Genomic DNA, 427,106 nt, shown 5'->3' with positions numbered 1-427,106 from the left:
GTCCTAAACACAGCAGGAGTAGGTACTGCAGTTAGGGGCCATCGTTTAATTCACATTCATTGTTTGTTGGATGCTGATGAGGTTAAAAAAAATGCTTTCAGTTGATGTTGAGATTTGAAAACAGACTGGAGCAGTGTCAAGCTACACGTGTGCCTTGAGTCATCCAGTCAAGTCAGTCAATCAAGTCACACGGCAGGGTCAAACATCAATAAATCATTCGAAAAGCCAATGAAACTTGATGCCGCACTGTGAAATATTTCATATTTGATGTGCAAGGTGTTTGTTCAAGTCCAATCTAAGGGTTCTCGTGTTTGTTGGTTGTTTTTTTTTTTTGTTGGGTTTCTTTTAGAGTTTTATTATTTTGGCTTTGAACGTTCAGAAAAGTTTCTTCCATTAGGCAGGACTCTCCTTACTCCAGTCATTCCATAAGCTTCGTTTACTTTGTGTCTGTTGGTGTCTCCCAACTCCTGCTAGTAACTCACTTTCGTCTTAGTCAAAGATGTGAATCAATTATCTTGACAATTTCTCAGCATCCTGTCCAGAGGAAGTTCACTTCTGCTCCGTGAGAAAACATTTTAGGCTATTAACATTTCAAACAAATCCCTTGAGAAATTGTTAATTAAAATGTTCTATTAACCGTTATCACCCAATGTTTCATCTCATTGACTTAGTGGAAGTAACAATCATTCTTTACGTTTTATATTACTAAGAAACAGTAACTACAGTTCATCTATCTTGGTTTGATGATGACCACTTTTGTCATCCTGGGGGCTGAGGGCTTTGCACTGGGGTTTTGTGCCTCTTCATGTGGCTCGTGAGACCTATGTGAGCCTGGAATGTTCGTCTGCACACTGGGCAGGTTATTCCAGCTGTAGCTAATGACATTAGACTTGTTGTCTTTTCTCTGACGCTTTTCTTCTGCCAGCGCTGTTCTCTTGTCCTCGGCAATGTTTGTTATTACTCAGAATTAGAGCCCCCCCCCTCCCAATCGGCATAATGTCACCCCATTCAAGAGAGTGGGTGAGACAATATTTCTTTGATGTATTTCAAGTATGTATTTGACGAATATATTTATAGGCTTTGATATGAATTTGCTTCTAATTAGTATTTGTACTCATTAGTCCTTTCCACGTGGCCACGTGACACCCTGGCTAACCTTGGGCCAAAGAAACAGATGACCTTTACATCATCTGCCCCCATAGAAGGGGTACTTTACTTTTTTAAAATCTAAAACTCCACCTTTGGGATTGAAGATGAGCACAATATTTTTGTATTCTACCAATTACTTAAAAGCTTATTTCATTTTTTTGGACCTTATCATTATCAGGTTGGTTTATGTTTGAGGTGTTGTTTTGCTGTCGGTTTGCTTCATAGCCAGGCCCTCACAGCTTCATGCCAAAAAAATGCATTTAATTTAGGTCATTGGTAAATATGCATCAGGCGTAGGACGTAATCATCTTCTTTTTTGAAGTAACGTCTGTATCATAGAAGATAAGAAGAAGATAGACCCTTTCTAGAGCACATTTTTTTCTAGTTAGATGTGTTGATGTCACATTTTTGGAGGGGAATCTTCAATCTTTCTTGCCGACTGTGAACTTCTTCTGTTGCATGACTCCACATAGATCAAGCTATCTTGAATTTTATTGCAGGTGAGCGGTAAAGCTCTTGGCTTCCAAACCGATGGGTCCCGGGTTCGAATCTTGAGATTTTTAATTTCTAGATTATTTTTTAAGGCGCCCTACTTTAATGAGTACCTGCCGTTAGTTGGGGAAAGTAAAGCAGTTGGTCGTTGTGCTAGCCATATGACATCCTTGTTAACCGTCGGACATAGATGCAGATGACCTGTACACCATCTACCCTATAGATCGCAAGGTCTGAAATGGAAACTTTTGTTTTATTTTTACCAGTGGGGCACAAGCCCCCACCATCACACAAAAAAAAAATTAAAAAATCTTTCGCGACCCCAAATTTATGTATGTTTCGTTTATTATAGCTAGTCCTTTTAGTCTTTTGTTTTATCGTAAGAAAAGTGTTTCGAAGATAAGGTTTATAAGTTTTGAATAAGAGTAAAACTTAAATATTTCTGAAGATAGTATTGAAAGGCATCAGTTTCCCCCATCAATGGGGTATGTTCGAGCCACGAGCTATGCTTTTTCCTGAGTTAGAACTTCAGAAATTCATCCTCCTGGAGTCTACAAAGCACTTTTTTTCTCAAAGTAAGAAGAGTTCCTGTCACAAAATGTATATAAAACAAGTGTAAGACGGGCTGCATGGTCAGTTAAGTTTAATCAAGCAGGAGGTAGCACTGGCGAGGGACAATCTACATATAGGGCTCGAACATTGGTGATGTAAGATGTAAGATCATCCTTTTGTAAAGACGTCTTGTCACTGATCATCCTTGTGTGAAGACGTCTTGTCACTGATAATCTGTGTGTGAAGACGTCTTGTCGCTGATTATGTCATGTGATGACGTCTTGTCACTGATTATGTCGTGTGAAGACGTTTTGTCGCTAATTATGTCGTGTGGTGACGTCTTTCTAATTTTGAAGATGAAACAACGTCTCTACTTTAAATAGATTTGATCTGAGAAACATTGCCATTTCACTTGGCTAATTATTTAAAACTGGATTAACAACTACAATGAAAATCTTTTTTTTTCTTGGCCCTTGGAAAGTAAATTCTGCCCGACACTTCTTTATTTTTGTTCTCAGCTAGCTCTCCCCTCCCACTCCCCCCCCCACCCCAATTTGAGAATCGTTGGTTTAAATAATATTAATTTGTTCAGTTATACGTTCCCTGTCTATGGTCTGAACTTTTCTTAAAATGTTCGGAATGTTTGGAATGTGATCTGAATTTCTTATTCGAAAATGTTAAGAATTCGATATGAACTTCTCTAATTTCAAAATGTTTGAAATGTGACCTAACGTTATATGCTAATATTTGGAGTGTGATCTGAACTTCTCTTAAAATGTTTGGAATGTGATATAAAACCTGTCTTAAGATGTTTGGAATGTGATCTGAACTAATCTTAAAATGTTTGGAATGTCATTTAAACTACTTGCCAGGCTTTGGTCATAAAGAGAATGTGAGAGCTTGGAGGCTGTGAGGTTATCGGTGAAAATCAATAAGAATTGACTTGAGACGTGATTGATTCACTGGACCAGCCACCTGCCCAGCTATTTGGTGTCTCTTTGATTGTCGCCCGTGGATGAGGTGGTGGACCACCAGACAACTAGCAGTCAAACAGAGTCATACATGTGACAGAGTCACACTGACAAACACAGCGTTTTTATTCTATTGGTATTTGTATTTTTTTTTTTCTGGCCGTGGAAAGTTTTTGGATTGAATTTTTTTGTCTGAATGTCAAACTTTAAGTTGTACACATTTGAGGTAAGTTTTGATTAGTTGGTTTTTTTTTTATAAATTCAAGACTTACTTCATAGATATATATCAATAAATAACTAATAATAAATAATCCAATACATTAAAACAAATTTTTAAAAAATAAATTTAAAATATTTTTTTTTAAAAAACAATAATAGATATAATAAATAAATAAATATGCATAAATATTTTTTTTTATTTTTGCAAGACTGTACAAATTAGAATAAAAAATAAAAAAAAGAAAAAAAAATTATAACGGTAACTAAGACATAAAAAAGAATCGAGTCAAATAATTTAATAAAAAAAAAACTAATTTTAAAAAAGTAAAGCGTAAATACAATAGTTTACACAACAAATAACATGCTGGAAATGCAATTTGAAAACAAAACTAAAACGGAAGATGATTTTCCCTCCATTGATTATTTCTCCGAGTCTCAAACGATGAACGAGCTCATTTCTCTTATCTTATCTTATAAGCCTAACCCTAATAAAGACGTTACTTAAAAAAAAAAGATTATTACGTCCTACGCGTCATGCATTTAATCATGCATGTTAACCAATGACATAAATTCTGCCGAGTCACTTGTTTCCTGGCTGGCTCAGGCAACCCATTCCATGCTCTGATAGCACTAGGGAAAAAGGAGCATTTGTACAAATTTGTCCTAGCATATGGAACAATATTGCTAACAACTATTAGACCTAAGTCTTGTCCATCAAAAAGTAGCGAAGACTATTTTTTAAATTCTTGTTCTTATCGTTTACTCTGTACTTTGTTAGAAGCTAGAGAGTTGTGTACAACAAGACATCCATCTTGTTTGCTTTTGTAGTTGGAAACAATGTTTCCTAGAATGAAAGAGAATGAAACATAAACAAGGATCAGTATTTGTTCACTTCTGTCCTAATGATTCCATTTCACTGGAAACGAAATGTCCACAAAACGTAACATTAAGTTTTTCTACATCAATTTTTTTTTTCCTTTTTTATTCTTTATTTATGTTAATTATTATTCTATGCTTCCTACAACCAATTGTTTTTAGTTCCGTTAGGCTCATAAGTGTTTCCGTAAACACCAGCGGGGATCTACAATAAGAGATGAACACAGTGGAACACATATACACACACTCACACACACTGTCACACATACCCAGACACATTGTCACACATCAAAGTATTTCACGTGTTTAATTAATTTTTTTTTACTAAAGTATTTGCGCGTACTTCGTAACAAATGGATGTGAACAAATGGATGTGAACAAATGGATGTGAACAAATGGATGTGTACAAATGGATGTGAACAAACGGATGTGAACAAATGGATGTGAACAAATGGATGTGAACAAACGGATGTGAACAAATGGATGTGAACAAATGAATGTGAACAAATGAATGTAAACAAATGGATGTGAACAAATGAATGTGAACCAATGGATGTGAACAAATGAATGTGAACAAATGGATGTGAACAAATGAATGTGAACAAACGGATGTGAACAAATGGATGTGAACAAATGGATGTGAACAAATGGATGTGAACAAACGGATGTAAACAAATAAATGTGAACAAATGGATGTGAACAAATGAATGTGAACAAATGAATGTAAACAAATGGATATGAACAAATGAATGTGAACCAATGGATGTGAACAAATGAATGTGAACAAATGGATGTGAACAAATGAATGTGAACAAATGGATGTGAACAAATGAATGTGAACAAGTGGATGTGAACAAATGAATGTGAACAAACGGATGTAAACAAATAAATGTGAACAAATGGATGTGAACAAATGAATGTGAACAAATGAATGTGAACAAATGGATGTGAACAAATGAATGTGAACAAATGGATGTGAACAAATGGATGTGAACAAATGGATGTGAACAAACGGATGTGAACAAATGAATGTGAACAAATGGATGTAAACAAATGGATGTGAACAAATGGATGTGAACAAATGAATGTGAACAAATAGATGTGAACAAATGAATGTGAACAAATGGATGTGAACAAATAGATGTGAACTAATGGATGTGAATAAATAGATGTGAACAAATAGATGTGAACAAATGGATGTGAACAAATGAATGTGAACAATTGAATGTGAACAAATGAATGTGAACAAATGGATGTGAACAAATGAATGTGAACAAATGGATGTGTACAAATGGATGTGAACAAACGGATGTGAACAAATGGATGTGAACAAATGGATGTGAACAAATGGATGTGAACAAATGAATGTGAACAAATGGATGTGAACAAATTGATGTGAACCAATGGATGTGAACAAATGAATGTGAACAAATGGATGTGAACAAATGAATGTGAACAAATGGATGTGAACAAATGAGTGTGAACAAATAGATGTGAACAAATGAATGTGAACAAATGGATGTGAACAAATGAATGTGAACAAATAGATGTGAACAAATGAATGTGAACAAATGGATGTGAACAAATGGATGTGAACAAATGGATGTGAACAAATGAATGTGAACAATTGAATGTGAACAAATGAATGTGAACAAATGGATGTGAACAAATGAATGTGAACAAATGGATGTGTACAAATGGATGTGAACAAACGGATGTGAACAAATGGATGTGAACAAATGGATGTGAACAAATGGATGTGAACAAATGAATGTGAACAAATGGATGTGAACAAATGGATGTGAACAAATGGATGTGAACAAACGGATGTGAACAAATGAATGTGAACAAACGGATGTAAACAAATGGATGTGAACAAATGGATGTGAACAAATGAATGTGAACAAATAGATGTGAACAAATGAATGTGAACAAATGGATGTGAACAAATAGATGTGAACTAATGGATGTGAATAAATAGATGTGAACAAATAGATGTGAACAAATGGATGTGAACAAATGAATGTGAACAATTGAATGTGAACAAATGAATGTGAACAAATGGATGTGAACAAATGGATGTGTACAAATGGATGTGAACAAACGGATGTGATCAAATGGATGTGAACAAATGGATGTGAACAAATGGATGTGAACAAATGAATGTGAACAAATGGATGTGAACAAATGGATGTGAACAAATGGATGTGAACAAACGGATGTGAACAAATGAATGTGAACAAATGGATGTAAACAAATGGATGTGAACAAATGGATGTGAACAAATGAATGTGAACAAATAGATGTGAACAAATGAATGTGAACAAATGGATGTGAACAAATGGATGTGAACAAATGGATGTGAACAAATGAATGTGAACAATTGAATGTGAACAAATGAATGTGAACAAATGGATGTGAACAAATGAATGTGAACAAATGGATGTGTACAAATGGATGTGAACAAACGGATGTGAACAAATGGATGTGAACAAATGGATGTGAACAAATGGATGTGAACAAATGAATGTGAACAAATGGATGTGAACAAATGGATGTGAACAAATCGATGTGAACAAACGGATGTGAACAAATGAATGTGAACAAATGGATGTAAACAAATGGATGTGAACAAATGGATGTGAACAAATGAATGTGAACAAAGAGATGTGAACAAATGAATGTGAACAAATGGATGTGAACAAATAGATGTGAACTAATGGATGTGAATAAATAGATGTGAACAAATAGATGTGAACAAATGGATGTGAACAAATGAATGTGAACAATTGAATGTGAACAAATGAATGTGAACAAATGGATGTGAACAAATGAATGTGAACAAATGGATGTGTACAAATGGATGTGAACAAACGGATGTGAACAAATGGATGTGAACAAATGGATGTGAACAAATGGATGTGAACAAATGAATGTGAACAAATGGATGTGAACAAATGGATGTGAACAAATGGATGTGAACAAACGGATGTGAACAAATGAATGTGAACAAATAGATGTGAACAAATGAATGTGAACAAATGGATGTGAACAAATAGATGTGAACTAATGGATGTGAATAAATAGATGTGAACAAATAGATGTGAACAAATGGATGTGAACAAATGAATGTGAACAAATGGATGTGAACAAATGAATGTGAACAAACGGATGTGTACAAATGGATGTGAACAAATGAATGTGAACAAATAGATGTGAACAAATGGATGTGAACAAAAGAATGTTAACAAATGAATGTGAACAAATGAATGTGAACAAATAGATGTGAACAAATGAATGTGAACAAATGGATGTGAACTAATGGATGTGAACAAATGAATGTGAACAAATGGATGTGAACAAATGGATGTGAACAAATGAATGTGAACAAATAGATGTGAACAAATGAATGTGAACAAATGAATGTTAAGGTTCCTCCATGAAGTTGTTAAGTGAATAAAGGAATTGTAACTAAAGATGTAAACTTCAACTAAAATTGTAAATTATATAATATTTACATCAAAATATTTGAAGGCATAGTTTAAATAGATAAATAAACATGTTTGTAACAATGTTTGTTTGTAAAATGTTTGCATGTTTCGGATGTCCCCGCAGATTTGAAGATAAGCTACATCCTAATCCAGACCTTCCGCAGGACGACGGGGGATGGCAGCGGGCAGGGTATGGGGATGATTTTAAAATCAAAACCCCTTGCTTGCAATGGTCAAGTGATGGCGTAACATTAAAATCTCAATTGCAATAAACAAAATTAAAGCAAAAAAAAAAACATTCACAAAATTCCACTCCACCCCCGGGTAGAAAATCTCGTGAAGACTATATCTTGATCTACTCTTCGCAAAGATAGTTTTATACTATTACAATGAAAATACACACAAAAAAAAAAGACCATTCAATTCATTATTTAATTTTTAAAAAACTAACCTTTAAATTTGTGTTTCATAAGCATTTTGACACGAATACGTTCCTTATAGCTGCGAAGTTAGACGTCGAGACGTACATTTCAATGGCCCACATTCGTGTTATCGCGCGCTTCTTTCATTAGACATGCACGCATGCGTAGAAGAGAAGATCTCTTGAAGCCTAAATCTAGATCTAATTCAAAGATGATAGATCTACTCTTCGCAAAGATACATACAAAATATTGTCTATTATTTCATATTTTAATCGAATGAACCCTCAAATTTGTTGAGTTTCAATAATATTTTTACATAAATTCGTTGGCTACAGCTGCGACTTTAACCGTCTTGGCATACATTTTGATAGCTCCATTTATGACATAAAGCGCTTCTTACACCGGACACCACCGAAAGGTCACGCATGCGCAGAACAGCTCCATTTATAATATTTTGTCATTCACGTATTTGCATTACTTATTACAGTATTATTTTGTTTAAGTCTTTCTAGTATACTATATCACTGACTATATCTGTGATACGCAAGTTAAGACCCACGGGTTAAGACCCACGGGCCGAGGGTAATATCTGGCTAGCAATAAATAAATGTGACAAAACCTTAAAGTGACAATTACCTTATCAGAAAATTAGTCAATAATGGTAATAACTTCATGTGGTTTTTACATCAATGTAACGTTATGTGGTAAAAGAAATTGTGGCAATAGCAGTTAATGTGGTAAAAAATTGTGGCAATAGCAGTTAATGTAGTAAAAAATGTGGCAATAGCAGTTAATGTGGTTAAAAAATTTTGACTATAGCAGTTAATGTGTTTAAAAATTGTGGCAGTAGCAGTTAATGTGGTAAAACAATTGTGGCAATAGCAGTTAATGTGGTAAAAAAATTGTAGCAATAGCAGTTAATGTGGTAAAAAATGTGGTAATAGTGAATGTGAAAATAAATGTGGTAATGCATGTATCTTAAATGTAACCTCTGAACTCTATATACGTATAGAAACCTAAGACCAACTCGGGGAAGGCATCAAACCTACGTCTCAATGTCCATATCTTTCCAAATGTTCTGTGACTCTGACACACACACACACACACACACACACACCTGGTCATACATGCACCAAGTTCAAGCCAGTTTCATGTGTCAATAACTGCCAATGCCAAGATTCATACGTAAGTGAGTGGGCCAATCAAATTAGCATAAAACTTTATTCCTCATTTATTCTTTTGGTCACGTGTCTTTGTCTGTTATGAATCAGTCAGCCTACTTCTTCGTAAATTTTTTGTTTCAGTAGACTAATTATAATGCGTATAAGTTCATACGAATGTAGCTGGGTAAGTCATGTGAAGTTTTTAGATTTCAGTTTAGTTAGAATTTTTTGTTTAATTAGATATATTCTGAATATATACTCTGAATGAACACCAAGAGCTATGTCGTAACAGTTGAGACTTGTTTTCTTGAAATTCTAAGCCAATGTTCTATTCTGAAATAAAAAAAAATTTCTGCCTGAAAGGGTTCCAAGCACGCCAATTCGTTACACCTGCTGTTGTTGTTTTTCCGGGGGCGCATATACTAAGACACTCAAGCTAGAGGCGATGCCGAAGATCGAGCTCTCTGTGGAGACCCACTTCCTTCTCTATACAACGTCAGCCTTCCGGTTGTCAGCCATAAGGTGGCCTCTTGAGGAACGGTAAGTGGATTATGACAAGGCTGTTGGGGCTTTATCTGTGCCAGCGCCAAGAACTCGATGTGGCGTCCCAAACCCAGACCAGTCGTAATCGAATGCCTGAACACTGAACTGCAATGTCAAACTCAAACCTATGGGCAATTCAGACTAAACACGTTGACACTCTAATATGTGGACAAGGGAGATGTTTAGATCTTGACTTCTCTAATATGTTGACAATGGAAATGCTTAGATCTTGACTTCTCTAATATGTTGACAAGGGAGATACTTAGATCTTGACTTCTCTAATATGTTGACATTGGAAATGCTTAGATCTTGACTTCTCTAATATGTTGACAATGGAAATGCTTAGATCTTGACTTCTCTGATATGTTGACAATGGAAATGCTTAGATCTTGACTTCTCTGATATGTTGACAATGGAAATGCTTAGATCTTGACTTCTCTGATATGTTGACAATGGAAATGCTTAGATCTTGACTTCTCTGATATGTTGACAATGGAGATACTTAGATCTTGACTTCTCTAATATGTTGACAATGGAAATGCTTAGATCTTGACTTCTCTAATATGTTGACAATGGAAATGCTTAGATCTTGACTTCTCTGATATGTTGACAATGGAAATGCTTAGATCTTGACTTCTCTAATATGTTGGCAATGAAAATGCTTAGATCTTGACTTCTCTAATATGTTGACTTCTTTTATGTGTTGATCTGAACCCATACTCGTTATTAATGTGTTCAATATTTACTAGACCTTCTATAAAATAACTCTCGACGTTTGACTGTAGTCTACTTTAATGATCTTGCACACATTTCAGTTTCTGTTTCTCAGAGAAAGACTAATCATTCCATGGCCTAATGTTCTTCGTTCTTCCTTGTTAGAAACGAATATTTTCTTTTACTTTTCCCTTTGTAATCTCTGATACATCTGGTGTTTACAATGCAACAACACAGCAAGACATCGTAGCCCCCCCCCCCCCCCCCGCCTACATGACCTAGTCGCTACTGATAATCGAAATCATCGAGTCTTTGATCGATTTTGAAAGAATCTTTGTGGTATTAACATGAGAGTATCCATTCCATTAACGTTGTAAATAGGCCGCACGACGAGTCATTGAAAACTTGGATCGTTAGCTCTTCCAAGACGTACTTTAGAGCTGCTTAGTTCTAGTTGCTTTATACATAGTAACATTATTTACAAGAGTTTCAACCATATTTAAAACATTAAATTAATATTTAATTAAATATTGCTCCCCTTCGTTGCATAGAGCAGTAGGTAGACACCCCATGCACACACCCATTTTAAAAGCACTGCCCGTGTAGTTGATGCTGAACTGATTGTCAGTTTGCCCAGTCAGAAGGAAGCTTCAATTTGTGTTCCCCATGTTGCTGTACGACTAACAGCAGCAACAATCCGAGGGCGGTCACGTGCAGGTCTCATCTGCTCGTGTCTCCGAGTGTCTAGAAGCTTGAAGGTAACCAGATATTTAGGGAGCAAAAGCTCATACTGATTATGGGGCGTAAAAAGAACAGGCTTAGATTTTTTTAAATCTTTCTACAACTTAGACTTAATAACAATACATCATAATTCAGAATGAACACACACAGTTATTTAAATAATTACAAGCTCTTTAAAACGTTTTTCAAGATAGATCATCTTTCTGTGCTTTCAATCTGAAAGCGTTAATTTCGCATGCGTACATCTTCTGGGAGGACACCTTTCATGCTTCTCTTCTCGCATTTCTGAATCAACTCGTCAATGGCAGAAGATACTTCAAGAGCACTGACATTCTGTGCCACGATAAACAGAACCTTCTGGTGTGTAAAATTTGCCACAATTCAGCACACGGGTTTTCAAAGAAACTTTTGATTATGGTGGAACTCTTCTCATATGAAAAGAAATATGAAAAGAAAAGAAATATAATTTCAAAGCAGGATATAATTTAACTAGTCTCTCTACCAAAGATTTCAGAGCTATCCACCTGGTTTTACCATAGCCCGAAATTCTACTATATTCTAAATCGACGAATTTTCTTTTTTTAAAAAAAAAAAAGGTTTCCTGCGAGGGGTGGACAAAGAATTGTATCATCAGGGGACAAAATTTCACTATAAAAAAAACTGGGCTAACCTGCTTGTCTACCTTGTTCGTTATTGTTACGTCTTCATATTGGATGAGACTCTTTAGACATGAAAACGACAAATCACAGTTTATAAATACTTTAATCTTTATTAATACTGAAAACACTTTCTTGTTCATATTCCTCCATTTTGATTCTTCCTTCCTTTTAACACGCAATCGCACCATTTCACATTCACACTAAGATGCGCACGTAACACCCCCCCTGTTTAACAAGTTCGATGCACATCGAACGTCCAAAATACAAATCACTGAATATATTATCAGACTATTCCAAGTTAAAAAAATATAAAACCATAATATAATAACTAAACAAAATCAAACACAATGTCATGTTAATACCAATACAATCCCAACATGAAATAACAATTATATTCATCACAATAATAACTGTTATTATGAGCAATTGAAACCACTTCTGTTAACATTTATCTATAAGTAATCATATTTCTATCAATACAACTCCCCACTCATAATTTATACCTGTACAAAACACCATCATTCCAGTCGTAATCAAATAGTTAACAAACAAAGTCTATCTTGCTCCATGCATATTGTAACAACAATATTCAATTCATTACACATATATTTATTCATTGTAGAATAGAACAATAAATAATGTCCATCATTCCTACCTTTTCTAATCATATCTATATAATTCTAACATTATTGACATGCCATCCTTTCCGCTTCCCTCCTTTGCAATGATGTCCCATTGTGATTCTACTACCTAATGATCTAGCTGTACTGTTTTCTAGGCTGCTAATATCCCTCTCTTTTCTCGTATACGCCTCTTCACTATTGTACCTTGAATCCTTAATTCTAATTAACTGTTGACACTGTCTTCTAATATGCCCCCTTCTCCCACAATTAAAGCATTAAGATGTATGGATTTGTACGTCTGTATGTGGGCTTATATCGCTTTCCCTGTACCACTGATTACCTTACTTTACTTTGATTTGGACCCATTCCTATTGCATTGCTTTCTACCTTATCTGTTAATTCTTTCTTCTCGTGCTCTCTGCTACCCATGTCATCTGATGTATGAGATCTTATGTCTTCTTCCACATCCCCATTTCTACCTCGCGTAGACTTTATCCCATAATATTTCTTCCAATTCTCAATCTCCCTTACTGAACATATTCTCACCCCATGGATATTCCCAATAATTAAATCTATCTCACCCTGATCTACAACACAAGCTTCCACTGTCCCCTTAACATACGGTGTGTCTATACTAACTTTAGCAATCGGTAATTGTACAATATTCCCATTAAACATAACACACTTCCTAGATTCACTCCAATAATAGTGCTCCCAGTATCCCTGATGGTCTTGGCTGCCTTGTTCCCTACGAATGTCTGAAAAATCTCCAATGTTCCAGTATCAGATGACAATGATAAGCCTTGCTCTATTCTACCTTTCTCCCAGTCCTTTCTTTCTTGTCTGTTTCCTTGGTATCTTCCGTTGCGGCTATCATTTTGTCTTTCATATGTACCACTTCTATACTGTCTATCCTGTGTCTCCCTTGTTCTGTGAGAGTTATTCTGTGTCTCACATGTTCTGTTAAAGGCAACTATTTCTTCTATATCACTGCCTCTAGATAATTTCTTCTCGGGATGTGCCACTTTATAAGCCCTTATCAGTCTTACTATGTCTTCTATGGATTTCGGTTTCCTCTCCAACAGAAATATTTTTAATTCCTCCTGACACTCGTACATCACTTTGTCCAGCATGAGAAATGTCTTAAGACTGTCAAAGGTTTTTTCTACCTCAGCGGTTTCTATCCAGTTATCGAAATGGCTGCTCATTTTGTCCAAGAAGGTCTGCGGGTCATCCTCTGGTTCTATCTCACAATTAACAAACTGTTGGCGATAGAAAGCTTCTGTTTTCCCGAAAGTTCTAAGTAGTTGTTCTTTCACAATGCTGTAGTTACCCTGGTTCATACATATTTTTGAAGGCACCTCCGCTGTAAATGATCTCGACAATAAGAATGTCCATTTGTCTTCAGGGTACTCCAGTTCTCTCATTTCTATCTCGAACTTCTTCAAAAAAATGTCTATGTCCATTTTGTCTTCGTTGAATATCAAACCTTTATATTTTGCCAGTTTATTCCCTGTAGAGTCACTCTTTCTTTTATCATTCTCTTTTCCTTGGTCTCTTTTCATCGTTAATCTCTCCTTTTCTTTGTCTCTTTCCATCGCTAATCTCTCCCTCTCCATTAACCTTTCTTGTACGTATTTTCTTAGTTCTGCCCCTTCAAGCTCCAACAACCTTCCCTCTTCCTTCAACGCTGCTACCTCAGCCTTGTCCGCCATAGTTGATTACTAATAATATCGAATCGAATGTTCTCCTGTCTCTAGATCTAGACTATACTATCTCTACTGTCTGCTGACAGGAGATCCCCTGTGAATAGAGGGATACGTGGGTTACCTTTGCGTTGGGCGCCACTTGTTACGTCTTCATATTGGATGAGACTCTTTAGACATGAAAACGACAAATCACAGTTTATAAATACTTTAATCTTTATTAATACTGAAAACACTTTCTTGTTCATATTCCTCCATTTTGATTCTTCCTTCCTTTTAACACGCAATCGCACCATTTCACATTCACACTAAGATGCGCACGTAACAGTTATATAGGGGCCAAAACTTAAGTAACGATTCATTAACATGTTGTTCTTGCACATGTGTGTTTTAGGTCATACGGTTTCTAATTAATTTCAAAGTGTAGTCCATTGATTGAAAACTGTTCTTATGGAAAATTGTATGATAGGTAAAAATATCTTGGGCGGCTACGAATTGAACCACATTATAAATATTGAACATGCTGGAGAAATACCTTAATGGAGGCTTACTTGGGGGTTTCCATTGAAAATTACGATCTGGATTCAGATGTTTGGTTGTATTAACATGTACTACAGTAAACTGTGATCGATATTTCTAGCATCGAATTCCGCTGTGAATGTTGATTTTCTATGCCATCATTATAACCGGGAACTTTGTCTGTAGTTCCCTATGAACTTTGATGTTCCTTTTGTCTCCGACATTTCTAACCCTGTCATCAAAAGCCAAGCGAAAGAGTCCTGTATGCTGGAATGAATGTCACAGGGCCAGAAATTTGTGAAAGGACAAAAAGTCGAAAGAAATCGTGATGACGTCAGTTTCTGAGGGGAAGACAGGATGCTACAAAGTAAAAGAACTACCCATGCCTCCGACACAGGAAGACAGGATGCTACAAAGTAAAAGAACTACCCATGCCTCCGACACAGGAAGACAGGATGCTACAAAGTAAAGAACTACCCATGCCTCCGACACAGGAAGACAGGATGCTACAAAGTAAAGAACTACCCATGCCTCCGACACTGGAAGACAGGATGCTGCAAAGTAAAAGAACTACCCATGCCTCCGACACAGGAAGACAGGATGCTACAAAGTAAAAGAACTACCCATGCCTCCGACACTGGAAGACAGGATGCTGCAAAGTAAAAGAACTACCCATGCCTCCGACACAGGAAGACAGGATGCTACAAAGTAAAAGAACTACCCATGCCTCCGACACAGGAAGACAGGATGCTACAAAGTAAAAGAACTACCCATGCCTCCGACACAGGAAGACAGGATGCTACAAAGTAAAAGAACTACCCATGCCTCCGACACAGGAAGACAGGATGCTACAAAGTAAAAGAACTACCCATGCCTCCGACACTGGAAGACAGGATGCTACAAAGTAAAAGAACTACCCATGCCTCCGACACAGGAAGACAGGATGCTACAAAGTAAAGAACTACCCATGCCTCCGACACAGGAAGACAGGATGCTACAAAGTAAAGAACTACCCATGCCTCCGACACTGGAAGACAGGATGCTGCAAAGTAAAAGAACTACCCATGCCTCCGACACAGGAAGACAGGATGCTACAAAGTAAAAGAACTACCCATGCCTCCGACACAGGAAGACAGGATGCTACAAAGTAAAAGAACTACCCATGCCTCCGACACAGGAAGACAGGATGCTACAAAGTAAAAGAACTACCCATGCCTCCGACACTGGAAGACAGGATGCTACAAAGTAAAAGAACTACCCATGCCTCTGACACTGGAAGACAGGATGCTATAAAGTAAAAGAACAACCCATGCCTCAGACACTGAAGTCTGCTCAAAAACCAAAATGAAAAAAAAAGTATCAAGATGAAAACGCCGCAAGTCGGTACTTTTCAGTTATTAGTCAAAAGATTTTAAAAGACTTAAAATAAAACTTTTTTTATGAAAGCAGGACATTGGCCGTCCCGCACGAACATTTTCTGGAAAGCGTGTCAGATGATCCAAAGTGGGACTGGCAGGCCTAAGTCAGGACGTCTGGTCACCTTAAGTTAAGCTAATCCAACAAATGATAGGACTAAATGCATGACGCGTAGGACGTAATCATCTTCTTTTTTGAAGTAACGTCTGTATTATATAAGAAATGATATCCAAGAAGTTATGCCGGAAGTTAGCATGAGTTATCCCAGAAATAAGCAACAGTTTTGTCAGAATTTAGAAAATTATTAATAAGAATTATTTCAAATATTAGCAACTAGTTATACAGAAGTTTGCAAGAGTTGTCCAAAACGTTTCGCAAGAGTTATCCATGAGTTGTTGCCGCTTGTTGACCAAACTGCTGGTAGACAACTAGGCCGCTGTAGGCGTATTGGATTTTAACTGATGAAAGTTAAAATAACTTGAATATTTCTTTGTAAAATATAACATTTGCTTTATAGACAAATTGAGCTTGAGATAAAATGAAATAAACTTACATTTCACAAATCTAACAGTAAAAACTTTATGGAGTTCTCTGGCGTACCCAAGACAGCTGACGCCAGTGCCGCTTAGCTTGCATCCTTCACTCTGCATAGCCAACAACCAATCGCTAGCTTTTTCTCACCGTCACCATAGAAACACACACACATACTCCATAGCAAAAGTTAGCAAAAGTTATCCAAGACTTAAGCAAGAGTTATGCCCAATGTTAGCCAGAGTTATCCAAAAAGTTAGCAAGAGTTATCCCAGATGTTAGAAATAGCTATGCCTAATGTTAACATGAGGTATCCCAAAGTTTAGCCAGAGTTGTCCCAAAAGTTGGCAAGAGTTATGACAGAAGCTCACAAAAGTGATATTAAAAGTCAACAGGAATTATTTTTCAATGCATGCAGACGAGACTTCCTTTTGCGTGGCTGAGTGTTTGTATCTACATGCGGTGGTGTTTGTATTTCTCACAGTTAGCAAGTAAGTGGAAACACAAACAGATATGAACAATTCAATAACTTTTTTTTTTTAAATTGAAAAGAAAATAATTTAAAACATGCAAGGCAATGAGCCATAAAACCAACACACACACACGCAAAACAAGGGACAAAACCACACTGGTGTTAAAAAGCTTTCCGTTGTGGGTCTAGATGGTGAAGTGTGATCAATCTCCAGCTCTGTAACTTCAATCTATTGTTCAAAATCTATCGTCAATAGATGGCATTTAGGGATAACATTTTAAACAACTGGCCCAAACAAAAGGGAAAAAAAAAATTCTTAGAGCCTTTGTAGGTTTGTGTGTTGGATCAGGTAAAGACCAAATCAGATCAATAACATTCATAATAAATAATCTCATTAGGACCTGGAATGCTGTGAGTGAGGAAAAAAATTAAAGAGGAGAGAGAGGGAGAGGTGGGGGGGGGGAGTGGTAGTATACACGTGGGGAGGGGACGGCAATGCTAACAGAGGGGGGGACGCTGAGGACACGCTGACTTCGAGGTTGTCCCGACCGAGGGCTGGTATCCAGGCGTGACATCAAAGAGGAGAGAACTTTGAACAGGCGCATTTGGTATTAATTATAGTGTTAGAGCTTGATTGAAAGGCGATGATTGGCGGCTTTCAATCACGTGACAGAATCAATCTACATCCATTGATGTCCATCGAACAACAGCGGAAGACTAGGACAATGTGCGTTGTTATTTGCATAAGTTCAGTGATACTCACGGCTTTTGGACAACACTCACCCCCCTAGTTGTCGCTCTTTGTTCTATAACGTTGGAGACAGTTGTCAAGTGGTCACAGCACTAGGCGTTCACTTAGAACGTCCGGGATAAACCCTTTCAGATAGCGAGATTTTTTACCCTTTCGATGAAAACATCTTATAATATGGGCTGTAATATCTGTCATGTGTGAGGATTGACTTAAAATTTGAGGTAGAATGTCTATTATTTTTTTACGCAGATCTTAAAACATGGGCTGGAATGTCTGTCGTGTTTGAAGTTTTTTTTCCCATATTTAATATTCAATAACCTTTATCTGAATACATGGTCTGGAATATCTGTCGTGTTTGAAGTTTTTTTTCCCATGTTTAATATTCAATAACCTTTATCTGAATACATGGTCTGGAATATCTGTCGTGTTTGAGCTTTGTCTGTAAATATCTAATGAAAAGTATGTCGTTTTCTTTTTATTAGTAAATATTAAACATGAACTGGAATGTGTTATAATTTTGAAATGTGTCGTTTTGAAAAATATTTTTATTTACAAAACTTGTATTAACTAACTCTGTCTTTCTATCCGTCTGGCATGATTCTTTTAGATGTTTTTTTTCACCATCCATTCTTGAATCAAGTTGAAACTTTCCACAATCACTTACTGTTGTTGACAACACACGAATCAATACAAACTGAACCAATTCGTTAATTAATTTGTGGTCATTCATTATTTTGTTTTATATAGAAAAAGAAAAAGAAATCTTGCAGTATTTTGAGAAATGACAGTAACTAAATGTTTTTTCCCTTTTATAAGCTTTGCTTGTCATGGGGTTTTTTTTTGTTTTTTTTTTTTATGCATGTTTCATTTCATTTATATCTTTTGTGAAACATAAGCATGCTTTTGTTCATGAAATTGTTCAACTATCATTGTACCCTGAGATAAGTTGACTAGACTTGGTATCAAAGTTGTACTTCTTATCGACCTGGTTTATGTCTAGGTACATAATCAATCAATGGATACAAAGAAACTGTTGATAAATTGTGCCAGAAGACACCACGGAGAATTCTGAAGACCACGTTTTGTTATTGACATCGCATGCCTTCAAGAGTTCTGGTGTGTTGTTTCATCTCTTGTTATTCATCCTCTTAGGGGTTGCTACAACAAAACTTTTTTATTTACTGTAAACCTTATTATTTCCTTGGGGTGAAATAAGACATTTAAATAGCTTCCGGGAGCTATGAAGACGTCTCTCACGCCGATTTGATCAGACGTTGGGGATAAGGACGTGTTGAAACTAATTAATTGACTTAGTATGAATTGGTTAACAGGTGAAACGTATCTTTTTATCTTGTACAGACGTTACTTAAAAAAATGTAGATGATTACGTCATACTCTAAGAACGAGTTCCACATATGATTGTCTTTATTGAACAGGGTAAACTTCACTCTAGCAACGAGTTCCACATATGATTGTCTTTATTGAACAGGTTAAACTTCACTCTAACCACGAGTTCCACATATGATTGTCTTTATTGAACATGGTAAACTTCACTCTAGCAACGAGTTCAACATACGATTGTCTTTATTGAACAGGTTAAACTTCACTCTAGCAACGAGTTCAAAATATGATTGTCTTTATTGAACAGGATAAACTTCACTCTAACCACGAGTTCCACATATGATTGTCTTTGTTCCACTGCTGCCCACCACAATGACTCCAAGCCCAAGCCTCGTGTCTTCCATTGGTCTGTTACTTAACATCCTACTGCTAGCTGTCATCGGTAAGTCAACCTCTTATCTAGGTCATTGATAGTGCGTCATCGTTGTCTCAGCTACTGTCATTTGGATAAATCTTGCTGGAGGGGGGGGGGCACATTGTGGGAGGAATTAGGAAATGCCAGGTGGGCCCCCAACGAACCTTCGGAGCAGCTGCCTAAAGAATACAAAGACTTGCAGCCATTCATTTTATTGCACTGTACAAGATTGTATAATATTTTATAATAGAATTCGTCAGCGCCGTAAATTCATTCAATCACAAACTTCTTCATTGTATTTGTCCTGAGAGTGGAGTCGAAGACTCTTGAAACACTAGGCAGTGGAAGCTCACCTGTAAGAACCACTGTTATATCTGTTACATCCCTATTACTGATTGCCAGTATCCCTGCACGCTCGTGTCAGAGACGAGGCTGAAGGCCAAGCACAACGGGGTCGGGGTAGCTCCCCCATATTCCTTTACTGTACCACATCAGCCATGAGGGTTTCGGCCATAAAATGGCCTTTAAGGAATGATGTGCAGATATGGTTGTTAGATCTCTCCTCCATCCTCGTCAGTGCAATGGACTCGGTCCTTAGGCATCCCATGGGGCCTATGTTTGGCTTCCCTATTTTGGCCTAAATCGTCTCTTCTAACGACCGTTTCCACCTGGAGGCCAGGGGCGGACTGGCTATATAGGCAAACGGGCAAATGCCCGGTGGGCCATTACCAAATGGGCCGGTCTTGTCGCGACCAAAGAAAAAAAATTTTAATGCAGACAACTTAAAAAAAAAAGTGACAGCTGCAAGACACAAAGGCCCGAACAAGTTTTCTTGTTTGTTTTTTTAAATTATTATTACAATCAATTTTGTTTGAAATTCAACAAGAAAATCAAGAAAAATACACTATACACTGTACGCATTATCATTTGCAAAACGTTAGACCGTACTTTCTGCTATGCACGAGCATAGACTGCTTTGATGTCTTCGAGGTTGTGTTTGGCCTAATCATTTTGCTGGTCGGCATGGTCCTTTGATGGCGCTCCCATTTTTTTTTTGCTCCTTCCATCCTCCCCAGTTAACCAAAAAGAGGGATGAGAGAGGTTAAGTTAAAACATTGATTTAACGCAGCCAAAAAGAAAAGGCGCTACAATTAGCTCTTTAACAATACTTAATAGAAATTAACTTGAACACATACACACAGCCGCGAAATTGCAAACCGCCCAACTTATTCACAGCTCAATATGGGTATAAAGTTCTACTTTCTGTGATTTGAAAAGAAATAGTAAGTTTCTTTTTGTTTATTTTTTAAAACATAGATCTAAAAATACTACACTTAAGGCTTACAAAAAAAATACTATTTAATTAAAAAATAAATCTAGATCTAAAAAAAATTTTATACTATTATAATTAATGGCAAACTTATGCTTTGTATGATGTCATTAATGGTGAAAATTATTACAATAATTTAAATAGCGCTGTCACATCCGATATTTAATGAAAAGAGATTTATATTTTAAATAATGGATAAAAGTATATTCATATAAAAATCGCGTTTTTTGAGAATGTACTAAGACGAAGCAAGAGCTTTTCACATTAAGTAAGTGCCTCTCTAACCATTCTGCTTTCTCTTATCTTGTAATGGAATGGGTTGCCTGAGTCAGCCAGGAAAACCAATGATTTAGCATATTTTAAGTCACAGATAAACATGCATGACTAGATTGACACATGAAATGCGTAGGACGTAACTATCTTATTTTTTGAAGAAACGTCTGTAATCTATAAGTAATACCAAAAAGCTTCAAACTCATTAAGGCTGCTATTGTATTGTTTATAGTTTTCAGACTACATACATGTATAAATAGAATACATTATGTAATCCTACGAATGCATACATCCAGTTTTCGATGCGTTATCAAACTTTATATATTTTGTAGAGAATTAGGCTTACACCTATAATATAACACATGGGCGTAGCCGGGAGGGGAGGGTCTTCAAACCATCATTGCCTCAGACCTCATTGTCTGAAAGGGAAACTTTACTTACTGCCCCAGTGCAGCCAACTTAAGCAAACTACAGTCACCAAATTTCATGAGAGCAGCCGAAAGGGGTTTTGTGGTTACTCTCCCCCCTCCAATACAAAAACTAAAGCATTTTACCATTTTCTACCTGTCGCTGAACTCCAGTGAATAGCATATTTAGTTTTTGAAATTTTTTTTTAGCGGAAGAGTAGCAGGCTAATTGCACTGTATATACCTCAGAATGTGCATTTTTTAAAGCTTAAAATAACAGAAATGATGCTTGGTTTCGGGGCCACTGGGCGAGCTCACAGCGCTCCCCCGGACTCCCTACATGTCCCATGGCGCTGTGTACTGTCTTTCCACTAATTATAGGTAGTGAGTATTCTAGGGTAGAAAAAAATGTTTGAAAGAATGAAAGATCAGAATGTAATGAAGATTAATTACATATACACACAAATATATATATATATATATATATATATATATATATAAATCCCCCCCACACCAAAATTATATGATATGCCATTTGTGGGCCGGTTTATATGGTAATGCCCGGCTTGATTTTAATACCCAGTCCGCCCCTGCTGTAGGCCTACGTTGAAGTAGAGAAGCCTTACCCTCCTACATCACACACAAACTTGATTAAAACCTTAAAATCCTCTTTTTGTGTTGAAATGTACACAAAATACTCAGTAAATCACAATGTATGAAAGGAAATGTCAACTGGTTGAAATCTTCTGCTCTAGAGATTTACTATTCCCCAATTCGTAATCTCTAAGTTCATTAGTCGTTCTCCACTCTTTAGTGCCCGGTATTAGCAAGACAATCTTAGTCAAGTACGAGTACTACATCAGTACATGCGCACTCACACACACACACACACACACACACACCAGTTGATCAGCCATTTCAATTCATAGAACTATTAGACTCAAGCGTATTGGCATGTATTTTACTTGGTCGACGCCATTTTGTTTTTCATTTATTGTCCAATTTTAAGCATTTATTTTTTTATTTATTTTCGATTGAGTGATTGAAGGATTAATGTAGTCATTAAGTATTTGATTGACTTAGTGATTGATTTTATTATTGACTCGGTAGTGAATACAATAAGTGATAAGATTCCTTTGATTTCAGATGTTGTCTGTGGTACAACCACCACCACCACCACCACCTCCAAGCCCGCTGCTGCTGCTACTAATGTAGGTTCTGTTCACATTTGTCATAGATACTTGATTACCATGTGTTTACCTTGTGCTTACCTTGAGTTTACCGTCTGTTTACCATCAGTTACTTTGTGTTTATCATATGTTTAGCATGTGTTTAACATCTGTTGCATTGTGTTTAACATCTGTTACCTTGAGTTTACCATGTCTTTACCATCTGTTACCTTGAGTTTACCATGTGTTTACCATCTGTTACCAAGTGTTAGCATGTGATTAGTATGTGTGTTTGGGGAGCAGGATAGGCGGGGCTACACAAAAATTCGCCCCCCCCCAAACCGAAATTTTGTTTCGCAGTTTTTACCAACAACATTTTGTTTCGCAGTTTTTTACCAACAACATTTTGTTTCACAGTTTTTTTACCAACAACATTTTGTTTTGAAGTTTTTACCAACAACATTTTGTTTCGCAGTTTTTACAAACAACATTTTGTTTTGAAGTTTTTACCAACAACATTTTGTTTCGCAGTTTTTTACCAACAACATTTTGTTTCACAGTTTTTTTACCAACAACATTTTGTTTTGAAGTTTTTACCAACAACATTTTGTTTTGAAGTTTTTACCAACAACATTTTGTTTTGAAGTTTTTAACAACAACATTTTGTTTCACAGTTTTTTACCAACAACATTTTGTTTCGCAGTTTTTTACCAACAACATTTTGTTTCACAGTTTTTTACCAACAACATTTTGTTTTGAAGTTTTTACCAACAACATTTTGTTTCGAAGTTTTTACCAACAACATTTTTTTCGCAGTTTTTACCAACAATATTTTGTTTCGAGGTTTTTACCAACAACATTTTGTTTCGAAGTTTTTACCAACATTTTGATTCGCAGTTTTTTACCAACAACATTTTGATTCGCAGTTTATTACCAAAAACATTTTGTTTCGCAGTTTTTACCAACAATATTTTGTTTTGAAGTTTTTACCAACAACATTTTGTTTTGAAGTTTTTACCAACAACATTTTGTTTCACAGTTTTTTACCAACAACATTTTGTTTCGCAGTTTTTTACCAACAACATTTTGTTTCGCAGTTTTTACCAACAACATTTTGTTTTGCAGTTTTTACCAACAACATTTTGTTTCGCAGTTTTTACCAACAACATTTTGTTTTGAAGTTTTTACCAACAACATTTTGTTTTGAAGTTTTTACCAACAACATTTGTTTTGAAATTTTACCAACAACATTTTGTTTCGCAGTTTTTTACCAACAACATTTTGTTTCACAGTTTTTTACCAACAACATTTTGTTTTGCAGTTTTTACCAACTACATTTTGTTTCGCAGTTTTTTACCAACAACATTTTGTTTCGCAGTTTTTACCAACAACATTTTGTTTTGCAGTTTTTACCAACAACATTTTGTTTCGCAGTTTTTACCAACAACATTTTGTTTTGAAGTTTTTACCAACAACATTTTGTTTTGAAGTTTTTACCAACAACATTTTGTTTCGCAGTTTTTACCAACATTTTGATTCGCAGTTTTTTACCAACAACATTTTTTTTTCGCAGTTTTTACCAACAATATTTTGTTTCACAGTTTTTACCAACAATATTTTGTTGTGAAGTTTTTACCAACAACATTTTGTTTCGCAGTTTTTACCAACAACATTTTATTTTGAAGTTTTTACTAACAACATTTTGTTTTGAAGTTTTTACCAACAACATTTTGTTTCGCAGTTTTTACCAACAACATTTTGTTTCGCAGTTTTTTACCAACAACATTTTGTTTCGCAGTTTTTACCAATAACATTCTTTTTTTGCAGTTTTTTACCAACAACATTTTGTTTTGCAGTTTTTACCAAACAACATATTAAAATCTTAAATTCCAATTTTCTCATTTTTTGTTTTAGTTACCGCAATGTCTTAATTATAGGTTGCTGGCAATAGTTGATTTCCGGTAGGTAAACTCCTATACCGCCGTCAAGGTATGATTTCCAATATATACCACGTTTACTTCTGTGACTTCTTGTGTCAGAATATTAGTCTTGGTAAGGCGTATTTTAAGAATGAACTCCTGAAATGCAGCTTCTAAAGCATATATCTGCCTTTGTAATCTTTTTAGCGAATGGGAGGACATAGCCGCTCCATCGGCAAACAACAGTTTCCTAATCTAGATACGCCGTCTTTTCGGTTGAAGCCGCTGAAGTTCTGCTCATGCATAGGTCTTAACAACAATTCTTAGCAGTGAGATGACCTCTGTCATTGGTCGCACTTGTTTTTCTTTGAACTCCTTGGGGATAAGTTCTAGTTCTAGGCTTACCAGTTCATGAAGTGGCTTCTGTAAAGCATGCTGTCCAGCCTGATTGGCTTCTACTTCGAGTGTTTGCCAACGTGCCAAGCATGTCAATGGCTTCCCTTGGTTACATTACAGACACAGGGTGTTTCATCTATTTCACTCAAAACTGAAAGTGTTGGGAAGTTAGACAAAGCGGTTAGCGATAGAACATTTTCAATCTGGTAGAGCTCTACATAATGCATCACTCCATTTGCAGTGCACGATTACTAATGATCATGCCATCTTTTGACTTGAGATGGGCACACGCTTTTTTTCATACCTTTATATCCTAGAATGTTGCTACAGTCAAGACAATATTGGCTTAACATTCTAAGTATTTCAGGGAATATATTAAATGGACCATTGCAAAAAAAAAAAACGCTTATCTACAATGCCTATACCGTGAGCACTCTTCTTTAGGGGAGGGAGAGTTTTCAGCATTCATGCAGCAAGAGCATACATTAAACAGTCTTCATTTGCGCTGCATGTGGCGCATAAAGGGCATCTCCTGGAGGGATCGGGTTTTCACTCAGGCAGTTTTGAAACTGCAAAATACACAAAGTATCTATGCTCTTTTGGTTCAGAAGACTCCGTTGGTTAGTAAACATTACCTGCTTGCTATATGGAAAAAATTCTAAAGACGTTTTCTATGCTGAGCTTGCGTTTGGGAGTCTGGCTCAAGAAACGTGAGAACTACAGGCATCAATGCAAGTTTGTGCTGGTACGAATCTCGCCTTGTAAAAGGAAGGAAGCGTCCATAGGCAAGAGAATGAGAAAGAAAGCTGCCCTATCAGATAAAAATGTGCATTCCATGTCACATCACATTCTGCCTGGACTCGGGACGGAACCAAAACTAGTGATTCATCTGGGCACACGATATGCATCCATGTCACATGACATTCTGCCTGGACTCGAGACGGAACCAAAACTAGTGATTCATCTGGACACACGATATGCATCCATGTCACATCACATTCTGCCTGGACTCGGGACGGAACCAAAACTAGTGATTCATCTGGGCACACGATATGCATCCATGTCACATGACATTCTGCCTGGACTAGAGACGGAACCAAAACTAGTGATTCATCTGGACACACGATATGCATCCATGTCACATCACATTCTGCCTGGACTCGGGACGGAACCAAAACTAGTGATTCATCTGGGCACACGGTATGCATCCATGTTACATCACATTCTGCCTGGACTCGAGACGGAACCAAAACTAGTGATTCATCTGGGCACACGGTATGCATCCATGTCGAGACAGAAGGACACTTATTATAGTTACCAACTTTGTCGCACTTTAGAGGTGTACGCTTGTAGTGGGTTCGTAATATAGAAATGCAGTTCCGGATCAAAGGCAGTGGGTCTACTCGGGTCTACTCGGGGGCCTGACATACTTCAATCCGGCCCTGTGTTTATAATAAGACACAGAAATGAGATTACACAATTTAATTCGTGACTCCTGAGGTATAGTCTATGTGACATCCTCCAGGCGCGAGGTGACTATGTACCATCCCACAGAAATGAGATGAAAGCATGGGCATTAGATATGGTCAGAAACATGTCCATTATTTATCAAATCTAACATTCATTTATTATTAAGAGCAAACGTATCGTTCTCTAAGCTGTATAAAGAAGGAATTGTCTGTTTTTTGTTAAAGAATTTGTATGTTTTTTTTTTTTTTTCCTGTTTTAGACCTAAGGAGAAATATGGCTGAAAGTTGTTCGAAAACAATCTCGAGGTTGATTTTGTTTGTCTCTGGAAAACAAATATAGATTTACCTTTTTTTAATTATTTTTTTTTTTTACTAACCTCTGTTTTAAAGTGCTGAATATTTTCTAGAACTACGATCAGGCTTGACAATTGTTTGTCTGGCTAACAAGATTTTATAAAATAAAGAAATAGGCTGCAGGGCTGATAATTCTTTTTGGAGATCTTGGGGATTGGTTTGTTTTCATTCGTCATTCTTGTTCTGCTTAGAAGTGAACTATCGGGATATGGTGCTTAGGATAGAGGTGAAGTAGGCCGGACTTGCCTCGCGGGCTGTAGTTTGCTCATCACTATCTATTTAATTCCAGAACCACTATTTTAATAATTAGCTTCTAAACTATTTTCTGTATATCAACACTGACTTGTTTAATAATTAGCTTCTAAACTATTTTCTGTATATCAACACTGACTTGTTTAATCATTAGCTTAAAGACTATTTTCTGTATATCAACACTGACTTGTTTAATAATTAGCTTCTAAACTATTTTCTGTATATCAACACTGACTTGTTTAATCATTAGCTTCTAGACTATTTTCTGTATATCAACACTGACTTGTTTAATAATTAGCTTCTAGACTATTTTCTGTATATCAACACTGACTTGTTTAATCATTAGCTTCTAGACTATTTTCTGTATATCAACACTGACTTGTTTAATCATTAGCTTCTAAACTATTTTCTGTATATCAACACTGACTTGTTTAATCATTAGCTTCTAAACTATTTTCTGTATATCAACACTGACTTGTTTAATAATTAGCTTCTAGACTATTTTCTGTATATCAACACTGACTTGTTTAATAATTAGCTTCTAGACTATTTTCTGTATATCAACACTGACTTGTTTAATAATTAGCTTCTAAACTATTTTCTGTATATCAACACTGACTTGTTTAATAATTAGCTTCTAAACTATTTTCTGTATATCAACACTGACTTGTTTAATAATTAGCTTCTAGACTAAATACTGTACATCGACAGTGACTTGTATAATATATGGTTCTTGTATGTCTCGGAATGCAATGGATGCTCCCAGATGAGTCACTGGTTTTGGTTTCGTCTTGAGACGGGGTAGAGTCTGGTGTGGCTAATCAAGCCACTTCTAGAGCGGCAGACTTTGCCACAATTCATACAAGCGTATGCATCTGTTTCAGGGCTAGCTGACAGGGCAGCTCACTTTTTATTTCTCTTGATTTAGGCGCTTGGCAGCTTTTAAACTATCTACTGCACATAAACTTGTTTAATAATATGCTTGTAGCAGTAGACTACGTAATCTACTGCATATTTTCAATTTATATGCCTACCAATTATCTTGTAAACTATCTATTGTATATTAACACAGACTTGTTTAATAATTAGCTTGTAAACTATCTGAATATTTTCAAATTGTCTGCATAAAAAGAACGCAAACGATGCAAATTAATTTATCATTTTTATGAAGATCGTTGACAATTAGGTTCAATTTTATTTTTCAAGTTTTGTTTGAAATCTATAATTCATCAAAATGTAGATTACAATCGATGTTTGTTCTCAAGAGCCACTAGACTTCACAGTAACATGCATTATCTATGTGAACAAAAATTGTGTAGTGTAGAAAATTTCTATTTATAATTCTATCTATTCCTACAATTAATTTGCACTCTATTCATGGGTTCCGAACGACTTCCCTAGAATTTTCAGTTTCGGTATAGCTTTGGGTGAAAGTCACTATCAAATTATCTTATCTTATATAATACAGACGTTACTTCAAAAAAGAAGATGATTACGTCCTACGCGCCATGCATTTAGTCATGCATATTAACCAATGACTTAAATTCTGCCAAGTCACTGGTTTTCCTGGCTAGCTCAGGCAACCCATTCCATGCTCTAATAGCACTAGGGAAGAAGGAGTATTTGTACAAATTTGTCCTAGCATATGGGACGAGGAATGTGCCTTTATCTTTGTGTCTTTCAGAGTATTTTATTAAATTTTGTTTTTGTATTTGAAGATTATGGTTCAGTGTTTTATGTATGATTGCTACTTTACTTTTGAGCCTTCTGTCCTGAAGGCTTTCTAAATTTAGTGATTTTACTAAAGGTGTTACTCTAGTCAAATGTGAATATTCGTTTGTTATGAATCTCACTGCTCTATTTTGTGTCTGTTCCAGTTTCTTAATGTTTTCTTGAGTTGAGGGGTCCCAAACGGAGGATGCATATTCTATTATTGGCCTAACCAAGGTTAAGTAACATTTTAGTTTTATGTTCTTATTTGATTTATAGAAATTTCTTTTAATAAATCCTAATGCTTTGTTTGATTTTTTTGTAGTTTCATCAATATGTGGATTCCATGATAGTTTTTCATTTATTATAACACCTAGGTATTTTGCGTTTTTAGTCTGTGATACTGGTTTGCCATGAATAAGATAAGTGGAATTAATTTGTTTTAGTTTTTTTGTTACTCTTAACAACTGACATTTTTCTGGGTGGAAAGACATTCTCCAATTTGATTCCCATTTCTGTAATTCATCTAATTCTCTTTGTAAAATATCTGTGTCTTGTGTTGTTTTTATTGTTCTATATATTATGCAATCGTCTGCAAATAATCTGACTTTTGTTCCTGAACTAATGCAATTTGGTAAATCATTTATGTAAATTAAAAATAGTAGTGGACCCAAGACTGTACCTTGAGGTACACCTGAGTTTACTGTTATCGGTGTTGATTTAGAGCCATTTATTATTACAGTTTGTTCTCTCCCTATCAGAAAGTCTTTAATCCACTGATGCAGTGGACCATTAACCCATTAACCGCCAAAACTTTATTACTACATTAAATATAAATTTTCTATTAAATATCAATTTCTATTGGTCAAACTAAGACACAGCAAAAAGAATTTTTGAAAAATTCAATGTAGTAACGATTCTGTGAGATGTACACTGGCAGTGTACATAGCAGGAAGTGGCCCCGTAAGGAACATTATATAAAAAAAATTAATATTTTTTTCTTACAATCTTTAAATGAAAACAGATTAGTTTTAACATTGAAAAACACACAAATTAAGCATTTTAATGCAAAAAAAGTTTATTTTAATGCTTTTTTTACTAAAAAATTATAACAATATAGTAAAAAAAATAGGCATCAAATGTACAACATTATCTCGTACTAATGAGTACTATCCAGATATATTTTTTACAACAACAAATAATAAAGCAATAGTGTGATATTCAAAGATCATGTCCATAAGCCAAGATTTTAATATTTGAAGTGCGGTTGAACCAAACATACTTTATATGCTAGTATATTCGTATATTCATATGCTTATCAGTTATGTAATAATCATAAATTCCATTTTTTTCTAATTCTTTTCATTGGGTCGCAGTCATAATTTTGGCATTTTCAAGTTTGTTAGATTTGATAAAGTCTATAGACTCAATTCCCTTGTGATATTAACTCTGCTAATTAGCTATACTAAATTGTGACTAAATTGTAAAAATAAGTATACATAATAAATAACGGTGTCTTAGAGGTAAACATATTATGTTATCATATAACACAAGGACCTAATAACAAATTATAAGATTCTAATGTCATTGAAACTCAATCATGCTTTTGTCTAATTCATTTATTTAGTATTAGATACCAGGTTCTCATCTTGATTCTTAATGATGACATTGTGAACTGTTAATATTTACTTGAGACCCTAAAAAATATTATAAATATCTAAAATTATTATTATATTTTTTTTCACATAACCATACATCAATAGGATTATAATTTGCTAATGGGACAAATATTTTTCTAAGTAGTCAGTTAAAATACTATAGCCTAGGAAAACTGCATGAAGTAAAATAAAACAAAACAAAACAAAATTTATAAAATGAATTATTATATTATTGTTTATAATTTTTTCAAATAATAACCTTATAATCATCATAATTAGTTCTATAACTTGCAATTATAAGGGTACGTATGTTGTATAGCAATAATATATTATAATATTGGTTGAAACAAGCAAATCTATGTTCTAAATGAAGTCTTGATCTATTCTGATTCATATATCAGTAATTGATTCCTACAGTGGCATATCCTGCCATGTACACTGGGAGTGTACGTTACAAAAAATTAAAATTTGAAAAGACCATGCTATAAATGTTAAATCTATTAATTAATTATAATACTAGAATACTTTATGCTTTTAAATCAATTAGTTTAATTTGAAAATTTTTATATAAATGTGTTATTACTTACATTTTCCAAATTGGTTTCATTTTTTTCAATTTTTGACAATGTTGTCACTTTCAAGCGCAATAAAATAATAAAACGCAATTGTAAAAGTCAAACAGCACGTGGCAAAACGTAGACAAACATGTTCTTAAACGATAACAAAAGAAAAAATAGAAAAAACATTAATAGTTTTTTTTATATAAGCTTTTGAAAAACGTACACTGCCAGTGTACAAAGTAGAATATGGGTATATTTAATGCCGAAATATTTTAATTTTTAAGCAAACTATGGTGGTGAACTTTGTCAAAAGCCTTAGAAAAATCTAGTAAGATAGCATCTATTTGTTCACTATTATCTAAACCTTTTGAAAAATCATCAATTAGTCCTATTAGTTGTGTTGCACATGATCTATATTTTCTAAAGCCATGTTGGTATGGTGTGAGGACATTATGTTTGTCTAAGTGGTTTATGATGTTGCTACATATTATGTGTTCTAGGATTTTACATGTGATGCTGGTAAGTGATACTGGTCTGTAGTTCCCTGGGTCAGATTTTTCTCCTTTTTTAAATAGGGGGGTGACATTAGCTTCTTTCCAGTCCTTTGGTACTCTGCCCTGGTTAAGTGAAGCCTGAAAGAGTATTTTGAACACTGGGGCTAGCTCATTACTTAGTTCTTTGAGTAATCTAGATGGAATACCATCAGGTCCAGAAGCTTTATTTGGTTTGGTGTTGGCTAATAGTTTTTGAATTCCATTTTCTTGTACTACTATATCTTCTATGTTGTCTACTTGGTTCAAATTCAGTAATATGTCTTTGTCTCCTGGGGCTGAGAATGCTGATGCAAAGTATTTGTTTAGAATGTTTGCTTTAGTTTCATTATCATTATGTATTATGTTATGTTCATCTTTTAATGGCGCTACGCCTGTTGTTTCCATTTTCTTAGACTTAATGTATGACCATAGGTTTTTGTTGCTATCTTTAGATATTACATTGTTTATGTATTCACTCTGCAGCTGTCTGCTTACTTTTTGGGTTAAGTGTTTAATTTTTATATACTTTTTGTAAACTCTTTCTGCATTAGTTTCTTTAAATTTTCTATAGAGGTTTTCCTTCTGTTTACAAAGCTTCTTTAGTCTATTATTAAACCAGCATTTATTTATTTTGTTTGATGTGTATTTAGTTGGTATATGATTTTCTATTATGCTTTTAAGATGGTTTTTAATGAAATTCCAGAGGTCATCGACTGGTTGGTTAATGTCTTTTTCTAATAAGAATGTTTTTTGAAAGTTTAGTGCAGCTTGGTGTAGTTGTGTTAGGTTACATTTATTCCAGAGTAAGATTTTTCTTTTGGGTTTTGTATTGGCTACTGCTTTTATCTGACTGTGTATTTTTATGATCTCATGGTCTGATAGACCAGGGATAATTTCATAATCAACTACTAATCCAGGTCTGTTGGTTAAGAAGAGATCTAATGTGTTGTTTAATCTAGTTGGCTTTTTAATGATTTGATCTAAACTTAGGTTGTGTAAAGTTTCTATGAAAAGCTCATTTATGTCCTTAAGGTTTTGGTGTTTATCTATGGTTAGTGTTTTCCAATTTAAATCAGGTAGGTTGAAATCACCCATAATCCAAAAAACTGCATTTTTATTTGTCTCTTTAAGTGTAGTAATCTGATTACATAGTTCCTGCATGTATTCTAAACTAGAATTTGGTGGTCTGTAAATGCTGCCTATTATTAGGGATGTTGAGGTGGTATTAATTTTACAAAATGTTGATTCTACATTTTTTGAGTTAGGTAAGGTAATTTCTTCTGCTATAAGAGTGTTTTTTATTGCTAAAAGAACTCCTCCATGATTATCAGCCCTATCTTTTCTAAAAATTTCATAATTACTATTGAAAATTTCTGCATTATAAATTTCAGGATGCAGCCAAGTTTCTGTTCCTGCAATTATGTCTGGTTTCTCACATTCTAATAAAATTTCTAAGTCTGCTGTTTTGTTCCTAATGCTTTGAAAATTTATAACTAAGGTTTTAAGGTATTTTGGTATTACTTCTTTAGTAGGTTTGTTTAGTGAGGCTGTTGTATTAATTTTAGTAGATTTAGGTTTAACAGGAGTGGATCTGGCTAGTGGTTGGTGAGTTTGGTTCGGGATGGTGTTTAGGATGTTGTATGGGTTAGAAGTGTCCGCATCAAAGGAATCAAACAGTCCTGATGTAAACTGAGGTAACCCACACGGTACACAGTGCCATGATGCGTCTTTGTTGCCTAAGGCATAATACACAGGTGTATTCATATGGAGACATGATGCATGGTACCATTCATCACAGGTGTCACATTGAATGGCTTTCTGTTTCAGGGTGCATATTTTTTTGCAGATGTTGCATCTATCTTTTTGGCCATACGGTGACAACTTTGGTCTGACCTTTATAGTTTTTCAGAATTATTTCATCATCTTAAAATGCAATTATGACTTTGTCTGCGTTCAATTAATTCCACTAACGTCAACCATGTTTCTTTTGTTCAATAAAGAGTCGAATAATTAAATGCACAGGAGCAGTTTGCGCATCGTCTTATGTAAGTGCAAGCTCAAAGATGGTTTTAAATGAAACAAATGTAAATACTAGAATAACCATACTATTAAGTCTTGTCTTCGAGTCCGAATGAGAAGTGCAGTATTTCCCGTGGATACGCAGCCCCAGCTGTGACCTACATATTTGCCCCATCCAGGGCAAGCATAACCATTGTCTGCCGGTGGTCGATTAAGATTTTCTTTTCGCCGTCTGCGTCTGTCTTCGGTAGCGGATTTTCTTTTGGTCTCAAATGTGTATCCCCCGCGGCCTTTGTGAGTGACCTCCAGCTGTCTCGTTCTGAAGCAGCATGCATCTAGGTGCTCCCTTCTATGTCAGCTAAGGCAAGGAGGCGCCAAAGCTGGTATTTGAAGCCCGGAGGAATTCCAGCTACCCGTCGCCTCAGCGTGGCCCTCCGGTGGAAACGCCTAGTGGGTGGAGACTAGATAGGCTAAGTATGAGTAGCGAACTAGGCCCGGCCGGGCTTCCCTGGGTGAGCTTTTGTTTTTTTTCTCTCACTCGGGGTTGGGATGGAAAGAACGCCCGGAACCCAGTCCAAAAACTCCGCCACCCCGTTCCACATGGGGGCCATCATCAGTGTCCCGTTAGCTGGAGTGGAGGTCCCTGCACGGAATAGTGGCGGTTACAGTATAGGAATTTGAGACAAGCTCCCGCAGTCAGCACTGTACTCGACCACTTATAGCGAGTGGTGTCCAGGAACGAGGACGGTGCGCTGTGTACACGCACGGCCCGGTTTTGCCCAGTCAACCAATATGGCCGCCTACCGTTGGGTGCCCTCAGACAGGACAGGGGGTGAAGAGCCCCACGTCCAGGCCTGGTGGTTGGATAAAAGCCTTTCTAACCGTCAACGCCCTACTGGACTTCATTGAAGGTATTTGAAGCGTTTCCGTGGGGCGCCTCTGTTACGTCGACCACCTCTTAGCTCACTAAAAAGGTCTGCTTTTGGCATGCGTTCGTCCCCCATACGGAATACGTGCACTGGAAAGACTCCTAGCAATCATGAAGCATTACCAGAAATGAATAAAATGAGAAATCATGGAACACCATCTTTTTTAATGAATCCCCTACTTTATACAACTTATAGAGTGATTCCTTTTCTTTCGATAACTAACGGGATGTTAGATTTTAAATATGTCAATAATTTTTTTAAATGCTTTGAAACATTATAGTGGTCAAACTAGAGTTTTCCCACCAGTGTGGCCAATGAGCTATTAATCCTTTTCCCTACGATATACATCAACTGTAAAATAAAATTTCATGAAAAATAGATCCGTGCTCATGTTCCACACTTTTCCCAGAAGGTTCCATGAAGGTACGAGTGCACTAGAGGTATTGTAAAAGTCGTTGTTTTTATATTTGCTTGTTTATTTGTACTAACACTTCTTAGATGTTTGCCCTCTTTCAGAATGACGACAATTCCGGAATGTTGAAAGGGATGGCCGCTGGATTCGGAGGATTTTTCGGCCTCATCTTCCTGATTTGTGTATTGTGGTGCTGCTGCTGTAACCAGGACGAGGCCAGCAGCCGATGGTGCTGTAAGCAGAAAGACAAGAAGCCTGGCCAGCCTGCTGGACCGCATCGCCCAGGAGACCGCGCCAGAGTAGCACCTTCCCCGCCTAACTCCGCCAGCACGTGGTCAAGGTCACGATAAACTTCAAATCGAGGCTACAAGGGGGTGTGTCCACAGAGAGCTTTCAATAATTCTTATTCGCGACAATCTGCTGATGACTATCTTTTGCTGTGGGTTATATTATTATATGACATGACATTTAAGTTGTTTAGTTGTTTTGATGTTAGCCAAATGTCACATGATGACATGACATTGGCTTCTTTAAGTTATTAAGTGTTGTATTTATTTATATTGTAAAGTATCATAATTGTTATATACTGATTATTATTAGAAAACATTCAGTATGACATTTGGTGTACATATTGAAGAAAAGTGTCATTTATGGATGATCTATGTCATTTGATGTTCAGCTATTATGTTATGTATGGATACCACTTCGTGAGGCCTGGATATTATATAATAGCGTGTTCTGTTATGCTGTGACTGTGGGATGTGTGGCTAAATGCAGAAACCGCTTAGCTAAACGAGTAGGCTCCAGTTTGAACTCCAGTTTTCTAGTTTGAATAGAGATAGATTGTGTATGCTAAGTGGGGGCGCATGATTTCTCAAATACGCCCTCAAATCTTTGTACACAAAAAAAAAAAGTATAGACCAGAGAAGAATGAAGAAATACGGGAACATACATAACTAGCTATTTTTTTTTACCCAGCTTTGCTCGGGGTTTTTTTTTTGTGTTCTGTTTTGATTTTGTTATATAATATAATATATATGGTATTTTAATAGTTAAAATCTCTGTCAAGAAGTCTCATCGACCTAGATCTAGTAAACTGGCTTGTTGTAGGGCAACTTTACATCTCCTAAGATCACCGCTGTTCTCTAAGAAACGTTCATGCCAAACTTCATTAAGATTGGTCAAACGGTTTTGATTTCCATGAAAGACATAGATACATATGATACATACATACAAGACATACATACAAGACATACTCCTTACACTCTACTTTATATATTAGATAATGTTGGGACCCAGGCTACTATTTAGTTTATTGTGTAGTAACGACATTGGTTATCGTGCATCTTTTTGATGGGAAAAGAACTTAGATCTGTCTAACATTTGTTGATACGGCTTATCATCTGCCAATTTTACAGTAGTGGCACATGTGCAGAGATGGCACTGGGCAAGTGTCATATGCGGGCCTAAACCCAACTTCTACTCAAACTATCATGCTAAGAACTTCCATGATCATTAGTTTATACGCCAGAAAGGCTTCGACAGTACTGATTAAGAAGGAAACATATTTTAGAATAAATTTACTTCACTGTATTACACTCTATATCGTATGGGTACGTTACATCAGATAGGGTTACATCAGATAGCGTTACATCAGATAGGATTACATCAGATAGCGTTACATCAGATAGGATTACATCAAATAGCGTTACATCAGATAGGGTTACATCAGATAGCGTTACATCAGATAGGATTACATCAAATAGCGTCACATCAGATAGGGTTACATCAGATAGCGTTACATCAGATAGGATTACATCAGATAGGGTTACATCAGATAGGATTACATCAAATAGCGTTACATCAGATAGGATTACATCAAATAGCGTTACATCAGATAGGGTTATATCAGATAGCGTTACATCAGATTGCGTTACATCAGATTGCGTTACATCAGATAGCGTTACATCAGATAGGGTTACATCAGATAGCGTTACATCAGATTGCGTTACATCAGATAGGGCTACATCAGATAGCGTTACATCAGATAGGATTACATCAGATAGGGTTACATCAGATAGGATTACATCAAATAGCGTTACATCAGATAGGATTACATCAAATAGCGTTACATCAGATAGGGTTATATCAGATAGCGTTACATCAGATTGCATTACATCAGATTGCGTTACATCAGATAGCGTTACATCAGATAGGGTTACATCAGATAGCGTTACATCAGATTGCGTTACATCAGATTGCGTTACATCAGATAGGGTTATATCAGATAGCGTTACATCAGATTGCGTTACATCAGATAGCGTTACATCAGATAGGGTTACATCAGATAGCATGTCAGCTACCCCGCATATTTGTTCGGTGGGCTTATGATGCCATACGCATGATGATGCATGTCGTTGAGCTCCTCCAGGTGCGACGTCTTTTAGCCACACCAAAGTCCGCCTTTGTGTCTAGAGATCACAATTGGACATTATCATTGAAAAAAAAATTTTCATTGTGGTAGTTAGAAATTGTTCAGACTCTACCTTTGATCCAGCGGCGTAGCTAGGGTTGGGGGAATGAGGGGAGATTTTCAAAATCCCCCACTTGAGGTGGGGCCCCAAATGAGTGTTCGATTTTTATTTTTATTTTTGCATTAAATATTAAATAATACGCCATTATCTCGTGTAATGATGACGAATGTCAAAATCAAGGGGCCCCTAAAAAGGTCGATCGCCCGGACCCCCAAATGATGGCAAATCCCAAGCTAGCCACTGCTTTGATCTTAACTTATCTTTTAAAAAAAATTCTTTTGTTGTTATTTTTTTTACTTTTTCCTAACCAACTATTGGCTAGACTGTAGCTACTGAGTTGCTCTAATAGTCCACCTAAACCAGGAAGAACTCTGTCGTTCAATTATTCAGTTCTTTGAGCACATTGGTCACACCTGAATGTGCACAACAGAAAACTTGACACTACGAAGTAAACATATTTTTATTTAGGTCAACCGGCAACAATTTTTTATAGCTCAAACTTGAGATTTCAAATCAATAAAAAAAAATACTTTTTTTAAAGTTCGTAATTGATATTTTCACATGTTAATTGTGTATTAATTGGGCTATGCAGACAGGAGTTATAAAGACAGAAACTAAGATAACAGGGGCTATGAAGACAGGAGTTATAAAGACAGAAGCTAAGATAACAGGGGCTATGCAGACAGGAGTTATAAAGACAGAAGCTAAGATAACAAGGGCTATGCAGACAGGAGCTATAAAGACAGAAACTAAGATAACAGGGGCTATGCAGACAGGAGTTATAAAGACAGAAGCTAAGATAACAGGGGCTATGCAGACAGGAGTTATAAAGACAGAAGCTAAGATAACAAGGGCTATGCAGACAGGAGCTATAAAGACAGAAGCTAAGATAACAGGTGCTATGCAAACAGGAGCTATAAAGACAGAAGCTAAGATAACAGGGGCTATGCAGACAGGAGTTATAAAGACAGAAGCTAAGATAACAAGGGTTATGAAGACAGGAGCTATAAAGACAGAAGCTAAGATTATAGGGGCTATGAAGACAGGAGTTATAAAGACAGAAGCTAAGATAACAGGGGCTATGAAGACAGGAGCTATAAAGATAGAAGCTAAGATGACAGGGGCTATGCAGACAGGAGCTATAAAGATAGAAGCTAAGATAACAAGGGCTATGCAGACAGGAGTTATAAAGACAGAAGCTAAGATAACAAGGGCTATGAAGACAGGAGCTATAAAGATAGAAGCTAAGATAACAGGGGCTTTGAAGACAGGAGCTATAAAGACAGAAGCTAAGAAAATAAGGACTTTCAAGTTGATACAATTAAGATGTTCCTGTGATAAATGTGGATAATCAAGAGAAAAGCTATGGCAACACGAAGTTGTCAGCTCTAAATTTTATAAAGTTTCAATAAACGTCACGTGTCTGGAACCCGTGCATAGAATTTTTCATTCGTCTTATTAAAATCTGAATGTGTGTGTGTATGTATATGAGTGATACAGAGAGAATCCACGAACTCAGTGCATGCATCACAAGATGGCATTTAAAATAATATTCAAGGTATAAGTACATTGTCTAGATTCATACTAAATAGATTTGTTTTTCATTGAATGATAATGTATTATGCTTTAAATTAACAAAAAAAAAGTTAATTTTGTTTTATAATTATTGTATTTTTAAAAAAGTGGCAGAGCACTCATGCCATGAAACTCGCTAAACTTCTTATTGTATTCTCTCTTAGATATGCTCTTGACACATTGTCAGCTAAATACAATTCTTACTCTCGTCACGTGATTGCGCAGACGTCACATTTCGTCAACACTGTTACGTCATTTTAACAATGGTAAAGATAAACCATGTACATTGAACGGTCACTGACTATATATCCTTAGACTTGCTATCTTATAGCATTGATAAGAATATAATACATCTTTAAAAATAGACTTATGTAGATTAAGTGCTTCCGGTAAAAGCTGTGAGGATTTTATTGTCGAATCATTAAATAATTCATTCGAAGAATTCAAAAAACTATGCTTAGTTCAATCATAGCGATCTAACTTATTGCCAACCTTAGCTCCGCCCCTGGTTAATGCTAAGACTTAGGTCAATATTTAGACTAAATACAAAACTCTTGTCATTTGAATGTTGCTCTAAGTGTCAGGTGTCTGTAGGTACTGCACAATGGCAATCTACTCTCATCATTACTAATAAAACACAATATTCAATGCAAATAAAACACATGTGTTTGAACTTCTTTGAGTGAGTGGTTTCTTCATTATCCGGTGTGGAATGGAGAGGATGCAACTGGTCAGTGGCGTAGCAATGTACCCGTGGACCCGGGTGCAAGAATATGTTGGTGGGCCCCCTTCCCAATAAGATGAATGTAAAGTGAGACAGAACAATTGAGTCATTGGAATGTATTGGTACATTTACCAAAAGACATTTCAATGCAAGGAGAGTAGCCTTTTTTTATTAGTAATAATATCTTTACGTTTGATTCAGTTACGACTCAGACAAGTCATAGTGTCTTAAAAGTCAATGTTTCTACAATTTCTTAACAGAATTAAACGACTTAAAGATGTTTCAACTGAATAAGGAAGTGTTTTATGTGTTCTACATTCTACACATTTACATTCCTAAAGCACTTCTAGGTGTAAAACTTTTAAATATTGATACAAACTATAATCTAATTCTACTTCCATCATTTAACAGTAACTAGATCGAACATTTTTCTGGCCTACTAAGTAGCAAAGTCAGTTACCAGTGCATCTGTTTCTAAACTTTTAGCTATTTCTCGCTCAATAGAAGGAACACAAAGTGAAGCCAACCTGCTCTGTGTCATAGAAATTCTTAAAATATTTTTTCCTGTCAGATTTCAATATTCATAGCAATTTAAAATAAAGCCTAATTAGAGATTTCTGTATAAATTTAATGGTAATAACATTCTTTAAGAACTATGTACCAAATAAATACTAAACATTTGTGGTCATTTTGCACTTTCTCATGATCAATTTGGACATCTATCTATCTTCTAGATCTCTGTTATAAAACAGCTCTCCAATTCGGTTTCGCCATTCATTGTTATAGCACAATCACGATACCTATGATGTTTCTTTTGCTTGCTTAATATGTAATGATACTTTTATTCTGTTGTAAACATTTATAACATAATACAGAAGACACCAAAATGATATGATGAAGACTTGCACTACTAGGCCTTTAAGGTATAAGCTTTGTCGGATCGGATAAAATTTTTATAGCATTTCTTAAGTCTGTTAAGATCTCAGACTTAGTACAATTGTGCACATTTTAACTTTAATAAAGAGAATAATATTTAAGTATTTGAAATACATAAAATTAAAAGAAACAGATTAAGCTTTTAAAAAAATTGAATAATTAGTACATGTGTCGAAATATTAATTCTTGACCATCAGGACTATCTCACTAGATTCGCCCCTTTCCTTATTTTTCTGTACAACACATTCATAGTTTCTACATCAAACTCTCTCTTCCTCACACTCCATTCATTCTAACACCAGCCTAGTACTAGCAATGGTTTATGAGCATACATTGGAAACAAGGGGACGATCTGGAAACACTTGTGTCCCCTCAAACGTACACTTAAGACTGAACACAATTACATTAGACCTGATGGAGGACAGTTTCCTTACACTTAAATACTACAAGCTACTAGTATATTAACTCTAGCTTCAGACACATGGTTCATGTTTTAAAACTAATATACTGATATGGTGGCATGAGTTGAATTAGCCCCCTTTATACTATGTAGGTTGCCGCTTTAAAGTTCAAAGCTAACAGCTATTTTCATAAGCGATTCGCTGGCACAGTGGTTAGTGTATTGACACATTTGAGACCACAAGAAAATCCGATGCCGAGGACAGACGGAGAAAGAAAATATAAATCGACCACCGACGTGGATGTGACAAAATATGTAGGTCGCAGCTGGAGCTGCGTAACCACGGGAAATACTGCATTCCTCATTACTCTTTGGACTCAAGAACAAGCCTTACTATGCACTTCTGAAGAGTGACCAAAAAAAGCAAAAAGATTTATTAATTTCGGAAATAAAATTGATTAACATCATAAGGGTCACGATTTCTTCGCATCAAATACATACTTAGACATAACACACAGACAGACACACAGACAGACGTAATCCCTCACGCCTTGCTCTTTATTTAAGAAGTACTGCTGTACAAACAAAATGTATAGTCCATTGAAAGGATCTAACACCAAAAACTTTTTCTTCCACAAGCATTCAAACAAAGTTAACAAAATAACAACAAAATAACAACAGGACCAATTGAAATCAATATTCGCGATACGTTCATTGATTTCAATTCAGCAATAAGGCGCCAATCTTAAAATCACGTGACTTCCTTTATTCTTTTTTCTTTGGAAATGTCGTCTGCCTTGCGTGCACGAGACAATATGCGTGAAGTAATCATGTATTGATTGATATGAGTATCACGTGATCCTGGTTGGAAATTTTGTTTTCGTGAATGTTGTTTAACTATAAAACAGATGCATTCAAATTCTACACATTTTGTTTTTAAAAAGTTGCTGGGGAAAAGAAAATGTTGCAAACAGTTGGCTTCCTGACACAACAGCAGACTGTTGACTTCCTGACACAACAGCAAACTGTTGACTTCCTGACACAACAGCAAACTGTTGACTTCCTGACACAACAGCAAACTGTTGACTTCTTGACACAACAGCAAACTGTTGACTTCCTGACACAACAGCAAACTGTTGACTTCTTGACACAACAGCAAACTGTTGACTTCCTGACACAACAGCAAACTGTTGACTTCCTGACACAACAGCAAACTGTTGACTTCCTGACACAACAGCAAACTGTTGAAGATACACTTGAAAACTGTTGACCTCATGATAAACATAAAAACTGTTGACCTCATGACAAACATAAAAACTATTGACTTCAGGACACACATGAAAACTGTTGACCTCGTGAAAAAATTGCAAACTGTTGACTGACACACTTACAAACTTTAAGTCGCAACCTAAAACTCTCATGACACACTTTAAAAAGTTGCATGTATTGTTATTTTATAACTTGTCAAATTTCCAAGCCTAAAGTCTATTTTTATTGTTCTACTTGCAACCCAAACATTTTTTTAGCAATAGGTAAATGTCCTGGAGTTTTTCTTAATAAAAAAAATGTAAACATTAGAGCAATTTAAAATCTAAGTTTAAGTTGAATAACTCAAGTGAACTGGAAACGACCAATGTAAGATTCTAAGGGTATAACTTTATGGCGAGAATGTCTAACATTGTTATGTAACTGGGCAGAATGATATTGTAACAAAACACATTTTTTATTTTACAATTTCAATGTTGACATTAGTAATACACCAGGAACCCAATATGTGTTCTCAAGTGTCAGGTGTATGGCCTGTGACTTGAATACCTGCAAGAAGAACGGGTAACATAAATCCCTGGGTGTAGAACAAAAAACAAACAAAAAAGATTTTAAATGAAGCCACGTGGGCAACTATTGATCAGGGGCGGTGTTATTAATTGACGAGCCGCCCCGTCTCACCCCTCACCTCATCAGATTTCGCGTGCTTCAGGTCTGTTAGGTCTGGTGCGTGGAGACCCGTCAACTTCCTTAACTTGGGGACAGCTCCAGGGATTTCTAAGGGAATACATTCTGTGTGAGTGTATGTGTGTGTGTGTGAGTGATTGTGGGGACAGCTCCAGGGATTTCTAAAGAAATACATTCTCTGTGAGTGTGTGTGGGGGGGGACAGCTGCAGGGATTTCTAAGGGTATACATTCTGTGTGAGTGTGTGTGTGTGAGTGAGTGTGGGGACAGCTCCATGGATTTCTAAGGGAATACATTCTGTGTGAGTGTGTGTGTGAGTGAGTGTGGGGACAGCTCCAGGGATTTCTAACGGAATACATTGTCTGTGAGTGTGTGTGTGTGAGTGAGTGTGGGGACAGCTCCAGGGATTTCTAAGGGAATACATTGTCTGTGAGTGTGTGTGTGTGAGTGTGGGGACAGCTCCAGGGATTTCTAAGGGAATACATTCTGTGTGTGTGTGTGTGTGTGTGAGTGAGTGTGGGGACAGCTGCAGGGATTTCTAAGGGAATACATTCTGTGTGTGTGGGGGGGGGGTGTGAGTGAGTGTGGGACAGCTCCAGGGATTTCTAAGGGAATACATTCTCTGTGTGTGTGTGTGTGAGTGTGGGGAAGCTGAGATAGGGTTAAGCCACACTCACTTTCAATACTAATCAATGCAAGCAGTACACTTTTGTTGTTCTCTATCAAATGCCGTGGTAACCAATGTTGAACTTAGGAGACTTTCCTATCAAACAGAGTCCATAAGAAGTTCCTATCAAACAGAGTCCATAAGAAGTTCCTATCAAACAGAGTCCATAAGAAGTTCCTATCAAACAGAGTCCATAAGAAGTTCCTATCAAACAGAGTCCATAAGAAGGAAACCTTTTTATTTGGTGTCTCCTGTGTACAGAATGCGGAAGTAGTGATCAACTTATTCATGTTTAAAACCATATAATAACTGTGTGCACTTTTAGTTGAGCACTATGGTAAGATCTAATTAAAATCAAAGGGAAGATAACAAGAAAAACATCCAAGAAAATAGTTTTTAAACCGACGAGACCTCCATTAGTAAACTTCAAATATAATCAAATATTTTTTTTAATGTTTTGTTCGATTCGGGTATCGAACCCGTAACGCCGTCAGCTGCAAAAGAAAATATGCATTTTCTGATTCGGAAAGCGAGGCAGGTATATAGAGGCGATTCTTTTCTTGTATGTTCATTATATGGACATCTAGATCTAACACTAGAACTTGAGTTCTGATTGAACTTTTAAGATTAAATCTACTTCTAGATCTAGAATCTAGATCCATTAGATTTACGTAAAAAATATAAGAAACGTTTATAAAGGTCAATAAACTTCAAGCAACTTAAGGTGATACGAATGACTTCGCGATAGTGACTCTAGACCTAGATATAGTCTCCAGCCAAATTCACATTTATTTATTTTTTACTTTGAAAAATTATAACGGTCAAACTTGAGTTTTCCCCCGTGTGATCAACAAGTTAGTCATTCCTTTCTCACTGATATACTGTATACATCAACTGTTACATTTCTAGAACAATCGTCAGAGCCATTTTTGAGATCACCTGTCTAGGTTCAAGGATCCAGGTTTCTGTAGATTCCATGAAGATCTGACTTGAATAGAGGTATTGTAAAAAGCAGATTACTGTGATTAACTTTGAGTATGAAAATCTCCTACTTACCAAATGTATCAACATAATACATATACACTTGATGGTTTCTATTGCAAAGGGGGGATATAAAGAATATTAAGAAGTAGTATCAAATGTTTGTTGGCAGGTGGGGCGACAGCCCAAGGGACTCCACAAGAGGAGACTCCATGAAAGAGAAAAGATCGACGGGTCAGAAACTTTACGTTTTATTTTTTTTATAATTTTTTTTTCGCATTTTTACCAACAAAACTTTCAATCTTACAGTTGGCAGCGGTTCTCGTAATATATACTTCGGATAAACCAAATGCATTGCTTTAAACCGTACACATTTGTCACTTTGACATTTTTAAAACTTAAATAATATTAAATAATTATATTTTTTAAAAAGAAGGAAAATTAAATTAAATTTACAAGAACCCTCTTTTTTTTTTTTAATATGTCATGCTTTTAGATATTAATATTTTAAAATTAATAAGCGGATTCGAAAAAGTGAAGGGGTCTCCACAAAAATTCTGCCCCGGGCCTCCACTTACCTTAATCTGGCCCTGGGTAGACCAAACAATGAAATCTAATCCCATATCATCTAATATAGCACTCCCAGTTGCCTGATTGTTATGGGGTGTGTGTGTGTGTGTTTCCTGGTTATATGGAAATGGACTATGTACTGTTAGCTGTAAAAAGAGAGCATTTATTTAGTGTCAGGCTTTTAGAATGATGCAAGATATGCGGCTCTGTCGTAAGCTGTGTAAAGTACGCCAGACGACTCCAGGAAGCCAGAGTGTTAGGACGTGTTTTGTTAGTGAGTTAGATTTAGTTTAAAATACCATTTTATGTTATGACTGAAGTCTGCAATACTTATTTCATCACAAGCTGAATTTGTTTCTATTGTAATACAACTTCTTTTTAGTTCTGTTCATTAAAGAAGTTGTATTTTAGTTATTTCAAGTTCTATCTATCTACAGCGATTTAGTTGTCTACCAGCATATGGGTGCTATAGTTCAACGACCGTCACCAACATTGATATTTATTTTTGAGTTCTGTAGACTCATGCGTCACAATGTCTGCATATAGACAAGCTCACATTTTCTTGATATATCAGAATTTTTTTTTAACCCTACCTTAATGTTACTGTTGTACTGAGCCTTACCTTTTAATGCTGTGGTCGGGAACCCTACCTTTATGATACTGGTGTATTGAGCCCTACCTTTATGATACTGGTGTATTGAACCCTACCTTTATGATACTGGTGTATTGAACCCTACCTTTATGATACTGGTGTATTGAACCCTACCTTTATGATACTGGTGTATTGAACCCTACCTTTATGATACTGGTGTATTGAACCCTACCTTTATGATACTGGTGTATTGAACCCTACCTTTATGATACTGGTGTATTGAACCCTACCTTTATGATACTGGTGTATTGAACCCTACCTTTATGATACTGGTGTATTGAACCCTACCTTTATGATACTGGTGTATTGAACCCTACCTTTATGATACTGGTGTATTGAACCCTACCTTTATGATACTGGTGTATTGAACCCTACCTTTATGATACTGGTGTATTGAACCCTACCTTTATGATACTGGTGTATTGAACCCTACCTTTATGTTACTGGTGTATTGAACCCTGCCTTTTAATACTGTGGACTTGAACCCTGCCTTTTAATACTGTGGACTTGAACCCTAAATTCATTGAACTTTGTTCCCTAACTTGAACTCTCTTGAAAGTTTTTTATAATCACTTATCACTATGACATCCAATGACAGGATAAAATATAAATCTAAAGATAGTATCACATTCGTAGAATCGAAACACATCATCCAAGCTGCCACTAGCTGCATTGGTGACCATCAGAAGGCACAGGCTATGGACAAAGAACTAGCCCTTCACCTCGCGGGTATCAGGAGTCTGTCATGCAAAGTTCTTCTAGAAAAATTTTGATTTACCCACACCCACTCCAACCCCAAAAATATTTGTTAGTCTTAATAAGTCTTGCATGTTTCAGATCCTCAAAGAGGGGTTGATAGACCCTGATTTTGTAGGCAGGAGGAGCGATTTATTTCGCCACACTCTTGCTTGGAGGCGTCCAAAAGCACGACTATCCCTGATCACATTTCAATTTCCCTCTAAACTACTCTAAAGCCATGCGTCATTTGATACTGTGCTTACCACGTTAAGGGATGTCTATGCGCGGTGATCTTTGGTGCTGAGTAGATTTTATTGGGTGACTTCTGGAACATGACTTCAGCTTCACCAAGGTCTATAGTTATACCAAAAGAGGCGGCAGCGTAATGAAAATTCGTCCTTAAAATAGACAAAATTGTCATTTTGGGGTGTCAATCAATAAGGTAAACGCCAATCCTACGCGTGATAAAAAAAAACGGCATCGTCAGTTTTCATTTAATAAAAATCTAATGCAAATACGAATTTATTTTCTAATACAAAATTATTAATTTTCCCTTATTATCCTTATCCCAACCCTGATTGGGCCGCGCGCAATCCATTTGACATAGGGCCTCTCAAATGTTAGGGCCAGCCCTGGTTATCATGTTCAGTGTGTGCAAGTAAGGCATAGATAAGCTGTGTTATGACCATTTCCAATGTTTTGGTATGGGACAGTAGACTTCGAAGCTTAAACACATTGCAATAATTCACCAGCAAAATAATCACAAAGTAAAAGCTACCTACTGGTGTACGCAATTAAAGTGTAAACAATTTATAAAGCCTTTAAAACACAATAACTAATCATACATGAAGATATTTAATTTCATTATTTTTCTTCCATAGTTTCATAATGGATCAATCTACAATAAGATGGTTCGCAAATGTTTAATTAGGCCAATTGAATCATTAAAACTTTTTCTTGTTTGCGAAGAAATGTCTTAGTGTACTGATGTGAGCCTAGTGACGTAATGGTGTCAAGTTTTTTCCCTTTGACGTCATGGAAAACACTTTATTCATAAAACATTCTAACCAAAATTAATTTTTCGATAGTGAGACATTTTCAAACCGTTATAACAGTCGACCTCGAGTTTTTCCGATGTGGCCAATGAGCTGAGAATTTTTTACTCATTAATATTCACATACCTTGAAATTTTAAAGAAAATCGTTAGAGCCGTTTTCGAAATAAAATTTAAATATACATACAAGAAGAATTGCTCACTTAAGAGTATAGGATCCAAGATCTTCTTCACTTGACTTTCTGTTTTATGTAGGTCTGGAGTCTCACTTTCCAACAATTCTGACACAATGTTGATTGCGCTTACAATTTAGTACTGGACAATATGCTTATGAATGTTACCGAATGTTTCTGTAAGTGCTGCAGCTGGTTCTTTAGTGACCACAACTTATATAAATCCTTTTAAATATTTAAATCGCTGATGGTGCTCCACATGTAACAAGAAAAGCTCATATTTTATTTTATCTTCAATAGAGAAAAAAAGAAACAAATTGAGCTTTGAGAAAATTGAATAATGAGCAACTGTGTCGAAATTTTTATTTGTGCCATCAGGACTATCTCTATAGACCTAATTGTTATCGTCGCCCCCTTCCACTTTCTTTTTTCTTTCTGTACCACACATACCTACATAGTTTCATAACCAAACTCTCTCTCTCTAGCACCCCGAGTCCTGTAATACTATTCAAGGTTTTATGAATAGACAAAGAAAATAAAAAAAGAATGTACCAATCCGGAAACACTTGTCACCTCAAAAGCACGATCAGGGCTAGACACCTGAGATGAACTCCAATTGGTGACAAGGCAGGGAGACCTAGGACTCCCGTAGTGCCCTGGTAAGGAACTCTGCTGTTTGGCGTAGTGCCTCATAGCTTCCATACAAACATAGTGAACCACTAGATACGTCTTCCAGCAGCTCGTGGAGCTGCGGACACTCTTGCAAGACGTGAGCCACCGTCTCTTCTGATTCCCCACAGTATCGGCAACGGGCATCAAAATTTGGCCGGAACCGGGCGAAGTACGCACCTATGGGGCAGTGTCCCGTACGCCACTGCGCTATTGTTGTTTGTTCCGACCTTTTTAGCCTCCACCACGGGTCCTCTCGATTTGGGCGGCGCATGTGCTGCCAGACTCCTCTGGCAGTGTTGGAGTCATCCCAGGATTTCAACCACTTTTCATGTACCCACTCTCGTATAACTGTCGTAGCCTGTTGAAACGTACTTGGCGATTCGAAAGCGGGCACGGCCAGCGCTCCTTCTCGTGCTAGAGCATCAGCCACGGCATTGCCCCTCACGCCGCAGTGCGAGGGCATCCACTGCATAACGATGACAGCTCCAATAAGCAGGCGGATGTTATTTGCGCGCCTAATGCCTCTTCCACCAATTTGGACTTTCCCCCTAAGCCAGCCATGGCTTGGAGGCAGGACTGAGAATCGGTAACCATTACAACGGTAGTCGCAATGGTTATCTTTTCGAGCAGTTTTTGGAGCACGTGATTGAGGGTATTGGTTATCGCCGTTAATTCAGCATCAAAGCTACATGCGGCGAGGCCGCATGCGGCTGACAGCTTTTCTGGGTCGAGGTCTGGGTAACAGATATAGGCCCCATACCAAGCTCTTACGGGGTCCTTCATGACCGACCCGTCTGTGTAACAGTATATGGCATCGGCCGGGTAGGTCTTTAGTGTGTCCAATGCCATTTTCCTTAGTAAGTCCGGGTGTGTGTGTCTTTTTGTGGCCCCCTCCAACCCATGTAAAGTAAAATTTATAGGAGGGATGGGCTGTCTCCTCCAGGGCGGGCACGTGCTTATTCGTCTAATTGGGACCCGGTCAGTGAAGAGGCCAGCTTGTGCACTCAAATTTGTAGCGCAGTGCATAAGGGCTAGACACCATTACAATAAACCTGACGGAAAGCAGTTTCTCATGTTTCAGTAATCCAGCCGCTGGTATACTGACTCTAGCTTACCTCACAGATTAATGTTTTAAAACAAATTTAAAGTTTTGGTACAGAGCTTGAGACACTTTGAGGGGAACGTTTTAGATTCTAGTTTTTAAATCGGTTCCTAGAAAAATGTTAGTATTTTGTTCACTTTGGTGTCTTCCCTAAGTTTTTAAGTGGGCCCCAACTGGTCATGAGTCATGGGCCTAGTCGCAATGAATCCCGTTGTGCTACGCTACGCCCGGGTTCATTGAACGCCAGTGGTCAATGTTAAGATTCCCCTCCTCAGACTTTTAAAGGATAAAAGCAATCTTTCTGTCTAAACTAGTTTCAAGAAAATGTATATTTGTCAGACCTGTTTTTTTCTCGAGACCTCTGATCCATTGCAGCAGTCAATGACTATATCTGCGACTATGTGTTTATAATTGATTAACTCCAGTGAACAGTGTATTTGATCATGAACTATATACAACTTCTCAATAACCTTGACTGCTCAACAGTATTATATGGTCTGGACGTGGATGTGTTAACCTGTTTGTCTTGTGTGTTAGTGGAAATGAAAGTATAATCTGAATAAACCACATGAGAAAAAACAACAACTGATGAGATAGATCTACTTCTAGTTCCATTAATGGCATGATTCATAAACTAGTGTTAGTTTGTGCTGGCGTGGTGTGTGCAGGGAGCCTTGACATCGGACTGTTATGTTACTGTATAATTTGTTCTTAAGAACCACCGCCTCAACCACCTCGATCCGACCTTGACTATTGTAGACGGAAGTGGAATAGGAAGCTCATTACTTTAGTCCAATTCACATACATCCGAATATAAGTTGTTGTTTTTTTTTACGAATCTCATATCAACTCACTCTCTCTCTCTGTCTATATCTTCATTTTAAAGTAACGTCTGTATCATATGAAATAAAAAGATGTCTGTCTTGTCTGTCTGTCTGTCTAGTAATATTGCACAATTATTTTCTTTGTTTTTCTTGTTTGTTTTTTTTTAACATTCCTCTACACTTGAAAATGTATTTGTTTGCTAAATACATATTTGCTATAGATCTATATTGTACTGTAGTTCTTGCTGATTCTAATAACAATTTCTGTTCGTACGATTATACAAATTTATCACAATAAAATAAAATTTAAATTTTGAAAAAAAAAATACGGAGCCCCTAAACCGAAAATAAATTTTTCAACTCAGAGCGGGCGAAATGTTTCGTATATCTTTTCTTCTATTTTGTACATAAAAGGTCCACATTAAAGGTCCACATAAAAGGTACACATTAAAGGTACACATAAAAGGTATACATAAAAGGTACACATAAAAGGTATACATAAAAGGTACACATAAAAGGTATACATAAAAGGTACACATTAAAGGTACACATAAAAGGTATACATAAAAGGTACACATAAAAGGTATACATAAAAGGTACACATTTAAGGTATACATAAAAGGTACACATAAAAGGTACACATTAAAGGTACACATAAAAGGTATACATAAAAGGTACACATAAAAGGTATACATAAAAGGTACACATAAAAGGTATACATAAAAGGTACACATTAAAGGTACACATAAAAGGTATACATAAAAGGTACACATAAAAGGTATACATAAAAGGTACACATTTAAGGTATACATAAAAGGTACACATAAAAGGTACATATAAAAGGTATGCATAAAAGGTACACATAAAAGGTATACATAAAAGGTACACATAAAAGGTATACATAAAAGGTACACATTAAAGGTACATATAAAAGGTATACATAAAAGGTACACATAAAAGGTATACATAAAAGGTACACATAAAAGGTATACATAAAAGGTACACATTTAAGGTATACATAAAAGGTATACATAAAAGGTACATATAAAAGGTATACATAAAAGGTACACATAAAAGGTATACATAAAAGGTATACATAAAAGGTATACATAAAAGGTACACATTTAAGGTATACATAAAACATATAAAAGGTATGGAATTATTCTAAAAAATAGAGTATGATACAAATGTTATACCTTGGATACTCTGGAACCCAACCCTTACGTTATAATTGAACCCAATGACGGCAGCCTTAGGGATGAGAAAAGTTTGCTTATCAAAAGACAACACAATTTACCTGTACAGATTAGTCGATGTATTTTTTTTTACCAAGTAGCCTAATTCAAAGGTTATTTGTACAAACAATTGCGCCATTATCAAGCTGCTCACCTTTTGTACAAGCGATTCGATTTCTCTTAATAACTTATGAATGAAAGATTTTAAAAAAAAAATGAAACATTTTTTATCTTGCACCAATCCCCCCCCCCCTCCCACCACCGAAACAAATTCTGGTTAAGTGTATGAATCTACTCAGAGTTTCGTGATACAGATGATGACAACATTAAAAGACTATAGTCTAGAGTAGAATACTGGATTTAGATATATGGTATAGAAGATTATAGTTAGGTGATAGACCTATAGATCGATGTTCTTTACATACTATTTATTTATTTAACTCTTTGTTGAATGCAATGCCGGAATACCCGCTGACGCATGTTTAAGATATAGATTAAGACCAGATATAATTTTAACTCTTTTTCTCCGTAATTTTTTACAACATTCTGGTGGAATCACCGTTGGTATCGTCTGTTAGGAGAGAAAGAGTTAAGAAGTTTGTATTTTGAACAATTATAACGGTCAAACCAGAGTTTCCCCTGTGTGGCCAATTAGCTAGTTTATTTTTTCTCAAAGATATACATAGACAATAAAATGTCAAAGAAAATCGTTAGAGCCGTTTTCAAGAGCCGTGTCCACCTATATATTTTTTTTTTTTTTTTTTTTTTTGCTTTTGTTTTTTGACCCCCATACAGAGTTTGCAAGCTGAAAGCAGGAGTTGTAAAAAGAAAAGTGACATTTTAAAGAATGATGAAAGATTATACATCAGGCAGATGTTGAGACTATTATTTATTGATTGTATTATAACATTGGTATGTTCGGTCTAAGAAATACTAGACTAGACCTTATATTAATAATCCTTGAATAGGGAAGTAACTAGGAACAGGTTAAAGCCTTAAAAGCATTACAATCAGTTACCTCCCTTATTTCAACTTCCAGAGATAAATAAAGTAAGCCTACCAATTATAACGCAAACTGAAAGTAATTTTCTGTCACGAAGAATGTAATATATACAAATATCAGCTGTAGTTTCCAATGGTTACAGCTGATACAAAACTCAAACATTTCGTCCTTTTGTTGAGACTCAGACTTTGGTCACTAACCTACATATACGACAGCTTAATGAAATGTAATGAGAAATAAAGATTAGTCATGATTTTAAACGGATATTGTGAACTCAAATGAGCCTTAAATGAGGTCGACATGGATCTAGACTACACGTCATCTGTGCTGACTATTCATGATGAGCTAATTCAACTATTGTTATCATATGAGATTCACATGGCTATTTTCATTTATTTTTTTGTCTCACATGATGATTGACTATTTTTTTTACTCTGAACCATAACACAAACTAATACAATACTTAAAAATACGCTAAAATATATCGCAAATTGAAAATCACAAAGTATAATGCAAATTCGTACAAGTAGTCCATTAGCGTTATAATAAATGAAAAACTGTCATGGAATCCACATATTGATGAAACTATCAAAAAAATTAAAAACAAAGCATTGGGGTTTATTAAAAGAAATTTCTATAAATCAAATAAGAACATAAAACTAAAATATTATTTAACCTTGGTTAGGCCAATAATAGAATATGCAACCTCTGTTTGGAACCCCTCAACTCAAGAAAACATTTTAAGAAACTGGAACAGACACAAAATAGAGCAGTGAGATTCATAACAAACGAATATTCACATTTGACTAGAGTAACACCTTTAGTAAAATCACTAAATTTAGAAAGCCTTCAGGATAGAAGGCTCAAAAATAAAGTAGCAATCATACATAACACTGAACCACAATCTTCAAATACAAAAACAAAATTTAATAAAGTACTCAGAAAGACACAAAGATAAAGGCACATTCCTCGTCCCATATGCTAGGACAAATTTGTACAAATACTCCTTCTTCCCTAGTGCTATTAGAGCATGGAATGGGTTGCCTGAGCTAGCCAGGAAAACCAGTGACTTGACAGAATTTAAGTCATTGGTTAATATGCATGATTAAATGCATGACGAGTAGGACGTAATCATCTTCTTTTTTGAAGTAACGTCTGTATTCTATAAGATAAGAACGGGTTTGCCTGAATCAGCTAAGCAGAGTCTAAGGCCCCACTATAAACATACAGGACTAGATAAACACAAGGATTATAGTTTCTGAAGAAAAAGTCTTATGATTTATAATAGAAGATGTCACATAGGAGTTCTGTAGAACTATGAGTCACTCTGTATTAGCTGAGTGGTCCTTGAAGTGTAGAACTATGAGTAACTGTGTATTAGCTAAGTGGTCCTTGAAGTGTTGAACTATGAGTCACTATGTATTAGCTGAGTGGTCCTTGAAGTGTAGAACTATGAGTCACTCTGTATTAGCTAAGTGGTCCTTGAAGTGTAGAACTATGAGTCACTATGTATTAGCTGAGTGGTCCTTGAAGTGTAGAACTATGAGTCACTGTGTATTAGCTAAGTGGTCCTTGAAGTGTAGAGCTATGAGTCACTATGTATTAGCTAAGTGGTCCTTGAAGTGTAGAACTATGAGTCACTATGTATTAGCTGATTGGTCCTTGAAGTGTAGAACTATGAGTCACTATGTATTAGCTAAGTGGTCCTTGAAATGTAGAACTATGAGTCACTATGTATTAGCTAAGTGGTCCTTGAAGGTTCAATACCTTACATTGTCAGGTCGCCGTTTGCCTGGTCGATAAACAAACAACAAAAAAAAAAACACCGACAATTATCAAGGATAAGAAATGTATTATTATTATTCGCATTTGTAATCCAACTGATTACGTCATATCCGTTATGCCACTGATGAGGCAGAGAGTAAGAAACATAGGGGGGGGGGGGATCCTCTCCAAGTCCCAAGGGGAGAGAAGTCGTACGTCGCTTGCTGATTAATTCCCCTAAATCCAACGATTCTGTGTCTTGAGTGATTCTGGAATCCAAGCAACGCGCGCACACACACACACATACACAAACTGGATATGTGCGTGCTTGTTGGGGGAGGGGAGGGCGGATTGGGAATCTAAAAAGGATGAACTATAAGAGGGGGGGGGGGGCAACTCGCTCAGAGAAACAAGTTATCGACTGGCACCAGGCAGTGTCGAGGTCAGCTAGCGAAGGAGAGAGATGGGGCAGAAGGGGGGAGGGCGACAACACACTTATGTCTCGTGTCTTCCTTTGAGACCTGTGTCTTAAGACGTTCTGTAATTGTATCTCTTTAACCCGGACACATTCGTAGTGATACACATACGCACACAAAAAAAATAAATTATTATACGGTGATCAGATTAGTGAAGGGGAAAAAATGGCGCCCCAAACCTGGAGTATGAATGGAGCACATGAAAGGCAGGCAGGCTGAGGGCGCCTTGTGACTCGTGGCGCTGATCCCATTGTGTTAGCGGTAAGTTTTCAATTATATTGCTCTTGGCTTATCGTAGATGTGATGGTAGATGTGATGGTAGATGTGATGGTTCCTTCTGATCAGCGGGAGAGGGGAGAGTTGGTAGAGTGCTACAGATTGGCATGTTACAGACATCCATATCACCCTCCAGGGGAGTGGGGGGGATCTAGTTTTTATGTGCATGTAATTAATATCATCACACACACACACACACACCGATTATTTCTTCTCCATTTCGTACGCATACTTTTTGGGTTTGTTTTTTTTTTGGTGGGGGGAGGTATTTTCAGAAACATGAGTGTTAATGTCCATTCTAATTTTAATGTCAATTATATTGTTTATGTCAGTTGGAATGACAATGTCAGTTACAATGTTCGTGTCTATTATATTTTAATGTACTATTTATCATAGTAGTGTTGACTCTCCTCTAATGTCAGTTATAAAAATAAATGTCAATAATTAATGTCACATTATTATAGTAATGCCAATTATCATGTTAATATCACTTCTGATGTTTATGTTTAACTGTTATGTTGGCTTGGTGTTTCTTGTGTTCACCCACAACTCGTTACACAGAAACTCAAAGCTGAATCTCTAACTTGTTGTTAAGCAAGTTACAGCAACTAACTTTAAGTAATTAACTTCAAGCCTTTATATCAGCGGTTCTCAACCTTTTCAGGTCCGCGACCCCATAATACATTTTTCCGCGACCTCCAGCCATATTTTGTTTTCAAGTATAGGGCTAGCTAAATGGGATTTTACTATGTTATAAAATCGTTATCAAAATGTATATATCTGACATCCATGATGTATTTTTATTGTTAGAAACTGAACATTGCGAAAACTTAATTGAGTGTAAAATGTGTCAACTGAAAGTTTAAAAGTAGGCATAATCATGGAAAACGTGGATCCATTGATACAGTAAACTACATGGAAACAAAAATATTGTTGCGACAGTCTTTGCAAACACACCAACGTTAGTGCGAAGGTGTGTGCTTGTTTTTGTTTCACCAGATCAGGAGCTCTCAGGGCAGTCTTTGTAAGATCATGAAGAACGTGATCTCCTGCCTCAATCCTACTTCTGTACTTAGACTTGATCACTAAGAGCCTGGACAACCTACTTCTGTACTTAGACTGATAACTAAGAGCCTGGACAACCCACTTCTGTACTTAGACTTGATCACTAAGAGCCTGGACAACCTACTTCTGTACTTAGACTTGATAACTAAGAGCCTGGACAACCTACTTCTGTACTTAGACTTGATAACTAAGAGCCTGGACAACCTACTTCTGTACTTAGACTTGATAACTAAGAGCCTGGACAACCCACTTCTGTACTTAGACTTGATAACTAAGAGCCTGGACAACCTACTTCTGTACTTAGACTTGATAACTAACAGCCTGGACAACCCACTTCTCTACTTAGACTTGATAACTAAGAGCCTGGACAACCTACTTCTGTACTTAGACTTGATAACTAACAGCCTGGACAACCTACTTCTGTACTTAGACTTGATAACTAAGAGCCTGGACAACCTACTTCTGTACTTAGACTTGATAACTAACAGCCTGGACAACCCACTTCTCTACTTAGACTTGATAACTAAGAGCCTGGACAACCTACTTCTGTACTTAGACTTGATAACTAACAGCCTGGACAACCCACGTCTGTACTTAGACTTGATAACTAACAGCCTGGACAACCCACTTCTGTACTTAGACTTGATAACTAACAGCCTGGACAACCCACTTCTGTACTTAGACTTGATAACTAACAGCCTGGACAACCCACTTTCGCAAAGATATGTTGTTGGAACTGGAAGAAGAAGACGCATAAAAAATTTTCAGATAGAACCCGATAAGACTACAAGCAATGGAACCAGAATTGTGTAACTGACATTGGAGAGAAATCATTATTAGCTGCATCTCTATCGATGTAGTTCTTGTGGCAGTGTCTTCGCTGCTAATGTTATGTCCATAAATCAAACAGTGAGTTCCGAGGACTTTTAGTAACTCACTTTGTACCAAACATTAAAATCCAGACCGACATCCAAGCATACTTGGAGCACCACCTGTGCAGACACCACAAATATTGTTGCAAGAGATCGAAAGCTTTTCCACTAATTAACAAGCTTTGTCAATGACATCACGTGCTGTAGAGGTCGTTTCGGGAGGGTTGCAAAAACGAAACTTGTTTTTAAAATCACTTTTATGTATATATCTCTCATAAACCAGCAATTGTGAACATTTTGCAACGCCTGTGGACTGATCAAGCTGGATGCCTAATTTTGGAAATGGAGCGGACATAATTTCCAGATCGATAATATCAACAAACATATCAACTATTCTTCTTTGAACACTGTCATTAGATGAAAGAATTGTACTAAATTTATTTACGGATTCGGCTCTAAACATAACTATAGTAATGTCTTTGACTGCTGACTCCTTAGTAGTGTTTGTTTGTTTGTAAAATGTTTTACATATTTCGGATGTTCCTTCAGAGTTGAAGATAGTTTACTTCCTAGTCCAAACCTCCCGCAGGACGACTGGAGATGGGAGCGGGCAGGGTTTGAACCCTGACCATCGATAAATCAAAACGACAATCCAGCGCGCAAACCGCACGACCAGGCAGCCAGGTTCCATAGCTCTACCGATTCTGAGAGCAACCCAACAAGAAGTTTAAAAATTAGATCTAGATCTAGATCCTTTCGATCTAAACATGGCAAACATGGCCTTGATTCATCAAATACTAATACTCTCATAGAGTTGGGCAACTTTTTAAAAAATGTTGTTTAGTTTTTTTTAGGGCTACTATACATACATCACGCTCGGTCACGGTTCCAGTTAGCACCCAAGGAACATTTGTGCAAAGTTTCATCAAGATTGGTCAAACGATTTTAATTTCTATTCGGAACATACATACTTCTTACATACTACTTTATAGTATAGATTAGGTCTACATGTTCCTAGAATATTTTTCAATGAAATATCAATAACCCTTAATTATCCAACCAGTCAGTAGGTCATCAATTGTCCTCTATACCGGTCACTAAGCCTAAAGTCAGACAATATAAACACATCTGTATGCATGTTCAACAACAATACTGTTACACATGTCAATTACAGAATTACACATAACCAATTTTACTGTTAATGTAATTTATAATAATAAATGTCAGTTATAATTTCAATGGTAATAATTTGCAGATCTAGTCGTGTTAATTGAATGTTGACTGGATGTTGACTGGATGTTGCCTAAATGTTGACTTATGTTGACTAAATGTTGACTGGATGTTGACTGGATGTTGACTGACTGACACGGCTGACTGGTAGAGTCTTGTGTGGTGGAGGGTGAGGAATACACTCACTAAGAACACAGCTGTGTTTAAATCCTATAAAGGACTCCCCCTAATGACTGTGTCTGTATGTTCGCTACCACTAATGATAATCTTGACAACACTTTATGGTGTCAACTACTGATGTCTTATGATAATCTTGACAACACTTTATGGTGTCAACTACTGATGTCTTATGATAATCTTGACAACACTTTATGGTGTCAACTACTGATGTCTTATGATAATCTTGATAACACTTTATGGTGTCAACTACTGATGTCTTATGATAATCTTGACAACACTTTATGGTGTCAGCTACTGATGTTTTATGATAATCTTGACAACACTTTATGGTGTCAACTACTGATGTCTTATGATAATCTTGACAACACTTTATGGTGTCAACTACTGATGTCTTATGATAATCTTGACAACACTTTATGGTGTCAACTACTGATGTCTTATGATAATCTTGACAACACTTTATGGTGTCAACTACTGATGTCTTATGATAATCTTGACAACACTTTATGGTGTCAACTACTGATGTCTTATGATAATCTTGACAACACTTTATCGTGTCAACTACTGATGTCTTATGATAATCTTGACAACACTTTATGGTGTCATCTACTGATGTCTTATGATAATCTTGACAACACTTTATGGTGTCAACTACTGATGTCTTATGATAATCTTGACAACACTTTATGGTGTCAACTACTGATGTCTTATGATAATCTTGACAACACTTTATCGTGTCAACTACTGATGTCTTATGATAATCTTGACAACACTTTATGGTGTCATCTACTGATGTCTTATGATAATCTTGACAACACTTTATCGTGTCAACTACTGATGTCTTATGATAATCTTGACAACACTTTATGGTGTCAACTACTGATGTCTTATGATAATCTTGACAACATTTTATCGTGTCAACTACTGATGTCTTATGATAATCTTGACAACACTTTATGGTGTCATCTACTGATGTTTTATGATAATCTTGACAACACTTTATGGTGTCAACTACTGATGTTTTATGATAATCTTGACAACACTTTATGGTGTCAACTACTGATGTCTTATGATAATCTTGACAACACTTTATGGTGTCAACTACTGATGTCTTATGATAATCTTGACAACACTTTATGGTGTCAACTACTGATGTCTTATGATAATCTTGACAACACTTTATCGTGTCAACTACTGATGTCTTATGATAATCTTGACAACACTTTATGGTGTCATCTACTGATGTCTTATGATAATCTTGACAACACTTTATCGTGTCAACTACTGATGTCTTATGATAATCTTGACAACACTTTATGGTGTCAACTACTGATGTCTTATGATAATCTTGACAACATTTTATCGTGTCAACTACTGATGTCTTATGATAATCTTGACAACACTTTATGGTGTCATCTACTGATGTTTTATGATAATCTTGACAACACTTTATGGTGTCAACTACTGATGTCTTATGATAATCTTGACAACACTTTATCGTGTCATCTACTGATGTTTTATGATAATCTTGACAACACTTTATGGTGTCATCTACTGATGTTTTATGATAATCTTGACAACACTTTATGGTGTCAGCTACTGATGTCTTATGATAATCTTGGCAACACTTTATCGTGTCATCTACTGATGTCTTATGATTACCTACGTTCTGGTCCCCCCCCCCCATTATCTCTTGATAATTTAATTTTATCAGAACGAGTACACAGTTTGTAGGTTCAAAAGAATTCCTGTATTTCTTTTCTAGATTCTCTCGCTCTCTCTCTCTCTCTATATATATATATATATATATATATATATATATATATATACATTACTATTCCCATAGATCGCGGAACACACATTTTAGACAGTACGGATAGGGGCTCTGTCTGTCTCAGATCTAGCAAAATATGTTGGCCGCAACTGGGTCTCCGTAAAATACTGCACTCATTCTTAAACTCCGGACTCGAAGACTATGCCTCACATATACATCTGGTTAATGGGACCAATCTATTGTACAGTCAAACCCGGTTATTCGGACCAGGCGGTTATTGAGACCCAAAACGATGACGTATTGGTGTCATCCAATTAACTGCGTTGAGCTGTATTTTCAATGTATAAATTTTACATTTCACTATTTCAAAGGTTGCGGACAACAGACGTCAAATGGAAGTAGAGCTAATTCTACAGTTGCTGACTGTATCAGTAATATGCCAGTTTGGGAACTACTGACTAAACTCATTGACTGTATCAGTAATATGCCAGTTTGGGAACTACTGACTAAACTCATTGACTGTATCAGTAATATGCCAGTTTGGGAACTACTGACTAAACTCATTGACTGTATCAGTAATATGCCAGTTTGGGAACTACTGACTAAACTCATTGACTGTATCAGTAATATGCCAGTTTGGGAACTACTGACTAAACTCATTGACTGTATCAGTAATATGCCAGTTTGGGAACTACTGACTAAACTCATTGACTGTATCAGTAATATGCCAGTTTGGGAACTACTGACTAAACTCATTGACTGTATCAGTAATATGCCAGTTTGGGAACTACTGACTAAACTCATTGACTGTATCAGTAATATGCCAGTTTGGGAACTACTGACTAAACTCATTGACTGTATCAGTAATATGCCAGTTTGGGAACTACTGACTAAACTCATTGACTGTATCAGTAATATGCCAGTTTGGGAACTACTGACTAAACTCATTGACTGTATCAGTAATATGTCAGCTTGGAAACTACTGACTAAACTCATTGACTGTATCAGTAATATGCCAGTTTGGGAACTACTGACTAAACTCATTGACTGTATCAGTAATATGCCAGTTTGGGAACTACTGACTAAACTCATTGACTGTATCAGTAATATGTCAGCTTGGAAACTACTGACTAAACTCATTGACTGTATCAGTAATATGCCAGTTTGGGAACTACTGACTAAACTCATTGACTGTATCAGTAATATGCCAGTTTGGGAACTACTGACTAAACTCATTGACTGTATCAGTAATATGTCAGCTTGGAAACTACTGACTAAACTCATTGACTGTATCAGTAATATGCCAGTTTGGGAACTACTGACTAAACTCATTGACTGTATCAGTAATATGCCAGTTTGGGAACTACTGACTAAACTCATTGACTGTATCAGTAATATGCCAGTTTGGGAACTACTGACTAAACTCATTGACTGTATCAGTAATATGCCAGTTTGGGAACTACTGACTAAACTCATTGACTGTATCAGTAATATGCCAGTTTGGGAACTACTGACTAAACTCATTGACTGTATCAGTAATATGCCAGTTTGGGAACTACTGACTAAACTCATTGACTGTATCAGTAATATGCCAGTTTGGGAACTACTGACTAAACTCATTGACTGTATCAGTAATATGCCAGTTTGGGAACTACTGACTAAACTCATTGACTGTATCAGTAATATGTCAGCTTGGAAACTACTGACTAAACTCATTGACTGTATCAGTAATATGCCAGTTTGGGAACTACTGACTAAACTCATTGACTGTATCAGTAATATGCCAGTTTGGGAACTACTGACTAAACTCATTGACTGTATCAGTAATATGTCAGCTTGGAAACTACTGACTAAACTCATTGACTGTATCAGTAATATGCCAGTTTGGGAACTACTGACTAAACTCATTGACTGTATCAGTAATATGCCAGTTTGGGAACTACTGACTAAACTCATTGACTGTATCAGTAATATGTCAGCTTGGAAACTACTGACTAAACTCATTGACTGTATCAGTAATATGCCAGTTTGGGAACTACTGACTAAACTCATTGACTGTATCAGTAATATGCCAGTTTGGAAACTACTGACTAAACTCATTGACTGTATCAGTAATATGCCAGTTTGGAAACTACTGACTAAACTCATTGACTGTATCAGTAATATGTCAGCTTGGAAACTACTGACTAAACTCATTGACTGTATCAGTAATATGCCAGTTTGGGAACTACTGACTAAACTCATTGACTGTATCAGTAATATGTCAGTTTGGAAACTACTGACTAAACTCATTGACTGTATCAGTAATATGTCAGTTTGGAAACTACTGACTAAACTCATTGACTGTATCAGTAATATGTCAGCTTGGAAACTACTGACTAAACTCATTGACTGTATCAGTAATATGCCAGTTTGGGAACTACTGACTAAACTCATTGACTGTATCAGTAATATGTCAGTTTGGAAACTACTGACTAAACTCATTGACTGTATCAGTAATATGTCAGTTTGGAAACTACTGACTAAACTCATTGACTGTATCAGTAATATGTCAGTTTGGGAACTACTGACTAAACTCATTGACTATTAAAACCAAAAAAAAAAAAAATGCAGGAAATGCAGCGGAGTTTTGCTGCCAACTTCAAAACAATCTGATCTTGCAAATCTTTCGTTTTCCCCAAACTTGTTTGTCTTCCCTTGCCATTGTTTACCTCACGCTATAAATAGACACAAGTACAAAGATAGATGGGCATATTAGTGAAATACAAACGAAACTGATCTTGTTGAATGCCAAAGGTGTAGAACAGCGAACGATGAGAATGGAGATGTGGGTAATAAACAGAAACATTCCCCCCGCAGCCACCACGCTTGGTATGTTAATCCCGAAAAGCTAAAATCATTTTTTTAAATCTGCAATATTTGTTGAAAATATTGAAGTATATAATACTGGAAATGTAACGACTGTATAATGATTATATATGGGGCCTAAAAACAGAGAGAGAATATATAGAGGAAGAGAAAATGTTTTATATAGATTAGTCTTTTAGTCGAATATAGATTAGTCTTTTAGTCTCATATAGATTAGTCTTTTAGTCGAATATAGATTTAGTCTTTTAGTCTCATATAGATTAGTCTTTTAGTCGAATATAGATTTAGTCTTTTAGTCGCATATAGATCAGTCTTTTAGTCTCATATAGATTAGTCTTTTAGTCGAATATAGATTTAGTCTTTTAGTCGCATATAGATCAATCTTTTATTCTCATTAGTCTTTTAGTCGAATATAGATCAGTCTTTTAGTCTCATATAGATTAGTCTTTTAGTCGAATATAGATTTAGTCTTTTAGTCGCATATAGATTAGTCTTTTAGTCGAATATAGATTTAATCTATTAGTCGCATATAGATCAGTCTTTTAGTCTCATATAGATTAGTCTTTTAGTCGAATATAGATTTAGTCTTTTAGTCGCATATAGATCAGTCTTTTAGTCTCATATAGATTAGTCTTTTAGTCGAATATAGATTTAGTCTTTTAGTCGCATATAGATCAGTCTTTTAGTCTCATATAGATTAGTCTTTTAGTCGAATATAGATTTAGTCTTTTAGTCGCATATAGATCAGTCTTTTATTCTCATATAGATTAGTCTTTTAGTCGAATATAGATTTAGTCTTTTAGTCGCATATAGATCAGTCTTTTAGTCGCATATAGATTTAGTCTTTTAGTCGCATATAGATCAGTCTTTTAGTCTTATATAGATTAGTCTTTTAGTCTCATATAGATTAGTCTTTTAGTCGAATATAGATTTAGTCTTTTAGTCTCATATAGATTAGTCTTTTAGTCGAATATAGATTTAGTCTTTTAGTCGCATATAGATCAGTCTTTTAGTCTCATATAGATTAGTCTTTTAGTCGAATATAGATTTAGTCTTTTAGTCGCATATAGATCAGTCTTTTATTCTCATATAGATAAGACTTTTAGTCGAATATAGATTTAGTCTTTTAGTCGCATATAGATCAGTCTTTTAGTCGAATATAGATTTAGTCTTTTAGTCTCATATAGATCAGTCTTTTAGTCGCATATAGATTTAGTCTTTTAGTCGCATATAGATCAGTCTTTTATTCTCATATAGATAAGACTTTTAGTCGAATATAGATTTAGTCTTTTAGTCGCATATAGATCAGTCTTTTAGTCGAATATAGATTTAGTCTTTTAGTCTCATATAGATCAGTCTTTTAGTCGAATATAGATTTAGTCTTTTAGTCGCATATAGATCAGTGTTTTAGTCTTATATAGATTAGTCTTTTAGTCGAATATAGATTTAGTCTTTTAGTCGCATATAGATTTAGTCTTTTAGTCGCATATAGATCAGTCTTTTAGTCTTATATAGATTAGTCTTTTAGTCGAATATAGATTTAGTCTTTTAGTCGCATATAGATTAGTCTTTTAGTCGTACATAGATCAGTCTTTTGGTCGCATATAGATTTAGTCTTTTAGTCATACATAGATTAGTCTTTCAGTCATACATAGATTAGTCTTTTAGTCGTTTATAGATTAGTCTTTTAGTCGCATATAGGTTTAGTTTTTTAGTCGCATATAGATTAGTCTTTTAGTCGTACATAGATCAGTCTTTTGGTCGCATATAGATTTAGTTTTTTTAGTCATACATAGATTAGTCTTTTAGTCGTTTATAGATTAGTCTTTTAGTCGCATATAGATTTAGTCTTTTAGTCAAACATAGATTAGTCCTTTTTTTTAGCTTGCAAGCTCTTCAAGGGGTGGGTTGGAGGGGGTGGACACGGATTTCAATAACGGCTCTAACGATTTTCCAAGAAATGTAACAATTTATGAATACTTTTGGGAATAAACACAATTATTAATTCAAAACTCTTGTTTTGCCGTTATATTTTTAAAATATAATCATAGTAAAATTAAATTTGGCTATTTTGAATACTCGGAGTGCAAGACTCCAACTCGGGACCATCGAGAAAACTGTCACAAAAAGTTTTGTTTTTTTTTAGGTATAGATATCATCATCCTATCATCATCCTTCCTTTGCGTTCCTCTTGGAACATAACCTAAGAACAGGCCACTCTCCACGGTCTCTTTTTTAATGGCTCTTTCCTGCTCTTTCGGCTTCAACTAAGTCTCCACTATGTTTAGTGTTTGTGTGTTTGCTACACAACAGTATTTTTTTCCTTGGACAGATTGTTAGCCTATCACACAACCCCTATGTCCCAGGGAGGGGGATGCACCTTTTGTCTGGTCCTCTTTCCGAAAAGACTTGTCCGGCTTGGTAGTACCTGCTAGGAGTGATAGCTCCCGCCGGAAGGCTCTAAAGGTCATTGAGGTGCGGAAGCTGTCACAACTCGGCAAGCTATGTGCATCAGGTGACAGAGATATACATATATCATATAGGGCCTAGATTAGGTTTAAAAAAATAAAATAACAAATGCTTAAATGAACATTAATATATGTATATTATGTAATATAAAATTAATATTAATAATATAATATTAATATAATAGTATATAATATTAAAATACTCAGAGCGAGCCCTGCAAAATGAATATTTCCTAACATCAGCTTCTCTTAAGGCCTAAATATGTACCTTGTAGGACTTAATAGTTATTTAAGAAAACTAGGAATAAATGAGGTCTTATAAGAATTTTGATTATAAGATTTTGATTTATGTGAAACTATCAGATAATCTTGTAATTAAAACCAGCGATATTAATTGAGAAATTAGGGAAACATAAAGTACATTAGGCCTACAACGACTAAAAAAAAACAAGCATTAGCTACCTTTTTAGTTTTGTGTTTTGTTTTGTCTCTCCGTCCGTCCGTCCGTCCGTCCCGTTTAGATCTCGTAAACGGTTCCACGACAATTCGTTCACTGACATTTCGTTCACCGACAAAACGTTCACGACTTTTCGTTCACGCGACTATTCGTTCACCAGACATTTCGTTCACCCGACAATTTTTTCACGCGACTATTCGCTCACGGACTATTCGCTCACGGACAACTTGTTCACCGACAACTTGTTCACCGACAGTTGGTTCACGACAAATCGTTCACGCGACAAATCGTTCACGCGACTATTCGTTCACGGCACGGACAAATTGTTCACAGACAAATCGTTCACTGGATAGTAACATATTGTTAATATTATATATTCTCGTCGCGTGTTTAATTTATTTACATTAAAACTTTTGTAGCTATTATTTCCAAGTGCAAAAAAATTCTAGAGATCAGGTCAAATCTGAGTTTATTTAATTTCGTTGTTGTTGTTGATGATATTTTGTTAATGAGGCAGTATGTGATAAAAATTATACTTAAAATAAAAAAAAAAAAAAAAAAAGAGATCTTACAAGCTAGCTGAAAAATGTAAACGGGCCCTCACTTTAATATAAGTAACATTTTTACTTTCACCTTTAATATAGCCTACCTTTACACCCCCCTCTTTTTTTTTCATCTACCGGGAATCTACCCATTCATCTGGCTACTCTAGTTAACACCTAGTGGAGGGCTAGACAGACTGGCTCCTCTGGAAGTAATAAAACTTTATTGGACATTGCCTATACACTTGTTCAATCTGTCTACATTGAAAATATCTACTAGGCACTAGTATAGTACTTTCCATCAAGTTTAAAAGAAGTTTTATTTATTTTTATTTTAGTTAACTTGTTTCTATATGTGACCACCCATTGGTAGACTAATTTGATTGCTTGGACCTCAATAACAAATTTATTGAAACAATTTTATTTTGTTGTATTGCGATAAATTATATTTTTTTGATAGGGAACCAAAATATTTCCTAGTGTTGTATATGTAATTAGTTTTCTTTTTTCTTAGATGTCTTAATTGATAAGTATTAACCTTAGATCTGTATCTAGTATGCGACGTTCAGAGTTGAACAGTGAAACCATATATTGTACCAAATCTAGTACCATTGTTAAAAATCTAAATTATCTCTCGTAAAAACACTAAAAGGATTGTGGAAAAAATACTAGTGTGTCTGAGCTAGCCAGGAAAACAAGTGACTTGGCAGAATGCATGACGTGTAGGACGTAATCATCTTCTTTTTTAAAGAAACGTCTGTATTATATAAGATAAGATTTGTTTTTCTTAACGAGATATCAATAAAATGTGTATGTTAATTAAACATCTGGACCGCTATTAAGAAGATAAGCAAATATGGGTCGGTCGAACAAGACTACATGATGGACATGAGTGTAAAAGAAGGCCTACATGTTGAAAGTAAAAATGTTACCTATAGTAAAGTGAGGGCCCTTTTAAATGTTTCAGCTTGCTTGTAAGATCTCTTTTTTCTTTTCAGTATAATTTTTTATCACATACTGTCCTCGTTAACAAAATATTAACAACAAACAAACAAAAATTTACAAAGAATTTCGGATCAGGCCCGATCTCTAGCAATTTTTTGTTTTTGGAAATATCCAGTGAAAGATTTGTCTGTGAACAATTTGTCTGTGAACGAATTGTTAGTGAACGATTTGTCGCGTGAACGATTTGTCGTGAACCAACTGTTGGTGAACAAGTTGTCGGTGAACAAGTTGTCCGTGAGCGAATAGTCCGTGAGCGAATAGTCGCGTGAACGACTTGTCGGGTGAACGAAATGTCTGGTGAACGAATAGTCGCGTGAACGAAAAGTCGTGAACGATTTGTCGGTGAACGAAATGTCAGTGAACGAATTGTCGTGTCCCCCTCGTAAACTAGAAAAGATAGTGAAAATCCGACATCACAATATTTTAGACCATTCAAAGTTCTGATGCAACGGCTACTATTTTCTTTTCTGAAAGCGAAAAATCTAATTTTCAAATCACTTATGCAAGCATTTATTTTATTCATAAAAATACACCACTTTTACAACTATTCACTATTAATATATGTCAATTTTTTTTTTTATTTATTTGTAGTAACTAATTACGGAAGTTCAGTTATACTAAGTACTATATTTACAAATAAAAAAATGTTTACTATTTTTTTAAAGAGAAAAAATCTATTTAGTATGCATATAAGTCAGACATAATTTAAAACAACAATTAATAAGTACTTTTTTTATATTATTGCGTGAACTGCAGTCTCACACAATAGTCATATACCATATTACCAAAGAATTAATATTTTTTTTACGGAAATGTTATATTCTTGAGGACCAAGAGATTGGTCCTTTACAGAACAATTAGATCAATTAGATATTCATTGTAAAACATCAGTTCGGCCAGATTCACATCTAACTTCACATTCACTTTCACCTATCCTTTGGTCTGCTGGACCGCTGGGGCACCACAAAAGATCAGTTAACCTTTTTTCTCCTTTATTTTCTGTCATTCATCTTTGATAGAATTTCATTCTGCCTTTTTACCTGGGTGGACCACTTCTGGGGCCGATTTTGTAACCTTGATTTATTTTAGATCTGTTATGCAGCGGTTCTCTATCTGCACGCCCTATGACAACATCGTGACGTATTCTTTCATTGTGCATCTTTTGGATGTTTTAAGTGTTCTCACAGTGTTAGAAAACACGTAGATCTAGTCTTGGGCCTACTTTGTGATTTTTAACGGCGCTGATCTAGATTTAGTTTGTAATCTAGATTAGATCTCAACTTTATACAATAATTCTAATTATTTGTATGGCTGTCCGGCATTAGATCTAACAAAGAATCTCAACAGATCTAAGAAATTATAAGAATAAGACAAAACTGCTTTATTGGAAATTTGTTGAGATTACAAAGACTCTTTTTTTTAAACAACATTCCACAAAATAAAACAGACATACATATCTAGTTATGATCGCGTCAGATTAGTTCCGGATTGTCGTCTAGGTGTTCCGGGTTCGAACCCTGCCCGCCACTAACCTTCAAGGTTTTGTTTGGGCTAAGATGTGAACGTCTTACATCTTCTATTCCGAAGTAACATTCGCGGGGCTACATAAAAGGTACTACATTTATTTAAGCAACAGTCTATACTTCTACCATAGATATAGATGTGTAACATTTAGATAACTCTAGATCAGTGATTCCCAAAGTGGTCTAAATGGACCCCCAAGGGGTCTACGAAGACTTCCAAGGGGCCTACAAAAGTGAAAAAAAGAATTGGGGTGTATGGCATGTAAATGGGGGTTCACGAGAGTGGATCTCATTTGAGAAGGTCGTGATTTTAATTTCGATTTCACATAAACATTAAGTATCTATAACGTATTATGGGTAATCTTTGACAGTTTAAATTCTATTATTTCAGTTAAACCATATTGTAAATTTTAATACATCATTCAAATAGCTTATTTTAGTATACAGGGAACTACTATTTAGCATGGCCGAATCTAAATACGACATGAAATGTAGACAGTAGTGTTTATTTTTAATTTGGCTTTTTCCTTGCCAAATGTGCCTTTTATGTAACAAAGTTTATGCAGTGACACTATGAAACCAAATAAGCTGGAGAGTCATTTGAGACGATGCCATCCTGATACATTGTATTAAGATTTGAAATACTTTTAAACAGTCAATGATAAAGTTGAGAAAAGACTAACACTGGACAAAATCTTAGCTATGACATCAAAAAGAGAAGAGAATGGTTTGCAAGTGTCTTAAAATATCTTCTACTTATAACGAAATTTGGAAAACATCACACAATAAGTGAAAAAAAAAATTTGGCAGCCGCTGAAGAAGTTTCAAAAACTATTTTGTACACAAAACTTCATCTGATATTATTAAATAATTCGTCTAAGCAACAGAACAATTCAAGGGCCTATTGATGAAATGAGATGTGTAGACATTGAAAGTTTCTTATGTAATTATTTGCAAACGACTTATTTCATTATGAAAGTGAACGAATCAATCGTAATGAGGCATTTTTATTGGCACATTCTCAAGAAATCCAAGAAAAACTTCTTTTTGTGAAAACTGATAATGAACAATAAAGGCGTATCAATATTTAATATTTGAGGGACCTCTTTAAGGAGAAGGCAATCCAGTATAATATCAACAGCAACGAATGGAGCACTTGTCTTGGTTGAGTTCTACTATGGATAGTGTATCTAGAGCAGTGATGCCCAACCTAATTCGACCCGCGGGCCGTTTTAATTTCCGACACTCGTCTAGCGGGCCACATGACCGAAAAGTAACAAAAACGAAATGGAATTGTTCTGAAACTATTTTGGTAGAAACTTGTGGATTTAATACTTGGCTAATAGGTTATTGGACAATTATCTTTGTTACGTGTCAGGCTATAGCTTCATTTCTCGACTTAAAATGTGAGTACCAGTGTAGGTAGCTTTACCACCGGCTCATTTTATGGTCTCTTTTTCTCATGGATCCTCCAATCTCTAGGCGTAGTTTAACACTCTTTTAGTTGCGACTCAAACCAAGAATGCCGCCATATTTATTTAATAATGCCGATTTTATGTTGTTGTTTTATTAAACAGCCAGACACTTTCTTTATACAATAAATATGTTGCCTTATTAACATGTTCAACAAAAAAAAAGTAAAGATAGGTTCACTTTTCCTGGTAGATTCTACATTCAGAGTTCCAAATTCATAAATACACAAATGTTTAAGATCATAAGATCATAATACCAATCCATCGGAGAAAAAAATGAGGGCCCAAACGTAAATAAAGATACATTTTTTCAACCTTTTTTTTTTTGGAAGGGAGATTTCTACACTTTGTGCCGACGATTCGGTGGGCCGGATGGAACAACGTCGCGGGTCGGATGTGGCCCGCGGGCAGTATTTTGGGCATCACTGATCTAGAGTGTTAGTAATACCGTGAGTATTCCATCGACAGCTAATGATCAGAGTTGGTGGATTGCATGAAGGTGTTCGGAAGATGTCGATAATTCTCATCGTTTGCTCCATAATTTAATGGTGCTCAAAAAACTTTTGTTTGACAAGAATTTTCTTTTCGACATTTTCAAATATTCCGACCCCTGTAGACCTCATTAGAAACCAAGATTTAATCGAGTGGAAATCAGATATTTTACAGGTTTCATACATTGAACAATAGTAACAGATAACTCCCTTGATGTGGTATATATGACATTTTTCAGTCTTCACATGACTAAGCTAAAAATTAGTACAAAAAATACATTTGAAGTTCATGAATCAGCGATTGCAATATTAGCTAAGCAAGGGGTATACCAAGTATCAGAAAGCATTATGAAAAAAAAGGTTTGGGAACCACTGTTCTAGATCTATCTACCTAATTTTCAGTTCAAGAAAGAAGTGTACAATAAATGCTGTAAATAAGTCAGACATTATTTAAAAAACAAAGTCATGCCATTTTAAAGCTGAGAGTGTTCTTAGCTAATGCTTAATTATAATTAATTTTTAAATTAGAAAGTAGTTATTTTTAATTGTAAACTGATCCGTCAATCCGTTTCTAAGACAGCTTTATATCAAGATTGATTGATGAATTTAAAAATGCCACATACTGTCCTATAGTAAAATATGGTTTCAACAAGCCCTTGTTGAAGTTCGTAACATTTAGAAATTATTTGTGGACTTCATGAAATCCTGACACATTAGCAAACAGAAATTGTTGTTTGAAACATTGAAGGTGGCCCCAGATAGCGTCAACAACAAATTGATTTTTTTGTGTCCTGTATCTGAACATTTAATTTGTTCATGTCACATGAAAGATGAACATGTATTTAAAAAAAAACACATTTCCATGTTAAGAAGAATTATTATTTGTAATTCCAGGGATTAGTGTTTGAAAATGTCTCAAGAACCGGATTGATTTTTTTACCGAGCTGGAGTCGCTATGTGGCGGACTTTGCAATATGCTATCTATCTATCTATCTATCTATCTATCTATCTATCTATCTATCTATCTATCTATCTATCTATCTATCTTTTTATCGATATATATTTTCTCTCCTTTTTTTTTTGTATCCCTTCATATCTTGTTTTTCCTCTTGTTCTCACTCTTTCTCCCCTCTCTCTCCAACTATCTCACTCTCTCTCTACCTATCTCTCTACCTTTCGCTCCCTCTTTCTCTCTACCTCTCTCTATCTCTGCCTCTCTCTCTAAATATACATATCTTCCTCTTTCTCGATCTAGCTCTCTTTCGCTCTCGCTGTCTACTTCGCTCTACCTCTCTCTATCTCTCTAGCTCTCTCTCGCTGTCTACCTCTCTCTACCTCTCTTTCTCCCTCCAGCTATTGTATCTCTTTTCGATACTTTTGTTTACGATTACAATTTCTGACTTTCTGGGAAGATGGAGCGGGGGATAAGAGTGTACGGCTTTCAGACTTCATCCTAAAACTTTTGTCTACAGAATCAAACTTGATGGCACTGGCGGATCCAGGGGGGGGGGCGGTAGGGGCGATCGCCCCCCCCCACTCGGCCGACCCCCCCCATTCGGGGGGGGGGGGGGGGGCGGACGAACTTTAGTATAAAATTCACACGATTTGTATACGAATTTATTAATTATGTTAAAAATATATATTAATTATTTATATTTCAACCTATTTTAAAATTATTTGGCCCCCCTCTAGTATGTTGGCTGATTTGGTGGGGTCGGGAGGGGCGATGGTATCAATCCCCCCCCCCTTACACTTTCGAGTGGGGGGGGGCGGTCAAATTTATTTGTAGAAATCACAGCTTGCTAACAAAATCAATTAAATATCTATATCATTAAAACTTGTTATTGATATTTTAACCGATCTTTTTATTATGTCGTTCCCTGTTTGCCGATTTGGGGGAGGGGGGGGGAGGGGGACGAATACCTCTACTGCCCTTCCCACCTAAACCCTTTGAGTGGGGGGGGGCGGTCCGTTTTTATGGAGAAATCATAGTTTGTGAACAAAATTAGTTGAACTTTAATTAATATATAAATTTTATATTATGTCGCTCCCTTTCTGGTATTTTGGCCGATTCGGTGGGTTGAGAGGGGGGGGGCGATTGCATGTACTGCCCTCCCCACTCTAGCCCTTTGAGTGCTGGGGGGGGCGGTCCTATTTTTGTGCAGAATCAAAGTTTGAGAATAAAATTAGTTGAATATCTATATAATATAAACTACGTATTGATATGTGACCCATTGTATATTATGTGTACCACACTCGAATCTCAAATTGTATCATTAGTAAATTTAAATGAAAAAGGGTTGTACCAGGTGGGAGGGGCGATACATGCAATCGTATTTCCCTCATTGAACAAATCAATACTTTTTCTTTTTGTATTATAGTTAAGAAATTACAAATTTAACAAAAATCTGTCATTAATATAATTTATATATACTATAAATTAAATTCTTATATCGAGTCGCCCCACCCCTATTCTTTAATGCCAAATGCAATCTTTAGCAGAAATTATTAAAGGAGCGAGGATTAATCGTTTTCACTCTACCGCCATTCCCATTTCCAGACAGAGTTTTTTGTAATTTCACATGAATTTATCATAATTATTTTTAAGAAAGAATTTGCATTGGAAAAGTTAGAATTCAAATGAAATTTTTCAGTATAAGAGTCATGATTGATATGAGTTCTAAACTCAAATAATGTTTGTATAGTCGAATTTTCCCAACCTTTACTCAATCTGATATTTTTCTAGCTAAAAATTTTGGAACTATAACTCACAATTCATACTACAGTTTTCTTGAATACTATTTATCAAATAAGTTTTTTTTTCGGCGGCGATCCTCAAAGCAAAAATCTAAATACGTGGGGTATCCTATCTTTTCAAGCAACAAATCGGTTTTATTTGCAATGTATTATGGGCCTATAAATTCATATTAGAATATTTTTCAAGTACAACATTATTCGAAAGGTCCTTTTTTAATAGTATGAATAATGAGCTTTAGGTCAGGAGAATGCTTTTCTGCAGTGAAGAATGCAAGAAAACGCTTTTAGCGTTGGGGCTTCGCCCCGAACTCCATTTATGAATAATGAGTTGTAGATGTCAGGAGAATGCGTTTCTGCAATGAAGAATGCAAGAAAACGCTTATGGCGTCGGGGCTTCGCCCCGAACTCCATTGATGAATAATGAGCTGTAGTTGTCAGGAGAATACGTTTCTGCAGTGAAGAATGCAAAAAAACGCTTTTGGCGTCGGGGCTTCGCCCCGAACTCCATGGATGAATAATGAGCTGTACTTGTCAGGAGAATGCGTTTCTGCAATGAAGAATGCAAGAAAACGCTTATGGCGTCGGGGCTTCGCCCCGAACTCCATTGACGAATAATGAGCTGTAGATGTCAGGAGAATACGTTTTTGTAGTGAAAAAAGCAAGAAAACGCCCCGAACTCCACAAGAGAACCTTAAAGCGCTGCCCCAGTTGTTTTTTTTTTCGCCGAAGGTTGAGAAATGCTGCTTTTTTTATTCTCAAATATATATATATATATATATATATATGTATATATATATATATATATATATATATATATATATATATATATATATATATATATATATATATATATATATATGTGTGTGTGTGTGTGTGTGTGTGTGTGTGTGTGTGTGTGTGTGTGTGTGTGTGTGTGTGTGTGTGTGTGTGTGTGTGTGTGTGTGTGTGTGTGTGTGTGTGCTGTACGCACGTTTATGCGTAGGGTTAGGGTTTACTGTGCGTTAGGGTTAGGGTTTGGAAAAAAATCGCCCCCCCCAGTCCAAAGTTCTGGATCCGCTAGTGCTTGATGGTCATACACCATCCACCTGAACTTAGCAGACGTTGCTCAGACCTACAGACAAACAACCTTTCCCTCCCCTCAGGTACTTTTACCTACGTCTAACATCACAGTGTCATCCCCCACCTCACCCTCCCAAAAGACTTTTTTTTTCCTGCATTTACTCCGCGAAGCTCGATGGTCTCTTCCCCCTCCCTCCCACGCCCGTCCATTGTTTAGTTTGCTCATTGTTGTTAGTTTCCAGACTTGATCGATTGATTTCTCCTGCTGTCTCCAAGTGACTGGCTCCGTTGATTGTTTCTGTAAGATGACTTACACGTGACTATCTAGTAAATACAGCATAGATATAGGTAAGTGATTTCACGTCTGCTTGAGGATTTATCGACACTTTTGGCTTTTCTTTCAATTTGGATCATTACAATCTGTTGTTATAAGTTATTAGTCATGTCATGGATTAATTGTATTTTTTTTTTACGAACTATTTGTCCTAGATATGTGTTGTTAGCTATTTCTATTTAGTTTTAAATCTTCATGATAAGTTTTTTTTTTTTGTTTTTTTTTTTAGCTATTTAATATTAGTTATTTCATATTTTAGAAACTTGTTTGAAATTGTTTGTTTTATGAATTGTGATTATGATTTTGTAAATTGTTTAATCTGTTGTGTGTTTCTATTTTACTTGAATGTAAACATTATTACCATCCCAATGGCTTCTGTTCTTGGTAACGGTACTTGGACATGAATAGGTCAAATAGAAAACGTCAAATCTTATTTTCGACAATGTATTTATTGAGAGAGACATACAGACAAGCAGATTGACTGACTGGCAGACTGACTGACTGGCAGATTGACTGACTGGCAGATTGACTGACTGGCAGATTGGCTGACTGGCAGATTGACTGACTGGCAGATTGACTGACTGGCAGAAAGAGAAAAGAGAGACAGACACATAGACAGACAGACAGAAAAAAAGGGTCATAATTCATGTATGATATTTAGTTTCTATACATTTAATGAGTTCCTTTCTCTTTCACTGTAATTTTAACGTATATTATTTCTTATCCATTCCTATACACATATATTCTTAGCAAGTATGTCTTTGTCATCAATTAGCATGAGTAGTTCAGTGCTGGGTCTTTATCATCCATTAACATGTGTAGGTCAGTGCTGGGTCTTTATCATCCATTAACATGTGTAGGTCAGTGCTGGGTCTTTATCATCCATTAACATGTGTAGGTCAGTGCTGGGTCTTTGTCATCAAGTAACATGTGTAGGTCAGTGCTGGGTCTTTGTTATCAATTGAAATGTGTAAGTCAGTGCTGGGTCTTTGTCATCAAGTAACATGTGTAGGTCAGTGCTGGGTCTTTATCATCCATTAACATGTGTAGGTCAGTGCTGGATATTTATCATCCATTAACATGTGTAGGTCAGTGGTTATCTGTTTATATATTGGTTATCAGTGTATATGTTAGTTATCTGTTTATATGTTAGCTCTGTAATAATTCAAATTCTTTAAAGAACATGCTGATATACACACATAAACACACATTTAACCTCCTCACAGACGAACATTAGTAATGACTTATTCACACACAGGACTTAAAAAAAAACTACATCCACCTCTCGATTGATTTTATCGATTAGAAATTATTTTAAAAATAGTTCGTTAACTTTTGTTATTGTTGACTTGTTAGGTGTTTTGTTTTGTTTTGTTTTGTTTTTAATCGTCTCCTCACTTTGTTTTTGCGTGTGTGTATGTGTATGTGTGTTTGTGTGTTAAATCGTCAATACTTAAGAGACTAATGATATAATGTTAAAACAAGTTTTATTTCATCTTTTCTCGAGTGACTTCTGGTTTGTCTGCTGTTTTACAGTCTGTCTGTCGTTTTAGTTTGTCTGATGTGTTTACATTTGTGTACTAAATGTATACTTTGCCCAAACTCCTCCTGCGCCGTGAGGCGAATAGGGCGCCTTTTGTCTCCATTGAGCTCGGTCCTGGAGATGTTTACAGCCTCTTCCCAACTTGAGACCACAGCTTTGAAGTCTTCCGTGAAGGCATGAGGGCCATGTTATACGAGGACTGCCCTGTTTATAACACTTCGAATGTTAATACTGCATTCAGTGGTCGAGTGTTCTCTGTTAGTCTTTCTCTGTGACTTAATATCCGTCTTAGAGTCATTGCTGAGCAGACACACTTTTGTTGTTCTTTTATCAATTTATTTCTCTTGCTATTTCTCTTCATTAAACTTATCTAAACAAAGAGAGAGAGAGAGTGAGAGAGAACGTGAGAGACAGTGAGAGCGAGCGAGAGAGAGAACGAGAGAGAGAGTGAACGAGAGCAGAGAGAGAGAACGAGAGAGAGAGAGAGAGAACGAGAGAGAGAGAGAACGAGAGCGAGAGAGAGAGAGAACGAGAGAGAGAGTGAACGAGAGCCAGAGAGAGAGAACGAGAGAGAGAACGAGAGAGAGAGAGAACGAGAGAGAGAGAGAGAGAGAACGAGAGAGAGAGAGAACGAGAGCGAGAGAGAGAGTGAACGAGAGAGAGAGAGAACGAGAGAGAGAGAGAGAGAACGAGAGCGAGAGAGAACGAGAGAGAGAGAGAGAACGAGAAAGAGAGCGTGAGAGAGAGAGTGAGAGAGAGAGTACGAGAGAGAGAGAGAGAATGAGAGAGAGAGAACGAGAAAGAGAGAGAGAGAGAACGAGAGAGAGAGAGAGAGAACGAGAGCGAGAGAGAACGAGAGAGAAAGACAGAGTGAGAGTGAGAGAGATAGAGAACGAGAAAGAGAGACTGAGAGTAAGAGAGAGAGAGTGAGAGTGAGAGAGAGAACGAGAGAGAGAGAGCGAGAGAGAGAACGAGGGAGAGAATGAGAGAGAGAACGAGAGAGAGCGAGCGAGAGAGAGAGAAAGAAAGTGAGAGAGAGTGAGAGAGAGAGAACGAGAGAGAGAGAGAGATTCAGAGTAAAACAAAAGGGGGAATTATTGATCAAATCTGCAACATTAAATAAATACACACAAAATAAAGATCACTATCTATCTATCTATCTATCTATCTATCTATCTATCTATCTATCTATCTATCTATCTATCTATCTATCTATCTATCTATCTATCTATCTATCTATCTAGCTATCACACAATTTTGCTCAAGTGTATTTACTGACCTACATGAGAGCCTGCAACTAACTTTACATTTTGCTTATTGGTCAAGTGTTTCCATTTCTTTCAAGGACATTGTTTTACAAAACTCTTTAAAATTGTCTAACCTTGACGTCATTTGAACTTCTCTTTAGGTCAGAGAGAATGCAGGTCGTCTATAGCGGAGGGACAACACCCAACCCTTCCCCTGGACGGAGCAGAAAATCTGGGGGCTACGGCCGCCCAGTTCTCCCAGGCTACATGACTCACGTGCACCCTCAGGTGACAGTCCAAAGGTCTCGGGAAGACCGCCCCGCGGAGCAGGACCAGTCTCTGAGAGACTACATCCCAGCCATGAGCACGGGGCTGGCTGCACTTTGCCTTGTGCTCAACCTGGTCTTACCTGGGACAGGTAGGAGTAGATATCTAAGTCTCACCTTTAGTCTTAAGAGCTCAAAGTGTGGGAGTGATCGAAATCTGTGTGGGTGTGTGTAGTGCTGGTGTGTGTAGTGCTGGTGTGTGTGTGTGTGGTTCTCTGCAGTGTTGGTATAAGTGTGTGAGAGAGCAGTAAGAGGGAGGAATTGCAGTGTTAAACTGATGAATAGAGGTTTGTTTATTTCTTCGGTAAACTCCGAGGTCAGAGAAACAAAGAGACACGAGAATGGAGATGTTGTCTGTTGTAGTTACAGATCCATTAGCTCTATTAGTTTGCGTTTGAGTTGTTATTTTGTTGTTAGGTAATAGAGATATTGGCTTTGTGGACCAATATGTGGCTACTTGGGATTTGTAGAGTTGTTATTTTGTTGTCGGGTGATAGAGATGTTGTCTGTTGAAGTGACAGATCCATTAACTCTATTGTGTGGCTCTTTTGTTGTCAGGTAATAGAGACGTTGTCTGTCGAAGTGACAGATCCATTAGCTCTAGTGGTTTGCCAATGTGTTGTTATATATCAGTGTTTCCCATAGTGGGGTACGCGTACCCCCAGGGGTACGCTAAGACTTTGTAGGGGGTACGCGTTGCACCTCATTAATTATGCTGATTTAAAAAAAAATACCCATTTATTATGTTCAATCTTCTCATAGACGCAAGGCGAGGGGTACTCAGCGTTACGAAAATTATAAAAGGGTACACTTTAGTCAACAGTTTGGGAAACACTGTTCTATGTTGAAAGAGATGCTGTGGGCCATTAGATCTGGTCCTATGTTTTTATGTTGTTTTTATGTTTCTTCAACTTCTTTTCATCCATCCCCTTCACCTTAGTCTGTTTAGTCTGTTGAGCCGTTGGGGCACCAAACAAGATCTTTCAACCGACTTTTTCCATTCTTGTCTTTTGCTTTGGAAAGAATTTCATTTTATGACAGGTCTGTCCATTCTTTTATGTCTTCCCATCGCTTTCTCTGTCTGCTTCTTCTTTTTCCTGGTACTGTTACCTGAAGGAAGGTCTTTGCGAGCCAGGAGTAACTTAAGATGTGGCCATAGAGTTTTACGTTTTTTTGACAGTGGTCAGCAGGTCATCGTGGTATTAATCCTGTCTCTAATCTCTTCATTTGTATTGCGATCTTTGTAAGTGGATACCTAGGAACTTTCTGAAGCATCTTAATTTCATTGCTAGGATCCGTTCTCAAGATTTGTGTCAGCTTATAGGAATGTGGCCGTGACCAGGGAGCGCCTCATTTTGACTTTAGTGTCTTGCCAGATTGTTTTGAGTTTTGCAAGTCCGATGTGGACTGTGCCATTCTGGCCAGTAGTTCAGGTTTGGTTCCCTCACCTGAGACAATATGTCCAAAGTATTTTCTTGCATATAAAAACAGCATTTAGATCTATATGTCTTTGTTTTAAGAGATAGATTTAGTCAACAGTTAGGATTATATGTCTCTTGGTTCTTTTGTTTAAAAAGGTAAATGTGAGTACTTCCTGGCGTAGGTTTAGTGTTGATGAAGATATTATATGATGGGATTGTATAGTCAATATAGCCAAGCAAAATAAGTAAAAAAAAACAAAAACTAATCAATTCCTAAGAGTTTTCCTAACGATGAACTGAAGGCATTGAATTGTAAGATCCATAGCAATAATGTAGGTCCTTGAAGTCAATGTGACGATAACACTGCTCAAAACTAAGGCAGTTCTAGTGAGCTGAGGAAGCAGAAAGTCTGTTATCAAACTGTCCAACAAAATGTGTTCATGCGTACTTATCACATACACTTTAAGAACCACTCAGGCCTTTATGCCTACTATGTGACATGGAGAATGGCCTATCGCCAGTACACATATTAGGATGGTAGCTAGAATGCTGGAGTCGAATGGGGAAAGACACAGTGTATATAGGTCAGAGCAAAGTAAACAGTCTTCTCCCCTTTGTATCGATGCTTACAATGAATTTGTACTTTCTATCTGAGGCAGGTACCATGGCCGCTGGAGTGTCCCTCATGTGTTGTTCTAGGGCACGTCCAGCCGGAAGTTCCAGGAGCCACTGCATGTGGGTGAACATTGGCGTGGGCGCCGTCCAGCTCTTCCTGACCTTCATCTTCCTGATGGGCTGGATCTGGAGCATCATGTGGGGCGTGGCCTTCATATCTATAGCCAGTAAGTCTATTATGAAACTTAAGTCCAGCCCTTACTATTGATGTATACTCCCCGAGGTGGACATCGTGTAATTGAGGACGTTTGTGTAAAAATAGATTTTTAAAAAGTCAGAAACAAGACGTCATAAAACACGACAACGATCTGACAACCATCATGCCCATTACAAATCTTTACCTCGCCAACTGGCTGTATTAACTGACATAGAACAAAGCAACTGGTTACAAGCGGCTTCAGAACGAGACAGCTGGAGGCACTGGCGGATCCAGGAGGGGGGGGGGGGCGGTAGGGGCGATCGCCCCCCCTCCACTCTGCCGACCCCACCCCCTTCGGGGGGGGGGGGGCGGACGAACTTTAGTATAGGATTCAAACAATTTGTATACAAATTTATTACTTATGTTAAAAATATATACTAATTATCTATATTTCAAACTATTTTTAGATTACTTCGCCACTCCCTCTAATATGTTGGCTGAATCGGTGGGGTCGGGAGGGGACGATGGTATCAATCCCGCCCCCCCACACACACACTTTCGAGTGGGGGGGGTGGTCAAATTTTATTGTAGAAATCACAACTTGCTAAAAAAATCAATTAAATATCTATATCATTAAAACTTGTTATTGATATTTTAACCGATCTTTTTATTATGTCGTTCCCTGTTTGCCGATTTGGGGGGGGGACGAATACCTCTACTGCCCTTCCTACCTAAACCCTTTGAGTGGGGGGGGCGGTCCGTTTTTCATGGAGAAATCATAGTTTGTGAACAAAATTAGTTGAATTAATATATAAATTTTGTATTATGTCGCTCCCTTTCTGGTATTTTGGCCGATTCGGTGGGGTGAGGGGGTGGGGGCGATTGTATGTACTGCCCTCCCCACTCTAGCCTTCTGAGTGCTGGGGGGGGGCGGTCCTATTTTTGTGGAGAATCATAGTTTGTGAATAAAATTAGTTGAATATCTATATAATATAAACTACGTATTGATATGTGACCCATTGTATATTATGTCGTACCACACTCTAATCTCAAATTGTATCATTAGTAAATTTAATTTTTTTGTATTATATTACAAAATTTGAAAAATCTGTCATTAATATAATTTATATATACTATAAATTAAATTCTTATATCGTGTCGCCCCACCCCTATTCTTTAATGCCAAATGCAATCTTTAGCAGAAATTATTAAAGGAGCGAGGATTAATCGTTTTCACTCTACCGCCATTCCCATTTCCAGACAGAGTTTTTGTAATTTCACATGAATTTATCATAATTATTTTAAGAAAGACTTTGCATTGGAAAAGTTAGAATTCAAACGAAATTTTTCAGTATAAGAGTCATGATTGAGATGAGTTCTAAACTCAAATAACATTTTTATAGTCGCCTTTTCCAAGCCTTTACTCAATCTGATATTTTTCTAGCTAAAAATTTTGGAACTATAACTCACAATTTATACTACAGTTTTCTTGAATACTATTTATCGAATAAGTTTTTTTTTTGGCGGCGATCCTCAAAGCAAAAATCTAAATACGTGGGGTATCCTATCTTTTCAAGGAACAAATCGGTTTTATTTGCAATGTATTATGGGCCTATAAAGTCATATTAGAATATTTTTCAAGTACAACATTATTCGAAAGGTCGTTTTTTAATAGTTTGAATAATGAGCTTTAGGTCAGGAGAATGCGTTTCTGCAGTGAAGAATGCAAGAAAACGCTTTTAGCGTCACGGCGTCGCCCAGATCTCCATTTATGAATAATGAGTTGTAGATGTCAGGAGAATGCGTTTCTGCAATGAAGAATGCAAGAAAACGCTTTTGGCGTCGGGGCTTCGCCCCGAACTCCATTGATGAATAATGAGCTGTACTTGTCAGGAGAATGCGTTTCTGAAATGAAGAATGCAAGAAAACGCTTTTGGCGTTCGCCCCGAACTCCACAAGACCCTTATAGCGCTGCCCCAGTTGTTTTGTTTTTCGCCGAAGGTTGAGAAATGCTGCTTTTTTATTCTCATATATATATCGAATAAGTTTTTTTTTTGGCGGGTGTGTGTGTGTGTGTGTGTGTGTGTGTGTGTGTGTGTGTGTGTGTGTGTGTGTGTGTGTGTGTGTGTGTGTTGTACGCACGTTTATTCGTAGGGTTAGGGTTTCCTGGGCGTTAGGGTTAGGGTTTGGAAAAAAATCGCCCCCCCCCCAGTCCAAAGTTCTGGATCCGCTAGTGGCTGGAGGTCACTTACAAAGGCCGTGGGATACACATCTGAGACCAAAAGAAAATCCGTTGCCGAGGACAGACGTAGACGGCGAAAAGAAAATCTAAATTGACCGCCTGCTGTAGATGTGGCAAAATATGTAGGTCACAGCTACGACTGCGTAGCCACGGGAAATAAGGCATTCCTCATTAATCTTCGGACTTGAAGACACGCCGTTTTAATATTCAGACTTTATTTGACCTTTGTATTTGTGTGTATACTAGAATGAATCATGCCTAGAAACGCCAGAAAATGATTGTCCGAAACTCAGAAAGCCTGAAGACGTTAGACGCCAGGGGAGACACTGCTGGGAAAGCTTTCAATGCTCCACCGACCCCCTAGCAGACTGGAGTGAGGAAACCTGCTGTCATTCCATTACTAACTCCAAAAACAATTTCTTGTGTACAAAAGACTTTAGAATAAATACATGAAACTTTGGATCTGAATTTGATTAAAAGAGAAAATAAGAGAAAAAATATTTATTTAAAAAAAGACAATAACCCCTGTATACCAGTTTTAGAGCGATTTGTTTGCTCTTAATAACTAATGAATGTTAGATTTGTTCCCAGCGCGGACAACGAGCTAGTAATCATTTTCCCAACGAGCATTCAACTGTGTCCAATTTCTAGTCAAATCGTTAGAGTCGTTTTCCAGATCCAGGTTTTTGAGCCCACCCACCAAGAAGTTTCCACGAAGGTGCGAGTTGGATAGAGGTATTGTAGAAAGACAAAAGGACTAGCACTAATGATAATTTATTATGTAGATTTGGATTCCAGCTCTACTGTCATTGTATTTTGTAAAGAGAAACAGGAATATTGGGTAATGATTAGACGTTCGTTTCCTTTGCACTCACCTCTTACAGACCTCCCAAACCCAACAATTGACAAGAATTCCATTGCTGTTTTTTTTTTTCAAAAATATTAACAAGTTATTTGATTGGTTCATATTTTAAAGCACATTTATATTAAAGCTTGAAGAGGGCAGGGCCTCCACCTTTCTAAATCCTAAACTACACTATGTGATTCATTAATGGAAGCGCAGTGCTTCCCAAACTGTGTTCCGCGGAACCCTTGTGTTCTGTGAGGCCGGAATAAGTGTTCCACTAACTACTGGAATAATTAACTATTAGGCCACCACTAGTGAATAAAGCTAAGTGTTCCGCTGAATATTCAAAATGTAGTAAGTGTTCAGGTGTCCAAACAATGGTAACGATTGCGCATCCCGTACTTGTGGTGTTATACAGAATAAATATGGTTGTAGTTATATGTAAGGTGAAACCTTCAATAATCCTTTAAAACAAAAGAAATTATATAATGATACTCGTATTTAGTATTTAATTTTTTAAAAATCCGATAAATACTTGTGTTCATTTATTTATTTTAATTTTATTTCATTTTCGATACTTTTTTTGTGCCTAATGTTTGCACTGTCTTCTCTTACACAGGGGAATATAATCTAATGGACAGAGAGAACACTAAAACACAGCTTAACATGATTAACTCCCCTAGTGTTAGATTAACGAGTCATACAAAAGAGACGTCTTCTTCAAGCAATCATAGGGCGCACCACAGAAAGCTCCTGGCCGATGCGCTCCCAGAGCACTCGGCGCCTCTTACTGTCACTTCAAATGACACGCCCGCCTCGGCCCACAGAACTCCCCATCACCCTGACCACGACGCCGGCAGCTCGGCCAACGGCGACCTGTGTCCGGAGGTCACGGAGCTACATGTGACTAACATCGCCCAATCGGTGCGCCAGCCGATCATTGCCCTCCAGCAGATTCCCGGGGGTCACCTAGCGCAGCCCGAGCCCGCGGCGCCTAACGAGGCCCTTATGAAGGCCGGCACGCGGAAGATGAAAATTCTGAAGCGGAAGCTGAGCGATAACGATTTGTCTCCCTTCGTGTTGACCCACCAGCAGCTGGAAGCCATTGTCATCCACGACTTACCGGTCATCGCGTCCTCTGGCGAGACAGAGGAAGAGGGGAGTGTACTGCCCAAGACATTATAACGGTTACTTCCCTTTCAATGTGGTAAGGACTACACACAGCACTTACTAAGGAAAGAGAAGCGGGAACAAGACTGCCTCAAATAATTACATCTAGATCTAGACTGTAGAAAGGTATACATCTAGAATCTAGATCTACTTCCCTACAAATGCAATTCTACTCAGCGTAATTTAACAAGAAAAAGGGGACATAACTAAATACATCTAAAATTACTTCCCTTAGAATGTGATTTTCACCGTGCCTAATAAAGTATTATATGAATTATTTTTTTTTTATCTTTGTTAATCTAATGGGCCCGGCCGCGATATTATGCTTTCACATCACGAGGTCCAATTAGTTTTCTGTCAACAACAACAAACAAAAAAGTGTTCCAATATTCATAGTTTTTGTTGTTGTTTTTTTTATGTTTTTTTTTACTTTGTTTTGTAAATACATATTTTTGTTCTAATTAGTTTGAAGTATAGTTTATGTAGCTACTTGATCACTTGTGTTTTGGTCTTCATTGGAATATGCTGTAATATTAAAGTTTTAAAAAAATATTTTTACATTTTGTTCATTAAAAAGTTGGCATATGATTCCGTCTTGCTAAAAGTAGTTGCAAATTTAGTGTTGCCAAGTTAGTTGATTTTTTAACAACTCTTTGTATCTTATCTTCTTATCTTATACGATACAGACTTTACTTCAAAAAGATGATTACGTCCTATGCGTCATGCATTTAGTCATGCATATTAACCAATGACCTAAACTCCGCCAAGTCACTGGTTTTCCTGGCTAGCTGAGGCTACCCATTCCATGCTCTAATAGCACTAGGGAAGAAGGAGCTTTTGTACAAATTTGTCCTGGCATATGGGACGTATCTACTTTCTATCACTACTCACGGCCGGCCTTAGATAATTGGAGGCCCTTGACAAAGTGAATTTGGTGGCCCCCAAATGAAAAAGAACAATAAGCAAATAAACAGCGAAAAACAAAATACGCCTTTGATTTCAAACCTTTGGTACTCCAGCAATAGCCCAACATTAGCATTAGGGACAAGTATTTCCTTTCTAAAACATTGTTGTGAGTCTTGTTTGAGGCTCTCACCAATAGGAGGCCCTAGGCGGCTGCCCTGTTTGCCTATGCCTAAGGCATTTAAATTTCACTTATTATCCGCTTCCCTACCCAAACTTGGCCCCGCGAAATCCGTTTAGCATAGGGCTCTACAATGGTTAAGTCCGGTTCTGCTATTTAGTGACCGGACTTATACTACTTCCCTCCCGCCCTTCTTTTTTTTTTTCGCCTCTTAAATTACCAATGATAACTCCCTCCGTCCGACTTGCAAAAATAAAAGAGTGATCTTTCCATGGTGTCCAAACTCTTGAGCGTGTTCTGTGTCGCCTCGAAAGTTACTACAGAGTAGATTACCCCCCTCCCCTTTTTTTTAACGTGAGGTAGAAATAAAAAAAAAAAAAGAGTGATATTTCTTGGTTACAATGGTCCTGCCCTGCTATATTGTGACTACGTGTTCTCTCCCCCCCCCCCACCTCTTGTTTTCTCGTGGACTATCCGCAGATATAAGAGAGTGATCTTTCCTTTACTTCTTCTTCTCGTTTAAACTGATGAGGGAAGAAGAGAATTATATATATAGATGTGTCCATTACATTTGTTCACAAGTTATTGTCCCCATTAAAGAGTACCACCTACTGTAGGTGAGCTCCTAGAGTAATCCCAACTTCAATACTGACTCTCAGATTGATACTTAATCTAAATCAGTCTTACAGTTCACTCCTCACAACTAATCATTACTCTAATAAGACCCTAAAATACAATTTAAAAAAAAACAACAAGAAATTATAACAAGTGAATTGAAAGGACACGCGTTAATTATTTGTTCTTGCTCCTCTTAGGTAATTTTAAATAGGTTATTTCGGTGACCTTAACAAGGTCAGGTCATTATGGCATTCTTGGTGATGTCAATAGGTTAGTCTTGATAGGGTCATAGTCGCAGCCTTAGGACGATTATCGTATTCCTCTGAGCCCGACAGTAAGTGAGTTCTTGTGAGAGATTCACTTTTTGATGTCACCAGGTTAAATACTATCTAAACCCGTTCTTAAAATACTTCACAGTCATATTAACAATCATATCTTTGAGTCGACTTTCTAAAGTCATATCTTTGCAGTCATATCTTTAGAGTCATATCTTTAAAGATACATTTCTAGTCACATCTTTACAGTCATATATTTACAATCATATCTTTACAGTCATATCTTCACAGTTATATCTTTACAATCATATCTTTACAATCATATCTTTACAGTCACATCTTTACAGTCATCTTTACATTTATATATTTACAGTCATATCTTTACAATATTATCTTTACAGTCATAACTTTACCGTCACATCTTTACAGTCATATCTTTACAGTCACATATTTAGTCATATTTTTACAGTCATATATTTACAGTCATATCTTTACAGTCATATCTCTACAATCATCTCTTTGTGGCACGCACCAGACAACAAGAAGCAAGTATTGATTCTTCCAGCTTCGACGTCTTATCATACATTACACACACACACACAAGCAAACACACACACAAAACACACACAATGATTCCAATTATTTCAGACGGAATATCGCCTTAATGTTTTTTTATGAAGTATTTGAAACACTACACACACACACATTTGTGTTCTGTTTCCAGATAGTTTAGTTTCTTTGTTTCTCGAGAGGCTGGCGATAGACTTAGAAATAGAATCATGTGTATATATATATATATATATATATATATATATATATATATATATATATATATATATATATATATATATATATATATATATATATGCGCCCAGCATTCCCATTTTTTTTCATGTGGCCTTTGATAGAAAAAGGTTCACCACCCTTTCAATACACAAACCCGAACTCTAATACCAAATCCCTCGAAAATAAAATGGATGCTGGCCACATAAAACCCTCCTGGCATTGGACCGCAGCAGCGGATGGAATGTCCCCCTACTCTAGGAAATGTAAAATCTTAAAAGAAAAATAATACTAATGATAAATCAGTAGCTTGAAATAAAAAGCAACTCACAAAAACACAAATGTTTTCTTATTTGTTTTTGTCAAATATTTGTATTAATTTGTATTACAGTTTGTTTGTTTTTTCAATTTTGTTTGTAGACAAAAAATCAAGGAATTAATCTTTGTATCTTTTTTTTTTCTTTTTCGGGTGGGCCGAGGAGGATTTCCTCCATCAGTCTACAGTGTATCCGGAAGTATTGATTAGCTTTGGATGTTAAAGTGTTCAATATTATCTGGGCACTTTTTTGTAGCCTGCAGAATCACATTGCAAAGCAAGCTTAAAGCACAAAGTAATTGATATTATTTTGTTAGCAACATTGATCTCTTAATCTAGCGTCCTTGACATTGTTTTGTTTATTTATCTCGAAATTTCTCTAATACATTTTTTGTTTATATTTTAATTACGTTTTCCTTTTGTTCCCATTACATCGCCTCCAAACTTCTCCATATTGCTTTTATTTTCTCTTCCTGAATTGAAAAAGAAAGTAAAACATATCTTGAAAATCCAAATGTTAACAATGACAATCAGTTAATTGTGTTCAGTTTAAGGAAGATTATCTCATATTTTATGTAGCCCTTTGTTATATATATATATCTATATATATATATATACAGGGTGCGTCAAAAAAATGTATACACGCTTTGAACTGTCATAGACAATTTATTTCCCGTTCTACAATGCTAAATTTCAGCACATGGAAAGCTTAATGTCAAATTGGAAAAATAAATGTGATTAATGTGAGTAATGTTCAAACTGGTGGCCCTCAGCATCAATACATTGCTGAGTAGGAGGCAACATTGCTTCCGTACATCGTACCAAAGTGTCCACTGAGATTTAGCTGTTGCACCAGCCTTGGAATGTACACACGAAACTTGCCTTGCCTCAGAATGCGTAGCACACTACTAGCACTAACATCACTCTCACGTGCCGCTTGCCTTGACGATTTTTGAGGTGAACGCTGAAACAGTTCTAAGACAGCAGTTGTGGACTCACCACTTGTAGCTGTACGAGGTCGCCCTGATCGACCTTTATGCACATCACACACCGTTCCATGAATTTCCAATTTGTCTCGTAGACGTGTAATTGTGAACCTTGAAGGTAGTTCTGTACCAGACTCACGTCTCCACTGTCTTCGAACCGCAGCTACATTCCAGTACCACTTAATTATCTGCTTCCGCTCTTCAAAACTCAAACGCACGTCCGCCATGTTGCAGTTACTTCCTTGCCACTCCGGTACTGTGTGTGGTCCAGAACCATCTTGACATTTAATTTTCCAATTAGACATTAAGCTTTCCATGTCCAGAAATTTAGCATTATAGAACGGGAAATAAATTGTCTATGACAGTTCAAAGTGTGTATACATTTTTTGACGCACCTGTATATGCTGTGGTTTTGACCTGAAGAATGTGTTGGTAATGCAGAGCTTATGGTATGCGCAGAATTCAAGAAGTCTTTGTCCGTTCTCATTCATCCTTCCAAAAAGCCCCAAGGCAGTCTGGCCACTTGGCCAGGTAGTGTGGTATGCTCCTACTCTTGCATTGAAGTCGCCTAGAATGACCATGTGCTTTTTTGAGGAATAATCTCAATGGTTTCCTTTAGGTCTTCGTAAAACTTGTCTTTGTCCCTCTGAAGTGAACATAGTGTAGGGGCATAGGCACTAATTAGAGTGACTTTTCCAGATGTAGTCATCATACTAATGCTTAGTAGCCGCTCCGAGCCACCAACTGGAGGGACTATCATGGGAAGAAGACTGTTCTTGACAGCTAAGCCCACACCATGTATTCGAGTCTCATCCTGTGCTTTCCCTTTCCAAAAGAAAGTGTAATCAGCCTCGCGGAGCATGCCGTCTTCGGCCAGTCGGGTTTCTTGGAGAGCTGCAATGTCAATATATAGCCTTTTTAGCTCGTTGTTTATGGCTGCCATCTTTCTTGCATTGTCAACCTGCCGTAGGTCATCTGTGAGACCAGGATACATTGTCCTGACGTTCCATGTGGCCAGTCGCATGATAGGAATTTTCTTTTTCATTTTTCTTCTTTTGTTGCTTGGTGCAAGTTTCCAGCCTACTTGTCGTTTTAAACTAAGCTCTAAGCACCCATTAGAGCAGGCAGGCTGTGGCGGATCAGCACCTAACTGTCTGGGGACTGCTCAGGTTGAGGTGGGCGGTAGCTGATCAGTGAGGCGCGAAGACCTCTCCCACTGTCAGAGACAACCCGTGGCGTCCATACATTACGCCAATCAAGTTGGAGTTATAACCTGTAATTGTTGTCTCCCGTGTTGTTTTAACCGCTTTGCAGCAGCACCAGAGTTTTCTATCCGGGGCGCATTCCTGGGCCTTAGATAAAGAGGTCATGGGTGGCCCATGTGTCATGATCCCTTTAGGAGTATTTTATAGACAATAGAAGCTTATCCCCATTGACACCCCCTGGCCATGACAACCTTTGAAACCATAGAAGACTACGCTGGATTGGTCATGTCACTCGCATGACAGATGGTAAAAGGAGGTTAAAGAAGGCGCGATCGAGAACCTTCTGTTGTGTGGAGATTTTCATAGAGATAAGACGTATTTTAGTTTTGAGTTAGAACTTGTAGTGACAAGTTTTGTATTTTATTAGATCTAGTATTAATTCCAATATATTTTATTACTAAGCTTTGAAAGAAAATATTTATTTTGATACAGTTTACTACTGTAATTACTGTATATACAGTGATTCTTAGTTGATGAATTAAAGTTCTGTATTTGAATTAAAAGGATCTTCGTTTATTTAATCTCTAAGACAGCATTTATATCTAGAGATATACATCTACAGAATCCTCGGCATCACAGGTACTCTGACTTCAAACCCCCGCTGCCTTGCGGTACTAAGGCTTCAGGAGACAACCTAGAGGAGAAATCAGGAATGAAGCCCCTTAGGCGTTGGTAGTATCAACTATGAAATTCCCTCCGGCAGCTTCTGCGACTGAGTTGGTGCCAAATGTAACGCGATGCGTTCCTTTGGATCACATCAGCAAGGTCGGGAGAGGGATCACAGTTACAAGATATTAGCACCCCTGACGAATTTCGGCAAAGATCAACTAGGAATTCCACTAACAAGAGAGAAACTCACAAACTGTGACATCTTGCTCTTTAACTGTGACACCTGGTAATGTGCTCATTTACGGCTTACGTACTGTTAAAGTTGAGATTAGTGTGAGTTTATAGAGTTTAGTGTAAGGCAGTGAGGCATGAAATACGGCCTGTTTTTTTTTAGGCGAATCAACAATTATTATTTATTTTCTGCAATTCCTCTGTTTTGATCTAGCCGTATTTTTGTTTACCTCTGAGCACAGGGCATCGCTGCTGCATCATTTTATATCGTCTTTTGATATCAACGCAGGTACCATACTATTTAATTTGTGTGTGTGTTAATTAAATAGGAGATCTAAAGAAACCAAATAGTAGACTCTGAATGTAAGACTTCCATGAAAAGTTTGGACTAATCTAGACCTTAGCTCACATACAACTAGCAGGAAATGAGAAGGCTGACACACTCGCCAAGAGTGGGAGAACAAACTCACAAGTAAACTCTGCACTCTATCCAGAAGAAATGAAGAAATTAATTGTAGATAAAATAAATGAGAAATGGACGAGCTCTCAATCCAACTCACAAGAAAGATGACGCTTACTATAAGCTATCCCGACAAGACCAACGTCTAATCTTTCGACTCAGGACCGGACACAACAGAATGCGACAACACATGTTCCGGAAGCTCAAAATTGGAACCAGTGAAATCTGCCCATGTGGAGTATCACCAGAAAATGCCGACCACGTCCTCCAAAACTGCTCTCTCTACCAAGAGGCCCGTATAAGACATTGGCCCCAAATCACCCCAATAGAAAGAAAACTATATGGAGAGCTCCCTGATTTGGAAACTACTGCGCAGTTCATCTCATGTATTGGTCTAGTCATCTGAACACTCCAACATAACAATGAGAACGATGAAGAAGAAGAAATCTAGACCTTTTTTTGGTGGAACTTGTTTGATTTTCACGCTGTTTGCGGCTGCTTTTAAAAGGACATAACGTCAAACGGTATTATGAAATGAAACACATAAACAAAAATACGGTAGGATTAAAAGTTTCAGCTGCGAAGAAAAGATTGCTAAGAAAATATTTAGGCCTACTAAGAAGAAACAAGAAAATGAGTCAACGTTCACTGCACGCTGCAGAGCTGCTCACTTTTAATGATGTGCAATGAAGCCATTTTTCGACGGCGAATGCGTAACAAGTGTTTGCTTTTAATACTGAAAGAAATATGTAGAATGCAGTTGAAGCCGTTCAACTTTCTCGCATTACATGTAGTAGAAAGCTAGTGGTGAAAATCCGCATGAAAACTAAAAGATAGAGCAGCTGAGTAGGAAATACGTTTCTTTGGTCTCACAGTCATTATCTTCCCCTGTGGGTTCCAGTTCAGAGCCAATAGTTTCTCTTACTTTCGTTTTGTTTGGGCAATACATTGGCGTCTTTTTATTTCTTGCTCTCTTCGTGCTGCCATGTTTCCAGCAGACTTTAGCTGAGATTATGTTTGGCTATTTAGCACTCTCTAATTTCGTAAAACATTTGTTGGTAAGTGCCTGGAGCTTGTCTGGATTGCTATTTGGAACTCTCTATGTCTGCGCGAGACCCATCGGATCGTCTGCCAGTAGGTGATTGCCCACGTCACCTTCGCCTTGCGCCGCCACTGCGCTAGCGAAATATTTTTACAAGTTACAGATTTCTAAAACTTGGTTCAAAATGAACACGTGTTATATGCTGACAGAAGATCAAGATTGGCGCTTCTACTGTTCAGTAGTTCGAGGTTAACTTTTAAGATCTCCAACTGTCTCGATAGGAAGTCCACAAATGGACAGACCAGTACGATTTCTTGATGTTAACTTATCGTCAACCCAGGACTGAGGCCAAACAGCATTACAGTGAGATCGTAAGGAGTTTTGAGGACTATATATAATCTAAGATTATTCTTTACAAATTGTCTGGTTTTGCGATAAAGCTTAATGACAAAACGACTGTGTGTAATTTAATAAATATGATTTGTTTTATATTTGTATTATTGCATCACATTAGATTAGAAATTGGGTGAAGTTTACTGTGCATAAAAATTGTTAAAAACATGTGTCAAGAAACCAAACAAAAAGGTTTGATAAAAAAAAAAAAAACAAGATGACTCTGTCCAGTGGATACAGAAACATTTAATGGATGACCAAATGTAAGAGTACATACGAACCAATACAAAACTTTATTACATTCAGTGAACAGCACAAAAAAAAAACAACAAAATCCTATATCACAAAAATCCACAGAAATACCCAAAAGTAGTCCATGTGTCTCTTGTAATTAATAAATAATACAAAATGTCAAACAAGCGGCTAGGTTTAAATGATGAAACATTTTCCAACCAACAAAATATCGTCTTAATACTGATGATGTCATAACAACACTAGAAAATGGGAGAGAGTTGAAAATACTGAGACAAATGTGTTAACAAAAATAGTAATCTGTAAGAAATGAAATCTAAACTCATCTAAAGATAATACTCTAGCTACAACACATTGTCTAAGTCAAACACACGTCTATTCAACATTATGTGAGTCTACGCTCTGGATGGCGCTCGGACTGGAAAGAACCTGATAGCAAAGAAAGAAAAAGCGGGAGAGGGTGGGGGGGGGGGGTTCAAATTTTGGTCTGTAACTTCCTGTTCTTCCAACACACCCTAGTGACATTGTACATACACACCCTAGTGACACTGTCTGTAGGGGGGAAAGTAAAATGGTCTGGGTGAGGAAGTGTTTTATTGTTTAGCTCAAGTTTTTAGAGTTTAAGTTTGTTACAAAAACGTGAATGTGTGAGCCTGTGTATAAAATAAACTGAATAGTTCTGATATATATGCTACTGCCTTTTTCATGACTCATCTCAATGTAAACAACTTTAACTAAGCATACAACTCAATCAGAAAATTAAATAAATGAATTTGTGTTTGTCTTGTTTGAAGTTTAACTCGATAGAACTCGTTTTTTGTCATTCAATATTCCTTCCAAAAGTAAGACCTATGTCTTACCAAACACAAAGTGTTGATTTGTAAATAGACTTGCACAATGGATTGAAAACTCTTATGCGGGATCAAGTTTTATAATGGAGGTGCAACATGGATCGATTCCAGAATCGGAATCGCCTCCATAACCACTCTAAATACGGAGAAGAAGAAACAGGAATCTCAAACCTGAATCTTTGTCTTGGATATACATTGAACACACAATTTAGAGAGGAAACCAAATCATATGTATGACAATATCTCAGACTTAGTACTGGAAGCCTTGGAAGCCTACATGCCAGACTTATTACTGGAAGCCTACATACCAGATTTATTACTGGAAGCCTACGTCTCAGACTTAATATTGGCACTGATTTTAAATGTAAAAAACAATTGTCATTATAACAAAAAAATACAACAACAAAAAAATTCGAAGATGGGATACAAGGAACAATAAAAAGATCTTTTTTAAAGATCAGGTCTATTTAAACACATACTCTCCACCAAGGGCATAGACTTCACAGGAAGCCAGAAAGCAACATAGACCTAGATCTAGTTTGTAAGGAAGCCACTAACATTGAGAGATTCATAGGAAGACACAGATGACCACTAAGTCTATGAGTACTTTTTAAAAAGGCCACAAAGTATTATAGACTTATCATCTAGGCATCAAGACGGACTGAAAGACCATATCGATAAACTAAAGAAGCCATGGAGAAACAAGACACAAGTTCTTCAATGAGATAGACAACAACGAAAAAAAGATGGCTGTCTTAAGGTACACATACACGAGAGGAGCATGGGATTGGGGGAGAACAACAACAAAAAAAAGGTGAATGTCCTTTGGAGGGAAGCTCAGTGGATTGTGTTCGTAGCCTGTAGTGCTAATACGTTTTGCTAGCCTGTATTGCTAAAGCCTGTATTGCTAATACGTTTTGCTAGCCTGTATTGCTAAAGCCTGTATTGCTAATACGTTTTGCTAGCCTGTATTGCTAATACGTTTTGCTAGCCTGTATTGCTAATACGTTTTGCTAGCCTGTATTGCTAAAGCCTGTATTGCTAATCCGTTATGCTAGCCTGTATTGCTAGCCTGTATTGCTAATACGTTATGCTAGCCTGTATTGCTAATACGTTTTGCTAGCCTGTATTGCTAATACGTTATGCTAGCCTGTATTGCTAATCCGTTATGCTAGCCTGTATTGCTAATACGTTATGCTAGCCAGTATTATTAATCTATATTGCTGCTCGGCATTGCTAATCTGCATTGATGGTCTCTGTCTCTGGTTTGTATTGCTACATTGCTAGCCTATTCCAGAATGTAGCGTTACGTTGCTAGCCTATGCCAGAATGTATTGCTACGTTGCTAGACTATGCAAAAATGTATTGCTACGTTGACACTCTTCCATAATGACACATTCGTTAAAAAATATACATAGGGGTACACATAAGGCATGAAGACAGATTTATTTCCCTTTTCAAAGTCTGATGCTGTCACCAAAATAACAGTTTTCCCTGTTGCTGGGGTTATAGCGTATTGCTTAGCCTTAGGCTACTTCAACTTACAAAGAAGGCAATATTTAATCTAACAGTGCAGAAGATCTCGTCTAGTACTACACAAAACATAGACATTGAAATGTATAGGCTGGTGAATGGTCATCGCGACTATTTTTATTCACTCATTTCTATGCTGCCTTTTTCAATAAGTGATCTTCTTTAGCGATCTTAAAGGAGGAACAGATGTGCTCCTCGTAATTGTTATGAAGATCATCTCAGGCACCATTTTACCCGCACTGGCATAGAGAAGAGAAGCTGGCAGCAGGTGACCTCTGAAAGCTGGAGAGCGGCACACACATCAAGGGTGACCCAGCAACTCATTGAAGAACTACAGGGCAGAACTCTTGTCCTCAAGCTAGTCGAGAATCAAGCGACACAACAGAAACTGAACAGGACACAGCGCTATGACCCGACAGCCACAGGATGATTCGTCATTAATGCCACACAATAAGTCTACACGCTGCTGAACCATTATACTAGCTCCAATGGTAAGCGTGTCTTGTTTGTTGATATAACTGTCATGTTTGGGACCAAGTATGAAGAAGAACAAACATTTATTACAAAAACTTATCAGCCGTTCGTGACTGTCGTTACATTAAGTTGACCCTAGATACAGTAGAATAACTAGATATACTAGAGATAGAAGATAAAGCTGAACAAATAGTTCATCTTGTGGCCTACAGAGAATGAACACAGAACAAACATAACGGAGATGGAAATGATTCAAACTTTGAAAGTCCTTTTCATTTTATTTTCAAGAGTAGGTTTAAATGTTGGCGTCTATTCAAGTCTATTGGATTGCTCGTGATGGCTTTGTTAGAGAGCTAGCAATGACCCGGAAGTCAAAATGTAATCTACAACAACTTTATTGTTGACTTACGAGGCGCCCTAATGACCCGGATGTCTAGAAATCTTCAAAGGTGAAACGTCTGAAGGGAGTTAAACTGCACTGACACACATATATAGCAAATAAATGACCTAAATACAGAATCATTAACATAGAGAGAAATGTTTAGGGCTGAATATAACAAACATACACGTTACATTAAAACATTTAATAATAATAATAATAATAATAGCAATAATAATAATAATAATAATAATAATAATAGAATGTACAATTATTAACTAATCACAGTTCACCTTCACCAAACAAATAAATGTCTGCAACTTTAAGACAGAAACAAAATTGATAGTTCAGGGTTCATAATCATAATAGGAAACAAAAACAGAAAGAGAATTAATATACAAGAATTGTCAAGAGTGTATTCTTACAGCCAATACCATAATTTATTTTCTAGAGTCTCTGGTTTGCAATGGTTAAATATTTTTTAAAATCAAAATGAATAGTTACAAAAAAACAAAAAAGAGTAGATATACTGGCTGAGTACTTTAGAAAATATAGAAATCATTGACAACAATGTAGAAACAGTTTGAACTTTCACTATTGCTTGTAGGCCTACTGCTAATACTTCGCTAAAAGTATGCTATTGTATTTGTATTACATTAATTTAGGATCAAGTTTTAAACCAAATAAATAAATACTCATTGTGTCATAAAGAAAGTTCTGATGATTTGTTTCGGAATCTCCGTGAATTCTTAGTTTTTATTTGTGATCTTCAGATCTAGTTGGAAGCCTCCTTGTTTTTAAATTTCCCATTTGACAAGGGAAGACAAGCAGGTGTTGAATTCGACACATAAAATCTCCACTTTCTTTCCCATGTTATTCACACTCCATCTCATTCTGTTCTTCCTTTTCATTGATTTGTAGTTCTTTTATACATCTCTCTCGCTCTCTCTCTCTCTCACACATTTTCAACTCATTAAATACAAATTTGTATCAAGCCCAAAAGTTGATGCCAACTCTTGATTCCATTAAAAATAAGAGGTTTTAAAAAAAATGGCGAAGTCCATCCCATTCCAACGTAAGGAAAAGCTCTCACTCGACCACACTGCTCTGTCTTCTGACATAATAAGGTTTCACAGGCTCGTGGTCCGACTGATCTGTTGACACACACACAGAGAAAGAACATTACATTGAAAATAGGAATCATTATCAAAGAGTCAAGAAAAAAGGGTTAGCTTTTCAATTAAACACGTTCGCTTATTGACTTTTTTTTTTTGGAACCGTAGGAAGCAAGGGAAAAATACGGAGCTCGGTTTGTGTCATTTATTTTTTTTTTTAACATAAAGCATTTCCAGGTCAACACTTTATAACACAACTTTCGATGACTTTAAACGTCATCACGGACACCCATACTTCTATATAGTCATTAATTCATTTTAAAATATTCTTTTGTACATTATCAGCGCAGGGGGAATAAATCTGATCAGGTCAATAAGTGCTGACAAAGAGTACATCGGTACAGTGGCATGTTGATAATGAGAGGTTACTAAAGAGCAAAGTTGATTGTTATGGAGTGTGTGTTTTTATGGTGACGGTGAAAGAGGCTAGCGTTTGGTTGTGAATGATGCAACATAGGTGGCATCATGGGCGTAGCCAGGATTTTTTTTCGGGGGGGAGGGGTTTAAGGGGGATTTGTATGTATAGTATGTATGTGTGTGTTTACATGATCTTTATTACATTCAGACCCTTCATTCGTTCGGAAGAAGTTTATTAGGCCCTAGAATGTTTCTTCCTGGAGTTAGTGGAAAAATTGTAGATTCCCGCCATTGCCAGCAATGAGGTCTGGCGGAGCGCTTGGAGCTGCCAATCACTATTTCTGGTATTGAAAGTCAACAAAATGAATATTCTGAGGTATCTACAGTAAATTTTCATGCTATTAAAAGTTTTATTTCAAAAACCTAAAATGCTATTCTCACTGCCTTACTGGCGCCAAATTGTACTAAGATGTCATCGCAACTCTTTGCGTAATTCATTTTGTCGGAGAAAATGTCCCGCAAACCTCATGCGACGCTCTGTCACAACCTTACTAAGGGTTCGACTCCCAGTTCGGCATAGGATTTCCTTGACTTAGACCCGATCTCTATAACTGACTCCTAAAATCTGTCGTAGCCATCTTTGTTGAGCCACATTTAGTGTTTTTCAATTTCGGCAGATGACTATTCAATGCACTTTATTTATGCACTGGTAGAAATGTATAACCTCTCTTGAATACGCTCTTGGATTTAGGTGACTGTAGTTTGCTTTAGATTTTATATCGAAAAGGGAAGTTTTGTCGTCAAAATCACCTGTTGTGGATTTTAAACTAAAAAATCTCTGGAGTTGTTTTTTTCTTAATTCAAAACCCCATTTAGCTACGGTCTTAGAATTTGGTAACTGTAGTTTGCCTTATAATAATATTGAAGATAGAGGTTTTCCACCTCAAAACTCTCTGTAGTTGGATTTTAAACTCAAAAACCATCTGAAGGGGTTTTAAACTTTTAAGAAAAGCCATCTGTAGTAGAGGGGTTTAAACTCAAAACCCCCAATTGGCTTGGCTACGCTCAAATAATTTTAATGTGTAATTTGCTTTTTTATATTAAAGAGGTATTTTTTTAGCATCAAATCCCGCTGAAAGGGGGTTTAAACTCAAAACCCCTTTTAGCAACTCTCGTAGCATTTTGAGTGCGTAATTTGCATTTTTTATATTAAAGAGGTATTTTTTAGCTTCAAACCCTACTGAAGAGATGGGTTTAAACTCAAAACCCTCATAGAATTTTGAGTGTGTAATTTGCTTTTTTTATATTGAATAGGGGGTTATAAAATCAAAATCTTCTAACTGCAAAAAACCCTGGTAGGGGGGTTTAAACTCAAAACCCGCTGGTAGGTGTTTTAAACTCAAAACCCCCTGATAGGGGTTTTGAACTTAAACCCCCCTGGTAGGGGGTTTTAAACTCAAACACCCCATGTAGGGGTTTTAAACTCAAAACCCCCTGATAGGGGTTTTAAACTCACCCCCCCCTGGTAGGGGGTTTTAAATTATAAACCCCCTGGTCTGGGGTTTTAAACTCAAAACCCCTTAGCTGCGCTGGCGTAAGTGATGGTATAGTATTAAAATATCACCCAAAATAAACAAAATCAAAGCAAAAAATCAATTACTGAATTCCGATCCCGCAGGGGGGTTCATTTCGGGGGGGGGTGAACCCCAACCCCCCCCCCCCCCCGGCTACGCCCATGGACCGTGGCATTATCGTCATTTTGGTCTTAGTTAGGGGTGATGGCTCCTGAACGTAAGACTGAAAGGTTGTGTTATTGTAGTGAGTTAGATTTCGTTAAAGAATATAAGTCTAATACATTTATTTCATTTCACACTAAATTGTTTGTGTTTACATTATAAATCAAGTTCTATTTAGTTTGTTCCCAAAAGGAAGTTACTTCAAGTGATTTCAAGTTGTATTAGTTTAGATGGGTTACGTTCTGACAACGTTTTAGTTGTCTACCAGCAGTTTGGTGCTACAGGTCAATGACCGGTAACAACATTGATACAGTGGCAAGTTAATACAGCAATGGATTGATTAATAATGATAGTGTGATGATAGTGTGATGATAGAGTGATGATAGTGTGATGATAGATTTAAATGATATTTCAAAGACTACGTCTGTGTCTTAGCGCCTTAAGAAGACGAAACAAAGTTTTGGAGCTGACCTACATATAGAGCTAGCTATGAATGACGTGTTAAAAATGTCCGTGTCCAGATACTTACTTGATATCTGTAAGAAGTTCATGCCCCAGATAATGGACCAGACCCAGCCGACAATCAGGACGAAGGAAAGCATCTGTAAGATGGCTGACAATAAATTAAGTCCGAACGCCTTGGCTGGGCTCCCCAATTTCGTCTTGCATCCACACAGACACGCCCATGACGTGAAGAATGTGCCTTTCAAAAAACAAAAAAAAAAGGAAGTGATAAAATGGCAGAGTTTGGGTTTAGCAGTAATCAGTAACTAACTTTTTAAAATCTTTTTGTTTTTGATGTTTTATATAATGTCAGAATGATCTGAAGGGAACAAAAAGAATTTAAAGGGTTAACTAACACCAGGGCAGGTCTTAAGTCACTGCAACCTATGCGACCGCAGTGGGCCCGCTCTTTTTTAGGCCCTGCGCTAATTCTAGGTGTAAATTATTAAATTAAACCAATATAATTTGTTATTAAAGGGTTACAGCGGCCTCCTGATTTTCCAGAAGCTCCTGGAAATCTCCTGAAATTGCAAAATATACGAAAAAGTCATGGAAATCTTCTGAAATTATTAAAATCTTTTGAAAACTCATTCAAATCTCCATAAAAAATAACAAAATTTTCATTTTGGGGTGTAATTCAATATAGAAAACCTCAATCGTACTCGCGATTAACAAAAAAAAAAAACAAAGCAGGTTTTGTCAGCTTTCATTTAATACAAATGTAATAAGAAGGTGAATTTCAACCAAAACAAGAAGTTCCAATACTTAATTTACTTTTATAGTCACTGGCATATAAATCTAGATCTAAATCTATCTCAACCTCTTAAAAAAAACAATCGCAAGCGATATTTTGCTAGTCGATAATAAATCTGAAAGGCAGATCTGAATGTTTATCGGCTTTTTGTTGGAAAACTATCATCTACTATAGATGGTGCTAAAGTCAATTGAAACATGTATTTATACTTAGTAAAGAACGAATAAAATGCAAAGACGAATTTATTTTCTGATGCAAAATCTAAATTTTCACTAATTATCCTTATCCCTACCCAGACTGGGCCCCGCGCAATCCGTTTCGGATAGGGCCCCGCAATCTGTAGGACCGGCCCTGAATAACACATACACACACATGTTGTTGTGCGGGAGAGAAGTACTCATACATAACAATGCTTGGTCGCGTGAATTGCACTTCGAATGGACGTCAAGAGGGTCTCGAGTTCGAACCTCTACACAGAAACCCAAAGCCGTCCTGCAGGAGATTTGGACGTCAAGATCTGAAGGAACGTCCGAAACTTATTTTAAACTAAGCACAATGACGTAATGATGTATTTAGGATATGATGAGGACTCACACGAATTGAATTTAAATCTTGTTTTAAAAATAGTTTATATTCATGGCATACCACTAACCCCAAACTAAAACCGAAAAGTTAAAAAAAATCAAAGTAAGGTTGCCCTTTCAGACCTTGAGATTTATAGGACAGATGCTGGAAAGGTAATCTGTTTCTGTTGCCCACGGTTAACGAGGGTGCCATGTGGCCAGAACAATGACCGACCACTTTTACCTTTCCCCAACTAATGTTAGGTACCCAGTACAGTTAGCTGGACTTCGAGGCGTCCTAAAAATCCCGAAATTCAAAATCCCAGTCGAACCCGAAAACCCCGGAAGCCAAGCGTTTTACTACTTACCCACGAAGCTACGAAATAAGTAGCTAAAATCAACTAAAACCAAGATAAAACCAAGTTAAATCCAAGCTAAAACCAAGTTAAATCCAAGCTAAAATCAAGCTAAAACCAACTAAAAAGCAAGCTAAAACCAAGTTAAATCCAAGCTAAAACAAACTAAAACCAAGCTAAAACCAAGTTAAATCCAAGCTAAAACCAAGTTAAATCCAAGCTAAAACCAAGTTAAAACCAAGCTAAAACCAAGTTAAAACCAAGCTAAAAACAAGCTAAAACCAAGTTAAAACCAAGCTAAACTAAAACCAAGTTAAAACCAAGCTAAAACCAAGTTAAAACCAAGCTAAAAACAAGCTAAAACCAAGCTAAAAACAAGCTAAAACCAAGTTAAAACCAAGCTAAAAACAAGCCAAAACCAAGTTAAAATCAAGTTAAAAACAAGCTAAAACCAAGTTAAAATCAAGTTAAAAACAAGTTAAAACGAAGTTAAAATCAAGCTACAACTAAACTAACTTCAAGCTCAATAAAAAGGAAGCTACAAGCAAACTATGGTCAAACTAAAACCAAGGTAAGATCAAGTTACTACTTAATAAGTAGAAGTCTGGAAAACCCCGTTTCGCAAAGATATGATGTTAGAAATGGAAGAAGGTGCAATACAGTCTCAGACAGAACCAGATATCAATGCAAACACTTGTTATGCCACATCATTTGATAGACAGTAACAATAAGTAACAAAGGTATAGTGTGAAGTTATGTCTGACTCAGTTGCTTGCAATATTTATCCTCGAGAGACTATTGATGTAAAATAAAATATTTCTGATGGTTTTAGACGACCCCTGGCAAATCGTCATGCGGCCCCCAAAGGCACCGCGACGCACAGCTTGAGAACCATTGTTTTGAGCCATTGAGTGAAAGACTTCTTCTATATTGAAACTATTTTGGGCTACACATGGAAGAGTCTAGAAAATCTGATTCTGTAGAGAGCTAAAGAATACACAAAATGTATTCTATGCCTTTTTAAAGGCAGAGCTTATCAATACTTTCCATAAGTAGTATACTGAATACAACCGAATCTAGCTGTTCATAGCTGTTCATAGCTTCTCCACCATATATGAACATTTCTAATTGTTTCATAAAATTACACGGAGATGACTTCAACTCCATCCAACACACACACAATTTTCCAAGCACGCTTCGTTAGGAAGCAGCATTACACAAAAAAATAGGTCAACAGGTGTGTAAAGTGTGTCATAGAAAGCACACAAGATAACAAAGTAAGTATACTATCTTTATCTTTTCCTTATTATAAGCATCTCGGAGCCACCTCCCATCTCTTTGAGGTTTGACGCTGTTCGCCAATTGTCAGAATTTTGTGCTTCGTCCCACCATTGCTATCCGGTTCAGGATTTACGTTGGTAAAAAAAAGCTTTTAGTAACTCACTAAGTTTGTCTGTCTGGCAAAAGGTTTGTACACATTATTTCTCCCAAACCCAATCTCGGATCAAGCTGAGATTTCGCACATTTCTTTTGTCTGACAACACAAGAATCATAAAAAATTAAATAAACCAATTAGTTAATTAACTATTTGTAATTAATTATTATGTTTGGTATCAAATGAAGGAAAGAAAAAGTACTGATGTGGTGGCATAAGTTGAATTAGTCCCCTTTAAACTATTAAAAAAAGAAACCATTACAAGATATCCTTTCTCCCCAACCCCTAACCCAACTGGTCCAGACAAGTGAGGGAAGCAGTGCCTAGTGAGAAAGCTAAAAGCATGATATTGCGCTAAACAAAAAAAAATTTGGTACAAATATTTCTAATCGCACAGATTCCTTCTTGTTAGTCTAGATCTATTTTACATTGAAACACAAGCCTGAACTAATTGGATACAATTACAATAAATATAAACTTTTGTTTGTAATTTTTTAAAAAGTATTTTTATGTTATTCTTGTTTTTAAAGTATTTATCATTTCTTTAGCCTCAAAAGGGGAAATTGTGAGTTATGTCACTTGTGATTGTTGATGTCAACTAAATCTAAATGGGAGGTAGGCTAGGTTATACATACGTCCTTAACAAATTACGACAGACGTAAGCGTATAAATCTAACTGTACGTAGATCAGTACTAATGACCCGATGATGTAAAGGCCATCTGTTTCTGTGGCCCACGGTTAACGAGGGTTTCATGTGGCCAGCACAAAGACTAGCCACCTTTACTTTTCCCCAACTATTGACAAGTACTCATTACAGCTGGCTGGACTCAGAGGTTCTCTAAGGATCCCGAAATTAAAAAGCCCAGTCTTCACCAGGATTCGAACCTGGTAACCATCAGTTCGGAAGTCAAGTCTTTACCATTCAGCCACCGCGTCTCCATATTAATACATGTAAATGAAAATTTAGACAACAAAATATTTTTTTATAAGCGATTTGTCCATGCCATTGTGCATCGCTCTAAGTATTGGATGTCTGGGTTTTTCTTGTTGTTATGCACTGAAAAAACCTCCGTAGCGATAACATAAAAATCTTGAAAGAGCTCCGACACGATAACGGAACAAATATTATTCAGCACACATTTTGTTCCCTTTAAGTAACGTCTAGCCAGTCAACATTAGTTATTCCACGCGCGTGCTGACATTCTGCCTTCACGCGCAGAACTGGCAGGGAGTCGTCCATTTATGACGTCCACTCTTATGTGGACGCTGGTAAGGGAGGTTGAGAAAGGGTAAAGCCCAACGTCTAAAAAAAAATAAAAAGAATGTATCAGTAGATGTAAATTCAAGAATAGTTTTGTTAACACATTATCGAAACAAATCACAATAAAATGACTGAGAGATCCACTACCATAGCCATGCATTCAACTGAATGTCTAGAGATGGCATGACGCATTAAGGCATTTTTTTTAATTTTTCTAACGAAGAATATTAATATATATAATTGGAAAATATGTAGTTCTAAGTCCATCGACCTTTTTTTAAAGTTCGCCGCACCTGTGATCACCAATTTTTACCATCCACTCTATCTAACCAATCTTTGTTTGCAAGCACCATCCACTCTATCTAACCAATCTTTGTTTGCAAGCACCATCCACTCTATCCAACCAATCTTTGTTTGCAAGCACCATCCACTCTATCCAACCAATCTTTGTTTTCAAGCACCATCCACTCTATCCAACCAATCTTTGTTTGCAAGCACTATCCACTCTATCCAACCAATCTTTGTTTGCAAGCACCATCCTCTCTATCTAACCAATCTTTGTTTGCAAGCACCATCCACTCTATCCAACCAATCTTTGTTTGCAAGCACCATCCACTCTATCCAACCAAACTTTGTTTGCAAGCACCATCCTCTCTATCTAACCAATCTTTGTTTGCAAGCACCATCCATTCTATCCAACCAATCTTTGTTTGCAAGCACCATCCATTCTATCCAACCAATCTTTGTTTGCAAGCACCATCCACTCTATCCAACCAATCTTTGTTTGCCAACATCATCCACTCTATCCAACCAATCTTTGTTTGCCACCTTCATCCACTCTATCCAACCAATCTTTGTTTGCCAACATCATCCACTCTATCCAACCAATCTTTGTTTGCCACCTTCATCCACTCTATCCAACCAATCTTTGTTTGCCACCTTCATCCACTCTATCCAACCAATCTTTGTTTGCAAGCACCATCCTCTCTATCTAACTAATCTTTGTTTGCAAGCACCATCCTCTCTATCTAACCAATCTTTGTTTGCAAGCACCATCCACTCTATCTAACCAATCTTTGTTTGCAACCACCATCCTCTCTATCTAACCAATCTTTGTTTGCAAGCACCATCCACTCTATCCAACCAATCTTTGTTTGCCACCTTCATCCACTCTATCTAACTAATCTTTGTTTGCAAACACCATCCATTCTATCCAACCAATCTTTGTTTGCAAGCACCATCCTATCTATCTAACCAATCTTTGTTAGCAAGCACCATCCATTCTATCTAACCAATCTTTGTTTGCAAGCACCATCCACTCTATCCAACCAATCTTTGTTTGCAAGCACCATCCTCTCTATCTAACCAATCTATGTTTGCAAGCACCATCCACTCTATCCAACCAATCTTTGTTTGCCACCTTCATCCACTCTATCTAACTAATCTTTGTTTGCAAGCACCATCCATTCTATCCAACCAATCTTTGTTTGCCACCATCATAAACTCTATCCAACCAATCTTTGTTTGCCACCATCATAAACTCTATCCAACCAATCTTTGTTTGCCACCTTCATCCACTCTATCTAACTAATCTTTGTTTGCAAGCACCATCCACTCTATCCAACCAATCTTTGTTTGCAAGCACCATCCTCTCTATCTAACCAATCTTTGTTTGCAAGCACCATCCACTCTATCCAACCAATCTTTGTTTGCAAGCACCATCCTCTCTATCTAACCAATCTATGTTTGCAAGCACCATCCACTCTATCCAACCAATCTTTGTTTGCCACCTTCATCCACTCTATCTAACTAATCTTTGTTTGCAAGCACCATCCATTCTATCCAACCAATCTTCGTTTGCAAGCACCATCCTCTCTATCTAACTAATCTTTGTTAGCAAGCACCATCCATTCTATCTAACCAATCTTTGTTTGCAAGCACCATCCACTCTATCCAACCAATCTTTGTTTGCAAGCACCATCCTCTCTATCTAACCAATCTATGTTTGCAAGCACCATCCACTCTATCCAACCAATCTTTGTTTGCCACCTTCATCCACTCTATCTAACTAATCTTTGTTTGCAAGCACCATCCATTCTATCCAACCAATCTTTGTTTGCCACCTTCATCCATTCTATCCAACCAATCTTTGTTTGCCACCATCATAAACTCTATCCAACCAATCTTTGTTTGCCAACATCCTCCACTCTATCCAACCAATCTTTGTTTGCCACCATCATAAACTCTATCCAACCAATCTTTGTTTGCAAGCACCATCCACTCTATCCAACCAATCTTTGTTTGCCACCATCATAAACTCTATCCAACCAATCTTTGTTTGCCACCATCATAAACTCTATCCAACCAATCTTTGTTTGCCACCATCATAAACTCTATCCAACCAATCTTTATTTGCCACCTTCATCCACTCTATCCAACCAATCTTTGTTTGCCACCATCATAAACTATATCCAACCAATCTTTGTTTGCCAACATCATCCACTCTATCCAACCAATCTTTGTTTGCCACCATCATAAACTCTATCCAACCAATCTTTGTTTGCCACCATCATAAACTCTATCCAACCAATCTTTGTTTGCCACCATCATAAACTCTATCCAACCAATCTTTGTTTGCCACCATCATAAACTCTATCCAACCAATCTTTGTTTGCCACCATCATAAACTCTATCCAACCAATCTTTGTTTGCCACCATCATAAACTCTATCCAACCAATCTTTGTTTGCCACCATCATAAACTCTATCCAACCAATCTTTGTTTGCCACCATCATAAACTCTATCCAACCAATCTTTGTTTGCCACCATCATAAACTCTATCCAACCAATCTTTGTTTGCAAGCACCATCCACTCTATCCAACCAATCTTTGTTTGCAAGCACCATCCACTCTATCCAACCAATCATTTATGTTAGCCGTCATGTTTTTCGTTTTATTATTTGCAGATGTCTGATCCTAGAGCACGACACATGAGTTGTGTTCTTCCATTAGGGTCTGATTTATATGACCTTGACATAGCCTTCCTGTACATAAGGACATGCTGACATCTGTTGAGCAGTAAAGTCATGTTGTCATTAAACCAGATAATGTCCGATTAGTCTTGGACAATATTGAATTCGATGTCCCCCTGTTTTAGACATGTTTCACCTGGTGGGCTGTCATAAATAGTCTGCAAGACTGAGTAGTGGTCCCACTAACGGAATATGAAGACGAGGGATTCTCACTTCGTTTAGGATGTGACCCAACCCAATAACGGACACATACACTGTGGAACTTTCAGACATGACTAGGGGTGAAGAACTTCCGGTCCACGACAGACTGCTGAGAGAGACCCTGTGGCCAAAGGGCTAACGGGAATGTAAAAAGTTTCCTTTATTGCCTTGTTGGAAAGTCTACACGGTCAATGTGTAACAATGTCACATATAGTAACATTGATTTTAAACTTATTTCACTATTTTATTTCTTACATCAGTAGAAAATAAAAGACACAAATAAATAATAAATATATTCAAATACAATCATCACTTTAAATTAGGATTCCAATTTCAGATCTTACGATCAGTTGTTACAACGCGCATTTACACATACCTACACACACACACAATTCATAAATACAGACACCCATACACTCACTAACTAAACCTACTACACTAATCTTTTACAACGTAGACACATTTTGTTTATGTCCAGAAGAGAGAGAGAGGGGGGAGGGGGCGGTCAGGTTTACGTGCACACATGTGGACAGAAGAAAGGGTCGGGTTAAAAGAGATAGACGTCATAAATGGATAAGCTCCTGCGTCATTTCAAATATAATCTATTACTCGGGAACACTCCACAGAAGTACAGTCCCCTGACGACCGTCCGCAAAGTCAAACCCAAGCATCAGGCCTTGCTAAAAAAAACCAGACCCCCACCAGCCTCCTTCCCCCGGGTTGTTGGGACACCACACAAGTAATGGAGGCAGTGACAAATGGCGACTGTTGTGGGCTGTGACCAGATGTTCTGGACAAAAATATTTTTTTTCTTCCTAACACCCGTCCACCCCTCCACTTACACCCCTAGCTCACTGGACTGGCTAATAGTCCAGCGAACCAAAGCGAAGTATTTCTGTTGCACTCTTGGGTCTAACAAGTCTCTTAACTTGTGATGACCTATTTATTTATAGCTACTACTTTAAACAAAAACAATACTTCTAATGGAATTTTTTTTTACAATACCTCTATTCAAGTCACACTTTCGGGTAGGCGATATCTGTGTGGGTGGACGCGATTCTCGAAAACAGCTCTATTTTCTTAGAAATTTGAAAGTTAGTGTATATCTTTGGGAAAAGAATTACTAGTTTGTTGGCCGCACTAGGAAAACTTCTAGCTTGACCCGTATAAATTGAAAAGTATAGAAATAAATTATTTGGTTAGAGGGGGGGGGGGGGAATGGGGCCGGGTTAAACATGTTCCTTTTTTTTAGAGTAACATTCATTAGTTATTAGGAGCAAAATAAGCGCTCTATAAGTTTTAGAAAGCAGGTATTGTCTTTTTTTTTTATATACTTTTATATGCAAGAAAACAACTATTAGTATATTAGGACTATAATTATATACTTTTATCTGGTCTGAAGCTAGTCGATCAATTTTTGTGAACGGATACATGTGAGAGGAATCACGTGAGAGGAGCCATGTGAAAGGAGCCATGTGAGAGGAGTCACGTGAGAGGAGCCATGTGAGAGGAGCCACGTGAGAGGAGCCATGTGAGAGGAGTCACGTGGGAGGAGCCATGTAAGAGGAGCCATGTGAGAGGAGTTATGTGAGAGGAGCCATGGCTCTGGTATCACGCATGAAGCTCCACGAAACTTAGTAGTACAAAAGTTCTTTAAAAACAATAACCAACTACGCGAAATAATATTACTGATTAAAGCAACACAACTTCAACACCCCCCCCCTCATTAAAAAAATACTAAAATATGGGGCAGGTGGCGGAGTTGGGCGGAGCTTGGCTCGAGAGATTGATGGTCTGTTCTCAACAGTTGGGTAATTATTTCTTGACTCATAGAAGCAGAAACTGTACTAGTGTACTAGTATCATGAGACTGAATTCTAGCTGTTAGATCTAAGCGAATCAAATTTGTATCATTTCATAAGATCAAGAAAAAGAAAAATGAACATTTGTACTGAGTATCTAATACATACAAACAAACAAACAAACAAACAAACAAACAAAACGTATTCTGTATTATAGGTCAGTGTTTTCACTCCATATTGAGAATTTGTTTTTTAAAATCTGAAAATAATAATATAAAACAAGGTTACAAAGACAGTTTGTGTGAACACACAAACTTAATTCGGCCCCCGAAGTGTTCCATCTAGAGACAGACAGACAGATCTAGACATTGGTAGAGGATAGAACATAGATCTATTAGTCTGTAAAAAAAAATACTTAAAAAAATAATCAAAAAATGCATATCTATTTTTACAGGATGTGACTCACAAAACAAATGTAGAAATATTTATTAATTTAAAAAAAAATTCATCTGGGTTTCGAACCCAGAACCTGCTGCGTGTAGGGCAGATTTTATAACCACTACCCTACAGAAAAACATATTGAAATGTACAAAAGAACTTGGTTTTAAATGATGCCGTCAGCTATGTTCAAGACATTGCAGATTTCTTTGACTTGTTTTTTTTTTTGGTTTAGTTCTTGAGAGATGGGCAGGTCTTGACTCCAAAACATGAGAGCACAGTTTCTAGGATACACAAACAATTTTACTCTACACGATTGCGAAAAGTTAAATGGCACTTTGATGAGCCTGTCACTAATTACAGTGAAAAGTCAAGATTCAAGAGAAGACTTCCAAATAATCAACGTATTTTACCGAGCTATTGATGTCATTGTTTCTTAATTACTTGATCAAGTTTATGGGCATAAAATATTGGCAACATGTTTGAGTCGTTAATGCAAAGTTTCATTTCAAGTGCAAACGACATTTATACGATGTCACCATTCTTTTAATCTCATCTAACCAAGATGATACTGTTAGCGAATAGTGTTCTGAGATGCAGTCCTTCAAAGAAGCCTTCCCTAAAGACGTATCAAGTCTGTGTTCAATACAAGACATGGGCGTAGCCAGGATTTTTTTCGGGAGGGGGGGTTTGGGGGGTGGATTCCCCCCCCCCGACCCCACCCCCCCGCGAAAATTTTTTTAATATGTATTTATGTGTGTGTGTGTACATAATCTTTATTGCATTCTGACCCTTCATTCTTTCGGTAGACGTTTATTGTGCCCTAGAATATGTTCTTCCATGAGTTAGTGGAAAAATTGTAGATTCCTTGCCATTATTAGCAAAGGGGTCTGGGGGAGCGCTAGGAGCTCCCCCAGCGCGGGGCGAAGCCCCGCCGCCAAGCACTATTTCTGATATTGAAAACCAACAAAATGCATATTCTGAGGTATCTACAGTGCATTTTCCTGCTATTAAAAGCCCCGCCGCCAAGCACTATTTCTGATATTGAAAACCAACAAAATGCATATTCTGAGGTATCTACAGTGCATTTTCCTGCTATTAAAAAGTTTTATTTCAAATACCTAATGTACTATTATTACTGACTTAGACCCTCCAGCGACGTTTGGCGCATTTGCCGTCAAGCTGTTTCCATAAAATTGTAGATTCCCAGCCATTACTAGCAGTGTGGTCTGGGGGAGCGCTAGGAGCTCCCTTAGCGCGGGGCGAAGCCCCGCCGCCAAGCACTATTTCTGGTCTTGAAAGCCATCAAAATGCATGTTCTGAGGTATCTACAGTGCATTTTCCTGCTATTAAAAAGTTTTATTTCAAAAACCTAATGTGCTATTCTTACTGACTTAGACCCTACCGCGCCGTTCGGAGCATTTGACGTCAAGCTGTTTCCATAAAAATCTGTCACTGGTAATGTCTGAAGCCTCTTCCCACCTGCCATGAGGACCTCAATGAATAAGTGGCATCAAGTTGTACTAGGATATCATTGCAACTCTTCTTATGCGTAATTCATTTTGTCGGAGAAGATGTCCCGCAAACCTCATGCGTCGCTCTCTCACAATCTTACTAAAGGGTCGACTCCCAGTTCGGCATAGGATTTCCTTGATTTAAACCCGATCTCTATAACTGACTCCTAAAATCTGTCTTAGCCATCTTTGTTGAGCCACATTTAGTGTTTTTCAATTTCGGCAGATGACTATTCACTGCAGTTTATTAAGGGAGCCCTGCCACTGGTAAAAATGTGTAACCTCTCTTGAATACGCTCTTGGAATTAAGTGACTGTAGTTTGCTTTAGATTTTATATCGAAAAGAGAAGTTTTATCGTCAAAATTATCTGTTGGGGGTTTCCAACTCAAAATGCTCTGTAGGGGGATCTTAAACTCAAAACCATCTGAAGGGGTTTTAAACTTTAAACAAACGCCATCTGTAGAAGAGGGGTTTAAACTCAAAACCCCCGATTGGATTGGCTACGCTCAAATAATTTTAGTGTGTAATTTGCTTTTTTTTTCTAATGAAGAGGTATTTTTTAGCATTAAACCAATCTGAATGGGGGTTTAAACTCAAATTCTTTTGGCAACGCTCATAGCATTTTGAGTTCGTAATTTGCTTTTTTCTTACACTGAAGATGTATTTTTTAGCCTCAAACCCCTCTGGCGGAGGGGTTAAACTCAAAACTCCTTTGGCTGCGCTCATAGATTTTAGAGTGAGTAATTTGTTTTAATTTATATTGAAAAGGTACTTTTTAGCTTCAAACTCCACTGGAGGGGAGTTTAAACTCAAAACCCCTTTGACTACACTCATAACATTTTGAGTGTATAATTTGCTTTGTTTATTTATTGAAGAGGTATTTTTCACCTTCAAACCCCATTTAGCTACGCTCATAACATTTTGAGTGCGTAATTAGCTTTTTTTTATATTGAAGAGGGGGTTTATCGTAAATTTTGGAGGGGGGTTTAAAATCAAAATCTCCCTTAACTGCGCTCTTGGAATTAGAGGATTTTCGTTTGCATTTTTTTGTGTTTTGTTTTATACAAGAGGGGGAGTTAACTGCAAAAACCCCAAGTAGGGAGTTTAAAACTCAAAACCCCTAGTAGGGGGTTTTAAACTCAAAACCCCATTGGTTGTGCTGGGGCAAGTGATGGTTTAGTATTAAAATCTCACCTAAAATAAACAAAATCAAAGCAAAAAATCATTCACTAAATTCCGATCCCCCCCCAAGGGGGGGGGATTTCATTTCGGGGGGGGGGGGGGGGGTTGAACCCCAAACCCCTCCCCCCTGGCTACGCCCATGATACAAGATATGGCTGTTTTTTTTTATATAGACAACTAAATGTTATCATAAAGTTTTCCAAAAACATTGTAACACCATGCATGCTCTCACTTTGCCTGGGTCAGCGTGTTCAGCAGAGCGGTCATTCTCCAAGTTTCGATGGTTAAAAAAAATATTTAACAATTTCTATGACACAGAGCAGGTTGGCTTCACTTGATGTTTGTTTTTCTTCAATTGGGCTAGAAACAGCCAAACGTTAAGAATTAGATGCCATTGTTTCATCCTTCTTGCTCTGTAGAAAGCCAGAAATTATTTTTTAAATTAATGTTAGCTCGTTTTACTGTTAAATAATGGCCATAGAACTAGATAATAATTTGTATCATAGTCTCTAATAGTTTTAAAAGTAGAATGGGGGAAAAAATTCATGAAAAGTGTCTTAGTTCATTTGAAACACCTTTGAATCGTTTCATTCAGAAGTTATACAAACACTGACACGATCCCTTGTACAGAGTCCCTAGGTAAAAAAAAAGCTCCTCTACGTGCATTGGAATGTCTTTAGATCAATGTACCGATACATTCAGATGACTCAATAATTTTGTCATACACTGAATTCGTCTTATTGGGGGAGAGGGGCCCGCCAAGAAGCTCTTGAACCAGAGCCCACGGGTACCTTGCTACGCCACTGATATATATATATATATATATTGGTGGAAATGTGTGTGATAAAGAACTCTTCTGATTGGCGGAAATGTGTGTGATAAAGAACTCTTCTGATTGGCGGAAATGTGTGTGATAAAGAACTCTTCTGATTGGCGGAAATGTGTGTGATAAAGAACTCTTCTGATTGGCGGAAATGTGTGTGATAAAGAACTCTTCTGATTGGCGGAAATGTGTGTGATAAAGAACTCTTCTGATTGGCGGAAATGTGTGTGATAAAGAACTCTTCTGATTGGCGGAAATGTGTGTGATAAAGAACTCTTCTGATTGGCGGAAATGTGTGTGATAAAGAACTCTTCTGATTGGTGGACATGTGTGTGATAGAGTTTCTGGTAAGATAAAACTAGCGAGGTGAAGAAACTCAGAACTAATTCAAAACTAGCGAGGTGAAGAAACTCAGAACTAATTCAAAACTAGCGAGGTGAAGAAACTCGGAACTAATTCAAAACTAGCGAGGTGAAGAAACTCGGAACTAATTCAAAACTAGCGAGGTGAAGAAACTCGGAACTAATTCAAAACTAGCGAGGTGAAGAAACTCGGAACTAATTCAAAACTAGCGAGGTGAAGAAACTCAGAACTAATTTAAAACTAGCGAGGTGAAGAAACTCAGAACTAATTCAAAACTAGCGAGGTGAAGAAACTCGGAACTAATTTAAAACTAGCGAGGTGAAGAAACTCGGAACTAATTCAAAACTAGCGAGGTGAAGAAACTCGGAACTAATTCAAAACTAGCGAGGTGAAGAAACTCAGAACTAATTCAAAACTAGCGAGGTGAAGAAACTCAGAACTAATTCAAAACTAGCGAGGTGAAGAAACTCAGAACTAATTCAAAACTAGCGAGGTGAAGAAACTCAGAACTAATTCAAAACTAGCGAGGTGAAGAAACTCGGAACTAATTCAAAACTAGCGAGGTGAAGAAACTCGGAACTAATTCAAAACTAGCGAGGTGAAGAAACTCGGAACTAATTCAAAACTAGTGAGGTGAAGAAACTCGGAACTAATTCAAAACTAGCAAGGTGAAGAAACTCGGAACTAATTCAAAACTAGCGAGGTGAAGAAACTCGGAACTAATTCAAAACTAGTGAGGTGAAGAAACTCGGAACTAATTCAAAACTAGCGAGGTGAAGAAACTCGGAACTAATTCAAAACTAGCGAGGTGAAGAAACTCGGAACTAATTCAAAACTAGCGAGGTGAAGAAACTCGGAACTAATTCAAAACTAGTGAGGTGAAGAAACTCGGAACTAATTCAAAACTAGCAAGGTGAAGAAACTCGGAACTAATTCAAAACTAGCGAGGTGAAGAAACTCGGAACTAATTCAAAACTAGTGAGGTGAAGAAACTCGGAACTAATTCAAAACTAGCGAGGTGAAGAAACTCGGAACTAATTCAAAACTAGATTTTTGTTTTTAGTTCGAACCTTTCAATGCAATCGGTTTTTCAAAATGAAGATTGGACCCCACGCCGTGCACAGAACCTGAGAGTGTGTGCACGACAAATGAAGTTGAAATCATCGGAAAAAATATTCAAAAGAAAATGTCAGGGTGTAAACAAGTTAATTGTTTGTATCTTATACATTACAGACATTCCTTACAGACAGAAACGTTTAGTACGCCCTGCGAGTAGTAATGTGTAGCTAGTACATAATACTTTGAAACTAAGTCGTGGGTTTTCCTGGCTGATTCAGGCAACTTTTTTATGCTCTCATCATCTTTAATGGAAACTTGGACATAAAGACTACTTATACGATTTTGTCCTAGCATATGGAAAAAGACATTTTCTGACTAAAAAATATGTTTAGTTTGTATTCGTTTTAAGATAATTGTGTCACTAAGCCTCAAACCCAGTTTGTAGGAGGCAAAGCAATCAAAACAATAGCCAGTTTGTAGGAGGCAAAGCAATCAAAACAATAGCCAGTTTGTAGGAGGCAAAGCAATCAAAACAATAGCCAGTTTGTAGGTGGCAAAGCAATCAAAACAATAGCCAGTTTGTAGGTGGCAAAGCAATCAAAACAATAGCCAGTTTGTAGGAGGCAAAGCAATCAAAACAATAGCCAGTTTGTAGGAGGCAAAGCAATCAAAACAATAGCCAGTATGCAGAAGACAACTATTTTGACAAGATACGCGTGAAACCAGACCGAGAGCTCAAAGTAAAATAGTTTCGTATGTTTCATATAGGCCGCACGAACGCTATAGTCCTTTCAAAACCAATATTGAATCCAGATCTAGAACTAGTTATCTAGCCAAATTTAAATTTCTTTCTTTTTTTTTTTTTTTTTTTACTTTGAAAAATTATAACGGTCAAATAGAGTTTCCCCTGTGTGACCAACGAGCTAGTAATTCTTTTCTCAGCAATATACATTTATTGTTTGTTTATAGTTTCCAGGTTCCACGAATGTTTGACTCGAACAGATGTATTGTAAAAAAAAAATGTTAATTTAAATGTGCATAAAATATGCAGACTTCGTTTTTAAAAACAAATTGCTCGCTTTCTCGAGACATCTCCATGTTAATTTTATAAATATCAAATAAATATTTATATATTTGGTGAGCAGGTGAGCATCAGGTGACATTTTTTTTAAAGCATTTAGTTTTAGAAGTCAAAACCTGAAAGAAAGACCGGCAAGCAGTACGAACCCAGTAGCGGCTCTCCCAATGGCAACCGCTTTAAAAAAAAATAAAAGATTACAAAAAGAGTTTGTGACGGAGGGACGAGCAGATAACACAAAACAACTACTAGGTTTTACCGCGAAACAAACAAGCGAATTAAAAAAAAAAACTTAATTAAAAGTACAAAGGTTATATTAAGAGTATCAATTAGTTTGGATCAGTCATGTAGTTACATTTGTAATAGATCTAGACCAACAACAATAAATCTGTACGACTAGAGATATTTTTACCAATTGTTTTTGTTTAGAGCAATTTCAAGCTTTGACCTTTCACAATACGCTATGATCCTATCACTTGTCTGGACCCGTTGGAAAGGGGAGAAAGAACGGGGTATTCTGAGTGATCGCTTTATAAATGTATTTTTTGTTTAGGGGGAACGACCTGAATTCGATCTTGTGGGCTAAAGCCTTTTCAGACTTCTCAAGCCAAAGTAGTAACCACTCTGCTAGCGAAGAATCTATGAACATGGAAAATTGTAGAGTTATCTACCGTTTCTATTTCATGCTTGTGTTCACTAAGACAGCCGACAATTTATAAAAGGGATTACTCCAGCTCATACCACCCCTTCAGTCAAGTACAATTTCTTTCCCTTGGTCGAGATTCCAAACAAAATAATTTATTGCAAATAGTTAATTAACTAATTGTTTTTTTAATTGATTATTGTTTTGTTAAGTAAAAGAAATAATTGTACAAATTTTCAGTTTGATCCAAGATTGGGTGTCAGAGAAAAAACGTGCACAAACTGTTGACCAGACAGACAGACAGACAGATATGTGCTTAGTAAAAGGAATGCATGTATTTTGTACAAAAATAACCCTCGTCCTTGTGACAAGTCAAAAACTCGCTGTCAGAGTCACTCAAATTTATCACAGCATTAATTATTATTATTCATTATTTATTTATTTTATTTTAATTATTTCCCCATCCTACCACCAATTCCTTCACCCGCACCACCTTTTCCTCTCCAGGCTAGACTTAGTTGACCACATTTGAGATAGCTAGGCCGCGTCTTTCGACTTATCTTCCCTTGACCGGGGCAACGATAGACACATTCTCTTTGATCGTACGGGCGGATGTCTGACGGGCGCAGTTGACACCACCTTAGGTGGAACGCAACCAATCCCCCCCCCTTTCTCCCACGTCTCTCTTTGATCTAGGAGATCACGCGGACCAACACGCCCATTGACAATCCCAATGTGCGACTCCCGTCTCGTCTACTTCACCCACGTGTAAGATAATTCTTAGCCTAGGACATTTCCTGTTTCCGCCCACATTTTCCAGGCCTGTATATAAGGTAAATGAAATCAAGTCAGACTCTCTCTTTCTCATTCGAGCTGAGCTATCGAGTCTGGACTATATCATTTATTCTCACTCCTAGAGGAATACCTGGTGGTAAGCCGAACTTAATCACGAGTTCCATCTTAATTACTTTTGTGCTATTTCCATTGGATATTATCATGTGTATTTTATTATTTCACTTATATTTAATTAGTGCATTGTGTATTTCTCACTGGCGTAAGTAGAGAACATAGACATGTCCTATGTATGTATTTATGAATCGCATTAATCTATTAATGCTACGTTGCTCAATTGATCGTTGATGCAACCATGTATATATTTGTACATCTTATTTTATTTTCTTTATCTCGGCTGACAATCGTGATAATTTTACTAGCGCACTAATACTGCGTCTAGAAAAGATATATGAGTTATCTCCCCTGTATTGAATTATCTCCCCTGTAGTAATTTCACTCTTAACGAGAGTTGCGCCGCTTGAACGGACACCCTCTCCATTCAAGCGCGCTCCATTGTTCTCGACCCACGGTCATATGTAAACAAACCGTCTTGGTCGCTGACCCCCGCCCAATTCACCCCCCCCCCCTTTTCTTTCTCTATCCACCTGTGTTATTTATTTGAGATTATTATTTTCCCTTCTATGTACATTTTTATATTATTACTTTCCCTTTTAAGTACCTTTTTATATTGCTACTATCCATCTATTTTCCAAATCCCATCATCTCCCCGTTTGTGCTTTAAAGCAATTTTACCAATCTGACGAATGCACCTCAGTCGAGGGCATCGATAAGATGCATGAGAGACATGTCCTAACTTGTCTTTATTTATCCGCAGCCTCCCTCAGGTGTCTGCCTATTTATCGGATTATTTACCTGCCTATTTACCTATTTACGTGCTTAGTGCTATTCAGCACTGCACTTGCCTACTGAGATCTACTCAACTCTACCACTTGGCGCTATCGGCATTGCCCGCCTATTCGACAGCCCACCTGTCAAGCTATTAGGTGCGACGTCCCTATAGATTCAGATCTGTGTGAGACGTCATAGCTACGCCAACCCTCTGCAACTCACTGGACATATCCTGTCAACTACGCTGCCCACGGCAGATCAGCTTTGCCCGCAGTACACTTGTGCCCACGGTAGCCGCCACCCGCCCTACTGTGCCCACTACAGATACTAGAACTTGGGATTGAGACTCCACAAGAACTATATCTCCGGCGTCCCTCTATCCGCTAGAGCGTCACCTCCAGCTGCAGAACCTCAAGCCAGGACACAGCTAGCTGCGACATCAACAGGAAAACAAGCTAAGTCAGAGGACAAAGTGACATACTCTCTTATTAGGTGCAAGAGTGATGATTAAGTCTAGTATTATTTAGAGATAGATGCAAACCCTCCCCCTTTTCATTCTTATATGTATATTTATGTAAATAAATATTCTTTATTTTTAACTTTTGTATCTATCTTTCATTGCTTGTCTCGTTGCGTGCCTGCTCCCGATTCATATGCTGATAGGTTGGGGTGTGATAGCTTTAAAAATATTCATCCCCTAGACATTTAACGCGCCAAACACACGTCACATTTCCCCACCTGTCACAGCCCTATGATAATAACGTGAAAAGTCAGAAGAGGCAATAATTTGTATCATTCAAGGCTTGACTAGGATCTTATTCAACGGTGCTGTACCTACGTCTATTTTGAAAAAAAGTAAACAATTTATTTTTAATGCTAATACTAAATTTTAATAGGATCATGTATATGATTTATTTTTAAAAGATAAGTTTGGAAGTTTCGGATAGAAATAGAATAGTTAACCATTCTAATGCTTGTAAACCCTTTTTAAACAAAACAAATCAAATAATACCTAACAACCTTAATTTCAAGTGTATATGGAACTGTAGGAAGAGAAATCTAAAATACATCCTCCGTTTGGGACCCACTTAAGAAAACATTAAGAAACTGGAACAGACACAAAATAGAATATTCACCTTGGATTAGAGTAACACCTTTAGTAAAATCACCAAATTGAGAAAGCCCTCAGGAGAGAAGACTCAAAAGTAAAGTAGCAATAATACATAAAACACTGAACCATAATATTCAAATACAAAAACAAAACCTAATAAAATACTCTGAAAGACACAAAGATAAAGGCACATTCCTCGTCCCATATGCTAGGACAAATTTGTACAAATACTCCTTCCTCACTGGTGCTATTAGAACATGGATTTGGTTGCCTGAATCAGCCAGGAAAACCAATGAGTTGGCAGAATTTGAGTCATCGGCTAACATGTATGACTACATTACAGTAAGTACTCACTTGGAACATTTCTCGCCTAATACAAAAACGATCAACAATCTAACATCTAGGAGGTGCGGTGGCTGAGTGGCAAGGCGTTTGGCTTCCGAACCGGGGGTCCCGGTTTCGAATCCTGGTAAAGACTGGGATTTTTAATTTCGGAATCCTTTGGCGCCTCTGAGTCCACCCAGCTTTAATTGGTACCTGACATTAGCTGGGAAAAGGTGAAGGCGGTTGGTCGTTCTGCTGACCACATGACACCCTCGTTAAGCGTGAGCCACAGAAACAGATGACCTTTACATCAACTGCCCTATATATCGCATGATGGGAGAAAAAAATAAGATTTTTCTTAAAAGATAAATTGTTTCTACGTCAAGAGCTATGTATCATCGCTACATGACTACACCGAGTTGACATGTATAATGATATCAAAGACACCGAAATCGGATTAAGGTTTTTTTTTACTACGTCATAGGGTAGAGTTCATAGGCTAAAGGTCTCTATTGCTTTGTATATTCTACCCCCCCCCCACGTCATCTTAGGTTAACATTACATTTTAGATAAATAGAAACTGTAAGTATATTATTTTTCATTGTCTTTACATGAGTATGTGATTAGTACTATTTAAACACACAAATTGCCTTGCATAATAGGTCTACAACAGGGGTTCTCAACATGTGGGTCGCGACCCACTTGGGGGTCGATTGACGATTTGCCAGGGGTCGCCAAAGACCATCGAAAAAATGGATTGTTTTGTCTATTCTTCTATTGCTGTGTGTGTGAGCGGGGGGGGGGGGGTGGTCGCGGCAGAGTGGGGTATTGTAAAAAGGGGTCGCCGAGCTTTAAAGGTTGAGAACCGCTGGTCTACAACCTCCTCCGCTTCCCTCCCTTCCCAACCACTATTCCAGGGAATGGGGAATGTATTATGCAATACTCTCTCTTTTCACTAGGACTACAACAAACAGCGTTGCACCATGCTTATATATATAGAGATGTGGGAATAACTGGCACTGAAGAACTCACAGGAAATAAAAGAATGGCCTGGGAGATTTTAAGACGTTAGATAGGCTAAGTTTTATAGTGGAATCATGGACACAAAACGTGCTGGGTTTAATAAGGTTTTTTCGGAGAATGCTAAGCTGGGTTTATAAAAACAAAAACCTATATATTTTGTTGTGGAATAACCTTTTACTTCGTCATTTCTTTGGAAATAATAAATTCCCCTGCATTCATTGAAATTTAGTTTCGTATTCAAAGATCTTCTCAGTTTGTTTTTAATAGCAAAGACAAATAGTCTGATTCAATGACAACTAGTCTGATTCAATGACAAATAGTCTGATTCAATGATGAATAGTCTGATTCAATGATGAATAGTCTGATTCAATGATGAATAGTCTGATTCAATGACAAATAGTCTGATTCAATGACAAATAGTCTGATTCAAGGACAAATAGTCTGATTCAATGATGAAAAGTCTGATTCAATGACAAATAGTCTGATTCAATGATGAATAGTCTGATTCAATGATGAATAGTCTGATTCAATGATGAATAGTCTGATTCAATGATGAATAGTCTGATTCAATGACAAATAGTCTGATTCAATGACGAAAAGTCTGATTCAATGATGAATAGTCTGATTCAATGGCGAATAGTCTGATTCAATGATGAATAGTCTGATTCAATGATGAATAGTCTGATTCAATGAAGAATAGTCTGATTCAATGACAAATAGTCTGATTCAATGATGAATAGTCTGATTCAATGACAAATAGTCTGATTCAATGACGAATAGTCTGATTCTATGACAAATAGTCTGATTCAATGACGAAAAGTCTGATTCAAGGACAAATAGTCTGATTCAATGACAACTAGTCTGATTCAATGACAAAAAGTCTGATTCAATGACAAATAGTCTGATTCAAGGACAAATAGTCTGATTCAATGACGAAAAGTCTGATTCAACGACAAATAGTCTGATTCAATGACAAATAGTCTGATTCAAGGACAAATAGTCTGATTCAATGACAACTAGTCTGATTCAATGACAAAAAAACTGATTCAATGACAAATAGTCTGATTCAATGACAAATAGTCTGATTCAATGACAACTAGTCTGATTCAAAGACAAATAGTCTGATTCAATGATGAATAGTCTGATTCAATGACAAATAGTCTGATTCAATGACAAATAGTCTGATTCAATGATGAATAGTCTGATTCAATGATGAATAGTCTGATTCAATGACAAATAGTCTGATTCAATGATGAATAGTCTGATTCAATGAAGAATAGTCTGATTCAATGATGAATAGTCTGATTCAATGATGAATAGTCTGATTCAATGACAACTAGTCTGATTCAATGACAAAAAGTCTGATTCAATGACAAATAGTCTGATTCAAGGACAAATAGTCTGATTCAATGACGAAAAGTCTGATTCAACGACAAATAGTCTGATTCAATGACAAATAGTCTGATTCAAGGACAAATAGTCTGATTCAATGACAACTAGTCTGATTCAATGACAAAGAAACTGATTCAATGACAAATAGTCTGATTCAATGACAAATAGTCTGATTCAATGACAACTAGTCTGATTCAAAGACAAATAGTCTGATTCAATGATGAATAGTCTGATTCAATGATGAATAGTCTGATTCAATGACAAATAGTCTGATTCAATGATGAATAGTCTGATTCAATGACAAATAGTCTGATTCAATGATGAATAGTCTGATTCAATGATGAATAGTCTGATTCAATGACAAATAGTCTGATTCAATGATGAATAGTCTGATTCAATGAAGAATAGTCTGATTCAATGATGAATAGTCTGATTCAATGATGAATAGTCTGATTCAATGACAAATAGTCTGATTCAATGACGAAAAGTCTGATTCAATGATGAATAGTCTGATTCAATGACGAATAGTCTGATTCAATGATGAATAGTCTGATTCAATGATGAATAGTCTGATTCAATGATGAATAGTCTGATTCAATGACAAATAGTCTGATTCAATGATGAATAGTCTGATTCAATGACAAATAGTCTGATTCAATGACAAATAGTCTGATTCAATGATGAATAGTCTGATTCAATGACGAATAGTCTGATTCAATGACAAATAGTCTGATTCAATGATGAATAGTCTGATTCAATGACAAATAGTCTGATTCAATGACTAATAGTCTGATTCAATGATGAATAGTCTGATTCAATGATGAATAGTCTGATTCAATGACAAATAGTCTGATTCAATGACAAATAGTCTGATTCAATGATGAATAGTCTGATTCAATGATGAATAGTCTGATCCAATGACAAATAGTCTTATTCAATGATGAATAGTCTGATTCAATGACGAATAGTCTGATTCAATGACAAATAGTCTGATTCAATGATGAATAGTCTGATTCAATGATGAATAGTCTGATTCAATGATGAATAGTCTGATTCAATGACAAATAGTCTGATTCAATGACAAATAGTCTGATTCAATGATGAATAGTCTGATTCAATGATGAATAGTCTGATTCAATGACAAATAGTCTGATTCAATGATAAATAGTCTGATTCAATGACGAATAGTCTGATTCAATGATGAATAGTCTGATTCAATGACAAATAGTCTGTTTCAATGACGAAAAGTCTGATTCAATGATGAATAGTCTGATTCAATGACAAATAGTCTGATTCAATGATGAATAGTCTGATTCAATGACGAATAGTCTGATTCAATGATGAATAGTCTGATTCAATGATGAATAGTCTGATTCAATGATGAATAGTCTGATTCAATGACAAATAGTCTGATTCAATGACAAATAGTCTGATTCAATGATGAATAGTCTGATTCAATGATGAATAGTCTGATTCAATGACAAATAGTCTGATTCAATGATGAATAGTCTGATTCAATGACGAATAGTCTGATTCAATGATGAATAGTCTGATTCAATGACAAATAGTCTGTTTCAATGACGAAAAGTCTGATTCAATGATGAATAGTCTGATTCAATGACGAATAGTCTGATTCAATGATGAATAGTCTGATTCAATGATGAATAGTCTGATTCAATGACGAATAGTCTGATTCAATGACAAATAGTCTGATTCAATGACAAATAGTCTGATTCAATGACAAATAGTCTGATTCAATGATGAATAGTCTGATTCAATGACAAATAGTCTGATTCAATGATGAATAGTCTGATTCAATGACAAATAGTCTGATTCAATGATGAATAGTCTGATTCAATGATGAATAGTCTGATTCAATGATGAATAGTCTGATTCAATGACGAATAGTCTGATTCAATGACGAATAGTCTGATTCAATGACGAATAGTCTGATTCAATGACGAAAAGTCTGATTCAATGACGAAAAGTCTGATTCAATGACGAAAAGTCTGATTCAATGACGAAAAGTCTGATTCAATGACGAAAAGTCTGATTCAATGACGAAAAGTCTGATTCAATGACGAAAAGTCTGATTCAATGACGAAAAGTCTGATTCAATGACGAAAAGTCTGATTCAATGACGAAAAGTCTGATTCAATGACGAAGAGTCTGATTCAATGACGAATAGTCTGATTCAATGACGAATAGTCTGATTCAATGACGAAAAGTCTGATTCAATGACGAAAAGTCTGATTAAATGACGAAAAGTCTGATTCAATGACGAAAAGTCTGATTCAATGACGAAAAGTCTGATTCAATGACGAAAAGTCTGATTCAATGATACTGTTTTGTTCTGCTCTACGAATGTTTACATACTGAAGCAAAGTAGTTTGTAAAGTAATGTCTTTAAGTAACGTCTTTCATTGTCTCAAGTCTTAAGAGACGTAACACCAGAGACACATCTAGGGTAAGACAGAGGTAGAGAGATTGAGAAGAGACACATCTAGGGTAAGACAGAGGCAGAGAGATTGAGAAGAGACAGATCTAGGGTAAGACAGAGACAGACAGACTGAGAAGAGATAGATCTAGGGTGAGACAGAGGCAGACAGATTGAGAAGAGACAGATCTAGGGTAAGACAGAGACAGACAGACTGAGAAGAGACAGATCTAGGGTAAGACAGAGACAGACAGACTGAGAAGAGACAGATCTAGGGTAAAACAGAGAGAGAGATTGAGAAGAGACAGATCTAGGGTAAGACAGAGGCAGAGAAATTGAGAAGAGATAGATCTAGGGTGAGACAGAGGCAGACAGATCTAGGGTAAGACAGAGACAGACAGACTGAGAAGAGACAGATCTAGGGTAAGACAGAGACAGACAGACTGAGAAGAGACAGATCTAGGGTAAAACAGAGAGAGATTGAGAAGAGACAGTTCTAGGGTAAAACAGAGACAGACAGACTGAGAAGAGACATAGCTAGGGTAAAACAGAGATAGAAAGAGATTGAGAAGAGACAGTTCTAGTGTAAAACAGAGAGAGAGAGATTGAGAAGAGACAGATCTAGGGTAAAACAGAGACAGAGAGATTGAGAAGAATCACATTTAGGGTAAAACAGAGAGAGATTGAGAAGAGACAGTTCTAGGGTAAAACAGAGACAGAGAGATTGAGAAGAGACAGATCTAGGGTAAAACAGAGACAGACAGACTGAGAAGAGACAGATCTAGGGTAAAACAGAGACAGAGAGACTGAGAAGAGACAGATCTAGGATAAAACAGAGACAGACAGACTGAGAAGAGACAGATCTAGGGTAAAACAGAGACAGAGAGATTGAGAAGAGACAGATCTAGGGTAAAACAGAGACAGAGAGATTGAGAAGAGACAGATCTAGGGTAAAACAGAGAGAGAGAGAGAGAGAGAGAGATTGAGAAGAGTGAAAGATAGAGACAAAAGACTTAAAGACACAGTGTCTAACAACAGTTTAACCTCCTCTGATAAACTCTAAACTTTTAACAAAATGCTAAACCTTTTTGTGCAAGATCACTTGACTATATATATGAATATATTAAATATCTATACTACCCATAATGGTAACTGATAATAATAGAATGCAGAGTGGTTAAAGGTTTACAGATAGTCGAAAAGCAGATATTTAAGCGTGGAAATAGATTAAATAAACTATTTTAAAAAAAAATAGAAAGGGCCAATGGGCATAAACAGTTAACTAATCTGGTAGACGACAAAGGGGGATAATCGAATAGAAGATTAGTAGAAAAAAACTGTGTAGAAATGGCAGTGGTCAATCAGGTAGGTGATAACTAATAAACAGTGAGAATAGATGATATGCATGTGACAAGATAGGTGATAATGAGGTAGAAGTAGAAGATAGGTAGAAGTAGACGCACTAGCGGATCCAGAACTTTGGAGTGGGGGGGGGGCGATTTTTTTCCAAACCCTAACCCTAACGCCCAGTAAACCCTAACCCTACGCATAAACGTGCACACACACACACACACACACGCACACACACACACATATATATATATGTATATATATATATATATATAAATATGAGAATAAAAAAAGCAGCATTTCTCAACCTTCGGCGAAAAACAAAACAACTGGGGCAGCGCTATAAGGTTCTCTGGTGAAGTTCGGGGCGAAGCCCCGACGCCATAAGCGTTTTCTTGCATTCTTCACTGCAGAAACGCATTCTCCTGACCTGAAGCTCATTATTCATACTATTAAAAAACGACCTTTCGAATAATGTTGTACTTGAAAAATATTCTAATTTGAATTTATAGGCCCATAATACATTGCAAATAAAACCGATTTGTTCCTTGAAAAGATAGGATACCCCACGTATTTAGATTTATGCTTTGAGGATCGCCGCCGAAAAAAAACGTATTCGATAAATAGTATTCAAGAAAACTCTAGTATAAATTGTGAGTTATAGTCCCAAATTTATTTAGCTAGAAAAATATCAGATTGAGTAAAGGTTGCGAAAAGGCGACTATGAAAATGTTATTTGAGTTTAGAACTCATCTCAATCATGACTCTTATACTGAAAAATTTCGTTTGAATTCTAACTTTTCCAATGCAAAGTCTTTCTTAAAATACTTATGATAACTTCATGTGAAATTACAAAAACTCTGTCTGGAAATGGGAATGGCGGTAGAGTGAAAACGATTAATCCTCGCTCCTTTACTAATTTCTGCTAAAGATTGCATTTGGCATTAAAGAATAGGTATTTATAATGAGGTAGAAGTAGTTGATATAAATTATATTAGTGACAGATTTTTTTTTATTTTGTAATTTCTTAACTATAATACAAAAATAAAAAGTATTGATTTGTCCGATGGGAAATGCGATTGCATGTATCGCCCCGCCCACCTGGTACAACCCTTTTTCATTTAAATTTACTAATGATACAATTTGAGATTAGAGTGTGGTACGACATATTTACAATGCGTCACATATCAATACGTAGTTTATATTATATAGATATTCAACTAATTGTATTCACAAAACATGATTCTCCACAAAATAGGACCGCCCCCCAGCACTCAGAGGACTAGAGTGGGGAGGGCAGTACATGCAATCGCCCCCCCCCCTCACCCCACCGAATCGGCCAAAATACCAGAAAGGGAGCGACATAATATAAAATTTATATATTAATTCAACTAATTTTGTTCAAAAACTATGATTTCTTCATAAAAACGGACCGCCCCCCCCCCTCACTCAAAGGGTTTAGGTGGGAAGGGCAGAAGAAGTATTCGTCCCCCCCCCCACCAATCGGCAAACAGGGAACAACATAATATAAAGATCGGTTAAAAATATATATATAACAAGTTACAAGGATATAGATATTTAATTGATTTGTTAGCAGGCTGTGATTTCTACCAATAAATTGGACCGCCCCTCCCCACTCGAAAGTGTAGGGGGGGCGGGATTGATACCATCGCCCCCTCCCGACCCCACCAAATCGGCCAACATACTAGAGGGGGGGGCGAAATAATCTAAAAATAGGTTGAAATATAAATAATTAGTATATATTTTTAACATGAGTAATAAATTCGTATACAAATTGTGTGAATCCTATACTAAAGTTCGTCCGACCCCCCCCCCGGGGGGGGGGTCGGCCGAGTTGGGGGGCGATCGCCCCTACCGCCCCCCCCCCCCTGGATCCGCCAGTGAGTAGACGATACTCAGGTGATAATGAGGTAGAAGTAGAAGATAGGTGATAATGAGGTAGAAGTATATGATAGGTGATAATGAGGTAAAAGTAGACGATAGGTGATAATGAGGTAGAAGTAGACGATACTGAGGTGATAATGAGGTAGAAGTAGACGATACTGAGGTGATAATGAGGTAGAAGTAGACGATACTCAGGAGATAATGAGGTAGAAGTAGACGATAGTCAGGTGATAATGAGGTAGAAGTAGACGATACTCAGTTGATAATGAGGTAGAAGTAGAAGATATGCAGGTGATAATGAGGTAGAAGTAGACGATACTCAGGTGATAATGAGGTAGAAGTAGACGATACTCAGGTGATAATGAGGTAGAAGTAGACGATACTCAGGTGATAATGAGGTAGAAGTAGAAGATACTCAGGTGATAATGAGGTAGAAGTAGAAGATATTAAGTTGATAATAAGGTAGCAGTAGAAGATATGCAGGTTTAAATGAGGTAGAAGTAGAAGATACTCAGGTGATAATGAGGTAGAAGTAGAAGATACTAAGGTGATAATGAGGTAGCAGTAGAAGATACTCAGGTGATAATGATATAGCAGTAGAAGATACTCAGGTGATAATGAGATAGCAGTAGAAGATAATCAGGTGATAATGAGGTAAGGTAGAAGATACTCGGGTGATAATGAGGTAAAGGTAGAAGATACTCAGGTGATAATTAGGTGAAGGTAGAAGATACTCAGGTGATAATGAGGTAGAAGTAGAAGATACTAAGGTGATAATGAGGTAGCAGTAGAAGATACTCAGGTGATAATGAGATAGCAGTAGAAGATACTCAGGTGATAATGAGATAGCAGTAGAAGATAATCAGGTGATAATGAGGTAAGGTAGAAGATACTCGGGTGATAATGAGGTAAAGGTAGAAGATACTCAGGTGATAATTAGGTGAAGGTAGAAGATACTCAGGTGATAATGATAATTCGTGCCTCTACTCACCAAGACCTGGTATCACTATGTTGAAGATGCACAACACCACAGCCAAGGGGAGGGGCATGCGGGGGATGGCATTATAAAGCGGCCCGTGCTTCTCCGATACCTCAATAATCTCCACATCCTCGTCTGGCACCGAACCCCTGCCATGCCCCGAGCTGCCTAGCCTCTCTGAACGCCCCACCATTGTCTTGGCTTCCAGGCACAGCCACCACTCAGCAGAAGCCGGTTATCTTGCCCGGGCTGTTTAAACAAGCAAGGAAATAAAAGAAAGAAAACTGCAGTTCTCTTGTCTGTATCGCAGTTGGCAGATCACTATCACCTTCAACGGCAGAGCCGCTCGATTTTCTTAGTAAATAAAGTCCAACTTAATTCCAACATCTCGTGCAGATCAATAACGTGTTGAAAAGTTTAAACGAAAGTTGTACGTTGAATCCATAAAACACACGAATGAAATTATGGCGCGGCTAGTAAGAGCTTTCGTTGAATCCAATCAAGAACACAGACACACAAAAACCTAGCTACTCCTAATGTTCGATTAAAACCTAACGGACAGGTTGTGCAGCGGCTTGTGTAGAGTGTAGATTGTTCTGTCAACAGCCCGTAACTAACAGGAATTAATGCGCCGAATGATGTCCAGACAATGTACTCCCAAGCTGCAGGATGATTGCCCGATAGCACTAATCGCCACCTAGACACAGAAAAAGAGAAAAAAAGAAACCCATTTTTTACTAGATAAATATAACATTAAAAAAAACGGAAAATTTTTCCCACCACAAATATGCACATAACTAATTAAGCCTACTTGGTATATTTGGTTTCTTCAGGGGCCCGGTATCAGTGTCGAAGGATGATGTTAACACAATCTTATCACCCACTTAGGGTCGCGTGGACGTCTGGGTTTTTAACTCGGTGGGTCTATTGACATTACGTGTTGACATCACAACGTAGACGCACTGATTCGTGACATATTAACGCGCCATTTGTTTATCTCTGGGGAGGGGAGGTGGCAGCATGAACGCAGAATGCCCCCCCCCCCTCATTATCCACCTCTACCCAGCTTCCTGACGGCCGACTGCGTAAATAGTCATTTCATAGCGCGCGCGCGTGTGTGTGTGTTTGATGATATTCATCACGTGTACGCAGTTACTTTAAAGCGCGCGCGTTACTGGAGAGTGTGACATACTAACTGTAAGATTGCTGCGCATTAATTGTATCACACACTAGCGCGCGCGTTACTGGAGAGTGTGACATACTAACTGTAAGATTGCTGCGCATTAACTGTATCACACACAAGCAAGCGCACACACCAACGCGGAACGTTTTTCCTGAAAATAACAACAATTCAACAATCTATTAGGAATAATGTCTCACTGGACACGCAATGAATTCATACTTCCACTTCCAACATTAAAAGAGATTATCGCAACAATTTTCACCTCATTGCTATACCGTCTTGACAACCACTGGCTGACTGGGTATCGATATCGACCCAGGCATTACCCCCACACGACCTATACTTTTTAATGCTAAAGTATGTTCACACTGCCGCGAATTCTCTAGGAACTAACGCAGTTTTCCACAAACTTTTTCCCTACCAGAACACTTCGCACATTCTGAGTATTAGCATAAAACTGTGTTTATTGTTTAGAGACATTCATTCACGTGGTGGCTTACTAGTTAATGGACCTCATTCATCAATCGTAAACAAATAACATTTGGCCACGTGGTTCTCTATATTTTCTTTACAAATTACGCAATCCATAAAGGCTGTCACGTGATACATAATTTTCATTGTTTTATCACTATTATCACGTGGCTAAATGTTGTTTGTTTACGATTAGTGAATGAGGTCCATTATTTCAGTAGTTTATGGAACACCTATTCAGACCTCGAGGAGCACTAGGGTTCCGCGGAACACAGTTTGGGAAACACTGACTTCACGGAATATAGACCACAAGTTGTCTCTTCATCGCTTATGTGTAGAGAGAGGATTGAGACTGACCAGTTATAAGGATTTAGAATTGTTAAAGTCATGTCTTTAAGCGACATCTTTCATGGTTTCATTTCATTGTCTCAAGTTTTAGGCTATTACATAATAACGGAAAATCTGTTTGACTAGTATTAAATTGTAAATTAAATTCATCTGTTAAAGATCTCTTCCAACATGTAACGAGATGGCCAATCGCAACATTCTATGGGGCTCTTTAGAGGCAAAATAACAAGCAAAATATTTTTAAAATTTTAAACTCTAAGGGGCAGAACTCCGCAGTTTCAACCATGTCACTCAAGAATGTAGAAGCTATTTCCTTTTTTCGATGTCAAACAAAATAATTAATTTCCAATAATTATGTGACTAATTAATGAATTTGTTTAATTGATTAATGTTTTGTAAGGCACAATGAATTATTATTTAAAGTTTCAACTTGATTCGAGAAACGTGTACAATTATTTAATGGGGCAAAACCCGACTTATTAAACTATATCTCTGAAAACTGAACGATAAATTGACTTTATTGGTCTCAAACGAAATAATTAATAACGAGTTATTGATTGACTAATTTGTTAATTTTTATTTTGATAATTCATTTTAGTACTATTGTTAACACCAATGAATAATTGTGCAAAGTTTCAATTTGATCCGAGAATGGGTGTGGCAGAAAGAAATTGTTTCAACCTTTTTACCAGACAGAGTTGATATAAGCTTTGTAAAAAATAGTGTATAAAGGATTTTACAGCAATTGCAAGCGGTCCATTCGACGTTGGGCCACCGATGCATTTAGAATTATATACCTGTCCAACGGGCATTTACCCATATACCCATGTGGACTGTCTGCCCATTTGGCACAGTCTGCCCATGTGGACAGTCCGCCCTTGTTGACAATTGCTAATCTGCTATCGATTTCCCACTGGTTTAAAACTCAGCAGCAATGGCCAGGATGCCATACTCTTGGTGCTTGAAAGACTTTACCAATACGTGGATGCCCAACATTCAGAACCGGATAGTGTGCCAGTGGAGGCCCATACACTTTGTTTCGAAAGCTTCAATCAAAATTCACTCATTAACAATAATACGTACATCTACAAGCAAGCAATATTTTAGAAGAAATTGTGTACTTGTAAGTATAACCACATTCTCCTTCTTTTAACAAAAATGTAAATGCATATTTTAGAAGAAAATAAATTGGGTACTTGTAAAAAAAATCTCATTCTCCTTCTTTAAAAAAAAATAATTATATAATAAGGATATTTTAGAAAGAAAAAAAAAGACAATTTTTGAGTTTGTGGAGGATAAGGCGCTGGATTGACGAAAATGTCGTAAATCCGGAGCTTCATTTGTTTATTACGAGGATGAAACTGACGGACACGAGAGTATTGCCAATCATAAATAAAAAGAATTGTGGGTAATAAAAAAAAACAGAAGTTTCTGACTCGTCAAAATTCGGATATTTTGTTGTATCTCTATTGTAAGGGTCCATCTCTTGTGGAGTCCCCCAGTCAGTAGCCCAGCCAGCACTCCCTTAAATCCGGCCCTGACTACATTTTATGTATTTGTGTCTGCATTCAATAAATTCAACTTCGTCGTAATCAACAAATTCTTTGCCCTTGAAGTCATATTTAAGTTTGACATTTGACCCCTAGGTCTAGTAGAGTCGGGAAACAAGTAAAATATAAAAATACTTATTTTAAAAAAGGCTTATCCAAGGAGAAGAACTCCACAATTACAGCTACTTCTCTCAATAATGTAGAATTTATTTCCCTTTTTCGATATCAAACAAAATACCTAATTGCCAGTAATTAATTGCATATTTGTTTAATTTATTTTAATTTTTTTTTTCATTTTTTTTTAGGTTCAATAAATAATACTATCAAGTTTCAACTTGATCCGACAATGCCTTTGGGAAAAGTAACGTGTACAATTATCAAAAGAGACAAACCCCCACATATTTAGCCATTTTTAATATCAAAGATAATAATTAATTGCCAGTTATAAATTGACTAATTGGTTAGTTTTATTTTTGTGTTGATTCATGTTTTATTAGGTAAACTAAATAATGGTACTAAGGTTCATATTGATCCGTGAATGGATGTAGGAAGAATGACGTGCTCAAACTTTGTACCAGACAGACAGAATTGATATAAGCTTTGTACAAAATCAAATCAACTAAGAGAAACAGGAGCAAGGATGTGTTTTGTTTATTCTCTCCCTGATCTGGAAACAATTCACACCTAGGAGAAAAAGCATTCTCAGACTAAAACATTGGCGCTGGTCACTGTCTGATACTCTTAGGCAACTGAATGAATTTCAAATGCGCTTTAAAAAAAAAGGGGGGGGGCTAAATACAATTGTCAAGAAAGCCAGTGGGATAACTGTGTATCATTTACAAGCTATGAAAGAACATTGGGACATCGTGCACACTTACTACGGAACCACTACACACTTACTACAGAACCACTACACATTTACTACAGAACCACTACCCACTTACTACAGAACCACTACACACTTACTATGGAACCACTACCCACTTACTACAGAACCACTACACACTTACTATGGAACCACTACACACTTACTACAGAACCACTACACTTACTACAGAACCACTACATACTTACTACAGAACCACTACACACTTACTACAGAACCACTACACACTTACTACAGAATCACTACACACTTACTACAGAACCACTACACACTTACTACAGAACCACTACACACTTACTACAGAACCACTACACTTACTACAGAACCACTACACACTTACTACAGAACCACTACACTTACTACAGAACCACTACATACTTACTACAGAACCACTACACACTTACTACAGAACCACTACACACTTACTACAGAACCACTACACACTTACTACAGAACCACTACACACTTACTACAGAACCACTACACACTTACTACAGAACCACTACACACTTACTACAGAACCACTACACACTTACTACAGAATCACTACACACTTACTACAGAACCACTACATACTTACTACAGAACCACTACACACTTACTAAAATCCTAAATGCTGTTGGTAAGGTCAACAAACTTAGACACATAGTCCAGAACAAAACAAAATATTGTTAAGAAATCTATAAAAAAAAAATTAAGAATAAAAAACTTCCAGGTCAATGTGTTAATATTTGACCATCAGAGTGAAGATATAAGACATCAATCACAAAACAGATACATGCATTGTGACAGTACATATATAACTATCCGAAACTATCCGAAACTAGTCATGGCAGAGCATCCCTAGAGAATGCTGATCATGTCCTTCAAAGCTGCACACTTTATCAAGAGGCCCCAACAAGACTCTGGACCTAAAACCCTCCCATAGAATAAAAACTATATGGAGAACTTCTTGATCTGTAAACCTCTGCGCGATTCATCTCAGATATAGGATTACTGATCTGAACTCTTTTATCATAAAAAAAATGGAAAGGAAGAAGGAGACAAGTTCTACTTTCTGTTGTTCACTTCTAAAGGAATGTTTCAGAGAAACTGGGATTTGAACATATATTTTGTGTGCTATGGTTCGCTCCTATAATGCATTGTTATGTGTAATGCACAATTGTAAGATAAATTTCCTCACAGAAAACAAAGATTACCATCAATAATATTATTTTAGAACCACTACACACCCTCTACAGAGCACTACATATCCCCAACAAAACCGCTACACATCCATTAAAGATTTTCTTTCAAGACCTTATTGGCAAGCTAAAAGAGTTTTTCATTTGTTCGATCCAAATATCTAGATCTAGTTACCGGCCAACTTCAATATTGTGGCTGCTGCGTCGGCTAGATGGGTATGTGGGAAAATATCATTCAGTTATTAATTTTTTTTTTACATTGCCGTGTTATAAATTAAAAGACAAAGTAAAGTTCCCCTTTCAGACTTTGTGGTCTATAGGGCAGATGATGTAAAGGTCATATGTGTCTGTGGCCTACAGTTGACGAGGTTGTCATGTGGCCAGCACAACGACCAACCGCCTTTTACTTTCTCCCCAACTAATGTAAGGAAGCCATTAGAGCTGCGTTTACTCAGAGACACCCAAAGACGCCGAAATTAAAAAGCCCAGGATTCGAACCCAGGACCCCCAGGTTCGGAAGCCAAGCGCTTAACCACTCAACCACCTCGGCCCCATTGGCGTGTTTTTTTTTTATGCCCAGTTTTTTTTTATCACATTCTCGTGCGCCTGATCAATGAATTCTCTGATTCTAAACTAAATGAACCAGAGCAGACCTGAACACGTGATGCAGACCATGAAGCGACTCATCGCGTAAGAGATAAATGGGACACCCACCAGCCATCAGCACCATGTTGCCGTGATGTTTAATCAGGAACACTCTCTGATCAATGAGTTTGACGTCACAAGATTAATCATTGTTTTTCATAAAATTACAAGTACGAAGGTTAAGTTGCAAGCAATTAAACAGTTTTATTTGTTTTACAACAAAGCACAAGTGCCACAAAGGCAATCATAATTATAAATAACTAATCGACCGGCGGCGTAACATACGCCGCTATTTTGCAGGGCCGTCCTTAGGCCACTGCAACCTATGCGACCGCAGTGGGCCCGCACTTTCATAGGACCCGCGCTTAATCTAGGTGTATAAATTATTAAATTAAACCATGTTATAACTTATAACATATTTCCCGCGAAATCCTGTAGATTTACCAAGAGCTTCTGGAAATCTCTGATATTGCAAAATATACGAAAAAGTCCTGGAAATATCCGGAAATTATTAAAATCTTTAGAAACGTCATACAAATCTCCTCAAATCTCCTGTAATATATAGACGAAAATTGTCATTTTGGGGTGTCATTCAATATGGAAAACGACAATCCTATGTGCGATAAAAAAACGACATTTTGAATCTGGTGAAAGAAGCTTCTCGCGCCGCATTTGGTAATTCTTGCTATTGAGCGTTACATGTGTAGGAAATAGAATTTTTATGATATACTGTATGACATCGCTACAAGCAAGGCTCGTAAGGTAGTTCTGTACGTAGCAAAGAATGAATAAAATGCAAAAACGAATGCATTTTCTAATATAAACTCTTATTTTTCACTTATAATCCGTATCCCTACCCAAACTGGGCCCCCGCGAATTCCGTTTCGCATACGGCTCCACAATGGTTAAGTCCGGCCCTGCTATTTAATGACGGGTGAATACAGAGTAGAATACTTGTTCTCCTCCCCCCCCCCCCCCAGTTTTTTTTTCACCGCTTAAACTACGTGGGGTAGAAATAAAAAAGATTGATCTTTCCATGACTTCCTGTTCACAACGGTTAAGTCCGGCCCTGCTATTTTGTGACGGGTTAATACTACTTGTTCTTCCCCCCCCCCTCCTCTTTTTTTTTCGTAGGGTAACTCTAGTCCGACTTTTAGAAATAAAAGAGAGATCTTTCCTTTACGTCTTGTCCAAACTGTTGAGCCATGAAGAGAACTATATAGATAGGTGGATAACAATCTACACATAATCAAGATGAAAATAAATTAAAAGTAATAACAATGAAATTTGTAATATAAATTATATCATAACAATAATAATGAACAACAATACCGCAACTTTCAGATCACGCGATTCACAAACAGAGAAATGATTCTCTATTCTCTAATTACAATCCAAGCCATCGACAGGGCAACACGGCGACATGAGAAGAATGCCGATAATTCCATACGGTTATATATTAGAATAGATATTAGAATAACAATATACAAATGTTCACTACTCAGTTCTAACGTGCAAAGCAACCGACTAAATAGGACCCACTCTCGTTCCCTAAGGGATCAAAACAGCTGAGGATCAGAGGGTCTCGCAAAATGTCCAAAATTTACGTTCGACTTCCATATATCTTATAATAAGTAATGTATATTATAAACAGTAGATCATTTTAATTTATAAATGTATATCTGTGTATAAGGGACAGCCTCTAAGACATAAGACCAACATAAAAATACTAGTTTTAACAGAGACTTATTATAATATATTGCATGAGGTATTTTCATACATGGAAGCCAACGAATTCAAAGCAACATTGTTGGTGTATCCGGTGTATACAAAAGTATTGTTAAGAAATGTCTTGTTGGAAAGCATTGTATAATGTGTGCGTATTTTAAACACTGCAGATTCTAATGTCTAACTTTGTAGTGGACCACGTGATCTTTTGTTGTAGTGTCTTGGTCGTTGTGTATGTGGTCTTGGTCGTTGTGTATGTGGTCTTGGTCGTTGTGTATGTGGTCTGTGCCGTTGTGTATGTGGTCTGTGCCGTTGTGTATGTGGTCTTGGTAGTTGTGTATGTGGTCTTGGTCGTTGTGTATGTGGTCTGTGCCGTTGTGTATGTGGTCTGTGCCGTTGTGTATGTAGTCTGTGCCGTTGTGTATGTGGTCTTGGTCGTTGTGTATGTGGTCTTGGTCGTTGTGTATGTGGTCTTGGCCGTTGTGTATGTGGTCTTGGTAGTTGTGTATGTGGTCTTGGTAGTTGTGTATGTGGTCTTGGTCGTTGTGTATGTGGTCTTGGTCGTTGTGTATGTGGTCTTCGTCGTTGTGTATGTGGTCTTGGTAGTTGTGTATGTGGTCTTGGTCGTTGTGTAAGTGGTCTTGGACGTTGTGTATGTGGTCTTGGTCGTTGTGTATGTGGTCTTGGTCGTTGTGTATGTGGTCTTGGTAGTTGTGTATGTGGTCTTGGTCGTTGTGTATGTGGTCTGTGCCGTTGTGTATGTGGTCTGTGCCGTTGTGTATGTAGTCTGTGCCGTTGTGTATGTGGTCTTGGTCGTTGTGTATGTGGTCTTGGTCGTTGTGTATGTGGTCTTGGCCGTTGTGTATGTGGTCTTGGTAGTTGTGTATGTGGTCTTGGTAGTTGTGTATGTGGTCTTGGTCGTTGTGTATGTGGTCTTGGTCGTTGTGTATGTGGTCTTCGTCGTTGTGTATGTGGTCTTGGTAGTTGTGTATGTGGTCTTGGTCGTTGTGTAAGTGGTCTTGGACGTTGTGTATGTGGTCTTGGTCGTTGTGTATGTGGTCTTGGTCGTTGTGTATGTGGTCTTGGTAGTTGTGTATGTGGTCTTGGTCGTTGTGTATGTGGTCTTGGTCGTTGTGTATGTGGTCTTGGTCGTTGTGTATGTGGTCTTGGTAGTTGTGTATGTGGTCTTGGTCGTTGTGTAAGTGGTCTTGGACGTTGTGTATGTGGTCTTGGTCGTTGTGTATGTGGTCTTGGTCGTTGTGTATGTGGTCTTGGTCGTTCTTGGTCGTTGTGTATGTGGTCTTGGTCGTTGTGTATGTGGTCTTGGTAGTTGTGTATGTGGTCTTGGTCGTTGTGTATGTGGTCTTGGTCGCTGTGTTTGTGGTCTTGGTCGTTGTGTATGTGGTCTTGGTCGTTGTGTATGTGGTCTGTGTCGTTGTGTATGTGGTCTTGGTCGATGTGTATGTGGTCTGTGCCGTTGTGTATGTGGTCTTGGTCGTTGTGTATGTGGTCTTGGTCGTTGTGTATGTGGTCTGTGTCGTTGTGTATGTGGTCTTGGTCGTTGTGTATGTGGTCTTGGTCGTTGTGTATGTGGCCTTGGTCGTTGTGTATGTGGTCTTGGTCGTTGTGTATGTGGTCTGTGTCGTTGTGTATGTGGTCTTGGTCGTTGTGTATGTGGTCTTGGTCGTTGTGTATGTGGTCTTGGTCGTTGTGTATGTGGTCTTGGTCGTTGTGTATGTGGCCTTGGTCGTTGTGTATGTGGTCTGTGCCGTTGTGTATGTGGCCTTGGTCGTTGTGTATGTGGCCTTGGTCGTTGTGTATGTGGTCTGTGTCGTTGTGTATGTGGTCTTGGTCGTTGTGTATGTGGTCTTGGTCGATGTGTATGTGGTCTTGGTCGTTGTGTATGTGGTCTTGGTCGTTGTGTATGTGGTCTTGGTCGTTGTGTATGTGGTCTGTGCCGTTGTGTATGTGGTCTGTGCCGTTGTGTATGTGGTCTTGGTCGTTGTGTATGTGGTCTTGGTCGTTGTGTATGTGGTCTTGGTCGTTGTGTATGTGGTCTTGGTCGTTGTGTATGTGGTCTTGGTCGTTGTGTATGTGGTCTGTGTCGTTGTGTATGTGGTCTTGGTCGTTGTGTATGTGGTCTTGGTCGTTGTGTATGTGGTCTTGGTAGTTGTGTATGTGGTCTTGGTCGTTGTGTAAGTGGTCTTGGACGTTGTGTATGTGGTCTTGGTCGTTGTGTATGTGGTCTTGGTCGTTGTGTATGTGGTCTTGGTCGTTCTTGGTCGTTGTGTATGTGGTCTTGGTCGTTGTGTTTGTGGTCTTGGTCGTTGTGTATGTGGTCTTGGTCGTTGTGTATGTGGTCTTGGTCGTTGTGTATGTGGTCTTGGTCGTTGTGTATGTGGTCGAGTTCGTTCTAAACCTCTTCACATTTTCATTTTCTTACTTTTTTTTTAGGCTCCATTATATCTTCCTCACATTTCTCCAGATCGCTTGCTTTACTTTTTCTCTTACTTTTTTTTCCCAAGATTATAATTAATTAATCTTATATTGTTGGTATCTTTGCCCCCCCCCCATTTTTTTTTCTTAAATAGGAAAATGGAGAGGGGCGATCTTTTCTTCTTCTTCTTCTTCGTTCTCATTGTTATGTTTGAGTGTTCAGATGACTAGACCAATACATGAGATGAACTGTTGGAGTGTTCAAATGACTAGACCAATACATGAGATGAACTGTTGGAGTGTTCAGATGACTAGACCAATACATGAGATGAACTGTTGGAGTGTTCAAATGACTAGACCAATACATGAGATGAACTGTTGGAGTGTTCAAATGACTAGACCAATACATGAGATGAACTGTTGGAGCGTTCAGAAGACTAGACCAATACATGAGATGAACTGTTGGAGTGTTCAGATGACTAGACCAATACATGAGATGAACTGTTGGAGCGTTCAGAAGACTAGACCAATACATGAGATGAACTGTTGGAGCGTTCAGAAGACTAGACCAATACATGAGATGAACTGTTGGAGTGTTCAGATGACTAGACCAATACATGAGATGAACTGTTGGAGCGTTCAGAAGACTAGACCAATACATGAGATGAACTGCGCAGTGGTTTCCAAATCAGAGAGCTCTCCATATAGTTTTCTTTCTATTGGGGGTGTTTTGGGGCCAGTGTCTTATACGGGCCTCTTGGTAAAGAGAGCAGTTTTGGAGGACGTGGTCGGCATTCTCTGGTGATACTCCACATGAGTAGATTTCACTGGTTCCAATTTTGAGCTTCCGGTACATGTGTTGTCGCATTCCGTTGTGTCCGGTCCTGAGTCGAAAGATTAGACGTTGGTCTTGTCGAGATAGCTTATAATAGGCATCATCTTTCTTGTGATTTGGATGAGAGCTTGATCATTTCTCATTTATTTTATTTACTTTTAATACAAAATAATAACATAATTCATTTTATGTTGAATGACATATATATATATATGCTAAGGTAAAAAGGGATTAGGGTAAGGGTTAGGTGGTGGGGTGGGGGGACATAGGTGTTGGTAGAAGAAAAAAAAGATTGCGAAGTATAATAATTGTAGACCTAGGCTCTATGTACACGTGTAGATACAATGTGTTAACAGTTCGCTAGGCTTAGATGAACTAATTAGCCATGTAAGTATTTATATAATATGTAAGTATTTAATGCAAATTGCTGGAATGTATCTAAATAACTAAAGTATGAGTATGTAGTAATAGCAATATAAATAAATAAATACTACAGGTACAGAAGTTGTCAAATGTTTGTTTGGACTAGACAAATTAGTTTTCATAACTTTACAGAGAGCAAAACAAAACAAAAAAAAAACAAACAAGTTGACAGTACCAGTTTAAAGATCGTGTTTTGCTCTGGTTTTTTGTTTGTTTATTTGTTTGTTTTTTAACTCAGCGCGTGAGGTAATTGAAGAGATAATTAAACCAGAGGCTGTTACTATCAATGCGATGCGTGAATCATCTCCCTTAGCAGGTACCACCCTGACCTACTCACAACACACACACACACACACACTCACAACACTAAACACCCCCCCCCCACACACACACACACTCACAACACTAAACACCCACACAAACACACGTACAGAAAACTACATTGTACTCGGAAATTGACTTCAAGAGTTTAATTCAAAGCTTAAAGTCAGTTCAAGGTGGCTGGGTAGTTGCGTGCCTGTGTGTGTAAGGTGAGTCTACCTGATACACACTTCTTTTATTTCCTGAAGTTGTAGGTAATAGTCGGCTATAACCTATCTGTCAACAAGCAACAAGTGAAGGTGTTCGCAAAACATTACAACACAACTTTATGACAAAACTCAAGGTTCGAACATACAATGTCTACATGTGGTATCAAGAGTTGTCTATACAATGTCTACTTGTGGTTTAAAGATTTGTCTATATAATGTCTACATGTGGTATCAAGAGTTGTCTATACAATGTCTACATGTGGTTTAAAGATTTGTCTATACAATGTCTACATGTGGTTTAAAGATTTGTCTATATAATGTCTACATGTGGTATCAAGAGTTGTCTATACAATGTCTACATGTGGTATCAAGAGTTGTCTATATAATGTCTACATGTGGTATCAAGAGTTGTCTATACAGTGTCTACATGTGGTTTAAAGATTTGTCTATACAATGTCTACATATGGTTTAAAGATTTGTCTATACAATGTCTACATGTGGTATCAAGAGTTGTCTATATAATGTCTACATGTGGTATCAAGAGTTGTCTATACAATGTCTACATGTGGTATCAAGAGTTGTCTATATAATGTCTACATGTGGTATCAAGAGTTGTCTATATAATGTCTACATGTGGTATCAAGAGTTGTCTATACAGTGTCTACATGTGGTTTAAAGATTTGTCTATACAATGTCTACATGTGGTATCAAGAGTTGTCTATATAATGTCTACATGTGGTATCAAGAGTTGTCTATACAGTGTCTAAATGTGGTTTAAAGATTTGTCTATACAATGTCTACATGTGGTTTAAAGATTTGTCTCTACAATGTCTACATGTGGTTTAAAGATTTGTCTATACAATGTCTACATGTGGTTTAAAGATTTGTCTATATAATGTCTACATGTGGTATCAAGAGTTGTTTATACAATGTCTACATATGGTTTAAAGATTTGTCTATACAATGTCTACATGTGGTATCAAGAGTTGTCTATATAATGTCTACATGTGGTATCAAGAGTTGTCTATACAGTGTCTACATGTGGTATCAAGAGTTGTCTATATAATGTCTACATGTGGTATCAAGTGTTGTCTATACAGTGTCTACATGTGGTATCAAGAGTTGTCTATATAATGTCTACATGTGGTATCAAGAGTTGTCTATACAATGTCTACATGTGGTATCAAGATTTGTCTATATAATGTCTACATGTGGTATCAAGAGTTGTCTATACAATGTCTACATGTGGTATCAAGAGTTGTCTATATAATGTCTACATGTGGTATCAAGAGTTGTCTATACAATGTCTACATGTGGTATCAAGAGTTGTCTATATAATGTCTACATGTGGTATCAAGATTTGTCTATACAATGTCTACATGTGCTATTAAGATTTGTCTATACAATGTCTACATGTGGTATCAAGAGTTGTCTATACAATGTTTACATGTGGTATCAAGATTTGTCTATACAATGTCTACATGTGGTATCAAGGTTTGACTATAAAATGTCTACTTCTGGTATAAAGGTCTATCTATACAATATCTACATGTGGTATAACGTTTTAACTATGTCATGTCAACATGTGGTTTAAAGGTTTGGCTATACAATGTCTACATGTGGTTTTAAGGTTTACCTACGCCATGTCCACATGTAGTATCAAGGTTCACCTATGTCATGTCTACATATGGTTTAAAGGTTAGCCTATGTCATGTCTACATATGGTTTAAAGGTTAGCCTATGTCATGTCTACATATGGTTTGAAGGTTAGCCTATGTCATGTCTACATATGGTTTAAAGGTTTGCCTATGTCATGTCTACATATGGTTTAAAGGTTTGCCTATGTCATGTCTACATATGGTTTAAAGGTTTGCCTATGTCATGTCTACATATGGTTTAAAGGTTTGCCTATGTCATGTCTACATGTGGTATCAAGAGTTGTCTATACAATGTCTACATGCGACCCCCTGCCTTAGATCAAATGTAACAAAAGCCTCATCAAGTCATCCTGTTTGTATCTGTATGTACCAGTACATGTAGTTACCGAAAAGGACATTCCACATTTCATAGCATATACACTGTACAGGAACTTAAAATCTAAGTCATTAGACTCAGAAACCACCATACAGTTACAGATATTTCAATGATTATCGTGAACATTTATCCGATATTTTAAATTTCAAAGGAGAAGTTAGATTCATGATGCCCCACGGAGTCCCTAAAAAGATGGCAGCGCAAAGATTCCAATCAAGCCATGCCTGCTTCGACTGCCCTTCGCGTACCCAGGTCATAATTGTCAAGTCACGATCTCACCACACAGAAAGACTATCTTAAAATACTTTTTAAAGATACCATAATCAAATTTTATAACATTGTTTCCATTAAGACTTAAAGGGCAATCACCCATCTACATTCTTTGTTGATTTATTATTCTTAGCCCTTTCTCCACCCCACCCCTTAGCCACGTTGTGAAGAATAAATATTTGTACAAAGCTTAATATCAATTCCCTCTGTCTGTCTGGTAAATAGTTTAAACACGTTACTTCTCCCATTCCCATTCTGGAAAAAAAAAAGTTGAAACTTTGCACAATTATTCATTGGCATAGACAATACATGAATAAATTTTAAACAAGATTTCAAAGAGAGTACACAAACTCAGAGGCGGCCCCCATCGAATTCACCATTGGACCAGGAATATCCAAGCCATAGTCTTGTTTTGATCGTGGAAAGTAATAACATTTAAAAATCATTGGGCACTAAAATAGTAATAATAAAATAAAATTAATTTTCTCTTTTAAATTTTCAATCTTTTAAAATAAATTTTTATCGTACAAAAGTGCTTTTTAAACTACAATCTAGAACTAGATCTAGATATAGAATCTTAATATAGAATCTAGATCTAGACTAGAATTGGTATGACTTTACACGTTTAATCTTAAAATTACTAGACCTAGGCCAATGTTATGATCAGGAATAGTGGTAGGCCCTACCGGGTAATGGTTAAATGGTGTATGCTACTAGATCTATACTGTTCGCATCCGATTCACTTCTTGATCATACCTAATGTGATACTACTGTTTACATAATAAATAAATCTGCGCCCCTAAGCTGTCAGAAGATAAGCTATTGCTTTAATAATGAAAATTGTGTACAAATTAAAATTTAAATTATTAATACATTTATAATATATCTAGATCTGGGCTCTATTTAGTTTTATTTAGACTGTCAAGTGTATAATGAGTGCTATAAAAGTAGTTCGTTTTTTTTTTAAACTTACAACTACAGCGAAGTTAAAAACAACATTTCAATTAGTATTTCATTCCATGAGTTAGTTAATAAATGAAAAATATATTTTATAACAATACATTGATACTTTTGCCTTAGTGACTTTAGATGCAATTTTTGTACCAATGCGCGAGCGAGTCTGTGAATGAAGCCTGTGACTTTTAAAAAAAACTTACCTCCACTGAAGTTTTTCATATAGAAGTGGTGTATTTTTGGAAAAATCTGCTTGCATCATAGATGATTTTTTTTTTTAATTAAATGGTTCACTTTCGGAAAAGAAAAAAGTAGCCGTTGCATCAGAGCTTTGAATGATGTAAAATATCATGTCCGATTTTCATTTTCTCTTCTAGTTTATGTTATCTAAACTGGACGAACGGACGGATGGACATACAGACCACACAAACTAATAAAGTCTTTTCCCCTTTCGGGGGCAGCTAAAAATTTTTAAAAAATTAGTCAATTAATTACTTGTTATTAATTATTTTGTTTGATACTAACAATGGAAATCATTCCTTCAGTAGTCACAGATATAGTTAAATATGTCAGGTTTTGTCCCCTTCAGTTATAGTACAATTTATTTCTATGATTCTCAGATGAGGTTGAAACTTTAAACCATTATTGATTGTTCCAAACAAAACATGAATCAATTAGAGAATCAACCAATTAGTCAATTAATAAATTGGTAACTAATTATTTTGTTTGATATCGAAACAGGTAAATAACTTCTACATTACTGAAAGACATAGTTTTATATGTGGAGTTTTTCCCATTAGATAAACTTATATTTTTTTAAGTACTATTTATATGTTGCTTGTATAATGACGTTTATTTCCTTGGTTACGCGACTGATTATGACGTAGAGTCCATAGAGCCTGCTCTAGACATCGGGAAATCCCAAAATGCTTGAGAAAAGATTCTACAATAACAAAGATTTATCTCATGACAACTTAGACTTCTGTAAGATCCAATCATTTAATTATAGTCCCCTGCAGTGATTCTCATACTGTTAACTCACCCACCCCCCTAGTCTGACGTAAGATAGAATATACATGTTTGAATCAGGTCAAGCCAAAGAATAGAGTTCTTAAAAAAATGCTCAATGCATTATCGACCTTATAGAGCCCTAGTTCAAACTAGAAAAATAAATAAGATTAACTGTAATGGGTGCTATTTATCCAAAGAACATCCGCACTTCAAACATTTAGAACTTTTAAAAAGACTTTTAAAAAAAAAACAAAGCTTAAATTAAGCGTACATGTATCAATTAGTTTGGATCAGTCATGTAATTAAATTTGAAATAATATTTATACAAATAAATTTTTTAAAAAGGGAACGACATGAATTCGAACTTGTGAGCTAAAGCTTTCTTAGCCTTCTCAAGCCAACATGGTAACCACTCTACTGGCGAAGAGTCTATGAACGTGGTAGATTGTATAGGTATCCATTGTTTCTAGTTCATGTTTGTGTTCACTAAGCCTGAGACGGCAGCCTAATATAAAGGGGACTAATTCAGCTTATACTACAGCTTCAGTCAAGTACTATTTCTTTCCTTTGTTTGCTTCGGTCAAGTACTTTTCTTTCCCTTGTTTGAGATACCAAACATTGTAATTTATTACCAATAGTTAATTAACTAATTAGTTAATTATGTTTTTATTGATTCTTGTGATCCGAGATTGGGTGTCGGAGAAATAACGTGTACAAACTTTCAGCCAGACAGACAGAGTGAGTTGATTTAAGCTTTGTAAAAAACTTGTGCACATGTATACGGAGTGCCCATTTAAAACAAGGGCCCATTGAAAACCTTATTGGCACATATCAGTGTAGGACTGTGTAGGCTCTGTAGGGTCCGTTACGTAGAAGCACTATGGAATTCCCTGTGAACACAGCTCTTGTAACGCGTGAACAGCATCAGAGCGACTACCCAGAGAACTGTCTCCTGTACTGGCTGCGAAATTGGCCCCATTTAATGCCAAGAGAAATATACTCTAGCTTGACTGTAGCTTCAATTAGGCCAATACAGAGCACTGCTGGGTGTTTTACATCTCTCACTCGCTATGACATCTACCTAGGACTGTGTGTGTGTGTCTGTGGGGGTATGTGCGCGCGTGCATGCGCAGTAAATGGATCGGTGGAATCGAAAACGTTGGGGGAAAAAAAAGGAACTTAGAGTAAAAATATAAGAAAAGCTTGGAATCAACCTGTCTCCAAGTATTCCATTTAGGTCTCTACTCTATTGTAAATTATTAACTTGGTTCTCATTACTAATGGGGGGCTGAGTGCTGGCCAGTGATATGCCGGAAATGAAATAACAAATGTGTTTCTTTTGAAGGAACTCCATGAAAAGTGTCCCAAAAAGTCTTTCATGACTTGAAGAGGATTCTGGGAAAAGAGGAAGTGGAGTCGGCTCTATTATTAGTGTCATTGAGTCCTTGACCTCTTCACGGTGTTAATTTGGTTTGGTTACCTTATACATACTGATGATCACGTCCTGGTTTAACATTGTAAAGATAGGCAGGCTCTTAACATATGCGCCGCCTCTCACCACTGGAAGAGATATATGGGGGGGGGGGCCAGTGAGCGGCCGCCTAGGAAACTAGATGGGGCCCAGCGTTTAAGGCCCGAGGTCGTCCTCATGTGTTTGCTTAAATAATATATTCTATGTTAAATGCCGAATTTTGTAGGTCTCGTTTCTAGATGCCAACAGTATTGGATGCTTTAAGTGTCGGCATGCGTCCTCTAGATATGTCAGTGTCGTCTCCTAGGGGTCAGGATTGCTCCTGGCGGCTCAAATGGTCACTCCAAGGACCGGCGAATTCTAAAAGACGCCTCGGGGATTGTACCTAATGCTGGTACAAACGTGGACTGAGAAGCAGGCCCGGGTCAGGGACAGAGAACATGTCACCAAACAAAAACTAAGTCTCAGACAGGTCATAAAGTCAACATCCCGTCAACCTTTCATACCCAACATTTATTTTGAACTGAGGGTTTGATCGTTTTCCTTCCCGATTGCCAAGAGCGTATCGCCGCTAATGAAAAATCGTCGTGGCAATGTGACCGAACCTATGAGGCTTCATTGGTCACAGAAGGCAAAAGTTTGAATGGGCTGGATAGCACCGGGTCGTAGTTGGGCATCTCTGCCTTAAAGTACTCCAAGTCAAAGTACTCCAAGTCAAAGTACTCCAAGTCAAAGTACCCCAAGTCAAAGTACTCCTAGTACCAATACGTAACTTTTCCTCTTTACTTTTCTTGTACAGATAAAAAACATTCCGAACTATCACTGCCGCACGCCCCTTTATCTCTCCTAACCAACGGCCTGACTCGAGCTAAGGGCAGACGACTCCCTCTTCAAGACACAGCAGACGATGGCATTTGAACAAGAAAAGCTCAGCTCGGAAACCTGTTAGATAAGGGAGAGGTCAGGCTTAATTGTCATGGAGGAATGTTACGTTATGTTGCGAGGAAACGGCTAAGCTGTTACTATAGCAACACAGATCACAACATTTTGTTAGTAAACACCCAGACGTAAAATAGTAAACATCCACTGATCCAGATATATCATTGTAAAACATGCACCTATCCAGGCTTATCATAGTAGGCCTAATCATCCACATCCACTTATCCAGACCTCTCATCATAAGTATCCACTTATCCTGAATTATCATTAGGGCTCTGAACATCCACATATCCACACTCATCATATTAAACATACTCTTATCTATTTAAGACCTATCTTTATAAGCTTCCGCTTAGCAAAACTTCACATCCATATATCCACACGTTAACATCCATGTATCCACACGTAAACATCCTCTTATTCAGACGTGTAACTATCCTTGTGTCCAGACTTATAGTAGCCTGTGTCTATTGTGAGGACCAAACTCTAAATGCTAAAAATATATAGGCCAATATTTTTTTCTTCCTCTATATTAAATTTCTTCTTACAAAGTCCAAAGCCCAGGTACACAGACTAACTAAAATAAAAACAAAATGGCTTAGTTAGATCAGCAAGTTAAGAATTTCAAAGTAATTACGTCGAGGAATGCCTTCTTTGTTGTTCGCCCACCCCCCTTTTTTTTTTCAAAATGTTTAGCTAGCTGTTTATCTACAGTCCACCATGCGACCCTAGCCCCTCCCTTCCATCATTTCGATATCGATTTCAAACGATTCCTATCATCTGTGCAGCGAGAGGGGGGAAAAAGGAAAAAAACAAAACTTACCGACAACATTGAGTTCCTACACAGGGGATGTAAACAAGAGCGAGGTCATTGGAATGCGCCAAGGGAGTTCGTAGAATACCGAGAGAAAAAACAGAACACAGAATCCTTGCTCCGACAGACCGACACCTTCTTTGACGTACGAACTGAATGAAATTCCAACACAAATGAAAAACACGTTTGAAACAAATGTGCTTTACTCAATCAGTCTCGCTCTGTCTCTCTCCCTCTCTCTCTCCTCTCTTATCATTTCTGGTTTAGAGGATATGCGAGAGCCGAATGAGCACAATGAAGCTGGGTCTGAGAGTTCTACTCTAAATTCTTTGCTCAGCCTTAGAAAGAGGGGCGGGGGGGGGGGCAGGCAGGTAATTACGGTAGCCCGCAGGCTTCAAAGTTGTCAAAGAACGACGAAAAAAAAGTTGTTTTTTTTTTGCTATAGATGTAGATCTAGCTAGTCTCTATTATTTTTTATTTCTAAAATTCTGAGGTTAAAAATACATTATTTTATGCATCCCCCACCCCACCAGAAAAAAAACAACGTAAAATTCTCCTGGTAAATAGACTTAAATTAATTACATTCTCGAATAGATGAAGCAACAATTTTTTATGAAATTCAATTTCAAAATTTAGGCTGATGAATATTTTCTCGAGACTCGGATAAGTAAACATTTGTTTGAAACGGTAAATAAATTTGTTTGATACCGTAAATAATTTAATTGAAACGGCATTGTTGTGATGTTTCACGTCTGCAACTGCATATTTGTGACAAAATTCTCACTCTATTTTGGCTAATTGATGCAGAGACCTATATTTAGAATACAATGCTTTCACCTTCACTTTCACTATTTCCTTAATCTGTTGAACCGTTGGAGCAGCACACATGATTTGTCGACCGTCTTTCTCCATTCGTCTCTGCCTTTAGCCTTAGTTAGAACCTCATTCAATGTTGTCTTCCAATAGTTTTCTGTCTGCCTCTTCTTCTTTTACCTGGTACTGTTCTCTAAGAGAAAGTCTTTGCGAGTCCTGAGCATACAAGAATGTGGCTATCGTCGGCATGACGCGTTATCATCTTTTTTTTAAGTAACGTCTGCATTATATAAGATAAGTTATGACCAAGGAGCTCATAGACCTGATTTAATTGAGGAGGGTTATGACTTTGTCTTCCCAGATTGTTTTGAGTTTTGCAAGAGCTGCTCTGGACTGTGGCCAGTAGTTCAGGTTTGGTTCCTTCATCTCAAACGATAGCTCCGAGTAGCCACGAAGGTATTTAATACTATTGACACTTGCCAGCTCTTCGTCTCCGAATGCTGATGGACATGTTTATAGCCCTGTTGGCTATTGGTCATATTGTGTTGGGGTTTGTTGTTTTTTCGAAGGCGAAAAGTAATTTTTAACAAATGGAAGGAAAAGTTAGATGAACAGCGTGTCAGAGTTGTAAACTCATTAAAAATAAAGCTTATGCTGTGGTTTGAAACTGTCGCACGACGAAATGGTTTTTAAAAAAAAGTTTATTCTTTGATTCGTACTTTGGGAAAAAAAATTCACAGATCTTTATAGAAATGTTCTTTCAAATATCAAATGTTAATATCAAATATTCGTTTTGAATCACGTGTTAAATTGATATAGAATGTTTGACTAGTATCGGATATGGAATAATAAACAGTCACTTACTATCGGATGTTATATTAATATGAAATGTTCTATTATTTATGGAATTATTCTAAACCGAACAAACTACCCAATTATTGACAAGTTATTCCAAAGTTGTCTACTTTCTATACAGCCATACCTGTTGCCAAAAGTGAGCAAATAAGTTCATTAGTTGGCAATGTAGTTAATGAGGACAAAAGAACCCAATGTGGGCAAACTCAGACAAAGTAACCCACTGAGGGCAAAGTAAGCCAAAGTGGACAAAGTAAGTCAATGTTGGCAAAGTAACCCAATAGGGCAATGTAACTCAATGTGGGCAATGTAACCCAATGTTGGCAAAGTAACCCAATGAGGGAAAAAAACAATGAGGGCAAAGTAACCCAATGATGGCAAAGTAACCCAGAGTGGGCAAAATAACCCAATGTGAGTAATGTAACCTAATTAGGCAAAGTAACCCAATGAGGGCAAAGTAAATCAGTGTGGGCAAAATAACCCAATGTGAGTAATGTAACCTAATTAGGCAAAGTAACCCAATGAGGGCAAAGTAAATCAGTGTGGGCAAAATAACCCAATGTGAGTAATGTAACCTAATGAGGACAAAGTTACACAATGAGGGCAAAGTAACCCAGTGTGGGCAAAATAACCCAATGTGAGTAATGTAACCTAATTAGGGCAAAGTAAACCAATGAGGGCAAATAACCCAACGTTGGCAAAGTAACCCAATATGGGCAAAGTAACCCAATGACGGTCTTAAGGAGTAAAAAGTACAAAATGTTAATATATCTTGCTGACCATGGAACAGATTCAGATCAATTGAAAAGCATTTTTACAAAGCTTAAATCAACTCACTCTGTCTGTCTAGTACGAAGTGTGTGCATGTTATTGCTCCCACACCCAAACTCGGATCAAGTTGAAATTTTGAACAATTATTTTTTATAGCTGATAAAACAAAACAATCAAATTAAAAAAAAACAAATTTGTTAATTAACTTTTGGTTAATTATTATTATTCTCAAGTTATATCAATGAAATGCAGTCATAAAATCACCAGTCCACGCAAAAACTACTAAACAGACCTAGGTACTACACTAGTTGAAGTAGGCCTACTCTTAGGAAATGTATTCATCCTGACTGTTTGCCATTTCTATAAGGTAGACAGAAAATTACTGTAATCAAATTACAACCATGTCCGTAGTCCATACCAACACAGCGTTATGAAATGTGGGTCATGTCAAACTCAACTAATAGGGACTATTCCCTAAGAACACCGAGGGGGTTGCCTGAATCAGAAAGGAAAACCAATGACTAAGCAAAGTCTCTACAAATAACATGCAAGACTAGAGGGTCCAATTAATACGAGCAGGTTGTACGATCATTGTTTTCTCTCTTTTGAAGGAATGGGTGTAATTTCTAACTTAAGATAGACCTACAAATATCTAGTTAAAGTCTAGATCTAAATAACTAGATTTGAATCTACATTTTACTTAGCATTTTTTTCATTTTATTCAGAGATTTTTTATGGGTTGTGACTAATATTCTTTTTATTTATTTGCATCAGGGGCGGACTGGCTATATGGGCATTCGGGCAAATGCCCGGTGGGCCGGTACCCAAATGGGCCGGTAGGGTCACCTAAAGGGTCTCATGAATGCCACTTTGTCACGTATTGAATTGTTAAAGGTTTTATAATGTTCTCTTAACAAAGTGGCCCTCTGAGCGTCGTGTTTTTTTTAAACATCGTTTACAGACTCAACATTGTAAGTCCTAATGCTAATTTAATTTAACACATTTTTCGAAATAATGTAATAGTCTACATCCGTAGAGAGTGCTACTGTAGGCTTCATTCTTTAAGGGTCTACACAGTTAGCGATGAAAAAGCAACATAAGGCCTATATTTCATAGAAAGATATAGAGCATGCTTACAGTTATTGATACATTATTAAACTTAACATAATTATTTTCAGGACAGGTAGGCCTATAATTGGAGGCCCATCATATGATATACAATTTATGGGCCAGACTTGAATAGAAATGCCTGGGCCGATTTTGACACCCAGTCCGCCCCTGAATGAAAGCTGATAATGCCTTTTTATATCGCGTGTAGAATTGGCGTTTTCTGTATTGAATGACACTCCACAACGACAATGCGGTCTATTTTTCTGGAGATTTTTTAGAGTTTTCAATAGATTTCTTGGAACACGGAAAATCAGGAAGCTGTAGTATCCGTGTTATAAGTTATAATGGTTAATTTAATAATTTACACCTAGAGTTAGCGCGGGGCCTATGAAAGTGCGGGGCCCACTGCAGCCGCATAAGTTGCAGTGGTCTAAGGCCGGCCCTGTGCAACATCACTATATATCTTGTGCAAAAAAAGGAAATAATCAATTTTAAAAGAAGGAAAAAAACTTCTTTAAAAAACAAAGCTTATCTAAGGCACTTACAACTTACAATTACATATCTCAATAACGTAGAAGCTATCTTCCTTATTCGATATCAAACAAAATAACTAATAACCAATTATGAATTGACTGGGAGAAATAACTTGTTCAATCGTATATGGGGACGAAACCATACATATTTAGCCGTAACTGTGAAGTCTTTAAGATTAATTTCCCTTGTTGGTATTCAACTAAAAAATTAAAAACCAGTAATTAATCGACTAGTTGGTTAATTTTAGTTATTGATTCACGTTTCGTCTATGCCAATGAATAATTGTGCAAATGTTCAACATGATCCGAGATTGGGTGTGGGAGAAATAATGTGTACAAACTTTGTCCAGACAGAGTGAGTTGATATAAGCTTCGTAAAACGACACTTTTTAAGAACTGATAGTGATTGCTACAGTGATAGAATGATAGAGATTATGATAACAACAAAGAAAATCGCGATGATATGTTAAGTGTATGTAGAACTAACTGGAGATTGGATTTTGAAAGTACCATAAAAAAAGTTGTTTTAAAAAGACAGTTCCTTCTTTATGCAACTGAAGTCTCTTTGTAAGAGGACGACTCCTTCGCTCGTAATAACTGAGGTATCAAATCTGTATCAAATCTGTATGATTAAGGAAAAAAAAAGACCCCCCCCCCCCACCTTTTTTTTTCCGCCTGGTAACGCAGTTATCGATATGGTATAGCATATTCTAGTTTGGTGATAACAATCAGGCTTAAAAACTTCCTTAGAACATAAGACGGTGCACTAAAATGGCTACATCATTCTGAACGTCTATTTCACAGACCTATATATGTTAGACCTAGACTGGACGCGCCCATATCTTAACACTACACAAAAATGTCGCGAAAAACTGTTGTTTTGTAAAGTAGTTATGAGAAGTAAGAAATTGTTGTTTTTTTTCAAACCTAACCTACGTAACATACAATACTAATAATCATTATAATGTTTAGTCCGAGTAATTAAACATCGTTACATCGTCTCAAAATTATTTTTGCTATTTTTATTTAAATTTTAATGTACAATCTAAATCTCAATGGAAACTAAAAGAAAGTGGATTCATACATATGCGTGAATATATAGTTCTGTGATTAATAGCCCATTCTATTTAAAATCCGCAAAATGGTATTGCATTATTTCTAAACTTTGAAAACTAAAGATCATTACTTTTCTAAGACAGAAAATAACGATTTTCAAAGATTCAGGGCACAAACCTAGATATATAGGTGTTCATTGCACGCAGGCGGCCGAATGTCGGGGGCCGTCGAATCATTATTCGAGGGTTACCTTTCTAACACTTTTAGTTTTTTTATTTTAAAAAATACTAATATATTTTATTAATATTTTATATAAATTCTAATTATTCCATTATTATATGAAAACTATTTTTGAAAAAAAAGATATTCGTATTTAAGAAGCTATTTAGGAAAATTTTAATAAGTAAAAAATGAAGCGGCGCGAGAGGGATTCCCACGGGTTTTTCCATAGGCGTCTATTCATTTCTGACCTTGAATTTTCGCGGGTTGTCTGTAATATTTGTTTCGAGTGACGCGTACAGAAGCAGATCAATCAAAACATTATTTTTTCTTCTTAGTATCTACTTACTACATATTAATATTGTTTAGTAAGTAGATCTAGTAATCAAAACTCAATATTAATTTTTTTAAAATTATTTTTATGTTAAACGGCTGTTAGTTAAGCGTAGAATATTTTTGGGTCATCATCAATGTAGATCTACATTAAGATGTAGGCTACTAGCTGTTTGGAGCAACAAGCCAACGACCGACCTACAACAGGATGGGGGGAAAATGTTTTAGTTTCATTGTAGTTATTAATTCGTGTCGGAATATTACCAATGTTTACAAATTAAAACATCTTAAGTAAGAGACGTCGTTTCGTCTTCTAATAAGACCTTGTCAAATGTAAACCATTTTCGTGAGTGACGTAATCAACAATATGGGTTAAAACTTGTTTAGGTGTAGATCTACAGTTCAAAACGTCTCCGCTAGTGTGATTCTTCTGGATTTGTTTTTAAATCTGAGATTGGTCGAATTTCTTCCGACTATAGCACTTCATTATAGTGACGATGTTTGTTTACGTAACACGAAGATCACGCCCATTACAGATGTCCTTGTACTATAGTTACCTAGAATATCCCTCGAATAATATTATTGGCCAGGGCTGCCTCTTTATTATTCGACTTTTTTTTTCTAATATTTGCCTTTTTAAAATTCTTTCTTCTTATTACGAGACGTTGAAGACGCTAGGAGAAGGAATTTCTGAAGACGAAAACGCCAGAATACGCTGAGCGCCGGGACCGGTGCCTAAATCAGACCCTTTGCTAACTTGAGCGGAAACCCGCCGAATGTTCAATTCTGTCTCTAGAAAGAACTTTTTACAACGTTTAAAAATTTAGTAGGCAACACTAGTTCCCAAAAATACTCTTTTAGTGAAATTCTATTAAATAACTAAATTCAATGAAACGTTCAATTACTGTAAATGAAAAATAAAACTTAAATATTGTGTTATAATTAGGACTAAGTTACTTTTCTTTTTCATTACATTCTTAGGAAGACTAACGGACCTCACAGTGGGAGCCTACATCGCTCCTCTGGGCCCCAGCTTCTAAAAAAAAAAGGGGAGGGGCTGGAACGAAAATTGTATGTAGGGGATCGCCACCCGGAAATGTTTGAGAAACACTGCCTTAACGTGTTTATTTCAACTCGTTGTTAAAGTCACTTGTACTTCGGACTTTATTTTACATCAATTCAAGACAAATATTCAGCGCTGAGTTGCTTCTCTTGTGGGATAAATGTGTAGACATGTCCGAATCCGCGTATGTCTGATGATTGTGGACTCTCCAAAATACAATCGTGATAATCATTATCAAAGTTTACTGAACGTTAACAAATGTTCACCAGATGGAAAGAAAACGAAAAAAAAAAAAAAAAAATTATATATATATAAAAAAAAAAAAGAAAAAAAAATTTAAAAACATGAAAAGATAAAAAAAAATTAAAACAAAAAAATAAATAAAGCATTTATAAAAATGGGGAACAACCTGAATTTAAACTCATGGCCCAAGCCTTAAAAGGCTTCTCTAAAGCCAACACGGTAACCACTCTGCAAGCGTAGAGCCTATGCCGGTTCAGTTATCTAATGTTTCTATGGTAGTTTTAATTTTCATGTTGTGTTCAGTAAGATGATGACCTATAAAGGGGACTAATTCAGCTTATACCACCACTTCAGTCAAGTACTAATTCTTTCTCTTGTTTGAGATACCAAACAAAATAATTAATTACCAATAGTTAATTAGCTAATGGTTGTTTTATTTGATTCTTGTGTTGTTTTAATAATTTGTGCGAAAGTTCCTCTTGATCCTAGATTGGGTGTGGGAGAAACACCGTGTACGGAATATTTACCAGACAAGAGCTGAGACAAGCTTTGTAAAAAAAACAAACGCTCCTCTCCATGGTTTCATTTCTTTTGGCTATCTCAGTACTGGTTAGTGTGAAACCAAGCAAGATGTTTCGTGTCCCCCCCCCCTCCCCACTTTGACTTTGTACTTGGACGTTGAGTCTTACTTTCTAGGTTAGGGGTGGGCAAATTACGGCCTGCGGGCCACATGCGACCAATGGAGAGTTTCATGCGTCCCGTCGACACCTACAAATATTAGGTTTGCCCACAGATTATATCAATAAAAAAATGCAAATTTATTAAACTTTTATTATTTCTATATAAATTATTGAAACTTCTGATTCTTATGATGAAGAGGCTAAACAAATAATCTCTAGACATGTCATTCTAAAAAGTTGAAAGGAAACGAAAATTATACCGGTATTAATTGGCAATATTTAGTTAAAGATGCAAACTCTGGCCAGTTTATTCAATGCTATGAAAAAATGTGTTGAAAGTGTGGAGTTAGCATGGTACAAGATGGAGCCCGTGCTTTGACTCAGAAAAACATTGGCTTGTTAAATTACAGAACAATGATCCATTCCCAACCATCTACGCTTGCGGAGATAGTTTGTGCCAAGCTGCATTGAATAGCAAACATATTATTGACCCAATTATCTTAAGTTATCCAACTTATCTGAGCTAGGGGTCTTAACCACAAGCAGTTCCAAGAAGTAGCCTGCTTGAAGATTTGGAAACAAAACATTAGGTATCACAGATGTATCCACTGTCTTAACATGGGCAAAGTATTGAGAAGAATATGGGATCTCATAGAAGAAATTGTTATCGTCTTTAAATGATATGGACTGTCACTTTGTTGCTAATGTTTCTAATATGGAGACATGTTTGCCATCAACACATAATTGCAATGGGTTGTTTCCAAATGAAGTGAAAAATAAATCTTTAATGAATCACTTCAGCACATCATAGTAAAAAAACAAACAAACATGACTAAACACTTAAATAAAACTCATGAACTCATACATAGATGTGAAATAATTTATTGTATCAATAGAAATATAAGTCGAACGGTTCTGGGGTGGTTTATATTTAACAAAGAAAATGAATTCATGACACTTGCCTACAATTGCACAGACATTGACATCTGCAGCAACTTTTAAAAAGAAGACCTCAGTGACATGTACATCAATCCTGCATCTTGCACTATAAGTATCTGGGTGAATACATTTATGAACAGTTTCATCTGTTGCCACTATTGCCAAAAAGAAACTATACTAGGAGGCTTAATTAAAACTGATTAGGATAAGCCCAATTAAAAAAAGACACAAAATAGGCTTAGCCTCAATATGTCAGTCACAGAACAAGCCTCTTTTCAGAAAATACTCTTCTAGATGAGTAGATGTGACAGAAGGGTGTCCAACCAGTGGCTATTTATTTCACCACAAAAATGACAGCATACTCGCTCAAAAAAAAAAAAAAAAACTGATGGAAAAAAAAAGCAACCTAAAGTACAAAGACAATATTAAATCAGTTTTTCTTTTTGTGCTTCAAGGTATAAGGCTTCCAACATGTGGCACAGTCAACACAACATAATTCTAGTTTCCTTTCAAATCACAAACACACATCATAAGAAATGGATGCTGAAGTAACACACCAAGTATTGATAGTTTCCAGACAATGTGAACACATGAGACTCTGGGACTGATCATGAAGAAGGAAGGAACTTGCCTCCCTATCAACCATGCTAGCAATGGAATGCATATAAACCAAACATTTAGAAACTAGTTAGGTTAGAACATACTTGGCTTCTGACTACCAGATAAATTCAATGATTTGACTATTGAGTGTATACACTAGTCTTTAGTATACACCAATGCATGTATTAAAATGATTTTTAATGGTTCCAAAGGACTGGACATCTCTTAACTGGCTCTACTAGATCTAAGTGGCTTAATCAAAGTAATGGCTCAAGCAAACAAGAAGCCAACTATGAAGTCAAAAACTGATTCAATACTGAATATATGCTGGTCAATATAAAACAATTTACATAAACACACTGAACAAAATCCACTTTCTCTGACCCACATAAAAAAAGAGATTTTGACATTAATAAGGTCCTGGCACTCTCCCTTGCATTTGGGGCCTAACCATTGGTTTGATATCATCACCAGCAACACCCACATTTCTGAAAGGAAATAAACATAGATGAGTTATAGTTGACATTTCCATATGACAACAGCAGTGACTATGTCAATTAGAGTACTCAACTAATTAAACATTTTCTGATCATACACACGTACAATGGTAGAAAAAAAAAATATTTGAAGGTCAGGTATACTTGGTTGTCAATTGAGTCATAAGTCCTTATGGAAGCTTCTAGACTTGATCAGTGGATCAGATATGATTATATAATCTAATGCTATTTTTAGGCCCACTTGATTAAATTTAAGCCAAAATCATATTATTACATAAGAATAAAGTTGGATAATTTGTAAATAAATATTTTGTAAACACATTTTTAGACTTTTTAGAGAAACTCTATAGGCTTACAATTTAATACAAATGAAAATAGTGATACCAAGAAGAAATCTTGCAATGATCATGACTAATTTGAAACAATAACTTTGTTGAACAAGTAACTACTGATTAAAGAAAAATAAATCTACTACCACTTTAGTAAAGTACATGATAGAAATAATAATAAGATGACTGTTAACCTTTCATAATATAAACATACAAGAACAGCACATTCACTGCACATTGAAGAAACTAAGGAAAAAGAAAAAAAATTACCTCATCTTATCACCATAAGGATCCATATTTGTTAATCTGAAAAAACAAAAAAATACAATAATAAGATGTAAAACAAACTTAGCTGGTGCTGTAATATTCCATTGACAGCCATTAAACTTAACACCAAAAGATATAAGGTACATATGCAGGTCAATAAAAAGCAGGAGATAATAAGGTACATTTGCAGCATGATATTAGGTTAATAATAATAATAATAATAATAATAATAATAATCTTTATTGTCCGTATGGAAATTCGTCTTACGATTTGTGCATTACACCATACAAAAAACATTATAACTATAAGAAACCAAAGTGTACATTCACACCAGACGCACTCATAATTTACATGTGACAAAATTTATATCAGATTGTTCTTATTTAATGATTTGATTGCCAGGGGAACAAAAGAGTGTTTGTGTCTGTTTGTCTTTGCCATCGGTGTCTTATATCTCTTTTGTGATGGTAAAATCACAAAATCCTGACACAAAGGGTGATTCTTTATTTCGAGGATCTTGTTAGCTTTTTATAGATGTTTGTCTCAAACAACTGCCCAAATGGGGTTTGTTTTTTGCCAATGATTCTACCAGCAGCATTTAGGATTCTTTCTATAAAGTTTATTTTTATTTTTAATGAAAGGAATTTTATGTTATTGCAAATGAAAAACACTTTGGTCAAAACATTGGGTCTCATTCACAAACATACAAAAACATACAAACAAGTGCCCATTTTTAAACGCAAACTGTGTTTTATAATCTAATGCTAACCCATTCAAGTCTAAACTGTAACTGCCTGCCACATCACAGACATTGCCCCCCATCAAATGTATCCAATGAAGCAAAAGGTAAATTGAACTAGCTTTGCTTTTATTTTATTGTTGTTTAATTTGGATTTGTGTGTTTAGAATTTGAAACACTTTGTTTTATCTTAACTTTCTTTTGTATCAAGGCTAGAAGAATGGTGTAACAGTTAGTACTGGTGAAAACATAGTCAATTAAACTTATTTTGTAAGCTAATTTTGGAGACAGAAGTATGCATGCCCACGCGAGAAAAAAGAAAAAAAAAAGAAACATTCAACTAATGTTTCCTACTTTTCCTTTCATAAAATGAAAAACAAAAGGCAATTATTATTGTTTTGTTGTATTGCAGAATAAACTAACACCATAGTGAACCAACAAAAAGATGTTTGGTGACTTTGGTTGGCAGGATGCATACACGCCTGTCCTTCATTAAAGATTTAAAACAGTGGATACCTGAAGAATTTTTACATCTTTTATATATTAATTTTAGCTAGATTTATTACCAGTATATAGAAAGGCAACAACGCAAAGAATGATTACTACCCCTTTGAAAATGTTAGCTTTGGGTATGTGATCATGCTAAGATCAATTTAATAATGATAAAGTTAGGTCGAGCTACTATATATTTTTTTTAAATGACTACTTCCTTTAAGAGCCAACTAGCCATAAAACCTAAAAAGTTTGACCACTAGTAAGCATAAGATGATGACCTAAAATACATAATACATTACTTTACCCTCTTCTCTCATAGTAGTCATAGTAAGGATCTCTTGGGGGCGAGGATCTTCTGTAATAGTCCGGAGAATGTCTACCAAAGTCACGATATAATGGCTCACGTCCCATAGGAGGTGGTGGCAGCCTGCGTTCATAAGGATCATATCTGTATCTTTCGTAAGGATGAGGAGGCATCATGCGGGCTCTGGCAGCATAATATTCATATGGGTCAGGGTAATAAGGCTCTCTGTCATATGGGCTGAATCTGTCTCTGTCATTGCGACCTCTGCCACGAGATCTGAAACAAAAGATGTATACAATCAACTCCTTCACAAGCCTTGGAAAAACAGTGAATTGATTTAAATATATCTAAAGCAACCAGTTCATGATATTCATAGCTACATAAGAACTAAGCTTAAAACAAAAGGGATAGTAAAAAGCATTCATAAAAAAAAATTGCTTGTTAAATACACAACAAAAGAAATTATAAAAGCAAAAAGGTTTTAATAAAAATAGAAGAGATCAAAGCAGAAAGTTTATAAAAGTTGCAAAAGATAAAATGACTGAACAAAAAAAACAACACACCAGTAAGTATGCACACAATTTAGGCATAAAGAACAACCATCTGCAGCTCTACTTAAAAGATCAACAAGACTGATCCCAATACTCACAGTTACAAGACTGATCACAATACTCACAGTTAAAACAAGACTGATCATAATACTTTCAATTACAATAAGTACATTTTGTTTTTAATTTAGCTTCTGTATGCTCATTGGGATGAATAACATGAATATGCATAGGACATAATTTCTTCCTCAGTCATTTTAAAAAGTACAATGTTACTTACGGTCCTCTTGGGCATTCCTTTGACCAATGTCCTTCACCTCCACATCGATAGCATTCACCTTTTGCACCCATACCAGCTTTTTGTCGAACTTTGCTTCTGGATAGCTATAATTTTTTAAAATAATTTTATAATAAAAGAATTAACTTAAGTTGCAATTGTGTTTGCTGAGCACCTAAGGACAAATATGGATATCCTCTTTCAAAAACAGATTCACAAAAGATAATATTGCACTAAGCTGGCTATAACATACAACTGCAATTTTATGATGCAGATCTAGCCAATAGCAGTCAAAAGTGGACAAAGTTGCATAAGAAACAAATGACATCAGTAGGCTGGTTGGGGACATACCAATACAGAAATTTTTATGGCACAATAAAGAATAAAAAGCTTGGTCCCTAGCTCTAACCCCCCTAGGAAAACAGCCACACTGTATTAGAATAAGAAGATCTCAAGCTTCAAATTTCCTCATACCTAGCTCGAGATTCTCCACAGATAACCCCAAGACACCATGATGGCAAAAGTTAAAGAATATAGTTAACAGAAAATGACAATGATAAAATAAGCTTTTTTTTTTTTGCTTACTTTGAGATCACATATGTCTCACCAGCCACATGAGGAAGCATAAAACCCTCATCCTCCTGGATGATAAAAAGGGGTCATCATCGAACCATGATGGACGTGCATGTTAACATTTGTTTTAGTAAAAAGGTAAATTTATAAAGATGGACAGGTCTGGATATATCAACCAAGTTTCTTTGTTACATAGCACATACCCCTTTCAACTACATGTCCACAAAAGATATTGGACCCACTGAACATGCTTTTGGAGTATAACAATAAAGTACTATACAAAAAGAGTTTTAACACTTGCCCTAAGACTTATGATGATCAGTAAAACATGGCAACTAAATAATGAATGAACTCACTTCTACTTTGATGTTGCTGCCACGATGTAATTGACCATCCAATGATTCTACAGCTGCTTTGGCTTCTGATTCTTTCTCAAAATGCTACAAACAAAACCAAAATATCAGGTTACATGTTTATATGAAGAGTAGTCACACAGAGGAAATTATTTTTTTCTTACTAGAATAAATCTTTAACTTGAATGTTCTTTCTGAGAATACCAAATTCACTTACTACAAAACCATATCCTTTAAGAATATCAAACTCCAGAACATTGCCAAACTTTCTGAATTGTTCTTCCAGTTCCTCTTTGTCTGCATCCTCTGGCAAATTGCCTATGTACAGTTTGGTGGCCACCATGTTGACCAACTATAGAGCTATAAATAATAGTAGTGAAACATTTATATATGAACAATAGTATGTAGCTTCCTACAATGCTAAAAGTTGTGTGTAGAAAAGGTAACAATAGATGTCATGTCTTCAACATAAGGGTGTGTTTAAATGTCTATTTATATTCTAACTTTTTAGGAGATGCTATTTGTCTTATTAAAATTGTACTGCTTTTGATAGTAAAACAACATAATTTTCTTAAGTTCACAACACAATATTAGATCAAAGAAATTCATCATGTAATATTAAACAGCAAAGTTCATATTAAAATCATAAGAATATTTCTAAAAATGCTTTGAATCATCAGATACTATGACAATACAAACATATAAAATGTGATATTATATTATTTTTTCTATACTGAATACTTCCATAAAAAAAGTGGGTATCCAACAGTGATGGGAACTGACTTTGCAAAAATTTTAGGAAATTTTATACACCAGCGTTTGTCTACTCGCGGCATACCGCAGCTGCTTCAAAAAAAGAAGCTGATGAATATTTTTTAAAAACTAAACAGTACATTTATAATGAGACTTTAAATAATGTTAATAATTACACTATGCATGATATAAAATAAGATTATTTATTCCACAAATAAAGACATATACTTTAATTGTATCCACAATGATATAAAAAAATATAACAGAGTCTGAGTCATCATTTGGTTCTTATCTTTTTTGAAGTTGTTGGAGTTGAATTATGAGGTTTCCTTTTTTTAGGCAAAGCTCTGGCTTTCAACTTTGATTTGATGTTTTCAACCAATGCATGTACATTTGTTTTACTATGAACAATCTTTTGTACATTAAGATGGGAGAACTTAGATTTTTTCTCTTCTTGCTGAGCCTGGAGTCTTGTTTTAATATCTTCTCCATGCAGTCTGTACATGAAAAATTAATGCCTTATCAACAGGTGTTGTGGCAACATCTTCTCTGTGGAACAACTTGAGAGAAGTTGTGTGTTTTGATTGTAAAAAATATCTGACTTTTTGAAATGCTTCATAAGTTTGACACACCATTCTGTTTGTTTTTTTAGTAATCAAACTGTTCATAAATGAGAAGGAGCTCTCTACTCTGGGCCCACTAAAAATACTTAAGCAGCCACTAATCATTTTAAAAAAAAGAGGATATTGGTCTGGGTGGCTTTTAAAATAAATAGCCCACCAGTGATCAATTCTGTCCTTAGCAAAGTCTTTTGACTGGAGACTGCTGTCTATTTGGATCTGTCTTATCTCCTCTTGAACAGCAGCAACTTCTTCACAGTTAAAAAATGGCATTTTCTCTGCTAGTTGGCACAACATCTTCATATTTTGGGAGTGTCCAACTGTACCAGGGTTTATTGCCCTGAGTAATCTAAGAGTTTTATTTTTTAAAGCAAACTTTTGCAACATATATTTGGCACAGTCTTTGTATGCCACTAAAAGCTGATTGAGAAACATTTCTGAAACATTTACTTTAGATTGTCCAGTATACAGTAATGAATAGTTTAAAAAAACATCTTTGTCTAAATCAAAATCTGCTACTTTGGAAAAATCAAAATCTCTAACTGTCTCAGGTTTTACAAAACAAATTAAAAAATTTTTGATAAGTTGAATTTGCTCATCAAAAAGCAGATGAATTCTTGGTTCTTTTGATTCAAATAACAATATAAAAGATTTAAACAATGGCAAGACTCCCAAATACAAATTTAAAAGCTGGTCCAGTTTAGGTCTAGAGAAAAACAATTTTTCATAAATTCTAACTTTTCTTGCTTTTCCTGCAGGTGTTAATGTTTTACATCTCAAAGAAGACAAAATTGAATAAATATTTTTTCTACTGTCTTTAGAAATATTCTTAAGAATATTAATAATTACACTATTGTAAGCCATTTTATCTTCAGCTTTTAGCCAGGCATAGTAAAAAACTGTTAGAGGTTCTAGGTTATCAACAAGATCTACTGAACAATCCAATACAGATAGCCACCTATGTGGAACTCTTTCCTTTGGTCTGTAATACTTTTTACCTAATGATAATGATATGTCTTCTAAGAAAGAATTGAGGTCACTACCAAAATTGAAATCAGTGTGAAGATCATCAAGTAGATTTTCTACAAATTTATCAAAATGTTGACAAAACAATTTCACAATATTATGGACATGATGACAAACATCATTATCAATATCTAAAAGTTTTGGAGCAATGGTCTTTAGCTTAGTTAAAAAACCTTGTTTACATCCAGTCATGTAGCTAGCTGAGTCAGTAAGACATGAAACTAAATTACTAACTGGAATGTCATCTTTAGTGAACTGCTGCATAACAGCATTGTAAACAGTGGTTGCATTTACTGTAGTTAAATGAATTGAGGCATAGAGGTGTACTACACTTTCTTCCTTATTGAAAAATGATACCAAAATGTTGAGAATCCGTTGTTTACTTCCTTGACTGGTTGCTTCATCCAGATTGAGTGAAAATGGATATCTGTTTAGAAAGAAAAGATGTGATCTTAGTTGCATTGAAAATTTTACAATAATTAGATCTAGAATAGTTCTAAATTAAATATAAAAGTTACGTTCTTGAAAGAAATAAAATTAACTTACCTTTTCATATCAGCAACTAATCTTTTGTGAAACACAGAAGAAAGTCCATCTCGAAGTTTGTAAGATGTAGATTTTCTATCCATAGACAATTGTGACAGAGCTTTAGAATCTCTGCTGAGTTCTTGAGCTAGAGCAACCAAGTGAGGAGCAATGCTAAGTGGCAGAGAATGCTCAGCAATAAAACTACATAGTAAGGCTTCCTGGTGTGACACCCTATCTTTCATGCTTACATATACAGCTGTTGCAGGCTCATTACACAATGTAGAACACTGGGCTTGTAAAACATTAGGTGCTAAACCATAGATAGTTTGTATTGGCTCAGTCACTGCCTGTTCAAGATTTTTTCTGTTTTGAAACAATGCTGGGAGGCTACTTGAAGATTTAAGAGTTGACCTTGTACTTTGATGCTTTTTAGAAGTTGCGTGAATTTTAATAACTTTTTTCCCAGCAGAACCATACTTTATTTTTTCTTTACAAATGATGCACCAGGCGACCCCAGGATCTTCTAATTTCCTAATATAGCTGGAAAGAAAGTCGCCCATACAATCTTTCTCCTCCATCCATACCCATTTAAATTTATTCTTGACATTTTTGTCAATTTGTTTTATACAAGCGCTTTCTCTGTTTACTATTTTAATTTTAACACTACCGTCACTGCCTGACATTTTAAAAACAACTTTGAACAAGATCTCACAATGTCAGCATAAGAAAACGAAACTAAACTAGATCTAGTAGATCTAATCTAGAAAAGATTTAATGCGCGAACTGCACGCAAAGAAATAATCCATGAAAAAAATAAAAGAACAAAAATAGATCTAGATCTAAATCTAGATCTTCAAAACCAAATTGATGCGCAATCATTCACTATAGATCTAGAAACCCGACTAGTTCTCTCTAGTGAAAACAAGATCGAGATTTTAAAAGTTTTGCGTGGGATTTTTTCTACCTTGTAGATTTAAATAGACTAATATCGGATGTGCGCGTGTGCAAAAGATATTACAGTATTTCATTTCGCATTCTTCATTAATGGGAATATAACAAAATCGATTTTTTTGTTTTAAAAAGAAAATCGGATTTTTTAAAAATAAAATATTGGGGAAAAAATCGGATTTATTGTCGGACATAATGGATCGGACGATATTACAGTCTTATTTCGCATTTTTTCATTAAAGGGAATATAATAAAATCGCAAAAAAAAAAAAAAAAAAAAAAAAAAAAAAAAAATCGGATTTTTTTTTTTTCAGAAATGTCGGCGGGAAAAATTCGTCGGATCTTTTTTCGGACAAACGGGATCGGACGAAATTATCGGAATTCCGACAATTGTCGGAAAATTCCCATCACTGATCCAAGAATTCAATCATCTGATAAGGACCAATAGAGTTTAAAAAAGATTGATACAATTAATATTGAAAGCATAAGTTATGTTATGTTAGACATAATTTGTATATTTTCCTTATAATTGTTAGACATAATTTGTATTTTTTCCCTTATAATTGTTTGACTAATTTGCTTATTTTTCTAAAAGAAGACATTTGTCAACAAACTAGCTTTATTCTTTTTAATTTTGGGATCTTTGGGGGCCTCTGATTCCACCCAGCTCTAAAGGTTACCTGACATTTAGTTGGGGAAAAGTAAAGGTGGTTGGTCATTGTGTTGGCCGCATGACACCCTCATTAATGTTGGTCACAGAAACAGATGATCTTTACATCATTTGCCCTATAGGTCACAAGGTCTGAAAGGGGAACTATACTCTTAGATTTTAAAAAATTATTAAATTGTTATAAATTTTAATTAACATAACATAACATATAATTACTTAAAGATGTTACTATAGGATATTTATAACCGATGGTAGATGATCAGTCTAAAAAATTGTCAAGCATCACATTTAGCAAGGTCAAAATGGTGATGATGACTATCTACCCTAAAGATGCATGATTGCAGCCCTACACGTTGACAAAATATTACTACATTGTACATACAAGAGTACTTCAGACAATTTTTATTTATTCTTAATGAACATTTTTTTCCCAACCATCTCTAATTAAAAAAGCTTTGAATTGAAGAATAACTACATGCTGAATTTGTAGTAGTATTGATATGTTTGTACAATTAATTAGAAACTATTTTGATGACCACTAATCTCAATTTATAATAGCATGCTAAATGTACACATAAAAAGTCCAAAGATTCACTCAAATCTATATTTTGCTTACTTTTAAGTATAAGCTAGTATAGTATTTACATAGAATATGTACATAATTTAGCCTTCAGGTGTAATGTGTGGACACCTGCAAAGATGAATTTGAAGGGAGAGGAGGGGGCAGATAAAAGTTGTTTTTTTTTCAGGGGAAGGAGGGGTGGGGAACATATAGAGGAAAGGAAAAATGGTACAAAGTCAATTTTGTGCTAATGCCAAATAGTTCTTCCCTACTTGAGACTTTCATCTGAGCTTATTTCATCTTCAGCTCTTCAAAATCAGGAAAATATTGCTTTGTAATTAGTGGTTGACATAACAGATTATCTCTCAGTTTAAAGTTGAAGAAAATTACTGACATTCTACACCTAAAGAATAGAGTTACCAGATGTCTGCGCACTCGTAAAAGGCCTTATAAAGGCAAACAAAATAGAAAAGTAAACTAGAAAACTATGCCAACAAATTATTTAGAAACAAAGGCTCTAAAAATACTATAACAAGCATTATATTTTTCAGCTTCTATGACCACCACTTCTTCAGTAGTTTATAATTTTGTGTAAAAAAAAAATATTTCCTTAGAAGTCTTTCTTCTCTTCATAGAAAGAGAGTCTATCCCTTCTATTTTGTACCGCACCCCTAGTGATAAGCTAAAAGTCTCTTTGTTAGTATTATGCACAGGAAATCATTTATAAACACAAATCTTGAGGAACTCTTTAAACGGACCTGATCATACAATAACTTGTTAGGGAAAGTATTTCTGGTATATCTATACGCATATATCTGGTATTTATGAGTGAATTTGTGTGTTTAAAACAAAAGATTTCATTCAATTGCAGTTAACAACTGAGTGAGAGTTGAATATTTTTAGCCCAAACCTGCTAGACAGAGGAAACAATGTCAATAAAGAAATACATGTCCTCTGTTTTCTGGACGTCTGGTAACCCTAGTAAAGAATACCTTAGCAGAATGAAATACTTTACACCACTGTATTTTCAGTTTAGTGATAGTGGTCTAATGTGGCTTAGTCAAGAAGCCTACTGACAACAGGTAAAGTGACTGAAGATGAAGTGAAAGGAAATTAATTATGCTAACAAGAACTGGGCAAACTACTCTAACTAGTTGTTTTCAACACCATTTTATTATACCTTGTAAGCATGACAAAGAAAAGCCATTTCATTTCCTAAAGGCCCAGAAGCTGTATGAAGAATATCAGTTTTCTTGTTCCAATGTTACCAATAGAATGATGTTAAGACACATTAAATCAAGTCACGAAAAAAAAATGAAGCCTGTAATTATACCGCCTTTAAACTTTGTAACAAACAGCAATACTGAACTAACAAAATTCTAATACATTTTAAAAGGCCTAAAAAAATCAATGGACCTTCACTTTCAGAATATCATGTCAAAAAATATAAACATTTTGTCTGAGACTGAAAAAAAAATATCTTGTAACACACCTATTGAATGTTAAGGCCATAACGTGTACATTTAATAAAATTTAATTTGTGTGTTATAATACCCGAAATATATTATAAATATGATAAAATAACAGGTTGTGATAACTAGAACTAGTTTCAACTAGATACCTTCTAATTAAAATTTTACTTTAAAAAAATTCTTTTCAATTTCAATAACCAAAGCCAAATATAAAAGATTTTTAAGTAAACAAGAATAATGGGCAACACCAAAACCATGTGAAGCTACTACCCTGGAGACTCCACAAAAAAAAGATTTTTAAAAATATGAGAACTTTGACAGGTCAGGAACTTTTTTTCTTTTAATTTTACCAAAATACTTAGATCTAAATAGTACAGTTTGCAACACTATCATGGTCTTAAGAAGTGTCCACTTGCTGTGTGCAGTGTGCTCATAATGTATAAATGCAGCTCTATTTGTGGTAGTTTGTTAACCCAGGGCCTTACCATTATTAATTTTTTTGACTAAAAAAAATGCATTAATTTAGATAGAATTAGTCTTAGTTAGAATTATTTAATTAAAAAGTGGTGACTCTATCTCTCTAGATCTAATCTATAATAAACTCTTTGACTATTACTAATCTAGATTGTCTGTAAATAAATAGAGATATTAAATGGACTGCTAAGGCTTTCTTGACGAGATCTAGCCTTAGACAAGACTGGTGACTCTAAAATAAAATCTGTGGATCTAGACTCTACATCTAGACTAGACTTGGGGGACAACCTAACTCTAGAGTTCTAGACTAAGTCTAACCTGAATTTGATCTAAAATCTATCTAATAGATCAGTATTTCAGTAACTTGAGTGAGAGAGAATCTCATTACTCATTGAGTAAATGACTAAAATCAAATGCCCATCCCCGCCATGATAAGGGATCCCAACCAAAGCCAAAGGCAGAAAATTCATAAACTTGAAACTGAAAGTGAGAAAGTGGAAATCTGGAATTGGAAAGGTGTCACTCAGATTTTTTGTAACAGAATCAGACAAAATGTATTGGGAATAGATCAAAACTGTAGATTAGTAAGATAAGACAACTCTAGACCTCTGTATATATATATATGTAGATCTAGAAGATCGCCGTCGACGACAGCATCGCGTCTGAAGTTTTGACCTCGTATACTCGACGCTTCAGCTGGGCGCGGTTGCCATCTTTCTTTCAGACCGCCATGTTTTTCCTTCCCGACAGGTGACCATCCGACTTTGGCTAGTCGACATTGCTCTAGCTCTATTAAGTGACATTTTGCCGCCGCCTCACGATATTCCTGAAATTTAATTATTAACCGTAAATTCTTACCACGTAACCACGAAAGCTCGGGAACTCTACAGATTAGATTTAATTTCAAAAAGTTGCTGTCGCCGATGCCGTTCACGTCTACGCGTTCAGTTCAGCCGTTCAGCGTTGATGAAATAATAATCGAGCCTTGATCCTGTAGAGTAAGTTGCCAACTCTAAATTCTTGCAAGTTTTCCACCAGTCCCGACCAATGGCTGAAAATGGAGAGCTTATAGTGTGTATGGTATACTAATATAACAATGACTTACTGAGTTTGAGTACCATTGTCCTAAATCGGCCAGGAAAAGCAATAGCTTCGTATAAGTTTCAAATTCATTGGTCTAGCTAGGATTTTTTTCGTGGGGAGGGGTAATTTTTCAATATATATTTAAATGTACGTAATGAATGTTAATTATAGATAGTTGTTCAGTTTGTTTGTTTGTGTGTGTTTTTTTCTGCAGTAAATCTTGTGTACCCAGGAATCAAGAATGTTAAATTTTTTCTAGAGTTCATGGAATAACAGTACATACCTGTTACATGCACACCGTAATGTGAATATTGAAGGGTGCAAATGCATGTTGAAAGAGGAAGCCAAAAAAAAAATGAAGGAATATAAACAAACAGTGTTTAGTTATTAAATTAAGATTACGTTATTTATAAAACTACGATTTTAACGTTTGGTGTTAAGGTATTTATGAAGGTATTTATGAAAGAGTCTCATCTCCTCGTAAAAATACCCACCCTAGCCAAGGGTATGGGTAGGAAGATATCGAAATTGGACATCTGAGGCAGAAGAGAAATATATTTTTAAATTTGCTTAATGATATTCATGTTTGTGGTAGACCTGTTTTGTTTACCACAATCGCGTCATCAAAATGATACGTTACGCAATAGAAATAGACAATGTAATATAGGCTTAACTATAGAAAGGTTTAATTAGATTAATATTAATATATGGATTTATAACTACAATGCAAATAGAACTGATTTTTCGACCCTTAAAAAACACATTGCGCCCCCTTTTCACCACATCGCGTCGTACAGTTAAAAACATTGACATATACTTCAATATAAATCAATGTTGTGCATGAAGAATTGTAGGAATTACTAGCTTGGCAGCCTTATTTGCAGTTGTACTTAGGTTGCCATAACTACTAGATGTAGATTTAGAGTAAAAGTGTTATTGTTGTAAAAACACAATCCAGATAGATTATAGAATCTAGATCTATTCTATATATCTAGATACGTGTTTCCCAAACTTTTTTAGCGGAATACTTTGCTTACAATTAATTATTCCAGTTGATCTAATTTGTGGAACACAAAATAAAACATATTCAGGCCTCGCACAAGTGACAATAACAATTAGATCTAGATATCTACTACTACTAGAGTGTAACTAGAGGTTTAGCCTAGTTTTAATTAAGTTTAGGTTCGGCGGAACGCATTTCATGAAAGATTGACAGATCTAGTCTAGATCTATATTCTAGATGTATATCTAGCTAGAATCTAGATCAGTAGATTTTAAATAAACTAGCATTACACACCGGCTACAGCCGTTTATTTGTTCCCAGCCACAATATTGTTAATTATTTCTAAAGTCTTTTAGGCCGGAACATCTCTTTTTTTATTTTTCAATTTCCAATAAACGAGCCCCGTTTTAACGACCTCCACAACTTAAAACTTAAGTTGTACTTTTTATTAGCTCGTGATATCTAGATCTCGAATCTTTTACACTGAATCGAAAGTAAAAAAAAAAATGTTACATTTTTAAAATCTAACATTCATTAGTTATTAAGAGCAGGGACGGATTTAAGGGAGGGCAGGTTTGGCTACAGCCCAGGGCGGGCCAGGGGAATGCACAAAAAAAGAAAAAAATATCTCGGAATTTCGACGGTCAGATACTTTAAAGTTTGTTTTTTTTAACGCTAACAATTTAAATCTTACATTAGGTGGCAACAATGTCGTGATTAAGAATTTTCCTCTTGTAGTTGTAGCACAAGAAAGTGAGATTAAATATATACAAGTACTCCTAAAATATGGTATGCTTTTAGGTATTTTTTTCATAAGTGGATCCTTGTTAAAGCTTTAGAAAGAGTGTAGGGGCCTCCATAAAAATTCTTGTTCCACATACTAAAATGCGGCCCTGATTAAGACCAAAACAATCGCTCTATGAACTGTTGCCCTATAAAGGAGAAATTGTCTTTTTTTTTTTAAGTGTTGTTTTTTTTTTTTTTTAAATATATTTTACTTTTTTTTTTCATCAGCACATCGTTGTTCTCTGACATAGACTTAAAGCTTGAATTGAAACAACCCATCCTATAATGCCCCCCCCTCGACACACACACACTTAGCTTATCTCTCTCTCTCTCTCTCTTTCCCTTTCTATCCTTTTCTCTGAAAAAAGAAAGCAAAACAAGATTACAAAAAGAATTTGTGTTTTCACACAAAATCAGAGGCGGCCCCCGTCAGACCTGCCCATTTATAAAATATATTCAATAAGACACGTTCTTTTCCTTGAAAAAAAGTAATAGCCCAATAAAATGACATCATACATAATTCTAGATCTTTAATAATGTGAACCACAATTAGATTTTTAAAAAATGCATGTGACACATTTTGCATTCCTCATTTAACTTTTCTTAAATAAAATCAAATACCGGTATGGAACTTCTGAACTGTTCTCAAATGTAAAATAATTCAGAAGAACAATTTCAAACAATTGTTTGGTGTTAATTTGTTATTCCCTAAAATAGAAACAGAACAACTTCCTTTATATCATCCATCGTAGTTCTCAAACAAATCATTTTTTTTAAAACTGAGCGAGGAATTGAGGTACTTTTAATAATGTCATCACTCAGAATGATGTCAGGGAAAAAAGTCTTTCATTTTTGGTCACAAGGCTTAGACTAAAAAAATGTCTTTGTAAACACCAGCGAATCACAAAGGCTAATTAATATTTGCGCACAAGTTCTTATAGCATTTGCACCAACTTTTCCAATAGTACTTTGTGAAAATACAACTAGCATAGTTCTCATACAAACCACCAGGAGAGGACTCGAGGTATTATAAATAAAAAAATTCCAAATGACTTCAAAGAGAAAAAAAAATTCATTTTACATCACAAGGCTAAGTTAGACTTTGTAAATATGAGAGATTTTAAAGAAATGAGTAGCGCTAATAAATATTTGCTTATAGCATGTACACCATTGTTTCCAACTAAGCAACTAGTGAAAATCATCTAGCATGATTCTCAACAAATTATTTAATATAAAGACTAATGGAGTCACTTATTGATAATTAGACTTCTATAATTTCTAACGAGAAAAACAATTGTTAGATAATTCAGAAGATAGACCTTAATGAAGCATTTGGTGTTAATTTATTTTTAACTTGAAAAAAAATATTTATATAAAAAACTGAAATAATGTATAACAAGATTTTTGCAACATTTTTTAATGAAAATTAAATGCAGAAAATTGAGTTCATACAATACTTTGGTGCTAATTTTTAAAAAATTTGGAACAACCAATTATCGATAAAGAGCTTTGTTTATGATTTATAAAGAAAATTTTATGTAATACAAGTAGAAGCTTAGAGCAATTTGAAATAATCATTTTGCGTTTCTTTGGTTTTCATAGAAAATCCGGAACAACCTTTAATAGATTATTAGATTTTTGCGATGTTTAGGCAAGAAAATAAAATGTAATACAAGTTAGAAAACTGAATTCTAATATTGAAATTTTTTGGAGTCTTTGCAAGAAAATTAAATGCTATACAAGTAAGAAGAGTGATTTTAAACAATAATTTAGCATTAGGGATTCATAAAAAATCTGGGACAACCTGTTATCAACAATAAGATTTATCTACATTTTGGTAAGAAAATTTAATACAAGTCAGGAGAGTGATTTCATGCAATTTGGCTTTAATGTGTTTTTTACTTTAAAAATCTTAACAGCTTATAATCGATATTGAGATTTTAAAAATTCTATTACATCTAATTTTTTTTGCAAAAAAGTGAAATTAGAATTTTTTTTTGAGTGTGTGTGTGTGTTTTGAACATGTCAGGGGAACAGACAGACTACCAAAATACAACAAAGTTATAACAGCTTTTACACTTACAGGGCTGCTTAAGACTTTTTGGGGATTATAGATATTTTGATCATGGAGGGTATGCTAATGGACAAAACTTACTGCATAAAAAGTAAATTTTAAAGAATGTGCACTCTTACAAACAAAAATGTTTTCTGTTCCCTTTTTTTAGCTTTTATATCAGAAAATACACAATTAAGTTAATATTCTTTTTTATGTTTAACATTTTTTTTTCACATTTTACAAATAAATGTTACTAAAAAGACACAAACAATTATCTCTTTTTGTTAACATAATCTCCCTTAGATTTATGTACTGTTTTAGAAGTGGTGTATTTTTATGAAAAAATGACTTGCAGATGATATAGACCACATTGGCCTAGATGCAGTCCAGGTACAATATTTTACTTCAAAACTGGATGCTGAAGATAGAGCATTTGGCATGGAAATCAGTGCAGAAAAAAAGGAAAATACTAGTTGTAGTGGAGATGGTACAAGATGTTGCATATGTTTCAATGGCCAAACATTAGAAGAGGTTGGTTCATTTTATTACCTAGGGTCAAACATAACAAGAGATGGACAAAAAAAAAGGTTAAAGTTTGGCATCCACTGTAATGAGCAAACTGGAAAATCTGGAAGCATAATATCAGCTTCCAAGTAAAATTAATACAGAGTGTATTCTTCGCTATCAGTCTCTGTACTCCCATATAGTTGTGAAAGTTGGACACTGAATGCTGAAAGAAGAATCCAAGCCTTTGACAGTAAATGCTAAAGAAAAATGTTGGGTATCAGGTACCTAAAGAAAAAGACAATGTTGTAAGATATGAGTGACTCACTATCTAAAGTCATCCTTCAAGGTACAGTAAAGCAACAAGAAAGGGTTGTCCAAAGAAAAGCTGACTGGATAATGTAAAAGAATGGACTGGCCTCTCTCGATATTCTGCTGAGATTTAATAAAACCAAACTTAGGTCTAAATACTTATTAGGATCTAGATTTCACAAGAGTTTAGATAAGCCTCAGGAAATAATCTAGAGTTCTAGATCCAGTGCCATCAGAGCATTTGTTGAAATCAGATGTTTAAATCTTTATTTAATAAGCACGACTAAGTGTGGAAAGTAATTTTTCAAAGAACATCTGTAATTTATAAATACTCAGGAGCATTTATAATTCTTAGAAGCACCAATGCAAATGGAATAAGACAACCTAAAAAAAAGAAGAAAAAAGATTATTTTAATAAGGCTATACACATTTTATTTCAAATATGTGCACTTTTCTACATTGAGACTATATATACCAGCATTTTAAGTAAGATTATCCATACACTTGTATAGAAATGTAGACATTATGGTATATAATGTTATGGTATGATTAGGAATTCGATGCAAAAAGTTATTTGTTTCATAGAAAGGGAAAGTTTTGCTTAGAGACTGTGACTATTAAAAACAAGACTAGGATTAAGAAGTGTAGCCAAAAGTAATTAGAAGACTCTTGGCAGCTTTAGAGTAAGGTCGGCTTTAGTTTTTGAAGTAGATATTTAGATTTAAAAAAAAGACGTTCATTAAGTATTAAACTTCTTGTTAGACATTGTTTATCAGTGTCGAATACCTTTTATATTGTGTGTCTATCGACAGTGTTATTTTGTTATTTGAGTATTATCTCCATTTAGACTTATCTGCACAAGACACAGTGCGGAGGTGCCTAACAATAAATAATATCTAACAACTAAACATGAGATTGTTTATTGTGAACTTTGAATTTCTGGGGAAGTCACAATTTTAAAATAGAATCTTAAGATTACTAAACTGCTATTGCTTTAAATTTCAGATTAATAGTTTTATGTGATTAATTTAATTAATATTTATTACTAAAAAAAAAACAAAATAAAAAAGAAATTACAGCAAAAATTGAATTACTTTTAATTGCCACATTTGCTCAACAATCAAAGAATACTCAAATTAATATGGAGTTGTTTTAGATTACAACATTTACAGATAATTAAAAAAAACAAAAAACATATCCAATCCTAACTTTTCAGACAAATTGTTTACAAACAATATTTCTATTCTTTCTTCTCAAAAAACTGGAGGGAAACAAAAACAAACTGTGGCCTACAGATCAGTATGGTCTTTAAGTTTTGTTTGCCTAGGGCTACTATCTAGTCTGCTAATATCAAGTACAATGTTGAACAACATGAGCCTGCATTTTCTGGAGCCAGGTCAGAAGGAATGACTCACCCCACCCTCCCTATTTATGATTGGTTTCGTTAAAGTGATTGTGCAAGTAGGGAAAGGGAGACAGGTATACATATTTGTAATATTCTACAAGTATAAACCCAGCAACAAGGTCATGTAAATTAATCAACCTTTAAACAGACCAGAAAATCATTTGCAATTATATTTGTTGGCATTATATATAATCACACAAGAAAATATAATGTTATACAAACACAATAATAATGTTCTATTATTAATTATATCATTTAGTGCTTTGTTGTTTGCTGTGAACTTTGAATCTGATTGGCTGCGTCTGCTGGAGGCTTAATGTGACTGGGAAGCTGTTCAATCTGAATCTAGAATTTAAAAAAATGCAGTGATAGATTTGAAAAAAAAAAAAGTAGGTTGTAATGTAAACTAAGTTGCCAAACTAATAACATTGATAATGTTACTGATTTTATTGATCTGATACTCTTTCAATGAAAATGCATAAGTTAATAAGAAAAATATTACAAAGAGGCTGGCCAAAAAAACAAATGTATAGAAGAAACAGTAATTATTAGTATCATTACCAGAGTTAATGTTGACATTGTAATAATTAAGTGAAATGTTGGGTTAACTTATTGGTGCTTTAAAGGCTTTAACAAGTAAAAACAAAATTATCTATCAGAAATTAAGATTAAGTTTTTATAGTTTAAGTTAGGCAAAGTCACAGCCAGTGTAAGGTATACTAGACATTTGCCTACAGTCAAAAGCCTGGAGTGTGTGTATCTGGGAAAGTAATCCTATGGAAGCATTTTTAGTTCAAAATGACAAAATGATGAAACTATAAAAGATATCTTGAAGAAGTTCAGTATAAATGTGAAACATCATCAGGTTAACATTGAGCAATGAAAATAAACTCAGTAAAATCCTAAATGCTGCAAGTTAGATCATTGAGAACTAACTAATAACAAATATATAATTTTCTTTGTGGCCCAACCATGCGGGACACCATGAAAAAGTCATGGAAAGATCACTCTTTTATTTGGCAACTCGGACTAGAGTTACCCCATTTAACTTTTGTGGCGACAGAGAGCACAGATCAGAAAAAAAGAGGGGAGGGGAGAACAAGTAATCTTTCTCTTTTTACATTCTTTATTTGACTACATTAATGTTTGTATTTTTTACACACGTCAATATCTGACGTGAACTGCAAATAAACACTACATCTATAGAACAAGTAAAGGCATATAAATATCTAGGCGTTATCATCAACAACAAGCTTTCATGGGAAGACCACCTTGGAACTCTGACAAAGAAAACAGCCCAGCGACTCTTTTTTCTATACAAACTCAATAGCTTTAAACTAAACAAGAAGATCCTTGAGACTTTTTACGGCGCGACTATACAAAATCTGCTAACATACGGAATAACTTGTTGGCAAGGCAATGCCTCATCTAAACTGTTGCGACGTCTAGAAAACATCATTAAAAAAGCATAAAAAATTACACTCACAACATTACCACATTTAAAGGAACTTTTTGAACAAAAGTGCCTAAGAAAAATCGAAAAAATCTTGGAAGACAACGGCCACCTGCTCCATCAGAACTACGTCAGGTCGTCTCGAAGTGGGCCACTGCTGTCAATCAAAACAAGAACGGAGCGGTACAAAAACTCGTTCGTACCTCACTCGGTCAGACTCTATCACCGCCACTCATTGATCAGGGAACATGAAATGCACCAAGATACCTGTGTGTAGTCGCTGAATGAACTCTTTATGTTGTCTGTTGTATTTATGTGTATTTTTCTGTTGTGTTGTCTTTATATGAGAAAAGAGTCCTTGTAATCACAACAAATTTCCGTAAGGCTCAATAAAGCAGTCTTAGTCTTATCTGGTGTCATTAAAATAGTTGCATGTTTTTTTCTGTAGCTTTGTTTTGATTTTGCCCCTTGTATTGCCCTTCGTTTCCATGGCCATTGCTTCACATATATTTCGTGGAGTCAACAGGTCTTTCCATGTAGTCGAAATTCCTGCATCAGGTAACTGTTTATTTCTATCAGTCGCATATTTCTAGAAAAATGTCATCGAGGAGATTGTTGCTCTAAAACTTCGCAACATGGCTGTAAGCTTAGTTTGCGAACATTGGGATAACTATGGCGACCCCCTGTCTGTTGTTCTTACAGATACACAGTCATACACTCTGCTCGATAATACACTTCTACATGAATACTTCCAGCAAATAGCAGTGTATGCGGGTCGACTAGTAACATGTATTCAAGAAAAACATGATAAAGGTCTTAAACATTAGAAATATTCTTTGACCCTTGGGTCACATTTGAAACATTTTTTCATCACAGACAAGATACAAGAACTCTTGTTCCCTTAGCAATTAAACTGTTAAGTAAAATCCAACTTTCTAATATAAACTTCACATGTAATGTTTAAATGTCAGAGGCTATTTGAGACGCTTGCCATTGGAAGCATTTTATAGGTTATGGTGAGCTTAGAACCATTACCACTTCTGGCGTTGACAACTTTGACAACTAGAACATCTATTTGGTTTTTTGCTCTTAGAATGTATAATGCTCTTTAGAATGTATATTTGTATTTTATGTTTAATACTCAATCCTAAGACAAAAGTCTTCAACGATGTATTGGATTGTGTAGCTGAGTGACATCAACTGCTTGGCAACCTAGCAAGGTTCTAGTTTGAAAATCATTGCTGAGTTGCCTACATGCATCATGGAATCCTTCTCCTAGATACCCACTCCTCCCTTAAGTGGACTGAGCATGCTAAAAGTTTGAATCCATTTATGACTAGATGAACCCATGGTCATGTGTAGGTGATACAAATCAGTAAAACATAAGTATTTTTTTATTTGTAGTTAACTCAAATGTGTTCATTATTTATCAGTATTAAGGTTTATAATTTGTTTAGTATTTCAAATACTAATGTCATAAAAAAAATATTTACCTTTGTAACCTTCATAGCCATTCCTTCCGGTAAATTTCTTTGAATATATTCAAGGAAGGTACTGGCAGTGGACCCTGTTATATGCTTTATCTGTTCAATGTAGAGTAGATTTAAGCTTATTGATAAAATGAGATACAAATTAAAAAATGGTGCATTTTTGGATTGTTGAAAAATATACAATATTGCCAAGCTTTTTTTTTTTAGAAATAGATGACCTTTACATCATCTGTCCTATAGATTGCAAGGTCTGAAAGGGGAAATTTTACTTTTTTTTTGTACTCTAGTGGTAAAAAAATTTCTAGTAATCTTTAGGACATTCTTGTCAAATCATCCATTTCTTTTTTTTTCTTAGTAATTGCTTTCTAATTCTTTCTAATGCTCAAGTCTTCAGTGCGAATGTTCCTCCAGATGAAAGCAAACTAGCACCGCAACAACATTAACTAGTTTTAAAATAGTGTTCAGGTTGGGGTATGGTGCTGGTCATTGACCTAGATTTGTGGTTAAGATTCGGGTGTTGTATTGTAAGATTTATTTGTCTTGGGTGGGTATTAGGTTTAAATTTGGTGATTGTTATATTTGTTTCCTATTTATTGTATGATTTAATGGCATTTGTATTTGTCTATCAACAGATTACCCTATATTATGTGTGATTCACTTTTAACACTGTCAAATGGCATTACTCCTCAGTATACAGAGAGTAAAAGTATTGTGTAGCATTTACAGGGTTCATTGTTACTTCCCTTCTGGTCAACAATAATAAAACAAAGATCAAGGTTATTTTGTAGGTAGCCAAAATAATAACTTAATCTGATAATAGCAGAGATGCCAAGAACCCAAAAGGGAAATATGTATTCCAAGAGCTAGAAATGTGTATTTTGAGGGGCAAATGTGTATTTAGCTAAATATAAAGAAATATACTCATGAACGAGTGAAATCCATAAATCAGATGGTTTGCTTGCCTTTTGAATCAGTGACCTCCAGGTTTATCAAAGTAGTTTTGTAAAATACAATAACAATACTAGACACCTTTATCTAGTTAGAGGATCTAGATTATATAAAACTACAATTAAACAATCATTCCTGAACAGTTTAAAATCACAAGAATTGAAGCAAACTTAACAACAAACTTTACCTGAAAAACTTTATACATAGTCCTCATTTCATATTGGTGGAAATGTTTTTTGTGGACAAATACTGATTTCATCAAACTCATTCTTGTGAAGATGCGAGGTGGATCATACCTGTCAGGAAAAAAAATATTTTGAATCTTATAATACTTTAACAATAAAGCAAGTTGAAATCAGTTAATGTTGTAAACAATTTCCCCTTGACATGCCAGAAAACATCCCACCATAATTAATGCCCAATAAAAAAAATGCACAACTATAAAAAACAACAACTAATTTTCAACAGTAAAACAGTTTTTATAATGAGTTAAAAGTGTATAGATCTATCTTCTATTCTTACATGCTCACAATGTTAACACCAAGCTCTTTAGCAGCCATCGCTGTGAACTTCTGGTAACTGTTGAGAATGGCACTGTCATGACCTTTGATCTCAAGAGTTAACTGTCTGTAAAGCTCATCCTAAAAAAGCCAACACCCAAACTCTTAATTTCATTACTGCATACAAAACGAATACATGAATACAAACATGAATTTAAAACCCTTCATCAAAATGTGATTGATTCAATAATAATAATGATGACTGGTATGGTTGAACAGATTAAATGGGTTTCAGTGTAGTCTTTTAAGATCATCTAGTAATTTAACACTATATTTTGCACTTAACAAGTGTATGTAGAAACCAGTGTACACAAAATGAAAAAGAAATTCTAATTGTAAGTGCTAGTACCAGAATGCTTGTAGAACCCTGGGGGGGAAAAGAAAATATTGACTTTTATCTTGTTCTATAGCTGTCCAGCTATTATATCAAAAAGTAATTAAGATTCTAAAAAATGTGGCCCCTAATTCAATGGAGGTCACACTTTTGGCCATACTCTCAGATTTTGCTATACATGAACACCAACATTATTGAATCCACAGATAATTCTGTAAACAATTTGACTTTCAAATTTTCTTTCTAAAATGTTTATTTACTTATAATAGGCCTACTTATATATATATATATATATAATACTAATAACATGCATACTAAGTTTTTGAAAACAAAAGTGTATGAATTAAAGATTATGTTAAACCAATAACACATAACTGACATTTAATAATTTTTTAAAATTAACATTGATTTGACACACAAATACCATTAAATTATGTATGCGTTATGAAAGATATAACAGTATCTTTACCCATTAATTGTATTTATCAATACTTTATAAAGAGAGACTTTTTAATATTTAATATGGTGAAGGGTATTAGCATAGTTAATTTAGAAATCAAAGGGTGTTCACTTTCATAACATTTAAAGTTGCCATTGCACCAGTTGTGTGTATGATACAGGCGATGATGAAATCAATTTTTAAAAACTCTTTTGATTTTTGAGAAAACTAAATCTTAAAGACAAAAAGCACAAAATCAATAGCAGCTAAAAAAAGACAAATTTGAAATACAAAGTGATCAGAACCTAGTAACATCTACTGTTTTGCAGAGTCCCTGTATAGGCTTACCTTTTTTCCCGTGGATGTCACAAGTGACTCGCTAGTTGAATATTGAGAAACCTGGTTGGTTGTCTGGCACTAGAGAAAAAAAAAACATTTCAAAAGAAGGTTGCCTACTGATTATTTTAAACAAAACTCAAAAAACTTTCAAGGCAGAAAATAAATTAAATTGCAAACAGTTTAATAAAGCTTTAAAACTGATATTACAAGATAATGGTACATAATGTTCATGTAGTTAAATCTTTATTTGGTCCGATTGTTATTTATATTATTTAGAGGCCTTCCAAGTTATTTACCTAGCAGAGTCTAGCACTCAAAATCATAATAAGAATGTAAATACTAAGAAAAAAAAAGCAAATTATTTGACTTTTTGATATGAGAACATGAACTAATAAAATTTTCAATTGCTATTTTCAGAATAAATTACTTTTTTTTGCTTTTTCGTCTAGTTATAAGACCTATCTTTAAGCTGTTATCCACCTTTCTCCTCTCCCCCCTCCCTCCAGACATGGTGTCCAACAATTTTTTTACTGTAGCACCTGAAACACCCATGGGCGTAGCCGGGGGGGGGGGTGTTTTGGGGTTCAACCCCCCCCCCCCCGAAATGAAATTCTCCCCTTGGAGGGGGGGGGGGGGTCGGAATTTAGTGAATGATTTTTTGCTTTGATTTTGTTTATTTTAGGTGAGATTTTAATACTAAACCATCACTTGCCCCAGCACAACCAATGGGGTTTTGAGTTTAAAACCCCCTACCAGGGGGGTTTGAGTTTAAAACCAACTACCAGGGAGGTTCGAGTTTAAAACCCCCTACCAGGGGGGTTCAAGTTTAAAAACCCCTACCAGGGGTTTTGAGTTTAAAACCCCCTACCATGGATTTTGAGTTTAAACCCCCTACCAGGGGTTTTGAGTTTTAAACCCCCTACCAGGGGTTTTGAGTTTTAAACCCCCTACTTGGGTTTTTTTGCAGTTAACTTCCCATCTTCTATAAAACGAAACAAAAAAAAAAATGCAAACGAAAATCCCCTAATTCCAAGAGCACAGTTAAGGGAGATTTTGATTTTAAAACCCCCTCCAAAATTTACGATAAACCCCTCTTCAAATTAAAAAAAAGCTAATTACTCACTCAAAAAAGTTATAGAAATGGGTTTTGACTTAGTTTTGAGTTTGAACCCCACTTCAGCGGTGTTCGAAGGTAAAAAATACCTCTTTAATAATAAAAACAAAGCAAATTATACACTCAAAATGTTACGAGTGTAGTCAAAGGGGTTTTGAGTTTAAACTCCCCTCCAGTGGAGTTTGAAGCTAAAAAGTACCTCTTCAATATACATAAAAGCAAATTACGCACTCAAAATGCTATGAGCGTTGCCAAAAGGGGTTTTGAGTTTAAACCCCATTTAGAGGGGTTTGATGCTAAAAAAGACCTCTTCAATATATAAAAAAAAAGCAAATTACACACTAAAATTATTTGAGCGTAGCCAATCCAATCGGGGGTTTTGAGTTTAAAACCCCTCTTCTACAGATGGCGTTTTTTTTAAAGTTTAGAACCCCTTTAGATGATTTTGACGATAAAACTTCTCTTTTCGATATAAAATCTAAAGCAAACTACAGTCACTTAATTCCAAGAGCGTATTCAAGAGAGGTTACACATTTTTACCAGTGGCAGGGCTCCCTTAATAAACTGCAGTGAATAGTCATCTGCCGAAATTGAAAAACACTAAATGTGGCTCAACAAAGATGGCTAAGACAGATTTTAGGAGTCAGTTATAGAGATCGGGTTTAAATCAAGGAAATCCTATGCCGAACTGGTATTCGCCAAACGGCGCGGGAGGGTCTAAGTCAGTAAGAATAGCACATTAGGTTTTAGAAATAAAACTTTTTAATAGCAGGAAAATGCAGTGTAGATACCTCAGAATATGCATTTTGTTGGCTTTCAATACCAGAAATAGTGCTTGGCGGCGGGGCTTTGCCCCGCGCTGGGGGAGCTCCTAGCGCTCCCCCAGACCCCCTTGCTAGTAACGGCGGGGAATCTACAATTTTCCCACTAATTGATGGAAGAACCTATTCTATGGCACATTCTTCTGAAAGAATGAAGGGTCAAACTGCAATAAAGAATATGTACACACACACACACATAAATACATATAAAAAAAAATTTCCCCCCATTTGAGGCGCTGAAAAGAGAGGAAGAAAAAAGAAAGGAAGATGAAGAGGAAGAAAGGAGATTGGCAAGGGAGCATGAGTTGGCATTGAATGCGATTAGACAGGAAACACTAGAAATCAGACAGCGCTATAGACCGCAGAGTTTCGAGCTGAACATCACACCGGCAAGACAAGACCAGGAAGCAGAGGAGAGTAAAACCACGGCTCACATCCAAAGCGGGTACACTACCCAAACGGACACAGAAGTTGCTGCCAAGGATGAAGCTTTCATACCTGATATCCCTCCTCTCGATGATTCCACATTGTCTACCCAGCCCAACCCTCCTGCTCAGTCTAATAGTCCTGCAAACTGCGACGCCCCAATTCAGCCCATGTCCCCAAGCCAACCCCAACCTAAAAAGGCACCAATCCAACAACCAGCCTTGCACAAAAACTGCAACTACCCAGCACGTAAGCCTCGTCATAACCAGAACGACCAAGCCCACCGTGACTGCAATAACAGCACGCGTGGCAACAAAACTAACCGTGCCTACCGTGACTGCAACGACAGCATGGGTAGCCACAAACCCAACCGCCAAAAGCAGCAGGCCTCACAGCGCATTTCAGTCATGACCGCGGTCCCCAAACCCTCTGAGTCTAATCAGCAAACACGGACTGATAGAACAGCGCGAAACCCATACGTCATATCAACACTGATTGTGGCCCCTGAACACACTCCCTTGGCCCTACGAAAACGGAAGTCCTACCGATACTTCCTCACCCTGTCTCATCTTCCCCCGGGATAGAGACCATTCTGGTTAACGGGCGGTACGTCCGGTCCCTATTTGACACAGGCTGTGCTGTAAGTTCAGTTATCTGCAGAGCACTGGTTGATCCGGCTGATCTCACAGATAGAACTGTGACGATTCAGTCCATTGATCGTGAGATTCCTCCAAAGGTTCTTCCTATTGCTAGGGTCCACGTAGAGTGCAGGTACGTACATGGCACCATTGACGCAGCCGTCATGGACACGCCAACGTACGACTTCATTCTAGGCTCCAAATATGTCCCTCTTGGAGAAGGCAACAAGCCATACTTTTCTCTGCCCGTCGGTAGATCGACGAAGCAGAAACATGGCAGCAACCAGCCGGTTGGAAGCCCTGGTCGCCACACTAATACGCCTAGTCCCGACTCATCAGCGAAGCTCAAACCACTTTGCCCTGGCATTGACACTGCTAGGAAGTCACGAGTTAAAGTGTGCCCGCGCACTCGTGAGGGTCTACTTGACCCAGGCTACTCAGCCAAAATTAAGCAACATTCCTCTGACATTGACAGTGTCAGAATGCCCCGAGGTAAGATGAACCCTTGCTCTCGCGGACTCACTCCTCTTCATGGCTCCTCAGCCACCATTCCGAATCAACCTCCCCCTGGCATTGATAGTGTCAGGAAGTCACGAGGTAAGCCGAACCCTCGCGCTCGTGAAAACTCTTCTCAACATGGCTCCTCAGCCACCATTCATCATCAACCATGCCCTGGCATTGACCGTGTCAGGAAGCCACGACGTAAGCCAAATTATAGCACTCGTGGGGACGTTCTCCGGCAGAACTCCACATTCTTTATCAGGCCACTCTTCCCTGACATTGATCGTGTCAGACGATACCGAGGTAAGCTGACTACTTACTCTCGTGAAGAAGCGCCTCACAGCGGCTTCGGAGGTAAGCCCCAACGTGCACACGTGCCTTGGGCACCCCGCCTAAGCCCTAATCACGCTCCCCAATCCGCCCCAGGAAGGAATTATTACTCACCCAGTCGCCCAATCTACTCTCCCAAGCAACCCCAAATGTTTCACCCAGGTGACTACATACTCAGGGACGGAAAGTAGACCACGGACAGACTTGGACAGATTCTCCTCCTGGCATGGATACCCCTTTATTTTTCCCAGATTTTTTTTTCTAATGCTGTGATAACAACTGATCTTTAAGTTAGAGTGACATCAGTCTGCTCGCACTTTATGGATCTTCTGCGATAGATCCATCTTGGCGGCGGCGTATGTGACAAGTCAAAAACTCGCTGTCAGAGTCACTCAAAATTATCACAGCATTAATTATTATTTTTCATTATTTATTTATTTTATTTTTAATTATTTCCCCATCCTACCCCTAAACTCTTCACCCGCCCCACCTTTTTCCCTCCAGGCTAGACTTAGTTGACCACATTGGAGATAGCTAGGCCACGTCTTTCGACTTATCTTACCTTGACCGGGGCAAAGATACCCACATTCTCTTTGATCGTACCGGCCGGATGTCTGACGGGCGCAGTGGACACCACCTTGTGTGGAATGCAAGTCACCCCCCCCTTTTCTCCCACGTCTCTCTTTGATCTAGGAGACCACGAGGACAAACACGCCCATTGACATTCCCAATGTGCAACTCCCATCTCAAGTCTGCCTCACCCACGTGTAAGATAATTCTAAGCCTAGGACATTTCCTGTTTCCGCTCGCATTTTCCAGGTGTATATAAGGTAAATTAAATCAAGTCAGACTCTCTCTTTCTCATTCGAGCTGAGCTATCGAGTCTGGACTATATCATTTATTCTTACTCCTAGAGGAATACCTGGTGGTAAGCCAAACTTAATCACAAGTTCCATCTTAATTACTTTTGTGCTATTTCCATTGGATATTATCATGTGTATTTTATTATTTCACTTATATTTAATTAGTGCATTGTGTATTTCTCACTGGCGTAAGTAGAGAACATAAACATGTCCTATGTATTTGTTTTGTATTGCATTAATCTATTAATGCTACGTTGCTCAATTGATCGTTGATGCAACCATGTATATATTTGTACATCTTATTTTATTTCCTTTATCTCGGTTGGTCGCCTTGATAATTTTACTAGCACACTGATACTGCGTCTAGAAAAGAGATATGAATTATCTCCCCTGTAATGAATTTTCTCCCCTGTATTCATCCTACTCTGACTAGAGTTGCGCCGCTTGAACGGACACCCTCTCCATTCAAGCGCACTCCATTGTTCTCGATCGACGGTCATATGTAAACATACCGTCAGGGTCGCTGACCACCGCCCAATTCAACCCCCCCCCCTTTTCTTTCTCTATCCACCTGTGTTGTTTATTTGAGATTATTATTTCCCCTTCTATGTACATTTTATATTATTACTTTCCCTTTTATGTACATTTTTATATTGCTACTATCAGCCATCTATTATTCCAAATCCCATTTGTCATCATCTCCCCTTTTGTGCTCAAAAGCAATTTTACCAATCTGACGAATGCACCTCAGTCGAGGGCATCGATAAGATGCATGAGAGACATGTCCTAACTTGTCTTTATTTATCCGCAGCCTCCCTCAGGTGTCTGCCTATTTAGGTGCCTATTTATCTACTGGATTAATCACCTATTTGTTTGATATCAAGAATCACCTACTATCTTTGTGCTTAGTGCTATTCAGCACTGCCATTGCCTACTGAGATCCACTCAACTCTATTACTTGGCGCTATCGGCATTGCCTGCCTATTCGACAGCCCACCTGCCGAGCTATTAGGTGCGACGTCCCTATAGATTCAGATCTGTGCGAGACGTCATAGCTACGCCAACCCTCTGCAACTCACTGGACATATCCTGTTCACTACGCTGCCCAGGCAGATCCGCTCTGCCCGCAGTACATTTGTGCCCACGGTAGCCGGCCACCCGCCCTACTGTGCCCACTACAGATATTAGATTTTGGGATTGAAACTCCACAAGAACTATATCACCGGCAACCCTCTATCCGCTAGAGCGCCACCTCCAGCTGCAGAACCTCAAGCCAGGACGCAGCCAGCTGCGACATCAACAGGAAAAACCAGCTAAGTCAGAGGACAAAGTGACATACTCTCTTATTAGGTGCAAGAGTGATGATCAAAGCTAGTATTATTTAGAGATAGAAGCAAACCGTCCCCCTTTTTATTCTTATATGTATATTTATGTAAATAAATATTCTTTTATTTTAACTTTTGTATCTATCTTTCATTGCTTGTCTCGTTGCGTGTCTGCTCCCGATACATATGCTGATAGGTTGGAGTGTGATAGCTTTAAAAATAATCATCCCCTAGACATTAAAACGCGCCAAACACACATCACATTTCCTCCCCCCCCCCGAAAAAAAATCCTGGCTACGCCCATGGAAACACCACAGTAAAAAAATTCCAGTTATACTAGTTATATAGTAGATTCTTATAAAAGGCACAGCGCATCACATTCTCCTTCAAAAAATGTGTCGTTTTTGTTGTTTATAATTCATTTGTTTTTATATTTGGACTGCGCATGTCCAATTTTAGATAAGCTTTACATACATGGTTACAGAAAATCTAAAAAACTGCCATCTGCTTTGGAAAAACGGAACTTATCTAAAATTGGACATGCCCAGTCCCGAATCAATCATACTTTTGCTCCAAACATAAAAACAAATTAATTACAAACAAAAAAAGTGACGCGTTCAAGGACGGAGAATGTGATGGAGTGTCCAAAATATAAGAACCTCCTCTAGTAGTCTAGAGTCTATAACTTATAACTAATATAAGAATCTACAATAGTCTATAATAGATCTAAGTAGGGTATTAGTTTACGTGACTATATATATCGTATATAGTTTATTTATTTAAATACCTATATAATCTATGTGTAGAAACAGACAGAAATAAATTTATATAGATTATAGAGCTATAAATTAATTATTTTAATTTAATAAACATGATATTTTCTACTAGGCTACTTGTATTTTCTCTCTGTCTTTCTTTTAACTCCCATCCAAGGATCCCCTCTTCTTGTTTTCATAATTTGGATGTTCGTTTTGTGAAACCTTAACATCCCCTCCCTCCCATAGATGCTTATAATTCTTTTCATGACTCTCTACCCCTTCCCTCCAATGCCTGTTGGATAGTTTACACTAACCGTGTAGTGTTACAACCTATCATACAGGCAGTGGAGGGAAGGGGGAGAGAGTCATGAAAAGAATTATAAGCATCTATGGGAGGGAGGGAGGGGATGTTAAGGTGTAACAAAATGAACATCCAAATTATGAAAAGAAGAGGGTCCTTGGATGGGAATTAAAAGAAAGAGACAGAGAATACATGTAGCCTAGTTGAAAATATCATGTTTATTAAATTATAATAATTAATTTATACATCTATAATTATATAGATTTATTTCTGTCTGTTTCTACACATAGATTATATAGGTAGGCATATATGATATATATATATGTCGTGCGCATCTGGTAGGGTATTTTCGTTTGAGCACCATAAGGTCTTATTAGTTCTGTTTCTAAGGATGCGCTATATTGGTGTCATTGTTCTCTTGTTGTGTCTTGAGATGAGTCTCTTTGTGTTCTCTTGGTGTGCCTTGAGATTGAGTTATCTGTGTGGTGTTATTCCCCAGTATTGGGAACGCAGGCTTGGGACTCTGCTGGAGTCAAGTCTGAGTTGTAGGTTTTGTAGTTGACTATTGCCCGTTGGCGTGGGTTGGCGTTGTGAGGCCTAATTGTCTATGGCACTGAGATTAAGGTGTGCTATAGCCCTTTGAATGTAATCTGTAATTGCCATTGATATTTATTCACAATGTATGCCTCATAATATCATATATATCATTAACTCATTAAACCTTTGTTGTTATATGCAATATTGTTATTCACTAGTATACGTTAATAGTTGGTTTATTCGTTCCTAGATAGTTATTGCATAAATTGATTACTAGACTGTTAGGGGTGCCCAGGCAAACGAGCCAAGGCTAAATTATAACCCCGGCATAAAGTTAATAAACCCTGCTCAGGTGGGGAGCCCGGCGGAGTACATCATACCCTAGATGAGCGCGAGGACAAAACCCACCTGACAGAAATGGGGGCTCTGGGAAACAATATGTAAATGTCAACGTTGTGACCTCTGTGTCCTTGATTTGACCGCTAGGGCCAGTATAAAATGCAGATACATAATGGATATGTTTTGTATATTTTAAAGTGATCAGTAAATACAGTTATGATGTTAAAGCGGTCTGCTTTTGTGCAGCACTAAATAGATTAGAAGAGCATTCGTTGTATTTTGCGTAATGGGATTGGTTCACAATATGTATCGAGAAACTTAGAGTGTGTAGTTACTCTTTGAAATTATTGTAACCTGTTCTTTTATTTATTGTCACCAACGCCTGAATCCTCTGACTCTGAGCGGCAACGTGTGAGTGGATCGAGTGCCTGTCGAAGGGATCGACCTGAAACTGTGTGTCTTGCTGGCTGGTGTACCGGAACCGTCCTGAAGTTAGAACCGTTGGTCTGCTCCAGTGGCTTTGGTTGTCTGTGGCTTTTCTCTTCTGCGGAGCCTGGAGTGAGGCGATTTTCTTCCGACGCGGGATACTGAGCAGATAAGTCCTTGGCCCTGTTTTTGTCGATGCGCCCGTGATTTCAGTTAGCCCGTTGTAATTAAGAAATAATATATATTTTTTTTCCCTTTTATCTCTATGATCTAACTTTGGTTTTTGTTAGCGATAGTTAGACTGTAAGTATTATTTAATAGTCTGTGTGATGGAGACAAGGTTGACTCTAACCGCCCAGTTCATCAGTGACGGCCGTGCTCTCGGGTATGATGGTGAGAGGTTGGAGAGGTATGTGACAGAGCAGAAGGCTGACTATGAGAGAGCTAAGAAGGAGGAGTTTGAACGTAAGAAGGAGGAGTTTGATAGAGAGACGGCTAGGCTTGAGCGAGAGGAGAGATTGAAGAAAGAGGCGAAGGCGGAGGAAGAGAGGTTGAGAAAAGAGGCGAAGGCAGAGGAAGAGAGGTTGAGAAGAGAGGCGAAGGCAGATGAAGTCGCTAGACATGAACGGGAGGAGAAGGCCAGGCGTGAGGAACATGAGAGGTGGAAGGAGAGAGATGCTAGAGAAGAGCTCAAGAGAAAAGATGAACTGGAGTTGGCAAGGCTTAAAGAGAAGTCGGCGCCAGAGGCAGGTGCAGTGGTAGGTCAGGCAGTTGAGGTGCGACAAAAGAGTGTCTTGGACAGGCTAGACAAGAACTTCCAAGGCATGAAGGAAGAGGACGATCTTCTGGCGTACCTGACGCACTTCGAGGCCGTGGCAGCAAGGTGTAAGATTGAGAGTAAAGAGTGGGCCCTACTGTTATCCTACAAACTGACGACACCTCTCAAAAACTTTATGTTGAGGGACAGTCTGTTCCTCAGCGACAAGTATGAGGATGTCAAAACGGCACTTCTCCGCCACGCAGACATCAATGCGGAGACATGCCGCAAAAGGTTCCACCGGGTCAAACCACGGCAGAATGACTTCCGTGGGTATGTGACTGAGCGGAGGACCGCGCTGGACAACTGGTGTAAAATGGCCGAGGTAGGAAAGACAGTAGATGAGATCAAAGATCTCTTGATTAAAGACGGGATACTTGAAAATGTTTCAGGGGAGGTCTATCGACAACTTGTTCTAAACAAGCAAAACACTGTGGAGAACATGTTAGACATTATAGAGGGGTTTAAAGTCGCGAATTCGGGGGCGTCGCTTGCTAAAGAAGAAAGTGTTTATGTGGCGGCGGCGTGTGGCGAAGCAGTGAATCGTGGCCCGGCCGTTGAAAGAAAAGTGATTGTTTGCTTCGGGTGTGGCATGAAAGGCCACAAGTCAGTTGAATGCCCTCAACGTTCGCCAGTAGCGAACTCCATCCCTGTTGCGGATGGAAGGTCTAAGAAAGCACCCGCAACCCCTGCAAACTCCCACCCAAATAGAAATGTTTCATTAGGGCGTTATCGGAGGCAATTTGATGGTAGTGGGCGCAGAATCCGCGGCACGAGCACGAGACGGCAAAGTTATGACGTTGAGGGGCGTCCGCCTGATAACGGATACGGAAGGTCAGGTGGTACAGGGGCGTACGCACCGAGACCCAACTATAACAACAGAACCTTTGGCCCACCGATTAGATACAGGTGACTGAGTGGTCCACATGATGTGCAAAATTGTTGCAATTGTTCCCTAGGAAAGGGTCTTGATATTTTTTCCCCTTGTAAAAAAGAAACATTATCTTATGTGGATAAATCGTTGCGTGACAGATCGGTAGGCAAGTTGAAGTTTGAAAGTGGTAGAGTAAATGGTAAAGTTGTGTCTGTGCTGAAAGATTCTGGTTCAAGCGTGATAGGTATTAGGAGGTCGTTAGTTGGAAAGAATGATATGATTCCTGGAAGTTATAGGTTGAAACTTGTTGATGGGACAGTGAGAGATTACCCCTTGGCGTGCGTTTACATTGAGACTGAATATATTGTTGGTAAGTTTGTGGTAGCATGTTTTAGGGATCCAGTGGCAGACCTAATTATTGGGAATATAGAATTGAACGGTGGCAGTCAGCTTGGTTGTGCTGCTGTAACTAGGGCGATGAAAAAGAGAGAAACTGATGACAGTGTTATGAATGACAGTGGAGTGCTGGAAGATTGTCGTGATGTTCTAGGTACGAGTGATGACTTTTTACGTGAGCAATTGAGTGATCCGTCGTTGAAAGATCTCTGGGAGCGGCAGGTAGATAACTGTGTGGATAATAAGAAGAATGGATGTGTAGAATTTAAAGTATTTGATAGATTGTTGTATAGAGTATTTAAGGGAGAATGTGGTGAGGAAGAGAGACAGTTAGTTGTACCGTCGTCTAAGAGGGAGCTTGTGTTAAGAACGGCGCATGAGAGTATGCTAGCGGGTCACTTTTCAATAAGGAAAACGAAAGGCAAAATTTATAAATATTTTTTTTTGGCAAGGTTTAGACAGGGATGTGAAAGAGTTTGTGAAATCGTGTGATGTGTGTCAGAAAGCTAGAACACCACGTCGTTGTGACAGAGTGGAACTGGGTCGTATGAATGTGATTTCCACCCCATTTTTTAAGGTGGCCATTGACATTGTTGGCCCATTGGAGCTATCAGAAAATAAAAACAGGTTTATTTTAACCTTGGTGGATATTGCTACAAGATGGCCGGAGGCTATTCCACTAAGTAATATAAATACAGAGACGGTAATCGAGGCACTAACCACCATATTCAGCCTTGTGAAATATTGTCGGATCAGGGGGGTCAGTTTACCTCCGAACTGTATAACCAGGTGTGTGAGTTCTTCTCAATTAAACCGGTGCACTCTACTGTGTTTCACCCTTCCTCGAATGGTCAAATTGAGAGGCTAAATGGGACTTTGAAGTCGTTCCTTAGGAAGGTCACCCAACATAGCCCACGGGACTGGGATAGAAAGATAACTACTGCCTTGTTTGCATTTAGGGAAGTTCCTAATGAGACAACTGGTGTGTTTCCGTTTCAACTTGTCTATGGTAGACCAATAAGGGGTCCGTTGTCTATGGTAGACCAATGAGGGGTCCATTGTTTATGGTAGACCAATGAGGGGTCCATTGTCTATGGTAGACAAATGAGGGGTCCGTTGTCTATGGTAGACCAATGAGGGGTCCGTTGTCTATGGTAGACCAATGAGGGGTCCATTGTCTATGGTAGACCAATGAGGGGTCCGTTGTCTCTGGTAGACCAATGAGGGGTCCGTTGTCTATGGTAGACCAATGAGGGGTCCGTTGTCTATGGTAGACCAATGAGGGGTCCATTGTCTATGGTAGACCAATGAGGGATCCGTTGTCTATGGTAGACCAATGAGGGGTCCGTTGTCTATGGTAGACCAATGAGGGGTCCGTTGTCTATGGTAGACCAATGAGGGGTCCGTTGTCTATGGTAGACCAATGAGGGGTCCGTTGTCTATGGTAGACCAATGAGGGGTCCGTTGTCTATGGTAGACCAATGAGGGGTCCGTTGTCTATGGTAGACCAATGAGGGGTCCGTTGTCTATGGTAGACCAATGAGGGGTCCGTTGTCTATGGTAGACCAATGAGGGGTCCATTGTCTATTTTAAAACGAGTTTTTACAAATAGGGAAGAAGAAACGGAGTGTACAAATGTATTTAGCTACCTATTGGACTTGAAAGAAAGGTTGTCTGTCGTTACCGCTATTGCTAGTGAAAATGACCAAGTAAATAAAAGAAAATATAAAGTCCAGTACGACAAGTATTCATCCAATCGGGACATAGAAGCGGGAGATTGTGTGTTGGTTTTAAAACCACAAAGAGAAAATAAGTTGTCTGTATTTTGGCAGGGCCCGTATAAGGTTGTCAGAAAAATGTCAAAGTTTAACTTTATTGTACAGAAGGACGAGAAGCTGAAAATGTACCATATTAATAGGCTTATGAAGTATCATTGTCGGGTAGGGAAAGTAGATGATGTAGTTAGTATTAATACTATTGGTGATGAAAATAAGTTTCTATCAGCCAATATGGTGTCTATCGTGAGCGACGAAGACGCAGATACTGAAGGGTTGTCTAAGGAAGATGCGCTGCCTAACATTCCAACGTTGGAAGTTAGCCAGAAGTCAGACGGGAATATCTTGGCGCAGGTCAAAATAAACCCCGATCTTAGTTCTGTGCAGAGAAATCAGGTTGATGATGTTCTAAATGAGTTTAGGGATATCATTTCAGATTCGCCTGGTAGAGCAAAGGTAGAGAAATTTTCTATTACGTTAACAGATACAAAGCCCATTGCACTAAAGCCATACGCGGTTCCCATACATATGAGGGATAAAGTTAAGCAAGAAGTTGACAGTATGCTTGAGTTGGGAATAATTGGTCCCACGAACTCGCCATATGCAGCCCCGGTAGTCATTATTAAAAAGAAAGATGGGTCGTTAAGACCATGTATAGATTTTAGAAAACTTAATAATGTAACTCAGATCCCGGCTGAAGTGATACCTGAGCAGGAGGAGTTGTTCAACAAATTATATAAGGCCAAATATTTTACTTTAGTTGATCTTACTAAAGGTTACTGGCAGATTCCCATTAGTGAGGAAAGTAAACCATACACAGCTTTTCGTGTATTGGGGGAACATTATATGTTTCACTATTTACCTTTTGGGTTAAGTGGGGCCCCAAATCATTTTAATAGGGTCGTTAAACGTATGCTGCAAGGTTTGCAAAACGTTTTATTTTACTTCGATGATATATGTATCTTCAGTGAAGATTGGGATACACATTTGAAAAGTGTCCGTAATGTTTTCGGCGCTCTTAGGGAAAATGGTTTTACGTTAAAGCCAGCCAAATTAGAAGTGGGGTTTACTAATGTTAAGTTTCTTGGACATAATGTAGGGCAGGGGGTTGTTAAGCCTGATCCTAGTAATGTTAAGAAAATTCTAGAGTTTAAAACGCCCACAACAAAAAAGGAGATTCGTAGCCTCATTGGGTTGGTGAATTATTACGGCAGGTTCATACCGAGATTCTCTGATCTAGTGTACCCTTTTACTGATCTATTGTGTCGGGGTCGGTCTGTTAAGGGGCACTGGAATCATGAGTGCGCGGAGGCTTTGAGCAGGGTGCAGGCGTATCTGTGTAGGTACCCCATTCTTCGTTTGCCTGATCCTTCATTGCCATTTTTTCTTCAGACCGATGCTTCGGACAAAGGAATCTCCAGTATATTGAGTCAGTGCGTGAAAGGTGTTCTGCATCCCGTCAAGTATGTGAGTCGCAAGTTGTTGCCTCGGGAGCAGAGGTATTCCATCATCGAGAGAGAAGGCTTGGCTATTGTATTTGCCATTAGAAAACTGGACAGATACCTTAGGGGAACGACGTTTCACCTTCAGACAGACCACAAGGCCTTGGCTTACCTCCGGAGCACGAACTTTACGAACCACCGTGTTACGAGGTGGGCGCTGATGCTCCAGGACTACAATTTCGACGTGTGTCACATAAAAGGAGAGGACAATATACTTGCAGACTTGTGCTCAAGACTGGTGTGATTCGCACAAAATGACTATTTTATTATAGCTATTGCTTGATAAGTATGAATATGTATGTAATATGTACTGCTTATTTTTATTATGCATTGTAATGTTATAATAGTTTTATGATGGATGTTGTTCTTTGCGACATCATCTATGTGAATAATTATGTAATTTTGACTTTATGAAGGTTGTATTCTTCGGCTTCAATGTTGGCAATGTTTCCTAATTCCTTTTGCTGTCTATATACTTCAGTTTTCAATTTTTTTTTTTTGAAGACTGGACTTGTTTTCGCAAGATCCAGTTAAGGGGAGAGGGGGGATGTCGTGCGCATCTGGTAGGGTATTTTCGTTTGAGCACCATAAGGTCTTGTTAGTTCTGTTTCTAAGGATGCGCTATATTGGTGTCATTGTTCTCTTGTTGTGCCTTGAGATGAGTCTCTTTGTGTTCTCTTGGTGTGCCTTGAGATTGAGTTATCTGTGTGGTGTTATTCCCCAGTATTGGGAACGCAGGCTTGGGACTCTGCTGGAGTCAAGTCTGAGTTGTAGGCTTTGTAGTTGACTATTGCCCGTTGGCGTTGTGAGGCCTGATTGTCTATGGCACTGAGATTAAGGTGTGCTATAGCCCTTTGAATGTAATCTGTAATTGCCATTGATATTTATTCACAATGTATGCCTCATAATATCATATATATCATTAACTCATTAAACCTTTGTTGTTATATGCAATATTGTTATTCACTAGTATACGTTAATAGTTGGTTTATTCGTTCCTAGATAGTTATTGCATAAATTGATTACTAGACTGTTAGGGGTGCCCAGGCAAACGAGCCAAGGCTAAATTATAACCCCGGCATAAAGTTAATAAACCCTGCTCAGGTGGGGAGCCCGGCGGAGTACATCATACCCTAGATGAGCGCGAGGACAAAACCCACCTGACAATATATATATATATATATATATATATATATATATATATAGAGAGAGAGAGAGAGAGAGAGAGAGAGAGAGAGAGAGAGGCAATATACTATAAATACATATTGCAGAAGTGAATCTACTTCTTTTAATACAATCTAAATAATTTTTAATTAACACAGATATAATTTATTAGCAATAATATATTGGTGTTTCTTAACGGTGCTCGATGTGCGCTAAAGGAGAAAGCACAAAAACTGCGTTTATTATAGGAGCATGAAGTGACCTGATTTATTTTAAAATAAAATCTTGACTATGAGTGGTAATTCAAAGAAACACAGCTATTTTTATAGTCCTTTAGTTGCAGAATAAGAATCTGCTTTCAGTTTTTTTGTAAGTTAAACCGTCACCAAATAAAAAAATAAAATAAAAATTTGACCTAGATCTAGACATAGTTCCCGAATACGGTGTGCCTAATATAAGAATCTACTAGTTACTAGAGTCTATATAACTATTATTTATTTACTACCCTCAACAAATTTTGAAACACAATATGAATTAAGCTTATTATTCTATACGCTAGAATGGTCCTAGATCTAGTTATTTCAAGTTTTGCAATAGCATTCTTAATTCTAAAAATGTCAAACCTTTGCGGTAAATAAGCTTGCTCCTAACCTACATGACCTCAATAAGGGCGCAGCCATTTTTGTTTGTATTATACGGCTGCCTTCCAGCTTTTTATATTTACATTTGTTTTTTTTTTTAAATTTGTTTAAACTTAATGACACAAATAATTAATATACAGTCAAAGTAGTCTAGTTACTTTAGTATATTGTGACTTTATTGTCATACTCGTAGATCTCAGACAGCATCTACTGATCTAGTCTAGATTCTAGATATTATGTCTATTTATATAGATCTAGAATAATCTAGATTAGCTAGATTATGTCATGTCATGTCTAGATCTAATACTATACTATAGTCTTCTAGAATAGATCTATATTTAAATTTAATATATCAGTTTCTGAGTATCGAGTATCATGACATTGACATCATCATTCATATTCATAGACATAGAACCTAGATCTAGATTCTATATAATAAATAATATATTATAGTCTAGATGATTGTCACATGATTGTGATAGATATCATTATAATTAGACTTAGAATTAGAATAGTCTGAATAGATCAAAACATTAATCAGACACATTAGACTTAGACTAGTGATTAGTCTTGATAAGAATGAACGGATGGCTTTGCCTTTGGACTACTGTGGAGTCGAGTCGAGTGGTTTGCACTCTTGACTGCTGTCTTGATGGTTGATCTACCAGGATCGGTCACCTTGCCTGCAGTCATCACCTACGCCTACGCCCTAGGGGAGGGTTGGCTAGTTTGTAATCAACTTCAACTCTGAAAGAACATGACTAGATTATTGACTAATTCTATAATAGATCTTTATAGAATCTAGTGAGTTCTAGATCTTGATCTAATTCTAATCTATATCAAAGTCCCCGGCCCCAGATGGTACACCTGTGACTTAGCGACATATCATTGAGCGTCCTACAGGTGTGCCTTTGTTGTCTTTTGCTGTGCATGTTAGTGTCATTAGTTCCATACATATCTAAGTTCTAACACAAACGTAAGTTATTGAAAGTCAGATGAAGCCTTCAGAGAAGCGTTTCTGACATAGTTTTAGAACTAGGTTCTTATTTATTTGTATTCACCAGGTATTTAAAATTATTGATTATAATATTATATTATAATTACTTTTTATCTTTTAAAATAATAAATGTAGGCCTACACCAAATACAACATTTTGATAATGGAAACATGGAATTTAAAATGAAGTAGTAGTCAGTGTAATTATATCACATGGAAGGCAGTGTTTCTAAAAACAAGTGTATGTAGAAACCAGTGTCTGTGAAATAAAAAAAAACATTTTTTTGTTACTTTGTACATTCTACGAGTGTCTCAGAAAACAAATTCAAGTGTTTGAAGCAACCAGTGTATTTGTAATCAATAAAGTTTTTTGGCAGGATGGCTGCCTGATCACGTGGATTGAGGTATGCACTCTGGACTGCAAACCCTGCTGGACTAGGATGAAATACTCTTCATTTAAATGCTACTGAAGGAACAAATGAAACTGCATTAAAAAAAATAATAATAGGTTAATTATATTTCAAACAAAGATTAGGTTACCATTAAAATATAATATGCACTTAAATAATAGATTTTAATGATTATATTCATTATCTCTCTAGATATATATAATATATTGATATACATATATCTATATAGGTCACATTAAATCTTCCTTAGTAATATTTAACCAGCTGCCTCTGCATTTGTTTGTTGTTTTTTACTTTTAATCTGCTAGATCTATAATAAGTACTGGTAAACTTTTAAAAGCTATTAAATCCACTCATATGATTTGAAACCTCTTTTCAATCCTGAACCTGAGCAACTTTTAAACTAATTTCACCTTAAAATTAACAAATTTAGCATGCCATTATTAGATTTTGTATCAATAATAAAGTAATGTTATCAAATCAAAGATTTTTTAAATTTCCTGTTCATGTTCCTTTGCAGTATCACAAGCACATTGTGAGGACCAAAAATGTATCTTGATGTTTTGCCTAAATGGGAGAGAATTACTTACTGGATTATCTCTATTACATCAATAGCTTATGGATTGTATAGACTTCATGTTGAAGGCGACAGTAAGAATTGAATTTCTCTATAGATTACAAAGAACATCTTTCTACAAGTCTAGCCATAATAAGCAAATTAAAATGATCTCAGATTGAATTTCAGTTACTTGTGAGGAGTTGTTAGGCAGGCAGGATTTAGTCACCAAGATCAAAACTAAAATATCTCCTGATATTATAATTTGGTATTTGATATAGACATATATTATATTCCATGTTTAGAATACATGCAGGAACTATGTAATCAGTTTACTACACTTAAAGAGACAAATAAAAATGCAGTTTTTTGGATTATGGGTGATTTCAACCTACCTGATATAAATTGGAAAACACTAACCATAGATAAACACCAAAACCTTAAGGACATAAATGAGCTTTTCATTGAAACTTTACACAACCTAAGTTTAGATCAAATCATTAAAAAGCCAACTAGATTAAACAACACATTAGATCTCTTCTTAACCAATAGACCTGGATTAGTAGTTGATTATGATATTATCCCTGGTCTATCAGACCATGAGATCATAAAAATACACAAGTCAGATAAAAGCAGTAGCCAATACAAAACCCAAAAGAAAAATCTTACTCTGGAATAAATGTAACCTAACATAACTACACCAAGCTGCATTAAACTTTCAACAAACATTCTTATTAGAAAAAGATATTAACCAACCAGTCGATGACCTCTGGAATTTCATTAAAAACCATCTTAAAAGCATTATAGAAAATCATATACTAACTAAATACACATCAAACAAAATAAATAAATGCTGGTTTAATAATAGACTAAAGAAGCTTTGTAAACAGAAAGAAAACCTATATAGAAAATTTAAAGAAACTAAGGCAGAAAGAGTTTACAAAAAGTATATAAAAATTAAACACCTAACCCAAAAAGTAAGCAGACAGCTGCAGAGTGAATACATACACAAGGTAATATCTAAAGATAACAACAAAAACCTATGGTCATACATTAAGTCTAAGAAAATGGAAACAACAGGCATAGCGCCATTAAAAGATGAACATAACATAATACATAATGATAATGAAACTAAAGCAAACATCCTAAACAAATACTTTGCATCAACATTCTCAGCCCCAGGAGACAAAGACATATTACTGAATTTGAACCAAGTAGACAACATAGAAGATATAGTAGTACAAGAAAATGGAATTCAAAAACTATTAGCCAACACCAAACCAAATAAAGCTTCTGGACCTGATGGCATTCCAGCTTGATTACTCAAAGAACTAAGCAATGAGCTAGCCCCAGTGTTCAAAATACTCTTTCAGGCTTCACTTAACTAGGGCAGAGTACCAAAGGACTGGAAAGAAGCTAATGTCACCCCCCTATTTAAAAAGGAGAAAAATCTGACCCAGGAAACTACAGACCAGTATCACTTACCAGCATCACATGTAAAATCCTAGAACACATAATATGTAGCAACATCATAAACCACTTAGACAAACATAATGTCCTCACACCATACCAACATGGCTTTAGGAAATATAGATCATGTGAAACACAACTAATAGGACTAATTGATGATTTTTCAAAAGGTTTAGATGATAGTGAACAAATAGATGCTATCTTACTAGATTTTTCTAAGGCTTTTGACAAAGTTCACCACCATAGTTTGCTTAAAAAATTAAAATATTTCGGAATTAATGGTCCATTGCATCAGTGGATTAAAGACTTTCTGATAGGGAGAGAACAAACTGTAATAATAAATGGCTCTAAATCAACACCAATAACAGTAAACTCAGGTGTATCTCAAGGAATAGTCTTAGGTAAACTACTATTTTTAATTTACATAATGATTTACCAAATTGCATTACTTCAGGAACAAAAGTCAGATTATTTGCAGACGATTGCATAATATATAGAACAATAAAAACAACACAAGACACAGATATTTTACAAAGAGAATTAGATGAATTACAGAAATGGGAATCAAATAGGAGCATGTCTTTCCACCCAGAAAAATGTCAGTTGTTAAGAGCAACAAAAAAACTAAAACAAATTAATTCCACTTATCTTATTCATGGCAACCAGTAACACAAGACTAAAAACGCAAAATACCTAGGTGTTATAATAAATGAAAAACTGTCATGGAATCCACATATTGATGAAACTATAAAAAAATCAAACAAAGCATTAGGGTTTATTAAAAGAAATTTCTATAAATCAAATAAGAACATAAAACTAAAATGTTATTTAACCTTGGTTAGGCCAATAATAGAATATGCATCCTCCGTTTGGGACCCCTCAACTCAAGAAAACATTAAGAAACTGGAACAGACACAAAATAGAGCAGTGAGATTCATAACAAACGAATATTCACATTTGACTAGAGTAACACCTTTGGTAAAATCGCTTAATTTAGAAAGCCTTCAGGACAGAAGACTCAAAAGTAAAGTAGCAATTATACATAAAGCACTGAACCATAATCTTCAAATACAAAAACAAAATTTAATAAAATACTCTGAAAGACACAAAGATAAAGGCACATTCCTCGTCCCATATACTAGGACAAATTTGTACAAATACTTCTTCCCTAGTGCTATTAGCGCATGGAATGGGTTGCCTGAGCTAGCCAGGAAAACGAGTGACTTGGCAGAATTTAAGTCATTGGTTAATATGCATGACTAAATGCATGACGCATAGGACGTAATCATCTTCTTTTTTGAAGTAACGTCTATATTATATAAGATAAGAAGAAGAAGATAAGATATTTTAGAGACTAATAAAAAATTCTAAGTATAGTGGTAATATTTTACTTAAAAGACCTTAAGATCGAAATGTGGTTGAAAAGAGTTTTGTTTGTGTGTGAGGCCAATTAATCAAGATATAATTTTACCAGAAATATAAGTGTCATTAATTACCACAAACTTTTGATTAATTGAGCTTGAAGAGATGTTTTGAATAAGGCTATAAAAACTTATGTTACCTTAGATATAGATGATATAGGCTACCTATGGAGCCTAGATTTTTAGTTGACAACCAATCATACTGACTCACAACCACCATTTTCTGATGTAATAATCTAAAATTCTATGTTGAAGTAAAGTTCCCCTTTCAGACCTTGCAATCTATAAGGCAGATATAAAGATCATCTGTTTCTATGGCTGACAGTTAACGAGGATGTTGTGTGGCCAGTACAATGACCAACCATCGTTACTTTCCCCAGCTATTGTCATTTACCCATTAGAGTTTGGGTGACTTTGAGGGGGGGGGTGTCATAAAAATCCCTCAATTCAAAATCCTCAGTCTACACAAATTTGAACCCAAGACCCCTTGGTTTGGAAGCCAAGCACTTTACTGATACTGGTCTAAGTGAAATTCATTAGTTATTCTATTTGCACAGTTCTGTTAATATGGATGTCATGAAGCCTTTACTTTTCCCAGCAAACAGTTCTTACCCTTTAGAGCTGGTTTGACTCAGGGAAGCACAATATAAAAAATTCTAACCTAAAAAAAAAATTTGGAAGATGAGGCACCAATATCCTGTGCCAATGTCACTTTTTGTCTTTTTGTTACTTTCTATTTTCATGTTCAAAGAGTTCTCAAACAAACACATACACCAATGCCTGTTTGCTTTTGTCTATTTTCAGAGTATAAAGAAAGTTTCTATTATTTGGTGCCTGGATGGCCTTGGTTAAATAGAGAGCAGGTACATTTTGATACATTTACTCAGTGGCGTAGCTACCAATGTGCGGGTGGTGCGGGCCGCACAGGGCACCAAGTGGAGAGGGGCACCAAAATTCCCCCAGCGTGTATTAATTTCCTATTTCCCTGAGCTTTTCAGTAAAAACGACTAATTGTATGGACACGAACAAACATAAACTACTGTATTTTAAACATGATCTAACGATTTATAAACTAGTCATGTCGCTTTTTTGTTTCATCTCCTTGACTATTTCTTCCATACAATGTAAGCTATAGAACAGTTTGAATCTAATTTACTAGATTTATTTCGGAAACACGGTACATGTTGTTACTACACTGATCAATGCTCTGTAATATAAAGAAGAACATAGGCCAACCTTTTTTTTTTTACTTCACTGTTTAGTCCATTGGTTAAATCTAGATATTGAGTTTACAAAAATATTTCTAAACCCTAGCTCTAAAGAATTGTCTTAGTTTATTCATTTCTTTATGATTCTTTATAGTTTAATTTTGGAAATAATTCTATTGTAATGTCAATATTTTTAAATAAGCTAACCTTTGTTTTCTATGAGTTTTTTTTAACTAACTAGTTAATTTTAATACTGCAACGTAAAGAAAATGATGAACAGTGCTCAAGACTGACTAGTCTGGCTGGCGCCTCAAAACCCTTTTAAGCTCAGACGGAGAAATCGGCATCTCTGGTTCTGTCCGGTCTGGGTAGACTATAAGGGCCCAATACCCAGATCTATCGGGGGTCCCTCATTACCGACCCATCGGTATAACAGAAAATGGCATCTGATGGGTAGGATTTTAGTGTAGCTGATGCCAAGTTTTGGAGTATGGCAGGTGTTAATCGCCTCTTGGTGGCTCCCTCTTGCCCTATAAGTGACATGCTTATTTGTGGCATCTGATGGGTAGGACTTTAGTGTAGCTGATGCCAAGTTTTGGAGTATGGCAGGTGTTAATCGCCTCTTGGTGGCTCCCTCTTGCCCTATAAGGGACATGCTTATTTTGTGGCATCTGATGGGTAGGACTTTAGTGTAGCTGATGCCAAGTTTTGGAGTATGGCAGGTGTTAATCGCCTCTTGGTGGCTCCCTCTTGCCCTATAAGTGACATGCTTATTTGTGGGGCCGGCATTCTCCTCCACGGAGGGCAAGTACTAATTCTTCTAATTGGGATTCTGTCAGTGGAGAGTCAGGCTGATTTTGACAAATTGGCCGCAATGTGGATGAACGATCGCATTTTTATGCGGTTCCTCTCTCTCCACTGTCGCACTAATATTGAGGTGGGTAGCCTAGAGTCGCCCCTTTTATAGCGCTCATAGGCTGTAAGTACCGCCCTCTCCCTCCTTAAATGTAAAGGGGCCACGTTTGTTAAGATTTCAGCAGCGTTTGTTGGGCTTGTCCGAAAGGTGCCACAAATGAACCTTAGTGCCTGTGATTGTACTCGGTCGAGTGATTCGAGGGCAGTTTTACTAGCATATACTTGAACTGTATAGCTGTACTCAATTTGTGATCTGACTGCCCCTAGTACAATGTGCGTAGCATGTAAGCTTTGGCATCCCACTTTGTGCTGGCCAGCTCTCTGAGTAGCGCTAACTTCTCTGAGGCTTTTCGTTCAACGTCCTGGACGTGCTGGAGCATTGACAGTATTCTACCCAGTGTCACCCCTAGATATTTTGGCGTGTTTTCACGTTGGAGTCGCAGCCCACCGAGTTGAAGCTCGAATAGAGCCTTAAGAATGTCGATCCCTAGGCTGAACAGGGACCGGGTCGTTTTGGCAACGTTTATCTGAATCTGTCATTTGTCGCGATACGAGGAGATAGTTTGGAGGTTTGCTTGTAATGCCGCCTGTATTTGGTCGACTTTCTTGCCGGTTGACCAGAGGACAATGTCATCCGCATAAAGCAGTTTCTTTGACCGCAGTGAGGTGCGTTTCTTAAATTTCTTAAGTCTAAAGAAGCATCGAGACAATTTCAAGTCACATCATTGCCAGAGTCCACCGACTATAGGCGAGCTGTTATTGGGTATGAATTAACTGAACAATTAAAAGCAACAAAGCAAGATGAGACGGTTATCATTGAATCCAGAAAAAAATGATGAGGCGACATCCTGAAAAGAAGAAAATACTTCAGTACCGCAGGTTCTAGAGACTAAAGGACAGCACACAAGCATGTCTTAAGTACACTCCTCAAAAATTCATACTGAAGAAGCTGAACCATCAGACAGTGTAAACAATACAGAAAGCAGGATAATAAACTCTAGACTGAACGACATTGGAGATGTCACAGATAATATTCGCATACACCTTGTCACTCAAGGATATGAAACAGTCCAGCGTATGGACAGTCAATTCAGAGAGGCGTATAGACATCAAGAATCAGCAAAAGGAAAGGCTAGAAAGCTTTCAAAGGCTTGGTTTTTCCAGCAAATGTCAAACGGCGAGAAAGTTCTTAGAAAGTAGATGTGTTATGGGCCAAAAAAAAAAAAGAATCCTTATTTTGCTTCCCCTGCATACTCTTCTCAACAAGATCAAGTACCAAATCTTCATTTAAATCCAAAGATGGATTCAATGAGTGGTGGAGGTTAACCCCGAAAATAGAAAAACATGAGACCAGCAGAGCTCACATTCAGTCATCGCTTGCTTGGAGGGAACTTGAAGTTTGCCTGAGAGCAGGGAACAATATTGACAACAAGGCCCAAGATTTGATTATACAAGAGACGAAAACCTGGAGAGTTAGTAAAATTACTATCAAAGTACGATCCACTCTTGAGGGAGCATGTGCTTCGCACTAAGCTTTGTTCCGAATATATACATGTCTCCACAAATACAAAATGAATTTATTACAATATTGGGGGATCACGCTAAAAAACAAATCATACAGCAAGTAAAACAAGCCAAATATTTCTCAGTAATTTTTGACAGTACACCTGACATCTCAAAGCTGGATAAAATTTCCTAAATTTTACGGTATGTTGTCATGGATAATGACGGGCTGCAGGTTCGTGAGTCTTTTGTTGACTTCATCGACACAAAGGACAAGCAGGCTGCTGGAATTACTGAGATGATTCTAGAGAAATTGCGTTCGGATGGCTTAGACATAATGGACTGCAGGGGTCAAGGCTATGATAATGCTGCGGTCATGAAAGGTCATTAAGGTCATGAAAGAATTAACAATATTTGATTAATGAATACATATTATTTTGAACAAAAAAGTAAGGTTTTGCAACGTTATTAATTAGTTGTTTTTTTTTTTTTTTTTTTTTTTTTTTTGGGGGGGGGGGGGGGCATCAAGATGAGGTACCGCACCAGGCATCATATACTCTAGCTACGCCACTGCATTTACTTTACTCAATAGTCTTTGCAATCATGTAGCTACTTTTTTTTTGTACAAAACTTATATCACTCACTCTGTCTGTCTGGTAAAAAGTTTGTATACGTTATTTCTCCAACACCCAATCTTGAATCAAGCTGAACATTTTGCACAATTATTTCTTTTACCTCACAACACAAAAATTAATTGAAAAAAATAACCAAATAGTTAATTAATTATTGGTAATCAATTGTTTTGTTTGGTATCTCAAACAAGGGAAAGAAATTGTACTTGAGAGATAAGCTGAATTAGCCCCCTTTATAGGTCCCACCCCCCACCCCACCCCACACACTAAATTGAAACAAACAATATATAACTATAAAATCTTCTCTAGTCATAAGTTTCTCACTATCAGAGTGGTTAGCATGTCGGCCTAAGGAGGCGTGAGCCATGAGTTTGAATGCAGGTCGTTCCACCACCCCTACCCCTTTTTTTAAAGGCTTTTAAAAACCAATTATGTTAAAATCCATCCAGATATCAATTTCTCCCCTCCCCCTCCTTTTCCCAACTTGTCCAGATTTAAGTGATAGGATCATAGATAAAAGCATGAAATCACGCTAAACAAAAACCTTTGGTAAATATATTATTAATCGCACAGATTTATTGTTGTTGGACTAGATCTAATACTAATTTAATTAAAATAGACTTAGAGCCTCTAGCACTGTTCGGTGCATTGAGCAGCATGCTGTTTCCACAAAGATCTGTCATCACTGGCAATGTCTGAAGCCTCTTCTTTAATTACATGACTGATTCAAATTAATTGATACCATTACACTTTGTATAAGCTTTTTTGTTTATTAAATTTTTAAAAATGTTTTTCTTGCTCTTATATTCTTCTTGTTTCATTCCCATGATGCAAAGTTTGAATCGTCTTCACTGATGCCCCCTTACAGGAGATTTTATTATTAATGTTCATTAACAAATAGTTGTATATCTTGAGTCATCAGCTAGTAGCTCTACTAGTATATCTTGAGTCATCAGCTAGTAGCTCTACTAGTTGTATATCTTGAGTCATCGGCTAGTAGCTCTACTAGTTGTATATCTTGAGTCATCAGCTAGTAGCTCTACTAGTTGTATATCTTCATTATCAGCTAGTCCTAGTAGCTCTACTGGTTGTATATCTTGAGTCTTATCAATCTGCTGCAATTTTTAAATTAAAAATAAAACTGTTAGAAATTACTTTAAAATGTTTGTGATAATAAAATATTAGGGTTGTTTTGAACCTTATGAAATTATTATTTTCGACATCACCATTTATGTCATTAATTGCTGGACATGACACAAATAACTATTTACCTAGTTACCCATCCTAATTTTTTTTCACAGTTTTATAGATTTTTGTAACAGTTCCAGATTTCTATAGATGAGCCATTATCACAAAAATATAATAAATAATTTAAATATTTATTAACTTTATTTTTTTGTGTAGGATATTTCAGACTCAGAATTTAGTTTGTTTCGAGATGAAATCCAACTGTTGATACTTGTCAATACGATTCACATCATTCTGTCTCAGATGTGCTATTTTCTATCTGTTCAAGTGAAGGTTAGAATTTTTTTTTCACAATGCTGGATATTTATTTTGTATTATATAAGTATTTCTGTCACCTGATGCACATCCCTTGCCACAGTGTGACAGCTTGTGTGCCTCAATGACCCTCAGAGCTATACCGGTGGGAGCTCATCGCGCCTGGCAGGTACTACCAAGTCAGACAGGTCTGTTAGGAAAGAGGCCAGACAAAAGGTGCATCAAAATAGGCTATCAACCTGTCCATGGAAAAAAAATACTGTTACAGAAACCATAGCAAAAACACAAACACTAATCATAGAGGGTAGAGTAGAGCTCCACAAAGGAGACTTATGAAGCTGTGCAGTGAAAGTTGAACGAATCCTGTAAGGCCGACCACTCTACTTAAAATAATGAAAAAGAAACACTTTCTTAAACTAGAGGAAGAGAGGACAGGAAAGAAGCCATTAAAAAACTAGCTAGAGACCATGGCATGTTTTTACTGAGGCCCTATGTTCCATGAGGAACGTAAAGGAAAGATGATGATGATATAAGTATTTATTCAGCAGATGAATACACTCTGAAAACCCTTTCAGTTCATTTGTTCTTGTTAGATTGTACACTATATTTCATTGGCCAACTCTGATCTGCATCCAGGATTTACATTGGCATGATCATTGTTGCCTTAGTGTGCATTCTTTCATTGTGCACATCAATCTATGGGAAGAGTTTAAAACCAGCATGTCAAGGTGGCTAGCTGAGAACATCTTGGATCACATTTCTGTTGTATCGGGGCTGCAAACTAATAAACAAAATTTTCAAACAGAAGGGTGTAGAGGTGTGAATACATTTTTTGGCAGAATTAAAAAAAAAAACATCTGGAGGATATTGAAAATTTCTAGCCCAATAATCATTAAAATGGTTTAGTCACCAAATAGCAATTTCAAAGAATCAATCAATCATAAAAGCAAACACTTTCAGATGCCCTGGATAAAGTCTTGTATCACTGCTGTATTAAGTTGCATTTGTACTCTGTAAGAACAGGTCATTTTTTTATCCACTTTGGCAGGTAAAAAAATGTATTTTATATTTCAAAAAATATGATAACTCTTTTGTATTGATATTTATGAATAATTTAAAGGCTTAACTAGTTATCAAAGAATTATTGCTGTCCTTTAGTCAGTAAATTTTTTTTTAATGACTTACAACTACAAGACACGAAAGTTAAGTCACACTGACATAACATACAAAATTATGATCATATGTAATTGATACTTGATGTTGATCAGTTAAAATATGCACTGATCTTTACATAAGCAGTGTTTTATAAATTGCTACCTTTTTCTTCCAGGTTCGAATTTGCATCCTAAGTGTTTATGATATTCTAGTTATCAATTATTTTTTTGGTGTGAGACCATTTCTTTTATTATTGGCCAAATGCATCATCATGTACAGTATATCAAGATTGGGTCGCATCAGATTAGTTTGGCTGGCATTTCTCGCTTTTATGCTCAGTGATATCAGCTCCTTAACTTCCTATTATAAGGTTTGAATTGATGTCTTACTCTTTTCATACTTACCATGAAACTATTAGAAGTTAATTTTGTAGATATAAGGCAGATTAAGCAGTGTGGATAGTTTGTGTGCTCTGTTGTTAGTCGTATTGAGTTTATTTCTAACACAATAACCAACCACCTCCTATTTACCCAACAGATGTTAGATATTTGAAAAGAAGTATTAAATGGGATGTATAGAGTCTTTGTTTGGCTTGATCAATACTTAAGCCTGAGGCACTGAACATAACCAACAAGTCAGTCTTTTGTCCCCATAATGTTTTAAGTTTAGGGAAGAAGGTTGGTAACATTTGGCTGCTAATGCAAAGGTCTCAATTTGGAATGGATGTTCATGATAAGACCAATCTGTAATGATTTTTTTTTACTCAGGAATTGAAGGTATTCATGAGAAGACTAAACACTATTGGTTATAATACAAATTTAGTGAAATGTAATTTCAGAAGAATGTTGCCCTTGCTTTATAATTTACTTTTAATCCATGAGCCACAGAGAACTACTGGGTTAGCTCTATACTTAAATTCCCTAATTCAGAAGCATTGTTCATTCCAAATGTTGTAACATCTTTAGTTCAAGCTTTCTTTATTCTCCCACTAAGGCAAGTGCCTATATGTTAGACTCAGTCATGAAATGGTCAACCAACAGAACATGTTTCTATCATATATTAGCTCTCTTAACTCTTTCAACAATGCCTTAAACATGAATGCAAGATAGAATGTTTAGTTTAGACAGACAAAATCAAATGTAACCCATTAGAATACATTCACTTTTGATGTCATCAGAATACATGAAGTTGTTGTCACTTTTACTCTTTTATTATAAAGTTTTTTTACTTGCATTAATTAAGTTAAAAATGTATTGAAATATGTTTATTTAAGTGGCAGCTGAACTCAGTGTCTTTTGTTTACATTTTTGGAACGCTGGGATTTTCTTATTAGGATTAATGAGACATCCTTGAATGAATGTTGTGAAGAATGGATGTGGTTGTTTGTTTTGCTTACCACATACCTTTGTTCATAGGTACTATCGTTGGTCTCTTAGTTCTAATTTAATTGAGAAAACTCTAGAATGTCTTGATTCATTTTTTTTTAATTCTAATTTTTACTTTTAATTACAGTGGAAGTATCTCAACATAAGTTCCATATATCGTTACACAATAGCCAATGGATTCTTTGAACTTAGTCTGCTCAGCTTTGCTTTGGACAAAATACATTGGAGAACTACTCATCACCCGAGAAACAATGTCACTTCAGACAATTTACAAACTCAGGAGTTGTCATCAGGAGTTGGTACTGATGAAGAAAGAGAACCAAATTTTTTGGACCTTGTATTCTATGTGTTTCATTTGCCCAAGTTTAACCATGGGCCATTTTACCCATTTAAGAAGTTTCATTTTGAAGTCATGTCTTGTTTCAAGGCAGCAACATATACTGTGAATATTTGGGACATAGTCAAGAAGCTGCTTAGATTCATGTTGTGGGCTCTATTTCTAGAGTTTCAGTTGCACTACTTTTACTACAGTCAACTGGGATTTTCAGAAGATATTCTGGAACAAATGTCCTTGCCAGCTGTCATGGCAGCAGGATACTGGCAAGGCCAAATGTTTATGGTAAAATATGTATGCTTCTATGGTATCAGTGGCCAACTTCTAAGATTTGATGGGGTTATTCCTTTTTCCAACCCTAGGTGCATTAGTTGGGTTTATTCATACACTGATATGTGGAGATATTTTGATGTTGGACTGTATGAGTTTGTAAAAATGTACATATACATACCAATAGGAGGGTCCAAGTGTGGCTACATTGGACAATTAGTTTCTTCGGCTATATCCTTTTTCTTTATATTCATGTGGCATGGATTCTACTTAAACCTGTTTTACTGGTGTCTTGGAAACTTTATAACTGTCTCACTGGAAAGACTTGGACAGGAATTCATGAAACATTCTGCATTAGGCATTCAATTAGTAAGTGTTTTGGTTACATCTAAATAAATATTGAAATGTTTTACTGGGAATAGCTCATCTTGTCAAATAGCATTTCATTTTTTTTTTTTTAATTGAATAGGTTTCATATTGTTTCAGTTTACAGTCCATTTAAAATAATATGTGTTATAGTATTCATCACAAAAAATACAGAAGGCTGAAGTCACTTAAAAAATTTGAGCAGATATAAAACATAAATTAAACATAGTGAATAGTGTTCTATGATCTAATGAAAAATGTTAAATTTGTCTAGATTATGGCACTAAATCATATATATATATTAATGAGGGTGTCATTAATGCCAGCACTACAACCAAAGGCTTTACTTTCCCCAACTAATGTCAGGTACCCATTAGAGTTGGGTGGGCTCTGTGTATAATTGATTTATTTTTTATTTTTTTAATATAGATTTTTTATTTCCTTTTTTTTCTATTTAGTAATTCTGTATTGAGAATTAACATTGTCAGATGTTCATTTTTTTATTTATAATTTTTATTTTTTATTTTTACTTCAACATTTTATGAACTGATAACTTGTCTTCCCTGAAAATGTCTCAACTTTATGTGCTTGAGAAATACAATGGGTGCCATGAAAGTTGGGCACTGTCCACTAAACAATTTGACTATTGTCAATAATAAAATAAGTAGCCCTTTCAGACGCAATCTATAGAGCAGATGATGTAAAGGTCAACTCTTTCTATGACCGATGGTTAACAAGGGTGTCAACCAATGTCAGGTACCCAATATATTTGTGTGAACTCACAGGCATCCTAAAATCCAGAAATTTAAAATTTCTGCCTTCAAACCTGAGACCTCCCTGTTCAGAAGTCAAACGCTTTACCACTCAGCCACCTCCCCCATGGTCTAAACATTATAGTGTTACCCAAACTTCTAGAGTGCTTGTGATTTTTATTTATATAAACTATCCATCTACATTATTTAACTTATAAAACAAAATTTATTTTTTTCACAAAGCTTATACCTACTCACCCCAACTGTCTGTCTGGTACAAACCTTGTATACATTTTTTCTCTTATTCCCTTTCTCAGATCAAGTTAAAAATGTGCACAATTATTCATAATCCATGAGATACATTAGTCAATTAAAAAAAAAATCAATTAGTGGTAATTAATTCATGTAGTTTTATAGAGAAAAGGGAGCTAAACCCTGCATTATTGAGAGATATGACAAGTTTTATTTTTTTATTTTGCTTAGAAAAAGTCTTATTGTATGTCTTTTCTATTTCAAAGCAAAGCAAGCTTAGTCCAGCCTGGCAACTTAGGCTTCTTGTGATTGTATTGGCTCCAGTGTATGTTGTGTCCTGTTGGGGAATTTTCTTCTTCTTTTTTGATATTGATGTGACTTTGGTGATTATCAAGAAAATGACAGGTATTTAGTAAACAATCAACAGCTAACTAATATCAGTTGTTGGCAAAATATACTTTCCCTCTTTCTTTTTTGATACTTTGTAAATTTCTCTGTAGGTAAAGGAATATGATGGACAAAAAAAAAAAAGGCAAATTAGAAATTATAATACTCTAGACCAGTGTTTCCCAAACTGTGTTCCGTGGGGCCTTAGTGTTCCACGAATATATTAATTAGGCCACAACATAAATTGATCTTTTTAAAACAAAAATCAAAATTATTCCCTTAAATACACAGAATGTGTGAAGTGTTCTGTTGAGGAAAAAGTTTTGGAAATACTGCTCTAGACTAGACTATAAGTAAAGATATCTCTTTCAGCTCTTGTGCTCTATAAGGGCTGGTGATGTTAATCTCACTTGTTTCTATGCCCAACTGTTAACTAGGGTGTCATGTGACCAGCACAATAACCAACTACCTTCCCCAATGTATGTCAGATACCCATTAAAGTTGGGCCGACAAAGGGATGCCCTTAAAAATCCTGAAGTTATAATTCCAGTCTTCAGGAGGATTTGAATTCAAGACTCTTCCATTTGGAAGATTAACACTTTACCACTCTGCCACCATGGCTGATACAATATGGAAAACTCTTACAGTACTCTATTATATTATATCATTTCCACTTACCTATACATTATCTGCACATTCTAAGTCGTCAATTATTACTTTGTATAAATATTTTAAAGTATGTTTTTTTTTACTTCTCTATCAAATTTTCCTTCCTCTGGTTTTTGTTTAGAAGTTTTCAAGTCTATGGAATATTATTTAGAAATATTCTTTAGAACACAATGTTTTTTGGAGTTTTAAAAAACTTCTTTCACTTTTAGCCTCATGGCTGAGCATGTTTTTAGAAATGGTAGTGATAACGTCAGCAATGCATAATGCTCTTGACATCAGCATGAGAAAGCAAGCAGAGAAAGAAATACAGAGGTATGTTGCTATTTCTTTCTTTCATTTGAATAACTAGATACTGACAATTTATTATCAATAGTCTGAATTAGGTACAATTTGGACCAAAAAAAAATTCAATTTGACCTTCTATTCACAATCCTAATTCATATCCTTATTGAAAAAATAAAAGAAATGTAGATAAGTCCACATAGAACTCTATGGGCTAATGAATTCTTGACACTGAGACCTCAGAGAGTAAGGATGAACAGCACAGTATCTAACGCATGTATGGTTTATACAGGAGCACCCTAAGGGGCCTTGACATGGTAAAACACTGACTGCTTACAGTAAAGGGAGACATTTTTCTTAGTACCCTTAATCTTTGTTGTCCTTATCTTTTGTGATGTTATCTTTGGCTTCAGTTGTAATTTACTGCAGTAGTGAAAGCTGAAATCATCTGTGGTTGTATTATTTAGATCAATACATTTTTCTTTTGCATTTATTGTGTATTTTATACCCTTGAAAGTCTATGAGTATATTTTACTACATCATAAATAAATCTTGAATTTTCATGACATCTACATTTAAATCTTTGAAGTAAATGTAACCGTTGGTAGACACCCAAAACCATTGTTACTTCTTGTATAGTTTTAACAACTATTCTTTTTCAGAGTTGATTGAAAGTTGTGACACTAAGCACTCAACATATACAATTCAATTACCTTACATCCACAAATAGGACGTCACTGCATCTCTCTAATGGTGGATTGTTTTCATTTCTTGTTGAAAAAAAAGTCTACTACTACACACCCAAAGGTCAAAGCAGAAAATGCTAACACATAGAATTTCTTTTTTCAACTGTAGTTAGTGTATTTTCAAAGAATCCTGGAACTAAAACAGTAAGAAAATACTTTTTGATACCCTTGTCCTTCTTTCAAATCAATCTTTAAAACTATTGGAATGTAGAGCATCTTTAAAACTTTTGAAATGTAGGACATTATTTAGTCTGTTTTATGGATAAAATGATGGACTCTTGTGAATTTATGTTTATTTTATTGTTTGAAACCTGAATCAAATGGAATATGGATATGCTTTTTTTTTTCATGTGCATTTGTTAACTGTTTCCTATTTATATTTTGTTGATGTATTTAACTCAAACAAACTTCAAGATTTTGCATCATCAATTAGTTATAGAGACTTTTTAAAAATGTATTGTATGAAACTTGTTCTTTGAGAAAAAAAAAATCATATTTTGTACAGATTTTGTTGAATGCTATTTGTAGACAAAATAATTCTGATCTGAGGGCAACTTGGACATTTGTTTCTTGTATGCTAGTGTTTAGAGAACTTCTTACTAGCAGCTTGTTTATTTGGCAGTTTGAAGTCAGGAAGATAGGACAGGAATTACAAGAGCTCTAGTATCTAGTAAGTTTTCTATTCTTTTATGCCTTGTGGGGAAACAAATTTTATCTGGCTTTCAAGTAAACAGTTATTCATTTTGTATTTGATTTGTAGAAAATTTGCTAAATACCTGGGAAAGGAAAATTCTTAGAAAAATGGTTGCAGCTACTGAGTATGCAAGATGAAAATGGATGGAGTAGATTGCCTTTAAAAGTGTCAAAAAATAGAGTGCTTGATACCTCACTCGGTCAGACTCTATCACTGCCACTCATTGATCAGGGAACATTCGAAATGCACCAAGATACCTGTGTAGTCGCTGAATGAACTCTTTATGTTGTCTGTTGTATTTATGTGTATTTTTCTGTTGTGTTGTCTTTGTATGAGAAAAGAGTCCTTGTAACCACAACAAATTTCCGTAAGGATCAATAAAGCAGTCTTAGTCTTAGATGACCTAATGTCAGACCAGTAGAAAGATGACTTGATGCTGTAAAGGCAGATTTACAATGTTCCAACATGGATATGAAAAGCTCAGGAAAGATCTGAATGTGAAGTTGTCTTAAAGGGACATTCATGAAATGTAGTACATTGAACTGACTTAGAGATATTTGACATTGAACTGACATAAAGCTATTTGACATTGAACTGACATAAAGATTTGACTATGAACTGACATAGAGATATTTAACATTGAACTGACATAAAGCTATTTGACTTTGAACTGACATAAAGATTAGACTTTGAACTGACATAGAGATATTTGACATTGAATCCATCCATCCAGTGGCACTTCACCCCTGACTTGTATCTCTATATTCTGAGCATTAAGTCTCTATATTTGTCATCTACCTTTGGAGTTTTCTGCTGCACTACTTTTCCCTATTTCCTTTCAAGATGACCTGCCCATCATAAGCTGCTCTTTTTATGTCTCTGACTAGAGATGGATAGTAATAAAATGATTTAGTCTACTGGTTTGTGGGTATCCATCATCCAGTGTCATAAGTAGCATATCCATGGGGTGCAAAAGTAGGTATTCAGTGATTTAAAAAAATGGAATACTTATTTACTGGTATTCCATTAGTTCCATTTCACAAAGTATTTTTCTTCCATAGCATTTCTGTTTTTCCCCTTTTTTTTTTAATGGGTCTCAGTTCTCATCAGATGACTACAAATCTTACCATAGTTTTGTAGTCAATGTTAATTTCCATGAGATATGCTTTGCTTTCAATAATGTGTTGAGCTGCTATTCTTGCCTTTACTTCTGTCACTGAGTCTTTTTTTTATATTTAAAATTTAAATTTTCTACTTTTTCTCTAACAATTGGTTATTAATTTTGGATTTGTTTTAATCCCCTGCATTCTAACATATCATCTTCGACTATCTTGCATCTAGTTATCAAGAAGTTTTCTCATTTTTTTAAAGTTGTTAATTAATGTCCAGCAACAGGGTCTGTAACTCTGAAAGTCCTATTCCACATCTGACACTATCTGGACTAAAAATCAGTTTTGTGGATTTCATTCAAAACTATTGTGCTGCTCATCACATTGGAATTTTAGGGGAGGTACACTTTTTTTTTCTAACAATTTTTGTTATTTCATCTAGCGTTTATCTAAATACCAGAGGATCTATTGCATCCTGTTGGCTTTTCAAACTTTAATTAATAATATACTCATAACTATGCAATTATAAGATGCATATTACCCAATGTTGTTGTCAACCTTCTGCTTTTATAACAACTGTGGCTCTTCTTCTGGATTAAAGGTCTAAGCTTCCACTAAGATACCTGGACATTAGTTATGACCAAAATCTTGTACATACAGCAGTTCCCTCTTCATCATAGAGCTGTAAGAACTAAAGAAACTGTAAAGACATACGGTTCAAAGTCAGAAGCATTGAATCTCTGCTAGAATGTAGCTCTGTATTCTACAAGCTGTCACTAGCTCTTGGTTCAAAGTCAGAAGCATTGAATCTCTGCTAGAATGTAGCTCTGTATTCTACAAGCTGTCACTAGCTCTTGGTTCAAAGTCAGAAGCATTGAATCTCTGCTAGAATGTAGCTCTGTATTCTACAAGCTGTCACTAGCTCTTGGTTCAAAGTCAGAAGCATTGAATCTCTGCTAGAATGTAGCTCTGTATTCTACAAGCTGTCACTAGCTCTTGGTTCAAAGTCAGAAGCATTGAATCTCTGCTAGAATGTAGCTCTGTATTCTACAAGCTGTCACTAGCTCTTGGTTCAAAGTCAGAAGCATTGAATCTCTGCTAGAATGTAGCTCTGTATTCTACAAGCTGTCACTAGCTCTTGGTTCAAAGTCAGAAGCATTGAATCTCTGCTAGAATGTAGCTCTGTATTCTACAAGCTGTCACTAGCTCTTGGTTCAAAGTCAGAAGCATTGAATCTCTGCTAGAATGTAGCTCTGTATTCTACAAGCTGTCACTAGCTCTTGGTTTTTCCTCAGGGTTTACTCCCAAAGTTTTTCTCATGTTGGAGTTTATTAAGTTTAGTGTCTGAATCAAATTGTTTTAATATTTATTATATTTTTATACACATATATGTATATAAATGCATTATCTTCTATATAGTGGGGGTGAATTTAACAATCGTATTTAACATGGCTTACTTTATTATTTGCATTTAAACTTGTATGGCCAATGCAGTTTGATATATATACTTTTAGAATGTGTTTATCATCAATGATCTGGTATATTTTTATTTGTTGATAATTTTTACTAACAACTTCCTGGTCTAACATTAAAATTTTACTTTTTCATTTTGTTTCTTGACTTTTTTTATTGTCTTCAAATTTGACACTAAGATTTCTTCAAGTTCTAGAGAGATAACTATTACATCCTCTGGCTCAAATGAAGTGGATAGAAAACAATGCTAATTAGATGAACCAAAATAGATCCTAATAAGATATTTGCTAATAACCAGCAGGGTTTGATATTAATGACTCAAACTCTATACAAATCCTGAAAATGTGGACTCTATTATACATTAGCCATCTGATCTGAAAATAGATTTGTTTTCATCATTTTACATAGTGCTAAAATCAGAGAGAATCACTTTTCCACATATTATGGAAAATGGTGAGATAAATCTGCTTGGCATTCTGAAGGGAAGGAGAAAGGGGTACCTACAGAGCACTAACTTGCTAGTAAGTTCATACCCAGCCCAATGTATTCTATGTATAAATATAGATTTAATCGCTGTAACAATGATCTACTATACATTATTATTTTAAAATGTGTCTCAAACATAAAACTGATACACTTCAGTTACTGAAAGAAAAAGGATACAAACAACTAAATCAACAAATATATACAACACATTTAATTTAAACATTTTATCATAAAACATCCATAGCATCAATGTTAGCATCTGCTGCTAAGTTTTGCAAATCTTTTTTACTTGTTTTGTTTTCCAATAATTTCCTGACTGCTTCATAATTTCTTTTTGACTGAAACAGAAATGTTTATAAGATAAGATACCAATTCAGTCTATAGAGAATTAAGAAATGAAACACAAAATTGTCAAATTTCAAAGAACAGCTTAGAGAAATCTAAACTTTAAAGAACTACACACATTTATACAATCAACTCCCTATGTTCATTTCAAACAAGATACCCTTTGAAAAAACTGATCTAAGGTTGGACTATAAGAGTTTATAGCGAAAGGAATATTTCAATTGCTTAAATTTTAAAAGCAAAACTAGATGCCTTGTAAGTTATTAAATAAGGTCTCTGAACGCCTTGTAAGTTATTAAATAAGGTATCTGAACGCCTTGTAAGTTATTAAATAAGGTCTCTGAACTATCTTGCCTTGTAAGTTATTAAATAAGGTCTCTGAACGCCTTGTAAGTTATTAAATAAGGTCTCTGAACTATCTTGCCTTGTAAGTTATTAAATAAGGTCTCTGAACTATCTTGCCTTGTAAGTTATTAAATAAGGTCTCTGAATGCCTTGTAAGTTATTAAATAAGGTCTCTGAACTATCTTGCCTTGTAAGTTATTAAATAAGGTCTCTGAACTATCTTGCCTTGTAAGTTATTCAATAAGGTCTCTGAACTATCTTGCCTTGTAAGTTATTCAATAAGGTCTCTGAACTAGAGGTAAAACTTAGCTTGTCATGTGATCTCTTCTAATTGAAACTTGTTTACTCCTTGAATATTTGCAGGCACTTAGTAAAATAATGCTGCCTGCTCATAACATGAATAATTGTTTAATCAATCAGACCAATTACAAACACTAACCTCTGCATCAACTGATGGTCTAACACTCTGGAAGGCAACTTCAAAATGAGAGTTATTGACCACTGGCTGGACCAGGTCACTACTGGCTTCTGTTGATTCAATAATCTCTTCCAGGCAAGCCTCCCTGGCAACTTGTACAAGGTTACCAAGGTCAGCACCACTGAAATTCACAGAATTGAGTAATACATACACACCATAAAGTACTAACAGTATATATACACACCATAAAGGACGAAGCCTATTAAAATTGCTTTTTTAATATTTACTTGTGTTCTTTACTTACGAGAATCCTTCACATCTTTTATCTCTTCCAATTCTGTCTAAACTAACATCACTTGCTAAATTTGGTCTTGTACCATTCTGAAATAAAACCATTGAAAATGTTAGTTATCTAAACTGTACACATTAGACTTTCTTTCTAAACTGTACACATTAGACTTTCTTTCTAAACTGTACACATTAGACTTTATTTAAATACTAGAACATTAAAAAGAAATTTTCTAATATTTTTTACAATTTTAAAAACAAAATATTTTTGTTTCAGTTCTAAGTTCTTTAACCAATCCATTAATTTACCTTTGTAAGTGCTGTCAAGATCTCCACTCTACCTTCAGCAGTAGGGAGACCTACATAGATTATTTTGTCCATACGTCCAGGTCTGAGGAAGGCTTTGTCTAGTCGATCTGAGAAAGACACACAATCCAAATACTAGTGAATCAACAGTAGATGTTTATATGTACAACCAATGTACAAACTTTCTTTAGAATAAATGCAATCCAACAAGCACCATTTTTTAATGAACTAAAATCAAGCTGAAAACATAAGAAATAAAGGTAGAAGAAAAGTCAATTGATAAACTATGAAGTAACTTAAAAGTAAATAAAGCATCGTGTCAGGATGGCATCTTGAATGCAGAGCAGCTGTGAGAACTCGCACATTCTTCATTGGAGCACAAAATTATATGTTGAGTCAATTTGATGCAACAAGAGCTCACCTAGTCTGTTGGTGGCAGCAATGACATACACTTCTGTCCTTTGCTCTAGGCCAGACATTTCCAGGAGAAGTTGATTGGTCACACGACTAGTTGAATTCTCCTGTCAACACACATGAAAATTGTAGAAAATAAAAAACTAAGAGAAAAAAATCAAATTATTGTGGCCATGTCTCCAAACCATTAGGTATCCACAATCATGAAGCCTTTTATCCTTTGAAAAACTCCCTCTGTTAATGGAATTAGTGACCATGAAAAATCAAAGCAGTAAAGTTTACTGTTCATAAATTCATATCACATAGTTATCTAGTTTGTGAATGAAAGGGAAAGCAGTGACTACATTTAGTCCAGGGAACAAGACTATAACATTATCATTCATTATTATGGTAACAGTATAAGAATAACAATAAATGTCTTGAATTTAAACTAAAGAAATGAGATGTACATTTAAAAGTTAAAGCTTTATGTTTCCCATTGTAACTTTAAAGTGCTAACTGACCTCTGATCCAGAAGATCTTCGAGGGCAAATGGAATCAATTTCATCAAAAAAAATCACACAAGGGGCCAGGCTGCTTGCTTTTTTAAATAAATCTCGAACATTTTTTTCACTTTCACCAACATACTGAAAAAAATAGAGACTCATTAGTTTTTTGAAAAACAATAAGATATGGTTAATATACATCTATGAATAGATTAAATGCATGAGATACTGTATTATTTATATAAATTGAAGAATAGATTTAAGTGTAGCATTTAAGTTAAGGTGCAACAGAGCAGCATTAGAAGCTATTGAGAGATACAGAAGGTTGGAGGACGACCATTAAATAAACTACTAACACAGAGAAATTAGAAAAACAAGCAAAAAAAAACTCTGATCCAACTTACTGACGAACTAGCCCTAAAACACAATCTACCCAATAACTGAGAAAAAATTACCAGATTCTCAAACAAACTCTGGGCTTAACTACTAACAACCAACCATTAAAATACATTTGATAAATAACACTAACAAAAGAATCAAATCCACTGGAGCTCAAAGTAGGCATGCTCGAAACAATTGAAAGCTATCCAAAAACAGCCATCCATATATACACCGACGGATCAGCCTTCAAAGCCACCATCAATGCTGGTCTTGGTGCCTTCATGTCTTCCCCAAAAATAAACACTTTGAAATAAGTACACCCTGTGGTGACTACTGCTCAAATTTCCAAGCTGAAATTGAGGCAATTACCATAGCTTTGCAGACAGTCGAAAACAATTATATGAAGGATACAATCACCATCAGATATTGTTGTCTTTACAGACACTCTTCAAGCACTTAACAGCAGCACCTCAAAAAGCCCAAGAGAGTTGACAACAATAATAGTGTTAATACACCAGATGATGACAATGGAACATCAACATCACATTACAGTGGATCCCTGGACACATTGGTGTCATGGGAAATGAAAGGGCAGATAAGCTTTCAAAGGCAGGATCATCTTCGGAACAACCAGATAGACCTGTTAACTACCTCACCCTAAGAGGAGTGGATCAACCAATGGGTAACAGGAAACACAGGCAGAGCCATGTACAAAGAAATGAATATGCCTAACAAACTGAACAGTATTAACGTCCTCCCCCCCAAAGAGCAATCTACAATCTTCCAACTAAGGACAGGACACACACCTCTGTTAAATTACCATCCCAATAAAATAAATCCCACACAACTCCTCCTTTGTAGACACTGCGCACACCCAAATGAAACCGTAAACCATATCCTTTTTGAATGCCTCTTCCTAATCCACCTTAGGCAGACCCTACTATCACTCCAGCCCAACATAACCAACACCCTGTACGGCAGGGCTGAACAACTGAAGAAAACAGCACACTTTTTTCCTTGGCACAGTCTGCAAAAGAGCTGACAGCTCAGCAGCAAAAAGCTGGCTAGAAGAAGAAGAAGCATACTGATCTAGATGAAACTACTACTGAAGTGACATTCTTATTTAACACAACAATGATGCATGCAAAAGGTTAACATTTCAAATATAACTAAAGTAAATCTTTATTCCACCAATAAGCTCCAGGGTTCTTTTAAGCTAATCTTTGCACTGAGCCAAGTAAGTTGGAATCCTTATATCAGGTGCTTAACATTTTAAATCTGAACATTCATCTAAAATATGAAACGTGATTGAACATATTATTTCACACAATAATTGAAGACTTTTAAAAATATTTAATTAAAAAAACGAAATTCAATGTTTAAACAAAAATAATCATGGGCTGAACATACAAACATTATAATACTGTTAATTCTATTATTTCGTTAACGTTCTATTACTTACTTTGTTTAACAATTCAGCACCTTTGATGTAAAGGAAGTTGATGCCTGCCTCATTAGCAACAGCCTGCAGAGCACAAAATTCAATTATAAACTCTGACTTGTAACATTTATTCAGTGACAGTACAAACACAATAGTAACTGTATCACATTGACACTATACAAACAATTTGAGGAGATTACCCTCGCCACAGATGTTTTCCCACAGCCAGGTGGTCCAACCAATAAAACTCCTGCTGCTGAGGTCATGCCAATAGCCTGATACAAGGCTGGTCGCTTGGTTCTTTCCTAATGGAGAAACAAAAAGCTTTAAATAGCCAAACTTTCAAAGACACTCAATAAGAGAATAAAGAATTAATAACAATTAAATCATTTCAATACTAAGTCATATAACTTTTTAACTTGTGTAACCAAGTGATGCAGTCAGATCAATGGAAAGCCAAGCTAAGTTTTTAAGTCCAGATAAAAGCCAACTGACCATAATACACAGGTTCAGTTTTTTTCTAATGCTGTCTAGACCACCAATGTCATCCCATGTAGTGTTAGGTACTAAGATCACATCTTCCTGCTTGGCGGTAGGTTTCACTTCTGTCATAGCTTTCTGTTCAAAACAAAGACATTTTTTTAACAAAATAATTTCATGATTTGTTTGCCATTATGACTTGAAAGTTAACCTTAAAGGGAAAATCTTTCCTATTTAAATACAAATATTAGGGTATTGGGAGAGAAAAATTATTTCTGATCTGGTGGATATAAGTCACAATAGTGTTTATGGTCTAACAGATTGAAAATGTTCTACCTGAAAGTCAGACTTGAGAAGTTTCACTTGAAATTGATCAATTTCTTCTGGTGTGAACACAACTTTGAGTCTTGGAGAATCTGAAAATATTCAACTGGATGTTTAGAGGACCACAATAGATGACCACAATAGATGACCACAATAGATGACTGGTACACAGTTTATCATCAGAGTAATAGGGTTAGATTTCCACTTTCTAAATGTTTTTTTTTTTTTTTGGTTACAACATAAACCTAGGTTTATATAATTCTCTTGATTTGATTTGATTTTTGGATTTGAGGCACATCGGCACAATTTAGGCCATGTCGTGCCTGCAGTCCCTTAAGGACTACTCTCTCTCTAAACAACAAGGGCCAGATTCTATACAGTCATATAATTAAAATCAAGGTCTATTCACAGTTAAAATAGTAAAGGTAGTAAAAATTTAAATATTTGGTAAAAATCTAATGTAAATAGTGCATGTTCACAAATTCAGAAATCAGATCTTCGTAGATAGCCCCACTTCCCGAATAAAGCCCAGTACCTTCCCAGGGTCGACATTATTAAATAGTGTTTTTAGATTAGTGGCTCTAAAATATTTCGCCCTGACATCCTGGTATCTGGGGCAATCAACGAGGATATGTTCCACAGTGAGGCGAGAGTCACAGTACTCGCAAAGTGGGGGCTCCTCTCTCTTCAGTACAAAAGAGTGCGTGATGTAGGTGTGGCCAATCCTAAGTCTGGACATGGTTGTGCTACCACGCCTTGTCAGACCCTTAGATGTGGGCCGCCACCTGACATCCGCCACAATCTGCCTGAGTTTACTGTGAGTCTCAGCCTCCCATCAGTTCTGCCACTCTCGATAGGTGGCAGAGGCAATACTTTGTCTCAGGTCCGAGTAGGGAATTTGGGTTCCTGACACCGCATGATTTAGGGCTCTCTTTGCTTCTCTGTCTGCGGCTTCGTTTCCCTCAATGCCAACATGGGAGGGGACCCAGATGAAGGTGACATCCCTACGGTCGGCTGTTATTAGGTCCAACAGCTTCAGGCTCTTATGTACCAATGGGATGTCAGTCTTCATCCGCCCCAAAACTTGCAATGCAGATTTGGAGTCGGAGCAGATTATAAATTTACTCCTTTCTGATGCTTTTACGGCCATAAGTGCAAGCAATATTGCGTGCAATTCGGCCGTAAAGATGGAGCAGCCATCGGGGAGTCTACGGGAGATTGTTTTGTTCCGAAAGGAGCAGGCACACGCGACCTTTCCCTCCATTTTGGATCCGTCTGTGTAGATGGTGCCACAATCTCCGTAGCTCTCCTGCAGTTCCCTTAAGTGGACTTGTAGTATGCTTGGGTCTGTATTTTCTTTTTTGAAATTAAGGAGGGATAAATTTAATTTGGGTTTATTCATTAGCCAAGGAGGATTCTGAAGGGTTTCTATTTTAGAGATTTGGTCAATGGGTGGGGTTAAATTTTGGATGGGTTCTCTCATTCGAAGGCCCAACGGCTGTATGACGTTAGGCCTTCGATTGTATAATTCTACCTCTGTGGAGTTAAATATGGAGTCAAAAGCAGGGTTCGTGGGGTTGGATTTTAGCTTGACTATATACTGCATTGCAAGCTTTTTCATTCTTATATCCATGGGGAGTTCTCCAGCCTCCACATGGAGACTTGGGACAGGTGATGTACGAAACGCGCCGAGACAGAGACGCAGGGCAGCATTTTGTATTGGTTCCAGTATTTTTAGGTACGACTTCCTTGCTGCTCCATATATTATGGATCCGTAGTCTAGCTTGGATCGAATTAGACTCCGGTAGAGCAGCAGCAAGGTATCACTGTCAGCTCCCCAGTCCGTATGGCTGAGTACTCTTAGTATGTTTAATGACTTTTGGCATTTCTTCTTAAGTTCCTTAATGTGGGGGAGAAAATTAAATTTGGAATCTAAGGTGAGGCCTAAAAATTGTGTAGTTTTCACGACAGGGATCTTCTTTTTGTGTATAAATAGTTCAGGGTCTGGGTGGAGTCCCCTTAGATTACAAAAATGCATACTAACTGTTTTGGAGTCTGAGAATTTGAAACCATTATAGTTTGCCCAACCCTGAATTTTGTTTAAACATAACTGTAATTTCCTTTCTAAGGTGTTCATGTTTTTCCCATAAGTAAGAATGACAAAGTCATCAACATACAAAGTGCACTCTATGCCAGGGGACAGCGCATTTATGATGCTATTTATTTTAATGTTGAACAGGGTGACTGACAGAATGCTGCCCTGGGGTACACCCATTTCCTGGTCATGAGTGTCAGAAGCGGAGTTGCCCACTCGAACCTGAAATTTTCGATCTTTCAGGAATTCCTCCACAAAACGGGGGAGGTGTCCCTTAAGCCCCATAAGCGCCAGGTCACGTAGAATGCCATGTTTCCAGGTTGTGTCATAGGCCTTTTCTATATCGAAGAATACAGCTACTAGATGTTCTCTTCTGAGTAATGCATTTCTAATATAAGCTTCCAGCCTTACCAGGTGGTCAGTTGTTGTCCGCCCCTGCCGGAATCCGCACTGGTAGTTTGAGATGGTTTTGCAGATGCAGCTTGTTAGTGCTATTGGTCGATAGTTAGCTGGGTCAGAGCCGTCTCTTCCCGGTTTAGGTATCGGTATAACTGTGGCTTTCCTCCAGCTGTTTGGGAAAGCGCCTGTTTGCCACACAGTTATAGACCCCTAGCAGGACTGCCAATGAGGGTTCGGGAAGGTGCTTGAGGAACTGGTAATGGATTTCATCTTCTTATAATTCTCTTCATGGCTCAAGAGTTTGGACAAGAAGTAAAGGAAAGATCACTCTTTTATTTCTGCAAGTCTGACTAGAGTTACCCCACATAACTCTAGCAGTGAAAAAAAAAAAAGGGGGGGGGAGAACAAGTAATCTACTCTGTTGTTGTTGTTGGCCTCCTTCAGTCGTAGAACGACTATGGTTCATCTCACACACTTCCTCCTCTGGCTCTGGAGCCCTATTTTGGAGAGACACTCCCATCCACAAATATCGCAGGTGGCTTTTGCTTCGGTGGTAGAAGAGCTAGCCATTTTTCGTATTGTACATTTTTCTTCCTGAGCTGAGACCCATGTTCTTTCACTGTCCATAGCTTTCTTGGTCACTGTCTCTCTCCATATGTCATTTTGGGTGTCATTTCAATATGGAAAACGCCAATCCTACACGCGATAAAATAAAAAAAAAATGGCATTATTCATTAGCCGTTATTGTGGATTGGCGTTTCCAATTTTCGTCTATATATTTAAGGAGATTTGTATGAGTTTTAAAAAGATTTTTAATACTTTCCGGAGATTACCATGACTTTTTCTTTAGTATATTTTGCAATTTCAGGAGATTTCCAGAAGCTCCTGGTAAATCAGGGGGCCGCAAGAAATCTGTTATCTATATATATAATTCTCTTCAACCAAATTTCAAAAGTAATGTTCTCAACTTTTTTCATTTTCAACCAGTTACTCTGATGACCTTACAACCCTATGAATCAAATATTATTCAGGTATTACAGACAAGAAAAAAAATTCAATCTGTTTGCATATCTTAATAAAAACAACAGTAACAAACCACCAACCTTCATGGACTGCCTTCAAATTCTTGTTATTTCTCTTGCACTCACAGATGATTCTGTGTAGGGCGCAAGCATTGGTAATTGAGATTAGAGTCTTCAGATCAGAGCCCACATATCCAGGCGTTAGGTCAGCTATTTCTGACAGGGAAACATTAGGCCCTAGCTGGACATCTTTACACAAGGCTTCCAGGATGCTTGGAAAAAAAAAAAATAACATAATTTATAAAGTCAATTGCATGTACTATTACTGTTCAAATGTTTTCAATCAATTGAGTATGTAGGCAGGAAGCTTTTTTTCAGGTCTAGGGCTCTACAGACACAAGAACAAGTGTTGGATAAGAAAGAGCTTAGCCATTCTACAATACAGAAAAGTATTAAAAGGTAGAATTTCTCGGTGACCAGTCACTTCATCCCAAATTAAATCTTTGTTCTTATTCATTGTTTAATTGTGCTATTAAGGCTTTGATTTTAAGCCCTCATTTTATCTAATATATGAATATGATTGGGAGGCGCTGTGGCTGAGCGGTAAAGATCTTGGCTTACGAACCGAGGTCCTGGGTTCGAATCCTGGTGAAGACTGGGATTTTTAACTTTGGAATATTTGGTCGCCTCCCAGCTCTAATGGGTACCAGACATTAGTTAGCGAAAAGTAAAGGAATTTTGTCATTTTGCTGGCCGGATGACACTCTTGTTAACCATGGACCACAGAAACAAATGATCTTTACATTATCTGCCCCCATAGATCGCAAGATCTGAAAGGGGAACTTTACTTATAAATATGATTATGTAGAATGCAATGCTTTTTGATATTTTTTGACATATTATTAATGTGTTTATAGTGTTTCCCCTTCCACATTAAATTCTTGATGAGAAATCTTATAATATATTGCAAATCTATTGGATGTGGGGGATGTATTATTATAATATCCTGCGCATGACATAATGATCAAAAGGCAAGGCGTGGTGGAAGTAGTGGAAATCTTTTGAGAGATGAGAACGATTAGAATAATTTTGATTTTATTTCTTTTAAACATTACAGTTGTAAATTGTGTTATAGGCAAAGAGAACTACAAACATTATTCAGCAATATGAATCAATGGATCTTCCGTCTTCTGTACTTACAATCAATAGCCTGTCTTTTTTTACATGACCTCTATACTTATACATGTTAAATGTTTTAGTTTTTAATAGCATTTAATTTTATTCTTAACTAATGTGTCACATGTTTTGTCAAGTCAATAAAAAAGAATATATTAAATAGTGCTTATTTCATGATTTGTACAATGACTATTTGTTAGATCAAATGACCAGATGGTGAAAAGAACAGAGGATGAGATGACCAGGAACCAAATTTCTCAACCATAAGACAATTGTAGATCATTTGTACACTAAGTGACCAAATGAACCAAAATAAACAATTTTTCATATAACAAACTAATTGAACTTTATGACCCAAAATATATAGATTTTGTCAACCTAAAACTGTCCACTTACCTTTTTCTTGCATCTCTGTTGGGGAATCTCATCACATACTCTATATCAAATCTCCCAGTTCTTCTGAAAGCTTCATCCAAATTATTGGGTCTGTTGGTAGCACATATTAACAACACTGGTAAATTTTTGGACCGAAGTTCTAAAACATGAAAAAAAAAAAAAAAAAAAAAATATATATATTTATGACGTAGACCAAAAACAGTACATAGCTCTATACTAGAAAGTCAGATGATATAAAAGAAATAGAGCCTACATAATTTTTCATCGAAATTTATTAAAATTAGATAAAGATTAAAAAAAAAAAGCATGCTTTTAACATACAGTGTAAAACACAGTCATAACACTATAGGATTTTGTTAGTCTAGGAATTCACTCAATATAATTTTTTCCATACGAAATGAAACGTAAAAGACTTTTTGAAAGTGCACTGCACAATTATGTTTTAATATTTTAATCTTTTTTATTGTTGACAAATTATCCTGCCATTCATCATCATCACATTTATTAAATTATTAAATATTTTCCTTTTTACACTTTAAATTGTGGTGGGGGGAAATGTATTTACATTTATCCTTGATCAGAACCAGTCAATGTATTACATACAACTAATAACATAACAGGCAAAATAATCCAATGCTACAGAACAGTTACCATCCATGCTGTTAGACAGCTGTGTCACCAGTCTACTTTCCATTCCTTTTGTTGCATTTTCTCTTTTGCTAGCTATTGCATCAACATCATCAATTAACAAAATACAAGGTGCAGATTCCTGCAGTTGATCACACAAATGAAGTTCATTTATTTAAGTAAATAAAAAAAAAGCAATGTACAAATAAATGTTTAGTCTACTTTTTACAAGATGAATTGGCACGTCTTTTTATTCAAGGCCTTAAATATTTATAGCGAATGTAGTGCATTTTATCACAAAACAAAAATCCCTAATTTAAAAAGAAAACGTTGCTTTTTAACTAGTGAAGTTGATTCAACCAGTGAATTTGTCTCAATATTTAATTTTGTTCACTAAATAAACAAGTTTCTTACCGCAGCTTGTTCAAATAAATCTCTGATATTAGCTTCTGAGTCTCCAGAGATACCAGCCACTAACTCTGTTGCTGTCATAGAGATCAATGGAACTTTATATTCCTTTAGGGAGAAAGTAAACAAATGAAACCAATGTTGACAAGGTAAAAGGAAAGATAATACAAGCACTAAACAAAACTTCAACTATAATGAAAGGAATCATGTATTTAAATATTAATTCCGTAACTATATTAAGAAACAGGTCAATATATATATACATTTAAATAACTAAAATCATTTTTACTCTAAAAACTGCTCAGTAAATCCTATTTGCAGTTCTCAAGAGAATGAAACAAAAAACCAAACTTCCTAGTGCCTACTTACTCCTGCAATAGCATTAGCAAGAAGAGTTTTCCCACAGCCAGTTGGCCCATGGATCAGGAAACACTTGGGCAGGTCTCCTTTAATTTTGGGTAAGAGCTCGGGATATTCCAGAAACTGGCAGTGTTCTTCTAAATGCTGAATACAAACAGACAAAAGAAGAGGTGTTATATAAAGACATTAATTAGTTGTTTTCAGTATTTAGGGTAAAGTAAACAAATATATTAAAAAGAAATATAACAAAAGATAATGCATAATAGCAGGCTTCAAATGTTCCTTCATAAATGATTATTACATCCACCCCAAACCTCCTGCTGGAGGATAGGGTTTGAACTCTGGACAATCTCTTTGATGGTCCATGCACATATACACAATCAAACCCATCCTAATTTAAGTTCCTCCAGATTACTAGTTTTTACATAGTATCTAAAATCTAAAATCCTTCTAAAAATTAAAGAATATTATCAGTATATTGTATGTGTGCTTAGTATATGACATATTTATCCATGATAAAAATTGGACCAGCGGATGTTAAACTGTTTATTGATTGAAAAGTCAACCTGGAAACAAAGTAAATTTATACCTGTAAAATGCTGCTGTTTCCTCCAACATGAGCAAAAGTGACTGCAGGATACACTAGAGCTTCTGTACATATAAACAAATCAACTAATTAACCTGAGGTTTATTTGAACATATAAACAAATCAAATAATTATCCTGGAGTTTATTTGTACCTATAAACAAATCAAATAATTAACCTAAAGTATTTTTTCAAAAATGGTCATCAAGTGAATCGTTGTCTTTACTTAGATAAGAGAAATACTAAATCTTAAAAACAAAAAGGACTATTGATCACTTTAAGTAACCAAGTTTTTCACTAAACAATAAAACATTAGCCACATGACTCCCTCATTAAGATAAAGACAACTAGCTACTCACTTCTTTTGCTTTTCTTTTTGTGAAGATCATTGGCAAGTTTTGGTTTCTTTACTGGTCTCTCTGTTGTACTTGTCTCTGTAAGGGACTGCTAAGACAACAAAAACATGTATGAATTTAATACAAACAAATGTATTGAAACAATTTTCAGTATTCTAATTTGATGACATTATCAATGCTGCACTACATGTCAATGTAGTTAAGATTTATGTATAAACTAAACTATTTGAATTTATGTATAAACTAAACTATTTAAATTTACAGATAAATTGACTATGTAACTTCACACATAAACTAAACACTTTGAATTTACAAATAAACTGAACTATTTAAATTTTTATATAAATTTAGTTTACTATTTAACTTAACAGATAATTTTACTTTCAATTTACAGAAAAAAATAAACCTTTCTAATTTACAGATAAACCCAACTTTTAAATGTGCAGATAAACTAAACTATTTTATTGATTTGATGAATAAAAAAAATTCACATCCAATATTTGCTTGATTATGCACAATTCTGAAACATTCAAACTGAAGTAGTTAAACAGAAAGCTATAAATATTAGCATAAACTTTTTGTTTTGACTTGCTATCTAGGTAGACATACTGATGCACAGGTAGGTGTACACAAATTAGTAAACATTCAAGTATATCTTTCAGACCTAGCAACCCATAGGGCATAGGATTTAAAAATCATGTTTCTATGGCCAATTGTTAACAAGAGTGTCATGTGGCCAGCACAATGACCTAGCGCTTTTACTTTCCCCAACTTATGTCACATTCCAATTGGAGAGACTAATATACATATAGCTATACATATTTGTGTTACATATAGGTCATCTGTAGATTTGGAGAGTAATATTACCCTTGATATCTAAGCTATTGATATTGTTTCAATTTATAACTTAATTAAAAAGAATTTCACCTGGATATTTCTTTTCTCTGAGCTCGGAACAGGAGTTTGGGAATCACTGCTTCCTTTATGCCTGTCAATAAACCACCCTTGACCTTTGCCTGTGTCAACCTGAGCAGATGTGGGCGGCGTAGAGTTTAACAAATTGTTTTGTGAATCTGGTAGTTTCTTTTGTTTGTACATGTTACTTATCATATGATTCATGATATTTTTGTCCTGAAATTTTAAAGAAAAACAAAGTTTATATTAAATGTAATTGTTTCAATAAGTTTGGATCAGTCATCTAATTATATGCATGACTGACCTAGACATAATAAATCTGTGCGATTAGAAATATTTTTACCAATTGTTTTTATTTAGCTTTTAGCTTTCTCAATGCCCTGTGATCCTATCCCTTGTCTGGACCAGTTGTGAAGGGGGAGGGAAGAAGGGGGTATCTTGGTGAATGTTTACATGATCCTTTTTTAAATGCATGAAACAAAAATGTTCACTCAGGGCTCAAGAGTCCTCAAGGAAACTAATTCAACTTATACCACCACGTCTGTCAAGAACAATTGTTTCCCTTGTTCAAGATACCAAAGAAAATATTTAATTACTAATAGTTAATTAACTAATTGGTTAATTTTTTATTTTTTTTTTGTATTCTTGTGCTATCAGGTAAAAGAAAAAATTGTGCAAAATTTCAACTTTATGCAAGATTTGGTGAGGGAGAAATAGCGTGTAAAAATTTTTACCAGACAGACTGACAGAGTGAATTGATATAAACTTTGTAAAAAAAAAAAAGGGTTAGACATGGTGTAATGATAGTAGGCAGAGAATTCATATTTTGTTCATTACATTCAAAATTTTTTATCTAGAGAAAAACTTGCATGAGACATGGATCAAGAAAAAGTAGGTAAATTGATTTACACATCATATTGTAAATATTCTACATTAATTGAAAATAAATTCAATATTTATGGTCAGCTCCTAATATGGGACAGCACAATGGGAGGGTTACCTGCTTTTTTTTAAACTTCTGTATTAGAAGGAGAAAAATCTAACCTTTTTTTTATAGTGAAAATCAGATAATAAATCAAATAATTCAAACAAAAAGTATTGACACCACAGTGTATTATGGCCACCCAAAGAAATTTTTTTTAACCTGACCTATTGTTCTACTTTTTATATAGTTTTAATGAGTTAAAAAAATGTAAGATTTTTCATGAAAACCAGAAATAGAAACTATTGGGTTAAAATATCACGGCTGATCATATGCTTCTATTTTGCCATTAAATTCTACTTAAGTTACGAAACAGCTTACCTCATAATTCACAAGTTCAGAGTCTGTCTCACTTTCACTAAAAGTTGAAAGGAAAAAAAAAAAAAGAGAAACAAAATATCAGACAACAATAAAACACACATTTGAGAACATTTGAGCACACAATTCAACAAAGTTATTGAAAGTTTTGAAAAGCAATGTTCAATTTTCTCTTTAAGAAAGAACAAAAAACTTTTATGTGAGGTTTGGGACTGCATCTAAAGGCATTTATTTGCAACAAACATTAGGGATTCTTGTATCTTTATATTTTTTTTTAGTTCCAACTATTACCTCACACTTTCTTCATGGATGGAAGGTTGAATGTGTAAGTTGGAACAACTACTTTATTTCAAGCTTAAATTCTGCTAGTAATACTATGGGTACGACGGGTAAGCTTAGGTGTTAAGAGCATGAAGCTAATAATGTGAATGTCATAAGTTCGTTCCCTATAAAAAAAGTAAAGTTCCACTTTCAGACCTTGTGGTCTATAGGGCAGATGATGTAATGGTCATCTGATTCTGTGGCCTACGGTTAACGAGGGTGTCATGCGGCCAGCACAACAACAATTAACCACCTTTACTTTTCCCCAACTAATGTCAGTACCCATTAGAGCCGGGTGGACTCAGAGGCGCCCGAAGATCCCGAAATTAAAAATACCACTACACCAGGATTCGAACTCCGGACTCCGGTTCGGAAGTCAAGCACTTTACCGCTCAGCCACCACACCTCCTCGTACCCCATACTAGCAAATTTTATTTTTCAATGACATAAGATATGTAGGCTGAATTTATTATATTATTTGAACAAAAATAATGGAATTGGTTTTAAAAAAAAAGTATTAAATTACTTGTTTTTACTATTACCTGCTTGCATCGAGTGAAGAAAGATTAACGCCTTCATTTATTAATTCTTTACTGGCTAATTCAAAACCTGTAAAGAAATGATATCATTTTACAAAAGTGGGAAAATCATGCATATAATGACAATAAATTCAAGGTTTTAAAAAATGAGTGAAATATTATTCACAGTTTCATTAGCACATTTTTCTTGACAAAATCACTTTTTTTTTTCAAATTATTTATTAAACAAAAACAAAAGATAAAAAAAATATATGAAAAAGTTTTCTTTTGTAGAAAAAAAAACCTTCACCTTTTTCTACAGACTTGAAAAACGCACTTTTCTTTTTTCTTGCATATTCACTATAAAGGAGAAAACGCAACAAGAAATGAAGACATTAATATGTATTATTTGAAGATGTCATCATCATTTTGTTTCAGTTCTAAAATTTCACTAGGATTTGTCCAATACCTGTGTTGTTGTTGTAATTGTTCTGTTAAATCAGAAATTGAAAGTTTTCCAGCTTTATTTTTGAGAATCTAGAAGATACATTTAAAAAAAGGATTTTAAACTTGGGAAAAACTGCATATATGTCTGAAATGACAATCTACGTAATTATTCACATAACATACAGTTACAACATGGAAAAACAGTTTATATAAATTGAAGGATGTCTCTGTATACAAAACTCCTGTGAGTTATTGTCAAGAAATTTCGTATCTGTTGAAGATAACTTGTTTATAAAAGGCAGAAAACAAGTTGAATTTTCAACTATCTACTTTTTCTAAGCATTTTATTTGTACAAATTCAAAGTAACAATTATTGACAGATTATAAATCAATTTTATTGTCCAAAGATTAAGGAATTATTTTACAAAATTAGCACTACATATTACAAAGCATTTAAAAAAATGGTTAAACAGACTAACCCCTAAAATGAAAAATCCAGAGTTTTTTTTTTTCTATATCTAATAATCCAAGATTTTCACTATAATCACATTTCATATCACAGGTTTCAAAATATATACTTATCAATGAAAACAATAAAGAAAAGTAAATTTTTTAATGGCCAAGTTATTACTAAAATCATACCCCTATGACCACCACTCCTTTTCTAAACACAAATGTGAAACTAACATTTTAATTTTATTAAACCAGCATAAAATGTATATGTGAAATACAAAAATGTGTAGCTTAATTAATAACTATTTTGCTCCGTAATTATTTACAATGTTCCCACTGAATTATTCATTTTCCACATTTGTATTTCACTACCATATTATGATTGAACTTCAAAAACTTTTTTGTCTGCTATCTGAAAATTGTGTATTTGGTATAGAATCGAAGGGGAAAGCATGTTCTTTTTATAGAACACAAATAATGTTTATAAAACCAAAAATTAATTTAATTGTGGATTATGAAATTTAAAAATTTAAACTTACAGACTTTGGACAACTCTAATTGGATCTAGATTAGATTTATGTAATATTTTATGATTCAAATTCAAAGAAAAAAAAAGGATTACTTAAATGTTATTTATCCATATTTTCACAAAACATTTTATATCTATATATTTTATATCTATATTTAACATATTTAAAACATAGAATGTAAAATAAAAGCTAATTATGCATGTAATTACCATTTGAAAAATGAAAACTAACCAACTGTGGATAAGTCAGTGAGCTCTAGTTCTAGACTGATCTAGGAAATGTTTTATAATCTAAATTAATATTTTTTAAAAAATAATCATTTATCTATTTCTACAAAACTTTATATACATAACTTTTAAAAACAAATAAAAAAATTGTCTTGAGCTCATTATCCCATGTCACTACTATCTGGAACATGAATACAGAAAATACAGACTTTTAAAGCCCTCCTTCTTTAAAAACACCATTTTTGGTAAAAACACCTTGAAAAGGGAAAAAAAATCCATATGTTTTAAAAAGGGTAAATTTCAAACAATTAAAATCATTCTGGAAAAAAAAAAAAGAACTTTAAAGTATTCATGCTAATAGTGTCTATTTGACTGAAGTGATTAAGTCAAATCAAAGTTAGGATGTGTAGACTTTTAATACTTCATTGCTTGCTAAAAAAAAAACTTTTTTTCACACCCACCAAATACTGAGAAAAACTTAGTTAATGCCATGATGAATGAATTTGATAAGGATCACAACAATATCAATGAATATATAACACAAGATTAAACTCATTTTTTTACTATAATAGTCATGGGCACACACACACACACACCCTAAGCCAATTTTGTTCCGTACATTATTCTTATAATCATGCTTTGATCAAAATGAGATGAATTAAAAAATTAAATATAGGAAATTATGGCTTGGAGTTCAAAAGAACCAAAAAAAAAATAATTACTTGAAAAAAAAAAACAAAAAAACAATTCCTTTAACACTCATAGAAAGGTTTACTTATTCAAAGTATAAATTGACCAGTGAACTTTACAAAGATATAATCAAATAATGATAAAAAAAAAATGATAGCTACCTCTCTCAACAAAAAAAAACAACAACAAAACTAGATCTCAAAACATATTTTATTTTCCTTTTATTTTCAATTCTAATATTTTCTTGGGATATAAACTCCCTAAAAAAAAAAGAAAAAAGTCAACAGGACAAGGAGCTGTTAGTCCAACATCAAAAAGGTTTTCTTGGTTTCTGCTTTGAAATGAAGCCAAAGAAATCAAAAACATTTGAATTATTGAGATTATGAACTAAATATACAGTGAAAAAAAATTACTTGTTGATCCAAATTGTGAGCTGACTGTTGAAGAGGTTCAACTCTCTCTGTTGGTCTAACCTTGGTTCTATTCATTCTAGCCAGCTTAGCTGCTTCACGTACTTTTCTCATCCTTTCTCTGTTTTTACGCCTACACACACATACAAAAAAATAATTTAATACATCTTTAAAGAATAAAATAGATCACTTGGATTTTAAAATAAACAACTAAAAGATCCATCACTTACTTTAAAGCTGTTTTTTTCTGATGACTCAGAGCTTGTAGCTGGGCTTTTTTCTGGTTATTTCGATATTTCCTATACTCACTTGGCGACATATCCTTAGGCCTCTTTTTTTCCTGTTCAGAGTTTGGAGTGTTTGCAATGACAGCACTGTTCCATGTTTGACGAGACCTTTGAGACTTTGATTTTAAGTAATAGTCTCTTTTATGCTGTCTATAAATACAAAAGAAAAGTAGAAAATGAGTATTATAATATTTAACAAAAATAAGTTTAGATCTAGGATTAACCATCCTAAGTTTACAATCATAAAAAATTTAAAAAAGCAATCTTATGCCTGTGGGTCGTGACCCCTTTGGGGAATCGATTTGCCAGGGGTTGCCTAAGACCATCGAAAAAAAAGGGGGGGGGGGGCAGAGTGGGGGATCGTAAAAAGGGGCGCCAAGAATAAAAGGTTGAGAACCGCTGTTTTAGACTGTACCTTCTCTTCATATTCTGAGCGTTATATTCATCTATTTCAGCCTGGGTATGGCTACCTTCTTCCCAATGTTTCTTTTTTTCTTGTCTGTACCTCTTGGCTGCCTCTCTCTCTTTTACCAACAATTCGGCATACTTTTCAGGATTTTCAACCTTTAACTTGCGACGACGAATTGAAGCAGCTGATGACATCTTGTGGTGTGTTTTGAGTCAAGATCAAGAGCTGATGAAAATAAAGAGGATTTAATGAGTAATAAAATTCAATAATAAGAGAATAGATGTCTAGAATCTAGATCTCAATAAACTCTAGCTCTGGATCTAGATCTAAATATACCCCAGCACTAGCTAGATCTAGTACACTTCATCTCTAGCTCTGAACCTAGATTTTAGTATAGTTCTAACACTCCCCCCCCCCCAACTGTTCTGGCTATGATTATGATCTAGCCTTAATTATCTACATTAAATTATAATAAATGAAATTGAGACCAAATGCTCAAATTAAAGTGTCAACAAATAAACTTGTATCTTAAATCTAGAATTATATCTATATTTTCAAATTTAAAAAAAAAAGCTTATATTAAGTGTAATTGTATCCATTAGTTTGGATCAGTCATGTAATTAAACTTGTAGTATATCTAGACCGTGAGATCTGAAATATTTGTACCAAATATTTTTGTTTAGCGCAATTTCATGCTATTATTGTTAGCTTCAAACTTTAAAGTGGCAACCTACAAAGTATAAAGGAGGCTAATTCAACATCTGTCAAGTACAATTTCTTTCCCTTGTTCGAGATTCGAACAAAATAATAAATTACCAATAGTTAATTAACTAATTGTTATTTTTTCCTTCTGATCCTTGTGTTGGCATGTAAAAGAAATAATTGTGCAAAATGTTTGCTTGATACGAGATTGGGTGTGGGAGAAATAACGTGTACAAAATTTTTACCAGACAGACAGAGTGACTTGATATAAGCTTTGTAATAACAAAATGAACAAGTTTACTATTGTGGACACACAAAAGTTAACTAATAAAACAAAATTGACACTTTAATTTTTGTTCTCTACAACACAGCATAGTGTATCTATATTCTTCGGTGAGAAAGAGAGAGAGACAGAGAAGGAGAGAGAGAAGAACGGAGAAGGATATAAAGCGACTAGAACTCATGTACCAAAAAAAACAATATTATAAAATGTGCCATTCCGATTCAAGTCAAAAGAGGAGAGTTTTATGATGCGCAGGAAGATAAAAGAAATATTTTAGTTTAGATCTAGAATTCTTATACCACTTTTAGAGCATGAAATGTGTTGCTTGGATCAACCTGGAAAACCAACAACTTGGCAGAATATAAGTCATTGACTAACATGCAAGACTAGATTGACCTTGGGACACGCCTAGCATGTAATCATCTTTTTTTGAAGTAACATCTGTATTTTATAAGATAAGAAGATAAAATAAGAGATGTCAAGATCTAAGTACTAAATATAAGTACTAACATTACCCAGCGACTAACATGGTGATTTGTCACTTTGGTCGGAACCCCCCCCCCTCCCCCTTTTTTTTTTTGCACTTCAGGTTGAAAGAGTTGCATTTAAACACTCCCCAAACATTCTTTGGCTATTGAAGGTGAATGATAAGTACGTTGAATTAGACCAGACCAGCTTTAAACCCCCCACTATTTTACAAATACTTTTGGCCAATGAGTTCCAGAATCATTTCCACAACCCCCACCAAAAAAAAAAAAATCCAAGATACAATCTCTATCTTTTGGCCTTTCAGTTACTAAAAAAAAAAATTGATATGCTTTATGTTGCTTTTTGTGCTTCCTAACCCTCCCGCACTCATTGACTTTTGACCAGTGAATTCTATTATCATTTATCTCAAGTTATAGCCCCTGGAAAAAAATATCCAGTAATAATAAAATAGTGCTTCAAATGCTAAAAACTTTATACAGTTAGTTATTCCATGTTCTCAAAAAAAGAAAAAAAAAACAACAAACAATTAATTTGGTTTTATTAATTGTTATTGTTTATTTTGAATGTGTCTACTGGGTGAAGTTTCACATTGTTTGATAGAAATAAAATACAATAAAACAGGCCTTCATAATCACCATGAGAATTTGTTGGATATTTAGTTTTAAATCTAGAATACATGTCGATCTAGATCTAGTTGTAATAAATGTATAAAACTTTATACAGATATTATGCATTCTTTTTATAAATCAATTTGGTTTTAATATTAATTGCTGTTGTTAATTTCAACTGTGCCTGCATGGCATTAAAAAAAAAATGGGAGAAACTTTGTAGAAGTTGGGGTGAAAGAAAATTATACACCAATGCCAATGTTTAAAAAAGGAAGCACAATTTGTGGTATGACATAATAGTAAAATGTTTTACATGTTTCAGATGTTCCTTCAGAGTTTAAGATAAATTATTTCCTTCAGAGTTTAAGATAATTATTTCTTTCCGATTTTAAGATACATTATTTCCTTCAGAGTTTAAGATAAATTATTTCTAAGTCCAAACGTTCCAAGGGACTAACAAGATGACTGAACGATAGTCCAGCACAACCAGACAGACATTTTTATGTCAGCTACTGGGACAAAACTGCAAATAAAAAATCATTTAGTGGAAAATTAACCACTTCCGTTTTGATTGTGAAAGATGCTAGGTTGTTCTAGGCACACGGTAAGTAATAACAGGTGAAATTTTCTTTTTTTTTTTAAATCTTAAGTGGGAGAATCAGTGATTAGTGGTGAATGAGTCAGTCAGTCATTTATATATCAGTCATTTATATATATTAAGATACATAGTATAACTGGATTATATTAGATTTTTTTTCAAGTTAAATTTAGTTAATCATCCTAATATTAATCTAGAAACTATTATAGTTCTAAAGCTAGACTTTCAAGTGTCGAAAAATGCATATTCTCCTTCAAACACTGAAAAGAAATGTAATGAAACATGTTATCGCCAATGTCATGTCACCAAACAATCTTACGCCAGCAACATCTAAATTTGAAAGTAAAATAATTACCAATGTAGTTGATGCTAGTTCAAAAATGAATTTTTTGTAGCTTCTACAGATTAGAATTGCACTTCTGAGATGCAGTTTTTGTCAATGATTCAGACTTAATGAAAGAAGAGCAAGTTTTGAAGAAGCTTTAGACACCCAATTCTGGCACCATCTCTTCCGACTGGCTAGAATAAAAAATATATGTTGTTGTTTTTTTTAAATATATTTTTATATAAGTGACAAAATAATAAAGATTCCCAAATGTAAAAAACTAATGTGTTTTACAATTAAAATTAGTGATATTTAATTTTTTAAAAATAGTACACACATGGTTTAGTGACATACAAATTGGGTAATGGTATCTACGCTATTTTTTTAAAATCTAAGGCAAATGAACCATTATAATTTTTTTTTCATTTACAACAAATATTTTTAATGTCAAGTTTTTATTTTTCATACAGTTATAAAAAAGAATATGTTTCTTACCTGTTCAAACAGGAGCATAAATCAAAAAAAAAAAAATCCTGTATATTGCGTTTTGCAAAATTCACAAATACATAAACTCATTAAAACGAATTTGAACAAATTTTACCAAGCTTCTATAAGCATAGTCTATCTACCAGTATAGTCAAACACAGATATAATGAATAGAATCTAGAAATCAAAAATGCATTTTCAATGAATAATCTGTTTTCCCACCAAAACCAAGATCCTCATTCACAAACCACCAAGAATACTTCCTATAGGGTTGATGAAAAAATATGAAAATTAAACTCCTGATAGGGGCTGGAGTCATTCTGAGCAGAAGTATCTTTAAGAGGGCTACTAGATCTAGAATCCAAGGGCCAATTAATAATTAAGAAGATGTCCAAGTAAATATTCAACTTGCTATAATTGTTTCTCATGTGGAGTTTTTGATCTCCCATCGAGCGCCTCCCCAGGTGGCGGATAGGGGAATGCCCTCCAGATATGGTGGGTACCGGGGAAATAAAATATCCGGGGTGGACCAAAATCAAACCTGCTGCCTTGCAGGAAGTGGAGGGATCCACAAAGGCTAGGGCACCTTACCCGAAAATAAAGGCAGCTATCCAGAGAGCTGAAAGGGGCAGCCCCCCAGATGGTTATGCACAGGGCTAACAACTCTGTCATATAAAAAATACTGTTACGAAAGCTAATACACACAAGAAAACCCGGACAGATCTCAACGGAAAACGACCTAGGCCTGGAAAAGGACATGATTTTTGTTTTGCGACATGGAACGTGCTAAGCCTTTATAGAGCAGGTGCGCTAGCCCAACTTACTGAAGTGTTAAAGAAATATAGGATACCCCTTGCAGCCCTACAGGAAATCAGGTGGAAAGACTCGGACATTCTCAGAACCAAGGAGTATACTATATTTTATAGTGGTGGAAGCACTAACAACTTAGGTACAGGTTTTGCTGTTAAAAAGGAAATGGTAGGTAATGTCATTGGATTTAAACCTGTAAGTGATAGACTCTGCTCACTACGTTTGAAAGGAAAATTCTTCAACATATCATTTATCAATGTTCATGCCCCTACTGAAGATGCAGATGATAACACAAAAGAAGCCTTCTATGATGGACTGGAAAGAATTTATGATGAAGCGCCAAAGCATGACATCAAAATAGTCCTAGGAGATTTCAATGCAAAAATTGGAAAGGAACCAGCATTCAGACCAATAATTGGCAAAGAAAGTTTACATGAAGAGACCAACAATAATGGCATAAGATTAGTGGATTTTGCATCAGGAAAAGGAATGTCTATCAGCAGAACAAAATTCCAACATAAGAATATTCACAAGGTAACCTGGATCTCACCTGATGGCAACACCCAGAATCAAATAGATCATATACTCATAGATAAGAGACATGGATCAGACATACTAGATGTAAGAAGTTTCAGAGGAGCTAATGCTGACTCAGACCACCTACTAGTAAAAGCTAAATTTAGACAAAGAATAAGTACCATACACAATTACCAAAGAAAGAGAGCACAGCAATATGATAGTCAAAAACTCACAAAGGATCCACTTGTTGCAGAAACTTATAGAATGGCACTCCAAACACAACTGACAACATTAGAAAAGGACTGCGAAAATAACATAAATGAGCATTGGGAAATAATAAAGCATGCTATCAAAAGAACAGCAGAAGAGGTAGTTGGATTTAAACAAAAGAACGAGAAAATAGGGTGGTATGATGATGAATGCAGACAAACTATAGAAGAGAAGAACAATGCCCGAATGATAATGCTACAGAGAGAAACCAGCACTAGACAGCAATACAATGAAGCAAGAAGAAGGGCCACAAAAGTTGTAAGAAAGAAAAAACGGGAATGGGAAAAGTCCAAGATCACTAAAATTGAGGAACTAGCAAAGGAGGGAGACATGAGAGGAATGTATATGAAAATTAAAGATGAAAAGAACGGATTTCAAGCTAGATCACACATGTGTGAGAACAAAGATGGTCAGCTTATTACAGAAAACAGCAGGGTCATTGAGAGATGGGCTGAATACTTTGAGGAGATCCTAAATACCACTGAAGATGGAGACAATGGAGAATATGAACTGCCGCATGGGGGACCAGATCCCTTAGTGAACCCTCCAACACTCATTGAAACATCAGAAATAATTAGGACCATGAAGAATCACAAAGCACCAGGAGAGGACCAAATCACAGCAGAACTAATTAAATATGGAGGGAAAGACTTACATTCCCAAATACACAGACTAATATCAAGAATTTGGGAAGAAGAAGTAATACCAACAGAATGGGAAACGGCTCTTATAACCCCAATACACAAAAAAGGATCCAAGTTAAAGTGCTGTAATTACAGAGGAATCTCTCTACTAAATGTGACTTATAAGATACTGTCTAGGCTTATAACTAAGAGACTTGGAAAATATTCAGAAGAAATCTTAGGTGACTACCAATGTGGTTTCAGACCCAACAAATCCACAACCGACCACATCTTCACACTAAGATGTATACTAGAAAAATGCCATGAATACAACATACCAATCCACCAACTCTTTATAGACTATAAAATGGCTTATGACAGTATCAGAAGGAAATACCTATATGACACACTACAGGATTTTGGAATACCCAATAAGCTGACAAGACTTATACATATGACATTAAACAACTCAAAAAGCAAAGTCATAATACAAGGAGAACACTCACAGGAATTTAGGATTAAACGAGGATTAAGACAAGGAGACGCACTTTCCTGCATGCTTTTCAACTTAACACTGGAGAGAGTTATAAGAAATATACACATAAACACAAGGGGAACTATTACTAACTACTTCAGGAGAGAAAACATGGGTCCACAACCAACAGGGACGATATACAGCCAACCTCTACAATACCTTGCTTATGCCGATGACATTGCCTTATTGGGTAAAGAAACCTCTGACATCGCTAGAGCCTTCATACAACTAGAAGAAGCATCTCGACCAGCAGGACTTGAGGTCAATGACAGTAAAACCAAGTACATCACAAAGACAAGAGACAATCAAACAGAGGGACAAAATATCAAAATCAAAGACCACGAATTTGAAAACGTCCAAACTTTCAAATATCTAGGAAGTACTATTAATTTCAAAAATGACCTACTAACAGAAATAAAGGAAAGAATAGCAGCAGGCAACAGGGCATTTTATAGCACCCACCATCTACTTAAGAGCAAAATGATTTCAAGTAAAACCAAGAAAATAATATACAAAACTATAATAAGACCAGCAGCAATGTATGGAAGTGAGACCTGGACACTGACAAAGACATCTGAAAATTTACTTAACACTTGGGAAAGAAAAATCCTTAGGAAAATCTATGGTGCCATACAGGATGAAACAGGGTGGAGGACACGCACTAACCATGAGTTATATCAATTATATGAAGACCCACCAATAGTGAACGAAATAAAAAATAACAGACTACGTTGGGCAGGTCACCTTGAAAGAATGTCAGACAACAGAGGGGCGAAAATCGTATACAGGCAAAAACCAAAAGGCAGGCGACTCAAAGGCAGACCCCGAATGCGATGGATAGATGACGTGGAAGCAGATCTGAAGCAGCTTGGGGTTAGGGCGTGGAGACGAAAGGCCCAGGAGAGATCTGAATGGAAGGATGTGTTAAAGCAGGCCAGAGCCCTCCATGGGCTGTAGCGCCACTGGGATGGATGCTATAATTGTTTAAATAATATCTGTGTTGAATTAGTTTCTAAGCCTATTGTAATTAACTTATTGTTAATATTAAAAATATATACATGTTTAATATTCAATGTGTTATAATATTTTATCTTCCTGGGCTACAATTAATGGGGAAATAAGTTTGCGTGTGCATCATGGCAAAGAACAAAGCAACAGCCCATTGAAGAATAAAATGGCAATGATAGGCCAGACCCTTCACTAGACAAGTTCTCAACTAAAACCCTTTAGGAAAGTGGATGAAGGGATGGCCAAAAAAATATGCTACAGAGAAGTGAAAAGCAGATGAGCAAGATAAGGAGAACGATTCTCAACCTTTTTTTTTGGGGGGGGGGGGGGGGGGGGTGTTGAATGACAATTTGCAATGAGTTAAGTTAAGTTTAAATTGATATCAAGCAATGCATAACCCAACGTTTCACCTTTGTGGAATTAAAAATATTATTTCTATGGTAAGATTTGTGCATGTTGGGACTTATTTTTTTAAAAAATGCTGATTTTTTTACGGCAAAAAGGTTTTACTTCAATAGTTAAAGCAGCAGTTGAAACAGTGTCTCATTTATGTTTAAGTTATATAAGCCAAATATATTAAGGTGAAGTAGTCATTTTGACAGCAAGCATCAGAGGACACCCAGTAATTAAGGTGAGGTAAGGATTATGTTGATTTTAAAGATGAGCTTGTCTTGCACAACATGTGATGTACCAGAAAAAGTTTTGTTTTTTGTTTCTGCTAGTATGCTGACACAAGAATTGCAAGAAATCATGAAAAATGTCACTGCAAGGATCAAATGCCTTTCAATGATTAGTTTGACACAAATTTGATCCTTCCAAATTAAACTTCAGCTTTGACAAATAAAATTGAACAAAATAATATTTACACTTGCAACTTTATCTTCTCTCTAAAGAGGAAAATGACATTGGACCTGAATAATGGATAACATGTTAATTTTAGTGTAAGAACATTTGTGTATTACATGCTTGCAGATGAAATTTTATCCTACTTTCCAAATCTACTTGACACAATGTTTGCACTTGCCAGAAGTCCATTCACAGTTAAAACTGAAGGTGAGCAGGAGACATCACAGTCCGCAGTTATTGAAAATTATTTCTCTTTATTGTCACTTTCACAATCTGAATCAAGTGTACATATATCCAGATTTGCCTGTGTTGTTTCTTCTTCCATTTTCAATTATAATAAATAACATTATTTTTTGCTGTTAGTTATGAAGTCTTCAAATACAAAATTAGACTTGCTTCAGATGACATTCGTTGTCATCTTTCAAAGAATGTCTCAAATTTTCTGAACTGATGAAACAAAAAAAAAAGCTCAACCTTCTCAGTGATGTTGGCTTAGCTGGTTTTGGCTTACTTGCACAAACTGTCACAACAATATTGTAGCATTGCAGTTTAATGTGTGATATCAAATGTACAGCTTAAATGTTCTGCCAGGCCATGCTTTTCCAATTGTCATCTAAGTAAATTACTAGAGTTTATGACCTGACCTGTCCTTAATTAAACATTTAAAAAGCTTACTCTTGAGTCTAGGTGTAGGTCCAAAAGTTTGGTAATGCATATCAGTATCATGAGTATCAGTTATCAGTACCCCAAATGAAGTTAAAAAAAAATATAGTGTATACAAGATTACAAGTATAGATCTAGATTCTAGAGTCTAGCTAGATCTAACAATGAACAATTCTAACACAAAAAAAAAGGTGGGGGGGGGCGGTCTAACCCACTGGGCTGGGTGACTGCGTGAATGCGCCGCTGAGGTGCTCACCTGTTTTATTCTTGGAACTAGACGGCTGTCTACAAAATATGAAGTTTTGGGCATCTCAGACAGCCTAGACAATCTAGATTTATCTAGATCACAGACTGGATAGACTAGCCACTGAATCTAGATTTCTATTTAGGCCAAAAAAAAAAACAACACAATATCAACATCAGAATCATGCAAGAAAACGATGCATGCCGTAAACACCACCAATATTTAGAAACTAGATCTAGATTAAATATTTTTCAATTACTATGTGCTTATTATGTACTAAATGCTGCCAACTAGTCCTGATTTTTGTATTATAGTCGTATTGAGTGGGGAACTTAAACACATTTATTCCCGAGTTCGAAGCCTGCCGCTTCCACCTCCTGACGTCCTGCGTGCGTAATAATCTTAATTTGTAAAGAAATGTCTGAAAATTATAAAACAAACTCTTGAAAATGCAAAATAAAATTAATAATAATAAAATTAGATATGCTTGGAATTATTTTAGCGTCTACCATTGAATCTTCGTCATAAATTTAGCTGAATCAATGATCAATTATAAAACTTATGACTGAAATCTTTTATCATTATTATTATTATAAAAGAACGAGTATTCATTCTCTGGCGAAGCCAGGGTCGAGTTTCGTTAAAAGGGAAACAAAATTCATCGTAGGCCTTTTATCAGTTTCCACTGAGGAATTTTCTGGTGATGTGGCAGGTCTGCAGATGTACCGCCCTCTGACAGGCAACGAGAATGTTCCTAGGAATGCTAAGGGTCTTATTATTATTGTTATTATTATTATTATAAGGTAACTGTTGTCAATGTTACAGTTATGAATTTGTGTGTAATGTAATTTAATGTGTGATTTCTATAATTATAATAAACCAACGTCCAACGTGGGCCACCTTGTAGGTTTTTTTCCTTCACCACTTGTTAACACAATGTTTTTCAAAATGTGCGTTGTGTTGTCGTCTTCGCATATGTTAGGAAGAAGGGGATTTGAGAAACATCCCTATATTAGCAATAGAGTGTAGATTTACATTTATTGGTTATTTTGATCAACGTGACCGGTATAGAGAGTTGGTAATTCAGAACAGAAAATGGCTGCCTTCAGGGTTGTCATGCGTTCTTGGCAATTACAACAAAAGCAACCAAGTATTTTACAGCTATTCAAGTTAGAACTGCACAGTAACAAGAAGTATATGTCATATTGCTGCTATAATAAAACACTTTTAAGACTTTCTGTGTGCTCAAAATCATACAATAATGCCCCATTTTACATTCTGACTAAACGACTTTTGAGTTCAGACAACAATCAAAGTCAAAACAAACCGCCGATTTTACAAACGTTGAATTTGAATCTAAAAGAATTAACCCCTGATAAAGCACAGCCAGAGAATGAAAAAAAGGAAAGTGGTGCAGATGACAATGCAGATAAGAAGAAAGAATCTTGGTGGCGAGGAAAAAATTCATGGCGCCTGGGATTAATTCTACTCAGCACTGCAATGGTTTCTTGGGGTGTAGGTTTGATATCAATATGGGGTATGTCACATGTGCATACATGCATATTTTTGTCTTTTTATTGTATAATACATGAAGAGTTTAGTTAAAGGGATGCTGCCTTGTTGTACACTGGTATGATGTGATCTGGACTGTCATGATAATCCCGGGGCGGGGGTGGAGCTGCTGCTTTCTCCCTCAGTCACTGTCATTGTCAATTACTGTCATGCTGGAGGTTTGGGTTTCCATTTTAAGGAACATTTAGTTAGATCTCTACATTCAAAGCATGTAAAACAAACATTTTTTTTAGCTCTAATTTAATTTCAAAGTTTAGTAGCTTTAATATTTCTCTCTGAATTAATGCTTCCATCGTCGATGCATTTAAACTTTAAACTCATATATATATATATAATGTGCATATGTTTTTAATTTTTAAAAAAGATCAATCCGGCCCATTGATTGATCTACTAGATCTTAAGACTTAAGGTCAGAAATATTATACAGACGAACAAGGTAAAAGAGTCATTTTTTAAGATGCTTCAAATAGTAATTATTTTACAGTATTTTTTCCACGGAGAAGCTGTTTCAGATGAAACACTTATTAATAATGCTAAAAGTTGGTAAAAGTAAGAATTTTATCATTAGATGAAATATACCAATCCCCAGCTAAAGTTTTAAGACATTTATAATGTAAATATAACTGTATCAGTGTATCTTTACTAGATCTACTTCTAGATCTAATTGAAAAACAACTTTGTCAACCTGGCACTGACCTGGACTTTTGTCAATGTTGCATCCAATGAACTTTAATTCTATTGTTGACAGATTGTGATCACAATATATAATCTAAATAGAATGCCAGTTTTATAGAAACAAGTTCAACCCTACACATAGATCTAAATCTTTTTATTGAGATTGGAAACCACCAAACTTATACATTTCTGGCTGTCACTGCATTACCATTCTAATCCTATTTGTTTGAGCTTACTGGTCCATCCATTAAGATATATATATCATATATTTGTATGTACATATCATATCTCTATGTTTCATAGAGAAAGTACTTTGTAATGACACAAGATGCGTAGAAGTTGATGTGAATCGGGTTTTTCCTAAGTAATGTGACGAGTAAGAACAGAGTAGGATAATGAACAAAAAGAATAACGGACAAGACGCCTTAGAGGACGACGCTAGGCTAGCGACGACAGAGGACTGTGCCCTTTTTATTGTTTATTAAATTGTTGAAGTTATCAGCCTGCGTTATTAAGTATATTCTTGATTCATTCTGTTGTTGTGTCATATGGACTCGCATGCACCAGTAACATATATATACTCATCAACAAAATAGACCATCAACAGATGTGGACGCCTTAGAGGACGACGCTAGGCTAGCGACGACAGAGGACTGTGCCCTTTTTATTGTTTATTAAATTGTTGAAGTTATCAGCCTGCGTTATTAAGTATATTCTTGATTCATTCTGTTGTTGTGTCATATGGACTCGCATGCACCAGTAACATATATATACTCATCAACAAAATAGACCATCAACAACTTGAAGCTCTCTGACATTCATTTCATTATACTTGTGAGGAAGGTACAGAAAATGAATCTATATTATTAATGTACTCAAGATAGATCCTTTGATTGCTAATTATAAAAAAAAAACATTTTTACTTGATTCAAACAATTATTCATAATTTTGGTGGCTGTACGATTTAATGATCTCTAAATATTTCAATCAAACCAAACCTTTAAAGATATTCACTGTCATTGTTGTATCCAGTAATATAGCTAGCTGCAGAAAATGATACAGTAAAAAAAGAGTAAAACTGTGTTTAAAACTAATTCAGGATGGCTGTGGCTGAGTTGATCAGCTTCTTTGATATGATTTCTGTCACACTAGAAAGTAAATTGTGCGAAAAGCATTTGTTTTTTATAAAGCTTGGTAATCACCACCGTAATTGATAACTTGCAGAGGAAGTCCATGTACTTTGGAAAGATTTTTGTGTCTTAACACCGGCCATGGATGTAAAAAAGAACCTGCTAACTCTGTAGGTCAGGGTGAATTGATATTTATAATGAATGTGAGTCCACATATCCATCTGAATTATTTTAAAGCTAAGCCAACCAATTCTTCGGTAGTTGATTTTTGTTTTGTTTTAATTTTTTTTTAATTAAATGTAAATAAAAGTTAAAAATATTTTAATATCAATATTAGCTGCACAGTTGAAATATTTAAAAGTTGAAAAAAATAATTTTTCTCTTTTTTTTTTTTTTTTACAAGTGGCAGTGACATTGGAATAGGAACTCCAGTTCTCCTAATGTTTTTTTTTTCTTTATAATTGTGTTCTTAGAATCTATGGATAACTATCAGGGAAAAAAAAGCATTTTTTATTCAAATTGGATCATAAATTTGTACTTAGTGAATTTCGATTTAAACATTTTCTCAACACTATTATAGTTTTTAGAACAAAAACCTTAATGAAAATAATGTTTTGTTTAATACAATTCAAATTGTATTTTAAAGCTAAAATGTATAGGTAAATGTTTTCATTTTATTTATAAATTAACATCTGATAGAAACAAATGGGCCAAGTAAATAATTTTGTTTGAATTTGGAAAATGATTCTGACATAAAGAGTTTAAAGTAGCTGATAGATTTTTTTTATTTTGAAAGAGAAATATATCTATCTCATCATGGCCTGAATAAATATTGCTGTGTTCTAAATGGCATAATAGTTGTGATCTGGAGTAAGATAAACAGTTTGCTAAAATTTTCTTGGTAAATATAGATCTTAAAAAAACTGCTTTTCAGTTATAACAATTTCTAAAAAATTTATAGTGAACTAAAAATGAACTTTTTCTTTTGGTTAAAAATTGCAAGTAACAATGTACATCACATACCATTTTCAGTATTCTTTAAGTCCTCACTAGCACTTAGATATATAGGTCTATTTGTTTTACATGTTTCATATGTTCCTTTAGATTTGAAGATTATTTCTTCTTTGTCCAAACCTCCTGCAGGATGGCAGCAGGCAGGGCTCTGGTACCGAGGTCATTTACTATTAATTGTACTTAGTATGGTTTTTATGTTCAAAATATCACTGCTATCAAGAAGTATATGTTTGAGTTAAAGGACATATATTTTTCTATCTAAGAAGAGTGTCTAACTTTAAATCCCTGGTTTTGTGAAGTAGAAAACTTTTTGTTTCTAATTGTGTATTTATCATATGTGTTATAATAATTTAGAAATTCATATTATATTCTATTAAATTTAAGATTGGTTTCTGTGCATTGAATGTTGTTTTTATTTTATCAGGGGCACCTCAAGAAGATCCAGATGGGAAAGAGGTAAAAAATTAATTGTTTGGTTATTCAATATATTTTTTTCATTAAAGAGGACTTCACATTTTTTGTATGTTGTGTCCTAAATATGAAATTATCTTTTTTTTTTTTGAGGACTTCACATTTTTTGTATGTTGTGTCCTACATATGAAATTATCTTTTTTTAACCAATGTAAATGTTTTTGTTTTTTTTTCCAGATTCAGGATGAGTTTAGTGAAAGTAAGTACATGTTCTAATTTCAGTAGTCACTTTCTCTGGTTCTAATAAAATATATGACTACTTTCCAAATTGTAAGTTTGATATTTTCGATAACAGCTATTGTAATACATATATGTAAAATTTTAAGATTAATGTAAAAAACTTAGAATAAAAATATGTTTTCTATTATTTTGTATTTTATTTTGAAATTTCATAACCTGTAATCTTTTGCTCGTAATTATACATCTAAATTTTTTATGTTACTGTTACAGTGCCTACTGTCATTGCCTATTTAAGAAGAACTTGGAAAGAAATGAATATATTTAAACAGGTATTTTTCATAAACATGTGTCAAGGCTTGTCATGATGACAGATGCATTGATCAAATCTTATATTTTTATATGAGAAACAAAGAAGTTAGATTTAAAAATTATCAATAAAATGAAACATTGCTCAAGAATGTTTGATAATAAAATCAAAATACATGATATTTTTTAATGGCTAATCAATAGTACTCATTTTTCTAATTGTAATTTCAAATATTTGTTTTTTTCAAATATAAAATTTAACTTCCATTTTTCATAAATTTTTCTGTATTACATTTCAGAAAATTCAAGATCCCTCAAGAGATAAACTTCTTCCTGACCCTTTGAAGTATCCTTACATGCAACCTCCATACACACTAGTCCTAGAATTGACAGGTGTCTTGATACACCCTGACTGGACAGTAAGTAAAGATAGACATTTACATGTTTACAGTGTGACATACTATTTTTTTTTATTGCATATTTAACATATTTTAGTATATTTAGTAAATGTAGTCAGATGCTTGAGTCAAAGAAGCTGTATCTTTCCATTGTATATTATTTGTAATAAGATGCTGTTTTTTGTGTTCATTTGTTGTTGTTTTTTCATAGTATGGAACAGGTTGGCGTTTCAAGAAAAGACCTGGCATTGACTATTTCTTGCAACAAGTTGGACCTCCATTGTTTGAAGTTGTGATTTACTCCTCTGAAGCTGGAATGGTTAGTTGCAGAAAAAAAGTTTTTTTCTGATAAAATGATTTGTTACCAATGTGTAATTATATCTTTGTATTTGTTTTCTCGTTAGATTTAATGGACAGACCATCATGACTACCAGTTACAAAATGCTTTCTAATACATTTAAAAACGTTACATAAAATACAATTATAAAAAACAACAAACCAAGTGTTACAATTATTCAGGATGTCTTTGTGACAATCAGTGTGTTGAATTAATAGTTAATATATTTTGTTTTGATGCTTTTCATAATTTATTCCCTTAACTGTTGCTGATGTTTGTATTTTCATGCAAGATTAAAATCTTTTTCAGACTGCCGACCCCTTGGTAAATCATCTGGACCCTCAAGGATATATTATGTATAGATTGTACAGAGATGCCACTAGATACATGGATAGACATCATGTTAAGGTCTGCAATAGTTAAGCGATAAGGCAACCATACTTGTTATTTATAACACTATTAGTCACATAAGTTCTCCTGGCACACATGTCAATTATAAACCTTCATAGAGAGAGGCTCAGCTAGAAGGCTTCTTTTTTTTTTTTTTTTTTTTTTAACTGCGAATGAGAAAAAAAAATAAATGAAAAAAAAATAACACTCCATCCTCTGTGCATTTTCATTTTGGTACACAAAATGAGATACCTTTAAATAAATAAATAAAAAAAAAGAATGCATTCCTCTGTGTATTTCCATTCATACTTAATTGAGCATAAAGGTATGATAAATGATTTCATGGCAGCAAAGCAAAAATTGTCTATGCTAGAGATACAGGCTTCATTTTTGTCTGTTTGAATTTTCTTTTGAATGAACAGGTTTATTAGTGAGTAATGTCTTCTTGATTTTCTACCAGGACTTGTCTTGTTTGAACCGTGATTTGTCCAAGGTCATCATGTTAGACTGCAATCCTGACTCTGTCAAGTTACAAAGACAAAATGCTTTTATCTTAAAGAAATGGCAAGGGGAGGACAATGACCTGACTCTAATAGAACTTGCACATTTCCTTAAGAGTATGTTGGTTTGTTTTAATTCCTCAGTTTTGGTTTGGTTCTTAAATAGTTAAAGAAAGAAATAATGGGATTCATGTCTGAAGTACAGGCTCTGTAATATATATGTCTTTAAGTTTGTTTAACAGGTGAGGAATTTATTTTATGACTTTTTTTTAAAGCATGCCTGTTTTTAATGCCTTTTAGTAGGTTGTTGTTTAAAAAAAAAAAAGCACTTTCCACTTTGATGTTTTGGCTGCTTGTACATTCAATTAATGGTTTATTTTGCCCAGCTATTGCCGCTAGTGGAGTGGATGACATTCGACCTGTACTTGAATACTATAACAAATTTGATGACCCTCTAGCTGCCTTTAGAGAAAACCAAAAGAAATTGCAGGTAGGAAGTTTCTTAATAATTAAAACCTCTTTTTTTTTTTTCTTAATACTTAAGCTAGTAAAGGTGAGGCATCTAATTAACCTATTTTAGGCATTGGATAACATCATAACTAAAAGCAAATAATGGGAGACATAAAATGACTCATCAACTGTTTTGAACAGGAAAATGACTACAATCAGGTCTTAACTGAAACTTCTGTCCAGCATTCTACTGTTAGTTAACTTATTTTCTGTTGCTAGTTATATCATTTCACTGATCATTTCTTGACTTGTACATCTATATTCATCTCCTGCCTTATGATGAGGGAAATAACCCAGTTGAGAAGCCAATTACTGGGAGAGAATCAAGTTTTCTTCTAGTATTTCTAAATTTGTTATGTTTATGAGAGAATCAAGTTTTCTTCTAGTATTTCTAAATTTGTTATGTTTATGAGAGAATCAAGTTTTCTTCTAGTATTTCTAGATTTGTTATGTTTGTGAGAGAATCAAATTTTCTTGTTGTATTTCTAGATTTGTTATGTTTTTTTTTTCAACTATGCCTAAAGATTTTGTCGTTCCATTGTGTGAGAAACAACTTGTGTCTGTGTTAACACTATATCAACATTTTATTTTACTTGAAAATCTATTTGGAATGTTTTTGTGTGTACAGGAAGAAGAGGAAGCCAGAGCCAACCAAAAGAAATTAGATTCCACGAAAAAAAGTTGGCTGTCAGGACTGACTAGCAAACGATAACATTTCCAAGAACACGACAGAAAATGTTTATTCAAGAATAAGTTTATACATATGACAATATCTCAACAGCATTGTTTGCCATTTGCTGGTTATTAAAACAAACTATTTATTGAACAGTTTGAAGACTCTACAGGAAGAATATAGTCTGAGGAAGTTAAAGTAGTTAAATATTAAAGTCTGGCATAATTTTAGAACTGCCTATCATACTTTACTATGTTATTTGAATTGAACTAATGTAAGGGAGGCGACTAATTTTTTCTATGGGGTCTTCATTTGTTAGCTTGTCTCCTAGTTGACTGTAGAATGACAGTGTATGGTGTGTTGTTGCTAATTCAATGAACTGCATGGAGATAGTGAAATGGGTTACAGAGTTACTGGACTGGATAGTCTAAAACAGACTGCAGTTGTGAGATGACAAATAAATGATGTAGTCCTTTTTTTTTTTTCTTGATCACTTGCACTTATAAATTATTGAAAAAAAATGTGTACTTAGATTATGTTTGAAAAATGTGTACATCTAACCATATCAATTTAGTTTTTTTTTTAGTACCGGTAACAAATATAGTTGTTTTTTTTTGTTTTTTAAGTAATTATTTCAAAAAAAAAGTCTGAATATTATGTACTTGTATATTTAAAATCAATATTAGCATTACATTTACCAGCTTAAGACTTTTGAGTTGTGGGAATGCTGTATCATAGACTTTATGTATTGATGTTTGATCAAATTGTGTTATGGATGCTTTTGTTTGTTGAAACTGTTAGGGGCTGTGTTTTGAGTGAGTCTGACAATGCTATGAGCAGTGTATAAAGCCAAGACTTGCTTGGTATCAAAGTGTTGCTAGGGGCCCAGGTCAAGATTATTGAATGTCAGTTGGAAAGTGTAGAGACAATGTGTCTGTCATATTAGTGCAAGGGTGACCTGGCATCTGTGTTTAAAACTGATAGATTTGTTTAGTTTGAGATTTTGTCTTTTCTGTGACACATTTATTACACTAATAAAACAATTTTTTCAGTGCAAGTTTTTTTAAAATTAAATTCAGTTGCAGTCCCAAAAGTTGATGTGTAAAGAAATGTCAGTCAATTGTGGTGTGTTCAAACTGACATTACTGAATTCTTGGCTTATTCCTTTTGTACACATGCTATTGAAACGCAATTTTTGTGACATAAAAACAAAAACCCAACTTGTTTATAAACTATTATCTTGGCCTCCAGGTGAAGTGCTATTGAATTCTAGAAGCAATTTTTTTTTTGTTAATAAGAAAAGTATTTAAAAGTGTTGTAATGGGGAAAACAAATCATATTTATTAAAACTTTCCTGTACATGTGTACAAGCTCAAGCTGGTGAACTTTTGAAGATCTAGGGCTAGGCAGTTGTGTGCTGAGAAAGTGAGAGATTAGCTGTTACCATTAAGTCTACAATTTGTTTTGTTACTTCGTCATTTCCCTAAGAATTGAGTCAAAAGACTCTTGAAACTCTAGGCCTATTGAAGCTTGCCTCCATCCGCCTGTCTGAACAAACTTCTGTCTGGTAAGGATACACGCAGATGTGAATTATCACATCCCTATTACCGATGGGGATTCTTATTAGTTGCCACACAGGTTCTATGACAAGTTATCAATCATAAGAGTGTTTCTCACATCCCCAACTCATTCAGACAAATTGAATCTCCAAAATGTCATTCAATCTCAACAATTTACTATCAACAATTGATTGTTTCGTAGGTTTCAAAAATTGGACTTAGAGTTTGAATGAAACGAGAAGAAATCCTGGGCATAATTTATGGTCGGAAAGATGTCGCCCATACAGTAGTTTCAAATCATGCAGCCGAGGTGTCCAAAGAAATGGTAAATACCCGATACCATTTGGGATAATAAGGGCCTCAAGTTCCGTCAGGACTGTGCTGTAAGTTGCCATGGGTCACCAGCGTATGATTTTTCAAGAGTTGACTCCCGAAGCCTCAAGCTTTGGATTCAGAGTTTTCCTTCTCTAAGATGGATAGCCAGCCAAAGCTAAAGAACCCATTGTCTTATCTTTATGAAGTCCAGTAAGGTATCGGCGCCGAAAGTTGACTGTCCACACACACACACACAACCCCCCCCCCCTTCCCCAGCCCTGTCTGATAGTTCAATCTTCTGTCACAGATTGTAGGCCAACTAATGCCGTGACACTATCATGAAAGTCTCCTCGTAATTTTCTGGCAGCGAGCTATTTGGTTTTTAAACTGAAGTATTGGTATTTCTATCAAGTGCAAGAGGTTTCTATACACCTGATCTTATTTCTCACGTGATCTTATATGACACGTGATCTCATCTCAAAAAACGTAAGACGGTATTGACAGTGTTTTAAAACCATCTGATTGTCCTGCTAGACAGAACGTTTCCCTTTCAGACCATACGATCTATGGTGCAGATGATGTTAAGGTCCACTGTACCTAAACCCAGACCGGTATCAAGTACTGTCAACTAAATAGAAGCATTCAGATAGAAGTGGGGGGCAGACTGTAACAGTTTCTGACCGCTGCACGAAATCCTTCTCTGTGCCGTGGGGTTTTACGGGGCCTGGTGTTGGCATTAATCCTTAAAAGACTTTGATCTAATTCGTTCATTTCCGGAAACGGAAACTTTGGTATGGTACTTTCCGGAGACGTCGACGTTGTTATGGTACACAGAAAACTTTTGGAGTTAGTCGCATCGTGTACGTGGTTGCAGTTCAAATACAGTTCATTCTTTCACTAAAATCCGTTTTTATTACACCGAATCATTGTAGGCTTAGTGAAGAAACTGCTTTCCCTGTCGAGAATTCACATTCTGTTTAAGCTAAATAAAGTTGATGTTTTGTTTTGTTGTTTTTTTTTTCCTTTTATTACGTGAGTTTCAGTATCTTCATGTTCAAATCTGCATTCAAGCGAAGAACAAACATCACTCATTGTGACATTCTCTCATGAACGCCTTTTTAATTTCTTTTACATATCTCGCATGCAGCTTAATGTACACCGATTTTAGGACGATTATGTGCATGAATCACTGGATATGTAAAATATCTATCTATATATATATATGGGCCTATAGTGCATGTTTCGCTAATAAAAAGAGTTGTCTCAATGTCTCACTAATAAAGAGAGTTGTCTCACTTCACCTATCAAGATAACATTACCGTGACACTGCAAGCGGCTCATAATTTACTTCCGATGAACTTATTCCCCACCCCCACCCCTTTTCATGGCTGACTGCACTCTACTAAACAGTATATACGAACTATGGTAAGTCAGCAGTATACTTCACAACTCCAGACACACACACACACATATCTATCTAATATTTCCTTCTCCCACGGCTCAGCTATCTCCGTGATACAAGAACAAAAGTCCCGTCTTCCCATGACCTCATCAACCTCGTCTTTTTGCTGCTGTAATTTGATACTACACCTCAGAAGGGGTGGGCTGCTACTTCCCCATGTCCTGTCATGCATGATTAGATTACAGATCAATTAATGAAAGAATAAGCACAAGATCTACGTGTTGATTGGAGAAGTTGACCAGGTATTGGAAAAGGTCAACGCGGTTAAAATGTCAATGCGCACATCTCTAGACATTGCAACAAGATACTTGTAGAGATCTATGTTCATAGCTTTGGGATCGTTCAATGTGGCACTTTGTTAGACTTTCAAGACCTGCACTATAGGATATTATCTTGAAGCCAAAATCATGTATGTATTGTTTTAACTAAATCATGGCTTAGGGGAGTATCAATTATTTTCTTTTTTTTTTTTATCGGCCCTCGTATGGAAAAGCTGCTATTGATCTTACCCCCGTATGTCTGCCCTTGTATTTCTGAAGCTTAGATTGTAGAAACTAAAAGCGATTTTGAAAACTGAATTTCAACAACGCACAAAATGGTTCCCTGGTCGTGTGGTCCGTGATCTGGAATGTCGTTACAATTTGGCTTGCGTCTTTTTTAGTTTGAACACAAGTATTCGTTAAATGAAAGAGCTACAGAAATGAAGAGACGGCCAGGAACCACAGACCTATATATACAGGTCTATGTCAGGTACATTTTGCGCACCGTCTTAAGTAGAATTCAAAATAATAATTAATTTTTGACAATATAAATGAGTATATGACCCCCCCCCCCTTTTCCCCCGAAATCAAATCGGAATTTAGTCACAAATTTTTTGCTTTGATTCTGTTTATTTTAGGTGATATTTTAATACTAAACCATCACTTGCCCCAGCGCAAGAAAATATAAGACTATCCATACATCTGTCACCAGATTCTATGGGCTTAACCAAGAAGGGTTTTGTGTTTAAAACTCCCCTCCAGCGGGGTTTAGAGCTAAAAACCACCTCTTTAATATAAAAAAAAAAAAGCAAATGACACACTCAAAATGCTATGACAGCAGCCAAAGGGGTTTTGAGTTTAAACCCCCGCCTCCTCCAGAGAGATTTTTTTTTAAGTTTATAACTCCTCCTGGTGGTTTTGAGTTTAAATACAGCCACACAGAAAGTTTTGATGTTGAAAACCTCTCTTTTCAATTTTATTCTAAAGCAAACTACAGTCACCAAATGAAATGAGCGTAGTTAAGGGGTTTTGAATTTTTAAAAAAACTCCACAGATTTTTAAGTTTAAAACCCTCACAAAAAAATGATTTTGACGATAAAACTTCCCTTTTCGATATAAAATCTAAAGCAAACTACAGTCACCTAATTCCAAGAGAGGTTACACATTTCTATCAGTGGCGGGGCTCCATTAATAAAGTGCAGTGAATAGTCATCTGCCGAAATTGAAAAACACTAAATGTGGCTAAACAAAGATGGCTAAGACGGATTTTAAATTTTATTTTCTCCTGGTATCTTTACGACAATCAGTCTGTTTTTCTTTTCTAAGAAACTTATACGACATTACTAATCGAAAAATGAATTAAATTATGTTGAAGAAATCAAAAAAAAGGTAGAAGTAGATACTGTCCATTAAGGCGTTAGAACTTGCTAAATGTAGCTAGTTCTTCTGCTGAGACCAAAATATGACATCGAGTTATAATACAACATTGACATCAAAGCTGAAGTTACTCTACAATTGTAGACAAAATGAGTCACTCGTTATTTTTTTTTTCTTTTAAAGACTCTTTCAAATGAAGATTTTGGTTAGATAGCCTACTGTCCAAAAAAAGACGTCATTTCCTGTTAAGCAGGAAGGTACAAGTGATCTAACTGCTACACTTTTTATGACGCAAACGTCACTCTTGACTTTAAGAAATGAAGTTGAAAGCTTTGTGGAGCTGTGGAGGTTGTAAACGTTTACAAATGAGTTTTTTCCCTTATCACAGACATGATTACTGATTCTCTCCCCTTCTCCCCACACCCAAAAAAGGGAAAGAATTGTTTACATCTAGATTAACTCCCATCCTATAATAGATATAGTCTGCCATATAGCTGAGACACGCAAATACTCCACAACTCCTGAAAATATTAAGACAAAACAAATGTATATCACTGCATCAATATTTGCTAGTAACATATTTATATAATTTTTACAAAGCTTATATCAACTCACTCTGTCTGTCTGATACAAAGTTTGTACACGTTATTTCTCCCACACCTAATCTCGGATCAAGCAGAAATTTTTGCTAAATTATTTCTTTGACCTGACTACACAAGAATCAATTTTTTTTTAAATTAGCTATTGTTGATTAATTATTTTCTTTGGTCTCTCGAACAAGGGAAAGAATATTACAAGGTTAAGTACATGACTGATCCAAACTGATTGATACAATTACGCTTAATATAAGCTTTGTTTTGTTGCGTTTTTTTTTTGTTGTATTGTTTGTATTTTGCTTGTTTTTTTTTTGTTTTTTTTGTAAAGACAAAAGTTATAGACTGAACAACTATTTTTTTCCTAACAAAAAAAAAGGCGCTATTCCCCCCCCCCCTCCCCAATTCAACCAATCTCAATCTCGACTTGCTTATACATATGTCAGTGACAATTTAAGAAAAATGGTCCTGCTATTCAAGATAATATAAATATTAATTACATTATATCTATGAACAATTTCTGGTGTTCATCTATTAAAAACTTTTTTTTTTAATTCTCACATTCTTAATGTTTACTCAAGGCTTGAGTCCTCATAGTGACTAATTCACCACCACATTGGTCAAGTACGATTTCTTTTCTTTGTTTAAGATACCAAACAAAGTATTAAATTATCAATAATTAATTAACTAATAGGTTGATTGTTTTTTATTGATTCTTGTGTTGTCAGGTAAAGAAATAATTGTGCCAAAGTTAATTACCAATAATTAATTAACTAATTGGTTAATTGTTGCTGTTTTTTTATTGATTCTTGTGTTGCCAGGTAAAGAAATAATTGTGCCAAAGTTAATTACCAATAATTAATTAACTAATTGGTTAATTGTTTTTATTGATTCTTGTCTTGTCAGGTAAAGAAATAATTGTGCCAAAGTTAATTACCAATAATTAATTAACTAATTGGTTATTTTTTAAAATTTATTCTGGTGTTGCCAGGTAAAGAAATAATTGTGCCAAATTTCAGCTTGATCCGAAATTGGATGTGGGAGAAATAACGAGAAAAAACGTTTTTTTCCAAAACTTGAATGCATTAAAAAATTAACCAATTTGTCAATTAATTATTGGTATAGAATAAGGAACATAATTTCTTCATTATTGAGAGATAGGCATATAGTTGTAATTTTTTTTTATCTGTTGCTTGTTATGGACCTCAAATCACAATTACTTTGAATCTAGCAGGACTCAAACTTGTGACCTTTGGATTAGCAGCCTTTAAAAAAAAAACAACTGCAATGCAACTTGGCATATTGGAAGAACTCGTTGCAATTCTTACAACTTTAACGCTTTAAGTTCAAACGGTTCGTTGTAGATTAAACGTACTGTGACAACTAAACACAGATTGTAGACCAGTTTAAATGTAGATAGAAAAGGTTCAGAAAATTGTCTGCCAACTTTTAAAGCAGTGATTTAAAAACAAAACAAAAAAAAGCATGCCTGTAAACCATCTTGATTTTTTTAAAGTCTGCTTGCCAAATTGGCGTTTTAAATCTTTGTTAATTTGAAAAGGTATCTTCAAAAGTCTTTATTCGTTTGATTTAATTTGAAAAGAAATTTCTTTCTAGACATTTCCATTTTTTATCCTTTAAATTTCTTGTTAGCATTTTTTTGGCCAATTCAAGAGGTAGCATTCTTCTGTCAGAAATCTGGTGAAATGTTTGAAAGGAAAAAGATTTCAATCTAGTTCTGATCAAATAGATCAAGTTGTTTGGAGGCCAGGAAGCAATCTTTCAAACTAGTATTTTGTGCTCACAGAAGCAAGAGAGTTGTGTAGAAAAGTGGATTCACTGACAACCCTCCCCCCCCCCTTTTTTTTTTTTCAATTTGTTTTAACAGAAAAATGTGCCCTTGATTGGTAAATCTATAGTTTGAATACATAATATAAAAATCGTTTTAACAAAGCTTATATCAACTCTGTCTGTCTGTCTGGTAAAAAAGTTTGAAGTTTTTCTCCCACTTCCCATTCTCTGAATTTTACATAATTATTCATAGTCAATAACATATACACGAATCAATACAAAAAAACAACAACAACAACAACAAAAAACAACAACAAACAATTAGTTAATTATTTAGTACAACTTAATTAATTTTGGTTTGTATAGCGAAAAGTGAGCTAAACTGTTCTGGAATTCTATCCTGTTTTGGGTTTCATCCCAACTTATCTGAGTTTTGTACAGAATGTTTTAATTCAGTTACTTTGAGATTTAAGGCTTAATGGTGTGCTTTCAATGTAAAAAATAGATCTGCAAAATGCACATAATATATAAGGAAAAACTTACTTACGACCTCAAACAATTTTTGTTTACATAGAAAAGATAATCGAGTAGCTCTGTTAACAAGTGGTTAATGACTATGTAAAGTCAAGTTCCCCTTTCAGACCACACAGTCTATAGGGCAGGTGATGTTAAGGTCATGTGTTTCTTTAGCCAACGGTTAACGAGCAGGGTGTCATGTCGCCAACACAACTACCAACCGCCTTTATTTTCCCCAACTTAAGTCAGGTACCCATTAGAGTTGGGTGAACTCAGGGACGCCCTAAAAATCCCGAAATGAAAAATCCCAGTCTTAACCGAGATACGAACCCAGTACCTTAGGTTCGGAGGCCAAGCGCTTAACCACTCAGCCACCGCGCCCCCCGACTATAAAAAATTTGCATCCCTACAACAAATAGAGTCTAACAAAAGTAAAATATATATATGGAACAAAAGGGTAACGGGACGCTTAAGTTTTACTAAAGTTTTACTAAAGTTTTACTAATGTTTTACTTAAGTTTTACTAATGTTTTACTAATGTTTTACTAATGTTTTACTAAAGTTTTACTAAAGTTTTACAAATGATTCAGATTCGAAATTTACACCCCGGTCCACAAAATTCTTGACCAACTTTCTACAATCTAGCATTTTGCATAGCTTTACAAAAAAAAAAAAAAAAAAAAAACTGGGAAGTGAGATGTTCACATTAAAGTGAGCTGGCGCTCAGATAAAATTTATCAGCTACTAAAAGTGCCAACAATCATTGAGAGTACCACGAGCAGGCTTCTACAGCGCAATGTTAGCACAATGATCTTGCTCAGACTGTTTCTGTGTCTGTAACTCACTGTTAACAGGGATGTCATGTGTCCAGCACAAGGACCAACCGCATTTACTTTTCCCCAACTAAAGTCAGATAACCATTATAGTTGGATTCATAGGTGCCCTAAAAATCCCGAAATTCAAAATCTTCACTGAGATTCGAATCCAAGACCTCTCGATTCGGTAGCCACCACGCCTCTTTGTTTAATCAGAAAATGAATTTCATAAGATTTAACTTTACGAAAATCTTTGCACATATTGGGCATGACTTGAACAAGACCTGGACTTCTTTATGCTTGTAGGCCTACATCCAATGAATCCAGCGACCACATCAATTTCTGGGAAAGAATGATGAAGCTCCAGACGACAAGAGGATGACGATAACAAGACTCAAGATCTAAGGCCGACCACGTGACTGGCCATGTTCTATTCCTGGGCCCACCAGCTCTGTCAGTTGTCTCAGGATACAAGATCGCGTACAGACTGTCTCCTTGTTCCTGCCGTCTCTCTGACCAGCACAACATTCGTCACTCCAACCAGTTCTAATTTGTTTTTTTTTTAATCTGTTTTTTTTTTAGTTTTCAAGCTCTCTTTGCACTTCTAGTGTGTGTGCGCGTGTGTTTGTGAGCGTGAGTGTGTATGGGAGAGAGAGAGAGTGTGTATGTATGTTTGTGTCTGTCTGTTCGGAAATAAAACAATGATGGGAAAGGTATCATAAAAAATGACTACTACTTAATGAAACATGGCCCGACATTGCCATGAATAAGTTAAAATTTATGATATACATATATGAAATAACACACAAACACGCGTCACATGATATCAATTCAAAGGGAAACAAGTAGCAGTTTTGAAAGTTGAGTTGTCTAACTTGGGAAAGAAGTCGACCCAACGGTCAAACAAAGATCTGATAAGCTATGCAAAAAAAAATTATTTCCACTAAATCTCACTCACTCACTCACTCACATACATTAATAGACTCTCTATTGGTTCAGTGAGAGAAATAGACTCTCTATTGACTTAGTGAGAGAAATAGACACTCCATTGACCCAGTAAGAGAAATAGACTCTCCCCTGACCCAGTGAGAGAAATAGACTGCCTATTGATTCAGTCAGAGAAATAGACTTTCCATTGAGTTAGTGAGAGAAATAGACTCTCCATTGATCCAGTGAGAGAAATAGACTCTCCATTGACCCAGTGAGAGAAATAGTCTCTCTATTGACTTAGTGAGAGAAATACTCTCAATTGACCCAGTGAGAGAAATAGACTTACCATTGATTTAATGAGAGAAACAGACTCTCCATTGACGCTGGAAGAGAAATAGACTCTCCATTGATTCAGTGAGAGAAATAGACTCTCTTGATTCAGTGAGAGAAATAGACTCTCTTGATTCAGTGAGAGAAATAGACTCTCTATTGACCCAGTGAGAGAAATAGACTTTCCATTAATTCATTGGGAGAAATTGACTTTCCATTGTTTCAGTGAGAGAAATAGACTCTCCATTGATTCAGCGAGAGAAATAGACTTTCCATTGACGCTGTGAGAGAAATAGACTTTACATTGACCCAGTGAGAGAAATAGACTCTCTATTGACTTAGTGAGAGAAATACTCTCCATTGACCCAGTGAGAGAAATAGACTTACCATTGATCCAGTGAGAGAAATAGACTCTCTATTGACTTAGTGAGAGAAATAGACTCTCTATTGACTTAGTGAGAGAAATAGACTCTCCATTGACTTAGTGAGAGAAATAAACTCTCTATCGATTTAGTGAGAGAAATAGACTCTCTATTGACTTAGTGAGAGAAATAGACTTCATTAAAACTGTAAGACTAATGACAGAAATAGACTCTCCATTGTTGAGCAATTATTTTGTCACAAAGTACAATGTAAAGGAACTCTGCATTAAGCTCCACGCGAATATTTAAGTGAATAATAAGCTATTGCGAAAGGTCACGTGGCCTGAGACCTAGGTCATGCCTGTAAGCCTTACAAAACATGGACCAATAAAAAAAAAATTAACCAACTTATTAATTGGAAGTAATAAATTTTTTTCATATCTAAAAAGGGAATAAATCTTACAGTATTGAGATATATGCCTTTAAATGTGGATTTCTTCCACCTAGATTAGCTTTTTTTTCCTTCTCATTTTGTTGTTAGACTCTACTGTTACTAAGACTTTAGGCAGATTAAATGTTCGAATATACTATAGTAAAAGTCTAAAGTTTATTTGAAGAGCTATATTTGTATTCACCTTAAGCTTTGCTTTATTACAGACATCACAGCCAACAGAGATAAATGTATATATAAGTCCTTGTGATTGAAAACTTGAATCTAGGGATATGTTTAATTTTCAAGACAGAGATATTAATCTATCCATATATATTTATATATATAATTCTCTTCTTCCCTAACAGGTCAAACAAGAAGTAAAGGAAAGATCACTCTCTTATTTCTGCGGATAGTCATCCCCATGAAAAAAAAAACAAGAGGTGGGGGGGGGGGGAGAACACGTTTTCACAGCTCGCTACGGATGGCTGCGCGCTGGACTGTCAAACCCTGCCCGCTCCCATCCCATGCGGGAGGTTTGGACTAGGAAGTAAACTATCGTCGACTCTGAAGGAACATCCGAAACATGTAAAACATTTTACAAACACTAAATAGCAGGGCCGGACTTAAGCATTGTGGGGCCCTATTCGAAACGGATTTCGCGGGGCCAAGTTTGGGTAGGGAAGCGGACAATAAGTGAAATTTAAGAGTTTGTATTAGAAATAAATTCGTCTATGCATTTTATTCATTCTTTACTACGTACAGAATTACTTTACGAGCCTTGCGTGTAGCAAAGTCATACAGTATATCATAATAATTCTGTTTCCTACATAGATCCCGCTCAATAGCAAGAATTACCAAATGTTTCAATTTATCTTTGAGAATTGTTGACCTCAAGTAATTCTTCATTAGTTTGAGGCGCGAGAAGCTTCTTTCACCTGATTACACAATTACGGGTAATGCATAATGCAGTTTTTATTAATAGCGCGTAGGATTGACGTTTTCCATATTGAATGACACCCCAAAATGACAATTTTCTTCTATATTTCCGTATATTTTAAGGACTTTTTAGTATATTTTGCAATTTCGGGAGATTTCCAGGAGCTCCTGCTAAATCGACATGAGTGAGCGTTTTAAGTTATAAAATGGTTTAATTTAATAATTTATACACCTTGAATTAGCGTGGGTCCCATGAAAGTGTGGATCCTTCGGTAACATAGGTTGCAGTGGCCTAAGACCGGCCCTGCAAAATAGCGGCGTATGCTATGCCGCCGGTCGACTTGTAGTTAATAAAATCAGTAGGTGTTATCAATCAGTGCTTCAACAGAAAGGGGAGAGGGGTTGCGTTTGAAATGGTTAACGGCACCAGCATGGGCGTAGCCAGAATTTTTTTCGGGGGGGGGGATTTTTTCTCTCCCCCTCGCAAATATATATATATATATATATATATATATATATATATGTTTGTGGTGTGTGTGAGTGTATGTATGTGTGTTTGTACATTATTAATCTTTATTACATTCTGACCCTTCATTCTTTCGGAGGAAGTTTACTCTACCCTCTTTCTGGAGAAAAAAATTGTAAACCCCCAGCGATTTCCAGCAAAGGGATCTGGGGAAGCGCTGTGAGCTCCCCTAGCGCGGGGTAGAGCCCCGCCGCCAAGCACTATTTCCCGTATTGAAAGCCAACAAAATGCATATTCTGAGGTATCTACAGTGCATTATTCTGCTATTAAAAGTTCTGTCCCTGGCAATGTCTGAAGCCTCTTTCCACTTGCTCTGAGGACCTCCATGAAAGTGTGGCGCCAAGTTGTACTTATTATGCGTAATTCATTTTGTCAGAGAACATGTCCCGCAAACCTCATGCGACGCTCTGTCACAATCTTACTAAGGGGGCGACTCCTGGTTCGGCATAAGGTTTCCTTGAAGCCCCGATCTCTATAACTGACTCCTAAAATCTGTCGTAGCCATCTTTGTTGAGCCACATTTAGTCTTTTTCAATTTCGGCAGATAACTATTAACTGCTTTTTATTAAGGGAGCCCAGCCACTGGTAGAAATGTATAACCTCTTTTGGCAACGTTCTTGGAATTATGTGACTGTAGTTGGATTTAGAATTTATATTGAAAAGGGAAGTTTTATCGTCAAAGTTATTTGTTGGGGGGTGTGACGATACGAAACTTGCATGTAAAAGCTCATTGAGTTTTTTCCCAGCTAACCGTGAGAAAATTTTATTTTTAACCTTAAAATTATTTTTTTTGTCCACCCATAACTAATTTCTTTTAGGACTTATCTCCCCTTTCTCACGGGACGTAGCGCGATAAACATAAATTAGCTTCTCTAGGGCTACGTTTTAATTTTTGGCCGCTGTACAGGTGACCAGCACACAATAGGCACTGCACCAGCGCTACACACTGCAGTTTAATAATTATTCACATCTTCTTCTCTCTCCCCCCCCCCCTCTCCCGGTAGGATACGCGCCGCCCTAGGAATAGCGTTGCACTGGCTGGACAATAGATAAGTGATAAAATTCCATAATCCAGAAGTGAAATGAAGATGTTCATATCTAACGTAACTGATCATCATGTATTGCTACTTTAGACGTGAATGGAAGAGTGTTCCTATGTCTGGCTACTTATATCCTTAGCTGCTAGCCCGTGGGTCGACTTCTGGCGGTCGTGGGACTGACACTCAGAAGGATGAGTCATCCGCTGATAGAATCCCTAATAGGAGAATTAGTACGTGCCCTCCGTGGAGGAGATTGCCGGCCCTACAAATAAACCTGTCCCTGTTAGGGCAAGAGGGAGCCACCAAGAGGCGACTAACACCTGCCATTCTCCAAAACTTGGCATCCATAACCATAAAATCCTACCCATCAGATGCCATTTTCTGCTATACCGATGGGTCGGTAATGATGGACCCCGATAGATCAGGGTATGGGACCCTTATTGTCTACCCTGACCGGACTGAATCAGACAGGCTCTCTGGTCCATTATGCTACGCCGCATGCTCCATGGATGCCGAACTCACAGGGATAACTCGGGCGTTCGAGGCCATTAGGGCCCTAATGCTCCAACGCGAGACTAGTGCCACTACGGTGGTGCTGGTCACTGACTCTCGCTCCAGTCTCCAAGCTATGGATGGCGGCGGGGGAGGGTCGCCCGTAATAGAAGAGGCAATCGGCGCCGCAGATAACATCCGCCGAGCTATTGGAGCTGTCGTTTTCATGTAGTGGGCGCCTTCACATTGCGGCGTGAGGGGCAATGAAACGGCAGACGCCCTCGCAAGGGAGGGTGCTTTGGCAGCCACACACCTCGAAGCACCAAGCACGTACTTACAAGCAACGGCACAAATCCGAGCACTCATTCATGAGAAGTGGTTAAAGTCCTGGGAGGAACCCGACAGAGCACGTGGTGTCTGGCAGCGCATGCGTCACCCAGATCGCGACGATCCATGGTGCATTTGAGTGTGTAACATGCTTTTTTTTTTAAATTGATGAGGTGGTTTTTAGCTGCAACCCCGCTGGATGGGGGGGGGTTAAACACAAAACCCCACTTGGCTAGAATCTGGTGACTGATGAATGGATAGTCTTATATTGAAGAGGGGGTTTATCGTACATTTCGGAGGGGGTTTTAAACTTAAAATCTTCCTTAGCTATGCTCTTGGAATTTGGGGATTGTCGTTTGCATTCTTTTTTTTTTGTTTTTTGTTTTATAGAAGAGGGGATTTTCACTGCAAAACCCCCTGGAAAGGGGCTTTAAACTGAAACCCCTTTGCTGCGCTGGGGCAAGTGATGATTTAGTATTAAAATCTCAACTAAAATGAACAAAATTAAAGCAAAAAATCTGTCACTAAATTCCGACACCCCCCCCCTCCCGCAGGCGGGGATTTCATTTTGGGGGGGGGGGAAGTTGAACCCCAATCCCTCTGGCTACGCCCATGGGCACCAACAAAGATGGATCCGAAATACTGAAGCAGGAAGAAAATTCTTTTTAGTTGTCAGAGGTGTTTGAGAGGGGAGGGGAGGAGAAGGTCAGAAGTTGAAATGCGAGAAAAAATCCAAGCAACGCAAAGAAATTTAAATATATGTCACCTGATATATCCGGAGGAGTGGTGGCTTAGCGATAAAGCGCGTGGCTTCCGAACCGGGGGTCCCGGGTTCAAATCCTGGTGAAGACAGGGATTTTTTATTACGAAATCTTTGTGCACCTCTGAGTTCACCCAGTTCTAATGGGTACCTGGCATTAGTTGGGGAAAAGTTAAGGAGGTTGGTCGTTGTACTGGCCACATGAAACATCGTCTGCCCTATAAGGTCTTAAAGGGGAAACTTTACACTTACCAATATGATCAACTTAGTATTTTCTCAGGTATACTTGTAGGTACTCACTGACTCAGTTACTTAGTTACTCAGTTCGTTTGTCTATCGGAATCCCATCTTTCTCTCTCTCTCTTTCTTTCTCTCTCTTTCTTTCTTTCTCTTTTTTTTCTCTCTCTTTCTTTCTCTCTTTCTTTCTCTCTTTCTTTCTTTCTCTTTCTTTCTCTCTTTCTTTCTTTCTCTTTTCTTTCTCTCTCTTTCTCTCTTTCTTTCTTTCTCTTTTTCTTTCCCTCTCTCTCTCTTTCTTTCTTTCTTTCTTTCTTTCTCTTTCTTTCTTTCTTTCGCTCTCTTTCTTTCTTTCTCTCTCTGTCTTTCTTTCTTTCTCTCTCTTTCTTTCTTTCTCTCTCTGTCTTTCTTTCTTTCTCTGTCTTTCTTTCTTTCTTTCTCTCTTTCTCTCTCTCTCTTCATCCCCTCGTAAAACTTTCTCCTTTTTTTTTGAAGTTGGCACCTCTGTCTCTTCCTTATTTCCTTTTACTCTCTAATTCTCGCTCTGCCTTTCCCTGCCTCTCCGCTCTGCCTTTCCCTGCCTCCCCACTCTGCACGACTGACACACACACACACTGCCATGGTCTTATCTATATTCACTACTAATAGACCAAGCGTAACAGGTCTACAACACAATCGCAGCGTCGCAAACACAAGTGCCCCCCCTCCCCTCCACTCTACACCTGTCGCGCTGTATGTCACCGTCTGAACCTGAATGTCTTCCCCCCTAAAAGGGCAACCCTCTGTTTCCCTCAACATTAAGAAGTGTATTTCGTTTCTTTTAACTGCACTGCTAATTGTGGGACTTAGGGCGCGATGTGAAACACATAGGAGCTCTTTTCTCACGGAAATCGTATCTCTACGGAGTAGTGTAAACAAGTAACCAAGGTGACAGGACTATTAAAAAATGTGGATTTGAATAAAAGGTCTGTAATATTGTTTTTATTTACTGCTTATATTGGTCTGCATTTCTTTTTTCCCCCCGTTAAGCCGCCTTTATTATGAATTTGCCAAAAAAAAAAGGTCGCCACTATTATTTAATTGTATTTATTACCACAAATAACTGACCAACTAATACACGAACACAGATCTCTCTCTGACCTTTTTATAAGGCGGCTAAATGGTCAGGATTTAGAATTGATAAGGCACTAAGCAATGTGAGATATAAAGCCCTATTAACCAACCTAACGAAATTGTTCTTTTACTCTCTCTCTCTCTCTCTCTCTCTCTCTCTCTCTCTCTTCAAAATGATTGGATTGAAAACATTCATATATAGCTATAACTTCTGTTGCCTATTGGGTAAATCCAACATGGTCAATGGAAGAGATGACAGCAGTTGTGATTGCCTACTAACAAATGTAAATGGACTAAAGATACTATAACTATGCCACAAAATCTCAAGGACGAAGGTGACTGTGGAAGGGGATACGAAAGAATTATTTTGGCGGTTGATCGGGGTTGGAAGGGGTATGGAAAATGAATTTTTTTGTAAATGAAAGCGTATTCCTGCTGAAAACAAAACACACAAAAAAACAACAACAAAAAAAAAAAACATTTGATCTATCAACTTTCTTTTTTAAAAATGTCATATTTAGTCAAATCTGTACTGCCCCCCCCCCCCCCCCCCAAAATATTTGAAATTCTAGATTATCCCCTCTAACGATGTCCGTTACTTTTGGGTTTCTGTAAAAAAAAAAAAAAAAGAGCTGCTCATTACTTCCAATACTATGGCCAAGAAACAGTTCTTCTTTCTCGGGGAAAAACCGAAGGATATTTGACATTAAAATGAGAAGTCATTTCTCTCAACATTCGTGTAAAATGGTGGAGGGTTGAGGTGGGTAGCGGGGGGGGGAACTCTATTGATTCAAGTAAAAAAAAACAACAACTGGCGAAAGAACTTAAGTTAAAAACTATTGATTACATTTACAAAGCACTGCACCACAATTAAAACAATGATAGTTTTGTACTATTTACTTCCCTCTTATATTAAAAGGCGCACAGAACACAGTTGCACGTAATAAAGGCTCTAAACACGTCTGAAATACTATACCAAGTTCTATAATACACAACTATAACTTGATTGGATCTCCTATGGTATCACTAATAATGTAGTAGGCCTATTTGTTTTCGCGAGCCCTCCCCCCTGACCTAAATCTTTTAGTTCTAGAACTTTTCAAAACCACTGGCTTCTCCCTTCAGACATTGTAGACCAAATAGGCTATAGTATAGAATAGTATAGATCTATTGTAGGACTATTTGATTTTCTTCTAATCATTCTAGACCAAATAGGCTATAGTATAGATCTATTGTAGGACTATTTGATTTTCTTCTAATCAAATAGTAGCTACTGTCTAATAAGAGTTTTTTAACCTGGCACGTCTTAAAGCCAAAACGAAGAAACGGCGTATCTTGATTAGGGAACTGCTGTTCGCCGACGATACGTCACTCATCTCCTTCACAAGAAGGACTGCAAAGGCTTGTGAATGCTTTGGCAGCTGCTTGACAGGAGTTTAGACTTACAATAAGTCTCTCCAAGCCCGAAATCCTGTCACAAGATGTCGCAGAAATACCAGCGATACATATTGGAAATCACACACAGTGGTGCAGGAATTCACCAACAACAATAGCCAGCAACCTAGATTTAGACACTGAGCTGACAAAAAGAATAGGAAAGGCTTCAGCAGCAATGGCAAAAGTCTCCAATGCCAAAATGACTACAAAATTAAAAAAAAAAATTTTAACTTGGTTCAAGCCAGAAATACTTAGATCTAATTATGATTTAATAAAGAGTTAAAACCCGCATTTTAAATTAACTATTTCCTACAGTGTACTCAAACAAAGTTGTACACATAACAAAAATGTTGAACTTTTTCAATTATAACAAAGAAAACAACAATTATAGCATGTCTAACAAAACATAAAGCTCACAATTATAGCATGTCTAACAAAACATAAAGCTCTCCGACATCACAACATAATAATAATTAACGATTGTTCCACAATGGGTGCGGGACTCACCAAGTGACACCATCCTTCACGACGCATCTGCCTTCTTCGCCTTTTAGATAGATGTAGGGTTCCTGGAGTTACCACTCTGAAATAAGTTCTCTTATATCTTGGAGTCTTTGACAATACTTTCTTTTTTAAATTCTAATTATTTCTCCTAGCTTTTGTTGCTATTGTTTCTAACGTAACTTCGTCTAACATTGGCCAGGCCTCAAACACTTGTTGGATTTGAACTCTGCCATACAAATAAATGATTCAAAGTCCATTTATTTTATAAGAATTTCTGTCTTCTAGTGCCACCTAGTACTAGGGACCTTGTATGTGTTCTAGTGTCACCTAGTACTTGGCACCTTGCATGTGTTCTAGTGTCACCAAGTACTTGGCGCCTTGCATGTGTTCTAGTGTCACCAAGTACTTGGCACCTTGCATGTGTTCTAGTGTCACCAAGTACTTGGCGCCTTGCATGTGTTCTAGTGTCACCAAGTACTTGGCGCCTTGCATGTGTTCTAGTGTCACCAAGTACTTGGCGCCTTGCATGTGTTCTAGTGTCACCAAGTACTTGGTGCCTTGCATGTGTTCTAGTGTCACCAAGTACTTGGCGCCTTGCATGTGTTCTAGTGTCACCAAGTACTTGGCGCCTTGCATGTGTCTAGTGTCACCAAGTACTTGGCGCCTTGCATGTGTTCTAGTGTCACCAAGTACTTGGCACCTTGCATGTGTTCTAGTGTCACCAAGTACTTGGCGCCTTGCATGTGTTCTAGTGTCACCAAGTACTTGGCGCCTTGCATGTGTTCTAGTGTCACCAAGTACTTGGCACCTTGCATGTGTTCTAGTGTCACCAAGTACTTGGCACCTTGCATGTGTTCTAGTGTCACCAAGTACTTGGCGCCTTGCATGTGTTCTAGTGTCACCAAGTACTTGGCACCTTGCATGTGTTCTAGTGTCACCAAGTACTTGGCGCCTTGCATGTGTTCTAGTGTCACCAAGTACTTGGCGCCTTGCATGTGTTCTAGTGTCACCAAGTACTTGGCACCTTGCTGCTTCTTTCTTTCCATGACATTTATTTGTATTAATTACGATGTTCGATTGTATTGCTACAAAGTTTTCTCATTATTTTCTTGAACATATCTGTTCACCTGTTTCACCTAACTACCTGGATATCTATTCGTCTATGCCTGTTTAACTGTATGAAAAGAAATTTCTGGATGTTTCTACAATAACTTGCAGTTGAAGTAGGTCTACTCGCTCCCAAGCAATCAAGTTTGATAAGTGTAACATCCTTTATTGTTCCATAAGTTTTGAAACAAAATGGAGGGTAATAGTGAAATGGTTGAGGTGCCAGGAGAGTTCAAAGGTGCCAGCAGAGTTCAAAGGTGCCAGGAGAGTTCAAAGGTGCCAGGAGAGTTCAAAGGTGCCAGGAGAATTCAAAGGTGCCAGGAGAGTTCAGGGTTGCATCTCCATGAACAATTATTTTGTCTCATGACTTTTTATAAGTACATCTTGTAATGCAACGTCAGAATTCAGTTGCGATTGTTTTCTAGCGTGGGGAGAGAGGTGTTACTGTTGATTGTTTTCAAGCGTGGGGAGAGAGGTGTTACTGTTGATTGTTTTCAAGCGTGGGGAGAGAGGTGTTACTGTTGATTGTTTTCAAGCGTGGGGAGAGAGGTGTTACTGTTGATTGTTTTCAAGAGTGGGGAGAGAGGTGTTACTGTTGATTGTTTTCTAGCGTGGGGAGAGAGGTGTTACTGTTGATTGTTTTCTAGCGTGGGGAGGTGTTACTGTTGATTGTTTTCTAGCGTGGGGAGAGAGGTGTTACTGTTGATTGTTTTCTAGCGTGGGGAGAGAGGTGTTACTGTTGATTGTTTTCTAGCGTGGGGAGAGAGGTGTTACTGTTGATTGTTTTCTAGCGTGGGGAGAGAGGTGTTACTGTTGATTGTTTTCAAGCGTGGGGAGAGAGGTGTTACTGTTGATTGTTTTCAAGCGTGGGGAGAGAAGTGTTACTGTTAACGCCACCCCCTCCCCCCTAATAAAGCATGTTTACTTTTGTCCTAGCTTTTTGTTTCTCTCTATTATCTTTCTTTATTGTGTGTTCTTTATTACAATCTTCTCTCTCTCTCTCTCTCTACCTCTCTCTTACCCTCTCCTTTCCCTCCCCATTTCCTCATCCCACTCTTCTCCTTCTCTCTCCCCACCTCCTCCCTTCTTACTACTTTCTCTTCCCCTCTATTTACTCTCTTTTATTGGTTTTTCATTTCTCTTCCTGATATTTCTTCCTCTTCTCTCCCTTTCCATCCCATCCCCGCGCCTTCATTTTCTCCTCTGTCTCCTTCTGTTTCTTTCCTTCAATCTCTCTTCTCTTTTCTCTCTCCTTCTCTGTAATCCCCCTCCCTCCAGTAATAGGTCGAGCTTAATCCTATAAAGCCTACCTATACAATGCGCCGCCTAGTCCTGGAGTACAGCCAATATATATGTATTCAGATTTTTACTATCAAACAATATTTAGCACAAAAACAAATGCAAACTTTAGGGACAAACTTTGTCAAACGTCAACTCCTTGTGTCCTGTAAGGACCTGACCATCCGAGGTGCATAAGATACAACATTTATATTTTATATTAAGCGAAGAGGCGACAGATTCTTTCTCAGCCCCGGAGCGCCACTTGTTCCCTTTCCCACTTTGAGTGACTCTCGCTTCTTGTTGACATTTTATTCGTCCATTGAGGTTCGTGTACTCACAGTTCGTACAAGTAGTTCGTACAAGTAGCTAGTACAAGTAGTTCGTACAAGTAGTTCGTACAAGTAGTTCGTACAATTAGCTAGTACAAGTAGCTAGTACAAGTAGTTCGTACAAGTAGTTCGTACAAGTAGCCAGTACAAGTAGTTCGTACAAGTAGCTAGTACAAGTAGTTCGTACAAGTAGTTCGTACAAGTAGTAAGTACAAGTAGTTCGTACAAGTAGTAAGTACAAGTAGTTCGTACAAGTAGTAAGTACAAGTAGTTCGTACAAGTAGTAAGTACAAGTAGTTCGTACAAGTAGTAAGTACAAGTAGCTCCATATAACGGATAACACGAATAGATGTACAGTTCTGTAGCAACACAAACATCATTGACCTGTTTCTGTGACATTGACTTGTTTCTGATACATTGACCTTTATCTGTGACATTGACTTGTTTCTGATACATTGACCTGTTTCTGTGACATTGACCTGTTTCTGTAACATTAACTTGTTTCTGTGACATTGACCTGTTTCTGTAACATTGACCTGTTTCTGTGACATTGACCTGTTTCTGTGACATCATAATGTGTCTTTTCACCTTGTGCAACACCTCGCGAGGAGGTTAAAATCCTTGGGACACACAGGACCTCATTCGCCAATCGTAAACAAACAACATTTAGCCACGTGATAATATTGATAAAACAATGGAAAAAACGTATCACGTGACAGCCTTTATGGGTTGCGTTATTTGTTTAGAAGAGATAGAGAATGTTGTTTGTTTACAATTGGTGAATGAGGCCCATTGATGATCCGTCAACACATTTCTTTAACTTCTCAAATAATCATTTTGTGGTCATTACTTGTCGACTCTATTTTTTGTTTGTTTGTTTGTTCGTAAGCCTCCTCAACAACTGACGCCACCCCCTTCCCGTCCCTACAAAAATTATTATTTTAATTTTTTTCCAGCTCAGGTAAAAAAATAAATTGTCCCACAAAAGTTTTTTTTTTTATTTCTGAGTCTCAGACAGTAAGACTTGACCAAATATTATTTGTCTAAATACTTGGCGTAAGGTGTTATGAGTGGCGATTAAAAGCGGGGCCTCTGTTTGCACACCCTTCGACCTTATAGTCAATACATTGCTCCTTCTGGAAATGTAAAATGTTATTCTAGGAGCTTATCAGTGTGGGTGTGAGGGGGGGGGTAATTTTTTTTCTTTGGGAAGAGGGGGAGGACCCGAGTACACACACACACACACACACACAAAGAATAACTTCTAGGTGCATGAAATAGAAACTGAGGCGCAGACCAATGACATCGGGAGTTCAACTAGAAATATAACCTTGGACTGAAGGGTGAGCTCATGGACTGAAGGATGAGTTCATGGACTGAAGGATGAGTTCATGGACTGAAGGATGAGTTCATAGACTGAAGGATGAGTTCATGGACGGAAGGATGAGTTCATGGACTGAAGGATGAGTTCTGAGCTGGTGTTCACGTAGTGCAGCAACACATGTTTTCCATTAGGGCACCCCAAGGTTTTTTATTAGGGCACCCCACGGTTTTTTATTAGGGCACCCCACGGTTTTTTTTATTAGGGCATCACGTTTTCCATTTGGGCACCCCAAGGTTTTTTATTAATGCATCACGTTTTCCATTTGGGCACCACATGTTTTCCATTAGGGCACCCCAAGGTTTTAATTAGTGCATCACGTTTTCCATCTGGGCACAAAATGTTTTTTTATTAGGGCATCACACATTTCCCATTAGTGCACCTCATGTTTTCTGTTGACGCCTGCTCCCCGCCCATGCAATCACCTAAGCCTTGCTCACTCCTTGATAATGGCTTCCCAATGTTTCTGCGCAAACTTCTATTCCCTTTTCTTGGTTCCGTACCCTGCAGGAAAGTCTGTGGAAGTCTTTGGGATTCTTTTCATTAGTTACTAGTTAACATACACACACACACATCATCGCAGAAACACATCACAACATTTTATTTTCTTCGATTTTTATCTGTGTATTTGTGTGTTTGTGCGTGAATGCGTACGTGTGTGAATGTATGTGTATGTGTGTGTCTTATAAAGCTATCTTTCACTTACCGACCTTCACCTTCACACACGCGCGCGTGCAGACATTTCTGCAGGCAGTGACAGCCAATTGATGTAACTGATCTGATCGTCTATGAATGTTTAATTTCCAGAATCTGAGGCAGTCAACAAAGTAGCAATGGTTTCTTGATTTGATTGATGAGTACAATTCAAACTGGTTACTTCAGGTTTTGCCATTCAGTTTTGAATCTCTAGAACAGGAAAGCTAAGAGATGTCCGAGAATGAAATGGTATGAGGCCTGTTTGTTGTTTTAAACATTCTTACTGGCTAAGATTGACTAATTAGAATGTAATTAGGTCAGTAAATTTAGAAGCATTTTGCCGATCACTTTGGAGTTGGATGAAAAAAAAAATTTGGTACCTTTTATAGGAATTTGTGTGTGTGTGCCTCCGTACAGATGTGTAATGTTCTAGACCCCGCCCCTTTCCTCATTAATTAATCGTGAACGGGAACAGTTTGACATAACACAAATAGTGTCGGGGGGTGGGGACGCTCCCGCTCTCTTGAGTTCTCTTCAATTTGACCCTGTCTTGCTGCCATTTCAAGTCTTCTGTTAAAAGTACAAATCAAACTGACTGGGTTAATAAGAACTAGTTCTAGGTTAATCCGAGGTTAAGTTCACGCCGATGAATTCTCTGTATTTGATAAATATACGCTGATTGTCATGCTTCACTGAACCTGCATTTTGGTTTGGCAAGTTTAATCTTTTCCTTACCCCCCAAAACCCTTATATATATAAATATAAAGCTAAACTGTCTGACTATTCTTCGGCTCATTAGTTCTTTATCAATATGTTGATGGATCCCTGGTGCTTTGTATTGCATTGAACGCATTCTCTTTCACACTTAAAGAACTTCAGAACCAACACACGACTGCAGACAAATAGACGTTGGTTTTTATTATTCCTCTTTGTAGCTTTCATGGGTGGATGGACACTGCCTGGAACCTGGAGATGGATTTCGAAAATGGCTCTAACCATTTTCCTAGACAGTTTATGAAGATATGTTTGGAAAAATAGTACTATCAGTTGGGCCCTACAGAGAAAACTCTGGTTTTACCGTTCTAATTTTTCAAAATAAAATCATCTTCAAATTAAATTTGGTTTATGCTGAACACATGTCATTGAGAATTCCCGTAAAGAGTTAATTAAAAAAAATAAAATTTTCAGGAACACTTTAAGCACCATTTACGTAGAAATAATTTAGCTGGACAGCTACAATTATTTTTTTAACAATACAATATACATTTGTATATAACACTTATACAATTTATTAATCCACATTATCAGTACTATATATCTAAATAGATCCAGTATACTAGTATAGACTTCACCTACATCTTTACATAGTCCTTAGTCTGTTGAACCATTGGGGCACCACACAGGATATGTCGACTGTCGACTCCATTCCTGTCTCTATTTTGCCTTGAATAGCATCTCTTTCAGACACATGCCAGTCCATGGTTGACGTCTTCCCAACGCTTTCTCTGTCTGCCTCCTCTTCTTTTTGCTGGTACTGTTCCCTGTAGGAAGATCTTTGTCTTTGACCTTGTGATATGGCCTTAAACTTTTAGTCCGCGTATTTAACAGTGGTTAGCAGGTCATTGTGGGGCCAAACAGCTGTTGTGATCATGTTCAGATTTCCTTGTTTGTGATGCAGTCTTCATGATATTTAGGATCCTTTGATAGCATCTCTATTCCATTGCTAGGATCCTTTGATAGCATCTCTATTCCATTGCTAGGATCCTTTGATAGCATCTCTATTCCATTGCTAGGATCCTTTGATAGCATCTCTATTCCATTGCTAGGATCCTTTGATAGCATCTCTATTCCATTGCTAGGATCCTTTGATAGCATCTCTATTCCATTGCTAGGATCCTTTGATAGCATCTCTATTCCATTGCTAGGATCCTTTGATAGCATCTCTATTCCATTGCTAGGATCCTTTGATAGCATCTCTATTCCATTGCTAGGACCCTTTGATAGCATCTCTATTCCATTGCTAGGATCCTTTGATAGCATCTCTATTCCATTGCTAGGATCCTTTGATAGCATCTCTATTCCATTGCTAGGATCCTTTGATAGCATCTCTATTCCATTGCTAGGATCCTTTGATAGCATCTCTATTCCATTGCTAGGATCCTTTGATAGCATCTCTATTCCATTGCTAGGATCCTTTGATAGCATCTCTATTCCATTGCTAGGATCCTTTGATAGCATCTCTATTCCATTGCTAGGATCCTTTGATAGCATCTCTATTCCATTGCTAGGATCCTTTGATAGCATCTCTATTCCATTGCTAGGATCCTTTGATAGCATTTCTATTCCATTGCTAGGATCCTTTGATAGCATCTCTATTCCATTGCTAGGATCCTTTGATAGCATCTCTATTCCATTGCTAGGATCCTTTGATAGCATCTCTATTCCATTGCTAGGATCCTTTGATAGCATCTCTATTCCATTGCTAGGATCCTTTGATAGCATCTCTATTCCATTGCTAGGATCCTTTGATAGCATCTCTATTCCATTGCTAGGATCCTTTGATAGCATCTCTATTCCATTGCTAGGATCCTTTGATAGCATCTCTATTCCATTGCTAGGATCCTTTGATAGCATCTCTATTCCATTGCTAGGATCCTTTGATAGCATCTCTATTCCATTGCTAGGATCCTTTGATAGGATCTCTATTCCATTGCTGGGATCCTTTGATAGCATCTCTATTCCATTGCTAGGATCCTCCTCTCTACTTCTGCAAGATTCGCAAGCATGCAAGAATGTGAACAAGAAGCGTACCAGTCTGATTTTAGTGTTGAGGCTATGCCTTTGTCTTTCCAGATTTTTTTGAGTTTTGCAAGTGCCACTGTGGACTACGCAGTTCCGGCCAGTAGTTCAGATTTCGTTCCTTCGTCTGAAACGAAAGCCACAAAGTATTTGAAACATCTTGCATTTGCCAGTTTTTCGCCTCCAGTAGGGATGTCCATAGACTTATATCTACTACTAGACTGGAAACCGGAAATAAATTCTTATCCGCGACTGATTGATCGTGAACATTTTGTAGAAAGTTGGATCAAGGCGTTGTTTTGTCAAGTAGTTCAAAGAAGTAAAGTTGTTTGTTTTTTTTTCAACCCTAACCTATGTAACATATAATTTTATTTTTTAGATCTAGTAATTGATTATCAAAAATACACAAAAAATCACAATTTAATGTTGCATTCAGTCTTTTGATAAAGATGATTATGTATCTAAAAATTGCAAAATAATAATTGAGACGAGAGTACTCTTATTTTTAATGTTCATTTACTAGATCCAGATCTAAAAATTAAATTATATGTTACATAGGTTAGGATTGGAAGAAATATCCTTAACTTCTTTTAACTACTTTACAAAACAACACCTTGATCCAACTTTCTAGAAAATTTTCACATTTTTTGTAGTGTTAAAAAGTCTCCATGTCCAGTCTAGATATAGTATATATAAGTCTATGGGATGTACATTTAGCCTTGTTGGCTAAAGGAAGAATTTTTTACAAACATTTTTGTTACCTTTTTTTTTTATAAGGTATCTTCCCTCACGAGCCAAAGAGTGTTTTTTATAAGGTATCTTCCCTCACGAGCCAAAGAGTGTTTTTTATAAGGTATCTTCCCTCACGAGCCAAAGAGTGTTTTTTATAAGGTATCTTCCCTCACGAGCCAAAGAGTGTTTTTTATAAGGTATCTTCCCTCACGAGCCAAAGAGTGTTTTTTATAAGGTATCTTCCCTCACGAGCCAAAGAGTGTTTTTTATAAGGTATCTTCCCTCACGAGCCAAAGAGTGTTTTTTATAAGGTATCTTCCCTCACGAGCCAAAGAGTGTTTTTTATAAGGTATCTTCCCTCACGAGCCAAAGAGTGTTTTTTATAAGGTATCTTCCCTCACGAGCCAAAGAGTGTTTTTTATAAGGTATCTTCCCTCACGAGCCAAAGAGTGTTTTTTATAAGGTATCTTCCCTCACGAGCCAAAGAGTGTTTTTTATAAGGTATCTTCCCTCACGAGCCAAAGAGTGTTTTTTATAAGGTATCTTCCCTCACGAGCCAAAGAGTGTTTTTTATAAGGTATCTTCCCTCACGAGCCAAAGAGTGTTTTTTATAAGGTATCTTCCCTCACGAGCCAAAGAGTGTTTTTTATAAGGTATCTTCCCTCACGAGCCAAAGAGTGTTTTTTATAAGGTATCTTCCCTCACGAGCCAAAGAGTGTTTTTTATAAGGTATCTTCCCTCACGAGCCAAAGAGTGTTTTTTATAAGGTATCTTCCCTCACGAGCCAAAGAGTGTTTTTTATAAGGTATCTTCCCTCACGAGCCAAAGAGTGTTTTTTATAAGGTATCTTCCCTCACGAGCCAAAGAGTGTTTTTTATAAGGTATCTTCCCTCACGAGCCAAAGAGTGTTTTTTATAAGGTATCTTCCCTCACGAGCCAAAGAGTGTTTTTTATAAGGTATCTTCCCTCACGAGCCAAAGAGTGTTTTTTTATAAGGTATCTTCCCTCACGAGCCAAAGAGTGTTTTTTATAAGGTATCTTCCCTCACGAGCCAAAGAGTGTTTTTTATAAGGTATCTTCCCTCACGAGCCAAAGAGTGTTTTTTATAAGGTATCTTCCCTCACGAGCCAAAGAGTGTTTTTTATAAGGTATCTTCCCTCACGAGCCAAAGAGTGTTTTTTATAAGGTATCTTCCCTCACGAGCCAAAGAGTGTTTTTTATAAGGTATCTTCCCTCACGAGCCAAAGAGTGTTTTTTATAAGGTATCTTCCCTCACGAGCCAAAGAGTGTTTTTTATAAGGTATCTTCCCTCACGAGCCAAAGAGTGTTTTTTATAAGGTATCTTCCCTCACGAGCCAAAGAGTGTTTTTTATAAGGTATCTTCCCTCACGAGCCAAAGAGTGTTTTTTATAAGGTATCTTCCCTCACGAGCCAAAGAGCGTTTTTTATAAGGTATCTTCCCTCACGAGCCAAAGAGCGTTTTTTATAAGGTATCTTCCCTCACGAGCCAAAGAGTGTTTTTTATAAGGTATCTTCCCTCACGAGCCAAAGAGTGTTTTTTATAAGGTATCTTCCCTCACGAGCCAAAGAGTGTTTTTTATAAGGTATCTTCCCTCACGAGCCAAAGAGTGTTTTTTATAAGGTATCTTCCCTCACGAGCCAAAGAGCGTTTTTTTATAAGGTATCTTCCCTCACGAGCCAAAGAGTGTTTTTTATAAGGTATCTTCCCTCACGAGCCAAAGAGTGTTTTTTATAAGGTATCTTCCCTCACGAGCCAAAGAGCGTTTTTTATAAGGTATCTTCCCTCACGAGCCAAAGAGTGTTTTTTATAAGGTATCTTCCCTCACGAGCCAAAGAGTGTTTTTTATAAGGTATCTTCCCTCACGAGCCAAAGAGTGTTTTTTATAAGGTATCTTCCCTCACGAGCCAAAGAGTGTTTTTTATAAGGTATCTTCCCTCACGAGCCAAAGAGCGTTATTCAGTGCTTAAAAGATGGAAAGAAGTATCCTCTCTCTCTTCCCCCCCCCCTTTTTTTTCCTTCACTCTCATTTGTTTTCTCTGTCTCTCTTTCACTCATTATCTTACTCATATTTACTCTCTATCTTTCTCTATTTAACTTAATCTCGTGTCTCCTCGCCCCCCCCCCTTTCTTTTTTTGTGTGTTTTCTCCCAATCTTTGTACGGCAGACGATATTAAAAATGTAATTGTGTGTGTGTGTGTGTGTGTGTGTGTGTGGAAAGTCTTACCAACATGTCATTGCACGGGCTCGCTCATTGATATCTTGAGATTTCATTCGTCACGTGAAGGTCAAATGTAGGAATGATGTAACGCTGCCGTGCATTGCGCTAAAAATAGAACACACGTAATTAATGCCAGTGTACACATTGATCTATTGACTTGTAACAACAGCCCGGTTTTGTTTTTTTAAAACACTTTTCGTTGGTCTCAAACTATGGCAGATACGAGGTCTAGACTGAGGGTGTAATTGTTGTATTATATTGAAGCAATTTTCTTCATTGCTTTTAGTTGTATTTGTTGGTTATATTTCTCTTGTTAGTTATAGATATAGCTTGTTTGTTATAGTATCTTGTTGGTTATTGTATCTTGTTAGTTATAGATATAGTATCTTGGTGATTATATATGCATGCTACAGCTACTGGGAGCCACAGGTGAGAGTTGGGTACTGAGTGGGGACCAAGATTGAGCCAAGCTACCCTCAAAAAGAGGGTACGACTGCCTGTCCACTAGAGGTGCTACCCCTCTTGGATACCCCATACACCTTGGTGATTATAGATATATCTTATTGGTTATAGTATCTTGTTAGTTATAGATAGATTTTTTATATATCTTGTTTATTGTGTGGTTTTAGATATAGTTTCTTGTTGGTTATAGTTTCTTGTTGGTTATAATGTCTTGTGCTTGTTAGTTCAAGGAATGTCAGTGACTAGCCTGTGGCTCTGTTTTGGGTCTTCTTACTTGCACCAAGACGGCAGAAAAGAACCAAAAAGAGGGAAATGTGGGGGACTCTACTTAACTTGATACTAAACGGAAATTTACTAATCACAATTTTTAAAATAATTTTCAAGCACATTTTACCCCATCCCCCTTTTCTATACACACACACACACACAACGGCTTCCACACATCTGATGGGATATAAACTACTTTGCATATGATTTATAAACACAGTCAGATCTAGATCTTGTGCAGAAAGCTATAAATAAATGTAGAGCTCATTCAGAAGGCTATAAATAGATCTAGTTCTATTATTATAAATAAATCTGATGAAACTATTTTTTTTACAAATCGACCATTTCCTATTAGATTTAGATTTTCTATGCTTACATTGTAGTGATTAGATGTGCCGATAGTGTGTGTATGAATCATTGAGGACACGTCTTCCAAGTCGAGTTTTTCCCGATAGCCAGCCAATGTCCATAATAGTCTAGCTATAGTAGCACAAGTCTTGATAGTGAGTAGGTTTGACCTTATCGTTTGCTAAAAGAAGGAATTAATGGGTGTCTTGCTGTTCATTTAAGACTTTTTTTCATAGATCAGTGACTGATTTTTTCCAAACTGAGTATGTGTGTAAATAAATTTTCTGATGTCATCATTTTAAATAAGGTCCATAAACAAGGCACCAAGATGAGGTATTCGTGTGTTTATGGGTTGCTTACTTTCTCTGCTGTGTAAGTAAATGATATAGACTCTAGATCTAGACTAGACGCATTCATTGCAGTGACTCTTGCTAGAATGACGCCTGTGATGTTCGGCCGTACGGATTTGAACCAGAACCTTCTAAGTAAGGTTAACAAAATGTTCATATTTCATGTCAGACACCGTCATAAAATGAAGGTACATCTAGGTAAGTGAATAGTCTACTCATGTTCCTTTTAAAATTTAGGTCTAGATCTATTTATACCTATGTCTAGAATAGTCTAGATAAACGTCTATAGTATTTGTTAAAGGTCTAAATCTATGTCTAAAACTTTTGTATTTTTTAAGGGAAGACATGAATTGGGTCAAGAAGGTTGAAAAATCAAATGGGAATTTCCTTTGAAAGTGCTTTCGTTATAACAAATACAACGGAAATTTAGATAAAGTCATTATTAGGTAACGTGGCTATGTTTAGTAAAAGAAAGAAAACTTAACTGATGAGATAATTATATCAGTAGTACCAGAGATAAAAGCTTAAGCTCAGCCCTGCACATCTGCATTTATCTGCCTTTATAAGATTCTACTTTATATGTAAAATGAAGTCTATTGGCACAAACAAGGGAAAACTCGCTGGATCTGGATATTAGCATCCCAAAAGTGCGAATACATTAGGCCTGATTAGGCAGTCAGTTAACAAGTCAGACTATTTAAATCTACTCATTTAAAACGAGGAGATTTTTGCGAGCAACTTTTAAACATAATACCGCAAGAAGCATCCAACGGTTACACTAGATCTATATGGTTCTCTGTATCATTACGATGTGACAATTTATTTTTATTTTTTAAACAACCAGATGTAATTATTAATTTATAAGGGAATTAAAATCCTCTTCCGGACTTGGAATATAGCTTCTGTTCATCTAGACTCTAGACCTTTTCCAGGGTGTTATGTAATCAGTGCAATGATTAGCTTTCGTTAATTTCCCGTTGTTAAAATCATGGGCTCTAGTAAGTCTAGTTAGAGATGGATTTTTATATGGGGCTTTAGAGAGAGATTGATTGTTAAATGGAGCTCTAGTTAAAGATGGTTTGTTAAATGGAGCTCTAGTTAAAGATGGTTTGTTAAATAGGGCTCTAGCTAAAGATGGTTTGTTAAATAGGGCTCTAGCTAAAGATGGTTTGTTAAATAGGGCTCTAGCTAAAGATAGATTGTTAAATGGGGTTCTATTTAAAGATGGATGTTTAAATGGGGCTCTAGTTAAAGATAAATTGTTAAATGGGTCTCCAGTTAAAGATTAATGAAAGCGGTTCCACCGTTCCAGTAAAAAATCAATGAAAGGAGGCTCTAGTTAAAGATTAAGCACTCTCTCTCTCTCTCTCTCTTTCTCTCTCTCTCTCTCTCTTTTACCATTTCTCTCTATCTCTTTCTACCTCTTTCTTTGTCTCTTTCTCTCTACCGCTTTAGTTTAAATCTCTCTATCTCTCTCTCTTTCTACCTCTTAAAATGAAAATGATAAAGAAGACAAAGACAAAGAATGGTATGGTCGTCTGATAATTGCTCCATTCACTTATACAAAGATATTAACTCCTCTTGATAATTGCTCTCTATATTGGGATTATAGGCCCTATGGATAACTGATCCTTACATAAGGATAATAGGGCCTTAGGTCGCCTTAGTATAACTGCTTCCTACATGGGATGATATGACATATGTGCTTATGGATAACTGCACTCTACATTCGGAGGATGTCTTGGGATACCTGCTCTCTAAATAAGGATCATAGGGTCTCTGGATAACTTCTCCTTTATTGAGAATTAAAAAAAAAACTTTAAAAAAAAAAGGGATTTTTATGATTTCACTCAAACATATAGGTGGACCACAAAGGGTCAGCCCACTTGTTCCACTGTTCCATTGTAAGCAATGCATATAAAAAGGGAAGGTTTCGCTATTTTCAGCACGAATATCAGATGCTATAGACACAAACAACAAACGATGTAACCTCCCTCCATACACAATGAAAGTTTGGCAAGAAGCAAACAATGTAATAATGTCAGCGCTGTTAACGGACAAACTGTAGGCTCAGCCGCTCGAAAAGCTTTGAAAACCTAACAGACAACAATGAAACAAAATAAATAAAAAGCAAAACAAAACAATTCCTACTTTATGTTACAATAATCTAGTCAACAAAACATTCATAGTTTAGTTGTCACAATAATCTAGTGGACAAAACATTCATAGTTTAGTTGTCACAATAATCTAGTGAACAAAACATTCATAGTTTAGTTGTCACAATAATCTAGTCAACAAAACATTCATAGTTTAGTTGTCACAATAATCTAGTCAACAAAACATTCATAGTTTAGTTGTCACAATAATCTAGTCAACAAAACATTCATAGTTTAGTTGTCACAATAATCTATTCATATAAACTATCATAGTTTAGTTGTCACAATAATCTAGTCAAATAAACATTCATAGTTTAGTTGTCACAAAAATCTAGTCAACTAAACATTCATAGTTTACTTGTCACAAAAAAATCTAGTCAACTAAACATTCATAGTTTAGTTGTCACAATAATCTAGTGAACAAAACATTCATAGTTTAGTTGTCACAATAATCTAGTCAACTAAACATCCATAGTTAGTTGTCACAATAATCTAGTCAACTAAACATTCATAGTTTAGTTGTCACAATAATCTATTCATATAAACTATCATAGTTTAGTTGTCACAATAATCTAGTCAAATAAACATTCATAGTTTAGTTGTCACAAAAATCTAGTCAACTAAACATTCATAGTTTAGTTGTCACAAAAAACTAGTCAACTAAACATTCATAGTTTAGTTCTCACAATAATCTAGTCAACTAAACATTCATAGTTTAGTTGTCACAATAATCTAATCGACTAAACATTCATAGTTTAGTTGTCACAATAATCTAGTGAACAAAACATTCATAGTTTAGTTGTCACAATAATCTAGTCAACTAAACATTCATAGTTTAGTTGTCACAAAAATCTATTCATATAAACTATCATAGTTTAGTTGTCACAATAATCTAGTCAAATAAACATTCATAGTTTAGTTGTCACAATAATCTATTCATATAAACTATCATAGTTTAGTTGTCACAATAATCTAGTCAAATAAACATTCATAGTTTAGTTATCACAAAAATCTAGTCAACTAAACATTCAAAGTTTAGTTGTCACAAAAATCTAGTCAACTAAACATTCATAGTTTAGTTCTCACAATAATCTAGTCAACTAAACATTCATAGTTTAGTTGTCACAATAATCTAATCGACTAAACATTCATAGTTTAGTTGTCACAATAATCTAGTGAACAAAACATTCATAGTTTAGTTGTCACAATAATCTAGTCAACTAAACATTCATAGTTAGTTGTCACAATTATCTAGTCAACTAAACATTCATAGTTTAGTTGTCACAATAATCTAGTCAACAAAACATTCATAGTTTAGTTGTCACAATAATCTAGTCAAATAAACATTCATAGTTTAGTTGTCACAAAAATCTAGTCAACTAAACATTCATAGTTTAGTTGTCACAAATAATCTAGTCAACTAAACATTCATAGTTAGTTGTCACAATAATCTAGTCAACTAAACATTCATAGTTTAGTTGTCACAATAATCTATTCATATAAACTATCATAGTTTAGTTGTCACAATAATCTAGTCAAATAAACATTCATAGTTTAGTTGTCACACAAATCTAGTCAACTAAACATTCATAGTTTAGTTTTCACAAAAATCTAGTCAACTAAACATTCATAGTTTAGTTCTCACAATAATCTAGTCAACTAAACATTCATAGTTTAGTTGTCACAATAATCTAATCGACTAAACATTCATAGTTTAGTTGTCACAATAATCTAGTGAACAAAACATTCATAGTTTAGTTGTCACAATAATCTAGTCAACTAAACATTCATAGTTAGTTGTCATAATAATCTAGTCAACTAAACATTCATAGTTTAGTTGTCACAATGATCTATTCATATAAACTATCATAGTTTAGTTGTCACAATAATCTAGTCAAATAAACATTCATAGTTTAGTTGTCACAAAAATCTAGTCAACTAAACATTCATAGTTTAGTTGTCACAATAATCTAATCGACTAAACATTCATAGTTTAGTTGTCACAATAATCTAGTGAACAAAACATTCATAGTTTAGTTGTCACAATAATCTAGTCAACTAAACATTCATAGTTTAGTTGTCACAATAATCTAGTCAACTAAACATTCATAGTTTAGTTGTCACAATAATCTTTTCATATAAACTATCATAGTTTAGTTGTCACAATAATCTAGTCAAATAAACATTCATAGTTTAGTTGTCACAAAAATCTAGTCAACTAAACATTCATAGTTTAGTTGTCACAATAATCTAGTCAACTAAACATTCATAGTTTAGTTCTCACAATAATCTTGTCAACTAAACATTCATAGTTTAGTTGTCACAATAATCTAATCGACTAAACATTCATAGTTTAGTTGTCACAATAATCTAATCGACTAAACATTCATAGTTTAGTTGTCACAATAATCTAGTGAACAAAACATTCATAGTTTAGTTGTCACAATAATCTAGTCAACTAAACATTCATAGTTAGTTGTCACAATAATCTAGTCAACTAAACATTCATAGTTTAGTTGTCACAATAATCTATTCATATAAACTATCATAGTTTAGTTGTCACAATAATCTAGTGAACAAAACATTCATAGTTTAGTTGTCACAATAATCTAGTCAACAAAACATTCATATTTTAGTTGTCACAATAATCTAGTCAACTAAACATTCATAGTTTAGTTCTCACAATAATCTAGTCAACTAAACATTCATAGTTTAGTTGTCACAATAATCTAATCGACTAAACATTCATAGTTTAGTTGTCACAATAATCTAGTGAACAAAACATTCATAGTTTAGTTGTCACAATAATCTAGTCAACTAAACATTCATAGTTTAGTTGTCACAATAATCTATTCATATAAACTATCATAGTTTAGTTGTCACAATAATCTAGTCAAATAAACATTCATAGTTTAGTTGTCACAATAATCTAGTGAACAAAACATTCATAGTTTAGTTGTCACAATAATCTAGTCAACTAAACATTCATAGTTAGTTGTCATAATAATCTAGTCAACTAAACATTCATAGTTTAGTTGTCACAATGATCTATTCATATAAACTATCATAGTTTAGTTGTTACAATAATCTAGTCAAATAAACATTCATAGTTAAGTTGTCACAAAAATCTAGTCAACTAAACATTCATAGTTTAGTTGTCACAATAATCTAATCGACTAAACATTCATAGTTTAGTTGTCACAATAATCTAGTGAACAAAACATTAATAGTTTAGTTGTCACAATAATCTAGTCAACTAAACATTCATAGTTTAGTTGTCACAATAATCTAGTCAACTAAACATTCATAGTTTAGTTGTCACAATAATCTTTTCATATAAACTATCATAGTTTAGTTGTCACAATAATCTAGTCAAATAAACATTCATAGTTTAGTTGTCACAAAAATCTAGTCAACTAAACATTCATAGTTTAGTTGTCACAATAATCTAGTCAACTAAACATTCATAGTTTAGTTCTCACAATAATCTAGTCAACTAAACATTCATAGTTTAGTTGTCACAATAATCTAATCGACTAAACATTCATAGTTTAGTTGTCACAATAATCTAATCGACTAAACATTCATAGTTTAGTTGTCACAATAATCTAGTGAACAAAACATTCATAGTTTAGTTGTCACAATAATCTAGTCAACTAAACATTCATAGTTAGTTGTCACAATAATCTAGTCAACTAAACATTCATAGTTTAGTTGTCACAATAATCTATTCATATAAACTATCATAGTTTAGTTGTCACAATAATCTAGTGAACAAAACATTCATAGTTTAGTTGTCACAATAATCTAGTCAACAAAACATTCATATTTTAGTTGTCACAATAATCTAGTCAACTAAACATTCATAGTTTAGTTCTCACAATAATCTAGTCAACTAAACATTCATAGTTTAGTTGTCACAATAATCTAATCGACTAAACATTCATAGTTTAGTTGTCACAATAATCTAGTGAACAAAACATTCATAGTTTAGTTGTCACAATAATCTAGTCAACTAAACATTCATAGTTTAGTTGTCACAATAATCTATTCATATAAACTATCATAGTTTAGTTGTCACAATAATCTAGTCAAATAAACATTCATAGTTTAGTTGTCACAAAAATCTAGTGAACTAAACATTCATAGTTTAGTTGTCACAAAAATCTAGTCAACTAAACATTCATAGTTTAGTTCTCACAATAATCTAGTCAACTAAACATTCATAGTTTAGTTCTCACAATAATCTAATCAACTAAACATTCATAGTTTAGTTGTCACAATAATCTAGTCAACTAAACATTCATAGTTTAGTTGTCACAATAATCTAGTCAACTAAACATTCATAGTTTAGTTGTCACAATAATCTAGTCAACTAAACATTCATAGTTTAGTTGTCACAATAATCTAGTCAACTAAACATTCATAGTTTAGTTGTCACAATAATCTAGTCAACTAAACATTCATGGTTTAGTTGTCACAATAATCTAGTCAACTAAACATTCGTATTTTAGTTGTCATTGAAAAATAAAGGGGAATAAATGACTCTCTAACAACTTACTTATCATGTCATACTGCTAAGTGGGACATTTGAGCTGGAACTAAAAGATTCAATTTTTACATGTATTTTTGATCACGTTTCAAGCACAGACCTATATCTATTGTATCTAGACTGGACATGGAGATATCTGAACACTACACAAAAATGTCGTGAAAATTTTAAAAAATTTTGCAATTTTAGATACATAATCTAAAAAGATATAGGTTATCAATCTATTTAAATGTACATAACAGTATTAAAACCAAAAGACGTGACTTATTTCGATCTAGGATTTTTGAAACAATGGAAACTAACAGGAAATTGCTTCATTTCATATTTTGCATGAATATATAGTTCTGTGATTTATAGCCTATTCTATTAAAAATCCGCAAAATGGTATTGCATTATTTCTAAACTTTGAAAACTATAGATTATTACTTTTCTCAGACAGATTCGGGACGACTTGCCTTACAGCTTGAACAAGAGTAATGTACATAACAATGTATATATATAGGTCTGTGATCTGATCATTATCGGATGAGAATTAGTTTCCGTCTTCCATTCTAGGTCTAATCTATATATATATATATATATATATATATATATATATATATATATATATATATATATGTCTATTGTTTCAACTTTTGACAGGTTGCTGTAAGCTGACAGTAGGAATGAGGAAAAAAAAAGTTACATTGGCAAACTAATCTAAATAAAAGGAGTGGTGGCTGAGTGCTTAAGCACTTGGTTTCCGAACCTGGGGTTCTGGGTTCGAATGTCGGTAAAAACTGGGATTTTAAATATCGGAATTTTCAGGGCGCCTCTGAGTCCACCCAACTCTAATGGGTACCTGACTTTAGTTGCCTGCTCGTTAACTGTTGTATATAAAACGTATGGACCTAATGTAAAAAAAAAAAAAAAAAACTCTAATAGCTTATACTAACTACTTCTTAACATATTTAACAAAACAACAAAATACGTGGTACTAAATATTTCACAATTTTAACAGGTTTAACAAACAAAACATACTTAGTCTAAGGCAGTACATTTTGTTTTCTTAAGTACTGTTTGATAACTAAAATAGTAGCTTTGATAAGTGGTCTATCTATAATTATTTGGTTACAATGAACTTAATCTTTGAATGGCGAATTTTTAAACATTTCAATTGAGTAACCAGATAACACAACATCAACTGGTCTTTAAATAACATTTTGGGTTTTGTGAATTATGGGAAACTATAACTAAATCGTCTGCTATTATGTGTGTGAGTGTGTTTGTGCGTGTGTGTATGTGTGTGTTTGTTGGGCGTGTTTGGGAACTTGGAGAATTTAGTATCTCTGGAGACCACCTCCTTTTTTTGAGACGACAAAATGTCCATGTCGTACACTATTGCACTGCACTGATTCTTTTTGTGAATCAAGACATTGAAATAAAAATAGAGCAATGAAAAAAAAAAGACATCTTTATTGTGTCCAGACAAAAACTTTACCTTCTGTAGAAAGCTTCTCAAACAACGGGAGGTAACCTTCGCTTCTTTAGAGAGAAAGAGGCGATTGTGTTTAGCGTGTGGGGGGTTTTCATAAATGGAGTCTTTGGTGTACCCGGTGTAAAAATTACGGAAGTATTGATAAGCGAAGTAGTTAAAACAACAACAACATATACTACTATCTTTTTGTTTGACTGCTGAGCAATGACTCTAATCCAGCCTCGACAGTGTTTATTGGGCTACTTATATCAAAATGTCCTTCTTATAACTTGTCCATTGGGGTAGCTAGGTTGGGGGAGGGGGTCCGAATTTGAAAATCCCCCCCCCCCCCCCCGTAACACGCTTGTGGGGGGCGCCCCCAAATGAGTGTCCGAAATTTGTTTTTACATTAAACATTACGCCATTATCTCATGTCATGATGTCGAATGTCGAAATGCAAGTGATCGAGCCCCCCCCCCGGCCCCCAAAATCACTAGCTACGCCACTGTACTTGTCTTACCCTTTTTCTATAAATTCCATTACGTCGATCCTAAATTTCTCCATATTGTTTTCTCTTCTTTTTTCTCTCTTACTTCACTTTATTGTTTAAGGAGTAGTGTAAACCGGAGACAACTCAAGATGTAGACAAAGAGCAGATTACTGAGTGTGTAACTTTGGTATGTATATCTCTATAGATCTAGATCAAAGGTTAATACTATATTTATGTAGGATAAATTCTGTAGACCTGTTTATAGGAATCTATATTCTTGTATCAATTTCTTCTCTGTTTATATAATCTTATTTGAACTGTACCGGGGGTTTCATTAACTGATAAGGACATAACAAAATGTTCTACTGCATAGGGAAGTGATCTAGTGGAAGAAATAAGATGCGGGGACTGTATACCTATAGTTAGGGAATCCCTGGCGAAATCAGGATAAAAAGAAGACGGGGGCTCTCCTTGAGTTGGTGAGGGATGATATGTTTATATGTGGGTGGGTTAAAATGAAAAGTGACAACTTCTCGCTTCGGTCGCTTGTCTAGGCTGCCCTCTAGGCTTTCCAGGTCTGAGTTTTCCCACGGTCTGTTGACACAGGGGATTCTCTCCTCTTTCTTATCTTCTCTCTATCCCCCCCCCCTTTTTTTAAAAAAATAATTCTTATTCTCTCCCTTGGTTTACTTGAAGAGGTTCTGTCACATAATCATGACTCTCCTTAGTCTGTGTATGTGTGTATGTGCTGCGTCTCGCTGTGAATCCTTTCAACCCGAGGTCAAGGTACCATCACTGACTTGTAACTCGGGCTACATTTAATGACAGAGATAGTAGGAGTTGTCCATTTATTGCTAGAAATCTCAGCTCCTCAACGTAGAGGTCTAGAAATAGGAGCTGCATGTGGTAGCTTTAATTACGAAATAGAAGGGAGACTTTGGACAAAGGTGTAGACTACTATTAAAAAAAAAATCTCCTCCCAACTACTGGATCTGGAACTTCAAAACAAAAAGGCACTTTTTGTACTTACCTTTAAAGCCCGGCCTGAGGGTCGGATTCGGAGGTCTGAAGCTGGGGCGGACTGACTATATGGGCAAACGGGCAAATGCCCGGTGGGCCGGCACCAAATGGGCCGGTCTGATCGCGACCAAAGAATTTTTTTTTTCAATGCAAACAACTTTTAAAAAGTGACAGCAAGCAAGACACATATGCCCTAACACGTTTTATTTTATTTCTATATGCATTTTAATTTTTTTTTTTTACAATTAATTTTGTTTGAAATTGAATAAGAATATCAAAAAAAAATGCACACTATACATTGTACATATTATTATCTGCAAAACGTTAGATCTTACTTTTCGCTGTGTAGGCCTACGAGCGGCATTGGCTTCAAGTGCTTTGATGTCTTCGAGGTCGTGTTTGGCCTAAACGTTTAGCTGGTCGGCATGGACTTTGATGGCGCTCCCATTTGTTTTTGCTCCTTCCCTACCCCGACTTTTAGTGGTTCCATTGACAGTGTGACCGAAAACGAGGGAAGAGAGAGTAAGTTAGAAAACATTGATGTAACGATTGTAACGCAGAAATAAAAATAATTAAAAAATAGGGGCGACAATCACCTCTTTAACAATTAAATTTGACATACACAGCAAACCACAAAACTTATTCAAAGTTTAATATAGTTCTTCTTTCTGCCATTTGCAAAGTAAGTAGATGTATACACTTTCTTTTTGTTAAATTTTAATAACATAAATCTAAAAATAATACACTTATTCTTACATAAAAAAATATTGTGTTTAAAAACAGCAATAACAACAAATCTAGATCTAAATAATTGTTCTCTATTTTAATTAATGGCTAATTTATGCTTTGTATATGGAGGCGCGGTGGCTGAGCTGTAAAGCGCTTGGCATCCAAACCGGGGTCCGGAATTCAAATCCTAGTGAAGACTGGAATTTTTAATTTCGGGATCTTCGGGCGCCTCTGAGTCCACCCAGCTCTAATGGGTACCTGACGTTAGGGGAAAGTAAAGGTCATTGTGCTGGCCACATGACACCCTCGTTAACCTCAGGCCACAGAAACAGATGACCTTTACATCATCTTCCCTATAGGCCGCATGGTCTGAAAGGGGAACAACTTTTTTATGCTTAGTATGAAGTCAATGACGTGAAATTCTTATAATAATTAATGGTTTTATATAGCGATGTCACATCTTTTTAATGATAGGAGATATTTCTATTGGTCATGGTATATTTATATACCATTCGCGTTTTTGAGAATGTACTAGGACAACGCAAGAGCTTTTCACAGTAAATAAGTGCCTCTCTAACCGTTCCCATTTAGATTTTTTAAACTATATATTGAAAATATGATATCATAATGTTTTGATTATTTGGAAGTCGTAATGCGACGTCTACTTTTTTCCTTTCTGAAAGCGAAAAATTTCATTTATCTTTTAATGGAATGTGTTACCTGAGGAATACCAAGGACTTAGCATAGTTTAAGTCACAGAACAACATGCATGTCTAGATTTTTTTAATCTATAAAAATACCAAAAAGTCTCCAAAACATAATAATTCATTCATTTCAAACTCATTAGTGCTGCTATTGTATTGTTCATAATTCTCAGACCACATACATGTATAAATAAAATACAGTACGTAATCTTACGCAAGCTTACATACAGTTTTCGATGCAGTATCAAAATTTATATATTTTGAAGAGAATTAGGCTTACACATATAATGTGGCACATGCCGGGAGTTAGGGTTAGGGTTCAAACCATCATTTGCCTCAGACCCCATAGTCTGAAATGGAAACTTAACTTACTGCCACAGTGCAGCCAATGAGAAGATGTTAATCTTAAAATTCCCCTTCCATAAGATTTAAAGGCTAAAACCACTTCTTCAATAAAACAAAAACAAACAAATTTTGATTATTTTTTTTTTAATCTCTGTTCAGGGGCTGTCTTGTAGCCTCGCTTGCCCCCCCCCCCCACACCTTAAATCCGGCCTGCCTGGACGCAACAGAAAAGGGAGGCACCAAAAGCCCTCTGCAAGGTAACACATGGCTTATCAACGGCGGTTCATCTCGGCTCGTCTTGTTGACAGATTGAGACACCTCTACCACAGAATTGGCACAAAGTCGCTGGTACTTGATGGTGTTTTTACAGAGGGGATAGAGGAAATAAAACATGGAGTCATTACAGTAAAACAAAACATTCTTTGGTATCTGACGTCTCGTTGTGTACAGACAATAGGTTCATTAGGTTTACCACATAACACTCTAGTTAATCTTTGGAACTTAACCTTTTTTTTATATAAACTTTTTTTTTTGACCCTCAAAAATCCTTAACTCTCAAAGGAAAATGTTTTTGTACTTTTCTTTTGTTTTGTTTACTATGCAACATTACCATTCTCGAGAAGGGGGGTGGGGAGCAGGTAAGTAATGGTAATTTTGTTACAAGTTTGAGTTTTACAAAAACAAAAAAAACAAAAAAAAAAACATAGTGCCCAACCCGACTGATGAATACATCAGATTGTATTAGCGCATTAGTCTGTTGGATGCCGGACTCATCCTCCGGCCTCCACTATAACTTTAGTACGTTAGTCCACATGTCCCCATGGAGGAGGTAGCGTGGTTGTCTAGACTCGTTTTTCGCACCGCCTGAAAATGCGTCATCTGAGAGGCGACTGATGCAATGCCGTGCATCTGGGAACGTATCTTCTAGGGCCTACGGCGTTTATGGGGCGCGCCTGCCGCACCCCTATCTAACTTATAATCAGGCACCTACATGCTGGGTTGGACCCCCTGGATTTGACTAGCTCCATCCACTTGGCCCTGAAAACCGCAGACGGAGGAGCTCCCAGTTAGCCGCTGCTAGATGCGTTCGCAGTGTTACCATGGCTCGCCACGAGGAGGTCGGGATCATCAGTGAACCACGTGAGGAGGAAGTAGCTACGTCATTACCAAATTTTCTGGTAACTTCATTACATTAATTTAGATTAAGTATAATGCATTTGGGAGGGGCAGTGGCTTAGCAGTAAAGCGCTTAGTTTCCGAACTGGGGGTCCCGGGTTTGAATCCTGGTGAAGACTGGTATTTTTAATTTCAGGGTTTTTTGGGCTCCTCCACCCAGCTCTAATGGGTACCTGACATTAGTTGGGGAAAGTAAAGTCGGTTGGTCGTTGTGCTGACCACATGATAACCTCGTAAACCGTCGGCCAAAGAAACAGATGGCCTTTACATCATCTGCCATAGAGAACGCAAGGTCTGAAAAAGGGTACTTTAATTTTTTCACATATCCCCGAGTCAACTGGCCCAACTCTATATTATGAGCCCCAAAATAACCAAGTACAATAGCATGTAGAATACTCTAGAGCTACAAATCTGTTTGAGCTATGTCTCACCTTTATTTCGTTACTAGCCTGGCATTACCCGAGGCCTGCGGGTCTAAGTTTGTGTTTACTAATGTAGTGGATTGGATTTAGATGTATGTTAAACTTAGCTAATGATCCTTTCACGTTATTTCTCTTTCGCTACGAAAATAAAATTAGTTTTGCGAAAATGGGTTTACCCGAAGCCGATACATTCTTATCTATTAAAAACGAAAAGAGCGATAGCTTTGTTAAATGAATGGGATTATAAAGTGAACAATTAAACGAAATAATTTTTAGTACGCGATTCATGAATGAATATAGATCTAGGCCTATCTCAACTCGGCTTCGCAGCTTTTGTAAACGAATGTAGTCTCCTAAAAATAATGCTTTAGAAAACCAAATTTGAATGTTTATTTGATCAAAATATGAAATGAATGGACTATAATTAGTATGTTCATGTGTTAAAATATAAAACTATCTGTGCGAAGAGAAGTTTTATCATCTTAGTGTTGAATTAGAGTTTTAGATCTAGGGATGGGATTATAAAGTAAACAATTAAACGAATTAATTTTTAGTACGCGATTCATTACGGTATTGTCTAATGAAAGAATGTTCGCCAGGAATTCTGTAGTCACAGATATAACGAACTAACTAATGAAAAAAATGCTTTTGAAACACAAAATTGAAGGTTAATTTTATTATATAATGAAATCAATGGATCTTCTTTTGTATTTTCATGTGTCAAAGTAAAAAACTATCTGCGCAAAGTGTATTTCTTAAAATTAGATCTAGGTCTAAATCCTTTCGATCTTTTCTCATGTCAACATTGTAGACATGGCCTAGATCCATAAAATACTATAGCTGTAATAGAGTCGGACAACTTTATTTTTTTTTAGGGTCTTAAGTTTGTTTTAGGGCTACTATACATACACTAAGGTCTAAGTTGGTACCCAAGAAACATTCCTGCCAAGTTTTATCAAGATTGGTCAAGCGGTTAAAATTTTGATGTCTATAAGTAACATAGCCTACATACACCTCACATTCTACTTTATAGTATAGATATTCACCTCTTTATGAGAGTAATGACATTTGTTCACATTTGTTGTTGTTGCAGTGGCGCCAGCTATGGAATCATTATCGGACTTAAATCTGGTCCTGCTGAGAGGACCTAAACCGAACCGTATACCTGTACCTTTATGCCCTTCAATATGACCTTGATCACAACCTATTACCCGATAACCCATGCTTTGATTTACTTGCGGGGTCTAGCGGCGCATTTTGAACTCAAGCTGAAAGTTTACATTTCTGGTGCACTGTAGCGGTTTCTCGATACTTTTTTATTTGTGCTAAGCAGTCAAACTAAAAAGATTTTTGTAAAAAAAAAAAAAAAACAGAATTAAAAGACCAAAAAATAAACATGTCACCCGTAAGACAGAACCAACGAGACCGTGATTTGGCTCCGTCTTAAGAGCAGGGCTGTTCAAAAGTTAACAATTACTTCTATTATACAAACAACAAGTAGATCTAATGCCTTGTGCAAACATGTACCGATTCTCTTAAACCTTTTCCCACAATTTTTAACGCACAATATCTGGCCAGGATATGGAGAGGCTATTTTAAGAGACTCCCCCCCCACTCCGATTTTTTTTTGGTACACATGTCTGTCCCAGCAAAATTTTTATTGCTACGTATTTATAATATATCCGTTTATTAAAAAAAAAAAAGACGGATTTGTGTGATGGCTTCCAGTAAGTGTACGCTGCATTAAATACGTATGTGTGCTTATACCATTTGTCGTAAGCGTCGCTTCTTATGACTGTGTCTGTGTGTGTGTGTGTTTGCGTATGAGCGTGTGCGTATTTCTCCAAGTTGTCTATCTGTTTATCCCGCTCAGGTCGTCAGCTGCTTCTTTCCCACGGTCTGTCTTGCCAGGGGACACGCACGCACGCACGCACAATCATATAAAAATTCCGCACTGCATTCGTTCTATCTCCCGCACTGTCGTCTAGCGTGACACCACTGCGCCGTGAAATACATCTGTACACCTTTCCCCCCCCCCTCCCCCGCCCCTCTGGTTGTTCTTATCTTCTAAACCTTTGGTCGACTTTTTTTTTTGTCGCCACTATGAAGTGATTTGAACCATGACGCCACGGACAAGTCCGTAGATATCGCATTAGCTGAAGCCTGACAGTCCACAAATCAAAACGTAATGACTAATTGTCATATTGCTTATTGTTTGACTCTTGTTTGTTGGTCTTTACTGTAAGGTGACTTAGCAAGAGACTGCTACTCTAATGCATTTCTTACCAAGCTTACATCAACTCACTCTGTCTGTCTGTCTGGTCAAAAGTTTGTACAAGTTATTTCTACCACACCCATTTTCGAATCAAGTTGAAACTTTGTACAATTATTCATTTACATAGGAAAGACATGACTAGATTTTAAAAGTTAACTAATTAGAGAATTAATTACTGGTAATTAATTAATTAATTCTTTTTTGATACCAGCAAGGGAAATTAATCCCTCAGTATTCACAAATACGGCTAAAGATGTAGAATTTCGTCCCATTAGAAAATTGAACACGTTATTTCTCCCACACCCATTAAAGTTAAAACATTAAACAATTATTTACTGTATCTAACAAAACATGAAACAATTTAAAAATTAAACTGTTGGTCAGCAAATGATTAGCAATTAATCATTTTGTTTGAAATCTAATAATTGAAATAACTTCTATATTATTGAGAAAAATAGTTGTAAGTGCCAAGTTCTTTCCGTTAGATACGCTTTGTTTTTTTAATATATCTTTAAAAAGAAGAACTCTCTGCTGTCGTCTGCTGAGCTCCATAGCGACTCCAAAAGTCCCCATTTTTCTTTATCTCGCCATTGACAGAAGTAGGAAGGTTAAATGAGTCCTAAAATAATGAATGACTGCACAGCTGGTGCACTTCAGATTATCGCTACTATAGTCCCGAGTTCATATCTATGCACCTTACTCATTACTGGCATTCTGTCACACTGATACACACTGGCCTAGTGCCACTCTAGCATTTCATCCCACTGTCCTCTTGGTAATAATAATAATAATAATAATAATAATAATAATAATTTTATTTATAAAGCGCTGTTAACAAACAAAATGTAGGCTCAAGGCGCTGTAATAACATTACAAACACAAACACGACAGCTAAACTGACAAACTAATCTAAAAAAGTTTTGAACAGATAGGTCTTAATGTCCTTCTTAAAAGTGGTGTAGCATGTTGTCTGTCTGTGATCAATGAGGAGTGAGTCTTAATGTCCTTCTTAAAAGTGGTGTAGCATGTTGTCTGTCTGAGATCAATGGGGAGTGAGTCTTAATGTCCTTCTTAAAAGTGGTGTAGCATGTTGTCTGTCTGAGATCAATGGGGAGTGAGTTGATAAACTTGCCATTTTGTTTTCACGTCACACAGATTGACCTTTGGTCACTGTTGTTCGCCCACACATCATTTTGTCTCACAGCATCTAGTGACACCTCAGATGAGCTCGGATAGATTTCTAGACCGGGAGGACTACACCTCCCGAAACTGCAAGAAATAGTAGCTTAGTGCTCCCACACAGATCGCGACATGGGAACACGTGACATAGACCCCTGATCTCACCTTGTGTCATAATGACCTCTTGTCATACTAACCTCTCTTCTCTTCACCTAAGTGGTAGTTGGGCTATCATCCTCTGCACCCTCTTGAGGCCGATTGAACGGAGGATATCAATTTCAAATCAGTGATTCTATTTTTAGTTTATCTATTTTTAGCGGGCTTTGAAACACGGCTGTTAGTTTTGTGACGTCTGTCTGTTCTGTCCGTCTCATGTTTGGATCTCAAAAAGTAGACAAGATTTTTTGGAAAATCCGAGTTGATATTTAGCAGCTTTCAAAGCTCTGGTGCAAGGCTACTACATATTTTCTGACAGTGAAACATTTTTGTATCAAATATATAATCTGTTGTTTTTTTTAATACGCCATTTTAGAAACTATTTAATATTTATAGTTAAAATGACACGGGTGAGGTTATGTAAGGTAAGGGAATAATATATCTCATAATATGTCAAAAACATGTATGTACATAGCACTCCATTCACGGAAAGAGCAACTTCCGTAAGTCACGAGTGAGAGATGGACAGCTCTCCAGTTTGGAGTTTTGCATTAATGTAAATGACACTAAACCCCATATTCGTAACAATCAGTTTATTGAATACTTATGAATACATGTATTAACAATATAAAAGGTATAATAATAACGTCAGCTTGCCAAATAATACAATCACGTCGACAACACTTTAATCCCGCACAAGTCTAGTTTGTATGTAGGACATTGTAGGAAGATTGTGATTTTTCATACTTAGTAATTCAGAGCTTCTGATGTTTGCGCTGAAAGCCTTTTTACCTGCTTTGCTTACCAAACAAGAGGTGGACCCTTTGAGGCTGCATCTGAGTTTGTATGAAAACACAAACTATTTATATATTTTTATTATGCTTGCTGTAGTTTCTCTATTGTTAAAATGCAGATAATCAAATAATAGTGTTCAATTTAAAAAATAATACTACTATTGCATAATAATTTTAACATTTATCTTCAACGTTGAAGATCAAATGCAGACCTTGCTTTGACCTACATGTTTTGCCACATTCAGCGCAGATCAAACGGTTGTCTTCCGGTGCTTTTTTTCACCGTCTACCCTTGTCGTCGGCAGTAGAATTCCTTTAAGTCTCACGTGTACATCCCAAGGACTTTGTAAGAGATCTCCAGCTGTGTCTTTCGGAAGTCATTTCCTGCCAGGTTCTCTCCTCTATGTCAGTTAAGGAAAACATAAAGATACTAGAAGTATTTCTCTTTAATCTGTACGCGATGCATTGTAGTATTTTTAATTAGCGATATGATTCCTAATTTGCCCTCGTTAAATTAAATTAATTTTTGGTTTTATAAACTTTATTTCGGGATTTAAAAAAAACAAACATGCATTCTCCTATAATTCTATACCAAAAGTCACGTGTTCTGATTACAAAGATGTTATTGAAGTTTTATCCTAACAGGGTAGAATGTACAAATGTGACCCAAAAAAAACTATTCTGTCAGAACGTGGAAAATAATTACGGAGATAACGAGATATGGTATTTATAACCCAAGAAAAATACTGTATTACTTCCCTTTTTGTCTGATGGTTTGTCTCCCCTTATCAGAAGACAAAAAAAAAAAAAAAAAAAAAAAAAAAAAAAGAATTGTCTTGAACGTCCTCCCTTTTATTTGGACATGTTTTTGGATGTTCCTTTAAGGCCTGGACCATCCAGGGCGACAGTCCATTGCGCATGCCACACGAACAGGAAGCATCAGATTGTATTTTTAAAGTGCTGCATTTCTGTTAAAATGTTCATAGAACTTGTTCATTCATACCTGTTTTTGTTATTCCCCCTCAGCTTTTCATTAGGACACTTCTAGCAAGATCTAGATCTCTAGTTAGGCGTCTGCTGTTGCGCTACAACTGAAGGGATTAATCTCACTTAGTAAATCCTTCCTTCTTACGTCATTTGTCTTGTGCCTTGGTTGAAGAAAAGACAACTTCTGAAATTGATATGCTCGTTATGAATTCGGATTATCTCCCCTGTCCGCTACTTTTAAAATGTCTTAGTTATCACATCTAGGCAAGGTTTTTGGGTTACAAGAGAATGTTATTTTGGGTACATGTAGTTATTTTGTTGCCCCCCCCCCACACACACACCGTTGACAAAAGCCACTATTCCTATTAGTTTAGAACTCTCCGTCTGTCCTTCAGTCACGTTTGAATCACCAAAACTTCCGATGTGTTGAAAATCCAATTCAATTATTATTCACTACGTGTATAAGTGTGGGATCTACAATGTGACACTGCAACGTTACAAGTCGGCAAAGTCCAATGTTCTGTTTTACAAAGTTTGTTTATGACAAAAAGAGGTTCAATGTTACTTTTGCGAAAGTTGTGTAAGCGTCAGTTTGTACGTAAAATAACGTGTCTGTACAACAGGCCCATAGGACTCGCTTTAGAGTTTAAGTGTTTAATAGAACTTGATTACTGTAACAGTATAATTGTATGGTAAACTAACATAACCCTAACCCTAACACTATTAACACACAATATAAATAAATCTCAATAATATATTCCTCCAAATTAGACTTAACATGAAGACTCAAACTTATTGACTGATGAACCGTTATATAAGTTTGTCTCTCCTATTTACAGGATTTCAAACTGAAAGTTCTCGAAGCAAAACTAACATAAAAAACTGTTCACTTCTAATTAACTTTCATGACATAGTCACTAATCTGTGTAGATACTTGAATCTTCGAGAAGCCAACGTATAAACAAATTTCCTGTTTACACTTGTATTGCAACTTTGACCCGTACCCATCGTGACATATTTATCCCAGACTTGTTTTTTTTAGCATTTTGTATGTAATGAAAAAAAGGCGTACAATGACAAAACATACATAGGAATACTAGCGATAAGTTGTATAACATATACAACCTTAGTACTTTCCAATAGCAATTAATTTGCATACATCTTGTTTTGTTGTATTCCATCAAGAAATAACATGAAAATGAGTAATAATGATACGTGTCATGAAATTATAAACATAACGAGCTATGCTAACTATACTTGTCGTGAAGTTAGTTAAAGACCCCTAGATATCAACTATACTTATCAGGAAATTGGTTATAAGTATCAACTATTGTAATTAAATTAGTAATAGGCCCTAGGTATCAACTATTCTAATGAAATTAGTGGTAGGCACTAGGTATAAACTATTGTAATTAAATTAGTAATAGGCCCTAGGTATCAACTATTCTAATGAAATTAGTGGTAGGCACAAGGTATCAACTATTATAATTAAATTATAGGCCCTAGGTATCAACTATTCTAATGAAATTAGTGGTAGGCACTAGGTATAAACTATTGTAATTAAATTAGTAATAGGCCCTAGGTATCAACTATTCTAATGAAATTAGTGGTAGGCACTAGGTATAAACTATTATAATTAAATTAGTAATAGGCCCTAGGTATCAACTATTCTAATGAAATTAGTGGTAGGCACTAGGTATCAACTATTGTAATTAAATTATAGGCACTAGGTATAAACTATTGTAATTAAATTAGTAATAGGCCCTAGGTATCAACTATTCTAATGAAATTAGTGGTAGGCACTAGGTATCAACTATTGTAATTAAATTATAGGCACTAGGTATCAACTATTGTAATTAAATTATAGGCCCTAGGTATCAACTATTCTAATGAAATTAGTGGTAGGCACTAGGTATAAACTATTGTAATTAAATTAGTAATAGGCCCTAGGTATCAACTATTCTAATGAAATTAGTGGTAGGCACTAGGTATAAACTATTGTAATTAAATTATAGGCACTAGGTATCAACTATTCTAATGAAATTAGTGGTAGGCACTAGGTATAAACTATTGTAATTAAATTATAGGCACTAGGTATCAACTATTCTAATGAAATTAGTGGTAGGCACTAGGTATAAACTATTGTAATTAAATTAGTAATAGGCCCTAGGTATCAACTATTCTAATGAAATTAGTGGTAGGCACTAGGTATAAACTATTATAATTAAATTAGTAATAGGCCCTAGGTATCAACTATTCTAATGAAATTAGTGGTAGGCACTAGGTATAAACTATTGTAATTAAATTAGTAATAGGCCCTAGGTATCAACTATTCTAATGAAATTAGTGGTAGGCACTAGGTATAAACTATTGTAATTAAATTAGTAATAGGCCCTAGGTATCAACTATTCTAATGAAATTAGTGGTAGTCCTAGGTATCAACTATTCTAATGAAAGTAGTGGTAGTCCTAGGTATCAACTATTCTAATGAAATTAGTAGTAGGCCCTAGGTATCAACTATTCTAATGAAAGTAGTGGTAGTCCTAGGTATCAACTATTCTAATGAAATTAGTAGTAGTCCTAGGTATCAACTATTCTAATGAAAGTAGTGGTAGTCCTAGGTATCAACTATTCTAATGAAAGTAGTGGTAGTCCTAGGTATCAACTATTCTAATGAAAGTAGTGGTAGTCCTAGGTATCAACTATTCTAATGAAAGTAGTGGTAGGCTTTAGGTATCAACTATTCTAATGAAAGTAGTGGTAGTCCTAGGTATCAACTATTCTAATGAAATTAGTAGTAGGCCCTAGGTATCAACTATTCTAATGAAAGTAGTGGTAGGCACTAGGTATCAACTATTCTAATGAAATTAGTGGTAGGCTTTAGGTATCAACTATTCTAATGAAAGTAGTGGTAGGCTTTAGGTATCAACTATTCTAATGAAATTAGTAGTAGGCCCTAGGTATCAACTATTCTAATGAAAGTAGTGGTAGGCTTTAGGTATCAACTATTCTAATGAAAGTAGTGGTAGGCTCTAGGTACCAATTATACTTTGCACTTCCAAACCGAAAGAAATAGACATGTGAGATATGGTGTTATATTGTCTTTGATAGACAATTCTAATATATGAATGAGAGAATTGTGTAAATAATCTGGCTTAAACGGCTTCAAAGTTGTTGTTTTAAAAGTCAACTTTATCTTAATGGGTTCTAAATTTTTGAAGACAATTCTTTTAAATTTATTTTACATACATTTTCTTTATATATATATATATATATATATATATATATATATATATATATATATATATATATATATATATTTTTTACTAAAAACGACTTAGATTATATGCTCACTGTGTTACAGCTGTTCGACTAAACCACGGCATATCAAGTACAGTAGTAACCATGTTTATAGTCGATTGGGGAGGGGAGTTGAGCTTAAAGATCCGCCAGTGCACAGATTGCATATCTCTTAATACTTTTTGTTTTGTTCTAATGTCTCAGTTGACCTCTAATTAACACATAGTGTCTTTAGTGTTATATCAAACTTAGTGCTAACAAAAGAATCTCTTATCTCGAATAGGTTAACGGTGTATATCTTTTTAATTTGACAAAGGAGGATAACTCTTGTGTCATCGCCACATTTAGAATTTATTTGATTATGTCCCTTACAAAGCAGTTTTAGATTAATTAAGCTTGTAAAAGAAATTATTGAAATTATTTTTTTTTTAAAATAGTTCTTTTATTGAACATGCTTTCTTCTGCATTGCTCTTTTTGGCTACATACCTTCTGGGGAGTTTTACACCAAAAGTTAATCCCAGTAGCCTGCTCTTTGTTGACACTTTGCTTTTTAAGATCCTACTTATTTTCTGTTAGCAATACAGTTCAGTACGAGAGAAAAACAAGAAAAAGCGATACAAAGAAATATGGTGGCGCTGTAATGAAACCTAGAGGGGAAAAAATGGAAAAAAACTAAAAAGAGGAAGATTTGGGACTAAATAGACAAAATAAGCAAATGTCATTGAAAGAATTCTGTTGCTGGCTAAATGTTTAAAAAATACTTTGTGCTACAAGAACGTACACATTTATTTTAACTGTGCTGACAAATGTACACAAATTATTATATGTACACAAGGACACTTCGCTTCACAATACTTCCGTCTTCTGTACACCACCAGATACACTAAACAGCTTTTTTTTTGGTCTCATACGTCACAATAATTACAATCAGAAAGTATACAGTTATATAAGATTACAGGAGGCGCGGTGGCTGAGTGGTAAATCGCTTGGCTTTCAAACCGGGGGGGTCCCGGGTTCGAATCCTGGTGACGACTGGGATTTTTTATTTCGGGATCTTTGAGTGCACGCAGCTCTAATGGGGTACCTGACATAAGTTGGGGAAAAGTAAAGGCTTTAGGGTTAACTCGTTTACCGTAGGCCACAGATCACATAGATATGAAAGGGGAACTTTACTTATAGAATTACGGCACATTGACTCACCAACACATAAAGTCTCCTTAAGGCCAGATTCCTGGCGTTCAATATCTTTCGAAACTTTTATAGATACATTAATATTGTAGAGAAAATTATGATTCTTTCATACTCTTAATTAATACATTCTTTCTGGTTGTCTGTCTGGTTGTCTGGTATTGGAGATTTTCGGGTAAGGCGGAGAAACTATACACATTTAACTTGTTGGTGTAGCAGCCTTACAGAATCAAGTGTTGATAAGTTATGTCTTTTTTTTTTAATTTTTTATTTTTTTTAAGGAGGCCTTTTGAGCGCAGCAGAAACTAATTGTTCATAGCTCTTCCGTTTGTTACAGTAAATAATTTCAATATAGGAGAAATCATTCGACTCTCACGTGGTGATTTTAAATGGGCAAATAATAAAGCGGTAATTAAAGAGCTTTCCTAATAGTGTATGTCAATTTTTTTGCGTCTTAGACATTGTTTAGTTTATCTTGAAAATATCCAATGCACTTACTGTCAGGATGGTCATGAGTTTGAATCCTAACTTCCAAGATCTACAACTCTGAGGGCATGTCTGAAACTTAGAGGAAAACTATTTCTTACTTCCCCTGCCTCCTTCAGCCGCCAAGCGACTATGGATCAACTCATAGAAATGAGATGAATGCTTGGGCATTAGCTATTGTCGGAACGATGTCGCCCACAGCAGTCTCCCCCCCCCCCCCCCACACACACAAGCCAGGCAGCTGATGTATGCAAAGGAACGCCAAGTGGAGATGCAATTTGGGATTAGCAGAGTCGCAGGCTCTGCCAAGGCGTAGCACTGTGTTGCAAACTAAGAGTCGGCGGTTCCGGATTTTTCCTCAGAGTTGACTCCCGAAACTTTCCCCATGTTTGGATATAACTGCAAAGCAGCAGAGGCTTGAATTCCGAGTTTTCCTTCTCTTAGGTGGGTAGCCTGCCGAAGCTTACTGGTTAAGGCGCCAGTTACTCGCCTTTGCCCCTGTTACTAAAAACAGTTTCGCCGGACCCAATATATGAGCCACACGTAAAGGCCAGCAGTTGGACTGGTTGTCAGAGGCTATTTAAGACGCATGACACTGGAAGCATTTTATAGGCAGTGGAGTGCTTATATCCGTTATCAGTGCCTGGACTAATCCACCAACTAAATTCTCCATGTAATGGCCAAACATGTTGCAAAACTGTCTCATCATCAATCTGATTTTCTTCTATGAACTCTTCCAATCTATTGATTTATTGATTTCCCGTTTTGTTTCTCTTCGGAAGATTTATGAATAATTCATTATTGTTTATCTACAAAGACATTTTAGTGTTTTTCGATCTTTTTTAAATGTTCTTTCATAAATGTAGTGATTTTATTTTCAGAACTTTTTGGTTAAATGTAACTTTTCTTTTTTCAGAGGAGTGGAATAAGTGGGGATTAATTCATTTGAAGAAATGCGTTATCATTACGCATGAAATTAAAAATAATAATAAACAAGCAAAATAAAAAAAAATACATAAAAAACATATCTTATATAAAAAAAAAAAAGAAACCCTCAATTACTTCACTTTCACCCAATACTGCAATATTTATTTCCTCTTTCTATATACAACAAAATTAATTAATTATCACTAATTCATTGACTAATCGGTATTTTTTTTGATTGATTCGTGTGTTGACATTGACAATAGATAACTGTACAAAGTTTCAACTTGATCCGAAAATGGAAAATGTGAGAAATAACGTGTACACGATTCTAGCAGACAGCGTGAGCAGGGCCGGCATAAGGAATAGGCAAACTAGGCAGCGCCTAAGGCCTCCGGTTGGAGGGGGTGTCGCACAGCTATGTGAACTAATTTTATTTGTAGATTTAGATAGAGATGCAGGAAGGTTTTCATTCAGTGCGTAATTTTATTTTTCGGTCTCATAATTTTTTGTATTTCATGGGGGGGGGGGCACCCAATTCACTTCGCCTAGGGCCTCCAGTTACCTCAAGCCGGCACTGGGGGTGAGTTAATGTAAGATCTGTACAAAAAAAATATACGCTAACGATAAGTTTGAACTGTTCCAATCATTTATGCTCGAATTGTTAGGGCTCACTATTCACCGTTTATAATGACCACTACTGTCCACTAGTTCGGTCTTACGATTATTCCAGGACAAAGAAACATTGCTAAACCTGGATAGTCTACATCTCTACATTATTTTCATGATTTAAATACAAACAGCTTTTTTACATATCGAGTATATTGAGCTGTAGGCTGTGGGGATGTTAACATTAGGTTAATCACAGAAATCTGTCATTTTTTAAATACTTTTTTTACAATTGGATCCAATCACAATACTAGATCTATACATTGGGAAAAGAAGAGAAAGCGATATGTGGCAAAGTAGGAGCGATATAATGGAACCATACTAGAACTTAATTTTTTACACTAAAATCAGCACTTCGCTTTACGGCCTTTCGGGGGCCGCTAAAATAGAGTGTAGGCCTAGTATTTGTCTACTTTTATATTAGATCTATCAATACTAAAACAAGATCAATAATAAATAAAAGTGAGTAGATCTAGATATTCTAGATTAAATCTTGAGTCCAGTAGCAGCTTTTTTTTTAAGACTTGAAAATGTTAAAGGTCAGGAAAAAATTCGAAATAAATGCAGATCTATTAAATAAATATTATATACAAAGAAAAAAACTTAAATAAAACCAACAATTTTTTAAACTTTTCACTTGTAAGCTTATTAGATCTATACAATATATACATAGAATCTAGATTTAATTCTGGAATCGAGATCGTATTCTATATTTAATTGTTAACATATAAATATAAATAAAGATAGAACCATAAACCATAGACATATATGCATTTATATATATAATAAATATGTCTATAGATAGATCTATATATAATTTAATCTAGATGTAGATAATTGTACTAGCACGTTTGATTTAAGAATAATAATTTTTAAAAATGCCACCTATTTGAATTCATTGTCTCATTTCCGGCAGGTGCTCGCTACTCTGTAAGTAAATTGTTTCCGGAATGTTTGTGTACAATAAAATTTGAATAATAAATAAATAAATATCGCGAGTTTTGAACTAAAATTATTTTTCCTGATTCATATCCTAAAACAGGTAAGCCCAGGCTAAACAATAATTGATATTAAGTTGTTTCAAGACTTTGAAAAGAATAAAATTAGGCGGCTGCATTTAAATCTAGAATCTATTATCTACTTTAAAAAAAAAATGAAACTCACACTCACACTAGAGACACTTCTACACACACGAGTTCCTAAATAAAAAGTAAATTAAAATCTATCTAGATTTTTATAGATCTAGAGTAAATCTAAATCTTAAATTAAGTTAATCTCATCTAATCTAGAATCTAGACTTTATTACCGTCGAGCATTTTGTGATACAGATACAAGTGATTCATTTCATATCTTGAGTATATTTTGAGTTTAATTCGCACTGCACTGCAAACATGAAACAAGTTCGACTCCTAGAGTGGCTAGAGTCACTAGAGAAGACTGCAGTAGAGTATATCTAGATCTAGATCTTGATATGTCTTTAAATTTCTACCTCTGTACTATATCTAGATCTATCTAGATTGTTTGTAATCAAGTATACATACATTTTATTGTAACTATAAAGCAATAAAGGTCTATACTTTATAGTCAAAACTAGTCAAATACTATCATTATCAACATTATCACTGAATAGTATTTATTTAGAGATCTAGATCTAGATTAGTATTAAACAATCATGCCTAGAGGCACCAGATCAAAATAATGTGTCTCTTTGTGTTTATTATTATTAATAGTAGTTGTAACAACTATTATTACTATTATTATTGGTAATCAGACCTTTCAAAGAGTAATGATCCTTAAAATTTTAAAACATGTTTTATATAGGATCATATTGTAGGTTACTTACTAGCAAAATTAAGACAGCTATTTCCCTACTTTTTTTTACAAGAACACTTAGAGTAAAATAATACATTTGATTTTCATTCTAGTCCAGTGATTCTCAAACCAATTATTTTATGCAGTAAAATGGCAAGCAAAAAATTGTTTTTTTAGGCATCTTCTAAGAGTTATAGATGTATTAAAATCCATTTTTCTTGTCTAACGGTTCAAGTTTACATAAACATAGAAAAACAAGTAAGCTGTATTTATATATACATTTGTTTATTGTTCAAAGTGAATTTAAGCTGGGTTACAATTATAACTAAATTTTATATCTTTGTCTATGTTAGGAGTTTTAAAAACATTTTTTCCCATTGTCACCAATTATTTTAACAGCCTTACACCTACTAAGTTCATTCATTAATTTAAGAATTAATGAAATTTAACTATTTTTAATATGTTCATATAAGATCAGCATAAAAAAGAGACTTTTCTACAGTTTTACCTACAAAATAGTACTTTTTTTTTTTCATTTGTTCAGTGAAAAAAATAATATTTGTTTATGTCTTTATTAAATAATATTAGTTTTCATCTTTTTTAAATGTTTGATTTTATTGTTTCTAGCTTTTTTCAATACTAAGTCCATGTATCTAGTTCTTTGTATTTTTGTCCCTTTACTCTCTTTGCTCTCTAAAGGTTTGTCTATTTGATTTTTTCTCAATCAATACATTTCAAATATTTTTTCTCAATGTCCTCATTTTCTTGTTTATTCTAGGTAAAAATAATTTCCTTTTAATGTTTTTATTAAATATATTTCTTGTTGTCTTCATAGTCCCCCCCTCCCCCCTTACACAATGAGTCATGTTCAAACTGTAGTATTATCAGGGTTTTTTTTTTTCAGAATGGTAATTTAATTTTTGTGCTTTTTGAATCAACCTAAAGCTAAATTTCATGAACTTAATTGTCTTTCATCATTTCTTTTGCTAGGAAATTTTTTTTCCTAGCAATTGTTTTTGTCATAAATAATAGCTCATTAGAATATTTAGAAAAAGGAAAAAGAAAAGAGGAAAAAATAAAATAAATTCCATTGAGAGGGTTTGTTTTTTTAATGGAGACATATTTTTGGTGGAAACGGATCTTTTCTTCTGTGTCACGGAAATCGGATAAATAGCTAACTTCAGTCCTAATTGTTCAGTCTCCTGTGCAAGTTAATTAATAAATGAGCGTTAGGCGCATTTGATTGTGCCACAGCAGGGCAGCGCTGCAGTCTGTTTTATTGATTCAATTGTGCCAGTCTGACCTCTCTCTCTCACTCTCTCTCTCTCTCTCTCTCTCTCTCTGGGATATGGGGTGTACCACACACACTCAGATATAAACACATACCCACATATGTGTGTAACAATAGATATGAGATGGCCACGCTTGGGGGGGGGGGGGAGATTGATTAGCATCCTCTTCTTTTTATGTCCTTCACCTTACCACACCCCTCTCCCCCTTTTTTTTGTTCCCATTTGTGTGTGTGTGTATCTTCTCAAGTGTAGCAGAAGGGAGACAGGTATGAGAAGAGAACGAGTCTGTCCCTCCTAGACACCCAACAGAACGTGCGCACCACTTGTGTTTAGGGCCAGTTTAGCTGAGTCATCTGTTGGCTTCTCTCCCTTTCTTTCCAGAAGTTTCCAAATCGGTAAAAAACTTTTGGACGAACAACTGAACCTCGTCCATAGGAAAGATTCTCGCCCACTGTCCGCCCCTTCTCCTTCCATGGCGCCCTAATTGAGCAGCCGTTTTATGACTTGATTGCCGCTTTGTCCATTATCTTGTTACAACGACAGGTAGAAGGCGCCGAGCCGATGAACTTTTCAAGGCGCCCAACGCCTCGACCCGGCCGGGTACTAAATCTTGAGACGGGCTATCATGGCGAATATCTGCCAGGCGCCAGGCGACCGTCCCCGTAACCAGATGGGGATGCAGGCTACCGCTAATAAAGAAACACGGTCTTTGTGACCCATTAATTTGTCTTCTTGTTCTTGTTATGGATTGTGTAATAAATCTGGGACACGGTCGTATTCTTAAGGGTTTAACTCTGAAAGGTGGGGGAGGGGGTGGGAGACTCAGGATATGATATAATGTTGTATTTTATTGGTTACTATTTGGTCACGTGACCGACTTTGTAATACAATGGTTCCATAACGTGACAGTCTTTTTTTTTTAAGGTTTAACTTTATTGCAAGATGTAGGTCTGAATGAAGGAGGGACAACAGTTTACTTTATACAGATGAACTGAATTGTAATGGAGATTGCATGATTGATGCAGTGTGATAAGAGATTGTATGATTGTTGCATTATGATAAGAGATTGTATGATGAACGTAGTGTGAAAATAGTTTGTGAGATTATATGATTCATTTGAGGAGAAAGTTGTGCATTGTTAGCTACATCGTAGCTTTCAAAAACTTTTTTTTTTACTGCACACAGATCTATCGAATCTTTTTATGGAATGTATACAAGATGAACAACATAGTCACGGTACAGTGGTCGAAACATAGTCACAGGACAGTGGTCGAAACATAGTTTTTTTAATAGTTCTTTGTGTGCATATTTGAACTCTTCTTCGGGCTAACATTGAACTGGGGGCGTCTTCATGGCCAAATGTGAGTTGATGGCCTTCTGTGACGTCTTGTTTTTTTTTAAGTCGGTCGGCACCAGAATCTCTTGGCCATCCCACCTCACTAGCTTGAAAGTCCACCGCTCTTTGAAGTTCTTCTTTATGTATAGTAACAGTAGAACCAGGTTTTCGGAATGTAATCATTGAAGGTGGAATTATTTTATTTTGTATAAATACTATAAACTCGTTCGTTAAATCGAATTTTGACTTGGAACATATAATTTCATGTTTTCATTTCATTTTATTTTGGGGTGTTCACAATACAATGTCAAGGACGCTAAATAAACTGTCACTGTTACCAACTAAATACAAAAGAATTCAGCTCTAATTTGAACATTCTCGGTGCTTGGCTGTTGATCTTCTTGTCCAATCTCCTCTCTTCCCGCTAGTTAGTTGCCCATTCGTTTTGAAATAAGTCTGAAGTCCTAATGGGAAAGTCGAATGTTTCCTCCTCCATAATGACATGATTTTGTGCTACACAACTGAAGAGCTTAGAACATTGGATTCTGAGGCTCTAAAAATGTGCACAAACATTATCATTAGGCCTTTTTTTTTTAAAAGACATAGCTTATCAACTAATATCAATATATACACCGGATACGACAAAACGCTTGCTAGTTTTTTTTTTAAACAATAGTTTTTATTGAATGATTTGGTTTTTAAGAATATTCTTTTTTTTCCCCCAAGTATTTTGTTACACTGTCTGCTTTCTAAATAATATTTTGGACTTTATTTGGCTGGTCAGAACATGTCAGCCTATACGTGGCACAAAGTCTCTGGCGGTGTAAATGGATCAGGCGGGTGTGTTTTCTCTTTGTACTCCCCCTACGGCATCTTGAGCTCATCTTTTAGCTCAGACTTCAGATTGAAATTACCTTTCTGACAGCCAGCGTACATGGGCGTATACCCCGTCGGGCCTGTCTTGAGGGAAGTGTTGAGCGCCTTGGGTTTGATGTAATTAACAGTTTTGATCTCTGGATCATCAGCAGAGACTAGCGAGCGCGTTGCTGTAGGAGTTATGTACTCAAAGGATTAGCCTAGGCCAGGAGCCAGGTACTACACGTGAACTGAGAGTCACTCACTTGTTCTGATGGATGAGTTCAGAGTGCTTCACAACAGATTCGATTTCGATCTAGTATCGTTTCATTTCAACTTGATATCAATGTCGATGCTGTTTCACCCCTAATAAGGACACCTTTTAAAAACTGATTTCGTTGATAATAAATACAAAGTGAAGATAAAAGATAAATACGGTAGTTGGAACAGATTTGCCTCTTAATAAAGTTCCTGGTTAGGTCGATGCATTAATTCATCTATTTTGTAGATCGATAAAGACCATCTCAGTTTTTAGAATAGTACCGAATGATTCTTCCTCGACAAACACAGTAGAGGATTTCATCCATTCAATGATACCAATATGATTGATCATTAGTTTGAATACAAAGTTAATTTATGGATGCATTTAGTTTTGGCTCATGAGTTCTTTCCTGCCGTTTCTGATGACAGTGACATTGTCTTGCTTGATTTGAAACACTTGAGAACACTAAGACACAATTTGTCTTGGTTTTAATATCACGACACTGAAACATTGAATGCCATTGCGCCTCGTGCTTGACTCAATGACACAGACCCCTTTCAAAGCCACCTTTAAGAAACACTTGCTAAGGTCGATGAACTGCTACGGAAAGTGGGGGGGGGGGCGGTGCTCGTGTGCTACATTACAAAGCTGAGCTAAAAGATCTGAAATTATTCTTAAGGCAGGAAAAGGGTGAAAGAGAGCAAGAAGACTTGACAAACGAATCTGAGGGGGTTTGATCTGTTACCGCCTGGTCTTTAAAGGACGTCACGACGGCCCTGCAGACACGCATTTTTTTTTTATCTTGACTGATCACAGGGTTTCAAAAAATCTTCTAAAAAAAAAAGGGCGGGGGGCATTTCCTTTAATTATGGTCTAGGATAAGTATGCACAGACGGGAGGCACACTCCCAAGACTTTCCTACCTCTTAGCTCCCCTCTCTCTTCCTTCCGCCTCACCTGAGAGAGTAAGGGTCAAATCACATGTAGACATAGCCCAGTGGTGAGCCCGCAAGGGGTTATGTTCTCTTGCTTAGACACGCTCCGTCGGTTTCGTCACGGTTGCCTAGGACGCGTGAGGCTGCATACTGAAAGCGGGCGGGGGAGATTGGAGAGTTACTTTTTTTAAGTTTGAAAAACAAATGAGACTATTTAAGTGCTAAACAAGTGGACAACCCCTCACACACACACGCGCACAGACATGCATAGCCAGCCAAGAGATCACGGGCCCTGTTTAATAATCGTCCTGAGGCCCAAAACATCCATCAAGAACCAATCGGAGGGCTGACGTCACGCGCGCGCGCTTAGCACCCTGTAGTGTGTGTTTCATCTAATGTTTTGACTTTTTGACAATTTAGCTCCTGATAAGAGAACTAGTGCAGCTGAAACACCGCGAAGTAAGTGGGACAAATGGATAGTATTGATAGAACGATGGAAAGGAAGGAAGTGAATCTCAAATGGAAGTGTAGCTCTAACCAAAGGCGGCAAGTGGAGGTAAACTAAGGTGGGACACAAAACTGAGGCGCCTGCTAACATTTTTTGGTTATCAGTCATAAGCTGTTTATCTTTCCAAAACTTGACCTGAGCCTGAGAAGAACTCCGATCGGCCACAGAGCAGGAAGGACTATTTTTCATTGAGTGTTCTAGCAAGAAACTGTAGAGCCTCGTAGCCCCTCCCCACTTTAGCCTTCGGAACTGGGGGGTCGCTCATGCAAGACATGTGACCAAGTTTCCTCTGATTCTCAGCAGTGATGACATCGGGGATCGCAGTTCTAAAGTGACCCGATAAAAATAGATATCAATGGAACAGTGTAGCGTCCTGTATGCACACTAACAGATTGGTCTACCCTCCTTAGTCGCCACCATTGATCGTCTCGTTCTGAGTAGCGCATCGAAATGTAACAAACAGATCATTAAAACATAATGGACTGGTGCTAACCCGTTTGGCGCATCCATTTTTGAATATATTTTTACCCCCCCCCCCTCTCCCCAGATTTAATGTCTTATACATGTGCATTGTATTCGTGTGTGTATGTTGCTATGTACAACATCTATTCATCCCTTGACCTACTTTCTTTGTTATTTAGCCATTTTCGCCCGCCCCATGCCCCGCGCCAAATAGGATTTGACTATCACTATTAGTGCCACTTCATACCTATTTGTCCATTCCCTGGCTACTGTCTGACCAGTGACCAGTTATTGTCACCCGCTTAACTTGATCCGTGTCTCTACGTTCACGTGTCGGCGTCAACCCCCTTCAGACAGAGATGACAGTTAGCTTACAGAGGCGTATCTCTTCCTGCCGTCGTCCGATGTCCATTAGCGGCTACACTTTCCCCCGACTGGGTGCCACGGTGTCCGCTGTCCAAGTGTTTCTCGTTGTATGTTGACAATCAGTTCGTAATCCCGTGCCGCCTGGTCACGTGTATGTCCCAGACTCTTGGGTGCTGGCTTATTTAGGGATCTATTCTTACAATCATAGTAGTGGTCGTCGCTAACAAGTGGGACCCAACTAAGAAACCCTGGGGGCAACACATACAGTTACAACGGAGCTGGAGGGGGGACCCATTGAACGTATTTGGCGTGGGAGCTAGAGGGAGGTCACTCAACATCCTGCAGATCGTCCTGACCCGTCCTCCCCCCCCCCTCTCCCATATCAAGGTTCTATTATCGTGCACAATAGGCTAATGAATCGTGGACAAACTTCCGCCGTGCCTTGATTGATCCGACAAGCCGGACAAATGACTTGTAATGCTCGTGTCCGGCACGGAACAAAAGAATGTGACCAAGTGAAACAATAGTTGGTGGTGCTGCAGTCAATCTGTCTCCTGCAGTTAGCCTGTTTGAGTACTACCAGTAAGACGTATATTGTTAGTGAGAAGGCGGAGGGGGATTAAGACATGTATTTAGTTCAGTTTAGTTATTCGTTTGGAAGGAAATGTTTACATTTATGTGCTCACTTAATACCAAGGACACACAATGGTCTCACTGGTGCTGATGTGCCATGGACTAGAGCCCGAATGTATTGTGTGTATTTGTGTTGACCCTAAATAACTTTGATTTCGTTTCTTTTTGTGTTTGTACTGTTTGTGTTCTCAAACTTTTGTTTTTACAGTTAATCTTGAGCACAACACAATGTAAATGTAGACTCGTCTCTTTACCTAATGAGATTAGGGTTTAATTCACGACAGAGCGACAAAGTCGCCGCGACATAATCGTTTATGGTTAAACCAACAAAAGAACGAACGTTCACACGGCGCGACAGAATAGTTTGCGACAGAATAGTTTGCGACAGAATAGTTTGTTCTGATGGGAACACATGCAATGTTAATATTACTTTTGATGTGATAGTGTGCCGGCCATGTTATATAATAGGAACGTGAGAGAGAGAGAGATTCTGTCCCGTTATCGTGATTGTTTAAACTGTGTAATCAAACTCTCAATTCATATATCATACAGTCCACTTGGTTTGGCCAAACAGTCATTGGTGTGGACACGCTATCATACAGTCCACTTGGTTTGGCCAAACATTGTGACATGGAAATCAGCGTAGTCACGAAATACAAAAGGCGAAAAAAACAGTTTGGGGAAAAGGTGTTTTAAGGGTCTCAAAATGTTCGGCATAATATAAATTGGGGGGGGGGGGAGATTTAGGGGCGCCAAATTACAAATCAGTGATGTTCTGTAACTTAGTATTGCATGAGCATGTATTAGATTAGGAAGCGCGGTAGCTGGGTTCGAATCCAAGTGAAGACTGGGATTTTTAATTTCCGGATTCTTAAGCGCCTCTGAGTCCACCCAGCTCTAAGGGGTACCTGACAATAGTTGGGGAAAAGTAAAGGCGGTTGGCCCTCGTTAACCGTAGGTCACAGAAACAGATGACCTTGACATCATCTGCCCTATAGACCACAAGGTCTTTCCTTTCTGTATTAGATTGATTGAAGGTGTTGGGACGGTTGACCTTGTCATTGCCCCCTCTTTTTCCCCCGTTCTCCCAGTACGTGCCACCTCTGTCTTCATGACGTCTGCTAGTGAGTGTCTACTGGGTCAGCTTGCTCTTGATTCCAGTCAGTCTTACCAGATAATGGATCCAGCCGATAATGCATGTTGCACTAAACAAGGGACTCAGGTCTAGGAGCAGATCTAAATGGCAATGATACTTTGCTATCTCATAATTACCTTATCGTATAAAAGCTTTTTTTTTTTTGGTCGCTCTTTTTGTGTTTCTCTTTTTTTTTCTTTTCTTTCTCTCTATCTCACACGAACTCGTCAGACTATCTCTTTCTTTCCCTCCTTGTAAATCGTTCACCTCCAACTCTCATGTTTCTGTTCAATACTTTATCTCTCTATAACGCAGACAGTAATTCGCGTGCATGTGTTTCTTCCTGTATGTTTATGTGTTAGCATGAGTGTGTGTGTGTGTGTTTGCATTGTGTCTGAGTGAACAGATGATTTCCTCGTTCCTAGTCATCGTTTTTGTTTTATTTCTCTAAAGCGGATTAATTGGCGACTTCTAGCATGTAGAGTTGGAAGACTGGACAGACATTCAACAGACAAACAATACATTAATGAAAACATTTGGATAAATTTAAGATAACTATCTGTGGTCTATTGTGTGCACTTTTTTTTTCTTCTGTGCTTAAAGTATATCAATTGAAAGATTCTTTTACCTTTAGTTAATACATGCAACCCAGAGGGGCGGGGGCTTTTCATTTCAGACCAAAAGTTTTCAAAACATATAGTCTGCATATTTTAAAAGTTGTAATAATTTTTCGCGCATTTAAAGAAATGTGTTTTCTCCTAATACTCCTTGGCACTGCAGACACTAACTTAACGTTTGCTTACAAAATGTCTAGATAGGAAGTGGTCCTGAGTCACGTGACTTGTGGCGATTGAAGAAGCAAAAACTCCTAGAGATGGGCAAGGAGCGATTAATATTAGTATTGTTGCTTTTTTTAAAAGGGGGGTTGGCGTGGATATTTAATTATCTCTATGCTGCTTCCTTCCCCCCCCCCCCCTCAGTTCATTTTCAGATGTTTCTAATAAAACGATATAAAATTCATCTTCGTCAGATTTACTTATAAAACTTTGCAAAGATTAGATGACAACAGGAAGACAGTTATATCCATAGACATAAATAAATATAGACTGGCCGATTAAAGAGTTTTGTGAAACAAAAATTTGTGACTTGCAATTTTGTGTACTTTATTATACAGCATTTATGAGCTGTATAAAAGTTAGTATTCATATCTATTTCAGCCACACACCTATATATATTGTAAATAAGGAGGCAGTGTAGTTTTGTTTAATCTCTAAGAATGAAGATCATGCAATTTTTCATAATTCGGAAATCCGAATACAATGGGGTTTGTTGCTGAACATAAAAATTATATATGTGTCAGACGCGAATAGCCCAATTTTCAGTAAAAGAAATTACAAAAAGTCATTTCTCTATGGAAGAAGTTACGAAGGCTATATAAAATACAACCACAGACCTATATATACTACAATAAATATAGGTTTTTGATTGCTAGTTACGATTTATTTAGGTAGGTGCTGTTTTACTATTACATACCAAGTATTAGAGTTTATAAAAACCCAGGTTTGTTTCTTGAGCAACGCTATTAGCTAACACTTCATATCATCTATCCATTAGTATATTTAGATCTATAATCTAATTCTAGTCTAGATCTATATATAAAAATCGAATAGATCTAGTAATAGTATAGATTCTATCTTGAGACTAGATTGCCGAGTCTAGCCTATGCTATGCCTATAGTCAGTTTTTATAAGAAAAAAGTCTAGATATTAATAAAGACTAAAGTTTTTTAATTATTAGATTATTAGAATTTTTAATTAGATATAAAGATAGACATAAGACATAGATCTAATAATACTGTAATACGTTTACTATACTCTATATACTTAATCTACTAAACTAGAGATCTATAGATCTATCTATAATATAGTCAATCTAGATCTATACAATATTCATTATAATACTTCTACTTATAAAGACTTATTTAAAAAGTTAGTACTTAGACTTAGATCGATTTTAGTTTATTAATAGATTTACTTTTCAATGCCTAGACCTAAGAATAAAATTGCGAATGATGTCTATAATGACTGATTATTTTTTTATAATAATAGGCCCTTTTTTTTAAGTAGCCTACAAAGTTTTATGGAAGAGGCAATATATTAGTTGTTTGAAGATTGTAACTTCTTAAATTCAGGCTAAAAATATCGAAGCCTACATTTTTACTCTCATTTCTAAATAGTCAGAAGAGATGGACTGACTCATAGTGTAGCTTGTGTACATCTGCAAAAACACAAACTCAGTTAGACTTTCAAAACTATTAAAAGAAAAACTTAGTGATTATTTTTACTGTATAATTCTATTATTATTCCTTTTTAGAATTAGGATATAAACAAAAATTTGTTATATGACTATATCTAACAGAAAAAAAAATTAAACTTACATCTATTTATGCGGTTATTTATAGTTACCAAGTAATATAAAATATATTGAACTAACACGTACATTCATCATAATGCAGCCATGCGATTTTTCGTTTATAAACATAGCATTATTTAGGACCAATATTTTACAAAGGCTGCTTGGAGAAATCAGGTATACCCATTAGGAGAAAAACGACCCCTTTACTCAAGAAAAATTTAAGAAACTAGAACAGACACAAAATAAACAGTGACATTCATAACAAAATAATATTCACATTGATTAGAGTAACACCCTTTTAAGTAATCATTTAAAGTTTAAAATCATTACAATTTTTTTCAACAATTACTTTGTGTATTAAATTGTGTATCGGAAAATGCCGGGTACATGAAATAAGCTAGTCCTAAAAAAACAACACAGATCTTGGGTAAAATACTCATAAAATAAATAAATAAAAAAGCGACTTTAGCCCAATATCAAAGAAACGAAACGGACTAGTCCAACAAACCCCATAGAATTACATGTTTTCAAGTTGCATGAAGTTACTTCCTTCGGCCAGTCTATATTTATTTATGTCTATGGTTATATCCATAGACATAAATAAATATAGACTGGAAGTAGGAAGTTATTTTTATTTGGGGGAAGTCAAATATGTTTGATGTAGTATATCTATGTGAAAAAAAAAATGGCGGCAATTGAGCTATAAATTCTAGGACTAACATTTCAGCCAATATATAATTATGATCTTTAGTTTTGAAAAGTACAAAACTGCCATATTCCCAAGATTTTGCCTTTGTTTCATAATCATAGACATAGGCAAATATATATAGGTTTGTGATGTGGATCTATGTTTGTTGACATGGCTTCTTTACTAATGTATGGCGGTCGTCTTATCGATTCAAATTGTTAGAATTAGTTTTTAGTCAAAAAAGTCAGAGAAAATTAGCAGAACGTGCTCTAATGTTTGTAGTACGATAGGCCAAGGATAAATTCTAAAAGTTAAAAAAAAAAAAATTAATATTATACACATTAACTTTCAGTTTCAGTAAGTCAGAATAATTCAGTATCACTGACTGACTGTGACTGTCACTAATTTAATATTGATAGATCTAAATCTAATAAATATGACTAATATTTGTAATAACTAGGTCTAATACTTATCATACTTTTTACTACTGACTATTAAACTAGTCAGTCTAACATCTATGCTGCTGTATAACTCATACAAACTTATCTTTTCCCAAATGTTTCCCATTATAATTTTTACTTTATCGTCCAGTCTATATATATACATGTCTATGGTTATATCTTAGACTACGGCAATTCAACAACACAGACCTATATATATTATATCTAGACTGGACATGGAGATCTTTTAACACTACAAAAAATGTCGTAAATTTTTTTTTACAAAGTTGAAACAAGGCGTTGTTTTGTAAAGTAGTTATAAGAAGTAAAGTTGTTGTTTTTTTTTCAACCCTAACCTATGTAACATATAGATCTAGATCTAGTAATTGAACATCGAAAATAGAGCACTCTCGTCTTATAATTAGTATTTTGAAATTATTAGATACAATATCTAGAAAGATCTAGGTAATCAATCTAGTTAAATGTGCATAAGATGATTAAAATCAATAGACGTGAATTATTTCGATCTAGAATTTTAGAAATATCTTCTTAATGGAAACTAACAGGAAATGGCTTTATTTCATGAATTTGCGTGAATATATAGTTCTGTAATTAATAATTAATACATAACAATCTTCAAAATCGACACTAGCCGCTGGGAAAAAGTATCACTGGATAGATCCATAAAGAGCATAAAGGAAGGGTCTCGGATTGCAGATGCCATACACAACAGAATCAGAAAATGCAACGGCGCCTAGTGATTACATATGCCCAACCTGTGACCGCAGCTGTGTATCAAAGATTGGCCTCTTTAGTCAAACAAGAAGTTGCAAAAAGAATAGTTACTCTATCGAGACGTAAAATGCCACAGACAGACTTAACAATCTATACTTATAGGTCTGTGAGCTGATCAATCGCGGATAAGAATTTGGTTTCCGTTTTACCATAGACTATAAATAGTCTACTAGTAGACCGGTGGCGTAGCATACGCCGCTATTTTGCTGGTCCGGACTTAGGCCACTGCAACCTATGCGACCGCAGTGGGCCCCGCACTTTCATAGCACCCGCACTTTCATAGGACCCGCGCTAATTCTAGGTGTATAACTTATTAAATTAAACCATTTTATAATTTATAACATTTACGGCGGCCTCCTGTCGATTTACCAAGAGCAATTGCAAAATATACGAAAAAGTCCCGAAAATATCCGGAAATTATTAAAATCTTTTGAAATCTCATACAAATCTCCTGAAATATATAGACAAAAATGTTCATTTTGGGGTGTCATCCAATATGGAAAATGCCAATCCTACGCGCGATAAAAAAAGGGCATTAAAGGAAAAATTAGATGGTTTTGACAGTTTTTTTGTATATCATATGTGTTTTGATTTACAGATAATTAAGATATTCTTTTTTTTTTTTTCATTTTTAATTAATTCTAACCTAATCATGGTTTGTTCATAATTTTTTTTTTTGAAGGCTAAGCAAAAAATCGGAGTTGCTATGGTTGAACGGTAAAGCGCTTGGCTTCCGAACCGGGGACCGGGGTTCGAATCCTGGTAAAGACTTTGATTTTTAATTTCGGGAGTCCACCCAGCTCTAATGGGTACCTGACATTAGTTAGGGAAAAGTAAAGGCGGTTGGTCGTTGTGCTGGCCACATGACACCCTTGTTAACCGTAGGCCACAGAAACAGATGACCTTTACATCATCTGCCCTATAGACCACAAGGTTTGAAAGGGTAACTTTACTTTAAGCAAAAAATCAGAAGGAACAAAAGAAGATTGTGGTGAAAAATGTTTACAATAAACAATTGGTTATTTCTCGTTCCGGAATAAAAAGTTTTTTTTTTTTAAATTTGTATTTTAACAAACAATTGCACCTTACCTTTTTAATCAGCGGGGGTTGAGGTGGCTGAGTGATAAAGCGCTTGGTTCGATTCCTGGTGAAGACAGGGATTTTACATTCCGGATGCTTAGTGCTCCTCAGAGTCCACCCATGTCTAATGGGTACCCGACAATAGGCGGTTGGTCGTTGTGCTGACCACATGACACCTTCGTTAACCATGTACCACAGAAACGGATGACCTTTCCAACATCTGCACTATAAATCACAAGGTCTGAAAGGGAACTTTACTCTTTTGTTTTTTTTTAAATCAGCATTCCTAGGGGAAAACTACTATTCTTTTTACAAAGCTTATATCATCTCACTCTGTCTGTCTGCTCAAAATGTGTACACTTTATTTCTCCGACACCCAATCTTGGCTCAAGTTGATTTTTTGCACAATTTTGTTTTTTGTTAGTCTAAATATGTTAGAAATGTAATGACATGACTGATCCAAACTGATACAAGTACACTTAATAGAAGCCTTGTTATTGTCTTTGACGTGCTTTTTCACAATTATTTTCCAGTTCTATTTCTCTGATATGTTTAGAGATGAGACTAAATGCGCTGTTGAAGTTTTGATTTCCCCATTTCCTGTAGCGTTCATGAATTTGATGCAACGGAAACTTTTGTTTTTAAAATTAAATATGCTGACATATTATTTTTTTTTACATGACATACACCATTTTTAAAACAGAAAGAAAAAGTATGAAATAGTCTTTAGTAAATAATGTTTTTATAGCCACCAGAAATCGCGTACTTGTCAATAACTCAAGAATCTTGCGTTTTCATTCATATGAATGTCTGTGACAGCTTATATCTCCAGCTTGTGATCATATGTGAACCTATGATCTTCCAAGAGCATGCAGCCTTGTTTTAAAAAACTAGCTAAACATAGTGTATGCATACGTAAACGTGTATAGTTTAAATATATACAAAAGTCATGATAATACGGAAGTCTGCCTTAATTCGCAATTGTTTCGTCGGCTTAATTGCGCCTTTGTGTGAAACATTATGACGGATCACGTCTATCCCGCTAGGTTCGACAAAAATGTGTGTGTTACACAACTCCATATATCTTGATAGATTCATTATTCCTGCATTAGACGGAGTCTTGCTGCTGATTTAAAAATCCTTTTTCTTTCTGTAGATGCATTTGATCTAGCGACTCCATGTCCGCAATAAAAGTTACATTTAGTTTCAAAGACTTTGACAAGTAACAATGACACCTTGGAGTTTCACTAAATGTCACTTTGTCAATGTTACTAGCTATTCAATAAGGCTTAACCTTCACATTCTATCCCATTCCCTTTCCTCCTCCCCCGGGCTCATATTGGTTCTTAATGGTAAAAACATGGTTCGTGATTAACTCAGCTAAGGTCATTGTCACCTGAGCATTACATAGAAATGTTACTGTCTTATGTACTGGTTGACTTCTAGGAATGGTAATGTAGCAATGAAAGGTTAAATGAGTTTTTATTTGACACAGACACACATACACACATATAGACACCTGCTCTGCATCGAGCCTAATATCCAATTAGTTCTTACAAAACCGATCACGTGAGATGGGGCTGGGAAAATGTCGTTTGACTCATACCTTTGACCCTTTCATCAATATTTGAAGTCAAATTGTCTAGTAGATGTGTGTGACTTTAAAAAGTCAGGTGTTTCTGCTTCTACTGCTTCCGGCGAAACGTTTTCTGGTCACGACTTCCTACAGAGACACGATCGTCTGGCGAGGTAAAAAAAAACAAACTATGCACATGATTGAATTAATTTATTTCATCGAAATTTTTTTTTGACTTTCTTAAACCTTTAGATTGAAGAAGTTTTAAGTACTGATTAAGTGATTCTTGGTGTAAATTTACTGATTTGTGATTAATTTACACGTATACATTCTCCTGGGTTGGGGGGGGGGGTGATGTATATACCATTGACTAGATAAAAGAGAGCAGCACATTGAGTTTTCACAAAAATAGTCGAGAGTCAAAAATACTTAATTAATCATTAATCGAATTCAGTCATCAATCCAATTCTACTAACCCTAACGTTTTAATAATCAACCTCAGTCGTCATATAAATTCAATCATCAGCCATATTCAGTCGTCCAATAATGAAATCATCGATTAAATGAAGTTCCACTGAAGGCGCTTTTTGGCTTCTTTCGAATTGGAGCTCCACCAATACACAAGGAAATGGAGTCCATGCCAACATATACTTCTTGGACTAAACAAAACTAAAAAACAAAAACCTAAGAATCTCTTCTTTTGAAGAGCGTGTCTAGAAGTTTCTAGAAGGTACCAATACAAACAATAGATTTGAAAGTCATAACTTGTCAATCCTTGGATTTAATCTTTAGGTTTTGTCTTTGTTGTTGTAGTGAGTGACAATTCTAATCAGGATATTTCTTACTCTCGTTCTTGCTTTGTACATTCAGTTGAGCTGTAAACTATGACTAGCTGTGATGATATGTACCACATTCAGTTGAGCTGTAAACTATGACTAGCTGTGATGATATGTACCACATTCAGTTGAGCTGTAAACTATGACTAGCTGTGATGATATGTACCACATTCAGTTGAGCTGTAAACTATGACTAGCTGTGATATGTACCACATTCAGTTGAGCTGTAAACTATGACTAGCTGTGATGATATGTACCACATTCAGTTGAGCTGTAAACTATGACTAGCTGTGATATGTACCACATTCAGTTGAGCTGTAAACTATGACTAGCTGTGATATGTACCACATTCAGTTGAGCTGTAAACTATGACTAGCTGTGATGATATGTACCACATTCAGTTGAGCTGTAAACTATGACTAGCTGTGATATGTACCACATTCAGTTGAGCTGTAAACTATGACTAGCTGTGATGAGCTGTACCACATTCAGTTGAGCTGTAAACTATGACTAGCTGTGATGATATGTACCACATTCAGTTGAGCTGTAAACTATGACTAGCTGTGATGATATCTACCAATCTAATTCACTCCATAGATTTGTAACTACCATGACGGGATGGTTTTAGTAGTTTTTGTGCTTTTTGTAAATCATTTTGTATGATGAAGAATGGGCATATTTTACTAAAGTAATTTTACTAAGTATGTATAGTAATAATTATTATAACATTAGGCGATAATGTCCACACTCTCAGCGCTATGGTCATTGTTTTATTGAGAAATAGATTTGTCCAAATGTGTTCAGTAAATTTACGACTTATTTTGAAACATATAATTATGTAAATGTGTTCACAAAGGTGACAATCGATAATTTTTTTTTTTAAATTCAGTTCTTTGTGTGTGAGTACAAGTGGAAAAGGTCACGGTGAACTTTGGCAGTTTGAATAGCACTCACGTTGATCCCGTTACTGACTTCCCTCCCCCCCCCAGACCGCTTTTTTTTCCCTTTAATTTCCAATCCCTTCTATTTTGAACCTAATGCTCACCTCGGACGTCCCGTGTCTTGCTCAAAACAACCACCCGTTTCCTTCTTTTTTTTTTGGCTTTGGGCGCCCCCTGTGCGACACTCCTCGCGTTTCATGTCCCCCCCCCCCGCAAGTCGCCCTACGTTTCCCACGACTGGCTCCCTGTCTTTGTCCCCCCAGATCCCTTCGCATCCTCAGCCCACCTGTCCACTCGGTTTATCGGAATGGGGGGGGGGGGGTGAGAGGACATCGCTCACGAGGGAATATAGGGAGGTATGTCTTCATAGTGCTCACTTCCTCTATAAGGAACCACAGAGAATAAAAGGCGGAGGGGGGAAAACACAACTCCTAGAATGACCTTTGTTTTCACGTGCGTTTTCAGATTTTTTTTTCCCCTTGGCGACTCAAATCAGGGGATAAACAAAGTTCAGACAGGTGTCTAGGAGCGAAAACAGGTGGTGTCCCTTTTTTACAAAACTGTTTGAGGACCACAGTTCATCCTGGGCTTCTATGTCAGGGAAAGACAAAAAAAACATGAACTCTTCTGATAACATTTCCTCTTCCTGTAAAACGTCTTTGTCTTACGCTCTAATTATTTATATTTCTTGTCTTTCTTTGTCTAGCTGTATTCAAGTTTGCTGCTTGCTTCACTCTATAGTTCATCTTGTCATCCATCTTGTTGTTCTGCCTTGTTAGTGTGTTTTATAGAACAGGATTTACCAGACTTAGGAACAGTTCTAGATCTACTTTGGGACCAAGGGGAGTGTACATTATTTTTTTTAAAGCAACAACAACGTAGGATTCACAGTGACAGCTCCCCTTCCTTTCTTGTCCACATTCTTCAGTTAATCATTTTGTTTCATTCTTGATGCTGCTGGACTGTTCATTCTTTGGTTCAGAACTTTGTGTAATCACATAAAACTGCTATATAACCGAGTTATCTCATCACAAAGCTAAATGTTCAAACACCATGAGATGCACTGAACACTACAGTTAGATCAGCGTTAGGTTTAGGACGACTTAGGAGATACATCGTCATTAGAAGATTCGGATCCACTGGAACTCGCGCCTTGATTTGAGAACGGGTTGAGGTGGATAAACATAAGCCACTTCATAGTGCATCAGTACACAGACAAGTCACGTGGTAATCCCGACAGAACTACAGAACATTTGATGTTTAGAGAATAAACATTTGTTTTGAGCTGTAACTAGGGCGACATTCCTTTTTACAAAGCTTATATCAACTCACTCTGTTTGTTTGTCTGGTCAAAAGTTTGTACACGTTATTTCTTTCACATCCAATATCGGGTCAAGCTGAAATTTTGCACAATTATTCATTTAACATGACAACACAAGAATCTATTTTTTAAAAAATTAACAATTAGTTAATTAACTATTTGTAATTAATTATTGTGTTTGGTATCTTAAACATGGGACAGAAATGGTACTTGACAGATGTGGTCGTACAAGTTGAACTAGTCCCCTTGAGGACTTTGATGCACAAAAACAAGAACGATGTAAACTTTCACCAAGATACCTCCTTCTCCCCTCCCCCCTGCCCTTTCCCAACTGGCCCAGACAAGAGATAGGATCTCAGCGCATTCAGAGTTAAAAGCTAAACATAAACATTTGGTAAAAATATTTCTAATCGCACAGACTTATTATGGCTAAGTCAATAATGCATATAATTACATGACTGGTCCAAACTAATTGATACAATTACACTTAATATAAACTTTTTCTTTTTAAAGTTTTTTTTTTCTGGCTGCATTCAAAATATCACTAATGAGATTGTCAGGTATAAAATTTGTTAGCGTTATAAACAGACAAAAATTGAGAAAAACAAAATATGGGTGGGGAGGGGACCTTGTAACTTTGTTGCCATTATTTCCTCCTCTCTTGGTTTACAACTCAAACCATACAACTTTTGGCATGCTCATGATCACCTAGCTAGCTGAGATGCATGATCACGTGACTGGCGGAAGTGCATGATCACCTGGCTAGCTGAGATGCATGATCACGTGACTGGCGGAAGTGCATGATCACGTGGCTAGCAGCGATGCATGGCGTTGTGTTAGTTTATTCTGAAAAGTGAAACAAAGTCACAACAAAACTGAAGAACTAATCCCCTTCACCTTCCGACTGATGGTGGGCAGTGCTAATATATACTACTGTATTGTAGGAGCGAAAAAACAGTTCATGCCAACTTTCATCTGGCTTTGTTAAACTGGGTTTATTTCTATACATAGCTTACATACGTACACATGCAATTTAGATTAGGTATTGAACAAAGGGATGTAACTGATGAAATAATCACCCTCTAAAGAATACTCTAAATCAGGGGAGGCCAACAAATGGCGCATTGCAATTGGTGCATTTCACTCCGAGCCACACAAAAAAATCAAGAAAAAGTACGCTTGTTCGTAAAAATAGAAAATAACCGTTTTCTAAAGGTAAAAAAGTTTAAGAATTTAACCCACTAGCTATCGCGACGTTCAAGTCAACCAACATGGTTATAAAACTAATGTCCTCAAAATCCAGAACACGTTATATGTTTGTAGCATTGCATGTTACCGTTTCCATGTTAGACAAATCTACTGACATTTGTGATGTTGGCTAGTTAAGCTAATTTTAAAATAAAGAATTATTTGAGATTTTTGAAGTATTTATTAAATTCAAATCAGAGGTCTTTAGACTGTCCTATTCTGAGATATCATTGCATTATACGCCAAGAAGCAATATGTGGAAACAAATGAATTCGCAGCATGCTATTGATTATTGTTAACAGTTTGTGAAATATTTGAATAAAATTAGGAAGAATAATAAACAGAAGAGAATTCAGAGAAAATTTTGAATTGTTCAATTTTTCATTGCGAAGTTAACTCTCTATAGGAGAATGTTTTAAGAAGATGCTGGAAACTGAAGGATATCGTTTCTGATTTTCTAAAAGAGATCTCCGGGCTGCCCGCAAAGAGCACTAGTGTGGGATTGAAAACGAATGTTTGAGTTATCATTTTCAGTTGATGATACTAAACATTTCAATCTCCGAAATTTCAAACAGTACGACAAATTGTTTTCTAGCTTCGTCAATGATTTCTGATTCAATACGAAGATGAAACTTTTGTATATTTCATTTAGACAAAAAAACTGGGGGGGGGGGGATTTAAAAGAACAAGGTGTTGAAGATCAAGTCAATTCTAAAGATTCATTGTCTTTTTAAGGATCTTGATGAAGAAGAAAACTGCATTCTTACATTTATAAGCCATTTTCACTGACTGAACGAAATATCTTAAAGACGTCTAATAATACACAGATAGAACTTATGAAATTCACAATGAATTTAATACTGACATTGAAATTTGATGAACTTTCCCCAACTCCAAATGCTTATGAAATGATTAATTTTTGGCGATCATTGTCATGTGAACATTTTGTTCAGAACTAAGAAACGTGCCCTTGGTTATGCCTGTCATTTGAAATCCACGAACTGATGCGAGCAGTTTCCTTTAGAACAAATCATCAATAAAATGATCAAAAACTAAAGCCACGAAATTTAGTCTTACAAATGACTTGGCTTCAAAGGTCTCACCAATGCTAGCTATATTTATTACTACTAGTACATTTAGAAGTAAAGACTTAAAAATTATCGCATTAAAAATGTTAACAAAGACAGACTTAGTAAGTCAAGTTCTATCATGTTTTCTGATAAACCTCTTCCCCCTTACAACACACTAACAGATAGAGATACAGATAGAGATATATGATTATATAGAGTATGTATTGCTGACCAACTAGGTCTAAATGACCATTCAGCTGAAGGGTTCAAATCTTCTGTGTGGCGCGTGGCGCATCAGAATTAAACAAAATAAACAACAACAAAATAGCGCAAGGAAACAAAAAGGTTGGCCACCCCGGCTCGAAATGAAAGACTCAAAGCAGTTGAGTTTGTTTTAAATGTACTCTCGCGCGCATGAGTTATTTCTTATGAGCATGCTTAGCGAACACGTGCATATCTCCGATGTCTATCTCACTCATTAGCATATGTATGTCCCCCTGTCGTCTGGTCTGACCACAGCTGAACATGCATAGTTGACAGTGAATAGATGTGAAGGGCAGGAGATCTTATTGCTCTGGCTGTTGTGACCATCACTAAATTACATTCACCTTAAGGCGTGCATTTCTCAGCAGTAGTTACTAGAATAAGTATGTTGGACATTGAAACAACAACAAAAAAAACCGAGGGGGTTGTCTTACCTATATGTCATGTGACTTTATAGAGTTAGCAGATAACTTTGGAAGGAAATCGTGCTCTTTGTCAAGGCAAATGAACGAAGTTGTGCACTTTAGTCACCCAATGATCTCCCCGTGGAAGTATAGTTCGTAGTAGCGTACTGCTTTACAAAGATTTTGAAGTTTTTCCCCTCTAGTTTTACTACTGCACTGGCTTATGTTCAAGATTATTTTATTCTATTAGTTTTTAAACGAAATAGGATTGCTTATTACAAATAGTAACAAAGAACAGACGGTTTTAGGACTAGATGGCTGACATAAGAATAACACGTAATCCGACAAAAGGTTCTAGATCTAACACTGCTCTCTGCACAACACGACACGATGCCAGGCCTATTCATAGAACACAGAGTCATCTGGGATGGGCAAAGAAAATGAAATATTCTTTATATTCATTTTTCTTAAGTCAGACTGTACAATGATCTATAGGTAACTACATGTTTTGTCATGCATTTCTACTTGACATTATTACGACATCTATTTTCTATGCGGTAGAATTAGATCTTGGACCAGAATTATCACATATTCTATTTTAAGTTTCAAATATTTTGTGTGTGTGTTTATATTATAATATTTTTTTTCTTATCACATTTTAAAACTTTTTTTGTTTGTCTGTGTGGTTCAAAGTTGGAACATCTGGCTAGACAGACACGGGTCAAATAAAAAATTAATGAACAATGTTCAAATTTGTTGAAAGAGGGCCATGAACAGCGCTTCAAGGCCATAACCTCATCCTCCTTCCACGACCATTGTTCACCTAATCTTTTTTTTTCTCTCTTAGTCCTCTTCGTCTTTCTTTCTTTCTTTCTTTCTTTTTCTTTCTTTTCTTTTAAGAAAAAACAAAACAATGGAGGTTCTAAAATTGTTTTGTTGTTTTTTTTGGTCAAGGCATCAAAATGAAAACTTGAAGGAAAATGTTGCTCTTCACTTGACATCGTGCGTCCTTTTGACGTCTCGTGTGACGTTTCTTTCTTTATTGCCTCAAATTAATTTTGAATTTTTGTTTCCTTTTATTAAATTTCTTTAAATTTGTCTTGGCCCACTGGTCAAACTTGTGCTCAGGAAGGCGAGTATTATCGCTCGTTAACCGCGCAGTTTATAGATTGGTCTATTGCCGGTGCGACTTAAAATTACGTGGGAGAGAACCTTAGCCTTGCCAAAACCGAGTTCAGTCCTTGATGACGTCACCAAGCAAGGAAAGTAACGCATTGAATTTACATGTACATATAATATGTATTATTGACAGATATATACAAAACATGGAGAAATGACGTGTAGTTGTGAATGGGTTAATTAGTGAACTGGGACATATTGGCATGTTGTCCTGACAGACCTGTCTCCTCATTTCCAGCTCATTTCTTTTATTTCCATCCAAACTTCTTGTGCAGCTGAGCCACGAACACGATCTCCTTGTATTCACTGTAGCTAGCACTAAGATAGTTATATATTTTATACTGACAAGTTGGACGTCGTATGATAATGTCAATGTGTGTTGGTGTGAACGACTGTAGGCCGTGCAAGATTTGGGGAAAGATGGTTTGGTAAACTTATTTCCTGTGGACGTCAAATGTGGATTGCCCCTTACAAAACATCGTTAATAGTTCGTTATAGCAGCTTGTGGGCTTGACTTTATATAATGAGTGTACACTTCTATATTGAAGATAAAGCTTTGCTTGCCTCGATAAGTCTGATGGCTGTTACAATAGACTGTAACTTACATGTACAGTCTTAAAAGATATACGTTATAAATGAAATCGTTATTTAGACATAGCTTGCATGTGCGTATATATTGGTATGATAATTAGAATTGATATTACTATAGTTCCTCGCGCGGCGACCTGAACACGGTACGCCCGGCTAACGAGCCGATGATCCATGGAGACGCCGGGTTCAAGTTGCACTGATTTTCTTATTCGGGATTCTCTTATACTCTTATAAAAAACTTAAAAATAAAAAAGGGGAGGGGGGGCATTGTTGCCCCCACTAAACGATGTCCTGTACGTTAGCAGCTGAAGTATGTTCTCACTAGCGGGGCAATGTTACTTGAACCTGTACAGACATTCTCGTTGCCTCGTTTTGATCTCGCGATCAATCAAACAATATTTGTCCCTTCATTTGATTCTAGATGGCCACCTTCTCCTACCCTTCAAGTGGCCACTCCACCCACCCCTGCCCGCCAAACCCTAGCCACTAACAGGTGTAGGATAGAACTTCAATTCCAGCCAGTAAATTCTGACGAGAAAAAAAAAAGCACCTCACCCCACCTTTTTTTTTTCCTTTCCGGCCACCACTTCCCCTGCCCCTCCCTCCTCTTGTATAACGGGTTTACGGAAAGCTAGTCTCCAGTGACCTGGATATTGAAGGGACAGGTGACAGCGGCACGCGACCCAACGTGTGGCGCCAAATCTGAAGGGCGCACTTGTTTTCTCTCTATTCACCAAGTACGGAAGTGTATTTTTATGATTTACTCCTGGGATAGACGAACAGGTTTTCTTTCTTTCTTGTAGTCTTGTTTTAATAATTAGTAGTTCTGACTAGGGGGGTGTTCGCGGGAAGGGGGGGGAGGGAGTATGTCATCCAATATTTCAAATTCATGCAAGAACAAAAGTTGTTGTACACATACTCACATCTCTCTCTATCTCTCTCTCTCTCTCTCTCTCTCTCTCTCTCTCTCTCTCTCTCTCTCTCCAAACTTTGTTTTGTTAAATCATTAAATTTAAACCTGGCCAGTACAGGTGTATTTTCTTGTCACCCAGGACGAATGGGGAGTGCAATGAAGCTATGGAGGGTGGGGGGGGGGCGAATAGTTTGCGGGGAAGGGTAAACAAACAAAATGGCCAGGGGCGTGTTGTATGTTTGTATGTTGATCCCGCAGTACGTGAAACCTATCCCCATGTTCTTCGCCTCTCGCTAATTAAAGTTCTAATTTCACGTAAATATTGGAGGAAAAAAAAAGGGGGGGGGGTGAACAACCGTACGGTTGGGTGAACAAAGCAATAGCCTTGGGGAGCTCATCCACGTCATCTAGTCCAATCATTAATTTGTTGATAGAATCCTACTCCACTTCCCCCCTTTATTTTTTCTCCACAAAAAAAAATAATTAAATACAGATCGTTTTCCGTGTGGTAGGAACAGTTGAATATTGCTCAGCTGGGTCTACACCATCCAGTGGTCAGTCAAGTTGGAGAAGCAAAGCCCTGAGCCTAGAGTTCTTTAGTTCTCACCACGGCCTTGATTCGAAGTCATTCTCGGCACGTTATTGGCCTTGGTGGACGTGAGACTGTTTACATTGGTTGCTGTTGCTGTTGTTATGGGGCAGATGTTTTCTTTGTTATGTCGAATTGTTATAGCAATGTGCTACGTTGTTCTCACAGCCTCCAGGTGGAAAACCTGTTAACAAACCTTCGTGATGTTTAGCTTTAGACAGCTAGAGCACTGGAACAATACAAAGACAATGGCTACTCAAATAAACTGGAACAGCGAGGATCAGTTTGAAGATTGTAGCATTTATTGAATGAAAGGAAAACTATTTTCATTAAATAGTTGAGATTCTTTCTATAGGGACTGTACTATTGCCAGAGATCAATGACTATCTTGATACGATACTTCTGTAGTAAATATGTGTAAGGAATTCTAGAACAAAAGCCACGTCTGATCATTGTCTGCCAGGCAAATAGTAAAAGTAAAACTCATCTCAATTTTAATTCTTGTAATTATTGTTTGTTTCACTCTCTTTGCTTAATACCAATGCGAGGTAGTTTCCTCCTATTGAATTGAAAGAAGATTTTCAAGTTCAGATAATAATAAACATGTTTCATAGCAACTACACTAGACTATTCTTACCATCATAACAAAAACTTGACACTGTAACCCGGGTATCATTAGACGGTACTCCCTCCACGTCAGAACCCCCACCCCCCTCCCTGTGTACATCCCGCACAAAGCTTCTTGTTCTTACTAGTACAAAAATGTTGAAATATTTTTTTTTTGTTTTTGAAGTAGATTATGTAGAATCTATTTCCTTGCTGCTGGGCCGGTGGAACGAAAAAAAAAAAGTAATTGAATAATATAAGGGCGCTGTTTACATTTTGTCTCCACGTCCCCGTAGTGTCTTAGGCGCCAAGGGATCTTGCATTAAGGGTTGGAAGAAAACCTGCATAGGGGCGTAGAACAGACTAATTGGCAGGAGAGGTCTCAGTTTGATGACAAAAGACTTGAATGGAAACGCTTGTCAAGGAGGTGGGGGAGGGTATCATGGCGGCCATCGGTTCTTTTGTTGAACCGTTTTCTTTTTCCTAATCTGATGTTTTGGATGTCAATCTTTGAGGACTTTGTGTCTCCTCCTGGCTCCTCCTTTTACTCTTTCATGTCTCTTGCTCTCTCACTCTTTCTATATTTTATGTATATATGTAGAAAGAGAGAGAGTCGGCTTCCTCACTCTCTCTCTATCAACACACACACACACACTCTGATCTCTCTCTATCTTTCTTTATCTCTGCCAAAGCCCTCTTTCTCTCTGCTTATCTCTCTCACAGCCCTCTTTCTCTCTCTTTCTCTCTGTCAAAGCCCTCTTTCTCTCTGCTTATCTCTCTCACAACCCTCTTTCTCTCTGCTTATCTCTCTCACAGCCCTCTTTCTCTCTCTTTCTCTCTGTCAAAGCCCTCTTTCTCTCTGCTTATCTCTCTCACAGCCCTCTTTCTCTCTGCTTATCTCTCTCACAGCCCTCTTTCTCTCTCTTTCTCTCTGTCAAAGCCCTCTTTCTCTCTGCTTATCTCTCTCACAGCCCTCTTTCTCTCTGCTTATCTCTCTCACAGCCCTCTTTCTCTCTCTTTCTCTCTGTCAAAGCCCTCTTTCTCTCTGCTTATCTCTCTCACAGCCCTCTTTCTCTCTGCTTATCTCTCTCACAGCCCTCTTTCTCTCTGCTTATCTCTCTCACAGCCCTCTTTCTCTCTGCTTATCTCTCTCACAGCCCTCTTTCTCTCTTTATCTGTCACAGCCCTCTTACTTCCCTCTCCTCATTTTCCCTACTTATTACTCACACATCTCTAGCCCTTCTCTAACCATTCTCTTACCTAGCCCCTTCTCTCTCTCTCTCTCTCTCTCTCTCTCTCTCTCTCTCTATCTATCTATCTCCTCCCATTACGTCTTCACTTCTCGTCTTTCTATCCTTTTTTTTTTGCCACGATTTCACTTCTCTAATTTCTCTTACACTCATCTTGATCTCATACCGCCTCTCTCTCTCCCTCCCTCCCCCTCTCTCTTCCTCTCTCTCTCTCTCTCTCTCCCCTCTCTTTCTCTCTCCCTCTCTCTCTCTCTCTTCCTCTGGAGTAGATCTCCTCCCCCAACCAGTCGACCGCTCCACAATGAATTGCATTGGGGACAGACAGGTGGTGGGGGGGGGGGTAGCGGTTACGATACCATGATCAACTGGGACACACACCTATATGCAAATAGCGGGCGGCAACTTTGGCGGGAATAGCCGACTGCACGTGTTGATAAGCAGGAGGAAGAAAAAAAAAACGTTTTCTCCCTACTGGGGACTCGTTGTCATCCGAGATGAAAAGGGAGGGGAGAGGGGGGGTGGTAGAGAGGAGCTCTCCGCAGTCGCAGGGCGCCCTTATTAAATACATTTCGTTGAGACGGTAGGGAAGGGGGAGTGGATGTCGCGACCGGTGTCTCTGGGGTTGTCAACGCACCCTCGTGCTCACGTTCTATTGGTGTGTCGTGTTCACTCAAGTGTGACGTGTTCAATAGTATTTTCAAGTTCAACTAACTGGCACAACACACACACACACTCACATTCGACTCACTCGAGATGTCTTAGTGAAAAGACGGGTGATATACACGGGGGGGGGGGGAGTTCTTATTTAGCCTGTTATGAATGCTTGAATGTTACTATGGAAGCTGTGTGTCTAGGGGGAACACTTAGAAATATTACCTGTGGGTTGTTTTTTTTCCTTCCACGTTTCATTAAACCTCTTGTCACTCTAGATCTAGGCGTGAACTCTTTACACCTGCATGTTGTTATTATTATTATTGTGTTCCCCCCCCCCCTGTACTATTGCCAAAGGATTAGATTTTGTTTTTCTATCTTTCTTTGATAAGTCAAATTTTTGTTTTTAAAATGAGCTTCAAGATTTTGCTAGACATTTTCGGTCATTGTAAGGTCACGCTGACAATGACCTAAATCTGATTGACATCTTGTTAGCTTGCGTTTACTAGTTCATGTTGAATAGGAGGAATCAGTTCACGACTTGGACATTCATTGGTTCAACTTGACAACGACTTGGACATTCATTGGTTCAACTTGACAACGACTTGGACATTCATTGGTTCAACTTGACAAGGACTTGGACATTCATTGGTTCAACTTGACAAGGACTTGGACATTCATTGGTTCAACATGACAAGGACTTGGACATTCATTGGTTCAACTTGACAAGGACTTGGACATTCATTGGTTCAACTTGACAAGGACTTGGACATTCATTGGTTCAACTTGACAAGGACTTGGACATTCATTGGTTCAACTTGACAAGGACTTGGACATTCATTGGTTCAACTTGACAACGACTTGGACATTCATTGGTTCAACTTGACAAGGACTTGGACATTCATTGGTTCAACTTGACAAGGACTTGGACATTCATTGGTTCAACTTGACAAGGACTTGGACATTCATTGGTTCAACTTGACAAGGACTTGGACATTCATTGGTTCAACTTGACAAGGACTTGGACATTCATTGGTTCAACTTGACAAGGACTTGGACATTCATTGGTTCAACTTGACAAGGACTTGGACATTCATTGGTTCAACTTGACAACGACTTGGACATTCATTGGTTCAACTTGACAACGACTTGGACATTCATTGGTTCAACTTGACAAGGACTTGGACATTCATTGGTTCAACTTGACAAGGACTTGGATTGAGCTTATTGCTAGTTGTCTTATTGGATTGAGCTTATTGCTAGTTGTCTTATTGGATTGAGCTTATTGCTAGTTGTCTTATTGGATTGAGCTTATTGCTAGTTGTCTTATTGGATTGAGCTTATTGCTAGTTGTCTTATTGGATTGAGCTTATTGCTAGTTGTCTTATTGGATTGAGTTTCAATGTTTATTGTGTATGAACCAACCAACCAACCAAGAGTTTGTAGTGCACGTTTTGTTGGTCAATCATGACCACGTGATTGCTGGTTAAAGGAACGCTTATCTTCCGTACTTAGAGGTCTCCAGTTCGAAACCCGGGGAGTCCACTCAACTCTAACGAGTACCTGACATGCGTTTGAGAAGAAAGGTGGTGGTCGTTATGCTGGCCACATGATACTCTCGTTCACCGTGGACCATAGAAACAGATGAGCTTTACATCATCTGCCCTATAGATCACAAGGTGTTATAAGTGTATCAAATCGATTAATAGATATATTTTTAATTAAATGGAAGACGGTTGGAATTAGTTTCTTTCTTATCGAGTTTCTCCGCCCTTTCAAATCTTCAATGCTACGGGAAAACATCATTTAAAAAAAAGAGGAAAGAATAAACTCTTTTAAATGTAGTCTGAATGAGAAGCATGACATTGACATCACATCTGTCCCTTGACTTTCATCGTAGGAGTGCTGGGACAGTTCACGTAACCGAATGCCTCCCGGTCAGCAGCTGTTCTTAGTAGAATATTTACAAGACATACTTAAGTAAATACAAACAAATTTTAAAATAGTTATAACACTTTTCAAAAAAGACAATGTCCTCCTTTATACAACTTATAGAGGGATTGTTTTTCTCTTAATAACTCATGAGTGTTAGATTAAAAAAAACAATGGACCAATTTTACCCCCCCCCCCCCCCCCCAAAGAAAGACTCATGGTTATGCGAATGTATAAATCTGCTACACTTTCTAGTATTCCGATGATAGACCTTTTAGACCTAGTCTCAGAAGACGATGTGCACAATTTTCCTGTACATTAATTTCCTCAAGGAATACGGAAATACCCGAAGACATAAAGTCCGTTCAAGATGAATATTTTCTCGTTCCTAGCCAAATTTTATTTTTTTTCTTTTTAGCGGCCTCGAACAGGGAAAAGACGCTATTAGTTTTGTGTGAAATGTCTGTCCGTCCGTCCCGTTTAGATCTCGTAAACTAGAAGAGATATAGTGAAAATCCGACATCATAACATTTTAGTCCATTCAAAGTTCTGATGCAACGGCTACTTTTTATTTTCTAAATGCGAAAAATCTAATTTTTTAAATCACTTGTGCAAGCAGTTTTTTTTTTCATAAAAATACACCACTTTTACAACTATTCACTATTAATAGTAACAAACACTGGAGGTTCTTTAGCAGGGTGCATGGTAATCTGTCAAATTTATAACACATATATGCAAACGTTGTTTTTTTTTTGTTTACATTTGTATTGCTAAGTTAGTTCTGTCTTACTAACTACTACATTTACACGATAAAAAATGTTTACTATTTTTTAAAGAGAAAAAAATCTATTTAGTATGCATATAAGTTGAACAAAATTTAAAACAACAATTAATAAGTAATTTTTCATATGGCGTGAACTGCTACAATACATTGGCAATACAAAACACTTACCTAAAGGATTTTTTTTTCTGAGGAATTAGAGATTGACCATTTATAAAGCAATTAGATCAATTAGATATTCATTTTAAGTCTTTTTACCTGCCTGGGTGGACCACTTCGGGGGCCGATTTTGAGTTTGTGTTTCTACACAAACTGTCTTTGTAACCTTGTTTTCTTTTTAAAATGTTAACGGTCAAATTCGAGTTTTCTCACTGTGGCCATAAACTTCTTTTTCCCAGCGATATACAGCAACTGTCAAATTTCTAAGAAATCATTAGAGCCGTTTTCGAGATTCGTGTCCACCCACAGAGGTTGTTGAAGCTTCCACGAAGCTACGAATTGAATAGAGGTATTGTTTAAGAAAAAAAAAACAAAGGCAGGGGAATGATAAAAAAGACAAGGCTGTACAATACTAAAACAATAGGAACGGCGGAGGAGCGGAAAGTCATGGTCTGAAACCATCTCCGCATCGCTGTCCCGCAACAGTGAGATTGTTTGGCCCATTTATTCTCGGCCCCGAGCATCGATTGACATTTAAGTGCTTGCTGGAATATTTGGATAAAGGTTTTCGCGGGACCGTGTCTTGAGTCCCCCCCCCCCCAGAATTTTAATTAATAGATTAATAATTCACACCTTCTTGTTTCCGCTTTGCGTGTGATTGGCTCCTCTTGCAGTGGCACGTGGTGGGTTTTGTGTGTGTGTGTGTGTGTTAATGAACGTCAGGCTGGCTCACACGATTTCTTGGAGTGGTGGCGCCCGGGTGCTGGAAGTTTGGAGTCCGCTAAGGGTGTCGTTGGGGGTGTAGTGACGTGGGTATTTCTTTTCAGAGGTGGTGCTACGGTTGGTATCAATGAAAAGGTTGGTGTCACAATATTCAATAAACTGATGGTAAACTTCCCCGATAAAATCTCTCGTTGGTGAATTCTTCTTGTTGAAACCTATTACAAAGCGCTAATAAACTGCATTCATTGTTTGGTAGCAACTGTCAAAAACAAAAAAAAACTTAATTTTTTATTCTTCTATTTTTTAATATTTACTTTCATTTGTTTTAACATGGATCACATTGGTGTCATCTCCTGAAGGGTTGTCATTTGGTGCTGTCCGCACACCGTCGCACACTCCCAGCGACGCCACTTTTCTGTTTGAGTATGTGTGTAAGATAATGTAAATGGATTACAGTATTTAGAAATAAAAAGCGTACCCATTGGTATATAAGAGGGCATGAACTTATCCTAGCCACTTCTATACTAACTTACTGTATTGGCCCCAAGCTAAAGTTGTGGGGGGGGGGGGGGGTAGTCGTGCATTCGTTTCTTCAAGCCTCCTTTTTGTGACGTCTGCGGGTTAACGTCTGCTCGCATGTATTCACGTCTGCCAGTTAAGACGCACCAGAACTTGAATCTAGGTCTCTGTGCCAGACACTAAGAGTACGGTATCTCCGAGACGAGGAGTGAGAGAGCGCACGTGCGGGTGTACGCGCGTGCCAATATGTACGCGTGCTTGTATTGGAATTGAATTTCTCTTTTGATCATTGATTCTTAGAAAGTTGTTTTAAAAAGCACGCCATTCTTACGGAACATGGACACTAGGCCAGGAAGACGTCAGGAGGAAATTGACTTGGATGTCAAATTGAGGTTTGTTTGTTTTTACTCACAATTCTCTCTTCATTTCTCTCGCTCTTTTTGTCTCTCTCTTTCTGTCTCACTTTTGCTGTGGCTCCGTCATTCTCGCTTAGCTGTTGACCTCATCTCTCGAATAAAACAAGTGATTTTAAATGAACCTTCCCTTTCTATCACGTGATAACTAAAGTGCGTACTCAAGTTTCTCATTGCCAAAGCTTTATCTATTCATTTAGCCGTCTGCTCATCAAACAATGCACACTAGCCAACATAAGGGAAAACAGTCTAGGCTACTTATAGTGAGTATATGGTCTTATAGGCTACCTAGTGTGAGAACATATCTTGATGGGCTACCTAGTGTGAGAACATATCTTTATAGGCTACTGAATTTGAGAACATATCCTTATTACCTAGTATGAAAGGATATATTTATTGACTATCTAGTAATAAATATTATAACAAGCTTCCATGCGCTCCTGGGTCATGGCGAGATACCTTGCGAACTGCGGAATTAGAGATCTTAGCTATGGAGTTGAGATGTCATAGAACTAAGGAGGACGTTTTGGCTCCGCTGTTTCGGTCGAAAAAAAAACGCAAGCTAAGACTCATACGGCCATATCACTAGATCCTCGGGACTCGCTAAGACCCTTCTGCAGGGAACAGTACCAGAAAAAAAGAAGGAGAGGCAGCCAAAAGAAGCAGTAGAATGGACAGGCCTGTCAACGAAAGAGACTTATCCTTGCAAAAGGCGTAAAGGAAAGAAGAGAAACCGTCAAGTGTCCCAACGGTCCACAGAACATTACACACTGCCTAGCGGAAGAATATCCTGCTGACATTGCCCACAGTGTGGAAACAAGTGCAGATAACTTCTTACAAAATAAGGACAAAGGACGCTGAGTTCGTTTGCAGGAACTCTTGCATCTAAGTGAGTCATCACCGTGTTGGCCACGCAATGTTCTCGTTAACAAAAAAAACAAAAACTTAAGCTCTAGAATGGGATGAAATTCTCAAGTTTCACTTTGCTCCATTAAATGTGAAATAAATAGAGGGCACTTGTCAATGTTCAATAATGTACATTGGCGTTCTGTCTTGAACAAAGAGCAGTTTAGAGTCATTATCATAGGCGTAATATTGGTTTAAAAAGGAGGGGGGGGTGACGTAAAGAAAGTCTTCAACAAATATGATGAGCTTGTGGTTGACAAGTATTGATTGACACTCGCGGAGTAATACAGAATTATCACATCCATATCTCATTATGCCTGCACCTGTTTCTTCTTGCTATTGGTTGGAATGATCCTGCTGTAACAAAAGAAGTTCTCGTGTCCATTACATTTTTTTTTAAGTTTTTGGATTGGTTATGTACGTCTTCAATTATCGCCCTTGTAGCTTCTTAGCATGGAGTTGCGGGTCTTGAATATTTACTGTTGACCTGTTGCGTACCGCACTAAAAGAACGCGCGTCTATTTGGAAAGGGGGAAGGCAGACAGCTGTTTAAACAGGACTGGACAATGGGACCACTTGGTGGACTATTTGACCTATTTGCTGGCTACTTATGTTTGCGTGTAACGTATTGGTACCAAACCTGGCGACATTGTTGCATTCATCTATGCTGGTGATTCGCGCACAATGGCCGGTGATAATGAAATGCCCCTCGGATCTCCCTTGTTTTAAATTCGGACCCGCGCCAATAAAAGTTCGGAATAATATCCCACCCGGCCCAGCCCCATCGCATTGTGGTCGCCTTCTTGGCATTGTAAGAGCGTGAATGTGTCCCTATTACACCAACATCTCTCACTTGGAGTGTGTGTGTTGACAGCCAACAACAGCAATAGCAGTTTTAGTTTCTCTTGCCATCAGTTGCCACTCTCTTCTCGCAAAATCCCCCGTTTCTCTCGCTGACCTCCCCAGAAGACTTTTTATGTGTACATGAGAATTGTAAAGAATTACGCTCTGGATGTGAGCGTCCCCCCGATAAATATTTATACAGAATAAATCTAGTTTCTAGTATAGAAGTATTCTGGTTTGTGTCTTGACAGGCTAATGTGAATTTTTTTAGTGTGGAAAGCCTTGGTTGCTAGTTAGTAGTATCGTGACAGTAGCTTAGGCCTTAGACTCATCTGGCAAAACAAAACAAATGCTTCTCTGGTAGGCTTTTGACTGGAAGAATAGGTCACATTGACTTGTAGTTATTGAGAACATGGAACCATAGAGAACATGGAAACATTGAGAACATGGAACCATTGAGAACATGGAACCATTGAGAACATGGAACCATTGAGAACATGGAAACATTGAGAACATGGAAACATTGAGAACATGGAACCATTGAGAACATGGAAACATTGAGAACATGGAAACATTGAGAACATGGAGCCATTGAGAACATGGAACCATAGAGAACATGGAAACATTGAGAACATGGAACCATAGAGAACATGGAAACATTGAGAACATGGAACCATAGAGAACATGGAAACATTGAGAACATGGAACCATTGAGAACATGGAACCATTGAGAACATGGAACCATTGAGAACATGGAGCCATAGAGAACATGGAACCATTGAGAACATGGAACCATAGAGAACATGGAAACATTGAGAACATGGAACCATTGAGAACATGGAACCATTGAGAACATGGAAACATTGAGAACATGGAACCATTGAGAACATGGAACCATAGAGAACATGGAAACATTGAGAACATGGAACCATTGAGAACATGGAAACATTGAGAACATGGAACCATTGAGAACATGGATAGATCACGGAAACTCCTAATTTCAATGTTTAACAATCATGGCACGCTGTCCAGTTCGCTGTGGTGAAATATATCCCAGCCCATTGCGCTATTCTGGTCCTCCCGAGTGGTCCTCATTCAGAAACCTTGTTAAGTTTGATGTGTGTAAGGAGGTTGGACTCCTGGAAACTTGGTGTAAACATTAGAACAAAGCGGAATCCTAGGGGTGATCTCGTCTCATGGGGGGGGGGGGATTCGATCTCGGGACATTCTGGTTTATTCTACCTGCCAATGTTTTGGGTGGAGGGTTGTGCAGTTAAAAATGTTTCAAAGGCATTAATTATCTCTCTTTTCTGTTTGCTTCTTATTTATCTTGTACGAGTCATTTCTTTACTCCTGACCGCTGATAGAAACCTCACCTGTGGTCAGAATTCGTACGGAACCTTTAGCAACTTCTAACGCAATAGGATTTTTTTGTCTGTGTTTCACTGTAATACTTTTAGTTCGCTTTCTAAAATAAATTATGCATAAAGCACTGAACCATAATCTTCAAATACAAAAAACAAAACCTAATAAAATACTCAGACAAAAAGATAAAGGGTACACTCATTGTTCCATATGCTAGAAAAGATTTATACAAATGCTTCTTCGTTCCTAGTGCTATTAGAGCATGGAATGGGTTGCCTGAGTCAGCCAGGAAAACCAATGACTTGGCAGAATGTGAGTCATTATCATGCATGACTAGAAACCAAGGAACATGCGTAGGACGTAATCATGAAGTCACGTCTGTCATTTATAAGATAAGCTAATGAGATTTTGGATCGAATGATGGCTATAGAACAAGGGTATCGGGCTCATAACCAAAGATCTCGTATTCATTTTTTTTCTGTTACAGTCGAGTACAGTGTGGACCCTAAAACATACGCTATTCCGAAATGGCTGTTCATAGAATCGATTACCAACCTTGAAACGTTGGGCATCGATTCCTAACTCCTGATATAGCGAACAGGAGCTACAATCTGACAAGTTCTCTTACAAACTACAGCACGCCAAGGCTGACCCCCCCCCCCTTATAATGAGGAAACGTCGTGTATAAACTAAAGCAAAGCCGATTTTTGTTGGTGGGGGGGGGGGGGGGGGAGTCGTTGTGTCTTTGACCCTTGAAGTCCAGCACAGAATGATGAGTAGAAGTTTTGTTGAGTCATGATTACTTTTTATTGCTATTGGTCTTCTTGTGTACGATTGTTTTGCTGACGAATAAAAAAAGGTTCATGAGGTCTCATAGTAGCTTTCAGAGAGTCATTGATTAAAGACTAGTTTATGAGTGTCGGTTTATCAAGAGTCTGCGATTGACTTGCCACTAGAATCGTTTTTGCCATTGATACTTCTAAGAATACCAACTATTGCTAGATATACATCAAGACCATTTGGTTTCACAATCATCAAAGTTAGCACAATTTTAGAGTAGACCTGAACTTCTTGCAAAACTTGGAGCTGTAGTACGTTGCTTTTATTAGTTAGACAATGACCTTTGCCCTTAGAGTTGATCTAGCTCTAGAAGTATCAGAACAAAAAATGTTATTGATCGTTTAATGTACATTTTTATGTAACTTGGAACATTCTAGACATTACTGCCATGCATACCAACAGTAGTTATATAGCAAGCATAATAAAAATAGAGAGATTATCTACCTAGGGGAAGAACTCCATATTTAGAGCTACATATCTCAATAGTGTAGAATTTATTTCTCTATTTCAATATCAGACATAATAATTAATTACCAATAATTATTTTACTAATTGGTTATATTTTAATGATTGATGTTTTGTTAGTTGCAATAAATAATTGTGAAAAGGTTCAGCGTGTTCAAAATTTGTAGAAGACAGACAGACAGACAGAGTGACTTGATAAAAGCTTTGCAAATAAATATGATCCCCACTTCTAACACAACTCTGACGTAACATTGACAATAGCACAGTAAAAGTTGTGGGAGTGTACCAGCGTACAAAAGTATATACGTTCTCAATAGTTGACATGTTCTAAGTGTATGTTGTGTGTGTACAATTACGGCCGCTGATTTAGTTTCTCTTTAATTCATTGCCTAGTTATGCTTCTGCAATATTTTCTGGTATAACTTGTCAGAGGTCCAACTCCAACGTCGGTCTAGTATGAGACGACATCAGTATGGCCCATGCAGCAGTCAGCTGTTTATCAAACTGAACAAAATCTTCTTGAACATAGGGGAATTCCAGGGGTGATCTAGTCTCATGGAAAGGGGCTTATTGGGGGGGGGGGGATTCGATCTCGGGACATTCCGGTTTATTCTACCCGCCAATATTGTGGACACTTTTAGGGTGGAAGGTTGTTCAGTTAACAATGTTTCAAAGGCAGAATTTATCTCTTTTTTCTGTTTGTTTCATACTCAATTTGATACGACCTATCACAATTAGAGGTTTTGGTTTGATACAATCTGTAGCAAGTTGAAAGTCTAGCTTGATACTGCCTCTTACCGATAGAGCGATGCTTTGATACTGTTACAAATACAGTGTTTAGTTTGATACGATATGTTACAAATAGAATGATGGTTTGATACGATCTGTCACAAATAGAGCGATGGTTTGATACGATCTGTTACAAATAGAGCGATGGTTTGATACGATCTGTTACAAATAGAGCGATGGTTTGATACGATCTGTCACAAATAGAGCGATGGTTTGATACCATCTGTTACAAATAGAGCGATGGTTTGATACGATCTGTTACAAATAGAGCGATGGTTTGATACCATCTGTTACAAATAGAGCGATGGTTTGATACGATCTGTTACAAATAGAGCGATGGTTTGATACGATCTGTCACAATTGCAGCGTTGGTTAGATTCGATCTGTGCCATGTTGAAAGTTTGTGATAGTGTATAACTTGACTGCTGACTCTGTTTGAAGGATCTCATCTCACGCTGAACTGAAGAGACGAAGGCTTACAGTAAAACTGAAGAGACGAAGGCTTACGGTAAAACGTGTCAAATAGTCCTCGTTCTGTCTCCAACATTTCTACAGAATCTCATTCACAAAATCTGTTAGCTAGTTTAGACTCTAAATTAATTTCAGGTCTTCCTGATCTGTAGCCTACTTTGTTTCGAATTTATCGTCGGAATATTAATATTGCAACTCTGAATAAATGAAGCTGTTGTCAACGCCCTTTTGCCCTGAGTTGCACCAAAATTGTGTAGTTCTAGGTCATAAAACTAGTTTACCAATCAAACGTCGATGTCTGGACAGGACGCTGACCATTTTGATCTTGAGTTGGCATTAACTCTGGTTAACTCTGACTGCCACACGCCCGACTGTCTCTTCTTGAAAACAAAAGGGACGACGTCGTGGTGTCATTGAGCCACACATTAGGATTTAGATTTACTATTGTCCGCAGGGAAGGAGGGGTTACGTCTAGACGCATTGAGCCGCTACCGTACACTCAGGGGCGAAGTCGTCGGCCCAGCGAACAACAGTATGCACCTATGTCTGTTGTGTAGTCAAAGCGTAGAGAGATCATCCGCCCGCCCTTTCTAGGTACAAGTCTCGAGTCGAGACAGCATGGGGCGGATTTGGGCACTTCGATCTTACTTCATGTTGAAAGACAAGCAAAGCAACAAGAACGGAAGATACTTTGAAGACAGTGTCGAGCTCGCCAACACTGTCTAGACCTCGCTTTGTTGAATAACTCCGCCCACTCGCAAGTAAATAAATAAATACCGATACACTTGTAGATCTATATTTTAGTCAGCGAAACTTTCTGAGCATTTTCAGTTGATCAAGTTCTTAGTTCTAGTCTATTAGGATACTGTGTCTTGTTTTTGAGTTGTAACATTACAAGTGAAACAATCAAACAGGTAAGTTGTGCTTTTTTTTTCCCTTTGCTTTCATCTATATTCATTCCGTCTCATCTTTTAACCAAGAGGACAGCAACTGTACAAGTAGTTTCACATTAACCCATTCGCTCCTAACTGTATCTCTGTTATAAGCTCTCTAACATACTTGCTGTTTTACTTTCATGATGCCTGCGATTGTCCGTGCTAAAATGTAAACTCGCAGTGAACTAGAGTTAATGACTACTAAAGGCGAAGCCTATTTCTTCCCTTGTCAGTATACAAAATTTAAATGTCAGACACTTAGTTTGTTCAGCTTAATAGAAATAAAAATGAAATGTCAGCCATAAGAAAACAAATTATAATTTTGAAAAAGAAAATCTTGCATTCACTTTGACGGGTAGAAGAACTCCTCAAAGTAAGGTGAACTGTTCTCTAAGTCACAAATCTTGTTCGCATTTAGTCAGGAAATGAGAACTTTGATTGGCGACACACACGAGAAACATTCCACTACTGAACATATTTAGACAACAGGCAACAGGTATCTTTGCTCATGTTTTGTTATCCCAGTGTGTATCCTTATGTTATCCCTGACTTTAGCGTGCTGCTATCCTTTGTAGGCCCTACAGCATTGTGCTATCCGTGAGTTTAGGTTTTCTGTGTTGGAAACTATTAATACAGCAAAAAAAGCAAGTTCAAAGGCCAATCAGTCAGATCAAATTAGCAAAAATTAGTATAAAAATCTGTGTTTATGTCCCCCTTTCATAAAATTGTTTTCTCCCGTTGGACAGCCCCATCCCCTCCCCCCTTTCATCTGGAATAGTGCACACCTGGAATCTAAACGTCTAACAGATTCATTTAGTAGTTGTGCTGCTGTTGCCCCTCCACCCCTTTTCGTTTGCCTTCTAAAGAGCCGTAACTCTCTTGCCGGGCAGCATGAGTCATGCGAGCGCCCTCCCCCCCCCCTCTTCTCAGTTCTCTATTATTTATTATTGGTCATAAAGTGGGAGCTGGTCCTGTAAGGTCAGCAGGGTACACCTGTTACCATCTTCTCTCTCTCTCTCTCTCTCTCTCTCTCTCTCTCTCTCTCTCTCTGTATACCTTCCGTTTGAATTCTAATATTTTTATTGGCTTATGTCTTAATTTCTTCTCACTGTTTCATTTCTCACAAACACTCTCTCTCTCTCTCTCTCTCTCTCTCTCTCTCTCTCTCTCACACACACACACACACACACACACACTACTTGTCCAACGAATGTCTCCCTTGCGCCTAGATTTTCTCATTGGTCCAACAGAAATCGTGGGCAGAGAACTCGTGCAACTCCACAGGGAGATATACAAAGTGAGTTCCATGTTTTACTCTACGACCTCCAGCACTCAGCAGTGACATACATACACCTTAGAGAGCCACAACCCCCAACCTGCATGTACTCTTTTAGCGCCCAAATACCGCCACTGTGTGTGTGTGTTTCAGTAGATGTCAGGAAGTGAACTTATGTCTAAGATGACACTGCCGTGATTTAACATTAAGTTCATTCTGTCAGGGTCAGTGATAAATTCAACACCCCCCTCCCCCTTGCGCGCAATCCACCTGTAAATCACACCCAAGAGCGGGGTGGGGGTGAAAGAAAGAAAAAAAAGGCGGGGGGGGGGATCTAGAGGCACGCGCGGACAGGTGTGCCATTCACTGACAACAAAGAAAGGGGGCGGTAAACTGACGGCGGCTACAGGTCGCCCTAGCGGCACGCGACAACACTGGGCTAATACCCGAAAAGTTTTTTTTTTTTCATTTTCGGCTTTTTTTTTTAGCGGAGGGTAGAGGGGGGGGGGGAGGTCTGAACCAGACAAAGGTGGCAGGTGGGAGACAGCTGTAACTTGAACTGAAACTATCTTCCATGAAAGGCTCTTCTGCCTCCACACATCCCCCCCACCCCCTGAATGTGGCCCCCATGAGAAAATGTCGCTGGTTCCCATCACTTGATGCTCCTGAATGTCTCCCATTCATTGGCTCGACCCTGTTCATGTTTCTCTCACCCACACCACTGGGGCTCATGATCTCCTCAATGGAAACAATTCATTAAATGTAAATCAATCGACCTACCCCCACCCAATTTTGTTTACAAGTTATTTTTAAAACGGAAGTGACATCACTGTGATTCTTTCTTTTCCCACCTGTAATGTGATTTGTTTGTTTTCATTACTTTGATCGAAAGTAAAAAAACAACTCACCCAGTCGTACAATGTACTGCTTGAGATGACTGCAGATAACGGGCTTAGGTTGGTTATAACGGGGTTTATGTGATCAATTTATGCAGGACTTCTTCATTAAAGTATAGCAGCACTGTTTGATATGAATAGCCAGACACATCTGTTTTGGTGTCTTTGTTTATTATTATTATTTATGTGCAACGTCATCTAGTTTCTCCCGTGCTTACATACAACTGTAGACATGTAAATGTAAGCTTACGTAGCCTGGCTCACGCATACTCAAAATGGCTCTGGAATAGGTAGCAAGGCTCACGCATACTCTAAACGGCTCTGGAATAGGTAGCCTGGCTCATGCATACTCAAAATGGCTCTGGAATAGGTAGCAAGGCTCACGCATACTCTAAACGGCTCTGGAATAGGTAGCCTGGCTCATGCATACTCAAAATGGCTCTGGAATAGGTAGCCTGGCTCACGCATGCATAGAACGTCTCACACATACACATTAAATATACAAACGTATATGTCACGGCACATGTTTTGATGCCATGGTTCAATTTGAATGACGCACTTCACATGTTTCTTCCTTTAGCGCCCCCCACACACACTACCCACCTTCTGTGAGCAATAAATTGCGTTGAATCTCATTGATTAGTACACCTGGCTTGGTCATGTCAGATAAAGTGTTCCTCTTGATAGATACTTTCTCTATGAGAATTTCTACTTAGTGAAACTGCATGGACTTAAGACCTACAGGACTAGAATCTGGAATCAAGGAGACATCCTGGCAACACAAGATATGGGGTTTGACTAGGATCTGGAATCAAGGAGACATCCTGGCAACACAAGATAGGGGTTTGACTAGGATCTGGAATCAAGGAGACATCCTGGCAACACAAGATAGGGGGTTTGACTAGGATCTGGAATCAAGGAGACATCCTGGCAACACAAGATATGGGGTTTGACTAGGATCTGGAATCAAGGAGACATCCTGGCAACACAAGATAGGGGGTTTGACTAGGATCTGGAATCAAGGAGACATCCTGGCAACACAAGATATGTGGTTTGACTAGGATCTGGAATCAAGGAGACATCCTGGCAACACAAGATAGGGGGTTTGACTAGGATCTGGAATCAAGGAGACATCCTGGCAACACAAGATAGGGGTTTGACTAGGATCTGGAATCAAGGAGACATCCTGGCAACACAAGATAGGGGGTTTGACTAGGATCTGGAATCAAGGAGACATCCTGGCAACACAAGATATGGGGTTTGACTAGGATCTGGAATCAAGGAGACCTCCTGGCAGCACAAGATAGGGGGTTTGACTAGGATCTAGAATCAAGGAGACATCCTGGCAACACAAGATATGGGGTTTGACTAGGATCTGGAATCAAGGAGACATCCTGGCAACACAAGATATGGGGTTTGACTAGGATCTGGAATCAAGGAGACATCCTGGCAACACAAGATAGGGGGTTTGACTAGGATCTGGAATCAAGGAGACATCCTGGCAACACAAGATATGGGGTTTCACTAGGATCTGGAATCAAGGAGACATCCTGGCAACACAAGATATGGGGTTTGACTAGGATCTGGAATCAAGGAGACATCCTGGCAACACAAGATATGGGGTTTGACTAGGATCTGGAATCAAGGAGACATCCTGGCAACACAAGATAGGGGTTTGACTAGGATCTGGAATCAAGGAGACATCCTGGCAACACAAGATAGGGGGTTTGACTAGGATCTGGAATCAAGGAGACATCCTGGCAACACAAGATAGGGGGTTTGACTAGGATCGGGAATCAAGGAGACATCCTGGCAACACAAGATAGGGGTTTGACTAGGATCTGGAATCAAGGAGACATCCTGGCAACACAAGATAGGGGGTTTGACTAGGATCTGGAATCAAGGAGACATCCTGGCAACACAAGATAGGGGTTTGACTAGGATCTGGAATCAAGGAGACATCCTGGCAACACAAGATAGGGGGTTTGACTAGGATCTGGAATCAAGGAGACATCCTGGCAACACAAGATATGGGGTTTCACTAGGATCTGGAATCAAGGAGACATCCTGGCAACACAAGATATGGGGTTTGACTAGGATCTGGAATCAAGGAGACATCCTGGCAACACAAGATATGGGGTTTGACTAGGATCTGGAATCAAGGAGACATCCTGGCAACACAAGATAGGGGTTTGACTAGGATCTGGAATCAAGGAGACATCCTGGCAACACAAGATAGGGGGTTTGACTAGGATCTGGCAACACAAGATATGTGGTTTGACTAGGATCTGGATTCAAGGAGACATCCTGGCAACACAAGATAGGGGTTTGACTAGGATCTGGAATCAAGGAGACATCCTGGCAACACAAGATAGGGGGTTTGACTAGGATCTGGAATCAAGGAGACATCCTGGCAACACAAGATAGGGGTTTGACTAGGATCTGGAATCAAGGAGACATCCTGGCAACACAAGATAGGGGTTTGACTAGGATCTGGAATCAAGGAGACATCCTGGCAACACAAGATAGGGGTTTGACTAGGATCTGGAATCAAGGAGACATCCTGAGATTGTAGACAACAAAAAGGTTTGTGCCTGGTTTAGATGGAAGAGGATGAAAACTTCACCATCGCCAAGCTAGATGACTTAGTCACACAAGAACTGGAGCTACGCCTGCCACTGGAGATGTCCAATCCTAACATATACTGCACGACTTGAAATCAAGGTCTTTTAGGTTCATCTTTGGTCGATGGAGATAAGTTTTATCTACAAAACACCAGCTAAATTAGATTGATTTATTTCCTATCTTATCCTCGACAACTTTCTTTCCACGCCTTCACTCTTCCCTACGTAAACACACAAATATGTTGGTGCAAATCAGTGTACAGAGTTTTATCAATAGGTCCCTTTAAGCAGTGCATCGATCTTCATGTTCCAGTAACTAAGGAAATGTCGTAATGAATCAAAGCCACGTCTTCCAATGGTTTGTTTCGGTTGTATGTATACAAGGGGTGCTCACTTAGCGACAGGCAAGGGGAAGTAATTGACACGAGGATTAACTCTTGTCCTTGTTTTGACAAGAGGTAACACAGAGCATGAAACACAGTCATTGAATACATACAAAATTTGTTGAACATTAAATCTAACCTGACTCCTTCCCCCTCCCACATTTGTATTCTTGTTGTTGGTCATCTAGTGTTGACCCGTTCCTTTACCTGGCTGAACACTAGCCCTCGACATATTGAAAACCCACCTCACTTATATTATTGGCAATTTACTGTATAGAAATGTCTTGGATTGGGGATGCGAATGTTCTCATCCTAGAGGAGGTCAAACGTAGGTAGCTGTCAATCTAAATTATTACAACTGGAAGATCTGTAAGGTGAATGAAGCTAGACCTAGACCTAGTACCGGTACTAGAAACTGAATACAAACATGACCAGTTAGGATTCAAGTGACGTCAGCACTTTCAACTCAGGGCCCGCCACTATGTTCACGTCTTTGTTCAAATAGCAAAAAGTTCATAAAAAATATATTTTAAAAAATCAGTGTGGCTTTAAAAAAATACCCCCCCCCCTTTTTTTTTACCCTATATTTTTGAAATGTATTTCCCCCTTCTCCCCCTGAGTTTCCCTACTCTTTGTTAAGTGTCCACAAGCCGGCTTTTTTTTTTTAACCCCCCTCTCTCTCCCTTTTTTTTTTCTTTCTTTTCAGCCGCTGCTGTCAATCAGTGGAAAAAAGGGGCGGGACTGAGCGGCTTCGCGCGAAGGGAAGCTGTTCGTCGGCTGGCTGGCAGAAGCAGTGTTTTGCGTGATCAAACCCCCGACTTTAGAATTTATAGTGAGACGGTAGAACGTGGACGTACTACAGACTGGTGTCCACAAGCACACACGCGCACACCAACATGAGTCCGGCACAATACGCCGTCTTATGGACCTTGTATATTCTCTGTGTACAAGAGGTAAGTCCGAACACAATTTATTTTGTTTTTCTTGTCCAGTCTCCGTGTCTCCTCTGTAATGTTGTGTGGCTGTTGTTTGGTGTGTCTGTGTGTGTGGCTCTACCAAGACGAGCGAGCGAGAGGCTCTTGTTTGTGTTGCACGACCCTCTCCCCAATGTTGGTGAGGCTCGTGCCACCTTTTTTGAGTTCTACCTTTATACCTGTAGCTTTGTGAGCGTCCTCAGGTACAAGGGCTCGCCCTACATTGCACATGCCTAGAGCTGTACATCTTTCTTCCTCCCATTCTGTCTTTCAGTATCCTAGGCCTTGAGCGTTTTGTCTTTGAGTGAGAGAGAGAGAGAGAGATGTGAGTATCTGTATCTTCCCTACTCGCCCCGTTGTCTCCCACACTCAATCCAGTTGCGTAAGTCATGCCAAAGTGAGTGAGAGAGTTATGGTTATTGTATTAGTCAAGACCCTAGTAGCACTCACTCCTCGCCCTCGTCCGTTTGTTCACGTTATAGATTGAGTAGCGTGAGCAATCCTCCACTTTTTACGAGGCGAAAATGTCTGTGGTAAAAAAGATGGGGTCACAAGTCCAGGCAGTATGTTTTTGGGGCTACGGTTGTGTAGATAAACAGTTGTGTTCCCCCTCCCCCTGGGGTCTTACCATCTTTTGTTTTGGTGTGTTGCACTAAGCATGCTGTTACCTCAGTTTAAACCAGGGAGGGAGAGACGGGTGGCGGTGGCGTGCTGTTGCCTCACCAGCGTGTCGCCCGTATTTTGTGTGCGCGTGTGTGTTTTATGCACATATCGATTTTTTCTGTGGTGAGGGTTATTGTGCTGTGAGTCTGTCTCGTAGTGTGCTGTGAGTCTGTCTCGTAGTGTGCCGTGAGTCTGTCTCGTAGTGTGCCGTGAGTCTGTCTCGTAGTGTGCCGTGAGTCTGTCTCGTAGTGTGCTGTGAGTCTGTCTCGTAGTGTGCTGTTGTCGTTCGCTTATGTGAGTGTAAATCTGTACACGGTACCTCTACACTAACTCATTCTCGTTGTATTTAGATCAATAGTCGATGTATTTTTTGATTCACTTTTTTGTTCTTTTTTCTCCCCTTCTCCAACCTGTGCCCCTCCCGCCCCCTCCCTTGCAGACTGAGACATCAGGAGTGTTAGAGCTTCAGATCAGGTCGTTCAGAAACGACATTGGACTCACGGCTAACAACACTTGTTGTAGCGGCTTCCGGCAGGACGGACTCTGCTCCTCGCCTTGTCGGACGTTCTTTAAAGTGTGCCTGGCCCACTTCCAATCGGACATCGGCAACAACCCGGAGCCCAAATGCACGTTTGCCAATTACACTACCCCCGTCTTGGGGAAAAACACCATGGATTTTACGGGCCTGTCAAACCTTCCTGTGCAGTCCCAACAGAATGTCTTCACTTTTCCAGTTACTCAATTTCAATGGCCGGTAAGTTTTGTAGTTTGTATTTCTCTTCTAGAGTAGCAATAGTGTGTTTTTAGTTTGTTTCTGGATGGATTACACACAAAAAAAAATGTGGATATATTCTGGATATAACCCAAACGGATATATGGATATTCGCTTGATATTTCGTAATGGATTACTTTTGATAAGTGAGTTTAATACTTGACGTCTGCTAGGTAAGTAACACTTTCATATTTTCTTCAGTTTCACTTTTGGATTTTTTTTATTCGTACATGCCTACACACACACACACACACACACTAGACTAAACACATGAATGTTTTGTGTGCTTGTTGTCCTGATGAAAGATACGCAACCATGTATGGTCTGTAATGGCTGTCATAATAAAAAGCTTTCAGTTTAGTGTACAGAGGTCAAACTGTCCAGTGGTTTGTTCGACCCATCACAGAACATGATTCAGTTTCCTCGTGAAACACAAATATCAATCCTAGCTACTGCTATGTCCCTTGTCTGTTGCTTCTGAAGATTTAGCTTTTTAGGCATTTTTTAAAATATTTTTTTTTATACTTTCTCTACTTGTCTCTCTTTTTCTTTCTCTCTCTCTTTTTCTCTCTCGTCTCTTGTGACTATTTCAATGCCTATAACGTACACTGGCAGCTGTGATACTCATAAAGCTTGTCTTCTTTACTTAATCCCCATGTCCACACTTTAGTCCAGACACTTAATTCAGCCTCTTGTATGACATCGTTTGAAGTCACTGTTGCATGCTTTGAACCCTCACGTCCACTCTCACTTCCAGAGGACGTGTGCCCTTGCCTTCTTACCAGCGTGTTTAGCGTCTAGCTTCTTCTCCTCCTACTTGTATTGTTTGGACGCTCCTTCAACCATCAGATCATTTGATTTAATTAAGATTACAATTATACATCAACTTAATCGTTTTCCTTGCCCGCATCCCACATCGCATTTCTCGAAGATGTATTACTTTTGTGTACTCTGTCTGTTTCTTCAGTAATCAAAGAAATTCTGTTTTGTTTGTATTCGTTCATGTTCTGTCGGTTTTCCCATGCAATAGGTGTAGCGTTGTATGTTGCCTGTATAGCCTGTAGACTGTTTCAACCTGTACTTACCTGTGAATAGAAATGTCTCTAGATTCTCCATTCACTACCCATCCTGGCTGTACTATGGTTCCTTATCTTTGCTGGCCCCTGTGTTGTGGCTACACTGATAGACTGGGCTGTGCACATGTTAAATATCTTTCCTCTGTGTGTGTGTGTGTGTGTGTGTGCATCTGTGGTTGCTTTGTAATCTATCTGGCCTGGAATGTTTACAGTTTGTCACATTGTAGTTTTGTTTACCTAGGTCCATCACTTTCACAAGTCTGACCACATGGACATGATATAGTCCACTCAAGAGAATAGCACCATAATAGGACTAGAGCAATCATCCATTTTTGGCAAGCTCACTCCCCCCCCCCTCTCTCTCTCTCTCTCTCTCTCTCTGTATCTATCTATCTATCTATTTGTCTATCTATCTATCCATCCATCTATCTATCCATCCATCTATCCATCCATCTATCCATCCATCTATCTCTCGTTCTCTCCTCTCCCCCTGTTTCTCTCTCTATATTTGCACTATTCTCATGGCTGGTTGTTTGTAGTTAATTGAATAGAGAGGATGGTCAATGTATTCACTTCTTCATTCTCGCTCTACTCCGACAGTTCCAGATTCCATTGGTATGAAGTTTATCTTGATTTTCAAAAGATATAGCTTTATTCCTTCATACTGCTTAGTAAAATACTGGTTGAAGAACCGAACTCTCTAAATTTAAAATGAGTTCGATATCTTAAAGCATATTTCAACTATGTAGCCAGTACCTAAACATTTGGAGACTCGGTAAGATGTAGCTATAACTTGAGCATCCTATAATGACAATAAATGTACAGAGCTGGCTGTACGAGACATGTATAGTTAGCCTATAGGGAGATAAGGAGAGACAGACGGACGTCCATACAATGTAGATAAATGGATGGATGGACAGATAGAGCGATGCACACGTAAGATGAGCACAACTTGAGTTCCCTGTGTAAACACCTCCTCATGGACTTATCTTCATGCCCTGAGACTCAGGTGAAACGGGGAGGGAGGGGGTTGGGAAGCTCTATTTATAACTCTTGTGGTTTTCGGGTACAGGCAACGGTACAATTTGTGGGGTGAGCAGCGCGCGCTAGATAGTGTGGGGTGAGCAGCAAGGAGAAAGTGGAGAGAATAGCGCGAGATACAGGAGGGGCTGTTGTGTCTGTTCAGACGTAACTTTTTCCCCCCCTTGGTATCAACATGGGGGCGAAGAAATAATGTTTAAGATAACAATCCCAAACCAAGGCTCCGATGGTTTGTAGGTAGCCCCTGCATTAAACTTTCATACTTAATGTTTCACCACGGTACCATTATGTTGGTCATTTTATTTTTGGTACTTTTTGAGACGAAAAGGTATCATATAAAAGTATCCCATCAATTCAAGTGTCTTTAAAATGTGTCCTCTCTGCACCCACCCGCTCTGAGACATACACAGACACACACACTCGTTATGTTGTTAGGCTCACTAAGCTCGAGATGGAATAGATGACCAATCGTTGTGTAGCGAGCACTCGACACGTGCAGAGAACCAACTTCACTTGTATCATTTATTGAACCAGCAAATAGTTTTGCACATTCTTGTAATCCGAGTCTACTCGGCGACTTGAGTGAGTAGACAAGTTCTGTGTAAACTTTTTCATTTGTAGGCACTCACGCTCTCTCTCTCTTTCTCTCACACACACTCACTTCACTTGTCATATACTTGTAGCCACTCTTTCCTCGTATTTCGGGTGCGATTTAAATGCGCCGTTCTCTATACTTAGTGACTTACCGGCGTGGTCAGTCTGGTCACTCAGCTGCAGGTAGATCTATTCAGTTGTCTAGACGGCTGGGCGCCGCGCGCAAAGCTTCCCAATAGCACCCACTAAGTCCAAGGTATTGTGTGCTAATTGTGTATCCCTGAGATGTACTGTATTGGTCTCCCAATCATTTGCCATTTCATCTGTTTTAAATGTTTACGTCACTACACCCCCCCTTTTTTCTTAGAAGACCAGTCTGGACATTGAATCATTAGTTTTTTGCACTGCTGATTAATGTATGTGTGTAACCCCCGTATAATTATAATAAAAATGGCGACGCTAGTGTTCAGACATGTGGGGAGGGGGGTACTTTAAAGCGCTACGAAAAGAACAAAATAAAGACCTATCAGTAGCCCCCCTCCCTACTCCCTGTACTTCCAATTGTTTTGCTGAAACCCTCCCTCCGATAAGAAACTCATGAATGCAAGGCTAACATTATGAATGTTTTTGCTTAGTTCACCAGGACGTAACGGTTAGATGGGGGCACACCCTCCAGCGCATGTCCAATCTTGTGGGAGGGGGGGGGGAGCTTAATCTAACGAGAGAGGGCAGGAAAGTGCATGGCTGTTGTTTTGTCAGTGGTCAAAAGCTATTTGCCCTGGCTTGATAACGTGGCTTGATCTTAATTAAGGAACTAATGGCATTGATAAGAGTGGGCGGGCCGTACTGTTTACTCGTCTGTCCCCCGGGTCCATGGAATTATTGATACAGTAGGCGCTTATTGGCATGTCACTGTGACATAGTCTGGAACCTGGATTGTTTATTAACTACTTCATCAATTCTCCCCCCCCCCTTTTCCCGTCTCAACGGTTCTTAAGTTTCCACTTCGACATGTTTTCAACAGCCCTGTTCAATGCTCCTGGTCTACTGTTACAATTATTACATTTCAATAGATATTTAGTCCATTCTTATGGTCAATGGAATTCAACTGTCTTTACGTCTCTTGAGCCCTCTGTACGGTCTACAGCCTTCACCAGAAGACAAACCGCTCACCCGAACAGCGTGCAGTTAGAAAAAAAACTAAAATCTAAATAGTATGCATCCATCGAGAGTAGAACTGCCCCCCCCCCCCCCCCAATGTATACACATGCTGTATCGGCATGTAACTCTTTTAACGATTTAAATCTCTCACCTGCCCCAACACACACACACACACGAAAATGTTTCCAATAACGTCTGGGTCATGTGTATGGCCGGCCTCCCACCCACTGACATGTTTCAAGACACTCTGTCATATTCCACGCCTCACACTTCCAGGCCAACGTCAACACTGGCTTACAGAACTGACACTGGCTCACCCGTACACTTCCACACACACACATGCACACAATAACACACCAACAAAGCCACATACACATACAAAAAAGCACATCCTGACCCTCATTGTTGACACGTAACCATAGTGACATGTCATCGTCTGCTGATGGATTTGTTCATGGGTTATAGATTTTATCGATATCTGAGCCTGTGCCAAGCCACCAAAAAAATAAAAAAGTAATCGATAAACGGCAGAAGAGGGAAGCGATGCTATAATCAAAAATAGAAGAAAAAAAACCACCCGACGGACTGCATAATCAAGATCTATTGAAAGATCTGACTGTATAATACAACATACCCTCTTTCTCCCTCCCTCTGGTGCTACTTTCTTTTGTTGCGCATTGTATTGTGTCGAGTAATGCGTGCTAATAAAAGTATGTCTTGAATGGGGCAAATGAATAAAACAATGGCTCACAATATGCTGTGATGTCCTTTTATCCGAGCTCGCCTCTTGTCGGGGCCAAACTGTTTTCACTGTACACATGTACGCAAACAAATGTTAATGTCGTTGATATTGCGTACAGACAAAAGGCAGTGTTCGTATTGTGTATGGACAAAAGGCTATGTTGATATTGTGTTCAAAGGCCATATTCATAGTCGTTTAGGAAGTATTGCATATCTAGCCATGCAGCTCATTTGTTAGGGAGGCTATCTAGTTAAACAGTCGTGTCCCCCCCCACACACACACACAATGTGATAAAATGCATATCAACTCTGGCATTCCACCTCATCATCCTCTTCCTTGGGTGCGCGCGCATGTTGTACTGGAGTTTGCATTATTGTATTTGTTGGTTTCTGTTTGTTTCAGGGGGACTTCTCCTTGATCATCGAGGCTTGGCATGATACGACCCAGGATGTACCCAGCAGAAAAGGTGAGTTTAATAACTGGAACTCACACACACAGCCAAAATAAAAAATTAGCTAGCAGAAAAAAAGATCCCCCTCCCCTCACACTGCGCACACATATATTGTGGTTTCCTCCTCCCTGAGCGCTCTGTGAGAGAGAGAAAACTGGACATTCCCAGGGGGTAGGACAATGAAGTCTTCTTTTAATAGTCTGTCACCTGTGGACACAATGTTCACCCCACCTCGTGGCGTGCTGAATACATCTCCATTCTGTGGGTGCCCTAGTCTTCTCACTATTGTCAAGTTCAAGGTCAACTTTTTTTTTTGGGGGGGGGTGTAAAAATAATTTGTAAATAGATTACAATAAAAAAAAATAATACTGAGAATCTATATTCTGACAACACCCGCTTGTATCGCCATGAACACATGCGATCTGATAATTGTAGGGACAAACTGAACATTTGGTTGGAAACGTATCAATCAGACACCTCATAGATCTAGAGTTTATTGCACTGCTAGGATTGGTTTGGGCATGTTAGTTATATTTAGAATGCCGGTAATTCCCAGAAATTCAGGAAACTGAAATGTCCTCACGGTTTCGTAATGTCAACAAAGAGTTGTCTTCCCTTTGATCTTTTTTATTCTTTGACTGTTAGAACTGCTCAGAGAGAGAGAGAGAGAAAATTAAAATACACGCTAGAGCACTGTTGATGTATCCCACTGAAAGCGTGCTACGTTGGTGAGGTTGTAGACTAGTGAGTAGCTAGTTCGCCTCACCTCGCAAAGTCACACGGGATCACTCTTGAATTAAAGTCTATGTTTACAGTTTCTTGAAGAATGTTCACATTTTAAAAAAATTAAATGCTTATTTATTATATCGTTGTTGTTTGTTTGTCACTCAGCAAATATTTGATATGTTTAAGTGTTGGGTTCAGTATCAAAACTCCTTGTCTCCCCTCCCCCTCTCCGTATTGTATCGCGGCAGCTTTATCAATAGCTTAAAAGAGTCGTTGGGGCCGATCACCCGAAACGGTGGTTTCCATTGGCTGCCGTCTCGCCGTCACCTGTATGGCCGTGTTTGATTGGCTGTAGTGGGTTCAACGTTACAGCGGACCCGTGCCATCTGTCGCTTGGCCCACATGGTGGTTCCCAGCGCATACATTCTACGAGTTATTCAATACTACACGCCGTGACCTCTCTAGCACGGCCACTACTAGATCTACTGCCGCCGTGCATCGGAAGAGATCCCTCTGTTTACACTGCAACATGCAGGCAACATCTAGTGCTATTACGTTGGTAAACCGAAGCACCCACCTGGGACTGCTTTCAGAGAAAACCCAAAGTGAGTAAGCATCACTGCGCCCTTTTAACATTCCGAAACAAAAAGTGAAACGAACTTGTATTTAAAGCGCGAGGCCTCAATAGTAAAGACTAGAGTTCATTTAGATTTCAAGCAAGGACAACTAGCCAGGCTAGTGTGCGACCAAAAAGATAGAAAAAAAAAGGGGGGGGGGGTAAGAAAATATTGTTCACATGCTGTGTCTAAAATATTAGAACAGTATGATAAACCACATTTAAAAAAAAGATATACCCCGTTAAGTTGCCACTGTCTGTCGCCAAGTTTGCTGAAAGGGCTAGGTACACTTTCTAGACTAAGTAGCTAACACTTTAAACAACAACCAATATATACTTAAAGACAACCAATATATACTTAAAGACAACCAATATATACTTAAAGACAACCAATATATACTTAGAGACAACCAATATATCAAATGTTCAGCGCCCCCCCCCCTTCCCTTTATCTTTTTTTTTTGGTCTTAATTGAACTCGGTGTATGAAACCAGTGACAGCTCCAAACATTATCCTAGCTAAACACCGGTCGCCTTGACCCCATTTCCCTCACCTGGTGAGAACATATGGCACAGGTCCTTCTACCCCCACTCCCACCCTCTCACTCTTTGTAGACTTGCTGTAGGGCTCGGGTGGGGCGCGGTGGTTGAGATCAAGGTTAGTGCGAGGTCAGGGTCTCCCCTCCCCACACACCACCCATCACAGATAACTGCACTTGTCCAGTGTCCGTGTGTCCACCTGTTCGAGATATCCACCCTATGTCCAGCCTTAGCGGTCATCTGTTCCCACGGTACTGTCTTTGGGGTGAACCTTGGAGGAAGCCATAGTTTGATGGCCCAGTCTCATCTGTTAGTGCCGCAAACAAATGGATACAAAGGGCTGTCACTCCCAGTGGAAGAAACAGAAAGTACATTGAATACGACAAATAACAAAAAAAAAGGGGGTTGGGGGGGGGGGGGGAATAAGTAGTTTACTTTTACTGTCGTTTGAGTGCCGTGCACCAACACAAACACCACCTTTTAATAATTCTCCAAAATGTTTGCAAATTAGCGCCCCCCCCCCCCAATTCGGTTGCTTATTGGCATCTCTTTCTTGAAATAAACCTACAAAGCTGTCTTAATAGAGCCCTTGTACTTTCTCTCCGATAGAGACACCCCCCCCCTTTTTTTTTTAATCTCAACAGCACTTTGAAAGGTAACATCTCTTGACACTGAGACTGTCACAGTGCGCCCAGTGTCACACTTCCCATGAAAGAAGGAATAGTGCCGCTATCTTTGTGCTGCTATCGTTTAGTGGCCAGATAGCCAGGTTTTGTGGAATTCAGCGACACAAATTGTTTTCAAGAGTTTTTTTTTTTTGTTTTCAAGTAGACAATAGTCTGATGAGAAAAACTCTGGCATTAGTTCGCGATAAGACTTCAAGTGTTAAAGACTATTCAGTCTGTAGAAAGACCAACTAGATTAATCAGTTCATTGGGGAAAGGGTCACTGTCCAATACTTCTGTATCAGTATAACTATAAAACTTGAGAAAATATACGTCATTGAAGACTACTCGCCTTTAACACTTAGAAGGGAAGCCTATTTATGTCCACAGATTGTATCATTATGTAAACATCTGTTCAAACAAATGTTCATTCGGTGCATGTAAGCTTGATACCAAGTTTGGCTTTTAGTTTTCCCCAGAACTACGTGGAAACATAAGGTGCGCTATGGTCTGTATGTGGAGTATGTGTAAGCTGGTAGACTACAATACAAATGACAAAATATCCTCAACATTGTAGCATCGAGATGAAAAGAAAATCTCTTCGGTGATCTCTTCAGCTCTAATGACGAATAATTCTTGAAGGAACTACTTTCTACGTTGCTGTCTGTTATGAATCCCCAAAGACTATTTTTAACAAATAGTAGTCCCAGTGTATTGTATGTAGCCAGCTTACAGTTTCAAGCGATATCCCTACGCCGATGATAGTTCTATTTTCATTGGAACGGAGTGGAGATAAAAAATAACCTCAATTCAGGCCAACAACAATGAAGTACAAAGTAATCGTAATATTCCCAAATGTTGTCTTCGCGAGAAAGCATCTCCAAAGCTTCGACTGTTTTATCGTGAGACTGAAACAGTGAAGAGATAGAGAGGATCACGTGAAAGCGACAGAGCTCATTCTCTTTCCCTCTTTTAAATATTTACTTTCTTCACTCTTTTATCTTCGGATTGTTTTCCTCGTCCGAAGATTATGGTTTGATAACCCTAGCCCACCAGCTTGGCACACAAATAATGGCGCCAGGGAAGTTAACAGCTTTTCTTGTGTAGACTTGGTGCCTTCCATCATTTTGTATCCCCCCTCCCCCCCCCCCCTAAACCCGATACAGACACCCCCCAGACTTTTACTTTAACACGAGATATTTTTATTTTGGAGCTAATTTAGTCAATATCTGAAGTATCTGTCTTATCTCCCTCGTGTAGATGTTCAGATGGTGCTGATAGCTCGCCTGGCCACCATCAGAGCCGCCAGTTCCGGTCCGGAGTGGTACAACTACACAGAAACCTTCAACAACAGCACTAAACAGCTCGTCTACGCCTACAGGTTCGTCTGCGAGAAGAACTACTATGGCGCCAAATGCAGTGATCTCTGCCGCCCCAGGGACGACCAGTTTGGACACTACACCTGTAGTGCTAATGGCTCCTTCGTCTGTATGGATGGCTGGGATGGCCGCTACTGCGATACAGGTGAATATTTTTTTTATTTTATTATTTTTTTTGCACCTTTCCATTGATAGGACTAACAGTACCTTGATCAAAACACTCAAGAATACTTTAGCTACATGTCGGGAAATCAAAGCAATGAATTGGTTGCTATGTGTTGTCTAGACTACAACTTTTTTTAAAAAATGTGAAAACTGATGGGTAGAGAAGGAAACAAAATATTTTTGTATTGACCCAGAAAATGGATTCAGTTGAAGTCAATAAACAAGCTCCATATTGACAACTTGTGTAGGCCAAGTCTTTGTTCAGACATGCTATTATGACTAGTGTAGGACTCTGTTCTGTAATTTCACTGACTGCACAATGAGTCATTCTTCCAAGATATTTCTCCCCAAACATCCTGATCACTAGAATATACAGCTTAGTACTTTTTTTTTGTTTTCAACTAACTTGTTCACTGACCTGTGTATTTCCAGCTGTTTGTTTACCTGGTTGTGATGCAGCCAATGGATTCTGCGACCAGCCCAATGAATGCAAGTAAGTATAACATGATTAAATATACAAACTCACAGACGCAGAAAATTTAACATTTACTTTTAATGGTTTAATTTTTAAATGTAGGCCTACAGACTTAACAAGCAATATATAATAATAGTAATATATTAAGCTAGGACAATTAATTGCTGTCTTATGATACTCAAAATGTACAGGACTTTGTCCAAAAGTATTAGCTTCTAGACCTAGATAATTGTTTCAACCAGAAAATTTACCAAAGACTTGTATGTTTTTTGTAGGTGCAAATTGGGCTGGCAAGGTACCTACTGCAAAGAGTGTATCCCATACCCTGGCTGTCAGAGAGGATCCTGTGAGAGACCCTGGCAGTGTAACTGTCAGGAAGGCTGGGGTGGCCTGTTCTGTAATCAAGGTGAGAACCCAGCACCAGTTTTAATTCTGTGTGGGCCTTGTTGCCATCTTGTTTGTCGGCTGGTCTTTCTAGGTATCAAAACACTGTTGTGGCTCATGCTTAATGATGGGTGTCTGCTTTTTTTTTTCCTCCACAGACCTTAATTTCTGCACTCACCACAAGCCTTGTAGAAATAATGGTATTTGTACCAACACGGGACAGGGGAGCTACACATGCAACTGTGTTGGGAGCTACACTGGAGATAATTGTGAACGAGAGCTAGATGACTGCAAGTCCAAGCCCTGTATGAACAATGGAGTTTGTAAGGTGAGGGTTGCCCCCCCCCCCCCCCTGCTGTAATAATTATCCCCACTTTTTTTTTCCTTTGTTAATCAGTTATTCATACATTACCCTATGTTCACTTTCATATACCCGAGTGTTAATTTCAATGGTGTATATATTTCAGGATATTGGCAATGGCTTCCAGTGTCAGTGTCCTCAAGGGTTCTATGGTCGTCAATGTGAGAGGGAGGCTATGTCCTGCAAAGCTAGCCCGTGCCTGTATGGCGGCACCTGCATAGAGAAAGATGAGACTTACTACTGTGTCTGCCCGGCTGGGTTGACTGGCCGAAATTGTGAACAGGATATCAACGAATGTCTGTCATCCCCTTGTCAGAACGGTTAGTAACATTCTAATCTTGCAGTCTGTCTACCATCTCTCCCTTTCATTGTTTATGTTGACAGTTCCTCACTGTGTTTGCTTGAGTGATTGCATAGAGCTGCAGCTGTGTCATATTTAACATGTGAATAGAGAGGGGAGACGGTGGTGGAGATATTGATCACTGACCTATATGTGTAACATTTGCCAGCCATTGATCTTGTCATGTATGTCTTACAATAGCTTGACAGTAAACATTGACAGTGGTTAAGGCACAATTATTTTATTCCTAAATGGTTTTGTTTTTCAATCTTTTTAGATGGCCGCTGCAGTGACCAGCTCAATGGCTACCGCTGTGTTTGTCAGCAGGGTTTCAGCGGCTCTGAGTGTCAGATCAATGATGATGACTGCAAGTACAAGCCATGCCTAAACAACGGCATTTGTATTGACGCAGTCAATGGCTACAGGTGTCAGTGCATGGCTGGCTTTGTGGGATCTCTGTGCCAGGATAATGTCAATGACTGCGAGATGAGGCCGTGCGCCAATGGTGGCATCTGTACCGATGAAATTAATGACTTTAGCTGTGAGTGCAAACCAGGCTTTTCTGGTAAAGACTGCAGTGTGCAGGTCAAAGAGTGTAAGCTGCACCCTTGCCTTAATGGTGGGACCTGTACTGACCTCTTGGGCGATTACTCTTGCTCATGTCCTTTTGGCTTTTGGGGCAAAAATTGCCAACTCTCTGAGAGAGTGGTGGCTGCCAGTAATGACACACTTATCAGAAACACAAACACTGGAGCATTGCCAACTACAGATCAGAAAATTACAACAACCAATGCACCAATTGATATGTTGCCCACACCCAGTTCCAGCCAAGAGAAGGAAACTGGCCTGAGCTTAACGGAGATGCTTGTTATAGTGTGTGTTGGCGGAGGAATACCCTTGATTATCATCATTATAGTTGTTACATTTTTCTTGTGTCGCAAGCGGTCCTTCCTGAACCAGCGCCACACGCAAGACAACCTCGAGAATCTTGCCAGGGAGCACAACTACATCAACAACATGAACAACAAATGCGGGGATACTTTCAGCTCCATCCCACCATCCGCATCCAACTCATCCAGCATCAAGATCAGCAATGAAGAACAGCAGGATATTAACAAGCTTAAGGCAAAACAGTTCATGCTCTCAGGGGACTGTGGTGGCTCTGATGTGGCAGGCAGCACGGCTTCTGTCATGCAGATTTCCAAGAGCAAACAGATGCTTGATGATCCTATGGAGTACCCCTCTTGCTCTAGTGCAGTTATATCTGTTGGTGGATCTAAAAATGCAGACATTCAGGCCTATGAACCACCATTCAGGAGACTTAACGTGGATTCATTACAGATAGACACAGGGACAGCAAACAGGTAAATATAGGGATTAGTTTATACAATTTTTTTAAATTGTAAATTTTTTATATTTTAAATTTGAAAAGATTTATGTTGTTTGTAAACTAGACCTTAACAAATGATCTGATACATAAACCTAAATATTCTCTCTCTCAAAAGCGTCAGTCTCTCAGCTTATATTTACCAAAAAAAAAAGTGTATTAAGTTTAATTAGCTTCCAATGTAGACCACATGTTCATCCATGAACAAGCTAAGAATACATCCAACACATGGTGCTGCCTCCATTATGTGGGTATAGTTTGTTATCAGAGATTGAAATACCTTTAATTTGCTCTAGTTGTTTCTGTCCATGTACCTTTGTACTAGGGTTATAATGTAAAAGTATTCAGCCATACAGTAAATCTATTACACTACCTACATTACTTAAGACATTACCCTAAGCTATCAGTTATCTTATCTTATATAATACAGACGTTACTTCAAAAAAGAAGATGATTACGTCCTACGCTTCATGCATTTAGTCATGCATATTAACCAATGACTTAAATTCTGCCAAGTCACTGGTTTTCCTGGCTAGCTCAGGCAACCCATTCCATGCTCTAATAGCACTAGGGAAGAAGGAGTATTTGTACAAATTTGTCCTAGCATATGGGACGAGGAATGTGCCTTTATCTTTGTGTCTTTCAGAGTATTTTATTAAATTTTGTTTTTGTATTTGAAGATTATGGTTCAGTGTTTTATGTATGATTGCTACTTTACTTTTGAGCCTTCTGTCCTGAAGGCTTTCTAAATTTAGTGATTTTACTAAAGGTGTTACTCTAGTCAAATGTGAATATTCGTTTGTTATGAATCTCAGTGTATTAAGTTTAATTAGCTTCCAATGTAGACCACATGTTCATCCATGAACAAGCTAAGAATACATCCAACACATGGTGCTGCCTCCATTATGTGGGTATAGTTTGTTATCAGAGATTGAAATACCTTTAATTTGCTCTAGTTGTTTCTGTCCATGTACCTTTGTACTAGGGTTATAATGTAAAAGTATTCAGCCATACAGTAAATCTATTACACTACCTACATTACTTAAGACATTACCCTAAGCTATTAGTTATCTTATCTTATATAATACAGACGTTACTTCAAAAAAGAAGATGATTACGTCCTACGCGTCATGCATTTAGTCATGCATATTAACCAATGACTTAAATTCTGCCAAGTCACTGGTTTTCCTGGCTAGCTCAGGCAACCCATTCCATGCTCTAATAGCACTAGGGAAGAAGGAGTATTTGTACAAATTTGTCCTAGCATATGGGACGAGGAATGTGCCTTTATCTTTGTGTCTTTCAGAGTATTTTATTAAATTTTGTTTTTGTATTTGAAGATTATGGTTCAGTGTTTTATGTATGATTGCTACTTTACTTTTGAGCCTTCTGTCCTGAAGGCTTTCTAAATTTAGTGATTTTACTAAAGGTGTTACTCTAGTCAAATGTGAATATTCGTTTGTTATGAATCTCACTGCTCTATTTTGTGTCTGTTCAGTTAAAGTGGATTGGGGGGGGGGGGGGGGGGGGGGGGCTATAAAAAAGCTCACACCATAATGCAGCTGAAATATGTAATACTAAATTCACTTCATACATTTCCATGGCTTTGTGGACTAGCACACTAAGAAGTTTGATAACTTGTCAGGCAGAGAAAACAATTCTTTGAAGCAAATAACCAACAAGGAAGTCTTATGATGATGTGTTAAATCTGGCTAAACTCTTGTACAGCAACCAAATCTTTCATTAGTGTTTCACCATGCATCTCAGTGGCAAGCACATAACCTTACCCCTAGAAATTTAAATCAAATATTTTGTTACGTAGCAATATCTAAAGGTTTCAATAATATTTAGATGTCCTATTCAAATAGTGAAGCAAATTTGTGTAATATGATTGTTTGAAAAGTTGTTCTCTTGTGCTTAACAATGCTTATAAGTGTTATTTGTTCTTTTCCCCAGAGGCCATCACCCTGACCATTCCAGTCATGTCCTAGTGAAATCCTCAGGACAGTTGAGGCCTAGTGGTTCAGAGCAAGGCATGAAAGACAGTCCTCCACTGAAAGGCTACAGCGCCTCATTGGCTTCTCCAGTCACCATTGCACCACAGCAGCAGCAGCCACCAGCTTACCTTCGTCACTTGCGCTATGATGAAGATTACTTAGCTACAGAAGTCTGATCTACTTTCCACACTCGCACACTAGATGGATATATCCACTGTTGGATTACCTTAATTTGCGGATAGCTTCTTCTGTAGGAGACAGAGACCTTGCATATCACTCAGCGCTGTATAGCACACACTGACCGCCGTTCCAGAGAAACGTTTGCGGAGCTGACTTGAAGCTATTGTACAATTCCTCCTGTTACAGCCTGTTGTTTTATGCAGAACTTTAAACTAAGGCATGTTGTTGTTTCATTCTCTATTGACATGAACAATTGTGTATAAATATTTCTCTTCCTTTGCCCATGTTTGGAAGTGGTAGGTGGAGTCAGGCTAATGCCCATGTTTGGAAATGGTAGGTGGAGTCAGGCTAATATGCCCATGTTTGGAAGTGGTAGGTGGAGTCGGCTAATGCCTTCCCCCTCCCCGTCCCAATCTTCTTTCTGACTTGTTGACTCTGAACGTCTTCATTCCTGTACAAGACTTGCATTGAACTTAATGTTCACTGGAGATACTATTCAGACATGAACTACATTTTCAAGTTCAGGGCATACATATCCTAACAGGATGATCTGTCAAAGTTGAACAATTCTTCACATTTTTCTATGCATGCTATGTTGACTTTAAAATTGCATACAGTATGCAGTTACACATATAGTTTCAGAATGCAATGTTGATCCCCCCCCTCCTAAAAGTTGCATTTAGAATGCAGTGTTGATTCAGTGGGCAAGTTGACTAAAGATTGCATACAGCCTGAAGAGTTGACTTGACATTGTATTAAACATGTTCATGTTGACTTGACATTGTATTAAACATGTTCATGTTGACTTGATCCTCCAGTGATTCAACTTTCATGTTTATTTATTTCTGACATATTTAAAATACATTTTTATACCAAAATAAATTTAGACAAATATTTTTACCAATCAGGCAATTAACTTTAAAAGTTGCTCTAGAGTCGTGTAACTAGCCAGGTTTCATTACCATTTCATTTTTATAGAAAAATGGAGTTATGTGAAATTGTCATTTGTTCACAATGAATAATCCAAAGTATCACTAGTTGATAGAGGTTACGATTGAATAGTAGAAATATTCTATTTACTTTATATTTTTATGATCATTATTTACTGAGAATGGCTGGTGAAGAATCAGAATGACATCAGGGACTTGAGTGTAGCCCCTAGAGCAGCATCTCTTATGAAGTCTACATTTAATCTTTGGTCAAGAGAATGGAATTCAAATAGTCATTGAAAACTCTTTTGGAATGTTGATTCTATGCAAAATATTTTGTGATTATTTTTATAATTTATTTTTTTTTTGGTAAAATTATCCTGTTACTTGGGAGAGAAAGAAAGATGTTCTACTTTCATTGCCAGATTTTACTGTTCCACTGTCATTGCCAGATTGAATATCTATCTCCAGTAGTTTTTGGTCCTAGTATTGTAAGCTTGTGTATATGTCTCCTTCAAATGCATGCTTCATGTGAAAGTAAGTATTTCTTGTTAGAAAACATTTTTGTCTTGATTTCTTATTTGATTTGGGCCAAACTTTCTCCATATTCAACAGTTGGTTTGACAGATAAGCTTGGAGCCATTGCTGTGTGTCTGGCATTTTGTTTGAATTTCTTCTTCCACTTTTCTTTCTCTTTGAGTTGAACAAATTAGTTCCCAGTGACCTTGACTTTGACTTCAATGTTTTCAATCATTCTAAACATTCCATCTTGTCAGAGTCAGAACGTCTGCACTAAAAAATCTGGCCTACTGATGAAGCTGGGTGATTTCAGTCAGATAATAAAGCACTAAAAGACTAAATGATCAAGTCATCTAGCTGAATGACTTTTTTTTTTCTCAGACCCTATGTGTTAAGTTATCTAGCTGATGACCCTAATCACTTTATGCTGAGGTGTTTTGGCTAGCTGGGTCAGATCATCTGTTCTGATTAAAATTCGTTATCAAATGGGCCAAAAAAAATCAAGCTTTGCTTAAAAAAACCAAGACGTGAAAGGAATAGCGAGACACTACTATCTAAAGTCTGTCTTTGTGGTTAGTCTTCACAATTGCTTGCTTTCCTGGGACGAACCAAATGGCAGCAGTATAAATAATGTTTTTTTTCTTATGTATTTTTTTTTTATTACAACTTTGTGTACAGTATGTTAAATTATTTGTTTTTATACACTTCAATTTGTTTTTCTTTTTGGATGACAGCTTCATATTTATATATAGATCATTTTTTTAAACTTTGTTTTGACATGAGGATAGGACACACATAGGTGACTATTGAATGACATGAGGATAGGACACACATAGGTGACTATTGCATGACATAAGGACAGGACACACATAGGTGAATATTGGATGACATTAGGACAGGACTAACTGATGACCATTGGATGACATAAGGACATGACTCGTAGGTGACCATTGGATGACATAAGGACATGACTCGTAGGTGACAAATGGAAGACATAAGGACAAAGGTGATTATTGCATAAGGAAGGATAAGACACACACAGATGACTATTGGATGACATAAGGACACATAGATGATTATTGGATGACATAAGGATAGGACACACATAGATGATTATTGTGTGACATAGGACAACATGGACATACATATATATTTATGACAGACATGATGTTGGCAGTCTTTATGTTTCAACCAGGGCCAATGCTTTATGCTAGTCAAATCTATACGTCATGTAGATACAACACATCTTGTCCGGCCACGGCACTGGCCTATATCACTTGTGTATATTTCTCTGTAGAATAATGTATAAAGACTTCATTTTTTGGCGTGTGTAGATCTGTTTATATGTAAGATGACTCCGCCTTGATCATAGGCAAGAATGTTGACCACAGTCTGATTAGAATCTCTTGGCATTTCATCTGCACATTAAAATCAAGATGTTTATTTAGAAGCATAATCTGTCCTTCAGTTTGTTTATTCTCTGTCAATGAGATCTTCTTTCTGCTCATAGAAACTAAAGGTTGTCCTTTTTTTTTTTTTTAAATTGTGTTCCAGAAATTGTTTTATTTTCCTTTTTTTGTGGATCCCATTGTTTTGATTGTTACTTCTATTATCTTAGCATATAGAAACAAAAAACTAAGTGCAAAACCTTTTTCTCTGTTTGTGTATTCTGAGGAGATCATTTAGTCCAGACAGAAACTTGGTTAGCATGCCAATGATTGGTTTGTTTTGTTACCTTAGTTTTAATGATGAAAACTTTTGAATGTTAAATTTACTATGTAATTACAATGATTGACTTTCTATGTTACTTCTAAATTATAAATTGATTGAATGTTAGTCACTCTATGAACTTCATTGTGACTGCTAGGTCATTAATTAAATTATGTATGATTGAGGGGCAGTGAGCCTTTTATCAATTAAGGGATGATTAATCTTTTTTTTTTTTAGTGCTGGCATATTTTTGTTTAATAAATATATTTATGGATGATTGAAGGTGTGATTGACTGTAAAAGAGTAACTGTTAAATGTCAGCCCTTCTTGTGAATGTATGTTTAAAAGCTTGCTTATGAGATTGATCAAAATCTGTAATACTTGTTCAGTTAAAACCACAATGAGGGCTAAATCTATTCACTGCTGTATACCTGCCTAAAAGTAGCTTTTATATAGAGTTCCTACCAAAATAGAAATGTGCAAGTGACACTATGGTTACTAGATTAGTGACGTATTGCACAGTGGGTAGGGTCACAGAGTACTAGCACTGAGGGATTCCATCATTCAAGAAGTAAGGATACACTAGCTTAGGAAAACAAAAAACTTGCAGAGAAATTTTAAGTTACAATTTATTTCTATCTTGTAACATTCAGATATCTTTTATTAGTGCAGCATGTATATGGCTTTCATAGCTGTGTTGTAACATCCCTCACAGCTGTGTCCACCATGTATTCATCCTCATAGCTGTGTCTGTCATGTCATCCCTCGTAGAGGTGTCCATCATGTATACATCCCTCACAGCTATGTCCATCTTGTACATGTCCCTCACAGCTGTATCAATCATGTACACATCTATCACAGTTGTGTCCAGCCTGTATACATCCCTCACAGCTGTGTCCATGTGCAGCTTGTAGCAAAGCAGTGTACGTTGTTGTCTGAACAAAGTGTGTGTGCGTGTGTGTCTCTCTTCTCGCCAAGATGCTATGTTTCCACCTACGAATACCTGTGATGACAGTATGTATATAGTTCTGTATATTTATAGCCCGCCCCCGCTCCCCCCCTCCCAATTGGAAGACTTACAATCATGATTTTTTTTTTCATAATTATTTACCATCACACACACAACTGGTTGCCTTGACAATACAAGATGGCTGCCATTGGAACAAGATGGTTTTGAACTGTATACTTTATTATGACTGTTCTGATGACATCATTAAAGAAGGTCACACAATAAACTGTTTCTTTAATATAAACATTGTCTCTAGTCTCTTTTGTTTCTGTGTCTCAATGTGTGTATAGTAAGCATGAAGTAAGTCAAGGAGATTCAATAGCTGTCAGTGGAGGCTTGTCACCTGGCACCTCCAATTAGTAACCCACTTAAAACAAATATTTGTATACCAAGATCAAAGAATTGAGGAAAATAATGAAACAAGGGGGGGGGGGGGTCAATATAAGTTACATGTATCCAATTTGGTGATCACTATACATTTAACTCTTTGATTGGCTGAAGTATTTGTAGAAATAGATATTTAGACAAATTGTTAGAACTAATAGGAAATCATTATTGTAGTAGAAATGTTTTTTTTTAATTCCTCAACAATCATATAGGAAACTTACAAGAACGTAAAAATCAAATATCCAATAATAGAGAAAACATTAAATCCCAGTTAGATGAAATAGCTTTCCACAAATCAATAAATAACTTACATCTAAAATTCTACCCGGAACAAGACCATAAAATGCATTTTCTGGGTTAATGAAGCAGAGAAACAGCAGCTAGAACAATGACAGTTTCTCCAAGAGGAATGTTCACAAACATTCAAACTAGAGATCAACATTTCAGACTAAACAAATTTAACAAGAAAAGAAAAATACATTTAAAAAAGAAAAGGGCTCACAAAAACAAAACTTTTGACCTAAAACTCAGAAAATATAAGTATTGCAGTCACTATTGACATATAACGAGTTGCCAATAGTATAAATAATTATCCTAAAGCTAACATCTACAGTTTCATGTCGCTAACAGAGAGACATACTTAGGCTACTTTAGACCAAGCAGTTAAACACACAGAGAACATAAATATGCATCTAGTTTTACAATTTACTAAAAACAAAGAACAAAAAAAAACTCGAGATTAAGCCCATGAACTAGATCCACTGGCGGATCCAGAACTTTGGAGTGGGGGGGGCGATTTTTTTCCAAACCCTAACCCTAACGCCCAGTAAACCCTAACCCTATGCATAAACGTGCGTACAGCATATATATATATTCGATATATGAGAATAAAATAAGACTGTTTCTCAATCTTCGGCAAAAAAATAGAAAAAAAAAGTATTTCTCTTGCAAGCTTGGGGGTCTGGGAGCACGCTGTAAGCTTCTTCAGTGGGGTTCGGGGCGAAGCCCCGACGCCCAAAAGCGTTTTCTTGCATTTTTCTCTGCAGAAACGCATTCTTCTGACATCTACAGCTCATTATTTATCAGTGGGGTTCGGGGCGAAGCCCCGACGCCAAAAGCGTTTTCTTGCATTTTTTCACGGCTGAAACGCCTTCTCCTGACATCTACAGCTCATTACTTATTAGTGGTGTTCGGGGCGAAGTCCCGACTCCAAAAGCGTTTTCTTGCATTTTTCACTGCAGAAACGCATTCTTCTGACATCTACAGCTCATTATCTATCAGTGGGGTTCGGGGCGAAGCCCCGACGCTAAAAGCGTTTTCTTGCATTTTTCACGGCTGAAACGCCTTCTACTGACATCTACAGCTCATTACTTATTAGTGGTGTTCGGGGCAAAGTCCCGACGCTAAAAGCGTTTTCTTGCATTTTTCACGGCTGAAACGCATTCTCCTGACATCTACTGCTCATTACTTATTAGTGGTGTTCGGGGCGAAGCCCCGACGCCAAAAGCGTTTTCTTGCATTTTTTTCACGGCTGAAACGCCTTCTCCTGACATCTACTGCTCATTACTTATTAGTGGTGTTCGGGGCGAAGTCCCGACGCCAAAAGCGTTTTCTTGCATTTTTCACTGCAGAAACGCATTCTTCTGACATCTACAGCTCATTATTTATCAGTGGGGTTCGGGGCGAAGCCCCGACGCTAAAAGCGTTTTCTTGCATTTTTCACGGCTGAAACGCCTTCTCCTGACATCTACAGCTCATTACTTATTAGTGGTGTTCGGGGCGAAGTCCCGACGCTAAAAGCGTTTTCTTGCATTTTTCACGCTGAAACGCCTTCTCCTGACATCTACAACTCATTACTTACTAGTGGTGTTCTGGGAGAAGCCCCGACGCCAAAAGCGTTTTCTTGCATTTCTCACTGCAGAAACGCATTCTCCTGACATCTACAGCTTATTATTCATCAGTGAGGTTCGGGGCGAAGCCTCGACGCTAAAAGCGTTTTCTGGCATTTTTCACGACTGAAACGCCTTCTCCTGACATCTACAACTCATTACTTACTAGTGGTGTTCTGGGAGAAGCCCCGACGCCAAAAGCGTTTTCTTGCATTTCTCACTGCAGAAACGCATTCTCCTGACATCTACAGCTTATTATTCATCAGTGAGGTTTGGGGCGAAGCCTCGACGCTAAAAGCGTTTTCTGGCATTCTTCACTGCAATAACGCATTCTCGTGCCCTACAGCTCATTATTCATTCTATTATAAAGTGCCTTTTGAATAATGAGAAAAATATTCTAATATGAATTTATAGTCCCTTAATACATTGCACACATATTTAGATTAAGGTTTTGAGGATCTCCGCCGAAAAAAAAAATATTCGATTAATAATATTCAATAAAATTCTAGCATACATTGTGAGTTATAGTCCTAAATTTATTTAACTAGAAAAATATGAGATAGAGTAAAGGTTGGAAAAAGTCGACTAGGAAAAGATTATCTGGCTTTTGAACTCATCTCAACCGTTACTGTTATATTGAAAAATTTCGTTTGAATTAAAACTTTTCCAAAGCAAAGTCTTTCTTAAAATAGTTATGATAAATTCATGTGAAATTACACAAACTCTGTCTGGAAAGGGCAAGGGCGGTAAAATGAAAACTATTAAACCTCGCTCCTTTTTATAATTTCTGCTATTGATTGCATTTTGCATTAAAGAATAGGGGTTGGGCGACTCGATATAAGAATTTACTTTATAGCATATATAAATTATATTAGTGACAGATTTTTTTAATTTTGTAATTTCTTACTATAATACAAAAAGAAAAAGTATTGATTTGTCCGATGGGGGGAAGGGGATTGCATGTATCGCACTTCCACCTGTTTATATTATATAGATATTCGACTAATTTTGTTCACATACTATGATTTCTCCATAAATGTAGGATCGCCCCCCCCCCCACTCAAAGGGTTTAGATGGGAAGGGCGGTGGAGGTATTTTCTCTTCCCCTTCCAATCGGCCAACAGGTGAACGAAATTATATAAAGACCGGTTAAAATACCAATAACAAGTTTTAATCATATAGATATCTAATTGATTCTCTTAGCAAACTGTGATTTCTACAAATAAATAGGACCGCCCCCCCCACTCGAAAGTTTATGGTGGGGGGGGGGGCGGATTGATGCCATCGCCCCCTCCCGACCCTACCAAATCGGCCAAAATACTAGAAGGGGGGGGGGCGAAATAATCTAAAAATAGGTTGAAATATAAATAATTAGTATATATTATTAACATAAGTAATAAATTCGCATACAAATTGTGTGAATTCTATACTATAATTCGTCCGCCCCCCCCTTGGGGGGGGTCGGCCGAGTGGGGGGGGGGCGATCGCCCCTACCGCCCCCCCCCCCTGGATCCGCCAGTGACTAGATCTAGGTCAAATTAATTAATTCATCACTAACAGTATTCAGGCTAGCTTGTCCACAATATATGCACATAAATTACTCAAAGATTTGTTTCCAGCTTTCCGGTATCTTATGTCAAATCCGAACTAAGGAAAATGGAAAACCAGGAAGTTATAGATCACTTTCATGTACCAGAATGACACATTTACTATTGGACTACAGTGACACTTAGATCAGTTCTATGTAGGCTTCCAAACAAAATAGGAACTTGATTTTTGTGATGTTTCAGAAACTGATGTTGAGTATCGAGATAATTCGCACTTTGTCTTTAACGCTTTCTATGAAGATAACCAAACCAGCATAAGTACAAACTAGAATATATATATATATATATATATAATCTTGATCTTATAATCAGTGGTTTAACTACGGTGGGGGTCCAAATTTCCCAGTATGGCCAGTTAGCTAATAATTCTTTTTCCAAAGATACCCATCGCCTGTCAAACTGATGGGAAGATAACATTCACAGACAATCGATAAACAAGTCTTATATGAGCAAGAAGAAAGTCTAGGTAGAGAAAATGGTGTCTGCGTTCATTTTTACGATTCCTCAGTTCAGCTAGCAAATTCATGGGAAATGGGAGCAACCTGGATGCACGGTTCTCAAAAACGGCCTCCGCGTTGTGTCTTGTACAGGTAAGTATAAATGGGAAAACTCAACCCAATAACCCAGTCGAAAGGCCAACATTATAAAGATACCCGACGCTGATAAACGAGGTTGAATAATACGTTTGATGCGTCATGAAGGGAACTGTCAAATGTCGCTAAGTTGAATATCTACTCCAGAAACTATGCGACCTCTCTCTAAAGCTGCCAGGAGTTTTGTTTTTACTTTCGTTACACTTCAAATCCTAGTCTTGTTTTTAATAGTTACGTCACAGTCGCTAAGCAAAACTTTACCATTTTGATGAAACAAATAACTTTAGGGGGGCCACATTTCTAATCGTATCCTAACAACGGTCACCATTTGTTATTGTCAGACACTGCAGCGTTTTCAGCCTTTTTCTACTTTTGCGACAACCCCTCCTTTATGTATGCCCTCCCCCGAGGCCATTTCCTGGGCTTTTTCCTTCCAACTGTTGGAATCGATCTTGACAACCGTAAGAGTGGACGACCAGCAGCTCTCCTGCCATCTATTTATAATTAGACCAAAAGTTGACCATGTAGCATTCTGTGTAGCATTTTTTTTTAAACTTTACCTATCCCTTAGTCTGTTGGACCGTTGGGGCACCATGCAAGATTCATCGACCGTCTTTCTCCACTCCTCTCTGTCTTTTGTCTTAGTTAGAGCCGTACATTCCTTTATGTTGTCCTCCCATCTCTTTCTCTGTCTGCCTCTTCTTCTTTTTTCTGGTACTGTTTCCTGAAGGAAGGTCTTTGAGAGCCCCGAAGATCTTGTAATATGGCCATAGATTTTTAGCTTACGTTTTTTTTTTATCAGGTCATCATGGGGTCCAAACGCTGCAGTAACCCTATCTCTAATCTCTTGGTTTGTGATGCGGTCTTTGAATGTGATACCTAGTTCTTTACAAATTCAGCCACAGAAGAGCTCTCTCGTTTCTCATTTTCACTGGCACATGTAAACGTTTCCAGACCTCACAGGCAGTCACGTAGTGGCTTTAAGATAAGATAAGATAATTTTTTATTGGTCCAATTAAATAAAAATTCAGTTTGACTACAAGTGACCACCTCAGAGTAACTACTGTAACAATAGCAATATTATGAAAGATACTAATGTTGCAACAAAACAATCTCCAAAAAAATGTGGAATTAACTTACCCACTAGAAGTGAATAACAAATCAAATAACAAGAGACATAAACCAAAAACAACAGCTAACATCATGTATAAGACCAAACAAACAAGGCCTCTTCTTGAAGCTTACTGTGCTACTTGACCAATATATTTGCAATTTACACGCTGGTCAATTCCAGAACTCAAAACACTTAGAAGTCTTCCACATCAAAGATCACATGGAGACATCTAGACAACAATTAAAATGAATAACTGGCACACTTTTATCATTTGTAAAACAATTTTAAAAAATAATTTTAAGCTGTTACTCAATTTGATTCACAAGCATTAAAATAATAATAAAAATAATAATAATTTTTATTGTCCGTATGGAAATTTGTCTTACAATTTGTGCATTACACCAAACAAAAAACATTATGACTTTAAGAAACCAAAGTGTACAAGAGTTTAAAACTCTTAGCACTTTATAAAAATAAATAACAATTTCTATTCTCTGCCTAGATTTGAATGTGATTTCTTCAGTGCAACTTGAAAGTAGATACTCTACTGCCTCCACATCGTATCTAGTTCTTATTTTCATTGAAAAAACAACAACTTAAAATAGCCATTCCTATAGCGTCCAGGGGACGTAACTTCGATCTCTTTTGTTTACTCTCAATTGATGCATTTTGTTCTAGTTCGCACCTTCTGGTATCTTTATTATTATTAATTTCATAAGTGACTCAAGGGCAGGCCTCACATCTTGAACGCTTATTTCACGTCACACACACAGCGGTACACATTACAAACATAAAAAAAAAATCATTTCAACATAGGCAGATAACAAATAGAGAGAGAGTATTCACATTGCATTTCGTTCTACTAATAATGGAACTAACACTAGACCGAGGGGAAAGGTAAGAAATGATCTTTATTATCAATACAGCCATAATGATATTTGTATACAAATTGGTGCATTACACCAAACAAAACATTATAATTATAGAAAACGAAAGTGTACATTCACACCAGACTCACTGGAAACTTTCCTGTGAAATGTTTATATCAGATAGTTGAGTTCTATTTAATGGTTGGACCACCAGGGGAACAAAAGAGTTTTTGTGTGTTAGTCTTTGCTATTGGTGATGGTAAAATCACAAAATCCTGACCCAGAGGGTGAGTTTGTATTTCTAAAATCTTTTTAGATTTCTTGTGAATGTTTTTCTCAAACAGCTGCCCAAATGGGATTTGTTTTTTTTTTCATAATGACTTGACCATCAGCCTTTAAGATTCTCTGGAGTTTATTGTTATTGTTATAGTTCAGATTGCCACACCAGGCAGTGATATTAAAACTTAAAATACTTCAGATGAGAGCGTGATAAAACATCGCCAAGGTCTTTTTGCTAACATTAAATGAGAACATTTTTCAAAGTAATCGTAATCTTTGCTGCCATTTTTGGCTGATATAATCAGTATTTGAAGTAAAATTTAACTTGATTTTTATTATTATTTTTTTTTTTTACATTTAATAATTTAAAAAATATGTTTACACTACTTTCCAAAGTGTACTATTTCTCCTTTTGGTCTGAGCTCTCTGAGAACAGGGCAAGAAGAGCCGCATCAACAGCGAATTGGTTAAGGACTATCGGATTGAAAATCATTAGTGAACAAAATGAACCACAATGGCGATGTCACAGCTCCCGGGGCGCACCTATGCTAATAATCTGTGCATTTGATATTACATTGTTTACCCTAACCTTCCGAGGTCTCTTTGTTAAAAAATTCATTAGCCCATAGTATTATATATGGACTAATGTTCAATGCTTTCATTTCTCAATAAGTAAATGAAGTTGTATGGTATTAAAAGCGGACGAGAAATCAATAAAGAACAATCTTACATAAGTGTTCGGTAAGTCTAGATGTTTGTAAACATAATTCAAAATATTAAGGATGGCATTGTCTACACTTCTACAGTCTACACCATTACCCTTTTGGTAAGCAAATTGTAAAGGGTCTAACTTACTACAAAGATCATTCAGAAGAAACATTTTAACCAGTGTTTCTAAACATTTAGACAAGACCTATCCATTGTATAATAGAAACTTCCTAAAACTATGTAGCTCCATTTGATGCAACATGAGAATACATTTGTTTTGGCCGTTTCCCTCTTTCTCTCTCTCCCCATTTACCTCTTATGCACCTCCCCTCTCCCCCCCACTTGTAGAGCGTAGGTCCATCTACTCACCAATCAACGCCCCTGAACCTGTATTAACAAACTTTACAACAGACCCGCTAGGTGAAAGATGAGCAAATATTTCAAGAATACATTTTTCAAGTCCCCAACTCTTGTGTGCTGAAAGAACAAAAAAAAAAAGTACATTGAAGGGAGGGTGCAGCCTACAGAGTTGAGGGGGAGGGGCCGATGTAGTAGAACTCTTTCATTTGTTCGCAGAGATGTTTCCCTCTAGACACACCTTGAAGCTTCACTTCTGAAAAGAAGACTAAAAGGAGAGTGAGAACAGGCGGAGGTCTCAGCGCCACCTGCCTATATATATGAATAGGGAGTACCGACCGCTGAGTGGGCTGGATAGGATGTATATGGGTAGATGAATTGTTGGGCAGATGAATTGTTGGGTAGATGAATTGTTGGGCAGATGAATTGTTGGGCAGATGAATTGTTGGGCAGATGAATTGTTGGGTAGATGAATTGTTGGGTAGATGAATTGTTGGGTAGATGAATTGTTGGGTAGATGAATGAACTAGTGATGTTGTTTAGGTCAGGGGTGTAATCATTCTAAAAAATAATTATAAAATCAAATAAAATCTAGGTCACTTTAAAAGTACATTTTTTTTTTGTTGGAACCATAACCTCCAAATACAAAAACCAAATATAATAAAATACTCAGAAAGACACAAACATTACTTTAAGAAACAAACAAAAATTGAGTCGGTTTCATGTTGCAACTTTTTGTAAAACTTTTAATTTTATACTATCTGATACTCGTGCTACGCTACGGTTTAAAAAGTTGGTATATATGTTTATTTTGCCAGAAACACTCTTCAATCACACTATATATATATATATATATATATATATATATATATATATATATATATATATATATATATATATATATATATATATATATATATATATATATAGAGAGAGAGAGAGAGAGAGAGAGAGAGAGAGAGAGAGGGGGGGGGGGGGGACAAAGAGAAACATGCGTACAGATTTGTTATTTCCAAAAATAGAGTTACACATATATAATTTATTACTAATTAATGTGTTTTCTGTTGTAAACTACAAGTTAATGATTTATCGAGTAGGTTTATTTCAATTTTTTTTTATTTAAAAAAAAAAGGAATTTTGTATGAATATAGATTTAATAGGCGTTGTTAAATGTTATTTATTCCCAAGCGTCTGTATCGCTGAGACAAAAAGGCCCTGTAGACACTTGATCAAAGGGAAGGAACTCTTCACGAGGTCAGAAATGAGAGAGATGCCATTCGCTAGCCCCTTGTCCCTTAGTCTACCATAGACATAGATGTATTGGATGATCAGTTCATCACATCCGTTAGGCTGACACTGAACCATATCTCAATAGCCATCAGTTCATTAAATAATTATGATTATTAACAATGCAATATTAATGATATCGACGTCAGCCGGCCAGACAAAACGGCGGCAACACTTTGTCCCGTTGATTTAACTTGTATGGAGTTCCGAGGGATGGATTTTGGTTTATTGTTTGTACTTCATGGCTTTTAATATTAGTGCTGAAAGTATTGAAACCTGCCTCTTTACCTGCATTGATTATCAAACAGATGAACCTTCGGGGGCTACATCTAAGTTTATATGAAGACACGAACTCTCTTTGTATTCTTGTTAAAACGATGTGTTCAAAATACAGTTTATTTATTTTTTAAATCTAAAAGAAATCGATTTCAGAAATAAAAAAAGTAGCAATTGCACTTAAACTTAGCAATCTACAAAATATCGTGAAATCAGATTTTTAAAATAATTTTTCTATTTTTTTACATTTAAATGTGATAGCTCTTTGTAATGCTTTGGTGTTGACTTCTAAGTCTCCATTTTAAAAAAAGAAATCCTTGTTTTAACTGATTACGACTTGTGAATAAGTCTTTCAACCAAAAGCTAACATTTGAATCCACAGTTTTTGTCTTAACAAAGTACACGCTTACCGGTCAGAAGAACAACGAATTCATTATCTGTTTTAGCGACCATATCAGGCTTTTTGTTTTTGTCTGACGCTGTGAGAAGTTGACCCTTGTGTATGTGAGGGCTATAGTGTGTATGGAGTGTGGTGTGTGTGTGTGAGAGAGAGAGAGAGAAAGAGAAAAAGAAACGGGAGGTCACTCGGGGCGACAGTCCCTTGCCTCCAGTATCATCAGAATTTGTCCAAGACAATAGAAGAATATTCTCCACTGACCAGAGGGGTCAATATTGATCCACAAAAGACCAACATTACAGTTGGTCAACACACCCCCCCCCCCGAAAAAAACAACTCAGTGGGTCCCTGGAGACAATGTCTTCGTCCTAGCTGTGCTGTTTGAGCCACTGTTCCACCACACAGAGCGATTGGAGGAGAAATTTTAACTGACTCCAGAGAATAGAGGAAGATGATTGAAGATAACGTCCTGCTGGGGGGGGGATGATGATTTGATTGAGAGGTAGGGGGCAATGATTGGGAGAAGGGGGTGGAAATGGAAGATGCAAGGGTTAAATGTCTTGCTACTAAACAACCAGGACTCCCCCTGCTCGCACCTATTTGTGCTTCTTTATCTCTGACACAAGACAACGCATACACCGACACTGTGGGCTGATACCTGTGGCGAAGTTGACCTTTTTTTTTTTTAACAGGGAAGAAATTTTTCAGTTGGGGGAGGAAGAAATGTTTTCTCATCCCATATTGCTTCCTAGAGCCCATATATTCTTATATTGTCCCTTGTCAAGTTGCCTCATTTTGCCATATGTAGGTTCATATTGCCTGGTCTCATATTGCTCTATCTTGCTTCATAATGCCCTATGTTACCTCATATTGCCTTATGTCATTGCCTCATTTTGCCATATGTAGATTCATATTGCCCCATGTTGCATCATATTGCCTCGTCTCATAATGCCCTATCTTGCCTCATATTGCCTTTATAGGCTTATGTCATCCTCATATTTCACAAAGTTGGGTCAAATTGACCTACGTGACTTCCTAGTGTCTCCTAATGCTTGTACTTACCACAGAGTTGCAACTACAGTCTCAGATTGCATCATATTACATCGTCATGGAACAGTGCTATAGCTAATTAGCTATGGATTTGAGTGCTCGGGGTGCTTGACCTTTTTAGAAGCCCCTGTATTTTGACATTCAACACCATGACATGAGATAAGGACTTAATAAATATTTAAGTATAAATTACAATTGGTACAGTGGTGGTAAAGCGCTTGGCTTCCGTACCGGGGGTCCCGGGTTCGAATCCTGGTGAAGACTGGGATTTTTATTTCGGGATCCTTGGGCGCCTCTGAGTCCATCCAGCTCTAATGGGAACCTGACAATAGTTGGGGAAAAGTAAAGGCGGTTGGTCGTTGTGCTGGCCACATAACACCATCGTAAACCGTAGGCCAAAGAAACAGGTGATCTTTACATCATCTGCCCTATAGACCACAAGGTCTCAAAGAGGAACTTTTTTACAGTATTTACGTAAATTAAAAAAAAAATAATCATTAAGATTATTTTAATGAATACTACCGTTGTTTATTGGTGAGATAATTCACAAGTGACAAATCTCAATTCATATCGCTTCAAGTCGTGCTTTCTGTGCAGCAAAGAATCTTTAAACCTCATCTAGATAAGTGTTACCCAAACCGTTTCCTTATCGGAACACTTCGCACATGCTAAGTATTTAGCAAAGCACTTATATTATTTTTTTTTAGAGAGATTATTTCACGTGATGGCTAGTTCATTATTCTAGTAGTTCGTGGAACACAGTTTGGGAAACAGTGAGATAGAGCAATCCTGTGTAGTATTTTTTGACTCCACGTGAATAGCAAGGTTACATGACATATTTAATTCTCTTCATGGCTCAAGAGTTTGGACAAGAAGTAAAGGAAAGATCACTCTTTTATTTCTGCAAATCGGGCAAGAGTTACCCTACAAAAAAAAAACAACAGAGTGGTGGAGAGGAAGTAGTATTCACCCGTCACAAAATAGCAGGGCCCCGACTTAACCGTTGTGACCAAGAAGTAATGGAAAGATCACTGTTTTTTATTTCTACACCACCTAGTTTTGGCTGCAGAAAAAAGGAAAATAGCAAGAATTACCAAATATTTCAATTTATCTACGAGAATTGTTGACCTCAAGTAATTCTTCATTAGTTTGAGGCGCGAGAAGCTTCTTTCACCAGATTACACTATTACGGGTAATGCATAATGCCGCTTTTATTTATCGCTCGTAGGATTGGCGTTTTCCATATTGAATAACACCCCGAAATGACAATTTTTGTGTATATATTTCATGAGATTTGTATGAGTTTTCAAAAGATTTTTAATAATTTCCGAGATATTTCCATGACTTTTTCGTATGTTTTGCAATTTCAGGAGATTTCCAGGAGCTCTGTTATAAGTTATAAAATGGTTTAATTTAATCATTTACACCTGGAAAGATTACTCTTTTATTTCTGCAAGTCGTAACTTTAGCGGCGAAAAAAAAGAGGGGAGGGGAGTAATCTACTCTGTATTTACCCATCACTAAATAGCAGGGCCGGACTCAACCGTTGCGGGGCTCTATGTGAAACGGATTTGGCGGGGCTAAGTTTGGGTAGGGATACGGATAATAAGTGAAAATTAAGAATTTGTATTAGAAAATAAATTCGTCTTTGCATTTTATTTATTTATGTTTGGCCGGCTCTGCAAAATAACGGCGTATGCTACGCTGTGGGTCGACTAGTATTTAATATTTATTGTAAAAAGAATTAGGACATTCATTCATATGGGGGGGGGGACTTTTGAATTTGGACCCCTCTCCTCCCCCATCCTAGCTACGCAACTGTTGGAATCACAATTGGTTCTCTTACCATTACTAAAGAACATTTAATTTGAAAAAAAAAAGGATGGCATGGTTGAGGGCTACAACCAACCGCCACCCCCATGCCATCGCTAAGTACTATGAAGACAATGAAATACAAGTGGCGTGAATGAGAGACATCAGCTCAAGATGAATGTGACGTGTAGGAGGTCCAGAGATAGAGCCAGAAAATAAGCCAGGTTTTCAGTTCAGTTCTGGAAAGATTGTTAGACCAGCTCAATGACAATGTTCTGTAACATCTGTCAGGGGCGTAGTTGACACAATCGGACGGCTCTGATTGCATGAGTCTCTTTTCGCAAGCGTTTGAAATCGACACTAATCGAACGAGTTCTAGACGAGTTAAGTTTGGACATAAAGAGTTAAATATGTACATAGAGCAGGATTTGTTTCGGGAAGCACCGCCAGGGTCCGTGTAAACCGGTGTGGTATGGGCAGACGTTTCGAGAGTCGACAATCAACGCATTCGTGAGCAGCAGTCTGGCATCACTGCTCTAGCGCCCTTACACTAATTTAGTATTTCAACAATTTATGGAAACTAAAATTGTAACGTTTACTCCCAACATTTCTCTTGAATTCTTTCTTTAATGTTAAACAATGCATAGGGAAAGTCAATGTCAACTGTTGAGCACACGGACTCGTGACCTGAGCTTGTCATGAGCTCCTCGTGTAAGATTATTATAAGAAATACAAATAGAAAACAAAAAGGGAAGTATTGATTACATAAGTAGTCTGTAAGAGAACAAAAAGGGAAGTATTGATTACATAAGTAGTCTGTAAGAGAAAAGTCAAACTCGAAAAAAATTGAAACTTCTGATGCACGAAACAAACAAGCAAAACATTTTTTTTTCATTTAAATGTCGCAAATATTGAGTCTCATCAACTGTTTAAATGTCGCAAATATTGAGTCTCATCAACTGTTTAAATGTCGCAAATATTGAGTCTCATCAACTGTTTAAATGTCGCAAATATTGAGTCACATCAACTGTTTAAATGTCGCAAATATTGAGTCTCATCAACTGTTTCGAATCCATCATGTAATTAATTTTTAGTCGATAATAAATTTGTGCGATTGGAAATATTCCTGCTTTTAGCATGCTCAGTGAGCTATTGTCCAATCTAAGGTGACCAGATATTTGGGGAGAGAAAGCTGGACACAGGTCAATCATGGGACGTAAAAAGAACAGGCTCACAGTTTTTGTTTTGTTCTAGAAGTTTTGCTTTCAAGCACTTAGACATTTGTATTTTACACCAGAATGTAGACACACAATCATTTAAATAATAGAAGGCTTTCTGAAACATTTTCCACCATCAATGGCAACTATCCATCTGAAACCTGTCCCACAGGCCCCTCTCCCTCTGAGATACTTAACACAGTTTTCGTAAAAGTTTACGATTGTCGCTACTACATCTTTTGGTCTAACCATCTCGCTTCTTCCAGAATAGTTAGCCGCATGGCTGCCTCGTTGGCGAGGAAACCTTTCATGTTTCTTTTCGTGCATTTCTGAACCAGTTCGCCAAAGGCAGTGAATACTTCAAAAGAGTACGTACATTCTGTGCTACAGTTTACTTATCTTCTTATAAATTACAGAGTTTGATTCAAAAGAGAAGATAGCTACGTCCTTCTCATATCCATGTGTCCTACTGCTCAATAAACAGAACTGCTGCTGTAGTGTACAAAATGCAGTCACATTTCATCACACGGGTTTTCAAAGATTATTAAGAGGCACTTCTCTTGAGAAAAGAAATATGGCTTCAAAGCAGGAAATAATTTAAATAGTCGCTTGACCGAAGTTTTCAGAGCCAACCTACCGGTCTTTCCATAACCCAAGATTCTGCGATATTTTAAATCGACGAATTCGCGTTCCCGCGAAAGGTGGCACAAAGAATCGTATCATAACATAACAACTTCATATTTATTGTGGAATCGAAGCATCCGTGAAGGCTGTCAAGAACTTAGCGTCACTAACATGCTTTTCTACTTTGTTTATTTATTTATTAAAGGGCCAAACCTTTAGTAACCATTGCAATGCGTTTGGTTCTTGCACATCGGCATTTTGGGTCATACATTTTTAAGCAATGTCAAAGTGCATTCTATTGTGGAAAACAGTATGAAAGACCAAAGTACATTTAGCGGCTGCCAGTTAGGCTGTTAACGAGATACATTAATGTTGAGGAGGTACTTTAATGGAGGCTTACTAAAAACTTCCAATTGAAAATTATGATCTGCATTCAGTTGCTTGGTTTAATCCACATGAGCGATAGACACTTCTAGCATACACTCCTCTGGCTCCTCTGCGATGGCTCGAACATGTTCGCCGGAAGGAGGACAATCACATCCCAAAAATCATTTTCTATGGGCAACTCGCGTCTGGCTCAAGAAAAACTGGTCGCCCCCACCTCTGTTACGAGGATGTGATAAAACGGGATCTAAAATCAGTGAACATTGATACTGACCATTGGCAAGACATAGCCTTAGACCGCATTAGTTGGAGAGAGACTGTGGTCAAGAAAGCTATGGACAAGGCCTCATCTCTGGAAGAAAAGAGTGCCATACGGAAAATAGCCAGCTCCTCTACCACCAAAGCGAAAGTCACCTTGACCTGAGAAATATGTGAGGGCTCCACAGCCATAGGAAAAAGTGTTCGAGATGAACCAGAGTCGTTCTACGACTGAAGGAGGCCAATGATAATAAAGACCCCCCCCACTCCCCGGCTTCCTTTCTTCCATCATTATTTGACCAGTCCTTTGGTTTCCCCCCACATTCCTGGCGCCCCACAAAGTGCTCAATGTTATACATTTAGAATCAAATCGATTTTAGGAGACTTTAAAAAAAAAACAACATTGCTATGGCTTCCTCCCCCTCCCCCGGGGATTTTTTTCTTTTCCTTCGCCCTTTAAACAATTGACATATACAAAAAAAAAAAAAAGAAAGAAACTAAAAAAGAATGAACGACATGACGTCCGTCAGAAAGCAACAAAACAAAATGTGTTTGACGTTAAAAAGAAAAAAGTTATAGTTTTTAAAGAAAGTATACATTTAAAAAAAAACAACCCGATTACGGCATGCTTTGGTGCCGATGACAGCAGAAGCCCGCGCGCGCGTTTTGTGCGTCTTTGAAAAGAGGTGATGATGTCAAGGAAATGTCTATCCATAGTCTGCTGCTGAAAGACCGGGGGTGGGTTGGGGGTGGAATGCTGCTGACTCGACATGTTCCAAGAAAGATGTGGGAGGAGTCAAAATGTCACCCTGCCATGGAGAGATGAATTTCTCAATTCAGTCCAGGAATTATTTTTAAGTTTTGTATCGACAGTTGCCAAGAATCACGCGACACAGCAACAGCCACAACATACAAACACTTCAGATTTAGTATCGATCAAGTCTCTCTCCACCCCCACCCCCACGCCCCAACTCACCTCTTCCCTACAGCTAAAAGGTCGTTGACTTTTTCAGCCATGTTCCATATAGGGATAGAAAGGGATGTATTGGTTTCAATTTCTGTCTTGGGTCATTTTTCTACAAAACTTTAATAGGAATTTCTTTTCAGTATGTTAACAAGACGTCGTCATCAGCAATATGAAACTAGAACAAACGAAACATTATGAAGTTACCGAGGCCGAGTTCCATTCCACATGATTCATTTTTTAGCGGTGGTGCGACACGCGACGGACATTTCAATGGCCCCCAAGGCTGAAAGTGATTGGGCATCACTGGTGTAGCTCATCTTTCATGCGCATGCGCTGTGGGCTAGGGTCGCTTTGGGTGACATGTGAGAGGAGGGGTACCTAGATGAAGGTTTACGTGTTGCCTTTAGGCGCTCAGCAAACACAACTCAGCTCGAGTCGGGACTCAACCCCGCGACACCTTGATAGATAGCGAAGAGGTTTGTGTCACTGAGCCACCCAGTTGCAAAGCCTTGTTGTTGTTGTTTTTTTTTGTTGTTTTTTTTTTTGTGTAGAAAGAAACTATTTATTAGAGAACTAATTGAAGTTCTGGAAAGTTCTTTGTAAAGAACGTAGAGAAATGTTTGCAGAGCTGGGTGAACTCCTGCCTTGGTAATCCCTCCAAAAATTGTTTTCTTTAAATGTATGTCAAGGAACATTTTCAGTCATTTCACCATGACTTTGTACTTCTTTAATAGAAAGTTTTCAAAACAAACAAGCAAAACTATTGGTATTTATTTTTTATCAGATTGAGCTTTTAAAGAATTGATTAACAAACAAAATAATTGCGTTTGAAATGCTGAGTTCATACGTTCATCGGATCTATAGTATAAGCGCAAAAATAACACTCACTGACTGCCTGATTGATCAAGAGATCATATCAACTGTCGTACGGATTTTACCGCCTCGGTGCTCACTAAGAACCGGCTTTGACGGATTCGCAGCCTGATCACCATAATTCGCAAAAAAACTGCAAGATTTCAATCAAACCTTTTTATTTTATTTTGATATGCGCGTATGTGTCTCTGGGGTTGGCATTATAAAGAAGGTCTTTCTACATTAAGTCAAAAGTCTATGTTGGAGAAATTACGATGCGCAGGTTAAAACAAATTATCGGGACAAAAAGGGGTTCCGGGGAGAGCAAGAGAAAAAAAGAAAGAGAAAGTAACAGATACACTCATCCGCAGGCTAAAACATATGTTACGGGCATCGTAAATGTGTGCACCGCTTATTGAATATTTCAAGAAAAGAAAAGAAGGGATGTTCAGACCATAATAAACAATATCAATCATGAGAACAAATCGACGGGCGTAGCCATTTGGTGATGCTAGTTAATTATAACTTAAAAAAAATGTTTTTACATTGACCTCTCAATGACTAAGAGATGAATAAAAAAAAGGCTAATGCCGTGCTAGTTAGCCTGGACCTAAAGCTGAACTTCAGAGGGACTAGCTTGCTCACTACATGTAGGAAATAGCACACGTTTTTGTATAAATGTTAACAAATATGGAAGGCGTTCAGATTTTTTCCACAAGGTCAACTAGTCAATATTATTCAGAAATCATTCAATTATACATGGACATCATTTTTTTTTAACCAAGTAGGTCACTTGTGATCTCGAGGTCAGATTTATAATTTGTAGTAAAGTTGCCTATATTTATTGCCATTATTGATACGATCGCAAATGCTAAAGTGACACTTCTATATCTATGTAAGACTTTTAAAACTTGTGTGTATGAATAAAAAAAAAAAATAACACTGCGTATTTAAGGCTTTAAAGAAGGTTTCAAATCAAAAGTAGCAGTTGCACCACTTGTTATTAAAAGATGATGCTACAATCAGATGTTCAATGGCGCTTTTAGTTTCTGAGCTCTAAACGCAACAGACTGACGGACGACAAACGGTCAGACGTCATAATGCTAATAGTATTATTTCCCCTTCACGAGAAGAGGGGAAGGGGGCATAGCTGTGGATGTACATGCCCTTTGACATTTTGTCTTAACAAAGTTACGTCCCCTTCTTTAGTCCTGTTTTTTTTCTTTAACGAAACTTTTATATAAATATCTTTTTTATAATTATTTTTTTAATTTTATTTGTTTATTTCTAAAACCAAAAAAAAAAACGTTATAGTTTTGCATCCACTCTTTATCGCCTGCTTGAAAGCTATCCACCAATCCCATAAGGCAGACCGGAAATGGCTATCAGATCTCAGGTAAAAAAAAAAGTGTTCCATTATAAAAATCAATATTTTGCGCTGAAAGGATCGATACCTAATCAGCGAGCAGCAGATAGGGTCGATAGTCGATCGGCTACATTTTAATTGGCATACCGAAAAAGAAAATGGTGACACGACAGATTATCGAAAAGCTAAATGATTTAGAGTGTTGGCATGGGATTTTTTTTTTTATTTGACCGAGAGGGAAAGAAATCTGGCAGGCAGCACACTTAGGGAAGAAAGGTTTTGTGGTGTTTTTTTTTTTAAAATATATTTGAAACGGCGGTTTTAGTCTTATAAAAAATACGTGATAATGGTTGCAGGGGGGTGGGGGTGGGACTTACGATGCAGGTCCACTTTGGAAGTGTAAGAATAATTTCAAATGACACAATTTTGAATTCTTTGAAAAACAAAATGAATTCAATTTTTTATTTACAAAAAAACTAAAGCCTTTGAATTTCAGTGTTGTAATAGTCAATATAAAAATGTGAAATTGATACGTTCATTAATATATGTCGTGTAGTAAATTCTTCCAAACTACTTGCTTTGACCATATAGACGACTACAATGATTCTTTTGTTTCCCTCTAATAACGAATATCTATCCAGTAGCAGAGAATGACCATCATTTTTTTTATTTCAGAATACTTAGACTAGAGACTTAGACTAGAGACTTAGACTAGAGACTTAGACTAGAGACTTAGACTAGAGACTTAGACTAGAGACTTAGACTAGAGACTTAGACTAGAGACTTAGACTAGAGACTTAGACTAGAGACTTAGACTAGAGACTTAGACTAGAGACTTAGACTAGAGACTTAGACTAGAGACTTAGACTAGAGACCAAAGAAAACTCTCGACTCGTTTCAATGTAGTGTAAAACAATGCCGTAACCCATTGAAATACAAGGGAAGTAAACAAGTAACAGTAACATACGTCCCTTACTGTGGGCCAAGTAGAAATATTGGGATTGAAGCCTCTTCCAACCTGCTGTCCACTGCTCTGAGGTCCGCCATGAAAGTGTGGCGCCAAGCTCTACGAGGACGTCCCTGTTTGCGCTTTCATATTGGCCTCCATGTCATCGCAACTCTTGGTATGCTTAATTCATTTTGTCCGAGAACATGTCCCGCAAACCTCATGCGACGCTCTGTCACAACCTCATTAAGTGTTCGACTCTCAGTTCGGCAAAGGATTTCTTTGTTTGAGATCCGATCCATATAACTGACTCTGACTCCTAAAATCCGTCTTAACCATTTTCGTTGAGGCACATTTAGTCACATTGAGTCACATTTAGTCACATTGAGTTACATTGAGTCACATTGAGCCACATTGAGTTACATTGAGTCACATTGAGCCACACTGAGTCATATTTAGTCATATTGAGTTACATTGAGTCACATTTAGTCACATTGAGTTACATTGAGTCACATTTAGTCACATTGAGTCACATTGAGTCACATTGAGTCACATTTAGTCACACTGAGTTACATTGAGTCACATTGAGCCACATTGAGTCATATTTAGTCATATTGAGTCACATTGAGTCACATTGAGTCACATTGAGTCTTTTCTCAATTTTGGCAGACGACTTCCATGTCTTGCTTACGTTGCTGTTGGGATAACGATTGTTTTAAAGTAGATGTTTTTGTGTCTCAAGTCTGATAGCTGCAGCTTGTCCAGATAGGCAGCAGCCTTTGGGAAATGCTCCCTGCCTTTCCTATTCGGCACTTTAAGTCATGGTAGGCATCCCCATCATTTGTTATGAAGCTGCCAAGGTATATGAACTTGTCCAACTCTTCAAGCTTTGACCCGCCAAGTCTGACGGGGGCACCCTTTGCCTTACATCCCACTCGCACCATTTTAGTCTTATCCAAGTTTATGTGGAGACCAATATTTTGGTGCCTCTTTATCTAGGCTCTCCGTCATTTCTTGTATGCATTTATTGGTAGATCCGAGTAGTGCAACGTCGTCTGCGAATTCCATGTCCGTCATTCGATTCTGTTCTCGCCATGGAATCGAGTGACTGACAAAATAGCATTTAAAAAAATTGTCATCCTCCTCTCCCAGTCTACACATCACTTTCAAACCATTCCTAGCAAGGGAAGTAATCTACTAGCAGAAGGCGGCAACTGGTCTTAGACATTAAATCGTACTTTAATGCTAAAAATAGTCTTGCTGCAATAGTTTCTCTTTCCACACTTTCTCAAGACTTAAACTTCTCTCTGTCTCTCTCTGTCTCTCTCTCTGTCTCTCTTTATATATACATATAGGCAAAGTTCAGTAAGCAGAACTCTACCCCTCACGTGGGGTAGAGAACTTCGTTGGAGAAATACATCTATGTTTGTATATGTAAACTACGAAGCAGTGACCTGGGGGGGGGGGTATACCGTTGAGTCATTCGACTCACCATAACATTTGTCTATTAACACATTTGTCTACAACAGTGGTCTTCAACGGGGGAGGGGGGGGGCGACTTCGTGAAATTGGGGTCGCTGGGAGCCAAAGGGGTGGTAGGGGGCGCTGGGCATAAAAGTGGGAGGTAGAGATGAAAGAAGAACCTCGAGGTGCACTAAACGGAACAAATACAAAATGTCTTCAAAATATAGACATTGTAGTTAGCTTGCTTCTAATATTTAAGAACAGAAACAACGTTAGAAATGGAGTTCGGGATGCCCCTTCTTGTATTGAAATTCTTACTGTGTTACGTAATCTGGGATATCTGTTGTGTAAACGTTTATGATTTGATAAACAAACTAGGATACGCTGTTTAGGTCATAAATATTAATTTTAAAAAGGCTAAAACTCACATTTAAATACAATAATTTAACCCTTTTTTTAAAACGATTAAAACATTGACATAGTCTGTGGTAAGGAAAACTCTCAAAATTACAAAGCATTGTAGCTTTTTGCGACATATGAGGCACCATCAGAGATTGGACTGCTACAAACGTTTCATATTTAATATAGAATTTAAAAAAATCCACTATTCACCTTCTGAGTTGTGAAATAGGCAACATCTTGTTAACATTTTGGCCCACAATGTCATAACTATTTGAATGTAATTATTGAATGTAATTATTTGAATGTAATTATTTGAATGTAATTATAAAAGTTGTGACTACAATACAAACCTATCCTAAAAATAAGCTTATATTTCAACAGTTTTGTGAAACTAATGATGAGCAAGATGTTTAATTCTGTTTTGTTAAGCTTTTTAATACAATTGTGGAGTTTTGTTTTTGAGAAACAGACATTCTTCGGTTGGCAATGATTTAAAGCAGGTTAAAAAAATTGTTTTGCATGGCATGACATCTAATGCAAATGAATGAAACCAACCTCAGACTGCAAGGAAAGAAACGGACTTTTATTGATTAGATCAGTCTCTCTTTTATTGAGATATTAAATTTATTTTAAAGGGTTTTACAAAATCACAAAACTTGTTTGTTGACAGATGAATTACTGCCTAAGGACACCGATATCTATGCTATTCACATAACAATGCTCTATAAAGAAATGACGATTCGCTTCTAGGACGTAAATACATTTAAAAAAAAAATAAATATATATGACAATGTTTACACATCTGTTACTGATGTTCAAATTGAATTGCAGGAAAAAAATGATTTACAAAATTATGACTTCAATAAAAAGAATGTTAACATAGGTGGCACAACAGAGATATGGCTGCATTTAAATGTCCCTGTCAAATTCCAAAACTGTGGTCGAAAATGGAATTATTTTTAGTGTTTGGATCCACAGACATGGTTCAACTAGATTTAGTGCCTAACAAACGTAATGAGTAATCCAAGAAATAGACTGGATGCAGAGACTAGAGGAGACCTTCGCCTTACTTTAGCTAATTGAAGGCCAGACAATTCTAATATTGTCAAACTGCTGGATGCACAAGGTTCCAATTAGCTTAATTTCACTTTTAGTGAATTCAGCAATAATAATATTTATATAAACATTAAAAATAAATTTACAATTAAACCTAAATTAGTAGGCCTACTAGGTCCTAGTATTCAATAACTTAAAAGGGGACTTGAAAGATAGTAATGACGAAGAGATTAAGTGTTGTGTGTAATCACTACAAGTTTGTTGACAGGATTATTTTTTTATAGTTATTAAAAAATTCACAATCTTTCATTGACAGCGTGAAAATTTATGAATAAAATTTTGTTCAAATTTGCCTTCTCACGCTTCTTTATTAGTATTTTTCTTAAAGAGGGCGCTGGCGAATTTATTTTTAAGAAAAATATGAAAAGGTGGCGGTAGGCCAAAAAAAAAAAGGTTGAAGACCACTGGTCTACAAGATCTAGCACTCTTAATCATAAGAGAATTTGATGAAGGTTTCGACAGCGGCCCATTCAATGCAGCACTTGGAAAGGAAGAGAACTTGTGTGCACTTGTCCACGTACTGGGAATAAGAAAAGTGAAATTATAGGATTGAAAGCTTCAGAAAAGCAATGCTGTCAATAATAATGAAGTTTATGTTTTAATTATTTCTTGTTAGCTTATAAAATATACTTACATGCTTCAATGTTTATCAACGAATTAACAGTTTAACCCCCTCCTTTCTCCAGATTGTTTTTTTTTTTTTGGATGGGGGGGGGGATTGCGGGAGGGGGTAAAAAAGAAGCCTGATTGTTTGACATGTATGTTTGGCCTCTAGCACCCGCACCCGCAAAGACTCATCTCTAAACAGACTAAACCAGGCAGGGTGCCCGTCACGTGCGGAGATAAAACACCAAACACCTCCAGATGTGAGCGAGCTGGACCAACACCATTTGACCAGCGACCTGCTGGCTGACCAGAACACTGTAGGGCAGGTAGACCCACCCGGAGATACGGCTCTGGCTTTGTGATGGACAAACGCGATAAAAGGTAGAGAAAGAAACAAAGCGGAGAAAAAAAAAAGCAATTTATGTCTGAAAATGTGAAGTCAAAAGTGATAGATTATATGGATATGGATCGGTAGCTATGGATGATTATTGGATGACGTCGTTTTGATGGATAGAGATGCAGAGCTAGGAATATAGGAAAGAATAGCCCATAGAATAGTCTGTTGTTAAGTGTCACATTTCCAAAGGATTGCTTCCCTCTAAAACTACGCTAGGTGGCAGCACACATATCTAAATGAACCGACGATTAAGTCACCATACTAGACAATGAAAGGAAAAGAGTCCTGTTTTTCCGGGGAAGTGGAAACAAACAGATGAAAAATAACTCCTAACAAAGCAATTTGAAATCTTCAGAAATGTCTTTTGAATTATAAAACAAAAAGCATTGTATTATTCTCTAATTTTGAAGTTCATAATTAAATTTTACTAAATATTGGAAGAGAAAAAAACTGTTGATTTAGCCCGTCAGTAGCTTTGACTGTTGATTAAGTTCATCAATAGCTTTGACTGTTGATTAAGTTCATCAATAGCTTTGAGTGTCGATTAATTCCAACAATAGCTTTGACTGTTAATTAAGTCCATCAATAGCTTGGAATTCTGTTGATTAAGTCCATCAATAATTTTAAGTGTTGATTAAATCCATCAATAGCTTTGAATTCTGTTGATTAATCATCACAATATGCTCATCATCTTATTGATTGCTCTTCACGTCCCAGACATGCTTGAGATGATTGATTATTGGCCAATCTAAAATTGCAATGTCAAATTTAAAAAGAAGTCTCCAAAGCACCATCGATTAGTTCAGTACTTTCTGAATTGTTTCAACAAGAGTCTACTAAGTAAGTAAGTCAGAAAGTAAGGCATCAAATATTATCTTAAAGTCACTTGGTGTGATGTCAGACGTGTGTATCTGATCTGTATTGCTGCTACATACAATTTTATTCTCATTGGTTTCGTTGTCGTAGAAAGTTCTAGAATGACTTGTATCAGATTTCATTTCTTTTTCTTTTAATAAAGACAACAGTGAGATTATTACAAAGCTGATATCAAGTCATTCTGTCTATCTGGTCTATTACAAAGCTTATATCAACTCATTCTGTCTATCTGGTCTATTACAAAACTGATATCAAGTCATTCTGCCTATCTGGTCTATTACAAAACTGATATCAAGTCATTCTGCCTATCTGGTCTATTACAAAGCTGATATCAAGTCATTCTGTCTATCTGGTCTATTACAAAGCTGATATCAAGTCATTCTGTCTATCTGGTCTATTACAAAGCTGATATCACGTCATTCTGCCTATCTGGTCTATTACAAAGCTGATATCAAGTCATTCTGCCTATCTGGTCTATTACAAAGCTGATATCAAGTCATTCTGCCTATCTGGTCTATTACAAAGCTGATATCAAGTCATTCTGCCTATCTGGTCTATTACAAAGCTGATATCAAGTCATTCTGCCTATCTGGTCTATTACAAAGCTGATATCAAGTCATTCTGCCTATCTGGTCTATTACAAAGCTGATATCAAGTCATTCTGCCTATCTGGTCTATTACAAAGCTGATATCAAGTCATTCTGCCTATCTGGTCTATTACAAAGCTGATATCAAGTCATTCTGCCTATCTGGTCTATTACAAAGCTGATATCAAGTCATTCTGCCTATCTGGTCTATTACAAAGCTGATATCAAGTCATTCTGCCTATCTGGTCTATTACAAAGCTGATATCAAGTCATTCTGCCTATCTGGTCTATTACAAAGCTGATATCAAGTCATTCTGCCTATCTGGTCTATTACAAAGCTGATATCAAGTCATTCTGCCTATCTGGTCTATTACAAAGCTGATATCAAGTCATTCTGTCTATCTGGTCTATTACAAAGCTGATATCACGTCATTCTGCCTATCTGGTCTATTACAAAGCTGATATCAAGTCATTCTGTCTATCTGGTCTATTACAAAGTTGATATCAACTCATTCTGTCTATTTGGTCTATTACAAAGCTGATATCAAGTCATTCTGTCTATCTGGTCTATTATAAAGCTGATATCAAGTCATTCTGTCTATCTGGTCTATTACAAAGCGGATATCAAGTCATTCTGTCTATCTGGTCTATTACAAAGCTGATATCAACTCATTCTGTCTATCTGGTCTATTACAAAGCTGATATCAAGTCATTCTGTCTATCTGGTCTATTACAAAGCTGATATCAAGTCATTCTGTCTATCTGGTCTATTACAAAGCTGATATCACGTCATTCTGCCTATCTGGTCTATTACAAAGCTGATATCACGTTATTCTGTCTATCTGGTCTATTACAAAGCTGATATCAACTCATTCTGTCTATCTGGTCTATTACAAAGCTTATATCAACTCATTCTGTCTATCTGGTCTATTACAAAGCTTATATCACGTCATTCTGTCTATCTGGTCTATTACAAAGCTTATATCAACTCATTCTGTCTATCTGTCTGGTCTATTACAAAGCTGATATCACGCCATTCTGTCTATCTGGTCTATTACAAAGCTGATATCAAGTCATTCTGTCTATCTGGTCTATTACAAAGCTGATATCAAGTCATTCTGTCTATCTGGTCTATTACAAAACTGATATCAAGTCATTCGGTCTATCTGGTCTATTACAAAGCTGATATCACGTCATTCTGCCTATCTGGTCCATTACAAAGCTGATATCAGGTCATTCTGTCTATCTGGTCTATTACAAAACTGATATCAAGTCATTCTGTCTATCTGGTCTATTACAAAGCTGATATCACGTCATTCTGTCTATCTGGTCTATTACAAAGCTGATATCAACTCATTCTGTCTATCTGGTCTATTACAAAGCTGACATCAAGTCATTCTGTCTATCTGGTCTATTACAAAGCTGATATCAAGTCATTCTGTCTATCTGGTCTATTACAAAGCTGATATCACGTCATTCTGTCTATCTGGTCTATTACAAAGCTGATATCAAGTCATTCTGTCTATCTGGTCTATTACAAAGCGGATATCAAGTCATTCTGTCTATCTGGTCTATTACAAAGCTGATATCACGTCATTCTGTCTATCTGGTCTATTACAAAGCGGATATCAACTCATTCTGTCTATCTGGTCTATTACAAAGCTGATATCAAGTCATTCTGTCTATCTGGTCAATTACAAAGCTGATATCAAGTCATTCTGTCTATCTGGATGGCTGTTGTGCACATTATTTCTCCTACTTCCCATTTTCGTATCAAGTTGAAACTTTGCACAATTATTCATTGTCCCGTTTAGACCTTAAAAACTAGAAGAAAAAAAAATGAAAATCCGATATCATGATATTGTAGATCTTTGGAAATAGCAATGCAACCGCTATTTTTTTTTTATTTCTGAAAGTGAAAATTTTATTTTCTAAAATGAACTATACAAGCAGGTGGGTTTTTTTTTGTTTTTTTCATAAAATTACATCATTTTAACAAATATTCACAAGGGAGACTACATTAATAAGGGTATGTGCATAGACATAAATAAATATAGACTGGCCGAAGGAAGTAACTTCATGTAACTTGAAAACATGTATATCTATTGTATTCGGATTTCCGAAATATGAAAAGTTGCATGATCTTCATTCTTAGAGATTAAACAAAACTACACTGCCTCCTTATTTACAATATATATAGGTGTGTATAGATATGAATACTTAACTTTTATACTGCACATAAATGCTTTATAATAAGGTACACAAAATTGCAAGTCACAAATTTTCGTTTCATAAAGCTCTTTAATTGGCCAGTCTATATTTATGTATGTCTATGGGTATGTGTTTTTATATTAAACTTTTACAATTGACCATCTCAGCATAACTACTCTACAATAACAATATAGATGCAAATACGAACAAGATTCACGCACGAAACACATACACACTCACAACCAGCGCTTTATGAATTAGACTTCTATGTATCTCTCGATGACGACAAATGGCCTTGTAAAACTCTGACCGGAAGTGGGATAAAGGAGTTTTTAAATCTCTCTGTTTTAGGAGACAACCACTTGGTTCAGAACTGATAAGTCTCCATATCCTGTGGTATCATGTCGTCAATCGGACTATCAAGATAGTGGTACCTGCAACACTTTCGAAATGTTCACGTCTCTTCATCTTGTATTAGCGGAAACAGGGTTGTGGTGGTTGAGAGTTTGTAGTTAATACTTTCTGATATTCATTCTGAAAAAATTAAATCCTGCTTTTTTTTTTTACCTGATCGGATCGCTTGGGGGGCTGATTTTTTTAGTTTCAAGTTTGTGTTTCCATAAGGAACAGACTGTCTTAATGGGCATTTGAGCAAATGACTAGCGGACCGTATCAATGGGCTGGATAAAAGAATCACAGCAAAATACAGTAAAAGATAAAGATAGATAGATAGATAGATAGATAGATAGATAGATAGATAGATAGATAGATAGATAGATAGATAGACAGACAGACAGACAGACAGACAGACAGACAGACAGACAGACAGACAGACAGACAGACAGACAGACAGACAGACAGACAGATAGATAGATAGATAGATAGATAGATAGATAGATAGATAGATAGATAGATAGATAGATAGATAGATAGATAGATAGATAGATAGATAGATTCTTTGATTCTTTGATCCTCGTATTTCCTGTACAGACTTTACATTGTAATACTAGCCTAACACAAGTCTAAAGCCTCTATCTGTACACTCTGCTACTAAGTGATTCATTAACAACATACGGTCTGTTAGTTCGTGAAGTCTTATAGAAATTATGTGATGTATGATTTCAGCTCTCAATGCATTGTCAAACTTTCCATACTATGAGGGCAGGTACGAATGGATGCCTAATTGTATGGTAGTGCCAGGGCCGATTTTGATACCCTGTCAGCCCCTAGTGTTATAGTTACTTTGATTTGTAAATAGTTTGTTTTGTACTTGTATACTTTGAGCATGATGCCACAATTTCATACAGGTGTCAAATATTATGGAATATGATAGTTTTAACCTTGTTATTATGGTGTATATTATCTTCTTCTTGCAATGGGGCTATTTCTGTTGCGTCTATTTTACATCGAATTAATGGCTATTGATATGTATTGTTGTACTAACGTTGTTGTTGTTGTTTTCTAAATTTAGACAAATTCCTTCAGTATCTGCTAAGTTCCATCACTTCATGGTCCCTGATTCTTACACACGCTCCCAATTCATATACATGTTAGTAAATACAACCTTTTAGACCTTTGAGGGCAGATGATGTAATGATGAAGGTGTCATGTGGCCAGCACAGCGCTCTTAAAATCCTGAAAATGAAAATCCCAGTCTTCAACCATATTCGAACCAAGGACTACCAGGTTCTGAAGCCAAGCGCTTTACCGCTTGGACACCCCAGATTTGTGTATGTATGTAAGCAGTGCTTTTTTTTTTTTTTTTTTTTTTGTAAAAAAAAAAGGTGCCGGTACTCAGTGATGGATTGTCTAATTTTTAACTACTAATAAATTAATAATAAACGTTAAAATACAAGAAAAGTAATAATTTTTCCCCACATTGAAAAAAGGTGCCGGTACGTCGTACCAGTGCGTACCGTCACCAAAAAGCCCTGTATGTCTGTCTGTCTGTCTGTCTGTATGTATGTAGCTTTGGTTGCATTTGTTTCTTCTCAGAGTTTACTTGTGCAACATTTGCTGATTCCTTCTCTTTGTAAACATGAACAATCCAGGTTCATTAACTCTCATTCGCTGAACTAAACAAGTTCATGTTTCGTTTATTTTTGTGTGTCTCCGTTAGTCCCCCCCTCCCCCCCCCCTCTTCTTTTCGAACTCACTTCTGCTTCTTTGTTTCCCCAATGACGTCAATATTGACAACTTTCGTTTCAACAAATAATTCTAACTTGGAACTCAAGTTACAGAAGGCATGTATTTTGGTAGCTTGCTGTGGCAATCACTCGAAATATTTGTCTTATATTTTTTTGGAAACACAAAAAAAAAACAAAAAAAAATATTCCCCCTTTCTCCGAGAACGAACTCTCCACCACCTAACCCCTGCAAAACACACACGCACATGCCGCCGTTAACGCCATCCTTGGTCGCCCCCCTTTCTCCCTCATCACAGACAATAGCCACTGTTGATCTGACGCCCCCCCCCCCTCGCTCCAATTGCTTCATCCACTGACGGAGGTCTTACGATTGGAGGACCTGGTACAACAATCAAGCCTTTTGTGTTGGCGACTTGTTTGGTCAGTTTCCAGCGATCCAATGCTCGCCATGAGAGACATAATTTTTATCGTCTGCCAGAGATTAAGACAACAAGAAAGGTCAACACGGCGGGCAAGGTCAATCACGTGACACAGACTATTTGCCCAGTAAGCCCAGGCAAAGAGCAAAGTTTTCAAACTTTAAGGGCAACAAGAGAAAACCCTGAACTCCCCCCCCCCCCTTCCAAACCATAAACATCAAAGTAGCTGAGCAGACGACATTTTTGTTTCTGTTTGGTGAACAACTTTGTAACAAAAGTTAGTTGATTCAATGAAGTCTTGCTGTTTGAGTTTGATACGTGTTTGAAAACTAACAAGTGGCTCAGATGACCCGAGCATCGGTCAGGGAATGGCGCCCATGAGAACACTGATGAATTCAGACAAGAGACATTGGCCGTGATTGAAACATAAGACATTTTTTAAAAAAAAAGGGGGGGGGGAGTCGGGTCTAAATCTGTCTCTTTCTCCAATGATAGATTGATAGATTATCTCAGCTTTTCTTATATTTTTATCATCTATTCTAGATTACGCCTAGATTCTAGATCTAGAAGAAGATCTAGATTTAGACTAGATCTTTAGGAGTAGATCTATATATAGATTAGATTTTAACCATAGACTATATATTACATGGACTGCCAACACTAAGGAAACTAAGCATAAGTTCCTTTCACCGAGGCGTCCTTGGTTGCGTGGTAAATTGACTTCCGGTAGAATTTGTTACTATATAAAGAAACTATTCCCGAAGATTTTTACCATCAATTTTACAGCAAATCATAAATGGAAACTTAATTGTCATATACGATGTTACAGAGGTAAGTGTGCACAAATCAATTTGTGACTTAGATCTATGACTATAAAGCTTTGTAACTGATTTTCTTAGCCAATATAGATAATTAGCCAAGCCTGTATTTCGTGTATTCTTGTTTACGACATTAATTGTCTGCTAATTGGTGCTGCCAGTTTGGATTATTTGTTTTTCTTTTTTTTTTCATCACATTTGATAATTATTATCATTATTTTTACAATGTATATTTTAAATGTGATAAGCGATTTACTGAAAGAGTCAATACATTTCTGAGAGTGTCATTTATTAATTTTGTATATAATGGGTGATACAGGCCTAAGTTAAGTCTGTGAATGAGTCAGTCTAAATAAATTAACAATATAGTGAGTCAATAATTTTAAGCCTACAATCTTACATCTTTACCAACTTTTGTTCAGATCTACAAATATTTTTTTTATTCAATTTGATTTTAATTTCAAGATAATGTGCATTTTTATCTATAGTAATGGAAAATCAACCATAAAAAAAAAATCAACGATGTATGTATGACTAACTGAAAAATCTGCATAAAAATTTCGGCCTTCAAGTTTTTAGTGTTTTTTTTTTTAACTAACTAGAATCCCAAATAACATCAAATTCTTCTAAAAGCTATAAAAAGATCTGATATTGTTTCGAATATATTCGCCCAATAAAATTTTAGAATCATTTAGGCTCTACTTCACTAGAAAGTGATTGTACACATAAACATGTAGACTTTCACCCAGATGTAGTGACCTATGGCTATAAACTTTATCTACAAATACGAACTCACACACAACACACTACTACACTACTATATATATATATATATATATATATATATATATATATATATATATATAATAGAACACTAAACACTATTTATGTAAATGCCCATTTTTAAGTTTGTAAAATAATAATTTGTTTTTATAAAAAATCTGGCTATGCCTATAGTACTTTTAACAAAATAATGATAATAATTAAAAATATTATGAACGTCGAGTCTCTAGATTCATCATCTTTGTGTGTCTGATAAACCCAGAGAATGAAGATATAGAATCTATATAGGCCCCCTATTATATAGAATCTAGCTTTAGTTGACTCTAGACTAAATCTAGGATAATTTCAAGTCTAGATGATTAATTTTAATCTGACTTCCTGACTTGTTAACTTAAACTTCGTCTTACTTAGCCCTTAGGCGCCTTAGCCTTAGCTTCTTCATATGTGAATCATGAATGGAAGTGCTTGGCTCACAGTGTCACAGATCGTTCTTTAAACTATTTGAAGATCTACTTTATCTTTACTAACGACTCTAATCTATATCTAGTTTATGTCTATATTTTATATGATAATAATAGACATAGACTCTTATACTTATAATAAAGACAAAGTTATAAGATCTAGATCTAGAATCTGTATCTAGATCTATTCCCATTTGTGATTTATACACTCCAGATTTAATGTTTCTGATGAGCAATACTACTATCTACAGCCATGCCCATTAACATAGGCCCTACTCATGTACTAGATCTAGCTCTTTTGATCACAACTCATATCTTGCCTAGATATAAACAACTGTACTAGATTGGACTAGACATTCTAATCGGTTCTATTTTCGTTTTTCATTATTCTCACATATTCTAGTAGGCAATAGGTACCAAATTGTACTATTTATTCACTGTAGATCTAGATCTTAACTTTTCTCTTAACTACCAAAGAAGTACACAAAGGATGTTGAAAGGTACCCAAAGGGCTCTTATTGCTACCATTCAATGTGTGGAATCAAGTATTTACCCAGATACTGCCACAATATGCTCTTATTGTTTTCAAAGGAGTTTTCACACAGTGCCAGAAGCTGTATAAATACATTTAACAGTAAGTTTTTAAGTAATTAATCATTTATTTTTAAACGTTATGTAAGTCTATTTTAATTGTAAGAATCCATGTGCTATTTTATTTAAAGCTAACTTATAGGTGAATATTTACACAATATTGTTGTTATGTTGTAAATAAAACATATTATATTCCCTCCAGCCTGTGCAGGGTATTTCTAAAGTGATAATTTTCTCATGCAGGCCAATACCACTCTTTTGTTATCTAAGGTGTTTTCCTTCAAATTATACTTTCTTGCATAAGAATTAAGTATATTATGCAACAATTCTCAATTAGAAATACAGATTAACCAGTTATCTTGGTGGAAAAGGATGTCAGATGAGTTGAGAAAATGCTTAAAGAAAGTCTTTACATAATTCTTTGAACTAAGTCACTATAAATATTTTGGAGATTTTTAAAATTTAATTAGAATTTTATTATTGCTCACATTAAAAGCAATTGTTCTTTTCTTTTCCGCAGATGTATATTTCAAGAAGAAATGATGCTTTCTTATTTCTAAGAGTTTATCAATAGGATGAATGCCACAAAACTCACTTGTTATGCCAGAAACTCTTCCTACGAAACTTCCAGTAAGTAAAAAAAAAAGTAAAGTTTCCCTTTCAGACCTTGTGATCAATAGGGCAGATGATGTAAAGATCATCTGTTTCTGACCATTCTGTTGCCTACGGTTAACGAGGGTGTCATGTGGCCAGCACAGTGACCAACCGCCATTACTTTCCCCAACTAATGTCAGGTACCCATTAGAGCTGAGTGGACTCAGACTCAAATTAAAAATTCCAGTCTACACCAGGATTTGAACCCCGGTCCCCGGTTCGGAAGCCAAGCGCTTTACCGCTAAGCCACCAGGCCTCCTTTCAGTAAGTAGGGCAGCTTAAAATTTAATACTTTTATCTTAGTGCAAAAAGAATAAAAGCTGTCTTCAAATTCTCCCTTTAAATTTGCAAAGATATGTTTATAATTTAATGTATGCAGTAAAAAATTATGTTTCAAACACTCAGTACAATATTCAATGACTCTCTTTATTTGGGTTACCTCAGCATGCTTGTGCAGAAAATTTCCTGAATTTTTTTAAAAATCTGTTCCCTTCACTTTCAAGTGCATTTAATCATTCATTAAATTTTCATAATATTACTGAATATAATGTCAAAGATTAAATATTGTTATTATTATACTATTCCTTTTTTTTTGTAATATTTTAGTTTCATAATATGTTCCCATAGCATTTTTTGTGTAAAACCTCTAATATACTTTACTATACTCCTAATATACTTTTTAAGGAACTGTTTTGTTAGATGTTTTCAGAATTGATTTCATCCGTAAAGGACTTGAACATATGGAAGTTTGGTACTATATGAAACTAAGATTGAATTGGTGACTTGTTATGAATTTAATGTATGTTGTTTCTATTCCATCAACAGTACTAGAATTTGTCCAGTGCCTGTGATCCTCTGAGTTGAAGGAGAATGTGCTCCATAATACCTACTAGGAGCTTGCTGATAGCTGGAAGTTCATGAATACTATGTTGTCCTTGATTTGATGATTCTGAAAACTACCATTTCTGAAGACTTGAGCATTATTTCTATAATTTAAAAAAATCTTTTCAGGAAATATTGTGTTTATAATATTAAGAAAGGGAAGATAATATTGTTCTTACTAATATTATTGACTTATTAAAATAGAAAGCACATCATTACCAATATTCACTTGTCAATAAATGTTAGCATTATTCAATTTTTAGTTACATGTTCAAACTATTAAATTTTATTATTTAAATTATAGCAACTTTCTCTTTCAGTCCAGCTTAAGAAACATTCATGTAAAAAGTCTATAATAATAAGTTAATGTCGATGTAGTATTGTTCAGACACTTACAAGTTTAATCATCTATACTTCACAAAAAAAAAGTGTTTGAATGGTTTTCATTTGTTTGTACATCAAATATGTATTAATATAATTATCATTTTTAGATGAAACATTAAATACTGAAGATGACCATCTCAATTTCTGATGTAGGCCTATTCTCATTTCATGAAATAAACAAAATATTATCTGAAATTTCATCCCTTCATGGTAACTGTAACTGGCTTCATAAAAAAATGGAGTGATGACTGGGTTGACTATACATTTTTGTATAAATAATGCATCAATGAATGTAGCTTATACTGTTCTTTTCCTCATCTTGAAATGTGTGGACTGATAATTAGCTGTTGCATGATACTCTAAATGACAAATATCTTCTACTCATTACAATAGCATATTTCCATGCTGTTTGGCTAAGTGGAAGCAGATAAAATTTGTTCCTCTATTAGCTGTAAAATCTCGAAATTCATGAGCAGCTGAGAAAAAAAGAAAAGAAATTCAAACTAGTTTAGACATGTTATAAATATACATATTTGCTAATTAAAAAATGTAAGACTACTTTATGTTACAACAATGGTTAGCATCTTTAAAGTTGATTTCAATGCAATCACAAGAAATAAATTTTTCTCTACAATTAGGCCTGCTTTAATGATTTTTTTTATGTAAATAAATTTTATGCATAGGATTAAATATAACATGTACTTAAGGAGATTTTTTACCCATTATTTCACAATTACAAGTAATTTAAAGTGATACATGTATTGATAGCACAATGTTATTGGAGAAAGTAAAAAAAAAATCTCACTCGTAGTAGATCCCTTTCAATTTGAAAGTTAGTGACAATCAAATCAGGTTTGTGGAAGTAGTATGCTCCTTAAGTAAAAAAAAACAAAAACAACGAAAAATGCATTATAAAAAGTTTTCGCTTTAAATAAAATTTCTCTTGGGTGACTTGAGTAGAAAGTAATAGAAATATGTACTTCATTTAGCAATATGCTCACACTAAGCAGAAGTTGTTTTTACTAGTGAAAATTGTCTGTCCAAATAAGCTATTGAAACTACTGTTAGCTTCACATGATATGAACTGTAAAGTTTGACAGTTCTTCCTCTAAGACTTTTAGGTACCGGTATTATCTATCAAGAGCAGGGTAAAACAAGGATGGGTTTTGGCCCTTAACACAATTCGGAATTGTTTCGTCTGTACTCTCATAGCGCCTTGGAAGATGGAGTAGGCCCTATATATCCACAGTAGATCGGATGGAAGGCTTCTTAAACTGGATTGACCAAAACGAGGAAACTACATAACCTGATTAGGGAACTGATGTTTGACGACGATGCTGCTCTCACTAGCTTTCGCAGTAATTATTACAAAGGCTAGTCAATACTTCGACAGCTGCAGATCAATAGTTCAGTCTTACAATAACTCTCACCAAGACAGAAAAAGGGCATAAAAAGTCAACATCATCAAACTCCATTTGAGTGAGGGCTTGAGAGGCTCAAATCTTCTCTTGCAAAAGCCCTGGACAGAAACCCTGCTGTATTGCGTAGTGCATACATGTCACCATACAGATTGAGAATTTTTTGTTCTGACCTGTTGAGACGGAGATCAGCAAGTCTGGGGCAGTCAAACAGAAAATGAGGCACGGGGGCACCAGGATTCGAAATTTGGCCATAGCCGTGAGAAACATGAGGCAACAGGACAGTGGCCTGTCCTGCAGCGTGTTATAATAACTTGCCATAAAACATCACAGAATGTACTTTTTCTATTTTATCAACGACAGCATCTAAATGCCAAACATACTTTTCTTACATTTTTCAACTCGGAGAAAACTTTACATCTAGACTTATTACTTTTACTTTAGGCCTACACATAATATAGGAGTTTTTTACAACTTATAAACGAAAGGTCATTTTAGCCTATTATAGTAAGAGCATATAGATCTAAATTTACCGGGTTATCCTTCTGAATAAGTCTTACTATTTGGTTTATATATATATATATATATATATATATATATATATATATATATATATATATATATAGGCTATGCTCTCACAAGAACCTCAATTCAATCAATGTCGTAAACAAGAAAATACACGAAATACAGGCTTGGCTAATTAGTCTATATTGGCTAAGAAAATCAGCTATAAAGCTTTACAGTTATAGATCTAAGTCAGAAATTGATTTGTCCACACTTACCTCTGTAACATCTTCTATAACAGTTCAGTTTCCATTCATGATTTGCTGTAAAAGTGGTGGTAAAAATCTTCGGGAATGGTTTCTTTATACGTAAAAAAAAAATCTACCGGAAGTCAATTTACCACGCAACCAAGGACGCCTCCGTGAACGGGACTTGTTTATTGAAAAATATAGGCTTAGTGCGTAGAGTTGGCAGTCCATGTAATATATAGTCTATGATTTTAACAGTGTAATAAACAATAGATAGATATCTTATACAATGCCCCCCTGGCCTCATTAGTAGAATCATTCGATCAAGGAACTGGTGGTATCAACATCATGAACTGGATACCCAATTTGAGCTTAACATTTAAAAAAAAAATTCTTTGATTTAAAGTTGGAAGTATTTTTAAAAATGTATTTGTAAATGTTTTTCTTATTGTCTTAGTCTCGACATTGCTTGCTTAGGTGAAACGTAACTTTGGCGTCCTGGCATTTTCATTGGCCTATACATTGGTTGACTTTCAAGAAACCGAATGAAACACGCTCGTAAAAGAAAATAATATAGAATAAAATAGTTTATCTTGACTGGACAGTGTCACCTCTTATCATTAAACGAACAGTTTCATTCAAGTGAATGTTGTTCTGAACTGTAGTTACTGGGATCAAAGCATATAACATTAGCGCATTATAGACATAGTATTTTAAATATATCAATCATAGCAAAGTCAATATAGGCTAGGTATAAAATCTTAGAGTATATTTATCTTCTCGTCTAATCTTATAAATTACAGTTTAAAAATGTACAGTTAAAGCATAAGTAACGCAAGTTAAGTTTCCCTTTCAGACCTTGCGATCTATAGGCCAGATGATGTCGTCTGTTTCTGTGGGCCACTGTAAACGAAGGTGTCATGTGACCAGCATAACTCAACAACCGCCTTTACTTTTCCCCGACTTTTGGCAGGTACCCATTAGAGCTGGGTGGACTCAGAGGCGCCCAAAGATCCCGAAATTTAAAATCTCAGTCTTCACCAGGATTCGAACCCAGGAACCACGATTTAGAAGCCAAACGCTTTACCGCTCAACCACATCGCCTCCACAGTTAAAACATGTTTTCCGTTGAAGGAAGTCCTACTTATCCCCTGAATAGGTCCAATGTAAACATTGCAAAATTTTCTAAATTTAACAAATAGATGAACAATTTGATGACAGATTCTGGTATTAAATATTTTCGAGCCCTCATCGTGACCTATCATCATGATCTATCATCATGACCTATCATAATGACCTATCACCATGGCCTATCATCATGGTCTATCATTATGACCTATATTCATGACCTATCATCATGGTCTATCATCATGACCTATTATCATGGTCTATCATCATGGTCTATCACCATGGCCTATCATCATGGTCTATCATCATGACCTATATTCATGACCTTTCACCATGGCCTATCACCATGGATTATCACCATGGCCTATCACCATGACCTATCATCATGACCTATCATCATGGTCTATCATCATGACCTATCACCATGGTCTATCATCATGACCTATCATCATGACCTATTTATTTTCATAAGAGGAACTAAACTGGAGAATGAACCCTAACCTCCAAAAGAACTTTCGAAGTACCAGCACGTAGTAAAGAAGAAAGAAAGGTTCGCTAATCTTTCCAGTTCCTCACGGTTGTCGCTAGCTGTGGCAGAGGCCTTGATACAGACAGTGGCATAGTGGCAGTGCATTGTAGGAATATAATGATTCTCACGTAAAACTCGGTCCAGACTCAACAGGGAAAGCGTTACTGTGACCCCAAGGAGAGGGGACTGCTCAAAATAGTTGTGATTAATTTACGGGCATTTAGTTGATGTTGGCCTTGGCGAATGAGGGGTCGTTAAATAGTCAATCTAACAGGGGCGGACTGGCTATATGGGCAAACGGGCAAATGCCCGGTGGGCCGGTACTAAATAGGCCGGTCTGGTCACAACCAAAGAAAAAATAATTCAATGCAGATAACTTTTTTAAAAAGTGACAGCAGTAAGATGCAAAGGCCCGAACACGTTTTCTTTTTTTTTTTTTTTAAATTCTTATTACAATTAATTTTGTTTGAAATTCAACAAGAATATCAACAAAAAAAAAATACACTATACACTGTACTTATTATCATTTGCAAAACGTTAGACCGTACTTTCTACTATGCTTGTGGGAAGCGTGGTCGAGGGGCCAAGTGCGCTGGAACTTGGCTTGGCTACCTAGAAGGGGGCTCGAGGTTCGACACCCGACTCGGGCAGAGTTGTGTTTACTGAGCGCCTAAAGGCAGCACGGAAAACCAACTCCTAGATACCCCCTCCACCCACTGGTCCACAAATGAGCTTGGACCAAAAGCGCTCTGAGCATGCTGTAAGCTATATAAAAGCTATAATAATAATATAATAATATGCACGAGCGGCATGGACTGCTTTGATGTCTTCGAGGTTGTGTTTGGCCTAATCATTTTGCTGGTCGGCATGAGCCTTTGATGGCACTCCCATTTTTTTGCTCCTTCCCTCCCCCGTCTTTTAATTGGTTCCATTGAAATTTAACCAAAAAAAGGGATGAGAGAGGTTAAGTTAGAAAACATTGATATAACGCAGCAAGAAAAAAAAAAAAAAGATAGGCGCGACAATTAGCTCTTTAACAATACTTAATAGAAATTAACTTTAACACATACTCACAGCCGCGAAATAGCAAACCACCCAACTTATTCACAGCTCAATATGGGTTTAAAGCTCTACTTTCTGAGAGTTGAAAAGAAAAAGTTTCTTTTTGTTTATTTTTAATAACATAGATCTAAAAATACTACACTTAAGGCTAAGGCTTACAAAAAAAAATTTAATTAAAAAATAAATCTAAATCAATTTTTATACTATTATAATTAATGGCAAACTTATGCTTAGTATGAAGTCATTAACGATGAAAATAATTACAATAATTTATATAGTACTGTCATATCCGATATTTAATGAAAGGAGATTTATATTTTAAATAATGGGTCATGGTATATTCATATACAAATCGCGTTTTTGAGAATGTACTAGGAGGAAGCAAGAGCTTTTCACATTAAGTAAGTGCCTCTCTAACCGTTCTGCTTTCTCTTATCTTTTAATGGAATGGGTTGCCTGAGTCAGCCAGGAAAACCAATGATTTAGCATATTTTAAGTCACAGATCAACATGCATGACTAGATTAATACATGAAATGCGTAAGACGTAACAATCTTATTTTTTGAAGAAACGTCTGTAATCTATAAGTAATACCAAAAAGCTTCAAACTCATTAAGGCTGCTATTGTATTGTTTATAGTTTTCAGACTACATACATGTATAAATAGAATACATTATGTAATCCTACGAATGTATCCATCCAGTTTTCGATGCGTTATCAAACTTTATATATTTTGTAGAGAATTAGTCTTAAACCTATAATATAACACATGGGCGTAGCCGGGAGGGGAAGGTCTTCAAACCATCATTTGCCTCAGACCTCATTGTCTGAAAGGGAAACTTTACTTACTGACCCAGTGCAGCACACGTAAACAAACTACAGTTTCCAAATTTCATGAGCGTAGCCAAAAGGGTTTTAGTGGTTTCCCATCCCCCTCCAATACAAAAACTAAAGCATTTTACCATTTTCTACCAGTCGCTGGACTCAATTGAATAGCAGATTTTGTTTTTTAATATTTTTTTTTAGCGGAAGAGTAGCAGGCTAATGGCACTGTAGATACCTCAGAATATGCCCTTTTTAAAGCTTAAAATAACGGAAATAATGCTTGGTTCCGGGGCTCACAGCGCTCCCCCGGACTCCCTAGCTGCCCTTTGGCGCTGTGTACTGTCTTTCCACTAATTATAGGAAGAGAGTATTCTAGGGTAGAAAAAAATGTTTGAAAGAATGAAAGATCAAAATGTAATGAAGATTAATTACATATACAAACACACACTAATATATATATATATATATATATATATATATAAATTGCGGAGTGGGGTAAAAATCCCCCCCCCCACACCGAAAATATATGACATGCCATTTGTGGGCCGGTTTATATGGTAATGCCCGGGCTGATTTTGATACCCAGTCCGCCCCTGCAATCTAATATCTTTTTCTTTACCTTTCTTTACCTATCCCTTAGTCTGTTGGACCGTTCGGGCACCATGCAAGATTTGTCGACAGTCTTTCTCCATTCCTCCCTTTTTTTTGCCTTGTTTAGAACCTCTCTCAATGGCAGGCCCGCCCATTCTTTAATGTTGTCCTCCCATCGCTTTTTCTGTCTGCTTCTTCTTCTTTCCCTGGCACTGTTCCCTGAAGGAAGGTCTTTGCGAGCCCCGTAGATCTTGTAATGTGGCCAAAAGTTTTAAGCTTTCGTCTTTTTACAATAGTTAGCAGGTCGTCATGGGCTCCGATCGCTACAGTAACCCTGTCTCTGATTTCTTGGTTTGTGATGCGGTCTTTGAATGTGATGCCTAGGATCCTTCTGTAGCATCTCAATTCCATTGCTAGGATCCAATCTAATATCAGTAGAATCTAAATAAATACCCTGGTCAAGGACTCAAGGGTCTAAAGCCATTTAGTTTTTTTTTTTTTTTAAGTGTTAGAAATAAAGCCGTATTGTTCCGTTTTGTTTACGAGATGTTTTTTCTTATTAAATGACAACGATTTAAGAACTGATTGCACATGTCCAGACTAAGGATTGGCCGCACCTACATCACTCACTCCTTTGTGCTGAAGAGAGAGGAGCCTCCACTTTGTGAGTACTGTGACTCTCGTCTCACTGTGGAACATATCCTCATTGATTGCCCCAGATACCAGGATATTAGAGGAAAATTTTTTTGAGCGCACAACTTAAAAACACTGTTCGATAGTGTCAATCCTGGGAAGGTACTGGGCTTTGTCCGGGAGGTGGGAATGTCTACGAAGATTTGATTTGTGAAATTAACATATAATATTGTAATAACTTAAGTGAGGCAACTCAACGAGGACATAGACGTTTATTTACATAGAGACATGACAAACACAAAGGGCATCTGCCTTGAGTACAGCATCTCCATATTGGCTCTCTCTTGGGCGGAAATCGTTGGTCTCTTATGTCAACATCCGACTTGTCTGGTCACTGATAGTGCGCACCTTCTTTCTGCACTATCTTGGATACGCCTTACATGTGTGTGAAACAAGTCCTAAACGATACATTTCATTGGACTGTTTATAACTTATAACTGCAATGCAAAGAAAACCAATTTTTCGTCCTTAAAATGTTTTGGACATGTTGGTGGAAGCTCAATCCAAATCTAGGTCTATATATCAAACGTGTGCTAGGCAAGTTCGGTAACCTAGCTACTGTTCATGTTGTACAAAGTTCCTTCCTTACCTAAAGTGCATTCATTTGTCTAAAAAAGGCTGGACTCTCTACTAACAGAATATCTATTAGGAGAATTACTACATGCCCTCCCTGGAGGAGATTGCCTACTAATCAACCAAGAGTTAGATTCCACCAGCCCAACTCAATCTGATGGCACTTAAGACCTACCTATTAAGTGTCCTCTACTGACACACTGATGGGTCGGTAATGAAGGACTGGGTACGGGACCTGAATAGTCTACCCAGATTGAGCCAGACACGCTCTTTGGTCCATAACAACATGTTCATGAGCTGACAGGCATGATCAGAGCATTCGAGGCCATTAGGGGCTGGATGCTAAACAGCGCAACCAGTGCTAATCTTTCTGCTACGAATCTCGAAGCATCTTGCACGTTTTTACAGGCAACGGCAGAAATCTAAGCGCTCATTTATGAGAGGTGCTTCAAATCTTGGGAGAAATTCAAGCGCTCATTTATGAGAAGTGCTTCAAATCTTGGGAGAGGTGTCTGGTAGTATATGCATCCTCAAGATCGCGACGATCCATTGTGGCGGCTGAGGAGGTCAATTATTGCGCAGTGTAACACTGAACACTGGAACATATTTTGCCCGGTTCCGTCTGAACTAGGACTCCAGATGTCGCCACTTTACCATTTTGTAAAAGTGTCCCCAACTTGGAGAGTAAAGAAGGGACGAGTCTGGACGATACTCAATCTGTATGGGGGCTATGTGGATAAGTCCATCCTGCTCTGTTCCCAATTGGAGTTCATCTCAGGTTACAGTTCTCTAATATATATTAATTGTCCCTCTGGTTCAGCTTTACATATGGAAAACACAATAACAAAGACTAACATAAACTTTATGTTTTCAATTTATCACAGAATATATATTAGGTATTCTTGACCGGATACTTTTTTTTTAATGTACTTAAAGACCAAACATTTGACATGTTGTCATCGAATCCCGCTAACTTTCGACAGATAAACTTGAGCATTTCTTAATTACAAGTAATGTGAATTTATCACCATGTTGTCTTCACTCTGGAGGTCAGACTCACCGACCTATACAATTCTCAATACTCCACAGTACATTGACGTGAACAAAGCCAATGGCGAACTTTTTTACTTTCCGAGTGACTTGTTCAAGAGTTCCGGAGAAACATCAATTAGCGGAATCCATACAACGGTTGACCTTTAACCTCTTCCTTCAAAATATCACCTCGTTTAGGGCAGAAGGTTACGCGGGGGGAAGGGGGGTGCGGTCTTGTGAGAAAGAATCGAACTTTCCACGATCGCGACTATTAATTAACTTGGAGGATCTGCGGTCCTATATGTCCCTCCACGTGTGGATGGCCGTGACGATAAGCCCCACAATTCCCCGAAGCAGACGACTGGCCAGAGAAAGGTTGCCCCGGGAAACGGATAAGGTATGCGGCGTGTCAGATGCTACGGCTATTTGAAAAAAAAAAACTGAAATGTTTTTGTTTCTTATTGCCATGCAAGCAATTGTTTACCTGCCAGAGAATAAAGAAATGTAAATAATCTCCCTTTAACGCGAGGTTTTTTTTTTTGTAAAGCATGTCACACACACAAAAACGCATATATATATATATATATATATATATATATATATATATATATATATATATATATATATATATATATATATATATATATATATATATATTCCATTCCAGTAACACAGAAAAAAAACGCAAAATTCCTAGGTGTAATAATAAATGAAAAACTGTCATAGAATCCACATATTAATGAAACTATAAAAAAAAATCAAACAAAGCATTGGGTTTATTAAAAGAAATTTCTATAAATCAAATATTAACATAAAACTAAAATGTTATTTAACCTTGGTTAGGCCAATAATAGAATATGCATCCTCCGTTTGGGACCCCTCAACTCAAGAAAACATTAAGAAACTGGAACAGACACAAAATAGAGCAGTGAGATTCATAACATTTGACTAGAGTAACACCTTTAGTAAAATCACTAAATTTAGAAAGCCTTCAGGACAGAAGACTCAAAAGTAAAGTAGCAATTATACATAAAACACTGAACCATAATCTTCAAATACAAAAACAAAATTTAATAAAATACTCTGAAAGACACAAAGATAAAGGCACATTACACATCCCATATGCTAGGACAAATTTGTACAAATACTTCTTCGTCCCTAGTGCTATTAAAAGATTGAATGGGTTGCCTGAGCTAGCCAGGAAAACCGGTGACTTTTCAGAATTTAAGTCATTGGTTAACATGCATGACTAAATGCATGACACGTAGGACGTAATCATCTTCTTTTTTGAAGTAACGTCTGTATTATATAAGATAAGATAAAGATTCCTCTGAAATAAATGCATAATTTTTCAATGTGTTATTAGCCCTCACTCCCCCACCCCCAGATGTATAGAGATCTGTAACAACTTAGTAATAAACTTTGATTAGCGCCCTTGATTGGCTTAAATCAGGCGTCTCATAATGCGACATGTAGCTAATATTTGTAATACCAATTTAGTTGACTATACAAATTTAGTAGACTAGACACATTTAGTAGACTAAATGTACCCCCAAGTCAACTTTGTGCTTCCAGGTCAACTGCGTTAATGCAGGTCAAATGCATACTTAAAGGTCTACTGCGTACCTCCATGTCAATGCTTACCACCAGGTCAATGCCTAACACCAGGTCAACTATTTACCTCTAGGTCAATTGCCTACCTCCAGGTCAACTGCCTACCTCCAGTTCAACTGCCTACCTCCAGGTCAACTGCCTACCTCCAGTTCAACTGCCTACCTCCGGGTCAACTGCCTGCCTCCAAGTCAACTGCCTACATCCAAGTCAACTGCTTACCTCCAGGTCAATGCCTAACACCAGGTCAACTATCTACCTCTAGGTCAATCGCCTACCTCCAGGTCAATTGTCTACCTCCAGGTCAACTGCCTACCTCCAGTTCAACCGCCTACCTCCAGGCCAATGCCTACCTCCAGTTCAACTGCCTACCTCCAGGCCAATGCCTACCTCCAGTTCAACTGCCTACCTCCAGGCCAATGCCTACCTCCAGACCAACTAATCAGGAATGGAGTCACTAACATGGCAAGCTGTATTACTGTAGGGAAGGATAAAACTCTGATAATAAAATCGCAAACTCAGTCAGTAGCCTACAGGACACGAGTCAGTCTGACAGCTGAAGCAAAAAAACAGTTTTGTTTTTAAAAGCCCCACGCTTCTTGATCTACAGGACGACTTTGCTCAGCACTTGAATGTACCAGAAGTGTGTGAGTAAGTTTGCTATCATGCGTATGCTATTTTTCCCCTCAAAGTTATCAAAACATTCAAGATAAGTATGTCTTAAGTTATGAAGTCAAAGATTTAAAAAATACTATAGAATAGGTAATAGATAAGACGCCATTAAATGAGAGAAAACACAAGTGCTTGTGACATCAAGAATGACAAACAAAACCGAAAAATAATAATTTCTCTCTAAAGATATTTAAATGAAGCTGAGCATGAGTAACGTTTTATAACATCTTTTTTTTTTTTAAATTGCGCATTATCGTCTGCATGCCATCATTTTGTACAAGCATGTTTGATATGGACCACGTGACTAATGGAGGGGAAGTGTGAATCACGGGACTCACGTGACGTCTGCAAGTTCATTCATTAATTTTTATTGTATTCTTGTAAAAAGAATCTAAAGAAATAAAGAAATTGTAAACTGTTTTGTGTTTTTTTTTCTTTCCTTTTTGTGTAGTTTTTATTCCTTTTTAGCGGCCCCCGAAAGGGGAAAAGACGCTATTAGTTTTGTGCGAAATGTCTGTCCGTCTGTCCGTCTGTCCGTCTGTCTCGTTTAGATCTCGTAAACTAGAAGAGATATTGAAAATCCGACTTCACAATATTTTAGACCATTCAAAGTTCTGATGCAACGGCTACTTTTTTTTTTCCTGAAAGCGAAAATTCTAATTTTTAAAATTAATTATGCAAGCAGTTTTTTTATAAGAAAAAGCTAATTAGTATGCATTACATGTTAGACCTAATTTAAGACGAATAGTAATCTTATAAACATCATTTTTGTGAACATTTTATCTATATAGCAAATTTTTTTTTTTTTTTTTTTTTTTTTTTGAAGATTCGATTATGAGATTGAGCCTTTTCAAAACAATTAACTTATTTAGTTCGAACCGAGGGTCCCGGGTTCGAATCCTGGTGAAGACTAGGATTTTCAACTTCTGAGTCTACCCAGCTCTAATGGGTACCTGACATTAGTTGGGGAAAAGCAAAGGCGGTTGGTCGTTGTGCTGGCTACATGACACCCTCGTTAACCGTAGGCCACAAAAACAGATGAACTTTACATCATCTGCCCTATGGACCACAAACTAGTTAGGCCAGGTTCACATCTAACTTTACATTCACTTTCACGTATCCTTTGATCTGCGGGACAGTTGGGGCACTACACAAGATCTGTTAACCTTCTTTCTCCATTCTTATCTCTCATTTGTCTTTGATATAATTTCATTCGGATTTTCTTTCTGAAAATATTGAAGCCTACCTGGGTGGACCACTGGTCGTGCGGTTTGCGCGCTGGACTGTCGTTTGGATTTATCGAAGGTTCAAACCCTGCCTGCTCCCATCCCCCGTCGTCCTGCGGGAGGTTTGGACTAGGAAGTAAACTATCTTCAACTCTGAAGGATTATCCGAATTATGTAAAACATTTTACTTCGGGGGCCGATTTTGAGTTTGTGTTTCCACACAAACTGTCTTTTGTAACCTTGTTTTTTTTTTTTTGTTCATTGTTTACTTTATTGTGAAAATGTCCAATATACATATTAAAAAATATTAAAAAGTATTTAAAATATTTTCAATGATAACAAAAAAAAAAAAAAAACAACTTTCACCAATGTTAAGCAAACGCGTAGATGAATGTAAAAAAGCAATGACTTGACAATGAACCCTTTCTCCTTTTGACCTAAAAAGAAAGAGTCATTTTGTTACAGATAAGAAAGTAAGAATTAGAGTTAATTGAAATAAGATAAACTTCGAATGGTTAGGGTTAAGATAGAGTTAGGAAGGAAAGTTAAACCAAAGAAAGAGTTGAGAAAGTGAGAGTTTAAAAAGAGGAAGGTTGGAGCTTAAAAAGTGAATTCTTACAAGTTCGAAATATTTCAATGCAAGTTTCAGATCTCATTTTTAGCTATTATTTTTGTGTGATCTGTCTGTCCGTCTGTCACGAGTAGATTGCAAAAGTTAGAAAAGATATATTGAATATCCGAATTCATGATATTTTGAATCTCGCAAAGTTCTGGTGCTAGTTGCAATTACTTTTTTTTTCTGAAAGCTAACCGTCAAGTTTTTAAAACTAAACATGTAAGCAGTTGTTGTTTTCTTTCATAAAAATACACAACTTTTTTTTTTATTTCAGGAAGGTAAGTCTTCACAATAGACTACTTATCAAGGGGCTCGACTTCGAATCCTGATTGGAGCAAAATTGTAAAGTTGCTTTTGTAAAGGCAGCACGGAATCCTTTCTCGGAGATTAGACTCTAGCGCACTGAGCATTCCGTTTAGCATGAAGGTTGCGCTAGACAAAAGCAAAGTCTTCTTCCTAGTTCTCGTTATTATGTGCAATGTTTAATTGTGCCTTTGTTCTCCAACACTTAGCGAGTGTGTCAACCTTCTCATTTCCTTCTAGTTCTATATGTGCTGGTATCTATTGAATAGGTTTTTTGTTTGTTTGTTTGTTTGTTTTTGTTTTGCTTTTTTGCTGTTGTTGTTGAGTTTTATACTTGCCAAATGATTCTTTGAAATTTTTACTTCTTTAGACAATCAAAAAACAAATTCATGGCTTGAATATTTCTTGTCCATGGGCGGATCTGGTGGGGGCCGCCTCTGATTTTGTGTAGAGTAGTAACACAAAGTTTCTTTGTAGTCTTGATACGAAAACAACGTTTTGCAATCGTTTTATGATTTGGAAGAACAGACTTTCTAAACAGGGCAAAAGTTATTTCACTTTATTCTTATTTCAACAAACTTTTCTATAAAGTAATGTAAAGATAGACAAGCTGGTCCTTAATGTGGTAGAAAGATGTAGTGATAGACAAGCTGGTCTATAAAGTGATAGAAAGATGTAGTGATATACAAGCTGGTCTATAAAGTGATAGAAGGGTGTAGTGATAGACAAGCTGGTCTATAAAGTGACAGAAGGATGTAGTGATAGACAAGCTGGTCTATAATGTGATAGAAAGATGTAGTGATAGACAAGCTGGTCTATAAAGTGATAGAAGGGTGTAGTGATAGACAATCTGGTCTATAAAGTGATAGAAGGATGTAGTGATAGACAAGCTGGTCTATAAAGTGATAGAAAGATGTAGTGATATACAAGCTGGTCTATAAAGTGATAGAAGGGTGTAGTGATAGACAAGCTGGTCTATAATGTGATAGAAAGATGTAGTGATAGACAAGCTGGTCTATAATGTGATAGACGGATGTAGTGATAGACAATCTGGTCTATAAAGTGATAGAAGGATGTAGTGATAGACAAGCTGGTCTATTAAGTGATAGAAGGATGTAGTGATAGACAAGCTGGTCTATAAAGTGATAGAAAGATGTAGTGATATACAAGCTGGTCTATAAAGTGATAGAAGGGTGTAGTGATAGACAAGCTGGTCTATAATGTGATAGAAAGATGTAGTGATAGACAAGCTGGTCTATAATGTGATAGAAGGATGTAGTGATAGACAAGCTGGTCTATAAAGTGATAGAAGGGTGTAGTGATAGACAAGCTGGTCTATAAAGTGATAGAAGGATGTAGTGATAGACAAGCTGGTCTATAAAGTGATAGAAAGATGTAGTGATATACAAGCTGGTCTATAAAGTAATAGAAGGGTGTAGTGATAGACAAGCTGGTCTATAAAGTGATAGAAAGATGTAGTGATAGACAAGCTGGTCTATAATGTGATAGAATGATGTAGTGATAGACAAGCTGATTCAAATGAACAGTAACACTAAGTGACATTGCGTTGAACTGTCGTCAGAAATCTTCCTTTACATGTATGTACTTGTGAGACCATGGGTAGTGTAGTTTAAACCAGCAGACTTCTGGTCACTTTTTGCTATTCTGTGATTTCATGAGAAACTATGAGTGATTCAATGAGCTATTCACTGAAAATGTATGAGTGATTCAATGAAAATCTATGAGTTATTCAATGAGAATCACAGACTAAAATCGCAAAATACCTAGGTGTTATAATAAATGAAAAACTATCATGGAATCCACATATTGATGAAACTACAAAAAAATCAAACAAAGCATTAGGATTTATTAAAAGAAATTTCTATAAATCAAATAAGAACATAAAACTAAAATGTTACTTAACCTTGGTTAGGCCAATAATAGAATATGCATCCTCCGTTTGGGACCCCTCAACTCAAGAAAACATTAAGAAACTGGAACAGACACAAAATAGAGCAGTGAGATTCATAACAAACGAATATTCACATTTGACTAGAGTAACACCTTTAGTAAAATCACTAAATTTAGAAAGCCTTCAGGACAGAAGGCTCAAAAGTAAAGTAGCAATCATACATAAAACACTGAACCATAATCTTCAAATACAAAAACAAAATTTAATAAAATACTCTGAAAGACACAAAGATAAAGGCACATTCCTCGTCCCATATGCTAGGACAAATTTGTACAAATACTCCTTCTTCCCTAGTGCTATTAGAGCATGGAATGGGTTGCCTGAGCTAGCCAGGAAAACCAGTGACTTGGCAGAATTTAAGTCATTGGTTAATATGCATGACTAAATGCATGACGCGTAGGACGTAATCATCTTCTTTTTTGAAGTAACGTCTGTATTATATAAGATAAGATAAGAATCTTTGAGTGATTCAATGAGAGTCTATGAGCTATTTAATGAAAATTTATGAGTGATTCGATGAAAATCTGAGTTATTCAATGAGAATCTTTGAGAGGTTCAATATGAGTCTATGAGTGATTCAATGAGAGTCTATGAGTACTTCGGTACATCACGTTGAACTTTCCATAGAGTTAAGAATCAATGTTTAAAAATAAAAAGGAACGGATCATTCATGACATTAACAACAAACAATTGTTTCTACTTCCTGCTTTACGTGTTTGTGAAAACTCAACTCCCAATGAGTTGGCATGTAGGCATCTCTGGATTAGGAGTTTCAGGAGATAACATCTCGCCTCGATAGAGATTCAACTGTGGCCCATTCTTAAAAGTTAAAATTATTCTACAGTCTGGACCTGTACTTGATTTGCATTTTGCGTAATGATCTCAAACTATAGAATTAGACCCCGTACCAGACAAACATCTTGAATAGATTCATAAGACTCTGTCGCATCTCTAGAACAGCGAAACACTTTACTACAGTTGCTAGATATAATGAAATCACTGGAAATGATTGAGTCAAATGAGCAAGTACGCTGTTCTTCGTGTAATGTGTTGGTGTTTTTTTAATCCATGAATGTTGTTTTTTTTTTTATTATTATTTGAGTCTCAAGTCAAGGTAGCAAGAAGCATCGAGCTAGGCCTCGTGTCTCCTTCATTTGTTTTTAAATGTTTCTTTTCTGTTATTTTCTCTATTCCCGCCCAAAGTTTTGTCCATTTTGACCTTTGCCATTCACCCTCTCTTTCTAGACACACTCCTTTGCATTGACCTTGATCTTGGAAATAGATTTCAGCAAATCTCTCTCTCTCTCTCTCTCACTCTCTCTCTCTCTCTCTCTCTCTCTCTCACACACTCTCTCTCTCTCTCTCTCTCTCTCTCACACACTCTCTCTCTCTCTCTCTCTCTCTCACTCGTATGTGCTTGAAAAACTAACAAGTAGAAACCTTCAAGTCACAGACCTATGTAAATCTAGATTTCTGTCTATGCCTCAAGTAGACAACACTTCAACAACAGTTTTCGTCTTTTAGTCACTGGTGTACGAGAGTAGTTTCCCTTGAGTAGCTCATGCTCCAGAGGAAATTGATTCTGTCATTTAGCAATCGCCAGAGCCAGCCCGTGTTGTTGTTTTATTTAATTGCTTGCGCGTGGCGACTTCCCATAAAACGAACTCAAAATTTTTATGAGTGGAAATGAGTCCTTTACACCGGTGGGCATTGCACATCTCACCCGACACGCTATCCGTGTTACGAAGAAGGTCGTGGCGGCTTTTTGTTTGTTTGTTTTTTTGGTCCAATGTAAAAGTCTTTTTTTTACAATACCTCTATTCAAGCCAGACTTTCGTGGAAACATAAAACAGCATGGATCTAGATCTCAAAAACGGCTCTTACGATTTCCCTAGAAAATTAACAGTTGATGTGTATCACTGAGAAAAGAATGGGGTAGTTCCGGATCTCTTCTCAGTCACGTGGGTGTGTTGTTTACATTAATGACCCCATTGATTTCATTGTAATTTAAACATGAAAATAGTCTAGTTCTATACATCTTTAAGTAATAAAAAGTATGTTACAATAATTCACTAATTTTTATGATTATTTAGTAGGTCTACTAGATCTGGGCTAGCACTAAATCTAGATCTACATCTTATCATAGGAAGATATTGCCATGTATAAGACCACAGTCACGTGACTTTTTATAAAGTAGGTCAGAG

At 36.7% G+C, this 427,106-nt stretch overlaps 10 protein-coding genes and 2 long non-coding RNA genes across 32 annotated transcripts; 6 read left to right on the top strand and 6 right to left on the bottom strand.

Moving 5' to 3' along the window:
* The first annotated feature begins 3,185 nt into the window (after positions 1 to 3,185).
* On the top strand, positions 3,186 to 35,515 carry LOC129925383 (uncharacterized). Of its 2 annotated transcripts, none has more exons than XM_056025113.1 (4): positions 3,186 to 3,390; positions 19,659 to 19,793; positions 22,923 to 22,987; positions 35,261 to 35,515. In XM_056025113.1, the coding sequence occupies exons 2-4, from the start codon at positions 19,691 to 19,693 to the stop codon at positions 35,504 to 35,506; spliced, it is 414 nt and encodes a 137-aa protein (XP_055881088.1). In that variant the 5' UTR covers positions 3,186 to 3,390; positions 19,659 to 19,690; the 3' UTR covers positions 35,507 to 35,515. The 2 variants fall into 2 exon arrangements, with proteins under 2 accessions (XP_055881088.1, XP_055881089.1); XM_056025114.1 differs by having other exon boundaries at positions 19,606 to 19,793.
* A 19,648-nt stretch (positions 35,516 to 55,163) lies between these two features.
* Positions 55,164 to 88,697, top strand: LOC106063159 (uncharacterized). 6 transcript variants are annotated; one of them, XM_056025109.1, is made up of 5 exons: positions 55,164 to 55,449; positions 75,470 to 75,575; positions 78,513 to 78,769; positions 80,758 to 80,940; positions 84,621 to 88,697. In XM_056025109.1, exons 3-5 carry the CDS (start codon positions 78,523 to 78,525, stop codon positions 85,184 to 85,186), a joined length of 996 nt encoding a protein of 331 aa, XP_055881084.1. In that variant the 5' UTR covers positions 55,164 to 55,449; positions 75,470 to 75,575; positions 78,513 to 78,522; the 3' UTR covers positions 85,187 to 88,697. The 6 variants fall into 6 exon arrangements, with proteins under 6 accessions (XP_055881084.1, XP_055881086.1, XP_013076927.2 ...); XM_056025111.1 differs by having other exon boundaries at positions 75,463 to 75,575; positions 78,518 to 78,769; XM_013221473.2 differs by having other exon boundaries at positions 75,463 to 75,575.
* A 4,762-nt stretch (positions 88,698 to 93,459) lies between these two features.
* Positions 93,460 to 149,235, bottom strand: LOC129925382 (protein stum homolog). Its single transcript, XM_056025108.1, has 5 exons — positions 148,925 to 149,235; positions 129,216 to 129,900; positions 100,520 to 100,693; positions 99,412 to 99,423; positions 93,460 to 97,876 (listed from the first exon to the last, which is right to left on the bottom strand). Exons 2-5 carry the CDS (start codon positions 129,394 to 129,396, stop codon positions 97,812 to 97,814), a joined length of 432 nt encoding a protein of 143 aa, XP_055881083.1. The 5' UTR covers positions 129,397 to 129,900; positions 148,925 to 149,235; the 3' UTR covers positions 93,460 to 97,811.
* Positions 149,236 to 157,457: 8,222 nt separating this feature from the next.
* LOC106052182 (RNA-binding protein lark-like) lies at positions 157,458 to 170,584 on the bottom strand. Of its 2 annotated transcripts, none has more exons than XM_013207494.2 (7): positions 170,424 to 170,584; positions 162,730 to 162,872; positions 162,516 to 162,599; positions 161,590 to 161,693; positions 160,762 to 161,037; positions 159,227 to 159,262; positions 157,458 to 158,618 (listed from the first exon to the last, which is right to left on the bottom strand). In XM_013207494.2, exons 2-7 carry the CDS (start codon positions 162,853 to 162,855, stop codon positions 158,540 to 158,542), a joined length of 705 nt encoding a protein of 234 aa, XP_013062948.2. In that variant the 5' UTR covers positions 162,856 to 162,872; positions 170,424 to 170,584; the 3' UTR covers positions 157,458 to 158,539. The 2 variants fall into 2 exon arrangements, with proteins under 2 accessions (XP_013062948.2, XP_013062949.2); XM_013207495.2 differs by lacking the exon at positions 170,424 to 170,584 and adding an exon at positions 168,800 to 168,940.
* On the bottom strand, positions 163,283 to 166,799 carry LOC129925381 (uncharacterized). Its single transcript, XM_056025097.1, has 2 exons — positions 165,458 to 166,799; positions 163,283 to 165,338 (listed from the first exon to the last, which is right to left on the bottom strand). Exons 1-2 carry the CDS (start codon positions 166,120 to 166,122, stop codon positions 163,742 to 163,744), a joined length of 2,262 nt encoding a protein of 753 aa, XP_055881072.1. The 5' UTR covers positions 166,123 to 166,799; the 3' UTR covers positions 163,283 to 163,741.
* Positions 170,585 to 176,382: 5,798 nt separating the features above from the next.
* Positions 176,383 to 197,933, bottom strand: LOC106052184 (28S ribosomal protein S10, mitochondrial-like). Of its 2 annotated transcripts, none has more exons than XM_056025105.1 (6): positions 197,808 to 197,933; positions 182,287 to 182,355; positions 181,128 to 181,246; positions 180,793 to 180,901; positions 179,661 to 179,750; positions 176,383 to 177,059 (listed from the first exon to the last, which is right to left on the bottom strand). In XM_056025105.1, exons 1-6 carry the CDS (start codon positions 197,862 to 197,864, stop codon positions 176,970 to 176,972), a joined length of 534 nt encoding a protein of 177 aa, XP_055881080.1. In that variant the 5' UTR covers positions 197,865 to 197,933; the 3' UTR covers positions 176,383 to 176,969. The 2 variants fall into 2 exon arrangements, with proteins under 2 accessions (XP_055881080.1, XP_055881081.1); XM_056025106.1 differs by lacking the exon at positions 197,808 to 197,933 and adding an exon at positions 182,758 to 182,812.
* A 91-nt stretch (positions 197,934 to 198,024) lies between these two features.
* Positions 198,025 to 218,447, top strand: LOC106052183 (protein-cysteine N-palmitoyltransferase HHAT-like). 6 transcript variants are annotated; one of them, XM_056025098.1, is made up of 9 exons: positions 198,025 to 198,728; positions 199,752 to 199,882; positions 203,483 to 203,541; positions 208,341 to 208,457; positions 209,770 to 209,964; positions 211,107 to 211,952; positions 213,220 to 213,358; positions 214,219 to 214,321; positions 214,954 to 218,447. In XM_056025098.1, exons 2-9 carry the CDS (start codon positions 199,780 to 199,782, stop codon positions 214,961 to 214,963), a joined length of 1,572 nt encoding a protein of 523 aa, XP_055881073.1. In that variant the 5' UTR covers positions 198,025 to 198,728; positions 199,752 to 199,779; the 3' UTR covers positions 214,964 to 218,447. The 6 variants fall into 6 exon arrangements, with proteins under 6 accessions (XP_055881073.1, XP_055881078.1, XP_055881079.1 ...); XM_056025103.1 differs by having other exon boundaries at positions 198,025 to 198,801; XM_056025099.1 differs by lacking the exon at positions 198,025 to 198,728 and adding an exon at positions 198,775 to 198,889.
* Positions 218,448 to 218,995: 548 nt separating this feature from the next.
* Positions 218,996 to 247,206, bottom strand: LOC106052180 (nuclear valosin-containing protein-like). Of its 4 annotated transcripts, XM_056025094.1 has the most exons (27): positions 246,979 to 247,206; positions 240,993 to 241,156; positions 237,964 to 238,182; positions 237,492 to 237,698; positions 237,265 to 237,394; positions 234,974 to 235,041; positions 234,815 to 234,864; positions 234,529 to 234,595; positions 233,669 to 233,705; positions 232,378 to 232,581; positions 231,454 to 231,541; positions 231,099 to 231,160; positions 230,519 to 230,653; positions 230,156 to 230,257; positions 229,766 to 229,883; positions 229,115 to 229,253; positions 227,624 to 227,814; positions 224,039 to 224,118; positions 223,718 to 223,840; positions 223,423 to 223,527; positions 223,244 to 223,306; positions 221,419 to 221,541; positions 220,923 to 221,022; positions 220,505 to 220,611; positions 220,212 to 220,288; positions 219,929 to 220,088; positions 218,996 to 219,137 (listed from the first exon to the last, which is right to left on the bottom strand). In XM_056025094.1, the coding sequence occupies exons 3-27, from the start codon at positions 238,149 to 238,151 to the stop codon at positions 219,027 to 219,029; spliced, it is 2,835 nt and encodes a 944-aa protein (XP_055881069.1). In that variant the 5' UTR covers positions 238,152 to 238,182; positions 240,993 to 241,156; positions 246,979 to 247,206; the 3' UTR covers positions 218,996 to 219,026. The 4 variants fall into 4 exon arrangements, with proteins under 4 accessions (XP_055881069.1, XP_013062942.2, XP_055881070.1 ...); XM_013207488.2 differs by lacking the exon at positions 240,993 to 241,156; XM_056025095.1 differs by lacking the exon at positions 240,993 to 241,156 and having other exon boundaries at positions 231,454 to 231,538.
* An 819-nt stretch (positions 247,207 to 248,025) lies between these two features.
* LOC106052185 (mitochondrial import inner membrane translocase subunit TIM50-like) lies at positions 248,026 to 256,179 on the top strand. The gene is made up of 10 exons (XM_013207498.2): positions 248,026 to 248,503; positions 251,782 to 251,813; positions 252,006 to 252,027; positions 252,279 to 252,337; positions 252,614 to 252,733; positions 252,924 to 253,031; positions 253,359 to 253,457; positions 253,900 to 254,056; positions 254,326 to 254,429; positions 255,078 to 256,179. Exons 1-10 carry the CDS (start codon positions 248,062 to 248,064, stop codon positions 255,159 to 255,161), a joined length of 1,227 nt encoding a protein of 408 aa, XP_013062952.1. The 5' UTR covers positions 248,026 to 248,061; the 3' UTR covers positions 255,162 to 256,179.
* A 14,813-nt stretch (positions 256,180 to 270,992) lies between these two features.
* On the top strand, positions 270,993 to 376,107 carry LOC106078170 (delta-like protein D). 3 transcript variants are annotated; one of them, XM_013238960.2, is made up of 11 exons: positions 270,993 to 271,145; positions 355,715 to 355,961; positions 357,085 to 357,399; positions 362,434 to 362,497; positions 366,289 to 366,552; positions 367,005 to 367,065; positions 367,323 to 367,453; positions 367,590 to 367,759; positions 367,899 to 368,112; positions 368,410 to 369,496; positions 371,476 to 376,107. In XM_013238960.2, the coding sequence occupies exons 2-11, from the start codon at positions 355,905 to 355,907 to the stop codon at positions 371,690 to 371,692; spliced, it is 2,580 nt and encodes an 859-aa protein (XP_013094414.2). In that variant the 5' UTR covers positions 270,993 to 271,145; positions 355,715 to 355,904; the 3' UTR covers positions 371,693 to 376,107. The 3 variants fall into 3 exon arrangements, with proteins under 3 accessions (XP_013094414.2, XP_013094412.2, XP_013094413.2); XM_013238958.2 differs by lacking the exon at positions 270,993 to 271,145 and adding an exon at positions 284,947 to 285,425; XM_013238959.2 differs by lacking the exon at positions 270,993 to 271,145 and adding an exon at positions 342,901 to 343,194.
* A 29,889-nt stretch (positions 376,108 to 405,996) lies between these two features.
* LOC129925379 (uncharacterized) lies at positions 405,997 to 410,195 on the top strand. Of its 3 annotated transcripts, none has more exons than XR_008777141.1 (4): positions 405,997 to 406,158; positions 407,833 to 408,023; positions 408,501 to 408,610; positions 409,460 to 410,195. It is a non-coding gene; the product is annotated as an uncharacterized LOC129925379 (long non-coding RNA). The 3 variants fall into 3 exon arrangements; XR_008777142.1 differs by having other exon boundaries at positions 405,999 to 406,158; positions 407,867 to 408,023; XR_008777140.1 differs by lacking the exon at positions 405,997 to 406,158 and having other exon boundaries at positions 407,580 to 408,023.
* Positions 409,895 to 412,317, bottom strand: LOC129925380 (uncharacterized). Its single transcript, XR_008777143.1, has 3 exons — positions 412,101 to 412,317; positions 410,706 to 410,773; positions 409,895 to 410,376 (listed from the first exon to the last, which is right to left on the bottom strand). It is a non-coding gene; the product is annotated as an uncharacterized LOC129925380 (long non-coding RNA).
* Positions 412,318 to 427,106: the final 14,789 nt, after the last annotated feature.

Source organism: Biomphalaria glabrata, chromosome 3, assembly GCF_947242115.1.
Source record: "Biomphalaria glabrata chromosome 3, xgBioGlab47.1, whole genome shotgun sequence".
Classification (NCBI taxonomy): domain Eukaryota; kingdom Metazoa; phylum Mollusca; class Gastropoda; family Planorbidae; genus Biomphalaria; species Biomphalaria glabrata.
Note: the sequence above shows the minus strand (reverse complement) of the source record. Positions and strands in the feature narration are given on the sequence as shown.

Excerpts from the sequence above, each read along its gene's own strand:
- LOC129925382 (XM_056025108.1), bottom strand. The coding sequence starts at position 129,396 with ATGGTGGGGCGTTCAGAGAGGCTAGGCAGCTCGGGGCATGGCAGGGGT. Across the intron at positions 100,694-129,215 it reads CATAGTGATACCAGGTCTTG|GCACATTCTTCACGTCATGG; the intron begins GTGAGTAGAGGC and ends GTTTTTTGAAAG.
- LOC129925383 (XM_056025113.1), top strand. The coding sequence starts at position 19,691 with ATGATTGTCTTTGTTCCACTGCTGCCCACCACAATGACTCCAAGCCCA. Across the intron at positions 19,794-22,922 it reads CCTACTGCTAGCTGTCATCG|ATGTTGTCTGTGGTACAACC; the intron begins GTAAGTCAACCT and ends CTTTGATTTCAG. Across the intron at positions 22,988-35,260 it reads CCGCTGCTGCTGCTACTAAT|AATGACGACAATTCCGGAAT; the intron begins GTAGGTTCTGTT and ends GCCCTCTTTCAG.
- LOC106052184 (XM_056025105.1), bottom strand. The coding sequence starts at position 197,864 with ATGGCTGCGCCCTTATTGAGGTCATGTAGGTTAGGAGCAAGCTTATTT. Across the intron at positions 182,356-197,807 it reads CAAGCTTATTTACCGCAAAG|TGCCAGACAACCAACCAGGT; the intron begins GTTTGACATTTT and ends TTTTTTCTCTAG. Across the intron at positions 180,902-181,127 it reads GGTGTTAACATTGTGAGCAT|GTATGATCCACCTCGCATCT; the intron begins GTAAGAATAGAA and ends TTTTCCTGACAG.
- LOC129925381 (XM_056025097.1), bottom strand. The coding sequence starts at position 166,122 with ATGTCAGGCAGTGACGGTAGTGTTAAAATTAAAATAGTAAACAGAGAA. Across the intron at positions 165,339-165,457 it reads TTAGTTGCTGATATGAAAAG|ATATCCATTTTCACTCAATC; the intron begins GTAAGTTAATTT and ends CTTTCTAAACAG.
- LOC106052183 (XM_056025098.1), top strand. The coding sequence starts at position 199,780 with ATGTATCTTGATGTTTTGCCTAAATGGGAGAGAATTACTTACTGGATT. Across the intron at positions 208,458-209,769 it reads TTCTATCTGTTCAAGTGAAG|GTTCGAATTTGCATCCTAAG; the intron begins GTTAGAATTTTT and ends TTTTTCTTCCAG. Across the intron at positions 211,953-213,219 it reads CTGCATTAGGCATTCAATTA|CAAAGCAAGCTTAGTCCAGC; the intron begins GTAAGTGTTTTG and ends TCTATTTCAAAG.
- LOC106052182 (XM_013207494.2), bottom strand. The coding sequence starts at position 162,855 with ATGGTGGCCACCAAACTGTACATAGGCAATTTGCCAGAGGATGCAGAC. Across the intron at positions 159,263-160,761 it reads GACTACTATGAGAGAAGAGG|ATTAACAAATATGGATCCTT; the intron begins GTAAAGTAATGT and ends TTGTTTTTTCAG. Across the intron at positions 158,619-159,226 it reads CCTTATGGTGATAAGATGAG|AAATGTGGGTGTTGCTGGTG; the intron begins GTAATTTTTTTT and ends ATTTCCTTTCAG.
- LOC106078170 (XM_013238960.2), top strand. The coding sequence starts at position 355,905 with ATGAGTCCGGCACAATACGCCGTCTTATGGACCTTGTATATTCTCTGT. Across the intron at positions 367,066-367,322 it reads GACCAGCCCAATGAATGCAA|GTGCAAATTGGGCTGGCAAG; the intron begins GTAAGTATAACA and ends TGTTTTTTGTAG. Across the intron at positions 367,760-367,898 it reads TGAACAATGGAGTTTGTAAG|GATATTGGCAATGGCTTCCA; the intron begins GTGAGGGTTGCC and ends TATATATTTCAG.
- LOC106063159 (XM_056025112.1), top strand. The coding sequence starts at position 78,523 with ATGCAGGTCGTCTATAGCGGAGGGACAACACCCAACCCTTCCCCTGGA. Across the intron at positions 78,770-80,757 it reads CCTGGTCTTACCTGGGACAG|GTACCATGGCCGCTGGAGTG; the intron begins GTAGGAGTAGAT and ends TATCTGAGGCAG. Across the intron at positions 80,941-84,620 it reads GGCCTTCATATCTATAGCCA|GGGAATATAATCTAATGGAC; the intron begins GTAAGTCTATTA and ends TCTCTTACACAG.
- LOC106052185 (XM_013207498.2), top strand. The coding sequence starts at position 248,062 with ATGGCTGCCTTCAGGGTTGTCATGCGTTCTTGGCAATTACAACAAAAG. Across the intron at positions 251,814-252,005 it reads AAGATCCAGATGGGAAAGAG|ATTCAGGATGAGTTTAGTGA; the intron begins GTAAAAAATTAA and ends TTTTTTTTCCAG. Across the intron at positions 253,458-253,899 it reads TGGATAGACATCATGTTAAG|GACTTGTCTTGTTTGAACCG; the intron begins GTCTGCAATAGT and ends ATTTTCTACCAG.
- LOC106052180 (XM_056025094.1), bottom strand. The coding sequence starts at position 238,151 with ATGTCATCAGCTGCTTCAATTCGTCGTCGCAAGTTAAAGGTTGAAAAT. Across the intron at positions 230,654-231,098 it reads GAAACAGCAGCATTTTACAG|CATTTAGAAGAACACTGCCA; the intron begins GTATAAATTTAC and ends GTTTGTATTCAG. Across the intron at positions 220,089-220,211 it reads AAAAGATGTGAAGGATTCTC|TGGTGCTGACCTTGGTAACC; the intron begins GTAAGTAAAGAA and ends TGTGAATTTCAG.